Source organism: Pelodiscus sinensis, chromosome 12 (genome assembly GCF_052426305.1).
Source record: "Pelodiscus sinensis isolate ZL-2025 chromosome 12, ASM5242630v1, whole genome shotgun sequence".
In the NCBI taxonomy this organism is placed as follows: Eukaryota; Metazoa; Chordata; order Testudines; family Trionychidae; genus Pelodiscus; species Pelodiscus sinensis.
Window position 1 is genome coordinate 8515363 of NC_143063.1, and position 570904 is coordinate 9086266.

Consider the following 570904-nt stretch of genomic DNA (forward strand, 5'->3'; position numbering starts at 1 on the left):
GAACCGTCTCCTGTTCCTAGAATGGACGCAGATGGGAACCTCCTGGAAAGGGCGGAAGAGTCCGGGTGACGTTATTTCCCGTTCTCTGTCTTCATTGCCTAGCCCCGCCCTTCAGCTTGCCAGACGTGACCGGGGGGGCATCACTGCCCCTCTGCCGCCTGAGTAACTCCAGCGCCACAAGCAGCAGGGAGCCGGGGCGATGCCGGGAGGTCGAAGCGGTGTCGGTGCAGACCCCACGTTGCTCCCGGCGACTGGCTTTCCATCACATCCCGGGTTTCAGGTCCTCGTTTTCGCTCCCCCGTCGTACTGGGCTTCTTGTGCGTTCTGGGATAATGCTCATGGGGAAGGTCCTTGCTGATCTGAAACCGGGATCCCTGGGTCCGGCTCTGGGGTTGACCATCTGTCTGGCTCGTGCCTGTCACTTGCTTCCAGGCTTTCCGAAGGTTGGATCACTCCTTTGCTCTTCCACGAAATCCCCCCAAGATCCCAAACTACTTGACCTGGGTCAATGGGAACTTCTGTCGGGTCAGTTCCGATCCTCGTGACCCAGTTGTAGGGACCCCGGCCGTGCTGCTTGTGTCACTCTCTCGGATGCTCCGGCTTCGGGTCTGGCTTCCCTGGCTCCTCTGTCACCATGTAGTCCTCAGTTAGGGAGACAGTTTGGCTACGTCTAGACTACATCCCTTTTTCGTAAAAGGGATGTAAATTAGACGTATCGCAATTGCTAATGAAGTGTGGATTTAACTCTCCCCCGTTTCATTAGCATAAAAATGGCTGCCGCTTTTTTTCCGCACGGAGCTTTGTCGGAAAAAAGCGCCAGTCTAGACGCTGATCTTGTGGAAAATAAAGGCTTTTCCGAAAGATCCCTTATCCCTCTATGACAGAGGACTCCTTGGGGTGCTTCCCAGAGTGCTGGCAAAGCCACTGACACCTTCCTCCTGGCTCTATGGGGTTTCTCACCACCCCGTCCTCTGGGCCAGATCTCCTGGTCTCGCCCAGCCAGGGCACAGGAGCCCTCCCTCCCATCCACCCAAGAGCAATACAGACACTGAATCCCTGCGGGTCTGAGGAGAGTGCAGTTTCAGGCACAGCTTCTGGGAACCCAACCCCCAAATAAATTGTTCCCGTGAGCCCCCTTTAACAGTGAAAGGAGGATGGACACACTGATTGCTCCCCAGGTCACAATTGTTCACACAACGCTTGCTAGTAAATACAAGTGATTTTATTAAGTACACGCCGTGGGATTTAAGTGGTTGCAGGTGAGAAAGGGCAGAGCAAGGTGAATTGCAAATAACGAGAAGCACATCGGTCATTCTCACACACTCGAGCTTCTTACAAACTCACCCTGCAACTGTTCTTATTTCAGAAAAACTTGGGTATTTTTCTTTATTTTTCGTTTCGGTTTGAATTGCTCTGTGGGAATCTCTGCTTCCCCTCTGAAAACTGTTCCTAGAGATTTTCTCTGTGTTTTCATTTGTTTTCCTTACTTGCTCTGTCACAGCGCGCAACCAAGTCTGTGTTATCCAGTGTAGCTTTTCTTTGGTAAAAAAAAATCACTTTTTTCAGGTCAATATTTGCTTCTTGTGTCCTGGAAGGTCAGCAGCTCTGTCTGTGTCTCTGTCAGTTAGTAAATCTTTGACCCTGGGGAGTTCTGGAAGCAGAGCCTGTAGAGACAACTTTTTCCTTCCGGCCTCCAAATTCTGCACTCAGAGTGGGGATCAGCCCCTGACACAGAGTGTCCCATCTCTGCACTAGAGCTGCAGAGGTGCAGCCTGGCTACCTGGCTGAGACAGTCCTACCCCACAGGCCTGCTGGGCAGGCGCCAGCTGGAGGTGGCTAGAAAGGCCGGTGGCGAGCTCAGTCAGGGCTGACGGATGGGGACGGAGGTGCTGCTGGGGCTCCTGAGGAGCAGCGCAGGGGCACCCAGACGCCATCGCCAGTCAGCAGGGAACCGCAGCAGATGCCCCAGTTTGGAGGAAAGAGACGGCGCAGACAACAAGAGAGGAGCTGGCAGAAAGCAGCTCAGGCGGGGAGTTGAACCCCAGGTGCTCGGCGAGTTTCTACTTGATTCCCCCAGAACTAGTGGTGCCCCCTCCAATGCTGACAGGGCGCTGGCCTGGGACCCGGTGGAGAGGGCGCCCTGGGTCCCCTACCCCTCCTCACCAATCCCACTAGGAGTTATTGCCTCCGGCTGCTAGGCCGCACTGCCCTGTGTGAAGGGAGCTGCAGTGCTGACTTGGAGCATCGTGGTGCATGCGGGGTTGACCACGAAGTGAGGGGCCTCAGAGGCCGGACACCCCCTCCGGAGGGGAGCAGGGGGGCTCTCCCCGTGACACGGCTGTGTGCCCAGTGTGCAGTGGGGCCGTGGCCTGACACTAAGAGGGGTTGAAGCCCCCTTCCCCCCCACAGATGCAGCATCCTCCCTGTAGTGGTGAGTTCCCTACGGGACAGCTCCAGTGTCACTTACAGCCAGAGACACGCTGCGGCTCCTCTCCTCCCGGTGGCTCTTCCGGAGCGCGTCCAGCAGCTGCTGCAGCACCTGCCGGGGGAGCTGTGGTTCTTCTCCCACGGCCTTCCACAGCTCCCTGGCACCTCTGCAAGGTGAGAAACCAAAATCAGAGCCTCCCTGCTTGGCCCCCTCCTGCCTCCCCAGAGAGAGGCTGGGAAGGGGGCGGGAAAGGGGCTCTCAAAAGAGACCCTGGGGGGCAGGGAAGCTGAGGCAGGAGAGTTCCTTCCACAAGCTCTGCATTTATTCCCTTCCCTTAGCAGCCGTCCCCTCAGGAGCTGGGCCTGGGCATCTTCTCTTAGGAGGCCGGGGCAGCCCTGTGCCCAGCAGGGAGCTGGATCCATCCCTGTCTCCGGCCAGGCCCTTCCTGTGCTCTGCCCTGGCAGGAGGGGGGAAGGGAAATCAGGGACTGAGGTGGTAACAGCCTCTCCCTACCTGTCCCATGGCAGCGCGTGGGCCACGCAGGCGGGAACCACGTCCAGGGGGTGGGCGCGAGCCAAGAGGGCGATGGTCCCCAGCGCGGCTCCTCTGGCTCTGGGATCCCCGACGTCGCGCAGCCAGCTGAAAATCTTTCCCACGACGTATCCAATCTGGAGGGAGCCACACAGCTGAGGGGGGATTGATCGAGAGCAGCCTCCTGCCAGGCCGCCACCCCGGCAGATGGCGCTGGGGGAAGGGCAGGAGCGTCACCGGCGTGGGGCCAAGGGAGAAAAGGCCCCGTTGAGAGGCCTGTCGGGAACGTGACCCCTGAGTCTTTTCCCCAAGAGACCTGCCTGGCGAAGGGCCCAGGGCTCTGCCTGGCTGAGAATTCCCAGCAGAGCCAACTGCAGCAACGTGGCCGCACGCCCCACGAGGCAGGTTGGTTCTAGGGGCCCTGGACAAGGCCTTCTCCTGGGGTCATTTGCTGACCCTGCCGCTGCCCCCAGCGCAGCCTTGGGAAGTCAACAAGCCGCTCTGGGCTCCAGTTCCCGGGTGTCTCGCGGGTCAAATTCCTGCCTCCCCGGCGGGCGATGGGGCTTAATTGAGCAGGGGAGCGACTGATGCTCAGAGCCTTCTAGAAAGGGGCTGAGCCGACCTGCCCCTCACCCTGACCCTGTGCCCCAGGGCCGGTTTCCTCAGAGCCAGTTCTCCCAGCCCCTGTCTCCACACGCCCTGCCCCTCATCGGGCGTCTCTTACTCGCTCCATGCGGGTGCTGTGCTGGGACACGGTGGCTCTCGGCGCCTCCTCTGCCGCCTGAAAGCTCTCCAGGGCGGGGGCCGTCAGACCCTTCAAGGCTTCCAGCAGCAGGGCTGTGGGCTGGGCTGAGGCAGGCGGCTCCCCGAGGGTCTGCAATGAACAGGGACAGAGCCTGTTGGGACTGAGCATTTCCACTGGGAAGCTGCCCTGGGACACTCGCTCCCTGGGGGCTGGCAGGGCCTAGTGAGCACGGAGGAGCCACCTGAGACCTTTTGTGGAGCAGCCTCACCCGGTGCCGAGGGTTCTCCCATCTCTCAGCCCTTCCCTGGTCCCCTCTGCCTGAAGAGAGATGGGAGCCTCTCAGCGGGGCAGGGACCCCAAGGGCCACCCCACTTCCTCCATTCCCTGCATCCCCCTCCATAGAGCCCCTTGTCCTAGGCAGGTTTCTCCCCTAAGTGACCGGGGATTTGTGGCTGGTTCTTTGGGACCGGAAAGACCCATTCGGGGTAGGTGGGATTGGGTTCTAGATCCCCTCACCTGTGTGTTAGGCCCAGGGCTGATTGGGGCACAGAGGGAACTGTGGTGTCTGAGGGGTTTTGCGCGGTCTGACTGGTTTGTGACCTGTTTGGGAAGGTCTCTGGCCTGGGGCTGTAAAGTGTCCTTGTGTTGAGCAATTCACCCTGAGCCAACACCCTTAGCAGTGCACAGACCTGGCCCGGTCCGTCACAGTGGTATAGTCGGCAGGATCCTCAGATCTTGGTCAATTAAGCTTTGGATCAGACCCTCAAGCGGTTCTAAATTTTTATTTATTTTTATTTTTGGGTGTAGAGAGTTTGATTGGTTAAAGAGCAGCTGCAATGAGTCAGCAACTACATGAGAGTCTTGACCGAAAGGCTCTAGAAGATTTGTGATTGGAGACAAGCTGGAACTGAGGTCTTTGCTAATACGAAATGACCAGCAGGGAAGGGAGCAGTGCCCACCCGGTGCCAGGGATGCTGTTGCAGATGAAATTAGAAAGCAGCAGGCATTGAAGGAATAGAGCTGGAACATGGGAAGGCCCTTGCCAACGTGCGTCGAAGGGCGAGGGAGGAGGATGCCGAAGTGGAGCGAAAGGTGAAGGAGGCAGATGCTGAGAGGGAGCGAAAGGTGAAGGAGGCCAGGGCTCGCTGACAGGTCATCGCATTCCATCCTCACTAGGCCCTGCCTCGCCCAGCGCCTAGCAGAGCCTATGGGGCCAAGGGGGAGATGCAGAGGCAGATTCAGGAGGCTGTGGAGAGCATGCTGGCCATGGGCATCCCCTATTGTGTTGGTGCCTAAAATGGACAGGACCACGAGGCTCTGCATGGACTAGAAGAAGCTGAATGCTGTCACGCAGCCTGACCCCTTCCCCACACTCAGAATAGAGGATCTGTTGGACACGCTGGGGGGAGGGGACTGTGTTTATAAGTACTCTGGTCCTGACTAGGGGGTACTGGCAGAGTCCCCTAGATGCTGATGCATGGGACAAATCTGCGCTCATAGTGGAGTCGGGCCTGTGTGAGTTCAAGGTGCTGCCCTTTGGCATGCGGAATTCCAGGGCCACCTTCCTGGGGCTGATCACGGAGGTCCTGCAGAGCCCATTCCAGCACTTATTTTGATGACCTGGCCATCTTGAGTAACTCCTGGCAGGATCACCTCAGTCACACAGGGGCGATGCTGCGGCGGCTCGGGGAAGCCAACCTGATTGTCAAGGTGTCCAAATGCAGGATGGGGGCTGCTGAAGTGACTGTCTAGGCACAGGGTGGGCAGTGAGTTGGAGCGCCCTGAACCCCTGAGGGTGGAGGCCATTAAGAACTGGCCTATCCCCCAAATGAAAACGCAGCTCCAGTCATTTGTGAGCCTGGCCAGCTACTACAGGAGGTTTGTGAGAGGGGTCAGAGACGTCATAGTTCCGATCACAGACCTCACAAAGCAGGAGAGGCCGGACCGGGTGGTGTGGTCGGAGGCCCGTGAACAGGGGTTCCAAAGCATAAAGAATGTCTTGGCCAAGGAACCTGTGCTGGCCAGCCCGGATTTCAACATCCGACATCGGGCTGGGGGCGGTGCTGATACAGGATGGGGTAGGTGACAAAAGGCACCTCGTGACCTTCCTCAGCAAAAAGCTGTGCCCCCCGGAGAAGCATTATGCTACAATTGAGAAGGAATGTTATGCCATCGTGTGGGCTGTCAAGCAGCTCAAACCCTATCTGGACAACAGGAGGTTCACTGTGCTGAGCAGCCATGCCTCGCTGGCTTGCCTGCAGAAGGCCAACGGCACCAACTCCAGGTTGCTCCACTGGAGTCTGATCCTTCAGGAGTACGACACGGACATAGTCCACGTAAACGGGAAGGAGAATACTGTGGCAGATGCCTTGTCTAAGGCGGGGGGACCCATGTGATGCCCTCACTGATGTTACTGGCATCACTTCCTGCATCAGTTTTGTGTTGGGGGTGTCACGTTACTGGATTTTAAGGGGATCAGACAGGTCACTGTTGCACCCAAGGGCGGAGGGGAGGGGTTGTCCCAAAGTCTGTACCAAGGAGGCCATGTGAGATGTCAAATGAAAGCTTGTGCTCTACTGATTGTGTATGTGTTATTCATCCTCTTGTGTGATATTTGTAAGTGGATTTATAAATATGTAACCTGTGTTGATGCCGGAAGATACTCTGTCTGAGAAAGAACAGTGGGCCAGAAATGGTCAGTCAGTGACTATGCTAATTAGCAAGTCTCCAGGGATAAGGCTCTCAGAGAGGCTAATACACACCTGAGGAATGTGTCTGCAAACCAGCCAATATCATGACTGCTGACATGGGACACAGGGACAGGTCACTGGGCCATCTGACCTGCTCCAGCTTGGAAGAGACCAGGAATGGATATAAAGTGCTATGAGGCAGACTCCATCTTGCCTTCAATTGTGCTACTAATTCCAGATGCAGCCTTGCGAGGAACAGCGCGCCGGGAAAATCGTTGGCCCATCCTGACATAGGATGTACTCCAGAGACTTTTAAGATAGCAGTTTGTAACATCTCTGCTAAGAGCCTGCGTCGAGAACTTGGTGATTCAGTGCATGTCATGTATTCTCCTTCACAGCCTTACGCTCGTGCTTTAGATTCTAAAGGATTGGCCCAGTGCGATCTTGTGGGTAGATCCAAAGTGTAAATTGACTGGGGATTTGTGGCTGGTTCCCTGAGAGAGGAAGACCCATTCAGGGTAGGTGGGATTGGACATTTGTCCCACAAATTATGTTCTTCTACATGCCTCACAATTTTATTCTTAACTATTGTTTCGATTAATTTGCTCTTGTTCTGAGCAATTCGCCCTCAGCCGACGCGCTCAGTGGTGACCTGACCCGGCCCGGTCCTCCAGGCCGAGGGCTCCGGGCCAGTCCCCAGTGCCAGGCCGATTCTGCTTCTGCTGCTCACAGGGAGGTGTGATGTTGGTGCTGGAAGTTACCACCCGGGTGCTGTGCTTGTATTTCAAACGTGGGCTACTGGGAGAGCTCAGCTGGAGGCTTGGCCAACCCCCGTGACAGGGTCTTTCATAATCAGGACAGGAACATCCGGTGACTAAGACGTGAGCTAATGTCTCCTGTTCCTAGCCCAGTATGGGGTGGTCAGCCAATAACAACGCAGGTAGGAATTTTCTTCCAAGTTTCTTCCAAGTACCGACCAGTTTCTTCCAAGTATCAAAGGAGACAGGAAACGCTCCGCTGTCCAAAAAGCGACTTCTTACAATGTGTAAGCAGGGAAGAGTTTAGCTAGTCTGTCAGGATTTCTTGTTTTCCTTGTTTGGGGATATGGAAATAATGTCTGAGCTTCTTAGTGCTTTTTCCTCCCACTTTTCTAACTAAGTCTTCAGACCAGGGACTTTCCCTGAGTACCTGTGTCAAATGGTGGCTCTTTCCAGCTAGCCAAATTACTATGCTTGCAACTGTAGCTTTGTTTTCACAGTAAGAGTTTGTTCTGTTTTCTAATTAACCGGTATTGGTTGATTTTTGTGTCCTGGAAGGTCTGTCTCTGTGGACCTGCAGGCCTCTGACTGAGGGGTCAGCCGCCAGAGACTGCAGCTTGATTTTCTCTTTTCTTTTTTCAAGCTTCTTTGAAGGAAAAGAGCTTGGGGTACCCCTGGCTGGTTTCAAGTGTCTGCCCCTGTTTGTGGGTTCAAAGCACTTGATGTGAGCAGTGGATTCCCCAAAATCTGGGTATTAGGATTGGGGCGGGAAGTTTTTGTACCAGCGCTTGTAGAGGCAAGGTTTTGGAGTGCTATTGCAGGCCCCCAACTTCTGCATTCATCCTGCCGGAGTGGGGAACAGCCTTGACAGGGTTGCTAGTCAAGTGAGTAGCAGCACTTCACTGACCTCAGGTAGTGCCAATCACAGCTGATGAGCTTTGCTGTGAATGTTCAGCATGCAAGCCGTGGCTGCTGCCTAAAAAGAACTGAGTCAGGCCTGGAGCGGTGACTTGCTCATGGGACAGACTCCATCTTGGGACAGACTTTCACAGGAGAACAATGGGATTCCCACCCCATAGGCAGGGGGATAAAGGGGCTCTGAGGGTTCCTCCATTTTCATCTTCATTCCTGTCTTCACTCTGGCAAATCCACTATGAAGGATCTCGGCCACAAACTGAAGCCTGAAGTGGCCCCAGAGTGGTCGGCAGGGAGACTCGCTCCTTCAGTCTCAACTACTTCCTGTCCTGCCCGTTCGTGCCAGTTCGGTGGTAGCGCCACACGCTGCCGGGTGGGGAAGGCAGAGGGCGCTTCAGAAATACATCCAGCCTAGGAGAGGACGTATTCCTGAAACTTGCCCTAAGACAGCCGTTCATTTCATCTCCTACACGTCGGCACAAAGAGCTTTGCAGTCGGTGAATGTAATTTGAGTCCTTTAACAATATTAGGAAGGAACAATCAGTTCCATACATACAAGATGGGAAGCGACTGTCTAGGAAGGAGCATGGCGGAAAGGGATCTAGGGGTCATAGTGGACCACAAGTTGAATATGAGTCAACAGTGTGATGCTGTTGCAAAAAAAGCAAATATGATTCTAGGTTGTATCAACAGGTGTGTTGTAAGCAAAACTCGTGAAGTCATTCTGCCGCTCTACTCTGCACTAGTTAGGCCTCAGCTGGAGTACTGTGTCCAGTTCTGGGCGCCACATTTCAAGAAAGATGTGGAGAAATTGGAAAGGGTACAGAGAAGAGCGACAAGAATGATTAAAGGTCTAGAGAACATGACCTATGAAGCCAGGCTTCATGAACTGGGCTTGTTTAGTTTGGAAAAAAGAAGATTAAGGGGGGACATGATAGCGGTTTTCAAATATCTAAAAGGGTGTCACAAGGAGGAAGGCGAAAATTTGTTCCTCTTGGTTTCTGAGGACAGGACAAGGAGTAATGGGCTTAAAGTGCAGCAGGGGAGGTTTAGATTGGACATTAGGAAAAAATTCCTAACTGTCAGGGTGGTCAAATATTGGAATAAATTGCCAAGGGAGGTGGTGGAATCTCCCTCTCTGGAGATATTTAAGAACAGGTTAGATAGACATCTGTCAGGGATGGTGTAGACGGAGCTTGATCCTGCCTTGAGGGCGGGGGGCTGGACTCGATGACCTCTCGAGGTCCCTTCCAGTCCTATTATTCTATGATTCTATGATTCTATGAATATTAGGCTCAACCTTTTTTTTTCTTTCTTTTATTAATAAACCTTCCTATTTTCAATTCTATGGGATGGGCACTGCAAGCTCTTTTCGGTAAGCTCTGAGGTTTCAATTGACCTGGGCGGGTGACTGGCTCTTAAGGATCAGAGGAACCTGTTTGGATTTGATGGGATTTGTTTTCATAACCTCTCACCTGTATGTAGTAACAAAAGGGCCTGACCGTGGAGGCCCAGTGTGAGGCCTAAGGCCTGAGCAACCGTCAATGCTTTGCTAACATAAAGCAAAGCTAAGCAGTGAGCAAAAGGCAGGTCCTGCAGACAGAAGCTTGGGAAGGACAGGGCTGCCGATATTGCAGAGGTCCGAGGCACAGGCCATGCCCGCAAACATTCCGGGAGGATGGTAACAGAACATTTCCCTGCAGAAACAGCTCGGTCCCAGCACACTCCCTGTAGACAATGGACTTACCGACCCAGGTTCAGCACAGGGTCGGGATGACAGCACTATGGATAGGGATGTTTGGATCAAACCACCAGCTACAAGGTAATTGGTTGTGTCTAGTAGGTTCATCTGGAGGTGTCATCCTAATACCTTTAAGGGTGGCAGCCTGGTACATAAAGAAGTGACGTGAGGGCTACTAACTGTGAGGGCGTCGCATTTGACAATAAACCTGCTGGGCTGATTGCAAACCTTGCCTGCATCTGTCGTTTCTGGGGGCTCGTGGAGATCTCCTGTGTTGACCCAAGTGCACGGGGTCTACCGCTCTAGATTAGTGGTTCCCAAACTTTTCAGCATCACGCCCTCTTACTGATTTTTGAGAAACCCTCATGCGTCCCCCCAATAGCAGAAAAACTTATGGGGGCAGAGGTTGATGGGGGGCTGGGTCCCCTCGTGCCCTCCCTGGAATTTCTTCACCCCCCCCCCCCCGGAGGGCATGCCCCCGCAGTTTGGGAACTCACGTCTAGATGACGGGAGCACAGGCACCCACACACGCAGCCGAAAGTTTGTCATCACCAACGGAGAAGGGGACCTGTCAGGAGCACCCCAGGACAACCCTGACCAGACGACACTGAACGCTGGCAGTACGAGCCCTGGCAGATACGACGCTGTAGAAGGGGCGGTGCGGGTGGTGGCCCAGAGGGCAGGAGTGTCTAAGGGGGTTGCTTGCAGGGCTTCTTACTAGCCAGGGTGAGGAACAGAAGTGCCGTTTGGGGCTGGTTTGGATCCTTGCAGTGGAGAACCCCCCGTTCTGGGCTCTCAGTAGCCCTGTCTCTGTGCAAAGTGCCCTGACTGGCCCCTCGGTGTGGTGCCCCCAGAAATCCCCCGTGTTACAAGGGTTTATTCAGGGGAGCTGGTCACAAGGGTGAGTGTTTCCTTTCGGTCCCTGGGCCGGAGGGGGGCAGGTCATTCTCCTCTGAGAGACACCGGCTGGGGAGATAGTCACACGCCCCGCAGGGGACGCTTTCCACTGGCTCAGCCACAAGCCTCATTTGTAAGTGTTTCCTGTTACAGACTGGCTCGGCTATCCCTTTGAGACTTATCTACCCAGTGTCCTCTTCCCCCCAACACCTCAATTTTTTTCCTCCGCTCCGTCCCTTATTTGTTCTTGGTTCTGAACTTCCCACACGCTGGTCATCTGAACAAGTGGGCTGTGCCCCGAAAGCCCATGATCCCATCTACATGGTTTGTGAGTCTATAACGTGCTACCGGACTCTGTTGTTTTTTAAGTTTTTACCATAGTCGTGTGGGAGCTGCTCCTTTCTAATGGGATGGGCTGGGGGGCTGGTTCCTCCTCTTCGCTCTGGTCTGCCTGGCTCCTCGTCGTCTCGGAGAGCTCTGTCTGCATCCCTGGAGCAGAAGGCAACACTGGTTTGAATGTGGTACCCCTGGGCGACAGGGAAGGGAACTGGGCCCAGAGCCCTGACGTGACTTGCCCAGGGTCAGACACAAGGTGCTTGCAGGGCCGAGCAGAGAGCGCCGCTCTCATGACTCTGAGCTGGGTGCTCTCCCCACTGGGCTTCCTCTAACTTAGGGGCAGCGTCTCTCCCATGGCGTGTTCTGCTCTCCCCGGTCTCGCCCCCTTCCTGGCAGTGACGGGAACAGGCCTCATTTCGCCTGAGAGCCCCAGGAAGTGATGGCCCAGCCCAGCCCAGTTCCCAGCTGTGAGCTGCTGAGACTGTGGGATGGGGTGACCCTCTGGCTCCTTTGTAATGGTTTTGTTCATTATCTAAGCTCAGTTCCTGGTGTTCACACTCAATACCCAGCACCCCCAGGCTGAAGCCTCGATCCCCAGCACGGGCTGAAGTCCCAAGGCCTGGGAACCCCTCGGGGCTCAAAGCAGAGGTTGAGGGGCTGAAGCCAAACGGGAGCTGGGATTGGCAGGGCTGGATCCCGAATCCCCAGTGCTCACCGTGCAGCAGAAGCCGCCTGAGCCCCTGGGCAGACCTGGGGATGGTGCCCCGGAACGTCAGTGGAAGTGCAGGGCAGTGGCAGGGACAGACCCACCCTCCTCTCTCCCTGCCCCTGGCAGTTTGGAGCCGGGAAGCCAGAGCCGGGCAGGGCAGGGCGGCTTCTCCTCTGTCTGGTGCCCTGGTGCAGGCAGCCTGGCTGTTCCCTCCTCTCCAGCAGCTGCTGCTGGTGCAGGGGTTGGAGCTGCCCCTCAGCTCCCATGCAAGGTTCCCTGGAAGTTGCGTCCCTGCGCGGGCGCGAATCCCTTTTCTGCTCTCTGAGCCCCTCACGATCCAACCTGCAGCCCCTGACAAGTGCCGCATGGGGTGGCAAGAGAAGCACATGTCCCCCAAGCACCCTGGGCAGGGAGGCCAAGGGCCCGAGCTGGGGATGCCGCTGCCAGTGAGTGTGGGGGGCCATGGCCCTGCTGCCAGCCCCGGACCCTGCCCCACTAGTTCCCAGGCCCCATCGGATGGAGAAAGCGGTGGGGCAAGGGCAGGGCAAGGGCACGGCGGAGGTGGGGCCTGGGGCAGAGGGCAGTTCTGTCCCTTTTACAGGCTGGGGGAAAGGTCACGTGGCTGGTGGCCCCCGTGTCACCCTCACTGGTCAACCCTGATTACGCCTGTACCTGAGGGGACCCCCTTAGCCAGGCCCCCATGACCCCCTTTCTCCCGCTGGGCCTGGCAGTTTTTACAGCACACGGGGTGGGGGGGAGGGGGAAGAACCCGCATCATTTTTATTAATTTCCTTCAACTCGCTTGAATTTGAGGGATTTTACCAGGTGTCCCGCACTCCCCACAGGGCAATTGGTTCTCAAAGGTTTTGACCCTGGATCCATCCCCCTCAACGCACAACTTTCCCTGGATCACCAGGCACCCCCCCAGGGGAACAAAATGCCTTCGCTTCGCTCTAAAAACCTTAAATACTCAATTATTCATATTAAACGACTGGAGCTATAATATGGGGGGGAGGGTTGGGGGGTGTATAACCGGTAAGAAAGGAGACTTTATTAATGAAAATCAACATAATTAACCAAATCAGGAGCTTTAACTTTATCATGTTAGTTCACCAAACATCAATTTATATAACTAAAATATTAATTTATGTCCAAATCAAGTGGCTTCAATATTCTCTTGATTTATGGCAGGGGTGGGGAAACTTCTCTGGGTTGGGGGCCATTGATCCCCAGAAAAATCAGTCGGGGACCAGAAAAAAGTGAGAGGGAAAAAACCTCCAAACAACAAAAGCAATAAAACATCCCCCACTGCTGTGGCCACCACTGCATCACTTCACTGCTCTGCCACTCCAGCCCCAAGGGGAGCAGGGGAGAGAAGAGAGGAGCAAGAGTCAAGGCTTCCCATGGGGCAGATTAACTCTTTTGACCGGGGATAGTAGATTTTGTGCTCCCTAGGCTTTGGGTGAGGCCAAAATGAGGGGTTCAGTGAGTGGGAGGTGGCTGCCAGGGCATGGGATAAGGACAGTAGTGCAGGCAGGCGGGCGTGGGAGGTAGAGTGCTGGAGCGGGCTGGGAGTTTGGGTGAGGTCTGACCAGGCGAGAGGGTGCAGGAGACAGCTGGGAGGGAGGGTGTGCAAGGGGGCCAGCCCCTCTCTGCCAGAGCATCAGACACTCGCTGGATTCCAGCGTCTGAGGAGCCCATGGCCGCCCCAGGAGAAGCCCTAACGCTCTAGGCTTGTAGAGTGACTGGTGGGAGTGTCCCTCACATGCTCCCCAGTCACCGGGCGGGTTGTAGACTCACCTGTGAGATCTTCCTGGCTGTTGTCTGGGCTCTCCTGCAGCTTCTCCTCCTCTCGCTCTTCCTGGTCCTCCACTGAGTTCTTCGTCTTCCTGGTCTTCTTCAGGGAGAAGTGTGTCCATCTTGTGGGCGAGGAAGCTGTTGTCTCCTCCTTAGCCTCTGCCAGGGAGCTGCCACACTGGCCACAGACACAGAGTTTTTTCAGGCCAGATAGGAGCTTCCAGGAGCCTCTGGTTTTCTTGGGCTCCTCTGGCAAGGCCTGCTCCTCCTGGCTGAGGCTGGAGCATGCCTCGGCTGCTGCAGGTTGGACCACCACCCTGAGCACCTGGCTGTGTCTGTGCTCCCTTGAGGTGAGTCTTCGCAAGAGGCAACGCAGCCTGGAAGAAAAAGAAGGAGCCAATGGGGTTTTTCTGTCCTTCCGGAAAGGCAGGGAAATAGTCTGCCCAGGAGTCACACATAAGAGCGGTCTCCTGAACCCATCCACTCGTGTAAGAGCCAGAACTCGTCCATAGAACCCAGCCAAAGGTGAAGACACATGGGGCCGGGAGTGACACAGGGATTCTTGTGGGGAATTTCTAGGGCCTGTGTTGTGCAGGAGGTGAAACTCGGGAAGCAGGGCTGTGCCTTCCGGCCTTACAGCCTGGGACTCTAGGAGCTGATGACCCTAAAGTTGTCTTGAAGTGCTGGTGAGAAGGTTGCTGTTCATAAGAGAGGAGGGGCTTTGTCTGAGGTCTGTCTATCTGTTTGTTTGTTTGCTTGTTTGTTTGTTTGTTTATGAAAAGGGGATTTTCTACAGAAATGCCGTTATAGAAGTGGCTGAAGTTCATCCTACATTTATTCTTAAGCTTTGTCTAGAGTACAGGCTTCTTGCGTAAGAAGCTTTTTGTGGAAGAGATTGTCTGCAAAAACTTCTTGCACAAGAGAGCATTGCTTTTTCACTACTCTTTTGGAGTATGTCTACACTAGCCACCCTAGTTCGAACCAGGGTGGCTAATGTAGTCATTCGAACTTGCAAATGAAGCCCGGGATTTAAATATCCCAGGCTTGATTTACATGTTCCCGGGCGCCGCCATATTTAAATGCCCGGTAGTTCGAACTACCTGCCCAGGACCGCAAGAGGCGGGCACCCACCTGGGCTAGTGCGGACATCGTGGACCTCGTCCACGATCTCCGCACTAGGCACAGGAAAGTGGCTGTCTAGGGCAGGAGAGCTGCCAGCCTGGCCACCCAGGACCAGGTGTGCATGAAAATCAAGGGGGTCCACTGAGACCCCCGACCCTGAGCCCTGAGCTTACAATGGTTGTCCTGGGTCAGACCAAAGGTCCATTTAGCCCAGTAGCCTGTCTGCTGACAGCGGCCAACCCTAGGGACCCTGGAGGGGATGGACCGAAGACAGTGACCAAGCCATTTGTCTCGTGCCATCCCTCTCCAGCCTTCCACAAACCTTGGGCAGGGACACCACTCCTACCCCCTGGCTAATAGCACTCCATGGACCCAACCTCCATGACTTGATCTCACATCCCTTTAAACTCTGTTCTAGTTGTAGCCTTCACAGCCTCCTGCAGCAAGGAGTTCCACAGGTTGACTCTTTGCTTTGTGAAGAAAAACTTTCTCTTACTAGTTTGAAGCCTGCTACCCATTCCTTTCCTTCGGTGTCCTCTAGTCCTTCTTTATGGGAACTAATGAAGAACTTTTCTGTATGCACCCTCTCCACCCAACTCCTGCTTTTAGAGACATCTATCCTGTCCCCCCTCCATCTCCTCTTTTCTAAGCTGAAAAGTCCCAGTCTCTTTAGCCTCTCTTCATATGGGACCTGTTCCCAACCCCTGATCATTTTAGTTCCCCTCCCCTCTCCCAGCCTCTCTCTTCCCCTCTCCCACCTCCTTTTCCCAGTCTCCCCCATTTTTGTTCAATAAAGACAGATTCCATTTTTGAACACAATTGTCCTTTATTTTGTACATCAAGAAGAGGAGCTAGGGAAGGGTAAGTGGAAGGAGGTGAGGGAGGAATGGGGTACGAGCCCCCGATGGGGAGGACTGGGCTGGCTCTGCTTGCTTCTGGGGTTGGAAGCTCTCCTGCAGCCCCCCAATTGCCCCCTCTCCCCAGATGGCAGCCTGCGGCAAGTGCAGCCGGTCTGATAGCCGAGTGGTGTGATGTGCCAAGTGTGGGCACTCCGGGCACTCCAAGCCAGGACTGGTTTGCAAGCAGGGTACCCTGAGAACTGTCTGTCTGGGGTGGGGGTCGGGTCCCTTTAAGCGCAGCCCTCGGCTAGCCTGAGACAGCATCTCCATGCTCTAAGTCCTCCTCTGGTGCCCTGCCGGCACTGCTTCTGGCCATCCTTAAGCCCGGTTCAGGGTCCACTTAATGTGGACATGCTAGTTCGAATTAGCAAAATGCTAATTTGAACTAGTTTTTAGTTCTAGACACGTTAGTTCGAATTAGCGCTGTAGTGTAGACGTACCCACAGTGGGTTGACCACTAAGTGGAGCCTCCCAGAACGCCCTGCGCTCGGATCGCCTGGCCAGTGGACCTGCTTGGGAGCCAACTTGGGAAGATCAAACAACATGAACTGCCTTCTGCTCGCCTTATCATCCTGCCGTGGACTGCCAGTGAGGTTGAGTGTGTGAGTGAGATTCCCCTCCCTCCCCAGTTTTAACTGAATAAACAAACCCTTTACACTGCTGTGTGGTGATCCCCTCTCCTTAGTGTTTCAAGCAGTTGCAATCCACAACCTCTTGCAACACTACCCCATGCTACTCCTCCATGTGGGCACTAATGATCCTGCAAGGTGTGACCCTGAGTGGACCAAGAGTGACTACAGGGCTCTGGGAGCCCGGGTGGAGGAGTTTGGAGAGCCGGTGGTGTTCTCTTCATTCCTTCCTGTCAAAGGTCGGGGCCCAGGCAGAGGCAGGTACATCTGGAGGGGTGAAGATGGTGTTGCCAGGAGGACTTTGGCTTCCTTGACCACAGGATGCTGTTCCAAGAAGAAGGACTGCTAAGCAGGGACGGGTTCACCTTTGGAGGCAGGGGAAGAGAGTATTTGGGCACAGACTAGCTAGCCTAGTGAGAAGGGCTTTAAACTAGGTTTGACGGGGGCAGGTGACCAAAGCCCATAGGTAAGTGAAAAACATGGAGACCTGGGAGATGGGTCGGAAATGGGAGGGAGCATGGGCTGCAGTAGCAGAGGTAAAGGAGGCACAAGGGCAGAACTGGGGACAAAATCAAATCTGTATCTTAGATGCCTGTGTACAAATGCAAGGAACAGGGGAATAGGCAGGAAGAACTTGAAGTGCTAGTAAATAAACACAACTATGACACAGTCGGTATCGCAGAGTCTTGGTGGGATAACACACATGATTGGAATAGTGATAGAGATGTAGCCGTGTTAGTCTGGTGTAGCTGAAACAAAATACAGGACTATGCAGCGCTTTAAAGACTAACAAGATGGTTTATTAGGTGATGAGCTTTCGTGGGCCAGACCCACTTCCTCAGATCAAATAGTGGAAGAAAATAGTCACAGCCATATATACCAAAGGATACAATTTTAAAAAATGAACACATATGAAAAGGACAAATCACATTTCAGAACAGAAGCGGGATGTGGAGGGGGGGGGGGGGGAAGGAAGGTAAATGTCTGTGAGCTAATGATATTAGAGGTGATAATTGGGGAAGCTATCTTTGTAATGGGTAAGGTAGTTGGAGTCTTTGTTCAGCTCCCCAAATCTGCACTTGAAAGGGAATCCTCTGAACTGTCATTCATGCTAAAATTCGACACTCTCCGCGGGGGTGACCATTTTGCTAAGGTCTGCCACAGTAGCCAGTCCAATCAACAGGTGCATGTAGTTACAATACCAGATGTTACTGTGCTGAGTGTGGACAAAGTCACTATTGCACATATTCCAGAGCAGATAAGGTGCACTGTAAATGTTTCTGTCGCACCTTCAGGCAAATCACATCCTATTCAGCTCTGTTGGACACTGGTTCAGCAGTATTTATGCTACCTGATTCCATCTATTTGCATTACTTTAAAGATGTGCCTCTTACTGAACCCAAACTTCACTTGGTGTGCTATTTGAAAAATCAAATTCCAGTGCATGGCTGCCTGTCACAACAGTGACTTTTGGTGATTGCTGTGTAAATGCAGAGCTCTACATTGTCCACCAAGGCACTCCTATCCTTGGCAGAGATTTATTGGCTGCTTTAAACCTCAGGGTAGTTAATGGATCTTTCTCAGCAAAGCACTCTGGCAGTACACACACCAGTTTCAGCTGGGCCCCAAGACCAGGTTGGGGAGAAACTTGGCTGTGCTTATGGGTTTGTGCATAAAGTTAAAATGCGACAGAGTGTGATGCCTGTACGACAGAAGGTACGGTGCTTACCATTTTCAGTCAGGGAAGCCGTTTCAGAGAAACTTAAAAAGCTTGTTCAGAAAGACGTTATTGAAGAGATTGACTCCTCGGAATGGATTTCACCTATAGTAGTGACACAGAAGAAGGATGGAGGCATTCGCCTTTGTGTGGACTCCAGGGAGCCAAAGAAAGCTATTGTGATTGACATTGAATACCTCACATTGAAGAAGTATTTGCAGAACTCCCTGGAGCAAAGATGTTTTCTACTTTTGATTTGCAGAGCGCGTACCACCAGGTTATGTTGCATGAAGATAGCAGAGACCTCACAGCATTTATTAAACATGAGGGACTATTTCGTTTTAAACAGGTTCCATACGGTCTTGCATCTGCCCCAAGGGCCTTCCAAAAAATGATGTAATTGATTCTGAAGAATCAACATGGAGTTCAGTGCTATCTGGATGATAGTATCGTGTTTGGCAATACTTCTGAGGAGCATGACAATAATCTGCAATCTGTACTAAACTGCATCAGCACAGCAGGCCTCAAGCTCAATATGTCTAAATGCAAATTTAGACAAACAGAACTCTCCTTTCTGGAGCATACAATTTCACCGGCTGGACTAAAACCTGATCCAGATCATATCCTAGCAATTTCAAATGCTCCTCCTCCAACTGATTTGCAAACCTTACGTTCCTTCTTGGGTGCAACCTCCTGGTATGTAAAATTCATTCCCAATTATGCTTCTGTCATTGAAACCTTACAAGAATTACTACGGAGAAGTTCAACCTTGGTGTGGACAACTTGATTGTACATAGTCCAGTACTTGCACTATTCAGTCCTGCATTGCCCACAATTGTGACTACTGATGCTTCTGATTATGGACTTGGGGCTGTCCTCACACAACTTCATGAGGACAACACAGAGGACTGTTGCATTTGCTTCAAGGACACTGAGTGATGCTGAGAGAAAATATTCTACAGTTGAAAAAGAAGCACTTGCCTGTGTCTGGGCTAGTGAAAAATGGAGAACTTACTTGTGGGGCCGCACGTTCAAGTTGTGCACAGACCACAGCCCTTTGACAACATTGCTAACCACAAAAGGACTGGGAAGAGCAGGGTCGGCAAGACTACTCTCTTTCAATGATGAACTGGAATATAAGCCTGGAAACCAAAATGTGGGAGCTTATTGCCTTTCTAGCCTGCCTTTGTCTTTACAGATGGTCCACCGGAGGATGAGGATGAAGCAGTTGCGCTTATTACAAGCACTCTTACTGCAGTTACAAGAGAGCAATTCCAAGCTGCTTGTTCAGCATGTCCAATTCAACAAAAGCTACAGGAATTTCTGACAAAGAAATGGCCCAGTAACCCTAAAAGCCTTGACCCAGTTTTGCTGCCTTATCTTAGAATTCGGGATGAACTTTCTTTGCTTGATGGCTGTGTGCTACGAGGTACACACTGGCTACTTGTGCCAGAAGAATTACAGCCAAAACTCATACACCTCTCACATGATACTCATCAAGGTATTGTCAGAACGAAACACCGACTACGAGATCTGTATTGGTGGCCAGGGATGGACTCCCAAACTGAAGCAATCATAAAATCCTCTGTCACTTGCCAAATGCATGATAAGACAGCAGTGACATGTACCCCACCATTACAGCCTGTTCCTCTTCCTGATTCTGCATGGGGAAAAGTTGCGATTGACATCGTATGACCCTTTGAAACTTCTCTCATTGACTGTCATATGCCATCACTTTAATAGACTATTTCAGTAAATGGCCTGAGGTAGCGTTTACTTTGCAAGTTTCTTCTGCTACAGTAATTAAGTTCCTCTCTACAGTTTTTAGCAGGGAAGGTAACCCCAAAGAACTGGTTTCAGATAACGGTAGTCAATTTATTTCCATGGAATTTGAAACTTTTCTAGCAGAGAGAAACATTTTACATAGAAGAACGTCCCTGTATTGCCCTCAAGCCAATGAGGAAAGCAAAAGGTTTAACAGAAGTTTGAAAGAGAGTTTGCAAACAGCTAAACTGGAAGGGCGCTCATGGGTAACCTTCACTACTGATTTCTTGCAAGCTTACAGGGCCACACGACGTGCCACAACGCAAAGATCACCTGCAGAGTTACTGCATGGAAAACAGATGAATACTAAATTGAACATTGCTGAATTATTAAAGGCAAGGCCTGATGCACCAAATGAGGATGCTATGAGAAAAACAGTTGAACAGAAGCAAGCAAAGTACAGGCAGTCCCCGGGTTACGTACAAGATAGGGACTGTAGGTTTGTTCTTAAGTTGAATCTGTATGTAAGTCGGAACTGGCGTCCAGATTCAGACACTGCTGAAACTGACCGCCAGTTCTGACTTACATACAGAATCAACTTAAGAACCCCAGGCGTCCCCAAGTCAGCTGCTGCTGAAACTGATCAGCAGCTGATTCAAGGAAGCCCGGGGCAGAGCAACTCTGCCTGGGGCTTCCTGTAGTCAGCGCTGGTCAGTTTCAGCAGAAGCTGACTTGGGGACGCCTGGGGCAGAGCAGCTGGGGTGCTACTGGACCAACCCAGCAGCACCCCATCTGCTCTGTCCCAGACGTCCTGATTCAGCCGCTGCTGAAACTGACCAGCAGCGGCTGAATCAGGACCTGGGGCAGAGCAGCTGGGGTGCTGCCGGGTTGGTCCAGTAGTGCCCACGGGCGCTACAGGACCAATCGGCAGCGCCCCAGCTGCTCTGCCCCAGAGTCCAAAACAAAAGCCTGGTCTGCTGGCGGGGGGGAGCACACTAGCTGCGCCCCCCCCCCAGCAGACCAGGGACACGGGGAGCAGAGCCACAGCGGCAGCGGGGTGCCGCACCTCTGAGGCTTTGCTCTGGCAAAGCCTCAGAGGTGAGGGACCCCGCCACGGCTGCGGCTTCAGTCTGGGTGCCTGTGGTCTGCTGGGGACGGTCCCCAGCAGACCACAGGCACCCGGACTGAAGCCGCAGCCGCGGGGGGTCCCGCGCCTCTGAGGCTTTGCCAGAGCAAAGCCTCAGAGGCGCGGGGAACCGCCGCTGCTGCCGCTTCAGTCAAAGCGGCAGCAGCGGCGGTTCCCCGCGCCTCTGAGGCTTTGCTCTGGCAAAGCCTCAGAGGCGCGGGACCCCCCCGCGGCTGCGGCTTCAGTCTGGGTGCCTGTGGTCTGCTGGGGACGGTCCCCAGCAGACCACAGGCACCCGGACTGAAGCCGCAGCCACGGGGGGTCCCGCGCCTCTGAGGCTTTGCCAGAGCAAAGCCTCAGAGGCGCGGGGAACCGCCGCTGCTGCCGCTCCAGTCTGGGTGCCTGTGGTCTGCTGGGGACGGTCCCCAGCAGACCACAGGCACCCGGACTGAAGCCGCAGCCGCGGGGGGTCCCGCGCCTCTGAGGCTTTGCCAGAGCAAAGCCTCAGAGGCGCGGGGAACCGCCGCTGCTGCCGCTTCAGTCAAAGCGGCAGCAGCGGCGGTTCCCCGCGCCTCTGAGGCTTTGCTCTGGCAAAGCCTCAGAGGCGCGGGACCCCCCCGCGGCTGCGGCTTCAGTCTGGGTGCCTGTGGTCTGCTGGGGACCGTCCCCAGCAGACCACAGGCACCGGGTCTCAAGGGGCAGCAGCAGCGGTTCCCGCGCTTCTGAGGCTTTGCTCTGGCAAAGCCTCAGAAGCACGGGAACCCGCCCGGTGCCCCTGGTCTGCTGGAGACGGTCTCCAGCAGACCAGGGGCACCAGAGCAGCTTACGAACGGGGCTTTCTCGCCCCGACTTCCGGGGTGAGAAAGCTCCGTTCGTAAGTGCGAATCCGACGTAAGTCGGATCCGCGTAAGTCGGGGACTGCCTGTATAAGGCTTTCACAGACAAACGATGGGGTGCTAAGTAACCGAAGTTTGAGCGGAACCAGATAGAAAGATCACCTGGGTATGCTAACGAGGATCAATTTTCTCTCTGCCAGTGAGGATATGTCTACACTACAAAGTTAATTCGAACTAATGGCCGTTAGTTCGAATTAACTTTCATAGCATCTATACATACAAACTGCTTAATTCGAACTTGGTAAACCTCATTCTATGGGGAATAATGCCTAATTCGAAATAGCTCAGGGTATGTCTACACTACAAAGTTAGTTCGAACTAACTTTAATAGGTGCTACACTAGCGCTCCGCTAGTTCGAATTTGAATCGAACTAGCGGAGCGCTTAGTTCGAACTAGGTAAACCTCATTTTACGAGGACTAACGCCTAGTTCGAACTAGCTAGTTCGAACTAAGGGCTGTGTAGCCCTTTAGTTCGAACTAGTGGGAGGCTAGCCCTCCCCAGGTTTGCCTGGTGGCCACTCTGGCCAACACCAGGGAAACTCTATGCCCCCCTCCCGGCCCCGGACCCCTTAAAGGGGCACAGGCTGGCTACGGTGCCCGTGCCAGGTGCAAGCCTGCCAGCACCCAGCTAGCAGACCCTGCACCTGGCACGGCACAGAACCACCCACCCGATGTCCCCCAGCCCACCCCCTCTTGCCGGGACCAGGCTGGCGGCTCCCGGGAGCTTGCCCTGGACCGCAAGAGGCGGGCACCTTCCTGGGCTAGTGCGGACATCGTGAACCTCGTCCACGATCTCCGCACTAGGCACAGGAAAGTGGCTGTCTAGGGCAGGAGAGCTGCCAGTCTGGCCACCCAGGAGCAGGTGTGCATGAAAATCAAGGGGGTCCACTTACAATGGCTGTCCTGGGTCAGACCAAAGGTCCATCTAGCCCAGTAGCCTGTCTGCTGACAGCGGCCAACCCTAGGGACCCTGGAGGGGATGGACCGAAGACAGTGACCAAGCCATTTGTCTCGTGCCATCCCTCTCCAGCCTTCCACAAACTTTGGGCAGGGACACCACTCCTACCCCCTGGCTAATACCACTCCATGGACCCACCTCCATGACTTGATCTCACTTCCCTTTCAACTCTGTTCTAGTTCTAGCCTTCACAGCCTCCTGCAGGAAGGAGTTCTGCAGGTTAACTATTTGCTTTGTGAAGAACAACTTTCTCTTACTAGTTTCAAGCCTGCTACCCATTCCTTTCCTTTGGTGTCCTCTAGTCCTTCTTTATGGGAACTCAGGAAGAACTTTTCGGAATGCACCCTCTCCACCCAACCCCTGCTTTTAGAGACCTCTATCCTGTCCCCCCTCCGCTTCCTCTTTTCTAAGCTGAACAGTCCCAGTCTCTGTAGCCTCTCTTCATATGGGACCTGTTCCCAACCCCTGATCGTGTTAGTTGCCCTCCCTTCTCCCAGCCTTTCTCTTCCCCTCTCCCACCTCCTTTTCCCAGTCTCCCCCAGTTTTGTTCAATAAAGACAGAGTCAATGTTGGAAGAAACGTTATCTTTATTTTGTACATCAATAAGAAGGGGGGCTAGGGAAGGGTAAGTGGAAGGAGGTGAGGGAGGAATGGGGTACGAGCCCCCGATGGGGAGGACTGGGCTGGCTCTGTGGGCTTCTGGGGGTGGAAGCTCTCCTGCAGCCCCCCGATTACCCCCTCTCCCCAGATGGCAGCCTGCGGCAAGTGCAGCCGGTCAGATAGCCGAGTGGTGTGATGTGCCCAGTGTGGGTACTCTGGGCACTCCAAGCCAGAACTTCTTTGCAAGCGGGGCACCCCTTAGAACTGTCTGTCCGGGGTGGGGGTCGGGACCCTTTAAGCGCAGCCCTCGGCTAGCCTGAGACAGCATCTCCATGCTCTAAGTCCTCCTCTGATGCCCTGCCGGCACTGCTTCCGGCCATCCTTAAGCCCTGTTCAGAGTCCACTCAATGTGGACTTGCTAGTTCGAATTAGCAAAACGCTAATTCGAACTAGTTTTTAGTTCTAGACACGTCAGTTCGAATTAGCTTAGTTCGAATTAACTAATTCGAACTAAGTTAGTTCGAACTAGCGCTGTAGTGTAGACGTACCCTAACTCAAAATAAGTGCTGTGTAGACACTTATTTTGAATTACAGGGCCTCCAGCCCTTCCCTCTTCCCCCTGGTGGCCACTCTGGGCCAAACCAGGAAAACTCCTCTCCTCTCCCCCGGCCCCGGGGCCCTTAAAGAGGTAGACTCTTGCCAGATGGCACTTACCAGAGCCAGGCCTGCCAGCAGTCTCTGCCCCTGACCCAGTGGCCCCAGGATGAGCCAGGCAGCCAGTGCCAGCCAGCTCTCCCAGGCCCAGTCCCCCAGCACCCAGGGGCCAGCCAGGGGCCGTAGACGGTGAGCGCCCTCCTGGCCTAGTGCAGAGGTCATGGACCTCATTGAGGTTTGGGGCAGGCCCCCAACGTCCATGATCTCTGCACTAGGCAGAGGAACGCGGCCATCTATGGCCACATAGCGGCCACCCTGGCCCGAAAGGGACACAGGCGCACCCAGGGGCAGGTGCGCCTGAAAGTCAAAGAGCTGCAGCAGGGTACGCTAGGGCCACCAGGGGCGGCGCCGCAGCAGGGGCTGCCACCTGCCCCTATTTCCCCACCCTCGACCAACTCGTGGGGGGCGGGGCAGTCCACGCCAGCCCAGGAGGCAGCGAGCCGGGGCTGGAGGGCCCTGACCCGGGCACACCGGAGGGGCCACCACCAGCTGTTCCGGCACCGCAGTCGGCAGGGTCGTCCAGGGAGGCCGTACCACGTAAGTGCTAGCACTGTCCCCTGCCCGAGGGGGGACGGCAGGCGGGGGGGAGACCAGGGACGGCGCATGTGGGCCATGCCTCCCACGGATCACACAGCCACCTGTGCACGTGCAAGCACGCGCCATGCCACCCTTGGGCAGGTGGCTCTAGCTGCATGACACCCAGGGGCCATGGCCCAATAGGCACATGCGTGTGTGAAGAGACCTGACACGCTCCCAACCCCGGGGTGGGACCCAGCAGGACGCTCTCCCTTCACACGCCCCCTCTGCACAGAAGCAGGGGACATCTCCCCCCCACCCCGGCCACACTATACACGGCACAGGGGCCTGGGTGCCGTCTTGGGGCAGCTCCCAGTCCCGGGGAGAGCCAGACATCCTGACCATGGCCTCTGTGCAAGCACAGCGGCTCTGACGGTGCAGGGCACGGTCACATCATCCACTGTGTCCCCAGGGAGAACTGACCACTTCTTTTCTTTCTCTACAGCTGCACCAGCTGCTCTTACCACTCCGCCCGGGACATGCTCCCACACCTGCAGCCTGCTCTGGGCCACCACCACACGGCAGGAGTACTGGGACCAGCACCTGGGGGTCCTGCGAGCCCTGCACCGCACCGTCCAGGCCTGGATGCTGGAGGACCTGAAGCTCCACCGGGAGCAGCTTGCAGAGGACTGAGCCAGAAATGCTAACCTGCAGGTCCTGCTGCAGAGCATGGTGCCCCGTGCCGGTCCTGCTCCTGCTGCCCCCCAACTACTGTCCCTCCTCCCACTCCTGCCCCCCTCCCACCTCTTCCTCCTCAACCTCTACACCCTCCTCCTCAATATCCACACCCCCCACCTCAACCTCTGCACCCTCCTTCCCATCGCCCCAGGGATGCCGAGGCCCCCTCCCTCGCCATGCTGGGAGGCGGTTGGCCCAGTGAGACCCCCACCCCTGATCCCTGAGCTTCCCCTCCCCCTTCTTCCCCTTGCTTCCCCCTTCCAGTTCCCTCCTCCCAGTTTTCTCCCTCCCCTCTCCTACCCTCTCTCCTGTCCTCTTTGCTGTCCCTCAGCAAGGTAGACCAGCAAGCAGAGAAACCTGAGAACTGTCTGTCCAAGATGGGGGGTCGGGTCCCTTTAAGCACAGCCCTCAGCTAACCTGAGGCAGTTGTCCCATGACCTCAAGTGCCCATGACCTCAATATTAACCTTAAACCCCACAGCCAGCGAGGGGCCAAGGTCAAAGTGAGTAACTCTTTGTTCCCATCAAACCCAGTAAGAGAAATAAAAGCTTGTTAAGTAGCAGGTTTGAAGCACCGGAAGGACGGATTATCAGATGAAAATCCATGTAATTCCTGTCAAGCATTTCAAAATCTGGACCTCATTAGCATGGGGAAAAGAACCAGTGACCATTCAATGAGAAGTTTGACACGCTATCATTGAATCAGAAGTTAGGTTACCAAAAAATTGTGACCTAGGGCAGGGGACTGGAGTGCAGGGCTTTGGGATGTGACCTGGGTAGGAGGGGATTGTGATCTGGGGCAGGAGATTGGGAGGGGGGATGGATGCAAAGGGGGATAGGGAGTTTGGGTATGTTGAGAGGAAGGGGCAGAGAGTTGGGGCAGGAAAGGGCTGTGGTGCCAGAAGCAGGCTGTGGCCAAGAGACTAGCCTGCCTACCTGGCCACTGTTCCATGAATAACTGAGCCAGGAGGGGGGGGTTATTATTAGCTGCATGATATTCCAACAAGCAGTTTGCATTGGCTAGTTTCTGCCAGAAACTGGCAAATGGGAATATGCTGAGGGCGGGGAGGCTCCTAAAACATCCCCCCTCCCCTCCGTGTTTCTGCCTGGTTCACGTGGCTAACTGGAGAGCCTGGCTGGGGCTCCCTGCTGCCTCCGTGGGCCAGATCCAGTGCACAGGCCGTATTTTGCCCAGGACTGTCTTAGCAGAAACACTGGTCACCATCTATTTTCTATGCTTCTTAGCGGGGCCTGCTCTTAAACCCCACAGCTTTGTGCTCAGAACGTTGGGACTCTGGCTACAGACAGGGGCCCAGTTGAGAATGAGTAACCCTCTGCTCCCATCAAAGCCAGGAAGAGAAATAAAAGCTTGTTAAGTAGCAGCTTTGAAGCACCGGAAGGACGGATTATCAGCTGAAAAGACATTTCATTCCTGTCAAGTATTTCAAAATCTGGAACCTATTAGCATGGGGGAAGGAACCAGAGAACATTCAATGAAGAGCTTTACACGCTACTTAGAACATCAAACCAGAACGTAGGTCACCAAAAAAATGATAAAGAAATCACACCCAAGACTCATGACAAAATGAGGTAGCAGTTTATTTCAATCCGTTTCCTAAAATGGAACCTCAATGGATATTTACAGAGATATTTTATAGTCTGGAGGGGGTAGAGAGGAATTTGTATGGAGTTTTGCATTTCTGAGAGAACTACCCACATGAGAGCCTGGCCCTGTCAGTAGAGCGGTATCATTTTCACTAGAATTCAAATGGCACTTTGTTTTTTCAAGTCTGCACATTCTGAGCTGGATGTTGTCCGAACACACGGATATTGGACAATCATTACTTGAGACCAAACATTTCTCTGCCCACCCTGAAGCCCGGGGATGCGTTAGGGGCACCTCCAAGATGAATAAGCGTCATGGAGACATAAACCCAAATTCTACTCAAGTTTTGTGATGTTCCCTTTAGGTAAGAAACATGGAAATTCGCCCCCACGAGTCAGCAGTGAGAGAAAATCATCCCCATCTGCCTCAGGAGCGCGGGAAAGGCTGAAGCAGGAGGAGAGGGGAAGATGCTCTGAATCAAATCAAAACGGAGTGTTGGGAAGCGCCTGTTGCAGCCCCAGCCCCCACCCGTCCCTAGGCCGAGGAGGCACCAATCTCTGAGGTGGGCTGGGAAAGGCTCCGGGAATTACCTTCTGTACAGACTCATCCTCTCTCCAGCGCCCGCGGGGACAGCGGCTGCCTGAGGTTCTTGACAGAGGCTCAGTTCTCGTCTCTCGGATCCTTGGGCGCCGGCCGTTGCCAGCCAGTTGGACTGGAGGCAGGACAAGAACGCTGCAGCCACAGTCTTTGTTGCTGTCACACATGACATCACAATACACTCAGGCCTCCATCCAGAGACCAGCCCCCCCGCCCAGGTAACTCTTCTCCCATCCCACAGCCAGGCCCGGGGCAGCGCGGACACCCACAGCTGGCTTGTACTGGAAAGCTACTGGGAAGGAAGGCAGGAGGCAGAACCTTCCCTTGGCCTAGCCCTGCCCCCTCCCCTCCATGCACGGTGGGTCCCACTGAGGGACAACAGAAATTCCCAGGGGTGGGGGCTGTGACTGTTTGGAGCTGGCTGCGGTGGGCTCAGGGCGCTCTGCTTTTCGGGGAGCAGCCTCACGCAGACAAAAGCTGCCTTTCTTCTCTCGCTCTGCCTGAGCAGGGGAGGAAAAAGACACTCTCCTTCGAGCAGGAGTTGAACCAGACACCCAGGAGTAACTTGCTGAGTCCACCACTCTGCAGCTGAGCTACTGTTATTGTGTTTACTGCTTTGCCCTTAATAATGGTGGAGGGAGTTAGGACGAGGCAGCAAAATCTGATAGCCCTGGGGTGGGACCCAGAATGGTGGGTTCTGGGTCTTGCAGTATTGTGAGATATGTGCCCCTCCCCTCGAAAGGGGGCACCCAGTTTGTGGCATGGCTGAGTCATAAAGAAGACCCTGCAGCACCTGTATAGTGGGGGCGGGGATCTCCTGACAGACAAAGCACCCTCAGAAGAGGGCATCTGAGCTCTGCAAACTAATTCCTGGGGCAACCAGCAGGTGGCGCTGCCCTGGGGAGTGAACCCCATTGCAGGGCCTAAGCCCTTTCTGACCAACCTCCACTAAGCAAGACCCAGCTGCTCTGTCAGTTCGTGGGGGGATCTGGTACTTGCTGGAGACGTGTGTCAGCGGCAATGCAGTACAGAGGTGACTGGGGCACTTTGCAGCTCCCACCACACCCTGGAATGAGGAGCAGCAATCAGGCAGTGCCAAGCACCCGGGGCTCAACAGGAGACAGGGGAACAGATCCCAGCTGGGTCAATGTGCCCCGGGTCCATGGGTGGCCATGGGGTGGGGCCAAATCCCCACAAGCAGGAAGGCTGCTGGACCCGCCGGCCATGGGGCGGAGAGGGGAGGTTGGGAGGATGCTGATCCTGCGCAGTTTACAGCCTGCGTGAATGTGGGGGGGCATTTAGCAGAGACCGACGCGCCCCGTCCAGCCCAACACACGGTGCTCGGCTGGGTCCCAGTGGCTCACCCACCCGCTGGCTCACCCCCAGCGCCAGCCAGCGCCGGGTTCCAAGCGCACCGCCCAGCACACGCCCCCCCAGAGAGCGGCTGTCGCTCTCGGGCGCTGCCCGGCCCCCAGGCAGGCCACATGGAGCCGGGCCTGGCCAGCACAAGGATGCTGAGCCTGATCTAAGCTCCACCGCTCCACAGCCGGACAGAGCCACCGGGACCAGGATGGGTGCTGGGTTCAGTGTGATGCGAAGGGGCTCTCCAGCATAGCGCTGGTCGGCACCCCACAGCTCAACAAGACGTGAGGCCAGCGTGGGGCCCCCAGTGCCAGGGCTGTGGCTGAGGTTACGTTCCTGTCTGCAGCACAGCTACCAACTGGATGAGAGGGCAAACTGCATGACAAGTGTGTCCTCATTTCCCTCTTCCTGCTGGCTCCCAAATGCTGCCCACCCCTCGGACGTGTCTTTGGCCCCCAGAGTGTGTGATGCCTGGCACAGGGCGGTGGGTGTCCAGCGGGCACTGAAGCTACTTCTAGACTGCAGGAATTTGTTGGAGAGGCAATGCAAGTGAAGCGTTCATTAGCATTTCTCCCGCTGTCATTTGCAGAGTCTCTTCTGATCCTTTTTGTGGAAGAAGTCTTTGCTGAAAAAAAAGCTGTGTAGACAGGGCCATTCAGCGCAAAACCCCTTTTATGCAAGATCCCCTATACTGTACCTCCTTTTTTGAGGCATATGGGATCTTGTGCAAAAGGGATTTTTTTGTGCAAAATGGCCCTGTGTACACTGGGAATGACAGCAGGAGTAAGGAGCACTTCATTTGCATTGTCTCTCCAACAAATTCCTGCAGTCTAGGCATAGCCTGAGGGAGCCCAGGACAGCCAAACCCTGCAACACAGCCACAGTTCAGCAGCTCCAGCAACTCGGGACATTCCCTGTCAGACCTCGGGCACAACTGACAATCCAACTCCAGCTGTGCTAACAGGCAAACATAGAAGCCGGTGTCCTCACAGAGCTGGGAGTCATGGGGTATGTCTTCACTTCATTCCTCTTTTAAGAAAGGAATGCAAATTCCATTTCACACATAGGCTATGTCTACACTGAGCATTGTTGCGCAATAAGATATGCAAATGAGGTGCAGGGATTGCATACCCAATGAGCCGCCATTTTTGCAGAAAGTGCTTTTGCACAATAAAGTGCTCTCTACACGGCTCCTTCTTGTGCAAAAAACCCCTCTTGCACAGAGACATTCTTCCTGAAAATAAGCAGTGTAATGGCTCTGCACAAGAGGGTTATTTTGCACAGGAAGGAGCAGTGTAGACAGCTCCTTCTTGCACAAAAGCCTCTTGTGCAAAAAGTGGCCGCTCATTAGGCATGCAAATGAAGCTCAGCAATATTCCACGCTTAGCCTCATTTGCATATTTCTTGTGCAAAACCAGTGCAGTGTAGACATAGCCATACAGAACGGGAAGTGACTGTCTAGGAAGGAGTACTGCTGAAAGGGATCTAGGGGTCATAGTGAACCACAAGTTAAACATGAGTCAACTATGTGATACTGCTGCCAAAAAAGCAAACATGATTCTGGGATGCATTAATACGGGGTGGATAATAATTTTTTGCTGTGGGCCTGTGACAGGGCATTTGCCCTGCACTTGCCCTTTAAGGGCAAAACCCCAGCCTTCAGCAAGGGCTGCGAGCAAAGCCCCAGCTGAGGCAGTTCTAGCTAACCAGGGCCCAGCTGGTGGCCATATAAAGGAGGACTCCAGGTGGCAGAGGGAGAACTGAGTGGTGGTGTGGAGAGAGAGTAGTAGGGGCCTGACTGCCAGGGTAGCAGGTGGCTTCCTGGAGGTAGGGCAGATCTGGGGAAGAGGTGGCCAAGCAAGGTCCCAGGCTGCAGAGCCTGAAGCAAGGCCTTAGGCTACTTGTGAGGTAGTGAGGCAGCCATGGTAGGCAGGGGCAGCAGGTCCACACTGCTTTGCCAGCGCTGAGTGGCCATTCCAGACTGTAGTTTGCCCCTCAGGGCTAGATGCAGACTGGCAGTGGGTCACTGAGGCAAGGTGGGTGCAGGGGACCTGGGTGAAGGGATTGGGGTGCCCTGGGAAGGGAGAACCCTGAAGTGCAAGCAGGATAAACACCAACCTCTGGAAGGGGGCTCAGACACTGGAGTGGGCCCTGCTGGAGGGCAGTGTCCTGGGGAGGATGCCAGGAACAAAGAGAAACATGGGGAGACCCCAGCTAGAGGGAAGTGTCCGGAGAGCCAAGCAAGCTAATTCCCAAGACTGGAGGCATCATGGTGATGAGTCTGCCCTGTGTCAGGCCACTTCAGAACTGTTTGAAGCTCTCTTTCTAGATCTTCTGGAATAGCTTTTCCCAAAATAAGCTTGCAGTGCAGCTGTACCCTAAGAAAGAAGAGGATTTCTATCATGCAGAGCCGGCTGGCCCTTTAACACTAGACCGCAGTGTTAGTGAGTGGGGAGAGGCAGGGTTTACTTTCATTTAGGAACAAGCTTTCAGAAGTTGGTGACTCTTATATGGCATCTTGTAGAGATGAGGCTGTTCACAATAGGGTGGTGGTCTATTGGGGGGACCAGTAATTTTTGCAGGGGGTTACTTTACAAATTTTGGGATGGGGTCATGGGTGGCTCCACCTCATGAAGGGCTGGGGCTTTGGGCAGAATGGGCAGGGCTGGAGACTTGTCTCTCCCCAGAGGCTTTGAATGAAAACACAGCAAAGGGCTTATGGCCTTACGGCTACTGCAGTGCCTGGCAGCTGCCCACGATTTCTGCAGCTATTTAAAGGCATCGCAGCTCTGACTCCTGCTCGTTTAGCACTATAGCCGTGAGCCACAAGCCTTTTAAAAAGGATCCTGCTGCCTGAGCCACTGCCTGGAAACTCGGGGGCAGAGGCAGCAGGATATAAACAGAAAGCAGCCAGATGCAGTCCACAGGCCGGATTGAAGTGTTAGGTGGGCTACATCTGGCCCCTGGACGTACCCTTCATGTTTGTAGGAACCAACGTTTCTGCCCTGCCCCAACACACTTCTTACCAAATTAATCGTAATAACTTACCCTTTCTAAACGTCTTTCAATCAGAGTATTTCTGAGCACGTTATGAACATTCTTGAATTAGGCAGCATAATGTGCTGAGAGGTGGGTCAGATTCTCGATCCCCTCTTTTACACGACAAACTGAAGCATACGGAGGTTAAGAGAAATTACCCAACTAACACAGCAGTTCAGTGGCAGAGCTGGAAATGGAACCCAGAAATCTTCTTCCCAGCACGTCTGATCCACTATCCCACATGCTCATGTCAGAACCAGGAACAGAACCTACCTGTCCTAGTCTTTAGACACCAAGACCATCTATTTCCTGATGGATATGGGGGAGAGAATGAGGTTCTGCTCTCTGCTCTGTGCCAGCAGCACCTTCTTTCAGCTTCTTTTAGAATCCTGGTTCTTTTCAGTAGGTTTCTTTCTGCACTGGAACCCTGAGCTGCTACAAGTTACTGTCTAGATGGCAAGTTCCACCAGCCACTCTGAAGAGCTTTGTCGTCAGGAACAGGGGAATGAGGGAAAGGAGATGATGGCATGAGCCAAATGGAGCAGAGGTGAGGAGACAGACTGTAGGTGAAGGGTGGAGTCAGGACAGAGGAAGGGGAGAGGGAGCATTACAAGTGCAGCATTAATGGCATGGGATTTGCTAACTTCTGATCATGGTGCACTGTCCCAATTATAACTGGGCCAGAAATGCAGCTAATCTTCTATCCGGAATGAGATTGTCCCAGCTCTTCTAATAAAGTGCATTTTGTTGGGCTATTGTGTACACTACCCTGAGATACTAGTTGTCTGGGTGAGGGTATTGATACTTGAATGAGTTGAGCTGCCCTGTTCTTGAAGTGAATTAGATGGTTATTGGCTGTCACCACTGCTCTGGTGAAATGCGACTGGGTTTAGCACTCCAGAAACCTCAAATTCTCTCGCATCACAAAATAGATTTTTATTCTGATTTTATGAATGGTGTTAATAGATGAAAGTACATGTGTGTTTGAAGTTGGGTTTTTCAAATCTGTTTTGAAATCCAGTGACTTCATCCGATCATACTAGCACCTGCTTAGCACATTAAAAATAGCAATTAAAACCAAATCCCTGATCCTGTACGGAAGGGCAGTTTTTGAGACTTTGGCTGCAGAACTGTAGTGGCTGCATATTTCATTCCCTATTTATTCAAGTGCAATCTCCACACCCAAGAATGCCCACGTGAAGCACTGTGGGCCCCTCTTCTATAGGCTAAAAGGGGCAAAGAGTAGATGAAAATGGTTCATTTTTGCCCATCCAGTGACTTCATCCGATCATATCGGTATCTCATTTAGGAGTATATCTGTGTGTTTATTTCATAGCAAATGTTTCCTGTATCCTCTCCAAAGCATGTTGTGACGGCGCGTTGGGGGTTCCCCGTCTCCTGCACCCCGAAATGGCACAAACAGACTGCACCAGCCGGTGGAATAGAGGGTGGTTTATTGCTCCTCCAGCACAGCGCAGCACAGATGTAATCTGGTTACAGGAACTGGGCTAGGATGCCTCAGGCCCCCTTGAGATGGGGGAGACTGGGCCCCTAAACTCCAGCCCCTTCCCCTAGGCTCTCCTCCATGCTCTTCCACAGTCTAACTAAATTCCCCTCCAGCCCTGCCCCCGCAGTCAGGGCAGCATTCCACCTTCCTTTGTTCCTCTCCATGGGGGGTGTCTGGCCACTGGTTCAACCAGTTTGGCCTTATCTCTGCCTAGCCAGGTTTTCCCTGCTGGGTCTTGCTCCAGCCAGCAGGGGTCACCACAGCCCAGCAAGTACCCCCACTACGTCACAGTTCTCCCCCCTCCGAGAGCGAACTGAGCAGGGTCACTCCGCTCGTGACCTAGGGAAGTTCGGGTCCTCTGCGTGGGAACCCGCCCTGGGGACATGGGTGCTCCCCTTGACTCAGGCCGGCCGTGGCGAGGCCCCACATGAGCTGGCTTCCCTCTGTCCACTCGCCGCCCCGCTCCAGGGTGACTGGCCCAGGCCTGTCCTCGGGGGTCACACCCACCCTTCCGCTGGCCTTGATCTCTGGCCAGGGTCTCTCGGGCCGGGGCCATGAGCCCAGCGAGCCTTCTCTGGACAGCCAGGGCGGCTTCCACCCCCGAAGCTCCATCCAGGGAGGTCTTCCCCTCCCATAACTCTCTCAGCAAGCCCAGAGGGTCCTCTATCTGGGGTAGAGACCCCCAAGCCGCTTTCCTCCTGTCTTGGGCCTTCCCGCCCCTCTGGCAGGAGTCACAGGACCGGCAGTACCGCTGCACGGCTGTAAAGATTCCCGGCCAATAGAAGTGCTGGAGCAGCCTCAGCCGGGTGCTCCGGATCCCCCGGTGGCCCCCAACGGGGACATCGTGGGCCAAATACAGCAGCTTGAGGCGATACTTTCGGGGGACGACCAGCTGCCGCTGGACACCCCATGCCCTCGCCTTCCTGGGGGGGAGCCACTCACGGAACAGGAGCCCACGCTCCCGCAGGAATCTCTCCTGGCCACCTCTCCCCCGGGGCTGAGCTGCATGGAGGCCAGCCTGGTCCCTCAGCCTCTGCAAGGAGGGGTCTGCCTGCACCTCAGCCTGGAAATCAGCTGCTGAGGCAGGGATCGGGATCTGTCCCCCACCTCTGCCTAGGTCCGGAGTCCCAGCCTGGCTGGACCCCGTGTCCACTGGGATGGGACCCTGAGGACGCTGCCAGGAGTCCTTCCTCCCGCCCCAGCCAGTTAACCCTGGAAAGTCCCCGGTCCTGGGACCTGGTGCACTGAGCCCTCTTGTGGCCTTTTTGCCCACAGCGATGGCAAGTTAGGCTTTGGGCTGTCTCTGTCCAGGCCCTGGCTGGTTCTCCGGGGCGCAGACGACCTGTTCCTTGGTCTCGCCCCGTAGTTGACTCCCTCCGTCGCTCAGCCGAGATCCGGTCTCTGCGCGGTTCCCTCTCTCTCCGGGACTCCCGTTCACACCCGGACCGGCTCTCCGTGAACTCATCCGCCAGTCTCCCGGCCTCCTGGGGGTTCTCTGGTCTCCGGTCCTTGAGCCACAGCCTCAGTTTGGGTGGGCACGCTTCATAGAACTGCTCCATCATGACCAGCTTGAGCAGCTCCTCTGCGGTCTGGGCTCCGACTCCAGACACCCACTTGCGGCAGTATTGCGCCAGGCGGGAGGCCAGATCCACATAGGTCTCCCGTGGCCCTTTCTGTACCCCCCGGAACTTCTTCCTGTACATCTCGGGGGTCAGCCCGAACTTGTGCAGCAGGGCCTCCTTGACTCGGTTGTAATCCCCTGGCTGTAGGTCCTCCAGCTGACTGAGCACTCCGGCCGCCTCCTGGTTCAGTGCGGGGATGAGCTCCTGCAGCCAGTCAGCTGGGGGAACCCGTTGCAGTCCACAGGCCCTCTCAAAGGCACTGAGGAACCCGTCTATGTCGCCCATGTCCTTCAGTTGGGCCACCACAAGCCTCTCCAAGCGCCTGGCAGTCCTGGGACCCTGGGGCCCATCCACTCTTGGCATAGCCGGTGCCCCGCCGGTTCTCCGCTCTGCCATGGCCAGCTCATGCTGTCGCTGCCTCTCTCGGTCCTGGCGGTCCCTTTCTCGGTCCTGGCGGTCCCTCTCTCGGTCCTCTACTTCTAATTCCTTGATCCGCAGCTGGATCTCCAGCCGCCGCAGCTCTGCTTGGCTGGCCCCTGCCCTAGATGGGCTGCAGCTTGCAGGCCTCCTGGGGGAAGCTGTCTCATCTCTCCTGTGGGTTCCAGCGCTCCTCCCCCTCTCTGAGCCTGACACACTCTCAGGGGGGGTCTGGCTGCTTCCCCTGGGGACAAGATCCTGGCCCTGTGGCTGGTCGTTCTCTTCTAGCTGAGCAATCAGCTGGGCCTTGGTTGCTTTCTGCACAGGCAAGCCCCTCTCTCTGCACAGCCCCACCAGCTCTGCCTTCAAGAGTCGGGCGTAGGCCATCTGCCCGCTGGGCCCCTCGGTGCAGACTCACCAGTCTAGTGCTGCAGCGCCCCACGATTCCCAGGAACCGCTTCGCTCTGTCTCCAGCACGCCTGGCTCCAGGGCTTTTGCTTCTACTGCGCCTTGTCGCTCGCCGCTGGAAGCTTCATCCACGGGGTGCCATGGATCCCGCTCCTGACACCAGTGTGACGGCGCGTTGGGGGTTCCCCGTCTCCTGCACCCCGAAATGGCACAAACAGACTGCACCAGCCGGTGGAATAGAGGGTGGTTTATTGCTCCTCCAGCACAGCGCAGCACAGATGTAATCTGGTTACAGGAACTGGGCTAGGATGCCTCAGGCCCCCTTGAGATGGGGGAGACTGGGCCCCTAAACTCCAGCCCCTTCCCCTAGGCTCTCCTCCATGCTCTTCCACAGTCTAACTAAATTCCCCTCCAGCCCTGCCCCCGCAGTCAGGGCAGCATTCCACCTTCCTTTGTTCCTCTCCATGGGGGGTGTCTGGCCACTGGTTCAACCAGTTTGGCCTTATCTCTGCCTAGCCAGGTTTTCCCTGCTGGGTCTTGCTCCAGCCAGCAGGGGTCACCACAGCCCAGCAAGTACCCCCACTACGTCACACATGTGCTTTGACTTCTTCCTCGGAATGTTCCAAATCCTCAGCCTGTTGGTACCAATCTAATCTGTGCCTTTGTATTCAAGCTTTGACAAACTTCACATAGTTGAAGTTCTCATGTTCAAACAGCTTCTTCTGCACAGTGAACTGAAGAAAAAGTCCAGCTGGCACATTCAATAGACTGTCCACTGCTGAGTCATTCACTATTTCTAGCCCGAGTTTTTTGCTAACATAAGCCATTAAGGCAAGCTGGAGACACTGATCACTGAAGTCCTTGGCTCTATGTTGTTGGCCATCTTTTTTCAAATAATGGCTCTTAAATATAGAGAAATATTGAAGCATCAGTTGTTCCAGCCATTGCTGAGGATCATTTTCTTTGGGGAAAATCATCATGCATCTTCGGAAATGTGTGAGCGGCTTCCCCCAAAATGTGAAGCTTCAGATCAACTTCAGAGCAAACTGGAGTCTGAAGTGTTTTCAATTCCTCCTATTAAAGTTTCTCATTGAACATATGTAACAACTTCCTGCAAAATGTTCATCAGTCTACCTTGAAATAGACCCTCTTCAATGTAACTATTACATTTGGCCATCAGCGTTTCCACAGTTTTTTCTGTTTTCTGTAACCGTTTTTTTTTTTTTTTTTTTTTGTAAACCAATGTTTCACTGGTTGGTCAATCAAAAGTCTAAATGTTTGGTTCTCATGTTGACAGAGTTAATTCTAGAATTCCTCAGGCTTTTTGCTGCTCGTATCTTCTGACTGAACTCCCTTTGTTATCCAAGTCTTTTTGCAGATAGAACTCAATTTTTTCATGAATTTCATGGTTCTATAAAAAAGGGGCACCAATTCTGAAATTTTCTTTCCAAATTATTTCAAATTGCATATCCAATTCATGGTTTTCCAGTTTACTTTCTTTTCTCCAGCCTTCTTCGAAAAACATGTCCACTGTCCTTCCAATTACTTTCATGTTGTCATCTTGAATATTGGCTATATTGCGGTGGCGACCCTCTTTAATGTGAGTGGCTTCCTAACATTTCTTAAATGAGTGAGCAACTTTCCAGTTTTTTCTTCAGGCTCTTTGCACTTCTGATACAACAATATTTGGAAAGTGGGGCAGCAAATCTGAATCTGGTAGAATAGTACAGGGAAAACTGTAAGAGGGACACTGCTGACACATGATGACATAAGTCACATTGCTGGATGAACAGGAATATGAGTCCTTGATCGTATAACTGACATAGTTAGGTCCAGTGATGGTGTCACCAGAGTAGATATGTGGACAAAGTTGGCAATGGGGTTTGTCACAAGGGAAAGTTCCAGAGTTAGTATTGATGTGCTGTGCCTTGTGGTTGTTAGTATCTTCCTGAGGTTAGGTGGTTGTCTATTAGAGAGTATAGGTCTGTCACCCAGGGCCTCTCGGAGTGTAGTATCCTGTTCCAGTGTAGATTGTAGGTGGCTGATGTGCTGGAGTTTAACTAGCTTTTCTTGGGCCTATCTTGAAGTAGATGGTTTCTGCAAGTTTGTCTGGCCCTTTCAATTTGTTTCTATTCCACCGGTGGGTAATTGAGTTTTACGAATGCTTGGTAGAGATCTTAAAGTTTTTGGTCTGTTAGTGGGGTTGGAGCAGATGTGATTGTATCTAAGGGCTTGACTATAGACAATGGATGGAATGGTGTGTGCTGGATAGAAGGTGGAGGCGTGTAGGTAAGTGTAGCAGTCAGTGGGTTTTCTGGAGAGTGGTATTGATTTTGCTATCAGTTATTTGTACCCAGAGACCCCGGAGTAGCTGCACCCCCTTGTCCAATGTGGCAGATCTCTGTTGCTCAGCATCCACCACCTCTATCCTTGCTCATGGAGCACCAATACATAGCAAGTGGGGACAAACGCCGCCGTTGGAATGGTTTTACCACATCTTCTCCCCATCCAGCACAATGGCACTACACCTGCTCAGAGTGGTGGACCTTCTCTGGCGCTCTCAGATCAGAGGACTTGGCTATATAAGAACTTATGCATGGATGGGGCTATATAATTGGTGCTGACAGAGCATGTGGATTTTTAGGTTCAAAGCCTGCTCATTGACACCCTTGTGAATCCAGGGTCACGTCTCCTGTATAACCAGGGATTTACTGTGGTGTGACTGATCAGAATCTGATCTTAAAAACACTGACGTGAGGAGTATCCGTGTGGCGGGGGAGGCGGATTTACACAGGGATGACTGAAACCAGAATTCCAGCCTACTACTGAGATCTCGTCAGTTTCTAATCTCAGCTCCTTATAACTTTTCATAGACATTACGCTTTGATATTCTTGGTGGAGTGGATCCCTCCGCTTCCTTCTCATTTGCCCTTGCTGCCAATAGGTCACTGGCTGGTGCTGACTGCAGCATGTTTCTCAGGCTCCCTGGTCTGATTTTTTCATTTTGGGCTTGTGGGAATAATCGCTCTGGTTCTGGAAAGCAAAGGGTTACATTCCAGACTGACAGTTTATGAATCTTAAAGATTCTTAATATATCCTCAAACACCTACCCAATGCCTATAGTCCATGACCTCTTTAAGCTCCCGCGCTGGAAACTATCTTGTCCAATGGCCTGGAAGGAGGGAACACTAGCAGGATGAGAACAGGGCATGAGACGTGTGAGTCACAGTAGGTTTATTGAGAACAGAAAAGAAGAGATTCCCAAGCATGTCCCAGTCAGACACTCCACTGTTCAGCGTAGGTGTTTGCTAGCCCACAGTGTGCGTAGATGTGTTCTGTTGGGCTTCTGGGCTCTCCACTCCATTTCCTTTCTCTCTGCATGCAGCAGTGTCTGGGCTCTTGGCTCTGTTCCCTTTCCCTGAAGATGTGTTGTGCTCTGGTGTATCTAATACTGCAGCTTCTTTCCCTTTCTAATTTGTAAGCTCCTAGCTAGTAAAACTAGCTTGTGGGCGAGGAAGCTGTTGTCTCCTCATCAGCCTCTGCCATGGAGCTGCCACACTTGCTACAGACAGAGTCTTCTTATGCCTGATAGGAGCTTTCAAGAGCCTCTGGTTTTCTTGGGCTCCTCTGGCAAGGCCTGCTCCTGCTGGCTGAGGCCCACCACCCTGAGCACCTGGCTGTGTCTGTGCTCCCTTGAGGTGAGTCTTCGCAAGAAGAAATGCAGCCTAGAATAAAAAGAAGGAGCCAGTGGGTTTGTCTGTCCTTCCGGAAAGGCCGGGGAATAGTCTGCCCAGGATTCACACACAAGAACGGTCTCTTGAAACCATCCGCTCTTGTAAGAGCCAGAGCTGGTCCATAGAACCCAGGCAAAGGTGAAGAGACATGGGGCTGGGAGTGACACAGGAACTGTTGTGAGGAATATCTCAGGCCTCTGTTGTGAAGGAGGTGAAACTCGGGGAGCAGGGCTGTCCCTTCTGGCCTTACAGCCTGGGACTGTGGGAGCCGATGACCCTAAAGTTGGCTTAAAGTGCTAATGAGAAGGTTGCTGTTCTTATGATAGGAGAGGCTTTGTCTGAGGTCTGTTTGTTTGTTTATAAAAAGGGGATTTTCTACAGAAATGCTGTTATAGAAGTGGCTGAAGTTCATCCTACATTTTCTCTTAAAGCTAAGTGTAGACTACAGGCTTCTTGCACAAGAAGCTTTTCATCTGCAAAAACTTCTTAAACAAGAGAGCATCCACACTGCAAAAGCGCCTCAAAAAAGGGATGCACTTTTGCGAAAGAGAGCGTCCAGACTGCCTGGATGCTTTCTTGAAGTGAGCAGTGATTACTATGGCTAGAATGGCCACCAGGGCACCTGTGCTTTTTCCTCTTCCCTTTTCTTGTGCAAAAAAACCCCTTTTGCCCGTCCACATACACCTTTTTGTGAAAAACTGTTTTGCAAAAAGGAATTATTTCTCGTAGACTGAGGAATACCTTCCCCGGGAAAACCCCTCTGTTCTTTGGTTTTACTTGCGCAAAAAAGGGCTTGAGATGTGGACGGCCGTTTTTGAGCAAAATCTCTGTAGTGTAGACCTAGCCTGCACTCGCCATCCTACCGGTGGCAAGGAAGCTGCTGGTGGTGCTGGGTTTGGTGGGGGAGTGGGTGCTGATCTGGGCAGCTCTCTGCTGTCCCCAATGCTGGTGTTGGGGCCAAGATCACATGGTGGCTGCCAAGCTGCTCCTGGGTCAGGGCCACGTGGGTTAACTGGGTTAACATTACTACTCTGTAAACTGTATGAACTGTATTCCGTATTTTGAAAAGTCGACAAAGAGCCAGAAGAAACTTGCCTATCTAACTGGAATTAGTTTGGATTCTAGCTGTGATGGACTGGGCTACAGTGGATGAAATCCAGGTAGTTCACCATCTTTTAGAAGCTACAACAGCAGGCAGCAATTATTGAGTGAAACCAGATGTATTGTAGCTTTTTCTTGAGGAGTTCTGACTCTCACTGGGCCTCAGAGACTGATCATTTTGGAATCAGTTTTGCTTTGTGAAATCTTCCTCAGTGGTTGGAGACTCCTTTCTGAGGGGGATGGAGGCACCCATCTGTCACCCTGACAAGTCATCTCGGGAGGTGCTGCCTGCCAGGGGCCCGTATCTGAGACATTACAGAGGCATTGGCGAGGAATATCCACCCCTCTGACTACTACCCCATGCTACTCATCCATGTGGGCACTAATGATACTGCAAGGTGTGACCTTGAGCAGACCAAGAGTGACTACAGGGCTCTGGGAGTATGGGTGAAGGAGTTTGGAGAGCTGGTGGTGTTCTGTTCAGTCCTTCCTGTTAAAGGTCGGGGCCCAGGCAGAGAGAGGTGCATCATGGAGGGGAATGCCTGGCTGCGAAGATGGTGTTGCCAGGAGGGCTTTGGCTTCCTTGACCACAGGATGCTGTTCCAAGAAGAAGGACTGCTAAGCAGGGATGGGGTTCACCTTTGGAGGAAGGGGAAGAGAGTATTTGGGCACAGACTGGCTAAACTAGTGAAAAGGGCCTTCAACTAGGTTTGACGGTGGCAGGTGACCAAAGCTCATAGGCAAGTGAAGAACATGGAGACCTGGAAGATGGGTCAGAAATGGGAGGGACCATGGGCTGCAATAGCAGAGGTAAAAGAGGGACAAAGCAGAACTGGGGGGCAAAATCAAATCTGTATCTTTGGGTATGTCTACACTACAAAGTTAATTCGAACTAACGGACGTTAGTTTGAATTAACTTTGATAGGCGCTAAACTAGCGCTCCGCTAGTTCGAACTTAATTCGAATTAGCATAGCGCTTAGTTCGAACTAGGTAAACCTCATTGTACGAGGACTAAGCCTAGTTTGAACTTACTAGTTCGAATTAAGGGCTGTGTAGCTAGCCCTGTGTAGCTAGCCCTCCCCAGCTTTCCCTGGTGGCCACTCTGTCCAACACCAGAGAAACTCTACTGCCCCCCTCCCGGCCCTGGACCCCTTAAAGGGGCACGGGCTGGCTACGGTGCCCATGCCAGGTGCAAGCCACCCACTCGATGCCCCCCAGCCCTCCCCCTCTTCCCGGGACCAGGCTGGCGGCGCCACGGAGCTTGCCCAGGATCGCAAGAGGCGGGCACCCGCCTGGTCTAGTGCAGACATCGTGGACCTCGTCCACGACCTCCGCACTAGGCACAGGAAAGTGGCCGTCTAGGGCAGGAGAGCTGCCAGCCTGGCCACCCAGGAGCAGGTGTGCATGAAAATCAAGGGGGTCCACTGAGACCCCCGACCCTGAGCTTAGAATGGCCATACTGGGTCAGACCAAAGGTCCATCTAGCCCAGTAGCCTGTCTGCCGACAGCGGCCAACCCTAGGGACCCTGGAGGGGATGGACCGAAGACCATGACCAAGCCATTTGTCTCGTGCCATCCCTGTCCAGCCTTCCACAAACTTCGGGCAGGGACACCACTCCTACCCCCTGACTAATACCACTCCATGGACCCAACCTCCATGAATTGATCTCACTTTTCTTTAAACTCTGTTCTAGTTCTAACCTTCACAGCCTCCTGCAGCAAGGAGTTCCACAGGTAGACTCTTTGCTTTGTGAAGTACAACTTTCTGTTACTAGTTTGAAGCCTGCTACCCATTCCTTTCCTTTGGTGTCCTCTAGTCCTTCTGTTATGGGAACTAATGAAGAACTTTTCTGTATGCACCCTCTCCACACCACTCATGCTTTTATAGACCTCTATCATATCCCCCCTCCATCTCCTCTCTTTTAAGCTGAAAAGTCCCAGTCTCTTTAGCCTCTCTTCATATGGGACCTGTTCCAAACCCCTCATCATTGTAGTTGCCCTCTCCCTCCCACCCTCTCTCTTCCCCTCTCCCACCTCCTTTTCCCAGTCTCCTCCAGTTTTGTTCAATAAAGAGAGATTCTATTTTTGAACACACGTGTCCTTTATTTTGTACATCAGGAAAGGGGGGCTAGGGAGGGATAAGCGGAAGGAGGTGAGGGATGAATGGGGTACGAGCCCCCGATGGGGAGGACTGGGCTGGCTCTGCAGGCTTCTGGGGGTGGAACCTCTCATACAGCCCCCCAGTTGTCCCCTCTCCCCGGATGGCAGCCTGCGGCAAGTGCAGCCGGGCTGGTGGCCGAGTGCTGTGATGTGCCCAGTGTGGGTACTCTGGGCAATCCAAGCCAGGACTGCTTTGCAAGTGGGGAACCCCTGAGAACTGTCTGTCTGGGGTGGGGGTCGGGTTCCTTTAAGCACAGCCCTCGGCTAGCCTGAGACAGCAGCTCCACGCTCTAAGTCCTCATCTGATGCCCTGCTGGCACTGCTTCCGGCCATCCTTTACCCCAGTTCAGGGTCCACTCTGTGTGGACATGCTAGTTCGAATTAGCAAAATGCTAATTTGAACTAGTTTTTTAGTGTGGATGCATTAGTTCGAATTAGCTTAGTTCGAATTAATTAATTAACTAAGTTAATTCGAATTACTGCTGTAGTGTAGACATACCCTTAGATGCCTGTGTACAAATGCAAGGAGGGCGGGGAATAGGCAGGAAGAACTTGAAGTGCTAGTAAATAAACACAACTGTGACACAGTCTGTATCACAGAGACTTGGTGGGATAATACACGTGATTGGAATATTGATAGAGAAGGGTACAGCTTGCTCTGGAATGATAGGATCAAGAATGCAGGGGAGCAGTCAGGAATTCAAAAGCACAACTGGTTTGCAGCTAGCAAGGGATGTGACGGGTAAGAAAGGTTCCTCCAGGCATGTTAGCATTAAGAGGGTTATTAGAGAGGGTGTGGGGCCCTTACTGAATGAGGGAGGTAAACTAGTGACAGATGATGTGGAGAAAGCTGAAGTACTCAATGCTTATTTTGCCTCTGTCTTCACAAACAAATTCAGCTCCCAGACTACTGCACTAGGCAATGCAGTATGGGAAGGAGGTGGGCATTTGATACGGTATCGCATGACCTGCTTATCAATAAACTAGGGAAATACAACCTAGATGGGGCAACTACCAAAAAGATGAAATACAACGTAAGTGGGTGCAAAACTGGCAGGATAACTGTTCTCAGAAAGTAATTACTAATAGTTCACTTGTCATACTGGAAGGGCATAACAAGTGGGGTTCTTCAGGGGTCTGTTTTGGGACCAATTCTGTTCAATATCTTCATCATCAATTTAGATAATGGCATAGAGAGTACGCGTATTATGTTTGCACATTATACCAAGCTGGGAGGGGTTGCAAGTGCTTTGGATGACAGAATCAGAATTCAGAATGATCTGGATAAACTAGAGAACTGGTCTGAGGTAAACAGGATGAAGTTTGATAAGGGCAAATGCAAAGTGCTCCACTTTGAAAGGAACACTCAGTTTCATACATACAGAATGGGAAGCGACTGTCTAGGAAGGAGCACTGCAGAAAGGGATCTAGGGGGTCATACTGGATCAGAAACTAAACAGTGTGATGCTGTTGGGGAAGAAAAGCAAACATGATTCTGGAATGCATTAACAGGAGTGTTGTGAGCAGGAGACCAGAAGTTATTCTTCTACTCTACGCGGCACTGATCAGGCCTCAACTGGAGTATTGTGTCTAATTCTGGGCACCACATTTCAAGAAAGATGCAGAGAAATTGAAGAAGGTCCATAGAAGAGCCACAAAAATGACTAAGGATGTGTCTAAACTACATCCTTTTTCTCGAAAAAGGGATGTAAATTAGACACTTCGAAATTGCAAATGAAGTTGATTTAAATTTCCTGTGGTTGATTTACATTCCTTTTTCGAGAAAAGGGATGTATTCTAGACACAGACCAAATGTCTAGAAAATATGATTCATGTGGGAAGACTGAAAGAATTGGTCTTGTTTACTTTAGAAAAGAATAGACTGAGAGGGGACATGATAGCGGTTTTCAAGTATCTAAAAGGGTGTTACCAGGAGGAGCAAGTAGAAAGACTGTTCTCCTGGGCCTCTGAGGATAGGACAAGAAGCAATGGACTTAAATTCCAGCAGGGGAGGTTTAGGTTGGACATTAGGAAAAACTTCCTACCTGTCAGGGTGGTTAAACACTAGAATAAATTGCTGAGGGAGGTTGTGGAGTCTCCATCACTGGAGATACCGAAGAGCAGGTTGGACATACAGCTGTCAGGTATGATCTAGACAGTGCTTGGTCCTGCCGTGAGTGCAGGGCAGGGACTTGATCTCCCGAGTCACTTCCAGTCCTAGTGTTCAATGACTCTAATCATTGCCTGCAATAGAGTTAGTTATCACAGCAGCACTCTCGGGCAGACTCTTTTTAATACAAGCTGTACATATCTCATGGACTACAGGATTTTTAATTAAGAGCACAATACGTGATATTACATGACCCCCAGCCCTTCTGCACCTTTTAACAGTCATGTGTTAATGAAGACAAAGAGCATCAACCAACACAGGAGCAAACCCTAAGAAGAAATGCTGCCCCACGGTCAAAGGAGAATGGGTGAATGAAAGAGTTGAAGCAGAATCTCAACAATCTCAAGGCCAGATCTGTGTACAGAGCGGGGACATATTCCAGTACAGTGCTGATGTGGGCTTGACCTGCTAAATTTGGACTCAGACTAGAATATGCAGCCACTTCTCCGCAGGCCACAAGTGGGAAGGGGGAAGCCCTTGGACAACATGAAGAGGATTCCTCAAGCAAAAGTCGTGAATCTGCTGCACATATTCTTAGGAGCAGGAATTCTCCTCCCCTGGGATGTGAGTTGTGAAGGATGCTCTTAGAAACACAAATAAGAAACAGAAGAGGCTGGAACTGAAGGACAGAAAACATTTCAAGCCAGAAAAAATAAAAATTCTCACAGATGACTTTCTGCTTCCCGTACAAATGAACAGCTCCCGAATAGAAATGCGCAAAATATAAATGACCACATGGGAAAGCACCAGTATGCACAAGCTGGCATAGAAAAACTCTGCTTTTGCAGTTTTGGAGTCAATCATCAGTGTTGTCTGTGCAGAAATCAAGTCAGCTATTAGCCTGTCTTCCTACCATACACTTATTACTGATGAGAGCACAGGTATTTCTGTCACCAATTTGCTTTTCATTGACTTCAAGTTCAGAGCTGCAGCATGTGCAGGGCAGAAGACTGTGTTTGGTGGAACGATTCAGTTATCTGCTTGGAATGCACAAGCTGTTACAGCTGCTCTCAAAGCCTTTGACACCCTGAATAAGCGGGATCTGATGAAAACAGCGATGTTCACTTCAGATGGTGCTTCAGTCGTGCTGGGGGAAAAACAATGGTGTTGCCAGACAACTCAAGCAGAGCATCCCACATTTAACAGCAAAACACTGCCTGGCCCATGGAGAAGACCTGGGTTTAGCTGATGTGTGGAACCAAGTGCCAGTGCTGAAGACAGGACAGACCCTTTTGAAGACCGTTTATAGAATCTTTTGCAGATCCTCAGTCCAAAGAGGACAATTTGAGGAAATAGCAAATGTCACAGAAAATGAGACTGTATCATTGAAACCTCCAACTGAAGTGAGGTAGCCACCTAGACATTTTGCTGGAAGTGCTTTGCTGTGTAATTAGGAGCCCCTTCTTAACTATTTGGAACAGGAAATCTCAAAAAAAAATGACCCAATAGCAAAGTGCTGCCTGACTAAATTCCATGACACTAATTGCCACGTCACTGCAGCTGTATTAAATGAGGTCTCACGTGAATTAGCAGAACTGACTAAATGCTCCCAGAAAGGTTCTTTGACAAAGCGTGAGGCTGTGCAGTTAGCAAGGGCCCAGAGCCGCAGGATGAGAGGGCAGGATCTTGGAGAAACAGCGTGAAAAATCAAATCAAATCAACCACAACCGATGACCAGTTCAGCTGTGAACCTATTCTACGTTTCATCTCCCTGCTGTGTGATCCTCTGAGTAAGAGGTTTCCAGAGAATGAACTAAATGAATGGGCAGCTTTTTTCTTTGCCTCACTTCCCCCACATGAAATCAGGGATGATTTTGGCACTGAAAACATTAGCAAGCTACTTGACAAACACAGAAACATTTCAGTACGCAGTCAAGTGAAGTCCTGTTCTGCTTGCGACCAGGAATAGCTAACAGGGAGTTTGGAGAGGGAGTTCTCCAGGTAAAAGAGGAGTAAAAGCGGGACCCTTGTGGTAAGTGGCTGTCTGGAGTGTGTGTTTGTGTGGGGGGGGGAGTTATTTGCTGTGTGCTGAGCTTGTGTTTGTCTGTCTGTCTGTTTGTTTGAAGGAGCTTCTAAAAGGTTTGAAATCTAGAAGCCTCTGTTAATTGGCTGAGCCTCAGTCAGGGGGAGGGGCTACCAGAGCTATATAAGCCTGTGACTCAGCGCCCAGGGAGCTTGTGAACAGGAACAGCTAACAGGGAGTTTAGAGGGGGAGGTTAGAGGGCACTAGTGACTTCTGGCCTTCTTTAAAACGTAACTTGTATAATAATCTATATTCCAGAGGTTTAAAAAGAATCCCAGTTTATACTTAAATTTATTCATTAGAAAAATGGAGACAGAAGCCCAGCAGCAGAGTGGGGGCTATCCTGTTTATTGCGTCGAGTGTAACACGTATAATTACCTGCCCTGTGGGCGGGTGGCGTATGTGTGCACCCGTTGCAAGGAGCGCCTGACCCTCAGAGACCGAGTTCGTGCTTTGGAGGCCAGGGTGCCTGAACTGGAGGAGCTAAGGGAGGCAGAGAGCTATGCTGATGAGACTTTCTGGGACACAGTATAGAATCATAGAATCATAGAATAATAGGACTGGAAGGGACCTCAAGAGGTCATCGAGTCCAGCCCCCCGCCCTCAAGGCAGGACCAAGCTCCGTCTACACCATCCCTGACAGATGTCTATCTAACCTGTTCTTAAATATCTCCAGAGAGGGAGTTTCCACCACCTCCCTTGGCAATTTATTCCAATATTTGACCACCCTGACAGTTAGGAATTTTTTCCTAATGTCCAATCTAAACCTCCCCTGCTGCACTTTAAGCCCATTACTCCTTGTCCTGTCCTCAGAAACCAAGAGGAACAAATTTTCGCCTTCCTCCTTGTGACACCCTTTTAGATATTTGAAAACCGCTATCATGTCCCCCCTTAATCTTCTTTTTTCCAAACTAAACAAGCCCAGTTCATGAAGCCTGGCTTCATAGGTCATGTTCTCTAGACCTTTAATCATTCTTGTCGCTCTTCTCTGTACCCTTTCCAATTTCTCCACATCTTTCTTGAAATGTGGCGCCCAGAACTGGACACAGTACTCCAGCTGAGGCCTAACTAGTGCAGAATAGAGCGGCAGAATGACTTCACGAGTTTTGCTTACAACACACCTGTTGATACAACCTAGAATCATATTTGCTTTTTTTGCAACAGCATCACACTGTTGACTCATATTCAACTTGTGGTCCACTATGACCCCTAGATCCCTTTCCGCCATGCTCCTTCCTAGACAGTCGCTTCCCATCTTGTATGTATGGAACTGATTGTTCCTTCCTAAGTGGAGCACTTTGCATTTCTCTTTATTAAACCTCATCCTGTTTACCTCTGACCATTTCTCTAACTTGCTAAGGTCATTTTGAATTATGTCCCTATCCTCCAAAGAAGTCGCAACCCCACCCAGTTTGGTATCATCTGAAAACTTAATAAGAGTACTCTCTATCCCAATATCTACATCATTGATGAAGATATTGAATAGTACGGGTCCCAAAACAGACCCTTGAGGAACTCCACTTGTTATCCCTTTCCAGCAGGATTTAGAACCGTTAACAACAACTCTCTGACTACGGTTATCCAGCCAATTATGCACCCACCTTATCGTGGCCCTATCTAAGTTATATTTGCCTAGTTTATCAATAAGAATATCATGCGAGACCGTATCAAATGCCTTACTAAAGTCTAGGTATATGACATCCACCGCTTCTCCCTTATCCACAAGGCTCGTTATCTTATCAAAGAAGTAGTACTGTCCCACCTCCAGTCTGAGAGCCCCAGTGCTCTTAAGGAGGATGAAAGTCTCAAGGGAACAGAGCATTCAATGGGAGCAGAGGGAAACCATCCCGTAGTTGGGACCCTCCTCCCAGAGGATGTTGCGGTTTCCTCTCGCACTGGAACAGGCAGAGGAGGCAGAGGGAAGGCAAATGTGCCTGTCGATAGCAGGGCAGGTGCTGAGGAGGCTGCGTGGGCCGGAAGTGTCCCACACTTTGCTGTGGATGTCAATGGAGTGTTAAATGGAAGGGAGGGAGATGCTCTGTTACCACCTCAGCCCCCGAGTTCCCTTCCCCTCCTCCTGACAGGGCAGAGCGGGGTAAGGGACCAGCCGGCTACAGCGATGGAGCCAGCTCCCTGCCGGGCACAAGGCTTCCCCTGCTTCCTGAGAGAAGATGCCCAGTCCCAGCCTCTGAGGAGCCAGTCCCTCCCCCTTCCCTTCCTAGGTGCAGAGGTGACAGCTCTCTGGAGACTTCCAGCAGGCTCCTAATTTCTGTGGGTTACCCCCCCACACACACACTTCCCGCCAGCTCTATTAGAGGGGCAGAATAAGGCTTTGGGGATCATCCCTGCGTCATGATGTCTGGCTGCTCCTTATTGAGTGGGGGTGTGTCTACACTTGTCCCCTAGTTCGGACGGGGGAGGCAAATGAAGCATACCCAAGTTGCTAATGAAGCGCGAGATTTAACTGTTACTCCTCGTGCAATGAGGAGTAACAGTTAAATCGAGGGAAGGGTTTTAAATCGGACTACTGTGTCTACACACGGTGAGTTAAATCGGGCGACTGGCATTTTAAAATGGGGACCGGCTGCAAATATGCTAATCGAGCACGGGATATTTAAATCCCACACTTCATTAGCAACTTCGGTATGCTTCATTTGCCTCCCTACTCCGAACTAGGGGGCAAATGTAGACATCCCCTGAGAGAAGTAGAAACAGCAGCAGCAGAAGAAAGAAAACAGCAGCAGCCACAGAAGAAGCAGAAGCACAAACAGAAGAAGGAGAAGCAGAAAAACAAATAGGAGCAGCCACAGAAGGAACCATAGAAGCAGATGAAGCAGCAGAAACAGCAGCACTGCAGAAGAAGCAACAGCAGCAGCAGAAGGAGCAGCAGAAGAAGGAACAGAAAAAGAAGTAGCAGCAGCAGAAAGAGTAGTAACAGGAAACAAACACCAGATGGAGAAGAAGAAGTAGCACAATAGCAGCAACAGCAGAAGTATCCACAGAAAAAGAAGGAGCAGCAGCAGCCAGAGAAGAAGCAGCAGCTGAAGAAGCAGTAGAAGAAACAGAGAAGAAAAGAGGCAGCAGCAGCAGAAGAAGAAAAGAGCAGCAGGAACAGCAGAAGCAGAGGCAGGAATAGGAGAAGCTGAAGAAGCAGCAGCAGAAGAAAGAGGAATTAGCAGCAGCAGCAGGGCTGTGTCCTGATTTTAAGAGGAATAAGGGACCTTTCAGAAAAGGCTTTATTTTCCAAAAGATCCCTGTCTACACTGGAGCTTTTTTCCGGCAGAGCCCCGAGCCGGAAAAAAGCGGCAGCGATGTTCATGCAAATGGAGCGGGGAAAATTTAAATCCCCGCTGCATTTGCAATTCCGACTTGTCTCATCTGCATCCCTTTCCGGAAAAGGGGTGCAGTGTAGACACAGCCCAGAAGAAGAAGAAAAGCAGCAGCAGAAGAAGCAACAACAGAGTAAGTAGCAGCCACAGAGGAAGAAGGAGCAAAAGCAGAAGAAGAATCAGCAAAAGAAACAACAGAAGAAAAAGTAGCCAAAGAAGCAGCAGCACAAACAGAAGAAGAAACATGAAAACAAGCAGGGGCAGGAGAAGGAGCAGCAACAGAAGAAGCGGCAGCAGCAGAAATAGTAGAGCAGTGGTCACCGAGCAGTGGATCGGGGGTCTAATGACAGATCTCAGAGCCTCTGGCCGATGATCCTGGCTGGTTTGTCCAGGAAGCTCTCAAGGGCTAACGCTTCAGTTGCTCCTCTACCCATTTTCATGCTGCTCCTGCCTTCTGCATTGAAGCTGCCCCCTTGGTATCCTCCTGCTTGCTGTGCAGGGTGTGGGAAGGAGAAGGGGGGGGCTCTGATGTCAGGGTGTTCCTCCCTCCCTCTACTCTTATGCCCTATCTCCACACAGAGAGCAGGGGATGGAGGGAGCTCGGCAATGCACAAATCTCTGTCACTCTCAGTGTGTGTGTCTGTCATTCTCACAAACACACACTGTCCAGTCTGACCTGGCTTTACCTCAGAAGTTCACACACGGGGTCTCCCTAGCAGGGGCAGACTCCGAGGGTTTCCCTCGCAGGGATTTCCCGCCTGAGACGGGATAAAAGGCCGATAGCTGGACAGTTTGGGGATGTCCGTCCCAGAGGCAGGGTGCGCGGGGTTTTCCTCACAGGACATCAGACTCCGGATCAAGACAACTGCAGCCTTACGGGAGACTCCACTGAAGACCATCGCCAGCCACCCTGAGAACTACTTACCATCGGCAGAGAAGAGGACTCCGAGGGCTCTTCTCAGGGCTCCTCTCAAAGCTCTCGGTGAGCTGCGAGATTTGAGCTCCTGAGCGACAGTCTGGGAACTTTCAAGAAGGCTGCTATAAACTTTGGTTATTACACGTGTAAGCAGGGGCTGAACTGCTGCTTGCTGTCAGCCAGTTGAAAGGAGGGGTGGGTGTGCCCACTACAGTTGTTTAGCTCTACAAGGTAATTAACTGTTAACTGTTGACATGTAAATACTGCTCAGGAGAGAATCCAAGGTGTGGCTATGTAAATCCCATTCAGCCAGGGCTGATGGAGGGTCAGTGTTGGAATGGAATGTGGAGAATTGTATATAATTTGGGACTGTTGTGGGGGTCACTAATCATACTACCCCTAAATGTGGGAACTGTCAAACATGCCACCAGTGCTTGCAGGAGAGACACCACCATCATGGTAAGAGGTCTCGGAAGAACAAGCCTCCCCCCTTCCAGAGTTGAGTGGACAGAGCTGGTGGAAAGGGTTAAAGGACTTGAGTTAGCCTGCTTCACACCTACCAGGTGTGAGCTATAAGACTGGCCCAGCCTGCACCTTTCCCCCTTTGTTTTAAGGACAGACCTAAAGCAGACTCCCTGAGGAGTCTTTTTGTTTGCTAGTCCAGTGAAAGCTGGATTCATTTGAGAGCTGAAATCACTGGTTTGGCTGAGAGTTGAAATCACTAAGCTGAAATCACTGGTTTGGCTGAGAGCCAGACCTACTGCAGCCAGTAGAGTGACAGCAGGCGAAGAGCGGCCATCAGCGGCGTGGCGTGGAGTGGCGGCAGGCGAGGAGCGGCCATTAGCGGCGTGGCGCGGTGGCAGGCGAGGAGCGGCCATTAGCGGCGTGGCATGGCGCGGCGGCAGGCGAGGAGCGGCGACCAGCGCCGTGGCGTGGAGCGGCAGCAGGCGAGAAGCGGCGACAGGTGCCCAGCGGAGCATCCAGAGGTGTGGGACGAGACAGCTGGTGAAGCGTAGCGGAGTTTCGTATAAGGTGCCCCCTATCTATCTCCCCACCCCCATTTCTACCCAGGTTGGGAGGTGAAACCCTGCGGGTGAACTTTGGGACTCTGGGTGGCACAGAGACTTGTGGGGACAGAGACTTTTGGGGAGTCGGTGGACTTCGGGCGAATCTTGGCCGGGGTGGGGGCTCATGTTTGGGTTATGAACTCTGTTTGTGGTGTTTTCCCCAAGCTAATGCCATATGAATTCTTCCTCTGTTTCATTAAATGTTCTTTTCCTACACTCAGACTCAGTGCTTGCGAGTGGGGAAGCATTGCCTCTCAGAGGCGCCCAGGGGTGCGTGAATTTCCCAGATCACTGGGTGGGGGCTCAAGCCGGTTCTTTGTGAGATTGACCCCAAGATATTGAACCCAGCCCTGGTTCCTGCCAGGCCTACCCGGCAGAAGGGCTACACACGGACCATGCCAATTGGACTCAGCCAAAATTTTCCTTTTCCTTGTGATTTTTGGGAATTGATTACTGTACTGTTTGCATCTGATGAAGTGGGTCTTTGCCCACGAAAGCTTATGCTCCTACACTTCAGTTAGTCTATAAGGTGTCACAGGACTCCTCGTCGCTTGTACTGTTTATTGGTTGTCGTTAACCATTTTTTAATATCCGCTGAATCCCCTATTTTGTAAATTTACCCTTCATAAATTGGTCATATGTTCAATTCACCTTAATTGGCCCTTTGATGAATAAAAACACGCCACTAGATGATAGTATCATAGAATACAAGGACTGGGAGGGACCTCGAGAGGTCAGTGAGTCCAGTCCCCTGCCCTCATGGCAGGACCAAATACTGTCTAAACCATCCCTGATAGACATTTATCTAACCTACTCTTAAATATTCCCAGAGATGGGGATTCCACAACCTCCCTGGGCAATTTATTCCAGTGTTTAACCACTCTGATAGCTAGGAACTTTTTCCTAATGTCCAACTAAAAGCTGCCTTGCTGCAGTTTAAGCCCATTGCTTCTTGTTCTAGCCTCAGAGGCAAAGATGAACAAGTTTTCTCTCTCCTCCTTATGACACCCTTTTAGATACCTGAAAACGGCTATCCTGTCCCCCCCACAATCTTCTCTTTTCTAAACTAAACAAACCCAATTCTTTCAGCCTTCCCTCATAGGTCATGTTCTCTAGACCTTTAACTATTCTTGTTGCTCTTCTCAAGACCCTCTCCAATTTCTCCACATCTTTCTTGAAATGTGATGCCCAGAACTGGACACAAGACTCCAACCCTTAGATAGCTATTTGGGCGGCTCTGACAGTGTAACCGACCACTCTCCCCTCACCTGGCTGCACCAGAGGAAAGGGGCCAATGCCAAACTGCTGAGCTCTACGACATGGAGGCGGGCCCATGGGAAGGTGTCATGAACAGGAGGAGTGCTGACCAGCACCCGCTGATTAAAGGGTTAATTCAGGTACCTAGCAAAGGTGTCAGCCAGCGGGCCAGGAGAACCAATCGAGACAGAGGGTTGAAATGTGAATTGGATTTAGGTTCCCTGCCTGCTCTCTTTGGCTACGTCCATACCGCAACCTTTTTCCGCAAAAGCTTGTGCAAATGAAGCACAGAATAGACTATCGCCACGCTTCATTTGCGTAATTAATTAGCAACAGTAGTTGCACGAGAGGCTTTTACACAAAAAGGAGCTGTGTAGATGTGAAAACCCCCCCTCTTGCGCAAGAGCCATTCTTCCCGAAAAAATGAGCATTGTGCCAGAGGGTTTTTTGTTTTAATTTGGTTTCCTCAGTTGCTCTGTAACATCAAGGAAACAAGTACTCTTTATCACGTTTCTCTCCTGTTTTGAAACAAAAATCACTTCTTGTAAGGTGAGGATTTGATTCCTGTGTCCTGGAAGGTCTGTCTGTGGATCTGCGAGAGGCAGCCATGGTGGGAGGGGCTGTGAGAGGCAGATGTAGTAAGCTGAGGGTCAGTGATATGGAGTCAGCAGGCCTAAGGCCTGCAACACGGAAACAGCAACAGGCCTGCAATCTAGTGAGCAAGACTTTGGTTCAGTAACACAGGAGCCAAGAAAGAAGCCCTATTGATAACTGTGGGATTGTGTAAGTTAGGTCGGCCATGGAAGGACACAGGGAGGCACTGGGTACAGACTGTGAGCCAAAGGGGAGTAATGGAACATCTGAATAAGAAATGTCTTGGTACAAAAACTCCCTAAAAATTAATGCACAGACCGACCTAGGTTCAGGACCGGGTCAAAATTGACAGCATGAAGGATAGTAAGTGAGCCCCCCTTCCATACAGTGAGGGGTGGTAACTAGGCAACAGAGGGTGGTAACCTGGTACGTAAAGAAATGATGTAAGTTGTTTGTACCTGTCTATAAAAGGACACCGCAGAGGGTGCTCTCCGGCCGACCTTGGGGGGGGTACACTAGGCGCCTGAACGGCAGGTGTCATTGCCTAAACTTACAGAGTGCACAGTAACTTAACTTTGACTAAGTGCTGTTAATATCTGATATATGGCAATAGGCCTGCCCGGTGTTGGTACCGTGTCAACGCGGGCCATAGTGCCCAGTGGTGTCACATTGTACTGATCTGTGTTACCAACTGGTAGAGCTTCGCATCTGACAAAAACCCCTCTCGACTGATTTCAAACCTTGCCAGCATCTGTCGTTTCCAGGGCCTCTCAGAGATCTCTTGTGTTGACCCAAGTGCACGGGGTCTAACACTCTAGATAAAGGGAGTACCGATTGTTACGCACGCAGCCGTGAGTTTATTATCACCGACGGAGTAGAGGTCCTGTCAGGAGCGCGCCAGGACGACCCTGACCAGACGACGCTGACACTGACAGTCCAGACCACCGAAGGTACCGAGGTACAAAACACCGAGGTAGGACAGCAGACATGGCAGGCTGGGAGGGCTTGGGCCGGGGAAGCCCCAGGCCGTAAGGCCTGAAGGCAGGGTTGCAGAGGTAGCAGGTCCGCACCCTTTGCCAGGGAGGAGTGGCCAGGAGGGACTGCAGTCTGCCCAGAAACGGGCTAGAGAGAGGGACTGGCAGCGGCCAGCTGAGGTCTGGAGAGTGCAAGGGAACTGGGTGTTCCTGGGGGGAGCTGGGTGCTCTCCAGTCCCCACGGCCCAGGGTGGGAGGCTTCAGGAACGTCTGTGAAGTGCCGGGGGATCATGAGCTGGGAGATGTCACCCCCCCCCCCCCACACACATGGTCAGCTGTCTGGCCCAGGACGCCTGGGTTCTTGTGTGGCTCAGGCCGGGAGGGAGCTAGCCAGGGGCTGCAGGAGGGAGCTGCCTGTCCTATTGCCAGAGGCTGCGTTGCCCACGCTCACGGCTGCTCACAGCTTGTGGCAGGATACAGCTGCTGAGAGGTTCCTGAGGAGACAGGCCGGGTGGGTCCCCAGGCAGAGAGCTGCCCCCCCCCCCCACCTCCCTGGGGCAGAAGCGTCCCCACGTTGCGCAGGAGCTGCTGTGCCTGGCATTGCTGGGCCTCTGCCCTGCTGAGACAATAGCTTCTGCAGATACAGTCAGCAATGCCTATTAATCCGTTTCTGCCTAACGCGGGATTTGTTTTTTAACACAATACAGCACAAGGCCAGCAATAAGACAAACCCCACAAGACAAACAAACATCAAACACAATCTTTGTCGCGACAGAGGAATTCACAGCAACGCAGGGTCTACAGCAGAGATACATTTATTAGTCCAGGAGTTCAGATAATTCCCCCGCGCCGCATATCCTCCATCCCCGGCCGCGCCCCCGAGGCTGCCCCCAGCCAGAACAAGTACCACTGCCCCTGCCCTGTGCCCCCTGCCGCACCTAACAAAGGTCATTCTGCACCTGAGAGGGAACGTGGCCCCGTAGCGCCGCCCCGAGAGTGGGTTTGACCGATGGGCCGGATCCTAACTGGCTCCCACCCTAACCCCTTTGCGGCGTCGTGCGTGGGAGTCAGCCCTGTCTAAGCGGAGCGCGCCGTGACTGCGGGTCTGTCCCCAGTGACTGGTGCAACGCAGCCAGGCTGGGAGTTGTCCCTCCGACGGGGGGCAGAGTGTCCCATTGGGAAGTGGGTCACAGGACACCTCTGAGGACTCCTCTCCCACCCTCCACCAGTCACTGTGGACCCTGCCCGTAGGACCAGCGAGGGAGGGGACTGCACCACATGGGGGAAGTGCCACGGTCTGGGGCCCTGCCCGCAATAGGGTCCTGTGACCCCTCCAAGGAGTCTCTCCACTGTCCCCTCCCTACCAGTGAGGGTCACCCCCCTCCCCACGCCAGCTCGGAAGGGAAACGTGCACCAGTCAGAGGGGCAGCCTGAAGGGCCAGGCGCTGAGTTCTGGAAAGACGTCCAGGGATCGAGACGGGCTCTTCCTCGCACTGTTGCGCTGGGGCGTCCAGGGCGATGGTGCCGGCCGGCTGCTCAGCTCCAGAGATGGAGGCTTCTGGCCTAGGCTGTCGGGCACTGGCTGCTCTGACTGGTGCACGTTTCCCTTCTGAGCTGGCCTGAGGCGGGGGGAGGGGGTGACCCTCACTGGTAGGGAGGGGACGGTGGAGAGACTCCTTGGAGGGGTCACAGGACCCTCTTGCGGGCAGGGCCCCAGACTGCGGCACTTCCCCCATGTGGTGCAGTCCCCTCCCTCGCTGGTCCTACGGGCAGGGGCCACAGTAACTGGTGGAGGGCGGGAGAGGAGTCCTCAGAGGGGTCCCCTGACCCACTTCCAGATGGGTCCCTGCCCCGCACCCGTCACCAATCGGTGAAATCCATTCCCGAGGCAGATTCATGGGGATAAAACCACAAGAGGGTCCAAGACCCCTCCAAGAATTCCCCACGGGGCCTTCTGAGATGGGGGAGGGGTGAAACCCGCCACACTTGGCAGAGGGCTCTGTGGGGTTTCTTGGAGGGTCAGAGGAGTCTCTTGTGGCCGGGGCACCTGACCACAGCACTTCTGTGCTTGGGCAAGTCCCCTCTCTCCAGGGCCTCTACCCGACTGGCAGAGAGCAGTGGGAGGCATGGGCAGCGGGCGAACGGCTGACGAGGGAAGGCAAACCTCAGCCCCGCCCCTTCTTCCTAAGGCTCCGCCCCCCCCAATCCCCAAGACTATTGCCCCTGCCCTGCCCTGCCCTCTCCTCCCCACACTGGTGGCTGCCCAGCCCCAGATTTCTACCCTCCCACACCAGCCCTCAGGCCGCCCGGTGCCCTGGCATCCCCGCAAGCCCCAGAGCAGCCGGGCAGCCTCAGCTTCCCACCCCAGTCCCAGAATGCTGGGCAGCCCCAGCCCCTCCCCCACCGTGGACCCCAGAACACGCAACCTCAACCCCTCCCCCACCGCGGACCCCAGAACGCGCAACCCCAACCCCTCCCCCACCGCGGACCCCAGAACGCGCAACCCCAACCCCTCCCCACCGCGGACCCCAGAACGCGCAGTCTCAGTGCCCCCCAGGAGAGTGGTCCCACGCTGGTGTTTGTGGGAAGGCAGACGGACGGCGAGAGAGACCCACCCAGATGGGCAGAGGCCAGTGGGAAGGGCCCGGAGATGGGTGGGTCTGATGGTGACTCACAAGCCATGTCCTGGGGTGTCGGGCAGGACAAATGTTGGGAAACAAGCAAAAGTCCACGACAGCTGCAAGTCTCTGGGCCAGGAGCGGATCCTCGGTTCTTGTGGACGCGCCGCAGGGCCGGGGAGGGGCTTGGCGTCCTCTGGCCTGTGGGTTGAACGGCTCCTGGTCCCGGTCGCGGCTTGTTCCCCGTTACGTGCAGCTCTGCCTCTTCCGGATCCTTGTGCTGCTTGGTCTCCCGGCCAGGCCGGGGAGCGGTGGGCTCAGCCGGTGTCTGTCAGAGGAGACAGGGCAGGAGCACGGATGAGAAGGACACAATTGTCAAGGGGGAGAATCTGGACCAGGGCAGGTTCCCCTTCCCTCCCCCATTGCCATTTCCCTGAGAGCCGGCATCCCTGAGAGAGCCAGGCCCCTCCCCCGGCCGATGCTCCCCTGGGGCTGGCGATGGCCGAAGGGAGTCCTGGAGAATCCCCCTCTCTCCGCGCGCTGCTGACGGAGGGGATCCCATGGAGAAGCTGTGGCTGGGGGCTGGGCCATCGCGCATGGAACCCAAAGGCGGGGGGGGGCCGTTTGGGGCAGGGCTGTGGTAGGAACAATTTCCCTCAGCTCCAGCCCCCACGCGAGAGGCCCCCGGTGACTCCAGGACGCCGCGTCGCTCCTGCCACCCCTCACGGCCCCTCTCGCCCCACGGAACCTGCCTCCCTGCTCCAAAGAGCTGCTCCCGTCTGTGGTACCTACCATGGCAGGAGGAAGAGTCCTTCTGTGTCCGTGCCGCTCCCAAGTCGTAAGAAGCACCCAACACGCGGTTCGCAATCTTCTGCAGCCATTGCCGATGTTCCTTCAGGATGAGCCACGTGTCCCTGTCCGATTTTAAAGGCTGTTGCTGAAAAGCTGAAACAAAGAGGAAACAGGTTGGAAACCCCACAGAGCTGCTGTAACTGATGTCTGGGAAACCTCTGCTTCCCAATGGCCTTTGCCCCGGGAACACGACAACAACCGTGACTCTGACATTCAGGCGCCGATCTGCAGAAAGGGTTTAGGCTCCTCACTTCTACTGAACCCTTTGTGCATTTGTGCCGCCTTCAGTGCTCCAGAGGTGGCAGGGAAAGGAGTTCCCAGGGGGCCTGGCAGGATACCGTAGGAGCTAAGAATCAATCTCTGGGTGGAGGTCCTTGGGGAGGAGACAATGCAAACTTTTCTGACACAGGGTAAGAATCCTTCTCCTCCTACTAATGCCTCGTCATAGTGAGGGTCCTTTTCCGTTCTGGCCAGCTGTCCTTGAGAGCCTTTCTGTTCTTACCCCCATTTCACGGATGGGGAAGGTGAGGCACAGAGTTGCTCCTGGTGGCTCAAAGCTCCCGACTCCCATTCTTATGTCCTACCAGCAAGACCACTCTTCTCCCTTCAGCACTGTCCTCAGACCCAGAGGGACACTGTGACATCTGTGTTCAGGCCTCCTACTGCCCACAGATGCCCCAACGCCCAGAGGTATTTCCTTACCTTCACACAGGCGGGTGACACCAGCTGCAGTCACTCTTTTCGACAACAGGTCACAGTAATGGTGGATGGTTTCTCCTACACAGACAAGGAATAGAATGGCGCTCACACTGTTTCAGTGTCATCCCTGCAAATTACTAAAGAGTCAGCCATTCCCATAAGACAGCCCTTGGGAAATTCAATACAATCCCTCACTGTGATGCAAAAGACAATGGAGAAAGCATCCGACCCCAGGAATCACTGAAAGGCCGATTGGGGAAGGAGATTGAACTCAAAGGGGAGGTGCACACGGTTAAGCCTGCGATTAATCGCCATTGAATTTTTTAATCGTTCCCATATTTCTTCAAACAAGAGTGCAAATCTGAGCAGTAAAACAGAGAACTTTGGAATTCAAAGGGACCTTGAGACGCCATCAGGTCCGGCCCCCTGCCCTCGCAGCAGGACCAAGCACCATCCCTGACAGATTTGCCCCAGATTCCTAAACGGTCCCCTCAAAGACTGACTCATAACCCTGGGTTCAGTTAGACAATGCTCGAAGCACTGAGCTCTCCCTCCACCGTAATGTTCATTGAGAGCTCGGAGCAGCATTTCACGCCGTCCCAGAGGGCACACCGGGTGCAATTCTTTTAGACAACTTGACTTTTAGTCATTTAGGAAAGAGCACGTGATACTCCTTACCTGGGCAAGCTGCAGACCGAGCAGCAGTACGCCAGGGACGGGAGGAACGAAATCACACACCCAAACACAATAGCACTGATGTTTTATTCAACTATTTCGTCTATGTTCCATCCATGTTTCACAGCTGCAGTTGCAGCAGGCACCTGAGGTGCTGGCTGATGCTTGTCCTGAAACCCCTTTTTGTTCATGTGCAGATTTTATTAACTCTAACAGCCCTGGAACAGCTCCCGGGGGCTGCTTTGCTTACCGATGAAGAGGGCTGCAGAATGTCTGATGGACGCCTGGGAGCTTTCCAGATACTCTAAGGCCTGGAACAGGAACCTGGGGAAGTTCCTCTTGTAATTCTTCATCTAGGAGCAGAGCAGGAGACATGCTCAGACCAGACAAAGTGATCGACCTACAGCTGATAGGCCAGGGTCGCTGAAGCACAGAGGGAAGCCAGGGCAAGAGCCAGTAGGAGCCCAGATGTCTGGAGTCGGGCCCTTGGGGAAGAGCATTTCCAAGCTGGGCACAGGCAGAGGGGCAGGAGCCCAAGGGCAGGAGGCAGGGGCAGCGCTAAGTTCGGGAGATGGGGGCAGTGGAAAGGGTGGGATTGGAAAACAACTGAGGAAATGCCGAGCCCCTCTGGGGGGGCTGCCTCTGCTCCCTGCGTGACGAGCGGGGGAGAATCCCCCTGGGCACTCGGGGTGGGGGTAGAAAGGTCTCCCTGAGCTCCCCGGTCACCGCTCCCCGGGCCAACAGAATTCACCTACCAGGCACTTCCCGACACCGGGCAAGAGCCGCGAGGAGCCATCCCAGGCCAGGCTGCAGAAGAGACTCTTGAGATGGGCCCAGCCGAGGAACACGGCGCAGCGGAAGAGCGTCGCTTTGCAGCTCTGCAGCACGAGGGGAGAGCGAGAGGGGCCTCGCTGAGAGAGGGAGCGTCTCGGGCGCGTCCCCTCCTCCTTGCCCCATGGGCTCCTGCTCTTCCTGCCTGGGGAGCCTCCTGCCCCTTGTTCTGCAGGGGACGCTGCTCAGGGGGGAGCTGAGCATTGGCTGGCGAGAGCCAGACGGGATCTCCACAGCTCGGCCCTTCTACGCAGAGACGGCAGCGCCGGGGCTCCGGGATCCCAGAGAGTCAGAGCCAAGGGGCCCCCCTCAGGCCTCCCTGCACGTCCCCAATGGCCCTGGCTGGGCAGGGGCTCTGGAGAGGGGTGGGGCCCGGGGGACTCTGGCGCTTTGCTCTCCGGGACATACCGAGGGGGCACTTACCAGGATCACTCTCTGCTCCTCGTCTGCCAGGTGGAGCAGCAGCGGGAGCAGGCAGCGGGTGAGTTCCTGCCGCACGCGGGGTCTGTCCGGGCCCTTCACCCCGCCCAGCATGGTGCCCAGCAGTGAGATGGCGGCTGAGCGGACATTGCCCCTCTCCTGGTAAGGACACGTGGGGCGGGGAAGCCCGTGAGAGCCAGGCCGTGTCCCAGGGTCTGGGGCCTGACGGCCGCAAATCGCACACGGCTCCAGCACCCCGACCGGGACCCGCCCTGGCCCGCGGAAGCTGCAACCACCAGGCAGCCCCACAGACACTGTGCGCTGGCCAGGGCTGAGACCCAGAGGTCCATGGTGCAATGTGTGTGGAGAGCTTCCTGCACCCAGCCCCCCAGCCGCCTGGAGTCCAGAGAGGGGCCAATCTCTCCATGTTCTTCTCCCCCGTCCGCCCGGCCTGGAGAGACCCAGCCCACCCCTGTGCAGTGCCAGGCAGGGGAGCCACTGAGCATGGGGGGGTGAAGGGTGGAAAGGGGCAAGTTACGAGGAATCTCCATCCTCACCTCATTCCTGCTGCACTTCCCGGGTCCCTCCTTCCGTCCGTCTTCCGCATCCCTCCCCTCCCCTCCCATCGCCCCTTCCCTGCTTCCTTCCCCAGCAAGGCCTGAGGGGGCTGAGGGAAGGCCCAGGTCCCTGGCCACAGAGGCTGCTCTGGCCTCCCCTCCCGGGGCGCTGGGACCTGAGGCTCCCGCCTGCCTCCTTGGGGCTCGGGGAGGGGCTGGGCACAGGAGGGTGGGAGGGGAGGCTGCAGCAGGGCTGGGAGCTTGGCGCCCCCATTTCCCAGAAGGGCTCTGCCAGGGAGGGGGCTGAGTAGGAGACTCCGCACCCTTGGCAGGGGCCCGCTTGGGTGCTGTGTGGCTGGCCTGGGGGGCGGGGAGGGGCTGGGCAGGGTCATAGCAGGACATCAGGGGAGGGGGAATGTGCTTCTCCGGGGTCCCGGCCTTACGTGGTCAATGAGCGGGCGCAGGCTGACTGCCATGTCCTGGGAGATGGAGCCAAGCCCCTCCCCGGCGAGCAGGTAGATGGCGTCTGCCGCGTCCTTCAGGGCCTCCAGGACAGTCCATGCGTTCGTGGCGCAGAACATGGCGATGGTCCCTGGCAGCTGGGCCCGTAACAGCTGCCCCTGCAGGAAGGCAGAAGGCAGCTCACGCCTGGCCTGGGACAGAGCCTGGGCAGGGGCTGGACCATCCCCCCATCGGCCAGCCCCCAGCGGGGGAGAAAGTCGTTCTCCTGCCGCTCTGGCAGGTGCTTTGCACCCCTGGCCCTTGGGCAGAGTTGCCCTGTCGCCTGCCTGGAGCCGCTCCAGGCCCCGCCCCCCGAGCTCTGACCCCGCCCCCCGACTCGTCTGTCCTTGCCGAGCTTGGGCTTGTTGTCAGCCGACACTCTCCCCCATTGCCCTGAGCGACGCCCTGAGTCTCCTTCCCCTCCCCCACTGCCTCCACCGACCATGCTCTGCCCGCACCAGGGAGCAGGGACACCTCACGCCTGGCTTGCTCAGTAACGGCATAGAACAGGGGTTGCAACAGTGATGTGTCTGTTATCTCCCAGTGCAGCAACGTCTCACCTGGGCAAGCCCTGCCCTCACCTTCTCTGGCTGGAAGATGATACTGCCCAGGCCCTGCAGACAGAGCCTCCGTATCTCCGGATTGGGATCTTTGGTCCATTCCATCAGCTGTTCCTGGAGCTCCGATCTGGTGACTGTGGTGAGGATGGAAGGACTCCGGAGAAACTGGAAAGAGAAAATCAACATCAGCTGCAGGAGCAGAAATCTGCCTCTCGGTCTGTTCGTGCGCCAGCATCTTTGCCAGCTGGTCACTTCCTGCCACACAAAATCCCTGGGGGTAAGGAGCCAGCGGCTGGTGTTTGAGATGGTCCATTCCCAGAGGGGCGACTAATGCACAAGCCCCTAATGAAGCCCAGGGAAAGGGGAATCTCTGGGCATCGCAACGTGTCCTGGAGCGAGCCGTGGCAGAAGAAAATGAAACCCCAGGCAAAGGCGAGGAGAGAGGCCCGGCCTCAGGCCGCTGGAGAAACATGGTCCCACGGAGGCACATCCAGCCAGGAGCAATCTCACCCTGCCCCCCACCACTCTGCCCGGCCCCACTAGGATCCACGTGGGCAGAGGAGACGGCTGGCTGTGGCGTTGCCGAGCTGCTGGCGATGGGCCCCGGTGCCTGCCTGCCTGCCTGGGACGGGACTGAGCTGCTCTGCACAAGCCCACATGTGCCTGGCGGCTGCGGAATCTCACCTCGGTGCAGAAAGTCAGGGCGATATTTCTCTGGGGCTGCTCCTCCTGACTCTGCATGACGGTGATGGCCTCTGTGAGCACCGCAGGGAGCTGTGGGGTCTGGTGCTCCACCATGGCCCTGGAACAGGACAGAGAAAATGCCCGGAGTTACCAAGGGGAGAGAGCGTCGCTCTCCCATGGCGGGGCTGAGAGGGCCGGCGGGGGCAGAGGAGGGTCTCCCACTGAGTTCCCATTGCCCAGACACTACCTTGCGATCAAGCCCACCCCTTGGGAGAAGCGCTGGCGGGAGGCCATCATGTCCCAGCCCTGCTGCAACTGGATACTGGCAAATTCCTTCCAGTATCTGGGCATGGAGAAAAGGGTCTTCACGGCCTCCAGGGAGGTGCTAGAGGCAATAAAAAGTCCGGGTGTCAGAATTCGAACCCAGCCCCACCCAGTGCAAACCGCACAAGGCCTGGGACACCCGGCGTGGTCAGCAGCAGCCGGCCTCACCCGGGATGGACCCAGCACCGTGTGAGGGCACGGCCCTGCCCAACGGGCCCTGGCCATGCCACCTACTCATCGAGTGTCTAGCCAAGTGGTTCCCTGGTTGTTCCCGTGGAATCAGCGTCACGGGCCCCTCCTCGTCCTGCCTGCCTGTGACACGGCCCCCCCCGCCGGTCTTGTGCACTCTGTGTGTGCTCTGGCCACGCTGTCCTGGGGTGGGGTCTTGTGGGACAGAGGCCCAGCGGGCTCAACAGGCACGGAGAAAAGCCCTGACCCCTCAGCCGGGAGCACATGGGGACGTGCCGACGTGGCCCCTGGCCTGTGGTCGGAGTCAGAGGAGCAAGTGTGGCTCACGCACACGGGCGCCCAGCACCGCTCCCTCCACACAGACCTGCCCAGAACTGCCCCTGGGCTGTAGGGACGCGCACAGCAGAGGGCCAGGCAGGTCCCACAGGGGCTGAGCAGAACAAATCTGTTCTTCCCCTTCCTTTCCGCCGTTACCTCAAGGGGCTGAGGCGGCTGGATCCCTCCGGGCTGGATGTCTTCTGGGCCCTCCAAGTCCCTGGCAGGCACAGGTCCAGCACGTACTGCACCTGCCTGACGCAGACGAGGAGGAGCTGGGGAAACATTTCCAGGATGGCTTCTCGGTATCCCCAGAGGAAAAAGATCTCGTACAGCGTGTCCATTGCCTGGAGACAGGAGACAGAAATGTCACTGAGCTGTCCCCACCTGCCCATCCGCTCCCATGGCTTTGGCTGTCATCCTGCTTCCATTTTCCATTTCCTTGCGGCTTATGAGGAAGGAGGGTGAGATCCTCTGGGGGGAAGGGAGATGTGATGGCCCCTGAACCGTCTCCTGCTCCTAGCATGGACGCAGATGGGAACCTCCTGGAAAGGGCGGAAGAGTCCGGGTGACGTTATTTCCCGTTCTCTGTCTTCATTGCCTAGCCCCGCCCTTCAGCTTGCCAGACGTGACCGGGGGGGCATCACTGCCCCTCTGCCGCCTGAGTAACTCCAGCGCCACAAGCAGCAGGGAGCCGGGGCGATGCCGGGAGGTCGAAGCGGTGTCGGTGCAGACCCCACGTTGCTCCCGGCGACTGGCTTTCCATCACATCCCGGGTTTCAGGTCCTCGTTTTCGCTCCCCCGTCGTACTGGGCTGCTTGTGCGTTCTGGGCTAATGCTCATGAGGAAGGTCCTTGCTGATCTGAAACCGGGATCCCTGGGTCTGGCTCTGGGGTTGACCATCTGTCTGGCTCGTGCCTGTCACTTGCTCCCAGGCCTTCCGAAGGTTGGATCGCTCCTTTGCTCTTCCACGAAATCCCCCCAAGATCCCAAACTACTTGACCTGGGTCAATGGGAACTTCTGTCGGGTCAGTTCCGATCCTCGTGACCCAGTTGTAGGGACCCCGGCCGTGCTGCTTGTGTCACTCTCTCGGATGCTCCGGCTTCGGCTCTGGCTTCCCTGGCTCCTCTGCCACCATGTAGTCCTCAGTAGGGAGACAGTTTGGCTACGTCTAGACTACATCCCTTTTTCGTAAAAGGGATGTAAATTAGACGTATCGCAATTGCTAATGAAGTGGGGATTTAACTCTCCCCCGTTTCATTAGCATAAAAATGGCTGCCGCTTTTTTTCCGCACGGAGCTTTGTCGGAAAAAAGCGCCAGTCTAGACGCTGATCTTGTGGAAAATAAAGCCTTTTCCGAAAGATCCCTTATCCCTCTATGACAGAGGACTCCTTGGGTGCTTCCCAGAGTGCTGGCAAAGCCACTGACACCTTCCTCTTGGCCCTATGGGGTTTCTCACCACCCCGTCCTCTGGGCCAGATCTCCTGGTCTCGCCCAGCCAGGGCACAGGAGCCCTCCCTCCCATCCACCCAAGAGCAATACAGACACTGAATCCCTGTGGGTCTGAGGAGAGTGCAGTTTCAGGCACAGCTTCTGGGAACCCAACCCCCAAATAAATTGTTCCCGTGAGCCCCCTTTAACAGTGAAAGGAGGATGGACACACTGATTGCTCCCCAGGTCACAATTGTTGACACAACGCTTGCTAGTAAATAAAAGTGAGTTTATTAAGTACACGCCATGGGATCTAAGTGGTTGCAGGTGAGAAAGGGCAGAGCAAAGGGAATTGCAAATAACGAGAAGCACATCGGTCGTTCTCACACACTCGAGCTTCTTACAAACTCACCCTCCAACTTTTCTTATTTCAGAAAAACTTGGGTATTTTTCTTTATTTTTTGTTTCGGTTTGAATTGCTCTGCTTCCCCTCTGAAAACTGTTCCTAGAGATTTTCTCTGTGTTTTCATTTGTTTTCCTTACTTGCTCTGTCACAGCGCAACCAAGTCTGTGTTATCCAGTGTAGCTTTTCTTTGGTAAAAAAAATCACTTTTTTCAGGTCAATATTTGCTTCTTGTGTCCTGGAAGGTCAGCAGCTCTGTCTGTGTCTCTGTCAGTTAGTAAATCTTTGACCCTGGGGAGTTCTGGAAGCAGAGCCTGTAGAGACAACTTTTTCTTTCCGGCCTCCAAATTCTGCACTCCGAGTGGGGATCAGCCCCTGACACGGAGTGTCCCATCTCTGCACTAGAGCTGCAGCGGTGCAGCCTGGCTACCTGGCTGAGACAGTCCTACCCCACAGGCCTGCTGGGCAGGCGCCAGCTGGAGGTGGCTAGAAAGGCCGGTGGCGAGCTCAGTCAGGGCTGACGGACGGGGACGGAGGTGCTGCTGGGGCTCCTGAGGAGCAGCGCAGGGGCACCCAGACGCCATCGCCAGTCAGCAGGGAACCGCAGCAGATGCCCCAGTTTGGAGGAAAGAGACGGCGCAGACAACAAGAGAGGAGCTGGCAGAAAGCAGCTCAGGCGGGGAGTTGAACCCCAGGTGCTCGGCGAGTTTCTACTTGATTCCCCCAGAGCTAGTGGTGCCCCCTCCAATGCTGACAGGGCGCTGGACTGGGACCCGGTGGAGAGGGCACCCTGGGTCCCCTACCCCTCCGCACCAATCCCACTAGGAGTTATTGCCTCCGGCTGCTAGGCCGCACTGCCCTGTGTGAAGGGAGCTGCAGTGCTGACTTGGAGCATCGTGGTGCATGCGGGGTTGACCACGAAGTGAGGGGCCTCAGAGGCCAGACACCCTCTCCGGAGGGGAGCAGGGGGGCTCTCCCCGTGACACGGCTGTGTGCCCAGTGTGCAGTGGGGCCGTGGCCTGACACTAAGAGGGGTTGAAGCCCCCTTCCCCCCCACAGATGCAGCATCCTCCCTGTAGTGGTGAGTTCCCTGCGGGACAGCTCCAGTGTCACTTACAGCCAGAGACACGCTGCGGCTCCTCTCCTCCCGGTGGCTCTTCCGGAGCGCGTCCAGCAGCTGCTGCAGCACCTGCCGGGGGAGCTGTGGTTCTTCCCCCACGGCCTTCCACAGCTCCCTGGCACCTCTGCAAGGTGAGAAACCAAAATCAGAGCCTCCCTGCTTGGCCCCCTCCTGCCTCCCCAGGGAGAGGCTGGGAAGGGGGCGGGAAAGGGGCTCTCAAAAGAGACCCTGGGGGGCAGGGAAGCTGAGGCAGGAGAGTTCCTTCCACAAGCTCTGCATTTATTCCCTTCCCTTAGCAGCCGTCCCCTCGGGAGCTGGGCCTGGGCATCTTCTCTTAGGAGGCCGGGGCAGCCCTGTGCCCAGCAGGGATCTGGATCCATCCCTGTCTCTGGCCAGGCCCTTCCTGCGCTCTGTGGCAGGAGGGGGGGAGGGAAATCAGGGACTGAGGTGGTAACAGCCTCTCCCTACCTGTCCCATGGCAGCGCGTGGGCCACGCAGGCGGGAACCACGTCCCGGGGGTGGGCGCGAGCCAGCAGGGCGATGGTCCCCAGCGCGGCTCCTCTGGCTCTGGGATCCCCGACGTCGCGCAGCCAGCTGAAAATCTTTCCCACGACGTATCCAATCTGGAGGGAGCCACACAGCTGAGGGGGGATTGATCGAGAGCGGCCTCCTGCCAGGCCACCCCCCCCGGCAGACGGCGCTGGGGGAAGGGCAGGAGCGTTGCCGGCGTGGGGCCGAGGGAGAAAAGGCCCCGTTGAGAGGCCTGTCGGGAACGTGACCCCTGAGTCTTTTCCCCAAGAGACCTGCCTGGCGAAGGGCCCAGGGCTCTGCCTGGCTGAGGATTCCCAGCAGAGCCAACGGCAGCAACGCGGCCGCACGCCCCACGAGGCAGGTTGGTTCTAGGGGCCCTGGAAAAGGCCTTCTCCTGGGGTTATTTGCTGACCCTGCCGCTGCCCCCAGCGCAGCCTTGGGAAGTCAACAAGCCGCTCTGGGCTCCAGTTCCCGGGTGTCTCGCGGGTCGAATTCCTGCCTCCCCGGCGGGCGATGGGGCTTAATTGAGCAGGGGAGCGACTGATGCTCAGAGCCTCCTAGAAAGGGGCTGAGCCGACCTGCCCCGCACCCTGACCCTGTGCCCCAGGGCCGGTTTCCTCAGAGCCAGTTCTCCCAGCCCCTGTCTCCACACGCCCTGCCCCTCGCCGGGCGTCTCTTACTCGCTCCATGCGGGCGCTGTGCTGGGACACGGTGGCTCTCGGCGCCTCCTCTGCTGCCTGAAAACTCTCTAGGGCGGGGGACGTCAGAGCCTTCAAGGCTTCCAGCAGCAGGGCTGTGGGCTGGGCTGAGGCAGGCAGCTCCCCAAGGGTCTGCAATGAACAGGGACAGAGCCTGTTGGGACTGAGCATTTCCACTGGGCAGCTGCCCTGGGACACGCGCTCCCTGGGGACTGGCAGGGCCTAGTGAGCACGGAGGAGCCACCTGAGACCTTTTGTGGAGCAGCCTCACCCGGTGCCGAGGGTTCTCCCATCTCTCAGCCCTTCCCTGGTCCCCTCTGCCTGAGGAGAGATGGGAGCCTCTCAGCCGGGGCAGGGACCCCAAGGGCCACCCCACTTCCTCCATTCCCTGCATCCCCCTCCATAGAGCCCCTTGTCCTAGGCAGGTTTCTCCCCTAAGTGACCGGGGATTTGTGGCTGGTTCTTTGGGACGGGAAAGACCCGTTCGGGGTAGGTGGGATTGGGTTCTAGATCCCCTCACCTGTGTGTTAGGCCCAGGGCTGATTGGGGCACAGAGGGAACTGTGGTGTCTGAGGGGTTTTGCGTGGTCTGACTGGTTTGTGACCTGTTTGGGAAGGTCTCTGGTCTGGGGCTGTAAAGTGTCCTTGTGTTGAGCAATTCACCCTGAGCCAACACCCTTAGCAGTGCACAGACCTGGCCTGGTCCGTCACAGTGGTATAGTCGGCAGGATCCTCAGATCTTGGTCAATTAAGCTTTGGATCAGAACCTCAAGCGGTTCTAAATTTTATTTTTGGGTGTAGAGAGTTTGATTGGTTAAAGAGCAGCTGCAATGAGTCAGCAACTAAATGCGAGTCTTGACCGAAAGGCTCTAGAAGATTTGTGATTGGAGACAATCACTGAATTCAGAGAGAAAGCTTTTAAGCCGGAACTGAGGTCTTTGCTAATACGAAATGACCAGCAGGGAAGGGAGCAGTGCCCACCCGGTGCCAGGGATGCTGTTGCAGATGAAATTAGAAAGCAGCAGGCATTGAAGGAATCGAGCTGGAACATGGGAAGGCCCTTGCCGACGTGCGTCGAAAGGCGAGGGAGGCGGATGCCGACGTGCGTCGAAAGGCGAGGGAGGCAGATGCCGAAGTGGAGCGAAAGGTGAAGGAGGCGGATGCTGAGAGGGAGCGAAAGGTGAAGGAGGCCAGGGCTCGCTGACAGGACATCGCATTCCATCCTCACTAGGCCCTGCCTCGCCCAGCGCCTAGCAGAGCCTATGGGGCCAAGGGGGAGATGCAGAGGCAGATTCAGGAGGCTGTGGGGAGCATGCTGGCCATGGGCATCCCCTATTGTGATGGTTCCTAAAAAGGACAGGACCACGAGGCTCTGCATGGACTAGAGGAAGCTGAATGCTGTCACGCAGCCTGACCCCTTCCCCACACTCAGAATAGAGGATCTGTTGGACACGCTGGGGGGAGGGGACTGTGTTTATAAGTACTCTGGTCCTGACTAGGGGTACTGGCAGATTCCCCTAGATGCTGATGCATGGGACAAATCTGCGCTCATAGTGGAGTCGGGCCTGTGTGAGTTCAAGGTGCTGCCCTTTGGCATGCGGAATTCCAGGGCCACCTTCCTGGGGCTGATCACGGAGATCCTGCAGAGCCCATTCCAGCACTTATTTTGATGACCTGGCCATCTTTAGTAACTCCTGGCGGGATCACCTCAGTCACACAGGGGTGGTGCTGCAGCGGCTCGGGGAAGCCAACCTGATTGTCAAGGTGTCCAAATGCAGGATGGGGGATGCCGAAGTGACTGTTTAGGCACAGGGTGGGCAGTGAGTTGGTGCGCCCTGAACCCCTGAGGGTGGAGGCCATTAACAACTGGCCTATCCCCCAAATGAAAACGCAGCTCCAGTCATTTGTGAGCCTGGCTAGCTACTACAGGAGGTTTGTGAGAGGGGTCAGAGACGTCATAGCTCTGATCACAGACCTCACAAAGCAGGAGAGGCCGGACTGGGTGGTGTGGTCGGAGGCCCGTGAACAGGGGTTCCAAAGCATAAAGAATGTCTTGGCCAAGGAACCTGTGCTGGCCAGCCCGGATTTCAACATCCGACATCGGGCTGGGGGCGGTGCTGATGCAGGATGGGGTAGGTGACAAAAGGCACCTCGTGACCTTCCTCAGCAAAAAGCTGTGCCCCCCGGAGAAGCATTATGCTACAATTGAGAAGGAGTGTTATGCCATCGTGTGGGCTGTCAAGCAGCTCAAACCCTATCTGGACAACAGGAGGTTCACTGTGCTGAGCGGCCATGCCTCGCTGGCTTGCCTGCAGAAGGCCAACGGCACCAACTCCAGGATGCTCCACTGGAGTCTGATCCTTCAGGAGTACGACACGGACATAGTCCACGTAAACGGGAAGGAGAATACTGTGGCAGATGCCTTGTCTAAGGCTGGGGTACCCATGTGATGCCCTCACTGATGTTACTGGCATCACTTCCTGCATCAGTTTTGTGTTGGGGGTGTCACGTTACTGGATTTTAACAGGATCAGACAGGTCACTGTTGCACCCAAGTGTAGGGGGGAGGGGTTGTCCCAAAGTCTGTACCAAGGAGGCCATGTGAGATGTCAAATGAAAGCTTGTGCTCTACTGATTGTGTTTATGTTATTCATCTACTTGTGTGATATCTGTAAGTGGATTTATAAATATGTAACCTGTGTTGATGCTGGAAGATTCTCTGAGAAAGAACAGTGGGCCAGAAATGGTCAGTCAGTGACTATGCTAATTAGCAAGTCTCCAGGGATAAGGCTCTCTGGGTACGTCTACACTACTACGTTAATTCGAACTAACGAATCCAGACTAAATAACTAGTTCGAATTAGCGTTGTAGTGTAGACAGTGCCGGCAGGGCATGAGAGGAGGACTTAGAGCATGGAGATGCTGTCTCAGGCTAGCCGAGGGCTGTGCTTAAAGGGTCCCGACCCCCACCCCGGACCAACTGTTCTTAGGGGTGCCCCCCTTGCAAAGCAGTCCTGGCTTGGATTGCCCGGAGTACCCAAACTTGGCACATCGCACCACTCGGCCATCAGCCCGGCTGCGCTTGCCACAGGCTGCGATCTGGAGAGAGGGGGCAATTGGGGGACTGCAGGAGAGCTTCCACCCCCAGAAGCCCGCAGAGCCAGCCCAGTCCTCCCCATCGGGGGCTCGTACCCCATTCCTCCCTCACCTCCTTCCACTTACCCTTCCCTAGCCCCTCTTCTTGATGTACAAAATGAAGGACAATTGTGTTAAAAAATGGAATCTGTCTTTATTGAACAAAACTGGGGGAGACTGGGAAAAGGGTGTGGGAGAGGGGAGGGCAACTAAAATGATCAGGGGTTGGGAACAGGTCCCATATGAAGAGAGGCTAAAGAGACTGGGACTTTTCAGCTTAGAAAAGAGGAGACGGAGCAGGGACAGGATAGAGGTCTCTAAAAGCAGGAGTTGGGTGGAGAGGGTGCATACAGAAAAGTTCTTCATTAGTTCCCATAAAGAAGGACTAAAGGACACCAAAGGAAAGGAATGGGTAGCAGGCTTCAAACTAGTAACAGAAAGTTGTTCTTCACAAAGCAAAGAGTCAACCTGTGGAACTCCTTGCTGCAGGAGGCTGTGAAGGCTAGAACTGGGACAGTGTTTAAAGGGAAGTGAGATCAAGTCATGAAGCTTGGGTCCATGGAGTGCTATTAACCAGGGGGTAGGAGTGGTGTCCCTGCCCAAGGTTTGTGGAAGGCTGGAGAGGGATGGCACGAGACAAAAGGCTTGGTCACTGTCTTCGGTCCATCCCCTCCAGGGTCCCTAGGGTTGGCCGCTGTCGGCAGACAGGCTACTGGGCTAGATGGACCTTTGGTCTGACCTAGGACAGCCATTGTAAACTCAGGGCTCAGGGTCGGGGGTCTCAGTGGACCCCCTTGATTCTCTTGCACACCTGCTTCTGGGTGGCCAGGCTGGCAGCTCTCCTGCCCAAGCCGGCCACTTTCCTGTGTCTAGTGCGGAGATCGTGGACGAGGTCCACGATGTCCGCACTAGCCCAGGCGGGTGCCCGCCTCTTGCGGTCCCGGGCAAGCTCCCGGGAGCCGCTAGTCTGGTCCCGGGAAGAGGGGTAGGGCGGGGGGCATTGACCAGGGATCTGTGGCTGGTTTCTTGGAACCCTGCAGAGCCCATTCCAGCACTTGTGGGGTGAGCAGAGGGGCCACTGGAGAACATGCCCCATGTTCCATCCCCCACCCGGGCCTGAGCAGATGGGTCCAGCGGCTCTAGCACCCACGATGTCTGCGCGGAAAGGACTGAGAGCGGGACCCACCCGGAAACCCCCTCTGCCTTTCCCATCCGGCAGCGTGTGGCGCCGCCTCCCCACTGGCAGGAACCACGCGCAGGGCAGGAAGTAGCTGAGACTGAAGGAGTGAGTCTCCCTGCCGACGAGAACCCCAGACCGAGGGCTCCGGGCCAGTCCCCAGTGCCAGGCCCATTCTGCTTCTGCTGCTCACAGGCAGGTGTGATGTCGGTGCTGGAAGTTACCACCCGGGCGCTGCGCTTGTATTTCAAACGTGGGCTACTGGGAGAGCTCAGCTGGAGGCTTGGCCAACCCCCGTGACAGGGTCTTTCATTATCAGAACAGGAACATCCGGTGACTAAGACGTGAACTAATGTCTCCTGTTCCTAGCCCGGTATGGGGTGGTCAGCCAATAACAACGCAGGTAGGAATTTTCTTCCAAGTACCGACCAGTTTCTTCCAAGTATCAAGGGAGACAGGAAACGCTCCGCTGTCCAAAAAGCGACTTCTTACAATGTGTAAGCAGGGAAGAGTTTAGCTAGTCTGTCAGGATTTCTTGTTTTCCTTGTTTGGGGACATGGAAATAATGTCTGAGCTTCTTAGTGCTTTTTCCTCCCACTTTTCTAACTAAGTCTTCAGACCAGGGACTTTCCCTGAGTACCTGTGTCAAATGGTGGCTCTTTCCAGCTAGCCAAATTACTATGCTTGCAACTGTAGCTTTGTTTTCACAGTAAGAGTTTGTTCTGTTTTCTAATTAACCGGTATTGGTTGATTTTTGTGACCTGGAAGGTCTGTCTCTGTGGACCTGCAGGCCTCTGACTGAGGGGTCAGCCACCAGAGACTGCAGCTTGATTTTCTCTTTTCTTTTTTCAAGCTTCTTTGAGGGAAAAGAGCTTGGGGTACCCCTGGTTGGTTTCAAGTGTCCGCCCCTGTTTGTGGGTTCAAAGCACTCGATGTGAGCAGTGGATTCCCCAAAATCTGGGTATTAGGATTGGGGCGGGAAGTTTTTGTACCAGAGCTTGTAGAGGCAAGGTTTTGGAGTGCTATTGCAGGCCCCCAACTTCTGCATTCATCCTGCCGGAGTGGGGAACAGCCTTGACAGGGTTGCTAGTCAAGTGAGTAGCAGCACTTCACTGACCTCAGGTAGTGCCAATCACAGCTGATGAGCTTTGCTGTGAATGTTCAGCATGCAAGCCGTGGCTGCTGCCTAAAAAGAACTGAGTCAGGCCTGGAGCGGTGACTTGCTCATGGGACAGACTCCATCTTGGGACAGACTTTCACAGGAGAACAATGGGATTCCCACCCCATGGGCAGGGGGATAAAGGGGCTCTGAGGGTTCCTCCATTTTCGTCTTCATTCCTGTCTTCACTCTGGCAAATCCACTATGAAGGATCTCGGCCACAAACTGAAGCCTGAAGTGGCCCCTGAGTGGTCGGCAGGGAGACTCGCTCCTTCGGTCTCAACTACTTCCTATCCTGCCCGTGATTCCTGCCAGTTCGGTGGTAGCGCCACACGCTGCCGGGTGGGGAAGGCAGAGGGCGCTTCAGAAATACATCCAGCCTAGGAGAGGACGTATTCCTGAAACTTGCCCTAAGACAGCCGTTCATTTCATCTCCTACACGCCGGCACAAAGAGCTTTACAGTCGGTGAATGTAATTTGAGTCTTTTAACAATATTAGGCTCAACATTTTTTTTCTTTCTTTTATAAATAAACCTTCCTATTTTCAATTCTATGGGATGGGCACTGCAAGCTCTTTTCGGTAAGCTCTGAGGTTTCAATTGACCTGGGCGGGTGACTGGCTCTTAAGGATCAGAGGAACCTGTTTGGATTTGATGGGATTTGTTTTCATAACCTCTCACCTGTATGTAGTAACAAAAGGGCCTGACCGTGGAGGCCTAGTGTGAGGCCTAAGGCCTGAGCAACCGTCAGTGCTTTGCTAACATAAAGCAAAGCTAAGCAGTGAGCAAAAGGTAGGTCCTGCAGACAGAAGCTTGGGAAGGACAGGGCTGCCGATATTGCAGAGGTCCGAGGCACAGGCCATGCCCGCAAACATGCCGGGAGGATGGTAACAGAACATTTCCCTGCAGAAACAGCTCGGTCCCAGCACACTCCCCGTAGACAAGGGACTTACCGACCCAGGTTCAGCTCAGGGTCGGGATGACAGCACTATGGATAGGGATGTTTGGATCAAACCACCAGGTACAAGGTAATTGGTTGTGTCTAGTAGGTTCGTCTGGAGGTGTCAACCTAATACCTTTAAGGGTGGCAGCCTGGTACATAAAGAAGTGACGTGAGGGCTACTAACTGTGAGGGCGTCGCATTTGACAATAAACCTGCTGGTCTGATTGCAAACCTTGCCTGCATCTGTCGTTTCTGGGGGCTCGTGGAGATCTCCTGTGTTGACCCAAGTGCACGGGGTCTACCGCCTTAGATTAGTGGTTCCCAAACTTTTCAGCATCACGCCCTCTTATTGATTTTTGAGGAACCCTCATGCGTCCCCCCCAATAGCAGAAAAACTTATGGGGGCAGAGGTTGATGGAGGGCTGGGTCGCCTCGTGCCCCCCCTGGAATTTCTTCACCCCCCCTAGGAGGGCATGCCCCCGCAGTTTGGGAACTCACGTCTAGATGACGGGAGCACAGGCACCCACACACGCAGCCGGAAGTTTGACATCACCAACGGAGAAGGGGACCTGTCAGGAGCACCCCGGGACAACCCTGACCAGACGACACTGAACGCTGGCAGTACGAGCCCTGGCACATACGACGCTGCAGAAGGGGCTGTGCGGGTGGTGGCCCAGAGGGCAGGAGTGTCTAAGGGGGTTGCTTGCAGGGCTTCTTGCTAGCCAGGGTGGGGAACAGAAGTGCCGTTTGGGGCTGGTTTGGATCCTTGCAGTGGAGAACCCCCCGTTCTGGGCTCTCAGTAGCCCTGTCTCTGAGCAAAGTGCCCTGACTGGCCCCTCGGTGTGGTGCCCCCAGAAATCCCCCATGTTACAAGGCTTTATTCAGGGGAGCTGGTCACAAGGGTGAGTGTTTCCTTTCGGTCCCTGGGCCGGAGGGGGGCAGGTCATTCTCCTCTGAGAGACACCGGCTGGGGAGATAGTCACACGCCCCGCAGGGGACGCTTTCCACTGGCTCAGCCACAAGCCTCATTTGTAAGTGTTTCCTGTTACAGACTGGCTCGGCTATCCCTTTGAGACTTATCTACCCAGTGTCCTCTTCCCCCCAACCCCTCAAGTTTTTTTCCTCCGCTCCGTCCCTTATTTGTTCTTGGTTCTGGACTTCCCACACGCTGGTCATCTGAACAAGTGGGCTGTGCCCCGAAAGCCCATGATCCCATCTACGTGGTTTGTGAGTCTATAATGTGCTACCGGACTCTTTGTTGGTATTTAAGTTTTTACCATGGTCGTGTGGGAGCTGCTCCTTTCTAAAGGGATGGGCTGGGGGGCTGGTTCCTCCTCTTCGCTCTGGTCTGCCTGGTTCCTCGTCGTCTCGGAGAGCTCCGTCTGCATCCCTGGAGCAGAAGGAAACACTGGTTTGAATGTGGTATCCCTGGGCGACAGGGAAGGGAACTGGGCCCAGAGCCCTGACGTGACTTGCCCAGGGTCACACACGTGGGCTACGTCTACACTGGCCCCTTTTCCGGAAGGGGCATGTAAATTTCACTAGTCGTCGTAGGGAAATCCGCGGGGGATTTAAATATCCCCCGCGGCATTTAAATAAAAATGTCCGCCGCTTTTTCCGGCTTTTAAAAAAGCCGGAAAAGAGCGTCTAGACTGGCCCCGATCCTCCGGAAAATAGCCCTTTTCCGGAGGGTCTTATTCCTACTTTGAAGTAGGAATAAGACCCTCCGGAAAAGGGCACTTTTTCCGGAGGATCGGGGCCAGTCTAGACGCTCTTTTCCGGCTTTTTTAACAGCCGGAAAAAAGCGGCGGACATTTTTATTTAAATGCCGCGGGGGATATTTAAATCCCCCGCGGATTTCCCTACGACGACTAGTGAAATTTACATGCCCCTTCCGGAAAAGGGGCCAGTGTAGACGTAGCCAAGGTGCTTGGAGGGCCGAGCAGAGAGCGCCGCTCTCATGACTCTGAGCTGGGTGCTCTCCCCACTGGGCTTCCTCTAACCTAGGGGCAGCGTCTCTCCCATGGCGTGTTCTGCTCTCCCCGGTCTCGCCCCCTTCCTGGCAGTGACGGTAACAGGCCTCATTTTGCCTGTGAGCCCCCAGGAAGTGATGGCCCAGCCCAGCCCAATTCCCAGCTGTGAGTTGCTGAGACTGTGGGATGGGGAGACCCTCTGGCTCCTTTGTAATGGTTTTGTTTATTAAATAAGCTCAGTTGCTGGTGTCCACACTCAATACCCAGCACCCCCAGGCTGAAGCCTCGATCCCCAGCACGGGCTGAAGTCCCAAGGCCTGGGAACCCCTCGGGGCTCAAAGCAGAGGTTGAGGGGCTGAAGCCAAACGGGAGCTGGGATTGGCAGGGCTGGATCCCGAATCCCCAGTGCTCACCGTGCAGCAGAAGCCGCCTGAGCCCCTGGGCAGTCCTGGGGATGGTGCCCCCGAACGTCAGTGGAAGTGCAGGGCAGTCGCAGGGACAGACCCACCCTCCTCTCTCCCTGCCCCTGGCAGTTTGGAGCCGGGAAGCCAGAGCCGGGCAGGGCAGGGCGGCTTCTCCTCTGTCTGGTGCCATGGTGCAGGCAGCCTGGCTGTTCCCTCCTCTCCAGCAGCTGCTGCTGGTGCAGGGGTTGGAGCTGCCCCTCAGCTCCCATGCAAGGTTCCCTGGAAGTCGCGTCCCTGCGCGGGCGCGAATCCCTTTTCTGCTCTCTGAGCCCCTCACGATCCAACCTGCAGCCCCTGACAAGTGCCGCATGGGGTGGCAAGAGAAGCACATGTCCCCCAAGCACCCTGGGCAGGGAGGCCAAGGGCCCGAGCTGGGGATGCCGCTGCCAGTGAGTGTGGGGGGCTATGGCCCTGCTGCCAGCCCCGGACCCTGCCCCACTAGTTCCCCAGGCCCCATCGGATGGAGAAAGCGGTGGGGCAAGGGCAGGGCAAGGTCACGGAGGAGGTGGGGCCTGGGGCAGAGGGCGGTTCTGTCCCTTTTACAGGCTGGGGGAAAGGTCACGTGGCTGGTGGCCCCCGTGTCACCCTCACTGGTCAACCCTGATTACGCCTCTACCTGAGGGGACCCCTTAGCCAGGCCCCCATGACCCCCTTTCTCCCGCTGGGCCTGGCAGTTTTTACAGCACACGGGGTGGGGGGAGGGGGAAGAACCCGCATCATTTTTATTAATTTCCTTCAACTCGCTTGAATTTGAGCGATTTTACCAGGTGTCCCACACTCCCCACAGGGCAATTGGTTCTCAAAGGTTTTGACCCTGGACCCATCCCCCTCAACGCACAACTTTCCCTGGATCACCAGCCACCCCCCCCAGGGGAACAAAATGCCTTCGCTTCGCTCTAAAAACCTTAAATACTCAATTATTCATATTAAACGACTGGAGCTATAATATGGGGGGGAGGGCTGGGGGGTGTATAACCGGTAAGAAAGGAGACTTTATTAATGAAAATCAAATAATTAACCAAATCAGGAGCTTTAACTTTATCATGTTTGTTCACCAAACATCAATTTATATAATTAAAATATTAATTTATGTCCAAAACAACTGGCTTCAATATTCTCTTTATTTATGGCAGGGGTGGGGAAACTTCTCTGGGTTGGGGGCGATTGATCCCCAGAAAAATCAGTCGGGGACCAGAAAAAAGTGAGAGGGAAAAAACCTCCAAACAACAAAAGCAATAAAACATCCCCCACTGCTGTGGCCACCACTGCAACACTTCACTCCTCTGCCGCTCCAGCCCCAAGGGGAGCAGGGGAGAGAAGAGAGGAGCAAGAGTCAAGGCTTCCCATGGGGCAGATTAACTCTTTTGACCGGGGATAGTAGATTTTTTGCTCCCTAGGCTTTGGGTGAGGCCAAAATGAGGGGTTCAGTGAGTGGGAGGTGGCTGCCAGGGCATGGGATGAGGACAGTGGTGCAGGCGGGCGGGCGTGGGAGGTAGAGTGCTGGAGCGGGCTGGGAGTTTGGGTGAGGTCTGACCAGGCGAGAGGGTGCAGGAGACAGCTGGGAGGGAGGGTGTGCAAGGGGGCCAGCCCCTCTCTGCCAGAGCATCAGGCACTCGCTGGATTCCAGCGTCTGAGGAGCCCATGGCTGCCCCATGAGAAGCCCTAACGCTCCAGGCTTGTAGAGTGACTGGTGGGAGTGTCCCTCACATGCTCCCCAGTCACCGGGCGGGTTGTAGACTCACCTGTGAGATCTTCCTGGCTGTTGTCTGGGCTCTCCTGCAGCTTCTCCTCCTCTCGCTCTTCCTGGTCCTCCACCGAGTTCTTCATTTTCTTGGTCTTCTTCAGGGAGAAGTGTGTCCATCTTGTGGGCGAGGAAGCTGTTGTCTCCTCCTCAGCCTCTGCCAGGGAACTGCCACACTGGCCACAGACACAGAGTTTTTTCAGGCCAGATAGGAGCTTCCAGGAGCCTCTGGTTTTCTTGGGCTCCTCTGGCAAGGCCTGCTCCTCCTGGCTGAGGCCGGAGCATGCCTCGGCTGCTGCTGGTTGGACCACCACCCTGAGCACCTGGCTGTGTCTGTGCTCCCTTGAGGTGAGTCTTCGCAAGAGGGAACGCAGCCTGGAAGAAAAAGAAGGAGCCAGTGGGGTTTTTTTGTCCTTCCGGAAAGGCAGGGAATAGTCTGCCCAGGAGTCACACATAAGAGCGGTCTCCTGAACCCATCCGCTCCTGTAAGAGCCAGAGCTCGTCCATAGAACCCAGCCAAAGGTGAAGACACATGGGGCCGGCAGTGACACAGGGATTCTTGTGGGGAATTTCTAGGGCCTGTGTTGTGCAGGAGGTGAAACTCGGGGAGCAGGGCTGTGCCTTCCGGCCTTACAGCCTGGGACTCTAGGAGCTGATGACCCTAAAGTTGTCTTGAACTGCTGGTGAGAAGGTTGCTGTTCATACGATAGGAGGGGCTTTGTCTGAGATCTGTCTATCTGTTTGTTTGTTTGTTCGTTTGCTTGTTTGTTTGTTTGTTTATAAAAAGGGGATTTTCTACAGAAATGCTGTTATACAAGTGGCTGAAGTTCATCCTACATTTACTCTTAAGCTTTGTCTAGACGACAGGCTTCTTGCGTAAGAAGCTTTTTGTGGAAGAGATTGTCTGCAAAAACTTCTTGCACAAGAGAGCATTGCTTTTTCACTACTCTTTTGGAGTATGTCTACACTAGCCACCCTAGTTCGAACCAGGTGGCTAATGTAGTCATTCGAACTTGCAAATGAAGCCCGGGATTTAAATATCCCAGGCTTGATTTACATGTTCCCGGGCGCCGCCATATTTAAATGCCCGGTAGTTCGAACTACCTGCCCGCGGCTACACGCGGCACGGGCTAGGTAGTTTGAATTAAAGCTCCTAATTCGAACTACCATTACTCCACATTACTACTCGTAGTGTGGACACACCGAAAAAGAGTATTGAAAAAGCAACGCGCTTTTGGGAACGAGAGCGTCCAAACTGCCTGGATGTTCTCTTGTAAGTAAGCAGTGATTACTATGGATAGAATGGCTACCAGGGCACCCGTGGTTTTTCCTCTTCCCTTTTCTTGCACAAAATACCCCTCTAGCCTGTCCTCACACACCTTTTTGCAAAAAACTTTTTTGTGAAAAGGCATTATTCCTCGTAGACTGAGGAATACCTACACCGGGAAAACCCCTCTGTTCTTTGGTTTTACTTGTGCAAAAAAGTGCTTGAGATGTGGACGGACGTTTTTGACCAAAAACTCTGCAGTGTAGATCTAGGCAGCACTCACCATCCTACCGGTAGCAGGGAAGCTGCTGCTGGTGGCGGGTTTGGTAGGGGGACACGGGCTGATCCAGGCAGGTGTTTGCTGTCCCTAGGGCTGGTAGTGGGGCCAGAATCGCATGGTGGCTGTCCAGCTGCTCCTGGGACAGGGCCACGTGGGTTGACTGGTTTAACATTAAACTGTCCATGAATTGTATTCCTTGTTTTGGGAAGTCGGTAAAGAGCCAGAAGAAACTTGCCTATTTAACTGGAATGAGTTTGGATTCTAGCTGTGATGGACTGGGCTACAGTGGATGAAATCCAGGTAGTTCACTATCTTTTAGAAGCTACCACAGCCAATAGTAATTATTCAGTGAAACCAGATGTATTGCAGCTTTTTCTTGAGCAGTTCTGACTCTCACTGGGCCTCAGAGACTGATCATTTTGGAATCAGTTTTGCTTTGTGAAATCTTCCTCAGTGGTTGGAGACTCCTTTCTGAGGGGGACGGAGGCACCCATCTGTCACCCTGACAAGTCATCTCGGGAGGTATGCTGCCTGCCAGGGGCCCGTATCTGAGACATTACAGAGGCATTGTCTAGGACAATCCGGCCCTCTGACTACTACTGTTGGAGGCAAAAGAGGAGCAAGGGGAGAGTTAAAATGGACGTTGTTCTCTTTCTCACCCGTTAATGATGTCATTCGGTTCCCTAAACTGTTAAAGTGTTATCTGTTAACCCCCTCTCCCTTCCCTGGGTGAGTGCAGAAGAATGTCTAAGGTGGACACAGAGGCGGGAAAACTCTGAGGTAAACAGCAGGAGTAAACAACAGTGCACAGGGCCCGAGAGGCGCAGAGACACAGAAGCTGCATGTGGCTGATCCTAAAAGGAGAGAGGGACAGACACACAGTGGGTTGACCACCAAGCGGAGCCTCCCAGAACGCCCTGCGCTCGGATCGCCTGGCCAGTGGACCTGCTTGGGAGCCAACTTGGGAAGATCAAACAACATGAACTGCCTTCTGCTCGCCTTATCATCCTGCCTGGGACTGCCAGTGAGGTTGAGTGTGTGAGTGAGATTCCCCTCCCTCCCCAGTTTTAACTGAATAAACAAACCCTTTACACTGCTATGTGGTGATCCCCTCTCCTCAGTGTTTCAAGCAGTTGCAATCCACAACCTCTTGCAACACTACCCCATGCTACTTCTCCATGTGGGCACTAATGATCCTGCAAGGTGTGACCCTGAGTGGACCAAGAGTGACTACAGGGCTCTGGGAGCCCGGGTGGAGGAGTTTGGAGAGCCGGTGGTGTTCTCTTCATTCCTTCCTGTCAGAGGTCAGGGCCCAGGCAGAGGCAGGTGCATCTGGAGGGGTGAAGATGGTGTTGCCAGGAGGGCTTTGGCTTCCTTGACCACAGGATGCTGTTCCAAGAAGAAGGACTGCTAAGCAGGGACGGGTTCACCTTTGGAGGAAGGGGAAGAGAGTATTTGGGCACAGACTAGCTAGCCTAGTGAGAAGGGCTTTAAACTAGGTTTGACGGGGGCAGGTGACCAAAGCCCATAGGTAAGTGAAAAACATGGAGACCTGGGAGATGGGTCGGAAATGGGAGGGAGCATGGGCTGCAATAGCAGAGGTAAAGGAGGCACAAGGGCAGAACGGGGGACAAAATCAAATCTGTATCTTAGATGCCTGTGTACAAATGCAAGGAACAGGGGAATAGGCAGGAAGAACTTGAAGTGCTAGTAAATAAACACAACTATGACACAGTCGGTATCACAGAGCCTTGGTGGGATAACACACATGATTGGAATAGTGATAGAGATGTAGCCGTGTTAGTCTGGTGTGGCTGAAACAAAATACAGGACTATGCAGCACTTTAAAGACTAACAAGATGGTTTATTAGGTGATGAGCTTTCGTGGGCCAGACCCACTTCCTCAGATCAAATAGTGGAAGAAAATAGTCACAACCATATATACCAAAGGATACAATTTAAAAAAATGAACACATATGAAAAGGACAAATCACATTTCAGAACAGAAGGGGGATGTGGGGGGGGGGGGGAAGGAAGGTAAATGTCTGTGAGCTAATGATATTAGAGGTGATAATTGGGGAAGCTATCTTTGTAATGGGTAAGGTAGTTGGAGTCTTTGTTCAGCCCCCCAAATCTGCACTTGAAAGGGAATCCTCTGGACTGTCATTCATGCTAAAATTCGACACTCTCCGCGGGGGTGACCATTTTGCTAAGGTCTGCCACAGTAGCCAGTCTAATCAACAGGCACATGTAGTTACAATACAAGATGTGACTGTGCTGAGTGTGGACAAAGTCACTATTGCACATATTCCAGAACAGATAAGGTGCACTGTAAATGTTTCTGTCGCACCTTCAGGCAAATCACATCCTATTCAGCTATGTTGGACACTGGTTCAGCAGTATTTATGCTCCCTGTTTCCATCTATTTGCATTACTTTAAAGATGTGCCTCTTACTGAACCCAAACTTCACTTGGTGTGCTATTTGAAAAATCAAATTCCAGTGCATGGCTGCCGGTCACAACAGTGACTTTTGGTGATTGCTATTTAAATGCAGAGCTGTACATTGTCCACCAAGGCACTCCTATACTTGGCAGAGATTTATTGGCTGCTTTAAACCTCAGGGTAGTTAATGGATCTTTCTCAGCAAAGCACTCTTGCAGTACACTCACCAGTTTCAGCTGGGCCCCAAGACCAGGTTGGGGAGAAACTTGGCTGTGCTTACGGGTTTGTGCATAAAGTTAAAATGCGACAGAGTGTGATGCCTGTACGACAGAAGGTACAGTACTTACCATTTTCAGTAAGGGAAGAATCAACATGGAGTTCAGTGCTATCTGGATGATAGTATCGTGTTTGGCAATACTTCTGAGGAGCATGACAATAATCTGCAATCTGTACTAAATTGCATCAGCACAGCAGGCCTCAAGCTCAATATGTCTAAATGCAAATTTAGACAAACAGAACTCTCCTTTCTGGGGCATACAATTTCACCGGCTGGACTAAAACCTGATCCAGATCATATCCTAGCAATTTCAATGTTCCTCCTCCAACTGATTTTCAAACCTTACGTTCCTTCTTGGGTGCAACCTCCTGGTATGCAAAATTCATTCCCAATTATGCTTCTGTCATTGAACCCTTACAAGAATTACTATGGAGAAGTTCAACCTTGGTGTGGACAACTTGATTGTACATAGTCCAGTACTTGCACTATTCAGTCCTGCATTGCCCACAATTGTGACTACTGATGCTTCTGATTATGGACTTGGGGCTGTCCTCACACAACTTCATGAGGACAACACAGAGGACTGTTGCATTTGCTTCAAGGACACTGAGTGATGCTGAGAGAAAATATTCTCAGTTGAAAAAGAAGCACTTGCCTGTGTCTGAGCTACTGAAAAATGGAGAACTTACTTGTGGGGCCGCACGTTCAAGTTGTGCACAGACCACAGCCCTTTGACAACATTGCTAACCACAAAAGGACTGGGAAGAGCAGGGTCGGCAAGACTACTCTCTTTCAATTATGAACTGGAATATAAGCCTGGAAACCAAAATGTGGGAGCTTATTGCCTTTCTTGCCTGCCTTTGTCTTTACAGATGGTCCACCGGAGGATGAGGATGAAGCAGTTGCGCTTATTACAAGCACTCTTACTGCAGTTACAAGAGAGCAATTCCAAGCTGCTTGTTCAGCATGTCCAATTCAACAAAAGCTACAGGAATTTCTGACAAAGAAATGGCCCAGTAACCCTAAAAGCCTTGACCCAGTTTTGCTGCCTTATTTTAGAATTCGGGATGAACTTTCTTTGCTTGATGGCTGTGTGCTACGAGGTACACACTGGCTACTTGTGCCAGAAGAATTACAGCCAAAACTCATACACCTCTCACACGATACTCATCAAGGTATTGTCAGAACGAAACACCAACTACGAGATCTGTATTGGTGGCCAGGGATGGACTCCCAAACTGAAGCAATCATAAAATCCTCTGTCACTTGCCAAATGCATGAAAAGACAGCAGTGACATGTACCCCACCGTTGCAGCCTGTTCCTCTTCCTGATTCTGCATGGGGAAAAGTTGCGATTGACATCGTATGACCCTTTGAAACTGCTCTCATTGACTGTCATTATGCCATCACTTTAATAGACTATTTCAGTAAATGGCCTGAGGTAGCGTTTACATCGCAAGTTTCTTCTGCTACAGTAATTAAGTTCCTCTCTACAGTTTTTAGCAGGGAAGGTAACCCCAAAGAACTGGTTTCAGATAACGGTAGTCAATTTACTTCCATGGAATTTGAAACTTTTCTAGCAGAGAGAAACATTTTACATAGAAGATCGTCCCTGTATTACCCTCAAGCCAATGAGGAAATCAAAATGTTTAACAGAAGTTTGAAAGAGAGTTTGCAAACAGCTAAACTGGAAGGGCGCTCGTGGGTAACCTTCACTACTGATTTCTTGCAAGCTTACAGGGCCACACGACGTGTCACAACGCGTAGATCACCTGCAGAGTTACTGCATGGAAAACAGATGAATACTAAATTGAACATTGCTGAATTATTAAAGGCAAGGCCTGATGCACCAAATGAGGATGCTATGAGAAAAACAGTTGAACAGAAGCAAGCAAAGCATAAGGCTTTCACAGACAAACGACGGGGTGCTAAGGAACCGAAGTTTGAGCGTGGTTCCATTGTTAGAGTAAGAAAACCTGGAATTTCACGCAAAGGGGACCATAAATTCACATCTCCTCTTAAAATCATAGAGAAGAAAGGACCTTACGCCTATCGACTTTCTGATGGGCAGCTATGGAATGCTTCTTCTCTTGCACCTAGAGGAGACGATGCCAACACACAGCCCGCATTGTATGACTTCACCATAGCACCAACACAAGAAGACATTGCACTGGACCCGGGGTTTGAGAGATGGTCTGTCAGACATAGACAACCACCTGTCTGGACTAGAGACTGTTATGTCGTATTTACAGTGTTTTCAATGTAAACAGTATAGTGGCTTGTTCCAATTTGTTGCTGTGGTTAGAACAACAATGTTTATTTTATAATTGGGAGAGCTTCTTAAGAGAGGAGGGAATGTGGTGTTTTAGATGCTGCTTGTAATTATTAGACTGGGAGCACTGGCTGTTGGGAATCTGGAAGCCCAGGAAACAGGAAGGAGAGGGGAGGAGATGGGCCAAGCCTGAGTGAGAGCTGCAGAGGGGAGCAGCAGCAGCTTTGGAAAGAGGTTTCACCTTTGTTAAATAAAGGCCTGTGGAAGTGTGTTACTACCTTGCTTGCATGATACAACCAGCTTGCTCAGGAATAAAAGGCTCGAGAATGCAGGGAGCAATCAGGAATTCAAAATCACAACTGGATTTGTGGCTAGCAAGGGATGTGAAGGGTAACAAGAAAGGTTTCTCCAGGCATGTTAGGAGTAAGAGAGTGATCCCTCTAAAAAGGGATGAAAATTAGACACTTCGAAACTGCAAATGAAGGCGGGATTTAAATTTACACCCCTTTGAGAAAAGGGATGTAGTCTAGACACAGCCCAAATGTCTAGAAAATGTGATTCACGTGGGAAGACTGAAAGAATTGGTCTTGTTTTGTTTAGAAAAGAGTAGTCTGAGAGGGGACAGGAGAGCAGTTTTCCAGTGCTGACTGTGAATGTGGCTTTAGTCTTGTGGAGAATATTGAAACTAAATTATGAACCAGATAGAAAGATCACCTGGGTATGCTAACAAGGATCAATTTTCTCTCTGCCAGTGAGGATATGTCTACACTACAAAGTTAATTCGAACTAATGGCCGTTAGTTCGAATTAACTTTCATAGCATCTATACATACAAACTGCTTAATTCGAACGTGGTAAACCTCGTTCTATGGGGAATAATGCCTAATTCGAAATAGCTAACTCAAAATAAGTGCTGTGTAGACACTTATTTTGAATTACAGGGCCTCCAGCCCTTCCCAGTTCCCCCTGGTGGCCACTCTGGGCCAAACCAGGAAAACTCCTCTCCTCTCCCCCGGCCCCGGGGCCCTTAAAGAGGTAGACTCTTGCCAGATGGCACTTACCGGAGCCAGGCCTGCCAGCAGTCTCTGCCCCTGACCCAGTGGCCCCAGGATGAGCCAGGCAGCCAGTGCCAGCCAGCTCTCCCAGGCCCAGTCCCCCAGCACCCACGGGCCAGCCAGGGGCCGTAGACGGTGAGCGCCCTCCTGGACTAGTGCAGAGGTCATGGACCTCATTGAGGTTTGGGGCAGGCCCCCAACGTCCATGATCTCTGCACTAGGCAGAGGAACGCGGCCATCTATGGCCACATAGCGGCCACCCTGGCCCGAAAGGGACACAGGCGCACCCAGGGGCAGGTGCGCCTGAAAGTCAAAGAGCTGCAGCAGGGTACGCTAGGGCCACCAGGGGCGGCGACGCAGCAGGGGCTGCCACCTGCCCCTATTTCCCCACCCTCGACCAACTCGTGGGGGCGGGGCAGTCCACGCCAGCCCAGGAGGCAGCAAGCCGGGGCTGGAGGGCCCTGACCCGGGCACACCGGAGGGGCCACCACCAGCTGTTCCGGCACCGCAGTCGGCAGGGTCGTCCAGGGAGGCCATACCACGTAAGTGCTAGCACTGTCCCCTGCCCGGGGGGGACGGCAGGCGGGGGGAGACCAGGGACGGCGCATGTGGGCCATGCCTCCCAGGGATCACACAGCCACCTGTGCATGTGCAAGCACGCGCCATGCCACCCTTGGGCAGGTGGCTCCAGCTGCATGACACCCAGGGGCCATGGCCCAATAGGCACATGCGTGTGTGAAGAGACCTGACACGCTCCCAACCCCGGGGTGGGACCCAGCAGGACGCTCTCCCTTCACACGCCCCCTCTGCACAGAAGCAGGGGACATCTCCCCCCCACCCCGGCCACACTATACACGGCACAGGGGCCTGGGTGCCGTCTTGGGGCAGCTCCCAGTCCCGGGGAGAGCCAGACATCCTGACCATGGCCTCTGTGCAAGCACAGCGGCTCTGACGGTGCAGGGCACGGTCACATCATCCACTGTGTCCCCAGGGAGAACTGACCACTTCTTTTCTTTCTCTGCAGCTGCACCAGCTGCTCATACCAGCCCGCCCGGGACATGCTCCCGCACCTGCAGCCTGCTCTGGGCCACCACCACACGGCAGGAGTACTGGGACCAGCCCCTGGGGGCCCTGCGAGCCCTGCACCGCACCGTCCAGGCCTGGATGCTGAAGGACCTGAAGCTCCACCGGGAGCAGCTTGCAGAGGACCGAGCGAGGAACTGTCACCTGCAGGTCCTGCTGCAGAGCATGGTGCCCCGTGCCGGTCCTGCGCCTGCTGCCCCCCAACTACTGTCCCTTCTCCCACTCCTGCCCCCCTCCCACCTCTTCCTCCTCAACCTCTACACCCTCCTCCTCAATATCCACACCCCCCACCTCAACCTCTGCACCCTCCTTCCCATTGCCCCGGGGATGCCGAGGCCCCCTCCCTCGCCATGCTGGGAGGCGGTTGGCCCAGTGAGACCCCCACCCCAGATCCCTGAGCTTCCCCTCCCCCTTCTTCCCCTTGCTTCCCCCTTCCAGTTCCCTCCTCCCAGTTTTCTCCCTCCCCTCTCCTACCCTCTCTCCTGTCCTCTCCCGCCTCCTTTCCATCGTCTCCCCACAGTTTCATTTCCCCTCCCCAGTTGTGTTCAATAAAGAGAGTTGTTATTTTTGAAAATACGTGTCTTTTATTTGACATCAGGAAGGGCGGGATAGGGAAGGGTAAGTGGAAGGACGAGAGGGGGGAATGGGGCACAAGCCCCCGGTGGGGCAGAACAGGGAGACTGTCAGCGCTCCTCAGGGTGGAAGCTCTCCCGCAGGGCCCCCTGGATCCTGACAGCCCCTCGATGGTCCTCCCGGATGGCAGCCTGCAGACAGTGCAGCCAGGCTGCTGTCAACGTGTCCGCGAGACGCAGCAGAGTCCCCGGGGGCAGGTCTGGTTCCATGTTGCAGAGTGCCGTGGTGTCCCGGGTGAGGGCAGGCAGAGCACTCGGAGACACAAATGCTTTGCTGTCCCTCAGCGAGGTAGACCAGCAAGCAGAGAAACCTGAGAACTGTCTGTCCAGGATGGGGGGTCGGGTCCCTTTAAGCACAGCCCTCGGCTAACCTGAGGCAGCAGCCCCACACACTAAGTCCGACCCTGATGCCCTGCTGGCACTGGTTCCAGCCAGCCTTACCTTCGATTCAGGGTCCACTCAATGTGGACGTGCTATTTCAAATTAGAAAAATTCCAATTCGAATTAGTTTTTGTGTCTAGATGCGTTATTTCGAATTACCTTAATTCTCATGAACTAATTGAATTAAGTTAATTCGAAATAACGCTGTAGTGTAGACATACCCTGAGGGAGATGGAAACCCTGACGCTGTGTAGCAACACTGGAAGAATTGGAACGGCAGAAAAGAAAAGGTTCGTCATGATGACTAGCAGCAACTAACTTCCCATCATCAGCTAGAAGCTGTGATTAGTGGTCTTCTAAATAGAGCAAAGAAAAGAAGGAATTTTCTGTGTCAAAACCAAAAGTTTAATTTTATGTTTCACAAGTCACAGCAACAGACTCTCGATGCACTTTTTGCCCATAGAAAGATGCTCATGTTTTTTTTCACATGTGTAAAGCCAAGAGACATAATCTTTAATTTCAAGCATAAACTGTAACAACTATTTCTTTTCACGTGTTAATAGGAATGATAACAGAATTTGTTTGGTATGTCACGAAAAAGGTTAATTTTGATTTATGTCTCAAAGGAAGAGAAACTTCTAAGATACCAAATGGCTACTGAACATTTTGCAATATTTATTTTCTTTGGTTTTAATTTCATATTCAACAAACATTTAAATTCAGGCACCTTGTCAATTTTCCCTTCCTGTAGTATTCTTTCTTCCGTAATATTTTAAATATATCTAAGATATTTGTTAGTAACCTGTGGGTGCCACACATCTGAACAAGTGCCCATGACCTCAATATTGACCTCAAACCCCACAGCCAGCGAGGGGCCAAGGTCAAAGTGAGTAACTCTTTGTTCCCATCAAACCCAATAAAAGAAATAAAAGCTTGTTAAGTATCAGGTTTGAAGCACCGGAAGGACGGATTATCAGATGAAAATCCATGTAATTCCTGTCAAGCATTTCAAAATCTGGACCTCATTAGCATGGGGGAAAGAACCAGTGACCATTCAATGAGAAGTTTGACACGCTATCATTGAATCAGAAGTTAGGTTACCAAAAAATTGTGACCTTGGGCAGGGGACTGGAGTGCAGGGCTTTGGGATGTGACCTGGGTAGGAGGGGATTGTGATCTGGGGAAGGAGATTGGGAGTGGGGATGGATGCAAAGGGGGACAGGGAGTTTGGGTATGTTGAGAGGAAGGGGCACAGAGTGGGGGCAGGAAAGGGCTGTGGTGCCAGAAGCAGGCTGTGGCCAAGAGACTAGCCTGCCTACCTGGCCATGTGCTTCATGGATAACTGAGCCGGGGGGTGGGGTATTATTAGCTGCATGATATTCCAACAAGCACTTTGCATTGGCTAGTTTCTGCCAGTAACTGGCAAATGGGAATATGCTGAGGGCGGGGAGGCTCCTAAAACATCCCCCCTCCTCTCTGTGTTTCTGCCTGGTTCACGTGGCTAACTGGGGAGCCTGGCTGGGGCTCCCTGCTGCCTCCGTGGGCCAGACCCAGTGCACAGGCCGTATTTTGCCCAGGACTGTCTTAGCAGAAACACTGGTCACCATCTATTTTCTATGCTTCTTAGCGGGGCCTGCTCTTAAACCCCACAGCTTTGTGCTCAGAACGTTGGGACTCTGGCTACAGACAGGGGCCCAGTTGAGAATGAGTAACCCTCTGCTCCCATCAAAGCCAGTGTCACGTTGCTGAATTGGAGGGAAGCAGCCAGATCGCTGGTGCACCCCTAGGTAGGGGGTGTTGGCCCCAGAAATTGGTGTGGGGGGAGCCATGTGGGGTGTTGAGTGGGAGATTGTTGTTTGTTGATCTTATGTACGCTATTTATGTAAGTGTATAATGTCTGTGTGTGTAGGTAGGAATCTGTAATCTGTGTGGAAGCTGAATATTTCTCTGAATGTGGTTAAGCATGGCTATGGACAGGCTGAGTAGCAAAGCCCTGTGGAACAATGACTCTCAATAGGCTATGGACACACCCAAAGAATGGGATTTGTCACCTAAGGGCAGCCAGCAGGAAACATAGAGATTGGCCTCTGACCAGGTGACTTGCTGCATACAAGAAGAGGCCAGGAAGGAGGTATAAAGAGGCCATGTGGTCGATGCCATTTTGGTTCTCAGCTCAGCACTTCATCCCAGAGGCAGCACTGCAGGGATTGAAGAGCCCGGAAGACCTGTGAACCCATCCTGATCTCAGGATGTGCAATAAGAACTTTTAAACCAGCAGCTGCAACACCTCTGCTAGAGCCTGCATCGAGAACTGGGAGATTCGGTGCATGTAACGTACTGTACTTTAATAATCTTACTCTCATGCTTTTCTTTCTTGTGTTAATAAACCTTTAGTTTTAGATTCTAAAGGATTGGCCCAGCGTGATTTGTGGGTAAGGTCCAGCGGGTAAATTGACCAGGGATCTGTGGCTGGTTTCTTGGAACCGGACAGGACTTGTTCGGGGTAGGTGGGATTGGGTGCTAGGACCACCCACCTGTGTATAGGCCCGGGGCCATCTGGGGCACGGATATTGCTGGGGTGTCGGAGGGGTTTTGCTCGGGAGGCTTCAGGCAGGCAGCTGAAGCGCTCGGTGAGACTGGTTCGTGGCCTGTTTGGAGAGGTCACCAGTCAAGGGGGCTGTAAGGAGCCCCGGATTTGAGCAATTCGCCCTAAGCGGACGCCCTTAGCTGTGCCCAGACATGGCCCGGTCCGTCACAGTGGAGTAGTCGGCAGGATCCACAGATCTTGGTCAATTGAGCTTTGGGATCAGGACCCCACGCTGTCTAAATTTGATTTTTGGTGTTGAGAGTTTGGTTGATTAAAGAGCCACTGCGATGATCCCGGAACTATATGAGAGTCTGAGCAAAAGTGCTCTGAAGGATTTGTGCTTGGGAAGAGGCATTGCCTTTAGGAAAAGGGCGTCTAAACTAGATCTGGTAGTGCTGTTATTAACCAGAGATGTGGATGAAAAGGAGCAGAAGCAAGGCAAGGAGGCTGCTGAAAGAAGGCGGAAGGCAGATGAAGAAATTGCTAAGAGACAGAAGGAGATGGATTGGGAACTTGAGGAGAAAAAGGCAGAATATGCTGAGAGACAGAGGAGGGAAGAGGCAGAGCATGCAAAGAAGATGGCCCTAGCCAAGGAGGAAAATGCTAGACTTGACCTCCAGCTTAAGAGACTAAAAGAACAAGAGAGACTGTATCCTCCTGAAGGTTCAATGTATAACTCTGTGGGTATGGGGTATGCTTATGATATGGCAGACGTATTTTACCCAGCTGATGTGATGACCCAACCCCAAAGCATGTATGAATGCAAACCTTTTGTGTTACCTGTAGCTAACAGGGAGTTTTGGGAAGGGGGTGCATGTGGGTGTGGAAAGTTTCCTGAAGCTGGTCAGTCTCCCTGTAACCAAGGGGAAAGTGTCTCTATATGTGAGCCTGTGGGTGAGGGCCCGTCTGATGCCTCAGAGGTGAGGCTAGAATCAGAACCAGGGCAAGAAGAGCCCAGAAATCAGGGAAATGTTTCTCTGGGGCAGCCTGGAGTGGCTGGCCAGAGTGAAGTTTTAGTTGAGGAGTTGGTGGCTGGTGAGGTTTGTGGAATTGAACCTGCACAAGCTGAAATTGACTTGTGTGAAGCACAGTGTGTGCAAGCTGGCAATTTGGCTGGTGGAAGTAGCAGTGGGGCAGTAAAGGAAGCTGTCTCAGTGGCTAGCTGTATGCCTGAGATTAGCCAGGGGTGTTGGGACAAGGGAGAAGCTGTCTCTGGTTGTCTGGCTGTGTGTGGGGAAGAGTTTCTTCCTGTGTCTGAGGAAGGTGCCCCACAGCCTGTGAAGGCTGAGAGCAGTGTTGTGGTCCCAGAGTTGGGTCTGGATATGGCTAAGGCCCAGGAAGGGGGTGGCCCAAGGTTTGTGTCTGCTGGGGAGAGGGATGAGGTGACTCAGGTAGAGTCAGTCAGTGTTTTACCAGAACCCCAGAGACCAGACAGTGGTGACCCTGATATTGTGCCTGATGCTGCTGTGTTGCTGGCAGAGGGGGGAGCGACTCTGTGGGAGCAGAGAGACCCCTTAGCCCGGGCACAAGAAGAGAATGAGGGTGTGTTAACTCTGGTGCCTAATGATGGTGTGGACGTTTACAGCCATCTAGAGAGTTGCACAGGGAGTGAAGGTGCTTCCGACCCTGTCTCTTGTGGGTCTGTCTGTGTGCCTGAGAGGGGATTGTCTGTGAATCCACCAGAGGGGCCAGAGATGACCCAGGGAGTAAGGGAATTGCAGGAGGAATTGGTTGTGGCTCAGCAGGGCAAGGCTGCTGCAGAGCCAGGGAAGGGTGAACTGCTGCTTAAGGAAGCTCATAGGGAGGAGAGTCCTGGCAGTGCTTGTAGCAAGCAGTTTGCTGTGACTGAGGGAGGTGACAGGGCCTTGCTGGGAGAAGGCATTCAGGAGAAAGCTCTGCCTGTAAACGGCAGCAGCTTCTTGTGTGAGGCACTTGTTTTGGTGCCTGACAGACAGAATTTGTCTGTTAGCAGTGACTCCAATGACTTGGGTTTAGGGAAACCCAGTGTGGATGGTGTTGGAGAGGTCTCAGAGGGACTGAGGGTTGTTCCAGATGAGGCAGGAACAGCCAGAGAACTGGAGCAGGCTGCTAACCCAGTGACTGTGGGTGACCAGCTTGCTGGGAAGTCAGTGTGTGGGGGACAGGATTGTTCCCAGGTGAATGAGGAGAGTGGGAACTTAGTGTCTCAGATTCAGGAGAAGGACTGTGTAGCCAAGTATGCAGAGCAGAACAGCTGTGTGGTCACTCTCCCTAGGATGCAGGAGATGGCAGTTATGCTCCCATCTCTGGACACTGTGGACACTCATAATCTATCAGGGAGGTTATGTCACGTTGCTGAATTGGAGGGAAGCAGCCAGATCGCTGCTGCACCCCTAGGTGGGGGTGTTGGCCCCAGAAATTGGTGTGGGGGGAGCCATGTGGGGTATTGAATGGGAGATTATTGTTTGTTGATCTTATGTACGCTATTTATGTGAGTGTATAATGTCTGTGTGTGTAGGTAGGAATCTGTAATCTGTGTGGAAGCTGAATATTTCTCTGAATGTGGTTAAGCATGGCTATGGACAGGCTGAGTAGCAAAGCCCTGTGGAACAATGACTCTCAATTGGGTGTGTCCATAGCCTAAGAATGGGATTTGTCACCTGAGGGCAGCCAGCAGGAAACATAGAGATTGGCCTCTGACCAGGTGACTTGCTGCATACAAGAAGAGGCCAGGAAGGAGTTTAAAGAGGCCATGTGGTCGATGCCATTTTGTTCTCAGCTCAGCACTTCATCCCAGAGGCAGCACTGCAAGGATTGAAGAGCCCGGAAGACCTGTGAACCCATCCTGATCGTAGGATGTGCAATAAGAACTTTTAAACCAGCAGCTGCAACATCTCTGCTAGAGCCTGCATCGAGAACTGGGAGATTCGGTGCATGTAACGTACTGTACTTTAATAACCTTACTCTCAGGCTTTTCTTTCTTGTAATAATAAACCTTTAGATATAGATTCTAAAGGATTGGCCCAGCGTGATTTGTGGGTAAGGTCCAGAGGGTAAATTGACCAGGGATCTGTGGCTGGTTTCTGGGAACCGGACAGAACTTGTTCGGGGTAGGTGAGATTGGGTGCTAGGACCCCCCACCTGTGTATAGGCCCGGGGCCACCTGGGGCACGGATATTGCTGGGGTGTCGGAGGGGTTTTGCTCGGGAGGCTTCAGGCAGGCAGCTGAAGCGCTCGGTGAGACTGGTTCGTGGCCTGTGTGGAGAGGTCGCCAGTCGGGGGCTGTAAGGAACCCCGGATTTGAGCAATTCGCCCTAAGCGGACGCCCTTAGCTGTGCCCAGACATGGCCCTGTCCGTCACAGCCAGTAAGAGAAATAAAAGCTTGTTAAGTAGCAGCTTTGAAGCACCGGAAGGACGGATTATCAGCTGAACAGACATTTCATTCCTGTCAAGTATTTCAAAATCTGGAACCTATTAGCATGGGGGAAAGAACCAGTGAACATTCAATGAAGAGCTTTACACACTACTTAGAACATCAAATCAGAACGTAGGTCACCAAAAAAATGATAAAGAAATCACAGCCAAGACTCATGACAAAATGAGGTAGCAGTTTATTTAAATCCGTTTCCTGGAATGGAACCTCACTGGTTATTTACAGAGATATTTTATAGTCTGGAGGGGGTAGAGAGGAATTTGTATGGAGTTTTGCATTTCTGAGAGAACTACCCACATGAGAGCCTGGCCCTGGCAGTAGAGCGGTATCATTTTCACTATCATTCAAATGGCACTTTGTTATTTCAAGTCTGCACATTCTGAGCTGGATGTTGTCCGAACACACGGATATTGGACAATCATTACTTGAGACCAAACATTTCTCTGCCCACCCTGAAGGCCGGGGATGCATTAGGGGCACCTCCAAGAGGAATAAGCGTCATGGAGACATAAACCCAAATTCTACTCAAGTTTTGTGATGTTCCCTTTAGGTAAGAAACATGGAAATTCGCCCCCACGAGTCAGCAGTGAGAGAAAATCATCCCCATCTGCCTCAGGAGCGCGGGAAAGGCTGAAGCAGGAGGAGAGGGGAAGATGCTCTGAGTCAAATCAAAACGGAGTGTTGGGAAGCGCCTGTTGCATCCCCAGCCCCCACCCGTCCCTAGGCCGAGGAGGCACCAATCTCTGCGGTGGGCTGGGAAAGGCTCCGGGAATTACCTTCTGTACAGACTCATCCTCTCTCCAGCGCCCGCGGGGACAGCGGCTGCCTGAGGTTCTTGACAGAGGCTCAGTTCTCGTCTCTCGGATCCTTGGGCGCCGGCCGTTGCCAGCCAGTTGGACTGGAGGCAGGACAAGAACGCTGCAGCCACAGTCTTTGTTGCTGTCACACATGACATCACAATACACTCAGGCCTCCATCCAGAGACCAGCCCCCCCGCCCAGGTAACTCTTCTCCCATCCCACAGCCAGGCCCGGGGCAGCGCGGACACCCATAGCTGGCTTGTACTGGAAAGCTACTGGGAAGGAAGGCAGGAGGCAGAACCTTCCCTTGGCCTAGCCCTGCCCCCTCCCCTCCATGCACGGTGGGTCCCACTGAGGGACAACAGAAATTCCCAGGGGTGGGGGCTGTGACTGTTGAGGAACTGGCTGCGGTGGGCTCAGGGCGCTCTGCTTTTCGGGGAGCAGCCTCACGCAGACAAAAGCTGCCTTTCTTCTCTCGCTCTGCCTGAGCAGGGGAGGAAAAAGACACTCTCCTTCGAGCAGGAGTTGAACCAGACACCCAGGGGTAACTTGCTGAGCCGCTCCTACAGTCCACCACTCTGCAGCTGAGCTACTGTTATTGTGTTTACTGCTTTGCCCTTAATAATGGTGGAGGGAGTTAGGACGAGGCAGCAAAATCTGATAGCCCTGGGGTGGGACCCAGAATGGTGGGTTCTGGATCTTGCAGTATTGTGAGATATGTGCCCCTCCCCTCGAAAGGGGGCACCCAGTTTGTGGCATGGCTGAGTCATAAAGAAGACCCTGCAGCACCTGTAGAGTGGGGGCGGGGATCTCCTGACAGACAAGGCACCCTCAGAAGAGGGCATCTGAGCTCTGCAAACTAATTCCTGGGGCAACCAGCAGGTGGCGCTGCCCTGGGGAGTGAACCCCATTGCAGGGCCTAAGCCCTTTCTGACCAACCTCCACTAAGCAAGACCCAGCTGCTCTGTCAGTTCGTGGGGGGATCTGGTACTTGCTGGAGACGTGTGTCAGCGGCAATGCAGTACAAAGGTGACTGGGGCACTTTGCAGCTCCCACCGCTCCCTGACCGTCCTTTCCCTTGCGGCAGACAGGGAAGGCTCCGAACAAGACGAGGCCGAGGAGCAGTAATTCTCCCTGCCGTGTGAAACCTGCTCTCCTGCCTCTTGGTGCTGGGCCCCAGAGCAGGGTACAGGGAGTCACCGTCCATCATCCTGTGCCAGGGAGGTTGAGAGGGCTCCGTGCCCATTTGCACAAGGCCACAGGCAGCGGCACAGACCAGTGCCCCATGGAAATGGGGCTGGAGTGGCTGCCTGCTCAGGCGGGACTGTGGAAGCCCCAGTCTCTTACCCCGGGGCAAATGGACCCAGCAGCGTTTCACCTCCCGCACAGACCCCCAGCCAGGCACAGGGTGGGGGGGCTCCACTCACGGGCTGGAATGAGGAGCAGCAATCAGGCAGTGCCAAGCACCCGGAGCTCAACTGGAGACAGGGGGCCAGATCCCAGCTGGGTCAATGGGCCCCGGGTCCATGGGTGGCCATGGGGTGGGCCAAATCCCCACAAGCAGGAAGGCTGCTGGACCCGCCGGCCATGGGGCGGAGAGGGGAGGTTGGGAGGATGCTGATCCTGCGCAGTTTGCAGCCTGCGTGAATGTGGGGGGGCATTTAGCAGAGACCGACGCGCCCCGTCCAGCCCAACACACGGTGCTCGGCTGGGTGCCAGTGGCTCACCCCCCCGCTGGCTCACCCCCCAGCGCCAGCCAGCGCCGGGTTCCAAGCGCACCGCCCAGCGCACGCCCCCACAGAGAGCGGCTGTCGCTCTCGGGCGCCGCCCGGCCCCCAGGCTCTGTCTGGCCAGAAGGTTCCATTCAGGCTCCGGGGCGGAGCCAGCGAAGCCCAACCTGAAACTTTCCCCTGCTGGGAGGGACGGAGCCGCCCGAGTCGCCTCTGGAGCTTGGTTTGCACCTGTCAGGCCCTAGCCCAGGCAAAGCCCAGCTGCAGCTCCGCCAGCTAAAGCAGGAACAGGATGTTACTCTGGAAGGCAGCTGCCAACCGGCCACATGGAGCCGGGCCTGGCCAGCACAAGGATGCTGAGCCTGATTTAAGCTCCACCGCTCCACAGCCGGACAGAGCCACCGGGACCAGGACGGGTGCTGGGTGCAGTGTGATGCGAAGGGGCTCTCCAGCATAGCGCTGGTCGGCACCCCACAGCTCAACAAGACGTGAGGCCAGCGTGAGGCCCCCAGTGCCAGGGCTGTGGCTGAGGTTACGTTCCTGTCTGCAGCACAGCTACCAACTGGATCAGAGGGCAAACTGCATGACAAGTGTGTCCTCATTTCCCTCTTCCTGCTGGCTCCCAAATGCTGTCCACCCCTCGGACGTGTTTTTGGCCCCCAGAGTGTGTGATGCCTGGCACAGGGCGGTGGGTGTCCAGCGGGCACTGAAGCTACTTCTAGACTGCAGGAATTTGTTGGATAAGGGAGAAGTGGTGGACATGGTATATCTCGAATTTTGTAAAGCATTTTATGTGCTCTTGCATGATCTTCTTATCAATAAACTAGGCAAATATTACTTAGATGGGGCTTCTATAAGGTGGGTGCCTAACTAGCTGGATAACGTTCCCAGAGAATAGTTATTAATGGTTCACAATCACTCCCAAAGGGCAGAACAAGTGGGATTCCGCAGGGTCTGTTCTTGGGACTGGCTCTGTTCAATAGCTTCATCAACAATTTAGATATCGGCGTAGAACGTACGCTTATTAAGTTTGCAGATGATACTAAGCTGGGAGGTGTCTCAACTGCTTTGGAGGATAGGGTCATAATTCAAAATGGTCTGAGGTAAATAGGAGGAAGTGTAATAAGGACAATTGTGAAGTGCTACACTTAAGAAGGAACAATCCATTTCACACATAGGCTATGTCTACACTGAGCATTGTGGCGCAATAAGATATGCAAATGAGGCGCAGGGATGAATATCACCGCGCCTCATTTGCATACCCAATGAGCCGCCATTTTTGCAGAAAGGGCTTTTGCACAAGAAAGTGCTGTGTACACGGCTCCTTCTTGTGCAAAAAAACCCCTCTTGCACCGAGACGTTCTTCCTGAAAATAAGCAGTGTAACGGCTCTGCTCAAGAGGGTTTTTTTCCACAAGAAGGAGCAGTGTAGACAGCTCCTTCTTGCACAAAAGCCTCTTGCGCAAAAAGTGGCCGCTCATTAGGCATGCAAATGAAGCTCAGCAATATTCCACGCTTAGCCTCATTTGCATATTTCTTGCGCAAAACCAGTGCAGTGTAGACATAGCCATACAGAACGGGAAGTGACTGTCTGGGAAGGAGTACTGCTGAAAGGGATCTAGGAAGGAGCACTGCTGAAAGGGATCTAGGGGTCATAGTGAACCACAAGTTAAACATGAGTCAACTATGTGACACTGCTGCAAAAAAAGCAAACATGATTCTGGGATGCATTAATACGGGGTGGATAACAATTTTTTGCTGTGGGCCTTTGACGGGGCATTTGCCCTGCACTTGCCCTTTAAGGGCAAAACCCCAGCCTTGAGCAAGGGCTGCGAGCAAAGCCCCAGCTGAGGCAGTTCTAGCTAACCAGGGCCCAGCTGGTGGCCATATAAAGGAGGACTCCAGGTGGCAGAGGGAGAACTGAGTGGGGGTGTGGAGAGAGAGTAGTAGTGGCCTGACTGCCAGGGAAGCAGGTGGCTTCCTGGAGGTAGGGCGGATCTGGGGAAGTGGTGGTCAAGCAAGGTCCCAGGCTGCAGAGCCTGAAGCAAGGCCTTAGGCTACTTGTGAGGTAGTGAGGCAGCCATGCTAGGCAGGGGCAGCAGGTCCACACTGCTTTGCCAGCGCTGAGTGGCCATTCCAGACTGTAGTTTGCCCCTCAGGGCTAGATGAAGACTGGCAGTGGCTCACTGAGGCAAGGTGGGTGCAGGGGACCTGGGTGAAGGGATTGGGGTGCCCCGGGAAGGGAGAACCCTGAAGTGCAGCAGGATAAACACCAACCTCTGGAAGGGGGCTCAGACACTGGAGTGGGCCCTGCTGGAGGGCAGTGTCCTGGGGAGGATGCCAGGAACAAAGAGAAACATGGGGAGCCCCCAGCTAGAGGGAAGTGTCCGGAGAGCCAAGCAAGCTAATTCCCAAGACTGGAGGCGACATGGTGACGAGTCTGCCCTGTGTCAGGCCACTTCAGAACTGTCTGAAGCTCTCTTTCTAGATCTTCTGGAATAGCTTTTCCCAAAATAAGCTTGCAGTGCGGCTGTACCCTAAGAAAGAAGAGGATTTCTATCATGCAGATCCGGCTGGCCCTTTAACACTAGACCGCAGTGTTAGTGAGTGGGGACAGGCAGGGTTTACTTTCATTTAGGAACAAGCTTTCAGACGTTGGTGACTCTTATATGGCATCTTGTAGAGATGAGGCTGTTCACAATAGGGTGCTGGTCTATTGGGGGGACCAGTAACTTTTGCAGGGGGGCACTTTACAAATTTTGGGATGGGGTCGTGGCTGGCTCCACCTCATGAAGGGCTGGGGCTTTGGGCAGAATGGGCAGGGCTGGAGACTTGTCTCTCCCCAGAGTTGTCTGGGGCCAGAGGCTTTGAATGAAAACACAGCAAAGGGCTCATGGCCTTACTGCTACTGCAGTGCCTGGCAGCTGCCCACGTTTTCTGCGGCTATTTAAAGGCATCGCAGCTCTGACTCCTGCTGGTTTAGCCCTATAACCGTGAGCCACAAGCCTTTTAAAAAGGATCCTGCTGCCTGAGCCACTGCCTGGAAACTCGGGGGCAGAGGCAGCAGGATATAAACAGAAAGCAGCCAGATGCAGTCCAGAGGCCAGATTGAAGTGTTAGGTGGGCTACATCTGGCCCCTGGACGTAAACTTCGTGTTTGTAGGAACCAACGTTTCTGCCCTGCCCCAACACACTTCTTACCAACTTAATAATAATCCTAACAACTTACCCTTTCTAAACGTCTTCCAATCAGAGTATTTCTGAGCACGTTATGAACATTCTTGAATTAGGCAGCATAATCTGCTGAGAGGTGGGTCAGATTCTCGATCCCCTCTTTTACACGACAAACTGAAGCATACGGAGGTTAAGAGAAATTACCCAACTAACACAGCAATTCAGTGGCAGAGCTGGAAATGGAACCCAGAAATCTTCTTCCCAGCACGTCTGTTCCACTATCCCACATGCTCATCTCAGAACCAGGAACAGAACCCACCTGTCCTAGTCTTTAGACACCAAGACCATCTATTTCCTGATGGATATGGGGGAGAGAATGAGGTTCTGCTCTCTGCTCTGTGCCAGCAGCACCTTCTTTCAGCTTCTTTTAGAATCCTGGTTCTTTTCAGTAGGTTTCTTTCTGCACTGGAACCCTGAGCTGCTACAAGTTACTGTCTAGATGGCAAGTTCCACCAGTCACTCTGAAGAGCTTTGTCGTCAGGAACAGGGGAATGAGGGAAAGGAGATGATGGCATGAGCCAAATGGAGCAGAGGTGAGGAGACAGACTGTAGGTGAAGGGTGGAGTCAGGACAGAGGAAGGGGAGAGGGAGCATTACAAGTACACCATTAATGGCGTGGGATTTGCTAACTTCTGATCATGGTGCACTGTCCCAATTATAACTGGGCCAGAAATGCAGCTAATCTTCTATCCGGAATGAGACTGTCCCAGCTCTTCTAATAAAGTGCATTTTGTTGGGCTATTGTGTTCGCTACCCTGAGATACTAGTTGTCTGGGTGAGGGTATTGATACTTGAATGAGTTGAGCTGCCCTGTTCTTGGAGTGACTTAGATGGTTATTGGCTGTCACCACTGCTCTGGTGAAATGCGACTGGGTTTAGCACTCCAGAAACCTCAAATTCTCTCGTATCACAAAATAGATTTTTATTCTGATGTTCTGAATGGTGTTAATAGATGAAATTACATGTGTGTGTGTGTGAAGTTGGGTTTTTCAAATCTGTTTTGAAATCCAGTGACTTCATCCGATCATACTAGCACCTGCTTAGCACATTACAAATAGCAATTAAAACCAAATCCCTGATCCTGTACGGAAGGGCAGTTTTTGAGACTTTGGCTGCAGAACTGTAGTGGCTGCATATTTCATTCCCTATTTATTCAAGTGCAATCTCCACACCCAAGAATGCCCACGTGAAGCACTGTGGGCCCCTCTTTTATAGGTTAAAAGGGGCAAAGAGTAGATGAAAATGGTTCATTTTTGCCTATCCAGTGACTTCATCCGATCTTATCGGTATCTCATTTAGGAGTATATCTGTGTGTTTATTTCATAGCAAATGTTTCCTGTATCCTCTCCAAAGCATGTGCTTTGACTTCTTCCTCAGGATCTTCCAAATCCTCAGCCTGTTGGTACTAATCTAATCTGTGCCTTTGTATTCAAGCTTTGACAAACTTCACATAGTTGAAGTTCTCATGTTCAAACAGCTTCTTCTGCACAGTGAACTGAAGAAAAAGTCCAGCTGGCACATTCAATAGACTGTCCACTGCTGAGTCATTCACTATTTCTAGCCTGAGTTTTTTGCTAACATAATCCATTAAGGCAAGCTGGAGACACTGATCACTGAAGTCCTTGGCTCTATGTTGTTGGGCATCTTTTTTCAAATAATGGCTCTTAAATGAGGAGAAAGTTTCTCATTGAACATATGTAACAATTTCCTGCAAAATGTTCATCAGTCTACCTTGAAATAGACCCTCTTCAATGTAACTATTACATTTGGCCATCAGCGTTTCAGCAGTTTTTTCTGTTTTCTGTAACCGTTTTTGTTTTTTTTGTAAACCAATGTTTCACTGGTTGGTCAATCAAAAGTCTAAATGTTTGGTTCTCATGTTGACAGAGTTAATTCTAGAATTCCTCAGGCTTTCTGCTGCTCGTATCTTCTGACTGAACTCCCTTTGTTATCCAAGTCTTTTTGCAGATAGAACTCAATTTTTTCATGAATTTCATGGTTCTGTAAAAAAAGGGGCACCAATTCTGAAATTTTCTTTCCAAATTTTTTCAAATTGCATATCCAATTCATGGTTTTCCAGTTTACTTTCTTTTCTCCAGCCTTCTTCGAAAAACATGTCCACTGTCCTTCCAATTACTTCCATGTTGTCATCTTGAATATTGGCTTTATTGCGGTGGCGACCCTCTTTAATGTGTGTGGCTTCCTTACATTTCTTAAATGAGTGAGCAACTTTCCAGTTTTTTCTTCAGGCTCTTTGCACTTCTGATACAACAATATTTGGAAAGTGGGGCAGCAAATCTGAATCTGGTAGAATAGTACAGGGAAAATTGTAAGAGCTCCAGAATTTTCTGTTCTCCACACAGTAGTCTCTGTTGCATTTCAGATTGTTAGCTTCTATTCATCAGGAGAGAGAGATTCTTAATTGCAGTCCGGCAACACTTGTACCAACTGTGTTTTTTTCCAGATCATCCTCCATGATATCAGAAAAGTTTATTTTCTCATTTAGATTTTTCATCTTTGCTGCAGTTTTGATGACTTAATCCAGTATCTCCTGGAGGCGTTTCCTGTGTCTCGTGTTTTGTTCATATGCAGAAAGATCACTGACGTTCTGATGTGCAAATTAGCAGTGGGATTTATGCCCCGCTCTTTGCTTTCTGAGAAATCCATGGAGCACAGCTTTCAAAATCTTTCATTTCAGTGGCATTCTCCATGACCATGTTAACAATGGTTCTGTTGGTCAGTCCAGTCAGCAGGATAGCCAACTCGTTGTCATGTTGATAACTCTCTTCCACCTTGGCCTGTTCAGGGGCTTTCATACTTTGTGTCCATCACCAGGATGAAATCACAGCCCTGTTCCTTTTCTAAGATTGCTCTAGCTTGAAGGAGCAACATGAAGGCTCCCTGCGTACCTCAGCCGCTTCTCACTGCAAACTGCCGCTGGAATGTGGCGTTCAGGAAGGTGGATTTCCCAGTGCTCTGCACTCCCAGCATCATCACAACCAGCATTTTGGTCCTTCGCCTCAGCTTGGCCCAGAGTTCAGAATGTCGGTCACCCATTGCAGTGGGAGGTTGCAAACATGTCCGTTCATGAGGTGAACGGGAAGCTCTTTTAGCATGAGGTCAATTGCGATGCCTGAGAGGTGGGTGAGTTGCCTTCCACTTTTTTAGGGTATTGCAGCCTTTAACCATGGGGTGCACAGCCTCCTGGGACTTCCCCAACTTTCACATGGAATGCTCAACCTGTAAAGAAATGGCAGAACTAATCTGAGACTTGCATTTCTCTTTGTATTCAGCCTGTAGGTTCAGAACAATTCCTTCTATCAGTGTGATCCAGCTGAAATTTGATCCATTTCAGGAAATAGTGTTTCTCTAATGGAAGTAGATGTTGTACAACCTTTGAGTCTAGTCAAACCATTAATAAGATCACATTTATTCTGTCTGTGTAATTGCAAAATCTTATCTTTCAGCTGAGATTTATATTTCTCAGCAGGGATATCTTCCCTGACCTCTCATTCGACACAGTTCTTTTTCCACATTAGCCAGGATTTTCCATAAATCCCTGAAGAGCTTTAGCATGTCTTTCTCTGAGGCAATTTCTTTAATGCAGTTGCTTGCAATCTGACATTCCATGCTGTCATCATCTATTTGGATACCTTGTTCACTCACTGGAATTAAAACATCCTGTATCAGAATCAACAGTGTTTCCTCTTGGGGTCCTCCTCTGTTTTATCCAAGAGATCATATTCCTCCTCTGTGAAACTGGATTGGGAGACTGATTCATCCAAGATAATTTCTAGGTCTTTTGGAACAATTTCTATTTATTTCTTTTGCAGATGATAATCTCTGAGGGTTTTTCACCAGCTGATTTTTTTTTTCTAATTCATGAGTCCTAGGACAAAAAAGATTACACCAATGTAAGGAACAAGAAACAGGGTATATGAAGCAGCCACACTTAGCGCTAATGTTTTTAGTTGTGTAGCATAATTAGAAATTTAGTAATTTGCACAATAATCTGCAAATTAAACAATCTGAGATGGAGAATAAATATATTGTATTTATTCTCAGCTGATTGAAAAATGCCATTTTCATTGAAGTTTTCCTCCTCTTGAAGTTTGAAAACAAATGTTAATTTTTGAAATGTGTTACTTTGAAATCATAGGGAAGTACAATTTACTTCTTTACTTTTCTCCCTCTTTTGTTGAGTGCTAATTTAACAATAGTAAAGTAGAATAAAGCAAAACTAACAGATTCATGGAAAAACTTAAAATGCTAAAAATCTTTTGCTGTTCTCTTTCCACCACAGTGCAACATGTTCATTTCAACCTGCTATTTTGAATAAAATATTTCTGTGCTAGCTGCTCTACCTAGTGTTTGGGGCTTGCATTACAGCATCAAAACTGTTTTAAATTTAAAAGCCAATGATCCACAGGATATCTATTTTGTAGAGAATCCCCAAGTTAAAGAGCTTTCAGTTTATTTTTGGATATTATACAGCACTGAGCATATACTCTGTTGGAAACAAGTAACTTTGTTTTATATCATGAAATGATTCTGTATGCATTAGACTAACATTCTGTAATAAACTACAGAGGTTACAAAAAGAAACAGAAGATAGCGAGAGAGGCTCTTGCAGAACTGTGTTGCGATTATGGTTACTGCTAGAGGTACAAAGGGATGCAGAGGAAGTCAGAGGTTTGAAACACACAGGTGATGACTCTGAAATAGCTCTCCTGGCACCTGGCCTTTTCAGGTTCTGTCTGGGGATGGGTATACATTGGATGTAGATCTGTGTACAATTGAGAAGTCAGCTGGAGCCTTGAGCGTACTATATGCTGGAGTCTGGAAAGGGGAGATTAGTGGAGAGCCCTGTAATTGTCCATCTCCTTCAGCCTCTACATCTAGATGGGAATCTCAATGATGGGGTCTCAAGGAGGCCATAGAGGGGGCATCAGTATCCTGAGGGACAGGAGATTGTGGCCAGCATGGGACTCAGACCAGCCGTTGTTGAGGAAGCTGCAAAAGTGTAGACAAGAGGCAGATGGCAATAGAGGCTTGTTCCTATGACTGGCTGAACCCGGGATGTTTCATACAACTTGTAAGCAAGTGAAAAACAGGGTTTGCATGGAGAGGTTTGCCCAGCTGTAATGTTGATTCTGATGAGAGCCTAGTAAATATTTGACATAGGGTTACTGGAGCCAAACAAAGTGTGACTGACTTGTACAGGAAGCGAAATGGAATCAAAGTCACTTTTGAATCACTATGGGTCAATTCTTTTCCCTTAGGCACAGGTCTAGCAAATGCACTGTGGTAGCATGGTAAAACTAAAGGAAAAATATAATAGCACTTTAAAGACTAACAAGATAGTTGTTAGGTGGTGAGCTTTCGTGGGCCAGACCCACTTCTCCAAATCCTATTCTGAAAGAGAATTGGCGTGACCATATATAACAAAGGAATACAATAAAGAGGGTGAGCACATTATAAACTAACAAATCAGATTGTAGAACAAAAGGTGGGGCGGGGGAGAGAGAAGGAGGAAATAGCTTATTTTAAGTCAGTGAGTGGCTGATCAGCAGTTACTAGGACTATCAATAGTTGGGGAAGCTGTCTTTGTAATGTGTAGGTAACTAGCATCTTTCTTAAGGCCCATTTGTAACCTGTCAAATTTAAGCATGAATGAAAGTTCTGAAGTTTCTCTCTGTAATCTAGCGTTAAAGTCTTTCTGAAGTAAGATGCATGTTGTCAGGTCTCTAAGGGAATGCCCAGGTAGACTGAAATGTAGACGAATACGATTTTCTCTTGGAAGATGTCAGATTTGTGGGCATTGATTCTTTGGCAAAGTGACTGAGCACTTTGTCAATATACATTGCAGAGGGACACTGCTGACACATGATGGCATAAGTCACATTGCTGGATGAACAGGAATATGAGTCCTTAATCGTATAACTGACATAGTTAGGTCCAGTGATGGTGTCCCCAGAGTAGATATGTGGACAAAGCTGGCAATGGGGTTTGTCACAAGGGAAAGTTCCAGAGTTAGTATTGATGTGCTGTGCCTTGTGGTTGTTAGTAAGTATCTTCCTGAGGTTAGGTAGTTGTCTATTAGAGAGTATAGGTCTGTCACCCAGGGCCTCTCGGAGTGTAGTATCCTGTTCCAGTGTAGGTTGTAGGTGCTTGATGTGTTGGAGTTTAACTAGCTTTTCTTGGGCCTATCTTGAAGTAGATGGTTTCTGCAAGTGTGTCTGGCCCTTTCAATTTGTTTCTATTCCACCGTTGGGTAATTGAGTTTTACGAGTGCTTGGTAGATATCTTAACGTTTTTGGTCTGTCAGTGGGGTTGGAGCAGATGTGATTGTATCTAAGGGCTTGACTATAGACAATGGATGGAATAGTGTGTGCTGGATGGAAGGTGGAGGCGTGGAGGTAAGTGTAGCAGTCAGTGGGTTTTCTGGAGAGTGGTATTGATTTTGCTATCAGTTATTTGTACCCAGAGACCCCAGAGTAGCTGCATCCCCCTGTCCAATGTGGCAGATCTCTGGTGCTCAGCATCCACCACCTCTATCCTTGCCCATGGAGCACCAATACATAGCAAGTGGGGACAAACGCCGCCGTTGGAATGATTTTACCACATCTTCTCCCCATCCAGCACAATGGCACTACACCTGCTCAGAGTGGCGGACCCTCTCTGGCGCTCTCAGATCAGAGGACTTGACTATATAAGAACTTATGCATGGATGGGGCTATATAATTGGTGCTGACAGAGCATGTGGATTTTTAGGTTCAAAGCCTGCTCATTGACACCCTTGTGAATCCAGGGTCACGTCTCCTGTATAACCAGGGATTTACTCTGGTGTGACTGATCAGAATCTGATCTTAAAAACACTGACGTGAGGAGTATCCGTGTGGCGGGGGAGGCGGATTTACACAGGGGTGACTGAAACCAGAATTCCAGCCTACTACTGAGATCTTGTCAGTTTCTAATCTCAGCTCCTTATAACTTTTCATAGACATTACGCTTTGATATTCTTGGTGGAGTGGATCCCTCTCCTTCCTTCTCATTTGCCCTTGCTGCTAATAGGTCACTGGCTGGTGCTGACTGCAGCATGTTTCTCAAGCTCCCCAGATCTTGATAGATTAGATCCCCTATTATCATTAACTCACAGGCATTCACCTTCCTTTCCCCCCTCCCCCGCTGTCACGTTGCTGAATTGGAGGGAAGCAGCCAGATCGCTGCTGCACCCCTAGGTGGGGGTGTTGGCCCCAGAAATTGGTGTGGGGGGAGCCATGTGGGGTATTGAATGGGAGATTATTGTTTGTTGATCTTATGTACGCTATTTATGTGAGTGTATAATGTCTGTGTGTGTAGGTAGGAATCTGTCATCTGTGTGGAAGCTGAATATTTCTGTGAATGTGCTTAAGCATGGCTATGGACAGGCTGAGTAGCAAAGCCCTGTGGAACAATGGCTCTCAATAGGCTATGGACACACCCAAAGAATGGGATTTGTCACCTGAGGGCAGCCAGCAAGTAATATAGAAATTGGCTTCTGACCAGGTGACTTGCTGCAGGCTAGAAGAGGCCAGGAAGGAGTATAAAGAGGCCATGTGGTCGATGCCATTTTGTTCTCAGCTCAGCACTTCATCCCAGAGGCAGCACTGCAGGGATTGAAGAGCCCGGAAGACCTGTGAACCCATCCTGATCTCAGGATGTGCAATAAGAACTTTTAAACCAGCAGCTGCAACACCTCTGCTAGAGCCTGCATCGAGAACTGGGAAATTCGGTGCATGTAACGTACTGTACTTTAATAACCTTACTCTCATGCTTTTCTTTCTTGTGTTAATAAACCTTTAGTTTTAGATTCTAAAGGATTGGCCCAGCGTGATTTGTGGGTAAGATCCAGAGGGTAAATTGACCAGGGATCTGTGGCTGGTTTCTTGGAACCGGACAGGACTTGTTCGGGGTAGGTGGGATTGGGTGCTAGGACCCCCCACCTGTGTATAAGGCCCGGGGCCATCTGGGGCACGGATATTGCTGGGGTGTCGGAGGGGTTTTGCTCGGGAGGCTTCAGGCAGGCAGCTGAAGCGCTCTGTGGGACTGGTTTGTGGCCTGTGTGGAGAGGTCGCCAGTCGGGGGCTGTAAGGAACCCCGGATTTGAGCAATTCGCCCTGAGCGGACACCCTTAGCTGTGCCCAGACACGGCCCGGTCTGTCACACCCGCATCCCTCTTCTGTTCTGAAATGTGATTTGTCCTTTTGATATGTGTTCATTTTTTTTAATTGTATCCTTTGGTATATATGCTGTGACTATTTTCTTCCACTATTTGATCTGAGGAAGTGGGTCTGGCCCACGAAAGCTCATCATCTAATAAACCATCTTGTTAGTCTTTAAACTGCTACATAGTCCTGTATTTTATGAATTAGCAGAACTGACTAAATGCTCCCAGAAAGGTTCTTTGACAACACGTGAGGCTGTGCAGTTAGCATGGGCCCAGAGCCGCAGGATGAGAGGGCAGGATCTTGGAGAAACAGTGTGAAAAATCAAATCAAATCAACCACAACTGATGACCAGTTCAGCTGTGAACCTATTCTACATTTCATCTCCCTGCTGTGTGAGCCTCTGAGTAAGAGGTTTCCAGAGAATGAACTAAATGAATGGGCAGCTTTTTTCTTTGCCTCACTTCCCCCACATGAAATCAGGGATGATTTTGGCACTGAAAACATTAGCAAGCTACTTGAAAAAACACAGAAACATTTCAGTACGCAGTCAAGTGAAGTCCTGTTCAGCTTGCGACCAGGAACAGCTAACAGGGAGTTTGGAGAGGGAGTTCTCCAGGTAAAAGAGGAGTAAAAGTGGGGAGGGGCTACCGGAGCTATATAAGCCTGTGACTCAGCGCCCAGGGAGCTTGCCAACAGGAACAGCTAACAGGGAGTTTAGAGGGGGAGGTTGGAGGGCACTGGTGACTTCTGACCTTCTTTAAAACATAACTTGTATAATAATCTATATTCCAGAGGTTTAAAAAGAATCCCAGTTTATACTTAAACTTATTCATTAGAAAAATGGAGACAGAAGCCCAGCAGCAGAGTGGGGGCTATCCTGTTTATTGCGTCGAGTGTAACATGTATAATTACCTGCCCTGTGGGCGGGTGGCGTATGTGTGCACCCGTTGCAAGGAGCTCCTGACCCTCAGAGACCGAGTTCGTGCTTTGGAGGCCAGGGTGGCTGAACTGGAGGAGCTAAGGGAGGCAGAGAGCTATGCTGATGAGACTTTCCGGGACACAGTAGTACTGTCCCACCTCCAGTCTGAGAGCCCCAGTGCTCTTAAGGAGGATGAAAGTCTCAAGGGAACAGAGCATTCAATGGGAGCAGAGGGAAACCATCCCGTAGTTGGGACCCTCCTCCCAGGGGATGTTGCGGTTTCCTCTCGCACTGAAACAGGCAGAGGAGGCAGAGGGAAGGCAAATGTGCCTGTCGATAGCAGGGCAGGTGCTGAGGAGGCTGCGTGGGCCGGAAGTGTCCCACACTTTGCTGTGGATGCCAATGGAGTGTTAAATGGGAGGGAGGGAGATGCTCTGTTACCACCTCAGCCCCCGAGTTCCCTTCCCCTCCTCCTGACAGGGCAGAGCGGGGTAAGGGCCCAGCCGGCTACAGTGATGGAGCCAGCTCCCTGCCGGGCACAAGGCTTCCCCTGCTTCCTGAGAGAAGACGCCCAGGCCCAGGCCCTGAGGAGCCAGCCCCTCCCCCTTCCCTTCCCAGGTGCAGAGGTGACAGCTCTCTGGAGACTTCCAGCAGGCTCCTAATTTCTGTGGGTCACCCCTCCCCCCACTTCCCGCCAGCTCCACTAGAGGGGCAGAATAAGGCTTTGGGGATCATCCCTGCGTCATGATCTCTGGCTGCTCCTTATTGAGTGGGGGTGTGTCTACACTTGTCCCCTAGTTCGGACAGGGGAGGCAAATGAAGCATACCCAAGTTGCTAATGAAGCGCGAGATTAAATCGGGCGACTGGCATTTTAAAATGGCGACCGGCTGCAAATATGCTAATCAAGCACGGGATATTTAAATCCCACACTTCATTAGCTACTTCGGTATGCTTCATTTGCCTCCCTACTCCGAACTAGGGGGCAAATGTAGACATCCCCTGAGAGAAGTAGAAACAGCAGCAGCAGAAGAAAGAAAACAGCAGCAGCCACAGCAGAAGCAGAAGCACAAACAGAAGAAGGAGAAGCAGAAGAACAAATAGGAGCAGCCACAGAAGGAACCATAGAAGCAGATGAAGCAGCAGAAACAGCAGCACTGCAGAAGAAGCAACAGGAGCAGCAGAAGAAGGAACAGAAAAAGAAGTAGCAGCAGCAGAAAGAGTAGCAGCAGGAAACAAACACCAGATGGAGAAGAAGAAGTAGCACAATAGCAGCAACAGCAGAAGTATCCACATAAAGAGAAGGAGCAGCAGCAGCCAGAGAAGCAGCAGCAGCTGCAGAAGCAGTAGAGGAAACAGAGAAGAAAAGAGGCAGCAGCAGCAGAAGAAGAAAAGAGCAGCAGGAACAGCAGAAGCAGAGGCAGGAATACGAGAAGCTGAAGAAGCAGCAGCAGAAGAAAGAGGAATTAGCAGCAGCAGCAGGGCTGTGTCCTGATTTTAAGAGGAATAAGGGACCTTTCGGAAAAGGGTTTATTTTCCAAAAGATCCCTGTTTAGACTGGAGCTTTTTTCCGGCAAAGCCCCGAGCCGGAAAAAAGCGGCAGCCATGTTCATGCAAATGGAGCGGGGAAAATTTAAATCCCCGCTGCATTTGCAATTCCGACTTGTCTCATCTGCATCTCTTTCCGGAAAAGGGGTGCAGTGTAGAGACAGCCCAGAAGAAGAAGAAAAGCAGCAGCAGAAGAGGCAACAGCAGAGTAAGTAGCAGCCACAGAGGAAGAAGGAGCAAAAGCAGAAGAAGAATCAGCAAAAGAAACAACAGAAGAAAAAGTAGCCAAAGAGCAGCAGCACAAACAGAAGAAGAAACATGAAAACAAGCAGGGGCAGGAGAAGGAGCAGCAACAGAAGAAGCGGCAGCAGCAGAAATAGTCGAGCAGTGGTCACCGAGCAGTGGATCGGGGTCTAATGACAGATCTCAGAGCCTCTGGCCGATGATCCTGGCTGGTTTGTCCAGGAAGCTCTCAAGGGCTAACGCTTCAGTTGCTCCTCTCCCCATTTTCATGCTGCTCCTGCCTTCTGCATTGAAGCTGCCCCCTTGGTATCCTCCTGCTTGCTGTGCAGGGTGTGGGAAGGAGAGGGGGGGGCTCTGATGTCAGGGTGTTCCTCCCTCCCTCTACTCTTATGCCCTATCTCCACACAGAGAGCAGGGGATGGAGGGAGCTCGGCAATGCACAAATCTCTGTCACTCTCAGTGTGTGTGTCTGTCATTCTCACAAACACACACTGTCCAGTCTGACCTGGCTTTACCTCAGAAGTTCACACACAGGGTCTCCCTAGCAGGGGCAGACTCTGAGGGGTTTCCCTCGCAGGGATTTCCCGCCTGAGACGGGATAAAAGGCCGATAGCTGGACAGTTTGGGGATGTCCGTCCCAGAGGCAGGGTGCGCGGGGTTTTCCTCACAGGACATCAGACTCCGGATCAAGACAACTGCAGCCTTACGGGAGACTCCACTGAAGACCATCGCCAGCCACCCTGAGAACTACTTACCATCGGCAGGGAAGAGGACTCGGAGGGCTCTTCTCAGGGCTCCTCTCAAAGCTCTCGCTGAGCTGCGAGATCTGAGCTCCTGAGCGACAGTCTGGGAACTTTCAAGAAGGCTGCTATAAACTTTGGTTATTACACTGACCATGCCAATTGGACTCAGCCGAAATTTTCCGTTTCCTTGTGATTTTTGGGAATTGATTACTGTACTGTTTATTGGTTGTCGTTAACCACTTTTTAATATCCGCTGAATCCCCTATTTTGTAAATTACCCTTCATAAATTGGTCATATGTTCGATTCACCTTAATTGGCCTTTTGATGAATAAAAACGCGCCACCAGATGATAGAATCATAGAATACTAGGACTGGGAGGGACCTCGAGAGGTCATTGAGTCCAGTCCCCTGCCCTCGTGGCAGGACCAAATACTGTCTAAACCATCCCTGATAGACATTTATCTAACCTACTCTTAAATATTCCCAGAGATGGGGATTCCACAAGCTCCCTGGGCAATTTATTCCAGTGTTTAACCACTCTGATAGCTAGGAACTTTTTCCTAATGTCCAACTAAAAGCTGCCTTGCTGCAGTTTAAGCCCATTGCTTCTTGTCCTATCCTCAGAGGCAAAGATGAACAAGTTTTCTCTCTCCTCCTTATAACACCCTTTTAGATACCTGAAAACGGCTATCCTGTCCCCCCCAATCTTCTCTTTTCTAAACTAAACAAACCCAATTCTTTCAGCCTTCCCTCATAGCTCATGTTCTCTAGACCTTTAATTATTCTTGTTGCTCTTCTCAAGACCCTCTCCAATTTCTCCACATCTTTCTTGAAATGTGATGCCCAGAACGGGACACAATACTCCAACCGGGGGCTAACCAGCGCAGAGTAGAGCGGAAGAATGACTTCTCGTATCTTGCTCACAATAAATCCCAGAATCATGTTTGCTTTTCTTGCAACAGCATCACACTGCTGACTCATATTCAGCATATTGTCCACTATAACCCCTAGATCCCTTTCTGCCGTACTCCTTCCTAGACAGTCACTGGCTGTCACAGGAGTCGAACAAAGGGGTTAGTATTGTTAGGGGACCCCACAGCAGCTTCATCGCTTCTCCCACCTAACGCTGATGAAAGAGAGGATGGGCAAGGAAAGGGCATGGAGTGAGCAGGGGGAGGCCTGGAAGAAGGGGGTAGAACAGGGCCAGGGCCTCAAAGAAGGAGCAGGAAGGAAGCGGGGCAAGAGCATTTGGGTTTGAGGTAGATCTTACCTTGCACTTAAACTGAAAAAGTGATCTTGTGATTCAAAAGATTGGAGACCACGGCAGTAGAAGAAGCAGCAGAAGAAAGGAGGCAGGAGCAGCAAAAGAATCAGCAGTTTGAAGCAGAAGGAGAAACAGAAAAACAAATAGGAGCAGCAGTAGCAGAAGCAGCAGAAACAGCAGAAGAAAAAGCAGCAGCAGTTTAAAGCAGCAGACGAAGAAACAGTAGAAGAAGCAGAAAAAAATCGAGACAGGAGAAGAAGCTGCAACAGAAGAGGTAGCGGCAGCAGCAGAAGGAGCAGGAAAGGAAGCAGCAGCAGCAGAACAAACACCTTAGGAGGTGGGCGGGCAGAGAGCCTGGCTGAGTTCTGGCTTATGTGGGGTCCAGGAGCTCAGACCGCTCTCCCGGACAGGAGCTGCTGCCACCCTGCACGGCTGCCTCTAGATCAGGGCCAGCAGCGCGGGCCAACAGTGTGGTCCCGGATGATGCTGGTGTAAACTGGCTCTCCTTGAAGACCAGTTCCCACCTGGTACCCCGTGATTCAGAGGCATCAGCGCAGAGTGGCAGGGGGCTCCTCGGGAGGGGGGCCAGAGCGCACTGGCTGCTGCTCCCCACCCCCGGGACTGTAGAATAGTCGAGTAACTGGTAAGAATTCACGAGGTTAATCGACTATTCAAATATCGGATATTTAACCTCCCCACCCTGAACGGGGCCTTCTCCCCGGCCGCGTGACAGTAGCGCTGTAGAGCCTGGCAGCTCCCCGGACAGAGCCATGTAGGAAGGGCCCAAGCACGTGGTCTGGACCGAGCAGTGCGGAAGGGCTCTCTGTGCTGACCGGGGCTACTCATCCCTGGCCCGGTGTAGGTGGATGCGGATGTCAGGGAACCCTTCCTGCTGTTCACTGACGCCTCAGTCACAGGGCGGGGTGGTGCTGTTGCAAACTGACTGTACGGGGAGAGGCGCCCCGCTGCGAACTTCGTCAGGACGATGCTGCCCCGGGAGCTGCACTGTGCGGCCGTAGAGAAGCACTGCCTGGCCCGGGTGTGGGCCCTTAGATAGCTAATTGGGCGGCTCTGACAGTGTAACCGACCACTCTCCCCTCACCTGGCTGCACCAGAGGAAAGGGGCCAATGCCAAACTGCTGAGCTCTACGACATGGAGGCGGGCCCATGGGAAGGTGTCATGAACAGGAGGAGTGCTGACCAGCACCCGCTGATTAAAGGGTTAATTCAGGTACCTAGCAAAGGTGTCAGCCAGGGGGCCAGGAGAACCAATCGAGACAGAGGGTTGAAATGTGAATTGGATTTAGGTTCCCTGCCTGCTCTCTTTGGCTACGTCCATACCGCAACCTTTCTCCGCAAAAGCTTGTGCAAATGAAGCGCAGAGTAGACTATCACCACGCTTCATTTGCATAATTCATTAGCAACAGTTTTTTCACGAGAGCCTTTTACACAAAAAGGAGCTGTGTAGATGTGAAAACCCCCCCTCTTGCGCAGGAGCCATTCTTCCCGAAAAAATGAGCATTGTGCTAGAGGGTTTTTTCTGTTTTAATTCGGTTTCCTCAGTTGCTCTGTAACATCAAGGAAACAAGTACTCTTTATCACGTTTCTCTCCTGTTTTGTAACAAAAATCAATTCTTGTAAGGTGAGGATTTGATTCCTGTGTCCTGGAAGGTCTGTCTGTGCATCTGTGAGAGGCAGCCGTGGTGGGCGGGGCTGTGAGAGGCAGATGTAGTAAGCTGAGGGTCAGTGATATGGAGTCAGCAGGCCTAAGGCCTGCAACACGGAAACAGCAACAGGCCTGCAATCTAGTGAGCAAGACTTTGGTTCAGTAACACAGGAGCCAAGAAAGAAGCCCTATTGATAACTGTGGGATTGTGTAAGTTAGGTCGAGCATGGAAGGACACAGGGAGGCACTGGGTACAGACTGAGAGCCAAAGGGGAGTAATGGAACATCTGAATAAGAAATGTCTTGGTACAAAAACTCCCTAAAAACTAATGCACAGACCGACCTAGGTTCAGGACCGGGTCAAAACTGACAGCATGAAGGATAGTAAGTGAGCCCCCCTTCCATACAGTGAGGGGTGGTAACTAGGCAACAGAGGGTGGTAACCTGGTACGTAAGAAATGATGTAAGTTGTTTGTACCTGTCTATAAAAGGACACCGCAGAGGGTGCTCTCCGGCCGACCTTGGGGGGGGCGCACTAGGTGCCTGAACGGCAGGTGTCATTGCCTAAACTTACAGAGTGCACAGTAACTTAACTTTGACTAAGTGCTGTTAATATCTGTTATATGGCAATAGGCCTGCCCGGTGTTGGTACCGTGTCAACGCGGGCCATAGTGCCCAGTGGTGTCACATTGTACTGATCTCTGTTACCAACTGGTAGAGCTTCGCATCTGACAATAAACCTGCTCGACTGATTTCAAACCTTGCCTGCATCTGTCGTTTCCGGGGCATCTCAGAGATCTCCTGTGTTGACCCAAGTGCACGGGGTCTAACACGCTAGATAAAGGGAGTACCGACTGTTACGCACGCAGCCGAGAGTTTATTATCACCGACGGAGTAGAGGTCCTGTCAGGAGCGCGCCAGGACGACCCTGACCAGACGACGCTGACACTGACAGTCCAGACCACCGAAGGTACCGAGGTATAAAGCACCGAGGTACGACAGCAGACCTGGCAGGCTGGGAGGGCTTGGGCCGGGGAAGCCCCAGGCCGTAAGGCCTGAAGGCAGGGTTGCAGAGGTAGCAGGTCCGCACCCTTTCCCAGGGAGGAGTGGCCAGGAGGGACTGCAGTCTGCCCAGAAACGGGCTAGAGAGAGGGACTGGCAGCGGCCAGCTGAGGTCTGGAGAGCGCAAGGGAACTGGGTGTTCCTGGGGGGAGCTGGGTGCTCTCCAGTCCCCATGGCCCAGGGTGGGAGACTTTAGGAACGTCTGTGAAGTGCTGGGGGATCATGAGCTGGGAGATGTCACCCCCCCACACACACATGGTCAGCTGTCTGGCCCAGGACGCCTGGGTTCTGTGTGGCTCAGGCCGGGAGGGAGCTGGCCAGGGGCTGCAGGAGGGAGCTGCCTGTCCTATGGCCAGAGGCTGCGTTGCCCACGCTCACGGCTGCTCACGGCTTGTTGCAGGATACAGCTGCTGAGAGGTTCCTGAGGAGACAGGCCGGGCGGGTCCCCAGGCAGAGAGCTGCCCCCCCCCCCACCTCCCTGGGGCAGAAGCGTCCCCACGTCGCGCAGGAGCTGCTGTGCCTGGCATTGCTGGGCCTCTGCCCTGCTGAGACAATAGCTTCTGCAGATACAGTCAGCAATGCCTATTAATCCGTTTCTGCCTAACGCGGGATTTGTGTTTAACACAATACAGCACAAGGCAGCAATAAGACAAACCCCACAAGACAAACAAACATCAAACACAATCTTTGTCGCGACAGAGGAATTCACAGCAACGCAGGGTCTACAGCAGAGATACATTTATTAGTCCCGGAGTTCAGATAATTCCCCCGCGCCGCATATCCTCCATCCCCGGCCGCGCCCCCGAGGCTGCCCCCAGCCAGAACAAGTACCGCTGCCCCTGCCCTGTGCCCCCTGCCGCACCTAACAAAGGTCATTCTGCACCTAAGAGGGAACGTGGCCCCGTAGCGCCGCCCCGAGAGTGGGTTTGACCGATGGGCCGGATCCTAACTGGCTCCCACCCTAACCCATTTGCGGCGTCGTGCGTGGGAGTCAGCCCTGTCTAAGCGGAGCGCGCCGTGACTGCGGGTCTGTCCCCAGTGACTGGTGTAACGCAGCCAGGCTGGGAGTTGTCCCTCCGACGGGGGGCAGAGTGTCCCATTGGGATGTGGGTCACAGGACCCCTCTGAGGACTCCTCCCCACCCTCCACCAGTCACTGTGGCCCCTGCCCGTAGGACCAGCGAGGGAGGGGACTGCACCACATGGGGGAAGTGCCGTGGTCTGGGGCCCTGCCTGCAAGAGGGTCCTGTGACTCCTCCAAGGAGTCTCTCCACCGTCCCCTCCCTACCAGTGAGGGTCACCCCCTCCCCCACGCCAGCTCGGAAGGGAAACGTGCACCAGTCAGAGGGGCAGCCCGAAGGGCCAGGCGCTGAGTTCTGGAAAGACGTCCAGGGAGCGAGACGGGCTCTTCCTCGCACTGTTGCGCTGGGGCGTCCAGGGCGATGGTGCCGGCCGGCTGCTCAGCTCCAGAGATGGAGTCTTCTGGCCTAGGCTGTCGGGCACTGGCTGCTCTGACTGGTGCACGTTTCCCTTCTGAGCTGGCCTGAGGCGGGGAGGAGGGGGTGACCCTCACTGGTAGGGAGGGGACGGTGGAGAGACTCCTTGGAGGGGTCACAGGACCCTCTTGCGGGCAGGGCCCCAGACCGCGGCACTTCCCCCATGTGGTGCAGTCCCCTCCCTCGCTGGTCCTACGGGCAGGGGCCACAGTGACTGGTGGAGGGCGGGAGAGGAGTCCTCAGAGGGGTCCCCTGACCCACTTCCAGATGGGTCCCTGCCCCGCACCCGTCACCAATCGGTGAAATCCATTCCCGAGGCAGATCCACGGGGATAAAACCACAAGAGGGTCCAAGACCCCTCCAAGAATTCCCCACGTGGCCTTCTGAGATGGGGGAGGGGTGAAACCCGCCCCAGTTGGCAGAGGGCTCTGTGGGGTTTCTTGGAGGGTCAGAGGAGTCTCTTGTGGCCGGGGCACCTGACCACAGCACTTCTGTGCCTGGGCACGTCCCCTCTCTCCAGGGCCTCTAACCGACTGGCAGAGAGCAGTGGGAGGCATGGGCAGCGGGCGAACGGCTGACGAGGGAAGGCAAACCTCAGCCCCGCCCCTTCTTCCCAAGGCTCCACCCCCTCAACCCCCCAGGCTGCTGCCCCTGCCCTGCCCTGCCCTCTCCTCCCCACACGGGTGGCTGCCCAGACCCAGATTTCTACCCTCCCACACCAGCCCTCAGGCTGCCCGGTGCCCTGGCATCCCCGCAAGCCCCAGAGCAGCCGGGCAGCCTCAGCTTCCCACCCTAGTCCCAGAATGCTGGGCATCCCCAGCCCCTCCCCCACCACGGACCCCAGAACGCGCAACCCCAACCCCTCCCCCACCACGGACCCCAGAACGCGCAACCCCAACCCCTCCCGCACCGCGGACCCCAGAACGCGCAACCCCATCCCCTCCCCACCGCGGACCCCAGAACGCGCAACCCCAACCCCTCCCCCACCGCGGACCCCAGAACGCGTGCAGTCCCAGTGCCCCCCAGGAGAGTGGTCCCACGCTGGTCTTTGTGGGAAGGCAGACGGACGACGAGAGAGACCCACCCAGATGGGCAGAGGCCGGTGGGAAGGGCCCGGAGATGGGTGGGTCTGATGGTGACTCACAAGCCATGTCCTGGGGTGTCGGGCAGGACAAATGTTGGGGAACAAGCAAAAGTCCACGACAGCTGCAAGTCTCTGGGCCAGGAGCGGATCCTCGGTTCTTGTGGACGCGCCGCAGGGCCGGGGAGGGGCTTGGCGTCCTCTGGCCTGTGGGTTGAACGGCTCCTGGTCCCGGTCGCGGCTGGTTCCCCGTCACGTGCAGCTCTGCCCCTTCCGGATCCTTGTGGTGTCCCAGCTGCTTGGTCTCCCGGCCAGGCCGGGGAGCGGTGGGCTCAGCCGGTGTCTGTCAGAGGAGACAGGGCAGGAGCACAGATGAGAAGGACACAATTGTCAAGGGGGAGAATCTGGACCAGGGCAGGTTCCCCTTCCCTCCCCCTTTGCCATTTCCCTGAGAGCCGGCATCCCTGAGAGAGCCCAGCCCCTCCCCCGGCCGCTGCTCCCCTGGGGCTGGCGATGGCTGAAGGGAGTCCTGGAGAATCCCCCTCTCTCCGTGCGCTGCTGACGGAGGGGATCCCATGGAGAAGCTGTGGCTGGGGGCCTGGGCCATCGCGCATGGAGCCCAAAGGCGGGGGGGGGGGATCGTTTGGGGCAGGGCCGTGGTAGGAACAATTTCCCTCAGCTCCAGCCCCCAGGCGAGTGGCCCCCGGTGACTCCAGGACGCCGCGTCGCTCCTGCCACCCCTCACGGCCCCTCTCGCCCCACGGAACCTGCCTCCCCGCTCCAAAGAGCTGCTCCCGTCTGTGGTACCTACCGTGGCAGGAGGAAGAGTCCTTCTGTGTCGGTGCCGCTCCCAAGTCGTAAGAAGCACCCAACACGCGGCTCGCAAGCTTCTGCAGCCATTGCCGATGTTCCTTCAGGATGAGCCACGTGTCCCTGTCCGATTTTAAAGGCTGTTGCTGAAAAGCTGAAACAAAGAGGAAACAGGTTGGAAACACCACAGAGCTGCTGTAACTGATGCCTGGGAAACCTCTGCTCCCCAATGGCCTTTGCCCCGGGAACACGACAACAACCGTGACTCTGCCATTCAGGCGCCGATCCGCAGAAAGGGTTTAGGCTCCTCACTTCTACTGAACCCTTTGTGCATTTGTGCCGCCTTCAGTGCTCCAGAGGTGGCAGGGAAAGGAGTTCCCAGGGGGCCTGGCAGGATACCGTAGGAGCTAAGAATCAATCTCTGGGTGAAGGTCCTTGGGGAGGAGACAATGCAAACTTTTCTGACACAGGGTAAGAATCCTTCTCCTCCTACTAATGCCTCGTGATAGTGAGGGTCCTTTTCCATTCTGGCCAGCTGTCCTTGAGTGCCTTTCTGTTCTTACCCCCATTTCACGGATGGGGAAGGTGAGGCACAGAGTTGCTCCTGGTGGCTCAAAGCTCCCGACTCCCATTCTTATGTCCTACCAGCAAGACCACTCTTCTCCCTTCAGCACTGTCCTCAGACCCAGAGGGACACTGTGACATCTGTGTTCAGGCCTCATACTGCCCACAGATGCCCAAACGCCCAGAGGTATTTCCTTACCTTCACACAGGCGGGTGACACCAGCTGCAGTCACTCTTTTTGACAACAGGTCACAGTAATGGTGGATGGTTTCTCCTACACAGACAAGGAATAGAATGGAGCTCACACTGTTTCAGTGTCATCCCTGCAAATTACTAAAGAGTCAGCCATTCCCATAAGACAGCCCTTGGGAAATTCAAGACAGTCCTTTAGCGTTCAGTAAGACAATGCTCGGAGCACTGAGCTCTCCCTCCCCCGTAATGTTCATTGAGAGCTCGGAGCAGCATTTCACGCCGTCCCAGAGGGCACACCGGGTGCAATTCTTTTAGACAACTTTACTTCTAGTCATTCAGGAAAGAGCACGTGATACTCCTTACCTGGGCAAGCTGCAAACCGAGCAGCAGTACGCCAGGGACGGGAGGAACGAAATCACACACCCAAACACAACAGCACTGATATTTTATTCAACTAACTCGTCTATGTTCCATCCATGTTTCACAGCTGCAGTTGCAGCAGGCGCCTGAAGTTCTGGCTGATGCTTGTCCTGAAACCCCTTTTTGTTCATGTGCAGATTTGATTAACTCTAACAGCCCTGGAACAGCTCCCGGGGGCTGCTTTGCTTACCGATGAAGAGGGCTGCAGAATGTCTGATGGATGCCTGGGAGCTTTCCAGATACTCTAAGGCCTGGAACAGGAACCTGGGGAAGTTCCTCTTGTAATTCTTCATCTAGGAGCAGAGCAGGAGACATGCTCAGACCAGACAAAGTGATCAACCTACAGCTGACAGGCCAGGGTCGCTGAAGCACAGAGGGAAGCCAGGGCAAGAGCCAGTAGGAGCCCAGATGTCCGGAGTCGGGCCCTTGGGGAAGAGCATTTCCAAGCTGGGCACAGGCAGAGGGGCAGGAGCCCACGGGCAGGAGGCAGGGGCAGCGCTAAGTTCGGGAGATGGGGGCAGTGGAAAGGGTGGTATTGGATAACAACTGAGGAAATGCCGAGCCCCTCTGGGGGGGCTGCCTCTGCTCCCTGCGTGACGAGCGGGGGAGAATCCCCCTGGGCACTCGGGGTGGGGGTAGAAATGTCTCCCTGAGCTCCCCGGTCACCGCTCCCCGGGCCCACAGAATTCACCTACCAGGCACTTCCCGACGCCGGGCAAGAGCTGTGAGGAGCCATCCCAGGCCAGGCTGCAGAAGAGACTCTTGAGATGGGCCCAGCCGAGGAACACGGCGCAGCGGAAGAGCGTCGCTTTGCAGCTCTGCAGCACGAGGGGAGAGCGAGAGGGGCCTCTCTGAGAGAGGGAGCGTCTGGGGCGCGTCCCCTCCTCCCTGCCACTTGGGCTCCTGCTCTGCCTGGGGAGCCTCCTGCCCCTTGTTCTGCAGGGGACGCTGCTCGGGGGGGAGCTGAGCATTGGCTGGCGAGAGCCAGACGGGATCTCCACAGCTCGGCCCTTCTGCGCAGAGATGGCAGCGCTGGGGCTCCGGCATCCCAGAGAGTCAGAACCAAGGGGCCCCCTCAGGCCTCCCTGCACGTCCCCAATGGCCCTGGCTGGGCAGGGGCTCTGGAGAGGGGTGGGGCCCGGGGGACTCTGGCGCCTTGCTCTCCGGGACATACCGAGGGGGCACTTACCAGGATCACTCTCTGCTCCTCGTCTGCCAGGTGGAGCAGCAGCGGGAGCAGGCAGCAGGTGAGTTCCTGCCGCACGCGGGGTCTGTCCGGGCCCTTCACCCCACCCAGCATGGTGCCCAGCAGTGAGATGGCGGCTGAGCGGACATTGCCCCTCTCCTGGTAAGGACACGCGGGGCGGGGAAGCCCGTGAGAGTCAGGCCGTGTCCCAGGGTCAGGGGCCTGACGGCCGCAAATCGCACACGGCTCCAGCACCCCGACCGGGACCCGCCCTGGCCCGCGGAAGCCGCAACCACCAGGCAGCCCCACAGACACTGTGCGCTGGCCAGGGCTGAGACCCAGACGTCCATGGTGCAATGTGTGTGGAGAGCTTCCTGCACCCAGCCCCCCAGCCGCCTGGAGTCCAGAGAGGGGCCAATCTCTCCATGTTCTTCTCCCCCGTCCGCCCGGCCTGGAGAGACCCAGCCCACCCCTGTGCAGTGCCAGGCAGGGGAGCCACTGAGCATGGGGGGGAGGTGAAGGGTGGAAAGGGGCAAGTTACGAGGAATCTCCATCCTCACCTCATTCCTGCTGCACTTCCCGGGTCCCTCCGTCCCCGTCCCTCTTCCCCATCCCTCCCTTCCCCTCCCCTCCCATCGCCCCTTCCCTGCTTCCTGCCCCAGCAAGGCCTGAGGGGGCTGAGGGAAGGCCCAGGTCCCTGGCCACAGAGGCTGCTCTGGCCTCCCCTCCCGGGGCACTGGGACCTGAGGCTCCCGCCTGCCTCCTTGGGGCTCGGGGAGGGGCTGGGCACAGGAGGGGGGGAGGGGAGGCTGCAGCAGGGCTGGGAGCTTGGCGCCCCCATTTCCCAGAAGGGCTCTGTCAGGGAGGGGCTGAGTAGGAGACTCCCCACCCTTGGCAGGGGCCCCCTTGGGTGCTGTGTGGCTGGCCTGGGGGGCGGGGAGGGGCTGGGCAGGGTCATACCAGGACATCAGGGGAGGGGGTATGTGCTTCTCCGGGGTCCCAGCCTTACGTGGTCAATGAGCGGGCGCAGGCTGACTGCCATGTCCTGGGAGATGGAGCCAAGCCCCTCCCTGGCGAGCAGGTAGCTGGCGTCTGCCGCGTCCTTCAGGGCCTCCAGGACAGTCCATGCGTTCCTGGCGCAGAACATGGCGATGGTCCCTGGCAGCTGGTCCCGTAACAACTGCCCCTGCAGGAAGGCAGAAGGCAGCTCACGCCTGGCCTGGGACAGAGCCTGGGCAGGGGCTGGACCATCCCCCCATCGGCCAGCCCCCAGCGGGGGAGAAAGTCGTTCTCCTGCTGCTCTGGCAGGTGCTTTGCACCCCTGGCCCCGCCCCCCGAGCTCTGACCCCGCCCCCCGACTCGTCTGTCCTTGCCGAGCTTGGGCTTGTTGTCAGCCGACACTCTCCCCCCATTGCCCTGAGCGACGCCCTGAGTCTCCTTCCCCTCCCCCACTGCCTCCACTGACCATGCTCTGCCCGCACCAGGGAGCAGGGACACCTCACGCCTGGCTTGCTCAGTAACGGCATAGAACAGGGGTTGCAACAGTGATGTGTCTGTTATCTCCCAGTGCAGCAACGTCTCACCTGGGCAAGCCCTGCCCCTCACCTTCTCTGGCTGGAAGATGATACTGCCCAGGCCCTGCAGACAGAGCCTCCGTATCTCCGGATTGGGATCTTTGGTCCATTCCATCAGCTGTTCCTGGAGCTCCGATCTGGTGACTGTGGTGAGGATGGAAGGACTCCGGAGAAACTGGAAAGAGAAAATCAACATCAGCTGCAGGAGCAGAAATCTGCCTCTCGGTCTGTTCGTGCGCCAGCATCTTTGCCAGCTGGTCACTTCCTGCCACACAAAATCTCTGGGGGTAAGGAGCCAGCGGCTGGTGCTTGAGATGGTCCATTCCCAGAGGGGCGACTAATGCACAAGCCCCTAATGAAGCCCAGGGAAAGGGGAATCTCTGGGCATCGCAGCGTGTCCTGGAGCAAGCCGTGGCAGAAGAAAATGAAACCCCAGGCAAAGGCGAGGAGAGAGGCCCGGCCTCAGGCCGCTGGAGAAACATGGTCCCACGGAGGCACATCCAGCCAGGAGCAATCTGACCCTGCCCCCCACCACTCTGCCCGGCCCCACTAGGATCCACGTGGGCAGAGGAGCCGGCTGGCTGTGGCATTGCCGAGCTGCTGGCGATGGGCCCCGGTGCCTGCCTGCCTGCCTGGGACGGGACTGAGCTGCTCTGCACAAGCCCACATGTGCCTGGCGGCTGCGGAATCTCACCTCGGTGCAGAAAGTCAGGGCGATATTTCTCTGGGGCTGCTCCTCCTGACTCTGCATGAGGGCGATGGCCTCTCTGAGCACCGCAGGGAGCTGTGGGGTCTGGTGCTCCACCATGGCCCTGGAACAGGACAGAGAAAATGCCCGGAGTTACCAAGGGGAGAGAGCGTCGCTCTCCCATGGCGGGGCTGAGAGGGCCGGCGGGGGCAGAGGAGGGTCTCCCACTGAGCTCCCATTGCCCAGACTCTACCTTGCGATCAAGCCCACCCCTTGGGAGAAGCGCTGGCGGGAGGCCATCATGTCCCAGCCCTGCTTCAATTGGATACTGGCAAATTCCTTCCAGTATCTGGGCATGGAGAAAAGGGTCTTCACGGCCTCCAGGGAGGTGCTAGAGGCAATAAAAAGTCCGGGTGTCAGAATTCGACCCCAGCCCCATGCAGCACAAACCGCACAAGGCCTAGGGCACCCGGCGTGGTCAGCAGCAGCCGGCCTCCCCCGGGATGGACCCAGCACCGTGTGAGGGCACGGCCCTGCCCAACGGGCCCTGGCCATGCCACAGATTCATCGAGTTTCTAGCCAAGTGGTTCCCTGGTTGTTCCCGTGGAATCAGCGTCACAGGCCCCTCCTCGTCCTGCCTGCCTGTGACACGGCCCCCCCGCCGGTCTTGTGCACTCTGTGTGTGCTCTGGCCACGCTGTCCTGGGGTGGGGTCTTGTGGGACAGAGGCCCAGCGGGCTCAACAGGCACGGAGAAAAGCCCTGACCCCTCGGCCGGGAGCACATGGGGACGTGCCGACGTGGCCCCTGGCCTGTGGTCGGAGTCAGAGGAGCAAGTGTGGCTCACACGCACACGGGCGCCCAGCACCGCTCCCTCCACACAGACCTGCCCAGAACTGCCCCTGGGCTGTAGGGACACGCACAGCAGCGGGCCAGGCAGGTCCCACAGGGGCTGAGCAGAACAAATCTGTCCTTCCCCTTCCTTTCCGCCGTTACCTCAAGGGGCTGAGGCGGCTGGATCCCTCCGGGCTGGATGTCTTCTGGGCCCTCCAAGTCCCTGGCAGGCACAGGTCCAGCACGTACTGCACCTGCCTGACGCAGACGAGGAGGAGCTGGGGAAACATTTCCAGGATGGCTTCTCGGTATCCCCAGAGGAAAAGGATCTCGTACAGCGTGTCCATTGCCTGGAGACAGGAGACAGAAATGTCACTGAGCTGTCCCCACCTGCCCATCCGCTCCCATGGCTTTGGCTGTCATCCTGCTTCCATTTTCCATTTCCTTGCGGCTTATGAGGAAGGAGGGTGAGATCCTCTGGGGGGAAGGGAGATGTGATGGCCCCTGAACCGTCTCCTGTTCCTAGAATGGAGGCAGATGGGAACCTCCTGGAAAGGTCGGAAGAGTCCGGGTGACGTTATTTCCCGTTCTCTGTCTTCATGGCCTAGCCCCGCACTTCAGCTTGCCAGACGTGACCGGGGGGGCATCACTGCCCCTCTGCCGCCTGCGTAACTCCAGCGCCACAAGCAGCAGGGAGCCGGGGCGATGCCGGGAGGTCGAAGCGGTGTCGGTGCAGACCCCACGTTGCTCCCGGCGACTGGCTTTCCATCACATCCCGGGTTTCAGGTCCTCGTTTTCGCTCCCCCGTCGTACTGGGCTGCTTGTGCGTTCTGGGCTAATGCTCATGAGGAAGGTCCTTGCTGATCTGAAACCGGGATCCCTGGGTCCGGCTCTGGGGTTGACCATCTGTCTGGCTCGTGCCTGTCACTTGCTCTCAGGCCTTCCGAAGGTTGGATCGCTCCTTTGCTCTTCCACGAAATCCCCCCAAGATCCCAAACTACTTGACCTGGGTCAATGGGAACTTCTGTCGGGTCAGTTCCGATCCTCGTGACCCAGTTGTAGGGACCCCGGCCGTGCTGCTTGTGTCACCCTCTCGGATGCTCCGGCTTCTGGTCTGGCTTCCCTGGCTCCTCTGCCACCATGTAGTCCTCAGTAGGAAGACAGTTTGGCTACGTCTAGACTACATCCCTTTCTCGTAAAAGGGATGTAAATTAGACGTTTCGCAATTGCTAATGAAGTGGGGATTTAACTCTCCCCCGTTTCATTAGCATAAAAATGGCTGCCGCTTTGTTTGCCGCAAGGAGCTTTGTCGGAAAAAAGCGCCAGTCTAGACGCTGATCTTGTGGAAAATAAAGCCTTTTCCGAAAGATCCCTTATCCCTCTATGACAGAGGACTCCTTGGGTGCTTCCCAGAGTGCTGGCAAAGCCACTGACACTTTCCTCTTGGCTCTATGGGGTTTCTCACCACCCCGTCCTCTGGGCCACATCTCCTGGTCTCACCCAGCCAGGGCACAGGAGCCCTCCCTCCCATCCACCCAAGAGCAATACAGACACTGAATCCCTGCGGGTCTGAGGAGAGTGCAGTTTCAGGCACAGCTTCTGGGAACCCAACCCCCAAATAAAATGTTTCCGCGAGCCCCCTTTAACAGTGAAAGGAGGATGGACACACTGATTGCTCCCCAGGTCACAATTGTTCACACAACGCTTGCTAGTAAATAAAAGTGAGTTTATTAAGTACACGCCGTGGGATTTAAGTGGTTGCAGGTGAGAAAGGGCAGAGCAAAGTGAATTGCAAATAACGAGAAACACATCGGTCGTTCTCACACACTCGAGCTTCTTACAAACTCACCCTCCAACTGTTCTTATTTCAGAAAAACTTGGGTATTTTTCTTTATTTTTTGTTTCGGTTTGAATTGCTCTGTTTGAATCTCTGCTTCCCCTCTGAAAACTGTTCCTAGAGATTTTCTCTGTGTTTTCATTTGTTTTCCTTACTTGCTTTGTCACAGCGCACAAGCAAGTCTGTGTTATCCAGTGTAGCTTTTCTTTGGTAAAAAAAAAATCACTTTTTTTAGGTCAATATTTGCTTCTTGTGTCCTGGAAGGTCAGCAGCTCTGTCTGTGTCTCTGTCACTTAGTAAATCTTTGACCCTGGGGAGTTCTGGAAGCAGAGCCTGTAGAGACAACTTTTTCTTTCCGGCCTCCAAATTCTGCACTCCGAGTGGGGATCAGCCCCTGACACGGAGTGTCCCATCTCTGCACTAGAGCTGCAGAGGTGCAGCCTGGCTACCTGGCTGAGACAGTCCTACCCCACAGGCCTGCTGGGCAGGCGCCAGCTGGAGGTGGCTAGAAAGGCCGGTGGCGAGCTCAGTCAGGGCTGACGGACGGGGACGGAGGTGCTGCTGGGGCTCCTGAGGAGCAGCGCAGGGGCACCCAGACGCCATCGCCAGTCAGCAGGGAACCGCAGCAGATGCCCCAGTTTGGAGGAAAGAGACGGCGCAGACAACAAGAGAGGAGCTGGCAGGAAGCAGCTCAGGCGGGGAGTTGAACCCCAGGTGCTCGGCGAGTTTCTACTTGATACCCCCAGAGCTAGTGGTGCCCCCTCCAATGCTGACAGGGCGCTGGCCTGGGACCCGGTGGAGAGGGCGCCCTGGGTCCCCTACCCCTCCGCACCAATCCCACTAGGAGTTATTGCCTCCAGCTGCTAGGCCGCACTGCCCTGTGTGAAGGGAGCTGCAGTGCTGACTTGGAGCATCGTGGTGCATGCGGGGTTGACCACGAAGTGAGGGGCCTCAGAGGCCGGACACCCCCTCCGGAGGGGAGCAGGGGGGCTCTCCCCATGACACGGCTGTGTGCCCAGTGTGCAGTGGGGCCGTGGCCTGACACTAAGAGGGGTTGAAGCCCCCTTCCCCCCCACAGATGCAGCATCCTCCCTGTAGTGGTGAGTTCCCTGCGGGACAGCTCCAGTGTCACTTACAGCCAGAGACACGCTGCGGCTCCTCTCCTCCCGGTGGCTCTTCCGGAGCGCGTCCAGCAGCTGCTGCAGCACCTGCCGGGGGAGCTGTGGTTCTTCCCCCACGGCCTTCCACAGCTCCCTGGCACCTCTGCAAGGTCAGAAACCAAAATCAGAGCCTCCCTGCTTGGCCCCCTCCTGCCTCCCCAGGGAGAGGCTGGGAAGGGGGAGGGAAAGGGGCTCTCAAAAGAGACCCTGGGGGGCAGGGAAGCTGAGGCAGGAGAGTTCCTTCCACAAGCTCTGCATTTATTCCCTTCCCTTAGCAGCCGTCCCCTCGGGAGCTGGGCCTGGGCATCTTCTCTTAGGAGGCTGGGGCAGCCCTGTGCCCAGCAGGGAGCTGGATCCATCCCTGTCTCCGGTCAGGCCCTTCCTGCGCTCTGCCCTGGCAGGAGGGGGGAAGGGAAATCAGGGACTGAGGTGGTAACAGCCTCTCCCTACCTGTCCCATGGCAGCGCGTGGGCCACGCAGGCGGGAACCACGTCCCGGGGGTGGGCGCGAGCCAGCAGGGCGATGGTCTCCAGCGCGGCTCCTCTGGCTCTGGGATCCCCGACGTCGCGCAGCCAGCTGAAAATCTTTCCCACGACGTATCCAATCTGGAGGGAACCACACAGCTGAGGGGGGATTGATCGAGAGCGGCCTCCTGCCAGGCCGCCCCCCTGGTAGACGGCGCTGGGGGAAGGGCAGGAGCGTCACCGGCGTGGGGCCGAGGGAGAAAAGGCCCCGTTGAGAGGCCTGTCGGGAACGTGACCCCTGAGTCTTTTCCCCAAAAGACCTGCCTGGCGAAGGGCCCAGGGCTCTGCCTGGCTGAGAATTCCCAGCAGAGCCAACTGCAGCAACGCGGCCGCACGCCCCACGAGGCAGGTTGGTTCTAGGGGCCCTGGACAAGGCCTTCTCCTGGGGTCATTTGCTGACCCTGCCGCTGCCCCCAGCGCAGCCTTGGGAAGTCAACAAGCCGCTCTGGGCTCCAGTTCCTGGGTGTCTCGCGGGTCAAATTCCTGCCTCCCCGGCGGGCGATGGGGCTTAATTGAGCAGGGGAGCGACTGATGCTCAGAGCCTCCTAGAAAGGGGCTGAGCCGACCTGCCCCGCACCCTGACCCTGTGCCCCAGGGCCGGTTTCCACAGAGCCAGTTCTCCCAGCCCCTCTCTCCACATGCCCTGCCCCTCGCCGGGCGTCTCTTACTCGCTCCATGCGGGCGCTGTGCTGGGACACGGTGGCTCTCGGCGCCTCCTCTGCCGCCTGAAAGCTCTCCAGGGTGGGGACCGTCAGAGCCTTCAAGGCTTCCAGCAGCAGGGCTATGGGCTGGGCTGAGGCAGGCGGCTCCCCGAGGGTCTGCAATGAACAGGGACAGAGCCTGTTGGGACTGAGCATTTCCACTGGGCAGCTGCCCTGGTACACTCACTCCCTGGGGGCTGGCAGGGCCTAGTGAGCACGGAGGAGCCACCTGAGACCTTTTGTGGAGCAGCCTCACCCGGTGCCGAGGGTTCTCCCATCTCTCAGCCCTTCCCTGGTCCCCTCTGCCTGAGGAGAGATGGGAGCCTCTCAGCGGGGCAGGGACCCCAAGGGCCACCCCACTTCCTCCATTCCCTGCATCCCCCTCCATAGAGCCCCTTGTCCTAGGCAGGTTTCTCCCCTAAGTGACCGGGGATTTGTGGCTGGTTCTTTGGGACTGGAAAGACCCGTTCGGGGTAGGTGGGATTGGGTTCTAGATCCCCTCACCTGTGTGTTAGGCCCAGGGCTGATTGGGGCACAGAGGGAACTGTGGTGTCTGAGGGGTTTTGCGCGGTCTGACTGGTTTGTGACCTGTTTGGGAAGGTCTCTGGTCTGGGGCTGTAAAGCGTCCTTGTGTTGAGCAATTCACCCTGAGCCAACACCCTTAGCAGTGCACAGACCTGGCCTGGTCCGTCACAGTGGTATAGTCGGCAGGATCCTCAGATCTTGGTCAATTAAGCTTTGGATCAGACCCTCAAGCGGTTCTAAATTTTTATTTATTTTTATTTTTGGGTGTAGAGAGTTTGATTGGTTAAAGAGCAGCTGCAATGAGTCAGCAACTACATGAGAGTCTTGACCGAAAGGCTCTAGATGATTTGTGATTGGAGACAATCACTGAATTCAGAGAAAAAGCTTTTAAGCCAGAACTGAGGTCTTTGCTAATACGAAATGACCAGCAGGGAAGGGAGCAGTGCCCACCCGGTGCCAGGGATGCTGTTGCAGATGAAATTAGAAAGCAGCAGGCACTGAAGGAATCGAGCTGGAACATGGGAAGGCCCTTGCCGACGTGCGTCGAAAGGCGAGGGAGGCAGATGCTGTGCCCAGACACGGCCCGGTCCATCACAGGCAGTACTGGGTCAGACCAAAGGTCCATCTATCCCAGTGTCCTGTCTGCCAACAGTGGCCAGCACCAGGTGCCCCAGAGAGGGTGGACCAAAGATAATGATCAAGCGATTTGTCTCCTGCCATCCATCTCCAGCCTCTGACAAATAGAGGCCAGGGACACCAATTCTATCCCCTGGCTAATAGCCTTTTATGGACCTAACCTCCATGAAATTATCTAGCTTCTCTTTAAACTCTGTTATAGTCCTAGCCTTCACAGCCTCCTCTGGCAAGGAGTTCCACAGGTTGACTACGTGCTGTGTGAAGAACTTTCTTTTATTAGTTTTAAACCTGCTACCCATTAATTTCATTTGCTGTCCTCTAGTTCTTCTATTATGGGAACTAATAAATAACTTTTCTTTATCGGCCCTCTCCACACCACTCATGATTTTATAGACCTCTATCATATCCTCCCTCAGGGTATGTCTACACTACCCCCCTAGTTCGAACTAGGGGGGTAATGTATGCATACCGAACTTGCTAATGAAGCTCGGCACGGGGTTCGAACAAGCCGGCTTTTAAAAATGGCGGAGCCGGCTTTATGCTAATGAAGCCCGGGAAATTCAAATCCCGGGCTTCATTAGCAAGTTTGGTATGCATACATTACCCCCTAGTTCGAACTAGGGGGGTAGTGTAGACATACCCTCAATCTCTTCTTTTCCAAACTGAAAAGTCCCAGTCGCTTTAACCTCTCCTCATATGGGACCTGTTCCAAACCCCTAATCATTTTAGTTGCCATTTTTTGAACCCTTTCCAAGGCCAAAATATCTTTTTTGAGGTGAGGAGACCACATCTGTACACAGTATTCAAGATGTGGGCGTGCCATAGTTTTAAACAGGGCCAGTAAGATATTCTGTGTCTTATTTTCTATCCCTTTCTTAATAATTCCTAGCATCCTATTTGCCTTTTTGACCGCCGCTGCACACTGTGTGGAAGTTTTCAGAGAACTGTCCACGATAACTCCAAGATCTCTTTCCTGATTTGTCATAGCCAAACTAGCCCCCATCATACTGTACCTATAGTTGGGCGTATTTTTGTAACATCCACAAACTTTACCACCTCACTGCTTACCCCTTTCTCCAGATCATTTATGAATAAGTTGAAAGGGATTGGTCCCAGGATTGACCCTTGGGGGACACCACTAGTTACCCTTCTCCATTCTGAAAATTTACCATTTATTCCTACCCTTTGTTTCCTGTCTTTTAACCAGTTCTCAATCCAAGAAAGGAGCTTCCCTCTTATCCCATGGCCTTGTAATTTACACAAGAGCCTTTGGTGAGGGACCTTGTCAAAGACTTTCTGAAAATCTAAGTATACTATATCTACTGGATCCCCCTTGTCTGCATGTTTGTTAACCCCTTCAAAGAACTCTAATAGATTAGTAAGACAGGATTTCCCTTTACAGAAAGCCACGTTGACTTTTGTCCAACAAATTATGTTCTTCTACATGCCTCACAATTTTATTCTTAACTATTGTTTCGACTAATTTGCTCTTGTTCTGAGCAATTCGCCCTCAGCCGACGCTCTCAGTGGTGACCAGACCCGGCCCGGTCCGTCACAGTGACCCACACCCCCCTCCAGCAGCAGCTCTTAGGCCAGAGGGTTTCCGTGAGCTGCTGCCCACTGGGGTCGCCCCCGCACCTCCCATTGGCCCCAGGGGTGCTCAGGTGGTGGCAGCCTGAGGAGACACCCCTCCCACCCAGGCGCCTCAGGGACGTGCTGCCGCCGCACACAGAGTGAGGGTGGGTGGGAAGGTCCTTTAGCCCCCTTGCCCCTGGTGACAGGAGGGGAACCTGGGCTCTTTTAGGAGTTACTATAGAGAACTTTCTGGGTGTCTGGCTGGTGAGTCTTGCCCACATGCTCAGGGTTTAGCTGGTCGCCATATTTGGGGTCGGGAAGGAATTTTCCTCCAGGATAGATTGGCAGAGGCCCTGGAGGTTTTTCGCCTTCCTCTGTAGCATGGGGCACAGATCACAGCTGGAGGATTCTCTGCATCTTGGGGCCTTCAAAGTATTTGAAGGCTTCAATATCTGAGATATAGGTGAGAGGATTATTCTGGGAGGGGTGGGTGAGATTCTGTGGCCTGCACTGTGCAGGGGGTCAGACTAGATGATCATAATGGTCCCTTCTGACCTTAAAGTCTTTGAGTCTATGAGTAAAACACCCGGAGGCAGTGGGGAAGGGGCAGGAGAGAGCCCCAGCCTCAAACTTTAGTGGAGCCGGGTCCACGAGCCAGGAATGTTGTTGGATCCTAGGTATCACAGGCCCCTAGAGCTCACGGTCGCTGCACCCAGGGGAGCTTTGGCTGAGAAACCCGCAGAGCCCTGCAGAGCCCATTCCAGCGCTTGTGGAGTGAGCAGAGGGGCCACTGGAGAACATGCCCCATGTTCCATCCCCCACCCGGGCCTGAGCAGATGGGTCCAGCGGCTCTAGCACCCACGATGTCTGCGTGGAAAGGACTGAGAGCGGGGCCCACCCGGAAACCCCCTCTGCCTTCCCCACCCGGCAGCGTGTGGCGCCGCCTCCCCACCAGGTACAAGGTAATTGGTTGTGTCTAGTAGGTTCGTCTGGAGGTGTCAACCTAATACCTTTAAGGGTGGCAGCCTGGTACATAAAGAAGTGACGTGAGGGCTACTAACTGTGAGGGCGTCGCATTTGACAATAAACCTGCTGGTCTGATTGCAAACCTTGCCTGCATCTGTCGTTTCTGGGGGCTCGTGGAGATCTCCTGTGTTGACCCAAGTGCACGGGGTCTAACGCTCTAGATTAGTGGTTCCCAAAGTTTTCAGCATCACGCCCTCTTTTTGATTTTTGAGAAACCCTCATGCGTCCCCCCAATAGCAGAAAAACTTATGGGGGCAGAGGTTGATGGGGGGCTGGGTCGCCTTGTACCCCCCCTGGAATTTCTTCACCCCCCCCTAGGAGGGCATGCCCCCGCAGTTTGGGAACTCACGTCTAGATGACGGGAGCACAGGCACCCACACACGCAGCCGAAAGTTTGTCATCACCAACAGAGAAGGAGACCTGTCAGGAGCGCCCCGGGACAACCCTGACCAGACGACACTGAACGCTGGCAGTACGAGCCCTGGCAGATACGACGCTGCAGAAGGGGCGGTGCGGGTGGTGGCCCAGAGGGCAGGAGTGTTTAAGGGGGTTGCTTGCAGGGCTTCTTGCTAGCCAGGGTGGGGAACAGATGTGCCGTTTGGGGCTGGTTTGGATCCTTGCAATGGAGAACCCCCCGTTCTGGGCTCTCAGTAGCCGTGTCTCTGAGCAAAGTGCCCTGACTGGCCCCTCGGTGTGGTACCCCCAGAAATCCCCCGTTTTACAAGGCTTTATTCAGGGGAGCTGGTCACAAGGGTGAGTGTTTCCTTTCGGTCCCTGGGCCGGAGGGGGGCAGGTGATTCTCCTCTGAGACACCGGCTGGGGAGATAGTCACACGCCCCGCAGGGGACGCTTTCCACTGGCTCAGCCACAAGCCTCATTTGTAAGTGTTTCCTGTTACAGACTGGCTCGGCTATCCCTTTGAGACTTATCTACCCAGTGTCCTCTTCCCCCCTACCCCTCAATTTTTTTCCTCCGCTCCGTCCCTTCTTTGTTCTTGGTTCTGAACTTCCCACACGCTGGTCATCTGAACAAGTGGGCTGTGCCCCGAAAGCCCATGATCCCATCTACATGGTCTGTGAGTCTATAACGTGCTACCGGACTCTGTTGTTTTTTAAGTTTTTACCATAGTCGTGTGGGAGCTGCTCCTTTCTAATGGGATGGGCTGGGGGGCTGGTTCCTCCTCTTCGCTCTGGTCTGCCTGGTTCCTCGTCGTCTCGGAGAGCTCCGTCTGCATCCCTGGAGCAGAAGGAAACACTGGTTTGAATGTGGTACCCCTGGGCGACAGGGAAGGGAACTGGGCCCAGAGCCCTGACGTGACTTGCCCAGGGTCACACACAAGGTGCTTGCAGGGCCGAGCAGAGAGCGCCGCTCTCATGACTCTGAGCTGGGTGCTCTCCCCACTGGGCTTCCTCTAACCTAGGGGCAGCGTCTCTCCCATGGCGTGTTCTGCTCTCCTGGCCCTCGCCCCCTTCCTGGCAGTGACGGGAACAGGCCTCATTTCGCCTGTGAGCCCCCAGGAAGTGATGGCCCAGCCCAGCCCAGTTCCCAGCTGTGAGCTGCTGAGACTGGGATGGGGTGACCCTCTGGCTCCTTTGTAATGGTTTTGTTCATTATCTAAGCTCAGTTGCTGGTGTCCACACTCAATACCCAGCACCCCCAGGCTGAAGCCTCGATCCCCAGCACTGGCTGAAGTCCCAAGGCCTGGGAACCCCTCGGGGCTCAAAGCAGAGGTTGAGGGGCTGAAGCCAAACGGGAGCTGGGATTGGCAGGGCTGGATCCCGAATCCCCAGTGCTCACCGTGCAGCAGAAGCCGCCTGAGCCCCTGGGCAGACCTGGGGATGGTGCCCCCGAACGTCAGTGGAAGTGCAGGGCAGTCGCAGGGACAGACCCACCCTCCTCTCTCCCTGCCCCTGGCAGTTTGGAGCCGGGAAGCCAGAGCCGGGCAGGGCAGGGCGGCTTCTCCTCTGTCTGGTGCCCTGGTGCAGGCAGCCTGGCTGTTCCCTCCTCTCCAGCAGCTGCTGCTGGTGCAGGGGTTGGAGCTGCCCCTCAGCTCCCATGCAAGGTTCCCTGGAAGTTGCGTCCCTGCGCGGGCGCGAATCCCTTTTCTGCTCTCTGAGCCCCTCACGATCCAACCTGCAGCCCCTGACAAGTGCCGCATGGGGTGGCAAGGGAAGCACATGTCCCCCAAGCACCCTGGGCAGGGAGGCCAAGGGCCCGAGCTGGGGATGCCGCTGCCAGTGAGTGTGGGGGGCCATGGCCCTGCTGCCAGCCCCGGACCCTGCCCCACTAGTTCCCCAGGCCCCATCGGATGGAGAAAGCGGTGGGGCAAGGGCAGGGCAAGGTCACGGAGGAGGTGGGGCCTGGGGCAGAGGGCGGTTCTGTCCCTTTTACAGGCTGGGGGAAAGGTCACGTGGCTGGTGGCCCCCGTGTCACCCTCACTGGTCACCCTGATTACGCCTGTACCTGAGGGGACCCCTTAGACAGGCCCCCATGACCCCCTTTCTCCCGCTGGGCCTGGCAGTTTTTACAGCACACGGGGTGGGGGGAGGGGGAAGAACCCGCATCATTTTTATTAATTTCCTTCAACTCGCTTGAATTTGAGGGATTTTACCAGGTGTCCCGCACTCCCCACAGGGCAATTGGTTCTCAAAGGTTTTGACCCTGGACCCATCCCCCTCAACGCACAACTTTCCCTGGATCACCAGCCACCCCCCAGGGGAACAAAATGCCTTCGCTTCGCTCTAAAAACCTTAAATACTCAATTATTCATATTAAACGACTGGAGCTATAATATGGGGGGGAGGGTTGGGGGGTGTATAGCCGGTAAGAAAGGAGACTTTATTAATGAAAATCAAAATAATTAACCAAATCAGGAGCTTTAACTTTATCATGTTAGTTCACCAAACATCAATTTATATAACTACAATATTAATTTATGTCCAAAACAAGTGGCTTCAATATTCTCTTTATTTATGGCAGGGGTGGGGAAGCTTCTCGGGGTTGGGGGCCATTGATCCCCAGAAAAATCAGTCGGGGACCAGAAAAAAGTGAGAGGGAAAAACCCTCCAAACAACAAAAGCAATAAAACATCCCCCACTGCTGTGGCCACCACTGCAACACTTCACTGCTCTGCCGCTCCAGCCCCAAGGGGAGCAGGGGAGAGAAGAGAGGAGCAAGCGTCAAGGCTTCCCATGGGGCAGATTAACTCTTTTGACCGGGGATAGTAGATTTTGTGCTCCCTAGGCTTTGGGTGAGGCCAAAATGAGGGGTTCAGTGAGTGGGAGGTGGCTGCCAGGGCATGGGATGAGGACAGTGGTGCAGGCGGGCGTGCGTGGGAGGTAGAGTGCTGGAGCGTGCTGGGAGTTTGGGTGAGGTCTGACCAGGCGAGAGGGTGCAGGAGACAGCTGGGAGGGAGGGTGTGCAAGGGGGCCAGCCCCTCTCTGCCAGAGCATCAGGCACTCGCTGGATTCCAGCGTCTGAGGAGCCCATGGCTGCCCCATGAGAAGCCCTAACGCTCCAGGCTTGTAGAGTGACTGGTGGGAGTGTCCCTCACATGCTCCCCAGTCACCGGGCGGGTTGTAGACTCACCTGTGAGATCTTCCTGGCTGTTGTCTGGGCTCTCCTGCAGCTTCTCCTCCTCTCGCTCTTCCTGGTCCTCCACTGAGTTCTTCGTCTTCCTGGTCTTCTTCAGGGAGAAGTGTGTCCATCTTGTGGGCGAGGAAGCTGTTGTCTCCTCCTCAGCCTCTGCCAGGGAGCTGCCACACTGGCCACAGACACAGAGTTTTTTCAGGCCAGATAGGAGCTTCCAGGAGCCTCTGGTTTTCTTGGGCTCCTCTGGCAAGGCCTGCTCCTCCTGGCTGAGGCCGGAGCATGCCTCGGCTGCTGCAGGTTGGACCACCACCCTGAGCACCTGGCTGTGTCTGTGCTCCCTCGAGGTGAGTCTTCGCAAGAGGCAACGCAGCCTGGAAGAAAAAGAAGGAGCCAATGGGGTTTTTCTGTCCTTCCAGAAAGGCAGGGAAATAGTCTGCCCAGGAGTCACACATAAGAGCGGTCTCCTGAACCCATCCACTCGTGTAAGAGCCAGAGCTCGTCCATAGAACCCAGCCAAAGGTGAAGACACATGGGGCCGGGAGTGACACAGGGATTCTTGTGGGGAATTTCTAGGGCCTGTGTTGTGCAGGAGGTGAAACTCGGGGAGCAGGGCTGTGCCTTCCGGCCTTACAGCCTGGGACTCTAGGAGCTGATGACGCTAAAGTTGTCTTGAAGTGCTGGTGAGAAGGTTTCTGTTCATACGATAGGAGGGGCTTTGTCTGAGGTCTGTCTATCTGTTTGCTTGTTTGTGTTTAAAAAGGGGATTTTCTACAGAAATGCTGTTATAGAAGTGGCTGTAGTTCATCCTACATTTACTCTTAAGCTTTGTCTAGACTACAGGCTTCTTGCGTAAGAAGCTTTTTGTGGAAGAGATTGTCTGCAAAAACTTCTTGCACAAGAGAGCATTGCTTTTTCACTACTCTTTTGGAGTAGGTCTACACTAGCCACCCTAGTTCGAACCAGGGTGGCTAACGTAGTCATTCGAACTTGCAAATGAAGCCCGGGATTTAAATATCCCAGGCTTGATTTACTTGTTCCCGGGCGCCACCATATTTAAATGCCTGGTAGTTCGAACTACCTGCCCGGGACCGCAAGAGGCGGGCACCCACCTGGGCTAGTGCGGACATCGTGGACCTCGTCCACGATCTCCGCACTAGGCACAGGAAAGTGGCCGGCTTGGGCAGGAGAGCTGCCAGCCTGGCCACCCAGGAGCAGGTGTGCATGAAAATCAAGGGGGTCCACTGAGACCCCCGACCCTGAGCCCTGAGCTTACAATGGCTGTCCTGGGTCAGACCAAAGGTCCATTTAGCCCAGTAGCCTGTCTGCTGACAGCGGCCAACCCTAGGGACCTTGGAGGGGATGGACCGAAGACAGTGACCAAGCCATTTGTCTCGTGCCATCCCTCTCCAGCCTTCCACAAACCTTGGGCAGGGACACCACTCCTACCCCCTGGGTAATAGCAGTCCATGGACCCAACCTCCATGACTTGATCTCACGTCCCTTTAAACTCTGTTCTAGTTGTAGCCTTCACAGCCTCCTGCAGCAAGGAGTTCCACAGGTTGACTCTTTGCTTTGTGAAGAAAAACTTTCTCTTACTAGTTTGAAGCCTGCTACCCATTCCTTTCCTTTGGTGTCTTCTAGTCCTTCTTTATGGGAACTAATGAAGAACTTTTCTGTATGCACACTCTCCACCCCACTCCTGCTTTTAGAGACCTCTATCCTGTCCCCCCTCCGTCTCCTCTTTTCTAAGCTGAAAAGTCCCAGTCTCTTTAGCTTCTCTTCATATGGGACCTGTTCCCAACCCCTGATCATTTTAGTTGCCCTCCCCTCTCCCAGCCTCTCTCTTCCCCTCTCCCACCTCCTTTTCCCAGTCTCCCCCAGTTTTGTTCAATAAAGACAGATTCCATTTTTGAACACAATTGTCCTTTATTTTGTACATCAAGAAGAGGAGCTAGGGAAGGGTAAGTGGAAGGAGGTGAGGGAGGAATGGGGCACGAGCCCCCGATGGGGAGGACTGGGCTGGCTCTGCGGGCTTCTGGGGTTGGAAGCTCTCCTGCAGCCCCCCAATTGCCCCCTCTCCCCAGATGGCAGCCTGCGGCAAGTGCAGCTGGTCTGATAGCCGAGTGGTGTGATGTGCCCAGTGTGGGCACTCCGGGCACTCCAAGCCAGGACTGGTTTGCAAGCAGGGTACCCTGAGAACTGTCTGTCTGGGGTGGGGGTCGGGTCCCTTTAAGCGCAGCCCTCGGCTAGCCTGAGACAGCATCTCCACGCTCTAAGTCCTCCTCTGGTGCCCTGCCGGCACTGCTTCCGGCCATCCTTAAGCCCGGTTCAGGGTCCACTTAATGTGGACATGCTAGTTCGAATTAGCAAAATGCTAATTCGAACTAGTTTTTAGTTCTAGACACGTTAGTTCAAATTAGCGCTGTAGTGTAGACGTACCCACAGTGGGTTGACCACGAAGTGCAGCCTCCCAGAACGCCCTACGCTTGGATCGCCTGGCCAGTGGACCTGCTTGGGAGCCAACTTGGGAAGATCAAACAACATGAACTGCCTTCTGCTCGCCTTATCATCCTGCCTGGGACTGCCAGTGTGGTTGAGTGTGTGAGTGAGATTCCTCTCCCGCCCCAGTTTTAACTGAATAAACAAACCCTTTACACTGCTGTGTGGTGATCCCCTCTCCTTAGTGTTTCAAGCAGTTGCAATCCACAACCTCTTGCAACACTACCCCATGCTACTCCTCCATGTGGGCACTAATGATCCTGCAAGGTGTGACCCTGAGTGGACCAAGAGTGACTACAGGGCTCTGGGAGCCCGGGTGGAGGAGTTTGGAGAGCCGGTGGTGTTCTCTTCATTCCTTCCTGTCAAAGGTCGGGGCCCAGGCAGAGGCAGGTGCATCTGGAGGGGTGAAGATGGTGTTGCCAGGAGGACTTTGGCTTCCTTGACCACAGGATGCTGTTCCAAGAAGAAGGACTGCTAAGCAGGGACGGCTTCACCTTTGGAGGCAGGGGAAGAGAGTATTTGGGCACAGACTAGCTAGCCTAGTGAGAAGGGCTTTAAACTAGGTTTGACAGGGGCAGGTGACCAAAGCCAATAGGTAAGTGAAAAACATGGAGACCTGGGAGATGGGTCGGAAATGGGAGGGAGCATGGGCTGCAGTAGCAGAGATAAAGGAGGCACAAGGGCAGAACGGGGGACAAAATCAGATCTGTATCTTAGATGCCTGTGTACAAATGCAAGGAACAGGGGAATAGGCAGGAAGAACTTGAAGTGCTAGTAAATAAACACAACTATGGCACAGTCGGTATCACAGAGACTTGGTGGGATAACACACATGATTGGAATAGTGATAGAGATGTAGCCGTGTTAGTCTGGTGTAGCTGAAACAAAATACAGGACTATGTAGCACTTTAAAGACTAACAAGATGGTTTATTAGATGATGAGCTTTCGTGGGCCAGACCCACTTCCTCAGATCAAATAGTGGAAGAAAATAGTCACAACCATATATACCAAAGGATACAATTAAAAAAATGAACACATATGAAAAGGACAAATCACATTTCAGAACAGAAGCGGGATGTGGGGGGGGGGGGGGAGGAAGGTAAATGTCTGTGAGCTAATGATATTAGAGGTGATAATTGGGGAAGCTATCTTTGTAATGGGTAAGGTAGTTGGAGTCTTTGTTCAGCCCCCCAAATCTGCACTTGAAAGGGAATCCTCTGAACTGTCATTCCTGCTAAAATTTGACACTCTCCGCGGGGGTGACCATTTTGCTAAGGTCTGCCACAGTAGCCAGTCCAATCAACAGGTGCATGTAGTTACAATACCAGATGTTACTGTGCTGAGTGTGGACAAAGTCACTATTGCACATATTCCAGAGCAGATAAGGTGCACTGTAAATGTTTGTGTCGCACCTTCAGGCAAATCACATCCTATTCAGCTATGCTGGACACTGGTTCAGTAGTATTTATGCATTACTTTAAAGATGTGCCTCTTACTGAACCCAAACTTCACTTGATGTGCTATTTGAAAAATCAAATTCCAGTGCATGGCTGCCCGTCACAACAGTGACTTTTGGTGATTGCTGTGTAAATGCAGAGCTCTACATTGTCCACAAAGGCACTCCTATCCTTGGCAGAGATTTATTGGCTGCTTTAAACCTCAGGGTAGTTAATGGATCTTTCTCAGCAAAGCACTCTTGCAGTACACACACCAGTTTCAGCTGCGCCCCAAGACCAGGTTGGGGAGAAACTTGGCTGTGCTTATGGGTTTGTGCATAAAGTTAAAATGCGACAGAGTGTGATGCCTGTACGACAGAAGGTACGGTGCTTACCATTTTCAGTCAGGGAAGCCGTTTCAGAGGAACTTAAAAATCTTGTTCAAAAAGACATTATTGAAGAGATTGACTCCTCGGAATGGATTTCACCGATAGTAGTGACACAGAAGAAGGATGGAGGCATTCGCCTTTGTGTGGACTTCAGGGAGCCAAATAAAGCTATTGTGATTGACATTGAATACCTCACATTGAAGAAGTATTTGCAGAACTCCATGGAGAATTGCAGAACTCCAAAAGATATTTTCTACTTTTGATTTGCAGAGCGCGTACCACCAGGTTATGTTGCATGAAGATAGCAGAGACCTCACAGCATTTATTAAACATGAGGGACTATTTCGTTTTAAACAGGTTCCATACGGTCTTGCATCTGCCCCAAGGGCCTTCCAAAAATGATGTAATTGATTCTGAAGAATCAACATGGAGTTCAGTGCTATCTGGATGATATTATCGTGTTTGGCAATACTTCTGAGGAGCACGACAATAATCTGCAATCTGTACTAAACTGCATCAGCACAGCAGGCCTCAAGCTCAATATGTCTAAATGCAAATTTAGACAAACAGAACTCTCCTTTCTGGGGCATACAATTTCACCAGCTGGACTAAAACCTGATCCAGATCATATCCTAGCAATTTCAAATGCTCCTCCTCCAACTGATTTGCAAACCTTACGTTCCTTCTTGGGTGCAACCTCCTGGTATGTAAACTTCATTCCCAATTATGCTTCTGTCATTGAACCGCTACAAGAATTACTACGGAGAAGTTCAACCTTGGTGTGGACAGCTTGATTGTACATAGTCCAGTACTTGCACTATTCAGTCCTGCGTTGCCCACAATTGTGACTACTGATGCTTCTGATTATGGACTTGGGGCTGTCCTCACACAACTTCAAGAGGACAACACAGAGGACTGTTGCATTTGCTTCAAGGACACTGAGTGATGCTGAGAGAAAATATTCTACAGTTGAAAAAGAAGCACTTGCCTGTGTCTGGGCTACTGAAAAATGGAGAACTTACTTGTGGGGCCGCACGTTCAAGTTGTGCACAGACCACAGCCCTTTGACAACATTGCTAACCACAAAAGGACTGGGAAGAGCAGGGTCGGCAAGACTACTCTCTTTCAATGATGAACTGGAATATAAGCCTGGAAACCAAAATGTGGGAGCTTATTGCCTTTCTTGCCTGCCTTTGTCTTTACAGATGGTCCACTGGAGGATGAGGATGAAGCAGTTGCGCTTATTACAAGCACTCTTACTGCAGTTACAAGAGAGCAATTCCAAGCTGCTTGTTCAGCATGTCCAATTCAACAAAAGCTACAGGAATTTCTGACAAAGAAATGGCCCAGTAACCCTAAAAGCCTTGACCCAGTTTTGCTGCCTTATCTTAGAATTCGGGATGAACTTTCTTTGCTTGATGGCTGTGTGCTACGAGGTACACACTGGCTACTTGTGCCAGAAGAATTACAGCCAAAACTCATACACCTGGCACACGATACTCATCAAGGTATTGTCAGAACGAAACACCGACTACGAGATCTGTATTGGTGGCCAGGGCTGGATTCCCAAACTGAAGCAATCATAAAATCCTCTGTCACTTGACAAATGCATGATAAGACAGCAGTGACATGTACCCCACCATTGCAGCCTGTTCCTCTTCCTGATTCTGCATGGGAAAAAGTTGTGATTGACATCGTATGACCCTTTGAAACTGCTCTCATTGACTGTCATTATGCCATCATTTTAATAGACTATTTCAGTAAATGGCCTGAGGTAGCGTTTACATCGCAAGTTTCTTCTGCTACAGTAATTAAGTTCCTCTCTACAGTTTTTAGCAGGGAAGGTAACCCCAAAGAACTGGTTTCAGATAACGGTAGTCAATTTACTTCCATGGAATTTGAAACTTTTCTAGCAGAGAGAAACATTTTACGTAGAAGATCGTCCCTGTATTGCCCTCAAGCCAATGAGGATATCAAAAGGTTTAACAGAAGTTTGAAAGAGAGTTTGCAAACAGCTAAACTGGAAGGGCGCTCGTGGGTAACCTTCACTACTGATTTCTTGCAAGCTTACAGGGCCACACGACGTGCCACAACGCAAAGATTACCTGTAGAGTTACTGCATGGAAAACAGATGAATACTAAATTGAACATTGCTGAATTATTAAAGGCAAGTTCTGATGCACCAAATGAGGATGCTATGAGAAAAACAGTTGAACAGAAGCAAGCAAAGTATAAGGCTTTCACAGACAAATGACAGGGTGCTAAGGTTGCTTTGTTAGAGTACGAAAACCTGGAATTTTACGCAAAGGGGACCATAAATTCACATCTCCTCTTAAAATCATAGAGAAGAAAGGACCTTACGCCTATCGACTTTATGATGGGCGGGTATGGAATGCTTCTTCCCTTGCACCTAGAGGAGACGATGCCAACACACAGCCCGCATTGTATGACTTCACCATAGCACCAACACAAGAAGACACTGCACTGGACCCGGGGTTTGAGAGATGGTCTGTCAGACATAGACAACCACCTGTCTGGACTAGAGACTGTTATGTCGTATTTACAGTGTTTTCAATGTAAACAGTATAGTGGCTTGTTCCATATTTGTTGCTGTGGTTAGAACAACAATGTTTCTTTTATAATTGGGAGAGCTTCTTAAGAGAGGAGGGAATGTGGTGTTTTAGATGCTGCTTGTAATTATTAGAACTGGGAGCACTGGCTGTTGGGAATCTGGAAGCCCAGGAAACAGGAAGGAGGGGGGAGGAGATGGGCCAAGCCTGAGTGAGAGCTACAGAGGGGAGCAGCAGCAGCTTTGGAAAGAGGTTTCACCTTTGTTAAATAAAGGCCTGTGGAAGTGTGTTACTACCTTGCTTGCATGATACAACAAGCTTGCTCAGGAATAATAGGCTCGAGAATGCAGGGAGCAATCAGGAATTCAAAATCACAACTGGATTTGTGGCTAGCAAGGGATGTGAAGGGTAACAAGAAAGGTTTCTCCAGGCATGTTAGGAGTAAGAGAGTGATCCCTCTAAAAAGGGATGTAAATTAAACACTTCGGAACTGCAAACGAAGGCGGGATTTGAATTTACACCCCTTTGAGAAAAGGGATGTAGTCTAGACACAGCCCAAATGTCTAGAAAACGTGATTCACGTGGGGAGACTGAAAGAATTGGTCTTGTTTTGTTTAGAAAAGAGTAGACTGAGAGGGGACATGAGAGCAGTTTTCCAGTGCTGACTGTGAATGTGGCTTTAGTCTTGTGGAGAATATTGAAACTAAATTATGAACCAGATAGAAAGATCACCTGGGTATGCTAACGAGGATCAATTTTCTCTCTGCCAGTGAGGATATGTCTACACTACAAAGTTAATTCGAACTAATGGCCGTTAGTTCGAATTAACTTTCATAGCATCTATACATACAAACTGCTTAATTCGAACTTGGTAAACCTCATTCTATGGGGAATAATGCCTAATTCAAAATAGCTAACTCAAAATAAGTGCTGTGTAGACACTTATTTTGAATTACATGGCCTCCAGCCCTTCCCAGTTCCCCCTGGTGGCCACTCTGGGCCAAACCAGGAAAACTCCTCTCCTCTCCCCTGGCCCCGGGGCCCTTAAAGAGGTAGACTCTTGCCAGATGGCACTTACCAGAGCCAGGCCTGCCAGCAGTCTCTGCCCCTGACCCAGTGGCCCCAGGATGAGCCAGGCAGCCAGTGCCAGCCAGCTCTCCCAGGCCCAGTCCCCCAGCACCCAGGGGCCAGCCAGGGGCCGTAGACGGTGTGCGCCCTCCTGGACTAGTGCAGAGGTCATGGAACTCATTGAGGTTTGGGGCAGGCCCCCAACGTCCATTATCTCTGCACTAGGCAGAGGAACGTGGCCATCTATGGCCACATAGCGGCCACCCTGGCCCGAAAGGGATACAGGCGCACCCAGGAGCAGGTGCGCCTGAAAGTCAAAGAGCTGCAGCAGGGTACGCTAGGGCCACCAGGGGCGGCGCCGCAGCAGGGGCTGCCACCTGCCCCTATTTCCCCAGCCTCGACCAACTCGTGGGGGGCGGGGCAGTCCACGCCAGCCCAGGAGGCAGCGAGCCGGGACTGGAGGGCCCTGACCCGGGCACACCGGAGGGGCCACCCCCAGCTGTTCCGGCACCGCAGTCGGCAGGGTCGTCCAGGGAGGCCATACCACGTAAGTGCTAGCACTGTCCCCTGCCCGGGGGGGACGGCAGGCGGGGGGGAGACCAGGAACGGCGCATGTGGGCCATGCCTCCCACGGATCACACAGCCACCTGTGCACGTGCAAGCACGCGCCATGCCACCCTTGGGCAGGTGGCTCCAGCTGCATGACACCCAGGGGCCATGGCCCAATAGGCACATGCGTGTGTGAAGAGACCTGACACGCTCCCAACCCCGGGGTGGGACCCAGCAGGACGCTCTCCCTTCACACGCCCCCTCTGCACAGAAGCAGGGGACATCTCCCCCCCACCCCGGCCACACTATACACGGCACAGGGGCCTGGGTGCCGTCTTGGGGCAGCTCCCAGTCCCGGGCAGAGCCAGACAACCTGACCATGGCCTCTGTGCAAGCACAGCGGCTCTGACGGTGCAGGGCACGGTCACATCATCCACTGTGTCCCCAGGGAGAACTGACCACTTCTTTTCTTTCTCTACAGCTGCACCAGCTGCTCGTACCACTCCGCCCGGGACATGCTCCCGCACCTGCAGCCTGCTCTGGGCCACCACCACACGGCAGGAGTACAGGGACCAGCACCTGGGGGCCCTGCGAGCCCTGCACCGCCCCGTCCAGGCCTGGATGCTGAAGGACCTGAAGCTCCACCGGGAGCAGCTTGCAGAGGACCGAGCGAGGAACTGTCACCTGCAGGTCCTGCTGCAGAGCATGGTGCCCCGTGCCGGTCCTGCGCCTGCTGCACCCCAACTACTGTCCCTTCTCCCACTCCTGCCCCCCTCCCACCTCTTCCTCCTCAACCTCTACACCCTCCTTCTCAATATCCACACCCCCCACCTCAACCTCTGCACCCTCCTCCCCATCACCCCGGGGATGCCGAGACCCCCTCCCTTGCCATGCTGGGAGGCGGTTGGCCCAGTGAGACCCCCACCCCGGATCCCTGAGCTTCCCCTCCCCCTTCTTCCCCTTGCTTCCCCCTTCCAGTTCCCTCCTCCCAGTTTTCTCCCTCCCCTCTCCTACCCTCTCTCCTGTCCTCTCCCGCCTCCTTTCCCCCGTCTCCCCTCAGTTTCATTCCCACTCCCCAGTTTTGTTCAATAAAGAGAGTTGTTATTTTTGAAAATACGTGTCTTTTATTTGACATCAGGAAGGGGGGCTAGGGAAGGGTAAGTGGAAGGACGAGAGGGGGGAATGTGCACAAGCCCCCGGGGGGCAGACCGGGGAGACTGTCAGCGCTCCTCAGGGTGGAAGCTCTCCCGCAGGGCCCCCTGGATCCTGACAGCCCCTCGATGGTCTTCCCGGATGGCAGCCTGCAGACAGTACAGCCAGGCTGCTGTCAACGTGTCCGCGAGACGCAGCAGAGTCCCCGGGGGCAGGTCTGGTTCCATGTTGCAGAGTGCCGTGGTGTCCCGAGTGAGGGCAGGCAGAGCACTCCGAGACACAAATGCTTTGCTGTCCCTCAGCGAGGTAGACCAGCAAGCAGAGAAACCTGAGAACTGTCTGTCCAGGATGGGGGGTCGGGTCCCTTTAAGCACAGCCCTCGGCTAACCTGAGGCAGCAGCCCCACACACTAAGTCCGACCCTGATGCCCTGCTGGCACTGGTTCCAGCCAGCCTTACCTTCGATTCAGAGTCCACTCAATGTGGACGTGCTATTTCAAATTAGAAAAATTCCAATTCGAATTAGTTTTTGTGTCTAGATGCGTTATTTCGAATTACCTTAATTCTCATGAACTAATTGAATTAAGTTAATTCGAAATAACGCTGTAGTGTAGACATACCCTGAGGGAGATGGAAACCCTGACGCTGTGTAGGAACACTGGAAGAATTGGAACGGCAGAAAAGAAAAGGTTCGTCATGATGACTAGCAGCAACTAACTTCCCATCATCAGCTAGAAGCTGTGATTAGTGGTCTTCAAAATAGAGCAAAGAAAAAAAGGAATTTTCTGTGTCAAAACCAAAAGTTTAATTTTATGTTTCACAAGTCACAACAACAACAGACTCTCGATGCACTTTTTGCCCATAGAAAGATGCTCATGTTTTTTTTCACATGTGTAAAGCCAAGAGACATCATCTTTAATTTCAAGCATAAACTGTAACAACTATTTCTTTACACGTGTTAATAGGAATGATAACATAATTTGTTTGGTATGTCACAAAAAAGGTTAATTTTGAGTTATGTCTCAAAGGAAGAGAAACTTCTAAGATACCAAATGGTTACTGAACATTTTGCAATATTTATTTTCTTTGGTTTTAATTTCATATTCAACAAACATTTAAATTCAGGCACCTTGTCAATTTTCCCTTCCTGTAGTATTCTTTCTTCCGTAATATTTTAAATATATCTAAGATATTTGTTAGTAACCTGTGGGTGCCACACATCTGAACAAGTGCCCATGACCTCAATATTGACCTCAAACCCCACAGCCAGTGAGGGGCCAAGGTCAAAGTGAGTAACTCTTTGTTCCCATCAAACCAAGTAAAAGAAATAAAAGTTTGTTAAGTAGCAGGTTTGAAGCACTGGAAGGACGGATTATCAGATGAAAATCAATGTAATTCCTGTCAAGCATTTCAAAATCTGGACCTCATTAGCATGGGGAAAAGAACCAGTGACCATTCAATGAGAAGTTTGACACGCTATCATTGAATCAGAAGTTGGTTACCAAAAAATTGTGACCTAGGGCAGGGGACTGGAGTGCAGGGCTTTGGAATGTGACCTGGGTAGGAGGGGATCGTGATCTGGGGAAGGAGATTGGGAGGGGGGATGGATGCAAAGGGGGACAGGGAGTTTGGGTATGTTGAGAGGAAGGGGCAGAGAGTTGGGGCAGGAAAGGGCTGTGGTGCCAGAAGCAGGCTGTGGCCAAGAGACTAGCCTGCCTACCTGGCCATGTGCTTCATGGATAACTGACCCGGGGGGTGGGGGGTGGGGTTATTATTAGCTGCATGATATTCCAACAAGCAGTTTGCATTGGCTAGTTTCTGCCAGAAACTGGCAAATGGGAATATGCTGAGGGCGGGGAGGCTCCTAAAACATCCCCCCTCCTCTCTGTGTTTCTGCCTGGTTCGCGTGGCTAACTGGGGAGCCTGGCTGGGGCTCCCTGCTGCCTCCGTGGGCCAGACCCAGTGCACAGGCCGTATTTTGCCCAGGACTGTCTTAGCAGAAACACTGGTCACCATCTATTTTCTATGCTTCTAAGTGGGGCCTGCTCTTAAACCCCACAGCTTTGTGCTCAGAACGTTGGGACTCTGGCTAGAGACAGGGGTCCAGTTGAGAATGAGTAACCCTCTGCTCCCATCAAAGCCAGTGTCACGTTGCTGAATTGGAGGGAAGCAGCCAGATCGCTGGTGCACCCCTAGGTGGGGGTGTTGGCCCCAGAAATTGGTGTGGGGGGAGCCATGTGGGGTGTTGAGTGGGAGATTGTTGTTTGTTGATCTTATGTACGCTATTTATGTGAGTGTATAATGTCTGTGTGTGTAGGTAGGAATCTGTAATCTGTGTGGAAGGTGAATATTTCTCTGAATGTGGTTAAGCATGGCTATGGACAGGCTGAGTAGCAAAGCCCTGTGGAACAATGACTCTCAATAGGCTATGGACACACCCAAAGAAAGGGATTTGTCACCTGAGGGCAGCCAGCAGGAAACATAGAGATTGGCCTCTGACCAGGTGACTTGCTGCATACAAGAAGAGGCCAGGAAGGAGGTATAAAGAGGCCATGTGGTCGATGCCATTTTGGTTCTCAGCTCAGCACTTCATCCCAGAGGCAGCACTGCAGGGATTGAAGAGCCCGGAAGACCTGTGAACCCATCCTGATCTCAGGATGTGCAATAAGAACTTTTAAACCAGCAGCTGCAACACCTCTGCTAGAGCCTGCATCGAGAACTGGGAGATTCAGTGCATGTAACGTACTGTACTTTAATAACCTTACTCTCAGGCTTTTCTTTCTTGTGTTAATAAACCTTTAGTTTTAGATTCTAAAGGATTGGCCCAGCGTGATTTGTGGGTAAGATCCAGAGGGTAAATTGACCAGGGATCTGTGGCTGGTTTCTTGGAACCGGACAGGACTTGTTCGGGGTAGGTGGGATTGGGTGCTAGGACCCCCCACCTGTGTATAGGCCCGGGGCCATCTGGGGCACGGATATTGCTGGGGTGTCGGAGGGGTTTTGCTCGGGAGTCTTCAGGCAGGCAGCTGAAGCGCTCGGTGAGACTGGATCGTGGCCTGTGTGGAGAGGTCGCCAGTCGGGGGCTGTAAGGAACCCCGGATTTGAGCAATTCGCCCTAAGCGGACGCCCTTAGCTGTGCCCAGACATGGCCCGGTCCGTCACAGCCAGTAAGAGAAATAAAAGCTTGTTAAGTAGCAGCTTTGAAGCACCGGAAGGACGGATTATCAGCTGAACAGACATTTCATTCCTGTCAAGTATTTCAAAATCTGGAACCTATTAGCATGGGGGAAAGAACCAGTGAACATTCAATGAAGAGCTTTACACACTACTTAGAACATCAAATCAGAACATAGGTCACCAAAAAAATGATAAAGAAATCACAGCGAAGACTCATGACAAAATGAGGTAGCAGTTTATTTAAATCCGTTTCCTAGAATGGAACCTCACTGGTTATTTACAGAGATATTTTATAGTCTGGAGGGGGTAGAGAGGAATTTGTATGGAGTTTTGCATTTCTGAGAGAACTACCCACATGAGAGCCTGGCCCTGGCAGTAGAGCGGTATCATTTTCACTAGAATTCAAATGGCACTTTGTTATTTCAAGTCTGCACATTCTGAGCTGGATGTTGTCCGAACACACGGATATTGGACAATCATTACTTGAGACCAAACATTTCTCTGCCCACCCTGAAGGCCGGGGATGCATTAGGGGCACCTCCAAGAGGAATAAGCGTCATGGAGACATAAACCCAAATTCTACTCAAGTTTTGTGATGTTCCCTTTAGGTAAGAAACATGGAAATTTGCCCCCACGAGTCAGCAGTGAGAGAAAATCATCCCCATCTGCCTCAGGAGCGCGGGAAAGGCTGAAGCAGGAGGAGAGGGGAAGATGCTCTGAGTCAAATCAAAACGGAGTGTTGGGAAGCGCCTGTTGCAGCCCCAGCCCCCACCCGTCCCTAGGCCGAGGAGGCACCAATCTCTGCGGTGGGCTGGGAAAGGCTCCGGGAATTACCTTCTGTACAGACTCATCCTCTCTCCAGCGCCCGCGGGGACAGCGGCTGCCTGAGGTTCTTGACAGAGGCTCAGTTCTCGTCTCTCGGATCCTTGGGCGCCGGCCGTTGCCAGCCAGTTGGACTGGAGGCAGGACAAGAACGCTGCAGCCACGTTCTTTGTTGCTGTCACACATGACATCACAATACACTCAGGCCTCCATCCAGAGACCAGCCCCCCCGCCCAGGTAACTCTTCTCCCATCCCACAGCCAGGCCCGGGGCAGCGCGGACACCCACAGCTGGCTTGGACTGGAAAGCTACTGGGAAGGAAGGCAGGAGGCAGAACCTTCCCTTGGCCTAGCCCTGCCCCCTCCCCTCCATGCACGGTGGGTCCCACTGAGGGACAACAGAAATTCCCAGGGGTGGGGGCTGTGACTGTTGAGGAGCTGGCTGCGGTGGGCTCAGGGCGCTCTGCTTTTCGGGGAGCAGCCTCACGCAGACAAAAGCTGCCTTTCTTCTCTCGCTCTGCCTGAGCAGGGGAGGAAAAAGACACTCTCCTTCGAGCAGGAGTTGAACCAGACACCCAGGAGTAACTTGCTGAGTCCACCACTCTGCAGCTGAGCTACTGTTATTGTGTTTACTGCTTTGCCCTTAATAATGGTGGAGGGAGTTAGGACGAGGCAGCAAAATCTGATAGCCCTGGGGTGGGACCCAGAATGGTGGGTTCTGGGTCTTGCAGTATTGTGAGATATGTGCCCCTCCCCTCGAAACGGAGCACCCAGTGTGTGGCATGGCTGAGTCATAAAGAAGACCTTGCAGCATCTGTAGAGTGGGGGCGGGGATCTCCTGACAGACAAGGCACCCTCAGAAGAGGGCATCTGAGCTCTGCAAACTAATTCCTGGGGCAACCAGCAGGTGGCGCTGCCCTGGGGAGTGAACCCCATTGCAGGGCCTAAGCCCTTTCTGACCAACCTCCACTAAGCAAGACCCAGCTGCTCTGTCAGTTCGTGGGGGGATCTGGTACTTGCTGGAGACGTGTGTCAGCGGCAATGCAGTACAAAGGTGACTGGGGCACTTTGCAGCTCCCACCGCTCCCTGACCGTCCTTTCCCTTGCGGCAGACAGGGAAGGCTCCGAACAAGACGAGGCCGAGGAGCAGTAATTCTCCCTGCCGTGTGAAACCTGCTCTCCTGCCTCTTGGTGCTGGGCCCCAGGGCAGGGTACAGGGAGTCACCGTCCATCATCCTGTGCCAGGGAGGTTGAGAGGGCTCCGTGCCCATTTGCACAAGGCCACAGGCAGCAGCACAGACCAGTGCCCCATGGAAATGGGGCTGGAGTGGCTGCCTGCTCAGGTGGGACTGTGGAAGCCCCAGTCTCTTACCCCGGGGCAAATGGACCCAGCAGTGTTTAACCTCCCACACAGACCCCCAGCCAGGCACAGGGTGGGGGGGCTCCACTCACGGGCTGGAATGAGGAGCAGCAATCAGGCAGTGCCAAGCACCCGGGGCTCAACTGGAGACAGGGGGCCAGATCCCAGCTGGGTCAATGGGCCCGGGTCCATGGGTGGCCATGGGGTGGGCCAAATCCCCACAAGCAGGAAGGCTGCTGGACCCGCCGGCCATGGGGCGGAGAGGGGAGGTTGGGAGGATGCTGATCCTGCGCAGTTTGCAGCCTGCATGAATGTGGGGGGGCATTTAGCAGAGACCGACGCGCCCCGTCCAGCCCAACACACGGTGCTCGGCTGGGTGCCAGTGGCTCACCCACCCGCTGGCTCACCCCCAGCGCCAGCCAGCGCTGGGTTCCAAGCGCACCGCCCAGCGCACGCCCCCCCAGAGAGCGGCTGTCGCTCTCGGGCGCCGCCCGGCCCCCAGGCTCTGTCTGGCCAGAAGGTTCCATTCAGGCTCCGGGGCGGAGCCAGCGAAGCCCAACCTGAAACTTTCCCCTGCTGGGAGGGACGGAGCCGCCCGAGTCGCCTCTGGAGCTTGGTTTGCACCTGTCAGGCCCTAGCCCAGGCAAAGCCCAGCTGCAGCTCCGCCAGCTAAAGCAGGAACAGGATGTTACTCTGGAAGGCAGCTGCCAACAGGCCACATGGAGCCGGGCCTGGCCAGCACAAGGATGCTGAGCCTGATCTAAGCTCCACCGCTCCACAGCCGGACAGAGCCACTGGGACCAGGACGGGTGCTGGGTGCAGTGTGATGCGAAGGGGCTCTCCAGCATAGCGCTGGTCGGCACCCCACAGCTCAACAACACGTGAGGTCAGCGTGGGGCCCCCAGTGCCAGGGCTTTGGCTGAGGTTACGTTCCTGTCTGCAGCACAGCTAACAACTGGATCAGAGGGCAAACTGCACGACAAGTGTGTCCTCATTTCCCTCTTCCTGCTGGCTCCCAAATGCTGTCCACTCCTCGGACGTGTCTTTGGCCCCCAGAGTGTGTGATGCCTGGCACTGGGCGGTGGGTGTCCAGCGGGCAATGAAGCTACTTCTAGACTGCAGGAATTTGTTGGAGAGGCAATGCTGCTGAAAGGGATCTAGGAAGGAGCACTGCTGAAAGGGATCTAGGGGTCATAGTGAACCACAAGTTAAACATGAGTCAACTATGTGACACTGCTGCAAAAAAGCAAACATGATTCTGGGATGCATTAATACGGGGTGGATAATAATTTTTTGCTGTGGGCCTGTGACGGGGCATTTGCCCTGCACTTGCCCTTTAAGGGCAAAACCCCAGCCTTGAGCAAGGGCTGCGAGCAAAGCCCCAGCTGAGGCAGTTCTAGCTAACCAGGGCCCAGCTGGTGGCCATATAAAGGACGACTCCAGGTGGCAGAGGGAGAACTGAGTGGTGGTGTGGAGAGAGAGTAGTAGGGGCCTGACTGCCAGGGAAGCAGGTGGCTTCCTGGAGGTAGGGCAGATCTGCGGAAGCGGTGGCCAAGCAAGGCCCCAGGCTGCAGAGCCTGAAGCAAGGCCTTAGGCTACTTGTGTGGTAGTGAGGCAGCCATGCTAGGCAGGGGCAGCAGGTCCACACTGCTTTGCCAGCGATGAGTGGCCATTCCAGACTGTAGTTTGCCCCTCAGGGCTAGATGCAGACTGGCAGTGGGTCACTGAGGCAAGGTGGGTGCAGGGGACCTGGGTGAAGGGATTGGGGTGCCCTGGGAAGGGAGAACCCTGAAGTGCAAGCAGGATAAACACCAACCTCTGGAAGGGGGCTCAGACACTGGAGTGGGCCCTGCTGGAGGGCAGTGTCCTGGGGAGGATGCCAGGAACAAAGAGAAACATGGGGAGCCCCCAGCTAGAGGGAAGTGTCCGGAGAGCCAAGCAAGCTAATTCCCAAGACTGGAGGCATCATGGTGACGAGTCTGCCCTGTGTCAGGCCACTTCAGAACTGTCTGAAGCTCTCTTTCTAGATCTTCTAGAATAGCTTTTCCCAAAATAAGCTTGCAGTGCGGCTGTACCCTAAGAAAGAAGAGGATTTCTATCATGCAGAGCCGGCTGGCCCTTTAACACTAGACCGCAGTGTTAGTGAGTGGGGAGAGGCAGGGTTTACTTTCATTTAGGAACAAGCTTTCAGACGTTGGTGACTCTTATATGGCATCTTGTAGAGATGAGGCTGTTCACAATAGGGTGGTGGTCTATTGGGGGGACCAGTAATTTTTGCAGGGGGGCACTTTACAAATTTTGGGATGGGGTCATGGCTGGCTCCACCTCATGAAGGGCTGGGGCTTTGGGCAGAATGGGCAGGGCTGGAGACTTGTCTCTCCCCAGAGTTGTCTGGGGCCAGAGGCTTTGAATGAAAACACAGCAAAGGGCTCATGGCCTTACTGCTACTGCAGTGCCTGGCAGCTGCCCACGTTTTCTGCGGCTATTTAAAGGCATCGCAGCTCTGACTCCTGCTGGTTTAGCACTATAGCCGTGAGCCACAAGCCTTTTAAAAAGGATCCTGCTGCCTGAGCCACTGCCTGGGAACTCGGGGGCAGAGGCAGGAGGATATAAACAGAAAGCAGCCAGATGCAGTCCACAGGCCGGATTGAAGTGTTAGGTGGGCTACATCTGGCCCCTGGACGTACCCTTCATGTTTGTAGGAACCAACGTTTCTGCCCTGCCCCAACACACTTCTTACCAAATTAATAATAATCCTAACAACTTACCCTTTCTAAACGTCTTCCAATCAGAGTATTTCTGAGCACGTTATGAACATTCTTGAATTAGGCAGCATAATCTGCTGAGAGGTGGGTCAGATTCTCGATCCCCTCTTTTACACGACAAACTGAAGCATATGGAGGTTAAGAGAAATTACCCAACTAACACAGCAGTTCAGTGGCAGAGCTGGAAATGGAACCCAGAAATCTTCTTCCGAGCACGTCTGATCCACTATCCCACATGCTCATCTCAGAACCAGGAACAGAACCCACCTGTCCTAGTCTTTAGCCACCAAGACCATCTATTTCCTGATGGATATGGGGGAGAGAATGAGGTACTGCTCTCTGCTCTGTGCCAGCAGCACCTTCTTTCAGCTTCTTTTAGAATCCTGGTCCTTTTCAGTAGGTTTTTTTCTGAACTGGAACCCTGAGCTGCTACAAGTTACTGTCTAGATGGCAAGTTCCAGCAGTCACTCTGAAGAGCTTTGTCGTCAGGAACAGGGGAATGAGGGAAAGGAGATGATGGCATGAGCCAAGTGGAGCAGAGCTAAGGAGACAGACTGTAGGTGAAGGGTGGAGTCAGGGCAGAGGAAGGGGAGAGGGAGCATTACAAGTGCACCATTAATGGCATGGGATTTGCTAACTTCTGATCACGGTGCACTGTCCCAATTATAACTGGGCCAGAAATGCAGCTAATCTTCTATCCGGAATGAGACTGTCCCAGCTCTTCTAATAAAGTGCATTTTGTTGGGCTATTGTGTACGCTACCCTGAGATACTAGTTGTCTGGGTGAGGGTATTGATACTTGAATGAGTTGAGCTGCCCTGTTCTTGGAGTGAATTAGATGGGTATTGGCTGTCACCGCTGCTCTGGTGAAATGCGACTGGGTTTAGCACTCCAGAAACCTCAAATTCTCTCGTATCACAAAATAGATTTTTATTCTGATGTTATGAATGGTGTTAATAGATGAAATTACATGTGTGTGTGAAGTTGGGTTTTTCAAATCTGTTTTGAAATCCAGTGACTTCATCCGATCATACTAGCACCTGCTTAGCACATTAAAAATAGCAATTAAAACCAAATCCCTGATCCTGTACGGAAGGGCAGTTTTTGAGACTTTGGCTGCAGAACTGTAGTGGCTGCATATTTCATTCCCTATTTATTCAAGTGCAATCTCCACACCCAAGAATGCCCACGTGAAGCACTGTGGGCCCCTCTTCTATAGGTTAAAAGGGGCAAAGAGTAGATGAAAATGGTTCATTTTTGCCCATCCAGTGACTTCATCCCATCATATCGGTATCTCATTTAGGAGTATATCTGTGTGTTTATTTCATAGCAAATGTTTCCTGTATCCTCTCCAAAGCATGTGCTTTGACTTCTTCCTCAGGATCTTCCAAATCCTCAGCCTGTTGGTACTAATCTAATCTGTGCCTTTGTATTCAAGCTTTGACAAACTTCACATAGTTGAAGTTCTCATGTTCAAACAGCTTCTTCTGCACAGTGAACTGAAGAAAAAGTCCAGCTGGCACATTCAATAGACTGTCCACTGCTGAGTCATTCGCTATTTCTAGCCCGAGTTTTTTGCTAACATAATCCATTAAGGCAAGCTGGAGACACTGATCACTGAAGTCCTTGGCTCTATGTTGTTGGGCATCTTTTTTCAAATAATGGCTCTTAAATATAGAGAAATATTGAAGTATCAGTTGTTCCAGCCATTGCTGAGGATCATTTTCTTTGGGGAAAATCATCATGCATCTTCGGAAATGTGTGAGCGGCTTCCCCCAAAATGTGAAGCTTCAGATCAACTTCAGAGCAAACTGGAGTCTGAAGTGTTTACAATTCCTCCTATTGAAGTTTCTCATTGAACATATGTAACAATTTCCTGCAAAATGTTCATCAGTCTACCTTGAAATAGACCCTCTTCAATGTAACTATTACATTTGGCCATCAGCGTTTCCGCAGTTTTTTCTGTTTTCTGTAACCGTTTTTGGTTTTTTTTGTAAACCAATGTTTCACTGGTTGGTCAATCAAAAGTCTAAATGTTTGGTTCTCATGTTGACAGAGTTAATTCTAGAATTCCTCAAGCTTTTTGCTGCTCGTATCGTCTGACTGAACTCCCTTTGTTATCCAAGTCTTTTTGCAGATAGAACTCAATTTTTTCATGAATTCCATGGTTCTATAAAAAAGGGGCACCAATTCTGAAATTTTCTTTCCAAATTTTTTCAAATTGCATATCCAATTCATGGTTTTCCAGTTTACTTTCTTTTCTCCAGCCTTCTTTGAAAAACATGTCCACTGTCCTTCCAATTACTTCCATGTTGTCATCTTGAATATTGGCTATATTGCGGTGGCGACCCTCTTTAATGTGAGTGGCTTCCTTACATTTCTTAAATGAGTGAGCAACTTTCCAGTTTTTTCTTCAGGCTCTTTGCACTTCTGATACAACAATATTTGGAAAGTGGGGCAGCAAATCTGAATCTGGTAGAATAGTACAGGGAAAATTGTAAGAGCTCCCGAATTTTCTGTTCTCCCCACAGTAGTCTCTGTTGCATTTCAGATTGTTAGCTGTTATTCATCAGGAGAGAGAGATTCTTAATTGCAGTCCGGCAACACTTGTACCAACTGTGTTTTTTCCAGATCATCCTCCATGATATCAGAAAAGTTTATTTTCTCATTTAGATTTTTCATCTTTGCTGCAGTTTTGATGACTTAATCCAGTAGCTCCTGGAGGCGTTTCCTGTGTCTCCTGTTTTGTTCACATGCAGAAACATCACTGACATTCTGATGCGCAAATTAGCAGTGGGATTTATGCCCCGCTCTTTGCTTTCTGAGAAATCCATGGAGCACAGCTTTCAAAATCTTTCATTTCAGTGGCATTCTCCATGACCATGTTAACAATGGTTCTGTTGTTCAGTCCAGTCACCAGGATAGCCAACTCGTTGTCATGTTGATAACTCTCTTCCACCTTGGCCTGTTCAGGGGCTTTCATTCTTTGTGTCCATCACCAGGATGAAATCACAGTCCTGTTCCTTTTCTAAGATTGCTCTAGCTTGAAGGAGCAACATGAAGGCTCCCTGCCTACCTCAGCCGCTACTCACTGCAAACTGCCGCTGGAATGTGGCTTTCAGGAAGGTGGATTTCCCAGTGCTCTGCACTCCCAGCATCATCACAACCAGCATTTTGGTCCTTCCCCCTCAGCTTGGCCCAGAGTTCAGAATGTCGGTCACCCATTGCAGTGAGAGGTTGCAGACATGTCCGTTCATCAGGTGAACGGGAAGCTCTTTTAGCAAGAGGTCAATTGCGATGCCTGAGAGGTGGGTGAGTTGCCTTCCACTTTTTAGGGTATTGCAGCCTTTAACCATGGGGTGCACAGCCTCCTGGGACTTCCCCAACTTTCACATGGAATGCTCAACCTGTAAAGAAGTGGCAGAACTAATCGGAGAGACTTGCATTTCTCTTTGTATTCAGCCTGTAGGTTCAGAACAATTCCTTCTATCAGTGTGATCCAGCTGAAATTTGATCCACTTCAGGAAATAGTGTTTCTCTAATGCAAGTAGATGTTGTACAACCTTTGAGTCTAGTCAAACCATTAATAAGATCACATTTATTCTGTCTGTGTAATTGCAAAATCTTATCTTTCAGCTGAGATTTATATTTCTCAGCAGGGATATCTTCCCTGACCTCTCATTCGACACAGTTCTTTTCCCACATTAGCCAGGATTTTCCATAAATCCCTGAAAAGCTTTAGCATTTCTTTCTCTGAGGCAATTTCTTTAATGCAGTTGCTTGCAATCTGACATTCCATGCTGTCATCATCTATTTGGATGCCTTGTTCCGATACTGGAAATAAAACTTCCTGTATCGGAATCAACAGTGTTTCCTCTTGGGGGAGGTCCTCTGTTTTATCCAAGAAATCGTATTCCTCTTCTGTGAAAATGGATTGGGAGACTGATTTATCCAAGATAATTTCTAGGTCTTTTGGAAGAATTTCTATTAATTTCTTTTGCAGATGATAATCTCTGAGGGTTTTTCACCAGCTGATTTTTTTTTTTCTAATTCATGAGTCCTAGGACAAAAAAAGATTACACTAATGTAAGGAACAAGAAACAGGGTATAAGAAGCAGCCACACTTAGCGCTAATGTTTTTAGTTGTGTAGCATAATTAGAAATTTAGTAATTTGCACAGTAATCTGGAAATTAAACAATCTGAGAGAGAATAAATATATTGTATTTATTCTCAGCTGATTGAAAAATGCCATTTTCACTGAAGTTTTCCTCCTCTTGAAGTGTGAAAAGAAATGTTAATTTTTGAAATTTGTTACTTTGAAATCATGGGGAAGTACAATTTACTTTACTTTTCTCCCACTTTTGTTGAGTGCTAATTTAACAACAGTAAAGTAGAATAAAGCAAAACTAACAGATTCGTGGAAAAACTTAAAATGCTAAAAATCTTTTGCTGTTCTCTTTCCACCACAGTGCAACATGTTCATTTCAACCTGCTATTTTGAACAGAATATTTCTGTGCTAGCTGCTCTACCTCGTGTTTGGGGCTTGCATTACAGCATCAAAACTGTTTTAAATTTGAAAGCCAATGATCCACAGGATATCTATTTTGTAGAGAATCCCCAAGTTAAAGAGCTTTCAGTTTATTTTTGGATATTATACAGCACTGAGCATATACTCTGTTGGAAACAAGTAACTTTATTTTATATCATGAAATGATTCTGTATGCATTAGACTAACATTCTGTAATAAACTACAGAGGTTACAAAAAGAAACAGAAGATAGCGAGAGAGGCTCTTGCAGAACTGTGTTGCGATTATGGTTACTGCTAGAGGTACAAAGGGATGCAGAGGAAGTCAGAGGTTTGAAACACACAGGTGATGACTCTGAAATAGCTCTCCTGGCACCTGGCCTTTTCAGGTTCTGTCTGGGGATGGGTATAAATTGGATGTAGATCTGTGTACAATTGAGAAGTCAGCTGGAGCCTTGAGCGTACTATATACTGGAGTCTGGAAAGGGGAGATTAGTGGAGAGCCCTGTAATTGTCCATCTCCTTCAGCCTCTACATCTAGATTGGAATCTCAATGATGGGGTCTCAAGGAGGCCATAGAGGGGGCATCAGTATCCTGAGGGACAGGAGATTGTGGCCAGCATGGGACTCAGACCAGCCGTTGTTGAGGAAGCTACAAAAGTGTAGACAAGAGGCAGACGGCAATAGAGGCTTGTTCCTATGCCTGGCTGAACCCGGGATGTTTCATACAACTTGTAAGCAAGTGAAAAACAGGGTTTGCATGGAGAGGTTTGCCCAGCTGTAATATTGATTCTGATGAGAGCCTAGTAAATATTTGACATAGGGTTACTGGAGCCAAACAAAGTGCGACTAACTTGTACAGGAAGCGAAATGGAATCAAAGTCACTTTTGAATCACTATGGGTCAATTCTTTTCCCTTAGGCACAAGTCTAGCAAATGCACTGTGGTAGCATGGTAAAACAAAAGGAAAAATATATAGTACTTTAAAGACTAACAAGATAGTTGTTAGGTGGTGAGCTTTCCTAGGCCAGACCTACTTCTCCAAATCCTATTCTGAAAGAGAATTGGCGTGACCATATATAACAAAGGAATACAATGAAGAGCACATTATAAACTAACAAATCAGATTGTAGAACAAAAGGTGGGGCGGGGGAGAGGGAAGGAGGAAATAGCTTATTTTAAGTCAGTGAGTGGCTAATCAGCAGTTACTAGGACTATCAATAGGTGGGGAAGCTGTCTTTGTAATGTGTAGGTAACTAGCATCTTTCTTAAGGCCCATTTGTCAAATTTAAGCATGAATGAAAGTTCTGAAGTTTCTCTCTGTAATTTAGTGTTAAAGTCTTTCTGAAGTAAGATGCATGTTGTCAGGTCTCTAAGGGAATGCCCAGGTAGACTGAAATGTAGACTAATAGGATTTTCTCTTGGAAGATGTCAGATTTGTGGGCATTGATTCTTTGGCAAAGTGACTGAGCAGTCTGTCAATTTACATTGCAGAGGGACACTGCTGACACATGATGGCATAAGTCACATTGCTGGATGAACAGGAATATGAGTCCTTGATCGTATAACTGACATAGTTAGGTCCAGTGATGGTGTCCCCAGAGTAGATATGTGGACAAAGTTGGCAATGGGGTTTGTCACAAGGGAAAGTTCCAGAGTTAGTTTTGATGTGCTGTGCCTTGTGGTTGTTAGTAAGTATCTTCCTGAGGTTAGGTGGTTGTCTATTAGAGAGTATAGGTCTGTCACCCAGGGCCTCTCGGAGTGTAGTATCCTGTTCCAGTGTAGGTTGTAGGTGGTTGATGTGTTGGAGTTTAACTAGCTTTTCTTGGGCCTATCTTGAAGTAGATGGTTTCTGCAAGTTTGTCTGGCCCTTTCAATTTGTTTCTATTCCACCGGTTGGTAATTGAGTTTTACGAATGCTTGGTGGAGATCTTAAAGTTTTTGGTCTGTCAGTGGGGTTGGAGCAGATGTGATTGTATCTAAGGGCTTGACTATAGACGATGGATGGAGTGGTGTGTGCTGGATGGAAGGTGGAGGCATGTAGGTAAGTGTAGCAGTCAGTGGGTTTTCTGGAGAGTGGTATTGATTTTGCTATCAGTTATTTGTACCTAGAGACCCCAGAGTAGCTGCACCCCCTTGTCCAATGTGGCAGATCTCTGTTGCTCAGCATCCACCACCTCTATCCTTGCCCATGGAGCACCAATACATAGCAAGTGGGGACAAACGCCGCCATTGGAATGGTTTTACCACATCTTCTCCCCATCCAGCACAATGGCACTACACCTGCTCAGAGTGGCGGACCTTCTCTGGCGCTCTCAGATCAGAGGACTTGGCTATATAAGAACTTATGCATGGATGGGGCTATATAATTGGTGCTGACAGAGCATGTGGATTTTTAGGTTCAAAGACTGCTCATTGACACCCTTGTGAATCCAGGGTCACGTCTCCTGTATAACCAAGGATTTACTGTGGTGTGACTGATCAGAATCTGATCTTAAAAACACTGACGTGAGGAGTATCCGTGTGGCGGGGGAGGCGGATTTACACAGGGGTGACTGAAACCAGAATTCCAGCCTACTACTGAGATCTTGTCAGTTTCTAATCTCAGCTCCTTATAACTTTTCATAGACATTACGCCTTGATATTCTTGGTGGAGTGGATCCCTCCGCTTCCTTCTCATTTGCCCTTGCTGCCAATAGGTCACTGGCTGGTGCTGACTGCAGCATGTTTCTCAGGCTCCCCGGTCTGATTTTTTCATTTTGGGCTTGTGGGAATAAGCGCTCTGGTTCTGGAAAGCAAAGGGTTACATTCCAGACTGACAGTTTATGAATCTTAAAGATTCTTAATATATCCTCAAACACCTACCCAATGCCTATAGTCCATGACCTCTTTAAGCTCCCGCGCTGGAAACTATCTTGTCCAATGGCCTGGAAGGAAGGAACACTAGCAGGATGAGAACAGGGCATGAGACGTGTGAGTCACAGTAGGTTTATTGAGACCAGAAAAGAAGAGATTCCCAAGCATGTCCCAGTCAGACACTCCATTGTTGAGCGTAGGTGTTTGCTAGCCCACAGTGTGCGTAGATGTGTTCTGTTGGGCTTCTGGGCTCTCAACTCCATTTCCTTTCTCTCTGCATGCAGCAGTGTCTGGGCTCTTGGCTCTGTTCCCTTTCCCTGAAGATGTGTTGTGCTCTGGCGTATCTAATACTGCAGCTTCTTTCCCTTTCTAATTTGTAAGCTCCTAGCTAGTAAAACTAGCTTGTGGGCGAGGAAGCTGTTGTCTCCTCATCAGCCTCTGCCATGGAGCTGCCACACTGGCTACAGACAGAGTCTTCTTATGCCTGATAGGAGCTTTCAAGAGCCTCTGGTTTTCTTGGGCTCCTCTGGCAAGGCCTGCTCCTCCTGGCTGAGGCCGGAGCATGCCTCGGCTGCTGCAGGTTGGACCACCACCCTGAGCACCTGGCTGTGTCTGTGCTCACTTGAGGTGTGTCTTCGGAAGAAGAAATGCAGCCTAGAATAAAAAGAAGGAGCCAATGGGTTTTTCTGTCCTTCTGGAAAGGCAGGGGAATAGTCTGCCCAGGATTCACACACAAGAGCGGTCTCTTGAAACCATCCGCTCCTGTAAGAGCCAGAGCTTGTCCATAGAACCCAGGCAAAGGTGAAGACACATGGGGCTGGGAGTGACACAGGAACTGTTGTGAGGAATATCTCAGGCCTGTGTTGCGCAGGAGGTGAAACTCGGGGAGCAAGGCTGTCCCTTCTGGCCTTACAGCCTGGGACTGTGGGAGCCGATGACCCTAAAGTTGGCTTAAAGTGCTGTGACGTAGTGGGGGTACCTGGCTGGTTTCTATGCTGCTGGCTCTGGGGGAACCCCCACTGGCTGCCGTGGGTACCACGACCCAGCAAAACAGGATGAGTCACTATGCAAACCAGTGGCCAGACACCCCCCATGGAGAGGAACAAAGGAAGGTGGAATGCTGCCTTGGCTGGGGGGCAGGGCTGGAAGGGAGTGAGTTGGTTGCTGGCTGTCGGAGGGCATGGAGGGGAGCCTAGGAGAAGGGGCTGGAGTTTAGGGGCCCAGTCTCCCCCATCCCAAGGGGGCCTGAGGCATCCTAGCCCAGTTCCTGTGACCAGACTACATCGGTGCTGCGCTGAGCTGGAGGAGCAATAAACCACCCTCAATTCCACTGGCTGGTGCAGTCTGTTTGTGCCATTTCGGGGTGCAGGAGACGGGGAACCCCCAACGCGCCGTCACAAGTGCTAATGAGAAGGTTGCTGTTCTTATGATAGGAGAGGCTTTGTCTGAGGTCTATTTGTTTGTTTATAAAAAGGGGATTTTCTACAGAAATGCTGTTATAGAAGTGGCTGAAGTTCATCCTACATTTTCTCTTACAGCTAAGTGTAGACTACAGGCTTCTTGCACAAGAAGCTTTTCATCTGCAAAAACTTCTTAAACAAGAGAGCATCCACACTGCAAAAGCGCATCAAAAAAGGGATGCACTTTTGCGAAAGACAGCGTCCAGACTGCCTGGATGCTTTCTTGAAGTGAGCAGTGATTGCTATGGCTAGAATGGCCACCAGGGCACCTGTGCTTTTTCCTCTTCCCTTTTCTTGTGCAAAAAAACCCCTTTTGCCCGTCCACATACACCTTTTTGCGAAAAACTGTTTTGAAAAAGGAATTATTCTTCGTAGACTGAGGAATACCTACACCGGGAAAACCCCTCTGTTCTTTGGTTTTACTTGCGCAAAAAAGCACTTGAGATGTGGACGGCCGTTTTTGAGCAAAAACTCTGTAGTGTAGACCTAGCCTGCACTCGCCATCCTACCGGTGGCAAGGAAGCTGCTGGTGGTGCTGGGTTTGGTGGGGGAGTGGGTGCTGATCTGGGCAGCTCTCTGCTGTCCCCAATGCTGGTGTTGGGGCCAGGATCACATGGTGGCTGCCAAATGCAAGGAGGGCTGGGAATAGGCAGGAAGAACTTGAAGTGCTAGTAAATAAACACAACTATGACACAGCCGGTATCACAGAGACTTGGTGGGATAATACACGTGATTGGAATATTGATAGAGAAGGGTACAGCTTGCTCTGGAATGATAGGATTAAGAATGCAGGGGAGCAGTCAGGAATTCAAAAGCACAACTGGTTTGCAGCTAGCAAGGGATGTGACTGGTGGTAAAGGTTCCTCCAGGCATATTAGCAATAAGAAGGTTATCAGAGAGGGTGTGGGGCCCTTACTGAATGAGGGAGGTGAACTAGTGACACATGGTGTGGAGAAAGCTGAAGTACTCAATGCTTATTTTGCCTCTGTCTTCACAAACAAATTCTGCTCCCAGACTACTGCATTAGGCAATGCAGTATGGGAAGGAGGTGGGCATTTGATACGGTATCGCATGACCTGCTTATCAATAAACTAGGGAAATACAACCTAGATGGGGCAACTACCAAAAAGATGAAATAGAACGTAAGTGGGTGCAAAACTGGCTGGATAACTGTTCTCAGAAAGTAATTACTAATGGTTCACTTGTCATATTGGAAGGGCATAACAAGTGAGGTTCTTCAGGGGTCTGTTTTGGGACCAATTCTGTTCAATATCTTCATCATCAATTTAGATAATGGCATAGAGAGTACACGTATTTTGTTTGCACATTATACCAAGCTGGGAGGGGTTGCAAGTGCTTTGGATGACAGAATCAGAATTCAGAATGATCTGGATAAACGAGAACTGGTCTGAGGTAAACAGGATGAAGTTTGATAAGGGCAAATGCAAAGTGCTCCACTTTGAAAGGAACACTCAGTTTCATACATACAGAATGGGAAGCGACTGTGTAGGAAGGAGCACTGCAGAAAGGGATCTAGGGGGTCATACTGGATCAGAAGCTAAACAGTGTGATGCTGTTGGGGAAGAAAAGCAAACATGCTTCTGGAATGCATTAACAGGAGTGTTGTGAGCAGGAGACCAGAAGTCATTCTTCTACTCTGCAAGGCACTGATCAGGCCTCAATTGGAGTATTGTGTCTAATTCTGGGCACCACATTTCAAGAAAAATGCAGAGAAATTGAAGAAGGTCCATAGAAGAGCAACAAAAATGACTAAGGCAGTGTCTAAACTACATCCTTTTTCTCAAAAAAGGGATGTAAATTAGACACTTCGAAATTGCAAATGAAGGCGGGATTTAAATTTCCCGGGGTTCATTTACATTCCTTTTTCGAGAAAAGGGATGTAGTCGAGACACAGACCAAATGTCTAGAAAACATGATTCATGTGGGAAGACTGAAAGAATTGGTCTTGTTTACTTTAGAAAAGAATAGACTGAGAGGGGACATGAGAGCGGTTTTCAAGTATCTAAAAGGGTGTTACCAGGAGGAGCAGGTAGAAAGACTGTTCTCCTGGGTCTCTGAGGATAGGACAAGAAGCAATGAACTTAAATTCCAGCAGGGGAGGTTTAGATTGGACATAAGGAAAAACTTCCTACCTGTCAGGGTAGTTAAACACTAGAATAAATTGCTGAGGGAGGTTGTGGAGTCTCCATCACTGGAGATACTGAAGAGTAGGTTGGACAGACGCCTGCCAGGGATGATCTAGACAGTGCTTGGTCCTGCCGTGAGTGCAGGGCAGGGACTAGATCTCCTGAGTCACTTCCAGTCCTAGTGTTCAATGACTCTAATCATTGCCTGCAACAGAGTTAGTTATCACAGCAGCACTCTCGGGCAGACTCTTTTTAATACAAGCTGTACATATCCCATGGACTACAGGATTTTTAATTAAGAGCAGAATACGTGATATTACATGACCCCCAGCCCTTCTGCACCTTTTAACAGTCATGTGTTAATGAAGGCAAAGAGCATCAACCAACACAGGAGCAAACCCTAAGAAGAAATGCTGCCCCACGGTCAAAGGAGAATGGCTGAATGAAAGAGTTGAAGCAGAATCTCAACAATCTCAAGGCCAGATCTGTATACAGAGGGGGGACATATTCCAGTACAGTGCTGATGTGGGCTTGACCTGCTAAATTTGGACTCAGACTAGAATATGCAGCCACTTCTCCGCAGGCCACAAGTGGGACGGGGGAAGCCCTTGGACAACATGAAGAGGATTCATCAAGCAAAAGTCGTGAATCTGCTGCACATATTCTTAGGAGCAGGAATTCTCCTCCCCTGGGATGTGAGTTGTGAAGGATGCTCTTAGAAACACAAAAAAGAAACAGAAGAGGCTGGAACTGAAGGACAGAAAACATTTAAAGCCAGAAAAAATAAAAATTCCCACAGATAACTTTCTGCTTCCCGTACAAATGAACAGCTCCAGAATAGAAATGCGCAAAATATAAATGACCACATGGGAAAGCACCAGTATGTACAAGCTGGCATAGAAAAACTCTGCTTTTGCGGTTTTGGAGTCAATCATCAGTGTTGTCTGTGCAGAAATCAAGTCAGCTATTCGCCTGTCTTCCTACCATACACTTATTACTGATGAGAGCACAGGTATTTCTGTCACCAACTTGCTTTTCATTGACTTCAAGTTCAGAGCTGCAGCATGTGCAGGGCAGAAGACTGTGTTTGGTGGAACGATTCAGTTATCTGCTTGGAATGCACAAGCTGTTACAGCTGCTCTCAAAGCCTTTGACACCCTGAATAAGCGGGATCTGATGAAAACAGCGATGTTCACTTCAGATGGTGCTTCAGTCGTGCTGGGGGAAAAACAATGGTGTTGCCAGACAACTCAAGCAGAGCATCCCACATTTAACAGCACAACACTGCCTGGCCCATGGAGAAGACCTGGGTTTAGCTGATGTGTGGAACCAAGTGCCAGTGCTGAAGACAGGAGAGACCCTTTTGAAGACCGTTTATAGAATCTTTTGCAGATCCTCAGTCCGAAAAGGACAATTTGAGGAAATAGCAAATGTCACAGAAAATGAGACTGTATCATTGAAACCTCTAACTGAAGTGAGGTGGCCACCTAGACATTTTGCTGGAAGTGCTTTGCTGTGTAATTAGGAGCCCCTTCTTAACTATTTGGAACAGGAAATCTCAAAAAATAATGACCCAATAGCAAAGTGCTGCCTGACTAAGTTCCATGACACTAATTGCCACGTCACTGCAGCTGTATTAAATGAGGTCTCACATGAATTAGCAGAATAGTGATAGAAATGTAGCTGTGTTAGACTGGTGTAGCTGAAACAAAACACAGGACTATGTAGCACTTTAAAGACTAACAAGATGGTTTATTAGGTGATGAGCTTTCGTGGGCCAGACCCACTTCCTCAGATCAAATAGTGGAAGAAAATAGTCACAGCCATATATACCAAAGGATACAACTAAAAAAAAAGGAACACATATGAAAAGGACAAATCACATTTCAGAACAGAAAGGAGATGCGGGGAGGGTGGGGGGGAAGGAAGGTGAATGCCTGTGAGTTAATGATATTAGAGGTGGGGAAAGTTAGATGTCTGTGACTATAATCTATGCTATCATGTGCCGTAAGTGTCCATCTGCTATGTACATTGGACAAACGTCTCAGACACTTCGCCAAAGAATCAATGCCCACAAAACAGACATTAGACAGGATCACAAAGAAAAAACAGTTGCTTGCCATTTCAACCAGAAAGGACACTGTAGGAATGACCTACTCACCTGCATCCTACTTCAGAAGACATTCAAATCTGCTCTTGAAAGACAGTCCTCTGAACTGGCATTCATGCTAAAATTCGACACTTTCCGCAGGGGGGGCTGAACAAAGACTCCAGCTATCTTACCCATTACAAAGATAGCTTCCCCAATTATCACCTCTAATACTATTAACTCACAGACATCTACCCTTTCCCACCTCTAATATCATTAACTCACAGGCATTCACCTTCCTTTCCCCTCTCCCCCTGCATCCCCCTTCTGTTGTGAAATGTGATTTGTCCTTTTCATGTGTGTTCATTTTTTTTAATTGTATCCTTTGGTATATATGGCTGTGACTATTTTCTTCCACTATTTGATCTGAGGAAGTGGGTCTGGCCCACGAAAGCTCATCATCTAATAAACCATCTTGTTAGTCTTTAAAGTGCTACATAGGCCTGTATTTTATGAAGTAGCAGAACTGACTAAATGCTCCCAGAAAGGTTATTTGACAATGCGTGAGGCTGTGCAGTTAGCAAGGGCCCAGAGCTGCAGGCTGAGAGGGCAGGATCTTGGAGAAACAGTGTGAAAAATCAAATCAAATCAACCACAACCGATGACCAGTTCAGCAGTGAACCTATTCTACGTTTCATCTCCCTGCTGTGTGAGCCTCTGAGTAAGAGGTTTCCAGAGAATGAACTAAATGAATGGGCAGCTTTTTTCTTTGCCTCACTTCCCCCACATCAAATCAGGGATGATTTTGGCACTGAAAACATTAGCAAGCTACTTGACAAATACAGAAACATTTCAGTACGCAGTCAAGTGAAGTCCTGTTCCGCTTGCGACCAGGAACAGCTAACAGGGAGTTTGGAGAGGGAGTTCTCCAGGTAAAAGAGGAGTAAAAGTGGGACCCTTGTGGTAAGTGGCTGTCTGGAGTGTGTGTTTGTGTGGGGGGGAGTTATTTGCTGTGTGATGAGCTTGTGTTTGTCTGTTTGTTTGTTTTGTTTTTGTTTGAAGGAGCTTCTAAAAGGTTTGAAACCTAGAAGCTTCTGTTAATTGGCTGAGCCTCAGTCAGGGGGAGGGGCTACCGGAGCTATATAAGCCTGTGACTCAGCGCCCAGGGAGCTTGCCAACAGGAACAGCTAACAGGGAGTTTAGAGGGGGAGGTTGGAGGGCACTGGTGACTTCTGACCTTCTTTAAAACATAACTTGTATTATAATCTATATTCCAGAGGTTTAAAAAGAATCCCAGTTTATACTTAAACTTATTCATTAAAAAAATGGAGACACAAGCCCAGCAGCAGAGTGGGGGCTATCCTGTTTATTGCGTCGAGTGTAACATGTATAATTACCTGCCCTGTGGGCGGGTGGCGTATGTGTGCACCCGTTGCAAGGAGCTCCTGACCCTCAGAGACAGAGTTCGTGCTTTGGAGGCCAGGGTGCCTGAACTGGAGGAGCTAAGGGAGGCAGAGAGCTATGTTGATGAGACTTTCCGGGACACAGTAGTACTGTCCCACCTCCAGTCTGAGAGCCCCAGTGCTCTTAAGGAGGATGAAAGTCTCAAGGGAACAGAGCATTCAATGGGAGCAGAGGGAAACCATCCCGTAGTTGGGACCCTCCTCCCAGAGGATATTGCAGTTTCCTCTCGCACTGGAACAGGCAGAAGAGGCAGAGGGAAGGCAAATGTGCCTGTCGATAGCAGGGCAGGTGCTGAGGAGGCTGCGTGGGCCGGAAGTGTCCCACACTTTGCTGTGGATGCCAATGGAGTGTTAAATGGGAGGGAGGGAGATGCTCTGTTACCACCTCAGCCCCCGAGTTCCCTTCCCCTCCTCCTGACAGGGCAGAGCGGGGTAAGGGCCCAGCCGGCTACAGTGATGGAGCCAGCTCCCTGCCGGGCACAAGGCTTCCCCTGCTTCCTGAGAGAAGATGCCCAGGCCCAGCCCCTGAGGAGCCAGCCCCTCCCCCTTCCCTTCCCAGGTGCAGAGGTGACAGCTCTCTGGAGACTTCCAGCAGGCTCCTAATTTCTGTGGGTCACCCCTCCCCCCCCACTTCCCGCCAGCTCCACTAGAGGGGCAGAATAAGGCTTTGGGGATCATCCCTGCGTCATGATCTCTGGCTGCTCCTTATTGAGTGGGGGTGTGTCTACACTTGTCCCCTAGTTCGGACGAGGGAGGCAAATGAAGCATATCCAAGTTGCTAATGAAGCGCGAGATTTAACTGTTACTCCTCGTGCAATGAGGAGTAACAGTTAAATCGAGGGAAGGGTTTTAAATCGGACTACTGTGTCTACACACGGTGGGTTAAATCGGGCGACTGGCATTTTAAAATGGCGACCGGCTGCAAATATGCTAATCAAGCACGGGATATTTAAATCCCACACTTCATTAGCAACTTCGGTATGCTTCATTTGCCTCCCTACTCTGAACTAGGGGGCAAATGTAGACATCCCCTGAGAGAAGTAGAAACAGCAGCAGCAGAAGAAAGAAAACAGCAGCAGCCACAGAAGAAGCAGAAGCACAAACAGAAGAAGGAGAAGCAGAAAAACAAATAGGAGCAGCCACATGTAAGGGGACTGTTACCCCTTACTAAACCTCTGCGGGAGTTTTTGGTTTGCCAGCTCGCAGTATCTGAAGGGGAAGAGTTCATGAGACTGACAGACCCCAGAGACAATGGAAAGCAGCCAACACTCCAGCTCAGCCTGATTGACAGGTTGGACAGGCCAATGAGGAAGGGGAGAGGCCAGGCCCCGTCCTCCCTGTGAGCTGGGATTGTTCTGGCTCTCCCTCTGTCTGAAAAAACAAGCTGTGTGCAGAAGAGGTCCTGCAAAGACAGAGAGCTGAGACACTGCTAAGAGGAGTGCAAGCTGTGCTGAGGGGCAGTTTTTGCAGCAGCAGAGCCAGGCATACAGAGCACAAGGAATGCAGACCCTGTGTTGAGCAGCAGACTGGCAGGGCTCAGAGAGCAAAAAGGAACAGAGAAGCAACACAAGGAGCTGGAACTGGCCAAGCAGCACAGCCTGCAGCTGGATGTGGTGAGCACCTGGGACCAGCAAAGTGTGGGGAGAGGCTCTGGACTGGGAGAGGGGTCTGGCCACTTCGAGCTTGAGACTGTGTGGTCACTACCAGAGCTAGCGTGTCCAGCCTGTAGCCCCCCCTGCAGCATATCCAGGGCCTCTAAGAAAGAGACTGTGGACTGTCCTTATACTCTGCAGGCTGCTGTTTTGATGTCCCTGTGCTACAGAGCAGGGCTGTGTGTTCTCATTTAACCATTCTCATTTTTTTCTTATTCTTTTCTCTTTAATCCATTGTTGTTTAATAAATTGTATTTGCTTTGAACCTTATGAAGTGATCACTGGGCCAAGAAGGCCTGCAGTGTAAAGAGAGCACCTCGGAGTGGGGACACCCTAACTCCTGCCCCTAGTGACTACAAGGTCAGGGATTAAGCCCCAGGAAACCTGGGCCCAGCCTTGTTGGGGTTTCAAGGGCTCTGCTACTCAGGAGAGTGGAGGGGGAGCCCTCAGGATCAGGGAGCCGTGGGGTAAAGGAGGTGGGAGCGGGGACTCAGATCCTTTCGCTGGTTCATTTCACCGGGGTGTATAGAAGCCAGGAAAGTTCTCCACAATAGCGGGACCATTCCCCCGCTTACTCACAGAAGGAACCATAGAAGCAGATGAAGCAGCAGAAACAGCAGCACTGCGGAAGAAGCAACAGCAGCAGCAGAAGGAGCAGCAGAAGAAGGAACAGAAAAAGAAGTAGCAGCAGCAGAAAGAGTAGCAACAGGAAAGAAACACCAGATGGAGAAGAAAAAGTAGCACAATAGCAGCAACAGCAGAAGTATCCACAGAAAAAGAAGGAGCAGCAGCAGCCAGAAAAGCAGCAGCAGCTGCAGAAGCAGTAGAAGATATAGAGAAGAAAAGAGGCAGCAGCAGCAGAAGAAGAAAAGAGCAGCAGGAACAGCAGAAGCAGAGGCAGGAATAGGAGAAGCTGAAGAAGCAGCAGCCGAAGAAAGAGGAAATAGCAGCAGCAGCAGGGCTGTGTCCTGATTTTAAGAGGAATAAGGGACCTTTCGGAAAAGGCTTTATTTTCCAAAAGATCCCTGTCTAGACTGGCGCTTTTTTCCGGCAAAGCCCCGAGCCGAAAAAAAGCAGCAGCCATGTTCATGAAAATGGAGCGGGGAAAATTCAGGTACCTAGCAAAGGTGTCAGCCAGCGGGCCAGGAGAACCAATCGGGACAGAGGGTTGAAATGTGAATTGGATTTAGGTTCCCTGCCTGCTCTTTGGCTACGTCCATACCGCAACCTTTTTCCGCAAAAGCTTGTGCAAATGAAGCACAGAGTAGACTATCGCCATGCTTCATTTGCATAATTCATTAGCAACTGTTTTTGCACGAGAGGCTTTTACACAAAAAGGAGCTGTGTAGATGTGAAACCCCCCTCCCCTCTTGCGCAAGAGCCATTCTTCCCAAAAAAATGAGCATTGTGCCAGAGGGTTTTTTCAGTTTTAATTCGGTTTCCTCAGTTGCTCTGTAACATCAAGGAAACAAGTACTCTTTATCACGTTTCTCTCCTGTTTTGTACCAAAAATCACTTCTTGTAAGGTGAGGATTTGATTCCTGTGTCCTGGAAGGTCTGTCTGTGCATCTGTGAGAGGCAGCCGTGGTGGGCGGGGCTGTGAGAGGCAGATGTAGTAAGCTGAGGGTCAGTAATATGGAGTCAGCAGGCCTAAGGCCTGCAACACGGAAACAACAACAGGCCTCCAATCTAGTGAGCAAGACTTTGGTTCAGTAACACAGGAGCCAAGAAAGAAGCCCTATTGATAACTGTAGCAAAATGCAGGATAATGTAGCACTTTAAAGACTAACAAGATGGTTTATTAGACCCACTTCCTCAGAAAGCTCATCATCTAATAAACCATCTTATTAGTCTTTAAAGTGCTACATTGTCCTGCATTTTGCTTCAACTACCCCAGACTTACACGGCTACATTTCTATCACTATTGATAATTGTGTGATTGTGTAAGTTAGGTCGAGCATGGAAGGACACACGGAGGCACTGGGTACAGACTGTGAGCCAAAGGGGAGTAATGGAACATCTTAATAAGAAATGTCTTGGTACAAAAAATCCCTAAAAACTAATACACAGACCGACCTAGGTTCAGGACCGGGTCAAAACTGACAGCATGAAGGATAGTAAGTGAGCCCCCCTTCCATACAGTGAGGGGTGGTAACTAGGCAACAGAGGGTGGTAACCTGGTACGTAAAGAAATGATGTAAGTTGTTTGTACCTGTCTATAAAAGGACACCGCAGAGGGTGCTCTCCGGCCGACCTTGGGGGGGGGGCGCACTAGGCGCCTGAACGGCAGGTGTCATTGCCTAAACATACAGAGTGCACAGTAACTTAACTTTGACTAAGTGCTGTTAATATCTGTTATATGGCAATAGGCCTGCCCGGTGTTGGTACCGTGTCAACGCGGGCCATAGTGCCCAGTGGTGTCACATTGTACTGATCTCTGTTACCAAGTGGTAGAGCTTCGCATTTGATAATAAACCCACTCAACTGATTTCAAACCTTGCCTGCATCTGTCGTTTCCGGGGCCTCTCAGAGATCTCCTGTGTTGACCCAAGTGCATGGGGTCTAACACGCTAGATAAAGGGAGTACCGATTGTTACGCACGCAGCCGAGAGTTTATTATCACCGACGGAGTAGAGGTCCTGTCAGGAGCGCGCCAGGACGACCCTGACCAGACGACGCTGACACTGACAGTCCAGACCACCGAAGGTACCGAGGTACAAAACACCGAGGTATGACAGCAGACATGGCAGGCTGGGAGGGCTTGGGCGGGGGAAGCCCCAGGCCATAAGGCCTGAAGGCAGGGTTGCAGAGGTAGCAGGTCCGCACCCTTTGCCAGGGAGGAGTGGCAAGGAGGGACTGCAGTCTGCCCAGAAACGGGCTAGAGAGAGGGACTGGCAGCGGCCAGCTGAGGTCTGGAGAGTGCAAGGGAACTGGGTGTTCCTGGGGGGAGCTGGGTGCTCTCCAGTCCCCATGGCCTGGGGGGGGGGGAGGCTTCAGGAACGTCTGTGAAGTGCTGGGGGATCATGAGCTGGGAGATGTCACCCCCCCACACACACATGGTCAGCTGTCTGGCCCAGGACACCTGGGTTCTGTGTGGCTCAGGCCGGGAGGGAGCTGGCCAGGGGCTGCAGGAGGGAGCTGCCTGTCCTATGGCCAGAGGCTGCGTTGCCCACGCTCACGGCTGCTCACGGCTTGTTGCAGGATACAGCTGCTGAGAGGTTCCTGAGGAGACAGGCCGGGCGGGTCCCCAGGCAGAGAGCTGCCTCCCCCCCCCACTGGGGCAGAAGCGTCCCCACGTCGCGCAGGAGCTGCTGTGCCTGGCATTGCTGGGCCTCTGCCCTGCTGAGACAATAGCTTCTGCAGATACAGTCAGCAATGCCTATTAATCCGTTTCTGCCTAACGCGGGATTTGTGTTTAACACAATACAGCACAAGGCAGCAATAAGACAAACCCCACACGACAAACAAACATCAAACACAATCTTTGTCGCGACAGAGGAATTCACAGCAACGCAGGGTCTACAGCAGAGATACATTTATTAGTCCAGGAGTTCAGATAATTCCCCCGCGCCGCATATCCTCTATCCCCGGCCGCGCCCCCGAGGCTGCCCCCAGCCAGAACAAGTACCGCTGCCCCTGCCCTGTGCCCCCTGCCGCACCTAACAAAGGTCATTCTGCACCTGAGAGGGAACGTGGCCCCGTAGCGCCGCCCCGAGAGTGGGTTTGACCGATGGGCCGGATCCTAACTGGCTCCCACCCTAACCCCTTTGCGGCGTCGTGCGTGGGAGTCAGCCCTGTCTAAGCGGAGCGCGCCGTGACTGCGGGTCTGTCCCCAGCGACTGGTGTAACACAGCCAGGCTGGGAGTTGCCCTCCGACGGGGGGCAGAGTGTTCCATTGGGAAGTGGGTCACGGGACCCCTCTGAGGACTCCTCTCCCGCCCTCCACCAGTCACTGTGGCCCCTGCCCGTAGGACCAGCGAGGGAGGGGACTGCACCACATGGGGGAAGTGCCACGGTCTGGGGCCCTGCCCGCAAGAGGGTCCTGTGACTCCTCCAAGGAGTCTCTCCACCGTCCCCTCCCTACCAGTGAGGGTCACCCCCTCCCCCAGGCCAGCTCGGAAGGGAAACGTGCACCAGTCAGAGGTGCAGCCCGAAGGGCCAGGCGCTGAGTTCTGGAAAGACGTCCAGTGAGCGAGACGGGCTCTTCCTCGCACTGTTGTGCTGGGGCGTCCAGGGCGATGGTGCCGGCCGGCTGCTCAGCTCCAGAGATGGAGGCTTCTGGCCTAGGCTGTCGGGCACTGGCTGCTCTGACTGGTGCACGTTTCCCTTCTGAGCTGGCCTGAGGCGGGGGGGAGGGGGTGACCCTCACTGGTAGGGAGGGGACGGTGGAGAGACTCCTTGGAGGGGTCACAGGACCCTCTTGCGGGCAGGGCCCCAGACCGCGGCACTTCCCCCATGTGGTGCAGTCCCCTCCCTCGCTGGTCCTACGGGCAGGGGCCACAGTGACTGGTGGAGGGCGGGAGAGGAGTCCTCAGAGGGGTCCCCTGCCCCACTTCCAGATGGGTCCCTGCCCCGCACCCGTCACCAATTGGTGAAATCCATTCCCGAGGCAGATCCACGGGGATAAAACCACAAGAGGGTCCAAGACCCCTCCAAGAATTCCCCACGTGGCCTTCTGAGATGGGGGAGGGGTGAAACCCGCCCCAGTTGGCAGAGGGCTCTGTGGGGTTTCTTGGAGGGTCAGAGGAGTCTCTTGTGGCCGGGGCACCTGACCACACCACTTCTGTGCCTGGGCACGTCCCCTCTCTCCAGGGCCTCTACCCGACTGGCAGAGAGCAGTGGGAGGCATGGGCAGCGGGCGAACGACTGACGAGGGAAGGCAAACCTCAGCCCTGCCCCTTCTTCCCAAGGCTCCGCCCCCCCAAATCCTCAGGCTACTGCCCCTCCCCTGCCCTGGCCTGCCCTCTCCTCCCCACACTGGTGGCTGCCCAGCCCCAGATTTCTACCCTCCCACACCAGCCCTCAGGCTGCCCGGTGCCCTGGCATCCCCGCAAGCCCCAGAGCAGCCGGGCAGTCTCAGCTTCCCACCCCAGTCCCAGAATGCTGGGCAGCCCCAACCCCTCCTCCACCACGGACCCCAGAACGCGCAACCCCAACCCCTCCCCCACCGCGGACCCCAGAACGCACAACCCCAACCCCTCCCCCACCGCGGACCCCAGAACGCGCAACCCTACCCCTCCCCCACCGCGGACCCCAGAACACGCAACCCCAACCCCTCCCCACCGCGGACCCCAGAACGCGCGCAGTCCCAGTGTCCCCCAGGAGAGTGGTCCCACGCTGGTCTTTGTGGGAAGGCAGATGGATGACGAGAGAGACCCACCCAGATGGGCAGAGGCCGGTGGGAAGGGCCCGGAGATGGGTGGGTCTGATGGTGACTCACAAGCCATGTCCTGGGGTGTCGGGCAGGACAAATGTTGGGGAACAAGCAAAAGTCCACGACAGCTGCAAGTCTCTGGGCCAGGAGCGGATCCTCGGTTCTTGTGGACGCGCCGCAGGGCCGGGGAGGGGCTTGGCGTCCTCTGGCCTGTGGGTTGAACGGCTCCTGGTCCCGGTCGTGGCTGGTTCCCCGTCACGTGCAGCTCTGCCCCTTCCGGATCCTTGTGGTGTCCCAGCTGCTTGGTCTCCCGGCCAGGCCGGGGAGCGGTGGGCTCAGCCGGTGTCTGTCAGAGGAGACAGGGCAGGAGCACAGATGAGAAGGACACAATTGTCAAGGGGAAGAATCTGGACCAGGGCAGGTTCCCCTTCCTCCCCCTTTGCCATTTCCCTGAGAGCCGGCATCCCTGAGAGAGCCCAGCCCCTCCCCCGGCCGCTGCTCCCCTGGGGCTGGCGATGGCCGAAGGGAGTCCTGGAGAATCCCCCTCTCTCCGCGCGCTGCTGACGGAGGGGATCCCATGGAGAAGCTGTGGCTGGGGGGCTGGGCCATCGCGCATGGAGACCAAAGGCGGGGGGGGGGGTCGTTTGGGGCAGGGCCGTGGTAGGAACAATTTCCCTCAGCTCCAGCCCCCACGCGAGTGGCCCCCGGTGACTCCAGGACGCCGCGTCGCTCCTGTCGCCCCTCATGGCCCCTCTCGCCCCACGGAACCTGCCTCCCTGCTCCAAAGAGCTGCTCCCCTCTGTGGTACCTACCGTGGCAGGAGGAAGAGTCCTTCTGTGTCGGTGCCGCTCCCAAGTCGTAAGAAGCACCCAACACGCGGCTCGCAAGCTTCTGCAGCCATTGCCGATGTTCGTTCAGGATGAGCCACGTGTCCCTGTCCGATTTTAAAGGCTGTTGCTGAAAAGCTGAAACAAAGAGGAAACAGGTTGGAAACCCCACAGAGCTGCTGTAACTGATGCCTGGGAAACCTCTGCTTCCCAATGGCCTTTGCCCCGGGAACACGACAACAACCGTGACTCTGACATTCAGGCGCCGATCCGCAGAAAGGGTTTAGGCTCCTCACTTCTACTGAACCCTTTGTGCATTTGTGCCGCCTTCAGTGCTCCAGAGGTGGCAGGGAAAGGAGTTCCCAGGGGGCCTGGCAGGATACCGTAGGAGCTAAGAATCAATCTCTGGGTGGAGGTCCTTGGGGAGGAGACAATGCAAACTTTTCTGACACAGGGTAAGAATCCTTCTCCTCCTACTAATGCCTCGTCATAGCGAGGGTCCTTTTCCATTCTGGCCAGCTGTCCTTGAGAGCCTTTCTGTTCTTACCCCCATTTCACGGATGGGGAAGGTGAGGCACACAGTTGCTCCTGGTGGCTCAAAGCTCCTGACACCCATTCTTATGTCCTACCAGCAAGACCACTCTTCTCCCTTCAGCACTGTCCTCAGACCCAGAGGGACACTGTGACATCTGTGTTCAGGCCTCATACTGCCCACAGATGCCCAAACGCCCAGAGGTATTTCCTTACCTTCACACAGGCGGGTGACACCAGCTGCAGTCACTCTTTTTGACAACAGGTCACAGTAATGGTGGATGGTTTCTCCTACACAGACAAGGAATAGAATGGAGCTCACACTGTTTCAGTGTCATCCCTGCAAATTACTAAAGAGTCAGCCATTCCCATAAGACAGCCCTTGGGAAATTCAAGACAGTCCTTCAGTGTGATGCAAAACACAATGGAGAAAGCATCCGACCCCAGGAATCACTGAAAGGCCGATTGGCGAAGAAGATTGAACTCAAAGGGGAGGTGCACACGGTTAAGCCTGCGATTAATCGCCATTGAATTTTTTAATGGTTCCCATATTTCTTCAAACAAGAGTGCAAATCTGAGCAGTAAAACAGAGAACTTTGGAATTCAAAGGGACCTTGAGACGCCATCAGGTCCGGCCCCCTGCCCGCGCAGCAGGACCAAGCACCATCCCTGACAGATTTGCCCCAGATTCCTAAACGGTCCCCTCAAAGACTGACTCATAACCCTGGGTTCAGTAAGACAATGCTCGAAGCACTGAGCTCTCCCTCCCCCGTAATGTTCATTGAGAGCTCGGAGCAGCATTTCACGCCATATCAGAGGGCACACCGGGTGCAATTCTTTTAGACAACTTGACTTCTAGTCATTTAGGAAAGAGCACGTGATACTCCTTACCTGGGCAAGCTGCAGACCGAGCAGCAGTACGCCAGGGACGGGAGGAACGAAATCACACACCCAAACACAATAGTACTGATAGTTGAATAAAATAACTCGTCTATGTTCCCTCCCTGTTTCACAGCTGCAGTTGCAGCAGGCGCCTGAGGTGCTGGCTGATGCTTGTCCTGAAACCCCTTTTTGTTCATGTGCAGATTTTATTAACTCTAACAGCCCTGGAACAGCTCCCGGGGGCTGCTTTGCTTACCGATGAAGAGGGCTGCAGAATGTCTGATGGACGCCTGGGAGCTTTCCAGATACTCTAAGGCCTGGAACAGGAACCTGGGGAAGTTCCTCTTGTAATTCTTCATCTAGGAGCAGAGCAGGAGACATGCTCAGACCAGACAAAGTGACCGACCTACAGCTGACAGGCCAGGGTCGCTGAAGCACAGAGGGAAGCCAGGGCAAGAGCCAGTAGGAGCCCAGATGTCCGGAGTCGGGCCCTTGGGGAAGAGCATTTCCAAGCTGGGCACAGGCAGAGGGGCAGGAGCCCACGGGCAGGAGGCAGGGGCAGCGCTAAGTTCGGGAGATGGGGGCAGTGGAAAGGGTGGGATTGGATAACAGCTGAGGAAATGCCGAGCCCCTCTGGGGGGGCTGCCTGTGCTCCCTGCATGACGAGCAGGGGAGAATCCCCCTGGGCACTCGGGGTGGGGTAGAAAGGTCTCCCTGAGCTCCCCGGTCACCGCTCCCCGGGCCCACAGAATTCACCTACCAGGCACTTCCCGACGCCGGGCAAGAGGCGCGAGGAGCCATCCCAGGCCAGGCTGCAGAAGAGACTCTTGAGATGGGCCCAGCCGAGGAACACGGCGCAGCGGAAGAGCGTCGCTTTGCAGCTCTGCAGCACGAGGGGAGAGCGAGAGGGGCCTCGCTGAGAGAGGGAGCGTCTGGGGCACGTCCCCTCCTCCCTGCCCCTTGGGCTCCTGCTCTGCCTGCCTGGGGAGCCTCCTGCCCCTTGTTCTGCAGGGGACGCTGCTCGGGCGGGGGCTGAGCATTGGCTGGCGAGAGCCAGACGGGATCTCCACAGCTCGGCCCTTCTGCGCAGAGACGGCAGCGCCGGGGCTCCGGGATCCCAGAGAGTCAGAGCCAAGGGGCCCCCCTCAGGCCTCCCTGCACGTCCCCAATGGCCCTGGCTGGGCAGGGGCTCTGGAGAGGGGTGGGGCCCGGGGGACTCTGGCGCTTTGCTCTCCGGGACATACCGAGGGGGCACTTACCAGGATCACTCTCTGCTCCTCGTCTGCCAGGTGGAGCAGCAGCGGGAGCAGGCAGCGGGTGAGTTCCTGCCGCACGCGGGGTCTGTCCGGGCCCTTCACCCCGCCCAGCATGGTGCCCAGCAGTGAGATGGCGGCTGAGCGGACATTGCCCCTCTCCTGGTAAGGACACGTGGGGTGGGGAAGCCCGTGAGAGCCAGGCCATGTCCCAGGCTCAGGGGCCTGACGGCCGCAAATCGCACACGGCTCCAGCACCCCGACCGGGACCCGCCCTGGCCCGCGGAAGCCGCAACCACCAGGCAGCCCCACAGACACTGTGCGCTGGCCAGGGCTGAGACCCAGAGGTCCATGGTGCAATGTGTGTGGAGAGCTTCCTGCACCCAGCCCCCCAGCCGCCTGGAGTCCAGAGAGGGGCCAATCTCTCCATGTTCTTCTCCCCCGTCCGCCCGGCCTGGAGAGACCCAGCCCACCCCTGTGCAGTGCCAGGCAGGGGAGCCACTGAGCATGGGGGGGTGAAGGGTGGAAAGGGGCAAGTTACGAGGAATCTCCATCCTCACCTCATTCCTGCTGCACTTCCCGGGTCCCTCCTCCCGTCCGTCTTCCGCATCCCTCCCCTCCCCTCCCATCGCCCCTTCCCTGCTTCCTTCCCCAGCAAGGCCTGAGGGGGCTGAGGGAAGGCCCAGGTCCCTGGCCACAGAGGCTGCTCTGGCCTCCCCTCCCGGGGCGCTGGGACCTGAGGCTCCCGCCTGCCTCCTTGGGGCTCGGGGAGGGGCTGGGCACAGGAGGGTGGGAGGGGAGGCTGCAGCAGGGCTGGGAGCTTGGCGCCCCCATTTCCCAGAAGGGCTCTGCCAGGGAGGGGGCTGAGTAGGAGACTCCCCACCCTTGGCAGGGGCCCGCTTGGGTGCTGTGTGGCTGGCCTGGGGGGCGGGGAGGGGCTGGGCAGGGTCATACCAGGACATCAGGGGAGGGGGAATGTGCTTCTCCGGGGTCCCGGCCTTACGTGGTCAATGAGCGGGCGCAGGCTGACTGCCATGTCCTGGGAGATGGAGCCAAGCCCCTCCCCGGCGAGCAGGTAGATGGCGTCTGCCGCGTCCTTCAGGGCCTCCAGGACAGTCCATGCGTTCCTGGCGCAGAACATGGCGATGGTCCCTGGCAGCTGGGCCCGTAACAACTGCCCCTGCAGGAAGGCAGAAGGCAGCTCACGCCTGGCCTGGGACAGAGCCTGGGCAGGGGCTGGACCATCCCCCCATCGGCCAGCCCCCAGCGGGGGAGAAAGTCGTTCTCCTGCCGCTCTGGCAGGTGCTTTGCACCCCTGGCCCTTGGGCAGAGTTGCCCTGTCGCCTGCCTGGAGCCGCTCCAGGCCCCGGCCCCCGAGCTCTGACCCCGCCCCCCGACTCGTCTGTCCTTGCCGAGCTTGGGCTTGTTGTCAGCCGACACTCTCCCCCCATTGCCCTGAGCGACGCCCTGAGTCTCCTTCCCCTCCCCCACTGCCTCCACCGACCATGCTCTGCCCGCACCAGGGAGCAGGGACACCTCACGCCTGGCTTGCTCAGTAACGGCATAGAACAGGGGTTGCAACAGTGATGTGTCTGTTATCTCCCAGTGCAGCAACGTCTCACCTGGGCAAGCCCTGCCCTCACCTTCTCTGGCTGGAAGATGATACTGCCCAGGCCCTGCTGACAGAGCCTCCGTATCTCCGGATTGGGATCTTTGGTCCATTCCATCAGCTGTTCCTGGAGCTCCGATCTGGTGACTGTGGTGAGGATGGAAGGACTCCGGAGAAACTGGAAAGAGAAAATCAACATCAGCTGCAGGAGCAGAAATCTGCCTCTCGGTCTGTTCGTGCGCCAGCATCTTTGCCAGCTGGTCACTTCCTGCCACACAAAATCCCTGGGGGTAAGGAGCCAGCGGCTGGTGTTTGAGATGGTCCATTCCCAGAAGGGCGACTAATGCTCAAGCCCCTAATGAAGCCCAGGGAAAGGGGAATCTCTGGGCATCGCAACGTGTCCTGGAGCGAGCCGTGGCAGAAGAAAATGAAACCCCAGGCAAAGGCGAGGAGAGAGGCCCGGCCTCAGGCCGCTGGAGAAACATGGTCCCACGGAGGCACATCCAGCCAGGAGCAATCTCACCCTGCCCCCCACCACTCTGCCCGGCCCCACTAGGATCCACGTGGGCAGAGGAGCCGGCTGGCTGTGGCGTTGCTGAGCTGCTGGCGATGGGCCCCGGTGCCTGCCTGCCTGCCTGGGACGGGACTGAGCTGCTCTGCACAAGCCCACATGTGCCTGGCGGCTGCGGAATCTCACCTCGGTGCAGAAAGTCAGGGCGATATTTCTCTGGGGCTGCTCCTCCTGACTCTGCATGACGGTGATGGCCTCTGTGAGCACCGCAGGGAGCTGTGGGGTCTGGTGCTCCACCATGGCCCTGGAACAGGACAGAGAAAATGCCCGGAGTTACCAAGGGGAGAGAGCGTCGCTCTCCCATGGCGGGGCTGAGAGGGCCGGCGGGGGCAGAGGAGGGTCTCCCACTGAGTTCCCATTGCCCAGACACTACCTTGCGATCAAGCCCACCCCTTGGGAGAAGCGCTGGCGGGAGGCCATCATGTCCCAGCCCTGCTGCAACTGGATACTGGCAAATTCCTTCCAGTATCTGGGCATGGAGAAAAGGGTCTTCACGGCCTCCAGGGAGGTGCTAGAGGCAATAAAAAGTCCGGGTGTCAGAATTCGAACCCAGCCCCACCCAGTGCAAACCGCACAAGGCCTGGGACACCCGGCGTGGTCAGCAGCAGCCGGCCTCACCCGGGATGGACCCAGCACCGTGTGAGGGCACGGCCCTGCCCAACGGGCCCTGGCCATGCCACAGACTCATCGAGTGTCTAGCCAGGTGGTTCCCTGGTTGTTCCCGTGGAATCAGCGTCACAGGCCCCTCCTCGTCCTGCCTGCCTGTGACACGGCCCCCCCCGCCGGTCTTGTGCACTCTGTGTGTGCTCTGGCCACGCTGTCCTGGGGTGGGGTCTTGTGGGACAGAGGCCCAGCGGGCTCAACAGGCACGGAGAAAAGCCCTGACCCCTCGGCCGGGAGCACATGGGGACGTGCCGATGTGGCCCCTGGCCTGTGGTCGGAGTCAGAGGAGCAAGTGTGGCTCACACGCACACGGGCGCCCAGCACCGCTCCCTCCACACAGACCTGCCCAGAACTGCCCCTGGGCTGTAGGGACGCGCACAGCAGAGGGCCAGGCAGGTCCCACAGGGGCTGAGCAGAACAAATCTGTTCTTCCCCTTCCTTTCCGCCGTTACCTCAAGGGGCTGAGGTGGCTGGATCCCTCCGGGCTGGATGTCTTCTGGGCCCTCCAAGTCCCTGGCAGGCACAGGTCCAGCACGTACTGCACCTGCCTGACGCAGACGAGGAGGAGCTGGGGAAACATTTCCAGGATGGCTTCTCGGTATCCCCAGAGGAAAAAGATCTCGTACAGCGTGTCCATTGCCTGGAGACAGGAGACAGAAATGTCACTGAGCTGTCCCCACCTGCCCATCCGCTCCCATGGCTTTGGCTGTCATCCTGCTTCCATTTTCCATTTCCTTGCGGCTTATGAGGAAGGAGGGTGAGATCCTCTGGGGGGAAGGGAGATGTGATGGCCCCTGAACCGTCTCCTGCTCCTAGCATGGACGCAGATGGGAACCTCCTGGAAAGGGCGGAAGAGTCCGGGTGACGTTATTTCCCGTTCTCTGTCTTCATGGCCTAGCCCCGCCCTTCAGCTTGCCAGACGTGACCGGGGGGGCATCACTGCCCCTCTGCCGCCTGAGTAACTCCAGCGCCACAAGCAGCAGGGAGCCGGGGCGATGCCGGGAGGTCGAAGCGGTGTCGGTGCAGACCCCACGTTGCTCCCGGCGACTGGCTTTCCATCACATCCCGGGTTTCAGGTCCTCGTTTTCGCTCCCCCGTCGTACTGGGCTGCTTGTGCGTTCTGGGCTAATGCTCATGAGGAAGGTCCTTGCTGATCTGAAACCGGGATCCCTGGGTCTGGCTCTGGGGTTGACCATCTGTCTGGCTCGTGCCTGTCACTTGCTCCCAGGCCTTCCGAAGGTTGGATCGCTCCTTTGCTCTTCCACGAAATCCCCCCAAGATCCCAAACTACTTGACCTGGGTCAATGGGAACTTCTGTCGGGTCAGTTCCGATCCTCGTGACCCAGTTGTAGGGACCCCGGCCGTGCTGCTTGTGTCACTCTCTCGGATGCTCCGGCTTCGGCTCTGGCTTCCCTGGCTCCTCTGCCACCATGTAGTCCTCAGTAGGGAGACAGTTTGGCTACGTCTAGACTACATCCCTTTTTCGTAAAAGGGATGTAAATTAGACGTATCGCAATTGCTAATGAAGTGGGGATTTAACTCTCCCCCGTTTCATTAGCATAAAAATGGCTGCCGCTTTTTTTCCGCACGGAGCTTTGTCGGAAAAAAGCGCCAGTCTAGACGCTGATCTTGTGGAAAATAAAGCCTTTTCCGAAAGATCCCTTATCCCTCTATGACAGAGGACTCCTTGGGTGCTTCCCAGAGTGCTGGCAAAGCCACTGACACCTTCCTCTTGACTCTATGGGGTTTCTCACCACCCCGTCCTCTGGGCCAGATCTCCTGGTCTCGCCCAGCCAGGGCACAGGAGCCCTCCCTCCCATCCACCCAAGAGCAATACAGACACTGAATCCCTGTGGGTCTGAGGAGAGTGCAGTTTCAGGCACAGCTTCTGGGAACCCAACCCCCAAATAAATTGTTCCCGTGAGCCCCCTTTAACAGTGAAAGGAGGATGGACACACTGATTGCTCCCCAGGTCACAATTGTTGACACAACGCTTGCTAGTAAATAAAAGTGAGTTTATTAAGTACACGCCATGGGATCTAAGTGGTTGCAGGTGAGAAAGGGCAGAGCAAAGGGAATTGCAAATAACGAGAAGCACATCGGTCGTTCTCACACACTCGAGCTTCTTACAAACTCACCCTCCAACTGTTCTTATTTCAGAAAAACTTGGGTATTTTTCTTTATTTTTTGTTTCGGTTTGAATTGCTCTGCTTCCCCTCTGAAAACTGTTCCTAGAGATTTTCTCTGTGTTTTCATTTGTTTTCCTTACTTGCTCTGTCACAGCGCAACCAAGTCTGTGTTATCCAGTGTAGCTTTTCTTTGGTAAAAAAAATCACTTTTTTCAGGTCAATATTTGCTTCTTGTGTCCTGGAAGGTCAGCAGCTCTGTCTGTGTCTCTGTCAGTTAGTAAATCTTTGACCCTGGGGAGTTCTGGAAGCAGAGCCTGTAGAGACAACTTTTTCTTTCCGGCCTCCAAATTCTGCACTCCGAGTGGGGATCAGCCCCTGACACGGAGTGTCCCATCTCTGCACTAGAGCTGCAGAGGTGCAGCCTGGCTACCTGGCTGAGACAGTCCTACCCCACAGGCCTGCTGGGCAGGCGCCAGCTGAAGGTGGCTAGAAAGGCCGGTGGCGAGCTCAGTCAGGGCTGACGGACGGGGACGGAGGTGCTGGTGGGGCTCCTGAGGAGCAGCGCAGGGGCACCCAGACGCCATCGCCAGTCAGCAGGGAACCGCAGCAGATGCCCCAGTTTGGAGGAAAGAGACGGCGCAGACAACAAGAGAGGAGCTGGCAGAAAGCAGCTCAGGCGGGGAGTTGAACCCCAGGTGCTCGGCGAGTTTCAACTTGATTCCCCCAGAGCTAGTGGTGCCCCCTCCAATGCTGACAGGGCGCTGGACTGGGACCCGGTGGAGAGGGCGCCCTGGGTCCCCTACCCCTCCGCACCAATCCCACTAGGAGTTATTGCCTCCGGCTGCTAGGCCGCACTGCCCTGTGTGAAGGGAGCTGCAGTGCTGACTTGGAGCATCGTGGTGCATGCGGGGTTGACCACGAAGTGAGGGGCCTCAGAGGCCAGACACCCTCTCCGGAGGGGAGCAGGGGGGCTCTCCCCGTGACACAGCTGTGTGCCCAGTGTGCAGTGGGGCCGTGGCCTGACACTAAGAGGGGTTGAAGCCCCCTTCCCCCCCACAGATGCAGCATCCTCCCTGTAGTGGTGAGTTCCCTGCGGGACAGCTCCAGTGTCACTTACAGCCAGAGACACGCTGCGGCTCCTCTCCTCCCGGTGGCTCTTCCGGAGCGCGTCCAGCAGCTGCTGCAGCACCTGCCGGGGGAGCTGTGGTTCTTCCCCCACGGCCTTCCACAGCTCCCTGGCACCTCTGCAAGGTGAGAAACCAAAATCAGAGCCTCCCTGCTTGGCCCCCTCCTGCCTCCCCAGGGAGAGGCTGGGAAGGGGGCGGGAAAGGGGCTCTCAAAAGAGACCCTGGGGGGCAGGGAAGCTGAGGCAGGAGAGTTCCTTCCACAAGCTCTGCATTTATTCCCTTCCCTTAGCAGCCGTCCCCTCGGGAGCTGGGCCTGGGCATCTTCTCTTAGGAGGCCGGGGCAGCCCTGTGCCCAGCAGGGATCTGGATCCATCCCTGTCTCTGGCCAGGCCCTTCCTGCGCTCTGCCCTGGCAGGAGGGGGGGAGGGAAATCAGGGACTGAGGTGGTAACAGCCTCTCCCTACCTGTCCCATGGCAGCGCGTGGGCCACGCAGGCGGGAACCACGTCCCGGGGGTGGGCGCGAGCCAGCAGGGCGATGGTCCCCAGCGCGGCTCCTCTGGCTCTGGGATCCCCGACGTCGCGCAGCCAGCTGAAAATCTTTCCCACGACGTATCCAATCTGGAGGGAGCCACACAGCTGAGGGGGGATTGATCGAGAGCGGCCTCCTGCCAGGCCACCCCCCCCGGCAGACGGCGCTGGGGGAAGGGCAGGAGCGTCACCGGCGTGGGGCCGAGGGAGAAAAGGCCCCGTTGAGAGGCCTGTCGGGAACGTGACCCCTGAGTCTTTTCCCCAAGAGACCTGCCTGGCGAAGGGCCCAGGGCTCTGCCTGGCTGAGGATTCCCAGCAGAGCCAACGGCAGCAACGCGGCCGCACGCCCCACGAGGCAGGTTGGTTCTAGGGGCCCTGGACAAGGCCTTCTCCTGGGGTTATTTGCTGACCCTGCCGCTGCCCCCAGCGCAGCCTTGGGAAGTCAACAAGCCGCTCTGGGCTCCAGTTCCCGGGTGTCTCGCGGGTCGAATTCCTGCCTCCCCGGCGGGCGATGGGGCTTAATTGAGCAGGGGAGCGACTGATGCTCAGAGCCTCCTAGAAAGGGGCTGAGCCGACCTGCCCCGCACCCTGACCCTGTGCCCCAGGGCCGGTTTCCTCAGAGCCAGTTCTCCCAGCCCCTGTCTCCACACGCCCTGCCCCTCGCTGGGCGTCTCTTACTTGCTCCATGCGGGTGCTGTGCTGGGACACGGTGGCTCTCGGCGCCTCCTCTGCTGCCTGAAAACTCTCTAGGGCGGGGGACGTCAGAGCCTTCAAGGCTTCCAGCAGCAGGGCTGTGGGCTGGGCTGAGGCAGGCAGCTCCCCAAGGGTCTGCAATGAACAGGGACAGAGCCTGTTGGGACTGAGCATTTCCACTGGGCAGCTGCCCTGGGACACTCGCTCCCTGGGGGCTGGCAGGGCCTAGTGAGCACGGAGGAGCCATCTGAGACCTTTTGTGGAGCAGCCTCACCCGGTGCCGAGGGTTCTCCCATCTCTCAGCCCTTCCCTGGTCCCCTCTGCCTGAGGAGAGATGGGAGCCTCTCAGCCGGGGCAGGGACCCCAAGGGCCACCCCACTTCCTCCATTCCCTGCATCCCCCTCCATAGAGTCCCTTGTCCTAGGCAGGTTTCTCCCCTAAGTGACCGGGGATTTGTGGCTGGTTCTTTGGGACGGGAAAGACCCGTTCGGGGTAGGTGGGATTGGGTTCTAGATCCCCTCACCTGTGTGTTAGGCCCAGGGCTGATTGGGGCACAGAGGGAACTGTGGTGTCTGAGGGGTTTTGCGCGGTCTGACTGGTTTGTGACCTGTTTGGGAAGGTCTCTGGTCTGGGGCTGTAAAGTGTCCTTGTGTTGAGCAATTCACCCTGAGCCAACACCCTTAGCAGTGCACAGACCTGGCCTGGTCCGTCACAGTGGTATAGTCGGCAGGATCCTCAGATCTTGGTCAATTAAGCTTTGGATCAGAACCTCAAGCGGTTCTAAATTTTATTTTTGGGTGTAGAGAGTTTGATTGGTTAAAGAGCAGCTGCAATGAGTCAGCAACTAAATGCGAGTCTTGACCGAAAGGCTCTAGAAGATTTGTGATTGGAGACAATCACTGAATTCAGAGAGAAAGCTTTTAAGCCGGAACTGAGGTCTTTGCTAATACGAAATGACCAGCAGGGAAGGGAGCAGTGCCCACCCGGTGCCAGGGATGCTGTTGCAGATGAAATTAGAAAGCAGCAGGCATTGAAGGAATTGAGCTGGAACATGGGAAGGCCCTTGCCGACGTGCGTCGAAAGGCGAGGGAGGCGGATGCTGAGAGGGAGCGAAAGGTGAAGGAGGCCAGGGCTCGCTGACAGGACATCGCATTCCATCCTCACTAGGCCCTGCCTCGCCCAGCGCCTAGCAGAGCCTATGGGGCCAAGGGGGAGATGCAGAGGCAGATTCAGGAGGCTGTGGAGAGCATGCTGGCCATGGGCATCCCCTATTGTGATGGTTCCTAAAAAGGACAGGACCACGAGGCTCTGCATGGACGAGAGGAAGCTGAATGCTGTCACGCAGCCTGACCCCTTCCCCACACTCAGAATAGAGGATCTGTTGGACACGCTGGGGGGAGGGGACTGTGTTTATAAGTACTCTGGTCCTGACTAGGGGTACTGGCAGAGTCCCCTAGATGCTGATGCATGGGACAAATCTGCGTTCATAGTGGAGTCGGGCCTGTGTGAGTTCAAGGTGCTGCCCTTTGGCATGCGGAATTCCAGGGCCACCTTCCTGGGGCTGATCACGGAGGTCCTGCAGAGCCCATTCCAGCACTTATTTTGATGACCTGGCCATCTTTAGTAACTCCTGGCGGGATCACCTCAGTCACATAGGGGTGGTGCTGCGGCGGCTCGGGGAAGCCAACCTGATTGTCAAGGTGTCCAAATGCAGGATGGGGGCTGCCGAAGTGACTGTCTAGGGCACAGGGTGGGCAGTGAGTTGGTGCGTCCTGAACCCCTGAGGGTGGAGGCCATTAAGAACTGGCCTATCCCCCAAATGAAAATGCAGCTCCAGTCATTTGTGAGCCTGGCCAGCTACTACCGGAGGTTTGTGAGAGGGGTCAGAGACGTCATAGCTCCGATCACAGACCTCACAAAGCAGGAGAGGCCGGACCGGGTGGTGTGGTCGGAGGCCGGTGAACAGGGGTTCCAAAGCATAAAGAATGTCTTGGCCAAGGAACCTGTGCTGGCCAGCCCGGATTTCAACATCCGACATCGGGCTGGGGGCGGTGCTGATGCAGGATGGGGTAGGTGACAAAAGGCACCTCGTGACCTTCCTCAGCAAAAAGCTGTGCCCCCCGGAGAAGCATTATGCTACAATTGAGAAGGAGTGTTATGCCATCGTGTGGGCTGTCAAGCAGCTCAAACCCTATCTTTACAACAGGAGGTTCACTGTGCTGAGCAGCCATGCCTCGCTGGCTTGCCTGCAGAAGGCCAACGGCACCAACTCCAGGTTACTCCACTGGAGTCTGGTCCTTCAGGAGTACGACACGGACATAGTCCACGTAAACGGGAAGGAGAATACTGTGGCAGATGCCTTGTCTAAGGCGGGAGGACCCATGTGATGCCCTCACTGATGTTACTGGCATCACTTCCTGCATCAGTTTTGTGTTGGGGGTGTCACGTTACTGGATTTTAAGGGGATCAGACAGGTCACTGTTGCACCCAAGTGTAGGGGGGAGGGGCTGTCCCAAAGTCTGTACCAAGGAGGCCATGTGAGATGTCAAATGAAAGCTTGTGCTCTACTGATTGTGTTTGTGTTATTCATCTACTTGTGTGATATCTGTAAGTGGATTTATAAATATGTAACCTGTGTTGATGCTGGAAGATTCTCTGAGAAAGAACAGTGGGCCAGAAATGGTCAGTCAGTGACTATGCTAATTAGCAAGTCTCCAGGGGTAAGGCTCTCTGGGTACGTCTACACTACTACGTTAATTCGAACTAACGAATCCAGACTAAATAACTAGTTCGAATTAGCGTTGTAGTGTAGACAGTGCTGGCAGGACATGAGAGGAGGACTTAGAGCATGGAGATGCTGTCTCAGGCTAGCCGAGGGCTGTGCTTAAAGGGTCCCGACCCCCACCCCGGACCGACAGTTCTCAGGGGTGCCCCCCTTGCAAAGCAGTCCTGGCTTGGATTGCCCGGAGTACCCACACTGGGCACATCACACCACTCGGCTATCAGACCGGCTGCACTTGCCGCAGGCTGCGATCTGGAGAGAGGGGGCAATTGGGGGACTGCAGGAGAGCTTCCACCCCCAGAAGCCCGCAGAGCCAGCCCAGTCGTCCCCATCGGGGGCTCGTACCCCATTCCTCCCTCACCTCCTTCCACTTACCCTTTCCTAGCCCCTTTTCTTGATGTACAAAATAAAGGACAATTGTGTTCAAAAATGGAATCTGTCTTTATTGAACAAAACTGGGGGAGACTGGGAAAAGGAGGTGGGAGAGGGGAGGGCAACTACAATGATCAGGGGTTGGGAACAGGTCCCATATGAAGAGAGGCTAAAGAGACTGGGACTTTTCAGCTTAGAAAAGAGGAGACGGAGGGGGGACAGGATAGAGGTCTCTAAAAGCAGGAGTGGGGTGGAGAGGGTGCATACAGAAAAGTTCTTCATTAGTTCCCATAAAGAAGGACTAGAGGACACCAAAGGAAAGGAATGAGTAGCAGGCTTCAAACTAGTAAAAGAAAGTTGTTCTTCACAAAGCAAAGAGTCAACCTGTGGAACTCCTGGCTGCAGGAGGCTCTGAAGGCTAGAACTGGAACAGAGTTTAAAGGGACGTGAAATCAAGTCATGGAGGTTGGGTCCATGGAGTGCTATAAGCCAGTGGGTAGGAGTGGTGTCCCTGCCCAAGTTTTGTGGAAGGCTGGAGAGGGATGGCACGAGACAAATGGCTTGGTCACTGTCTTCGATCCATCCCCTCCAGAGTCCCTGGGGTTGGCCGCTGTCGGCAGACAGGCTACTGGGCTAGATGGACCTTTGGTCTGACCCAGGACGGCCATTGTAAGCTCAGGGCTCAGGGTCGGGGGTCTCAGTGGACCCCCTTGATTTTCATGCACACCTGCTCCTGGGTGGCCAAGCTGGCAGCTCTCCTGCCCTAGACGGCCACTTTCCTGTGCCTAGTGCGGAGATCGTGGACGAGGTCCACGATGTCCGCACTAGCCCAGGAAGGTGTCCGCCTCTTGCGGTCCCGGGCAAGCTCCCGGGAGCCGCCAGCCTGGTCCCGGGAAGAGGGGGTGGGCTGGGGGGGCAGCGGGTGGCTGGCTCGAGCCGTGCCAGGTGCAGGGTCTGCTGGCTGGGTGCTGGCAGGCTTGCACCTGGCACGGGCAGGGGTCCAGGGCCGGGAGGGGGACATAGAGTTTCTCTGGTGTTGGCCAGAGTGGCCACCAGGGAAACCTGGGGAGGGCTAGCCTCCCACTAGTTCGAATTAAGGGGCTACACACCCCTTAATTCAAACTAGCTAGTTCGAACTAGGATTAATCCTCGTAAAATGAGGTTTTCCTAGTTCGAACTAAGCGCTCCGCTAGTTCGAATTAAGTTCGAACTAGCAGAGCGCTAGTGTAGCGCCTATGAAAGTTAGTTCGAACTAATGTCCATTAGTTCGAACTAACTCTGTAGTGTAGACATACCCTAATAGATTAGTAAGACAGGATTTCCCTTTACAGAAAGCCACGTTGACATTTGTCCAACAAATTATGTTCTTCTACATGCCTCACAATTTTATTCTTAACTATTGTTTCAACTAATTTGCTCTTGTTCTGAGCAATTCGCCCTCAGCCGACGCTCTCAGTGGTGACCAGACCCGGCCCGGTCCGTCACAGTGACCCGCCCCCCCCCCTCCAGCAGCAGCTCTTAGGCCAGAGGGTTTCCGTGAGCTGCTGCCCACTGGGGTCGCCCCCGCACCTCCCATTGGCCCCAGGGGTGCTCAGGTGGTGGCAGCCTGAGGAGACACCCCTCCCACCCAGGCGCCTCAGGGACGTGCTGCCGCCGCACACAGAGTGAGGGTGGGTGGGAAGGTCCTTTATCCCCCTTGCCCCTGGTGACAGGAGGGGAACCTGGGCTCTTTTAGGAGTTACTATAGAGAACTTTCTGGGTGTCTGGCTGGTGAGTCTTGCCTACAGGCTCAGGGTTTAGCTGGTCGCCATATTTGGGGTCGGGAAGGAATTTTCCTCCAGGATAGATTGGCAGAGGCCCTGGAGGTTTTTCGCCTTCCTCTGTAGCATGGGGCACAGATCACAGCTGGAGGATTCTCTGCATCTTGGGGCCTTCAAAGTATTTGAAGGCTTCAATATCTGAGATATAGGTGAGAGGATTATTCTGGGAGGGGTGGGTGAGATTCTGTGGCCTGCACTGTGCAGGGGGTCAGACTAGAAGATCATAATGGTCCCTTCTGACCTTAAAGTCTATGAGTCTATGAGTAAAACACCCGGAGGCAGTGGGGAAGGGGCAGGAGAGAGCCCCAGCCTCAAACTTTAGTGGAGCCAGGTCCACGAGCCAGGAATGTTGTTGGATCCTAGGTATCACAGGCCCCTAGAGCTCACGGCCGCTGCACCCAGGGGAGCTTTGGCTGAGAAACCCGCAGAGCCCTGCAGAGCCCTTTCCAGCGCTTGTGAAGTGAGCAGAGGGGCCACTGGAGAACATGCCCCATGTTCCATCCCCCACCCGGGCCTGAGCAGATGGGTCCAGCGGCTCTAGCACCCACGATGTCTGCGTGGAAAGGACTGAGAGCGGGGCCCACCCGGAAACCCCCTCTGCCTTCCCCACCCGGCAGCGTGTGGCGCCGCCTCCCCACCAGGTACAAGGTAATTGGTTGTGTCTAGTAGGTTCGTCTGGAGGTGTCAACCTAATACCTTTAAGGGTGGCAGCCTGGTACATAAAGAAGTGACGTGAGGGCTACTAACTGTGAGGGCGTCGCATTTGACAATAAACCTGCTGGTCTGATTCCAAACCTTGCCTGCATCTGTCGTTTCTGGGCGCTCTTGGAGATCTCCTGTGTTGACCCAAGAACACGGGGTCTACCTCTCTAGATTAGTGGTTCCCAAAGTTTTCAGCATCACGCCCTCTTTTTGATTTTTGAGAAACCCTCATGCGTCCCCCCAATAGCAGAAAAACTTATGGGGGCAGAGGTTGATGGGGGGCTGGGTCGCCTAGTACCCCCCCCGGAATTTCTTCACCCCCCCCTAGGAGGGCATGCCCCCGCAGTTTGGGAACTCACGTCTAGATGACGGGAGCACAGGCACCCACACACGCAGCCGAAAGTTTGTCATCACCGATGGAGAAGGGGACCTGTCAGGAGCGCCCCGGGACAACCCTGACCAGACGACACTGAACGCTGGCAGTACGAGCCCTGGCAGATACGACGCTGTAAAAGGGGCGGTGCGGGTGGTGGCCCAGAGGGCAGGAGTGTCTAAGGGGGTTGCTTGCAGGGCTTCTTGCTAGCCAGGGTGGGGAACAGAAGTGCCGTTTGGGGCTGGTTTGGATCCTTGCAGTGGAGAACCCCCCGTTCTGGGCTCTCAGTAGCCCTGTCTCTGAGCAAAGTGCCCTGACTGGCCCCTCGGTGCGGTGCCCCCAGAAATCCCCCGTGTTACAAGGCTTTATTCAGGGGAGCTGGTCACAAGGGTGAGTGTTTCCTTTCGGTCCCTGGGCCGGAGGGGGGCAGGTCATTCTCCTCTGAGAGACACCGGCTGGGGAGATAGTCACACGCCCCGCAGGGGACGCTTTCCACTGGCTCAGCCACAAGCCTCATTTGTAAGTGTTTCCTGTTACAGACTGGCTCGGCTATCCCTTTGAGACTTATCTACCCAATGTCCTCTCCCCCCTACCCCTCAATTTTTTTCCTCCGCTCCGTCCCTTATTTGTTCTTGGTTCTGGACTTCCCACACGCTGGTCATCTGAACAAGTGGGCTGTGCCCCGAAAGCCCATGATCCCATCTACATGGTTTGTGAGTCTATAACGTGCTACCGGACTCTGTTGTTTTTTAAGTTTTTACCATAGTCGTGTGGGAGCTGCTCCTTTCTAATGGGATGGGCTGGGGGGCTGGTTCCTCCTCTTCGCTCTGGTCTGCCTGGCTCCTCGTCGTCTCGGAGAGCTCCGTCTGCATCCCTGGAGCAGAAGGAAACACTGGTTTGAATGTGGTACCCCTGGGCGACAGGGAAGGGAATTGGGCCCAGAGCCCTGACGTGACTTGCCCAGGGTCACACACAAGGTGCTTGCAGGGCCGAGCAGAGAGCGCCGCTCTCATAACTCTGAGCTGGGTGCTCTCCCCACTGGGCTTCCTCTGACCTAGGGGCAGCGTCTCTCCCATGGCGTGTTCTGCTCTCCCGGCCCTCGCCCCCTTCCTGGCAGTGACGGGAACAGGCCTCATTTCGCCTGTGAGCCCCCAGGAAGTGATGGCCCAGCCCAGCCCAGTTCCCAGCTGTGAGCTGCTGAGACTGTGGGATGGGGTGACCCTCTGGCTCCTTTGTAATGGTTTTGTTCATTATCTAAGCTCAGTTACTGGTGTCCACACTCAATACCCAGCACCCCCAGGCTGAAGCCTCGATCCCCAGCACGGGCTGAAGTCCCAAGGCCTGGGAACCCCTCGGGGCTCAAAGCAGAGGTTGAGGGGCTGAAGCCAAACGGGAGCTGGGATTGGCAGGGCTGGATCCCGAATCCCCAGTGCTCACCGTGCAGCAGAAGCCGCCTGAGCCCCTGGGCAGACCTGGGGATGGTGCCCCCGAACGTCAGTGGAAGTGCAGGGCAGTCGCAGGGACAGACCCACCTTCCTCTCTCCCTGCCCCTGGCAGTTTGGAGCCGGGAAGCCAGAGCCGGGCAGGGCAGGGCGTCTTCTCCTCTGTCTGGTGCCCTGGTGCAGGCAGCCTGGCTGTTCCCTCCTCTCCAGCAGCTGCTGCTGGTGCAGGGGTTGGAGCTGCCCCTCAGCTCCCATGCAAGGTTCCCTGGAAGTCGCGTCCCTGCGCGGGCGCGAATCCCTTTTCTGCTCTCTGAGCCCCTCACGATCCAACCTGCAGCCCCTGACAAGTGCCGCATGGGGTGGCAAGAGAAGCACATGTCCCCCAAGCACTCTGGGCAGGGAGGCCAAGGGCCCGAGCTGGGGATGCCGCTGCCAGTGAGTGTGGGGGGCCATGGCCCTGCTGCCAGCCCCGGACCCTGCCCCACTAGTTCCCCAGGCCCCATCGGATGGAGAAAGCGGTGGGGCAAGGGCAGGGCAAGGTCACGGAGGAGGTGGGGCCTGGGGTAGAGGGCGGTTCTGTCCCTTTTACAGGCTGGGGGAAAGGTCACGTGGCTGGTGGCCCCCGTGTCACCCTCACTGGTCACCCTGATTATGCCTGTACCTGAGGGGACCCCTTAGCCAGGCCCCCATGACGCCCTTTCTCCCGCTGGGCCTGGCTGTGTTTACAGCACACGGGGAGGGGGGAGGGGGAAGGACCCGCATCATTTTTATTAATTTCCTTCAACTCGCTTGAATTTGAGGGATTTTACCAGGTGTCCCGCACTCCCCACAGGGCAATTGGTTCTCAAAGGTTTTGACCCTGGACCCATCCCCCTCAACGCACAACTTTCCCTGGATCACCAGCCACCCCCAGGGGAACAAAATGCCTTCGCTTCGCTCTAAAAACCTTACATACTCAATTATTCATATTAAACGACTGGAGCTATAATATGGGGGGGACGGGTGGGGGGTGTATAACCGGTAAGAAAGGAGACTTTATTAATGAAAATCAAAATAATTAACCAAATCAGGAGCTTTAACTCTATCATGTTAGTTCACCAAACATCAATTTATATAACTAAAATATTAATTTATGTCCAAAACAAGTGGCTTCAATATTCTCTTTATTTATGGCAGGGGTGGGGAAACTTCTCTGGGTTGGGGGCCATTGATCCCCAGAAAAATCAGTCGGGGACCAGAAGAAAGTGAGAGGGAAAAACCCTCCAAACAACAAAAGCAATAAAACATCCCCCACTGCTGTGGCCACCACTGCAACACTTCACTCTTCTGCCGCTCCAGCCCCAAGGGGAGCAGGGGAGAGAAGAGAGGAGCAAGAGTCAAGGCTTCCCATGGGGCAGATTAACTCTTTTGACCGTGGATAGTAGATTTTGTGCTCCCTAGGCTTTGGGTGAGGCCAAAATGAGGGGTTCAGTGAGTGGGAGGTGGCTGCCAGGGCATGGGATAAGGACAGTGGTGCAGGCGGGCGGGCGTGGGAGGTAGAGTGCTGGAGCGGGCTGGAAGTTTGGGTGAGGTCTGACCAGGCGAGAGGGTGCAGGAGACAGCTGGGAGGGAGGGTGTGCAAGGGGGCCAGCCCCTCTCTGCCAGAGCATCAGGCACTCGCTGGATTCCAGCATCTGAGGAGCCCATGGCTGCCCCATGAGAAGCCCTAACGCTCCAGGCTTGTAGAGTGACTGGTGGGAGTGTCCCTCACATGCTCCCCAGTCACCGGGCGGGTTGTAGACTCACCTGTGAGATCTTCCTGGCTGTTGTCTGGGCTCTCCTGCAGCTTCTCCTCCTCTCGCTCTTCCTGGTCCTCCACTGAGTTCTTCGTCTTCCTGGTCTTCTTCAGGGAGAAGTGTGTCCATCTTGTGGGCGAGGAAGCTGTTGTCTCCTCCTCAGCCTCTGCCAGGGAGCTGCCACACTGGCCACAGACACAGAGTTTTTTCAGGCCAGATAGGAGCTTCCAGGAGCCTCTGGTTTTCTTGGGCTCCTCTGGCAAGGCCTGCTCCTCCTGGCTGAGGCCGGAGCACGCCTCGGCTGCTGCAGGTTGGACCACCACCCTGAGCACCTGGCTGTGTCTGTGCTCCCTTGAGGTGAGTCTTCGCAAGAGGCAATGCAGCCTGGAAGAAAAAGAAGGAGCCAGTGGGGTTTTTCTGTCCTTCCGGAAAGGCAGGGAAATAGTCTGCCCAGGAGTCACACATAAGAGCGGTCTCCTGAACCCATCCGCTCCTGTAAGAGCCAGAACTCGTCCATAGAACCCAGCCAAAGGGGAAGACACATGGGGCCGGGAGTGACACAGGGATTCTTGTGGGGAATTTCTAGGGCCTGTGTTGTGCAGGAGGTGAAACTCGGGGAGCAGGGCTGTGCCTTCTGGCCTTACAGCCTGGGACTCTAGGAGCTGATGACCCTAAAGTTTTCTCAAAGTGCTGGTGAGAAGGTTGCTGTTCATACGATAGGAGGGGCTTTGAGGCCCAGAGACACAGAAGCTGCATGTGGCTGATCCTAAAAGGAGAGAGGGACAGACACACAGTGGGTTGACCATCAAGTGGAGCCTCCCAGAACGCCCTGCGCTCGGATCGCCTGGCTAGTGGACCTGCTTGGGAGCCAACTTGGGAATATCAAACAACATGAACTGCCTTCTGCTCGCCTTATCATCCTGCCTGGGACTGCCAGTGAGGTTGAGTGTGTGAGTGAGATTCCCCTCCCTCCCCAGTTTTAACTGAATAAACAAACCCTTTACACTGCTGTGTGGTGATCCCCTCTCCTTAGTGTTTCAAGCAGTTGCAATCCACAACCTCTTGCAACACTACCCCATGCTACTCCTCCATGTGGGCACTAATGATCCTGCAAGGTGTGACCCTGAGTGACCAAGAGTGACTACAGGGCTCTGGGAGCCCGGGTGGAGGAGTTTGGAGAGCCGGTGGTGTTCTCTTCATTCCTTCCTGTCAAAGGTCGGGGCCCAGGCAGAGGCAGGTGCATCTGGAGGGGTGAAGATGGTGTTGCCAGGAGGACTTTGGCTTCCTTGACCACAGGATGCTGTTCCAAGAAGAAGGACTGCTAAGCAGGGACAGGTTCACCTTTGGAGGCAGCGGAAGAGAGTATTTGGGCACAGACTAGCTAGCCTAGTGAGAAGGGCTTTAAACTAGGTTTGACGGGGGCAGGTGACCAAAGCCCATAGGTAAGTGAAAAACATGGAGACCTGGGAGATGGGTCGGAAATGGGAGGGAGCATGGGCTGCAATAGCAGAGATAAAGGAGGCACAAGGGCAGAACGGGGGACAAAATCAAATCTGTATCTTAGATGCCTGTGTACAAATGCAAGGAACAGGGGAATAGGCAGGAAGAACTTGAAGTGCTAGTAAATAAACACAACTATGACACAGTCGGTATCACAGAGACTTGGTGGGATAACACACATGATTGGAATAGTGATAGAGATGTAGCCGTGTTAGTCTGGTGTAGCTGAAACAAAATACAGGACTATGCAGCACTTTAAAGACTAACAAGATGGTTTATTAGGTGATGAGCTTTCGTGGGCCAGACCCACTTCCTCAGATCAAATAGTGGAAGAAAATAGTCACAACCATATATACCAAAGGATACAATTTAAAAAAATGAACACATATGAAAAGGACAAATCACATTTCAGAACAGAAGGGGGATGCAGGGGTGGGGGGAAGAAAGGTAAATATCTGTGAGCTAATGATATTAGAGGTGATAATTGGGGAAGCTATCTTTGTAATGGGTAAGGTAGATGGAGTCTTTGTTCAGCCCCCCAAATCTGCACTTGAAAGGGAATCCTCTGAACTGTCATTCGTGCTAAAATTCGACACTCTCCGCGGGGGTGACCATTTTGCTAAGGTCTGCCACAGTAGCCAGTCCAATCAACAGGTGCATGTAGTTACAATACCAGATGTTACTGTGCTGAGTGTGGACAAAGTCACTATTGCACATATTCCAGAGCAGATAAGGTGCACTGTAAATGTTTGTGTCGCACCTTCAGGCAAATCACATCCTATTCAGCTATGCTGGACACTGGTTCAGCAGTATTTATGTTACCTGATTCCATCTATTTGCATTACTTTAAAGATGTGCCTCTTACTGAACCCAAACTTCACTTGGTGTGCTATTTGAAAAATCAAATTCCAGTGCATGGCTGCCCGTCACAACAGTGACTTTTGGTGATTGCTGTGTAAATGCAGAGCTCTACATTGTCCACAAAGGCACTCCTATCCTTGGCAGAGATTTATTGGCTGCTTTAAACCTCAGGGTAGTTAATGGATCTTTCTCAGCAAAGCACTCTTGCAGTACACACACCAGTTTCAGCTGGGCCCCAAGACCAGGTTGGGGAGAAACTTGGCTGTGCTTATGGGTTTGTGCATAAAGTTAAAATGCGACAGAGTGTGATGCCTGTACGACAGAAGGTACGGTGCTTACCATTTTCAGTCAGGGAAGCCGTTTCAGAGAAACTTAAAAAGCTTGTTCAGAAAGACATTATTGAAGAGATTGACTCCTCGGAATGGATTTCACCTATAGTAGTGACACAGACATTCGCCTTTGTGTGGACTTCAGGGAGCCAAATAAAGCTATTGTGATTGACATTGAATACTTCACCTTGAAGAAGTATTTGCAGAACTCCCTGGAGCAAAGATGTTTTCTACTTTTGATTTGCAGAGCGCGTACCACCAGGTTATGTTGCATGAAGATAGCAGAGACCTCACAGCATTTATTAAACATGAGGGACTATTTTGTTTTAAACAGGTTCCATACGGTCTTGCATCTACCCCAAGGTCTTTCCAAAAAATGATGTAATTGATTCTGAAGAATCAACATGGAGTTCAGTGCTATATGGATGATAGTATCGTGTTTGGCAATACTTCTGAGGAGCATGACAATAATCTGCAATCTATACTAAACTGCATCAGCACAGCAGGCCTCAAGCTCAATATGTCTAAATGCAAATTTAGACAAACAGAACTCTCCTTTCTGGGGCATACAATTTCACCGGCTGGACTAAAACCTGATCCAGATCATATCCTAGCAATTTCAAAAGCTCCTCCTCCAACTGATTTGCAAACCTTACGTTCCTTCTTGGGTGCAACCTCCTGGTATGCAAAATTCATTCCCAATTATGCTTCTGTCATTGAACCCTTACAGGAATTACTACGGAGAAGTTCAACCTTGGTGTGGACAACTTGATTGTACATAGTCCAGTACTTGCACTATTCAGTCCTGCGTTGCCCACAATTGTGACTACTGATGCTTCTGATTATGGACTTGGGGCTGTCCTCACACAACTTCATGAGGACAACACAGAGGACTGTTGCATTTGCTTCAAGGACACTGAGTGATGCTGAGAGAAAATATTCTCAGTTGAAAAAGAAGCACTTGCCTGTGTCTGGGCTACTGAAAAATGGAGAACTTACTTGTGGGGCCGCACGTTCAAGTTGTGCACAGACCACAGCCCTTTGACAACATTGCTAACCACAAAAGGACTTGGAGGAGCAGGGTCGGCAAGACTACTCTCTTTCAATGATGAACTGGAATATAAGCCTGGAAACCAAAATGTGGGAGCTTATTGCCTTTCTTGCCTGCCTTTGTCTTTACAGATGGTCCACCGGAGGATGAGGATGAAGCAGTTGCGCTTATTACAAGCACTCTTACTGCAGTTACAAGAGAGCAATTCCAAGCTGCTTGTTCAGCATGTCCAATTCAACAAAAGCTACAGGAATTTCTGACAAAGAAATGGCCCAGTAACCCTAAAAGCCTTGACCCAGTTTTGCTGCCTTATCTTAGAATTTGGGATGAACTTTCTTTGCTTGATGGCTGTGTGCTACGAGGTACACACTGGCTACTTGTGCCAGAAGAATTACAGCCAAAACTCATACACCTGGCACACGATCCTCATCAAGGTATTGTCAGAACGAAACGCCGACTACGAGATCTGTATTGGTGGCCAGGGATGGACTCCCAAACTGAAGCAATCCTAAAATCCTCTGTCACTTGTCAAATGCATGATAAGACAGCAGTGACATGTACACCACCATTACAGCCTGTTCCTCTTCCCGATTCTGCATGGGAAAAAGTTGTGATTGACATCGTATGACCCTTTGAAACTGCTCTCATTGACTGTCATTATGCCATCACTTTAATAGACTATTTCAGCAAATGGCCTGAGGTAGCGTTTACATCGCAAGTTTCTTCTGCTACAGTAATTAAGTTCCTCTCTACAGTTTTTAGCAGGGAAGGTAACCCCAAAGAACTGGTTTCAGATAACGGTAGTCAATTTACTTCCATGGAATTTGAAACTTTTCTGGCAGAGAGAAACATTTTACATAGAAGATCGTCCCTGTATTGCCCTCAAGCCAATGAGGAAATCAAAAGGTTTAACAGAAGTTTGAAAGAGAGTTTGCAAACAGCTAAACTGGAAGGGCGCTCGTGGGTAACCTTCACTATTGATTTCTTGCAAGCTTACAGGGCCACACGACGTGCCACAACGCAAAGATCACCTGCAGAGTTACTGCATGGAAAACAGATGAATACTAAATTGAACATTGCTGAATTATTAAAGGCAAGGCCTGATGCACCAAATGAGGATGCTATGAGAAAAAACAGTTCAACAGAAGCAAGCAAAGTATAAGGCTTTCACAGACAAACGACGGGGTGCAAAGGAACGGAAGTTTGAGCGTGGTTCCTTTGTTAGAGTAAGAAAACCTGGAATTTTACGCAAAGGGGACCATAGATTCACATCTCTTAAAATCATAGGGAAGAAAGGACCTTACGCCTATCGACTTTCTGATGGGCGGGTATGGAATGCTTCTTCTCTTGCACCTAGAGGAGACGATGCCAACACACAGCCCGCATTGTCTGACTTCACCATAGCACCAACACAAGAAGACACTGCACTGGACCCGGGGTTTGAGAGATGGTCTGTCAGACATAGACAACCACCTGTCTGGACTAGAGACTGTTATGTCGTATTTACAGTGTTTCCAATGTAAACAGTATAGTGGCTTCTTCCATATTTGTTGCTGTGGTTAGAACAACAATGTTTCTTTTATAATTGGGAGAGCTTCTTAAGAGAGGAGGGAATGTGGTGTTTTAGATGCTGCTTGTAATTATTAGGACTGGGAGCACTGGCTGTTGGGAATCTGGAAGCCCAGGAAACAGGAAGGAGGGGGGAGGAGATGGGCCAAGCCTGAGTGAGAGCTACAGAGGGGAGCAGCAGCAGCTTTGGAAAGAGGTTTCACCTTTGTTAAATAAAGGCCTGTGGAAGTGTGTTACTACCTTGCTTGCATGATAAAACAAGCTTGCTCAGGAATAATAGGCTCGAGAATGCAGGGAGCAATCAGGAATTCAAAATCACAACTGGATTTGTAGCTAGCAAGGGATGTGAAGGGTAACAAGAAAGGTTTCTCCAGGCATGTTAGGAGTAAGAGAGTGATCCCTCTAAAAAGGGATGTAAATTAGACACTTCCGAACTGCAAATGAAGGCGGGATTTAAATTTACACCCCTTTGAGAAAAGGGATGTAGTCTAGACACAGCCCAAATGTCTAGAAAATGTGATTCACGTGGGGAGACTGAAAGAATTGGTCTTGTTTTGTTTAGAAAAGAGTAGACTGAGAGGGGACATGAGAGCAGTTTTCCAGTGCTGACTGTGAATGTGGCTTTAGTCTTGTGGAGAATATTGAAACTAAATTATGAACCAGATAGAAAGATCACCTGGGTATGCTAACGAGGATCAATGTTCACTCTGCCAGTGAGGATATGTCTACACTACAAAGTTAATTTGAACTAATGGCCGTTAGTTCGAATTAACTTTCATAGCATCTATACATACAAACTGCTTAATTCGAACTTGGTAAACCTCGTTCTATGGGGAATAATGCCTAATTCGAAATAGCTAACTCAAAATAAGTGCTGTGTAGACACTTATTTTGAATTACAGGGCCTCCAGCCCTTCCCAGTTCCCCCTGGTGGCCACTCTGGGCCAAACCAGAAAAACTCCTCTCCTCTCCCCCGGCCCCGGGGCCCTTAAAGAGGTAGACTCTTGCCAGATGGCACTTACCAGAGCCAGGCCTGCCAGCAGTCTCTGCCCCTGACCCAGTGCCCCCAGGATGAGCCAGGCAGCCAGTGCCAGCCAGCTCTCCCAGGCCCAGTCCCCCAGCACCCAGGGGCCAGCCAGGGGCCGTAGACGGTGTGCGCCCTCCTGGACTAGTGCAGAGGTCATGGACCTCATTGAGGTTTGGGGCAGGCCCCCAACGTCCATGATCTCTGCACTAGGCAGAGGAACGCGGCCATCTATGGCCACATAGCGGCCACCCTGGCCCGAAAGGGACACAGGCGCACCCAGGAGCAGGTGCGCCTGAAAGTCAAAGAGCTGCAGCAGGGTACGCGAGGGCCACCAGGGGCGGCGCCGCAGCAGGGGCTGCCACCTGCCCCTATTTCCCCAGCCTCGACCAACTCGTGGGGGGCGGGGCAGTCCACGCCAGCCCAGGAGGCAGCGAGCCGGGACTGGAGGGCCCTGACCCGGGCACACCGGAGGGGCCACCACCAGCTGTTCTGGCACCGCAGTCGGCAGGGTCGTCCAGGGAGGCCATACCACGTAAGTGCTAGCACTGTCCCCTGCCCGGGGGGGGACGACAGGCGGGGGGAGACCAGGGACGGCGCATGTGGGCCATGCCTCCCACGGATCACACAGCCACCTGTGCACGTGCAAGCACGCGCCATGCCACCCTTGGGCAGGTGGCTCCAGCTGCATGACACCCAGGGGCCATGGCCCAATAGGCACATGCGTGTGTGAAGAGACCTAACACGCTCCCAACCCCGGGGTGGGACCCAGCAGGACGCTCTCCCTTCACACCCCCCCTCTGCACAGAAGCAGGGGACATCTCCCCCCCCACCCCGGCCACACTATACACGGCACAGGGGCCTGGGTGCCGTCTTGGGGCAGCTCCCAGTCCCGGGGAGAGCCAGACATCCTGACCATGGCCTCTGTGCAAGCACAGCGGCTCTGACGGTGCAGGGCACGGTTACATCATCCACTGTGTCCCCAGGGAGAACTGACCACTTCTTTTCTTTCTCTACAGCTGCACCAGCTGCTCGTACCACTCCGCCCGGGACATGCTCCCGCACCTGCAGCCTGCTCTGGGCCACCACCACACGGCAGGAGTACAGGGACCAGCACCTGGGGGCCCTGCGAGCCATGCACCGCACCGTCCAGGCCTGGATGCTGAAGGACCTGAAGCTCCACCGGGAGCAGCTTGCAGAGGACTGAGCCAGAAATGCTAACCTGCAGGTCCTGCTGCAGAGCATGGTGCCCCGTGCCGGTCCTGCGCCTGCTGTACCCCAACTACTGTCCCTTCTCCCACTCCTGCCCCCCTCCCACCTCTTCCTCCTCAACCTTTACACCCTCCTCCTCAATATCCACACCCCCCACCTCAACCTCTGCCTCCTTCCCATCGCCCCGGGGATGCCGAGGCCCCCTCCCTCGCCATGCTGGGAGGCGGTTGGCCCAGTGAGACCCCCACCCCTGATCCCTGAGCTTCCCCTCCCCCTTCTTCCCCTTGCTTCCCCCTTCCAGTTCCCTCCTCCCAGTTTTCTCCCTCCCCTCTCCCACCCTCTCTCCTGTCCTCTCCCGCCTCCTTTCCCCAGTCTCCCCACAGTTTCATTCCCCCTCCTCAGTTTTCTTCAATAAAGAGAGTTGTTATTTTTGAAAATACGTGTCTTTTATTTGACATCAGGAAGGGCGGGCTAGGGAAGGGTAAGTGGAAGGACGAGGGGGGGAATGTGCACAAGCCCCCGGTGGGGCAGACCGGGGAGACTGTTAGCGCTCCTCAGGGTGGAAGCTCTCCCGCAGGGCCCCCTGGATCCTGACAGCCCCTCGATGGTCTTCCCGGATGGCAGCCTGCAGACAGTGCAGCCAGGCTGCTGTCAACGTGTCCGCGAGACGCAGCAGAGTCCCCGGGGGCAGGTCTGGTTCCATGTTGCAGAGTGCCGTGGTGTCCCGAGTGAGGGCAGGCAGAGCACTCGGAGACACAAATGCTTTGCTGTCCCTCAGCGAGGTAGACCAGCAAGCAGAGAAACCTGAGAACTGTCTGTCCAAGATGGGGGGTCGGGTCCCTTTAAGCACAGCCCTCGGCTAACCTGAGGCAGCAGCCCCACACACTAAGTCCGACCCTGATGCCCTGCTGGCACTGGTTCCAGCCAGCCTTACCTTCGATTCAGGGTCCACTCAATGTGGACGTGCTATTTCAAATTAGAAAAATTCCAATTCGAATTAGTTTTTGTGTCTAGATGCGTTATTTCGAATTACCTTAATTCTCATGAACTAATTGAATTAAGTTAATTCGAAATAACGCTGTAGTGTAGACATACCCTGAGGGAGATGGAAACCCTGACGCTGTGTAGCAACACTGGAAGAATTGGAACGGCAGAAAAGAAAAGGTTCATCATGATGACTAGCAGCAACTAACTTCCCATCATCAGCTAGAAGCTGTGATTAGTGGTCTTCTAAATAGAGCAAAGAAAAGAAGGAATTTTCTGTGTCAAAACCAAAAGTTTAATTTTATGTTTCACAAGTCACAACAACAACAGACTCTCGATGCACTTTTTGCCCATAGAAAGATGCTCATGTTTTTTTTCACATGTGTAAAGCCAAGAGACATAATCTTTAATTTGAAGCATAAACTGTAACAACTATTTCTTTTCACGTGTTAATACGAATGATAACAGAATTTGTTTGGTATGTCACGAAAAAGGTTAATTTTGAGTTATGTCTCAAAGGAAGAGAAACTTCTAAGATACCAAATGGCTACTGAAAATTTTGCAATAGTTATTTTCTTTGGTTTTAATTTCATATTCAACAAACATTTAAATTCAGGCACCTTGTCAATTTTCCCTTGCTGCCGTATTCTTTCTTCCGTAATATTTTAAATATATCTAAGATATTTGTTAGTAACCTGTGGGTGCCACACATCCGAACAAGTGCCCATGACCTCAATATTGACCTCAAACCCCACAGCCAGCGAGGGGCCAAGGTCAAAGTGAGTAATTCTTTGTTCCCATCAAACCAAGTAAAAGAAATAAAAGATTGTTAAGTAGCAGGTTTGAAGCACCGGAAGGACGGATTATCAGATGAAAATCCATGTAATTCCTGTCAAGCATTTCAAAATCTGGACCTCATTAGCATGTGGAAAAGAACCAGTGACCATTCAATGAGAAGTTTGACACGCTATCATTGAATCAGAAGTTAGGTTACCAAAAAATTGTGACCTTGGGCAGGGGACTGGAGTGCAGGGCTTTGGGATGTGACCTGGGTAGGAGGGGATTGTGATCTGGGGAAGGAGATTGGGAGGGGGGATGGATGCAAAGGGGGACAGGGAGTTTGGGTATGTTGAGAGGAAGGGGCAGAGAGTTGGGGCAGGAAAGGGCTGTGGTGCCAGAAGCAGGCTGTGGCCAAGAGACTAGCCTGCCTACCTGGCCATGTGCTTCATGGATAACTGAGCCGGGGGGTGGGGGGTGGGGTATTATTAGCTGCATGATATTCCAACAAGCACTTTGCATTGGCTAGTTTCTGCCAGAAACTGGCAAATGGGAATATGCTGAGGGCGGGGAGGCTCCTAAAACATCCCCCCTCCTCTCTGTGTTTCTGCCTGGTTCACGTGGCTAACTGGGGAGCCTGGCTGGGGCTCCCTGCTGCCTCCGTGGGCCAGACCCAGTGCACAGGCCGTATTTTGCCCAGGACTGTCTTAGCAGAAACACTGGTCACCATCTATTTTCTATGCTTCTTAGTGGGGCCTGCTCTTAAACCCCACAGCTTTGTGCTCAGAACGTTGGGACTCTGGCTAGAGACAGGGGCCCAGTTGAGAATGAGTAACCCTCTGCTCCCATCAAAGCCAGTGTCACGTTGCTGAATTGGAGGGAAGCAGCCAGATTGCTGGTGCACCCCTAGGTGGGGGTGTTGGCCCCAGAAATTGGTGTGGGGGGAGCCATGTGGGGTGTTGAGTGGGAGATTGTTGTTTGTTGATCTTACGTACGCTATTTATGTGAGTGTATAATGTCTGTGTGTGTAGGTAGGAATCTGTAATCTGTGTGGAAGCTGAATATTTCTCTGAATGTGGTTAAGCATGTCTATGGACAGGCTGAGTAGCAAAGCCCTGTGGAACAATGACTCTCAATAGGCTATGGACACACCCAAAGAATGGGATTTGTCACCTAAGGGCAGCCAGCAGGAAACATAGAGATTGGCCTCTGACCAGGTGACTTGCTGCATACAAGAAGATGCCAGGAAGGAGGTATAAAGAGGCCATGTGGTCGATGCCATTTTGGTTCTCAGCTCAGCACTTCATCCCAGAAGCAGCACTGCAGGGATTGAAGAGCCCAGAAGACCTGTGAACCCATCCTGATCTCAGGATGTGCAATAAGAACTTTTAAACCAGCAGCTGCAACACCTCTGCTAGAGCCTGCATCGAGAACTGGGAGATTCGGTGCATGTAACGTACTGTACTTTAATAACCTTACTCTCATGCTTTTCTTTCTTGTGTTAATAAACCTTTAGTTTTAGATTCTAAAGGATTGGCCCAGCGTGATTTGTGGGTAAGATCCAGAGGGTAAATTGACCAGGGATCTGTGGCTGGTTTCTTGGAACCGGACAGAACTTGTTCGGGGTAGGTGGGATTGGGTGCTAGGACCCCCCACCTGTGTATAGGCCCGGGGCCATCTGGGGCACGGATATTGCTGAGGTGTCGGAGGGGTTTTGCTCGGGAGGCTTCAGGCAGGCAGCTGAAGCGCTCGGTGAGACTGGTTCGTGGCCTGTTTGGAGAGGTCACCAGTCGGGGGCTGTAAGGAACCCCGGATTTGAGCAATTCGCCCTAAGCGGACGCCCTTAGCTGTGCCCAGACATGGCCCGGTCCGTCACAGTGGCGTAGTCGGCAGGATCCACAGATCTTGGTCAATTGAGCTTTGGGATCAGGACCCCACGCTGTCTAAATTTGATTTTTGGTGTTGAGAGTTTGGGTGATTAAAGAGCCGCTGCGATGATCCCGGAACTATATGAGAGTCTGAGCAAAAGTGCTCTGAAGGATTTGTGCTCGGGGAGAGGCATTGCCTTTAGGAAAAGGGCGTCTAAACTAGATCTGGTAGTGCTGTTATTAACCAGAGATGTGGATGAAAAGGAGCAGAAGCAAGGCAAGGAGGCTGCTGAAAGAAGGCGGAAGGCAGATGAAGAAATTGCTAAGAGACAGAAGGAGATGGATTGGGAACTTGAGGAGAAAAAGGCAGAATATGCTGAGAGACAGAGGAGGGAAGAGGCAGAGCATGCAAAGAAGATGGCCCTAGCCAAGGAGGAAAATGCTAGACTTGACCTCCAGCTTAAGAGACTAAAAGAACAAGAGAGACTGTATCCTCCTGAAGGTTCAATGTATAACTCTTTGGGTATGGGGTATGCTTATGATATGGCAGACGTATTTTACCCAGCTGATGTGATGACCCAACCCCAAAGCATGTATGAATGCAAACCTTTTGTGTTACCTGTAGCTAACAGGGAGGTTTGGGAAGGGGGTGCATGTGGGTGTGGAAAGTTTCCTGAAGCTGGTCAGTCTCCCTGTAACCAAGGGGAAAGTGTCTCTATATGTGAGCCTGTGGGTGAGGGCCCGTCTGATGCCTCAGAGGTGAGGCTGGAATCAGAACCAGGGCAGGAAGAGCCCAGAAATCAGGGAAATGTTTCTCTGGGGCAGCCTGGAGTGGCTGGCCAGAGTGAAGTTTTAGTTGAGGAGTTGGTGGCTGGTGAGGTTTGTGGAATTGAACCTGCACAAGCTGAAATTGACTTGTGTGAAGCACAGTGTGTGCAAGCTGGCAATTTGGCTGGTGGAAGTAGCAGTGGGGCAGTAAAGGAAGCTGTCTCAGTGGCTAGCTGTATGCCTGAGATTAGCCAGAGGTGTTGGGACAAGGGAGAAGCTGTCTCTGGTTGTCTGGCTGTGTGTGGGGAAGAGTTTCTTCCTGTGTCTGAGGAAGGTGCCCCACAGCCTGTGAAGGCTGAGAGCAGTGTTGTGGTCCCAGAGTTGGGTCTGGATATGGCTAAGGCCCAGGAAGGGGGTGGCCCAAGGTTTGTGTCTGCTGGGGAGAGGGATGAGGCGACTCAGGTAGAGTCAGTCAGTGTTTTACCAGAACCCCAGAGACCAGACAGTGGTGACCCTGATATTGTGCCTGATGCTGCTGTGTTGCTGGCAGAGGGGGGAGCGACTCTGTGGGAGCAGAGAGACCCCTTAGCCCGGGCACAAGAAGAGAATGAGGGTGTGTTAACTCTGGTGCCTAATGATGGTGTGGACGTTTACAGCCATCTAGAGAGTTGCACAGGGAGTGAAGGTGCTTCCGACCCTGTCTCTTGTGGGTCTGTCTGTGTGCCTGAGAGGGGATTGTCTGTGAATCCACCAGAGGGGCCAGAGATGACCCAGGGAGTAAGGGAATTGCAGGAGGAATTGGTTGTGGCTCAGCAGGGCAAGGCTGCTGCAGAGCCAGGGAAGGGTGAACTGCTGCTTAAGGAAGCTCATAGGGAGGAGAGTCCTGGCAGTGCTTGTAGCAAGCAGTTTGCTGTGACTGAGGGAGGTGACAGGGCCTTGCTGGGAGAAGGCATTCAGGAGAAAGCTCTGCCTGTAAACGGCAGCAGCTTCTTGTGTGAGGCACTTGTTTTGGTGCCTGACAGACAGAATTTGTCTGTTAGCAGTGACTCCAATGACTTGGGTTTAGGGAAACCCAGTGTGGATGGTGTTGGAGAGGTCTCAGAGGGACTGAGGGTTGTTCCAGATGAGGCAGGAACAGCCAAAGAACTGGAGCAGGCTGCTAACCCAGTGACTGTGGGTGACCAGCTTGCTGGGAAGTCAGTGTGTGTGGGACAGGATTGTTCCCAGGTGAATGAGGAGAGTGGGAACTTAGTGTCTCAGATTCAGGAGAAGGGCTGGGTAGCTAAGTATGCAGAGCAGAACAGCTGTGTGGTCACTCTCCCTAGGATGCAGGAGATGGCAGTTATGCTCCCATCTCTGGACACTGTGGACACTCATACTCAATCAGGGAAGTTGATATCTGGTTCCATGTGGAAACAGAGGTTGGAGGTGGACAGAGGAGAGACTTGGGAGTCTACAGCTTACTGCTGTTACCCCACTGAGTGGGGGAAGGGGGAGAATTCCAGGGCCGTTGTGAGCCAGGGAGTCACGCCCAGCCAGCCCCTTGTCTTGGTCTGGCCAGAGGTTTCAGGCCTGGGGCCCTGAGGACAAGGGGGAGGGGCAGGACTTGCTTTGGCCAAGAAGATTTGCAGTTTAAACCTGAGGGGCCAAAACTGCAATGGTGTGGGGCCAGAGAAGGGGCCTGACGGAGAATTTCAGTATACACCTGGTATAGGATTGTTCTTGTTACTGATGTTAATTCTTGTAACCAATGTGTTATTGTTGCAGAGAATTGTAACGGTATACAGGGTGCATGAGCTTATGAAAATACCATGTAATCTGTCTGGAGATGTACCAAACGACAGATGGTATGTAAGGGGACATTTTGATGTTGCTATTTCGTGGTTAACACTTGTAACTGGTCTTGGAACTTCTTACAGGACAAAAAGGGTTCCAGCCAGAAGGTCCTGTGTAAGAAGGGAAACTGAGGCACGCCACCATTTTGTTGGGGGAGGCCTGTGATGCCCGCAGTGAAGTTACTGGCATCACTTCCTGCATCAATTTTGCGTTGGGGGTGTCACGTTGCTGAATTGGAGGGAAGCAGCCAGATCGCTGGTGCACCCCTAGGTGGGGGTGTTGGCCCCAGAAATTGGTGTGGGGGGAGCCATGTGGGGTGTTGAGTGGGAGATTGTTGTTTGTTGATCTTACGTACGCTATTTATGTGAGTGTTTAATGTCTATGTGTGTAGGTAGGAATCTGTAATCTGTGTGGAAGCTGAATATTTCTGTGAATGTGGTTAAGCATGGCTATGGACAGGCTGAGTAGCAAAGCCCTGTGGAACAATGACTCTCAATAGGCTATGGACACACCCAAAGAATGGGATTTGTCACCTGAGGGCAGCCAGCAGGAAACATAGAGATTGGCCTCTGACCAGGTGACTTGCTGCATACAAGAAGAGGCCAGGAAGGAGTATAAAGAGGCCATGTGGTCGATGCCATTTTGGTTCTCAGCTCAGCACTTCATCCCAGAAGCAGCACTGCAGGGATTGAAGAGCCCGGAAGACCTGTGAACTCATCCTGATCTCAGGATGTGCAATAAGAACTTTTAAACCAGCAGCTGCAACACCTCTGCTAGAGCCTGCATCGAGAACTGGGAGATTCGGTGCATGTAACGTACTGTACTTTAATAACCTTACTCTCAGGCTTTTCTTTCTTGTGTTAATAAACCTTTAGTTTTAGATTCTAAAGGATTGGCCCAGCGTGATTTGTGGGTAAGATCCAGAGGGTAAATTGACCAGGGATCTGTGGCTGGTTTCTTGGAACCGGACAGGACTTGTTCGGGGTAAATGGGATTGGGTGCTAGGACCCCCCACCTGTGTATAGGCCCGGGGCCATCTGGGGCACGGATATTGCTGGGGTGTCGGAGGGGTTTTGCTCGGGAGGCTTCAGGCAGGCAGCTGAAGCGCTCGGTGAGACTGGTTCGTGGCCTGTGTGGAGAGGTCGCCAGTCGGGGGCTGTAAGGAACCCCGGATTTGAGCAATTCGCCCTAAGCGGACGCCCTTAGCTGTGCCCAGACATGGCCCGGTCCGTCACAGCCAGTAAGAGAAATAAAAGCTTGTTAAGTAGCAGCTTTGAAGCACCGGAAGGACGGATTATCAGCTGAACAGACATTTCATTCCTGTCAAGTATTTCAAAACCTGGAACCCATTAGCATGGGGGAAAGAACCAGTGAACATTCAATGAAGAGCTTTACACACTACTTAGAACATCAAATCAGAACGTAGGTCACCACAAAAATGATAAAGAAATCACAGCCAAGACTCATGACAAAATGAGGTAGCAGTTTATTTCAATCCGTTGCCTAGAATGGAACCTCACTGGTTATTTACAGAGATATTTTATAGTCTGGAGGGGGTAGAGAGGAATTTGTATGGAGTTTTGCATTTCTGAGAGAACTACCCACATGAGAGCCTGGCCCTGGCAGTAGAGCGGTATCATTTTCACTAGAATTCAAATGGCACTTTGTTATTTCAAGTCTGCACATTCTGAGCTGGATGTTGTCCGAACACACGGCTATTGGACAATCATTACTTGAGACCAAACATTTCTCTGCCCACCCTGAAGGCCGGGGATGCATTAGGGGCACCTCCAAGAGGAATAAGCGTCATGGAGACATAAACCCAAATTCTACTCAAGTTTTGTGATGTTCCCTTTAGGTAAGAAACATGGAAATTCGCCCCCACGAGTCAGCAGTGAGAGAAAATCATCCCCATCTGCCCAGGAGCGCGGGAAAGGCTGAAGCAGGAGGAGAGGGGAAGATGCCCTGAGTCAAATCAAAACGGAGTGTTGGGAAGCGCCTGTTGCAGCCCCAGCCCCCACCCGTCCCTAGGCCGAGGAGGCACCAATCTCTGAGGTGGGCTGGGAAAGGCTCCGGGAATTACCTTCTGTACAGACTCATCCTCTCTCCAGCGCCCGCGGGGACAGCGGCTGCCTGAGGCTCTTGACAGAGGCTCAGTTCTCGTCTCTCGGATCCTTGGGCGCCGGCCGTTGCCAGCCAGTTGGACTGGAGGCAGGACAAGAACGCTGCAGCCACAGTCTTTGTTGCTGTCACACATGACATCACAATACACTCAGGCCTCCCTCCAGAGACCAGCCCCCCCGCCCAGGTAACTCTTCTCCCATCCCACAGCCAGGCCCGGGGCAGCGCGGACACCCACAGCTGGCTTGTACTGGAAAGCTACTGGGAAGGAAGGCAGGAGGCAGAACCTTCCCTTGGCCTAGCCCTGCCCCCTCCCCTCCATGCACGGTGGGTCCCACTGAGGGACAACAGAAATTCCCAGGGGTGGGGGCTGTGACTGTTGAGGAGCTGGCTGCGGTGGGCTCAGGGCGCTCTGCTTTTCGGGGAGCAGCCTCACGCAGACAAAAGCTGCCTTTCTTCTCTCGCTCTGCCTGAGCAGGGGAGGAAAAAGACACTCTCCTTCGAGCAGGAGTTGAACCAGACACCCAGGGGTAACTTGCTGAGCCGCTCCTACAGTCCACCACTCTGCAGCTGAGCTACTGTTATTGTGTTTACTGCTTTGCCCTTAATAATGGTGGAGGGAGTTAGGACGAGGCAGCAAAATCTGATAGCCCTGGGGTGGGACCCAGAATGGTGGGTTCTGGGTCTTGCAGTATTGTGAGATATGTGCCCCTCCCCTCGAAAGGGGGCACCCAGTTTGTGGCATGGCTGAGTCATAAAGAAGACCCTGCAGCACCTGTAGAGTGGGGGCGGGGATCTCCTGACAGACAAGGCACCCTCAGAAGAGGGCATCTGAGCTCTGCAAACTAATTCCTGGGGCAACCAGCAGGTGGCGCTGCCCTGGGGAGTGAACCCCATTGCAGGGCCTAAGCCCTTTCTGACCAACCTCCACTAAGCAAGACCCAGCTGCTCTGTCAGTTCGTGGGGGGATCTGGTACTTGCTGGAGACGTGTGTCAGCGGCAATGCAGTACAAAGGTGACTGGGGCACTTTGCAGCTCCCACCACACCCTGGAATGAGGAGCAGCAATCAGGCAGTGCCAAGCACCCGGGGCTCAACTGGAGACAGGGGGCCAGATCCCAGCTGGGTGGCCATGGGGTGGGGCCAAATCCCCACAAGCAGGAAGGCTGCTGGACCCGCCGGCCATGGGGCGGAGAGGGGAGGTTGGGAGGATGCTGATCCTGCGCAGTTTACAGCCTGCGTGAATGTGGGGGGGCATTTAGCAGAGACCGACGCGCCCCGTCCAGCCCAACACACGGTGCTCGGCTGGGTGCCAGTGGCTCACCCACCCGCTGGCTCACCCCCAGCGCCAGCCAGCGCCGGGTTCCAAGCGCACCGCCCAGCGCACGCCCCCCCAGAGAGCGGCTGTCGCTCTCGGGCGCCGCCCGGCCCCCAGGCTCTGTCTGGCCAGAAGGTTCCATTCAGGCTCCGGGGCGGAGCCAGCGAAGCCCAACCTGAAACTTTCCCCTGCTGGGAGGGACGGAGCCGCCCGAGTCGCCTCTGGAGCTTGGTTTGCACCTGTCAGGCCCTAGCCCAGGCAAAGCCCAGCTGCAGCTCCGCCAGCTAAAGCAGGAACAGGATGTTACTCTGGAAGGCAGCTGCCAACAGGCCACATGGAGCCGGGCCTGGCCAGCACAAGGATGCTGAGCCTGATCTAAGCTCCACCGCTCCACAGCCGGACAGAGCCACCGGGACCAGGACGGGTGCTGGGTGATGCGAAGGGGCTCTCCAGCATAGCGCTGGTCGGCACCCCACAGCTCAACAAGACGTGAGGCCAGCGTGGGGCCCCCAGTGCCAGGGCTGTGGCTGAGGTTACGTTCCTGTCTTCAGCACAGCTACCAACTGGATCAGAGGGCAAACTGCATGACAAGTGTGTCCTCATTTCCCTCTTCCTGCTGGCTCCCAAATGCTGCCCACCCCTCGGACGTGTCTTTTGCCCCCAGAGTGTGTGATGCCTGGCACAGGGCAGTGGGTGTCCAGCAGGCACTGAAGCTACTTCTAGACTGCAGGAATTTGTTGGATAAGGGAGAGTGGTGGACATGGTATAGCTAGAATTTTGTAAGGCATTTGATATGGTCTTGCATGATCTTCTTATCAGTAAACTAGGCAAATATAACTTAGATGGGGCTTCTATAAGGTGGGTGCCTAACTAGCTGGATAACGTTCCCAGAGAATAGTTATCACGTCCGAAGGGCAGAACAAGTGGGATTCCGCAGGGTCTGTTCTTGGGACTGGCTCTGTTCAATAGCTTCATCAACAATTTAGATATTGGCATAGAACGTACGCTTATTATGTTTGCAGATGATACTAAGCTGAGAGGGGTCTCAACTGCTTTGGAGGATAGGGTCATAATTCAAAATGGTCTGAGGTAAATAGGATGAAGTTTAATAAGGACAATTGTGAAGTGCTACACTTAAGAAGGAACAATCCATTTCACACATAGGCTATGTCTACACTGAGCATTGTTGCGCAATAAGATATGCAAATGAGGCGCAGGGATGAATATCACCGTGCCTCATTTGCATACCCAATTGGCCACCATTTTTGCAGAAAGGGCTTTTGCACAAGAAAGTGCTGTCTACTCGGCTCCTTCTTGTGCAGAAAAACCCCTCTTGCACCGAGACGTTCTTCCTGAAAATAAGCAGTTTAACGGCTCTGCGCAAGAGGGTTTTCTTGTACAGGAAGGAGCAGTGTAGACAGCTCCTTCTTGCACAAAAGCCTCTTGAGCAAAAAGTGGCTGCTCATTAGGCATGCAAATGAAGCTCAGCAATATTCCACGCTTAGCCTCATTTGCATATTTCTTGCGCAAAACCAGTGCAGTGTAGACATAGCCATACAGAACGGGAAGTGACTCTAGGAAGGAGCACTGCTGAAAGGGATCTAGGGGTCATAGTGAACCACAAGTTAAACATGAGTCAACTATGTGACACTGCTGCCAAAAAAGCAAACATGATTCTGGGATGCATTAATACGGGGTGGATAATAATTTTTTGCTGTGGGCCTGTGACGGGGCATTTGCCCTGCACTTGCCCTTTAAGGGCAAAACCCCAGCCTTGAGCAAGGGCTGCGAGCAAAGCCCCAGCTGAGGCAGTTCTAGCTAACCAGGGCCCAGCTGGTGGCCATATAAAGGAGGACTCCAGGAGGCAGAGGGAGAACTGAGTGGGGGTGTGGAGAGAGAGTAGTAGGGGCCTGACTGCCAGGGAAGCAGGTGGCTTCCTGGAGGTAGGGCAGATCTGGGGAAGTGGTGGCCAAGCAAGGTCCCAGGCTGCAGAGCCTGAAGCAAGGCCTTAGGCTACTTGTGAGGTAGTGAGGCAGCCATGCTAGGCAGGGGCAGCAGGTCCACACTGCTTTGCCAGCGATGAGTGGCCATTCCAGACTGTAGTTTGCCCCTCAGGGCTAGATGCAGACTGGCAGTGGGTCACTGAGGCAAGGGGGTTCAGGGGACCTGGGTGAAGGCATTGGGGTGCCCTGGGAAGGGAGAACCCTGAAGTGCAAGCAGGATAAACACCAACCTCTGGAAGGGGGCTCAGACACTGGAGTGGGCCCTGCTGGAGGGCAGTGTCCTGGGGAGGATGCCAGGAGCAAAGAGAAACATGGGGAGCCCCCAGCTAGAGGGAAGTGTCCGGAGAGCCAAGCAAGCTAATTCCCAAGACAGGAGGCATCATGGTGATGAGTCTGCCCTGTGTCAGGCCACTTCAGAACTGTCTGAAGCTCTCTTTCTAGATCTTCTGGAATAGCTTTTCCCAAAATAAGCTTGCAGTGCGGCTATACCCTAAGAAAGAAGAGGATTTCTATCATGCAGAGCCGGCTGGCCCTTTAACACTAGACCGCAGTGTTAGTGAGTGGGGAGAGGCAGGGTTTACTTTCATTTAGGAACAAGCTTTCAGACGTTGGTGACTCTTATATGTCATCTTGTAGAGATGAGGCTGTTCACAATAGGGTGGTGGTCTATTGGGGGGACCAGTAACACTTGCAGGGGGGCACTTTACAAATTTTGGGATGGGGTCGTGGCTGGCTCCACCTCATGAAGGGCTGGGGCTTTGGGCAGAATGGGCAGGGCTGGAGACTTGTCTCTCCCCAGAGTTGTCTGGGGCCAGAGGCTTTGAATGAAAACACAGCAAAGGGCTCATGGCCTTACTGCTACTGCAGTGCCTGGCACCTGCCCACGATTTCTGCGGCTATTTAAAGGCATCGCAGCTCTGACTCCTGCTGGTTTAGCACTATAGCCATGAGCCACAAGCCTTTTAAAAAGGATCCTGCTGCGTGAGCCACTGCCTGGAAACTCGGGGGCAGAGGCAGCAGGATATAAACAGAAAGCAGCCAGATGCAGTCCATAGGCCAGATTGAAGTGTTAGGTGGGCTACATCTGGCCCCTGGACGTACCCTTCGTGTTTGTAGGAACCAACGTTTCTGCCCTGCCCCAACACACTTCTTACCAAATTAATAATAATCCTAACAACTTACCCTTTCTAAACGTCTTCCAATCAGAGTATTTCTGAGCACGTTATGAACATTCTTGAATTAGGCAGCATAATCTGCTGAGAGGTGGGTCAGATTCTCGATCCCCTCTTTTACACTACAAACTGAAGCATACGGAGGTTAAGAGAAATTACCCAACTAACACAGCAATTCAGTGGCAGAGCTGGAAATGGAACCCAGAAATCTTCTTCCCAGCATGTCTGATCCACTATCCCACATGCTCATCTCAGAACCAGGAACAGAACCCACCTGTCCTAGTCTTTAGCCACCAAGACCATCTATTTCCTGATGGATATGGGGGAGAGAATGAGGTTCTGCTCTCTGCTCTGTGCCAGCAGCACCTTCTTTCAGCTTCTTTTAGAATCCTGGTTCTTTTCAGTAGGTTTCTTTCTGCACTGCAACCCTGAGCTGCTACAAGTTACTGTCTAGATGGCAAGATCCACCAGTCACTCTGAAGAGCTTTGTCGTCAGGAACAGGGGAATGAGGGAAAGGAGATGATGGCATGAGCGAAATGGAGCAGAGGTGAGGAGACAGACTGTAGGTGAAGGGTGGAGTCAGGACAGAGGAAGGGGAGAGGGAGCATTACAAGTGCACCATTAATGGCATGGGATTTGCTAACTTCTGATCACGGTGCACTGTCCCAATTATAACTGGGCCAGAAATGCAGCTAATCTTCTATCCGGAATGAGACTGTCCCAGCTCTTCTAAGAAAGTGCATTTTATTGGGCTATTGTGTACGCTACCCTGAGATACTAGTTGTCTGGGTGAGGGTATTGATACTTAAATGAGTTGAGCTGCCCTGTTCTTGGAGTGAATTAGATGGTTATTGGCTGTCACCACTGCTCTGGTGAAATGCGACTGGGTTTAGCACTCCAGAAACCTCAAATTGTCTCGTATTACAAAATAGATTTTTATTCTGATGTTATGAATGGTGTTAATAGATGAAATTACATGTGTGTGTGAAGTTGGATTTTTCAAATCTGTTTTGAAATCCAGTGACTTCATCCGATCATACTAGCACTTGCTTAGCACATTAAGAATAGCAATTAAAACCAAATCCCTGATCCTGTACGGAAGGGCAGTTTTTAAGACTTTGGCTGCAGAACTGTAGTGGCTGCATATTTCATTCCCTATTTATTCAAGTGCAATCTCCACACCCAAGAATGCCCACGTGAAGCACTGTGGGCCCCTCTTCTATAGGCTAAAAGGGGCAAAGAGTAGATGAAAATGGTTCATTTTTGCCCATCCAGTGACTTCATCCGATCATATCGGTATCTCATTTAGGAGTATATCTGTGTGTTTATTTCATAGCAAATGTTTCCTGTATCCTCTCCAAAGCATGTGCTTTGACTTCTTCCTCAGGATCTTCCAAATCCTCAGCCTGTTGGTACTAATCTAATCTGTGCCTTTGTATTCAAGCTTTGACAAACTTCACATAGTTGAAGTTCTCATGTTCAAACAGCTTCTTCTGCACAGTGAACTGAAGAAAAAGTCCAGCTGGCACATTCAATAGACTGTCCACTGCTGAGTCATTCACTATTTCTAGCCCGAGTTTTTTGCTAACATAATCCATTAAGGCAAGCTGGAGACACTGATCACTGAAGTCCTTGGCTCTATGTTGTTGGGCATCTTTTTTCAAATAATGGCTCTTAAATATAGAGAAAGTTTCTCATTGAACATATGTAACAATTAACTGCAAAATGTTCATCAGTCTACCTTGAAATAGACCCTCTTCAATGTAACTATTACATTTGGCCATCAGCGTTTCCGCAGTTTTTTCTGTTTTCTGTAACCGTTTTTGTTTTTTTTTTAAACCAATGTTTCACTGGTTGGTCAATCAAAAGTCTAAATGTTTGGTTCTCATTTTGACAGAGTTAATTCTAGAATTCCTCAGGCTTTTTGCTGCTCGTATCTTCTGACTGAACTCCCTTTGTTATCCAAGTCTTTTTGCAGATAGAACTCAATTTTTTCATGAATTTCATGGTTTTGTAAAAAAAGGGGCACCAATTCTGAAATTTTCTTTCCAAATTTTTTCAAATTGCATATCCAATTCCTGGTTTTCCAGTTTACTTTCTTTTCTCCAGCCTTCTTCGAAAAACATGTCCACTGTCCTTCCAATTACTTCCATGTTGTCATTTTGAATATTGGCTATATTGCGGTGGCGACCCTCTTTAATGTGAGTGGCTTCCTTACATTTCTTAAATGAGTGAGCAACTTTCCAGTTTTTTCTTCAGGCTCTTTGCACTTCTGATACAACAATATTTGGAAAGTGGGGCAGCAAATCTGAATCTGGTAGAATAGTACAGGGAAAATTGTAAGAGCTCCAGAATTTTCTGTTCTCCCCACAGTAGTCTCTGTTGCATTTCACATTGTTAGCTTCTATTCATCAGGAGAGAGAGATTCTTAATTGCAGTCCGGCAACACTTGTACCAACTGTGTTTTTTTCCAGATCATCCTCCATGATATCAGAAAAGTTTATTTTCTCATTTAGATTTTTCATCTTTGCTGCAGTTTTGATCACTTAATCCAGTAGCTCCTGGAGTCGTTTCCTGTGTCTCGTGTTTTGTTCACATGCGGAAACATCACTGACGTTCTGATGCACAAATTAGCAGTGGGATTTATGCCCCGCTCTTTGCTTTCTGAGAAATCCATGGAGCACAGCTTTCAAAATCTTTCATTTCAGTGGCATTCTCCATGACCATGTTAACAATGGTTCAAAGCCTGCTCATTGACACCCTTGTGAATCCAGGGTCACGTCTCCTGTATAACCAAGGATTTACTGTGGTGTGACTGATCAGAATCTGATCTTAAAAACACTGACGTGAGGAGTATCCATGTGGCGGGGGAGGCGGATTTACACAGGGGTGACTGAAACCAGAATTCCAGCCTACTACTGAGATCTCGACAGTTTCTAATCTCAGCTCCTTATAACTTTTCATAGACATTACGCTTTGATATTCTTGGTGGAGTGGATCCCTCTCCTTCCTTCTCATTTGCCCTTGCTGCAAATAGGTCACTGGCTGGTGCTGACTGCAGCATGTTTCTCAAGCTCCCCAGATCTTGATAGATTAGATCCCCTAATATCATGAACTCACAGGCATTCACCTTCCTTCCCCCCCCCCCCCCCGCATCCCTCTTCTGTTCTGAAATGTGATTTGTCCTTTTGATATGTGTTCATTTTTTTTAATTGTATCCTTTGGTATATATGCTGTGACTATTTTCTTCCACTATTTGATCTGAGGAAGTGGGTCTGGCCCACGAAAGCTCATCATCTAATAAACCATCTTGTTAGTCTTTAAAGTGCTACATAGTCCTGTATTTTATGAATTAGCAGAACTGACTAAATGCTCCCAGAAAGGTTCTTTGACAATGCGTGAGGCTGTGCAGTTAGCAAGGGCCCAGAGCCGCAGGATGAGAGGGCAGGATCTTGGAGAAACAGTGTGAAAAATCAAATCAAATCAACCACAACCGATGACCAGTTCAGCAGTGAACCTATTCTACGTTTCATCTCCCTGCTGTGTGAGCCTCTGAGTAAGAGGTTTCCAGAGAATGAACTAATGAACGGGCAACTTTTTTCTTTGCCTCACTTCCCCCACATGAAATCAGGGATGATTTTGGCACTGAAAACATTAGCAAGCTACTTGACAAACACAGAAACATTTCAGTACGCAGTCAAGTGAAGTCCTGTTCAGCTTGCGACCAGGAACAGCTAACAGGGAGTTTGGAGAGGGAGTTCTCCAGATAAAAGAGGTGTAAAAGGGGGACCCTTGTGGTAAGTGGCTGTCTGGAGTGTGTGTTTGTGTGGGGGGGAGTTATTTGCTGTGTGCTGAGCTTGTGTTTGTCTGTTTGTCTGTTTGTTTGTTTGAAGGAGCTTCTAAAAGGTTTGAAACCTAGAAGCCTCTGTTAATTGGCTGAGCCTCAGTCAGGGGGAGGGGCTACCGGAGCTATATAAGCCTGTGACTCAGCGCCCAGGGAGCTTGCGAACAGGAACAGCTAACAGGGAGTTTAGAGGGGGAGGTTAGAGGGCACTAGTGAATTCTGACCTTCTTTAAAACATAACTTGTATTATAATCTATATTCCAGAGGTTTAAAAAGAATCCCAGTTTATACTTAAACTTATTCATTAGAAAAATGGAGACAGAAGACCAGCAGCAGAGTGGGGGCGATCCTGTTTATTGCGTCGAGTGTAACATGTATAATTACCTGCCCTGTGGGCGGGTGGCGTATGTGTGCACCCGTTGCAAGGAGCGCCTGACCCTCAGAGAGGCCAGGGTGCCTGAACTGGAGGAGCTAAGGGAGGCAGAGAGCTATGTTGATGAGACTTTCCGGGACACAGTAGTACTGTCCCACCTCCAGTCTGAGAGCCCCGGTGCTCTTAAGGAGGATGAAAGTCTCAAGGGAACAGAGCATTCAATGGGAGCAGAGGGAAACCATCCCGTAGTTGGGACCCTCCTCCCAGAGGATGTTGCGGTTTCCTCTCGCACTGGAACAGGCTTAGGAGGCAGAGGGAAGGCAAATGTGCCTGTCGATAGCAGGGCAGGTGCTGAGGAGGCTGCGTGGGCCGGAAGTGTCCCACACTTTGCTGTGGATGCCAATGGAGTGTTAAATGGGAGGGAGGGAGATGCTCTGTTACCACCTCAGCCCCCGAGTTCCGTTCCCCTCCTCCTGACAGGGCAGAGCGGGGTAAGGGCCCAGCCGGCTACAGTGATGGAGCCAGCTCCCTACCGGGCACAAGGCTTCCCCTGGTTCCTGAGAGAAGATGCCCAGGCCCAGCCCCTGAGGAGCCAGTCCCTCCCCCTTCCCTTCCCAGGTGCAGAGGTGACAGCTCTCTGGAGACTTCCAGCAGGCTCCTAATTTCTGTGGGTCACCCTTCCCCCCACTTCCTGCCTGCTCCATTAGAGGGGCAGAATAAGGCTTTGGGGATCATCCCTGCATCATGATCTCTGGCTGCTCCTTATTGAGTGGGGGTGTGTCTACACTTGTCCCCTAGTTCCGACGAGGGAGGCAAATGAAGCATACCCAAGTTGCTAATGAAGCGCGAGATTTAACTGTTACTCCTCGTGCAATGAGGAGTAACAGTTAAATCGAGGGAAGGGTTTTAAATCGGACTACTGTGTCTACATACGGTGAGTTAAATCGGGCAACTGGCATTTTAAAATGGCGACCGGCTGCAAATATGCTAATCAAGCATGGGATATTTAAATCCCACACTTCATTTGCCTCCCTACTCCGAACTAGGGGGCAAATGTAGACATCCCCTGAGAGAAGTAGAAACAGCAGCAGCAGAAGAAAGAAAGAAAACAGCAGCAGCCACAGAAGAAGCAGAAGCACAAACAGAAGAAGGAGAAGCAGAAAAACAAATAGGAGCAGCCACAGAAGGAACCATAGAAGCAGATGAAGCAGCAGAAACAGCAGCACTGCAGAAGAAGCAGCAGCAGCAGAAGGAGCAGCAGAAGAAGGAACAGAAAAAGAAGTAGCAGCAGCAGAAAGAGTAGCAACAGGAAACAAACACCAGATGGAGAAGAAGAAGTAGCACAATAGCAGCAACAGCAGAAGTATCCACAGAAAAAGGAGCAGCAGCAGCCAGAGAAGCAGCAGCAGCTGCAGAAGCAGTAGAGGAAACAGAGAAGAAAAGAGGCAGCGGCAGCAGAAGAAGAAGAAAAGAGCAGCAGGAACAGCAGAAGCAGAGGCAGGAACAGGAGAAGCTGAAGAAGCAGCAGCAGAAGAAAGAGGAATTAGCAGCAGCAGCAGGGCTGTGTCCTGATTTTAAGAGGAATAAGGGACCTTTCGGAAAAGGCTTTTTTCCCCAAAAGATCCCTGTCTAGACTGGCCCTTTTTTCCGGCAGAGCCCCGAGCCAGAAAAAAGCGGCAGCCATGTTCATGCAAATGGAGCGGGGAAAATTTAAATACCCGCTGCATTTGCAATTCCGACTTGTCTCATCTGCATCCCTTTCCGGAAAAGGGGTGGGGTGTAGACACAGCCCAGAAGAAGAAGAAAAGCAGCAGCAGAAGAGGCAACAGCAGAGTAAGTAGCAGCCACAGAGGAAGAAGGAGCAAAAGCAGAAGAAGAATCAGCAAAAGAAACAACAGAAGAAAAAGTAGCCAAAGAAGCAGCAACACAAACAGAAGAAACATGAAAACAAGCAGGGGCAGGAGAAGGAGCAGCAACAGAAGAAGCGGCAGCAGCAGAAATAGTCGAGCAGTGGTCACCGAGCAGTGGATCGGGGTCTAATGACAGATCTCAGAGCCTCTGGCCGATGATCCTGGCTGGTTTGTCCAGGAAGCTCTCAAGGGCTAACGCTTCAGTTGCTCCTCTCCCCATTTTCATGCTGCTCCTGCCTTCTGCATTGAAGCTGCCCCCTTGGTATCCTCCTGCTTGCTGTGCAGGGTGTGGGAAGGAGAAGGGGGGGCTCTGATGTCAGGGTGTTCCTCCCTCCCTCTACTCTTATGCCCTATCTCCACACAGAGAGCAGGGGATGGAGGGAGCTCGGCAATGCACAAATCTCTGTCACTCTCAGTGTGTGTGTCTGTCATTCTCACAAACACACACTGTCCAGTCTGACCTGGCTTTACCTCAGAAGTTCACACACAGGGTCTCCCTAGCAGGGGCAGACTCTGAGGGGTTTCCCTCGCAGGGATTTCCCGCCTGAGACGGGATAAAAGGCCGATAGCTGGACAGTTTGGGGATGTCCGTCCCAGAGGTAGGGTGCACGGGGTTTTCCTCACAGGACATCAGACTCCGGATCAAGACAACTGCAGCCTTACGGGAGACTCCACTGAAGACCATCGCCAGCCACCCTGAGAACTACTTACCATCGGCAGGGAAGAGGACTCGGAGGGCTCTTCTCAGGGCTCCTCTCAAAGCTCTCGGTGAGCTGCGAGATTTGAGCTCCTGAGCGACAGTCTGGGAACTTTCAAGAAGGCTGCTATAAACTTTGGTTATTACACGGACCATGCCAATTGGACTCAGCCGAAATTTTCCTTTTCCTTGTGATTTTTGGGAATTGATTACTGTACTGTTTATTGGTTGTCGTTAACCACTTTTTAATATCCGCTGAATCCCCTATTTTGTAAATTTACCCTTCATAAATTGGGCATATGTTCGATTCACCTTAATTGGCCTTTTGATGAATAATAACGCGCCACCAGATGATAGAATCATAGAATACTAGGACTGGGAGGGACCTCGAGAGGTCATTGAGTCCAGTCCCCTGCCCTTAAGGCAGGACCAAATACTGTCTAAACCATCCCTGATAGACATTTATCTAACCTACTCTTAAATATTCCCAAAGATGGGGATTCCACAACCTCCCTGGGCAATTTATTCCAGTGTTTAATCACTCTGATAGCTAGGAACTTTTTCCTAATGTCCAACTAAAAGCTGCCTTGCTGCAGTTTAAGCCCATTGCTTCTTGTCCTATCCTCAGAGGCAAAGATGAACAAGTTTTCTCTCTCCTCCTTATAACACCCTTTTAGATACCCGAAAATGGCTATCCTGTCCCCCCCAGTCTTCTCTTTTCTAAACTAAACAAACCCAATTCTTTCAGCCTTCCCTCATAGGTCATGTTCTCTAGACCTTTAATTATTCTTGTTGCTCTTCTCAAGACCCTCTCCAATTTCTCCACATCTTTCTTGAAATGTGATGCCCAGAACTGGACTCAATACTCCAACCGGGGGCTAACCAGCGCAGAGTAGAGCGGAAGAATGACTTCTCGTGTCTTCCTCACAACACATCCCAGAATCATGTTTGCTTTTCTTGCAACAGCATCCCACTGCTGATTCATATTCAGCATATTGTCCACTATAACCCCTAGATCCCTTTCTGCCGTACTCCTTCCTAGACAGTCACTGGCTGTCACAGGAGTCGAACAAAGGGGTTAGTATTGTTAGGGGACCCCACAGCAGCTTCATCGCTTCTCCCACCTAACGCTGATGAAAGAGAGGATGGGCAAGGAAAGGGCATGGAGTGAGCAGGGGGAGGCCTGGAAGAAGGGGGTAGAACAGGGCCAGGACCTCAAAGAAGGAGCAGGAAGGAAGCGGGGCAAGAGCATTTGGGTTTGAGGTAGATCTTACATTGCACTTAAACTGAAAAAGTGATCTTGTGATTCAAAAGATTGGAGACCACGGCAGTAGAAGAAGCAGCAGAAGAAAGGAGGCAGGAGCAGCAAAAGAATCAGCAGTTTGAATCAGAAGGAGAAACAGAAAAACAAATAGGAGCAGCAGTAGCAGAAGAAGCAGAAACAGCAGAAGAAAAAGCAGCAGCAGTTTAAAGCAGCAGACGAAGAAACAGTAGAAGAAGCAGAAAAAAATCGAGACAGGAGAAGAAGCTGCAACAGAAGAGGTAGCGGCAGCAGCAGAAGGAGCAGAAAAGGAAGCAGCAGCAGCAGAACAAACACCTTAGGAGGTGGGCGGGCAGAGAGCCTGGCTGAGTTCTGGCTTATGTGGGGTCCAGGAGCTCAGACCGCTCTCCCGGACAGGAGCTGCTGCCACCCTGCACGGCTGCCTCTAGATGAGGGCCAGCAGCGCGGGCCAACAGCGTGGTCCCGGATGATGCCGGTTTGTAAACTGGCTCTCCTTGAAGACCAGTTCCCACCTGGTACCCCGTGATTCAGAGGCATCAGCGCAGAGTGGCAGGGGGCTCCTCGGGAGGGGGGCCAGAGCGCACTGGCTGCTGCTCCCCACCCCCGGGACTGTAGAATAGTCGAGTAACTGGTAAGAATTCACGAGGTTAATCGACTATTCAAATATCGGATATTTAACCTCCCCACCCTGAACGGGGCCTTCTCCCCGGCCGCGTGACAGTAGCGCTGTAGAGCCTGGCAGCTCCCCGGACAGAGCCATGTAGGAAGGGCCCAAGCACGTGGTCTGGACCGAGCAGTGCGGAAGGGCTCTCTGTGCTGACCGGGGCTACTCATCCCTGGCCCGGTGCAGGTGGATGCGGACGTCAGCGAACCCTTCCTGCTGTTCACTGATGCCTCAGACACCGGGCGGGGTGGTGCTGTTGCAAACTGACTGTACGGAGAGAGGCGCCCCGCTGTGAACTTCGTCAGGACGATGCTGCCCCGGGAGCTGCACTGTGCGGCCGTAGAGAAGCACTGCCTGGCCCGGGTGTGGGCCCTTAGATAGCTATTTGGGCGGCTCTGACAGTGTAACCGACCACTCTCCCCTCACCTGGCTGCACCAGAGGAAAGGGGCCAATGCCAAACTGCTGAGCTCTACGACATGGAGGTGGGCCCATGGGAAGGTGTCATGAACAGGAGGAGTGCTGACCAGCACCCGCTGATTAAAGGGTTAATTCAGGTACCTAGCAAAGGTGTCAGCCAGGGGGCCAGGAGAACCAATCGAGACAGAGGGTTGAAATGTGAATTGGATTTAGGTTCCCTGCCTGCTCTCTTTGGCTACGTCCATACCGCAACCTTTCTCCGCAAAAGCTTGTGCAAATAAAGCGCAGAGTAGACTATCGCCACGCTTCATTTGCATAATTAATTAGCAACAGTTTTTGTACGAGAGGCTTTTGCACAAAAAGGAGCTGTGTAGATGTGAAACCCCCCCCCCCTCTTGCGCAAGAGCCATTCTTCCCGTAAAAATGAGCATTGTGCCAGAGGGTTTTTTGTTTTAATTCGGTTTCCTCAGTTGCTCTGTAACATCAAGGAAACAAGTACTCTTTATCATGTTTCTCTCCTGTTTTGTACCAAAAATCACTTCTTGTAAGGTGAGGATTTGATTCCTGTGTCCGGGAAGGTCTGTCTGTGGATCTGCGAGAGGCAGCCGTGGTGGGCGGGGCTGTGAGAGGCAGATGTAGTAAGCTGAGGGTCAGTGATATGGAGTCAGCAGGCCTAAGGCCTGCAACACGGAAACAGCAACAGGCCTGCAATCTAGTGAGTAAGACTTTGGTTCAGTAACACAGGAGCCAAGAAAGAAGCCCTATTGATAACTGTGCGATTGTGTAAGTTAGGTCGAGCATGGAAGGACACAGGGAGGCACTGGGTACAGACTATGAGCCAAAGGGGAGTAATGGAACATCTTAATAAGAAATGTCTTGGTACAAAAACTCCCTAAAAACTAATGCACAGACCGACCTAGGTTCAGGACCGGGTCAAAATTGACAGCATGAAGGATAGTAAGTGAGCCCCCCTTCCATACAGTGAGGGGTGGTAACTAGGCAAGGGAGGGTGGTAACCTGGTACGTAAAGAAATGATGTAAGTTGTTTGTTCCTGTCTATAAAAGGACACCGCAGAGGGTGCTCTCCGGCCGACCTCGGGGGGGGCGCACTAGGCGCCTGAACGGCAGGTGTCATTGCCTAAACTTACAGAGTGCACAGTAACTTAACTTTGACAGGAGACAGGCCAGGCGGGTTCCCAGGCAGAGAGCTGCCCCCCCCCCCCCACCTCCCTGGGGCAGAAGCGTCCCCACGTCGCGCAGGAGCTGCTGTGCCTGGCATTGCTGGGCCTCTGCCCTGCTGAGACAATAGCTTCTGCAGATACAGTCAGCAATGCCTATTAATCCGTTTCTGCCTAACGCGGGATTTGTGTTTAACACAATACAGCACAAGGCAGCAATAAGACAAACCCCACAAGACAAACAAACATCAAACACAATCTTTGTCGCGACAGAGGAATTCACAGCAACGCAGGGTCTACAGCAGAGATACATTTATTAGTCCAGGAGTTCAGATAATTCCCCCGCGCCGCATATCCTCCATCCCCGGCCGCGCCCCCGAGGCTGCCCCCAGCCAGAACAAGTACCGCTGCCCCTGCCCTGTGCCCCCTGCCGCACCTAACAAAGGTCATTCTGCACCTGAGAGGGAACGTGGCCCCGTAGCGCCGCCCTGAGAGTGGGTTTGACCGATGGGCCGGATCCTAACTGGCTGCCACCCTAACCCCTTTGCGGCGTCGTGCGTGGGAGTCAGCCCTGTCTAAGCGGAGCGCGCCGTGACTGCGGGTCTGTCCCCAGTGACTGGTGTAACGCAGCCAGGCTGGGAGTTGTCCCTCCGACGGGGGGCAGAGTGTCCCATTGGGAAGTGGGTCACGGGACCCCTCTGAGGACTCCTCTCCCGCCCTCCACCAGTCACTGTGGCCCCTGCCGGTAGGACCAGCGAGGGAGGGGACTGCACCACATGGGGGAAGTGCCACGGTCTGGGGCCCTGCCCGCAAGAGGGTCCTGTGACCCCTCCAAGGAGTCTCTCCACCGTCCCCTCCCTACCAGTGAGGGTCACCCCCTCCCCCACGCCAGCTCGGAAGGGAAACGTGCACCAGTCAGAGGGGCAGCCCGAAGGGCCAGGCGCTGAGTTCTGGAAAGACGTCCAGGGAGCGAGATGGGCTCTTCCTCGCACTGTTGCGCTGGGGCGTCCAGGGCGATGGTGCCGGCCGGCTGCTCAGCTCCAGAGATGGAGGCTTCTGGCCTAGACTGTCGGGCACTGGCTGCTCTGACTGGTGCACGTTTCCCTTCTGAGCTGGCCTGAGGCGGGGGGGGGGGTGACCCTCACTGGTACGGAGGGGACAGTGGAGAGACTCCTTGGAGGGGTCACAGGACCCTCTTGCGGGCAGGGCCCCAGACCGCGGCACTTCCCCCATGTGGTGCAGTCCCCTCCCTCGCTGGTCCTACGGGCAGGGGCCACAGTGACTGGTGGAGGGCGGGAGAGGAGTCCTCAGAGGGGTCCCCTGACCCACTTCCAGATGGGTCCCTGCCCCGCCGCCGTCACCAATCGGTGAAATCCATTCCCGAGGCAGATCCACGGGGATAAAACCACAAGAGGGTCCAAGACCCCTCCAAGAATTCCCCACGTGGCCTTCTGAGATGGGGGAGGGGTGAAACCCGCCCCAGTTGGCAGAGGGCTCTGTGGGGTTTCTTGGAGGGTCAGAGGAGTCTCTTGTGGCCGGGGCACCTGACCAGAGCACTTCTGTGCTTGGGCACGTCCCCTCTCTCCAGGGCCTCTACCCGACTGGCAGAGAGCAGTGGGAGGCATGGGCAGCGGGCGAACGGCTGACGAGGGAAGGCAAACCTCAGCCCCGCCCCTTCTTCCTAAGGCTCCGCCCCCCCAAGCCCACCAGGCTACTGCCCCTGCCCTGCCCTGCCCTGCCCTCTCCTCCCCACACTGGTGGCTGCCCAGCCCCAGATTTCTACCCTCCCACACCAGGCCCCAGGCTGCCCGGTGCCCTGGCATCCCCGCAAGCCCCAGAGCAGCCGGGCAGCCTCAGCTTCCCACCCCAGTCCCAGAATGCTGGGCAGCCCCAGCCCCTCCCCCACCGCGGACCCCAGAACGCGCAACCCCAACCCCTCCCCACCGCGGACACCAGAACGTGCAACCCCAACCCCTCCCCACCGCGGACCCCAGAACGCGCGCAGTCCCAGTTCCCCCCAGGAGAGTGGTCCCACGCTGGTCTTTGTGGGAAGGCAGACGGACGACGAGAGAGACCCACCCAGATGGGCAGAGGCCGGTGGGAAGGGCCCGGAGATGGGTGGGTCTGATGGTGACTCACAAGCCATGTCCTGGGGTGTCGGGCAGGACAAATGTTGGGGAACAAGCAAAAGTCCATGACTGCTGCAAGTCTCTGGGCCAGGAGCGGATCCTCTGTTCTTGTGGACGCGCCGCAGGGCCGGGGAGGGGCTTGGCGTCCTCTGGCCTGTGGGTTGAACGGCTCCTGGTCCCGGTCGCGGCGGGTTCCCCGTCACGTGCAGCTCTGCCTCTTCCGGATCCTTGTGGTGTCCCAGCTGCTTGGTCTCCCGGCCAGGCCGGGGAGCGGTGGGCTCAGCCGGTGTCTGTCAGAGGAGACAGGGCAGGAGCACAGATGAGAAGGACACAATTGTCAAGGGGGAGAATCTGGACCAGAGCAGGTTCCCCTTCCTCCCCCTTTGCCATTTCCCTGAGAGCCGGCATCCCTGAGAGAGCCCAGCCCCTCCCCCGGCCGCTGCTCCCCTGGGGCTGGCGATGGCCGAAGGGAGTCCTGGAGAATCCCCCTCTCTCCGTGCGCTGCTGACGGAGGGGATCCCATGGAGAAGCTGTGGCTGGGGGGCTGGGCCATCGCGCATGGAGCCCAAAGGCGGGGGGGGGTCGTTTGGGGCAGGGCCGTGGTAGGAACAATTTCCCTCTGCTCCAGCCCCCAGGTGAGAGGCCCCCAGTGACTCCAGGATGCCGCGTCGCTCCTGCCACCCCTCACGGCCCCTCTCGCCCCACGGAACCTGCCTCCCTGCTCCAAAGAGCTGCTCCCGTCTGTGGTACCTACCGTGGCAGGAGGAAGAGTCCTTCTGTGTCGGTGCCGCTCCCAAGTCGTAAGAAGCACCCAACACGCGGTTCGCAATCTTCTGCAGCCATTGCCGATGTTCATTCAGGATGAGCCACGTGTCCCTGTCCGATTTTAAAGGCTGTTGCTGAAAAGCTGAAACAAAGAGGAAACAGGTTGGAAACCCCACAGAGCTGCTGTAACTGAGGCCTGGAAAACCTCTGCTTCCCAATGGCCTTTGCCCCGGGAACACGACAACAACCGTGACTCTGCCATTCAGGCGCCGATCCGCAGAAAGGGTTTAGGCTCCTCACTTCTACTGAACCCTTTGTGCATTTGTGCCGCCTTCAGTGCTCCAGAGGTGGCAGGGAAAGGAGTTCCCAGGGGGCCTGGCAGGATACCGTAGGAGCTAAGAATCAATCTCTGGGTGAAGGTCCTTGGGGAGGAGACAATGCAAACTTTTCTGACACAGGGTAAGAATCCTTCTCCTCCTACTAATGCCTCGTCATAGTGAGGGTCCTTTTCCGTTCTGGCCAGCTGTCCTTGAGGGCCTTTCTGTTCTTACCCCCATTTCACGGATGGGGAAGGTGAGGCACAGAGTTGCTCCTGGTGGCTCAAAGCTCCCGACTCCCATTATTATGTCCTACCAGCAAGACCACTCTTCTCCCTTCAGCACTGTCCTCAGACCCAGAGGGACACTGTGACATCTGTGTTCAGGCCTCATACTGCCCACAGATGCCCAAACGCCCAGAGGTATTTCCTTACCTTCACACAGGCGGGTGACACCAGCTGCAGTCACTCTTTTTGACAACAGGTCACAGTAATGGTGGATGGTTTCTCCTACACAGACAAGGAATAGAATGGAGCTCACACTGTTTCAGTGTCATCCCTGCAAATTACTAAAGAGTCAGCCATTCCCGTAAGACAGCCCTTGGGAAATTCAAGACAGTCCTTCAGTGTGATGCAAAACACAATGAAGAAAGCATCCGACCCCAGGAATCACTGAAAGGCCGATTGGCAAAGGAGATTGAACTCAAAGGGGAGGTGCACACGGTTAAGCCTGCGATTAATCGCCATTGAATTTTTTAATCGTTCCCATATTTCTTCAAACAAGAGTGCAAATCTGAGCAGTAAAACAGAGAACTTTGGAATTCAAAGGGACCTTGAGACGCCATCAGGTCCGGCCCCCTGCCCTGCAGCAGGACCAAGCACCATCCCTGACAGATTTGCCCCAGATTCCTAAACGGTCCCCTCAAAGACTGACTCATAACCCTGGGTTCAGTAAGACAATGCTCGAAGCACTGAGCTCTCCCTCCCCCGTAATGTTCATTGAGAGCTCGGAGCAGCATTTCACGCCGTCCCAGAGGGCACACCGGGTGCAATTCTTTTAGACAACTTGACTTCTAGTCATTCAGGAAAGAGCACGTGATACTCCTTACCTGGGCAAGCTGCAGACCTAGCAGCAGCACGCCAGGGACGGGAAGAACGAAATCACACACCCAAACACAATAGCACTGATATTTTATTCAACTAACTCGTCTATGTTCCCTCCATGTTTCACAGCTGCAGTTGCAGCAGGCGCCTGAGGTGCTGGCTGATGCTTGTCCTGAAACCCCTTTTTGTTCATGTGCAGATTTTATTAACTCTAACAGCCCTGGAACAGCTCCCGGGGGCTGCTTTGCTTACCGATGAAGAGGGCTGCAGAATGTCTGATGGACGCCTGGGAGCTTTCCAGATACTCTAAGGCCTGGAACAGGAACCTGGGGAAGTTCCTCTTGTAATTCTTCATCTAGGAGCAGAGCAGGAGACATGCTCAGAGCAGACAAAGTGATCAACCTACAGCTGACAGGCCAGGGTCGCTGAAGCGCAGAGGGAAGCCAGGGCAAGAGCCAGTAGGAGCCCAGATGTCCGGAGTCGGGCCCTTGGGGAAGAGCATTTCCAAGCTGGGCACAGGCAGAGGGGCAGGAGCCCACGGGCAGGAGGCAGGGGCAGCGCTAAGTTCGGGAGATGGGGGCAGTGGAAAGGGTGGGATTGGAAAACAACTGAGGAAATGCCGAGCCCCTCTGGGGGGGCTGCCTCTGCTCCCTGCGTGACGAGCGGGGGAGAATCCCTCTGGGCACTCGGGGTGGGGGTAGAAAGGTCTCCCTGAGCTCCCCGGTCAACACTCCCCGGGCCCACAGAATTCACCTACCAGGCACTTCCCGACGCCGGGCAAGAGCCGCGAGGAGCCATCCCAGGCCAGGCTGCAGAAGAGACTCTTGAGATGGGCCCAGCCGAGGAACACGGCGCAGCGGAAGAGCGTCGCTTTGCAGCTCTGCAGCACGAGGGGAGAGCGAGAGGGGCCTCGCTGAGAGAGGGAGCGTCTGGGGCGCGTCCCCTCCTCCCTGCCCCTTGGGCTCCTGCTCTGCCTGCCTGGGGAGCCTCCTGCCCCTTGTTCTGCAGGGGACGCTGCTCGGGCGGGGGCTGAGCATTGGCTGGCGAGAGCCAGACGGGATCTCCACAGCTCGGCCCTTCTGCGCAGACACGGCAGCGCCGGGGCTCCGGGATCCCAGAGAGTCAGAGCCAAGGGGCCCCCTCAGGCCTCCCTGCACGTCCCCAATGGCCCTGGCTGGGCAGGGGCTCTGGAGAGGGGTGGGGTCCGGGGGACTCTGGCGCTTTGCTCTCCGGGACATACCGAGGGGGCACTTACCAGGATCACTCTCTGCTCCTCGTCTGCCAGGTGGAGCAGCAGCGGGAGCAGGCAGCGGGTGAGTTCCTGCCGCACGCGGGGTCTGTCCGGGCCCTTCACCCCACCCAGCATGGTGCCCAGCAGTGAGATGGCGGCTGAGCGGACATTGCCCCTCTCCTGGTAAGGACACGTGGGGCGGGGAAGCCCGTGAGAGCCAGGCCGTGTCCCAGGGTCAGGGGCCTGACGGCCGCAAATCGCACACGGCTCCAGCACCCTGACCGGGACCCGCCCTGGCCCGCGGAAGCCGCAACCACCAGGCAGCCCCACAGACACTGTGCGCTGGCCAGGGCTCAGACCCAGAGGTCCATGGTGCAATGTGTGTGGAGAGCTTCCTGCACCCAGCCCCCCAGCCGCCTGGAGTCCAGAGAGGGGCCAATCTCTCCATGTTCTTCTCCCCCGTCCGCCCGGCCTGGAGAGACCCAGCCCACCCCTGTGCAGTGCCAGGCAGGGGAGCCACTGAGCATGGGGGGGTGAAGGGTAGAAAGGGGAAAGTTACGAGGAATCTCCATCCTCACCTCATTGCTGCTGCACTTCCCGGATCCCTCCGTCCCCGTCCCTCTTCCCCATCCCTCCCCTGCCCTCCCATCGCCCCTTCCCTGCTTCCTTCCCCAGCAAGGCCTGAGGGGGCTGAGGGAAGGCCCAGGTCCCTGGCCACAGAGGCTGCTCTGGCCTCCCCTCCCGGGGCACTGGGACCTGAGGCTCCCGCCTGCCTCCTTGGGGCTGGGCACAGGAGGGTGGGAGGGGAGGCTGCAGCAGGGCTGGGGGCTTGGCGCCCCCATTTCCCAGAAGGGCTCTGCCAGGGAGGGGGCTGAGTAGGAGACTCCCCACCCTTGGCAAGGGCCCCCTTGGGTGCTGTGTGGCTGGCCTGGGGGGGCGGGGAGGGGCTGGGCAGGGTCATACCAGGACATCAGGGGAGGGGGAATGTGCTTCTCCGGAGTCTCATTGACTCATAGACTCCAAGGTCAGAAGGGACCATTATGATCATCTAGTCTGACCCCCTGCACAGTGCAGGCCACAAAATCTCACCCACCCCTCCTAGAATAATCCTCTCACCTATATCTCAGATATTGAGGCCTTCAAATACTTTGAAGACCCCAAGATGCAGAGATCCTCTAGCTGTGATCTGTACCCTATGCTACAGAGGAAGGCGAAAAACCTCCAGGGCCTCTGCCAATCTACCCTGGAGGAAAATTCCTTCCCGACCCCAAATATGGTGATCAGCTAAACCCTGAGCATGTGGGAAAGACTCATCAGCCAGACACCCAGAAAGTTCTCTATAGTAACTCCTATCATCCCTCCATTGACCTATTTCCCACTGATAATGAATGGTCAACTAGATACCAAGATCCTGTTATCTCATCAAACCATCCCCTTCATAAACCCATCTAGTTTAATCTTGAAGCCAGATAGATCTTTTGCCCCCACTACTTCCCTTGGAAGGCCGTTCCAGAACTTCACTCCTCTAATGATTAGAAACCTTCGTCTAATCTCAAGTCTAAACTTCCTACTATCCAGTTTATATCCATTTGTTCTTGTGTCCACATTGGTATTAAACTTAAATAATTCCTCTCCCTCCCTGGTATTTATCCCTCTAATATATTTAAAGAGTGCAATCATGTCCCCCCTCAGCCTTCTTTTGGTTAAAGTAAACAAGCCAAACTCCTTGAGTCTCCTTTCATAAGACAGGTTTTCCATTCCTCGGATCATCCTAGTGGCCCTTCTTTGTACCTGTTCCAGTTTGAATTCATCCTTCTTAAACATGGGAGACCAGAACTGCACACAGTATTCCAAATGGGGTCCAATGCACACACCAATGCCTTGTATAATGGCACTAACACCTCCTTGTCCCTACTGGAAATACCTCGCCTAATACATCCCAAGATCGTATTAGCCTTTTTCACGGCCATGTCACAATGGTGGCTCATAGTCATTCTATAATCAACCAGGACTCCGAGGTCCTTCTCCTCCTCCGTTACTTCCAACTGATGTGTCCCCAGCTTATAACTAAAATGCTTGTTATTAATCCCTAAATGCATAACCTTACACTTCTCACTATTAAATTTCATCCTATTGCTATCACTCCAATTTACAAGATCATCCAGATCTTCCTGTATGATATCCCGATCCTTTTCTGAATTGGCAATAGCTCCCAACTTTGTGTCATCTGCAAATTTTATTAGGACACTTCCACTTTTGGTGCCAAGATCAGCAACAAAAAGATTAAATAAAATTGGCCCCAAAACCGGTCCCGGCCTTACGTGGTCAATGAGCGGGCGCAGGCCGACTGCCATGTCCTGGGAGATGGAGCCAAGCCCCTCCCCGGCGAGCAGGTAGATGGCGTCTGCCGCGTCCTTCAGGGCCTCCAGGACAGTCCATGCGTTCCTGGCGCAGAACATGGCGATGGTCCCTGGCAGCTGGGCCCGTAACAACTGCCCCTGCAGGAAGGCAGAAGGCAACTCACGCCTGGCCTGGGACAGAGCCTGGGCAGGGGCTGGACCATCCCCCCATCGGCCAGCCCCCAGCGGGGGAGAAAGTCGTTCTCCTGCCGCTCTGGCAGGTGCTTTGCACCCCTGGCCCTTGGGCAGAGTCGCCCTGTCGCCTGCCTGGAGCCGCTCCAGGCCCCGCCCCCCGAGCTCTGACCCCGCCCCCCGGCTCATCTGTCCTTGCCGAGCTTGGGCTTGTTGTCAGCCGACACTCTCCCCCCATTGCCCTGAGCGACGCCTTGAGTCTCCTTCCCCTCCCCTACTGCCTCCACCGACCATGCTCTGCCCGCACCAGGGAGCAGGGACACCTCACGCCTGGCTTGCTCAGTAACGGCATAGAACAGGGGTTGCAACAGTGATGTGTCTGTTATCTCCCAGTGCAGCTACGTCTCACCTGGGCAAGCCCTGCCCCTCACCTTCTCTGGCTGGAAGATGATACTGCCCAGGCCCTGCAGACAGAGCCTCCGTATCTCCGGATTGGGATCTTTGGTCCATTCCATCAGCTGTTCCTGGAGCTCCGATCTGGTGACTGTGGTGAGGATGGAAGGACTCCGGAGAAACTGGAAAGAGAAAATCAACATCAGCTGCAGGAGCAGAAATCTGCCTCTCGGTCTGTTCGTGCGCCAGCATCTTTGCCAGCTGGTCACTTCCTGCCACACAAAATCTCTGGGGGTAAGGAGCCAGCGGCTGGTGTTTGAGATGGTCCATTCCCAGAGGGGCGACTAATGCACAAGCCCCTAATGAAGCCCAGGGAAAGGGGAATCTCTGGGCATCGCAACGTGTCCTGGAGCGAGCCGTGGCAGAAGAAAATGAAACCCCAGGCAAAGGCGAGGAGAGAGGCCCAGCCTCAGGGCACTGGAGAAACATCTTCTCTTGTCACATGTTCCCACGGAGGCACATCCAGCCAGGAGCAATCTCACCCTGCCCCCCACCACTCTGCCCGGCCCCACTAGGATCCACGTGGGCAGAGGAGCCGGCTGGCTTTGGCGTTGCCGAGCTGCTGGCGATGGTCCCCGGTGCCTGCCTGCCTGCCTGGGACGGGACTGAGCTGCTCTGCACAAGCCCACATGTGCCTGGCGGCTCCGGAATCTCACCTCGGTGCAGAAAGTCAGGGCGATATTTCTCTGGGGCTGCTCCTCCTGACTCTGCATGACAGCGATGGCCTCTCTGAGCACCGCAGGGAGCTGTGGGGTCTGGTGCTCCACCATGGCCCTGGAACAGGACAGAGAAAATGCCCGGAGTTGCCAAGGGGAGAGAGCGTCGCTCTCCCATGGCGGGGCTGAGAGGGCCGGCGGTGGCAGGGGAGGGTCTCCCACTGAGCTCCCATTGCCCAGACTCTACCTTGCGATCAAGCCCACCCCTTGGAAGAAGCGCTGGCGGGAGGCCATCATGTCCCAGCCCTGCTGCAACTGGATACTGGCAAATTCCTTCCAGTATCTGGGCATGGAGAAAAGGGTCTTCACGGCCTCCAGGGAGGTGCTAGAGGCAATAAAAAGTCCGGGTGTCAGAACTCGACCCCAGCCCCACGCAGCGCAAACCGCACAAGGCCTGGGACACCCGGCGTGGTCAGCAGCAGCCGGCCTCCCCCGGGATGGACCCAGCACCGTGTGAGGGCACGGCCCTGCCCAACGGGCCCTGGCCATGCCACAGACTCATCGAGTTTCTAGCCAGGTGGTTCCCTGGTTGTTCCCGTGGAATCAGCGTCACAGGCCCCTCCTCGTCCTGCCTGCCTGTGACATGGCCCCCCCGCTGGTCTTGTGCACTCTGTGTGTGCTCTGGCCACGCTGTCCTGGTGTGGGGTCTTGTGGGACAGAGGCCCAGTGGGCTCAACAGGCACGGAGAAAAGCCCTGAGCCCTCGGCCGGGAGCACATGGGGACGTGCCGACGTGGCCCCTGGCCTGTGGTCGGAGTCAGAGGAACAAGTGTGGCTCACGCACACGGGCGCCCAGCACCGCTCCCTCCACACAGACCTGCCCAGAACTGCCCCTGGGCTGTAGGGACATGCACAGCAGAGGGCCAGGCAGGTCCCACAGGGGCTGAGCAGAACAAATCTGTTCTTCCCCTTCCTTTCAGCCGTTACCTCAAGGGGCTGAGGCGGCTGGATCCCTCCGGGCTGGATGTCTTCTGGGCCCTCCAAGTCCCTGGCAGGCACAGGTCCAGCACGTACTGCACCTGCCTGACGCAGACGAGGAGGAGCTGGGGAAACATTTCCAGGATGGCTTCTCGGTATCCCCAGAGGAAAAAGATCTCGTACAGCGTGTCCATTGCCTGGAGACAGGAGACAGAAATGTCACTGAGCTGTCCCCACCTGCCCATCCGCTCCCATGGCTTTGGCTGTCATCCTGCTTCCATTTTCCATTTCCTTGCGGCTTATGAGGAAGGAGGGTGAGATCCTCTGGGGGGAAGGGAGATGTGATGGCCCCTGAACCGTCTCCTGGTCCTAGAATGGACGCAGATGGGAACCTCCTGGAAAGGGCGGAAGAGTCCGGGTGACGTTATTTCCCGTTCTCTGTCGTCATGGCCTAGCCCCGCCCGTCAGCTTGCCAGACGTGACCGGGGGGGCATCACTGCCCCTCTGCCGCCTGAGTAACTCCAGCGCCACAAGCAGCAGGGAGCCGGGGCGATGCCGGGAGGTCGAAGCGGTGTCGGTGCAGACCCCACGTTGCTCCCGGCGACTGGCTTTCCATCACATCCCGGGTTTCAGGTCCTCGTTTTCGCTCCCCCGTCGTACTGGGCTGCTTGTGCGTTCTGGGCTAATGCTCATGAGGAAGGTCCTTGCTGATCTGAAACCGGGATCCCTGGGTCCGGCTCTGGGGTTGACCATCTGTCTGGCTCGTGCCTGTCACTTGCTCCCAGGCCATCCGAAGGTTGGATCGCTCCTTTGCTCTTCCACGAAATCCCCCCAAGATCCCAAAGTACTTGTGTGACGGACCGGGCCGTGTCTGGGCACAGCTAAGGGCATCCGCTCAGGGCGAATTGCTCAAATCCGGGGTTCCTTACAGCCCCCGACTGGCGACCTCTCCACACAGGCCACAAACCAGTCTCACAGAGCGCTTCAGCTGCCTGCCTGAAGTCTCCCGAGCAAAACCCCTCCGACACCCCAGCAATATCCGTGCCCCAGATGGCCCCGGGCCTGTACACAGGTGGGGGGTCCTAGCACCCAATCCCACCTACCCCGAACAAGTTCTGTCCGGTTCCAAGAAACCAGCCACAGATCCCTGGTCAATTTACCCTCTGGACCTTACCCACAAATCACGCTGGGCCAATCCTTTAGAATCTATATCTAAAGGTTTATTATTACAAGAAAGAAAAGCCTGAGAGTAAGGTTATTAAAGTACAGTACGTTACATGCACCGAATCTCCCAGTTCTCGATGCAGGCTCTAGCAGAGATGTTGCAGCTGCTGGTTTAAAAGTTCTTATTGCACATCCTGCAATCAGGATGGGTTCACAGGTCTTCCGGGCTCTTCAATCCCTGCAGTGCTGCCTCTGGGATGAAGTGCTGAGCTGAGAACCAAAATGGCATCGACCACATGGCCTCTTTATACTCCTTCCTGGCCTCTTCTAGTCTGCAGCAAGTCACCTGGTCAGAGGCCAATCTCTATGTTTCCTGCTGGCTGCCCTCAGGTGACAAATCCCATTCTTGGGGTGTGTCCATAGCCTATTGAGAGCCATTGTTCCACAGGGCTTTGCTACTCAGCCTGTCCATAGCCATGCTTAACCACATTCACAGAAATATTCAGCTTCCACACAGATTACAGATTCCTACCTACACACACAGACATTATACACTCACATAAATAGCGTACATAAGACCAACAAACAATAATCTCCCATTCAATACCCCACATGGCTCCCCCCACACCAATTTCTGGGGCCAACACCCCCACCTAGGGGTGCAGCAGCGATCTGGCTGCTTCCCTCCAATTCAGCAACGTGACAACTTGACCTGGGTCAATGGGAACTTCTGTCGGGTCAGTTCCGATCCTCGTGACCCAGTTGTAGGAACCCCGGCCGTGCTGCTTGTGTCACTCTCTCGGATGCTCCGGCTTCGGGTCTGGCTTCCCTGGCTCCTCTGCCACCATGTAGTCCTCAGTAGGGAGACAGTTTGGCTACGTCTAGACTACATCCCTTTTTCGTAAAAGGGATGTAAATTAGACGTATCGCAATTGCTAATGAGGTGGGGATTTAACTCTCCCCTGTTTCATTAGCATAAAAATGGCTGCCGCTTTTTTTCCGCACGGAGCTTTGTCGGAAAAAAGCGCCAGTCTAGACGCTGATCTTGTGGAAAATAAAGCCTTTTCCGAAAGATCCCTTATCCCTCTATGACAGAGGACTCCTTGGGGTGCTTCCCAGAGTGCTGGCAAAGCCACTGACACCTTCCTCTTGACTCTATGGGGTTTCTCACCACCCCGTCCTCTGTGCCAGATCTCCTGGTCTCGCCCAGCCAGGGCACAGGAGCCCTCCCTCCCATCCACCCAAGAGCAATACAGACACTGAATCCCTGCGGGTCTGAGGAGAGTGCAGTTTCAGGCACAGCTTCTGGGAACCCAACCCCCAAATAAATTGTTCCCGTAAGCCCCCTTTAATAGTGAAAGGAGGATGGACACACTGATTGCTCCCCAGGTCACAATTGTTCACACAACGCTTGCTAGTAAATAAAAGTGAGTTTATTAAGTACACACCGTGGGATTTAAGTGGTTGCAGGTGAGAAAGGGCAGAGCAAAGTGAATTGCAAATAACGAGAAGCACATCGGTCGTTCTCACACACTCGAGCTTCTTACAAACTCACCCTGCAACTGTTCTTATTTCAGAAAAACTTGGGTATTTTTCTTTATTTTTCGTTTCGGTTTGAATTGCTCTGTGTGAATCTCTGCTTCTCCTCTGAAAACTGTTCCTAGAGATTTTCTCTGTGTTTTCATTTGTTTTCCTTACTTGCTCTGTCACAGCGCGCAACCAAGTCTGTGTTATCCAGTGTAGCTTTTCTTTGGTAAAAAAAATCACTTTTTTGAGGTCAATATTTGCTTCTTGTGTCCTGGAAGGTCAGCAGCTCTGTCTGTGTCTCTGTCAGTTAGTAAATCTTTGACCCTGGGGAGTTCTGGAAGCAGAGCCTGTAGAGACAACTTTTTCCTTCCGGCCTCCAAATTCTGCACTCAGAGTGGGGATCAGCCCCTGACACAGAGTGTCCCATCTCTGCACTAGAGCTGCAGAGGTGCAGCCTGGCTACCTGGCTGAGACAGTCCTACCCCACAGGCCTGCTGGGCAGGCGCCAGCTGGAGGTGGCTAGAAAGGCCGGTGGCGAGCTCAGTCAGGGCTGACGGACGGGGTCGGAGGTGCTGCTGGGGCTCCTGAGGAGCAGCGCAGGGGCACCCAGATGCCATCGCCAGTCAGCAGGGAACCGCAGCAGATGCCCCAGTTTGGAGGAAAGAGACGGCGCAGAGAACGAGAGAGGAGCTGGCAGAAAGCAGCTCAGGCGGGGAGTTGAACCCCAGGTGCTCGGCGAGTTTCTACTTGATTCCCCCAGAGCTAGTGGTGCCCCCTCCAATGCTGACAGGGCGCTGGCCTGGGACCCGGTGGAGAGGGCGCCCTGGGTCCCCTACCCCTCCTCACCAATCCCACTAGGAGTTATTGCCTCCGGCTGCTAGGCTGCACTGCCCTGTGTGAAGGGAGCTGCAGTGCTGACTTGGAGCATCGTGGTGCATGCGGGGTTGACCACGAAGTGAGGGGCCTCAGAGGCCGGACACCCCCTCCGGAGGGGAGCAGGGGGGCTCTCCCCGTGACACGGCTGTGTGCCCAGTGTGCAGTGGGGCCGTGGCCTGACACTAAGAGGGGTTGAAGCCCCCTTCCCCCCCACAGATGCAGCATCCTCCCTGTAGTGGTGAGTTCCCTACGGGACAGCTCCAGTGTCACTTACAGCCAGAGACACGCTGCGGCTCCTCTCCTCCCTGTGGCTCTTCCGGAGCGCGTCCAGCAGCTGCTGCAGCACCTGCCGGGGGAGCTGTGGTTCTTCCCCCACGGCCTTCCACAGCTCCCTGGCACCTCTGCAAAGTCAGAAACCAAAATCAGAGCCTCCTTGCTTGGCCCCCTCCTGCCTCCCCAGAGAGAGGCTGGGAAGGGGGCGGGAAAGGGGCTCTCAAAAGAGACCCTGGGGGGCAGGGAAGCTGAGGCAGGAGAGTTCCTTCCACAAGCTCTGCATTTATTCCCTTCCCTTAGCAGCCGTCCCCTCAGGAGCTGGGCCTGGGCATCTTCTCTTAGGAGGCCGGGGCAGCCCTGTGCCCAGCAGGGAGCTGGATCCATCCCTGTCTCCGGCCAGGCCCTTCCTGTGCTCTGCCCTGGCAGGAGGAGGGAAGGGAAATCAGGGACTGAGGTGGTAACAGCCTCTCCCTACCTGTCCCATGGCAGCGCGTGGGCCACGCAGGCGGGGACCACGTCCCGGGGGTGGGCGCGAGCCAGCAGGGCGATGGTCCCCAGCGCGGCTCCTCTGGCTCTGGGATCCCCAACATCGCGCAGCCAGCTGAAAATCTTTCCCACGACGTATCCAATCTGGAGGGAGCCACACAGCTGAGGGGGGATTGATCGAGAGCAGCCTCCTGCCAGGCCGCCACCCCGGCAGACGGCGCTGGGGGAAGGGCAGGAGCATCGCCGGCGTGGGGCCGAGGGAGAAAAGGCCCCGTTGAGAGGCCTGTCGGGAACGTGACCCCTGAGTCTTTTCCCCAAGAGACCTGCCTGGCGAAGGGCCCAGGGCTCTGCCTGGCTGAGGATTCCCAGCAGAGCCAACTGCAGCAACACGGCCGCACGCCCCACGAGGCAGGTTGGTTCTAGGGGCCCTGGACAAGGCCTTCTCCTGGGGTCATTTGCTGACCCTGCCGCTGCCCCCAGCGCAGCCTTGGGAAGTCAACAAGCCGCTCTGGGCTCCAGTTCCCGGGTGTCTCGCGGGTCAAATTCCTGCCTCCCCGGCGGGCGATGGGGCTTAATTGAGCAGGGGAGCGACTGATGCTCAGAGCCTTCTAGAAAGGGGCTGAGCCGACCTGCCCCTCACCCTGACCCTGTGCCCCAGGGCCGGTTTCCTCAGAGCCAGTTCTCCCAGCCCCTGTCTCCACACGCCCTGCCCCTCACCGGGCGTCTCTTACTCGCTCCATGCGGGTGCTGTGCTGGGACACGGTGGCTCTCGGCGCCTCCTCTGCTGCCTGAAAGCTCTCCAGGGCGGGGGCCGTCAGAGCCTTCAAGGCTTCCAGCAGCAGGGCTGTGGGCTGGGCTGAGGCAGGCGGGTCCCCGAGGGTCTGCAATGAACAGGGACAGAGCCTGTTGGGACTGAGCATTTCCACTGGGCAGCTGCCCTGGGACACTCGCTCCCTGGGGGCTGGCAGGGCCTAGTGAGCACGGAGGAGCCACCTGAGACCTTTTGTGGAGCAGCCTCACCCAGTGCCGAGGGTTCTCCCATCTCTCAGCCCTTCCCTGGTCCCCTCTGCCTGAAGAGAGATGGGAGCCTCTCAGCGGGGCAGGGACCCCAAGGGCCACTGCACTTCCTCCATTCCCTGCATCCCCCTCCATAGAGCCCCTTGTCCTAGGCAGGTTTCTCCCCTAAGTGACCGGGGATTTGTGGCTGGTTCTTTGGGACCGGAAAGACCCATTCGGGGTAGGTGGGATTGGGTTCTAGATCCCCTCACCTGTGTGTTAGGCCCAGGGCTGATTGGGGCACAGAGGGAACTGTGGTGTCTGAGGGGTTTTGCGCGGTCTGACTGGTTTGTGACCTGTTTGGGAAGGTCTCTGGTCTGGGGCTGTAAAGCGTCCTTGTGTTGAGCAATTCACCCTGAGCCAACACCCTTAGCAGTGCCCAGACCTGGCCTGGTCCGTCACAGTGGTATAGTCGGCAGGATCCTCAGATCTTGGTCAATTAAGCTTTGGATCAGACCCTCAAGCGGTTCTAAATTTTTATTTATTTTTATTTTTGGGTGTAGAGAGTTTGATTGGTTAAAGAGCAGCTGCAATGAGTCAGCAACTACATGAGAGTCTTGACCGAAAGGCTCTAGAAGATTTGTGATTGGAGACAACTGGAACTGAGGTCTTTGCTAATACGAAATGACCAGCAGGGAAGGGAGCAGTGCCCACCCGGTGCCAGGGATGCTGTTGCAGATGAAATTAGAAAGCAGCAGGCATTGAAGGAATCGAGCTGGAACATGGGATGGCCCTTGCCGACGTGCGTCGAAAGGCGAGGGAGGCGGATGCCAAAGTGGAGCGAAAGGTGAAGGAGGCAGATGCTGAGAGGAAGCGAAAGGTGAAGGAGGCCAGGGCTCGCTGACAGGTCATCGCATTCCATCCTCACTAGGCCCTGCCTCGCCCAGCGCCTAGCAGAGCCTATGGGGCCAAGGGGGAGATGCAGAGGCAGATTCAGGAGGCTGTGGAGAGCATGCTGGCCATGGGCATCCCCTATTGTGTTGGTGCCTAAAAAGGACAGGACCACGAGGCTCTGCATGGACTAGAGGAAGCTGAATGCTGTCACGCAGCCTGACCCCTTCCCCACATTCAGAATAGAGGATCTGTTGGACATGCTGGGAGGAGGGGACTGTGTTTATAAGTACTCCAGTCCTGACTAGGGGGTACTGGCAGAGTCCCCTAGATGATGATGCATGGGACAAATCTGTGTTCATAGTGGAGTCGGGCCTGTGTGAGTTCAAGGTGCTGCCCTTTGGCATGCGGAATTCCAGGGCCACCTTCCTGGGGCTGATCACGGAGGTCCTGCAGAGCCCATTCCAGCACTTATTTTGATGACCTGGCCATCTTTAGTAACTCCTGGCAGGATCACCTCAGTCACACAGGGGCGGTGCTGCAGCGGCTAGGGGAAGCCAACCTGATTGTCAAGGTGTCCAAATGCAGGATGGGGGCTGCCAAAGTGACTGTCTAGGGCACAGGGTGGGCAGTGAGTTGGTGCGCCCTGAACCCCTGAGGGTGGAGGCCATTAAGATCTGGCCTATCCCCCAAATGAAAACGCAGCTCCAGTCATTCGTGAGCCTGGCCAGCTACTACAGGAGGTTTGTGAGAGGGGTCAGAGATGTCATAGCTCCGATCACAGACCTCACAAAGCAGGAGAGGCCGGACCGGGTGGTGTGGTCGGAGGCCCGTGAACAGGGGTTCCAAAGCATAAAGAATGTCTTGGCCAAGGAACCTGTGCTGGCCAGCCCGGATTTCAACATCCGACATCGGGCTGGGGGCGGTGCTGATACAGGATGGGGTAGGTGACAAAAGGCACCTCGTGACCTTCCTCAGCAAAAGGCTGTGCCCCCCAGAGAAGCATTATGCTACAATTGAGAAGGAATGTTATGCCATCGTGTGGGCTGTCAAGCAGCTCAAACCCTATCTGGACAACAGGAGGTTCACTGTGCTGAGCACCCATGCCTCGCTGGCTTGCCTGCAGAAGGCCAACGGCACCAACTCCAGGTTGCTCCACTGGAGTCTGATCCTTCAGGAGTACGACACGGACATAGTCCACATAAACGGGAAGGAGAATACTGTGGCAGATGCCTTGTCTAAGGCGGGGGGACCCATGTGATGCCCTCACTGATGTTACTGGCATCACTTCCTGCATCAGTTTTGTGTTGGGGGTGTCACGTTACTGGATTTTAAGGGGATCAGACAGGTCACTGTTGCACCCAAGGGCGGAGGGGAGGGGTTGTCCCAAAGTCTGTACCAAGGAGGCCATGTGAGATGTCAAATGAAAGCTTGTGCTCTACTGATTGTGTATGTGTTATTCATCCTCTTGTGTGATATTTGTAAGTGGATTTATAAATATGTAACCTGTGTTGATGCCGGAAGATACTCTGTCTGAGAAAGAACAGTGGGCCAGAAATGGTCAGTCAGTGACTATGCTAATTAGCAAGTCTCCAGGGATAAGGCTCTCAGAAAGGCTAATACACACCTGAGGAATGTGTCTGCAAACCAGCCAATATCATGACTGCTGACATGGGACACAGGGACAGGTCACTGGGCCATCTGACCTGCTCCAGCTTGGAAGAGACCAGGAATGGATATAAAGTGCTATGAGGCAGACTCCATCTTGCCTTCAATTGTGCTACTAATTCCAGATGCAGCCTTGCGAGGAACAGCGCGCCGGGAAAATCGTTGGCCCATCCTGACATAGGATGTACTCCAGAGACTTTTAAGATAGCAGTTTGTAACATCTCTGCTAAGAGCCTGCGTGGAGAACTTGGTGATTCAGTGCATGTCATGTATTCTCCTTCACAGCCTTACGCTCGTGCTTTAGATTCTAAAGGATTGGCCCAGTGCGATCTTGTGGGTAGATCCAAAGTGTAAATTGACTGGGGATTTGTGGCTGGTTCCCTGAGAGAGGAAGACCCATTCAGGGTAGGTGGGATTGGACATTTGTCCCACAAATTATGTTCTTCTACATGCCTCACAATTTTATTCTTAACTATTGTTTCGATTAATTTGCTCTTGTTCTGAGCAATTCGCCCTCAGCCGACGCGCTCAGTGGTGACCTGACCCGGCCCGGTCCTCCAGGCCGAGGGCTCCGGGCCAGTCCCCAGTGCCAGGCCGATTCTGCTTCTGCTGCTCACAGGGAGGTGTGATGTTGGTGCTGGAAGTTACCACCCGGGTGCTGTGCTTGTATTTCAAACGTGGGCTACTGGGAGAGCTCAGCTGGAGGCTTGGCCAAGCCCTGTGACAGGGTCTTTCATAATCAGGACAGGAACATCCGGTGACTAAGACGTGAGCTAATGTCTCCTGTTCCTAGCCCAGTATGGGGTGGTCAGCCAATAACAACGCAGGTAGGAATTTTCTTCCAAGTTTCTTCCAAGTACCGACCAGTTTCTTCCAAGTATCAAAGGAGACAGGAAACGCTCCGCTGTCCAAAAAGCGACTTCTTACAATGTGTAAGCAGGGAAGAGTTTAGCTAGTCTGTCAGGATTTCTTGTTTTCCTTGTTTGGGGATATGGAAATAATGTCTGAGCTTCTTAGTGCTTTTTCCTCCCACTTTTCTAACTAAGTCTTCAGACCAGGGACTTTCCCTGAGTACCTGTGTCAAATGGTGGCTCTTTCCAGCTAGCCAAATTACTATGTTTGCAACTGTAGCTTTGTTTTCACAGTAAGAGTTTGTTCTGTTTTCTAATTAACCGGTATTGGTTGATTTTTGTGTCCTGGAAGGTCTGTCTCTGTGGACCTGCAGGCCTCTGACTGAGGGGTCAGCCGCCAGAGACTGCAGCTTGATTTTCTCTTTTCTTTTTTCAAGCTTCTTTGAAGGAAAAGAGCTTGGGGTACCCCTGGCTGGTTTCAAGTGTCTGCCCCTGTTTGTGGGTTCAAAGCACTTGATGTGAGCAGTGGATTCCCCAAAATCTGGGTATTAGGATTGGGGCGGGAAGTTTTTGTACCAGCGCTTGTAGAGGCAAGGTTTTGGAGTGCTATTGCAGGCCCCCAACTTCTGCATTCATCCTGCCGGAGTGGGGAACAGCCTTGACAGGGTTGCTAGTCAAGTGAGTAGCAGCACTTCACTGACCTCAGGTAGTGCCAATCACAGCTGATGAGCTTTGCTGTGAATGTTCAGCATGCAAGCCGTGGCTGCTGCCTAAAAAGAACTGAGTCAGGCCTGGAGCGGTGACTTGCTCATGGGACAGACTCCATCTTGGGACAGACTTTCACAGGAGATCAGTGGGATTCCCACCCCATGGGCAGGGGGATAAAGGGGCTCTGAGGGTTCCTCCATTTTCATCTTCATTCCTGTCTTCACTCTGGCAAATCCACTATGAAGGATCTCGGCCACAAACTGAAGCCTGAAGTGGCCCCAGAGTGGTCGGCAGGGAGACTCGCTCCTTCAGTCTCAACTACTTCCTGTCCTGCCCGTTCCTGCCAGTTCGGTGGTAGCGCCACACGCTGCCGGGTGGGGAAGGCAGAGGGCGCTTCAGAAATACATCCAGCCTAGGAGAGGACGTATTCCTGAAACTTGCCCTAAGACAGCCGTTCATTTCATCTCCTACACGCCGGCACAAAGAGCTTTGCAGTCGGTGAATGTAATTTGAGTCCTTTAACAATATTAGGCTCAACCTTTTTTTTCTTTCTTTTATTAATAAACCTTCCTATTTTCAATTCTATGGGATGGGCACTGCAAGCTCTTTTCGGTAAGCTCTGAGGGTTCAATTGACCTGGGCGGGTGACTGGCTCTTAAGGATCAGAGGAACCTGTTTGGATTTGATGGGATTTCTTTTCATAACCTCTCACCTGTATGTAGTAACAAAAGGGCCTGACCGTGGAGGCCTAGTGTGAGGCCTAAGGCCTGAGCAACCGTCAATGCTTTGCTAACATAAAGCAAAGCTAAGCAGTGAGCAAAAGGCAGGTCCTGCAGACAGAAGCTTGGGAAGGACAGGGCTGCCGACATTGCAGAGGTCCGAGGCACAGGCCATGCACGCAAACATTCCGGGAGGATGGTAACAGAACATTTCCCTGCAGAAACAGCTCGGTCCCAGCACACTCCCCGTAGACAATGGACTTACCGACCCAGGTTCAGCACAGGGTCGGGATGACAGCACTATGGATAGGGATGTTTGGATCAAACCACCAGCTACAAGGTAATTGGTTGTGTCTAGTAGGTTCGTCTGGAGGTGTCAACCTAATACCTTTAAGGGTGGCAGCCTGGTACATAAAGAAGTGACGTGAGGGCTACTAACTGTGAGGGCGTCGCATTTGACAATAAACCTGCTGGGCTGATTGCAAACCTTGCCTGCATCTGTCGTTTCTGGGGGCTCGTGGAGATCTCCTGTGTTGACCCAAGTGCACGGGGTCTACCGCTCTAGATTAGTGGTTCCCAAACTTTTCAGCATCACGCCCTCTTTTTGATTTTTGAGAAACCCTCATGCGTCCCCCCAATAGCAGAAAAACTTATGGGGGCAGAGGTTGATGGGGGGCTGGGTTCCCTCGTGCCCCCCCTGGAATTTCTTCACCCCCCCCCCCAGGAGGGCATGCCCCCGCAGTTTGGGAACTCACGTCTAGATGATGGGAGCACAGGCACCCACACACGCAGCCGAAAGTTTGTCATCACCAACGGAGAAGGGGACCTGTCAGGAGCACCCCAGGACAACCCTGACCAGACGACACTGAACGCTGGCAGTACGAGCCCTGGCAGATACGACGTTGCAGAAGGGGCGGTGCGGGTGGTGGCCCAGAGGGCAGGAGTGTCTAAGGGGGTTGCTTGCAGGGCTTCTTACTAGCCAGGGTGAGGAACAGAAGTGCCGTTTGGGGCTGGTTTGGATCCTTGCAGTGGAGAACCCCCCGTTCTGGGCTCTCAGTAGCCCTGTCTCTGAGCAAAGTGTCCTGACTGGCCCCTCGGTGTGGTGCCCCCAGAAATCCCCCGTGTTACAAGGCTTTATTCAGGGGAGCTGGTCACAAGGGTGAGTGTTTCCTTTCGGTCCCTGGGCCGGAGGGGGGCAGGTCATTCTCCTCTGAGACACCGGCTGGGGAGATAGTCACACGCCCCGCAGGGGACGCTTTCCACTGGCTCAGCCACAAGCCTCATTTGTAAGTGTTTCCTGTTACAGACTGGCTCGGCTATCCCTTTGAGACTTATCTACCCAGTGTCCTCTTCCCCCCAACACCTCAATTTTTTTCCTCCGCTCCGTCCCTTATTTGTTCTTGGTTCTGAACTTCCCACACGCTGGTCATCTGAACAAGTGGGCTGTGCCCCGAAAGCCCATGATCCCATCTACATGGTTTGTGAGTCTATAACGTGCTACCGGACTCTGTTGTTTTTTAAGTTTTTACCATAGTCGTGTGGGAGCTGCTCCTTTCTAATGGGATGGGCTGGGGGGCTGGTTCCTCCTCTTCGCTCTGGTCTGCCTGGTTCCTCGTCGTCTCGGAGAGCTCCGTCTGCATCCCTGGAGCAGAAGGAAACACTGGTTTGAATGTGGTACCCCTGGGCGACAGGGAAGGGAACTGGGCCCAGAGCCCTGACGTGACTTGCCCACGGTCACACACAAGGTGCTTGCAGGGCCGAGCAGAGAGCGCCGCTCTCATGACTCTGAGCTGGGTGCTCTCCCCACTGGGCTTCCTCTGACCTAGGGGCAGCGTCTCTCCCATAGCGTGTTCTGCTCTCCCCGGTCTCGCCCCCTTCCTGGCAGTGACGGGAACAGGCCTCATTTCGCCTGAGAGCCCCAGGAAGTGATGGCCCAGCCCAGCCCAGTTCCCAGCTGTGAGCTGCTGAGACTGTGGGATGGGGTGACCCTCTGGCTCCTTTGTAATGGTTTTGTTCATTATCTAAGCTCAGTTGCTGGTGTCCACACTCAATACCCAGCACCCCCAGGCTGAAGCCTCGATCCCCAGCACGGGCTGAAGTCCCAAGGCCTGGGAACCCCTCGGGGCTCAAAGCAGAGGTTGAGGGGCTGAAGCCAATCCCCAGTGCTCACCGTGCAGCAGAAGCCGCCTGAGCCCCTGGGCAGACCTGGGGATGGTGCCCCCGAACGTCAGTGGAAGTGCAGGGCAGTCGCAGGGACAGACCCACCCTCCTCTCTCTCTGCCCCTGGCAGTTTGGAGCCGGGAAGCCAGAGTAGGGCAGGGCAGGGCGGCTTCTCCTCTGTCTGGTGCCCTGGTGCAGGCAGCCTGGCTGTTCCCTCCTCTCCAGCAGCTGCTGCTGGTGCAGGGGTTGGAGCTGCCCCTCAGCTCCCATGCAAGGTTCCCTGGAAGTCGCGTCCCTGTGCGGGCACGAATCCCTTTTCTGCTCTCTGAGCCCCTCACGATCCAACCTGCAGCCCCTGACAAGTGCCGCATGGGGTGGCAAGAGAAGCACATGTCCCCTAAGCACCCTGGGCAGGGAGGCCAAGGGCCCGAGCTGGGGATGCCGCTGCCAGTGAGTGTGGGGGGCCATGGCCCTGCTGCCAGCCCCGGACCCTGCCCCACTAGTTCCCAGGCCCCATCAGATGGAGAAAGCGGTGGGGCAAGGGCAGGGCAAGGTCACAGAGGAGGTGGGGCCTGGGGCAGAGGGCGGTTCTGTCCCTTTAACAGGCTGGGGGAAAGGTCACGTGGCTGGTGGCCCCCGTGTCACCCTCAGTGGTCACCCTGATTACGCCTGTACCTGAGGGGACCCCCTTAGCCAGGCCCCCATGACCCCCTTTCTCCTGCTGGGCCTGGCAGTTTTTACAGCACACGGGGTGGGGGGAGGGGGAAGAACCCGCATCATTTTTATTAATTTCCTTCAACTCGCTTGAATTTGAGCGATTTTACCAGGTGTCCCGCACTCCCCACAGGGCAATTGGTTCTCAAAGGTTTTGACCCTGGACCCATCCCCCTCAACGCACAACTTTCCCTGGATCACCAGCCACCCCCCCAGGGGAACAAAATGCCTTCGCTTCGCTCTAAAAACCTTAACTACTCAATTATTCATATTAAACGACTGGAGCTATAATATGGCGGGAGGGTTGGGGGGAGTATAACCGGTAAGAAAGGAGACTTTATTAATGAAAATCAACATAATTAACCAAATCAGGAGCTTTAACTTTATCATGTTAGTTCACCAAACATCAATTTATATAACTAAAATATTAATTTATGTCCAAAACAAGTGGCTTCAATATTCTCTTTATTTATGGCAGGGGTGGGGAAACTTCTCTGGGTTGGGGGCCATTGATCCCCAGAAAAATCAGTCGGGGACCAGAAAAAAGTGAGAGGGAAAAACCCTCCAAACAACAAAAGCAATAAAACATCCCCCACTGCTGTGGCCACCACTGCAACACTTCACTCCTCTGCCGCTCCAGCCCCAAGGGGAGCAGGGGAGAGAAGAGAGGAGCAAGAGTCAAGGCTTCCCATGGGGCAGATTAACTCTTTTGACCGTGGATAGTAGATTTTGTGCTCCCTAGGCTTTGGGTGAGGCCAAAATGAGGGGTTCAGTGAGTGGGAGGTGGCTGCCAGGGCATGGGATGAGGACAGTGGTGCAGGCGGGCGTGGGAGGTAGAGTGCTGGAGCGGGCTGGGAGATTGGGTGAGGTCTGACCAGGCGAGAGGGTGCAGGAGGCAGCTGGGAGGGAGGGTGTGCAAGGGGGCCAGCCCCTCTCTGCCAGAGCATCAGGCACTCGCTGGATTCCAGCGTCTGAGGAGCCCATGGCCGCCCCATGAGAAGCCCTAACGCTCCAGGCTTGTAGAGTGACTGGTGGGAGTGTCCCTCACATGGTCTCCAATCACCGGGCGGGTTGCAGACTCACCTGTGAGATCTTCCTGGCTGTTGTCTGGGCTCTCCTGCAGCTTCTCCTCCTCTCGCTCTTCCTGGTCCTCCACTGAGTTCTTCGTCTTCCTGGTCTTCTTCAGGGAGAAGTGTGTCCATCTTGTGGGCGAGGAAGCTGTTGTCTCCTCCTCAGCCTCTGCCAGGGAGCTGCCACACTGGCCACAGACACAGAGTTTTTTCAGGCCAGATAGGAGCTTCCAGGAGCCTCTGGTTTTCTTGGGCTCCTCTGGCAAGGCCTGCTCCTCCTGGCTGAGGCTGGAGCATGCCTCGGCTGCTGCAGGTTGGACCACCACCCTGAGCACCTGGCTGTGTCTGTGCTCCCTTGAGGTGAGTCTTCGCAAGAGGCAACGCAGCCTGGAAGAAAAAAAAGGAGCCAGTGGGGTTTTTTTGTCCTTCCGGAAAGGCAGGGAAATAGTCTGCCCAGGAGTCACACATAAGAGCGGTCTCCTGAACCCATCCGCTCCTGTAAGAGCCAGAACTCGTCCATAGAACCCAGCCAAAGGTGAAGACACATGGGGCCGGGAGTGACACAGGGATTCTTGTGGGGAATTTCTAGGGCCTGTGTTGTGCAGGAGGTGAAACTCGGGGAGCAGGGCTGTGCCTTCCGGCCTTACAGCCTGGGACTCTAGGAGCTGATGACCCTAAAGTTGTCTTGAAGTGCTGGTGAGAAGGTTGCTGTTCATACGATAGGAGGGGCTTTGTCTGAGGTCTGTCTGTCTGTTTGCTTGTTTGTTTGCCTGTTTGTTTGTTTGTTTCTTTATAAAAAGGGGATTTTCTACAGAAATGCTTTTATAGAAGTGGCTGAAGTTCATCCTACATTTACTCATAAGCTTTGTCTAGATGACAGGCTTCTTGCGTAAGAAGCTTTTTGTGGAAGAGATTGTCTGCAAAAACTTCTTGCACAAGAGAGCATTGCTTTTTCACTACTCTTTTGGAGTATGTCTACATTAGCCTCCCTAGTTCGAACCAGGGTGGGTAATGTAGTCATTCGAACTTGCAAATGAAACCCGGGATTTAAATATCCCAGGCTTGATTTACATGTTCCCGGGCGCCGCCATATTTAAATGCCCGGTAGTTCGAACTACCTGCCCGCGGCTACACGCTGTGACGTAGTGGGGGTACTTGCTGGGCTGTGGTGACCCCTGCTGTCTGGAGCAAGACCCAGCAGGGAAAACCTCACTAGGCAGAGGTAATGCCAAACTTGTTGAACCAGTGGCCAGACACCCCCCATGGAGAGGAACAAAGGAAGGTGGAATGCTGCCCTGACTGGGGGGCAGGGCTGCAAGGGAATTTAGTTAGTTACTGTGGGAGAGCATGGAGGAGAGCCTAGGAGAAGGGGCTGGAGTTTAGGGGCCCAGTCTCCCCCATCTCAATGGGGCCTGAGGCATCCTAGCCCAGCTCTGTGACCAGACTACATCTGTGCTGTGCTGTATCCTGGAGAGGCAATAAACTTCCTCTACTCCACCGGCTGGTGCAGTCTGTTTGTGCCATTTCGGGGTGCAGGAGACGGGGGAACCCAACGCGCCGTCACACTGGTGTCAGGGGTGGGATGCACTGCACCCCGTGGATGGAGCTTCCAGCGGCAAGCGACAAGGCGCAGTAGAAGCAAGAGCCCTGGAGCCAGGCGTGCTGGAGACAGAGCAAAGCGGTTCCTGGGAATCGTGGGGCGCTGCAGCACTAGACTGGTGAGTCTGCACCGAGGGGCCCAGCGGGCAGATGGCCTACTCCCGACTCTGGAAGGCAGAGCTGGTGGGGCTGTGCAGAGAGAGGGGCTTGCCTGTGCAGAAAGCAACCAAGGCCCAGCTGATTGCCCAGCTGGAAGATAATGACCAGCCACAGGGCCAGGATCTTGTCCCCAGGGGAAGCAGCCAGACCCCCCCTGAGAGTGTGTCAGGCTCAGAGAGGGGGAGGAGTGCTGGAACCCAACGGAGAGATGAGACAGCGTCTCCCGGGAGGCCTGCAAGCCGTAGCCCATCTAGGGCAGGGGCGAGCCCAGCGGAGCTGCGGCGGCTGGAGATCCAGCTGCGGATCAGGGAATTGGAAGTAGAGGACCGAGAGAAGGACCGCCAGGACCGAGAGAGGCAGCGGCAAGATCGAGAGAAGGAGCGCCAAGATCGAGAGAGGCAGCGGCAGCATGAGCTGGCCATGGCAGAGCGGAGAACCGGCGGGGCACCGGCTGCGCCAAGTGCGGATGGGCCCCAGGGTCCCAGGACTGCCAGACGCTTGGAGAGGCTCGTGGTGGCCCAACTGAAGGACATGGGTGACATAGACGGGTTCCTCAGTGCCTTTGAGAGGGCCTGTGGACTGCAACGGGTCCCCCCAGCTGACTGGCTGCAGGAGCTCATCCCCGCACTGAACCAGGAGGCGGCCGGAGTGCTCAGTCAGCTGGAGGACCTACAGCCAGGGGATTACAACCGAGTCAAGGAGGCCCTGCTGCACAAGTTCAGGCTGACCCCCGAGATGTACAGGAAGAAGTTCCGGGGGGTACAGAAAGGGCCACGGGAGACCTATGTGGACCTGGCCTCCCGCCTGGCGCAATACTGCCGCAAGTGGGTGTCTGGAGTCGGAGCCCAGACCGCAGAGGAGCTGCTCAAGCTGGTCATGATGGAGCAGTTCTATGAAGCGTGCCCACCCAAACTGAGGCTGTGGCTCAAGGACCGGAGACCAGAGAACCCCCAGGAGGCCGGGAGACTGGCGGATGAGTTCACGGAGAGCCGGTCCGGGTGTGAACGGGAGTCCCGGAGAGAAAGGGAACCGCGCAGAGACCGGATCTCGGCTGAGCGACGGAGGGAGTCAACTACGGGGCGAGACCAAGGAACAGGTCGTCTGCGCCCCAGAGAACCAGCCAGGGCCTGGACAGAGACAGCCCAAAGCCTAACTTGCCATCGCTGTGGGCAAAAAGGCCACAAGAGGGCTCAGTGCACCAGGTCCCAGGACCGGGGACTTTCCAGGGTTAACTGGCTGGGGCGGGAGGAAGGGCAGGCTGCCCCAGAGGCAGGGGCTGGCAGGCAAACCTCAGCTCAGAGAGAGGGGAAGGATGCTCAGTGCACCTCCCCTGGGAGGTCTGATTCTCAGGAGGCGGATTTCTCTGTGTACCGGGTGGGGGCAGGACGGCCCCTGCGGAGCGAGTGCCTCATACCCCTGGAGGTGGATGGTAGGAAGGTGACGGGCTTCTGGGACACGGGGGCGGAGGTGACTCTGGCCCGATCCGACATAGTGGCCCCGGAGCGGATACTACCCCACGCGCAGCTGACCCTGAAGGGCATAGACGGGTCCCCGTTTAAGGTGCCTGTAGCCAGGGTGCATCTGAAATGGGGGGCCAAGGAGGGCCTCAAGGAAGTGGGGGTGCACCCGCACTTGCCCACCGAGGTGCTGATGGGGAATGACCTAGAGGAGTGGCCCCATGAATCCCAGCGGGCTCTAGTCACTACCCGGAGCCAGAGCCAGCGGGGGGCTGACAACGTGGGTCCAGGGAAGGACTCCTGGCAGCGTCCTCAGGGTCCCATCCCAGTGGACACGGGGTCCAGCCAGGCTGGGACTCCGGACCTAGGCAGAGGTGGGGGACAGGTCCCGATCCCTGCCTCAGCAGCTGAATTCCAGGCTGAGGTGCAGGCAGACCCCTCCTTGCAGAGGCTGAGGGACCAGGCTGGCCTCCATGCAGCTCAGCCCCGGGGGAGAGGTGGCCAGGAGAGATTCCTGCGGGAGCGTGGGCTCCTGTTCCGTAAGTGGCTCCCCCCCAGGAAGGCGAGGGCATGGGGGGTCCAGCGGCAGCTGGTCGTCCCCCAAAAGTATCGCCTCAAGCTACTGTATTTGGCCCACGATGTCCCCGTTGGGGGCCACCGGGGGATCTGGAGCACCCGGCTGAAGCTGCTCCAGCACTTCTATTGGCCGGGAATCTTTACAGCCGTGCAGCGGTACTTCCGGTCCTGTGACTCCTGCCAGAGGGGCGGGAAGGCCCAAGACAGGAGGAAAGCGGCTTGGGGGTCTCTACCCCAGATAGACCCTCTGGGCTTGCTGAGAGAGTTATGGGAGGGGAAGACCTCCCTGGATGGAGCTTCGGGGGTGGAAGCCGCCCTGGTTGTCCAGAGAAGGCTCACTGGGCTCATGGCCCCGGCCCGAGAGACCCTGGCCAGAGATCAAGGCCAGCGGAAGGGTGGGTGTGACCCCCGAGGACAGGCCTGCGCCAGTCGCTCTGGAGCGGGGCGGCGAGTGGACAGAGGGAAGCCAGCTCATGTGGGGCCTTGCCACGGCCGGCCTGAGTCAAGGGGAGCACCCATGTCCCCAGGGCGGGTTCCCACGCAGAGGACCCGAACTTCCCTAGGTCACGAGCGGAGTGACCCTGCTCAGTTCGCTCTCGGAGGGGGGAGAACTGTGACGTAGTGGGGGTACTTGCTGGGCTGTGGTGACCCCTGCTGTCTGGAGCAAGACCCAGCAGGGAAAACCTCACTAGGCAGAGGTAATGCCAAACTTGTTGAACCAGTGGCCAGACACCCCCCATGGAGAGGAACAAAGGAAGGTGGAATGCTGCCCTGGCTGGGGGGCAGGGCTGCAAGGGAATTTAGTTAGTTACTGTGGGAGAGCATGGAGGAGAGCCTAGGAGAAGGGGCTGGAGTTTAGGGGCCCAGTCTCGCCGATCTCAAGGGGGCCTGAGGCATCCTAGCCCAGCTCTGTGACCAGACTACATCTGTGCTGTGCTGTATCCTGGAGAGGCAATAAACTTCCTCTACTCCACCAGCTGGTGCAGTCTGTTTGTGCCATTTCGGGGTGCAGGAGACGGGGGACCCCAACGCGCCGTCACACACGCGGCACGGACTAGGTAGTTTGAATTAAAGCTCCTAATTCGAACTACCATTACTCCACATTACTACTCGTAGTGTGGACACACCGAAAAAGAGTATTGAAAAAGCAATGAGCTTTTGGGAACGAGAGCGTCCAAACTGCCTGGATGTTCTCTTGTAAGTAAGCAGTGATTACTATGGATAGAATGGCTACCAGGGCACCCGTGCTTTTTCCTCTTCCCTTTTCTTGCACAAAATACCCCTCTAGCCTGTCCTCACACACCTTTTTGCAAAAAACTTTTTTGTGAAAAGGAATTATTCCTCGTAGACTGAGGAATACCTAGACCGGGAAAACACCTCTGTTCTTTGGTTTTACTTGCGCAAAAAAGTGCTTGAGATGTAGACGGACGTTTTTGACCAAAAACTCTGCAGTGTAGATCTAGGCAGCACTCACCATCCTACCGGTGGCAGGGAAGCTGCTGCTGGTGGCGGGTTTGGTAGGGGGATACGGGCTGATCCAGGCAGCTCTCTGCTGTCCGCAGGGCTGGTAGTGGGGCCAGAATCGCATGGTGGCTCTCCAGCTGCTCCTGGGACAGGGCCACGTGGGTTGACTGGTTTAACATTACTACTCTGTAAACTGTCCATGAATTGTATTCCTTGTTTTGGGAAGTCGGCAAAGAGCCAGAAGAAACTTGCCTATCTAACTGGAATGAGTTTGGATTCTAGCTGTGATGGACTGGGCTACAGCGGATGAAATCCAGGTAGTTCACTATCTTTTAGAAGCTACCACAGCCAATAGTAATTATTCAGTGAAACCAGATGTATTGCAGCTTTTTCTTAAGCACTTCTGACTCTCACTGGGCCTCAGAGACTGATCATTTTAGAATCAGTTTTGCTTTGTGAAATCTTCCTCAGTGGTTGGAGACTCCTTTCTGAGGGGGACGGAGGCACCCATCTGTCACCCTGACAAGTCATCTCGGGAGGTATGCTGCCTGCCAGGGGCCCGTATCTGAGACATTACAGAGGAATTGTCGAGGACAATCCGGCCCTCTGACTACTACTGTTGGAGGCAAAAGAGGAGCAAGGGGAGAGTTAAAATGGACGTTGTCCTCTTTCTCACCCGTTAATGATGTCATTCGGTTCCCTAAACTGTTAAAGTGTTATCCCTTCCCTGAGTGAGTGCAGAAGAATGTCTAATGTGGACACAGAGGCGGGAAAACTCTGAGGTAAACAGCAGGAGTAAACACAGGAGTTTACAGGAGTAAACTCTGAGGTAAACACAGGGCCCGAGAGGCCCAGAGACACAGAAGCTGCATGTGGCTGATCCTAAAAGGAGAGAGGGACAGACACACAGTGGGTTGACCACCAAGTGGAGCCTCCCAGAACGCCCTGCGCTCGGATCGCCTGGCCAGTGGACCTGCTTGGGAGCCAACTTGGGAAGATCAAACAACATGAACTGCCTTCTGCTCGCCTTATCATCCTGCCGGGGACTGCCAGTGAGGTTGAGTGTGTGAGTGAGATTCCCCTCCCTCCCCAGTTTTAACTGAATAAACAAACCCTTTACACTGCTGTGCGGTGATCCCCTCTCCTTAGTGTTTCAAGCAGTTGCAATCCACAACCTCTTGCAACACTACCCCATGCTACTCCTCCATGTGGGCACTAATGATCCTGCAAGGTGTGACCCTGAGTGGACCAAGAGTGACTACAGGGCTCTGGGAGCCCGGGTGGAGGAGTTTGGAGAGCCGGTGGTGTTCTCTTCATTCCTTCCTGTCAAAGGTCGGGGCCCAGGCAGAGGCAGGTGCATCTGGAGGGGTGAAGATGGTGTTGCCAGGAGGGCTTTGGCTTCCTTGACCACAGGATGCTGTTCCAAGAAGAAGGACTGCTAAGCAGGGACGGGTTCACCTTTGGAGGAAGGGGAAGAGAGTATTTGGGCACAGACTAGCTAGCCTAGTGAGAAGGGCTTTAAACTAGGTTTGACGGGGGCAGGTGACCAAAGCCCATAGGTAAGTGAAAAACATGGAGACCTGGGAGATGGGTCGGAAATGGGAGGGAGCATGGGCTGCAATAGCAGAGATAAAGGACGCACAAGGGCAGAACGGGGGACAAAATCAAATCTGTATCTTAGATGCCTGTGTACAAATGCAAGGAACAGGGGAATAGGCAGGAAGAACTTGAAGTGCTAGTCACTTCTAGTTCCAGTGGTCAATGACTCTAATCATTGCCTGCAACAGAGTTAGTTATCACAGCAGCACTCTCACAATTCTCTCAGGCAGACTCCTTTTTAATACAAGCTGTATATATCTCATGGGCTTCATGATTTTTGATTAAGAGCAGGATACATAATATTACATGATCCCAGCCCTTCTGCACCATTTAACAGCCATGTGTAAAAAAAGGCAAAGAGGAATTTTCCTCCAGGGTAGATTGGCAGAGGCCCTGGAGGTTTTTCACCTTCCTCTGTAGCATGGGGCACAGATCACAGCTGGAGGATTCTCTGCATCTTGGGGCCTTCAAAGTATTTGAAGTCTTCAATATCTGAGATATAGGTGAGGATTATTCTGGGAGGGGTGGGTGAGATTCTGTGGCCTGCACTGTGCAGGGGGTCGGACTAGATGATCATAATGGTCCCTTCTGACCTTAAAGTCTATGAGTCTATGAGCATCAACCAACACAGGAGCAAACCCTAAGAAGAAATGCTGCCCCACGGTCAAAGGAGAATGGCTGAATGAAAGAGTTGAAGCAGAATCTCAACAATCTCAAGGCCAGATCTGTGTGCAGAGCGGGGACATATTCCAGTACAGTGCTGATGTGGGCTTGACCTGCTAAATTTGTATTCAGGCTAGAATATCCAGAGATTTCTCTGCAGGCCACAAATGGGAAGTGGGAGGCCATTGAACAACATGAAGAGGATTTGTCAAGCAAAACTCATGAATCTGCTGCACACATTCTTAGGAGCAGAAATTCTCATCCCCTGGATTTTGACTTGTGAAGGATGCTCTTAGAAACCAGGATTGAGAAGCAGACAACACTGAAACTGAAGAAAAGAAACATTTAAAGCCAGAAGAACTTTTTGCTTCCAGTACAAATGAACAGCTCCAGAATAGAAATGCACAAAATATAAATGAGCACATGGGAAAGCACCAGCATGTGCAAGCTGGCACAGAAGTTTTGAGGTTTTGGACACAATCAACAGCATTGTCCATGCAGAAATCATGTCAGCTATTCGCCTGTCTCCCTACCATACACTTATTACTGATGAAAGCACAGCTATTTCTGTCACCAAGTTGCTTGTCTTTTACTTCAAGTTCGGAGATGCAGCATGTGCAGGGCAGAAGACTGTGTTTGGTGGAACGATTCAATTATCTGCCTGGAATGCACAAGCTGCTACAGCTTGTCACGTTACCAAATTTGAGGGGAGCAGCCAGATCGCTGCTGCACCCATAGGTGGGGGTGTTGGCCCCAGAAATTGGTATAAAAGGGAGCCATGTGGGGTATTGAATGGGAGCTTATTGTTTGCTGATCTTATGTACGCTATTTATGTGAGTGTATAATGTCTGTGTGTGTAGGTAGGAATCTGTAATCTGTGTGGAAGCTGAATATTTCTCTGAATGTGGTTAAGCATGGCTATGGACAGGCTGATTAGCCAGGCCCTGTGGGACAATGGCACTTGATGGGCCAAAGACACACCCAAAGAATGGGGGCTGTCACCTGAGAGCAGCCAGCAGGAAACACAGAGATTGGCCTCTGACCAGGTGACCTGCTGCATACAAGAAGAGGCCAGGAAAGAGGTATAAAGAGGCCATGTGGTCGATGCCATTTTGTTCTCAGCTCAGCACTTCATCCCAGAGGCAGCATTGCAGGGATGGAAGAGCCTGGAAGACCTGTGAACCCATCCTGATGCTGGGATGTGCAATAAGAACTTTTAAACCAGCAGCTGTAACATCTCTTCTAGAGCCTGCACCAAAGACTGGGAGATTCGGTGCATGTAACGTAATATTCTTTATCAACCTTACTGTCAGGCTTTTCTTTCTTGTGATAATAAACCTTTAGTTTTAGATTCTAAAGGATTGGCCCAGCGTGATTTGTGGGCAAGGTCCAGAGGGTAAATTGACCAGGGATCTGTGGCTGGTTTCTTGGAACCAGACAGAACTTGTTTGGGGTAGGTGGGATTGGGTGCTAGGACCTCCCTCCCCCACCTGTGTATGAGGCCCGGGTCCATCTGGGGCACGGATATTGCTGGGGTGTCGGAGGGGTTTTGCTCGTGAGGCTTCAGGCAGGCTGCTGAAGAGCTCTGTGGGACTGGTTTGTGGCCTGTTTGGAGAGGTCACCAGTCTGGGGGCTGTAAGGAGCCCCGGATTTGAGGAATTCGCCCTGAGCGGACGCCCTCAGTTGTGCCCAGACAAGGCCCGGTCTGTCACACAGCTGCTCTCAAAGCCTTTGACACCTTGAATAAGCAGGATCTGATGAAAACGGTGATGTTCAATTCAGATGGTGCTGCAGTCCTGCTAGGGAAAAACAATCGTGTTGCTACACAACTCAAGCAGTGCATCCTACTTTTAACAGCACAACACTGCCTGGCCCATCGAGAAGACCTGGTTTGGCAGAGGCATGGAACCAAGTGCCAAAGCTGAAGACAGGAGAGACCCTTTTGAAGACCGTTTATAGAGACTTTTGCAGATCCTCAGTCCAAAGAGGACAATTTGAGGAAATAGCAAATGTCACAGAAAATGAGACCGTTTCATTGAAACCTCTTAACTGAAGAAAGGTGGCCATCTAGACATTTTGCTGGAAGTGCTTTGCTGAGTAATTATGTAAATATTTGGACAGGAAATCTCAGAAAATAATGACCCAGCAGCCTGACTAAGTTCTCTGACACTAATTGCCACGTCACTGCAGCTGTATTAAATGATGTCTCGTGAATTAGCAGAACTGACCAAATGCTCGCAGAAGGACTCTTTAACAACAAATGAGGCTGTGCAGTTAGCAAGGGCCCAGAGCCGCAGGATGAGGGGGCAGGATCTTGAAGTAACAGTGTGAAAAATCGAACCAAATCAATCACAACCGATGACCGGTTCAGCAGTGAACCTATTCTACGTTTCATCTCCCTGCTGTGTGAGCCTCTGAGTAAGAGGTTTCCAGAGACTGAACTAAATGAATGGGCAGCTTTTCACTTTGCCTCACTTCCCCCACATCAAATCAGGGGTGAATCTGGCACTGAAAATATTAGCAAGCAAGTTGTCAAATACAGAAACATGTCAGACCTCAGTCAGGTGACATCATCAGCCCAAAGACCAGGGAGGAGGAGGAGCAGTGTGTTGCGAACCAGTACAAGGCTCCAAATACATAATTCCAGATAAACACGAAGCAAAGATGATGACAAATTTGCAGGAAATGGTGACTTTCATGTGACAGAATGCAGGACAATGCAGTGTAGTGTCACACCTGGTACATACATGGACAATATTGAAACTAAATTATGAACCAGATAGAAAGATCACCTGGGTATGCTAACGAGGGGTATGTCTACACTAGAAAGTTAGTTCGAACTAACGGACGTTAGTTCGAACTAACTTTCCTATGCGCTACACTAGCGCTCCGCTAGTTCGAATTTGAATCGAACTAGCGGAGCGCTTAGTTCGAACTAGGTAAACCTCATTTTACGAGGACTAACGCCTAGTTCGAACTAGCTAGTTCGAACTAAGGGCTGTGTAGCCCTTTAGTTCGAACTAGTGGGAGGCTAGCCCTCCCCAGGTTTCCCTGGTGGCCACTCTGGCCAACACCAGGGAAACTCTATGCCCCCCTCCCGGCCCCGGACCCCTTAAAGGGGCACGGGCTGGCTACGGTGCCCGTGCCAGGTGCAAGCCTGCCAGCACCCAGCTAGCAGACCCTGCACCTGGCACGGCACAGAGCCACCCACCCGATGCCCCCCAGCCCACCCCCTCTTGCCGGGACCAGGCTGGCGGCTCCCGGGAGCTTGCCCTGGACCGCAAGAGGCGGGCACCTTCCTGGGCTAGTGCGGACATCGTGGACCTCGTCCACGATCTCCGCACTAGGCACAGGAAAGTGGCCGTCTAGGGCAGGAGAGCTGCCAGCCTGGCCACCCAGGACCAGGTGTGCATGAAAATCAAGGGGGTCCACTGAGACCCCCGACAGTGAGCCCTGAGCTTACAATGGCCGTACTGGGTCAGACCAAAGGTCCATCTAGCCCAGTAGCCTGTCTGCCAACAGCGGCCAACCCTAGGGACCCTGGAGGGGATGGACCGAAGACAATGACCAAGCCATTTGTCTCGTGCCATCCCTCTCCAGCCTTCCACAAACTTTGGGCAGGGACACCACTCCTACCCTCTGGCTAATAGGACTCCATGGACCCAACCTCCATCACTTTATCTCACTTCCCTTTCAACTCTGTTCTAGTTGTAGCCTTCACAGCCTCCTGCAGCAAGGAGTTCCACAGGTTAACTATTTGCTTTGTCAACAACAACAACTTTCTCTTACTAGTTTCAAGCCTGCTACCCATTCCTTTCCTTTGGTGTCCTCTAGTCCTTCTTTATGGGAACTCAGGAAGAACTTTTCTGAATGCACCCTCTCCACCCAACCCCTGCTTTTAGAGACCTCTATCCTGTCCCCCCTCCGTCTCCTCTTTTCTAAGCTGAACAGTCCCAGTCTCTGTAGCCTCTCTTCATCTGGGACCTGTTCCCAACCCCTGATCATGTTAGTTGCCCTCCCCTCTCCCAGCCTTTCTCTTCCCCTCTCCCACCTCCTTTTCCCAGTCTCCCCCAGTTTTTGTTCAATAAAGACAGAGTCAATGTTGGAAGAAACGTTATCTTTATTTTGTACATCAATAAGAAGGGGGGCTAAGGAAGGGTAAGTGGAAGGAGGTGAGGGAGGAATGGGGTACGAGCCCCCGATGGGGAGGACTGGGCTGGCTCTGCGGGCTTCTGGGGGTGGAAGTTCTCCTGCAGCCCCCCAATTACTCCCTCTCCCCAGATGGCAGCCTGCGGCAAGTGCACCTGGGCTGATGGCCGAGTGGTGTGATGTGCCCAGTGTGGGCACTCAGGGCACTCCAAGCCAGAACTTCTTTGCAAGCGGGGCACCCCTTAGAACTGTGTGTCCGGGGTGGGGGTCGGGACCCTTTAAGCGCAGCCCTCGGCTAGCCTGAGACAGCATCTCCATGCTCTAAGTCCTCCTTTTATGCCCTGCTGGCACTGCTTCCGGCCATCCTTAAGCCCTGTTCAGAGTCCACTCAATGTGGACTTGCTAGTTCGAACTAGCAAAACGCTAGTTCGAACTAGTTTTTAGTTCTAGACGCGTTAGTTCGAATTAGCTTAGTTCGAATTAACTAATTCGAACTAAGTTAGTTCGAACTAGCGCTGTAGTGTAGACGTACCCGAGGATCAATGTTCACTCTGCCAGTGAGGATATGTCTACACTACAAAGTTAATTCGAACTAATGGCCGTTAGTTCGAATTAACTTTCATAGCATCTATACATACAAACTGCTTAATTCGAACTTGGTAAACCTCATTCTATGGGGAATAATGCCTAATTCGAAATAGCTAACTCAAAATAAGTGCTGTGTAGACACTTATTTTGAATTACAGGGCCTCCAGCCCTTCCCAGTTCCCTCTGGTGGCCACTCTGGGCCAAACCAGGAAAACTCCTCTCCTCTCCCCCGGCCCCGGGGCCCTTAAAGAGGTAGACTCTTGCCAGATGGCACTTACCAGAGCCAGGCCTGCCAGCAGTCTCTGCCCCTGACCCAGTGGCCCCAGGATGAGCCAGGCAGCCAGTGCCAGCCAGCTCTCCCAGGCCCAGTCCCCCAGCACCCAGGGGCCAGCCAGGGGCCGTAGACGGTGTGCGCCCTCCTGGACTAGTGCAGAGGTCATGGACCTCATTGAGGTTTGGGGCAGGCCCCCAATGTCCATGATCTCTGCACTAGACAGAGGAACGCGGCCATCTATGGCCACATAGCGGCCACCCTGGCCCGAAAGGGACACAGGCGCACCCAGGAGCAGGTGCGCCTGAAAGTCAAAGAGCTGCAGCAGGGTACGCTAGGGCCACCAGGGGCGGCGCCGCAGCAGGGGCTGCCACCTGCCCCTATTTCCCCACCCTCGACCGACTCGTGGGGGCGGGGCAGTCCACGCCAGCCCAGGAGGCAGCGAGCCGGGGCTGGAGGGCCCTGACCCGGGCACACCGGAGGGGCCACCGCCAGCTGTTCCGGCACCGCAGTCGGCAGGGTCGTCCAGGGAGGCCATACCACGTAAGTGCTAGCACTGTCCCCTGCCCGGGGGGGGACGGCAGGCGGGGGGGAGACCAGGAACGGCGCATGTGGGCCATGCCTCCCACGGATCACTCAGCCACCTGTGCAGGTGCAAGCACGCGCCATGCCACCCTTGGGCAGGTGGCTCCAGCTGCATGACACCCAGGGGCCATGGCCCAATAGGCACATGCGTGTGTGAAGAGACCTGACACGCTCCCAACCCCGGGGTGGGACCCAGCAGGACGCTCTCCCTTCACACGCCCCCTCTGCACAGAAGCAGGGGACATCTCCCCCCCTCCCCGGCCACACTATACACGGCACAGGGGCCTGGGTGCCGTCTCGGGGCAGCTCCCAGTCCCGGGGAGAGCCAGACATCCTGACCATGGCCTCTGTGCAAGCACAGCGGCTCTGACGGTGCAGGGCACGGTCACATCATCCACTGTGTCCTCAGGGAGAACTGACCACTTCTTTTCTTTCTCTACAGCTGCACCAGCTGCTCATACCACTCCGCCCGGGACATGCTCCCACACCTGCAGCCTGCTCTGGGCCACCACCACACGGCAGGAGTACTGGGACCAGCACCTGGGGCCCTGAGAGCCCTACACCGCACCGTCCAGGCCTGGATGCTGAAGGACCTGAAGCTCCACCGGGAGCAGCTTGCAGAGGACTGAGCCAGAAATGCTAACCTGCAGGCCCTGCTGCAGAGCATGGTGCCCCATGCCGGTCCTGCGCCTGCTGCCCCCCAACTACTGTCCCTTCTCCCACTCCTGCCCCCCTCCCACCTCTTCCTCCTCAACCTCTACACCCTCCTCCTCAATATCCACACCCCCCACCTCAACCTCTGCACCCTCCTTCCCATCGCCCCAGGGATGCTGAGGCCCCCTCCCTCGCCATGCTGGGAGGCGGTTGGCCCAGTGAGACCCCCACCCCTGATCCCTGAGCTTCCCCTCCCCCTTCTTCCCCTTGCTTCCCCCTTCCAGTTCCCTCCTCCCAGTTTTCTCCCTCCCCTCTCCTACCCTCTCTCCTGTCCTCTCCCGCCTCCTTTCCCCCGTCTCCCCACAGTTTCATTCCCCCTCCCCAGTTGTGTTCAATAAAGAGAGTTGTTATTTTTGAAAATACGTGTCTTTTATTTGACATCAGGAAGGGCGGGATAGGGAACGGTAAGTGGAAGGACGAGAGGGGGGAATGGGGCACAAGCCCGCAGTGGGGCAGACCGGGGAGACTGTTAGCGCTCCTCAGGGTGGAAGCTCTCACGCAGGCCCCTCTGGATCCTGACAGCCCCTCGATGGTCTTACCGGATGGCAGCCTGCAGACAGTGCAGCCAGGCTGCTGTCAACGTGTCCGCGAGACGCAGCAGAGTCCCCGGGGGCAGGTCTGGTTCCATGTTGCAGAGTGCCGTGGTGTCCCGAGTGAGGGCAGGCAGAGCACTCGGAGACACAAATGATTTGCTGTCCCTCAGCGAGGTAGACCAGCAAGCAGAGAAACCTGAGAACTGTCTGTCCAGGATGGGGGGTCAGGTCCCTTTAAGCACAGCCCTCGGCTAACCTGAGGCAGCAGCCCCACACACTAAGTCCGACCCTGATGCCCTGCTGGCACTGGTTCCAGCCAGCCTTACCTTCGATTCAGGGTCCACTCAATGTGGACGTGCTATTTCGAATTAGAAAAATGCTAATTCGAAGTAGCATTACGCTGTAGTGTAGACATACTCTGAGAGAGATGGAAACCCTGACACTGTGTAGGAACACTGGAAGAATTGAAACGGCAGAAAAGAAAAGGTTCGTCATGATGACTAGCAGCAACTAACTTCCCATCATCAGCTAGAAGCTGTGATTAGTGGTCTTCTAAATAGAGCAAAGAAAAGAAGGAATTTTCTGTGTCAAAACCAAAAGTTTAATTTTATGTTTCACAAGTCACAACAACAACAGACTCTCGATGCACTTTTTGCCCATAGAAAGATGCTCACGTTTTTTTTCACATGTGTAAAGCCAAGAGACATAATCTTTAATTTCAAGCATAAACTGTAACAACTATTTCTTTTCACGTGTTAATACGAATGATAACAGAATTTGTTTGGTATGTCACGAAAAAGGTTAATTTTGAGTTATGTCTCAAAGGAAGAGAAACTTCTAAGATACCAAATGGTTACTGAACATTTTGCAATATTTATTTTCTTTGGTTTTGATTTCGTATTCAACAAACATTTAAATTCAGGCACCTTGTCAATTTTCCCTTGCTGTCGTATTCTTTCTTCCATAATATTTTAAATATATCTAAGATATTTGTTAGTAACCTGTGGGTGCCACACATCAATATTGACCTTAAACCCCACAGCCAACGAGGGGCCAAGGTCAAAGTGAGTAACTCTTTGTTCCCATCAAACCAAGTAAAAGAAATAAAAGCTTGTTAAGTAGCAGGTTTGAAGCACCGGAAGGATGGATTATCAAATGAAAATCCATTTAATTCCTGTCAAGCATTTCAATATCTGGACCTCATTAGCATGGGGAAAAGAACCAGTGAACATTCAATGAGAAGTTTGACACGCTATCATTGAATCAGAAGTTGGTTACCAAAAAATTGTGACCTAGGGCAGGGGACTGGAGTGCAGGGCTTTGGGATGTGACCTGGGTAGGAGGGGATTGTGATCAGGGGAAGGAGATTGGGGTGCCTGATCTGGGAGGGGGGATGGATGGAAAGGGGGACAGGGAGTTTGGGTATGTTGAGAGGAAGGGGCAGAGAGTTGGGGCAGGAAAGGGCTGTGATGCCAGAAGCAGGCTGTGGCCAAGAGACTAGCCTGCCTACCTGGCCACTGTTCCATGAATAACTGAGCCAGGAGAGGGGGCGGGGGGTTATTATTAGCTGCATGATATTCCAACAAGCAGTTTGCATTGGCTAGTTTCTGCCAGAAACTGGCAAATGGGAATATGCTGAGGGCGGGGAGGCTCCTAAAACATCCCCCCTCCCCTCCGTGTTTCTGCCTGGTTCATGTGGCTAACTGGGGAGCCTGGCTGGGGCTCCCTGCTGCCTCCGTGGGCCAGATCCAGTGACTTGGCGGGCCAGATCCAGTGCACAGGCCGTATTTTGCCCAGGACTGTCTTAGCAGAAACACTGGTCACCATCTATTTTCTATGCTTCTTAGCGGGGCCTGCTCTTAAACCCCACAGCTTTGTGCTCAGAATGTTGGGACTCTGGCTACAGACAGGGGCCCAGTTGAGAATGAGTAACCCTCTGCTCCCATCAAAGCCAGTAAGAGAAATAAAAGCTTGTTAAGTAGCAGCTTTGAAGCACCGGAAGGACGGATTATGAGTTGAAAAGACATTTCATTCCTGTCAAGTATTTCAAAATCTGGAACCTATTAGCATGGGGGAAAGAACCAGAGAACATTCAATGAAGAGCTTTACACATTACTTAGAACATCAAATCAGAACGTAGGTCACCAAAAAAATGATAAAGAAATCACAGCCAAGACTCATGACAAAATGAGGTAGCAGTTTATTTCAATCCGTTGCCTAGAATGGAACCTCACTGGCTATTTACAGAGATATTTTATAGTCTGGAGGGGGTAGAGAGGAATTTGTATGGAGTTTTGCATTTCTGAGAGAACTACCCACATGAGAGCCTGGCCCTGGCAGTAGAGCGGTATCATTTTCACTATCATTCAAATGGCACTTTGTTATTTCAAGTCTGCACATTCTGAGCTGGATGTTGTCCGAACACACGGATATTGGACAATCATTACTTGAGACCAAACATTTCTCTGCCCACCCTGAAGGCCGGGGATGCATTAGGGGCACCTCCAAGAGTAATAAGCGTCATGGAGACATAAACCCAAATTCTACTCAAGTTTTGTGATGTTCCCTTTAGGTAAGAAACATGGAAATTCGCCCCCACGAGTCAGCAGTGAGAGAAAATCATCCCCATCTGCCTCAGGAGCGCGGGAAAGGCTGAAGCAGGAGGAGAGGGGAAGATGCTCTGAGTCAAATCAAAACGGAGTGTTGGGAAGCGCCTGTTGCAGCCCCAGCCCCCACCCGTCCCTAGGCCGAGGAGGCACCAATCTCTGCGGTGGGCTGGGAAAGGCTCCGGGAATTACCTTCTGTGCAGACTCATCCTCTCTCCAGCGCCCGTGGGGACAGCGGCTGCCTGAGGTTCTTGACAGAGGCTCAGTTCTCGTCTCTCGGATCCTTGGGCGCCGGCCGTTGCCAGCCAGTTGGACTGGAGGCAGGACAAGAACGCTGCAGCCACAGTCTTTGTTGCTGTCACACATGACATCACAATACACTCAGGCCTCCCTCCAGAGACCAGCCCCCCCGCCCAGGTAACTCTTCTCCCATCCCACAGCCAGGCCCGGGGCAGCGCGGACACCCACAGCTGGCTTGTACTGGAAAGCTACTGGGAAGGAAGGCAGGAGGCAGAACCTTCCCTTGGCCTAGCCCTGCCCCCTCCCCTCCATGCACGGTGCGTCCCACTGAGGGACAACAGAAATTCCCAGGGGTGGGGGCTGTGACTGTTGAGGAGCTGGCTGCGGTGGGCTCAGGGCGCTCTGCTTTTCGGGGAGCAGCCTCACGCAGACAAAAGCTGCCTTTCTTCTCTCGCTCTGCCTGAGCAGGGGAGGAAAAAGACACTCTCCTTCGAGCAGGAGTTGAACCAGACACCCAGGGGTAACTTGCTGAGTCCACCACTCGGCAGCAGAGCTACTGTTATTGTGTTTACTGCTTTGCCCTTAATAATGGTGGAGGGAGTTAGGACGAGGCAGCAAAATCTGATAGCCCTGGGGTGGGACCCAGAATGGTGGGTTCTGGGTCTTGCAGTATTGTGAGATATGTGCCCCTCCCCTCGAAAGGGGGCACCCAGTGTGTGGCATGGCTGAGTCATAAAGAAGACCCTGCAGCACATGTAGAGTGGGGGCGGGGATCTCCTGACAGACAAGGCACCCTCAGAAGAGGGCATCTGAGCTCTGCAAACTAATTCCTGGGGCAACCAGCAGGTGGCGCTGCCCTGGGGAGTGAACCCCATTGCAGGGCCTAAGCCCTTTCTGACCAACCTCCACTAAGCAAGACCCAGCTGCTCTGTCAGTTCGTGGGGGGATCTGGTACTTGCTGGAGACGTGTGTCAGCGGCAATGCAGTACAAAGGTGACTGGGGCACTTTGCAGCTCCCACCACACCCTGGAATGAGGAGCAGCAATCAGGCAGTGCCAAGCACCCGGGGCTCAACTGGAGACAGGGGGCCAGATCCCAGCTGGGTGGCCATGGGGTGGGGCCAAATCCCCACAAGCAGGAAGGCTGCTGGACCCGCCGGCCATGGGGCGGAGAGGGGAGGTTGGGAGGATGCTGATCCTGCGCAGTTTGCAGCCTGTGTGAATGTGGGGGGGCATTTAGCAGAGACCGACGCGCCCCGTCCAGCCCAACACACGGTGCTCGGCTGGGTGCCTGTGGCTCACCACCCCGCTGGCTCACCCCCCAGCACCAGCCAGCGCCGGGTTCCAAGCGCACCGCCCAGCGCACGCCCCCCCAGAGAGCGGCTGTCGCTCTCGGGCGCCGCCCGGCCCCCAGGCTCTGTCTGGCCAGAAGGTTCCATTCAGGCTCCGGGGCGGAGCCAGCGAAGCCCAACCTGAAACTTTCCCCTGCTGGGGGGGACGGAGCCGCCCGAGTCTCCTCTGGAGCTTGGTTTGCACCTGTCAGGCCCTAGCCCAGGCAAAGCCCAGCTGCAGCTCCGCCAGCTAAAGCAGGAACAGGATGTTACTCTGGAAGGCAGCTGCCAACAGGCCACATGGAGCCGGGCCTGGCCACCACAAGGATGCTGAGCCTGATCTAAGCTCCACCGCTCCACAGCCGGACAGAGCCACCGGGACCAGGACGGGTGCTGGGTGCAGTGTGATGCGAAGGGGCTCTCCAGCACAGCGCTGGTCGGCACCCCACAGCTCAACAAGACGTGAGGCCAGCGTGGGGCCCCCAGTGCCAGGGCTTTGGCTGAGGTTACGTTCCTGTCTGCAGCACAGCTACCAACTGGATCAGAGGGCAAACTGCATGACAAGTGTGTCCTCATTTCCCTCTTCCTGCTGGCTCCCAAATGCTGCCCACCCCTCGGACGTGTCTTTGGCCCCCAGAGTGTGTGATGCCTGGCACAGGGCGGTGGGTGTCCAGCGGGCACTGAAGCTACTTCTAGACTGCAGGAATTTGTTGGAGAGGCAATGCTGCTGAAAGGGATCTAGGAAGGAGTACTGCTGAAAGGGATCTAGGGGTCATAGTGAACCACAAGTTAAACATGAGTCAACTATGTGACACTGCTGCCAAAAAAGCAAACATGATTCTTGGATGCATTAATACGGGGTGGATAATATTTTTTTGCTGTGGGCCTGTGACGGGGCATTTGCCCTGCACTTGCCCTTTAAGGGCAAAACCCCAGCCTTGAGCAAGGGCTGCGAGCAAAGCCCCAGCTGAGGCAGTTCTAGCTAACCAGGGCCCAGCTGGTGGCTATATAAAGGAGGACTCCAGGAGGCAGAGGGAGAACTGAGTGGGGGTGTGGAGAGAGAGTAGTAGGGGCCTGACTGCCAGGGAAGCAGGTGGTTTCCTGGAGGTAGGGCAGATCTGGGGAAGCGGTGGCCAAGCAAGGCCCCAGGCTGCAGAGCCTGAAGCAAGGCCTTAGGCTACTTGTGAGGTAGTGAGGCAGCCATGCTAGGCAGGGGCAGCAGGTCCACACTGCTTTGCCAGCGCTGAGTGGCCATTCCAGACTGTAGTTTGCCCCTCAGGGCTAGATGCAGACTGGCAGTGGGTCACTGAGGCAAGGGGGGTGCAGGGGACCTGGGTGAAGGGATTGGGGTGCCCTGGGAAGGGAGAACCCTGAAGTGCAAGCAGGATAAACACCAACCTCTGGAAGGGGGCTCAGACACTGGAGTGGGCCCTGCTGGAGGGCAGTGTCCTGGGGAGGATGCCAGGAACAAAGAGAAACATGGGGAGCCCCCAGCTAGAGGGAAGTGTCCGGAGAGCCAAGCAAGCTAATTCCCAAGACTGGAGGCATCATGGTGAGGAGTCTGCCCTGTGTCAGGCCACTTCAGAACTGTCTGAAGCTCTCTTTCTAGATCTTCTGGAATAGCTTTTCCCAAAATAAGCTTGCAGTGCGGCTGTACCCTAAGAAAGAAGAGGATTTCTATCATGCAGAGCCGGCTGGCCCTTTAACACTAGACCGCAGTGTTAGTGAGTGGGGAGAGGCAGGGTTTACTTTCATTTAGGAACAAGCTTTCAGACGTTGGTGACTCTTATATGGCATCTTGTAGAGATGAGGCTGTTCACAATAGGGTGGTGGTCTATTGGGGGTGATGTGTAAAAGGGAAGTCAAATCCCCCGGAGCCATTGATTCCCCTATGAGGGGCACGTACAATATATATACATTGCTAATGCTTAGATATATTTGCTATTTGTATAGGAGTAAGACATGACAAAGGTCAGGGCCTGTCACAGGTAATAACTTATAATAAGGAGACGAGGGGAAGTGAAACCAGTCTTCTGTTAAGTAGAGATATGGATAGATTCCACATCCTTTAAACTTGTGACTGGCTCAAGCAGGAAAGGAAAAAGGGAAGTATGGCTTGCCCATTGTTCAGCAAGTAGGCACTGTATTTAACCTCATTTGGAAAATTAACCTGACCTATAGGAATGCTAAATATCAAAGATGAAGTAACCTATCATGTTAAGGCACCTAAACCAGGAAAGATGTGAACCCTATAAAAACCCCTGCCTATGAGATGTTGGGGGTCGGCTATGATTTGAACATTGAGTTCCTTAGCCGTACCTTGGTTGCAACCAATAAACTTGAGTTGGACCCAGCCTGAAAGTGTGACTCTCTTCTTGGGGTAAATCAGACTAGCCTCCAAGGGGACGAAACCAGCAATTTAGGCAACAGGGGGACCAGTAATTTTTGCAGGGGGGCACTTTACAAATTTTGGGATGGGGTCGTGGCTGGCTCCACCTCATGAAGGGCTGGGGCTTTGGGCAGAATGGGCAGAGCTGGAGACTTGTCTCTCCCCAGAGTTGTCTGGGGCCAGAGGCTTTGAATGAAAACACAGCAAAGGGCTCATGGCCTTACTGCTACTGCAGTGCCTGGCAGCTGCCCACGATTTCTGCGGCTATTTAAAGGCATCGCAGCTCTGACTCCTGCTGGTTTAGCCCTATAGCCGTGAGCCACAAGCCTTTTAAAAAGGATCCTGCTGCCTGAGCCACTGCCTGGAAACTGGGGGGCAGAGGCAGCAGGATATAAATAGAAAGCAGCCAGATGCAGTCCACAGGCTGGACTGAAGTGTTAGGTGGGCTACATCTGGCCCCTGGACGTACCCTTCATGTTTGTAGGAACCAACGTTTCTGCCCTGCCCCAACACACTTCTTACCAAATTAATAATAATTCTAACAACTTACCCTTTCTAAACGTCTTCCAATCAGAGTATTTCTGAGCACGTTATGACCATTCTTGAATTAGGCAGCATAATCTGCTGAGAGGTGGGTCAGATTCTCGATCCCCTCTTTTACACGACAAACTGAAGCATATGGAGGTTAAGAGAAATTACCCAACTAACACAGCAGTTCAGTGGCAGAGCTGGAAATGGAACCCAGAAATCTTCTTCCCAGCACGTCTGTTCCACTATCCCACATGCTCATCTCAGAACCAGGAACAGAACCCACCTGTCCTAGTCTTTAGCCACCAAGACCATCCATTTCCTGATGGATATGGGGGAGAGAATGAGGTACTGCTCTCTGCTCTGTTCCAGCAGCACCTTCTTTCAGCTTCTTTTAGAATCCTGGTTCTTTTCAGTAGGTTTCTTTCTGCACTGGAACCGTGAGCTGCTACAAGTTACTGTCTAGATGGCAAGTTCCACCAGTCACGCTGAAGAGCTTTGTCGTCAGGAACAGGGGAATAAGGGAAAGGAGATGATGGCATGAGCCAAATGGAGCAGAGGTGAGGAGACAGACTGTAGGTGAAGGGCGGAGTCAGGGCAGAGGAAGGGGAGAGGGAGCATTACAAGTGCACCATTAATGGCATGGGATTTGCTAACTTCTGATCATGGTGCACTGTCCCAATTATAACTGGGCCAGAAATGCAGCTAATCTTCTATCCGGAATGAGACTGTCCCAGCTCTTCTAATAAAGTGCATTTTGTTGGGCTATTGTGTACGCTACCCTGAGATACTAGTTGTCTGGGTGAGGGTATTGATACTTGAATGAGTTGAGCTGCCCTGTTCTTGGAGTGAATTAGATGGGTATTGGCTGTCACCACTGCTCTGGTGAAATGCGACTGGGTTTCGCACTCCAGAAACCTCAAATTCTCTTGTATCACAAAATAGATTTTTATTCTGATGTTATGAATGGTGTTAATAGATGAAATTACATGTGTGTGTGAAGTTGGGTTTTTCAAATCTGTTTTGAAATCCAGTGACTTCATCCGATCATACTAGCACCTGCTTAGCACATTAAAACTAGCAATTAAAACCAAATCCCTGATCCTGTACGGAAGGGCAGTTTTTGAGACTTTGGCTGCAGAACTGTAGTGGCTGCATATTTCATTCCCTATTTATTCAAGTGCAATCTCCACAGCCAAGAATGCCCACGTGAAGCACTGTGGGCCCCTCTTCTATAGGTTAAAAGGGGCAAAGAGTAGATGAAAATGGTTCATTTTTGCCCATCCAGTGACTTCATCCGATCATATCGGTATCTCATTTAGGAGTATATCTGTGTGTTTATTTCATAGCAAATGTTTCCTGTATCCTCTCCAAAGCATGTGCTTTGACTTCTTCCTCAGGATCTTCCAAATCCTCAGCCTGTTGGTACCAATCTAATCTGTGCCTTTGTATTCAAGCTTTGACAAACTTCACATAGTTGAAGTTCTCATGTTCAAACAGCTTCTTCTGCACAGTGAACTGAAGAAAAAGTCCAGCTGGCACATTCAATAGACTGTCCACTGCTGAGTCATTCGCTATTTCTAGCCCGAGTTTTTTGCTAACATAATCCATTAAGGCAAGCTGGAGACACTGATCACTGAAGTCCTTGGCTCTATGTTGTTGGGCATCTTTTTTCAAATAATGGCTCTTAAATATAGAGAAATATTGAAGTATCAGTTGTTCCAGCCATTGCTGAGGATCATTTTCTTTGGGGAAAATCATCATGCATCTTCGGAAATGTGTGAGCGGCTTCCCGCAAAATGTGAAGCTTCAGATCAACTTCAGAGCAAACTGGAGTCTGAAGTGTTTTCAATTCCTCCTATTGAAGTTTCTCATTGAACATATGTAACAATTTCCTGCAAAATGTTCATCAGTCTACCTTGAAATAGACCCTCTTCAATGTAACTATTACATTTGGCCATCAGCGTTTCAGCAGTTTTTTCTGTTTTCTGTAACCGTTTTTGTTTTTTTTGTAAACCAATGTTTCACTGGTTGGTCAATCAAAAGTCTAAATGTTTGGTTCTCATGTTGACAGAGTTAATTCTAGAATTCCTCAGGCTTTTTGCTGCTCGGATCTTCTGACTGAACTCCCTTTGTTATCCAAGTCTTTTTGCAGATAGAACTCAAATTTTTCATGAATTTCATTGTTCTCTAAAAAAGGGGCACCAATTCTGAAATTTTCTTTCCAAATTATTTCAAATTGCATATCCAATTCATGGTTTTCCAGTTTACTTTCTTTTCTCCAGCCTTCTTCGAAAAACATGTCCACTGTCCTTCCAATTACTTTCATGTTGTCATCTTGAATATTGGCTATATTGCGGTGGCGACCCTCTTTAATGTGAGTGGCTTCCTTACATTTCTTAAATGAGTGAGCAACTTTCCAGTTTTTTCTTCAGGCTCTTTGCACTTCTGATACAATTTTCCCTGTACTATTCTACCAGATTCAGATTTGCTGCCCCACTTTCCAAATATTGTTGTAAGAGCTCCAGAATTTTCTGTTCTCCACACAGTAGTCTCTGTTGCATTTCAGATTGTTAGCTGTTATTCATCAGGAGAGAGAGATTCTTAATTGCAGTCCGGCAACACTTGTACCAACTGTGTTTTTTCCAGATCATCCTCCATGATATCAGAAAAGTTTATTTTCTCATTTAGATTTTTCATCTTTGCTGCAGTTTTGATGACTTAATCCAGTAGCTCCTGGAGGCGTTTCCTGTGTCTTGTGTTTTGTTCACATGCAGAAACATCACTGACGTTCTGATGCGCAAATTAGCAGTGGGATTTATGCCCCGCTCTTTGCTTTCTGAGAAATCCATGGAGCACAGCTTTCAAAATCTTTCATTTCAGTGGCATTCTCCATGACCATGTTAACAATGGTTCTGTTGTTCAGTCCAGTCACCAGGATAGCCAACTCGTTGTCATGTTGATAACTCTCTTCCACCTTGGCCTGTTCAGGGGCTTTCATACTTTGTGTCCATCACCAGGATGAAATCACAGCCCTGTTCCTTTTCTAAGATTGCTCTAGCTTGAAGGAGCAACATGAAGGCTCCCTGCGTACCTCAGCCGCTACTCACTGCAAACTGCCGCTGGAATGTGGCATTCAGGAAGGTGGATTTCCCAGTGCTCTGCACTCCCAGCATCATCACAACCAGCATTTTGGTCCTTCCCCTCAGCTTGGCCCAGAGTTCAGAATGTCGGTCACCCATTGCAGTGAGAGGTTGCAGACATGTCCGTTCATCAGGTGAACGGGAAGCTCTTTTAGCAAGAGGTCAATTGCGATGCCTGAGAGGTGGGTGAGTTGCCTTCCACTTTTTAGGGTATTGCAGCCTTTAACCATGGGGTGCACAGCCTCCTGGGACTTCCCCAACTTTCACATGGAATGCTCAACCTGTAAAGAAGTGGCAGAACTAATCTGAGAGACTTGCATTTCTCTTTGTATTCAGCCTGTAGGTTCAGAACAATTCCTTCTATCAGTGTGATCCAGCTGAAATTTGATCCATTTCAGGAAATAGTGTTTCTCTAATGCAAGTAGATGTTGTACAACCTTTGAGTCTAGTCAAATCATTAATAAGATCACATTTATTCTGTCTGTGTAATTGCAAAATCTTATCTTTCAGCTGAGATTTATATTTCTCAGCAGGGATATCTTCCCTGACCTCTCATTCAACACAGTTCTTTTCCCACATTAGCCAGGATTTTCCATAAATCCCTGAAAAGCTTTAGCATTTCTTTCTCTGAGGCAATTTCTTTAATGCAGTTGCTTGCAATCTGACATTCCATGCTGTCATCCTCTATTTGGATGCCTTGTTCACGCACTGGAATTAAAACTTCCTGTATCAGAATCAACAGTGTTTCCTCTTGGGGGAGGTCCTCTGTTGTATCCAAGAAATCGTATTCCTCTTCTGTGAAAATGGATTGGGAGACTGATTCATCCAAGATAATTTCTAGGTCTTTTGGAAGAATTTCTATTAATTTCTTTTGCAGATGATAATCTCTGAGGGTTTTTCACCAGCTGATTTTTTTTTTCTAATTCATGAGTCCTAGGACAAAAAAAGATTACACTAATGTAAGGAACAAGAAACAGGGTATAAGAAGCAGCCACACTTAGCGCTAATGTTTTTAGTTGTGTAGCATAATTAGAAATTTAGTAATTTGCACAGTAATCTGCAAATTAAACAATCTGAGATAGAGAATAAATATATTTTATTTATTCTCAGCTGATTGAAAAATGCCATTTTCATTGAAGTTTTCCTCCTCTTGAAGTGTGAAAAGAAATGTTAATTTTTGAAATTTGTTACTTTGAAATCATGGGGAAGTACAATTTACTTTACTTTTCTCCCACTTTTGTTGAGTGCTAATTTAACAATAGTAAAGTAGAATAAAGCAAAACTAACAGATTCGTGGAAAAACTTAAAATGCTAAAAATCTTTTGCTGTTCTCTTTCCACCACAGTGCAACATGTTCATTTCAACCTGCTATTTTGAACAGAATATTTCTGTGCTAGCTGCTCTACCTCGTGTTTGGGGCTTGCATTACAGCATCAAAACTGTTTGAAAGCCAATGATCCACAGGATATCTATTTTGTAGAGAATCCCCAAGTTAAAGAGCTTTCAGTTTATTTTTGGATATTATACAGCACTGAGCATATACTCTGTTGGAAACAAGTAACTTTATTTTATATCATGAAATGATTCTGTATGCATTAGACTAACATTCTGTAATAAACTACAGAGGTTACAAAAAGAAACAGAAGATAGTGAGAGAGGCTCTTGCAGAACTGTGTTGCGATTATGGTTACTGCTAGAGGTACAAAGGGATGCAGAGGAAGTCAGAGGTTTGAAACACACAGGTGATGACTCTGAAATAGCTCTCCTGGCACCTGGCCTTTTCAGGTTCTGTCTGGAGATGGGTATAAATTGGATGTAGATCTGTGTACAATTGAGAAGTCAGCTGGAGCCTTGAGCGTACTATATGCTGGAGTCTGGAAAGGGGAGATTAGTGGAGAGCCCTGTAATAGTCCATCTCCTTCAGCCTCTACATCTAGATGGGAATCTCAATGATGGGGTCTCAAGGAGGCCATAGAGGGGGCATCAGTATCCTGAGGGACAGGAGATTGTGGCCAGCATGGGACTCAGACCAGCCGTTGTTGAGGAAGCTGCAAAAGTGTAGACAAGAGGCAGACGGCAATAGAGGCTTGTTCCTATGCCTGGCTGAACCCGGGGTGTTTCATACAACTTGTAAGCAAGTGAAAAACAGGGTTTGCATGGAGAGGTTTGCCCAGCTGTAATGTTGATTCTGATGAGAGCCTAGTAAATATTTGACATAGGGTTACTGGGGCCAAACAAAGTTTGACTAACTTGTACAGGAAGCGAAATGGAATCAAAGTCACTTTTGAATCACTATGGGTCAATTCTTTTCCCTAAGGCACAGGTCTAGCAAATGCACTGTGGTAGCATGGTAAAACAAAAGGAAAAATATATAGCACTTTAAAGACTAACAAGATAGTTGTTAGGTGGTTAGCTTTCTTGGGCCAGTCCCACTTCTCCAAATCCTATTCTGAAAGAGAATTGGCGTGACCATATATAACAAAGGAATACAATAAAGAGGGTGAGCACATTATAAACTAACAAATCAGATTGTAGAACAAAAGGTGGGGAGGGGGAGAGGGAAGGAGGAAATAGCTTATTTTAAGTCAGTGAGTGGCTAATCAGCAGTTACTAGGACTATCAATAGTTGGGGAAGCTGTCTTTGTAATGTGTAGGTAACTAACATCTTTATTAAGGCCCATTTGTAACCTGTCAAATTTAAGCATGAATGAAAGTTCTGAAGTTTCTCTCTGTAATCTAGTGTTAAAGTCTTTCTGAAGTAAGATGCATGTTGTCAGGTCTCTAAGGGAATGCCCAGGTAGACTGAAATGTAGACTAATAGGATTTTCTCTTGGAAGATGTCAGATTTGTGGGCATCTTTCTTTGGCAAAGTGACTGAGCAGTCTGTCAATATACATTGCAGAGGGACACTGCTGACACATGATGGCATAAGTCACATTGCTGGATGAACAGGAATATGAGTCCTTGATCGTATAACTGACATAGTTAGGTCCAGTGATGATGTCACCAGAGTAGATATGTGGACAAAGTTGGCAATGGGGTTTGTCACAAGGGAAAGTTCCAGAGTTAGTATTGATGTGCTGTGCCTTGTGGTTGTTAGTAAGTATCTTCCTAAGGTTAGGGGGTTGTCTGTTAGAGAGTATAGGTCTGTCACCCAGGGCCTCTCGGAGTGTAGTATCCTGTTCCAGTGTAGGTTGTAGGTGGTTGATGTGTTGGAGTTTAACTAGCTTTTCTTGGGCCTATCTTGAAGTAGATGGTTTCTGCCAGTTTGTCTGGCCCTTTCAATTTGTTTCTATTCCACCGGTGGGTAATTGAGTTTTACGAATGCTTGGTAGAGATCTTAAAGTTTTTGGTCTGTCAGTGGGGTTGGAGCAGATGTGATTGTATCTAAGGGCTTGACTATAGACAATGGATGGAATGGTGTGTGCTGGATGGAAGGTGGAGGCGTGTAGGTAAGTGTAGCAGTCAGTGGGTTTTCTGGAGAGTGGTATTGATTTTGCTATCAGTTATTTGTACCCAGAGACCCCAGAGTAGCTGCATCCCCCTGTCCAATGTGGCAGGTCTCTGGTGCTCAGCATCCACCACCTCTATCCTTGCCCATGGAGCACCAATACATAGCAAGTGGGGACAAACGCCGCCGTTGGAATGATTTGACCACATCTTCTCCCCATCCAGCACAATGGAACTACACCTGCTCAGAGTGGCGGACCTTCTCTGGCGCTCTCAGATCAGAGGACTTGGCTATATAAGAACTTATGCATGGATGGGGCTATATAATTGGTGCTGACAGAGCATGTGGATTTTTAGGTTCAAAGCCTGCTCATTGACACCCTTGTGAATCCAGGGTCACGTCTCCTATATAACCAAGGATTTACTGTGGTGTGACTGATCAGAATCTGATCTTAAAAACACTGACGTGAGGAGTATCCGTGTGGCGGGGGAGGCGGATTTACACAGGGGTGACTGAAACCAGAATTCCAGCCTACTACTGAGATCTCGTCAGTTTCTAATCTCAGCTCCTTATAACTTTTCATAGACATTACGCTTTGATATTCTTGGTGGAGCGGATCCCTCCGCTTCCTTCTCATTTGCCCTTGCTGCCAATAGGTCACTGGCTGGTGCTGACTGCAGCATGTTTCTCAGGCTCCCCGGTCTGATTTTTTCATTTTGGGCTTGTGGGAATAATCACTCTGGTTCTGGAAAGCAAAGGGTTACATTCCAGACTGACAGTTTATGAATCTTAAAGATTCTTAATATATCCTCAAACACCTACCCAATGACTATAGTCCATGACCTCTTTAAGCTCCCGCGCTGGAAACTATCTTGTCCAATGGCCTGGAAGGAGGGAACACTAGCAGGATGAGAACAAGGCATGAGACGTGCTAGTCACAGTAGGTTTATTGAGACCAGAAAAGAAGAGATTCCCAAGCATGTCCCAGTCAGACACTCCACTGTTCAGCGTAGGTATTTGCTAGCCCACAGTGTGCGTAGATGTGTTCTGTTGGGCTTCTGGGCTCTCCACTCCATTTCCTTTCTCTCTGCACGCAGCAGTGTCTGGGCTCTTGGTTCTGTTCCCTTTCCCTGAAGATGTGTTGTGCTCTGGCTGTATCTAATACAGCAGCTTCTTTCCCTTTCTAATTTGTAAGCTCCTAGCTAGTAAAACTAGCTTGTGGGTGAGGAAGCTGTTGTCTCCTCATCAGCCTCTGCCATGGAGCTGCCACACTGGCTACAGACAGAGTCTTCTTATGCCTGCTAGGAGCTTCCAGGAGCCTCTGGTTTTCTTGGGCTCCTCTGGCAAGGCCTGCTCCTGCTGGCTGAGGCCGGAGCATGCCTCGGCTGCTGCAGGTTGGACCACCACCCTGAGCACCTGGCTGTGTCTGTGCTCCCTTGAGGTGAGTCTTCGCAAGAAGAAATGCAGCCCAGAATAAAAAGAAGGAGCCAATGGGTTTTTCTGTCCTTCTGGAAAGGCAGGGGAATAGTCTGCCCAGGATTCACACACAAGAGCGGTCTCTTGAAACCATCCGCTCCTGTAAGAGGCAGAGCTTGTCCATAGAACCCAGGCAAAGGTGAAGACACATGGGGCCGGGAGTGACACAGGAACTGTTGTGAGGAATATCTCAGGCCTGTGTTGTGAAAGAGGTGAAACTCGGAGAGCAGGGACGTCCCTTCTGGCCTTACAGCCTGGGACTGTGGGAGCCGATGACCCTATAGTTGGCCCACAAAACAGACATTAGAAAAGAAAAAACAGTTGCTTGCCATTTCAACCAGAAAGGACACTGTCTCAATGACCTACTCACCTGCATCCTACTTCAGAAGACATTCATATCTGCACTTGAAAGAGAGTCCTCTGAACTGGTGTGACGGACCTGTGACGGACTGGGCCGTGTCTGGGCACAGCTGAGGGCGTCCGCTCAGGGCGAATTGCTCAAATCCGGGGCTCCTTACAGCCCCCGACTGGCGACCTCTCCACACAGGCCACAAACCAGTCTCACAGAGCGCTTCAGCTGCCTGCCTGAAGCCTCCCGAGCAAAACTCCTCGGACATCCCAGCAATATCCGTGCCCCAGATGGCCCCGGGCCTATACACAGGTGGGGGGTCCTGGCACCCAATCCCACCTACCCCGAACAAGTTCTGTCCGGTTCCACAGATCCCTGGTCAATTTACCCTCTGGACCTTACCACAAATCACGCTGGGCCAATCCTTTAGAATCTATATCTAAAGGTTTATTATTACAAGAAAGAAAAGCCTGAGAGTAAGGTTATTAAAGTACAGTACGTTACATGCACCGAATCTCCCAGTTCTCGATGCAGGCTCTAGCAGAGATGTTGCAGCTGCTGGTTTAAAAGTTCTTATTGCACATCCTATCATCAGGATGGGTTCACAGGTCTTCCGGGCTCTTCAATCCCTGCAGTGCTGACTCTGGGATGAAGTGCTGAGCTGAGAACAAAATGGCATCGACCACATGGCCTCTTTTATCCCCTTCCTGGCCTCCTCTTGTATGCAGCAAGTCACCTGGTCAGAGGCCAATCTCTATGTTCCCTGCTGGCTGCCCTCAGGTGACAAATCCCATTCTTTGGGTGTGTCCATAGCCTATTGAGAGTCATTGTTCCACAGGGCTTTGCTACTCAGCCTGTCCATAGCCATGCTTAACCACATTCACAGAAATATTCAGCTTCCACACAGATTACAGATTCCAACCTACACACATAGACATTATACACTCACATAAATAGCGTACATAAGATCAACAAACAATAATCTCCCATTCAATACCCCACATGGCTCCCCCCACACCAATTTCTGGGGCCAACACCTCCACCTAGGGGTGCAGCAGCGATCTGGCTGCTTCCCTCCAATTCAGCAACGTGACAACTGGCATTCATGCTAAAATTCGACACTCTCCGCGGGGGGCTGAACAAAGACTCCAGCTATCTTACCCATTACAAAGATAGCTTCCCCAATTATCACCTCTAATACTATTAACTCACAGATATCTACCTTTCCCCACCTCTAATATCATTAACTCACAGGCATTCACCTTCCTTTCCCCCCTCCCCCTGCATCCCCCTTCTGTTCTGAAATGTGATTTGTCCTTTTCATATGTGTTAATTTTTTTTAATTGTATCCTTTGGTATATATGGCTGTGACTATTTTCTTCCACAATTTGATCTGAGGAAGTGGGTCTGGCCCACGAAAGCTCATCATCTAATAAACCATCTTGTTAGTCTTTAAAGTGCTACATAGGCCTGTATTTTATGAATTAGCAGAACTGACTAAATGCTCCCAGTAAGGTTCTTTGACAATGCGTGAGGCTGTGCAGTTAGCAAGGGCCCAGAGCTGCAGGCTGAGAGGGCAGGATCTTGGAGAAACAGTATGAAAAATCAAATCAAATCAACCACAACCAATGACCAGTTCAGCAGTGAACCTATTCTACGTTTCATCTCCCTGCTGTGTGAGCCTCTGAGTAAGAGGTTTCCAGAGAATGAACTAAATGAATGGGCAGATTTTTTCTTTGCCTCACTTCCCCCACATGAAATCAGGGATGATTTTGGCACTGAAAACATTAGCAAGCTACTTGACAAACACAGAAACATTTCAGTACGCAGTCAAATGAAGTCCTGTTCAGCTTGCAACCAGGAACAGCTAACAGGGAGTTTGGAGAGGGAGTTCTCCAGGTAAAAGAGGAGTAAAAGCGGGACCCTTGTGGTAAGTGGCTGTCTGGAGTGTGTGTTTGTGTGGGGGGGAGTTATTTGCTGTGTGCTGAGCTTGTGTTTGTCTGTTTGTTTGTTTGAAGGAGCTTCCAAAAGGTTTGAAACCTAGAAGCTTCTGTTAATTGGCTGAGCCTCAGTCAGGGGGAGGGGCTACCGGAGCTATATAAGCCTGTGACTCAGCAACCAGGGAGCTTGCGAACAGGAACAGCTAACAGGGGGTATGTCTACACTACAAAGTTAGTTCGAACTAACGGACGTTAGTTCGAACTAACTTTAATAGGCGCTACACTAGCGCTCCGCTAGTTCGAATTTGAATCGAACTAGCGGAGCGCTTAGTTCGAACTAGGTAAACCTCATTTTACGAGGACTAACGCCTAGTTCGAACTAGCTAGTTCGAACTAAGGGCTGTGTAGCCCTTTAGTTCGAACTAGTGGGAGGCTAGCCCTCCCCAGGTTTCCCTGGTGGCCACTCTGGCCAACACCAGGGAAACTCTATGCCCCCCTCCCGGCCCCAGACCCCTTAAAGGGGCACGGGCTGGCTACGGTGCCCGTGCCAGGTGCAAGCCTGCCAGCACCCAGCTAGCAGACCCTGCACCTGGCACGGCACAGAGCCACCCACCCGATGCCCCCAAGCCCACCCCCTCTTGCCGGGACCAGGCTGGCGGCTCCCGGGAGCTTGCCCTGGACCGCAAGAGGCGGGCACCTTCCTGGGCTAGTGCGGACATCGTGGACCTCGTCCACGATCTCCGCACTAGGCACAGGAAAGTGGCCGTCTAGGGCAGGAGAGCTGCCAGCCTGGCCACCCAGGACCAGGTGTGCATGAAAATCAAGGGGGTCCACTGAGACCCCCGACACTGAGCCCTGAGCTTACAATGGCCGTACTGGGTCAGACCAAAGGTCCATCTAGCCCAGTAGCCTGTCTGCCAACAGCGGCCAACCCTAGGGACCCTGGAGGGGATGGACCGAAGACAATGACCAAGCCATTTGTCTCGTGCCATCCCTCTCCAGCCTTCCACAAACTTTGGGCAGGGACACCACTCCTACCCTCTGGCTAATAGGACTCCATGGACCCAACCTCCATGACTTGATCTCACTTCCCTTTAAACTCTGTTCTAGTTGTAGCCTTCACAGCCTCCTGCAGCAAGGAGTTCCACAGGTTAACTATTTGCTTTGTCAAGAACAACAACTTTCTCTTACTAGTTTGAAGCCTGCTACCCATTCCTTTCCTTTGATGTCCTCTAGTCCTTCTTTATGGGAACTCAGGAAGAACTTTTCTGAATGCACCCTCTCCACCCAACCCCTGCTTTTAGAGACCTCTATCCTGTCCCCCCTCCGTCTCCTCTTTTCTAAGCTGAACAGTCCCAGTCTCTGTAGCCTCTCTTCATCTGGGACCTGTTCCCAACCCCTGATCATGTTAGTTGCCCTCCCCTCTCCCAGCCTTTCTCTTCCCCTCTCCCACCTCCTTTTCCCAGTCTCCCCCAGTTTTTGTTCAATAAAGACAGAGTCAATGTTGGAAGAAACGTTATCTTTATTTTGTACATCAATAAGAAGGGGGGCTAAGGAAGGGTAAGTGGAAGGAGGTGAGGGAGGAATGGGGTACGAGCCCCCGATGGGGAGGACTGGGCTGGCTCTGCGGGCTTCTGGGGGTGGAAGTTCTCCTGCAGCCCCCCAATTACTCCCTCTCCCCAGATGGCAGCCTGCGGCAAGTGCACCTGGGCTGATGGCCGAGTGGTGTGATGTGCCCAGTGTGGGCACTCAGGGCACTCCAAGCCAGAACTTCTTTGCAAGCGGGGCACCCCTTAGAACTGTGTGTCCGGGGTGGGGGTCGGGACCCTTTAAGCGCAGCCCTCGGCTAGCCTGAGACAGCATCTCCATGCTCTAAGTCCTCCTTTTATGCCCTGCCGGCACTGCTTCCGGCCATCCTTAAGCCCTGTTCAGAGTCCACTCAATGTGGACTTGCTAGTTCGAACTAGCAAAACGCTAGTTCGAACTAGTTTTTAGTTCTAGATGCGTTAGTTCGAACTAGCTTAGTTCGAATTAACTAATTCGAACTAAGTTAGTTCGAACTAGCGCTGTAGTGTAGACATACCCAGGGAGTTTAGAGGGGAGGTTAGAGGGCACTAGTGACTTCTGACCTTCTTTAAAACATAACTTGTATAATAATCTATATTCCAGAGGTTTAAAAAGAATCCCAGTTTATACTTAAACTTATTCATAGGAAAAATGGAGACAGAAGCCCAGCAGCGGAGTGGGGGCTATCCTGTTTATTGCATCGAGTGTAACATGTATGATTACCTGCCCTGTGGGCGGGTGGCATATGTGTGCACCCGTTGCAAGGAGCTCCTGACCCTCAGAGACCGAGTTCGTGCTTTGGAGGCCAGGGTGTCTGAACTGGAGGAGCTAAGGGAGGCAGAGAGCTGTGTTGATGAGACTTTCCGGGACACAGTAGTACTGTCCCACCTCCAGTCTGAGAGCCCCAGTGCTCTTAAGGAGGATGAAAGTCTCAAGGGAACAGAGCATTCAATGGGAGCAGAGGGAAACCATCCCGTAGCTGGGACCCTCCTCCCAGAGGATGTTGGGGTTTCCTCTCGCACTGGAACAGGCAGGAGGCAGAGGGAAGGCAAATGTGCCTGTCGATAGCAGGGCAGGTGCTGAGGAGGCTGCGTGGGCCGGAAGTGTCCCACACTTTGCTGTGGATGCCAATGGAGTGTTAAATGGGAGGGAGGGAGATGCTCTGTTACCACCTCAGCCCCCGAGTTCCCTTCCCCTCCTCCTGACAGGGCAGAGCGGGGTAAGGGCCCAGCCGGCTACAGTGATGGAGCCAGCTCCCTGCCGGGCACAAGGCTTCCCCTGCTTCCTGAGAGAAGATGCCCAGGCCCAACCCCTGAGGAGCCAGCCCCTCCCCCTTCCCTTCCCAGGTGCAGAGGTGACAGCTCTCTGGAGACTTCCAGCAGGCTCCTAATTTCTGTGGGTCACCCCTCCCCCCCCACTTCCCGCCAGCTCCACTAGAGGGGCAGAATAAGGCTTTGGGGATCATCCCTGCGTCATGATCTCTGGCTGCTCCTTAGAGTGGGGGTGTGTCTACACTTGTCCCCTAGTTCCGACGGGGGAGGCAAATGAAGCATACCCAAGTTGCTAATGAAGCGCGAGATTTAACTGTTACTCCTCGTGCAATGAGGACTAACGGTTAAATCGAGGGAAGGGTTTTAAATCGGACTACTGTGTCTATACACGGTGAGTTAAATCGGGTTACTGGCATTTTAAAATGGCGACCGGCTGCAAATATGCTAATCAAGCACGGGATATTTAAATCCCACACTTCATTAGCAACTTCGGTATGCTTCATTTGCCTCCCGACTCCGAACTAGGGGGCAAATGTAGATATCCCCTGAGAGAAGTAGAAACAGCAGCAGCAGAAGAAAGAAAACAGCAGCAGCCACAGAAGAAGCAGAAGCACAAACAGAAGAAGGAGAAGCAGAAAAACAAATAGGAGCAGCCACAGAAGGAACCATAGAAGCCGATGAAGCAGCAGAAACAGCAGCACTGCAGAAGAAGCAACAGCAGCAGCAGAAGGAGCAGCAGAAGAAGGAACAGAAAAAGAAGTAGCAGCAGCAGAAAGAGTAGCAACAGGAAACAAACACCAGATGGAGAAGAAGAAGTAGCACAATAGCAGCAACAGCAGAAGTATCCACAGAAAAAGAAGGAGCAGCAGCAGCCAGAGAAGCAGCAGCAGCTGCAGAAGCAGTAGAAGAAACAGAGAAGAAAAGAGGCAGCAGCAGCAGAAGAAGAAAAGAGCAGCAGGAACAGCAGAAGCAGAGGCAGGAATAGGAGAAGCTGAAGAAGCAGCAGCCGAAGAAAGAGGAATTAGCAGCAGCAGCAGGGCTGTGTCCTGATTTTAAGAGGAATAAGGGACCTTTCGGAAAAGGCTTTTTTTCCCAAAAGATCCCTGTCTAGACTAGCGCTTTTTTCCGGCAAAGCCCCGAGCCGGAAAAAAAGCGGCAGCCATGTTCATGCAAATGGAGCGGGGAAAATTTAAATCCCCGCTGCATTTGCAATTCCGACTTGTCTCATCTGCATCCCTTTCCGGAAAAGGGGCGCAGTGTAGAAATAGCCCAGAAGAAGAAGAAAAGCAGCAGCAGAAGAGGCAACAGCAGAGTAAGTAGCAGCCACAGAGGAAGAAGGAGCAAAAGCAGAAGAAGAATCAGCAAAAGAAACAACAGAAGTAAAAGTAGCCAAAGAAGCAGCAGCACAAACAGAAGAAGAAACATGAAAACAAGCAGGGGCAGGAGAAGGAGCAGCAACAGAAGAAGCGGCAGCAGCAGAAATAGTCGAGCAGTGCTCACCGAGCAGTGGATCGGGGTCTAATGACAGATCTCAGAGCCTCTGGCCGATGATCCTGGCTGGTTTGTCCAGGAAGCTCTCAAGGGCTAACGCTTCAGTTGCTCCTCTACCCATTTTCATGCTGCTCCTGCCTTCTGCATTGAAGCAGCCCTCTTGGTATCCTCCTGCTTGCTGTGCAGGGTGTGGGAAGGAGAAGGAGGGGCTCTGATGTCAGGGTGTTCCTCCCTCCCTCTACTCTTATGCCCTATCTCCACCCAGAGAGCAGGGGATGGAGGGAGCTCGGCAATGCACAAATCTCTGTCACTCTCAGTGTGTGTGTCTCTGTCATTCTCACAAACACACACTGTCCAGTCTGACCTGGCTTTACCTCAGAAGTTCACACACAGGGTCTCCCTAGCAGGGGCAGACTCTGAGGGGTTTCCCTCGCAGGGATTTCCCGCCTGAGACGGGATAAAAGGCCGATAGCTGGACAGTTTGGGGATGTCCGTCCCAGAGGCAGGGTGCGCGGGGTTTCCCTCACAGGACATCAGACTTCGGATCAAGACAACTGCAGCCTTATGGGAGACTCCACTGAAGACCATCGCCAGCCACCCTGAGAACTACTTACCATCGGCAGGGAAGAGGACTCGGAGGGTCTTCTCAGGCCTCCTCTCAAAGCTCTCGGTGAGCTGCGAGATTTGAGCTCCAGAGCGACAATCTGGGAACTTTCAAGAAGGCTGCTATAAACTTTGGTTATTACACGGACCATGCCAATTGGAGTCAGCCGAAATTTTCCTTTTCCTTGTGATTTTTGGGAATTGATTACTGTACTGTTTGCATCTGACGAAGTGGGTCTTTGCCCACAAAAGCTTATGCTCCTACACTTCAGTTAGTCTATAAGGTGCCACGGGACTCCTCGTCGCTTGTACTGTTTATTGGTTGTCGTTAACCATTTTTTAATATCCGCTGAATCCCCTATTTTGTAAATTTACCCTTCATAAATTGGTCATATGTTCAATTCACCTTAATTGGCCCTTTGATGAATAAAAACACGCCACCAGATGATAGTATCATAGAATACAAGGACTGGGAGGGATTTCGAGAGGTCATTGAGTCCAGTCCCCTGCCCTCATGGCAGGACCAAATACTGTCTAAACCATCCCTGATAGACATTTATCTAACCTACTCTTAAATATTCCCAGAGATAGGGATTCCACAACCTCCCTGGGCAATTTATTCCAGTGTTAGGTCGAGCATGGAAGGACACAGGGAGGCACTGGGTACAGACTGTGAGCCAAAGGGGAGTAATGGAACATCTGAATAAGAAATGTCTTGGTACAAAAACTCCCTAAAAACTAATGCACAGACCGACCTAGGTTCAGGACCCGGTCAAAATTGACAGCATGAAGGATAGTAAGTGAGCCCCCCTTCCATACAGTAAGGGGTGGTAACTAGGCAACAGAGGGTGGTAACCTGGTACGTAAAGAAATGATGTAAGTTGTTTGTACCTGTCTATAAAAGGACACCGCAGAGGGTGCTCTCCGGCCGACCTTGGGGGGGGCGCACTAGGCGCCTGAACGGCAGGTGTCATTGCCTAAACTTACAGAGTGCGCAGTAACTTAACTTTGACTAAGTGCTGTTAATATCTGATATATGGCAATAGGCCTGCCCGGTGTTGGTACCGTGTCAACGCGGGCCATAGTGCCCAGTGGTGTCACATTGTACTGATCTCTGTTACCAACTGGTAGAGCTTCAACCTGCTCGACTGATTTCAAACCTTGCCTGCATCTGTCGTTTCCGGGGCCTCTCAGAGATCTCTTGTGTTGACCCAAGTGCACGGGGTCTAACACTCTAGATAAAGGGAGTACCGATTGTTACGCACGCAGCCGAGAGTTTATTATCACCGACGGAGTAGAGGTCCTGTCAGGAGCGCGCCAGGACGACCCTGACCAGATGACGCTGACACTGACAGTCCAGACCACCGAAGGTACCGAGGTACAAAACACCGAGATACGACAGCAGACATGGCAGGCTGGGAGGGCTTGGGCCGGGGAAGCCCCAGGCCGTATGGCCTGAAGGCAGGGTTGCAGAGGTAGCAGGTCTGCACCCTTTGCCAGGGAGGAGTGGCCAGGAGGGACTGCAGTCTGCCCAGAAACGGGCTAGAGAGAGGGACTGGCAGCGGCCAGCTGAGGTCTGGAGAGTGTAAGGGAACTGGGTGTTCCTGGGGGGAGCTGGGTGCTCTCCAGTCCCCACGGCCCAGGGCGGGAGGCTTCAGGAATGTCTGTGAAGTGCTGGGGGATCATGAGCTGGGAGATGTCACCCCCACGCACACACATGGTCAGCTGTCTGGCCCAGGACGCCTGGGTTCTGTGTGGCTCAGGCTGGGAGGGAGTTGGCCAGGGGCTGCAGGAGGGAGCTGCCTGTCCTATGGCCAGAGGCTGCGTTGCCCACGCTCACGGCTGCTCACGGCTTGTTGCAGGATACAGCTGCTGAGAGGTTCCTGAGGAGACAGGCCGGGCGGGTCCCCAGGCAGAGAGCTGCCCCCCCACCTCCCTGGGGCAGAAGCGTCCCCACATCGCGCAGGAGCTGCTGTGCCTGGCATTGCTGGGCCTCTGCCCTGCTGAGACAATAGCTTCTGCAGATACAGTCAGCAATGCCTATTAATCCGTTTCTGCCTAACGCGGGATTTGTGTTTAACACAATACAGCACAAGGCAGCAATAAGACAAACCCCACAAGACAAACAAACATCAAACACAATCTTTGTCGCGACAGAGGAATTCACAGCAACGCAGGGTCTACAGCAGAGATACATTTATTAGTCCAGGAGTTCAGATAATTCCCCCGCGCCGCATATCCTCCATCCCCGGCCGCGCCCCTGAGGCTGCCCCCAGCCAGAACAAGTAACGCTGCCCCTGCCCTGTGCCCCCTGCCGCACCTAACAAAGGTCATTCTGCACCTGAGAGGGAACGTGGCCCCGTAGCACCGCCCCGAGAGTGGGTTTGACCGATGGGCCGGATCCTAACTGGCTCCCACCCTAACCCCTTTGCGGCGTCGTGCGTGGGAGTCAGCCCTGTCTAAGTGGAGCGCGCCGTGACTGCGGGTCTGTCCCCAGTGACTGGTGTAAAACAGCCAGGCTGGGAGTTGTCCCTCCGACGGGGGGCAGAGTGTCCCATTGGGAAGTGGGTCACAGGACCCCTCTGAGGACTCCTCTCCCCCCCTCCACCAGTCACTGTGGCCCCTGCCCGTAGGACCAGCGAGGGAGGGGACTGCACCACATGGGGGAAGTGCCGTGGTCTGGGGCCCTGCCCTCAAGAGGGTCCTGTGACCCCTCCAAGGAGTCTCTCCACCGTCCCCTCCCTACCAGTGAGTGTCACCCCCTCCCCCACGCCAGCTCGGAAGGGAAACGTGCACCAGTCAGAGGCGCAGCCCGAAGGGCCAGGCGCTGAGTTCTGGAAAGAAGTCCAGGGAGCAAGACGGGCTCTTCCTCGCACTGTTGCGCTGGGGCGTCCAGGGCGATGGTGCCGGCCGGCTGCTCAGCTCCAGAGATGGAGGCTTCTGGCCTAGGCTGTCGGGCACTGGCTGCTCTGACTGGTGCACGTTTCCCTTCTGAGCTGGTCTGAGGCGGGGGGGAGGGGGTGACCCTCACTGGTAGGGAGGGGACAGTGGAGAGACTCCTTGGAGGGGTCACAGGACCCTCTTGCAGGCAGGGCCCCAGACTGTGGCACTTCCCCCATGTGGTGCAGTCCCCTCCCTCGCTGGTCCTACGGGCAGGGGCCACAGTGACTGGTGGAGGGCGGGAGAGGAGTCCTCAGAGGGGTCCCCTGACCCACTTCCAGATGGGTCCCTGCCCCACACCCGTCACCAATCGGTGAAATCCATTCCCGAGGCAGATCCACGGGGATAAAACCACAAGAGGGTCCAAGACCCCTCCAAGAATTCCCCACGTGGCCTTCTGAGATGGGGGAGGGGTGAAACCCGCCCTAGTTGGCAGAGGGCTCTGTGGGGTTTCTTGGAGGGTCAGAGGAGTCTCTTGTGGCCGGGGCACCTGAGCACAGCACTTCTGTGCCTGGGCACGTCCCCTCTCTCCAGGGCCTCTACCCGACTGGCAGAGAGCAGTGGGAGGCATGGGCAGCGGGCGAACGGCTGACGAGGGAAGGCAAACCTCAGCCCCGCCCCTTCTTCCTAAGGCTCCGCCCCCCCAACCCCCCAGGCTGCTGCCCCTGCCCTGCCCTGCCCTCTCCTCCCCACACTGGTGGCTGCCCAGCCCCAGATTTCTACCCTCCCACACCAGCCCCCAGGCTGCCCGGTGCCCTGGCATCCCCGCAAGCCCCAGAGCAGCCGGGCAGCCTCAGCTTCCCACCCCAGTCCCAGAATGCTGGGCAGCCCCAGCCCCTCCCCCACCGCGCACCCCAGAACGCGCAACCCCATCCCCTCCCCACCGCGGACCCCAGAACGCGCACAACACCAACCCCTCCCCACCGCGGACCCCAGAACGCGCGCAGTCCCAGTGCCCCCCAGGAGAGTGGTCCCACGCTGGTCTTTGTGGGAAGGCAGACGGACGACGAGAGAGACCCACCCAGATGGGCAGAGGCCGGTGGGAAGGGCCCGGAGATGGGTGGGTCTGATGGTGACTCAGAAGCCATGTCCTGGGGTGTCGGGCAGGACAAATGTTGTGGAACAAGCAAAAGTCCACGACAGCTGCAAGTCTCTGGGCCAGGAGCGGATCCTCGGTTCTTGTGGACGCGCCGCAGGGCCGGGGAGGGGCTTGGCGTCCTCTGGCCTGTGGGTTGAACGGCTCCTGGTCCCGGTCGTGGCTGGTTCCCCGTCACGTGCAGCTCTGCCCCTTCCGGATCCTTGTGGTGTCCCAGCTGCTTGGTCTCCCGGCCAGGCCGGGGAGCGGTGGGCTCAGCCGGTGTCTGTCAGAGGAGACAGGGCAGGAGCACAGATGAGAAGGACACAATTGTCAAGGGGGAGAATCTGGACCAGGGCAGGTTCCCCTTCCCTCCCCCTTTGCCATTTCCCTGAGAGCCGGCATCCCTGAGAGAGCCCAGCCCCTCCTCCGGCCGCTGCTCCCCTGGGGCTGGCGATGGCCGAAGGGAGTCCTGGAGAATCCCCCTCTCTCCGCGCGCTGCTGACAGAGGGGATCCCATGGAGAAGCTGTGGCTGGGGGGCTGGGCCATCGCGCATGGAGCCCAAAGGCGGGGGGGGTCGTTTGGGGCAGGGCCGTGGTAGGAACAATTTCCCTCAGCTCCAGCCCCCACGCGAGTGGCCCCCGGTGACTCCAGGACGCCGCGTCGCTCCTGCCACCCCTCACGGCCCCTCTCGCCCCACGGAACCTGCCTCCCTGCTCCAAAGAGCTGCTCCCGTCTGTGGTACCTACCGTGGCAGGAGGAAGAGTCCTTCTGTGTCGGTGCCGCTCCCAAGTCGTAAGAAGCACCCAACACGCGGCTCGCAAGCTTCTGCAGCCATTGCCGATGTTCGTTCAGGATGAGCCACGTGTCCCTGTCCGATTTTAAAGGCTGTTGCTGAAAAGCTGAAACAAAGAGGAAACAGGTTGGAAACCCCACAGAGCTGCTGTAACTGAGGCCTGGAAAACCTCTGCTCCCAATGGCCTTTGCCCCGGGAACACGACAACAACCGTGACTCTGACATTCAGGCGCCGATCCGCAGAAAGGGTTTAGGCTCCTCACTTCTACTGAACCCTTTGTGCATTTGTGCCACCTTCAGTGCTCCAGAGGTGGCAGGGAAAGGAGTTCCCAGGGGGCCTGGCAGGATACCGTAGGAGCTAAGAATCAATCTCTGGGTGAAGGTCCTTGGGGAGGAGACAATGCAAACTTTTCTGACACAGGGTAAGAATCCTTCTCCTCCTACTAATGCCTCGTCATAGTGAGGGTCCTTTTCCATTCTGGCCAGCTGTCCTTGAGGGCCTTTCTGTTCTTACCCCCATTTCACGGATGGGGAAGGTGAGGCACAGAGTTACTCCTGGTGGCTCAAAGCTCCCGACTCCCATTCTTATGTCCTACCAGCAAGACCACTCTTCTCCCTTCAGCACTGTCCTCAGACCCAGAGGGACACTGTGACATCTGTGTTCAGGCCTCATACTGCCCACAGATGCCCAAACGCCCAGAGGTATTTCCTTACCTTCACACAGGCGGGTGACACCAGCTGCAGTCACTCTTTTTGACAACAGGTCACAGTAATGGTGGATGGTTTCTCCTACACAGACAAGGAATAGAATGGAGCTCACACTGTTTCAGTGTCATCCCTGAAAATTACTAAAGAGTCAGCCATTCCCATAAGACAGCCCTTGGGAAATTCAAGACAGTCCTTCAGTGTGACGCAAAACACAATGGAGAAAGCATCCGACCCCAGGAATCACTGAAAGGCCGAGTGGCGAAGGAGATTGAACTCAAAGGGGAGGTGCACACGGTTAAGCCTGCGATTAATCGCCATTGAATTTTTTAATCATTCCCATATTTCTTCAAACAAGAGTGCAAATCTGAGCAGTAAAACAGAGAACTTTGGAATTCAAAGGGACCTTGAGACGCCATCAGGTCCGGCCCCCTGCCCGCGCAGCAGGTCCAAGCACCATCCCTGACAGATTTGCCCCAGATTCCTAAACGGTCCCCTCAAAGACTGACTCATAACCCTGGGTTCAGTAAGACAATGCTCGAAGCACTGAGCTCTCCCTCCCCCGTAATGTTCATTGAGAGCTCGGAGCAGCATTTCACGCCGTCCCAGAGGGCACACCGGGTGCAATTCTTTTAGACAACTTGACTTCTAGTCATTTAGGAAAGAGCACGTGATATTCCTTACCTGGGCAAGCTGCAGACCGAGCAGCAGTACGCCAGGGACGGGAGGAACGAAATCACACACCCAAACACAATAGCACTGATATTTTATTCAACTAACTCGTCTATGTTCCATCCCTGTTTCACAGCTGCAGTTGCAGCAGGCGCCTGAGGTGCTGGCTGATGCTTGTCCTGAAACCCCTTTTTGTTCATGTGCAGATTTTATTAACTCTAAAAGCCCTGGAACAGCTCCCGGGGGCTGCTTTGCTTACCGATGAAGAGGGCTGCAGAATGTCTGATGGACGCCTGGGAGCTTTCCAGATACTCTAAGGCCTGGAACAGGAATCTGGGGAAGTTCCTCTTGTAATTCTTCATCTAGGAGCAGAGCAGGAGACATGCTCAGAGCAGACAAAGTGATCAACCTACAGCTGACAGGCCAGGGTCGCTGAAGCACAGAGGGAAGCCAGGGCAAGAGCCAGTAGGAGCCCAGATGTCCGGAGTTGGGCCCATGGGGAAGAGCATTTCTAAGCTGGGCACAGGCAGAGGGGCAGGAGTCCACGGGCAGGAGGCAGGGGCAGCGCTAAGTTCGGGAGATGGGGGCAGTGGAAAGGGTGGTATTGGATAACAACTGAGGAAATGCCGAGCCCCTCTGGGGGGGGCTGCCTCTGCTCCCTGCGTGACGAGCGGGGGAGAATCCCCCTGGGCACTCGGGGTGGGGGTAGAAAGGTCTCCCTGAGCTCCCCGGTCACCGCTCCCCGGGCCCACAGAATTCACCTACCAGGCACTTCCCGACGCCGGGCAAGAGCCGCGAGGAGCCATCCCAGGCCAGGCTGCAGAAGAGACTCTTGAGATGGGCCCAGCCGAGGAACACGGCACAGCGGAAGAGCGTCGCTTTGCAGCTCAGCAGCACGAGGGGAGAGCGAGAGGGGCCTCTCTGAGAGAGGGAGCGTCTGGGGCGCGTCCCCTCCTCCCTGACCCTTGGGCTCCTGCTCTGCCTGCCTGGGGAGCCTCCTGCCCCTTGTTCTGCAGGGGACGCTGCTCGGGCGGGAGCTGAGCATTGGCTGGCGAGAGCCAGACGGGATCTCCACAGCTCGGCCCTTCTGCATAGAGACGGCAGCGCCGGGGCTCCGGGATCCCAGAGAGTCAGAGCCAAGGGGCCCCCCTCAGGCCTCCCTGCACGTCCCCAATGGCCCTGGCTGGGCAGGGGCTCTGGAGAGGGGTGGAGCCCGGGGGACTCTGGCGCTTTGCTCTCCGGGACATACCGAGGGGGCACTTACCAGGATCACTCTCTGCTCCTCGTCTGCCAGGTGGAGCAGCAGCGGGAGCAGGCAGCGGGTGAGTTCCTGCCGCACGCGGGGTCTGTCCGGGCCCTTCACCCCGCCCAGCATGGTGCCCAGCAGTGAGATGGCGGCTGAGCGGACATTGCCCCTCTCCTGGTAAGGACACGCGGGGCGGGGAAGCCCGTGAGAGCCAGGCCGTGTCCCAGGGTCAGGGGCCTGACGGCCGCAAATCGCGCACGGCTCCAGCACCCCGACCGGGACCCGCCCTGGCCCGCGGAAGCTGCAACCACCAGGCAGCCCCACAGACACTGTGCGCTGGCCAGGGCTGAGACCCAGAGGTCCATGGTGCAATGTGTGTGGAGAGCTTCCTGCACCCAGCCCCCCAGCCGCCTGGAGTCCAGAGAGGGGCCAATCTCTCCATGTTCTTCTCCCCCGTCCGCCCAGCCTGGAGAGACCCAGCCCACCCCTGTGCAGTGCCAGGCAGGGGAGCCACTGAGCATGGGGGGGTGAAGGGTGGAAAGGGGCAAGTTACGAGGAATCTCCATCCTCACCTCATTCCTGCTGCACTTCCCGGGTCCCTCCTCCCGTCCCTCTTCCCCATCCCTCCCCTCCCCTCCCCTCCCCTCCCATCACCCCTTCCCTGCTTCCTTCCCCAGCAAGGCCTGAGGGGGCTGAGGGAAGGCCCAGGTCCCTGGTGACAGAGGCTGCTCTGGCCTCCCCTCCCGGGGCACTGGGACCTGAGGCTCCCGCCTGCCTCCTTGGGGCTCGGGGAGGGGCTGGGCACAGGAGGGGGGGAGGGGAGGCTGCAGCAGGGCTGGGAGCTTGGCGCCCCCATTTCCCAGAAGGGCTCTGCCAGGGAGGGGGCTGAGTAGGAGACTCCCCACCCGTGGCAGGGGCCCCCTTGGGTGCTGTGTGGCTGGCCTGGGGGGCGGGGAGGGGCTGGGCAGGGTCATACCAGGACATCAGGGGAGGGGGAATGTGCTTCTCCGGGGTCCCGGCCTTACGTGGTCAATGAGCGGGCGCAGGCTGACTGCCATGTCCTGGGAGATGGAGCCAAGCCCCTCCCCGGCGAGCAGGTAGATGGCGTCTGCCGCGTCCTTCAGGGCCTCCAGGACAGTCCATGCGTTCCTGGCGCAGAACATGGCGATGGTCCCTGGCAGCTGGGCCCGTAACAACTGCCCCTGCAGGAAGGCAGAAGGCAGCTCACGCCTGGCCTGGGACAGAGCCTGGGCAGGGGCTGGACCATCCCCCCATCGGCCAGCCCCCAGCGGGGGAGAAAGTCGTTCTCCTGCCGCTCTGGCAGGTGCTTTGCACCCCTGGCCCTTGGGCAGAGTCGCCCTGTCGCCTGCCTGGAGCCGCTCCAGGCCCCGCCCCCCGAGCTCTGACCGCGCCCCCCGACTCGTCTGTCCTTGCCGAGCTTGGGCTTGTTGTCAGCCGACACTCTCCCCCCATTGCCCTGAGCGACGCCCTGAGTCTCCTTCCCCTCCCCCACTGCCTCCACCGACCATGCTCTGCCCGCACCAGGGAGCAGGGACACCTCACGCCTGGCTTGCTCAGTAACGGCATAGAACAGGGGTTGCAACAGTGATGTGTCAGTTATCTCCCAGTGCAGCAACGTCTCACCTGGGCAAGCCCTGCCCCTCACCTTCTCTGGCTGGAAGATGATACTTCCCAGGCCCTGCAGACAGAGCCTCCGTATCTCCGGATTGGGATCTTTGGTCCATTCCATCAGCTGTTCCTGGAGCTCCGATCTGGTGACTGTGGTGAGGATGGAAGGACTCCGGAGAAACTGGAAAGAGAAAATCAACATCAGCTGCAGGAGCAGAAATCTGCCTCTCGGTCTGTTCGTGCGCCAGCATCTTTGCCAGCTGGTCACTTCCTGCCACTCAAAATCTCTGGGGGTAAGGAGCCAGCGGCTGGTGTTTGACATGGTCCATTCCCAGAGGGGCGACTAATGCACAAGCCCCTAAGGAAGCCCAGGGAAAGGGGAATCTCTGGGCATCGCAGCGTGTCCTGGAGCGAGCCGTGGCAGAAGAAAATGAAACCCCAGGCAAAGGCGAAGAGAGAGGCCCGGCCTCAGGGCACTGGAGAAACATCTTCTCTTCTCACATGGTCCCACGGAGGCACATCCAGCCAGGAGCAATCTCACCCTGCCCCCCACCACTCTGCCCGGCCCCAGTAGGATCCACGTGGGCAGAGGAGCCGGCTGGCTTTGGCGTTGCCGAGCTGCTGGCGATGGGCCCCGGTGCCTGCCTGCCTGCCTGGGACGGGACTGAGCTGCTCTGCACAAGCCCACATGTGCCTGGCGGCTGCGGAATCTCACCTCGGTGCAGAAAGTCAGGGCGATATTTCTCTGGGGCTGCTCCTCCTGATTCTGCATGATGTCAATGGCCTCTCTGAGCACCGCAGGGAGCTGTGGGGTCTGGTGCTCCACCATGGCCCTGGAACAGGACAGAGAAAATGCCCGGAGTTACCAAGGGGAGAGAGCGTCGCTCTCCCATGGCGGGGCTGAGAGGGCCGGCGGGGGCAGAGGAGGGTCTCCCACTGAGCTCCCATTGCCCAGACTCTACCTTGCGATCAAGCCCACCCCTTGGGAGAAGCGCTGGCGGGAGGCCATCATGTCCCAGCCCTGCTGCAACTGGATACTGGCAAATTCCTTCCAGTATCTGGGCATGGAGAAAAGGGTCTTCACGGCCTCCAGGGAGGTGCTAGAGGCAATAAAAAGTCCGGGTGTCAGAACTCGACCCCAGCCCCACGCAGCGCAAACCACACAAGGCCTGGGACACCCGGCGTGGTCAGCAGCAGCCGGCCTCCCCCGGGATGGACCCAGCACCGTGTGAGGGCACGGCCCTGCCCAACGGGCCCTGGCCATGCCACAGACTCATCGAGTGTCTAGCCAGGTGGTTCCCTGGTTGTCCCCGTGGAATCAGCGTCACGGGCCCCTCCTCGTCCTGCCTGCCTGTGACACGGCCCCCCCGCCGGTCTTGTGCACTCTGTGTGTGCTCTGGCCACGCTGTCCTGGGGTGGGGTCTTGTGGGACAGAGGCCCAGCGGGCTCAACAGGCACGGAGAAAAGCCCTGACCCCTCGGCCGGGAGCACATGGGGACGTGCCGACGTGGCCCCTGGCCTGTGGTCGGAGTCAGAGGAGCAAGTGTGGCTCACACGCACACGGGCGCCCAGCACCGCTCCCTCCACACAGACCTGCCCAGAACTGCCCCTGGGCTGTAGGGACACGCACAGCAGAGGGCCAGGCAGGTCCCACAGGGGCTGAGCAGAACAAATCTGTTCTTCCCCTTCCTTTCCGCCGTTACCTCAAGGGGCTGAGGCGGCTGGATCCCTCTGGGCTGGATGTCTTCTGGGCCCTCCAAGTCCCTGGCAGGCACAGGTCCAGCACGTACTGCACCTGCCTGACGCAGACGAGGAGGAGCTGGGGAAACATTTCCAGGATGGCTTCTCGGTATCCCCAGAGGAAAAAGATCTCGTACAGCGTGTCCATCGCCTGGAGACAGGAGACAGAAATGTCACTGAGCTGTCCCCACCTGCCCATCCGCTCCCATGGCTTTGGCTGTCATCCTGGTTCCATTTTCCATTTCCTTGCGGCTTATGAGGAAGGAGGGTGAGATCCTCTGGGGGGAAGGGAGATGTGATGGCCCCTGAACCGTCTCCTGTTCCTAGAATGGACGCAGATGGGAACCTCCTGGAAAGGGCGGAAGAGTCCGGGTGACGTTATTTCCCGTTCTCTGTCTTCATGGCCTAGCCCCGCCCGTCAGCTTGCCAGACGTGACCGGGGGGGCATCACTGCCCCTCTGCCGCCTGAGTAACTCCAGCGCCACAAGCAGCAGGGAGCCGGGGCGATGCCGGGAGGTCGAAGCGGTGTCGGTGCAGACCCCACGTTGCTCCCGGCGACTGGCTTTCCATCACATCCCGGGTTTCAGGTCCTCGTTTTCGCTCCCCCGTCGTACTGGGCTGCTTGTGCGTTCTGGGCTAATGCTCATGAGGAAGGTCCTTGCTGATCTCAAACCGGGATCCCTGGGTCCGGCTCTGGGGTTGACCATCTGTCTGGCTCATGCCTGTCACTTGCTCCCAGGCCTTCCGAAGGTTGGATCGCTCCTTTGCTCTTCCACGAAATCCCTCCAAGATCCCAAACTACTTGACCTGGGTCAATGGGAACTTCTGTCGGGTCAGTTCCGATCCTCGTGACCCCGTTGTAGGGACCCCGGACGTGCTGCTTGTGTCACTCTCTCGGATGCTCCGGCTTCGGGTCTGGCTTCCCTGGCTCCTCTGCCACCATGTAGTCCTCAGTAGGGAGACAGTTTGGCTACGTCTAGACTACATCCCTTTTTCGTAAAAGGGATGTAAATTAGACGTATCGCAATTGCTAATGAGGTGGGGATTTAACTCTCCCCCGTTTCATTAGCATAAAAATGGCTGCCGCTTTTTTTCCGCACGGAGCTTTGTCGGAAAAAAGCGCCAGTCTAGACGCTGATCTTGTGGAAAATAAAGCCTTTTCCGAAAGATCCCTTATCCCTCTATGACAGAGGACTCCTTGGGGTGCTTCCCAGAGTGCTGGCAAAGCCACTGACACTTTCCTCTTGGCTCTATGGGGTTTCTCACCACCCCGTCCTCTGGGCCAGATCTCCTGGTCTCGCCCAGCCAGGGCACAGGAGCCCTCCCTCCCATCCACCCAAGAGCAATACAGACACTGAATCCCTGCGGGTCTGAGGAGAGTGCAGTTTCAGGCACAGCTTCTGGGAACCCAGCCCCCAAATAAATTGTTCCCGTGAGCCCCCTTTAACAGTGAAAGGAGGATGGACACACTGATTGCTCCCCAGGTCACAATTGTTCACACAACGCTTGCTAGTAAATACAAGTGAGTTTATTAAGTACACGCCGTGGGATTTAAGTGGTTGCAGGTGAGAAAGGGCAGAGCAAAGTGAATTGCAAATAACGAGAAGCACATCGGTCGTTCTCACACACTCGAGCTTCTTACAAACTCACCCTCCAACTGTTCTTATTTCAGAAAAACTTGGGTATTTTTCTTTATTTTTCGTTTCGGTTTGAATTGCTCTCTGTGAATCTCTGCTTCCCCTCTGAAAACTGTTCCTAGAGATTTTCTCTGTGTTTTCATTTGTTTTCCTTACTTGCTCTGTCACAGCGCGCAACCAAGTCTGTGTTATCCAGTGTAGCTTTTCTTTGGTAAAAAAAAATCACTTTTTTCAGGTCAATATTTGCTTCTTGTGTCCTGGAAAGTCAGCAGCTCTGTCTGTGTCTCTGTCAGTTAGTAAATCTTTGACCCTGGGGAGTTCTGGAAGCAGAGCCTGTAGAGACAACTTTTTCTTTCCGGCCTCCAAATTCTGCACTCAGAGCGGGGATCAGCCCCTGACACAGAGTGTCCCATCTCTGCACTAGAGCTGCAGAGGTGCAGCCTGGCTACCTGGCTGAGACAGTCCTACCCCACAGGCCTGCTGGGCAGGCGCCAGCTGGAGGTGGCTAGAAAGGCCGGTGGCGAGCTCAGTCAGGGCTGACGGACGGGGACGGAGGTGCTGCTGGGGCTCCTGAGGAGCAGCGCAGGGGCACCCAGACGCCATCGCCAGTCAGCAGATGCCCCAGTTTGGAGGAAAGAGACGGCGCAGACAACAAGAGAGGAGCTGGCAGAAAGCAGCTCAGGCGGGGAGTTGAACCCCAGGTGCTCGGCGAGTTTCTACTTGATTCCCCCAGAGCTAGTGGTGCCCCCTCCAATGCTGACAGGGCGCTGGCCTGGGACCCGGTGGAGAGGGCGCCCTGGGTCCCCTACCCCTCCGCACCAATCCCACTAGGAGTTATTGCCTCCGGCTGCTAGGCCGCACTGCCCTGTGTGAAGGGAGCTGCAGTGCTGACTTGGAGCATCGTGGTGCATGCGGGGTTGACCACGAAGTGAGGGACCTCAGAGGCCGGACACCCCCTCCGGAGGGGAGCAGGGGGGCTCTCCCCGTGACACGGCTGTGTGCCCAGTGTGCAGTGGGGCCGTGGCCTGACACTAAGAGGGGTTGAAGCCCCCTTCCCCCCCCACAGATGCAGCATCCTCCCTGTAGTGGTGAGTTCCCTGGGGGACAGCTCCAGTGTCACTTACAGCCAGAGACACGCTGCAGCTCCTCTCCTCCCGGTGGCTCTTCCGGAGCGCGTCCAGCAGCTGCTGCAGCACCTGCCGGGGGAGCTGTGGTTCTTCCCCCACGGCCTTCCACAGCTCCCTGGCACCTCTGCAAGGTCAGAAACCAAAATCAGAGCCTCCCTGCTTGACCCCCTCCTGCCTCCCCAGGGAGAGGCTGGGAAGGGGGCGGGAAAGGGGCTCTCAAAAGAGACCCTGGGGGGCAGGGAAGCTGAGGCAGGAGAGTTCCTTCCACAAGCTCTGCATTTATTCCCTTCCCTTAGCAGCCGTCCCCTCGGGAGCTGGGCCTGGGCATCTTCTCTTAGGAGGCCAGGGCAGCCCTGTGCCCAGCAGGGAGCTGGATCCATCCCTGTCTCCGGCCAGGCCCTTCCTGCGCTCTGCCCTGGCAGGAGGAGGGGAAGGGAAATCAGGGACTGAGGTGGTAACAGCCTCTCCCTACCTGTCCCATGGCAGCGCGTGGGCCACACAGGCGGGAACCACGTCCCGGGGGTGGGCGCGAGCCAGCAGGGCGATGGTCCCCAGCGCGGCTCCTCTGGCTCTGGGATCCCCGACGTCGCGCAGCCAGCTGAAAATCTTTCCCACGACGTATCCAATCTGGAGGGAGCCACACAGCTGAGGGGGGATTGATCGAGAGCGGCCTCCTGCCAGGCCGCCCCCCTTGCAGACGGCGCTGGGGGAAGGGCGGGAGCGTCACCGGCGTGGGGCCGAGGGAGAAAAGGCCCCGTTGAGAGGCCTGTCGGGAACGTGACCCCCGAGTCTTTTCCCCAAGAGACCTGCCTGGCGAAGGGCCCAGGGCTCTGCCTGGCTGAGAATTCCCAGCAGAGCCAACTGCAGCAACGCGGCCGCACGCCCCACGAGGCAGGTTGGTTCTAGGGGCCCTGGACAAGGCCTTCTCCCGGGGTCATTTGCTGACCCTGCCGCTGCCCCCAGCGCAGCCTTGGGAAGTCAACAAGCCGCTCTGGGCTCCAGTTCCCGGGTGTCTCGCGGGTCGAATTCCTGCCTCCCCGGTGGGCGATGGGGCTTAATTGAGCAGGGGAGCGACTGATGCTCAGAGCCTCCTAGAAAGGGGCTGAGCCGACCTGCCCCTCACCCTGACCCTGTGCCCCAGGGCCGGTTTCCTCAGAGCCAGTTCTGCCAGCCCCTGTCTCCACACGCCCTGCCCCTCGCCGGGCGTCTCTTACTCGCTCCATGTGGGCGCTGTGCTGGGACACGGTGGCTCTCGGCGCCTCCTCTGCCGCCTGAAAACTCTCCAGGGCGGGGGCCGTCAGAGCCTTCAAGGCTTCCAGCAGCAGGGCTGTGGGCTGGGCTGAGGCAGGCGGCTCCCCGAGGGTCTGCAATGAACAGTGACAGAGCCTGTTGGGACTGAGCATTTCCACTGGGCAGCTGCCCTGGGACACTCGCTCCCTGGGGGCTGGCAGGGCCTAGTGAGCACAGAGGAGCCACCTGAGACCTTTTGTGGAGCAGCCTCACCCGGTGCCGAGGGTTCTCCCATCTCTCAGCCCTTCCCTGGTCCCCTCTGCCTGAGGAGAGATGGGAGCCTCTCAGCGGGGCAGGGACCCCAAGGGCCACCCCACTTCCTCCATTCCCTGCATCCCCCTGCATAGAGCCCCTTGTCCTAGGCAGGTTTCTCCCCTAAGTGACCGGGGATTTGTGGCTGGTTCTTTGGGACTGGAAAGACCCGTTTGGGGTAGGTGGGATTGGGTTCTAGATCCCCTCACCTGTGTGTTAGGCCCAGGGCTGATTGGGGCACAGAGGGAACTGTGGTGTCTGAGGGGTTTTGCGTGGTCTGACTGGTTTGTGACCTGTTTGGGAAGGTCTCTGGTCTGGGGCTGTAAAGCGTCCTTGTGTTGAGCAATTCACCCTGAGCCAACACCCTTAGCAGTGCACAGACCTGGCCCAGTCCGTCACAGTGGTATAGTCGGCAGGATCCTCGGAGTTTGGTCAATTAAGCTTTGGATCAGACCCTCAAGCAGTTCTAAATTTTATTTTTGGGTGTAGAGAGTTTGATTGGTTAAAGAGCAGCTGCAATGAGTCAGCAACTACATGAGAGTCTTGACCGAAAGGCTCTAGAAGATTTGTGATTGGAGCCAATCACTGAATTCAGAGAGAAAGCTTTTAAGCCGGAACGGAGGTCTTTGCTAATACGAAATGACCAGCAGGGAAGGGAGCAGTGCCCACCCGGTGCCAGGGATGCTGTTGCAGATGAAATTAGAAAGCAGCAGGCATTGAAGGAATCGAGCTGGAACATGGGAAGGCCCTTGCCGACGTGCGTCAAAAGGCGAGGGAAGCGGATGCTGAGAGGGAGCGAAAGGTGAAGGAGGCCAGGGCTCGCTGACAGGTCATCGCATTCCATCCTCACTAGGCCCTGCCTCGCCCAGCGCCTAGCAGAGCCTATGGGGCCAAGGGGGAGATGCAGAGGCAGATTCAGGAGGCTGTGGAGAGCATGCTGGCCATGGGCATCCCCTATTGTGATGGTGCCTAAAAAGGACAGGACCACGAGGCTCTGCATCGACTAGAGGAAGCTGAATGCTGTCACGCAGCCTGACCCCTTCCCCACACTCAGAATAGAGGATCTGTTGGACACGCTGGGGGAGGGGACTGTGTTTATAAGTTCTCTGGTCCTGACTAGGGGTACTGGCAGAGTCCCCTAGATGCTGATGCATGGGACAAATCTGCGTTCATAGTGGAGTCGGGCCTGTGTGAGTTCAAGGTGCTGGCCTTTGGCATGCGGAATTCCAGGGCCACCTTCCTGGGGCTGATCACGGAGATCCTGCAGAGCCCATTCCAGCACTTATTTTGATGACCTGGCCATCTTTAGTAACTCCTGGCAGGATCACCTCAGTCACACAGGGGTGGTGCTGCGGCGGCTCGGGGAAGCCAACCTGATTGTCAAGGTGTCCAAATGCAGGATGGAGGCTGCCGAAGTGACTGTCTAGGCACAGGGTGGGCAGTGAGTTGGAGCGCCCTGAACCCCTGAGGGTGGAGGCCATTAAGAACTGGCCTATCCCCCAAATGAAAACGCAGCTCCAGTCATTTGTGAGCCTGGCCAGCTACTACAGGAGGTTTGTGAGAGGGGTCAGAGACGTCATAGCTCCGACCACAGACCTCACAAAGCAGGAGAGGCCGGACCGGGTGGTGTGGTCGGAGGCCCGTGAACAGGGGTTCCAAAGCATAAAGAATGTCTTGGCCAAGGAACCTGTGCTGGCCAGCCCGGATTTCAACATCCGACATCGGGCTGGGGGCGGTGCTGATGCAGGATGGGGTAGGTGACAAAAGGCACCTCGTGACCTTCCTCAGCAAAAAGCTGTGCCCCCCAGAGAAGCATTATGCTACAATTGAGAAGGAGAGTTATGCCATCGTGTGGGCTGTCAAGCAGCTCAAACCCTATCTGGACAACAGGAGGTTCACTGTGCTGAGCAGACATGCCTCGCTGGCTTGCCTGCAGAAGGCCAACAGCACCAACTCCAGGTTGCTCCACTGGAGTCTGGTCCTTCAGGAGTACGACACGGACATAGTCCACATAAACGGGAAGGAGAATACTGTGGCAGATGCCTTGTCTAAGGCGGGGGGACCCATGTGATGCCCTCACTGATGTTACTGGCATCACTTCCTGCATCAGTTTTGTGTTAGGGGTGTCACGTTACTGGATTTTAAGGGGATCAGACAGGTCACTGTTGCACCCAAGTGTAGGGGGGAGGGGTTGTCCCAAAGTCTGTACCAAGGAGGCCATGTGAGATGTCAAATGAAAGCTTGTGCTCTACTGATTGTGTGTGTTATTCATCTACTTGTGTGATATCTGTAAGTGGATTTATAAATATGTAACCTGTGTTGATGCTGGAAGATTCTCTGAGAAAGAACAGTGGGCCAGAAATGGTCAGTCAGTGACTATGCTAATTAGCAAGTCCCAGGGATAAGGCTCTCTGGGTACGTCTACACTACTACATTAATTCGAACTAACTTAGTCTACACTAATTAGTTAATTCGAACTAAGCTAATTCGAACTAACGAATCCAGACTAAAAAACTAGTTCGAATTAGCGTTGTAGTGTAGACAGTGCCGGCAGGGCATGAGAGGAGGACTTAGAGCGTGGAGCTGTTGTCTCAGGCTAGCCGAGGGCTGTGCTTAAAGGGACCCGACCCCCACTCCTGATAGACAGTTCTCGGGGGTGCCCGCTTGCAAAGCAGTTCTGGCTTGGATTGCCCGGATTACCCAAACTGGGCACATCACACCACTCGGCCATCAGACCGGCTGCACTTGCCACAGGCTGCCATCTGAGGAGAGGGGGCAATTGGGGGACTACAGGAGAGCTTCCACCCCCAGAAGCCCGCAGAGCCAGCCCAGTCCTCCCCATCGGGGGCTCGTACCCCATTCCTCCCTCACCTCCTTCCACTTACCTTTCCCTAGCCCCTCTTCTTGATGTACAAAATAAAGGACAATTGTGTTCAAAAATGGAATCTGTCTTTATTGAACAAAACTGGGGGAGACTGGGAAAAGGGGGTGGGAGAGGGGAGGGCAACTAAAATGATCAGGGGTTGGGAACAGGTCCCATATGAAGAGACGCTAAAGAGACTGGGACTTTTCAGCTTAGTAAAGAGGAGATGGAGGGGGGACAGGATAGAGGTCTCTAAAAGCAGGAGTTGGGTGGAGAGGGTGCATACAGAAAAGTTCTTCATTAGTTCCCATAAAGAAGGACTAGAGGACACCAAAGGAAAGGAATGGGTAGCAGGCTTCAAACTAGTAACAGAAAGTTGTTCTTCACAAAGCAAAGAGTCAACCTGTGGAACTCCTTGCTAGAGGAGGCTGTGAAGGCTAGAACTGGGACAGAGTTTAAAGGGACGTGAGATCAAGTCATGGAGGTTGGGTCCATGGAGTGGTATTAGCCAGGGGGTAGGAGTGGTGTCCCTGCCCAAGGTTTGTGGAAGGCTGGAGAGGGATGGCACGAGACAAATGGCTTGGTCACTGTCTTCGGTCCATCCCCTCCAGGGTCCCTAGGGTTGGCCGCTGTCGGCAGACAGGCTACTGGGCTAGATGGACCTTTGGTCTGACCCAGGACAGCCATTGTAAACTCAGGGCTCAGGGTCGGGTGTCTCACTGGACCCCCTTGATTCTCTTGCACACCTGCTCCTGGGTGGCCAGGCTGGCAGTTCTCCTGCCCAAGCCGGCCACTTTCCTGTATCTAGTGCGGAGATCGTGGTCCACGATGTCCGCACTAGCCCAGGCGGGTGCCCGCCTCTTGCGGTCCCGGGCAAGCTCCTGGGAGCTGCCAGCCTGGTCCCGGGAAGAGGGGGAGGGCTGGGGGACATCGAGTGGGTGGCTCGATTTGTGCCAGGTGCAGGGTCTGCTGGCTGGGTGCTGGCAGGCTTGCACCTGGCATGGGCACCATAGCCAGCCCGTACCCAGTCTCCAGTGGAGCAACCTGGAGTTGGTGCCGTTGGCCTTCTGCAGGCAAACCAGCGAGGCATGGCTGCTCAGCACAGTGAACCTCCTGTTGTCCAGATAGGGTTTGAGCTGCTTGACAGCCCACACGATGGCATAACTCTCCTTCTCAATTGTAGCATAATGCTTCTCCGGGGGGCATGCCATCGTGTGGGCTGTCAAGCAGCTCAAACCCTATCTGGACAACAGGAGGTTCACTGTGCTGAGCAGCCATGCCTCGCTGGCTTGCCTGCAGAAGGCCAACGGCACCAACTCCAGGTTGCTCCACTGGAGTCTGGTCCTTCAGACCAAAGGTCCATCTAGCCCAGTAGCCTGTCTGCCAACAGCGGCCAACCCTAGGGACCCTGGAGGGGATGGACCGAAGACAGTGTTCGAACTAACTCTGTAGTGTAGACATACCCTAATAGATTAGTAAAACAGAATTTCCCTTTACAGAAAGCCACGTTGACTTTTGTACAACAAATTATGTTCTTCTACATGCCTCACAATTTTATTCTTAACTATTGTTTCGACTAATTTGCTCTTGTTCTGAGCAATTTGCCCTCAGCCGACGCTCTCAGTGGTGACCAGACCCGGCCCGGTCCATCACAGTGACCTACCCCCCCCTCCAGCAGCAGCTCCTAGGCCAGAGGGTTTCCGTGAGCTGCTGCCCACTGGGGTCGCCCCCGCACCTCCCATTGGCCCCAGGGGTGCTCAGGTGGTGGCAGCCTGAGGAGACACCCCTCCCACCCAGGCGCCTCAGGGATGTGCTGCCGCCGCACACAGAGTGAGGGTGGGTGGGAAGGTCCTTTAGCCCCCTTGCCCCTGGTGACAGGAGGGGAACCTGGGCTCTTTTAGGAGTTACTATAGAGAACTTTCTGGGTGTCTGGCTGGTGAGTCTTGCCCACATGCTCAGGGTTTAGCTGGTCGCCATATTTGGGGTCGGGAAGGAATTTTCCTCCAGGGTAGATTGGCAGAGGCCCTGGAGGTTTTTCGCCTTCCTCTGTAGCATGGGGCACAGATCACAGCTGGAGGATTCTCTGCATCTTGGGGCCTTCAAAGTATTTGAAGGCTTCAATATCTGAGCTATAGGTGAGAGGATTATTCTGGGAGGGGTGGGTGAGATTCTGTGCCCTGCACTGTGCAGGGGGTCAGACTAGATGATCATAATGGTCCCTTCTGACCTTAAAGTCTATGGGCTCGTCTACACTGGCCCCTTTTCCGGAAGGGGCATGTTAATTTCAGCTATCGTAGTAGGGAAATCCGCAGGGGATTTAAATATCCCCCGCGGCATTTAAATAAAAATGTCCGCCGCTTTTTTCCGGCTTTTAAAAAAGCCGGAAAAGAGCGTCTACACTGGCCCCGATCCTCCGGAAAAAACGCCCTTTGCAGTCGGTGAATGTAATCTGAGTCCTTTAACAATATTAGGCTCAGTCTTTTTTTTCTTTCTTTTATTAATAAACCTTCCTATTTTCAATTCTATGCGATGGGCACTGCAAGCTCTTTTCGGCAAGCTCTGAGGTTTCAATTGACCTGGGCGGGTGACTGGCTCTTAAGGATCAGAGGAACCTGTTTGGATTTGATGGGATTTGTTTTCATAACCTCTCACCTGTATGTAGTAACAAAAGGGCCTGACCGTGGAGGCCTAGTGTGAGGCCTAAGGCCTGAGTAACCATCAGTGCTTTGCTAACATAAAGCAAAGCTAAGCAGTGAGCAAAAGGCAGGTCCTGCAGACAGAAGCTTGGGAAGGACAGGGCTGCCGACATTGCAGAGGTCCGAGGCACAGGCCATGCACGCAAACATTCCGGGAGGATGGTAACAGAACATTTCCCTGCAGAAACAGCTCGGTCCCAGCACACTCCCCGTAGACAAGGGACTTACCGACCCAGGTTCAGCACAGGGTCGGGATGACAGCACTATGGATAGGGATGTTTGGATCAAACCACCAGGTACAAGGTAATTGGTTGTGTCTAGTAGGTTCGTCTTGAGGTGTCAACCTAATACCTTTAAGGGTGGCAGCCTGGTACATAAAGAAGTGACGTGAGGGCTACTAACTGTGAGGGTGTCGCATTTGACAATAAACCTGCTGGTCTGATTGCAAACCTTGCCTGCATCTGTTGTTTCTGGGAGCTGTGCCCCGAAAGCCCATGATCCCATCTACATGGTTTGTGAGTCTATAACGTGCTACCGGACTCTGTTGTTTTTTAAGTTTTTACCATAGACATGTGGGAGCTGCTCCTTTCTAATGGGATGGGCTGGGGGGCTGGTTCCTCCTCTTCGCTCTGGTCTGCCTGGTTCCTCGTCGTCTCGGAGAGCTCCGTCTGCATCCCTGGAGCAGAAGGAAACACTGGTTTGAATGTGGTACCCCTGGGCGACAGGGAAGGGAACTGGGCCCAGAGCCCTGACGTGACTTGCCCAGGGTCACACACAAGGTGCTTGCAGGGCCGAGCAGAGAGCGCCGCTCTCATGACTCTGAGCTGGGTGCCCTCCCCACTGGGCTTCCTCTAACCTAGGGGCAGCGTCTCTCCCATGGTGTGTTCTGCTCTCCCTGGTCTCTCCCCCTTCCTGGCAGGGACGGGAACAGGCCTCATTTCGCCTGTGAGCCCCCAGGAAGTGATGGCCCAGCCCAGCCCAGTTCCCAGCTGTGAGCTGCTGAGACTGTGGGATGGGGTGACCCTCTGGCTCCTTTGTAATGGTTTTGTTCATTATCTAAGCTCAGTTGCTGGTGTCCACACTCAATACCCAGCACCCCCAGGCTGAAGCCTCGATCCCCAGCACGGGCTGAAGTCCCAAGGCCTGGGAACCCCTCGGGGCTCAAAGCAGAGGTTGAGGGGCTGAAGCCAAACGGGAGCTGGGATTGGCAGGGCTGGATCCCGTATCCCCAGTGCTCACCGTGCAGCAGAAGCCGCCTGAGCCCCTGGGCAGACCTGGGGATGGTGCCCCCGAACGTCAGTGGAAGTGCAGGGCAGTCGCAGGGACAGACCCACCCTCCTCTCTCCCTGCCCCTGGCAGTTTGGAGCCGGGAAGCCAGAGCCGGGCAGGGCAGGGCGGCTTCTCCTCTGTCTGGTGCCATGGTGCAGGCAGCCTGGCTGTTCCCTCCTCTCCAGCAGCTGCTGCTGGTGCAGGGGTTGGAGCTGCCCCTCAGCCCCCATGCAAGGTTCCCTGGAAGTCGCGTCCCTGCGCGGGCGCGAATCCCTTTTCTGCTCTCTGAGCCCCTCACGATCCAACCTGCAGCCCCTGACAAGTGCCGCATGGGGTGGCAAGAGAAGCACATGTCCCCCAAGCACCCTGGGCAGGGAGGCCAAGGGCCCGAGCTGGGGATGCCGCTGCCAGTGAGTGTGGGGGGCCATGGCCCTGCTGCCAGCCCCGGACCCTGCCCCACTAGTTCCCCAGGCCCCATCGGATGGAGAAAGCGGTGGGGCAAGGGCAGGGCAAGGTCACGGAGGAGGTGGGGCCTGGGGCAGAGGGCGGTTCTGTCCCTTTTACAGGCTGGGGGAAAGGTCACGTGGCTGGTGGCCCCCGTGTCACCCTCACTGGTCAACCCTGATTATGCCTGTACCTGAGGGGACCCCCTTAGCCAGGCCCCCATGACCCCCTTTCTCCCGCTGGGCCTGGCAGTTTTTACAGCACACGGGGTGGGGGGAGGGGGAAGAACCCGCATCATTTTTATTAATTTCCTTGAACTCGCTTGAATTTGAGCGATTTTACCAGGTGTCCCGCACTCCCCACAGGGCAATTGGTTCTCAAAGGTTTTGACCCTGGACCCATCCCCCTCAACGCACAACTTTCCCTGGATCACCAGCCACCCTCCCAGGGGCACAAAATGCCTTTGCTTCGCTCTAAAAACCTTAAATACTCAATTATTCATATTAAACGACTGGAGCTATAATATGGGGGGTGAGGGGTGGGGGGGGGGGTGTATAACCGGTAAGAAAGGAGACTTTATTAATGAAAATCAAATAAGTAACCAAATCGGGAGCTTTAACTTTATCATGTTAGTTCACCAAACATCAATTTATATAACTAAAATATTAATTTATGTCCAAAACAAGGGGCTTCAATATTCTCTTTATTTATGGCAGGGGTGGGGAAACTTCTCTGGGTTGGGGGCCATTGATCCCCAGAAAAATCAGTCGGGGACCAGAAAAAAGTGAGAGGGAAAAAACCTCCAAACAACAAAAGCAATAAAACATCCCCCACTGCTGTGGCCACCACTGCAACACTTCACTCCTCTGCCGCTCCAGCCCCAAGGGAAGCAGGGGAGAGAAGAGAGGAGCAAGCGTCAAGGCTTCCCATGGGGCAGATTAACTCTTTTGACCGGGGATAGTAGATTTTGTGCTCCCTAGGCTTTGGGTGAGGCCAAAATGAGGGGTTCAGTGAGTGGGAGTTGGCTGCCAGGGCATGGGATGAGGATAGTGGTGCAGGCGGGCGGGCGTGGGAGGTAGAGTGCTGGAGCGGGCTGGGAGTTTGGGTGAGGTCTGACCAGGCGAGAGGGTGCAGGAGACAGCTGGGAGGGAGGGTGTGCAAGGGGGCCAGCCCCTCTCTGCCAGAGCATCAGGCACTCGCTGGATTCCAGCGTCTGAGAAGCCCATGGCTGCCCCATGAGAAGCCCTAACGCTCCAGGCTTGTAGAGTGACTGGTGGGAGTGTCCCTCACATGGTCCCCAGTCACCGGGCGGGTTGTAGACTCACCTGTGAGATCTTCCTGGCTGTTGTCTGGGCTCTCCTGCAGCTTCTCCTCCTCTCGCTCTTCCTGGTCCTCCACTGAGTTCTTCGTCTTCCTGGTCTTCTTCGGGGAGAAGTGTGTCCATCTTGTGGGCGAGGAAGCTGTTGTCTCCTCCTCAGCCTCTGCCAGGGAGCTGCCACACTGGCCACAGACACAGAGTTTTTTCAGGCCAGATAGGAGCTTCCAGGAGCCTCTGGTTTTCTTGGGCTCCTCTGGCAAGGCCTGCTCCTCCTGGCTGAGGCCGGAGCATGCCTCGGCTGCTGCAGGTTGGACCACCACCCTGAGCACCTGGCTGTGTCTGTGCTCCCTCGAGGTGAGTCTTCGCAAGAGGCAACGCAGCCTGGAAGAAAAAGAAGGAGCCAATGGGGTTTTTTTGTCCTTCCGGAAAGGCAGGGAAATAGTCTGCCCAGGAGTCACACATAAGAGCGGTCTCCTGAACCCATCCGCTCCTGTAAGAGCCAGAGCTCGTCCATAGAACCCAGCCAAAGGTGAAGACACATGGGGCCGGCAGTGACACAGGGATTCTTGTGGGGAATTTCTAGGGCCTGTGTTGTGCAGGAGGTGAAACTCGGGGAGCAGGGCTGTGCCTTCCGGCCTTACAGCCTGGGACTCTAGGAGCTGATGACCCTAAAGTTGTCTTGAAGTGCTGGTGAGAAGGTTGCTGTTCATACGATAGGAGGGGCTTTGTCTGAGGTCTGTCTATCTGTTTGTTTGTTTGCTTGTTTGTTTGTTTGTTTGTTTATAAAAAGGGGATTTTCTACTGAAATGCTGTTATAGAAGTGGCTGAAGTTCATCCTACATTTACTCTTAAGCTTTGTCTAGACTACAGGCTTCTTGCGTAAGAAGCTTTTTGTGGAAGAGATTGTCTGCAAAAACTTCTTGCACAAGAGAGCATTGCTTTTTCACTACTCTTTTGGAGTAGGTCTACACTAGCCACCCTAGTTCGAACCAGGGTGGCTAATGTAGTCATTCGAACTTGCAAATGAAACCCGGGATTTAAATATCCCAGGCTTGATTTACATGTTCCCGGGCGCCGCCATATTTAAATGCCTGGTAGTTCGAACTACCTGCCCGGGACCGCAAGAGGCGGGCACCCACCTGGGCTAGTGCGGACATCGTGGACCTCGTCCATGATCTCCGCACTAGGCACAGGAAAGTGGCCGGCTTGGGCAGGAGAGCTGCCAGCCTGGCCACCCAGGAGCAGGTGTGCATGAAAATCAAGGGGGTCCACTGAGACCCCCGACCCTGAGCCCTGAGCTTACAATGGCTGTCCTGGGTCAGCCCAAAGGTCCATTTAGCCCAGTAGCCTGTCTGCTGACAGCGGCCAACCCTAGGGACCTTGGAGGGGATGGACCGAAGACAGTGACCAAGCCATTTGTCTCGTGCCATCCCTCTCCAGCCTTCCACAAACCTTGGGCAGGGACACCACTCCTACCCCCTGGCTAATAGCACTCCATGGACCCAACCTCCATGACTTGATCTCACGTCCCTTTAAACTCTGTTCTAGTTGTAGCCTTCACAGCCTCCTGCAGCAAGGAGTTCCACAGGTTGACTCTTTGCTTTGTGAAGAAAAACTTTCTCTTACTAGTTTGAAGCCTGCTACCCATTCCTTTCCTTCGGTGTCCTCTAGTCCTTCTTTATGGGAACTAATGAAGAACTTTTCTGTATGCACCCTCTCCACCCAACTCCTACTTTTAGAGACCTCTATCCTGTCCCGCCTCCGTCTCCTCTTTTCTAAGCTGAAAAGTCCCAGTCTCTTTAGCTTCTCTTCATATGGGACCTGTTCCCAACCCCTGATCATTTTAGTTGCCCTCCCCTCTCCCAGCCTCTCTCTTCCCCTCTCCCACCTCCTTTTCCCAGTCTCCCCCAGTTTTGTTCAATAAAGACAGATTCCATTTTTGAACACAATTGTCCTTTATTTTGTACATCAAGAAGAGGGGCTAGGGAAAGGTAAGTGGAAGGAGGTGAAGGAGGAATGGGGCACGAGCCCCCGATGGGGAGGACTGGGCTGGCTCTGCAGGCTTCTGGGGTGGAAGCTCTCCTGCAGCCCCCCAATTGCCGCCTCTCCCCAGATGGCAGCCTGCGGCAAGTGCAGCCGGTCTGATAGCCGAGTGGTGTGATGTGCCCAGTGTGGGCACTCCGGGCACTCCAAGCCAGGACTGGTTTGCAAGCAGGGTACCCTGAGAACTGTCTGTCTGGGGTGGGGGTCGGGTCCCTTTAAGCGCAGCCCTCGGCTAGCCTGAGACAGCATCTCCACGCTCTAAGTCCTCCTCTGGTGCCCTGCCGGCACTGCTTCCGGCCATCCTTAAGCCCGGTTCAGGGTCCACTTAATGTGGACATGCTAGTTCGAATTAGCAAAATGCTAATTCGAACTAGTTTTTAGTTCTAGACACGTTAGTTCGAATTAGCGCTGTAGTGTAGACGTACCCACAGTGGGTTGACCACGAAGTGCAGCCTCCCAGAACGCCCTGCGCTCGGATCGCCTGGCCAGTGGACTTGTTTGGGAGCCAACTTGGGAATATCAAACAACATGAACTGCCTTCTGCTCGCCTTATCATCCTGCTTTATCATTCCCCTCCCTCCCCACTTTTAACTGAACAAACAAACCCTTTACACTGCTGTGTGGTGATCCCCTCTCCTTAGTGTTTCAAGCAGTTGCAATCCACAACCTCTTGCAACACTACCCCATGCTACTCCTCCATGTGGGCACTAATGATCCTGCAAGGTGTGACCCTGAGTGGACCAAGAGTGACTACAGGGCTCTGGGAGCCCGAGTGGAGGAGTTTGGAGAGCCGGTGGTGTTCTCTTCATTCCTTCCTGTCAAAGGTCGGGGCCCAGGCAGAGGCAGGTGCATCTGGAGGGGTGAAGATGGTGTTGCCAGGAGGACTTTGGCTTCCCTGACCACAGGATGCTGTTCCAAGAAGAAGGACTGCTAAGCAGGGACGGGTTCACCTTTGGAGGAAGGGGAAGAGAGTATTTGGGCACAGACTAGCTAGCCTAGTGAGAAGGGCTTTAAACTAGGTTTGACGGGGGCAGGTGACCAAAGCCCATAGGTAAGTGAAAAACATGGAGACCTGGGAGATGGGTCGGAAATGGGAGGGAGCATGGGCTGCAGTAGCAGAGGTAAAGGAGGCACAAGGGCAGAACTGGGGACAAAATCAGATCTGTATCTTAGATGCCTGTGTACAAATGCAAGGAACAGGGGAATAGGCAGGAAGAACTTGAAGTGCTAGTAAATAAACACAACTATGACACAGTCGGTATCGCAGAGTCTTGGTGGGATAACACACATGATTGGAATAGTGATAGAGATGTAGCCGTGTTAGTCTGGTGTAGCTGAAACAAAATACAGGACTATGCAGCGCTTTAAAGACTAACAAGATGGTTTATTAGGTGATGAGCTTTCGTGGGCCAGACCCACTTCCTCAGATCAAATAGTGGAAGAAAATAGTCACAGCCATATATACCAAAGGATACAATTTTAAAAAATGAACACATATGAAAAGGACAAATCACATTTCAGAACAGAAGCGGGATGTGGAGGGGGGGGGGAAGGAAGGTAAATGTCTGTGAGCTAATGATATTAGAGGTGATAATTGGGGAAGCTATCTTTGTAATGGGTAAGGTAGTTGGAGTCTTTGTTCAGCTCCCCAAATCTGCACTTGAAAGGGAATCCTCTGAACTGTCATTCATGCTAAAATTCGACACTCTCCGCGGGGGTGACCATTTTGCTAAGGTCTGCCACAGTAGCCAGTACAATCAACAGGTGCATGTAGTTACAATACCAGATGTTACTGTGCTGAGTGTGGACAAAGTCACTATTGCACATATTCCAGAGCAGATAAGGTGCACTGTAAATGTTTCTGTTGCACCTTCAGGCAAATCACATCCTATTCAGCTATGCTGGACACTGGTTCAGCAGTATTTATGTTACCTGATTCCATCTATTTGCATTACTTTAAAGATGTGCCTCTTACTGAACCCAAACTTCACTTGGTGTGCTATTTGAAAAATCAAATTCCAGTGCATGTCTGCCTGTCACAACAGTGACTTTTGGTGATTGCTGTGTAAATGCAGAGCTCTACATTGTCCACCAAGGCACTCCTATCCTTGGCAGAGATTTATTGGCTGCTTTAAACCTCAGGGTAGTTAATGGATCTTTCTCAGCAAAGCACTCTGGCAGTACACACACCAGTTTCAGCTGGGCCCCAAGACCAGGTTGGGGAGAAACTTGGCTGTGCTTATGGGTTTGTGCATAAAGTTAAAATGCGACAGAGTGTGATGCCTGTACGACAGAAGGTACGGTGCTTACCATTTTCAGTCAGGGAAGCCGTTTCAGAGAAACTTAAAAAGCTTGTTCAGAAAGACGTTATTGAAGAGATTGACTCCTCGGAATGGATTTCACCTATAGTAGTGACACAGAAGAAGGATGGAGGCATTCGCCTTTGTGTGGACTTCAAGGAGCCAAATAAAGCTATTGTGATTGACATTGAATACCTCACCTTGAAGAAGTATTTGCAGAACTCCCTGGAGCAAAGATGTTTTCTACTTTTGATTTGCAGAGCGCGTACCACCAGGTTATGTTGCATGAAGATAGCAGAGACCTCACAGCATTTATTAAACATGAGGGACTATTTCGTTTTAAACAGGTTCCATACGGTCTTGCATCTGCCCCAAGGGCCTTCCAAAAAATGATGTAATTGATTCTGAAGAATCAACATGGAGTTCAGTGCTATCTGGATGATAGTATCGTGTTTGGCAATACTTCTGAGGAGCATGACAATAATCTGCAATCTGTACTAAACTGCATCAGCACAGCAGGCCTCAAGCTCAATATGTCTAAATGCAAATTTAGACAAACAGAACTCTCCTTTCTGGAGCATACAATTTCACCGGCTGGACTAAAACCTGATCCAGATCATATCCTAGCAATTTCAAATGCTCCTCCTCCAACTGATTTGCAAACCTTACGTTCCTTCTTGGGTGCAACCTCCTGGTATGTAAAATTCATTCCCAATTATGCTTCTGTCATTGAAACCTTACAAGAATTACTACGGAGAAGTTCAACCTTGGTGTGGACAACTTGATTGTACATAGTCCAGTACTTGCACTATTCAGTCCTGCGTTGCCCACAATTGTGACTACTGATGCTTCTGATTATGGACTTGGGGCTGTCCTCACACAACTTCATGAGGACAACACAGAGGACTGTTGCATTTGCTTCAAGGACACTGAGTGATGCTGAGAGAAAATATTCTACAGTTGAAAAAGAAGCACTTGCCTGTGTCTGGGCTAGTGAAAAATGGAGAACTTACTTGTGGGGCCGCACGTTCAAGTTGTGCACAGACCACAGCCCTTTGACAACATTGCTAACCACAAAAGGACTGGGAAGAGCAGGGTCGGCAAGACTACTCTCTTTCAATGATGAACTGGAATATAAGCCTGGAAACCAAAATGTGGGAGCTTATTGCCTTTCTAGCCTGCCTTTGTCTTTACAGATGGTCCACCGGAGGATGAGGATGAAGCAGTTGCGCTTATTACAAGCACTCTTACTGCAGTTACAAGAGAGCAATTCCAAGCTGCTTGTTCAGCATGTCCAATTCAACAAAAGCTACAGGAATTTCTGACAAAGAAATGGCCCAGTAACCCTAAAAGCCTTGACCCAGTTTTGCTGCCTTATCTTAGAATTCGGGATGAACTTTCTTTGCTTGATGGCTGTGTGCTACGAGGTACACACTGGCTACTTGTGCCAGAAGAATTACAGCCAAAACTCATACACCTCTCACATGATACTCATCAAGGTATTGTCAGAACGAAACACCGACTACGAGATCTGTATTGGTGGCCAGGGATGGACTCCCAAACTGAAGCAATCATAAAATCCTCTGTCACTTGCCAAATGCATGATAAGACAGCAGTGACATGTACCCCACCATTACAGCCTGTTCCTCTTCCTGATTCTGCATGGGGAAAAGTTGCGATTGACATCGTATGACCCTTTGAAACTTCTCTCATTGACTGTCATATGCCATCACTTTAATAGACTATTTCAGTAAATGGCCTGAGGTAGCGTTTACTTTGCAAGTTTCTTCTGCTACAGTAATTAAGTTCCTCTCTACAGTTTTTAGCAGGGAAGGTAACCCCAAAGAACTGGTTTCAGATAACGGTAGTCAATTTATTTCCATGGAATTTGAAACTTTTCTAGCAGAGAGAAACATTTTACATAGAAGAATGTCCCTGTATTGCCCTCAAGCCAATGAGGAAAGCAAAAGGTTTAACAGAAGTTTGAAAGAGAGTTTGCAAACAGCTAAACTGGAAGGGCGCTCATGGGTAACCTTCACTACTGATTTCTTGCAAGCTTACAGGGCCACACGACGTGCCACAACGCAAAGATCACCTGCAGAGTTACTGCATGGAAAACAGATGAATACTAAATTGAACATTGCTGAATTATTAAAGGCAAGGCCTGATGCACCAAATGAGGATGCTATGAGAAAAACAGTTGAACAGAAGCAAGCAAAGTACAGGCAGTCCCCGGGTTACGTACAAGATAGGGACTGTAGGTTTGTTCTTAAGTTGAATCTGTATGTAAGTCGGAACTGGCATCCAGATTCAGACACTGCTGAAACTGACCGCCAGTTCTGACTTACATACAGAATCAACTTAAGAACCCCAGGCGTCCCCAAGTCAGCTGCTGCTGAAACTGATCAGCAGCTGATTCAAGGAAGCCCGGGGCAGAGCAACTCTGCCTGGGGCTTCCTGTAGTCAGTGCTGGTCAGTTTCAGCAGAAGCTGACTTGGGGACGCCTGGGGCAGAGCAGCTGGGGTGCTACTGGACCAACCCAGCAGCACCCCATCTGCTCTGTCCCAGACGTCCTGATTCAGCCGCTGCTGAAACTGACCAGCAGCGGCTGAATCAGGACCTGGGGCAGAGCAGCTGGGGTGCTGCCGGGTTGGTCCAGTAGTGCCCACGGGCGCTACAGGACCAATCGGCAGCGCCCCAGCTGCTCTGCCCCAGAGTCCAAAACAAAAGCCTGGTCTGCTGGCGGGGGGGAGCACACTAGCTGCGCCCCCCCCCAGCAGACCAGGGACACGGGGAGCAGAGCCGCAGCGGCAGCGGGGTGCCGCACCTCTGAGGCTTTGCTCTGGCAAAGCCTCAGAGGTGAGGGACCCCGCCACGGCTGCGGCTTCAGTCTGGGTGCCTGTGGTCTGCTGGGGACGGTCCCCAGCAGACCACAGGCACCCGGACTGAAGCCGCAGCCGCGGGGGGTCCCGCGCCTCTGAGGCTTTGCCAGAGCAAAGCCTCAGAGGCGCGGGGAACCGCCGCTGCTGCCGCTTCAGTCAAAGCCTCAGAGGCGCGGGACCCCGCCCGCGGCTGCGGCTTCAGTCTGGGTGCCTGTGGTCTGCTGGGGACCATCCCCAGCAGACCACAGGCACCGGATCTCAAGGGGCAGCAGCAGCGGTTCCCGCGCTTCTGAGGCTTTGCTCTGGCAAAGCCTCAGAAGCACGGGAACCCGCCCGGTGCCCCTGGTCTGCTGGAGACGGTCTCCAGCAGACCAGGGGCACCGGAGCAGCTTACGAACGGGGCTTTCTCGCCCCGACTTCCGGGGTGAGAAAGCTCCGTTCGTAAGTGCGGATCCGACGTAAGTCGGATCCGCGTAAGTCGGGGACTGCCTGTATAAGGCTTTCACAGACAAACGATGGGGTGCTAAGTAACCGAAGTTTGAGCGGAACCAGATAGAAAGATCACCTGGGTATGCTAACGAGGATCAATTTTCTCTCTGCCAGTGAGGATATGTCTACACTACAAAGTTAATTCGAACTAATGGCCGTTAGTTCGAATTAACTTTCATAGCATCTATACATACAAACTGCTTAATTCGAACTTGGTAAACCTCATTCTATGGGGAATAATGCCTAATTCGAAATAGCTCAGGGTATGTCTACACTACAAAGTTAGTTCGAACTAACTTTAATAGGTGCTACACTAGCGCTCCGCTAGTTCGAATTTGAATCGAACTAGCGGAGCGCTTAGTTCGAACTAGGTAAACCTCATTTTACGAGGACTAACGCCTAGTTCGAACTAGCTAGTTCGAACTAAGGGCTGTGTAGCCCTTTAGTTCGAACTAGTGGGAGGCTAGCCCTCCCCAGGTTTCCCTGGTGGCCACTCTGGCCAACACCAGGGAAACTCTATGCCCCCCTCCCGGCCCCGGACCCCTTAAAGGGGCACAGGCTGGCTACGGTGCCCGTGCCAGGTGCAAGCCTGCCAGCACCCAGCCAGCAGACCCTGCACCTGGCACGGCACAGAGCCACCCACCCGATGTCCCCCAGCCCACCCCCTCTTGCCGGGACCAGGCTGGCGGCTCCCGGGAGCTTGCCCTGGACCGCAAGAGGCGGGCACCTTCCTGGGCTAGTGCGGACATCGTGAACCTCGTCCACGATCTCCGCACTAGGCACAGGAAAGTGGCTGTCTAGGGCAGGAGAGCTGCCAGTCTGGCCATCCAGGAGCAGGTGTGCATGAAAATCAAGGGGGTCCACTGAGACCCCCGACACTGAGCCCCGAGCTTACAATGGCTGTCCTGGGTCAGACCAAAGGTCCATCTAGCCCAGTAGCCTGTCTGCCGACAGCGGCCAACCCTAGGGACCCTGGAGGGGATGGACCGAAGACAGTGACCAAGCCATTTGTCTCGTGCCATCCCTCTCCAGCCTTCCACAAACTTTGGGCAGGGACACCACTCCTACCCCCTGGCTAATACCACTCCATGGACCCACCTCCATGACTTGATCTCACTTCCCTTTCAACTCTGTTCTAGTTCTAGCCTTCACAGCCTCCTGCAGGAAGGAGTTCTGCAGGTTAACTATTTGCTTTGTGAAGAACAACTTTCTCTTACTAGTTTCAAGCCTGCTACCCATTCCTTTCCTTCGGTGTCCTCTAGTCCTTCTTTATGGGAACTCAGGAAGAACTTTTCGGAATGCACCCTCTCCACCCAACCCCTGCTTTTAGAGACCTCTATCCTGTCCCCCCTCCGCTTCCTCTTTTCTAAGCTGAACAGTCCCAGTCTCTGTAGCCTCTCTTCATATGGGACCTGTTCCCAACCCCTGATCGTGTTAGTTGCCCTCCCTTCTCCCAGCCTTTCTCTTCCCCTCTCCCACCTCCTTTTCCCAGTCTCCCCCAGTTTTGTTCAATAAAGACAGAGTCAATGTTGGAAGAAACGTTATCTTTATTTTGTACATCAATAAGAAGGGGGGCTAGGGAAGGGTAAGTGGAAGGAGGTGAGGGAGGAATGTGGTACGAGCCCCCGATGGGGAGGACTGGGCTGGCTCTGTGGGCTTCTGGGGGTGGAAGCTCTCCTGCAGCCCCCCGATTACCCCCTCTCCCCAGATGGCAGCCTGCGGCAAGTGCAGCCGGTCAGATAGCCGAGTGGTGTGATGTGCCCAGTGTGGGTACTCTGGGCACTCCAAGCCAGAACTTCTTTGCAAGCGGGACACCCCTTAGAACTGTCTGTCCGGGGTGGGGGTCGGGACCCTTTAAGCGCAGCCCTCGGCTAGCCTGAGACAGCATCTCCATGCTCTAAGTCCTCCTCTGATGCCCTGCCGGCACTGCTTCCGGCCATCCTTAAGCCCTGTTCAGAGTCCACTCAATGTGGACTTGCTAGTTCGAATTAGCAAAACGCTAATTCGAACTAGTTTTTAGTTCTAGACACGTCAGTTCGAATTAGCTTAGTTCGAATTAACTAATTCGAACTAAGTTAGTTCGAACTAGCGCTGTAGTGTAGACGTACCCTAACTCAAAATAAGTGCTGTGTAGACACTTATTTTGAATTACAGGGCCTCCAGCCCTTCCCTCTTCCCCCTGGTGGCCACTCTGGGCCAAACCAGGAAAACTCCTCTCCTCTCCCCCGGCCCCGGGGCCCTTAAAGAGGTAGACTCTTGCCAGATGGCACTTACCAGAGCCAGGCCTGCCAGCAGTCTCTGCCCCTGACCCAGTGGCCCCAGGATGAGCCAGGCAGCCAGTGCCAGCCAGCTCTCCCAGGCCCAGTCCCCCAGCACCCAGGGGCCAGCCAGGGGCCGTAGACGGTGAGCGCCCTCCTGGCCTAGTGCAGAGGTCATGGACCTCATTGAGGTTTGGGGCAGGCCCCCAACGTCCATGATCTCTGCACTAGGCAGAGGAACGCGGCCATCTATGGCCACATAGCGGCCACCCTGGCCCGAAAGGGACACAGGCGCACCCAGGGGCAGGTGCGCCTGAAAGTCAAAGAGCTGCAGCAGGGTACGCTAGGGCCACCAGGGGCGGCGCCGCAGCAGGGGCTGCCACCTGCCCCTATTTCCCCACCCTCGACCAACTCGTGGGGGGCGGGGCAGTCCACGCCAGCCCAGGAGGCAGCGAGCCGGGGCTGGAGGGCCCTGACCCGGGCACACCGGAGGGGCCACCACCAGCTGTTCCGGCACCGCAGTCGGCAGGGTCGTCCAGGGAGGCCGTACCACGTAAGTGCTAGCACTGTCCCCTGCCCGGGGGGGGACGGCAGGCGGGGGGGAGACCAGGGACGGCGCATGTGGGCCATGCCTCCCACGGATCACACAGCCACCTGTGCACGTGCAAGCACGCGCCATGCCACCCTTGGGCAGGTGGCTCCAGCTGCATGACACCCAGGGGCCATGGCCCAATAGGCACATGCGTGTGTGAAGAGACCTGACACGCTCCCAACCCCGGGGTGGGACCCAGCAGGACGCTCTCCCTTCACACGCCCCCTCTGCACAGAAGCAGGGGACATCTCCCCCCCACCCGGCCACACTATACACGGCACAGGGGCCTGGGTGCCGTCTTGGGGCAGCTCCCAGTCCCGGGGAGAGCCAGACATCCTGACCATGGCCTCTGTGCAAGCACAGCGGCTCTGACGGTGCAGGGCACGGTCACATCATCCACTGTGTCCCCAGGGAGAACTGACCACTTCTTTTCTTTCTCTACAGCTGCACCAGCTGCTCATACCACTCCGCCCGGGACATGCTCCCACACCTGCAGCCTGCTCTGAACCACCACCACATGGCAGGAGTACTGGGACCAGCACCTGGGGGCCCTGAGAGCCCTGCACCGCCCCGTCCAGGCCTGGATGCTGAAGGACCTGAAGCTCCACCGGGAGCAGCTTGCAGAGGACTGAGCCAGAAATGCTAACCTGCAGGTCCTGCTGCAGAGCATGGTGCCCCGTGCCGGTCCTGCTCCTGCTGCCCCCCAACTACTGTCCCTCCTCCCACTCCTGCCCCCCTCCCACCTCTTCCTCCTCAACCTCTACACCCTCCTCCTCAATATCCACACCCCCCACCTCAACCTCTGCACCCTCCTTCCCATCGCCCCAGGGATGCCGAGGCCCCCTCCCTCGCCATGCTGGGAGGCGGTTGGCCCAGTGAGACCCCCACCCCTGATCCCTGAGCTTCCCCTCCCCCTTCTTCCCCTTGCTTCCCCCTTCCAGTTCCCTCCTCCCAGTTTTCTCCCTCCCCTCTCCTACCCTCTCTCCTGTCCTCTTTGCTGTCCCTCAGCGAGGTAGACCAGCAAGCAGAGAAACCTGAGAACTGTCTGTCCAAGATGGGGGGTCGGGTCCCTTTAAGCACAGCCCTCAGCTAACCTGAGGCAGTTGTCCCATGACCTCAAGTGCCCATGACCTCAATATTAACCTTAAACCCCACAGCCAGCGAGGGGCCAAGGTCAAAGTGAGTAACTCTTTGTTCCCATCAAACCCAGTAAGAGAAATAAAAGCTTGTTAAGTAGCAGGTTTGAAGCACCGGAAGGACGGATTATCAGATGAAAATCCATGTAATTCCTGTCAAGCATTTCAAAATCTGGACCTCATTAGCATGGGGAAAAGAACCAGTGACCATTCAATGAGAAGTTTGACACGCTATCATTGAATCAGAAGTTAGGTTACCAAAAAATTGTGACCTAGGGCAGGGGACTGGAGTGCAGGGCTTTGGGATGTGACCTGGGTAGGAGGGGATTGTGATCTGGGGCAGGAGATTGGGAGGGGGGATGGATGCAAAGGGGGACAGGGAGTTTGGGTATGTTGAGAGGAAGGGGCAGAGAGTTGGGGCAGGAAAGGGCTGTGGTGCCAGAAGCAGGCTGTGGCCAAGAGATTAGCCTGCCTACCTGGCCACTGTTCCATGAATAACTGAGCCAGGAGAGGGGGGGTGGTTATTATTAGCTGCATGATATTCCAACAAGCAGTTTGCATTGGCTAGTTTCTGCCAGAAACTGGCAAATGGGAATATGCTGAGGGCGGGGAGGCTCCTAAAACATCCCCCCTCCCCTCCGTGTTTCTGCCTGGTTCACGTGGCTAACTGGAGAGCCTGGCTGGGGCTCCCTGCTGCCTCCGTGGGCCAGATCCAGTGCACAGGCCGTATTTTGCCCAGGACTGTCTTAGCAGAAACACTGGTCACCATCTATTTTCTATGCTTCTTAGCGGGGCCTGCTCTTAAACCCCACAGCTTTGTGCTCAGAACGTTGGGACTCTGGCTACAGACAGGGGCCCAGTTGAGAATGAGTAACCCTCTGCTCCCATCAAAGCCAGTAAGAGAAATAAAAGCTTGTTAAGTAGCAGCTTTGAAGCACCGGAAGGACGGATTATCAGCTGAAAAGACATTTCATTCCTGTCAAGTATTTCAAAATCTGGAACCTATTAGCATGGGGGAAGGAACCAGAGAACATTCAATGAAGAGCTTTACACGCTACTTAGAACATCAAACCAGAACGTAGGTCACCAAAAAAATGATAAAGAAATCACACCCAAGACTCATGACAAAATGAGGTAGCAGTTTATTTCAATCCGTTTCCTAAAATGGAACCTCAATGGATATTTACAGAGATATTTTATAGTCTGGAGGGGGTAGAGAGGAATTTGTATGGAGTTTTGCATTTCTGAGAGAACTACCCACATGAGAGCCTGGCCCTGGCAGTAGAGTGGTATCATTTTCACTAGAATTCAAATGGCACTTTGTTTTTTCAAGTCTGCACATTCTGAGCTGGATGTTGTCCGAACACACGGATATTGGACAATCATTACTTGAGACCAAACATTTCTCTGCCCACCCTGAAGGCCGGGGATGCGTTAGGGGCACCTCCAAGATGAATAAGCGTCATGGAGACATAAACCCAAATTCTACTCAAGTTTTGTGATGTTCCCTTTAGGTAAGAAACATGGAAATTCGCCCCCACGAGTCAGCAGTGAGAGAAAATCATCCCCATCTGCCTCAGGAGCGCGGGAAAGGCTGAAGCAGGAGGAGAGGGGAAGATGCTCTGAGTCAAATCAAAACGGAGTGTTGGGAAGCGCCTGTTGCAGCCCCAGCCCCCACCCGTCCCTAGGCCGAGGAGGCACCAATCTCTGAGGTGGGCTGGGAAAGGCTCCGGGAATTACCTTCTGTGCAGACTCATCCTCTCTCCAGCGCCCGCGGGGACAGCGGCTGCCTGAGGTTCTTGACAGAGGCTCAGTTCTCGTCTCTCGGATCCTTGGGCGCCGGCCGTTGCCAGCCAGTTGGACTGGAGGCAGGACAAGAACGCTGCAGCCACGTTCTTTGTTGCTGTCACACATGACATCACAATACACTCAGGCCTCCATCCAGAGACCAGCCCCCCCGCCCAGGTAACTCTTCTCCCATCCCACAGCCAGGCCCGGGGCAGCGCGGACACCCACAGCTGGCTTGTACTGGAAAGCTACTGGGAAGGAAGGCAGGAGGCAGAACCTTCCCTTGGCCTAGCCCTGCCCCCTCCTCTCCATGCACGGTGGGTCCCACTGAGGGACAACAGAAATTCCCAGGGGTGGGGGCTGTGACTGTTTGGAGCTGGCTGCGGTGGGCTCAGGGCGCTCTGCTTTTCGGGGAGCAGCCTCACGCAGACAAAAGCTGCCTTTCTTCTCTCGCTCTGCCTGAGCAGGGGAGGAAAAAGACACTCTCCTTCGAGCAGGAGTTGAACCAGACACCCAGGGGTAACTTGCTGAGTCCACCACTCTGCAGCTGAGCTACTGTTATTGTGTTTACTGCTTTGCCCTTAATAATGGTGGAGGGAGTTAGGACGAGGCAGCAAAATCTGATAGCCCTGGGGTGGGACCCAGAATGGTGGGTTCTGGGTCTTGCAGTATTGTGAGATATGTGCCCCTCCCCTCGAAAGGGGGCACCCAGTTTGTGGCATGGCTGAGTCATAAAGAAGACCCTGCAGCACCTGTATAGTGGGGGCGGGGATCTCCTGACAGACAAAGCACCCTCAGAAGAGGGCATCTGAGCTCTGCAAACTAATTCCTGGGGCAACCAGCAGGTGGCGCTGCCCTGGGGAGTGAACCCCATTGCAGGGCCTAAGCCCTTTCTGACCAACCTCCACTAAGCAAGACCCAGCTGCTCTGTCAGTTCGTGGGGGGATCTGGTACTTGCTGGAGACGTGTGTCAGCGGCAATGCAGTACAAAGGTGACTGGGGCACTTTGCAGCTCCCACCACACCCTGGAATGAGGAGCAGCAATCAGGCAGTGCCAAGCACCCGGGGCTCAACAGGAGACAGGGGAACAGATCCCAGCTGGGTCAATGTGCCCCGGGTCCATGGGTGGCCATGGGGTGGGGCCAAATCCCCACAAGCAGGAAGGCTGCTGGACCCGCCGGCCATGGGGCGGAGAGGGGAGGTTGGGAGGATGCTGATCCTGCGCAGTTTACAGCCTGCGTGAATGTGGGGGGGCATTTAGCAGAGACCGACGCGCCCCGTCCAGCCCAACACACGGTGCTCGGCTGGGTCCCAGTGGCTCACCCACCCGCTGGCTCACCCCCAGCGCCAGCCAGCGCCGGGTTCCAAGCGCACCGCCCAGCACACGCCCCCCCAGAGAGCGGCTGTCGCTCTCGGGCGCTGCCCGGCCCCCAGGCAGGCCACATGGAGCCGGGCCTGGCCAGCACAAGGATGCTGAGCCTGATCTAAGCTCCACCGCTCCACAGCCGGACAGAGCCACCGGGACCAGGATGGGTGCTGGGTTCAGTGTGATGCGAAGGGGCTCTCCAGCATAGCGCTGGTCGGCACCCCACAGCTCAACAAGACGTGAGGCCAGCGTGGGGCCCCCAGTGCCAGGGCTGTGGCTGAGGTTACGTTCCTGTCTGCAGCACAGCTACCAACTGGATCAGAGGGCAAACTGCATGACAAGTGTGTCCTCATTTCCCTCTTCCTGCTGGCTCCCAAATGCTGCCCACCCCTCGGACGTGTCTTTGGCCCCCAGAGTGTGTGATGCCTGGCACAGGGCGGTGGGTGTCCAGCGGGCACTGAAGCTACTTCTAGACTGCAGGAATTTGTTGGAGAGGCAATGCAAGTGAAGCGTTCATTAGCATTTCTCCCGCTGTCATTTGCAGAGTCTCTTCTGATCCTTTTTGTGGAAGAAGTCTTTGCTGAAAAAAAAGCTGTGTAGACAGGGCCATTCAGCGCAAAACCCCTTTTATGCAAGATCCCCTATACTGTACCTCCTTTTTTGAGGCATATGGGATCTTGTGCAAAAGGGATTTTTTTGTGCAAAATGGCCCTGTGTACACTGGGAATGACAGCAGGAGTAAGGAGCACTTCATTTGCATTGTCTCTCCAACAAATTCCTGCAGTCTAGGCATAGCCTGAGGGAGCCCAGGACAGCCAAACCCTGCAACACAGCCACAGTTCAGCAGCTCCAGCAACTCGGGACATTCCCTGTCAGACCTCGGGCACAACTGACAATCCAACTCCAGCTGTGCTAACAGGCAAACATAGAAGCCGGTGTCCTCACAGAGCTGGGAGTCATGGGGTATGTCTTCACTTCATTCCTCTTTTAAGAAAGGAATGCAAATTCCATTTCACACATAGGCTATGTCTACACTGAGCATTGTTGCGCAATAAGATATGCAAATGAGGTGCAGGGATTGCATACCCAATGAGCCGCCATTTTTGCAGAAAGTGCTTTTGCACAATAAAGTGCTCTCTACACGGCTCCTTCTTGTGCAAAAAACCCCTCTTGCACAGAGACATTCTTCCTGAAAATAAGCAGTGTAATGGCTCTGCACAAGAGGGTTATTTTGCACAGGAAGGAGCAGTGTAGACAGCTCCTTCTTGCACAAAAGCCTCTTGTGCAAAAAGTGGCCGCTCATTAGGCATGCAAATGAAGCTCAGCAATATTCCACGCTTAGCCTCATTTGCATATTTCTTGTGCAAAACCAGTGCAGTGTAGACATAGCCATACAGAACGGGAAGTGACTGTCTAGGAAGGAGTACTGCTGAAAGGGATCTAGGGGTCATAGTGAACCACAAGTTAAACATGAGTCAACTATGTGATACTGCTGCCAAAAAAGCAAACATGATTCTGGGATGCATTAATACGGGGTGGATAATAATTTTTTGCTGTGGGCCTGTGACAGGGCATTTGCCCTGCACTTGCCCTTTAAGGGCAAAACCCCAGCCTTCAGCAAGGGCTGCGAGCAAAGCCCCAGCTGAGGCAGTTCTAGCTAACCAGGGCCCAGCTGGTGGCCATATAAAGGAGGACTCCAGGTGGCAGAGGGAGAACTGAGTGGTGGTGTGGAGAGTAGTAGGGGCCTGACTGCCAGGGTAGCAGGTGGCTTCCTGGAGGTAGGGCAGATCTGGGGAAGAGGTGGCCAAGCAAGGTCCCAGGCTGCAGAGCCTGAAGCAAGGCCTTAGGCAACTTGTGAGGTAGTGAGGCAGCCATGGTAGGCAGGGGCAGCAGGTCCACACTGCTTTGCCAGTGCTGAGTGGCCATTCCAGACTGTAGTTTGCCCCTCAGGGCTAGATGCAGACTGGCAGTGGGTCACTGAGGCAAGGTGGGTGCAGGGGACCTGGGTGAAGGGATTGGGGTGCCCTGGGAAGGGAGAACCCTGAAGTGCAAGCAGGATAAACACCAACCTCTGGAAGGGGGCTCAGACACTGGAGTGGGCCCTGCTGGAGGGCAGTGTCCTGGGGAGGATGCCAGGAACAAAGAGAAACATAGGGAGACCCCAACTAGAGGGAAGTGTCCGGAGAGCCAAGCAAGCTAATTCCCAAGACTGGAGGCATCATGGTGATGAGTCTGCCCTGTGTCAGGCCACTTCAGAACTGTTTGAAGCTCTCTTTCTAGATCTTCTGGAATAGCTTTTCCCAAAATAAGCTTGCAGTGCGGCTGTACCCTAAGAAAGAAGAGGATTTCTATCATGCAGAGCCGGCTGGCCCTTTAACACTAGACCGCAGTGTTAGTGAGTGGGGAGAGGCAGGGTTTACTTTCATTTAGGAACAAGCTTTCAGAAGTTGGTGACTCTTATATGGCATCTTGTAGAGATGAGGTTGTTCACAATAGGGTGGTGGTCTATTGGGGGGACCAGTAATTTTTGCAGGGGGGCACTTTACAAATTTTGGGATGGGGTCATGGGTGGCTCCACCTCATGAAGGGCTGGGGCTTTGGGCAGAATGGGCAGGGCTGGAGACTTGTCTCTCCCCAGAGGCTTTGAATGAAAACACAGCAAAGGGCTTATGGCCTTACGGCTACTGCAGTGCCTGGCAGCTGCCCACGATTTCTGCAGCTATTTAAAGGCATCGCAGCTCTGACTCCTGCTCGTTTAGCACTATAGCCGTGAGCCACAAGCCTTTTAAAAAGGATCCTGCTGCCTGAGCCACTGCCTGGAAACTCGGGGGCAGAGGCAGCAGGATATAAATAGAAAGCAGCCAGATGCAGTCCACAGGCCGGATTGAAGTGTTAGGTGGGCTACATCTGGCCCCTGGACGTACCCTTCATGTTTGTAGGAACCAACGTTTCTGCCCTGCCCCAACACACTTCTTACCAAATTAATCGTAATAACTTACCCTTTCTAAACGTCTTTCAATCAGAGTATTTCTGAGCACGTTATGAACATTCTTGAATTAGGCAGCATAATGTGCTGAGAGGTGGGTCAGATTCTCGATCCCCTCTTTTACACGACAAACTGAAGCATACGGAGGTTAAGAGAAATTACCCAACTAACACAGCAGTTCAGTGGCAGAGCTGGAAATGGAACCCAGAAATCTTCTTCCCAGCACGTCTGATCCACTATCCCACATGCTCATGTCAGAACCAGGAACAGAACCTACCTGTCCTAGTCTTTAGACACCAAGACCATCTATTTCCTGATGGATATGGGGGAGAGAATGAGGTACTGCTCTCTGCTCTGTGCCAGCAGCACCTTCTTTCAGCTTCTTTTAGAATCCTGGTTCTTTTCAGTAGGTTTCTTTCTGCACTGGAACCCTGAGCTGCTACAAGTTACTGTCTAGATGGCAAGTTCCACCAGTCACTCTGAAGAGCTTTGTCGTCAGGAACAGGGGAATGAGGGAAAGGAGATGATGGCATGAGCCAAATGGAGCAGAGGTGAGGAGACAGACTGTAGGTGAAGGGTGGAGTCAGGACAGAGGAAGGGGAGAGGGAGCATTACAAGTGCAGCATTAATGGCATGGGATTTGCTAACTTCTGATCATGGTGCACTGTCCCAATTATAACTGGGCCAGAAATGCAGCTAATCTTCTATCCGGAATGAGACTGTCCCAGCTCTTCTAATAAAGTGCATTTTGTTGGGCTATTGTGTACACTACCCTGAGATACTAGTTGTCTGGGTGAGGGTATTGATACTTGAATGAGTTGAGCTGCCCTGTTCTTGAAGTGAATTAGATGGTTATTGGCTGTCACCACTGCTCTGGTGAAATGCGACTGGGTTTAGCACTCCAGAAACCTCAAATTCTCTCGCATCACAAAATAGATTTTTATTCTGATTTTATGAATGGTGTTAATAGATGAAAGTACATGTGTGTTTGAAGTTGGGTTTTTCAAATCTGTTTTGAAATCCAGTGACTTCATCCGATCATACTAGCACCTGCTTAGCACATTAAAAATAGCAATTAAAACCAAATCCCTGATCCTGTACGGAAGGGCAGTTTTTGAGACTTTGGCTGCAGAACTGTAGTGGCTGCATATTTCATTCCCTATTTATTCAAGTGCAATCTCCACACCCAAGAATGCCCACGTGAAGCACTGTGGGCCCCTCTTCTATAGGCTAAAAGGGGCAAAGAGTAGATGAAAATGGTTCATTTTTGCCCATCCAGTGACTTCATCCGATCATATCGGTATCTCATTTAGGAGTATATCTGTGTGTTTATTTCATAGCAAATGTTTCCTGTATCCTCTCCAAAGCATGTGCTTTGACTTCTTCCTCGGAATGTTCCAAATCCTCAGCCTGTTGGTACCAATCTAATCTGTGCCTTTGTATTCAAGCTTTGACAAACTTCACATAGTTGAAGTTCTCATGTTCAAACAGCTTCTTCTGCACAGTGAACTGAAGAAAAAGTCCAGCTGGCACATTCAATAGACTGTCCACTGCTGAGTCATTCACTATTTCTAGCCCGAGTTTTTTGCTAACATAAGCCATTAAGGCAAGCTGGAGACACTGATCACTGAAGTCCTTGGCTCTATGTTGTTGGCCATCTTTTTTCAAATAATGGCTCTTAAATATAGAGAAATATTGAAGCATCAGTTGTTCCAGCCATTGCTGAGGATCATTTTCTTTGGGGAAAATCATCATGCATCTTCGGAAATGTGTGAGCGGCTTCCCCCAAAATGTGAAGCTTCAGATCAACTTCAGAGCAAACTGGAGTCTGAAGTGTTTTCAATTCCTCCTATTAAAGTTTCTCATTGAACATATGTAACAACTTCCTGCAAAATGTTCATCAGTCTACCTTGAAATAGACCCTCTTCAATGTAACTATTACATTTGGCCATCAGCGTTTCCGCAGTTTTTTCTGTTTTCTGTAACCGTTTTTTTTTTTTTTTTTTTTGTAAACCAATGTTTCACTGGTTGGTCAATCAAAAGTCTAAATGTTTGGTTCTCATGTTGACAGAGTTAATTCTAGAATTCCTCAGGCTTTTTGCTGCTCGTATCTTCTGACTGAACTCCCTTTGTTATCCAAGTCTTTTTGCAGATAGAACTCAATTTTTTCATGAATTTCATGGTTCTATAAAAAAGGGGCACCAATTCTGAAATTTTCTTTCCAAATTATTTCAAATTGCATATCCAATTCATGGTTTTCCAGTTTACTTTCTTTTCTCCAGCCTTCTTCGAAAAACATGTCCACTGTCCTTCCAATTACTTTCATGTTGTCATCTTGAATATTGGCTATATTGCGGTGGCGACCCTCTTTAATGTGAGTGGCTTCCTAACATTTCTTAAATGAGTGAGCAACTTTCCAGTTTTTTCTTCAGGCTCTTTGCACTTCTGATACAACAATATTTGGAAAGTGGGGCAGCAAATCTGAATCTGGTAGAATAGTACAGGGAAAACTGTAAGAGGGACACTGCTGACACATGATGACATAAGTCACATTGCTGGATGAACAGGAATATGAGTCCTTGATCGTATAACTGACATAGTTAGGTCCAGTGATGGTGTCACCAGAGTAGATATGTGGACAAAGTTGGCAATGGGGTTTGTCACAAGGGAAAGTTCCAGAGTTAGTATTGATGTGCTGTGCCTTGTGGTTGTTAGTATCTTCCTGAGGTTAGGTGGTTGTCTATTAGAGAGTATAGGTCTGTCACCCAGGGCCTCTCGGAGTGTAGTATCCTGTTCCAGTGTAGGTTGTAGGTGCTTGATGTGTTGGAGTTTAACTAGCTTTTCTTGGGCCTATCTTGAAGTAGATGGTTTCTGCAAGTTTGTCTGGCCCTTTCAATTTGTTTCTATTCCACCGGTGGGTAATTGAGTTTTACGAATGCTTGGTAGAGATCTTAAAGTTTTTGGTCTGTCAGTGGGGTTGGAGCAGATGTGATTGTATCTAAGGGCTTGACTATAGACAATGGATGGAATGGTGTGTGCTGGATGGAAGGTGGAGGCGTGTAGGTAAGTGTAGCAGTCAGTGGGTTTTCTGGAGAGTGGTATTGATTTTGCTATCAGTTATTTGTACCCAGAGACCCCAGAGTAGCTGCATCCCCCTGTCCAATGTGGCAGATCTCTGGTGCTCAGCATCCACCACCTCTATCCTTGCCCATGGAGCACCAATACATAGCAAGTGGGGACAAACGCCGCCGTTGGAATGATTTTACCACATCTTCTCCCCATCCAGCACAATGGCACTACACCTGCTCAGAGTGGCGGACCTTCTCTGGCGCTCTCAGATCAGAGGACTTGGCTATATAAGAATTTATGCATGGATGGGGCTATGTAATTGGTGCTGACAGAGCATGTGGATTTTTAGGTTCAAAGCCTGCTCATTGACACCCTTGTGAATCCAGGGTCACGTCTCCTGTATAACCAGGGATTTACTGTGGTGTGACTGATCAGAATCTGATCTTAAAAACACTGACGTGAGGAGTATCCGTGTGGCGGGGGAGGCGGATTTACACAGGGGTGACTGAAACCAGAATTCCAGCCTACTACTGAGATCTTGTCAGTTTCTAATCTCAGCTCCTTATAACTTTTCATAGACATTACGCTTTGATGTTCTTGGTGGAGCGGATCCCTCCGCTTCCTTCTCATTTGCCCTTGCTGCCAATAGGTCACTGGCTGGTGCTGACTGCAGCATGTTTCTCAGGCTCCCTGGTCTGATTTTTTCATTTTGGGCTTGTGGGAATAATCGCTCTGGTTCTGGAAAGCAAAGGGTTACATTCCAGACTGACAGTTTATGAATCTTAAAGATTCTTAATATATCCTCAAACACCTACCCAATGCCTATAGTCCATGACCTCTTTAAGCTCCCGCGCTGGAAACTATCTTGTCCAATGGCCTGGAAGGAGGGAACACTAGCAGGATGAGAACAGGGCATGAGACGTGTGAGTCACAGTAGGTTTATTGAGAACAGAAAAGAAGAGATTCCCAAGCATGTCCCAGTCAGACACTCCACTGTTCAGCGTAGGTGTTTGCTAGCCCACAGTGTGCGTAGATGTGTTCTGTTGGGCTTCTGGGCTCTCCACTCCATTTCCTTTCTCTCTGCATGCAGCAGTGTCTGGGCTCTTGGCTCTGTTCCCTTTCCCTGAAGATGTGTTGTGCTCTGGTGTATCTAATACTGCAGCTTCTTTCCCTTTCTAATTTGTAAGCTCCTAGCTAGTAAAACTAGCTTGTGGGCGAGGAAGCTGTTGTCTCCTCATCAGCCTCTGCCATGGAGCTGCCACACTTGCTACAGACAGAGTCTTCTTATGCCTGATAGGAGCTTTCAAGAGCCTCTGGTTTTCTTGGGCTCCTCTGGCAAGGCCTGCTCCTGCTGGCTGAGGCCCACCACCCTGAGCACCTGGCTGTGTCTGTGCTCCCTTGAGGTGAGTCTTCGCAAGAAGAAATGCAGCCTAGAATAAAAAGAAGGAGCCAGTGGGTTTTTCTGTCCTTCCGGAAAGGCAGGGGAATAGTCTGCCCAGGATTCACACACAAGAACGGTCTCTTGAAACCATCCGCTCTTGTAAGAGCCAGAGCTGGTCCATAGAACCCAGGCAAAGGTGAAGACACATGGGGCTGGGAGTGACACAGGAACTGTTGTGAGGAATATCTCAGGCCTCTGTTGTGAAGGAGGTGAAACTCGGGGAGCAGGGCTGTCCCTTCTGGCCTTACAGCCTGGGACTGTGGGAGCCGATGACCCTAAAGTTGGCTTAAAGTGCTAATGAGAAGGTTGCTGTTCTTATGATAGGAGAGGCTTTGTCTGAGGTCTGTTTGTTTATAAAAAGGGGATTTTCTACAGAAATGCTGTTATAGAAGTGGCTGAAGTTCATCCTACATTTTCTCTTAAAGCTAAGTGTAGACTACAGGCTTCTTGCACAAGAAGCTTTTCATCTGCAAAAACTTCTTAAACAAGAGAGCATCCACACTGCAAAAGCGCCTCAAAAAAGGGATGCACTTTTGCGAAAGAGAGCGTCCAGACTGCCTGGATGCTTTCTTGAAGTGAGCAGTGATTACTATGGCTAGAATGGCCACCAGGGCACCTGTGCTTTTTCCTCTTCCCTTTTCTTGTGCAAAAAAACCCCTTTTGCCCGTCCACATACACCTTTTTGTGAAAAACTGTTTTGCAAAAAGGAATTATTTCTCGTAGACTGAGGAATACCTTCCCCGGGAAAACCCCTCTGTTCTTTGGTTTTACTTGCGCAAAAAAGGGCTTGAGATGTGGACGGCCGTTTTTGAGCAAAAACTCTGTAGTGTAGACCTAGCCTGCACTCGCCATCCTACCGGTGGCAAGGAAGCTGCTGGTGGTGCTGGGTTTGGTGGGGGAGTGGGTGCTGATCTGGGCAGCTCTCTGCTGTCCCCAATGCTGGTGTTGGGGCCAAGATCACATGGTGGCTGCCAAGCTGCTCCTGGGTCAGGGCCACGTGGGTTAACTGGGTTAACATTACTACTCTGTAAACTGTATGAACTGTATTCCGTATTTTGAAAAGTCGACAAAGAGCCAGAAGAAACTTGCCTATCTAACTGGAATTAGTTTGGATTCTAGCTGTGATGGACTGGGCTACAGTGGATGAAATCCAGGTAGTTCACCATCTTTTAGAAGCTACAACAGCAGGCAGCAATTATTGAGTGAAACCAGATGTATTGTAGCTTTTTCTTGAGGAGTTCTGACTCTCACTGGGCCTCAGAGACTGATCATTTTGGAATCAGTTTTGCTTTGTGAAATCTTCCTCAGTGGTTGGAGACTCCTTTCTGAGGGGGATGGAGGCACCCATCTGTCACCCTGACAAGTCATCTCGGGAGGTGCTGCCTGCCAGGGGCCCGTATCTGAGACATTACAGAGGCATTGGCGAGGAATATCCACCCCTCTGACTACTACCCCATGCTACTCATCCATGTGGGCACTAATGATACTGCAAGGTGTGACCTTGAGCAGACCAAGAGTGACTACAGGGCTCTGGGAGTATGGGTGAAGGAGTTTGGAGAGCTGGTGGTGTTCTGTTCAGTCCTTCCTGTTAAAGGTCGGGGCCCAGGCAGAGAGAGGTGCATCATGGAGGGGAATGCCTGGCTGCGAAGATGGTGTTGCCAGGAGGGCTTTGGCTTCCTTGACCACAGGATGCTGTTCCAAGAAGAAGGACTGCTAAGCAGGGATGGGGTTCACCTTTGGAGGAAGGGGAAGAGAGTATTTGGGCACAGACTGGCTAAACTAGTGAAAAGGGCCTTCAACTAGGTTTGACGGTGGCAGGTGACCAAAGCTCATAGGCAAGTGAAGAACATGGAGACCTGGAAGATGGGTCAGAAATGGGAGGGACCATGGGCTGCAATAGCAGAGGTAAAAGAGGGACAAAGCAGAACTGGGGGGCAAAATCAAATCTGTATCTTTGGGTATGTCTACACTACAAAGTTAATTCGAACTAACGGACGTTAGTTTGAATTAACTTTGATAGGCGCTAAACTAGCGCTCCGCTAGTTCGAACTTAATTCGAATTAGCATAGCGCTTAGTTCGAACTAGGTAAACCTCATTGTACGAGGACTAAGCCTAGTTTGAACTTACTAGTTCGAATTAAGGGCTGTGTAGCTAGCCCTGTGTAGCTAGCCCTCCCCAGCTTTCCCTGGTGGCCACTCTGTCCAACACCAGAGAAACTCTACTGCCCCCCTCCCGGCCCTGGACCCCTTAAAGGGGCACGGGCTGGCTACGGTGCCCATGCCAGGTGCAAGCCACCCACTCGATGCCCCCCAGCCCTCCCCCTCTTCCCGGGACCAGGCTGGCGGCGCCAGGGAGCTTGCCCAGGATCGCAAGAGGCGGGCACCCGCCTGGTCTAGTGCAGACATCGTGGACCTCGTCCACGACCTCCGCACTAGGCACAGGAAAGTGGCCGTCTAGGGCAGGAGAGCTGCCAGCCTGGCCACCCAGGAGCAGGTGTGCATGAAAATCAAGGGGGTCCACTGAGACCCCCGACCCTGAGCTTAGAATGGCCGTACTGGGTCAGACCAAAGGTCCATCTAGCCCAGTAGCCTGTCTGCCGACAGCGGCCAACCCTAGGGACCCTGGAGGGGATGGACCGAAGACCATGACCAAGCCATTTGTCTCGTGCCATCCCTGTCCAGCCTTCCACAAACTTCGGGCAGGGACACCACTCCTACCCCCTGACTAATACCACTCCATGGACCCAACCTCCATGAATTGATCTCACTTTTCTTTAAACTCTGTTCTAGTTCTAACCTTCACAGCCTCCTGCAGCAAGGAGTTCCACAGGTAGACTCTTTGCTTTGTGAAGAACAACTTTCTGTTACTAGTTTGAAGCCTGCTACCCATTCCTTTCCTTTGGTGTCCTCTAGTCCTTCTGTTATGGGAACTAATGAAGAACTTTTCTGTATGCACCCTCTCCACACCACTCATGCTTTTATAGACCTCTATCATATCCCCCCTCCATCTCCTCTCTTTTAAGCTGAAAAGTCCCAGTCTCTTTAGCCTCTCTTCATATGGGACCTGTTCCAAACCCCTCATCATTGTAGTTGCCCTCTCCCTCCCACCCTCTCTCTTCCCCTCTCCCACCTCCTTTTCCCAGTCTCCTCCAGTTTTGTTCAATAAAGAGAGATTCTATTTTTGAACACACGTGTCCTTTATTTTGTACATCAGGAAAGGGGGGCTAGGGAGGGATAAGCGGAAGGAGGTGAGGGATGAATGGGGTACGAGCCCCCGATGGGGAGGACTGGGCTGGCTCTGCAGGCTTCTGGGGGTGGAACCTCTCATACAGCCCCCCAGTTGTCCCCTCTCCCCGGATGGCAGCCTGCGGCAAGTGCAGCCGGGCTGGTGGCCGAGTGCTGTGATGTGCCCAGTGTGGGTACTCTGGGCAATCCAAGCCAGGACTGCTTTGCAAGTGGGGAACCCCTGAGAACTGTCTGTCTGGGGTGGGGGTCGGGTTCCTTTAAGCACAGCCCTCGGCTAGCCTGAGACAGCAGCTCCACGCTCTAAGTCCTCATCTGATGCCCTGCTGGCACTGCTTCCGGCCATCCTTTACCCCAGTTCAGGGTCCACTCTGTGTGGACATGCTAGTTCGAATTAGCAAAATGCTAATTTGAACTAGTTTTTTAGTGTGGATGCATTAGTTCGAATTAGCTTAGTTCGAATTAATTAATTAACTAAGTTAATTCGAATTACTGCTGTAGTGTAGACATACCCTTAGATGCCTGTGTACAAATGCAAGGAGGGCGGGGAATAGGCAGGAAGAACTTGAAGTGCTAGTAAATAAACACAACTGTGACACAGTCTGTATCACAGAGACTTGGTGGGATAATACACGTGATTGGAATATTGATAGAGAAGGGTACAGCTTGCTCTGGAATGATAGGATCAAGAATGCAGGGGAGCAGTCAGGAATTCAAAAGCACAACTGGTTTGCAGCTAGCAAGGGATGTGACGGGTAAGAAAGGTTCCTCCAGGCATGTTAGCATTAAGAGGGTTATCAGAGAGGGTGTGGGGCCCTTACTGAATGAGGGAGGTAAACTAGTGACAGATGATGTGGAGAAAGCTGAAGTACTCAATGCTTATTTTGCCTCTGTCTTCACAAACAAATTCAGCTCCCAGACTACTGCACTAGGCAATGCAGTATGGGAAGGAGGTGGGCATTTGATACGGTATCGCATGACCTGCTTATCAATAAACTAGGGAAATACAACCTAGATGGGGCAACTACCAAAAAGATGAAATACAACGTAAGTGGGTGCAAAACTGGCAGGATAACTGTTCTCAGAAAGTAATTACTAATGGTTCACTTGTCATACTGGAAGGGCATAACAAGTGGGGTTCTTCAGGGGTCTGTTTTGGGACCAATTCTGTTCAATATCTTCATCATCAATTTAGATAATGGCATAGAGAGTACGCGTATTATGTTTGCACATTATACCAAGCTGGGAGGGGTTGCAAGTGCTTTGGATGACAGAATCAGAATTCAGAATGATCTGGATAAACTAGAGAACTGGTCTGAGGTAAACAGGATGAAGTTTGATAAGGGCAAATGCAAAGTGCTCCACTTTGAAAGGAACACTCAGTTTCATACATACAGAATGGGAAGCGACTGTCTAGGAAGGAGCACTGCAGAAAGGGATCTAGGGGGTCATACTGGATCAGAAACTAAACAGTGTGATGCTGTTGGGGAAGAAAAGCAAACATGATTCTGGAATGCATTAACAGGAGTGTTGTGAGCAGGAGACCAGAAGTTATTCTTCTACTCTACGCGGCACTGATCAGGCCTCAACTGGAGTATTGTGTCTAATTCTGGGCACCACATTTCAAGAAAGATGCAGAGAAATTGAAGAAGGTCCATAGAAGAGCCACAAAAATGACTAAGGATGTGTCTAAACTACATCCTTTTTCTCGAAAAAGGGATGTAAATTAGACACTTCGAAATTGCAAATGAAGTTGATTTAAATTTCCTGTGGTTGATTTACATTCCTTTTTCGAGAAAAGGGATGTATTCTAGACACAGACCAAATGTCTAGAAAATATGATTCATGTGGGAAGACTGAAAGAATTGGTCTTGTTTACTTTAGAAAAGAATAGACTGAGAGGGGACATGATAGCGGTTTTCAAGTATCTAAAAGGGTGTTACCAGGAGGAGCAAGTAGAAAGACTGTTCTCCTGGGCCTCTGAGGATAGGACAAGAAGCAATGGACTTAAATTCCAGCAGGGGAGGTTTAGGTTGGACATTAGGAAAAACTTCCTACCTGTCAGGGTGGTTAAACACTAGAATAAATTGCTGAGGGAGGTTGTGGAGTCTCCATCACTGGAGATACCGAAGAGCAGGTTGGACATACAGCTGTCAGGGATGATCTAGACAGTGCTTGGTCCTGCCGTGAGTGCAGGGCAGGGACTTGATCTCCCGAGTCACTTCCAGTCCTAGTGTTCAATGACTCTGATCATTGCCTGCAATAGAGTTAGTTATCACAGCAGCACTCTCGGGCAGACTCTTTTTAATACAAGCTGTACATATCTCATGGACTACAGGATTTTTAATTAAGAGCACAATACGTGATATTACATGACCCCCAGCCCTTCTGCACCTTTTAACAGTCATGTGTTAATGAAGACAAAGAGCATCAACCAACACAGGAGCAAACCCTAAGAAGAAATGCTGCCCCACGGTCAAAGGAGAATGGGTGAATGAAAGAGTTGAAGCAGAATCTCAACAATCTCAAGGCCAGATCTGTGTACAGAGCGGGGACATATTCCAGTACAGTGCTGATGTGGGCTTGACCTGCTAAATTTGGACTCAGACTAGAATATGCAGCCACTTCTCCGCAGGCCACAAGTGGGAAGGGGGAAGCCCTTGGACAACATGAAGAGGATTCCTCAAGCAAAAGTCGTGAATCTGCTGCACATATTCTTAGGAGCAGGAATTCTCCTCCCCTGGGATGTGAGTTGTGAAGGATGCTCTTAGAAACACAAATAAGAAACAGAAGAGGCTGGAACTGAAGGACAGAAAACATTTCAAGCCAGAAAAAATAAAAATTCTCACAGATGACTTTCAGCTTCCCGTACAAATGAACAGCTCCCGAATAGAAATGCGCAAAATATAAATGACCACATGGGAAAGCACCAGTATGCACAAGCTGGCATAGAAAAACTCTGCTTTTGCGGTTTTGGAGTCAATCATCAGTGCTGTCTGTGCAGAAATCAAGTCAGCTATTTGCCTGTATTCCTACCATACACTTATTACTGATGAGAGCACAGGTATTTCTGTCACCAATTTGCTTTTCATTGACTTCAAGTTCAGAGCTGCAGCATGTGCAGGACAGAAGACTGTGTTTGGTGGAACGATTCAGTTATCTGCTTGGAATGCACAAGCTGTTACAGCTGCTCTCAAAGCCTTTGACACCCTGAATAAGCGGGATCTGATGAAAACAGCGATGTTCACTTCAGATGGTGCTTCAGTCGTGCTGGGGGAAAAACAATGGTGTTGCCAGACAACTCAAGCAGAGCATCCCACATTTAACAGCACAACACTGCCTGGCCCATGGAGAAGACCTGGGTTTAGCTGATGTGTGGAACCAAGTGCCAGTGCTGAAGACAGGACAGACCCTTTTGAAGACCGTTTATAGAATATTTTGCAGATCCTCAGTCCAAAGAGGACAATTTGAGGAAATAGCAAATGTCACAGAAAATGAGACTGTATCATTGAAACCTCCAACTGAAGTGAGGTAGCCACCTAGACATTTTGCTGGAAGTGCTTTGCTGTGTAATTAGGAGCCCCTTCTTAACTATTTGGAACAGGAAATCTCAAAAAATAATGACCCAATAGCAAAGTGCTGCCTGACTAAATTCCATGACACTAATTGCCACGTCACTGCAGCTGTATTAAATGAGGTCTCACGTGAATTAGCAGAACTGACTAAATGCTCCCAGAAAGGTTCTTTGACAACGCGTGAGGCTGTGCAGTTAGCAAGGGCCCAGAGCCGCAGGATGAGAGGGCAGGATCTTGGAGAAACAGCGTGAAAAATCAAATCAAATCAACCACAACCGATGACCAGTTCAGCTGTGAACCTATTCTACGTTTCATCTCCCTGCTGTGTGATCCTCTGAGTAAGAGGTTTCCAGAGAATGAACTAAATGAATGGGCAGCTTTTTTCTTTGCCTCACTTCCCCCACATGAAATCAGGGATGATTTTGGCACTGAAAACATTAGCAAGCTACTTGACAAACACAGAAACATTTCAGTACGCAGTCAAGTGAAGTCCTGTTCTGCTTGCGACCAGGAATAGCTAACAGGGAGTTTGGAGAGGGAGTTCTCCAGGTAAAAGAGGAGTAAAAGCGGGACCCTTGTGGTAAGTGGCTGTCTGGAGTGTGTGTTTGTGTGGGGGGGGAGTTATTTGCTGTGTGCTGAGCTTGTGTTTGTCTGTCTGTTTGTTTGTTTGAAGGAGCTTCTAAAAGGTTTGAAATCTAGAAGCCTCTGTTAATTGGCTGAGCCTCAGTCAGGGGGAGGGGCTACCAGAGCTATATAAGCCTGTGACTCAGCGCCCAGGGAGCTTGTGAACAGGAACAGCTAACAGGGAGTTTAGAGGGGGAGGTTAGAGGGCACTAGTGACTTCTGGCCTTCTTTAAAACGTAACTTGTATAATAATCTATATTCCAGAGGTTTAAAAAGAATCCCAGTTTATACTTAAATTTATTCATTAGAAAAATGGAGACAGAAGCCCAGCAGCAGAGTGGGGGCTATCCTGTTTATTGCGTCGAGTGTAACACGTATAATTACCTGCCCTGTGGGCGGGTGGCGTATGTGTGCACCCGTTGCAAGGAGCGCCTGACCCTCAGAGACCGAGTTCGTGCTTTGGAGGCCAGGGTGCCTGAACTGGAGGAGCTAAGGGAGGCAGAGAGCTATGCTGATGAGACTTTCTGGGACACAGTATAGAATCATAGAATCATAGAATAATAGGACTGGAAGGGACCTCAAGAGGTCATCGAGTCCAGCCCCCCGCCCTCAAGGCAGGACCAAGCTCCGTCTACACCATCCCTGACAGATGTCTATCTAACCTGTTCTTAAATATCTCCAGAGAGGGAGTTTCCACCACCTCCCTTGGCAATTTATTCCAATATTTGACCAACCTGACAGTTAGGAATTTTTTCCTAATGTCCAATCTAAACCTCCCCTGCTGCACTTTAAGCCCATTACTCCTTGTCCTGTCCTCAGAAACCAAGAGGAACAAATTTTCGCCTTCCTCCTTGTGACACCCTTTTAGATATTTGAAAACCGCTATCATGTCCCCCCTTAATCTTCTTTTTTCCAAACTAAACAAGCCCAGTTCATGAAGCCTGGCTTCATAGGTCATGTTCTCTAGACCTTTAATCATTCTTGTCGCTCTTCTCTGTACCCTTTCCAATTTCTCCACATCTTTCTTGAAATGTGGCGCCCAGAACTGGACACAGTACTCCAGCTGAGGCCTAACTAGTGCAGAATAGAGCGGCAGAATGACTTCACGAGTTTTGCTTACAACACACCTGTTGATACAACCTAGAATCATATTTGCTTTTTTTGCAACAGCATCACACTGTTGACTCATATTCAACTTGTGGTCCACTATGACCCCTAGATCCCTTTCCGCCATGCTCCTTCCTAGACAGTCGCTTCCCATCTTGTATGTATGGAACTGATTGTTCCTTCCTAAGTGGAGCACTTTGCATTTCTCTTTATTAAACCTCATCCTGTTTACCTCTGACCATTTCTCTAACTTGCTAAGGTCATTTTGAATTATGTCCCTATCCTCCAAAGAAGTCGCAACCCCACCCAGTTTGGTATCATCTGAAAACTTAATAAGAGTACTCTCTATCCCAATATCTACATCATTGATGAAGATATTGAATAGTACGGGTCCCAAAACAGACCCTTGAGGAACTCCACTTGTTATCCCTTTCCAGCAGGATTTAGAACCGTTAACAACAACTCTCTGACTACGGTTATCCAGCCAATTATGCACCCACCTTATCGTGGCCCTATCTAAGTTATATTTGCCTAGTTTATCAATAAGAATATCATGCGAGACCGTATCAAATGCCTTACTAAAGTCTAGGTATATGACATCCACCGCTTCTCCCTTATCCACAAGGCTCGTTATCTTATCAAAGAAGTAGTACTGTCCCACCTCCAGTCTGAGAGCCCCAGTGCTCTTAAGGAGGATGAAAGTCTCAAGGGAACAGAGCATTCAATGGGAGCAGAGGGAAACCATCCCGTAGTTGGGACCCTCCTCCCAGAGGATGTTGCGGTTTCCTCTCGCACTGGAACAGGCAGAGGAGGCAGAGGGAAGGCAAATGTGCCTGTCAATAGCAGGGCAGGTGCTGAGGAGGCTGCGTGGGCCGGAAGTGTTCCACACTTTGCTGTGGATGTCAATGGAGTGTTAAATGGAAGGGAGGGAGATGCTCTGTTACCACCTCAGCCCCCGAGTTCCCTTCCCCTCCTCCTGACAGGGCAGAGCGGGGTAAGGGACCAGCCGGCTACAGTGATGGAGCCAGCTCCCTGCCGGGCACAAGGCTTCCCCTGCTTCCTGAGAGAAGATGCCCAGTCCCAGCCTCTGAGGAGCCAGTCCCTCCCCCTTCCCTTCCTAGGTGCAAAGGTGACAGCTCTCTGGAGACTTCCAGCAGGCTCCTAATTTCTGTGGGTTACCCCCCCACACACACACTTCCCGCCAGCTCTATTAGAGGAGCAGAATAAGGCTTTGGGGATCATCCCTGCGTCTTGATCTCTGGCTGCTCCTTATTGAGTGGGGGTGTGTCTACACTTGTCCCCTAGTTCGGACGGGGGAGGCAAATGAAGCATACCCAAGTTGCTAATGAAGCGCGAGATTTAACTGTTACTCCTCGTGCAATGAGGAGTAACAGTTAAATCGAGGGAAGGGTTTTAAATCGGACTACTGTGTCTACACACGGTGTGTTAAATCGGGCGACTGGCATTTTAAAATGGCGACCGGCTGCAAATATGCTAATCGAGCACGGGATATTTAAATCCCACACTTCATTAGCAACTTCGGTATGCTTCATTTGCCTCCCTACTCCGAACTAGGGGGCAAATGTAGACATCCCCTGAGAGAAGTAGAAACAGCAGCAGCAGAAGAAAGAAAACAGCAGCAGCCACAGAAGAAGCAGAAGCACAAACAGAAGAAGGAGAAGCAGAAAAACAAATAGGAGCAGCCACAGAAGGAACCATAGAAGCAGATGAAGCAGCAGAAACAGCAGCACTGCAGAAGAAGCAACAGCAGCAGCAGAAGGAGCAGCAGAAGAAGGAACAGAAAAAGAAGTAGCAGCAGCAGAAAGAGTAGTAACAGGAAACAAACACCAGATGGAGAAGAAGAAGTAGCACAATAGCAGCAACAGCAGAAGTATCCACAGAAAAAGAAGGAGCAGCAGCAGCCAGAGAAGAAGCAGCAGCTGAAGAAGCAGTAGAAGAAACAGAGAAGAAAAGAGGCAGCAGTAGCAGAAGAAGAAAAGAGCAGCAGGAACAGCAGAAGCAGAGGCAGGAATAGGAGAAGCTGAAGAAGCAGCAGCAGAAGAAAGAGGAATTAGCAGCAGCAGCAGGGCTGTGTCCTGATTTTAAGAGGAATAAGGGACCTTTCAGAAAAGGCTTTATTTTCCAAAAGATCCCTGTCTACACTGGAGCTTTTTTCCGGCAGAGCCCCGAGCCGGAAAAAAGCGGCAGCGATGTTCATGCAAATGGAGCGGGGAAAATTTAAATCCCCGCTGCATTTGCAATTCCGACTTTTCTCATCTGCATCCCTTTCCGGAAAAGGGGTGCAGTGTAGACACAGCCCAGAAGAAGAAGAAAAGCAGCAGCAGAAGAAGCAACAACAGAGTAAGTAGCAGCCACAGAGGAAGAAGGAGCAAAAGCAGAAGAAGAATCAGCAAAAGAAACAACAGAAGAAAAAGTAGCCAAAGAAGCAGCAGCACAAACAGAAGAAGAAACATGAAAACAAGCAGGGGCAGGAGAAGGAGCAGCAACAGAAGAAGCGGCAGCAGCAGAAATAGTAGAGCAGTGGTCACCGAGCAGTGGATCGGGGTCTAATGACAGATCTCAGAGCCTCTGGCCGATGATCCTGGCTGGTTTGTCCAGGAAGCTCTCAAGGGCTAACGCTTCAGTTGCTCCTCTACCCATTTTCATGCTGCTCCTGCCTTCTGCATTGAAGCTGCCCCCTTGGTATCCTCCTGCTTGCTGTGCAGGGTGTGGGAAGGAGAAGGGGGGGGGGCTCTGATGTCAGGGTGTTCCTCCCTCCCTCTACTCTTATGCCCTATCTCCACACAGAGAGCAGGGGATGGAGGGAGCTCGGCAATGCACAAATCTCTGTCACTCTCAGTGTGTGTGTCTCTGACATTCTCACAAACACACACTGTCCAGTCTGACCTGGCTTTACCTCAGAAGTTCACACACGGGGTCTCCCTAGCAGGGGCAGACTCCGAGGGTTTCCCTCGCAGGGATTTCCCGCCTGAGACGGGATAAAAGGCCGATAGCTGGACAGTTTGGGGATGACCGTCCCAGAGGCAGGGTGCGCGGGGTTTTCCTCACAGGACATCAGACTCCGGATCAAGACAACTGCAGCCTTACGGGAGACTCCACTGAAGACCATCGCCAGCCACCCTGAGAACTACTTACCATCGGCAGAGAAGAGGACTCCGAGGGCTCTTCTCAGGGCTCCTCTCAAAGCTCTCGGTGAGCTGCGAGATTTGAGCTCCTGAGCGACAGTCTGGGAACTTTCAAGAAGGCTGCTATAAACTTTGGTTATTACACGTGTAAGCAGGGGCTGAACTGCTGCTTGCTGTCAGCCAGCTGAAAGGAGGGGTGGGTGTGCCCACTACAGTTGTTTAGCTCTACAAGGTAATTAACTGTTAACTGTTGACATGTAAATACTGCTCAGGAGAGAATCCAAGGTGTGGCTATGTAAATCCCATTCAGCCAGGGCTGATGGAGGGTCAGTGTTGGAATGGAATGTGGAGAATTGTATATAATTTGGGACTGTTGTGGGGGTCACTAATCATACTACCCCTAAATGTGGGAACTGTCAAACATGCCACCAGTGCTTGCAGGAGAGACACCACCATCATGGTAAGAGGTCTCGGAAGAACAAGCCTCCCCCCTTCCAGAGTTGAGTGGACAGAGCTGGTGGAAAGGGTTAAAGGACTTGAGTTAGCCTGCTTCACACCTACCAGGTGTGAGCTATAAGACTGGCCCAGCCTGCACCTTTCCCCCTTTGTTTTAAGGACAGACCTAAAGCAGACTCCCTGAGGAGTCTTTTTGTTTGCTAGTCCAGTGAAAGCTGGATTCATTTGAGAGCTGAAATCACTGGTTTGGCTGAGAGTTGAAATCACTAAGCTGAAATCACTGGTTTGGCTGAGAGCCAGACCTACTGCAGCCAGTAGAGTGACAGCAGGCGAAGAGCGGCCATTAGTGGCGTGGAGTGGCGGCAGGCGAGGAGCGGCCATTAGCGGCGTGGCGCGGTGGCAGGCGAGGAGCAGCCATTAGCGGCGTGGCATGGCGCGGCGGCAGGCGAGGAGCGGCGACCAGCGCCGTGGCGTGGAGCGGCAGCAGGCGAGAAGCGGCGACAGGTGCCCAGCGGAGCATCCAGAGGTGTGGGACGAGACAGCTGGTGAAGCGTAGCGGAGTTTCGTATAAGGTGCCCCCTATCTATCTCCCCACCCCCATTTCTACCCAGGTTGGGAGGTGAAACCCTGCGGGTGAACTTTGGGACTCTGGGTGGCACAGAGACTTGTGGGGACAGAGACTTTTGGGGAGTCGGTGGACTTCGGGCGAATCTTGGCCGGGGTGGGGGCTCATGTTTGGGTTATGAACTCTGTTTGTGGTGTTTTCCCCAAGCTAATGCCATATGAATTCTTCCTCTGTTTCATTAAATGTTCTTTTCCTACACTCAGACTCAGTGCTTGCGAGTGGGGAAGCATTGCCTCTCAGAGGTGCCCAGGGGTGCGTGAATTTCCCAGATCACTGGGTGGGGGCTCGAGCCGGTTCTTTGTGAGATTGACCCCAAGATATTGAACCCAGCCCTGGTTCCTGCCAGGCCTACCCGGCAGAAGGGCTACACACGGACCATGCCAATTGGACTCAGCCAAAATTTTCCTTTTCCTTGTGGTTTTTGGGAATTGATTACTGTACTGTTTGCATCTGATGAAGTGGGTCTTTGCCCACGAAAGCTTATGCTCCTACACTTCAGTTAGTCTATAAGGTGTCACAGGACTCCTCGTCGCTTGTACTGTTTATTGGTTGTCGTTAACCATTTTTTAATATCCGCTGAATCCCCTATTTTGTAAATTTACCCTTCATAAATTGGTCATATGTTCAATTCACCTTAATTGGCCCTTTGATGAATAAAAACACGCCACTAGATGATAGTATCATAGAATACAAGGACTGGGAGGGACCTCGAGAGGTCATTGAGTCCAGTCCCCTGCCCTCATGGCAGGACCAAATACTGTCTAAACCATCCCTGATAGACATTTATCTAACCTACTCTTAAATATTCCCAGAGATGGGGATTCCACAACCTCCCTGGGCAATTTATTCCAGTGTTTAACCACTCTGATAGCTAGGAACTTTTTCCTAATGTCCAACTAAAAGCTGCCTTGCTGCAGTTTAAGCCCATTGCTTCTTGTTCTAGCCTCAGAGGCAAAGATGAACAAGTTTTCTCTCTCCTCCTTATGACACCCTTTTAGATACCTGAAAACGGCTATCCTGTCCCCCCCACAATCTTCTCTTTTCTAAACTAAACAAACCCAATTCTTTCAGCCTTCCCTCATAGGTCATGTTCTCTAGACCTTTAACTATTCTTGTTGCTCTTCTCAAGACCCTCTCCAATTTCTCCACATCTTTCTTGAAATGTGATGCCCAGAACTGGACACAATACTCCAACCCTTAGATAGCTATTCGGGCGGCTCTGACAGTGTAACCGACCACTCTCCCCTCACCTGGCTGCACCAGAGGAAAGGGGCCAATGCCAAACTGCTGAGCTCTACGACATGGAGGCGGGCCCATGGGAAGGTGTCATGAACAGGAGGAGTGCTGACCAGCACCCGCTGATTAAAGGGTTAATTCAGGTACCTAGCAAAGGTGTCAGCCAGCGGGCCAGGAGAACCAATCGAGACAGAGGGTTGAAATGTGAATTGGATTTAGGTTCCCTGCCTGCTCTCTTTGGCTACGTCCATCCCGCAACCTTTTTCCGCAAAAGCTTGTGCAAATGAAGCACAGAATAGACTATCGCCACGCTTCATTTGCGTAATTAATTAGCAACAGTTGTTGCACGAGACGCTTTTACACAAAAAGGAGCTGTGTAGATGTGAAAACCCCCCCTCTTGCGCAAGAGCCATTCTTCCCGAAAAAATGAGCATTGTGCTAGAGGGTTTTTTGTTTTAATTTGGTTTCCTCAGTTGCTCTGTAACATCAAGGAAACAAGTACTCTTTATCACGTTTCTCTCCTGTTTTGAAACAAAAATCACTTCTTGTAAGGTGAGGATTTGATTCCTGTGTCCTGGAAGGTCTGTCTGTGGATCTGCGAGAGGCAGCTGTGGTGGGCGGGGCTGTGAGAGGCAGATGTAGTAAGCTGAGGGTCAGTGATATGGAGTCAGCAGGCCTAAGGCCTGCAACACGGAAACAGCAACAGGCCTGCAATCTAGTGAGCAAGACTTTGGTTCAGTAACACAGGAGCCAAGAAAGAAGCCCTATTGATAACTGTGGGATTGTGTAAGTTAGGTCGGCCATGGAAGGACACAGGGAGGCACTGGGTACAGACTGTGAGCCAAAGGGGAGTAATGGAACATCTGAATAAGAAATGTCTTGGTACAAAAACTCCCTAAAAATTAATGCACAGACCGACCTAGGTTCAGGACCGGGTCAAAATTGACAGCATGAAGGATAGTAAGTGAGCCCCCCTTCCATACAGTGAGGGGTGGTAACTAGGCAACAGAGGGTGGTAACCTGGTACGTAAAGAAATGATGTAAGTTGTTTGTACCTGTCTATAAAAGGACACCGCAGAGGGTGCTCTCCGGCCGACCTTGGGGGGGGTACACTAGGCGCCTGAACGGCAGGTGTCATTGCCTAAACTTACAGAGTGCACAGTAACTTAACTTTGACTAAGTGCTGTTAATATCTGATATATGGCAATAGGCCTGCCCGGTGTTGGTACCGTGTCAACGCGGGCCATAGTGCCCAGTGGTGTCACATTGTACTGATCTGTGTTACCAACTGGTAGAGCTTCGCATCTGACAAAATCCCCTCTCGACTGATTTCAAACCTTGCCAGCATCTGTCGTTTCCAGGGCCTCTCAGAGATCTCTTGTGTTGACCCAAGTGCACGGGGTCTAACACTCTAGATAAAGGGAGTACCGATTGTTACGCACGCAGCCGTGAGTTTATTATCACCGACGGAGTAGAGGTCCTGTCAGGAGCGCGCCAGGACGACCCTGACCAGACGACGCTGACACTGACAGTCCAGACCACCGAAGGTACCGAGGTACAAAACACCGAGGTAGGACAGCAGACATGGCAGGCTGGGAGGGCTTGGGCCGGGGAAGCCCCAGGCCGTAAGGCCTGAAGGCAGGCTTGCAGAGGTAGCAGGTCCGCACCCTTTGCCAGGGAGGAGTGGCCAGGAGGGACTGCAGTCTGCCCAGAAACGGGCCAGAGAGAGGGACTGGCAGCGGCCAGCTGAGGTCTGGAGAGTGCAAGGGAAGTGGGTGTTCCTGGGGGGAGCTGGGTGCTCTCCAGTCCCCACGGCCCAGGGTGGGAGGCTTCAGGAACGTCTGTGAAGTGCCGGGGGATCATGAGCTGGGAGATGTCACCCCCCCCACACACACATGGTCAGCTGTCTGGCCCAGGACGCCTGGGTTCTTGTGTGGCTCAGGCCGGGAGGGAGCTAGCCAGGGGCTGCAGGAGGGAGCTGCCTGTCCTATGGCCAGAGGCTGCGTTGCCCACGCTCACGGCTGCTCACGGCTTGTGGCAGGATACAGCTGCTGAGAGGTTCCTGAGGAGACAGGCCGGGTGGGTCCCCAGGCAGAGAGCTGCCCCCCCCCCCACCTCCCCGGGGCAGAAGCGTCCCCACGTTGCGCAGGAGCTGCTGTGCCTGGCATTGCTGGGCCTCTGCCCTGCTGAGACAATAGCTTCTGCAGATACAGTCAGCAATACCTATTAATCCGTTTCTGCCTAACGCGGGATTTGTTTTTTAACACAATACAGCACAAGGCCAGCAATAAGACAAACCCCACAAGACAAACAAACATCAAACACAATCTTTGTCGTGACAGAGGAATTCACAGCAACGCAGGGTCTACAGCAGAGATACATTTATTAGTCCAGCAGTTCAGATAATTCCCCCGCGCCGCATATCCTCCATCCCCGGCCGCGCCCCCGAGGCTGCCCCCAGCCAGAACAAGTACCACTGCCCCTGCCCTGTGCCCCCTGCTGCACCTAACAAAGGTCATTCTGCACCTGAGAGGGAACGTGGCCCCGTAGCGCTGCCCCGAGAGTGGGTTTGACCGATGGGCCGGATCCTAACTGGCTCCCACCCTAACCCCTTTGCGGCGTCATGCGTGGGAGTCAGCCCTGTCTAAGCGGAGCGCGCCGTGACTGCGGGTCTGTCCCCAGCGACTGGTGTAACGCAGCCAGGCTGGGAGTTGTCCCTCCGACGGGGGGCAGAGTGTCCCATTGGGAAGTGGGTCACAGGACACCTCTGAGGACTGCTCTCGCCCCTCCACCAGTCACTGTGGCCCCTGCCCGTATGACCAGCGAGGGAGGGGACTGCACCACATGGGGGAAGTGCCACGGTCTGGGGCCCTGCCCGCAAGAGGGTCCTGTGACCCCTCCAAGGAGTCTCTCCACCGTCCCCTCCCTACCAGTGAGGGTCACCCCCTCCCCCACGCCAGCTCGGAAGGGAAACGTGCACCAGTCAGAGGGGCAGCCTGAAGGGCCAGGCGCTGAGTTCTGGAAAGACGTCCAGGGAGCGAGACGGGCTCTTCCTCGCGCTGTTGCGCTGGGGCGTCCAGGGCGATGGTGCCGGCCGGCTGCTCAGCTCCAGAGATGGAGGCTTCTGGCCTAGGCTGTCGGGCACTGGCTGCTCTGACTGGTGCACGTTTCCCTTCTGAGCTGGCCTGAGGCGGGGAGAGGGGGTGACCCTCACTGGTAGGGAGGGAACGGTGGAGAGACTCCTTGGAGGGGTCACAGGACCCTCTTGCGGGCAGGGCCCCAGACTGCGGCACTTCCCCCATGTGGTGCAGTCCCCTCCCTCGCTGGTCCTACGGGCAGGGGCCACAGTAACTGGTGGAGGGCGGGAGAGGAGTCCTCAGAGGGGTCCCCTGACCCACTTCCAGATGGGTCCCTGCCCCGCACCCGTCACCAATCGGTGAAATCCATTCCCGAGGCAGATTCACGGGGATAAAACCACAAGAGGGTCCAAGACCCCTCCAAGAATTCCCCACGTGGCCTTCTGAGATGTGGGAGGGGTGAAACCCGCCCCAGTTGGCAGAGGGCTCTGTGGGGTTTCTTGGGGGTCAGAGGAGTCTCTTGTGGCCGGGGCACCTGACCACAGCACTTCTGTGCCTGGGCACGTCCCCTCTCTCCAGGGCCTCTACCCGACTGGCAGAGAGCAGTGGGAGGCATGGGCAGCGGGTGAACGGCTGACGAGGGAAGGCAAACCTCAGCCCCGCCCCTTCTTCCTAAGGCTCCGCCCCCCCAATCCCCAAGACTACTGCCCCTGCCCTGCCCTGCCCTCTCCTCCCCACACTGGTGGCTGCCCAGCCCCAGATTTCTACCCTCCCACACCAGCCCTCAGGCCGCCCGGTGCCCTGGCATCCCCGCAAGCCCCAGAGCAGCCGGGCAGCCTCAGCTTCCCACCCCAGTCCCAGAATGCTGGGCAGCCCCAGCGCCTCCCCCACCGTGGACCCCAGAACACGCAACACCAACCCCTCCCCCACCGCGGACCCCAGAACGCGCAACCCCAACCCCTCCCCCACCGCGGACCCCAGAACGCGCAACCCCAACCCCTCCCCCACCACGGACCCCAGAATGCGCAACCCCAACCCCTCCCCACCGCGGACCCCAGAACGCGCAGTCTCAGTGCCCCCCAGGAGAGTGGTCCCACGCTGGTCTTTGTGGGAAGGCAGACGGACGACGAGAGAGACCCACCCAGATGGGCAGAGGCCGGTGGGAAGGGCCCGGAGATGGGTGGGTCTGATGGTGACTCACAAGCCATGTCCTGGGGTGTCGGGCAGGACAAATGTTGGGAAACAAGCAAAAGTCCACGACAGCTGCAAGTCTCTGGGCCAGGAGCGGATCCTCGGTTCTTGTGGACGTGCCGCAGGGCCGGGGAGGGGCTTGGCGTCCTCTGGCCTGTGGGTTGAACGGCTCCTGGTCCCGGTCGCGGCTGGTTCCCCGTCACGTGCAGCTCTGCCCCTTCCGGATCCTTGTGGTGTCCCAGCTGCTTGGTCTCCCGGCCAGGCCGGGGAGCGGTGGGCTCAGCCGGTGTCTGTCAGAGGAGACAGGACAGGAGCACAGATGAGAAGGACACAATTGTCAAGGGGGAGAATCTGGACCAGGGCAGGTTCCCCTTCCTCCCCCTTTGCCATTTCCCTGAGAGCCGGCATCCCTGAGAGAGCCAGGCCCCTCCCCCGGCTGATGCTCCCCTGGGGCTGGCGATGGCCGAAGGGAGTCCTGGAGAATCCCCCTCTCTCCGCGCGCTGCTGACGGAGGGGATCCCATGGAGAAGCTGTGGCTGGGGGCTGGGCCATCGCGCATGGAACCCAAAGGCGGGGGGGGGTCGTTTGGGGCAGGGCTGTGGTAGGAACAATTTCCCTCAGCTCCAGCCCCCACGCGAGAGGCCCCCGGTGACTCCAGGACGCCGCGTCGCTCCTGCCACCCCTCACGGCCCCTCTCGCCCCACGGAACCTGCCTCCCTGCTCCAAAGAGCTGCTCCCGTCTGTGGTACCTACCGTGGCAGGAGGAAGAGTCCTTCTGTGTCGGTGCCGCTCCCAAGTCGTAAGAAGCACCCAACACGCGGTTCGCAATCTTCTGCAGCCATTGCCGATGTTCGTTCAGGATGAGCCACGTGTCCCTGTCCGATTTTAAAGGCTGTTGCTGAAAAGCTGAAACAAAGAGGAAACAGGTTGGAAACCCCACAGAGCTGCTGTAACTGATGCCTGGGAAACCTCTGCTTCCCAATGGCCTTTGCCCCGGGAACATGACAACAACCGTGACTCTGACATTCAGGCGCCGATCCGCAGAAAGGGTTTAGGCTCCTCACTTCTACTGAACCCTTTGTGCATTTGTGCCGCCTTCAGTGCTCCAGAGGTGGCAGGGAAAGGAGTTCCCAGGGGGCCTGGCAGGATACCGTAGGAGCTAAGAATCAATCTCTGGGTGGAGGTCCTTGGGGAGGAGACAATGCAAACTTTTCTGACACAGGGTAAGAATCCTTCTCCTCCTACTAATGCCTCGTCATAGTGAGGGTCCTTTTCCGTTCTGGCCAGCTGTCCTTGAGAGCCTTTCTGTTCTTACCCCCATTTCACGGATGGGGAAGGTGAGGCACAGAGTTGCTCCTGGTGGCTCAAAGCTCCCGACTCCCATTCTTATGTCCTACCAGCAAGACCACTCTTCTCCCTTCGGCACTGTCCTCAGACCCAGAGGGACACTGTGACATCTGTGTTCAGGCCTCCTACTGCCCACAGATGCCCCAACGCCCAGAGGTATTTCCTTACCTTCACACAGGCGGGTGACACCAGCTGCAGTCACTCTTTTCGACAACAGGTCACAGTAATGGTGGATGGTTTCTCCTACACAGACAAGGAATAGAATGGAGCTCACACTGTTTCAGTGTCATCCCTGCAAATTACTAAAGAGTCAGCCATTCCCATAAGACAGCCCTTGGGAAATTCAATACAATCCCTCACTGTGATGCAAAAGACAATGGAGAAAGCATCCGACCCCAGGAATCACTGAAAGGCCGATTGGGGAAGGAGATTGAACTCAAAGGGGAGGTGCACACGGTTAAGCCTGCGATTAATCACCATTGAATTTTTTAATCGTTCCCATATTTCTTCAAACAAGAGTGCAAATCTGAGCAGTAAAACAGAGAACTTTGGAATTCAAAGGGACCTTGAGACGCCATCAGGTCCGGCCCCCTGCCCTCGCAGCAGGACCAAGCACCATCCCTGACAGATTTGCCCCAGATTCCTAAACGGTCCCCTCAAAGACTGACTCATAACCCTGGGTTCAGTTAGACAATGCTCGAAGCACTGAGCTCTCCCTCCACCGTAATGTTCATTGAGAGCTCGGAGCAGCATTTCACGCCGTCCCAGAGGGCACACCGGGTGCAATTCTTTTAGACAACTTGACTTTTAGTCATTTAGGAAAGAGCACGTGATACTCCTTACCTGGGCAAGCTGCAGACCGAGCAGCAGTACGCCAGGGACGGGAGGAACGAAATCACACACCCAAACACAATAGCACTGATATTTTATTCAACTAACTCGTCTATGTTCCATCCATGTTTCACAGCTGCAGTTGCAGCAGGCACCTGAGGTGCTGGCTGATGCTTGTCCTGAAACCCCTTTTTGTTCATGTGCAGATTTTATTAACTCTAACAGCCCTGGAACAGCTCCCGGGGGCTGCTTTGCTTACCGATGAAGAGGGCTGCAGAATGTCTGATGGACGCCTGGGAGCTTTCCAGATACTCTAAGGCCTGGAACAGGAACCTGGGGAAGTTCCTCTTGTAATTCTTCATCTAGGAGCAGAGCAGGAGACATGCTCAGACCAGACAAAGTGATCAACCTACAGCTGACAGGCCAGGGTCGCTGAAGCACAGAGGGAAGCCAGGGCAAGAGCCAGTAGGAGCCCAGATGTCCGGAGTCGGGCCCTTGGGGAAGAGCATTTCCAAGCTGGGCACAGGCAGAGGGGCAGGAGCCCAAGGGCAGGAGGCAGGGGCAGCGCTAAGTTCGGGAGATGGGGGCAGTGGAAAGGGTGGGATTGGAAAACAACTGAGGAAATGCCGAGCCCCTCTGGGGGGGCTGCCTCTGCTCCCTGCGTGACGAGCGGGGGAGAATCCCCCTGGGCACTCGGGGTGGGGGTAGAAAGGTCTCCCTGAGCTCCCCGGTCACCGCTCCCCGGGCCCACAGAATTCACCTACCAGGCACTTCCCGACACCGGGCAAGAGCCGCGAGGAGCCATCCCAGGCCAGGCTGCAGAAGAGACTCTTGAGATGGGCCCAGCCGAGGAACACGGCACAGCGGAAGAGCGTCGCTTTGCAGCTCTGCAGCACGAGGGGAGAGCGAGAGGGGCCTCGCTGAGAGAGGGAGCGTCTCAGGCGCGTCCCCTCCTCCTTGCCCCATGGGCTCCTGCTCTTCCTGCCTGGGGAGCCTCCTGCCCCTTGTTCTGCAGGGGACGCTGCTCAGGGGGGAGCTGAGCATTGGCTGGCGAGAGCCAGACGGGATCTCCACAGCTCGGCCCTTCTGCGCAGAGACGGCAGCGCCGGGGCTCCGGGATCCCAGAGAGTCAGAGCCAAGGGCCCCCCTCAGGCCTCCCTGCACGTCCCCAATGGCCCTGGCTGGGCAGGGGCTCTGGAGAGGGGTGGGGCCCGGGGAACTCTGGCGCTTTGCTCTCCGGGACATACCGAGGGGGCACTTACCAGGATCACTCTCTGCTCCTCGTCTGCCAGGTGGAGCAGCAGCGGGAGCAGGCAGCGGGTGAGTTCCTGCCGCACGCGGGGTCTGTCCGGGCCCTTCACCCCGCCCAGCATGGTGCCCAGCAGTGAGATGGCGGCTGAGCGGACATTGCCCCTCTCCTGGTAAGGACACGCGGGGCGGGGAAGCCCGTGAGAGCCAGGCCGTGTCCCAGGGTCAGGGGCCTGACGGCCGCAAATCGCACACGGCTCCAGCACCCCGACCGGGACCCGCCCTGGCCCGCGGAAGCCGCAACCACCAGGCAGCCCCACAGACACTGTGCGCTGGCCAGGGCTGAGACCCAGAGGTCCATGGTGCAATGTGTGTGGAGAGCTTCCTGCAGCCAGCCCCCCAGCCGCCTGGAGTCCAGAGAGGGGCCAATCTCTCCATGTTCTTCTCCCCCGTCCGCCCGGCCTGGAGAGACCCAGCCCACCCCTGTGCAGTGCCAGGCAGGGGAGCCACTGAGCATGGGGGGGGTGAAGGGTGGAAAGGGGCAAGTTACGAGGAATCTCCATCCTCACCTCATTCCTGCTGCACTTCCTGGGTCCCTCCGTCCCCATCCCTCTTCCCCATCTCTACCCTCCCTTCCCCTTCCATCGCCCCTTCCCTGCTTCCTTCCCCAGCAAGGCCTGAGCGGGCTGAGGGAAGGCCCAGGTCCCTGGCCACAGAGGCTGCTCTGGCCTCCCCTCCCGGGGCACTGGGACCTGAGGCTCCCGCCTGCCTCCTTGGGGCTCGGGGAGGGGCTGGGCACAGGAGGGTGGGAGGGGAGGCTGCAGCAGGGCTGGGAGCTTGGCGCCCCCATTTCCCAGAAGGGCTCTGTCAGGGAGGGGGCTGAGTAGGAGACTCCCCACCCTTGGCAGGGGCCCCCTTGGGTGCTGTGTGGCTGGCCTGGGGGGCGGGGAGGGGCTGGGCAGGGTCATACCAGGACATCAGGGGAGGGGGAATGTGCTTCTCCGGGGTCCCGGCCTTACGTCGTCAATGAGCGGGCGCAGGCTGACTGCCATGTCCTGGGAGATGGAGCCAAGCCCCTCCCCGGCGAGCAGGTAGATGGCGTCTGCCGCGTCCTTCAGGGCCTCCAGGACAGTCCATGCGTTCCTGGCGCAGAACATGGCGATGGTCCCTGGCAGCTGGGCCCGTAACAACTGCCCCTGCAGGAAGGCAGAAGGCAGCTCACGCCTGGCCTGGGACAGAGCCTGGGCAGGGGCTGGACCATCCCCCCATCGGCCAGCCCCCAGCGGGGGAGAAAGTCGTTCTCCTGCCGCTCTGGCAGGTGCTTTGCACCGCTGACCCTTGGGCAGAGTCGCCCTGTCGCCTGCCTGGAGCCGCTCCAGGCCCCGCCCCCCGAGCTCTGACCCCGCCCCCGACTCGTCTGCCCTTGCCGAGCTTGGGCTTGTTATCAGCCGACACTCTCCCCCCATTGCCCTGAGGGATGCCCTGAGTCTCCTTCCCCTCCCCCACTGCCTCCACCGACCATGCTCTGCCCGCACCAGGGAGCAGGGACACCTCACGCCTGGCTTGCTCAGTAACGGCATAGAACAGGGGTTGCAACAGTGATGTGTCTGTTATCTCCAAGTGCAGCAATGTCTCACCTGGGCAAGCCCTGCCCCTCACCTTCTCTGGCTGGAAGATGATACTGCCCAGGCCCTGCAGACAGAGCCTCCGTATCTCCGGATTGGGATCTTTGGTCCATTCCATCAGCTGTTCCTGGAGCTCCGATCTTGTGACTGTGGTGAGGATGGAAGGACTCCGGAGAAACTGGAAAGAGAAAATCAACATCAGCTGCAGGAGCAGAAATCTTCCTCTCGGTCTGTTCGTGCGCCAGCATCTTTGCCAGCTGGTCACTTCCTGCCACACAAAATCTCTGGGGGTAAGGAGCCAGCGGCTGGTGTTTGAGATGGTCCATTCCCAGAAGGGCGACTAATGCACAAGCCCCTAATGAAGCCCAGGGAAAGGGGAATCTCTGGGTATCGCAACGTGTCCTGGAGCGAGCCGTGGCAGAAGAAAATGAAACCCCAGGCAAAGGCCAGGAGAGAGGCCCGGCCTCACGGCGCTGGAGAAACATCTTCTCTTGTCACATGGTCCCACGGAGGAACATCCACCAGGAGCAATCTCACCCTGCCCCCCACCACTCTGCCCGGCCCCACTAGGATCCACGTGGGCAGAAGAGCCGGCTGGCTGTGGCGTTGCCGAGCTGCTGGCGATGGGCCCCGGTGCCTGCCTACCTGCCTGCCTGGGACGGGACTGAGCTGCTCTGCACAAGCCCACATGTGCCTGGCGGCTCCGGAATCTCACCTCGGTGCAGAAAGTCAGGGCGATATTTCTCTGGGGCTGCTCCTCCTGACTCTGCATGACGGCGATGGCCTCTCTGAGCACCGCAGGGAGCTGTGGGGTCTCGTGCTCCACCATGGCCCTGGAACAGGACAGAGAAAATGCCCGGAGTTACCAAGGGGAGAGAGGGCCGGCGGGGGCAGGGGAGGGTCTCCCACTGAGCTCCCATTGCCCAGACTCTACCTTGCGATCAAGCCCACCCCTTGGGAGAAGCGCTGGCGGGAGGCCATCATGTCCCAGCCCTGCTGCAACTGGATACTGGCAAATTCCTTCCAGTATCTGGGCATGGAGAAAAGGGTCTTCACGGCCTCCAGGGAGGTGCTAGAGGCAATAAAAAGTCCGGGTGTCAGAACTCGACCCCAGCCCCACGCAGCGCAAACCGCACAAGGCCTGGGACACCCGGCGTGGTCAGCAGCAGCCGGCCTCCCCCGGGATGGACCCAGCTCCGTGTGAGGGCACGGCCCTGCCCAATGGGCCCTGGCCATGCCACAGACTCATCGAGTTTCTAGCCAGGTGGTTCCCTGGTTGTCCCCGTGGAATCAGCGTCACGGGCCCCTCCTCGTCCTGCCTGCCTGTGACACGGCCCCCCCGCTGGTCTTGTGCACTCTGTGTGCTCTGGCCACGCTGTCCTGGGGTGGGGTCTTGTGGGACAGAGGCCCAGCGGGCTCAACAGGCACGGAGAAAAGCCCTGATCCCTCGGCCGGGAGCACATGGGGACGTGCCGACGTGGCCCCTGGCCTGTGGTCGGAGTCAGAGGAGCAAGTGTGGCTCACATGCACACGGGCGCCCAGCACCGCTCCCTCCACACAGACCTGCCCAGAACTGCCCCTGGGCTGTAGGGACACGCACAGCAGAGGGCCAGGCAGGTCCCACAGGGGCTGAGCCGAACAAATCTGTTCTTCCCCTTCCTTTCCGCCGTTACCTCAAGGGGCTGAGGCGGCTGGATCCCTCCGGGCTGGATGTCTTCTGGGCCCTCCAAGTCCCTGGCAGGCACAGGTCCAGCACGTACTGCACCTGCCTGACGCAGACGAGGAGGAGCTGGGGAAACATTTCGAGGATGGCTTCTCGGTATCCCCAGAGGAAAAAGATCTCGTACAGCGTGTCCATTGCCTGGAGACAGGAGACAGAAATGTCACTGAGCTGTCCCCACCTGCCCATCCGCTCCCATGGCTTTGGCTGTCATCCTGGTTCCAGTTTCCATTTCCTTGCGGCTTATGAGGAAGGAGGGTGAGATCCTCTGGGGGGAAGGGAGATGTGATGGCCCCTGAACCGTCTCCTGTTCTTAGAATGGACGCAGATGGGAACCTCCTGGAAAGGGCGGAAGAGTCCGGGTGATGTTATTTCCCGTTCTCTGTCTTCATGGCCTAGCCCCGCCCGTCAGCTTGCCAGACGTGACCGGGGGGGCTTCACTGCCCCTCTGCCACCTGAGTAACTCCAGCGCCACAAGCAGCAGGGAGCCGGGGCAATGCCGGGAGGTCGAAGCGGTGTCGGTGCAGACCCCACGTTGCTCCCAGCGACTGGCTTTCCATCACATCCCGGGTTTCAGGTCCTCGTTTTCGCTCCCCCGTCGTACTAGGCTGCTTGTGCGTTCTGGGCTAATGCTCATGAAGAAGGTCCTTGCTGATCTGAAACCAGGATCCCTGGGTCCGGCTCTGGGGTTGACCATCTGTCTGGCTCGTGCCTGTCACTTGCTCCCAGGCCTTCCGAAGGTTGGATCACTCATTTGCTTTTCCACGAAATCCCCCCAAGATCCCAAACTACTTGACCTGGGTCAATGGGAACTTCTGTCGGGTCAGTTCCGATCCTCGTGACCCAGTTGTAGGGACCCCGGCCGTGCTGCTTGTGTCACTCTCTCGGATGCTCCGGCTTCGGGTCTGGCTTCCCTGGCTCCTCTGCCACCATGTAGTTCTCAGTTAGGGAGACAGTTTGGCTACGTCTAGACTACATCCCTTTTTCGTAAAAGGGATGTAAATTAGACGTATCGCAATTGCTAATGAAGTGGGGATTTAACTCTCCCCCGTTTCATTAGCATAAAAATGGCTGCCGCTTTTTTTCCACACGGAGCTTTGTCGGAAAAAAGCGCCAGTCTAGACGCTGATCTTGCGGAAAATAAAGCCCCAGTTTGGAGGAAAGAGACGGCGCAGACAACAAGAGAGGAGCTGGCAGAAAGCAGCTCAGGCGGGGAGTTGAACCCCAGGTGCTCGGCGAGTTTCTACTTGATTCCCCCAGAGCTAGTGGTGCCCCCTCCAATGTTGACAAGGCGCTGGACTGGGACCCGGTGGAGAGGGCGCCCTGGGTCCCCTACCTCTCCGCACCAATCCCACTAGGAGTTATTGCCTCCGGCTGCTAGGCCGCACTGCCCTGTGTGAAGTGAGCTGCAGTGCTGACTTGGAGCATCATGGTGCATGCGGGGTTGACCACGAAGTGAGGGGCCTCAGAGGCCGGACACCCCCTCCGGAGGGGAGCAGGGGGGCTCTCCCCGTGACACGGCTGTGTGCCCAGTGTGCAGTGGGGCCGTGGCCTGACACTAAGAGGGGTTGAAGCCCCCTTCCCCCCCACAGATGCAGCATCCTCCCTGTAGTGGTGAGTTCCCCACGGGACAGCTCCAGTGTCACTTACAGCCAGAGACACGCTGCGGCTCCTCTCCTCCCGGTGGCTCTTCCGGAGCGCGTCCAGCAGCTGCTGCAGCACCTGCCGGGGGAGCTGTGGTTCTTCCCCCACGGCCTTCCACAGCTCCCTGGCACCTCTGCAAGGTCAGAAACCAAAATCAGAGCCTCCCTGCTTGGCCCCCTCCTGCCTCCCCAGGGAGAGGCTGGGAAGGGGGCGAGAAAGGGGCTCTCAAAAGAGACCCTGGGGGGCAGGGAAGCTGAGGCAGGAGAGTTCCTTCCACAAGCTCTGCATTTATTCCCTTCCCTTAGCAGCCGTCCCCTCAGGAGCTGGGCCTGGGCATCTTCTCTTAGGAGGCCGGGGCAGCCCTGTGCCCAGCAGGGAGCTGGATCCATCCCTGTCTCCGGCCAGGCCCTTCCTGCGCTCTGCCCTGGCAGGGGTGGGGGAGGGAAATCAGGGACTGAGGCGGTAACAGCCTCTCCCTACCTGTCCCATGGCAGCGCGTGGGCCACACAGGCGGGAACCACGTCCCGGGGGTGGGCGCGAGCCAGCAGGGCGATTGTCTCCAGCGTGGCTCCTCTGGCTCTGGGATCCCCGACGTCGCGCAGCCAGCTGAAAATCTTTCCCACGACGTATCCAATCTGGAGGGAGCCACACAGCTGAGGGAGGATTGATCGAGAGCGGCCTCCTGCCAGGCCGCCCCCCCGGCAGATGGCGCTGGGGGAAGGGCGGGAGCGTCACCGGCGTGGGGCCGAGGGAGAAAAGGCCCCGTTGAGAGGCCTGTCGGGAACGTGACCCCTGAGTCTTTTCCCCAAGAGACCTGCCTGGCGAAGGGCCCAGGGCTCTGCCTGGCTGAGAATTCCCAGCAGAGCCAACTGCAGCAACGCGGCCGCACGCCCCACGAGGCAGGTTGGTTCTAGGGGCCCTGGACAAGGCCTTCTCCTGGGGTCATTTGCTGACCCTGCCGCTGCCCCCAGCGCAGCCTTGGGAAGTCAACAAGCCGCTCTGGGCTCCAGTTCCCGGGTGTCTCGCGGGTCCAATTCCTGCCTCCCCGGCGGGCGATGGGGCTTAATTGAGCAGGGGAGCGACTGATGCTCAGAGCCTCCTAGAAAGGGGCTGAGCCGACCTGCCCCGCACCCTGACCCTGTGCCCCAGGGCCGGTTTTCTCAGAGCCAGTTCTCCCAGCCCCTGTCTCCACACGCCCTGCCCCTCGCCGGGCATCTCTTACTCGCTCCATGCGGGCGCTGTGCTGGGACACGGTGGCTCTCAGCGCCTCCTCTGCCACCTGAAAACTCTCCAGGGTGGGGGCCGTCAGAGCCTTCAAGGCTTCCAGCAGCAGGGCTGTGGGCTGGGCTGAGGCAGGCGGCTCCCCGAGGGTCTGCAATGAACAGGGACAGAGCCTGTTGGGACTGAGCATTTCCACTGGGCAGCTGCCCTGGGACACTCGCTCCCTGGGGGCTGGCAGGGCCCAGTGAGCACGGAGGAGCCACCTGAGACCTTTTGTGGAGCAGCCTCACCCGGTGCCGAGGGTTCTCCCATCTCTCAGCCCTTCCCTGGTCCCCTCTGCCTGAGGAGAGATGGGAGCCTCTCAGCCGGGGCAGGGACCCCAAGGGCCACCCCACTTCCTCCATTCCCTGCATCCCCTCCATAGAGCCCCTTGTCCTAGGCAGGTTTCTCCCCTAAGTGACCGGGGATTTGTGGCTGGTTCTTTGGGACCGGAAAGACCCGTTCAGGGTAGGTGGGATTGGGTTCTAGATCCCCTCACCTGTGTGTTAGGCCCAGGGCTGATTGGGGCACAGAGGGAACTGTGGTGTCTGAGGGGTTTTGCGCGGTCTGACTGGTTTGTGACCTGTTTGGGAAGGTCTCTGGTCTGGGGCTGTAAAGCATCCTTGTGTTGAGCAATTCACCCTGAGCCAACACCCTTAGCAGTGCACAGACCTGGCCCGGTCCGTCACAGTGGTATAGTCAGCAGGATCCTCAGATCTTGGTCAATTAAGCTTTGGATCAGAACCTCAAGCGGTTCTAAATTTTATTTTTGGGTGTAAAGAGTTTGATTGGTTAAAGAGCAGCTGCAATGAGTCAGCAACTACATGAGAGTCTTGACCGAAAGGCTCTAGAAGATTTGTGATTGGAGACAATCACTGAATTCAGAGAGAAAGCTTTTAAGCCGGAACTGAGGTCTTTGCTAATACGAAATGACCAGCAGGGAAGGGAGCAGTGCCCACCCGGTGCCAGGGATGCTGTTGCAGATGAAATTAGAAAGCAGCAGGCATTGAAGGAATCGAGCTGGAACATGGGAAGGCCCTTGCCGACGTGCGTCGAAAGGCGAGGGAGGCGGATGCCGAAGTGGAGCGAAAGGTGAAGGAGGCAGATGCTGAGAGGGAGCGAAAGGTGAAGGAGGCCAGGGCTCGCTGACAGGACATGGCATTCCATCCTCACTAGGCCCTGCCTCGCCCAGCGCCTAGCAGAGCCTATGGGGCCAAGGGGGAGATGCAGAGGCAGATTCAGGAGGCTGTGGAGAGCATGCTGGCCATGGGCATCCCCTATTGTGATGGTGCCTAAAAAGGACAGGACCACGAGGCTCTGCATGGACTAGAGGGAGCTGAATGCTGTCACGCAGCCTGACCCCTTCCCCACACTCAGAATAGAGGATCTGTTGGACACGCTGCAGGGAGGGGACTGTGTTTATAAGTACTCTGGTCCTGACTAGGGGTACTGGCAGAGTCCCCTAGATGCTGATGCATGGGACAAATCTGCGTTCATAGTGGAGTCGGGCCTGTGTGAGTTCAAGGTGCTGCCCTTTGGCATGCGGAATTCCAGGGCCACCTTCCTGGGGCTGATCACGGAGGTCCTGCAGAGCCCATTCCAGCACTTATTTTGATGACCTGGCCATCTTTAGTAACTCCTGGCGGGATCACCTCAGTCACACAGGGGTGGTGCTGCGGCGGCTCGGGGAAGCCAACCTGATTGTCAAGGTGTCCAAATGCAGGATGGGGGCTGCCAAAGTGACTGTCTAGGGCACAGGGTGGGCAGTGAGTTGGTGCGCCCTGAACCCCTGAGGGTGGAGGCCATTAAGAACTGGCCTATCCCCCAAAGCATAAAGAATGTCTTGGCCAAGGAACCTGTTCTGGCCAGCCCGGATTTCAACATCCGACATCGGGCTGGGGGCGGTGCTGATACAGGGTAGCTTAGGTGACAAAAGGCACCTCGTGAGCTTCCTCAGCAAAAAGCTGTGCCCCCCGGAGAAGCATTATGCTACAATTGAGAAGGAGTGTTGTGCCATCATGTGGGCTGTCAAGGAGCTCAAACCCTATCTGGACAACAGGAGGTTCACTGTGCTGAGCAGCCATGCCTCGCTGGCTTGCCTGCAGAAGGCCAACGGCACCAACTCCAGGTTGCTCCACTGGAGTCTGGTCCTTCAGCAGTACGACACGGACATAGTCCACGTAAACGGGAAGGAGAATACTGTGGCAGATGCCTTGTCTAAGGCGGGGGGACCCATGTGATGCCCTCACTGATGTTACTGGCATCACTTCCTGCATCAGTTTTGTGGTGGGGGTGTCACGTTACTGGATTTTAAGGGGATCAGACAGGTCACTGTTGCACCCAAGGGCGGGGGGGAGGGGTTGTCCCAAAGTCTGTACCAAGGAGGCCATGTGAGATGTCAAATGAAAGCTTGTGCTCTACTTATTGTGTGTGTGTTATTCATCTACTTGTGTGATATCTGTAAGTGGATTTATAAATATGTAACCTGTGTTGATGCCGGAAGATTCTCTGTCTGAGAAAGAACAGTGGGCCAGAAATGGTCAGTTAGTGACTATGCTAATTAGCAAGTCTCCAGGGATAAGGCTCTCAGAGAGGCTAATACACACCTGAGGAATGTGTCTGCAAACCAGCCAATATCATGACTGCTGACGTGGGACACAGGGATAGGTCACTGGGCCATGTGACCTGCTCCAGCTTGGAAGAGACCAGGAATGGATATAAAGTGCTCTGAGGCAGACTCCATCTTGCCTTCAGTTCTGCTACTAATTCCAGATGCAGCCTTGCGAGGAACAGCGCTCTGGGAAAATCATTGGCCCATCCTGACATAGGATGTACTCCAGAGACTTTTAAGATAGCAGTTTGTAACATCTCTACTAAGAGCCTGTGTCGAGAACTTGGTGATTCAGTGCATGTCATGTATTCTCCTTCACAGCCTTACGCTCGTGCTTTAGATTCTAAAGGATTGGCCCAGTGCGATCTTGTGGGTAGATCCAAAGTTTAAATTGACTGGGATTTGTGGCTGGTTCCTTGAGAGAGGAAGACCCATTCAGGGTAGGTGGGATTGGATACTGTAACCCCTCACCTGTGTGTTAGGCCTGGTGCTCATTGGGGCACTGAGGGGTTTTGTACAGTGTGACCAGTTTGTGACCTGTTTGGGAAGGTCTCTGGTCTGGGGTTGTAAAGAACATAAGAACATATAAGAACATAAGAACGGCCGTACTGGGTCAGACCAAAGGTCCATCTAGCCCGGTATCCTGTCTGCCAACAGTGGCCAGCACCAGGTGCCCCAGAGAGGGTGGACCGAAGACAATGATCAAGCGATTTGTCTCATGCCATCCTTCTCCAGCCTCTGACAAATAGAGGCCAGGGACACCAATTCTATCCCCTGGCTAATAGCCTTTTATGGACCTAACCTCCATTAAATTATCTAGCTTCTCTTTAAACTCTGTTATAGTCCTAGCCTTCACAGCCTCCTCTGGCAAGGAGTTCCACAGGTTGACTACGTGCTGTGTGAAGAACTTTCTTTTATTAGTTTTAAACCTGCTACCCATTAATTTCATTTGCTGTCCTCTAGGTCTTCTATTACGGGAACTAATAAATAACTTTCCTTTATCGGCCCTCTCCACACCACTCATCATTTTATATACCTCTATCATATCCTCCCTCAGTCTCCTCTTTTCCAAACTGAAAAGTCCCAGTCGCTTTAACCTCTCCTCACATGGTACCTGTTCCAAACCCCTAATCATTTTAGTTGCCCTTTTCTGAACCCTTTCCAAGGCCAAAATATCTTTCTGGAGGTGAGGAGACCACATCTGTACACAGTATTCAAGATGTGGGCGTGCCATAGTTTTATACAGGGGCAGTAAGATATTCTGTGTCTTATTTTCTATCCCTTTCTTAATAATTCCTAGCCTCCTATTTGCCTTTTTGACCGCCGCTGCACTCTGTGTGGAAGTTTTCAGAGAACTGTCCACGATAACTCCAAGATCTCTTTCCTGATTTGTCATAGCCAAATTAGCCCCCATCATACTGTACCTTTAGTTGGGGTTATTTTTGTATCATCCACAAACTTTACGACCTCACTGCTTACCCCTTTCTCCAGATCATTTATGAATAAGTTGAAAAGGATTGGTCCCAGGATTGACCCTTGGGGGACACCACTAGTTACCCTAATATATAAAAGAGCCTTTGGTGAGGGACCTTGTCAAAGGCTTTCTGAAAATCTAAGTATACTATATCTACTGAATCCCCCTTGTCTGCATGTTTGTTAACCCCTTCAAAGAACTCTAAGGGTATGTCTACACTACCCCGCTAGTTGGAACTAGCGGGGTAATGTAGGCATACCGCACTTGCAAATGAAGCCCGGGATCTGAATTTCCCGGGCTTCATTTGCATAAGCCGGGCGCCGACATTTTTAAATCCCGGCTAGTTCGAACCCCGTGCCGCGCGGCTACACGCGGCACAGAGTAGCTAGTTCGGATTAGGCTTCCTAATCTGAACTAGCTGTACTCCTCAGTCCAGCGGCTCTAGCAGCCAGGATGTCTGCGCGGAAAGGACTGAGAGCGGGGCCCACCCGGAAACCCCCTCTGCCTTCCCCACCCGGCAGCGTGTGGCGCCGCCTCCCCACTGGCAGGAACCATGCGCAGGGCAGGAAGTAGCTGAGACTGAAGGAGTGAGTCTCCCTGCCGACGAGAACCCCAGACCGAGGGCTCCGGGCCAGTCCCCAGTGCCAGGCCCATTCTGCTTCTGCTGCTCACAGGCAGGTGTGATGTTGGTGCTGGAAGTTACCACCCGGGCGCTACGCTTGTATTTCAAACGTGGGCTACTGGGAGAGCTCAGCTGGAGGCTTGGCCAACCCCCGTGACAGGGTCTTTCATAATCAGGACAGGAACATCCAGTGACTAAGACGTGAACTAATGTCTCCTGTTCCTAGCCCGGTATGGGGTGGTCAGCCAATAACAACGCAGGTAGGAATTTTCTTCCAAGTTTCTTCCAAGTACCGACCAGTTTCTTCCAAGTATCAAGGGAGACAGGAAACACTCCGCTGTCCAAAAAGCGACTTCTTACAATGTGTAAGCAGGGAAGAGTTTAGCTAGTCTGTCAGGATTTCTTGTTTTCCTTGTTTGGGGATATGGAAATAATGTCTGAGCTTCTTAGTGCTTTTTCCTCCCACTTTTCTAACTAAGTCTTCAGACCAGGGACTTTCCCTGAGTACCTGTGTCAAATGGTGGCTCTTTCCAGCTAGCCAAATTACTATGCTTGCAACTGTAGCTTTGTTTTCACAGTAAGAGTTTGTTCTGTTTTCTAATTAACCGGTATTGGTTGATTTTTGTGTCCTGGAAGGTCTGTCTCTGTGGACCTGCAGGCCTCTGACTGAGGGGTCAGCCACCAGAGACTGCAGCTTGATTTTCTCTTTTCTTTTTTCAAGCTTCTTTGAAGGAAAAGAGCTTGGGGTGCCCCTGGTTGGTTTCAAGTGTCCGCCCCTGTTTGTGGGTTCAAAGCACTTGATGTGAGCAGTGGATTCCCCAAATTCTGGGTATTAGGATTGAGGCGGGAAGTTTTTGTACCAGAGCTTGTAGAGGCAAGGTTTTGGAGTGCTATTGCAGGCCCCCAACTTCTGCATTCATCCTGCCGGAGTGGGGAACAGCCTTGACAGGGTTGCTAGTCAAGTGAGTAGCAGCACTTCACTGACCTCAGGTAGTGCCAATCACAGCTGATGAGCTTTGCTGTGAATGTTCAGCATGCAAGCCGTGGCTGCTGCCTAAAAAGAACTGAGTCAGGCCTGGAGCGGTGACTTGCTCATGGGACAGACTCCATCTTGGGACAGACTTTCACAGGAGAACAATGGGATTCCCACCCCATGGGCAGGGGGATAAAGGGGCTCTGAGGGTTCCTCCATTTTCGTCTTCATTCCTGTCTTCACTCTGGCAAATCCACTATGAAGGATCTCGGCCACAAACTGAAGCCTGAAGTGGCCCCAGAGTGGTCGGCAGGGAGACTCGCTCCTTCAGTCTCAACTACTTCCTGTCCTGCCCGTGATTCCTGCCAGTTCGGTGGTAGCGCCACACGCTGCCGGGTGGGGAAGGCAGAGGGCGCTTCAGAAATACATCCAGCCTAGGAGAGGACGTATTCCTGAAACTTGCCCTAAGACAGCCGTTCATTTCATCTCCTACACGCTGGCACAAAGAGCTTTGCACTCGGTGAATGTAATTTGAGTCCTTTAACAATATTAGGCTCAACCTTTTTTTTCTTTCTTTTATTAATAAACCTTCCTATTTTCAATTCTATGGGATGGGCACTGCAAGCTCTTTTCGGTAAGCTCTAAGGTTTCAATTGACCTGGGCAGGTGACTGGCTCTTAAGGATCAGAGGAACCTGTTTGGATTTGATGGGATTTGTTTTCATAACCTCTCACCTGTATGTAGTAACAAAAGGGCCTGACCGTGGAGGCCTAGTGTGAGGCCTAAGACCTGAGCAACCGTCAATGCTTTGCTAACATAAAGCAAAGCAAAGCTAAGCAGTGAGCAAAAGGCAGGTCCTGCAGACAGAAGCTTGGGAAGGACAGGGCTGCCGATATTGCAGAGGTCCGAGGCACAGGCCATGCCCGCAAACATTCCGGGAGGATGGTAACAGAACATTTCCCTGCAGAAACAGCTCGGTCCCAGCACACTCCCCGTAGACAAGGGACTTACCGACCCAGGTTCAGCACAGGGTCGGGATGACAGCGCTATGGATAGGGATGTTTGGATCAAACCACCAGCTACAAGGTAATTGGTTGTGTCTAGTAGGTTCGTCTGGAGGTGTCAACCTAATACCTTTAAGGGTGGCAGCCTGGTACATAAAGAAGTGACGTGAGGGCTACTAACTGTGAGGGTGTCGCATTTGACAATAAACCTGCTGGGCTGATTGCAAACCTTGCCTGCATCTGTTGTTTCTGGGGGCTCGTGGAGATCTTCTGTGTTGACCCAAGTGCACGGGGTCTAACGCTCTAGATTAGTGGTTCCCAAACTTTTCAGCATCTTTTTGATTTTTGAGAAACCCTCGTGTGTCCCCCCAATAGCAGAAAAACTTATGGGGGCAGAGGTTGATGGGGGGCTGGGTCGCCTCGTGCCCCCTCTGGAATTTCTTCACCCCCCCTAGGAGGGCATGCCCCCGCAGTTTGGGAACTCACGTCTAGATGACGGGAGAACAGGCACCCACACACGCAGCCGAAAGTTTGTCATCACCAACGGAGAAGGGGACCTGTCAGGAGCGCCCCGGGACAACCCTGACCAGAGGACACTGAACGCTGGCAGTACGAGCCCTGGCAGATACGACGCTGCAGAAGGGGCGGTGCGGGTGGTGGCCCAGAGGGCAGGAGTGTCTAAGGGGGTTGCTTGCAGGGCTTCTTGCTAGCCAGGGTGGGGAACAGAAGTGCCGTTTGGGGCTGGTTTGGATCCTTGCAGTGGAGAACCCCCCGTTCTGGGCTCTCAGTAGCCCTGTCTTTGAGCAAAGTGCCCTGACTGGCCCCTCGGTGCGGTGCCCCCAGAAATCCCCCGTGTTACAAGGCTTTATTCAGGGGAGCTGGTCACAAGGGTGAGTGTTTCCTTTCGGTCCCTGGGCCGGAGGGGGGCAGGTCATTCTCCTCTGAGAGACACCGGCTGGGGAGATAGTCACACGCCCCGCAGGGGACGCTTTCCACTGGCTCAGCCACAAGCCTCATTTGTAAGTGTTTCCTGTTACAGACTGGCTCGGCTATCCCTTTGAGACTTATCTACCCAGTGTCCTCTTCCCCCCTACCACTCAATTTTTTTCCTCCGCTCCGTCCCTTATTTGTTCTTGGTTCTGGACTTCCCACAGGCTGGTCATCTGAACAAGTGGGCTGTGCCCCGAAAGCCCATGATCCCATCTACATGGTTTGTGAGTCTATAACGTGCTACCGGACTCTGTTGTTTTTTAAGTTTTTACCATAGTCATGTGGGAGCTGCTCCTTTCTAATGGGATCTGCTGGGGGGCTGGTTCCTCCTCTTCGCTCTGGTCTGCCTGGTTCCTCGTCGTCTCGGAGAGCTCCGTCTGCATCCCTGGAGCAGAAGGAAACACTGGTTTGAATGTGGTACCCCTGGGCGACAGGGAAGGGACCTGGGCCCAGAGCCCTGACGTGACTTGCCCAGGGTCACACACAAGGTGCTTGCAGGGCTGAGCAGAGAGCGCCGCTCTCATGACTCTGAGCTGGGTGCTCTCCCCACTGGGCTTCCTCTAACCTAGGGGCAGCGTCTCTCCCATGGCGTGTTCTGCTCTCCCGGCCCTCGCCCCCTTCCTGGCAGTGACGGGAACAGGCCTCATTTCGCCTGTGAGCCCCCAGGAAGTGATGGCCCAGCCCAGCCCAGCCCAGTTCCCAGCTGTGAGCTGCGGAGACTGTGGGATGGGGTGACCCTCTGGCTCCTTTGTAATGGTTTTGTTCATTATCTAAGCTCAGTTGCTGGTGTTCACACTCAATACCCAGCACCCCCAGGCTGAAGCCTCGATCGCCAGCACGGGCTGAAGTCCCAAGGCCTGGGAACCCCTCGGGGCTCAAAGCAGAGGTTGAGGGGCTGAAGCCAAACGGGAGCTGGGATTGGCAGGGCTGGATCCCGAATCCCCAGTGCTCACCGTGCAGCAGAAGCCGCCTGAGCCCCTGGGCAGACCTGGGGCTGGTGCCCCCGAACGTCAGTGGAAGTGCAGGGCAGTCGCAGGGACAGACCCACCCTCCTCTCTCCCTGCCCCTGGCAGTTTGGAGCCGGGAAGCCAGAGCCGGGCAGGGCAGGGCGGCTTCTCCTCTGTCTGGTGCCATGGTGCAGGCAGCCTGGCTGTTCCCTCCTCTCCAGCAGCTGCTGCTGGTGCAGGGGTTGGAGCTGCCCCTCAGCTCCCATGCAAGGTTCCCTGGAAGTCGCGTCCCTGCGCGGGCGCGAATCCCTTTTCTGCTCTCTGAGCCCCTCACGATCCAACCTGCAGCCCCTGACAAGTGCCGCATGGGCTGGCAAGAGAAGCACATGTCCCCCAAGCACCCTGGGCAGGGAGGCCAAGGGCCCGAGCTGGGGATGCCGCTGCCAGTGAGTGTGGGGGGCCATGGCCCTGCTGCCAGCCCCGGACCCTGCCCCACTAGTTCCCCAGGCCCCATCGGATGGAGAAAGCGGTGGGGCAAGGGCAGGGCAAGGTCACGGAGGAGGTGGGGCCTGGGGCAGAGGGCGGTTCTGTCCCTTTTACAGGCTGGGGAAAGGTCACGTGGCTGGTGGCCCCCGTGTCACCCTCACTGGTCACCCTGATTACGCCTGTACCTGAGGGACCCCCTTAGCCAGGCCCCCACGACCCCCTTTCTCCCGCTGGGCCTGGCAGTTTTTACAGCACACGGGGTGGGGGAGGGGGAAGAACCCGCATCATTTTTATTAATTTCCTTGACTCGCTTGAATTTGAGCGATTTTACCAGGTGTCCCGCACTCCCCACAGGGCAATTGGTTCTCAAAGGTTTTGACCCTGGACCCATCCCCCTCAACGCACAACTTTCCCTGGATCACCAGCCACCCCCCCAGGGGAACAAAATGCCTTCGCTTCGCTCTAAAAACCTTAAATACTCAATTATTCATATTAAACGACTGGAGCTATAATATGGGGGGGAGTGTTGGGGGGAGTATAACCGGTAAGAAAGGAGACTTTATTAATGAAAATCAAAATAAGTAACCAAATCAGGAGCTTTAACTTTATCATGTTAGTTCACCAAACATCAATTTATATAACTAAAATATTAATTTATGTCCAAATCAAGTGGCTTCAATATTCTCTTTATTTATGGCAGGGGTGGGGAAACTTCTCTGGGTTGGGGGCCATTGATCCCCAGAAAAATCAGTCGGGGGCCAGAAAAAAGTGAGAGGGAAAAAACCTCCAAACAACAAAAGCAATAAAACATCCCCCACTGCTGTGGCCACCACTGCAACACTTCACTCCTCTGCCGCTCCAGCCCCAAGGGGAGCAGGGGAGAGAAGAGAGGAGCAAGAGTCAAGGCTGCCCATGGGGCAGATTAACTCTTTTGACCGGTGATAGTAGATTTTGTGCTCCCTAGGCTTTGGGTGAGGCCAAAATGAGGGGTTCAGTGAGTGGGAGGTGGCTGCCAGGGCATGGGATAAGGACAGTGGTGCAGGCGGGCGGGCGTGGGAGGTAGAGTGCTGGAGCGGGCTGGGAGTTTGGGTGAGGTCTGACCAGGCGAGAGGGTGCAGGAGACAGCTGGGAGGGAGGGTGTGCAAGGGGGCCAGCCCCTCTCTGCCAGAGCATCAGGCACTCGCTGGATTCCAGCGTCTGAGGAGCCCATGGCTGCCCCATGAGAAGCCCTAACGCTCCAGGCTTGTAGAGTGACTGGTGGGAGTGTCCCTCACATGCTCCCCAGTCACCGGGCGGGTTGTAGACTCACCTGTGAGATCTTCCTGGCTGTTGTCTGGGCTCTCCTGCAGCTTCTCCTCCTCTCGTTCTTCCTGGTCCTCCACTGAGTTCTTCGTCTTCCTGGTCTTCTTCAGGGAGAAGTGTGTCCATCTTGTGGGCGAGGAAGCTGTTGTCTCCTCCTCAGCCTCTGCCAGGGAGCTGCCACACTGGCCACAGACACAGAGTTTTTTCAGGCCAGATAGGAGCTTCCAGGAGCCTCTGGTTTTCTTGGGCTCCTCTGGCAAGGCCTGCTCCTCCTGGCTGAGGCCGGAGCATGCCTCGGCTGCTGCAGGTTGGACCACCACCCTGAGCACCTGGCTGTGTCTGTGCTCCCTCGAGGTGAGTCTTCGCAAGAGGCAACGCAGCCTGGAAGAAAAAGAAGGAGCCAGTGGGGTTTTTCTGTCCTTCCAGAAAGGCAGGGAAATATTCTGCCCAGGAGTCACACATAAGAGCGGTCTCCTGAACCCATCCGCTCCTGTAAGAGCCAGAGCTCGTCCATAGAACCCAGCCAAAGGTGAAGACACATGGGGCCGGGAGTGACACAGGGATTCTTGTGGGGAATTTCTAGGGCCTGTGTTGTGCAGGAGGTGAAACTCGGGGAGCAGGGCTGTGCCTTCCGGCCTTACAGCCTGGGACTCTAGGAGCTGATGACCCTAAAGTTGTCTTGAAGTGCTGGTGAGAAGGTTGCTGTTCATACGATAGGAGGGGCTTTGAGGCCCAGAGACACAGAAGCTGCATGTGGCTGATCCTAAAAGGAGAGAGGGACAGACACACAGTGGGTTGACCACGAAGTGGAGCCTCCCAGAACGCCCAGCGCTCGGATCGCCTGGCCAGTGGACCTGCTTGGGAGCCAACTTGGGAAGATCAAACAACATGAACTGCCTTCTGCTCGCCTTATCATCCTGCCTGGGACTGCCAGTGAGGTTGAGTGTGTGAGTGAGATTCCCCTCCCTCCCCAGTTTTAACTGAATAAACAAACCCTTTACACTGCTATGTGGTGATCCCGTCTCCTTAGTGTTTCAAGCAGTTGCAATCCACAACCTCTTGCAACACTACCCCATGCTACTCCTCCATGTGGGCACTAATGATCCTGCAAGGTGTGACCCTGAGTGGACCAAGAGTGACTACAGGGCTCTGGGAGCCCGGGTGGAGGAGTTTGGAGAACCGGTGGTGTTCTCTTCATTCCTTCCTGTCAAAGGTCGGGGCCCAGGCAGAGGCAGGTGCATCGGGAGGGGTGAAGATGGTGTTGCCAGGAGGACTTTGGCTTCCTTGACCACAGGATGCTGTTCCAAGAAGAAGGACTGCTAAGCAGGGACGGGTTCACCTTTGGAGGAAGGGGAAGAGAGTATTTGGGCACAGACTAGCTAGCCTAGTGAGAAGGGCTTTAAACTAGGTTTGACGAGGGCAGGTGACCAAAGCCCATAGGTAAGTGAAAAACATGGAGACCTGGGAGATGGGTCGGAAATGGGAGGGAGCATGGGCTGCAGTAGCAGAGATAAAGGAGGCACAAGGGCAGAAGGGGGGACAAAATCAGATCTGTATCTTAGATGCCTGTGTACAAATGCAAGAACAGGAGAATAGGCAGGAAGAACTTGAAGTGCTAGTAAATAAACACAACTATGACACAGTCGGTATCGCAGAGACTTGGTGGGATAACACACATGATTGGAATAGTGATAGAGATGTAGCCGTGTTAGTCTGGTGTAGCTGAAACAAAATACAGGACTATGTAGCGCTTTAAAGACTAACAAGATGGTTTATTAGGTGATGAGCTTTCGTGGGCCAGACCCACTTCCTCAGATCAAATAGTGGAAGAAAATAGTCACAACCATATATACCAAAGGATACAATTAAAAAAATGAACACATATCAAAAGGACAAATCACATTTCAGAACAGAAGGGGAATGTAGCGGGAGGGGGAGGGGGAAGAAAGGTAAATGTCTGTGAGCTAATGATATTAGAGGTGATAATTGGGGAAGCTATCTTTGTAATGGGTAAGGTAGTTGGAGTCTTTGTTCAGCCCCCCCAAATCTGCACCTGAAAGGGAATCCTCTGAACTGTCATTCATGCTAAAATTCGACATTCTCCACGTGGGGCTGAACAAAGACCCCAACTACCTTACCCATTACAAAGTTTGCTTCCCCAATTATCACCTCTAATACCATTAGCTCACAGACATTTACCTTTCTCCTCCCCCCCTCCCCGCATCCCTCTTCTGTTCTGAAATGTGATTTGTCTTTTTCATATGTGTTCATTTTTTTAAATTGTATCCTTTGGTATATATGGCTGTGACTATTTTCTTCCACTATTTGATCTGAGGAAGTGGGTCTGGCCCACGAAAGCTCATCATCTAATAAACCATCTTGTTAGTCTTTAAAGTGCTACATACACATGATTGGGATATTGACAGAGAAGGGTACAGCTTTGTGGTGTTTTAGATGCTGCTTGTAATTATTAGAACTGGGAGCACTGGGTGTTGGGAATCTGGAAGCCCAGGAAACAGGAAGGAGGGGAGAAGAGATGGGCCAGGCCTAAGTGAGAGCTACAGTCGGGAGCAGCAGCAGCAGCTTTGTAAAGAGATTTCACCTTTGGTAAATAAAGGCCTGTGGAAGTTTGTTAGTACCTTGCTTGCATGATACAACATTTTGGTGATGAGGATGGATCTTCTGCCTCTGAACCCGCTTGCACCCTTTCTGCAAAGGCCAGGTGAGCCTCCAATTGCTTTTACTGCCTGGATCCATATGTTTGAAACCTATCTGCTTGCAATCAGGGCTACAGAGATTTCTGAAGTAAGAAAGCGTGCTCTGCTAATCCTCTGCCTTGGAGCAGAAGGGCGGCGTATATTTTACACTTTCCCCCTTGCAGATGATAAATATGAGACTGCACTCATTGCATTAAAGAACTTTTTTGTGCCAAAAGTGAATGTAGTAGCTAATCGCTATAGATATCGCCAGCATGAGCAGAAACCAGGGGAAACTATACTGTAGTATGTTGCTTCTCTGAGGAGTCTGATTGTAACTTGTGACTTTGGGAATATGGCAGATGAGATGATTAGAGAGCAGTTCATTGAGAAAACAACCATGCTTCGTGTAAGAGAACGCTTGCTGCTAGAACCACAACTTACACTGGAAAAAGCAATAACCATTGCTACCCACACTGAGTCAGCCATTGCAGAAGCCAAAATAATGAGCATGGATACAGGAGGCCCAGTCCAGGCTGTGACTCCTTTGTAGAATAGTCCACTATTGCTGCAGACAAACAATCACAAAGGGAAAACTAATGAAAAACCAAAGAATCAGCAAATTCAAAGCACAGCAAAAGCATGCTTTCGCTGTGGCGTCACACGACACCTTGCAAGCTGCACAAGATGTCCTGCAAAAGAAGCTCAATGCAATCACTGCAAAAAGATTGGGCATTTTGCTAAGGTCTGCCACAGTAGCCAGTCCAATCAACAGGTGCATGTAGTTACAATACCAGATGTTACTGTGCTGAGTGTGGACAAAGTCACTATTGCACATATTCCAGAGCAGATAAGGTGCACTGTAAATGTTTGTGTCGCACCTTCAGGCAAATCACATCCTATTCAGCTATGTTGGACACTGGTTCAGCAGTATTTATGCTACCTGATTCCATCTATTTGCATTACTTTAAAGATGTGCCTCTTACTGAACCCAAACTTCACTTGGTGTGCTATTTGAAAAATCAAATTCCAGTGCATGGCTGCCGGTCACAACAGTGACTTTTGGTGATTGCTGTGTAAATGCAGAGCTCTACATTGTCCACCAAGGCACTCCTATCCTTGGCAGAGATTTATTGGCTGCTTTAAACCTCAGGGTAGTTAATGGATCTTTCTCAGCAAAGCACTCTTGCAGTACACACACCAGTTTCAGCTGGGCCCCAAGACCAGGTTGGGGAGAAACTTGGCTATGCTTATGGGTTTGTGCATAAAGTTAAAATGCGACAGAGTGTGATGCGTGTACGACTGAAGGTACGGTGCTTACCATTTTCAGTCAAGAATTACTACGGAGAAGTTCAACCTTGGTGTGGACAACTTGATTGTACATAGTCCAGTACTTGCACTATTCAGTCCTGCGTTGCCCACAATTGTGACTACTGATGCTTCTGATTATGGACTTGGAGCTGTCCTCACACAACTTCATGAGGACAACACAGAGGACTGTTGCATTTGCTTCAAGGACACTGAGTGATGCTGAGAGAAAATATTCTACAGTTGAAAAAGAAGCACTTGCCTGTGTCTGGGCTAGTGAAAAATGGAGAACTTACTTGTGGGGCCGCACGTTCAAGTTGTGCACAGACCACAGCCCTTTGACAACATTGCTAACCACAAAAGGACTGGGAAGAGCAGGGTCGGCAAGACTACTCTCTTTCAATGATGAACTGGAATATAAGCCTGGAAACCAAAATGTGGGAGCTTATTGCCTTTCTTGACTGCCTTTTTCTTTACCAGATGGTCCACCGGAGGATGAGGATGAAGCAGTTGCGCTTATTACAAGCACTCTTACTGCAGTTACAAGAGAGCAATTCCAAGCTGCTTGTTCAGCATGTCCAATTCAACAAAAGCTACAGGAATTTCTGACAAAGAAATGGCCCAGTAACCCTAAAAGCCTTGACCCAGTTTTGCTGCCTTATCTTAGAATTCGGGATGAACTTTCTTTGCTTGATGGCTGTGTGCTACGAGGTACACACTGGCTACTTGTGCCAGAAGAATTACAGCCAAAACTCATACACCTGGCACACGATACTCATCAAGGTATTGTCAGAACGAAACACCGACTACGAGATCTGTATTGGTGGCCAGGTATGGACTCCCAAACTGAAGCAATCCTAAAATCCTCTGTCACTTGCCAAATGCATGATAAGACAGCAGTGACATGTACCTCACCATTACAGCCTGTTCCTCTTCCTGATTCTGCATGGGGAAAAGTTGCGATTGACATCGTATGACCCTTTGAAACTGCTCTCATTGACTGTCATTATGCCATCACTTTAATAGACTATTTCAGTAAATGGCCTGAGGTAGCGTTTACATCGCAAGTTTCTTCTGCTACAGTAATTAAGTTCCTCTCTACAGTTTTTAGCAGGGAAGGTAACCCCAAAGAACTGGTTTCAGATAACGGTAGTCAATTTATTTCCATGGAATTTGAAACTTTTCTAGCAGAGAGAAACATTTTACATAGAAGATCATCCCTGTATTGCCCTCAAGCCAATGAGGATATCAAAAGGTTTAACAGAAGTTTGAAAGAGAGTTTGCAAACAGCTAAACTGGAAGGGCGCTCGTGGATAACCTTCACTACTGATTTCTTGCAAGCTTACAGGGCCACACAACGTGCCACAACGCAAAGATCACCTGCAGAGTTACTGCATGGAAAACAGATGAATACTAAATTGAACATTGCTGAATTATTAAAGGCAAGGCCTGATGCACCAAATGAGGATGCTATGAGAAAAACAGTTGAACAGAAGCAAGCAAAGTATAAGGCTTTCACAGACAAACGACGGGGTGCTAAGGACCCGAAGTTTGAGCGTGGTTCCTTTGTTAGAGTAAGAAAACCTGGAATTTTAAGCAAAGGGGACCATAAATTCACATCTCCTCTTAAAATCATAGAGAAGAAAGGACCTTACGCCTATCGACTTTCTGATGGGCGGGTATGGAATGCTTCTTCTCTTGCACCTAGAGGAGACGATGCCAACACACAGCCCGCATTGTCTGACTTCACCATAGCACCAACACAAGAAGACATTGCACTGGACCCGGGGTTTGAGAGATGGTCTGTCAGACATAGACAACCACCTGTCTGGACTAGAGACTGTTATGTCGTATTTACAGTGTTTTCAATGTAAACAGTATAGTGGCTTGTTCCATATTTGTTGCTGTGGTTAGAACAACAATGTTTCTTTTATAATTGGGAGAGCTTCTTAAGAGAGGAGGGAATGTGGTGTTTTAGATGCTGCTTGTAATTCTTAGAACTGGGAGCACTGGCTGTTGGGAATCTGGAAGCCCAGGAAACAGGAAGGAGGGGGGAGGAGATGGGCCAAGCCTGAGTGAGAGCTACAGAGGGGAGCAGCAGCAGCTTTGGAAAGAGGTTTCACCTTTGTTAAATAAAGGCCTGTGGAAGTGTGTTACTACCTTGCTTGCATGATACAACAAGCTTGCTCAGGAATAATAGTCTCGAGAATGCAGGGAGCAATCAGGAATTCAAAATCACAACTGGATTTGTAGCTAGCAAGGGATGTGAAGGGTAACAAGAAAGGTTTCTCCAGGCATGTTCGGATTAAGAGAGTGATCCCTCTAAAAAGGGATGTAAATTAGACACTTCGGAACTGCAAATGAAGGCGGGATTTAAATTTACACCCCTTTGAGAAAAGGGATGTAGTCTAGACACAGCCCAAATGTCTAGAAAATGTGATTCACGTGGGAAGACTGAAAGAATTGGTCTTGTTTTGTTTAGAAAAGAGTAGACTGAGAGGGGACATGAGAGCAGTTTTCCAGTGCTGACTGTGAATGTGGCTTTAGTCTTGTGGAGAATATTGAAACTAAATTATGAACCAGATAGAAAGATCACCTGGGTATGCTAACGAGGATCAATGTTCACTCTGCCAGTGAGGATATGTCTACACTACAAAGTTAATTCGAACGAATGGCCGTTAGTTCGAATTAACTTTCTTAGCATCTATACATACAAACTGCTTAATTCGAACTTGGTAAACCTCATTCTATGGGGAATAATGCCTAATTTGAAATAGCTAACTCAAAATAAGTGCTGTGTAGACACTTATTTTGAATTACAGGGCCTCCAGCCCTTCCCGGTTCCCCCTGGTGGCCACTCTGGGCCAAACCAGGAAAACTCCTCTCCTCTCCCCCGGCCCCGGGATCCTTAAAGAGGTAGACTCTTGCCAGATGGCACTTACCAGAGCCAGGCCTGCCAGCAGTCTCTGCCCCTGACCCAGTGGCCCCAGGATGAGCCAGGCAGCCAGTGCCAGCCAGCTCTCCCAGGCCCAGTCCCCCAGCACCCAGGGGCCAGCCAGGGGCCGTAGACGGTGTGCGCCCTCTCTGCCCCTGACCCAGTGGGTAATAATGCCTAATTCGAAATAGCTAACTAAAAATAAGTGCTGTGTAAACCAACCAACTCGTGGGGGGCGGGGCAGTCCACGCCAGCCCAGGAGGCAGCGAGCCGGGACTGGAGGGCCCTGACCCGGGCACACCGGAGGGGCCACCACCAGCTGTTCCAGCACCGCAGTCGGCAGGGTCGTCCAGGGAGGCCATACCACGTAAGTGCTAGCACTGTCCCCTGCCCGGGGGGGGACGGCAGGCGGGGGGGAGACCAGGGACCGCGCATGTGGGCCATGCCTCCCACGGATCACACAGCCACCTGTGCATGTGCAAGCACGTGCCATGCCACCCTTGGGCAGGTGGCTCCAGGCCTGGATGCTGAAGGACCTGAAGCTCCACCGGGAGCAGCTTGCAGAGGACCAAGCGAGGAACTGTCACCTGCAGGTCATGCTGCAGAGCATGGTGCCCCGTGCCGGTCCTGCACCTGCTGCCCCCCAACTACTGTCCCTCTTCCCACTCCTGCCCCCTCCCACCTCTTCCTCCTCAACCTCTACACCCTCCTCCTCAATATCCACACCCCCCACCTCAACCTCTGCACCCTCCTTCCCATCGCCCCGGGGATGCCGAGTCCCCCTCCCTCACCATGCTGGGAGGCGGTTGGTCCAGTGAGACCCCCACCCCTGATCCCTAAGCTTCCCCTCCCCCTTCTTCCCCTTGCTTCCCCCTTCCAGTTCCCTCCTCCCAGTTTTCTCCCTCCCCTCTCCTACCCTCTCTCCTGTCCTCTCCCGCCTCCTTTCCCCCGTCTCCCCACAGTTTCATTTCCCCTCCCCAGTTGTGTTCAATAAAGAGAGCTGTTATTTTTGAAAATACGCGTCTTTTATTTGACATCAGGAGGGGCGGGCTAGGGAAGGGTAAGTGGAAGGACGAGAGGGGGGAATGGGGCACAAGCCCGCGGTGGGGCAGACCAGGGAGACTGTTAGCGCTCCTCAGGGTGGAAGCTCTCCCGCAGGCCCCTCTGGATCCTGACAGCCCCTCGATGGTCCTCCCGGATGGCAGCCTGCAGACAGTGCAGCCAGGCCGCTGTCAACGTGTCCGCGAGACACAGCAGAGTCCCCGGGGGCAGGTCTGGTTCCATGTTGCAGAGTGCCGTGGTGTCCCGAGTGAGGGCAGGCAGAGCACTCGGAGACACAAATGCTTTGCTGTCCCTCAGCGAGGTAGACCAGCAAGCAGAGAAACCTGAGAACTGTCTGTCGAAGATGGGGGGTCGGGTCCCTTTAAGCACAGACCTCGGCTAACCTGAGGCAGCAGCCCCACACACTAAGTCCGACCCTGATGCCCTCCTGGTACTGGTTCCAGCCAGCCTTACCTTCGATTCAGGGTCCACTCAATGTGGACGTGCTATTTCGAATTAGAAAAATGCTAATTCGAGTTAGTTTTTGTGTCTAGATGCGTTATTTCGAATTACCTTAATTCGCATTAACTAATTGAATTAAGTTAATTCGAAATAACGCTGTAGTGTAGACATACCCTGAGGGAGATGGAAACCCTGACGCTGTGTAGGAACACTGGAAGAATTGGAACGGCAGAAAAGAAAAGGTTCGTCATGATGATTAGCAGCAACTAACTTCCTATCATCAGCTAGAAGCTGTGATTAGTGGTCTTCTAAATAGAGCAAAGAAAAGAACGAATTTTTTGTGTCAAAACCAAAAGTTTAATTTTATGTTTCACAAGTCACAACAACAACAGACTCTCGATGCACTTTTTGCCCATAGAAAGATGCTCAGGTTTCTTTTCACATGTGTAAAGCCAAGAGACATAATCTTTAATTTCAAGCATAAACTGTAACAACTATTTCTTTACACGTGTTAATACGAATGATAACAGAATTTGTTTGGTATGTCACGAAAAAGGTTAATTTTGAGTTATGTCTCAAAGGAAGAAAAACTTCTAAGATACCAAATGGCTACTGAAAATTTTGCAATATTTATTTTCTTTGGTTTTGATTTCATATTCAACAAACATTTAAATTCAGGCACCTTGTCAATTTTCCCTTGCTGTAGTATTCTTTCTTCCATAATATTTTAAATATATCTAAGATATTTGTTAGTAACCTGTGGGTGCCACACATCCGAACAAGTGCCCATGACCTCAATATTGACCTCAAACCCCACAGCCAGCGAGGGGCCAAGGTCAAAGTGAGTAACTCTTTGTTCCCATCAAACCCAGTAAGAGAAATAAAAGCTTGTTAAGTAGCAGGTTTGAAGCACCGGAAGGACGGATTATCAGATGAAAATCCATGTAATTCCTGTCAAGCATTTCAAAATCTGGACCTCATTAGCATGGGGAAAAGAACCAGTGACCATCCAATGAGAAGTTTGACACGCTATCATTGAATCAGAAGTTGGTTACCAAAAAATTGTGACCTAGGGGAGGGGACTGGAGTGCAGGGCTTTGGGATGTGACCTGGGTAGGAGGGGATTGTGATCTGGGGCAGGAGATTGGGAGGGGGGATGGATGCAAAGGGGGACAGGGAGTTTGGGTATGTTGAGAGGAAGGGGCAGAGTGTTGGGGCAGGAAAGGGCTGTGGTGCCAGAAGCAGGCTGTGGCCAAGAGACTAGCCTGCCTACCTGGCCACGTGTTCCATGAATAACTGAGCCAGGAGAGGGGGGGTGGTTATTATTAGCTGCATGATATTCCAACAAGCAGTTTGCCTTGGCTAGTTTCTGCCAGAAACTGGCAAATGGGAATATGCTGAGGGCGGGGAGGCTCCTAAAACATCCCCCCTCCCCTCCGTGTTTCTGCCTGGTTCACGTGGCTAACTGGGGAGCCTGGCTGGGGCTCCCTGCTGCCTCCGTGGGCCAGATCCAGTGCACAGGCCGTATTTTGCCCAGGACTGTCTTAGCAGAAACACTGGTCACCATCTATTTTCTATGCTTCTTAGCGGGGCCTGCTCTTAAACCCCACAGCTTTGTGCTCAGAACGTTGGGACTCTGGCTACAGACAGGAGCCTAGTTGAGAATGAGTAACCCTCTGCTCCCATCAAAGCCAGTAAGACAAATAAAAGCTTGTTAAGTAGCAGTTTTGAAGCACCGGAAGGACGGATTATCAGCTGAAAAGACATTTCATTCCTGTCAAGTATTTCAAAATCTGGAACCTATTAGCATGGGGGAAAGAACCAGAGAACATTCAATGAAGAGCTTTACACGCTACTTAGAACATCAAATCAGAACGTAGGTCACCAAAAAAATTATAAAGAAATCACAGCCAAGACTCATGACAAAATGAGGTAGCAGTTTATTTCAATCCGTTTCCTAGAATGGAACCTCACTGGTTATTTACAGAGATATTTTATAGTCTGGAGGGGGTAGAGAGGAATTTGTATGGAGTTTTGCATTTCTGAGAGAACTACCCACATGAGAGCCTGGCCCTGGCAGTAGAGAGGTATCATTTTCACTAGAATTCAAATGGCACTTTGTTCTTTCAAGTCTGCACATTCTGAGCTGGATGTTGTCCGAACACACGGATATTGGACAATCATTACTTGAGACCAAACATTTCTCTGCCCACCCTGAAGGCCGGGGATGTATTAGGGGCACCTCCAAGAGGAATAAGTGTCATGAGACATAAACACAAATTCTACTCAAGTTTTGTGATGTTCCCTTTAGGTAAGAAACATGGAAATTCGCCCCCACGAGTCAGCAGTGAGAGAAAATCATCCCCATCTGCCTCAGGAGCGCGGGAAAGGCTGAAGCAGGAGGAGAGGGGAAGATGCTCTGAGTCAAATCAAAACGGAGTGTTGGGAAGCGCCTGTTGCAGCCCCAGCCCCCACCCGTCCCTAGGCCGAGGAGGCACCAATCTCTGAGGTGGGCTGGGAAAGGCTCCGGGAATTACCTTCTGTGCAGACTCATCCTCTCTCTAGCGCCCGCGGGGACAGCGGCTGCCTGAGGTTCTTGACAGAGGCTCAGTTCTCGTCTCTCGGATCCTTGGGCGCCGGCCGTTGCCAGCCAGTTGGACTGGAGGCAGGATAAGAACGCTGCAGCCACGTTCTTTGTTGCTGTCACACATGACATCACAATACACTCAGGCCTCCATCCAGAGACCAGCCCCCCCGCCCAGGTAACTCTTCTCCCATCCCACAGCCAGGCCCGGGGCAGCGCGGACACCCACAGCTGGCTTGTACTGGAAAGCTACTGGGAAGGAAGGCAGGAGGCAGAACCTTCCCTTGGCCTAGCCCTGCCCCTCCCCTCCATGCACGGTGGGTCCCACTGAGGGACAACAGAAATTCCCAGGGCTGGGGGCTGTGACTGTTGAGGAGCTGGCTGCGGTGGGCTCAGGGCGCTCTGCTTTTCGGGGAGCAGCCTCACGCAGACAAAAGCTGCTTTTCTTCTCTCGCTCTGCCTGAGCAGGGGAGGAAAAAGACACTCTCCTTCGAGCAGGAGTTGAACCAGACACCCAGGGGTAACTTGCTGAGTCCACCACTCTGCAGCTGAGCTACTGTTATTGTGTTTACTGCTTTGCCCTTAATAATGGTGGAGGGAGTTAGGACGAGGCAGCAAAATCTGATAGCCCTGGGGTGGGACCCAGAATGGTGGGTTCTGGGTCTTGCAGTATTGTGAGATATGTGCCCCTCCCCTCGAAAGGGGGCACCCAGTTTGTGGCATGGCTGAGTCATAAAGAAGACCCTGCAGCACCTGTAGAGTGGGGGCGGGGATCTCCTGACAGACAAGGCACCCTCAGAAGAGGGCATCTGAGCTCTGCAAACTAATTCCTGGGGCAACCAGCAGGTGGCGCTGCCCTGGGGCGTGAACCCCATTGCAGGGCCTAAGCCCTTTCTGACCAACCTCCACTAAGCAAGACCCAGCTGCTCTGTCAGTTCGTGGGGGGATCTGGTACTTGCTGGAGACGTGTGTCAGCGGCAATGCAGTACAAAGGTGACTGGGGCACTTTGCAGCTCCCACCACACCCTGGAATGAGGAGCAGCAATCAGGCAGTGCCAAGCACCCGGGGCTCAACTGGAGACAGGGGGCCAGATCCCAGCTGGGTGGCCATGGGGTGGGGCCAAATCCCCACAAGCAGGAAGGCTGCTGGACCCGCCGGCCATGGGGCGGAGAGGGGAGGTTGGGAGGATGCTGATCCTGCGCAGTTTGCAGCCTGCGTGAATGTGGGGGGGCATTTAGCAGAGACCGACGCGCCCCGTCCAGCCCAACACACGGTGCTCGGCTGGGTGCCAGTGGCTCACCCACCCGCTGGCTCACCCCCAGCGCCAGCCAGCGCCGGGTTCCAAGCGCACCGCCCAGCGCACGCCCCCCCAGAGAGCGGCTGTCGCTCTCGGGCGCCGCCCGGCCCCCAGGCTCTGTCTGGCCAGAAGGTTCCATTCAGGCTTCGGGGCGGAGCCAGCGAAGCCCAACCTGAAACTTTCCCCTGCTGGGAGGGACGGAGCCGCCCGAGTCGCCTCTGGAGCTTGGTTTACACCTGTCAGGCCCTAGCCCAGGCAAAGCCCAGCTGCAGCTCCGCCAGCTAAAGCAGGAACAGGATGTTACTCTGGAAGGCAGCTGCCAACAGGCCACATGGAGCCGGGCCTGGCCAGCACAAGGATGCTGAGCCTGATCTAAGCTCCACCGCTCCACAGCCGGACAGAGCCACCGGGACCAGGATGGGTGCTGGGTGCAGTGTGATGCGAAGGGGCTCTCCAGCATAGCGCTGGTCGGCACCCCATAGCTCAACAACACGTGAGGTCAGCGTGGGGCCCCCAGTGCCAGAGCTGTGGCTGAGGTTACGTTCCTGTCTGCAGCACAGCTACCAACTGGATCAGAGGGCAAACTGCATGACAAGTGTGTCCTCATTTCCCTCTTCCTGCTGGCTCCCAAATGCTGCCCACCCCTCGGACGTGTCTTTGGCCCCCAGAGTGTGTGATGCCTGGCACAGGGCGGTGGGTGTCCAGCGGGCACTGAAGCTACTTCTAGACTGCAGGAATTTGTTGGATAAGGGAGAAGTGGTGGACATGGTATATCTAGAATTTTGTAAGGCATTTGATGTGGTCTTGCATGATCTTCTTATCAGTAAACTAGGCAAATATTACTTAGATGGGGCTTCTATAAGGTGGGTGCCTAACTAGCTGGATAACGTTCCCAGAGAATAGTTATTAATGGTTCACAATCACGCCCAAAGGGCAGAACAAGTGGGATTCCGCAGGGTCTGTTCTTGGGACTGGCTCTGTTCAATAGCTTCATCAACAATTTAGATATCGGCATAGAACGTACGCTTATTAAGTTTGCAGATGATACTAAGCTGGGAGGCGTCTCAACTGCTTTGGAGGATAGGGTCATAATTCAAAATGGTCTGAGGTAAATAGGATGAAGTGTAATAAGGACAATTGTGAAGTGCTACACTTAAGAAGGATCAATCCATTTCACACACTGAGCATTGTGGCGCAATAAGATGTGCAAATGAGGCGCAGGGATGAATATCACCGCGCCTCATTTGCATACCCAATGAGCCGCCATTTTGCAGAAAGGTCTTTTCCACAAGAAAGTGCTGTCTACACGGCTCCTTCTTGTGCAAAAAAACCCCTCTTGCACCGAGACGTTCTTCCTGAAAATAAGCAGTGTAACGGCTCTGCGCAAGAGGGTTTTTTTGCACAGGAAGGAGCAGTGTAGACAGCTCCTTCTTGCACAAAAGCCTCTTGCGCTAAAAGTGGCCGCTCATTAGGCATGCAAATGAAGCTCAGCAATATTCCACGCTTAGTCTCACTTGCATATTTCTTGCGCAAAACCAGTGCAGTGTAGACATAGCCATACAGAACGGGAAGTGACTGTCTGGGAAGGAGTACTGCTGAAAGGGATCTAGGAAGGAGTACTGCTGAAAGGGATATAGGGGTCATAGTGAACCACAAGTTAAACATGAGTCAACTATGTGACACTGCTGCCAAAAAAGCAAACATGATTCTGGGATGCATTAATACGGGCTGGATAATAATTTTTTGCTGTGGGCCTGTGACAGGGCATTTGCCCTGCACTTGCCCTTTAAGGGCAAAACCCCAGCCTTGAGCAAGGGCTGTGAGCAAAGCCCCAGCTGAGGCAGTTCTAGCTAACCAGGGCCCAGCTGGTGGCTATATAAAGGAGGACTCCAGGAGGCAGAGGGAGAACTGAGTGGTGGTGTGGAGAGAGAGTAGTAGGGGCTTGACTGCCAGGGAAGCAGGTGGCTTCCTGGAGGTAGGGCAGATCTGGGGAAGCGGTGGCCAAGCAAGGTCCCAGGCTGCAGAGCCTGAAGCAAGGCCTTAGGCTACTTGTGAGGTAGTGAGGCAGCCATGCTAGGCAGGGGCAGCAGGTCCACACTGCTTTGCCAGCGCCGAGTGGCCATTCCAGACTGTAGTTTGCCCCTCAGGGCTAGATGCAGACTGGCAGTGGGTCACTGAGGCAAGGTGGGTGCAGGGGACCTGGGTGAAGGGATTGGGGTGCCCTGGGAAGGGAGAACCCTGAAGTGCAAGCAGGATAAACACCAACCTCTGAAAGGGGGCTCAGACACTGGAGTGGGCCCTGCTGGAGGGCAGTGTCCTGGGGAGGATGCCAGGAACAAAGAGAAACATGGGGAGACCCCAGCTAGAGGGAAGTGTCCGGAGAGCCAAGCAAGCTAATTCCCAAGCCTGGAGGCATCATGGTGATGAGTCTGCCCTGTGTCAGGCCACTTCAGAACTGTTTGAAGCTCTCTTTCTAGATCTTCTGGAATAGCTTTTCCCAAAATAAGCTTGCAGTGCGGCTGTACCCTAAGAAAGAAGAGGATTTCTATCATGCAGAGCCGGCTGGCCCTTTAACACTAGACCGCAGTGTTAGTGAGTGGGGAGAGGCAGGGTTTACTTTCATTTAGGAACAAGCTTTCAGACGTTGGTGACTCTTATATGGCATCTTGTAGAGATGAGGCTGTTCACAATAGACCACCACCCTATTGTGGGGACCAGTAACTTTTGCAGGGGGGCACTTTACAAATTTTGGGATGGGGTCGTGGCTAGCTCCACCTCATGAAGGGCTGGGGCTTTGGGCAGAATGGGCAGGACTGGAGACTTGTCTCTCCCCAGAGTTGTCTGGGGCCAGAGGCTTTGAATGAAAACACAGCAAAGGGCTCATGGCCTTACGGCTACTGCAGTGCCTGGCAGCTGCCCACGTTTTCTGCGGCTATTTAAAGGCATCGCAGCTCTGACTCCTGCTGGTTTAGCCCTATAGCCGTGAACCACAAGCCTTTTAAAAAGGATCCTGCTGCCTGAGCCACTGCCTGGAAACTCGGGGGCAGAGGCAGCAGGATATAAATAGAAAGCAGCCAGATGCAGTCCACAGGCCGGATTGAAGTGTTAGGTGGGCTACATCTGGCCCCTGGACGTACCCTTCATGTTTGTAGGAACCAACGTTTCTGCCCTGCCCTGCCCCAACACACTTCTTACCAAATTAATAATAATCATAACAACTTACTCTGATTGGAAGACGTTTAGAAAGGGTATTTCTGAGCACGTTATGAACGTTCTTGAATTAGGCAGCATAATCTGCTGAGAGGTGGGTCAGATTCTCGATCCCCTCTTTTACACGACAAACTGAAGCATACGGAGGTTAAGAGAAATTACCCAACTAATACAGCAGTTCAGTGGCAGAGCTGGAAATGGAACCCAGAAATCTTCTTCCCAGCACGTCTGATCCACTATCCCACATGCTCATCTCAGAACCAGGAACAGAACCCACCTGTCCTAGTCTTTAGCCACCAAGACCATCTATTTCCTGATGGAAATGGGGGAGAGAATGAGGTACTGCTCTCTGCTCTGTGCCAGCAGCACCTTCTTTCAGCTTCTTTTAGAATCCTGGTTCTTTTCAGTAGGTTTCTTTCTGCACTGGAACCCTGAGCTGCTACAAGTTACTGTCTAGATGGCAAGTTCCACCAGTCACTCTGAAGAGCTTTGTCGTCAGGAACAAGGGAATGAGGGAAAGGAGATGATGGCATGAGCCAAATGGAGCAGAGGTGAGGAGACAGACTGTAGGTGAAGGGTGGAGTCAGGACAGAGGAAGGGGAGAGGGAGCATTACAAGTGCACCATTAATGGCATGGGATTTGCTAACTTCTGATCATGGTGCACTGTCCCAATTATAACTGGGCCAGAAATGCAGCTAATCTTCTATCCGGAATGAGACTGTCCCAGCTCTTCTAAGAAAGTGCATTTTGTTGGGCTATTGTGTACGCTACCCTGAGATACTAGTTGTCTGGGTGAGGGTATTGATACTTGAATGAGTTGAGCTGCCCTGTTCTTGGAGTGAATTAGATGGTTATTGGCTGTCACCACTGCTCTGGTGAAATGCGACTGGGTTTAGCACTCCAGAAACCTCAAATTCTCTCGTATCACAAAATAGATTTTTATTCTGATGTTATGAATGGTGTTAATAGATGAAATTACATGTGTGTGTGTGAAGTTGGGTTTTTCAAATCTGTTTTGAAATCCAGTGACTTCATCCGATCATACTAGCACCTGCTTAGCACATTAAAAATAGCAATTAAAACCAAATCCCTGATCCTGTACGGAAGGGCAGTTTTTGAGACTTTGGCTGCAGAACTGTAGTGGCTGCATATTTCATTCCCTATTTATTCAAGTGCAATCTCCACACCCAAGAATGCCCACGTGAAGCACTGTGGGCCCCTCTTCTATAGGTTAAAAGGGGCAAAGAGTAGATGAAAATGGTTCATTTTTGCCCATCCAGTGACTTCATCCCATCATATCGGTATCTCATTTAGGAGTATATCTGTGTGTTTATTTCATAGCAAATGTTTCCTGTATCCTCTCCAAAGCATGTGCTTTGACTTCTTCCTCAGGATCTTCCAAATCCTCAGCCTGTTAGTACCAATCTAATCTGTGCCTTTGTATTCAAGCTTTGACAAACTTCACATAGTTGAAGTTCTCATGTTCAAACAGCTTCTTCTGCACGGTGAACTGAAGAAAAAGTCCAGCTGGCACATTCAATAGACTGTCCACTGCTGAGTCATTCACTATTTCTAGCCCGAGGTTTTTGCTAACATAATCCATTAAGGCAAGCTGGAGACACTGATCGCTGAAGTCCTTGGCTCTGTGTTGTTGGGCATCTTTTTTCAAATAATGGCTCTTAAATATAGAGAAATATTGAAGTATCAGTTGTTCCAGCCATTGCTGAGGATCATTTTCTTTGGGGAAAATCATCATGCATCTTCGGAAATGTGTGAGCGGCTTCCCGCAAAATGTGAAGCTTCAGATCAACTTCAGAGCAAACTGGAGTCTGAAGTGTTTTCAATTCCTCCTATTGAAGTTTCTCATTGAACATATGTAACAATTTCCTGCAAAATGTTCATCAGTCTACCTTGAAATAGACCCTCTTCAATGTAACTATTACATTTGGCCATCAGCGTTTCAGCAGTTTTTTCTGTTTTCTGTAACCGTTTTTGTTTTTTTTGTAAACCAATGTTTCACTGGTTGGTCAATCAAAAGTCTAAATGTTTGGTTCTCATGTTGACAGAGTTAATTCTAGAATTCCTCAGGCTTTTTGCTGCTCGTATCTTCTGACTGAACTCCCTTTGTTATCCAAGTCTTTTTGCAGATAGAACTCAATTTTTTCATGAATTTCATGGTTCTCTAAAAAAGGGGCACCAATTCTGAAATTTTCTTTCCAAATTATTTCAAATTGCATATCCAATTCATGGTTTTCCAGTTTACTTTCTTTTCTCCAGCCTTCTTCGAAAAACATGTCCACTGTCCTTCCAATTACTTTCATGTTGTCATTTTGAATATTGGCTATATTGCGGTGGCGACCCTCTTTAATGTGAGTGGCTTCCTTACATTTCTTAAATGAGTGAGCAACTTTCCAGTTTTTTCTTCAGGCTCTTTGCACTTCTGATACAACAATATTTGGAAAGTGGGGCAGCAAATCTGAATCTGGTAGAATAGTACAGGGAAAATTGTAAGAGCTCCAGAATTTTCTGTTCTCCACACAAAAGTCTCTGTTGCATTTCACATTGTTAGCTGTTATTCATCAGGAGAGAGAGATTCTTAATTGCAGTCCGGCAACACTTGTACCAACTGTGTTTTTTCCAGATCATCCTCCATGATATCAGAAAAGTTTATTTTCTCATTTAGATTTTTCATCTTTGCTGCAGTTTTGATCACTTAATCCAGTAGCTCCTGGAGGCGTTTCCTGTGTCTCGTGTTTTGTTCACATGCAGAAACATCACTGACGTTCTGATGCGCAAATTAGCAGTGGGATTTATGCCCCGCTCTTTGCTTTCTGAGAAATCCATGGAGCACAGCTTTCAAAATCTTTCATTTCAGTGGCATTCTCCATGACCATGTTAACAATGGTTCTGTTGTTCAGTCCAATCACCAGGATAGCCAACTCGTTGTCATGTTGATAACTCTCTTCCACCTTGGCCTGTTCAGGGGCTTTCATACTTTGTGTCCATCACCAGGATGAAATCACAGCCCTGTTCCTTTTCTAAGATTGCTCTATCTTGAAGGAGCAACATGAAGGCTCCCTGCGTACCTCAGCCGCTACTCACTGCAAACTGCCGCTGGAATGTGGCGTTCAGGAAGGTGGATTTCCCGGTGCTCTGCACTCCCAGCATCATCACAACCAGCATTTTGGTCCTTCGCCTCAGACTGGCCCAGAGTTCAGAATGTCGGTCACCCATTGCAGTGGGAGGTTGCAGACATGTCCGTTCATCAGGTGAACAGGAAGCTCTTTTAGCATGAGGTCGATTGCGATGCCTGAGAGGTGGTTGAGTTGCCTTCCACTTTTTAGGGTATTGCAGCCTTTAACCATGGGGTGCACAGCCTCCTGAGACTTCCCCAACTTTCACATGGAATGCTCAACCTGGAAAGAAGTGGCAGAACTAATCTGAGAGACTTGCATTTCTCTTTGTATTCAGCCTGTAGGTTCAGAACAATTCCTTCTATCAGTGTGATCCAGCTGAAATTTGATCCATTTCAGAAAATAGTGTTTCTCTAATGCAAGTAGATGTTGTACAGCATTTGAGTCTAGTCAAACCATTAATAAGATCACATTTATTCTGTCTGTGTAATTGCAAAATCTTATCTTTCAGCTGAGATTTATATTTCTCAGCAGGGATATCTTCCCTGACCTCTCATTCGACACAGTTCTTTTTCCACATTAGCCAGGATTTTCCATAAATCCCTGAAGAGCTTTAGCATTTCTTTCTCTGAGGCAATTTTTTTAATGCAGTTATTGCAATCTGGCATTCCATGCTGTCATCATCTATTTGGATGCCTTGTTCACTCACTGGAAATAAAACTTCCTGCATCAGAATCAACAGTGTTTCCTCTTGGGGTCCTCCTCTGTTTTATCCAAGAGATCATATTCCTCCTCTATGACACTGGATTGTGAGACTGATTCATCCAAGATAAATTCTAGGTCTTTTGGAAGAATTTCTATTAACCTCTTTTGCAGATGATAATCTCTGAGGGTTTTGCACCAGCTGATTTTTTTTTCTAATTCATGAGTCCTAGGACAGAAAAGATGAGACTAATATAAGGAACAAGAAACAGGGTATATGAAGCAGCCACACTTAATTCTAATGTTTTTAGTTGTGTAGCATAATTAGAAATTTAGTAATTTGCACAGTAATCTGCAAATTAAACAATCTGAGATGGAGAATAAATATATTGTATTTATTCTCAGCTGATTGAAAAGTGCTATTTTCATTGACGTTTTCCTCCTCTTGAAGTTTGAAAACAAATGTTAATTTTTGAAATTTGTTACTTTGAAATCATGGGGAAGTACAATTTACTTCTTTACTTTTCTCCCTCTTTTGTTGAGTGCTAATGTAGAAATAGTAAAGTAGAATAAAGCAAAACTAACAGATTCATGGAAAAACTTAAAATGCTAAAAATCTTTTGCTGTTCTCCTTCCACCACAGTGCAACATGTTCATTTCAACCTGCTATTTTGAACAGAATATTTCTGTGCTAGCTGCTCTACCTAGTGTTTGGGGCTTGCATTACAGCATCAAAACTGTTTTAAATTTAAAAGCCAATGATCCACAGGGATATCTATTTTGTAGAGAATCCCCTAGTTAAAGAGCTTTCAGTTTATTTTTTGGATATTATACAGCACTGAGCATATACTCTGTTGGAAACATGTAACTATGTTTTATATCATGAAGTGATCCTTTATGCATTAGACTAACATTCTGTAATAAACTACAGAGGTCACAAAAAGAAACAGAAGATAGCGAGAGAGGCTCTTGCAGAACTGTGTTGCGATTATGGTTACTGCTAGAGGTACAAAGGGATGCAGAGGAAGTCAGAGGTTTGAAACACATAGGTGATGACTCTGAAATAGCTCTCCTGGCACCTGGCCTTTTCAGGTTCTGTCTGGGGATGGGTATACATTGGATGTAGATCTGTGTACAATTGAGAAGTCAGCTGGAGCCTTGAGCGTACTATATGCTGGAGTCTGGAAAGGGGAGATTAGTGGAGAGCCCTGTAATTGTCCATCTCCATCAGCCTCTACATCTAGATGGGAATCTCAATGATGGGGTCTCAAGGAGGCCATAGAGGGGGCATCAGTATCCTGAGGGACAGGAGATTGTGGCCAGCATGGGACTCAGAGCAGCCGTTGTTGAGGAAGCTGCAAAAGTGTAGACAAGAGGCAGACGGCAATAGAGGCTTGTTCCTATGCCTGGCTGAACCCGGGATGTTTCATACAACTTGTAAGCAAGTGAAAAACAGGGTTTGCATGGAGAGGTTTGCCCAGCTGTAATGTTGATTCTGATGAGAGCCTAGTAAATATTTGACATAGGGTTACTGGAGCCAAACAAAGTGTGACTAACTTGTACAGGAAGCGAAATGGAATCAAAGTCACTTTTGAATCACTATGGGTCAATTCTTTCCCCTAAGGCACAGGTCTAGCAAATGCACTGTGGTAACATGGTAAAACAAAAGGAAAAATATAATAGCACTTTAAAGACTAACAAGATAGTTGTTAGGTGGTGAGCTTTCCTAGGCCAGACCCACTTCTCCAAATCCTATTCTGAAAGAGAATTGGCGTGACCATATATAACAACGGAATACAATGAAGAGGGTGAGCACATTATAAACTAACAAATCAGATTGTAGAACAAAAGGTGGGGCGGGGGAGAGGGAAGGAGGAAATAGCTTATTTTAAGTCAGTGAGTGGCTAATCAGCAGTTACTAGGACTATCAATAGTTGGGGAAGCTGTCTTTGTAATGTGTAGGTAACTAGCATCTTTCTTAAGGCCCATTTGTAACCTGTCAAATTTAAGCATGAATGAAAGTTCTGAAGTTTCTCTCTGTAATTTAGTGTTAAAGTCTTTCTGAAGTAAGATGCATGTTGTCAGGTCTCTAAGGGAATGCCCAGGTAGACTGAAATGTAGACTAATAGGATTTTCTCTTGGAAGATGTCAGATTTGTGGGCATTGATTCTTTGGCAAAGTGACTGAGCAGTCTGTCAATATACATTGCAGAGGGACACTGCTGACACATGATGGCATAAGTCACATTGCTGGATGAACAGGAATATGAGTCCTTGATCGTATAACTGACATAGTTAGGTCCAGTGATGGTGTCCCCAGAGTAGATATGTGGACAAAGTTGGCAATGGGGTTTGTCACAAGGGAAAGTTCCAGAGTTAGTATTGATGTGCTATGCCTTGTGGTTGTTAGTAAGTATCTTCCTGAGGTTAGGTGGTTGTCTATTAGAGAGTACAGGTCTGTCACCCAGGGCCTCTCGGAGTGTAGTATCCTGTTCCAGTGTAGGTTGTAGGTGGCTGATGTGTTGGAGTTTAACTAGCTTTTCTTGGGCCTATCTTGAAGTAGATGGTTTCTGCAAGTTTGCCTGGCCCTTTCAATTTGTTTCTATTCCACCGGTGGGTAATTGAGTTTTACGAATGCTTGGTAGAGATCTTAAAGTTTTTGGTCTGTCAGTGGGGTTGGAGCAGATGTGATTGTATCTAAGGGCTTGACTATAGACAATGGATGGAATGATGTGTGCTGGATGGAAGGTGGAGGCGTGTAGGTAAGTGTAGCAGTCAGTGGGTTTTCTGGAGAGTGGTATTGATTTTGCTATCAGTTATTTGTACCCAGAGACCCCAGAGTAGCTGCATCCCCCTGTCCAATGTGGCAGATCTCTGGTGCTCAGCATCCACCACCTCTATCCTTGCCCATGGAGCACCAATACATAGCAAGTGGGGACAAACGCCGCCGTTGGAATGATTTTACCACATCTTCTCCCCATCCAGCACAATGGCACTACACCTGCTCAGAGAGGCGGACCTTCTCTGGCGCTCTCAGATCAGAGGACTTGGCTATATAAGAACTTATGCATGGATGGGGCTATATAATTGGTGCTGACAGAGCATGTGGATTTTTAGGTTCAAAGCCTGCTCATTGACACCCTTGTGAATCCAGGGTCACGTCTCCTGTATAACCAAGTATTTACTGTGGTGTGACTGATCAGAATCTGATCTTAAAAACACTGACATGAGGAGTGTCCGTGTGGCGGGGGAGGCGGATTTACACAGGGGTGACTGAAACCAGAATTCCAGCCTACTACTGAGATCTTGTCAGTTTCTAATCTCAGCTCCTTATAACTTTTCATAGACATTACGCTTTGATATTCTTGGTGGAGTGGATCCCTCCGCTTCCTTCTCATTTGCCCTTGCTGCCAATAGGTCACTGGCTGGTGCTGACTGCAGCATGTTTCTCAGGCTCCCCGGTCTGATTTTTTCATTTTGGGCTTGTGGGAATAATCGCTCTGGTTCTGGAAAGCAAAGGGTTACATTCCAGACTGACAGTTTATGAATCTTAAAGATCCTTAATATATCCTCAAACACCTACCCAATGCCTATAGTCCATGACCTCTTTAAGCTCCCGCGCTGGAAACTATCTTGTCCAATGGCCTGGAAGGCGGGAACACTAGCAGGATGAGAACAGGGCATGAGACGTGTGAGTCACAGTAGGTTTATTGAGAACAGAAAAGAAGAGATTCCCAAGCATGTCCCAGTCACACACTCCATTGTTGAGCGTAGGTGTTTGCTAGCCCACAGTGTGTGTAGATGTGTTCTGTTGGGCTTCTGGGCTCTCCACTCCATTTCCTTTCTCTCTGCATGCAGCAGTGTCTGGGCTCTTGGCTCTGTTCCCTTTCCCTGAAGATGTGTTGTGCTCTGGCGTATCTAATACTGCAGCTTCTTTCCCTTTCTAATTTGTAAGCTCCTAGCTAGTAAAACTAGCTTGTGGGCGAGGAAGCTGTTGTCTCCTCATCAGCCTCTGCCATGGAGCTGCCACACTGGCTACAGACAGAGTCTTCTTATGCCTGATAGGAGCTTTCAAGAGCCTCTGGTTTTCTTGGGCTCCTCTGGCAAGGCCTGCTCCTCCTGGCTGAGGCCGGAGCATGCCTCGGCTGCTGCAGGTTGGACCACTACCCTGAGCACCTGGCTGTGTCTGTGCTCCCTTGAGGTGAGTCTTCGCAAGAAGAAATGCAGCCTCGAATAAAAAGAAGGAGCCAATGGGTTTTTCTGTCCTTCCGGAAAGGCAGGGGAATAGTCTGCCCAGGATTCACACACAAGAGCGGTCTCTTGAAACCATCCGCTCCTGTAAGAGCCAGAGCTGGTCCATAGAACCCAGGCAAAGGTGAAGACACATGGGGCTGGGAGTGACACAGGAACTGTTGTGAGGAATATCTCAGGCCTGTGTTGCGCAGGAGGTGAAACTCGGGGAGCAGGGCTGTCCCTTCTCGCCTTACAGCCTGGGACTGTGGGAGCCGATGACCCTAAAGTTGGCTTAAAGTGCTAATGAGAAGGTTGCTGTTCTTATGATAGGAGAGGCTTTGTCTGAGGTCTGTTTGTTTGTTTATAAAAAGGGGATTTTCTACAGAAATGCTGTTATAGAAGTGGCTGAAGTTCATCCTACATTTTCTCTTAAAGCTAAGTGTAGACTACAGGCTTCTTGCACAAGAAGCTTTTCATCTGCAAAAACTTCTTAAACAAGAGAGCATCCACACTGCAAAAGCGCATCAAAAAAGGGATGCACTTTTGCGAAAGAGAGCGTCCAGACTGCCTGGATGCTTTCTTGAAGTGAGCAGTGATTACTATGGCTAGAATGGAACCCAAGGGCACCTGTGCTTTTTCCTCTTCCCTTTTCTTGTGCAAAAAAACCCTTTTGCCCGTCCACATATACCTTTTTGCTAAAAACTGTTTTGCAAAAAGGAATTATTCCTCGTAGACTAAGGAATACCTTCACCAGGAAAACCCCTCTGTTCTTTGGTTTTACTTGCGCAAAAAAGCACTTGAGATGTGGACAGACGTTTTTGAGCAAAAACTCTGTAGTGTAGACCTAGCCTGCACTCGCCATCCTACCGGTGCCAAGGAAGCTGCTGGTGGTGCTGGGTTTGGTGGGGGAGTGGGTGCTGATCTGGGCAGCTCTCTGCTGTCCCCAGGGCTGATGTTGGGGCCAGGATCACATGGTGGCTGCCAAGCTGCTCCTGAGTCAGGGCCACATGGGTTAACTGGGTTAACATTATTACCCTGTAAACTGTGTATGACAAAGTGCCAGAAGAAACTTGCCTATCTAACTGGAATTAGTTTGGATTCTAGCTGTGATGGACTGGGCTACAGCGGATGAAATCCAGGTAGTTCACCATCTTTTAGAAGCTATGGCAGCAGACAGCAATTATTCAGTGAAACCAGATGTATTGTAGCTTTTTCTTGAGGAGTTCTGACTCTCACTGGGCCTCAGAGACTGATCATTTTGGAATCAGTTTTGCTTTGTGAAATCTTCCTCAGTGGTTGGAGACTCCTTTCTGAGGGGGACGAAGGCACCCATCTGTCACCCTGACAAGTGATCGCGGGAGGTATGCTGCCTGCCAGGGGCCCGTATCTGAGACATTACAGAGGCACTATCAAGGAATATCCACCCCTCTGACTACTACCCCATGCTACTCATCCATGTGGGCACTAATGATACTGCAAGGTGTGACCTTGAGCGGACCAGGAGCGACTACAGGGCTCTGGGAGTATGGGTGAAGGAGTTTGGAGAGCTGGTGGTGTTCTGTTCAGTCCTTCCTGTTAAAGGTCGGGGCCCAGGCAGAGAGAGGTGCATCATGGAGGGGAATGCCTGGCTGCGAAGATGGTGTTGCCAGGAGGGCTTTGGCTTCCTTGACCACAGGATGCTGTTCCAAGAAGAAGGACTGCTAAGCAGGGATGGGGTTCACCTTTGGAGGAAGGGGAAGAGAGTATTTGGGCACAGACTGGCTAAACTAGTGAAAAGGGCCTTAAACTAGGTTTGACGGTGGCAGGTGACCAAAGCTCATAGGCAAGTGAAGAACATGGAGACCTGGGAGATGGGTCAGAAATGGGAGGGACCATGGGCTGCAATAGCAGAGGTAAAGGAGGGACAAAGCAGAACTGGGGACAAAATCAAATCTGTATCTTAGATGCCTGTGTACAAATGCAAGGAGGGCGGGGAATAGGCAGGAAGAACTTGAAGTGCTAGTAAATAAACACAACTATGACACAGTCGGTATCACAGAGACTTGGTGGGATAATACACGTGATTGGAATATTGATAGAGAAGGGTACAGCTTGCTCTGGAATGATAGGATCAAGAATGCAGGGGAGCAGTCAGGAATTCAAAAGCACAACTGGTTTGCAGCTAGCAAGGGATGTGACCGGTAAGAAAGGTTCCTCCGGGCATGTTAGCATTAAGAGGGTTATCAGAGAGGGTGTGGGGCCCTTACTGAATGAGGGAGGTGAACTAGTGACAGATGATGTGGAGAAAGCTGAAGTACTCAATGCTTATTTTGCCTCTGTCTTCACAAACAAATTCAGCTCCCAGACTACTGCACTAGGCAATGCACTATGGGAAGGAGGTGGGCATTTGATACAGTATCGCATGACCTGCTTATCAATAAACTAGGGAAATACAACCTAGATGGGGCAACTACCAAAAAGATGAAATACAACGTAAGTGGGTGCAAAACTGGCTGGATAACTGTTCTCAGAAAGTAATTACTAATAGTTCACTTGTCATACTGGAAGGGCATAACAAGTGGGGTTCTTCAGGGGTCTGTTTTGGGACCAATTCTGTTCAATATCTTCATCATCAATTTAGATAATGGCATAGAGAGTACGCGTATTATGTTTGCACATTATACCAAGCTGGGAGGGGTTGCAAGTGCTTTGGATGACAAAATCAGAATTCAGAATGATCTGGATAAACTAGAGAACTGGTCTGAGGTAAACAGGATGAAGTTTGATAAGGGCAAATGCAAAGTGCTCCACTTTGAAAGGAACACTCAGTTTCATACATACAGAATGGGAAGCGACTGTCTAGGAAGGAGCACTGCAGAAAGGGATCTAGGGGGTCATACTGGATCAGAAGCTAAACAGTGTGATGCTGTTGGGGAAGAAAAGCAAACATGATTCTGGAATGCATTAACAGGAGTGTTGTGAGCAGGAGACCAGAAGTCATTCTTCTACTCTGCACGGCACTGATCAGGCCTCAATTGGAGTATTGTGTCTAATTCTGGGCACCACATTTCAAGAAAGATGCAGAGAAATTGAAGAAGGTCCATAGAAGAGCAACAAAAATGACTAAGGCTGTGTCTAAACTACATCCTTTTTCTCAAAAAAGGGATGTAAATTAGACACTTTGAAATTGCAAATGAAGGCGGGATTTAAATTTCCTGTGGTTCATTTACATTCCTTTTTCGAGAAAAGGGATGTAGTCTAGACACAGACCAAATGTCTAGAAAACATGATTCATGTGGGAAGACTGAAAGAATTGGTCTTGTTTACTTTAGAAAAGAATAGACTGAGAGGGGACATGATAGCGGTTTTCAAGTATCTAAAAGGGTGTTACCAGGAGGAGCAAGTAGAAAGACTGTTCTCCTGGGTCTCTGAGGATAGGACAAGAAGCAATGGACTTAAATTCCAGCAGGGGAGGTTTAGATTGGACATAAGGAAAAACTTCCTACCTGTCTGGGTGGTTAAACACTGGAATAAATTGCTGAGGGAGGTTGTGGAGTCTCCATCACTGGAGATACTGAAGAGCAGGTTGGACAGACGCCTGCCAGGGATGATCTAGACAGTGCTTGGTCCTGCCATGAGTGCAGGAGAGGGACTTGATCTCCTGAGTCACTTCCAGTCCTAGTGTTCAATGACTCTAATCATTGCCTGCAACAGAGTTAGTTATCACAGCAGCACTCTCGGGCAGACTCTTTTTAATACAAGCTGTACATATCTCATGGACTACAGGATTTTTAATTAAGAGCAGAATATGTGATATTACATGACCCCCAGCCCTTCTGCACCTTTTAACAGTCATGTGTTAATGAAGGCTAAGAGCATCAACCAACACAGGAGGAAACCCTAAGAAGAAATGCTGCCCCACGGTCAAAGGAGAATGGGTGAATGAAAGAGTTGAAGCAGAATCTCAACAATCTCAAGGCCAGATCTGTGTACAGAGCGGGGACATATTCCAGTACAGTGCTGATGTGGGCTTGACCTGCTAAATTTGGACTCAGACTAGAATATGCAGCCATTTCTCTGCAGGCCACAAGTGGGAAGGGGGAAGCCCTTGGACAACGTGAAGAGGATTCATCAAGCAAAAGCACCAGTATGTACAAGCTGGCATAGAAAAACTCTGCTTTTGCGGTTTTGGAGTCAATCATCAGTGTTGTCCGTGCAGAAATCAAGTCAGCTATTCGCCTGTCTTCCTACCATACACTTGTTACTGATGAGAGCACAGGTATTTCTGTCACCAACTTGCTTTTCATTGACTTCAAGTTCAGAGCTGCAGCATGTGCAGGGCAGAAGACTGTGTTTGGTGGAACGATTCAGTTATCTGCTTGGAATGCACAAGCTGTTACAGCTGCTCTCAAAGCCTTTGACACCCTGAATAAGCGGGATCTGATGAAAACAGCGATGTTCACTTCAGATGGTGCTTCAGTCGTGCTGGGGGAAAAACAATGGTGTTGCCAGACAACTCAAGCAGAGCATCTAACATTTAACAGCACAACACTGCCTGGCCCATGGAGAAGACCTGGGTTTAGCTGATGTGTGGAACCAAGTGCCAGTGCTGAAGACAGGAGAGACCCTTTTGAAGACGGTTTATAGAATCTTTTGCAGATCCTCAGTCCGAAGAGGACAATTGGAGGAAATAGCAAATGTCACAGAAAATGAGACTGTATCATTGAAACCTCTAACTGAAGTGAGGTGGCCACCTAGACATTTTGCTGGAAGTGCTTTGCTGTGTAATTAGGAGCCCCTTCTTAACTATTTGGAACAGGAAATCTCAAAAAATAATGACCCAATAGCAAAGTGCTGCCTGAATAAGTTCCATGACACTAATTGCCACGTCACTGCAGCTGTATTAAATGAGGTCTCACATGAATTAGCAGAACTGACTAAATGCTCCCAGAAAGGTTCTTTGACAACGCGTGAGGCTGTGCAGTTAGCAAGGGCCCAGAGCCGCAGGATGAGAGGGCAGGATCTTGGAGAAACAGTGTGAAAAATCAAATCAAATCAACCACAACCGATGACCAGTTCAGCAGTGAACCTATTCTACGTTTCATCTCCCTGCTGTGTGAGCCTCTGAGTAAGAGGTTTCCAGAGAATGAACTAAATGAATGGGCAGCTTTTTTCTTTGCCTCACTTCCCCCACATGAAATCAGGGATGATTTTGGCACTGAAAACATTAGCAAGCTACTTGACAAACACAGAAACATTTCAGTACGCAGTCAAGTGAAGTCCTGTTCAGCTTGCGACCAGGAACAGCTAACAGGGAGTTTGGAGAGGGAGTTCTCCAGGTAAAAGAGGAGTAAAAGAGGGACCCTTGTGGTAAGTGGCTGTCTGGAGTGTGTGTTTGTGTGGGGGGGAGTTATTTGCTGTGTGCTGAGCTTGTGTTGGTCTCTTTGGTTTGTTTGTTTGTTTGTTTGAAGGAGCTTCTAAATGGTTTGAAACCTAGAAGCCTCTGTTAATTGGCTGAGCCTCAGTCAGGGGGAGGGGCTACCGGAGCTATATAAGCCTGTGACTCAGCGCCCAGGGAGCTTGCGAACAGGAACAGCTAACAGGGAGTTTAGAGGGGAGGTTAGAGGGCACTAGTGACTTCTGACCTTCTTTAAAACGTAACTTGTATAATAATCTATATTCCAGAGGTTTAAAAAGAATCCCAGTTTATACTTAAATTTATTCATTAGAAAAATGGAGACAGAAGCCCAGCAGCAGAGTGGGGGCGATCCTGTTTATTGCGTCGAGTGTAACATGTATAATTACCTGCCCTGTGGGCGGGTGGCGTATGTGTGCACCCGTTGCAAGGAGCTCCTGACCCTCAGAGACTGAGTTCGTGCTTTGGAGGCCAGGGTGCCTGAACTGGAGGAGCTAAGGGAGGCAGAGAGCTATGCTGATGAGACTTTCCGGGACACAGTAGTACTGTCCCACCTCCAGTCTGAGAGCCCCAGTGCTCTTAAGGAGGATGAAAGTCTCAAGGGAACAGAGCATTCAATGGGAGCAGAGGGAAACCATCCCGTAGTTGGGACCCTCCTCCCAGAGGATGTTGCGGTTTCCTCTCGCACTGGAACAGGCTTAGGAGGCAGAGGGAAGGCAAATGTGCCTGTCGATAGCAGGGCAGGTGCTGAGGAGGCTGCGTGGGCCGGAAGTGTCCCACACTTTGCTGTGGATGCCAATGGAGTGTTAAATGGGAGGGAGGGAGATGCTCTGTTACCACCTCAGCCCCCGAGTTCCGTTCCCCTCCTCCTGACAGGGCAGAGCGGGGTAAGGGCCCAGCCGGCTACAGTGATGGAGCCAGCTCCCTACCGGGCACAAGGCTTCCCCTGCTTCCTGAGAGAAGATGCCCAGGCCCAGCCCCTGAGGAGCCAGTCCCTCCCCCTTCCCTTCCCAGGTGCAGAGGTGACAGCTCTCTGGAGACTTCCAGCAGGCTCCTAATTTCTGTGGGTCACCCCTCCCCCCACTTCCTGCCTGCTCCACTAGAGGGGCAGAATAAGGCTTTGGGGATCATCCCTGCGTCATGATCTCTGGCTGCTCCTTATTGAGTGGGGGTGTGTCTACACTTGTCCCCTAGTTCGGACGAGGGAGGCAAATGAAGCATACCCAAGTTGCTAATGAAGCGCGAGATTTAACTGTTACTCCTCGTGCAATGAGGAGTAACAGTGAAATCGAGGGAAGGGTTTTAAATCGGACTACTGTGTCTACTCACGGTGAGTTAAATCGGGCGACTGGCATTTTAAAATGGCGACCGGCTGCAAATATGCTAATCAAGCACGGGATATTTAAATCCCACACTTCATTAGCAACTTCGGTATGCTTCATTTGCCTCCCTACTCCGAACTAGGGGGCAAATGTAGACATCCCCTGAGAGAAGTAGAAACAGCAGCAGCAGAAGAAAGAAAACAGCAGCAGCCACAGAAGAAGCAGAAGCACAAACAGAAGAAGGAGACGCAGAAAAACAAATAGGAGCAGCCACAGAAGGAACCATAGAAGCAGATGAAGCAGCAGAAACAGCAGCACTGCAGAAGAAGCAACAGCAGCAGCAGAAGGAGCAGCAGAAAAAGGAACAGAAAAAGAAGTAGCAGCAGCAGAAGGAGCAGCAGAAGAAGGAACAGAAAAAGAATTAGCAGCAGCAGAAAGAGTAGCAACAGGAAACAAACACCAGATGGAGAAGAAGTAGCAGCACAATAGCAGCAACAGCAGAAGTATCCACAGAAAAAGAAGGAGCAGCAGCAGCCAGAGAAGCAGCAGCAGCTGCAGAAGCAGTAGAAGAAACAGAGAAGAAAAGAGGCAGCAGCAGCAGCAGAAGAAAAGAGCAGCAGGAACAGCAGAAGCAGAGGCAGGAATAGGAGAAGCTGAAGAAGCAGCAGCCGAAGAAAGAGGAATTAGCAGCAGCAGCAGGGCTGTGTCCTGATTTTAAGAGGAATAAGGGACCTTTCGGAAAAGGCTTTTTTCCCAAAAGATCCCTGTCTAGACTTTCACTTTTTTCCGGCAAAGCCCCGAGCCGGAAAAAAGCGGCAGCCATGTTCATGCAAATGGAGCGGGGAAAATTTAAATCCTCGCTGCATTTGCAATTCCGACTTGTCTCATCTGCATCCCTTTCCGGAAAAGGGGTGCAGTGTAGACACAGCCCAGAAGAAGAAGAAAAGCAGCAGCAGAAGAGGCAACAGCAGAGTAAGTAGCAGCCACAGAGGAAGAAGGAGCAAAAGCAGAAGAAGAATCAGCAAAAGAAACAACAGAAGAAAAAGTAGCCAAAGAAGCAGCAGCACAAACAAAAGAAGAAACATGAAAACAAGCAGGGGCAGGAGAAGGAGCAGCAACAGAAGAAGCGGCAGCAGCAGAAATAGTCGAGCAGTGGTCACCGAGCAGTGGATCGGGGTCTAATGACAGATCTCAGAGCCTCTGGCCGATGATCCTGGCTGGTTTGTCCAGGAAGCTCTCAAGGGCTAACGCTTCAGTTGCTCCTCTCCCCATTTTCATGCTGCTCCTGCCTTCTGCATTGAAGCTGCCCCCTTCGTATCCTGCTTGCTGTGCAGGGTGTGGGAAGGAGAAGGGGGGGGGCTCTGATGTCAGGGTGTTCCTCCCTCCCTCTACTCTTATGCCCTATCTCCACACAGAGAGCAGGGGATGGAGGGAGCTCGGCAATGTACAAATCTCTGTCACTCTCAGTGTTTGTGTGTCTGTCATTCTCACAAACACACACTGTCCAGTCTGACCTGGCTTTACCTCAGAAGTTCACACACAGGGTCTCCCTAGCAGGGGCAGACTCCGAGGGTTTCCCTCGCAGGGATTTCCCGCCTGAGACGGGATAAAAGGCCGATAGCAGGACAGGTTGGGGATGTCCGTCCCAGAGGCAGGGTGCGCGGGGTTTTCCTCAGAGGACATCAGACTCCGGATCAAGACAACTGCAGCCTTACGGGAGACTCCACTGAAGACCATCGCCAGCCACCCTGAGAACTACTTACCATCGGCAGGGAAGAGGACTCGGAGGGCTCTTCTCAGGGCTCCTCTCAAAGCTCTCGGTGAGCTGCGAGATTTGAGCTCCTGAGCAACAGTCTGGGAACTTTCAAGAAGGCTGCTATAAACTTTGGTTATTACACGGACCATGCCAATTGGACTCAGCCGAAATTTTCCGTTTCCTTGTGATTTTTGGGAATTGATTACTGTACTGTTTGTTGGTTGTCCGCTGAATCTCCTCTTTTGTAATATCCGCTGAATCCCCTATTTTGTAAATTTACCTATCATAAATTGGTCATATGTTCAATTCACCTTAATTGGCCCTTTGATGAATAAAAACACGCCGCCAGATGATAGAATCATAGAATACTAGGACTGGGAGGGATTTCGAGAGGTCATTGAGTCCAGTCCCCCGCCCTCATGGCAGGACCAAATACTGTCTAAACCCGGGCGCTTGCGGGGGGAGCGCGCTTGGCGGGGGGAGCGCCGGCCCCGGCCCCGGGCGCGCGGCGGGGGGGAGCGCTGGCCCCGGGCGCGCGGCCCTCGGCGGGGGGGGGGAGCGCCGGCCCCGGGCGTGCGTCACTTGGAGGGGGCCCCGCCCCCGGGCACGCGGCTGGGGGGGGCTGCCCCCGGGTGCACGGCAAGGGGGGACCCCGCCCCCGGGTGCCCGGCGGGCAAACGGCCACGCCCCCTGGCGCCCGACAACCTAAAAAGGTTGGGGACCACTGGTCTAAACCATCCCTGATAGACATTTATCTAACCTACTCTTAAATATTCCCAGAGATGGGGATTCCACAACCTCCCTGGGCAATTTATTCCAGTGTTTAACCACTCTGATAGCTAGGAACTTTTTCCTAATGTCCAACTAAAAGCTGCCTTGCTGCAGTTTAAGCCCATTGCTTCTTGTCCTATCCTCAGAGGCAAAGATGAACAAGTTTTCTCTCTCCTCCTTATAACACCCTTTTAGATACCTGAAAACGGCTATCCTGTCCCCCCCACAATCTTCTCTTTTCTAAACTAAACAAACCCAATTCTTTCAGCCTTCCCTCATAGGTCATGTTCTCTAGACCTTTAATTATTCTTGTTGCTCTTCTCAAGACCCTCTCCCATTTCTCCACATCTTTCTTGAAATGTGATGCCCAGAACTGGACACAATACTCCAACCGGGGGCTAACCAGCGCAGAGTAGAGTGGAAGAATGACTTCTCGTGTCTTCCTCACAACACATCCCAGAATCATGTTTGCTTTTCTTGCAACAGCATCACACTGCTGACTCATATTCAGCATATTGTCCACTATAACCCCTAGATCCCTTTCTGCCGTACTCCTTCCTAGACAGTCACTGGCTGTCACAGGAGTCGAACAAAGGGGTTAGTATTGTTAGGGGACCCCTCAGCAGCTTCATCGCTTCTCCCACCTAACGCTGATGAAAGAGAGGATGGGCAAGGAAAGGGCATGGAGTGAGCAGGGGGGGGCCTGGAAGAAGGGGGTAGAACAGGGCCAGGGCCTCAAAGAAGGAGCAGAAGGAAGCGGGGCAAGAGCATTTGGGTTTCAGGTAGATCTTACATTGCACTTAAACTGAAAAAGTGATCTTGTGATTCAAAAGATTGGAGACCACGGCAGTAGAAGAAGCAGCAGAAGAAAGGAGGCAGGAGCAGCAAAAGAATCAGCAGTTTGAAGCAGAAGGAGAAACAGAAAAACAAACAGGAGCAGCAGTAGCAGAAGCAGCAGAAACAGCAGAAGAAAAAGCAGCAGCAGTTTAAAGCAGCAGACGAAGAAACAGTAGAAGAAGCAGAAAAAAATCGAGACAGGAGAAGAAGCTGCAACAGAAGAGGTAGCGGCAGCAGCAGAAGGAGCAGGAAAGGAAGCAGCAGCAGCAGAACAAACACCTTAGGAGGTGGGCGGGCAGAGAGCCTGGCTGAGTTCTGGCTTATGTGGGGTCCAGGAGCTCAGACCGCTCTCCCGGACAGGAGCTGCTGCCACCCTGCACGGCTGCCTCTAGATCAGGGCCAGCAGCGCGGGCCAACAGCGTGGTCCCGGATGATGCTGGTTTAAACTGGCTCTCCTTGAAGACCAGTTCCCACCTGGTACCCCGTGATTCAGAGGCATCAGCGCAGAGTGGCAGGGGTCTCCTCGGGAGGGGGGCCAGAGCGCACTGGCTGCTGCTCCCCACCCCCGGGACTGTAGAATAGTCGAGTAACTGGTAAGAATTCACGAGGTTAATCGACTAGTCAAATATCGGATATTTAACCTCCCCACCCTGAACGGGGCCTTCTCCCCGGCCGCGTGACAGTAGCGCTGTAGAGCCTGGCAGCTCCCCGGACAGAGCCATGTAGGAAGGGCCCAAGCACGTGGTCTGCACCGAGCAGTGCGGAAGGGCTCTCTGTGCTGACCGGGGCTACTCATCCCTGGCCCGGTGCAGGTGGATGCGGACGTCAGCGAACCCTTCCTGCTGTTCACTGATGTGACGGCGCGTTGGGGGTTCCCCGTCTCCTGCACCCCAAAATGGCACAAACAGACTGCACCAGCCAGTGGAATTGAGGGTGGTTTATTGCTCCTCCAGCACAGCGCAGCACAGATGTAATCTGGTTACAGGAACTGGGCTAGGATGCCTCAGGCCCCCTTGAGATGGGGGAGACTGGGCCCCTAAACTCCAGCCCCTTCCCCTAGGCTCTCCTCCATGCCCTCCGACAGCCAGCAACCAACTCCCCCACTTCCAGCCCTGCCCCCCAGCCAAGGCAGCATTCCACCTTCCTTTGTTCCTCTCCATGGGGGGTGTCTGGCCACTGGTTTGCATAGTGACTCATCCTGTTTTGCTGGGTCGTGGTACCCACGGCAGCCAGTGGGGGTTCCCCCAGAGCCAGCAGCATAGAAACCAGCCAGGTACCCCCACTACGTCACAGTTCTCCCCCCTCCGAGAGCGAACTGAGCAGGGTCACTCCGCTCGTGACCTAGGGAAGTTCGGGTCCTCTGCGTGGGAACCCGCCCCGGGGACATGGGTGCTCCCCTTGACTCGGGCCGGCCGTGGCGAGGCCCCACATGAATTGGCTTCCCTCTGTCCACTCGCCGCCCCGCTCCAGGGCGACTGGCACAGGCCTGTCCTCGGGGGTCACACCCACCCTTCCACTGGCCTTGATCTCTGGCCAGGGTCTCTCGGGCCGGGGCCATGAGCCCAGCGAGCCTTCTCTGGACAGCCAGGGCGGCTTCCACCCCCGATGCTCCCTCCAGGGAGGACTTCCCCTCCCATAACTCTCTCAGCAAGCCCAGAGGGTCTATCTGGGGTAGAGACCCCCAAGCCGCTTTCCTACTGTCTTGGGCCTTCCCGCCCCTCTGGCAGGAGTCACAGGACCGGCAGTACCGCTGCACGGCTGTAAAGATTCCCGGCCAATAGAAGTGCTGGAGCAGCCTCAGCCGGGTGCTCCGGATCCCCCGGTGGCCCCCAACGGGGACATCGTGGGCCAAATACAGCAGCTTGAGGTGATACTTTCGGGGGACGACCAGCTGCCGCTGGACCCCGCATGCCCTCGCCTTCCTGGGGGGGAGCCACTCACGGAACAGGAGCCCACGCTCCCGCAGGAATCTCTCCTGGCCACCTCTCCCCCGGGGCTGAGCTGCATGGAGGCCAGCCTGGTCCCTCAGCCTCTGCAAGGAGGGGTCTGCCTGCACCTCAGCCTGGAATTCAGCTGCTGAGGCAGGGATCGGGACCTGTCCCCCACCTCTGCCTAGGTCCGGAGTCCCAGCCTGGCTGGACCCCGTGTCCACTGGGATGGGACCCTGAGGATGCTGCCAGGAGTCCTTCCCTGGACCCACGTTGTCAGCCCCCCGCTGGCTCTGGCTCCGGGTAGTGACTAGAGCCCGCTGGGATTCATGGGGCCACTCCTCTAGGTCATTCCCCATCAGCACCTCGGTGGGCAAGTGCGGGTGCACCCCCACTTCCTTGAGGCCTTCCTTCGCCCCCCATTTCAGATGCACCCTGGCTACAGGCACCTTAAACGGGGACCCGTCTATGCCCTTCAGGGTCAGCTGCGCGTGGGGTAGTATCCGCTCCGGGGCCACTATGTCGGATCGGGCCAGAGTCACCTCCGCCCCCGTGTCCCAGAAGCCCGTCACCTTCCTACCATCCACCTCCAGGGGTATGAGGCACTCGCTCCGCAGGGGCCGTCCTGCCCCCACCCGGTACACGGAGAAATCCGCCTCCTGAGAATCAGACCTCCCAGGGGAGGTGCACTGAGCATCCTTCCCCTCTCTCTGAGCTGAGGTTTGCCTGCCAGCCCCTGCCTCTGGGGCAGCCTGCCCTTCCTCCCGCCCCAGCCAGTTAACCCTGGAAAGTCCCCGGTCCTGGGACCTGGTGCACTGAGCCCTCTTGTGGCCTTTTTGCCCACAGCGATGGCAAGTTAGGCTTTGGGCTGTCTCTGTCCAGGCCCTGGCTGGTTCTCTGGGGCGCAGACGACCTGTTCCTTGGTCTCGCCCCGTAGTTGACTCCCTCCGTCGCTCAGCCGAGATCCGGTCTCTGCGCGATTCCCTTTCTCTCCGGGACTCCCGTTCACACCCGGACCGGCTCTCCGTGAACTCATCCGCCAGTCTCCCGGCCTCCTGGGGGTTCTCTGGTCTCCGGTCCTTGAGCCACAGCCTCAGTTTGGGTGGGCACGCTTCATAGAACTGCTCCATCATGACCAGCTTGAGCAGCTCCTCTGCGCTCTGGGCTCCGACTCCAGACACCCACTTGCGGCAGTATTGCGCCAGGCGGGAGACCAGATCCACATAGGTCTCCCGTGGCCCTTTCTGTACCCCCCGGAACTTCTTCCTGTACATCTCGGGGGTCAGCCCGAACTTGTGCAGCAGGGCCTCCTTGACTCGGTTGTAATCCCCGGGCTGTAGGTCCTCCAGCTGACTGAGCACTCCGGCCGCCTCCTGGTTCAGTGCGGGGATGAGCTCCTTCAGCCAGTCAGCTGGGGGAACCCGTTGCAGTCCACAGGCCCTCTCAAAGGCACTGAGGAACCCGTCTATGTCACCCATGTCCTTCAATTGGGCCACCACGGGCCTCTCCAAGCGTCTGGCAGTCCTGGGACCCTGGGGCCCATCCGCACTTGGCGCAGCCGGTGCCCCGCCGGTTCTCCGCTCTGCCATGGCCAGCTCATGCTGCCGCTGCCTCTCTCGATCTTGGCGATCCCTTTCTCGGTCCTGGCGGTCCCTCTCTCGGTCCTCTACTTCCAATTCCTTGATCCGCAGCTGGATCTCCAGCCGCCGCAGCTCTGCTTGGCTGGCCCCTGCCCTAGATGGGCTGCAGCTTGCAGGCCTCCTGGGGGAAGCTGTCTCATCTCTCCTGTGGGTTCCAGCGCTCCTCCCCCTCTCTGAGCCTGACACACTCTCAGGGGGGGTCTGGCTGCTTCCCCTGGGGACAAGATCCTGGCCCTGTGGCTGGTCGTTCTCTTCTAGCTGAGCAATCAGCTGGGCCTTGGTTGCTTTCTGCACAGGCAAGCCCCTCTCTCTGCACAGCCCCACCAGCTCTGCCTTCAAGAGTCGGGCGTAGGCCATCTGCCCGCTGGTCCCCTCGGGGCAGACTCACCAGTCTAGTGCTGCAGCGCCCCACGATTCCCAGGAACCGCTTCGCTCTGTCTCCAGCACGCCTGGCTCCAGGGCTCTTGCTTCTACTGCGCCTTGTCGCTCGCCGCTGGAAGCTCCATCCACGGGGTGCAGTGCATCCCACCCCTGACACCAGTGTGACGGCGCGTTGGGGGTTCCCCGTCTCCTGCACCCCAAAATGGCACAAACAGACTGCACCAGCCAGTGGAATTGAGGGTGGTTTATTGCTCCTCCAGCACAGCGCAGCACAGATGTAATCTGGTTACAGGAACTGGGCTAGGATGCCTCAGGCCCCCTTGAGATGGGGGAGACTGGGCCCCTAAACTCCAGCCCCTTCCCCTAGGCTCTCCTCCATGCCCTCCGACAGCCAGCAACCAACTCCCCCACTTCCAGCCCTGCCCCCCAGCCAAGGCAGCATTCCACCTTCCTTTGTTCCTCTCCATGGGGGGTGTCTGGCCACTGGTTGGCATAGTGACTCATCCTGTTTTGCTGGGTCGTGGTACCCACGGCAGCCAGTGGGGGTTCCCCCAGAGCCAGCAGCATAGAAACCAGCCAGGTACCCCCACTACGTCACAACTGACGCCTCAGACACCGGGCGGGGTGGTGCTGTTGCAAACTGACTGTACGGGGAGAGGCGCCCCCCTGTGAACTTCGTCAGGACGATGCTGCCCCGGGAGCTGCACTGTGCGGCCGTAGAGAAGCACTGCCTGGCCCGGGTGTGGGCCCTTAGATAGCTATTCGGGCGGCTCTGACAGTGTAACCGACCACTCTCCCCTCACCTGGCTGCACCAGAGGAAAGGGGCCAATGCCAAACTGCTGAGCTCTACGACATGGAGGCGGGCCCATGGGAAGGTGTCATGAACAGGAGGAGTGCTGACCAGCACCCGCTGATTAAAGGGTTAATTCAGGTACCTAGCAAAGGTGTCAGCCAGGGGGCCAGGAGAACCAATCGAGACAGAGGGTTGAAATGTGAATTGGATTTAGGTTCCCTGCCTGCTCTCTTTGGCAACGTCCATACCGCAACCTTTTTCCGCAAAAGCTTGTGCAAATGAAGCGCAGGGTAGACTATCACCACGCTTCATTTGCATAATTAATTAGCAACAGTTTTTGCACGAGAGGCTTTTACACAAAAAGGAGCTGTGTAGATGTGAACCCCCCCCCCCCCTTGCGCAAGAGCCATTCTTCCCGAAAAAATGAGCATTGTGCCAGAGGGTTTTTTCTGTTTTAATTCGGTTTCCTCAGTCGGGGTATGTCTACACTACAATGTTAGTTCGAACTAATGGACGTTAGTTCGAACTAACATTCATAGCCGCTACACTAGCGCTCCGCTAGTTCGAATTTGAATCGAACTAGCGGAGCGCTTAGTTCGAACTAGGTAAACCTCATTTTACGAGGATTAAGCCTAGTTCGAACTAGCTAGTTCGAATTAAGGGGTGTATAGCCCCTTAATTCGAACTAGTGGGAGGCTAGCCCTCCCCAGGTTTCCCTGGTGGCCACTCTGGCCAACACCAGGGAAACTCTATGCCCCCCTCCCGGCCCCGGACCCCTTAAAGGGGCACGGGCTGGCTACGGTGCCCGTGCCAGGTGCAAGCCTGCCAGCACCCAGCCAGCAGACCCTGCACCTGGCATGGCACAGAGCCACCCACCCGATGTCCCCCAGCCCACCCCCTCTTCCCGGGACCAGGCTGGCGGCTCCCGGGAGCTTGCCCTGGACCGCAAGAGGCGGGCACCTTCCTGGGCTAATGCGGACATCGTGGACCTCGTCCACGATCTCCGCACTAGGCACAGGAAAGTGGCCATCTAGGGCAGGAGAGCTGCCAGCCTGGCCACCCAGGACCAGGTGTGCATGAAAATCAAGGGGGTCCACTGAGACCCCCGACCCTGAGCCCTGAGCTTACAATGGCCGTCCTGGGTCAGACCAAAGGTCCATCTAGCCCAGTAGCCTGTCTGCCGACAGCGGCCAACCCTAGGGACCCTGGAGGGGATGGACCGAAGACAGTGACCAAGCCATTTGTCTCGTGCCATCCCTCTCCAGCCTTCCACAAACTTTGGGCAGGGACACCACTCCTACCCCCTGGCTAAGACTACTCCATGGACCCAACCTCCATGACTTGATCTCACTTCCCTTTCAACTCTGTTCTAGTTCCAGCCTTCACAGCCTCCTGCAGCAAGGAGTTCTGCAGGTTAACTATTTGCTTTGTCACGAACAACAACTTTCTCTTACTAGTTTGAAGCCTGCTACCCATTCCTTTCCTTTGGTGTCCTCTAGTCCTTCTTTATGGGAACTCATGAAGAACTTTTCTGAATGCACCCTCTCCACCCAACCCCTGCTTTTAGAGACCTCTATTCTGTCCCCCCTCTGTCTCCTCTTTTCTAAGCTGAACAGTCCCAGTCTCTGTAGCCTCTCTTCATCTGGGACCTGTTCCCAACCCCTGATCATGTTAGTTGCCCTCCCCTCTCCCAGCCTTTCTCTTCCCCTCTCCCACCTCCTTTTCCCAGTCTCCCCCAGTTTTGTTCAATAAAGACAGATTCCTTTTTTGAATACAATTGTCCTTTATTTTGTACATCAAGAAAAGGGGCTAGGGAAGGCTAAGTGGAAGGAGGTGAGGGAGGAATGGGGTACGAGCCCCCGATGGGGAGGACTGGGCTGGCTCTGCGGGCTTCTGGGGGTGGAAGCTCTCCTGCAGCCCCCCAATTGCCCCCTCTCCCCAGATGGCAGCCTGCGGCAAGTGCAGCCGGGCTGATGGCCGAGTGGTGTGATGTGCCCAGTGTGGGCACTCCGGGCACTCCAAGCCAGGACTGGTTTTCAAGCGGGGCACCCCTTAGAACTGTGTGTCCGGGGTGGGGGTCGGGACACTTTAAGCGCAGCCCTCAGCTAGCCTGAGACAGCATCTCGACGCTCTAAGTACTCCTCTGATGCCCTGCTGGCACTGCTTCCGGCCATCCTTAAGCCCTGTTCAGAGTCCACTCAATGTGGACTTGCTAGTTCGAATTAGCAAAACGCTAATTCGAACTAGTTTTTAGTTCTAGACGCGTTAGTTCGAATTAGCTTAGTTCGAATTAACTAATTCGAACTAAGTTAGTTCGAACTAGCGCTGTAGTGTAGACGTACCCTTGCTCTGTAACATCAAGGAAACAAGTACTCTTTATCACGTTTCTCTCCTGTTTTGTAACAAAAATCACTTCTTGTAAGGTGAGGATTTGATTCCTGTATCCTGGAAGGTCTGTCTGTGGATCTGCGAGAGGCAGCCGTGGTGGGCGGGGCTGTGAGAGGCAGATGTAGTAAGCTGAGGGTCAGTGATATGGAGTCAGCAGGCCTAAGGCCTGCAACACGGAAACAGCAACAGGCCTGCAATCTAGTGAGCAAGACTTTGGTTCAGTAACACAGGAGCCAAGAAAGAAGCCCTATTGATAACTGTGTGATTGTGTAAGTTAGGTCGAGCATGGAAGGACACAGGGAGGCACTGGGTACAGACTGAGAGCCAAAGGGGAGTAATGGAACATCTGAATAAGAAATGTCTTGGTACAAAAACTCCCTGAAAACTAATGCACAGACGGACCTAGGTTCAGGACCGGGTCGAGATTGACAGCATGAAGGATAGTAAGTGAGCCCCCCTTCCATACAGTGAGGGGTGGTAACTAGGCAACAGAGGGTGGTAACCTGGCACGTAAAGAAATGATGTAAGTTGTTTGTACCTGTCTATAAAAGGACACCGCAGAGGGTGCTCTCCGGCCGACCTTGGGGGGGGCGCACTAGGCGCCTGAACGGCAGGTGTCATTGCCTAAACTTACAGAGTGCACAGTAACTTAACTTTGACTAAGTGCTGTTAATATCTGTTATATGGCAATAGGCCTGCCCGGTGTTGGTACCGTGTCAACGCGGGCCATAGTGCCCCGTGGTGTCACATTGTACTGATCTCTGTTACCAACTGGTAGAGCTTCGCATCTGACAATAAACCCGCTCAACTGATTTCAAACCTTGCCTGCATCTGTCGTTTCCGGGGCCTCTCAGAGATCTCTTGTGTTGACCCAAGTGCACGGGGTCTAACACACTAGATAAAGGGAGTACCGATTGTTACGCACGCAGCTGTGAGTTTATTATCACCGACGGAGTAGAGGTCCTGTCAGGAGCGCGCCAGGACGACCCTGACCAGACGACGCTGACACTGACAGTCCAGACCACTGAAGGTACCGAGGTACAAAACACCGAGGTACGACAGCAGACATGGCAGGCTGGGAGGGCTTGGGCGGGGGAAGCCCCAGGCCGTAAGGCCTGAAGGCAGGGTTGCAGAGGTAGCAGGTCCGCACCCTTTGCCAGGGAGGAGTGGCCAGGAGGGACTGCAGTCTGCCCAGAAACGGGCTAGAGAGAGGGACTGGCAGCGGCCAGCTGAGGTCTGGAGAGTGCAAGGGAACTGGGTGTTCCTGGGGGGAGCTGGGTGCTCTCCAGTCCCCACGGCCCAGGGTGGGAGGCTTCAGGAACGTCTGTGAAGTGCCGGGGGATCATGAGCTGGGAGATGTCACCCCCCCACACACACATGGCCGTCCTGGTGCACGTTTCCCTTCTGAGCTGGCCTGAGGCGGGGGAGGGGGTGACCCTCACTGGTAGGGAGGGGACGGTGGAGAGACTCCTTGGAGGGGTCACAGGACCCTCTTGCGCGCAGGGCCCCAGACCGCGGCACTTCCCCCATGTGGTGCAGTCCCCTCCCTCGCGGGTCCTACGGGCAGGGGCCACAGTGACTGGTGGAGGGCGGGAGAGGAGTCCTCAGAGGGGTCCCCTGACCCACTTCCAGATGGGTCCCTGCCCTGCACCCGTCACCAATCGGTGAAATCCATTCCCGAGGCAGATCCACGGGGATAAAACCACAAGAGGGTCCAAGACCCCTCCAAGAATTCCCCACGTGGCCTTCTGAGATGGGGGAGGGGTGAAACCCGCCCCAGTTGGCAGAGGGCTCTGTGGGGTTTCTTGGAGGGTCAGAGGAGTCTCTTGTGGCCGGGGCACCTGACCACAGCACTTCTGTGCCTGGGCACGTCCCCTCTCTCCAGGGCCTCTACCCGACTGGCAGAGAGCAGTGGGAGGCATGGGCAGCGGGCGAATGGCTAACGAGGGAAGGCAAACCTCAGGCCCGCCCCTTCTTCCTAAGGCTCCGCCCCCCCAACCTCCCAGGCTACTCACTCCTGCCCTGCCCTCTCCTCCCCACACTGGTGGCTGCCCAGCCCCAGATTTCTACCCTCCCACACCAGCCCTCAGGCTGCCCGGTGCCCTGGCATCCCCGCAAGCCCCAGAGCAGCCGGGCAGCCTCAGCTTCCCAGCCCAGTCCCAGAATGCTGGGCAGCCCCAACCCCTCCCCCACCACGCACCCCAGAATGCGCAACCCCAACCCCTCCCCCACCGCGGACCCCAGAACGCGCAACCCCAATCCCGGGGAGGCTTGGCGTCCTCTGGCCTGTGGGTTGAACGGCTCCTGGTCCCGGTCGTGGCTGGTTCCCCGTCACGTGCAGCTCTGCCTCTTCCGGATCCTTGTGGTGTCCCAGCTGCTTGGTCTCCCGGCCAGGCCGGGGAGCGGTGGGCTCAGCCGGTGTCTGTCAGAGGAGACAGGGCAGGAGCACAGATGAGAAGGACACAATTGTCAAGGGGGAGAATCTGGACCAGGGCAGGTTCCCCTTCCCTCCCCCTTTGCCATTTCCCTGAGAGCCGGCATCCCTGAGAGAGCCCAGCCCCTCCCCCAGCCGCTGCTCCCCTGGGGCTGGCGATGGCCGAAGGGAGTCCTGGAGAATCCCCCTCTCTCCGTGCGCTGCTGACGGAGGGGATCCCATGGAGAAGCTGTGGCTGGGGGCTGGGCCATCGCGCATGGAGACCTAAGGCGGGGGGGGGTCGTTTGGGGTAGGGCCGTGGTAGGAACAATTTCCCTCAGCTCCAGCCCCCAGGCGAGAGGCCCCCAGTGACTCCAGGATGCCGCGTCGCTCCTGCCACCCCTCACGGCCCCTCTCGCCCCACGGAACCTGCCTCCCTGCTCCAAAGAGCTGCTCCCGTCTGTGGTACCTACCGTGGCACGAGGAAGAGTCCTTCTGTGTCGGTGCCGCTCCCAAGTCGTAAGAAGCACCCAACACGCGGTTCGCAAGCTTCTGCAGCCATTGCCGATGTTCGTTCAGGATGAGCCACGTGTCCCTGTCCGATTTTAAAGGCTGTTGCTGAAAAGCTGAAACAAAGAGGAATCGGTTTGGAAACCCCACAGAGCTGCTGTAACTGATGCCTGGGAAACCTCTGCTTCCCAATTGCCTTCTCCTCCTACTAATGCCTCGTCATAGTGAGGGTCCTTTTCATTCTGGCCAGCTGTCCTTGAGGGCCTTTCTGTTCTTACCCCCATTTCACGGATGGGGAAGGTGAGGCACAGAGTTGCTCCTGGTGGCTCAAAGCTCCCGACTCCCATTCTTATGTCCTACCAGCAAGACCACTCTTCTCCCTTCGGCACTGTCCTCAGACCCAGAGGGACACTGTGACATCTGTGTTCAGGCCTCATACTGCCCACAGATGCCCAAACGCCCAGAGGTATTTTCTTACCTTCACACAGGCGGGTGACACCAGCTGCAGTCACTCTTTTTGACAACAGGTCACAGTAATGGTGGATGGTTTCTCCTACACAGACAAGGAATAGAATGGAGCTCACACTGTTTCAGTGTCATCCCTGCAAATTACTAAAGAGTCAGCCATTCCCATAAGACAGCCCTTGGGAAATTCAAGACAGTCCTTCAGTGTGATGCAAAACACAATGGAGAAAGCATCCGACCCCAGGAATCACTGAAAGGCCGATTGGGGAAGGAGATTGAACTCAAAGGGGAGGTGCACACGGTTAAGCCTGAGATTAATCGCCATTGAATTTTTTAATCGTTCCCATATTTCGTCAAACAAGAGTGCAAATCTGAGCAGTAAAACAGAGAACTTTGGAATTCAAAGGGACCTTGAGACGCCATCAGGTCCAGCCCCCTGCCCTCACAGCAGGACCAAGCACCATCCCTGACAGATTTGCCCCAGATTCCTAAACGGTCCCCTCAAAGACTGACTCATAACCCTGGGTTCAGTAAGACAATGCTCGAAGCACTGAGCTCTCCCTCCCCCGTAATGTTCATTGAGAGCTCGGAGCAGCATTTCACGCCGTCTCAGGGGGCACACCGGGTGCAATTCTTTTAGACAACTCGACTTCTAGTCATTTAGGAAAGAGCACGTGATACTCCTTACCTGGGCAAGCTGCAGACCGAGTAGCAGTACGCCAGGGACGGGAGGAACGAAATCACACACCCAAACACAATAGCACTGATATTTTATTCAACTAACTCGTCTATGTTCCATCCATGTGTGACGTAGTGGGGGTAATTGCTAGGCTGTGGTGACCCCTGCTGTCTGGAGCAAGACCCAGCAGGGAAAACCTCGCTAGGCAGAGGTAAGGCCAAACCTGTTGAACCAGTGGCCAGACACCCCCCATGGAGAGGAACAAAGGAAGGTGGAATGCGGCCCTGACTGGGGGGGCAGGGCTGCAAGGGAATTGAGTTAGTTACGGTGGGAGAGGATGGAGGAGAGCCTAGGAGAAGGGGCTGGAGTTTAGGGGCCCAGTCTTCCCCATCTCAAGGGGCCTGAGGCATCCTAGCCCAGCTCTGGGACCCGACTACATCTGTGCTGTGCTGTATCCTGGAGAGGCAATAAACTTCCTCTACTCCACCTGCTGGTGCAGTCTGTTTGTGCCATTTCGGGGTGCAGGAGACGGGACCGGGGACTTTCCAGGGTTAACTGGCTGGGGCGGGAGGAAGGGCAGGCTGCCCCAGAGGCAGGGGCTGGCAGGCAAACCTCAGCTCAGAGAGAGGGGAAGGATGCTCAGTGCACCTCCCCTGGGAGGTCTGATTCTCAGGAGGCGGATTTCTCCGTGTACCGGGTGGGGGCAGGACGGCCCCTGCGGAGCGAGTGCCTCATACCCCTGGAGGTGGATGGTAGGAAGGTGACGGGCTTCTGGGACACGGGGGCGGAGGTGACTCTGGCCCGATCCGACATAGTGGCCCCGGAGCGGATACTACCCCATGCGCAGCTGACCCTGAAGGGCATAGACGGGTCCCCGTTTAAGGTGCCTGTAGCCCGGGTGCATCTGAAATGGGGGGCGAAGGAAGGCCTCAAGGAAGTGGGGGTGCACCCGCACTTGCCCACCGAGGTGCTGATGGGGAATGACCTAGAGGAGTGGCCCCATGAATCCCAGCGGGCTCTAGTCACTACCTGGAGCCAGAGCCAGCGGGGGGCTGACAACGTGGGTCCAGGGAAGGACTCCTGGCAGCATCCTCAGGGTCCCATCCCAGTGGACACGGGGTCCAGCCAGGCTGGGACTCCGGACCTAGGCAGAGGTGGGGGACAGGTCCCGATCCCTGCCTCAGCAGCTGAATTCCAGGCTGAGGTGCAGGCAGACCCCTCGTTGCAGAGGCTGAGGGACCAGGCTGGCCTCCGTGCAGCTCGGCCCCGGGGGAGAGGTGGCCAGGGGAGATTCCTGCGGGAGCGTGGGCTCCTGTTCCGTGAGTGGCTCCCCCCCAGGAAGGTGAGGGCATGGAGGGTAGAGCGGCAGCTGGTCGTCCCCCGAAAGTATCGCCTCAAGCTGCTGTATTTGGCCCACGATTCCCCCGTTGGGGGCCACCGGGGGATCCGGAGCACCCGGCTGAAGCTGCTCCAGCACTTCTATTGGCCGGGAATCTTTACAGCCGTGCAGCGGTACTGCCGGTCCTGTGACTCCTGCCAGAGGGGCGGGAAGGCCCAAGACAGGAGGAAAGCGGCTTGGGTGTCTCTACCCCAGATAGACCCTCTGGGCTGGCTGAGAGAGTTATGGGAGGGGAAGACCTCCCTGGATGGAGCATCGGGGATGGGAGCCGCCGTGGCTGTCCAGAGAAGGCTCACTGGGCTCATGGCCCCGGCCCGAGAGACCCTGGCCAGAGATCAAGGCCAGCGGAAGGGTGGGTGTGACCCCCGAGGACAGGCCTGCGCCAGTCGCCCTGGAGCGGGGCGGCGAGTGGACAGAGGGAAGCCAGCTCATGTGGGGCCTTGCCACGGCCGGCCCGAGTCAAGGGGAGCACCCATGGCCCAGGGCGGGTTCCCACGCAGAGGACCCGAACTTCCCTAGGTCACGAGCGGAGTGACCCTGCTCTCAGTTCGCTCTCCACCGGCTGGTGAAGTCTGTTTGTGCCATTTGGGGGTGCAGGAGTCGGGGAACCCCCAACGCGCCGTCACACCATGTTTCACAGCTGCAGTTGCAGCAGGCTCCTGAGGTGCTGGCTGATGCTTGTCCTGAAACCCCTTTTTGTTCATGTGCAGATTTTATTAACTCTAACAGCCCTGGAACAGCTCCCGGGGGCTGCTTTGCTTACCGATGAACAGGGCTGCAGAATGTCTGATGGACGCCTGGGAGCTTTCCAGATACTCTAAGGCCTGGAACAGGAACCTGGGGAAGTTCCTCTTGTAATTCTTCATCTAGGAGCAGAGCAGGAGACATGCTCAGACCAGACAAAGTGATCAACCTACAGCTGACAGGCCAGGGTCACTGAAGCACAGAGGGTAGCCAAGGCAAGAGCCAGTAGGAGCCCAGATGTCTGGAGTCGGGCCCTTGGGGAAGAGCATTTCCAAGCTGCGCACAGGCAGAGGGGCAGGAGCCCAGGGGCAGGAGGCAGGGGCAGCGCTAAGTTCGGGAGATGGGGGCAGTGGAAAGGGTGGGATTGGAAAACAACTGAGGAAATGCCGAGCCCCTCTGGGGGGGCTGCCTCTGCTCCCTGCGTGACGAGCGGGGGAGAATCCCCCTGGGCACTCGGGGTGGGGGTAGAAAGGTCTCCCTGAGCTCCCCGGTCACCGCTCCCCGGGCCCACAGAATTCACCTACCAGGCACTTCCCGACGCCGGGCAAGAGCCGCGAGGAGCCATCCCAGGCCAGGCTGCAGAAGAGACTCTTGAGATGGGCCCAGCCGAGGAACACGGCGCAGCGGAAGAGCGTCGCTTTGCAGCTCTGCAGCATGAGGGGAGAGCGAGAGGGGCCTCGCTGAGAGAGGGAGCGTCTGGGGCGCGTCCCCTCCTCCTTGCCCCATGGGCTCCTGCTCTCCCTGCCTGGGGAGCCTCCTGCCCCTTGTTCTGCAGGGGACGCTGTTCGGGGGGGAGCTGAGCATTGGCTGGCGAGAGCCAGACGGGATCTCCACAGCTCGGCCCTTCTGCGCAGAGACGGCAGCGCCGGGGCTCCGGGACCCCATAGAGTCAGAGTCAAGGGCCCCCCCTCAGGCCTCCCTGCACGTCCCCAATGGCCCTGGCTGGGCAGGGGCTCTGGAGAGGGGTGGGGCCCGGGGGACTCTGGCGCTTTGCTCTCCGGGACATACCGAGGGGGCACTTACCAGGATCACTCTCTGCTCCTCGTCTGCCAGGTGGAGCAGCAGCGGGAGCAGGCAGCGGGTGAGTTCCTGCCGCACGCGGGGTCTGTCCGGGCCCTTCACCCCGCCCAGCATGGTGCCCAGCAGTGAGATGGCGGCTGAGCGGACATTGCCCCTCTCCTGGTAAGGACACGCGGGGCGGGGAAGCCCGTGAGAGCCAGGCCGTGTCCCAGGGTCAGGGGCCTGACAGCCGCAAATCGCACACGGCTCCAGCACCCCGACCGGGACCCGCCCTGGCCCGCGGAAGCCGCAACCACCAGGCAGCCCCACAGACACTGTGCGCTGGCCAGGGCTGAGACCCAGAGGTCCATGGTGCAATGTGTGTGGAGAGCTTCCTGCACCCAGCCCCCCAGCCGCATGGAGTCCAGAGAGGGGCCAATCTCTCCATGTTCTTCTCCCCCGTCCGCCCGGCCTGGAGAGACCCAGCCCACCCCTGTGCAGTGCCAGGCAGGAGAGCCACTGAGCATGGGGGGGGGGGGAGGGGGGGAAAGGGGCAAGTTACGAGGAATCTCCATCCTCACCTCATTCCTGCTGCACTTCCCGGGTCCCTCCGTCCCCGTCCCTCTTCCCCATCCCTCCCCTCCCCTCCCCTCCCATCGCCCCTTCCCTGCTTCCTTCCCCAGCAAGGCCTGAGGGGGCTGAGGGAAGGCCCAGGCCCCTGGCCACAGAGGCTGCTCTGGCCTCCCCTCCCGGGGCACTGGGACCTGAGGCTCCCACCTGCCTCCTTGGGGCTCGGGGAGGGGCTGGGCACAGGTGGGTGGGAGGGGAGGCTGCAGCAGGGCTGGGAGCTTGGCGCCCCCATTTCCCGGAAGGGCTCTGCCAGGGAGGGGGCTGAGTAGGAGACTCCCCACCCTTGGCAGGGGCCCCCTTGGGTGCTGTGTGGCTGGCCTGGGGGGCGGGGAGGGGCTGGGCAGGGTCATACCAGGACATCAGGGGAGGGGGAATGTGCTTCTCCGGGGTCCCGGCCTTACGTCGTCAATGAGCGGGCGCAGGCCGACTGCCATGTCCTGGGAGATGGAGCCAAGCCCCTCCCCGGCGAGCAGGTAGATGGCGTCTGCCGCGTCCTTCAGGGCCTCCAGGACAGTCCATGCGTTCCTGGCGCAGAACATGGCGATGGTCCCTGGCAGCTGGGCCCGTAACAACTGCCCCTGCAGGAAGGCAGAAGGCAGCTCACGCCTGGCCTGGGACAGAGCCTGGGCAGGGGCTGGACCATCCCCCCATCGGCCAGCCCCCAGCAGGGGAGAAAGTCGTTCTCCTGCCGCTCTGGCAGGTGCTTTGCACCCCTGGCCCTTGGGCAGAGTCGCCCTGTCGCCTGCCTGGAGCCGCTCCAGGCCCCGCCCCCCGAGCTCTGACCCCGCCCCCCGACTCGTCTGTCCTTGCCGAGCTTGGGCTTGTTGTCAGCCGACAGTCTCCCCCCATTGTCCTGAGCGACGCCCTGAGTCTCCTTCCCCTCCCCCACTGCCTCCACCGACCATGCTCTGCCCGCACCAGGGAGCAGGGACACCTCACGCCTGGCTTGCTCAGTAACGGCATAGAACAGGGGTTGCAACAGTGATGTGTCTGTTATCTCCCAGTGCAGCAAAGTCTCACCTGGGCAAGCCCTGCCCCTCACCTTCTCTGGCTGGAAGATGGTACTGCCCAGGCCCTGCAGACAGAGCCTCCGTATCTCCGGATTGGGATCTTTGGTCCATTCCATCAGCTGTTCCTGGAGCTCCGATCTGGTGACTGTGGTGAGGATGGAAGGACTCCGGAGAAACTGGAAAGAGAAAATCAACATCAGCTGCAGGAGCAGAAATCTGCCTCTCGGTCTGTTCGTGCGCCAGCATCTTTGCCAGCTGGTCACTTCCTGCCACACAAAATCTCTGGGGGTAAGAAGCCAGCGGCTGGTGTTTGAGATGGTCCATTCCCAGAGGGGCGACTAATGCACAAGCCCCTAATGAAGCCCAGGGAAAGGGGAATCTCTGGGCATCGCAACATGTCCTGGAGCGAGCCGTGGCAGAAGAAAATGAAACCCCAGGCAAAGGCGAGGAGAGAGGCCCGGCCTCAGGGCGCTGGAGAAACATCTTCTCTTGTCACATGGTCCCACGGAGGCACATCCAGCCAGGAGCAATCTCACCCTGCCCCCCACCACTCTGCCCGGCCCCACTAGGATCCACGTGGGCAGAGGAGCCGGCTGGCTGTGGCGTTGCCGAGCTGCTGGTGATGGGCCCCGGTGTCTGCCTGCCTGCCTGCCTGGGACGGGACTGAGCTGCTCTGCACAAGCCCACATGTGCCTGGCGGCTCCGGAATCTCACCTCGGTGCAGAAAGTCAGGGCGATATTTCTCTGGGGCTGCTCCTCCTGACTCTGCATGATGTCAATGGCCTCTCTGAGCACCGCAGGGATCTGTGGGGTCTGGTGCTCCACCATGGCCCTGGAACAGGACAAAGAAAATGCCCGGAGTTACCAAGGGGAGAGAGCGTCGCTCTCCCATGGCGGGGCTGAGAGTGCCGGCGGGGGCAGGGGAGGGTCTCCCACTGAGCTCCCATTGCCCAGACTCTACCTTGCGATCAAGCCCACCCCTTGGGAGAAGCGCTGGCGGGAGGCCATCATGTCCCAGCCCTGCTGCAACTGGATACTGGCAAATTCCTTCCAGTATCTGGGCATGGAGAAAAGGGTCTTCACGGCCTCCAGGGAGGTACTAGAGGCAATAAAAAGTCCGGGTGTCAGAACTCGACCCCAGCCCCACGCAGCGCAAACCGCACAAGGCCTGGGACACCCGGCGTGGTCAGCAGCAGCTGGCCTCCCCCGGGATGGACCCAGCACCATGTGAGGGCACGGCCCTGCCCAACGGGCCCTGGCCATGCCACAGACTCATCGAGTTTCTAGCCAGGTGGTTCCCTGGTTGTTCCTGTGGAATCAGCGTCACGGGCCCCTCCTCGTCCTGCCTGCCTGTGACACGGCCCCCCTGCTGGTCTTGTGCACTCTGTGTGTGCTCTGGCCACGCTGTCCTGGGGTGGGGTCTTGTGGGACAGAGGCCCAGCGGGCTCAACAGGCACGGAGAAAAGCCCTGACCCCTCGGCCGGGAGCACATGGGGACGTGCCGACGTGGCCCCTGGTCTGTGGTCGGAGTCAGAGGAGCAAGTGTGGCTCACACGCACACGGGCGCCCAGCACCGCTCCCTCCACACAGACCTGCCCAGAACTGCCCCTGGGCTGTAGGGACACGCACAGCAGAGGGCCAGGCAGGTCCCACAGGGGCTGAGCAGAACAAATCTGTTCTTCCCCTTCCTTTCCGCCGTTACCTCAAGGGGCTGAGGCGGCTGGATCCCTCCGGGCTGGATGTCTTCTGGGCCCTCCAAGTCCCTGGCAGGCACAGGTCCAGCACGTACTGCACCTGCCTGACGCAGACGAGGAGGAGCTGGGGAAACATTTCCAGGATGGCTTCTCGGTATCCCCAGAGGAAAAAGATCTCGTACAGCGTGTCCATTGCCTGGAGACAGGAGACAGAAATGTCACTGAGCTGTCCCCACCTGCCCATCCGCTCCCATGGCTTTGGCTGCCATCCTGCTTCCATTTTCCATTTCCTTGCGGCTTATGAGGAAGGAGGGTGAGATCCTCTGGGGGGAAGGGAGATGTGATGGCCCCTGAACCGTCTCCTGGTCCTAGAATGGACGCAGATGGGAACCTCCTGGAAAGGGCGGAAGAGTCCGGGTGACGTTATTTCCCGTTCTCTGTCTTCATGGCCTAGCCCCGCCCTTCAGCTTGCCAGACGTGACCGGGGGGGCATCACTGCCCCTCTGCCGCCTGAGTAACTCCAGCGCCACAAGCAGCAGGGAGCTGGGGCGATGCCGGGAGGTCGAAGCGGTGTCGGTGCAGACCCCACGTTGCTGCCGGCGACTGGCTTTCCATCACATCCCGGGTTTCAGGTCCTCGTTTTCGCTCCCCCGTCGTACTGGGCTGCTTGTGCGTTCTGGGCTAATGCTCATGAGGAAAGTCCTTGCTGATCTGAAACCGGGATCCCTGGGTCCGGCTCTGGGGTTGACCATCTGTCTGGCTCGTGCCTGTCACTTGCTCCCAGGCCTTCCGAAGGTTGGATCACTCATTTGCTCTTCCACGAAATCCCCCCAAGATCCCAAACTACTTGACCTGGGTCAATGGGAACTTCTGTCGGGTCAGTTCCGATCCTCGTGACCTAGTTGTAGGGACCCCGGCCGTGCTGCTTGTGTCACTCTCTCGGATGCTCCGGCTTCGGGTCTGGCTTCCCTGGCTCCTCTGCCACCATGTAGTCCTCAGTTAGGGAGACAGTTTGGCTACGTCTAGACTACATCCCTTTTTCGTAAAAGGGATGGAAATTAGACGTATCGCAATTGCTAATGAAGTGCGGATTTAACTCTCCCCCGTTTCATTAGCATAAAAATGGCTGCCACTTTTTTTCCACACGGAGCTTTGTCGGAAAAAAGCGCCAGTCTAGATGCTGATCTTGTGGAAAATAAAGCCTTTTCCGAAAGATCCCTTATCCCTCTATGACAGAGGACTCCTTGGGTGCTTCCCAGAGTGCTGGCAAAGCCACTGACACTTTCCTCTTGGCTCTATGGGGTTTCTCACCACCCCGTCCTCTGGGCCAGATCTCCTGGTCTCGCCCAGCCAGGGCACAGGAGCCCTCCCTCCCATCCACCCAAGAGCAATACAGACACTGAATCCCTGCGGGTCTGAGGAGAGTGCAGTTTCAGGCACAGCTTCTGGGAACCCAACCCCCAAATAAATTGTTCCCGCGAGCCCCCTTTAACAGTGAAAGGAGGATGGACACACTGATTGCTCCCCAGGTCACAATTGTTCACACAACGCTTGCTAGTAAATACAAGTGAGTTTATTAAGTACACGCCGTGGGATTTAAGTGGTTGCAGGTGAGAAAGGGCAGAGCAAAGTGAATTGCAAATAACGAGAAGCACATCGGTCATTCTCACACACTCGAGCTTCTTACAAACTCACCCTGCAACTGTTCTTATTTCAGAAAAACTTGGGTATTTTTCTTTATTTTTCGTTTCGGTTTGAATTGCTCTGTGTGAATCTCTGCTTCCCCTCTGAAAACTGTTCCTAGAGATTTTCTCAGTGTTTTCATTTGTTTTCCTTACTTGCTCTGTCACAGCGCGCAACCAAGTCTGTGTTATCAAGTGTAGCTTTTCTTTGGTAAAAAAAATCACTTTTTTCAGGTCAATATTTGCTTCTTGTGTCCTGGAAGGTCAGCAGCTCTGTCTGTGTCTCTGTCACTTAGTAAATCTTTGACCCTGGGGAGTTCTGGAAGCAGAGCCTGTAGAGACAACTTTTTCTTTCCGGCCTCCAAATTCTGCACTCCGAGTGGGGATCAGCCCCTGACACGGAGTGTCCCATCTCTGCACTAGAGCTGCAGAGGTGCAGCCTGGCTACCTGGCTGAGACAGTCCTACCCCACAGGCCTGCTGGGCAGGCGCCAGCTGGAGGTGGCTAGAAAGGCCGGTGGCGAGCTCAGTCAGGGCTGACGGACGGGGACGGAGGTGCTGCTGGGGCTCCTGAGGAGCAGCGCAGGGGCACCCAGACGCCATCGCCAGTCAGCAGGGAACTGCAGCAGATGCCCCAGTTTGGAGGAAAGAGACGGCGCAGACGACAAGAGAGGAGCTGGCAGAAAGCAGCTCAGGCGGGGAGTTGAACCCCAGGTTCTCGGCGAGTTTCTACTTGATTCCCCCAGAACTAGTGGTGCCCCCTCCAATGCTGACAGGGCGCTGGACTGGGACCCGGTGGAGAGGGGGCCCTAGGTCCCCTACCTCTCTGCACCAATCCCACTAGGAGTTATTGCCTCCGGCTGCTAGGCCGCACTGCCCTGTGTGAAGGGAGCTGCAGTGCTGACTTGGAGCATCGTGGTGCATGCGGGGTTGACCACGAAGTGAGGGGCCTCAGAGGCTGGACACCCCCTCCGGAGGAGAGCAGGGGGGCTCTCCCCGTGACACGGCTGTGTGCCCAGTGTGCAGTGGGGCCATTGCCTGACACTAAGAGGGGTTGAAGCCCCCTTCCCCCCCACAGATGCAGCATCCTCCCTGTAGTGGTGAGTTCCCTACGGGACAGCTCCAGTGTCACTTACAGCCAGAGACACGCTGCGGCTCCTCTCCTCCCGGTGGCTCTTCCGGAGCGCGTCCAGCAGCTGCTGCAGCACCTGCCGGGGGAGCTGTGGTTCTTCCCCCACGGCCTTCCACAGCTCCCTGGCACCTCTGCAAGGTGAGAAACCAAAATCAGAGCCTCCCTGCTTGGCCCCCTCCTGCCTCCCCAGGGAGAGGCTGGGAAGGGGGCAGGAAAGGGGCTCTCAAAAGAGACCCTGGGGGGCAGGGAAGCTGAGGCAGGAGAGTTCCTTCCACAAGCTCTGCATTTATTCCCTTCCCTTAGCAGCCGTCCCCTCGGGAGCTGGGCCTGGGCATCTTCTCTTAGGAGGCCGGGGCAGCCCTGTGCCCAGCAGGGAGCTGGATCCATCCCTGTCTCCGGCCAGGCCCTTCCTGCGCTCTGCCCTGGCAGGAGGGGGGAAGGGAAATCAGGGACTGAGGTGGTAACAGCCTCTCCCTACCTGTCCCATGGCAGCGCGTGGGCCACACAGGCGGGAACCACGTCCCGGGGGTGGGCGCGAGCCAGCAGGGCGATGGTCCCCAGCGCGGCTCCTCTGGCTCTGGGATCCCCGACGTCGCGCAGCCAGCTGAAAATCTTTCCCACGACGTATCCAATCTGGAGGGAGCCACACAGCTGAGGGGGGATTGATCGAGAGCGGCCTCCTGCCAGGCCGCCCCCCCGGCAGACAGCGCTGGGGGAAGGGCAGGAGTGTCACCGGCGTGGGGTGGAGGGAGAAAAGGCCCCGTTGAGAGGCCTGTCGGGAACGTGACCCCTGAGTCCTTTCCCCAAGGGCCCAGGGCTCTGCCTGGCTGAGAATTCCCAGCAGAGCCAACTTCAGCAACGCGGCCGCACGCCCCACGAGGCAGGTTGGTTCTAGGGGCCCTGGACAAGGCCTTCTCCTGGGGTCATTTGCTGACCCTGCCGCTGCCTCCAGCGCAGCCTTGGGAAGTCAACAAGCCGCTCTGGGCTCCAGTTCCCGGGTGTCTCGCTGGTCAAATTCCTGCCTCCCCGGCGGGCGATGGGGCTTAATTGAGCAGGGGAGCGACTGATGCTCAGAGCCTCCTAGAAAGGGGCTGAGCCGACCTGCCCCGCACCCTGACCCTGTGCCCCAGGGCCGGTTTCCTCAGAGCCAGTTCTCCCAGCCCCTCTCTCCACACGCCCTGCCCCTCGCCGGGCGTCTCTTACTCGCTCCATGCGGGTGCTGTGCTGGGACACGGTGGCTATCGGTGCCTCCTCTGCCGCCTGAAAACTCTCCAGGCCGGGGGCCGTCAGAGCCTTCAAGGCTTCCAGCAGCAGGGCTGTGGGCTGGGCCGAGGCAGGCGGCTCCCCGAGGGTCTGCAATGAACAGGGACAGAGCCTGTTGGGACTGAGCATTTCCACTGGGCAGCTGCCCTGGGACACTCGCTCCCTGGGGGCTGGCAGGGCCTAGTGAGCACGGAGGAGCCACCTGAGACCTTTTGTGGAGCAGCCTCACCCGGTGCTGAGGGTTCTCCCATCTCTCAGCCCTTCCCTGGTCCCCTCTGCCTGAGGAGAGATGGGAGCCTCTCAGCTGGGCAGGGACCCCAAGGGCCACCCCACTTCCTCCATTCCCTGCATCCCCCTCCATAGAGCCCCTTGTCCTAGGCAGGTTTCTCCCCTAAATAACCGGGGATTTGTGGCTGGTTCTTTGGGACCGGAAAGACCCGTTCGGGGTAGGTGGGATTGGGTTCTAGATCCCCTCACCTGTGTATTAGGCCCAGGGCTGATTGGGGCACAGAGGGAACTGTGGTGTCTGAGGGGTTTTGCGTGGTCTGACTGGTTTGTGACCTGTTTGGGAAGGTCTCTGGTCTGGGGCTGTAAAGCGTCCTTGTGTTGAGCAATTCACCCTGAGCCAACACCCTTAGCAGTGCACAGACCTGGCCCGGTCCGTCACAGTGGTATAGTCGGCAGGATCCTCAGATCTTGGTCAATTAAGCTTTGGATCAGAACCTCAAGCGGTTCTAAATTTTATTTTTGGGTGTAGAGAGTTTGATTGGTTAAAGAGCAGCTGCAATGAGTCAGCAACTACATGAGAGTCTTGACCGAAAGGCTCTAGAAGATTTGTGATTGGAGACAATCACTGAATTCAGAGAGAAAGCTTTTAAGCCGGAACTGAGGTCTTTGCTAATACGAAATGACCAGCAGGGAAGGGAGCAGTGCCCACCCGGTGCCAGGGATGCTGTTGCAGATGAAATTAGAAAGCAGCAGGGATTGAAGGAATCGAGCTGGAACATGGGAAGGCCCTTGCCGACGTGCGTCGAAAGGCGAGGGAGGCGGATGCCGAAGTGGAGCGAAAGGTGAAGGAGGCAGATGCTGAGAGGGAGCGAAAGGTGAAGGAGACCAGGGCTCGCTGACAGGACATCGCATTCCATCCTCACTAGGCCCTGCCTCGCCCAGCGCCTAGCAGAGCCTATGGGGCCAAGGGGGAGATGCAGAGGCAGATTCAGGAGGCTGTGGAGAGCATGCTGGCCATGGGCATCCCCTATTGTGTTGGTGCCTAAAAAGGACAGGACCACGAGGCTCTGCATGGACTAGAGGAAGCTGAATGCTGTCACGCAGCCTGACCCCTTCCCCACACTCAGAATAGAGGATCTGTTGGACACGCTGGGGGGAGGGGACTGTGTTTATAAGTACTCTGGTCCTGACTAGGGGTACTGGCAGAGTCCCCTAGATGCTGATGCATGGGACAAATCTGCGTTCATAGTGGAGTCGGGCCTGTGTGAGTTCAAGGTGCTGCCCTTTGGCATGCGGAATTCCAGGGCCACCTTCCTGGGGCTGATCACGGAGGTCCTGCAGAGCCCATTCCAGCACTTATTTTGATGACCTGGCCATCTTTAGTAACTCCTGGTGGGATCAAATCAGTCACACAGGGGCGGTGCTGCGGCGGCTCGGGGAAGCCAACCTGATTGTCAAGGTGTCCAAATGTAGGATGGGGGCTGCCGAAGTGACGGTCTAGGGCACAGGGTGGGCAGTGAGTTGGTGCGCCCTGAACCCCTGAGGGTGGAGGCCATTAAGAACTGGCCTATCCCCCAAATGAAAACGCAGCTCCAGTCATTTGTGAGCCTGGCCAACTACTACAGGAGGTTTGTGAGAGGGGTCAGAGATGTCATAGCTCCGATCACAGACCTCACAAAGCAGGAGAGGCCGGACCGGGTGGTGTGGTCGGAGGCCCGTGAACAGGGGTTCCAAAGCATAAAGAATGTCTTGGCCAAGGAACCTGTGCTGGCCAGTCCGGATTTCAACATCCAACATCGGGCTGGGGGCGGTGCTGATGCAGGATGGGGTAGGTGACAAAAGGCACCTCGTGACCTTCCTCAGCAAAAAGCTGTGCCCCCGGGAGAAGCATTATGCTACAATTGAGAAGGAGTGTTATGCCATCGTGTGGGCTGTCAAGCAGCTCAAACCCTATCTGGACAACAGGAGGTTCACTGTGCTGAGCAGCCATGCCTCGCTGGCTTGCCTGCAGAAGGCCAACGGCACCAACTCCAGGTTGCTCCACTGGAGTCTGGTCCTTCAGGAGTACGACACGGACATAGTCCACATAAACGGGAAGGAGAATACTGTGGCAGATGCCTTGTCTAAGGCGGGGGGACCCATGTGATGCCCTCACTGATGTTACTGGCATCACTTCCTGCATCAGTTTTGTGTTGGGAGTGTCACGTTACTGGATTTTAACAGGATCAGACAGGTCACTGTTGCACCCAAGTGTAGGGGGGAGGGGTTGTCCCAAAGTCTGTACCAAGGAGGCCATGTGAGATGTCAAATGAAAGCTTGTGCTCTACTGATTGTGTTTATGTTATTCATCTACTTGTGTGATATCTGTAAGTGGATTTATAAATATGTAACCTGTGTTGATGCTGGAAGATTCTCTGAGAAAGAACAGTGGGCCAGAAATGGTCAGCCAGTGACTATGCTAATTAGCAAGTCTCCAGGGATAAGGCTCTCTGGGTACATCTACACTACTACGTTAATTCGAACTAACGAATCCAGACTAAATAACTAATTCAAAATAGCGTTGTAGTGTAGACAGTGCCGGCAGGGCATGAGAGGAGGACTTAGAGCATGGAGATGCTGTCTCAGGCTAGCCGAGGGCTGTGCTTTAAGGGTCCCGACCCCCACCCCGGACTGACAGTTCTCATCGGTGACCCCCTTGTAAAGCAGTCCTGGCTTGGATTGCCCGGAGTACCCAAACTGGGCACATCACAGCACTCGGCCATCAGACCGGCTGCACTTGCCACAGGCTGCCATCTGGAGAGTGGGGGCAATTGGGGGACTGCAGGAGAGCTTCCACCCCCAGAAGGCCGCAGAGCCAGCCCAGTCCTCTCCATCAGGGGCGCGTACCCCATTCCTCCCTCCCCTCCTTCCACTTACCCTTCCCTAGCCCTTCTTCATGATGTACAAAATAAAGGACAATTATGTTCAAAAATGGAATCTGTCTTTATTGAACAAAACTGGGAGAGACTGGGAAAAGGGGGTGGGAGAGGGGAGGGCAACTAAAATGATCAGGGGTTGGGAACAGGTCCCATATGAAGAGAGGCTAAAGAGACTGGGACTTTTCAGCTTAGAAAAGAGGAGACGGAGCAGAGACAGGATAGAGGTCTCTAAAAGCAGGACTTGGGTGGAGAGGGTGCATACAGAAAAGTTCTTCATTAGTTCCCATAAAGAAGGACTAAAGGACACCAAAGGAAAGGAATGGGTAGCAGGCTTCAAACTAGTAACAGAAAGTTGTTCTTCACAAAGCAAAGAGTCAACCTGTGGAACTCCTTGCTGCAGGAGGCTGTGAAGGCTAGAACTGGGACAGAGTTTAAAGGGAAGTGAGATCAAGTCATGAAGGTTGGGTCCATGGTGTGCTATTAACCAGGGGGTAGGTTGTGGTAGGAGTCCACGATGTCCGCACTAGCCCAGGCGGGTGCCCGCCTCTTGCGGTCCCGGGCAAGCTCCCGGGAGCCGCCAGTCTGGTCCCGGGAAGATGGGGAGGGCTGGGGGGCATTGACCAGGGATCTGTGGCTGGTTTCTTGGAACCAGACAGAACTTGTTCGGGGTAGGTGGGATTGGGTGCTAGGACCCCTCACCTTTGTATGAAGCCTGGGGCCCTCTGGGGCACGGATAATGCTGGGGTGTCAGAGGGGTTTTGCTCATGAGGCTTCAGGCAGGCTGCTGAAGCGCTCTGTGGGACTGGTTTGTGGCCTGTTTGGAGAGGTCACCAGTCTGGGGGCTGTAAGGAGCCCCGGATTTGAGCAATTCGCCCTGAGCAGACGCCCTCAGCTGTGCCCAGACACGGCCCGGTCCGTCACAGGCCGTACTGGGTCAGACCAAAGGTCCATCTAGCCCAGTGTCCTGTCTGCCAACAGTGGCCAACACCAGGTGCCCCAGAGAGGGTGGACCGAAGATAATGATCAAGCGATTTGTCTCATGCCATCTTTCTCCAGCCTCTGACAAATAGAGGCCAGGGACACCAATTCTATCCCCTGGCTAATAGCCTTTTATGGACCTAACCTCCATGAAATTATCTAGCTTCTCTTTAAACTCTGTTATATTCCTAGCCTTCACAGCCTCCTCTGGCAAGGAGTTCAACAGGTTGACTACGTGCTGTGTGTAGAACTTCCTTTTATTAGTTTTAAACCTGCTACCCATTAATTTCATTTGCTGTCCTCTAGTTCTTCTATTATGGGAACTAATAAATAACTTTTCTTTATCGGCCCTCTCCACACCACTCAGGATTTTATAGACCTCTCTCATATCCTCCCTCAGTCTCCTCTTTTCCAAACTGAAAAGTCCCAGTCACTTTAACCTCTCCTCATATGGGACCTGTTCCAAACCCCTAATCATTTTAGTTGCCATTTTCTGAACCCTTTCCAAGGCCAAAATATCTTTTTTGAGGTGAGGAGACCACATCTGTACACAGTATTCAAGATGTGGGCGTGCCACAGTTTTATACAGGGGCAGTAAGATATTCTGTGTCTTATTTTCTATCCCTTTCTTAATAATTCCTAGCATCCTATTTGCCTTTTTGACCACCGCTGCACACTCTGTGGAAGTTTTCAGAGAACTGTCCACGATAACTCCAAGATCTCTTTCCTGATTTGTCATAGCCAAATTAGCCCCCATCATACTGTACCTATAGTTGGGCGTATTTTTGTATCATCCACAAACTTTACCACCTCACTGCTTACCCCTTTCTCCAGATCATTTATGAATAAATTGAAAGGGATTGGTCCCAGGATTGACCCTTGGGGGACACCACTAGTTACCCTTCTCCATTCTGAAAATTTACCATTTATTCCTACCCTTTGTTTCCTGTCTTTTAACCAGTTCTCAATCCAAGAAAGGACCTTCCCTCTTATCCCATGGCCTTGTAATTTATACAAGAGCCTTTGGTGAGGGACCTTGTCAAAGGCTTTCTGAAAATCTAAGTAAACTATATCTACTGGATCCCCCTTGTCTGCATGTTTGTTAACCCCTTCAAAGAACTCTAATAGATTAGTAAGACAGGATTTCCCTTTACAGAAAGCCACGTTGACTTTTCTCCAACAAATTATGTTCTTCTACATGCCTCATAATTTTATTCTTAACTATTGTTTCGACTAATTTGCTCTTGTTCTGAGCAATTCGCCCTCAGCCGACGCTCTCAGTGGTGGCCAGACCCGGCCCAGTCCGTCATAGTGACCCACCCCCCCCTCCAGCAGCAGCTCTTAGGCCAGAGGGTTTCCGTGAGCTGCTGCCCACTGGGCTCGCCCCCGCACCTCCCATTGGCCCCAGGGGTGCTCAGGTGGTGGCAGCCTGAGGAGACACCCCTCCCACCCAGGCGCCTCAGGGACGTGCTGCCGCCGCACACAGAGTGAGGGTGGGTGGGAGGGTCCTTTAGCCCCCTTGTCCCTGGTGACAGGAGGTGAACCTGGGCTCTTTTAGGAGTTACTATAGAGAACTTTCTGGGTGTCTGGCTGGTGAGTCTTGCCCACATGCTCAGGGTTTAGCTGGTCGCCATATTTGGGGTCGGGAAAGAATTTTCCTCCAGGATAGATTGGCAGAGGCCCTGGAGGTTTTTCGCCTTCCTCTGTAGCATGGGGTACAGATCACAGCTGGAGGATTCTCTGCATCTTGGGGTCTTCAAAGTATTTGAAGGCTTCAATATCTGAGATATAGGTGAGAGGATTATTCTGGGAGGGGTGGGTGAGATTCTGTGGCCTGCACTGTGCAGGGGGTCAGACTAGATGATCATAATGGTCCCTTCTGACCTTAAAGTCTATGAGTCTATGAGTAAAACTCCCGGAGGCAGTGGGGAAGGGGCAGGAGAGAGCCTCAGCCTCAAACTTTAGTGGAGCCGGGTCCACAAGCCAGGAATGTTGTTGGATCCTAGGTATCACAGGCCCCTAGAGCTCACGGCCGCTGCACCCAGGGGAGCTTTGGCTGAGAAACCCGCAGAGCCCTGCAGAGCCCATTCCAGCGCTTGTGGAGTGAGCAGAGGGGCCACTGGAGAACATGCCCCATGTTCCATCCCCCACCCAGGCCTGAGCAAATGGGTCCAGCGGCTCTAGCACCCACGATGTCTGCGCGGAAAGGACTGAGAGCGGGGCCCACCCGGAAACCCCCTCTGCCTTCCCCACCCGGCAGCGTGTGGCGCCGCCTCCCCACTGGCAGGAACCATGCGCAGGGCAGGAAGTAGCTGAGAATGAAGGAGTGAGTCTCCCTGCCGACGAGAACCCCAGACCGAGGGCTCCGGGCCTGTCCCCAGTGCCAGGCCCATTCTGCTTCTGCTGCTAACAGGCAGGTGTGATGTTGGTGCTGGAAGTTACCACCCGGGCGCTGCGCTTGTATTTCAAACGTGGGCTACTGGGAGAGCTCAGCTGGAGGCTTGACCAACCCCCGTGACAGGGTCTGTCATAATCAGGACAGGAACATCCGGTGACTAAGACGTGAACTAATGTCTCCTGTTCCTAGCCCGGTATGGGGTGGTCAGCCAATAACAACGCAGGTAGGAATTTTCTTCCAAGTTTCTTCCAGGTACTGACCAGTTTCTTCCAAGTATCAAAGGAGACAGGAAACGCTCTGCTGTCCAAAAAGCGACTTCTTACAATGTGTAAGCAGGGAAGAGTTTAGCTAGTCTGTCAGGATTTCTTGTTTTCCTTGTTTGGGGATATGGAAATAATGTCTGAGCTTCTTAGTGCTTTTTCCTCCCACTTTTCTAACTAAGTCTTCAGACCAGGGACTTTCCCTGAGTACCTGTGTCAAATGGTGGATCTTTCCAGCTAGCCAAATTACTATGCTTGCAACTGTAGCTTTGTTTTCACAGTAAGAGTTTATTCTGTTTTCTAATTAACCAGTATTGGTTGATTTTTGTGACCTGGAAGGTCTGTCTCTGTGGACCTGCAGGCCTCTGACTGAGGGGTCAGCCACCAGAGACTGCAGCTTGATTTGCTCTTTTCTTTTTTCAAGCTTCTTTTTCCGCCCCTGTTTGTGGGTTCAAAGCACTCGATGTGAGCAGTGGATTCCCCAAAATCTGGGTATTAGAATTGGGGCGGGAAGTTTTTGTACCAGAGCTTGTAGAGGCAAGGTTTTGGAGTGCTATTGCAGGCCCCCAACTTCTGCATTCATCCTGCCGGAGTGGGGAACAGCCTTGACAGGGTTGCTAGTCAAGTGAGTAGCAGCACTTCACTGACCTCAGGTAGTGCCAATCACAGCTGATGAGCTTTGCTGTGAATGTTCAGCATGCAAGCCGTGGCTGCTGCCTAAAAAGAACTGAGTCAGGCCTGGAGCGGTGACTTGCTCATGGGACAGACTCCATCTTGGGACAGACTTTCACAGGAGAACAATGGGATTCCCGCCTTATGCGTAAGGGGACAAAGGGGCTCTGAGGGTTCCTCCATTTTCATCTTCATTCCTGTCTTCACTCTGGCAAATCCACTATGAAGGATTTCGGCCACAAACTGAAGCCTGAAGTGGCCCCAGAGTCGTCGGCAGGGAGACTCGCTCCTTCAGTCGCTCCCTACTTCCTGTCCTGCCTGTGATTCCTGCTAGTTCGGTGGTAGCGCCACACGCTGCCGGGTGGGGAAGGCAGAGGGCGCTTCAGAAATACATCCAGCCTAGGAGAGGACGTATTCCTGAAACTTGCCCTAAGACAGCCGTTCATTTCATCTCCTACACGCCGGCACAAAGAGCTTTGCAGTCGGTGAATGTAATTTGAGTCCTTTAACAATATTAGGCTCAACCTTTTTTTTCTTTCTTTTATTAATAAACCTTCCTATTTTCAATTCTATGGGATGGGCACTGCAAGCTCTTTTCGGTAAGCTCTGAGGGTTCAATTGACCTGGGCGGGTGACTGGCTCTTAAGGATCAGAGGAACCTGTTTGGATTTGATGGGATTTGTTTTCATAACCTCTCACCTGTATGTAGTAACAAAAGGGCCTGACCGTGGAGGCCTAGTGTGAGGCCTAAGGCCTGAGCAACCGTCAATGCTTTGCTAACATAAAGCAAAGCTAAGCAGTGAGCAAAAAGCAGGTCCTGCAGACAGAAGCTTGGGAAGGACAGGGCTGCCGACATTGCAGAGGTCCGAGGCACAGGCCATGCACGCAAACATTCCGGGAGGATGGTAACAGAACATTTCCCTGCAGAAACAGCTCGGTCCCAGCACACTCCCCATAGACAAGGGACTTACCGACCCAGGTTCAGCACAGGGTCGGGATGACAGCGCTATGGATAGGGATGTTTGGATCAAACCACCAGGTACAAGGTAATTGGTTGTGTCTAGTAGGTTCGTCTGGAGGTGTCAACCTAATACCTTTAAGGGTGGCAGCCTGGTACATAAAGAAGTGACGTGAGGGCTACTAACTGTGAGGGCGTCGCATTTGACAATAAACCTGCTGGGCTGATTTCAAACCTTGCCTGCATCTGTCGTTTCTGGGGGCTCGTGGAGATCTCCTGTGTTGACCCAAGTGCACGGGGTCTAACGCTCTAGATTAGTGGTTCCCAAACCTTTTAGCATCACGCCCTCTATTTGATTTTTGAGAAACCCTCATGCGTCCCCCCAATAGCAGAAAAACTTATGGGGGCAGAGGTTGATGGGGGGCTGGGTCGCTTTGTGTCCCCCCTGGAATTTCTTCACCCCCCCCCCCAGGAGGGCATGCCCCCGCAGTTTGGGAACTCACGTCTACATGACGGGAGCACAGGCACCCACACACGCAGCCGAAAGTTTGTCATCACCGATGGAGAAGGGGACCTGTCAGGAGCGCCCCGGGACAACCCTGACCAGACGACACTGAACGCTGGCAGTACGAGCCCTGGCAGATACGATGCTGTAGAAGGGGCGGTGCGGGTGGTGGCCCAGAGGGCAGGAGTGTCTAAGGGGGTTGCTTGCAGGGCTTCTTGCTAGCCAGGGTGGGGAACAGAAGTGCCGTTTGGGGCTGGTTTGGATCCTTGCAATGGAGAACCCCCCGTTCTGGGCTCTCAGTAGCCCTGTCTCTGAGCAAAGTGCCCTGACTGGCCCCTCGGTGCGGTGCCCCCAGAAATCCCCCGTGTTACAAGGCTTTATTCAGGGGAGCTGGTCACAAGGGTGAGTGTTTCTTTTCGGTCCCTGGGCCGGAGGGGGGCAGGTCATTCTCCTCTGAGAGACACCGGCTGGGGAGATAGTCACACGCCCCGCAGGGGACGCTTTCCACTGGCTCAGCCACAAGCCTCATTTGTAAGTGTTTCCTGTTACAGACTGGCTCGGCTATCCCTTTGAGACTTATCTACCCAGTGTCCTCTTCCCCCTACCCCTCAATTTTTTTCCTCCGCTCCGTCCCTTATTTGTTCTTGGTTCTGAACTTCCCACACGCTGGTCATCTGAACAAGTGGGCTGTGCCCCGAAAGCCCATGATCCCATCTACATGGTTTGTGAGTCTATAACGTGCTACCGGACTCTTTGTTGTTTTTTAAGTTTTTACCATAGTCATGTGGGAGCTGCTCCTTTCTAATGGGATGGGCTGGGGGGCTGGTTCCTCCTCTTCGCTCTGGTCTGCCTGGCTCCTCGTCGTCTCGGAGAGCTCCGTCTGCATCCCTGGAGCAGAAGGAAACACTGGTTTGAATGTGGTACCCCTGGGCGACAGGGAAGGGAACTGGGCCCAGAGCCCTGACGTGACTTGCCCAGGGTCACACACAAGGTGCTTGCAGGGCCGAGCAGAGAGCGCCGCTCTCATGACTCTGAGCTGGGTGCTCTCCCCACTGGGCTTCCTCTGACCTAGGGGCAGCGTCTCTCCCATGGCGTGTTCTGCTCTCCCCGGTCTCGCCCCCTTCCTGGCAGGGACGGGAACAGGCCTCATTTCGCCTGTGAGCCCCCAGGAAGTGATGGCCCAGCCCAGCCCAGTTCCCAGCTGTGAGCTGCTGAGACTGTGGGATGGGGTGACCCTCTGGCTCCTTTGTAATGGTTTTGTTCATTATCTAAGCTCAGTTGCTGGTGTCCACACTCAATACCCAGCACCCCCAGGCTGAAGCCTCGATCCCCAGCACGGGCTGAAGTCCCAAGGCCTGGGAACCCCTCGGGGCTCAAAGCAGAGGTTGAGGGGCTGAAGCCAAACGGGAGCTGGGATTGGCAGGGCTGGATCCCGAATCCCCAGTGCTCACCGTGCAGCAGAAGCCGCCTGAGCCCCTGGGCAGACCTGGGGATGGTGCCCCCGAACGTCAGTGGAAGTGCAGGGCAGTGGCAGGGACAGACCCACCCTCCTCTCTCCCTGCCCCTGGCAGTTTGGAGCTGGGAAGCCAGAGCCAGGCAGGGCAGGGCGGCTTCTCCTCTGTCTGGTGCCATGGTGCAGGCAGCCTGGCTGTTCCCTCCTCTCCAGCAGCTGCTGCTGGTGCAGGGGTTGGAGCTGCCCCTCAGCCCCCATGCAAGGTTCCCTGGAAGTTGCGTCCCTGCGCGGGCGCGAATCCCTTTTCTGCTCTCTGAGCCCCTCACGATCCAACCTGCAGCCCCTGACAAGTGCCGCATGGGGTGGCAAGAGAAGCACATGTCCCCCAAGCACCCTGGGCAGGGAGGCCAAGGGCCCGAGCTGGGGATGCCGCTGCCAGTGAGTGTGGGGGGCCATGGCCCTGCTGCCAGCCCCGGACCCTGCCCCACTAGTTCCCCAGGCCCCATCGGATGGAGAAAGCGGTGGGGCAAGGGCAGGGCAAGGGCACGGAGGAGGTGGGGCCTGGGGCAGAGGGCGGTTCTGTCCCTTTTACAGGCTGGGGGAAGGTCACGTGGCTGGTGGCCCCCGTGTCACCCTCACTGGTCAACCCTGATTACGCCTGTACCTGAGGGGACCCCCTTAGCCAGGCCCCCATAACCCCCTTTCTCCCGCTGGGCCTGGCAGTTTTTACAGCACATGGGGTGGGGGGAGGGGGGAGAACCCGCATCATTGTTATTAATTTCCTTCAACTCGTTTGAATTTGAGCGATTTTACCAGGTGTCCCGCACTCCCCACAGGGCAATTGGTTCTCAAAGGTTTTGACCCTGGACCCATCCCCCTCAACGCACAACTTTCCCTGGATCACCAGCCACCCCCCCAGGGGAACAAAATGCCTTCGCTTCGCTCTAAAAACCTTAAATACTCAATTATTCATATTAAACGACTGGAGCTATAATATGGGGGGGAGGGTTGGGAGGTGTATAACCGGTAAGAAAGGAGACTTTATTAATGAAAATCAAAATAATTAACCAAATCAGGAGCTTTAACTTTATCATGTTAGTTCACCAAACATCAATTTATATAACTAAAATATTAATTTATGTCCAAAACAAGTGGCTTCAATATTCTCTTTATTTATGGCAGGGGTGGGGAAACTTTTCTGGGTTGGCGGCCATTGATCCCCAGAAAAATCAGTCGGGGACCAGAAAAAAGTGAGAGGGAAAAACCTCCAAACAACAAAAGCAATAAAACATCCCCCACTGCTGTGGCCACCACTGCATCACTTCACTCCTCTGCCGCTCCAGCCCCAAGGGGAGCAGGGGAGAGAAGAGAGGAGCAAGAGTCAAGGCTTCCCATGGGGCAGATTAACTCTTTTGACCGGGGATAGTAGATTTTGTGCTCCCTAGGCTTTGGGTGAGGCCAAAATGAGGGGTTCAGTGAGTGGGAGGTGGCTGCCAGGGCATGGGATGAGGACAGTGGTGCAGGCGGGCATGCGTGGGAGGTAGAGTGCTGGAGCGGGCTGGGAGTTTGGGTGAGGTCTGACCAGGCGAGAGGGTGCAGGAGACAGCTGGGAGGGAGGGTATGCAAGGGAGCCAGCCCCTCTCTGCCAGAGCATCAGGCACTCGCTGGATTCCAGCGTCTGAGAAGCCCATGGCTGCCCCATGAGAAGCCGTAACGCTCCAGGCTTGTAGAGTGACTGGTGGGAGTGTCCCTCACATGCTCCCCAGTCACCGGGCGGGTTGTAGACTCACCTGTGAGATCTTCCTGGCTGTTGTCTGGGCTCTTCTGCAGCTTCTCCTCCTCTCGCTCTTCCTGGTCCTCCACTGAGTTCTTCGTCTTCCTGGTCTTCTTCAGGGAGAAGTGTGTCCATCTTGTGGGCGAGGAAGCTGTTGTCTCCTCCTCAGCCTCTGCCAGGGAGCTGCCACACTGGCCACAGACACAGAGTTTTTTCAGGCCAGATAGGAGCTTCCAGGAGCCTCTGGTTTTCTTGGGCTCCTCTGGTAAGGCCTGCTCCTCCTGGCTGAGGCCGGAGCATGCCTCGGCTGCTGCAGGTTGGACCACCACCCTGAGCACCTGGCTGTGTCTGTGCTCCCTTGAGGTGAGTCTTCGCAAGAGGCAACGCAGCCTGGAAGAAAAAGAAGGAGCCAGTGGGGGTTTTTTTGTCCTTCCGGAAAGGCAGGGAAATAGTTTGCCCAGGAGTCACACATAAGAGCCGTCTCCTGAACCCATCCGCTCCTGTAAGAGCCAGAACTCGTCCATAGAACCCAGCCAAAGGTGAAGACACATGGGGCCGGCAGTGACACAGGGATTCTTGTGGGGAATTTCTAGGGCCTGTGTTGTGCAGGAGGTGAAACTCGGGGAGCAGGGCTGTGCCTTCCGGCCTTACAGCCTGGGACTCTAGGAGCTGATGACCCTAAAGTTGTCTTGAAGTGCTGGTGAGAAGGTTGCTGTTCATACGATAGGAGGGGCTTTGTCTGAGGTCTGTCTATCTGTTTGCTTGTTCGTTTGTTTGTTTGTTTATAAAAAGGGGATTTTCTATAGAAATGCTGTTATAGAAGTGGCTGAAGTTCATCCTACATTTACTCTTAAGCTTTGTCTAGACGACAGGCTTCTTGAGTAAGAAGCTTTTTGTGGAAGAGATTGTCTGCAAAAACTTCTTGCACAAGAGAGCATTGCTTTTTCACTACTCTTTTGGAGTATGTCTACACTAGCCACCCTAGTTCGAACCAGGTGGCTAATGTAGTCATTCGAACTTGCAAATGAAGCCCGGGATTTAAATATCCCAGGCTTGATTTACATGTTCCCAGGCGCCGCCATTTTTAAATGCCCAGTAGTTCAAACTACCTGCCCGCGGCTACACGCGGCACGGGCTAGGTAGTTTGAATTAAAGCTCCTAATTCGAACTACCATTACTCCACATTACTACTCGTAGTGTGGACACACCGAAAAAGAGTATTGAAAAAGCAATGCGCTTTTGGGAACGAGAGCGTCCAAACTGCCTGGATGTTCTCTTGTAAGTAAGCAGTGATTACTATGGATAGAATGGCTACCAGGGCACCCGTGCTTTTTCCTCTTCCCTTTTCTTGCACAAAATACCCCTCTAGCCTGTCCTCACACACCTTTTTGCAAAAAACTTTTTTGTGAAAAGGAATTATTCCTCGTAGACTGAGGAATACCTTCACCGGGAAAACCCCTCTGTTCTTTGGTTTTACTTGCGCAAAAAAGTGCTTGAGATGAGGACGTACGTTTTTGACCAAAAACTCTGCAGTGTAGATCTAGGCAGCACTCACCATCCTACCAGTGGCAGGGAAGCTGCTGCTGGTGGCGGGTTTGGTAGGGGGATACGGGCTGATCCAGGCAGCTCTCTGCTGTCCCCAGGGCTGGTAGTGGGGCCAGAATCGCATGGTGGCTGTCCAGCTGCTCCTGGGTCAGGGCCACATGGGTTAACTGGGTTAACATTACTACTCTGTAAACTGTGTATGAACTGTATTCCTCAGTGGTTGGAGATTCCTTTCTGAGGGGGACGGAGGCACCCATCTGTCACCCTGACAAGTCATCTCGGGAGGTGCGGCCTGCCAGGGGCCCCTATCTGAGACATTACAGAGGCATTGTCTAGGACAATCCGGCCCTCTGACTACTACTGTTGGAGGCAAAGGAGGAGCAAGGGGAGAGTTAAAATGGACGTTGTTCTCTTTCTCACCCGTTAATGATGTCATTCGGTTCCCTAAAGTGTTATCTGTTAACCCCCTCTCCCTTCCCTGAGTGAGTGCACAAGAATGTCTAAGGTGGACACAGAGGCGGGAAAACTCTGAGGTAAACAGCAGGAGTAAACAACAGTGCACAGGGCCCGAGAGGCGCAGAGACACAGAAGCTGCATGTGGCTGATCCTAAAAGGAGAGAGGGACAGACACACAGTGGGTTGACCACCAAGCGGAGCCTCCCAGAACGCCCTGCACTCGGATCGCCTGGCCAGTGGACCTGCTTGGGAGCCAACTTGGGAAGATGAACTGCCTTCTGCTCGCCTTATCATCCTTCCGGGGACTGCCAGTGAGGTTGAGTGTGTGAGTGAGATTCCCCTCCCTCCCCAGTTTTAACTGAATAAACAAACCCTTTACACTGCTGTGTGGTGAGCCCCTCTCCTTAGTGTTTCAAGCAGTTGCAATCCACAACCTCTTGCAACACTACCCCATGCTACTCCTCCATGTGGGCACTAATGATCCTGCAAGGTGTGACCCTGAGTGGACCAAGAGTGACTACAGGGCTCTGGGAGCCCGGGTGGAGGAGTTTGGAGAGCCGGTGGTGTTCTCTTCATTCCTTCCTGTCAAACGTCGGGGCCCAGGCAGAGGCAGGTGCATCTGGAGGGGTGAAGATGGTGTTGCCAGGAGGACTTTGGCTTCCTTGACCACAGGATGCTGTTCCAAGAAGAAGGACTGCTAAGCAGGGACGGGTTCACCTTTGGAGGAAGGGGAAGAGAGTATTTGGGCACAGACTAGCTAGCCTAGTGAGAAGGGCTTTAAACTAGGTTTGACGGGGGCAGGTGACCAAAGCCCATAGGTAAGTGAAGAACATGGAGACCTGGGAGATGGGTCGGAAATGGGAGGGAGCATGGGCTGCAATAGCAGAGAGAAAGGAGGCACAAGGGCAGAACTGGGGACAAAATCAAATCTGTATCTTAGATGCCTGTGTACAAATGCAAGGAACAGGGGAATAGGCAGGAAGAACTTGAAGTGCTAGTAAATAAACACAACTATGGCACAGTCGGTATCACAGAGCCTTGGTGGGATAACACACATGATTGGAATAGTGATAGAGATGTAGCCGTGTTAGTCTGGTGTAGCTGAAACAAAATACAGGACTATGCAGCACTTTAAAGACTAACAAGATGGTTTATTAGGTGATGAGCTTTCGTGGGCCAGACCCACTTCCGCAGCTCAAGTAGTGGAAGAAAATAGTCACAACCATATATACCAAAGGATACAATTAAAACAATGAACACATATCAAAAGGACAAATCACATTTCAGAACAGAAGGGGAATGTAGCGGGAGGGGGAGGGGGAAGAAAGGTAAATGTCTGTGAGCTAATGATATTAGAGGTGATAATTGGGGAAGCTATCTTTGTAATGGGTAAGGTAGTTGGAGTCTTTGTTCAGCCCCCCAAATCTGCACTTGAAAGGGAATCCTCCGAACTGTCATTCATGCTAAAATTCGACACTCTCCGCGGGGGTGACCATTTTGCTAAGGTCTGCCACAGTAGCCAGTCCAATCAACAGGTGCATGTAGTTACAATACCAGATGTTACCGTGCTGAGTGTGGACAAAGTCACTATTGCACATATTCCAGAACAGATAAGGTGCACTGTAAATGTTTGTGTCGCACCTTCAGGCAAATCACATCCTATTCAGCTATGTTGGACACTGGTTCAGCAGTATTTATGCTACCTGATTCCATCTATTTGCATTACTTTAAAGATGTGCCTCTTACTGAACCCAAACTTCACTTGGTGTGCTATTTGAAAAATCAAATTCCAGTGCATGGCTGCCAGTCAAAACAGTGACTTTTGGTGATTACTGTGTAAATGCAGAGCTCTACATTGTCCACAAAGGCACTCCTATCCTTGGCAGAGATTTATTGGCTGCTTTAAACCTCAGGGTAGTTAATGGATCTTTCTCAGCAAAGCACTCTTGCAGTACACACACCAGTTTCAGCTGGGCCCCAAGACCAGGTTGGGGAGAAACTTGGCTGTGCTTATGGGTTTGTGCATAAAGTTAAAATGCGACAGAGTGTGATGCCTGTACGACAGAAGGTACGGTGCTTACCATTTTCAGTCAGGGAAGCCGTTTCAGAGGAACTTAAAAAGCTTGTTCAAAAAGACGTTATTGAAGGGATTGACTCCTCGGAATGGATTTCACCTATAGTAGTGACACAGAAGAAGGATGGAGGCATTCGCCTTTGTGTGGACTTCAGGGAGCCAAATAAAGCTATTGTGATTGACATTGAATACCTCACCTTGAAGAAGTATTTGCAGAACTCCCTGGAGCAAAGATGTTTTCTACTTTTGATTTGCAGAGCGCGTACCACCAGGTTATGTTGCATGAAGATAGCAGAGACCTCAGAGCATTTATTAAACATGAGGGACTATTTCGTTTTAAACAGGTTCCATACGGTCTTGCATCTGCCCCAAGGGCCTTCCAAAAAATGATGTAATTGATTCTGAAGAATCAACATGGAGTTCAGTGCTATCTGGATGATAGTATCGTGTTTGGCAATACTTCTGAGGAGCATGACAATAATCTGCAATCTATACTAAACTGCATCAGCACAGCAGGCCTCAAGCTCAATATGTCTAAATGCAAATTTAGACAAACAGAACTCTCCTTTCTGGAGCATACAATTTCACCGGCTGGACTAAAACCTGATCCAGATCATATCCTAGCAATTTCAAATGCTCCTCCTCCAACTGATTTGCAAACCTTACGTTCCTTCTTGGGTGCAACCTCCTGGTATGTAAAATTCATTCCCAATTATGCTTCTGTCATTGAACCGCTACAAGAATTACTACGGAGAAGTTCAACCTTGGTGTGGACAACTTGATTGTACATAGTCCAGTACTTGCACTATTCAGTCCTGCGTTGCCCACAATTGTGACTACTGATGCTTCTGATTATGGACTTGGGGCTGTCCTCACACAACTTCATGAGGACAACACAGAGGACTGTTGCATTTGCTTCAAGGACACTGAGTGATGCTGAGAGAAAATATTCTACAGTTGAAAAAGAAGCACTTGCCTGTGTCTGGGCTACTGAAAAATGGAGAACTTACTTGTGGGGCCGCACGTTCAAGTTGTGCACAGACCACAGCCCTTTGACAACATTGCTAACCACAAAAGGACTGGGAAGAGCAGGGTCGGCAAGACTACTCTCTTTCAATGATGAACTGGAATATAAGCCTGGAAACCAAAATGTGGGAGCTTATTGCCTTTCTTGCCTGCCTTTGTCTTTACCACATGGTCCACCGGAGGATGAGGATGAAGCAGTTGCGCTTATTACAAGCACTCTTACTGCAGTTACAAGAGAGCAATTCCAAGCTGCTTGTTCAGCATGTCCAATTCAACAAAAGCTACAGGAATTTCTGACAAAGAAATGGCCCAGTAACCCTAAAAGCCTTGACCCAGTTTTGCTGCCTTATTTTAGAATTCGGGATGAAATTTCTTTGCTTGACGGCTGTGTGCTACGAGGTACACATTGGCTACTTGTGCCAGAAGAATTACAGCCAAAACTCATACACCTGGCACACGATACTCATCAAGGTATTGTCAGAACAAAACACCGACTAGGAGATCTGTATTGGTGCCCAGGGATGGACTCCCAAACTGAAGCAATCATAAAATCCTCTGTCACTTGCCAAATGCATGATAAGACAGCAGTGACATGTACCCCACCATTACAGCCTGTTCCTCTTCCTGATTCTGCATGGGGAAAAGTTGCGATTGACATCGTATGACCCTTTGAAACTTCTCTCATTGACTGTCATATGCCATCACTTTAATAGACTATTTCAGTAAATGGCCTGAGGTAGCGTTTACTTTGCAAGTTTCTTCTGCTACAGTAATTAAGTTCCTCTCTACAGTTTTTAGCAGGGAAGGTAACCCCAAAGAACTGGTTTCAGATAACGGTAGTCAATTTATTTCCATGGAATTTGAAACTTTTCTAGCAGAGAGAAACATTTTACATAGAAGAACGTCCCTGTATTGCCCTCAAGCCAATGAGGAAAGCAAAAGGTTTAACAGAAGTTTGAAAGAGAGTTTGCAAACAGCTAAACTGGAAGGGCGCTCATGGGTAACCTTCACTACTGATTTCTTGCAAGCTTACAGGGCCACACGACGTGCCACAACGCAAAGATCACCTGCAGAGTTACTGCATGGAAAACAGATGAATACTAAATTGAACATTGCTGAATTATTAAAGGCAAGGCCTGATGCACCAAATGAGGATGCTATGAGAAAAACAGTTGAACAGAAGCAAGCAAAGTACAGGCAGTCCCCGGGTTACGTACAAGATAGGGACTGTAGGTTTGTTCTTAAGTTGAATCTGTATGTAAGTCGGAACTGGCGTCCAGATTCAGACACTGCTGAAACTGACCGCCAGTTCTGACTTACATACAGAATCAACTTAAGAACCCCAGGCGTCCCCAAGTCAGCTGCTGCTGAAACTGATCAGCAGCTGATTCCAGGAATCCCGGGGCAGAGCAACTCTGCCTGGGGCTTCCTGTAGTCAGCGCTGGTCAGTTTCAGCAGAAGCTGACTTGGGGACGCCTGGGGCAGAGCAGCTGGGGTGCTACTGGACCAACCCAGCAGCACCCCATCTGCTCTGTCCCAGACGTCCTGATTCAGCCGCTGCTGAAACTGACCGGCAGCGGCTGAATCAGGACCTGGGGCAGAGCAGCTGGGGTGCTGCCGGGTTGGTCCAGTAGTGCCCACGGGCGCTACAGGACCAATCGGCAGCGCCCCAGCTGCTCTGCCCCAGAGTCCAAAACAAAAGCCTGGTCTGCTGGCGGGGGGGAGCACACTAGCTGCGCCCCCCCCCCAGCAGACCAGGGACACGGGGAGCAGAGCCGCAGCGGCAGCGGGGTGCCGCACCTCTGAGGCTTTGCTCTGGCAAAGCCTCAGAGGCGAGGGACCCCGCCACGGCTGCGGCTTCAGTCTGGGTGCCTGTGGTCTGCTGGGGACGGTCCCCAGCAGACCACAGGCACCCGGACTGAAGCCGCAGCCACGGGGGGTCCCGCGCCTCTGAGGCTTTGCCAGAGCAAAGCCTCAGAGGCGCGGGGAACCGCCGCTGCTGCCGCTCCAGTCTGGGTGCCTGTGGTCTGCTGGGGACGGTCCCCAGCAGACCACAGGCACCCGGACTGAAGCCGCAGCCGCGGGGGGTCCCGCGCCTCTGAGGCTTTGCCGGAGCAAAGCCTCAGAGGCGCGGGGAACCACCGCTGCTGCCGCTTCAGTCAAAGCGGCAGCAGCGGCGGTTCCCCGCGCCTCTGAGGCTTTGCTCTGGCAAAGCCTCAGAGGCGCGGGACCCCCCCGCGGCTGCGGCTTCAGTCTGGGTGCCTGTGGTCTGCTGGGGACCGTCCCCAGCAGACCACAGGCACCGGGTCTCAAGGGGCAGCAGCAGCGGTTCCCGCGCTTCTGAGGCTTTGCTCTGGCAAAGCCTCAGAAGCACGGGAACCCGCCCGGTGCCCCTGGTCTGCTGGAGACGGTCTCCAGCAGACCAGGGGCACCGGAGCAGCTTACGAACGGGGCTTTCTCGCCCCGACTTCCGGGGTGAGAAAGCTCCGTTCGTAAGTGCGGATCCGACGTAAGTCGGATCCGCGTAAGTCGGGGACTGCCTGTATAAGGCTTTCACAGACAAACGATGGGGTGCTAAGTAACCGAAGTTTGAGCGGAACCAGATAGAAAGATCACCTGGGTATGCTAACGAGGATCAATTTTCTCTCTGCCAGTGAGGATATGTCTACACTACAAAGTTAATTCGAACTAATGGCCGTTAGTTCGAATTAACTTTCATAGCATCTATACATACAAACTGCTTAATTCGAACTTGGTAAACCTCATTCTATGGGGAATAATGCCTAATTCGAAATAGCTCAGGGTATGTCTACACTACAAAGTTAGTTCGAACTAATTTTAATAGGTGCTACACTAGCGCTCCGCTAGTTCGAATTTGAATCGAACTAGCGGAGCGCTTAGTTCGAACTAGGTAAACCTCATTTTACGAGGACTAACGCCTAGTTCGAACTAGCTAGTTCGAACTAAGGGCTGTGTAGCCCTTTAGTTCGAACTAGTGGGAGGCTAGCCCTCCCCAGGTTTCCCTGGTGGCCACTCTGGCCAACATCAGGGAAACTCTATGCCCCCCTCCCGGCCCCGGACCCCTTAAAGGGGCACAGGCTGGCTACGGTGCCCGTGCCAGGTGCAAGCCTGCCAGCACCCAGCTAGCAGACCCTGCACCTGGCACGGCACAGAGCCACCCACCCGATGTCCCCCAGCCCACCCCCTCTTCCCGGGACCAGGCTGGCGGCTCCCGGGAGCTTGCCCTGGACCGCAAGAGGCGGGCACCTTCCTGGGCTAGTGCGGACATCGTGAACCTCGTCCACGATCTCCGCACTAGGCACAGGAAAGTGGCTGTCTAGGGCAGGAGAGCTGCCAGTCTGGCCACCCAGGAGCAGGTATGCATGAAAATCAAGGGGGTCCACTGAGACCCCCGACACTGAGCCCCGAGCTTACAATGGCTGTCCTGGGTCAGACCAAAGGTCCATCTAGCCCAGTAGCCTGTCTGCCGACAGCGGCCAACCCTAGGGACCCTGGAGGGGATGGACCGAAGACAGTGACCAAGCCATTTGTCTCGTGCCATCCCTCTCCAGCCTTCCACAAACTTTGGGCAGGGACACCACTCCTACCCCCTGGCTAATACCACTCCATGGACCCACCTCCATGACTTGATCTCACTTCCCTTTCAACTCTGTTCTAGTTCTAGCCTTCACAGCCTCCTGCAGGAAGGAGTTCTGCAGGTTAACTATTTGCTTTGTGAAGAACAACTTTCTCTTACTAGTTTCAAGCCTGCTACCCATTCCTTTCCTTTGGTGTCCTCTAGTCCTTCTTTATGGGAACTCAGGAAGAACTTTTCGGAATGCACCCTCTCCACCCAACCCCTGCTTTTAGAGACCTCTATCCTGTCCCCCCTCCGCTTCCTCTTTTCTAAGCTGAACAGTCCCAGTCTCTGTAGCCTTTCTTCATATGGGACCTGTTCCCAACCCCTGATCGTGTTAGTTGCCCTCCCTTCTCCCAGCCTTTCTCTTCCCCTCTCCCACCTCCTTTTCCCAGTCTCCCCCAGTTTTGTTCAATAAAGACAGAGTCAATGTTGGAAGAAACGTTATTTTTATTTTGTACATCAATAAGAAGGGGGGCTAGGGAAGGGTAAGTGGAAGGAGGTGAGGGAGGAATGGGGTACGAGCCCCCGATGGGGAGGACTGGGCTGGCTCTGTGGGCTTCTGGGGGTGGAAGCTCTCCTGCAGCCCCCCGATTACCCCCTCTCCCCAGATGGCAGCCTGCGGCAAGTGCAGCCGGTCAGATAGCCGAGTGGTGTGATGTGCCCAGTGTGGGTACTCCGGGCACTCCAAGCCAGAACTTCTTTGCAAGCGGGGCACCCCTTAGAACTGTCTGTCCGGGGTGGGGGTCGGGACCCTTTAAGCGCAGCCCTCGGCTAGCCTGAGACAGCATCTCCATGCTCTAAGTCCTCCTCTGATGCCCTGCCGGCACTGCTTCCGGCCATCCTTAAGCCCTGTTCAGAGTCCACTCAATGTGGACTTGCTAGTTCGAATTAGCAAAACGCTAATTCGAACTAGTTTTTAGTTCTAGACACGTCAGTTCGAATTAGCTTAGTTCGAATTAACTAATTCGAACTAAGTTAGTTCGAACCAGCGCTGTAGTGTAGACGTACCCTAACTCAAAATAAGTGCTGTGTAGACACTTATTTTGAATTAAAGGGCCTCCAGCCCTTCCCTCTTCCCCCTGGTGGCCACTCTGGGCCAAACCAGGAAAACTCCTCTCCTCTCCCCCAGCCCCGGGGCCCTTAAAGAGGTAGACTCTTGCCAGATGGCACTTACCAGAGCCAGGCCTGCCAGCAGTCTCTGCCCCTGACCCAGTGGCCCCAGGATGAGCCAGGCAGCCAGTGCCAGCCAGCTCTCCCAGGCCCAGTCCCCCAGCACCCAGGGGCCAGCCAGGGGCCGTAGACGGTGAGCGCCCTCCTGGCCTAGTGCAGAGGTCATGGACCTCATTGAGGTTTGGGGCAGGCCCCCAACGTCCATGATCTCTGCACTAGGCAGAGGAACGCGGCCATCTATGGCCACATAGCGGCCACCCTGGCCCGAAAGGGACACAGGCGCACCCAGGGGCAGGTGCGCCTGAAAGTCAAAGAGCTGCAGCAGGGTACGCCAGGGCCACCAGGGGCGGCGCCGCAGCAGGGGCTGCCACCTGCCCCTATTTCCCCACCCTCGACCAACTCGTGGGGGGCGGGGCAGTCCACGCCAGCCCAGGAGGCAGCGAGCCGGGGCTGGAGGGCCCTGACCCGGGCACACCGGAGGGGCCACCACCAGCTGTTCCGGCACCGCAGTCGGCAGGGTCATCCAGGGAGGCCATACCACGTAAGTGCTAGCACTGTCCCCTGCCCGGGGGGGGACGGCAGGCGGGGGGGAGACCAGGGACGGCGCATGTGGGCCATGCCTCCCACGGATCACACAGCCACCTGTGCACGTGCAAGCACGCGCCATGCCACCCTTGGGCAGGTGGCTCCAGCTGCATGACACCCAGGGGCCATGGCCCAATAGGCACATGCGTGTGTGAAGAGACCTGACACGCTCCCAACCACGGGGTGGGACCCAGCAGGATGCTCTCCCTTCACACGCCCCCTCTGCACAGAAGCAGGGGACATCTCCCCCCAACCCCGGCCACACTATACACGGCACAGGGGCCTGGGTGCAGTCTTGGGGCAGCTCCCAGTCCCGGGGAGAGCCAGACATCCTGACCATGGCCTGTGTGCAAGCACAGCGGCTCTGACGGTGCAGGGCACGGTCACATCATCCACTGTGTCCCCAGGGAGAACTGACCACTTCTTTTCTTTCTCTACAGCTGCACCAGCTGCTCATACCACTCCGCCCGGGACATGCTCCCACACCTGCAGCCTGCTCTGAACCACCACCACACGGCAGGAGTACTGGGACCAGCACCTGGGGGCCCTGAGAGCCCTGCACCGCCCCGTCCAGGCCTGGATGCTGAAGGACCTGAAGCTCCACCGGGAGCAGCTTGCAGAGGACTGAGCCAGAAATGCTAACCTGCAGGTCCTGCTGCAGAGCATGGTGCCCCGTGCCGGTCCTGCTCCTGCTGCCCCCCAACTACTGTCCCTCCTCCCACTCCTGCCCCCCTCCCACCTCTTCCTCCTCAACCTCTACACCCTCCTCCTCAATATCCACACCCCCCACCTCAACCTCTGCACCCTCCTTCCCATCGCCCCAGGGATGCCGAGGCCCCCTCCCTCGCCATGCTGGGAGGCGGTTGGCCCAGTGAGACCCCCACCCCTGATCCCTGAGCTTCCCCTCCCCCTTCTTCCCCTTGCTTCCCCCTTCCAGTTCCCTCCTCCCAGTTTTCTCCCTCCCCTCTCCTACCCTCTCTCCTGTCCTCTTTGCTGTCCCTCAGCGAGGTAGACCAGCAAGCAGAGAAACCTGAGAACTGTCTGTCCAAGATGGGGGGGTCGGGTCCCTTTAAGCACAGCCCTCAGCTAACCTGAGGCAGTTGTCCCATGACCTCAAGTGCCCATGACCTCAATATTAACCTTAAACCCCACAGCCAGCGAGGGGCCAAGGTCAAAGTGAGTAACTCTTTGTTCCCATCAAACCCAGTAAGAGAAATAAAAGCTTGTTAAGTAGCAGGTTTGAAGCACCGGAAGGACGGATTATCAGATGAAAATCCATGTAATTCCTGTCAAGCATTTCAATATCTGGACCTCATTAGCATGGGGAAAAGAACCAGTGACCATTCAATGAGAAGTTTGACACGCTATCATTGAATCAGAAGTTAGGTTCCCAAAAAATTGTGACCTAGGGCAGGGGACTGGAGTGCAGGGCTTTGGGATCTGACCTGGGTAGGAGGGGATTGTGATCTGGGGCAGGAGATTGGGAGGGGGGATGGATGCAAAGGGGGACAGGGAGTTTGGGTATGTTGAGAGGAAGGGGCAGAGAGTTGGGGCAGGAAAGGGCAGTGGTGCCAGAAGCAGGCTGTGGCCAAGAGACTAGCCTGCCTACCTGGCCACTGTTCCATGAATAACTGAGCCAGGAGGGGGGAGGGGTTATTATTAGCTGCATGATATTCCAACAAGCAGTTTGCATTGGCTAGTTTCTGCCAGAAACTGGCAAATGGGAATATGCTGAGGGCGGGGAGGCTCCTAAAACATCCCCCCTCCCCTCCGTGTTTCTGCCTGGTTCACGTGGCTAACTGGGGAGCCTGGCTGGGGCTCCCTGCTGCCTCCGTGGGCCAGATCCAGTGCACAGGCTGTATTTTGCCCAGGACTGTCTTAGCAGAAACACTGGTCACCATCTATTTTCTATGCTTCTTAGCGGGGCCTGCTCTTAAACCCCACAGCTTTGTGCTCAGAACGTTGGGACTCTGGCTACAGACAGGGGCCCAGTTGAGAATGAGTAACCCTCTGCTCCCATCAAAGCCAGGAAGAGAAATAAAAGCTTGTTAAGTAGCAGCTTTGAAGCACCGGAAGGACGGATTATCAGCTGAAAAGACATTTCATTCCTGTCAAGTATTTCAAAATCTGGAACCTATTAGCATGGGGGAAGGAACCAGAGAACATTCAATGAAGAGCTTTACACGCTACTTAGAACATCAAACCAGAACGTAGGTCACCAAAAAAATGATAAAGAAATCACAGCCAAGACTCATGACAAAATGAGGTAGCAGTTTATTTAAATCCGTTTCCTAAAATGGAACCTCACTGGATATTTACAGAGATATTTTATAGTCTGGAGGGGGTAGAGAGGAATTTGTATGGAGTTTTGCATTTCTGAGAGAACTACCCACATGAGAGCCTGGCCCTGGCAGTAGAGCGGTATCATTTTCACTAGAATTCAAATGGCACTTTGTTATTTCAAGTCTGCACATTCTGAGCTGGATGTTGTCCGAACACACGGATATTGGACAATCATTACTTGAGACCAAACATTTCTCTGCCCACCCTGAAGGCCGGGCATGCGTTAGGGGCACCTCCAAGATGAATAAGCGTCATGGAGACATAAACCCAAATTCTACTCAAGTTTTGTGATGTTCCCTTTAGGTAAGAAACATGGAAATTCGCCCCCACGAGTCAGCAGTGAGAGAAAATCATCCCCATCTGCCTCAGGAGCGCGGGAAAGGCTGAAGCAGGAGGAGAGGGGAAGATGCTCTGAGTCAAATCAAAACGGAGTGTTGGGAAGCGCCTGTTGCAGCCCCAGCCCCCACCCGTCCCTAGGCCGAGGAGGCACCAATCTCTGAGGTGGGCTGGGAAAGGCTCCGGGAATTACCTTCTGTGCAGACTCATCCTCTCTCCAGCGCCCGCGGGGACAGTGGCTGCCTGAGGTCCTTGACAGAGGCTCAGTTCTCGTCTCTCGGATCCTTGGGCGCCGGCCGTTGCCAGCCAGTTGGACTGGAGGCAGGATAAGAACGCTGCAGCCACAGTCTTTGTTGCTGTCACACATGACATCACAATACACTCAGGCCTCCCTCCAGAGACCAGCCCCCCCGCCCAGGTAACTCTTCTCCCATCCCACAGCCAGGCCCGGGGCAGCGCGGACACCCACAGCTGGCTTGTACTGGAAAGCTACTGGGAAGGAAGGCAGGAGGCAGAACCTTCCCTTGGCCTAGCCCTGCCCCCTCCCCTCCATGCACGGTGGGTCCCACTGAGGGACAACAGAAATTCCCAGGGGTGGGGGCTGTGACTGTTTGGAGCTGGCTGCGGTGGGCTCAGGGCGCTCTGCTTTTCGGGGAGCAGCCTCACGCAGACAAAAGCTGCCTTTCTTCTCTCGCTCTGCCTGAGCAGGGGAGGAAAAAGACACTCTCCTTCGAGCAGGAGTTGAACCAGACACCCAGGAGTAACTTGCTGAGTCCACCACTCTGCAGCTGAGCTACTGTTATTGTGTTTACTGCTTTGCCCTTAATAATGGTGGAGGGAGTTAGGACGAGGCAGCAAAATCTGATAGCCCTGGGGTGGGACCCAGAATGGTGGGTTCTGGGTCTTGCAGTATTGTGAGATATGTGCCCCTCCCCTCGAAAGGGGGCACCCAGTGTGTGGCATGGCTGAGTCATAAAGAAGACCCTGCAGCACCTGTAGAGTGGGGGCGGGGATCTCCTGACAGACAAAGCACCCTCAGAAGAGGGCATGTGAGCTCTGCAAACTAATTCCTGGGGCAACCAGCAGGTGGCGCTGCCCTGGGGAGTGAATCCCATTGCAGGGCCTAAGCCCTTTCTGACCAACCTCCACTAAGCAAGACCCAGCTGCTCTGTCAGTTCGTGGGGGGATCTGGTACTTGCTGGAGACGTGTGTCAGCGGCAATGCAGTACAAAGGTGACTGGGCACTTTGCAGCTCCCACCACACCCTGGAATGAGGAGCAGCAATCAGGCAGTGCCAAGCACCCGGGGCTCAACTGGAAACAGGGGAACAGATCCCAGCTGGGTCAATGGGCCCCGGGTCCATGGTTGGCCATGGGGTGGGGCCAAATCCCCACAAGCAGGAGGCCTGCTGGACCCGCCGGCCATGGGGCGGAGAGGGGAGGTTGGGAGGATGCTGATCCTGCCCAGTTTACAGCCTGCGTGAATGTGGGGGGGCATTTAGCAGAGACCGACGCGCCCCGTCCAGCCCAACACACGGTGCTCGGCTGGGTGCCAGTGGCTCACCCACCCGCTGGCTCACCCCCAGCGCCAGCCAGCGCCGGGTTCCAAGTGCACCGCCCAGCGCACGCCCCCCCAGAGAGCGGCTGTCGCTCTCGGGCGCCGCCCGGCCCCCAGGCTCTGTCTGGCCAGAAGGTTCCATTCAGGCTCCGGGGCGGAGCCAGCAAAGCCCAACCTGAAACTTTCCCCTGCTGGGAGGGACGGAGCCGCCCGAGTCGCCTCTGGAGCTTGGTTTGCACCTGTCAGGCCCTAGCCCAGGCAAAGCCCAGCTGCAGCTCCGCCAGCTAAAGCAGGAACAGGATGTTACTCTGGAAGGCAGCTGCCAACAGGCCACATGGAGCCGGGCCTGGCCACCACAAGGATGCTGAGCCTGATCTAAGCTCCACCGCTCCACAGCCGGACAGAGCCACCGGGACCAGGACGGGTGCTGGGTGCAGTGTGATGCGAAGGGGCTCTCCAGCATAGCGCTGGTCAGCACCCCACAGCTCAACAAGACGTGAGGCCAGCGTTGGGCCCCCAGTGCCAGGGCTGTGGCTGAGGTTACGTTCCTGTCTGCAGCACAGCTACCAACTGGATGAGAGGGCAAACTGCATGACAAGTGTGTCCTCATTTTCCTCTTCCTGCTGGCTCCCAAATGCTGTCCACCCCTCGGATGTGTTTTTGGCCCCCAGAGTGTGTGATGCCTGGCACAGGGCGGTGGGTGTCCAGCAGGCACTGAAGCTACTTCTAGACTGCAGGAATTTGTTGGATAAGGGAGAGTGGTGGACATGGTATATCTAGAATTTTGTAAGGCATTTGATGTGGTCTTGCATGATCTTCTTATCAGTAAACTAGGCAAATATAACTTAGATGGGGCTTCTATAAGGTGGGTGCCTAACTGGCTGGATAACGTTCCCAGAGAATAGTTATTAATGGTTCACAATCATGCCCGAAGGGCAGAACAAGTGGGACTTTGGCTGCGGAACTGTAGTGGCTGCATATTTCATTCCCTATTTATTCAAGTGCAATCTCCACACCCAAGAATGCCCACGTGAAGTACTGTGGGCCCCTCTTCTATAGGTTAAAAGGGGCAAAGAGTAGATGAAAATGGTTCATTTTTGCCCATCCAGTGACTTCATCCAATCATATCGGTATCTCATTTAGGAGTATATCTGTGTGTTTATTTCATAGCAAATGTTTCCTGTATCCTCTCCAAAGCATGTGCTTTGACTTCTTCCTCAGGATCTTCCAAATCCTCAGCCTGTTGGTACCAATCTAATCTGTGCCTTTGTATTCAAGCTTTGACAAACTTCACATAGTTGAAGTTCTCATGTTCAAACAGCTTCTTCTGCACAGTGAACTGAAGAAAAAGTCCAGCTGGCACATTCAATAGACTGTCCACTGCTGAGTCATTCGCTATTTCTAGCCCGAGTTTTTTGCTAACATAATCCATTAAGGCAAGCTGGAGACACTGATTGCTGAAGTCCTTGGCTCTATGTTGTTGGGCATCTTTTTTCAAATAATGGCTCTTAAATATAGAGAAATATTGAAGCATCAGTTGTTCCAGCCATTGCTGAGGATCATTTTCTTTGGGGAAAATCATCATGCATCTTCGGAAATGTGTGAGCGGCTTCCCCCAAAATGTGAAGCTTCAGATCAACTTCAGAGCAAACTGGAGTCTGAAGTGTTTTCAATTCCTCCTATTGAAGTTTCTCATTGAACATATGTAAAAATTTCCTGCAAAATGTTCATCAGTCTACCTTGAAATAGACCCTCTTCAATGTAACTATTACATTTGGCCATCAGCGTTTCAGCAGTTTTTTCTGTTTTCTGTAACCGTTTTTGGTTTTTTGTAAACCAATGTTTCACTGGTTGGTCAATCAAAAGTCTAAATGTTTGGTTCTCATGTTGACAGAGTTAATTCTAGAATTCCTCAGGCTTTTCCCTGCTCGTATCTTCTGACTGACCTCCCTTTGTTATCCAAGTCTTTTTGCAGATAGAACTCAATTTTTTCATGAATTTCATGGTTCTATAAAAAAAGGGGCACCAATTCAGAAATTTTCTTTCCAAATTTTTTCAAATTGCATATCCAATTCATGGTTTTCCAGTTTACTTTCTTTTCTCCAGCCTTCTTCGAAAAACATGTCCACTGTCCTTCCAATTACTTTCATGTTGTCATCTTGAATATTGGCTATATTGCGGTGGCAGCCCTCTTTAATGTGAATGGCTTCCTTACATTTCTTAAATGAGTGAGCAACTTTCCAGTTTTTTCTTCAGGCTCTTTGCACTTCTGATACAACAATATTTGGAAAGTGGGGCAGCAAATCTGAATCTGGTAGAATAGTACAGGGAAAATTGTAAGAGCTCCAGAATTTTCTGTTGTCCACACAGTAGTCTCTGTTGCATTTCAGATTGTTAGCTTCTATTCATCAGGAGAGAGAGATTCTTAATTGCAGTCTGGCAACACTTGTACCAACTGTGTTTTTTCCAGATCATCCTCCATGATATCAGAAAAGTTTATTTTCTCATTTAGATTTTTCATCTTTGCTGCAGTTTTGATCACTTAATCCAGTAGCTCCTGGAGGCGTTTCCTGTGTCTCGTGTTTTGTTCACATGCGGAAACATCACTGACGTTCTGATGCACAAATTAGCAGTGGGATTTATGCCCCGCTCTTTGCTTTCTGAGAAATCCATGGAGCACAGCTTTCAAAATCTTTCATTTCAGTGGCATTCTCCATGACCATGTTAACAATGGTTCTGTTGTTCAGTCCAGTCACCAGGATAGCCAACTCGTTGTCATGTTGATAACTCTCTTCCACCTTGGCCTGTTCAGGGGCTTTCATACTTTGTGTCCATCACCAGGATGAAATCACAGCCCTGTTCCTTTTCTAAGATTGCTCTAGCTTGAAGGAGCAACATGAAGGCTCCCTGCGTACCTCAGCCGCTACTCACTGCAAACTGCCGCTGGAATGTGGCATTCAGGAAGGTGGATTTCCCAGTGCTCTGCACTCCCAGCATCATCACAACCAGCATTTTGGTCCTTCCCCTCAGCTTGGCCCAGAGTTCAGAATGTCGGTCACCCATTGCAGTGGGAGGTTGCAGACATGTCCGTTCATCAGGTGAACAGGAAGCTCTTTTAGCATGAGGTCAATTGCGATGCCTGAGAGGTGGGTGAGTTGCCTTCCACTTTTTAGGGTATTGCAGCCTTTAACCATGGGGTGCACAGCCTCCTGGGACTTCCCCAACTTTCACATGGAATGCTCAACCTGTAAAGAAGTGGCAGAACTAATCTGAGAGACTTGCATTTCTCTTTGTATTCAGCCTGTAGGTTCAGAACAATTCCTTCTATCAGTGTGATCCAGCTGAAATTTGATCCATTTCAGAAAATAGTGTTTCTCTAATGTAAGTAGATGTTATTCAGCATTTGAGTCTAGTCAAACCATTAATAAGATCACATTTATTCTGTCTGTGTAATTGCAAAATCTTATCTTTCAGCTGAGATTATATTTCTCAGCAGGGATATCTTCCCTGACCTCTCATTCGACACAGTTCTTTTTCCACATTAGCCAGGATTTTCCATAAATCCCTGAAGAGCTTTAGCATTTCTTTCTCTGAGGCAATTTTTTTAATGCAGTTATTGCAATCTGGCATTCCATGCTGTCATCATCTATTTGGATGCCTTGTTCACTCACTGGAAATAAAACTTCCTGCATCAGAATCAACAGTGTTTCCTCTTGGGGTCCTCCTCTGTTTTATCCAAGAGATCATATTCCTCCTCTATGAAACTGGATTGGGAGACTGATTCATCCAAGATAATTTCTAAGTCTTTTGGAAGAATTTCTATTAATTTCTTTTGCAGATGATAATCTCTGGGGGTATGTCTACACTACCCCGCTAGTTCGAACTAGCGGGGTAATGTATGCACACCGCACTTGCTAATGAAGCCCGGGATTTGAATTTCCCGGGCTTCATTAGCATAAGCGGGGAGCCGCCATTTTTAAATCCCCGCTGCTTCGAACCCCGTGTAGCGCGGCTACACGGGGCTCGAACTAGGTAGTTCGGACTAGGGTCCTATTCCGAACTACCGGTACTCCTCGTGAAACGAGGTGTACCGGTAGTTCGGAATAGGACCCTAGTCCGAACTACCTAGTTCGAGCCCCGTGTAGCCGCGCTACACGGGGTTCGAAGCAGCGGGGATTTAAAAATGGCGGCTCCCCGCTTATGCTAATGAAGCCCGGGAAATTCAAATCCCGGGCTTCATTAGCAAGTGCGGTATGCATACATTACCCTCCTAGTTCGAACTAGGAGGGTAGTGTAGACATACCCTGAGGGTTTTTCACCAGCTGATTTTTTTTTTTTCTAATTCATGAGTCCTAGGACAGAAAAGATGAGACTAAGGTAAGGAACAAGAAACAGGGTATATGAAGCAGCCACACTTAGCGCTAATGTTTTTAGTTGTGTAGCATAATTACAAGTTTAGTAGTTTGCACAGTAATCTGCAAATTAAACAATCTGAGATGGAGAATAAATATATTGTATTTATTCTCAGCTGATTGAAAAATGCCATTTTCATTGACGTTTTCCTCCTCTTGAAGTTTGAAAACAAATGTTAATTTTTGAAATTTGTTACTTTGAAATCATAGGGAAGTACAATTTACTTCTTTACTTTTCTCCCTCTTTTGTTGAGTGCTAATTTAACAATAGTAAAGTAGAATAAAGCAAAACTAACAGATTCGTGGAAAAACTTAAAATGCTAAAAATCTTTTGCTGTTCTCTTTCCACCACAGTGCAACATGTTCATTTCAAGCTGCTATTTTGAATAAAATATTTCTGTGCTAGCTGCTCTACCTAGTGTTTGGGGCTTGCATTACATCATCAAAACTGTTTTAAATTTAAAAGCCAATGATCCACAGGGATATCTATTTTGTAAAGAATCCCCAAGTTAAAGAGCTTTCAGTTTATTTTTGGATATTATACAGCACTGAGCATATACTTTGTTGGAAACAAGTAACTTTGTTTTATATCATGAAATGATTCTGTATGCATTAGACTAATATTCTGTAATAAACTACAGAGGTTACAAAAAGAAACAGAAGATAGTGAGAGAGGCTCTTGCAGAACTGTGTTGCGATTATGGTTACTGCTAGAGGTACAAAGGGATGCAGAGGAAGTCAGAGGTTTGAAACACACAGGTGATGACTCTGAAATAGCTCTCCTGGCACCTGGCCTTTTCAGGTTCTGTCTGGGGATGGGTATACATCGGATGTACATCTGTGTACAATTGAGAAGTCAGCTGGAGCCTTGAGCGTACTATATGCTGGAGTCTGCAAAGGGGAGATTAGTGGAGAGCCCTGTAATTGTCCATCTCCTTCAGCCTCTACATCTAGATGAGAATCTCAATGATGGGGTCTCAAGGAGGCCATAGAGGGGGCATCAGTATCCTGAGGGACAGGAGATTGTGGCCAGCATGGGACTCAGACCAGCCGTTGTTGAGGAAGCTGCAAAAGTGTAGACAAGAGGCAGACGGCAATAGAGGCTTGTTCCTATGCCTGGCTGAACCCGGGATGTTTCATACAACTTGTAAGCAAGTGAAAAACAGGGTTTGCATGGAGAGGTTTGCCCAGCTGTAATGTTGATTCTGATGAGAGCCTAGTAAATATTTAACATAGGGTTACTGGAGCCAAACAAAGTGTGACTGACTTGTACAGGAAGCGAAATGGAATCAAAGTCACTTTTGAATCACTATGGGTCAATTCTTTTCCCTAAGGCACAGGTCTAGCAAATGCACTGTGGTAGCATGGTAAAACAAAAGGAAACATATATAGTACTTTAAAGACTAACAAGTTGTTAGGTGGTGAGCTTTCGTGGGCCAGACCCACTTCTCCAAATCCTATTCTGAAAGAGAATTGGCGTGACCATATATAACAAAGGAATACAATGAAGAGGGTGAGCACATTGTTGGCCTCCGTCGGTCAGTTGACCATGGATGACGTATCCTAGTTCTCGTCTTGGTTCGTGTCGAATTGTCTGGGACAGCGTCGGGGACAGTTTCGTTGCTGGCTGAAAAGGCCAATCCGGGACAGGCATTCTTTGCCGCAGAAGTCGCAGCTATAGGTGGTTCCCTGGCTGTTGTTGTTGCGTAACTTCCTGCGGGCTCGCTTTTCTTCTGATGAAATAAAAATAAAATAGCAGACTGTGGCGGGGCAGTACCTGACTGTCTGGGGGCTGCCCAGCTTGAGGCGGGCGGTAACTGCCCAGTGAGACCCGAAGATCCCTCCCACCGTCGGGAACTACCCCTGGCGCCATGCTCTACGCCAATTGAGCTGTGGCTTATAACCGGTAAACTGTTGCTCCCCGTGTTGTTTCCGCGCTAGTAGCGCTAGCGAGGCTGGAGTGTCCTCTCCAGGGTTGCGAGATATGTTGGTAGTCGGATACTAGCCAGGGCGATGTAATATGGAGGAACAGGCTATTGCCCACGTAGCGGGTCCCCCCTCTCCACGTCGTCGATGGATCCAAAGGAACAGCAGGGCTGCTACAGTTTGGCATCGGCGCCGTCGCAGGAGTTGCCAGAGCGAGGCTGCAAGCAGCGTCGAACTGTCTTAGGGACTCCGACTCCGGATTTTTCCTCGAGGTTTACTCCTGAAGCCTTTTCCATGGAAGAATATAGCCGCAAGGCAGCGGAGGTTTAAAATCAGGGTTTTCCTTCCCCTAGATGAACTGCCTTCTAGGCTGACGAGTATCATCTCCCCGAAGCAACTGGTTATAAGGCGCCAGTGACCCGCCTGCGCCCCTTCTCCTGTCAGTTAAAACAGTTCCGCCGGGTTTACAAGCTAAACCGCACGTGAAGGCCAGGAGCTGGACTTGGTTGTCAGAGGCTATTGGAGACGCACGCCGTATAGGGGTACTTTATAGACAGTGGGAGCTTATCCCCACTACCACCCCTGGCTATGACAACCTTGGAACCGTGAGGACATTATAAACTAACAAATCAGATTGTAGAACAAAAGGTGGGGCGGGGGAGAGGGAAGGAGGAAATAGCTTATTTTAAGTCAGTGAGTGGCTAATCAGCAGTTACTAGGACTATCAATAGTTGGGGAAGCTGTCTTTGTAATGTGTAGGTAACTAGCATCTTTATTAAGGCCCATTTGTAACCTGTCAAATTTAAGCATGAATGAAAGCTCTGAAGTTTCTCTCTGTAATCTAGTGTTAAAGTCTTTCTGAAGTAAGATGCATGTTGTCAGGTCTCTAAGGGAATGCCCAGGTAGACTGAAATGTAGACGAATACGATTTTCTCTTGGAAGATGTCAGATTTGTGGGCATTGATTCTTTGGCAAAGTGACTGAGCACTTTGTCAATATACATTGCAGAGGGACACTGCTGACACATGATGGCATAAGTCACATTGCTGGATGAACAGGAATATGAGTCCTTAATCGTATAACTGACATAGTTAGGTCCAGTGATGGTGTCACCAGAGTAGATATGTGGACAAAGCTGGCAATGGGGTTTGTCACAAGGGAAAGTTCCAGAGTTAGTATTGATGTGCTGTGCCTTGTGGTTGTTAGTAAGTATCTTCCTGAGGTTAGGTAGTTGTCTATTAGAGAGTATAGGTCTGTCACCCAGGGCCTCTCGGAGTGTAGTATCCTGTTCCAGTGTAGGTTGTAGGTGCTTGATGTGTTGGAGTTTAACTAGCTTTTCTTGGGCCTATCTTGAAGTAGATGGTTTCTGCAAGTGTGTCTGGCCCTTTAAATTTTTCTATTCCACCGTTGGGTAATTGAGTTTTACGAGTGCTTGGTAGAGATCTTAACGTTTTTGGTCTGTCAGTGGGGTTGGAGCAGATGTGATTGTATCTAAGGGCTTGACTATAGACAATGGATGGAATGGTGTGTGCTGGATGGAAGGTGGAGGCGTGGAGGTAAGTGTAGCAGTCAGTGGGTTTTCTGGAGAGTGGTATTGATTTTGCTATCAGTTATTTGTACCCAGAGACCCCAGAGTAGCTGCATCCCCCTGTCCAATGTGGCAGATCTCTGGTGCTCAGCATCCACCACCTCTATCCTTGCCCATGGAGCACCAATACATAGCAAGTAGGGACAAACGCCGCCGTTGGAATGATTTTACCACATCTTCTCCCCATCCAGCACAATGGCACTACACCTGCTCAGAGTGGCGGACCCTCTCTGGCGCTCTCAGATCAGAGGACTTGGCTATATAAGAACTTATGCATGGATGGGGCTATATAATTGGTGCTGACAGAGCATGTGGATTTTTAGGTTCAAAGCCTGCTCATTGACACCCTTGTGAATCCAGGGTCACGTCTCCTGTATAACCAAGGATTTACTGTGGTGTGACTGATCAGAATCTGATCTTAAAAACACTGACGTGAGGAGTATCCGTGTGGCGGGGGAGGCGGATTTACACAGGGGTGACTGAAACCATAATTCCAGCCTACTACTGAGATCTCGTCAGTTTCTAATCTCAGCTCCTTATAACTTTTCATAGACATTACGCTTTGATATTCTTGGTGGAGTGGATCCCTCTGCTTCCTTCTCATTTGCCCTTGCTGCCAATAGGTCACTGGCTGGTGCTGACTGCAGCATGTTTCTCAGGCTCCCCAGATCTTGATAGATTAGATCCCCTAATATCATTAACTCACAGGCATTCACCTTCCTTCCCCGCCCCCCCCCCCCCGCCTCCCTCTTCTGTTCTGAAATGTGATTTGTCCTTTTGATATGTGTTTATTTTTTTTCATTGTATCCTTTGGTATATATGGCTGTGACTATTTTCTTCCACTATTTGATCTGAGGAAGTGGGTCTTGCCCACGAAAGCTCATCATCTAATAAACCATCTTGTTAGTCTTTAAAGTGCTACATAGTCCTGTATTTTATGAATTAGCAGAACTGACTAAATGCTCCCAGAAAGGTTCTTTGACAACACGTGAGGCTGTGCAGTTAGCATGGGCCCAGAGCCGCAGGATGAGAGGGCAGGATCTTGGAGAAACAGTGTGAAAAATCAAATCAAATCAACCACAACCGATGACCAGTTCAGCTGTGAACCTATTCTACATTTCATCTCCCTGCTGTGTGAGCCTCTGAGTAAGAGGTTTCCAGAGAATGAACTAATGAACGGGCAACTTTTTTCTTTGCCTCACTTCCCCCACATGAAATCAGGGATGATTTTGGCACTGAAAACATTAGCAAGCTACTTGACAAACACAGAAACATTTCAGTACGCAGTCAAGTGAAGTCCTGTTCAGCTTGCGAATAGGAACAGCTAACAGGGAGTTTGGAGAGGGATTTCTCCAGGTAAAAGAGGAGTAAAAGTGGGACCCTTGTGGTAAGTGGCTGTCTGGAGTGTGTGTTTGTGTGGGGGGGGGGAGTTATTTGCTGTGTGCTGAGCTTGTGTTTGTCTGTTTGGTTTGTTTGCTTGTTTGAAGGAACTTCTAAAAGGTTTGAAATATAGAAGCCTCTGTTAATTGGCTGAGCCTCAGTCAGGGGGAGGGGCTACCGGAGCTATATAAGCCTGTGACTCAGCGCCCAGGGAGCTTGCGAACAGGAACAGCTAACAGGGAGTTTAGAGGGGAGGTTAGAGGGCACTAGTGACTTCTGACCTTCCTTAAAACGTAACTTGTATTATAATCTATATTCCAGAGGTTTAAAAAGAATCCCAGTTTATACTTAAACTTATTCATTAGAAAAATGGAGACAGAAGCCCAGCAGCAGAGTGGGGGCTATCCTGTTTATTGCGTCGAGTGTAACATGTATAATTACCTGCCCTGTGGGCGGGTGGCGTATGTGTGCACCCGTTGGAAGGAGCTCCTGACTCTCAGAGACCGAATTCGTGCTTTGGAGGCCAGGGTGGCTGAACTGGAGGAGCTAAGGGAGGCAGAGAGCTGTGTTGATGAGACTTTCCGGGACACAGTAGTACTGTCCCACCTCCAGTCTGAGAGCCCCAGTGCTCTTCAGGAGGATGAAAGTCTCAAGGGAACAGAGCATTCAATGGGAGCAGAGGGAAACCATCCCGTCGCTGGGACCCTCCTCCCAGAGGATGTTGGGGTTTCCTCTCGCACTGGAACAGGCAGAGGAGGCAGAGGGAAGGCAAATGTGCCTGTCGATGGCAGGGCAGGTGCTGAGGAGGCTGCGTGGGCCGGAAGTGTCCCACACTTTGCTGTGGATGCCAATGGAGTGTTAAATGGGAGGGAGGGAGATGCTCTGTTACCACCTCAGCCCCCGAGTTCCCTTCCCCTCCTCCTGACAGGGCAGAGCGGGGTAAGGGCCCAGCCGGCTACAGTGATGGAGCCAGCTCCCTGCCGGGCACAAGGCTTCCCCTGCTTCCTGAGAGAAGATGCCCAGGCCCAGCCCCTGAGGAGCCAGCCCCTCCCCCTTCCCTTCCCAGGTGCAGAGGTGACAGCTCTCTGGAGACTTCCAGCAGGCTCCTAATTTCTGTGGGTCACCCCTCCTCCCCCCCCCACTTCCCGCCTGCTCCACTAGAGGGGCAGAATAAGGCTTTGGGGATCATCCCTGCGTCATGATCTCTGGCTGCTCCTTATTGAGTGGGGTGTGTCTACACTTGTCCCCTAGTTCGGACAGGGGAGGCAAATGAAGCATACCCAAGTTACTAATGAAGCGCGAGATTAAATCGGGGGACTGGCATTTTAAAATGGCGACCGGCTGCAAATATGCTAATCAAGCATGGGATATTTAAATCCAACACTTCATTTGCAACTTCGGTATGCTTCATTTGCCTCCCTATTCCGAACTAGGGGGCAAATGTAGACATACCCTGAGAGAAGTAGAAACAGCAGCAGCAGAAGAAAGAAAGAAAACAGCAGCAGCCACAGAAGAAGCAGAAGCACAAACAGAAGAAGGAGAAGCAGAAAAACAAATAGGAGCAGCCACAGAAGGAACCATAGAAGCAGATGAAGCAGCAGAAACAGCAGCACTGCAGAAGAAGCAACAGCAGCAGCAGAAGAAGGAACAGAAAAAGAAGTAGCAGCAGCAGAAAGAGTAGCAACAGGAAACAAACACCAGATGGAGAAGAAGAAGTAGCACAATAGCAGCAACAGCAGAAGTATCCACAGAAAAAGAAGGAGCAGCAGCAGCCAGAGAAGCAGCAGCAGCTGCAGAAGCAGTAGAAGAAACAGAGAAGAAAAGAGGCAGCAGCAGCAGAAGAAGAAAAGAGCAGCAGGAACAGCAGAAGCAGAGGCAGGAATAGGAGAAGCTGAAGAAGCAGCAGCCGAAGAAAGAGGAAATAGCAGCAGCAGCAGGGCTGTGTCCTGATTTTAAGAGGAATAAGGGACCTTTCGGAAAAGGCTTTTTTTCCCAAAAGATCCCTGTCTAGACTGGCGCTTTTTTCCGGCAAAGCCCCGAGCCGGAAAAAAGCGGCAGCCATGTTCATGCAAATGGAGCGGGGAAAATTTAAATCCCCGCTGCATTTGCAATTCCGACTTGTCTCATCTGCATCCCTTTCCGGAAAAGGGGTGCAGTGTAGACACAGCCCAGAAGAAGAAGAAAGGCAGCAGCAGAAGAGGCAACAGCAGAGTAAGTAGCAGCCACAGAGGAAGAAGGAGCAAAAGCAGAAGAAGAATCAGCAAAAGAAACAACAGAAGAAAAAGTAGCCAAAGCAGCAGCAGCACAAACAGAAGAAGAAACATGAAAACAAGCAGGGGCAGGAGAAGGAGCAGCAACAGAAGAAGCGGCAGCAGCAGAAATAGTCGAGCAGTGCTCACCGAGCAGTGGATCGGGGTCTAATGACAGATCTCAGAGCCTCTGGCCGATGATCCTGGCTGGTTTGTCCAGGAAGCTCTCAAGGGCTAACGCTTCAGTTGCTCCTCTCCCCATTTTCATGCTGCTCCTGCCTTCTGCATTGAAGCTGCCCCCTTGGTATCCTCCTGCTTGCTGTGCAGGGTGTGGGAAGGAGAAGGGGGGGGCTCTGATGTCAGGGTGTTCCTCCCTCCCTCTACTCTTATGCCCTATCTCCACACAGAGAGCAGGGGATGGAGGGAGCTCGGCAATGCACAAATCTCTGTCACTCTCAGTGTGTGTGTCTCTGTCATTCTCACAAACACACACTGTCCAGTCTGACCTGGCTTTACCTCAGAAGTTCACACACAGGGTCTCCCTAGCAGGGGCAGACTCTGAGGGGTTTCCCTCGCAGGGATTTCCCGCCTGAGACGGGATAAAAGGCCGATAGCTGGACAGTTTGGGGATGTCCGTCCCAGAGGCAGGGTGCGCGGGGTTTTCCTCACAGGACATCAGACTCCGGATCAAGACAACTGCAGCCTTACGGGAGACTCCACTGAAGACCATCGCCAGCCACCCTGAGAACTACTTACCATCGGCAGGGAAGAGGACTCCGAGGGCTCTTCTCAGGGCTCCTCTCAAAGCTCTCGGTGAGCTGCGAGATTTGAGCTCCTGAGCGACAGTCTGGGAACTTTCAAGAAGGCTGCTATAAACTTTGGTTATTACACTGACCATGCCAATTGGACTCAGCCGAAATTTTCCTTTTCCTTGTGATTTTTGGGAATTGATTACTGTACTGTTTGCATCTGACGAAGTGGGTCTTTGCCCACAAAAGCTTATGCTCCTACACTTCAGTTAGTCTATAAGGTGCCACGGGACTCCTCGTCGCTTGTACTGTTTATTGGTTGTCGTTAACCATTTTTTAATATCCGCTGAATCCCCTATTTTGTAAATTTACCCTTCATAAATTGGTCATATGTTCAATTCACCTTAATTGGCCCTTTGATGAATAAAAACACGCCACCAGATGATAGTATCATAGAATACAAGGACTGGGAGGGACCTCGAGAGGTCATTGAGTCCAGTCCCCTGCCCTCATGGCAGGACCAAATACTGTCTAAACCATCCCTGATAGACATTTATCTAACCTACTCTTAAATATTCCCAGAGATAGGGATTCCACAACCTCCCTGGGCAATTTATTCCAGTGTTAGGTCGAGCATGGAAGGACACAGGGAGGCACTGGGTACAGACTGTGAGCCAAAGCGGAGTAATGGAACATCTGAATAAGAAATGTCTTGGTACAAAAACTCCCTAAAAACTAATGAACAGACCGACCTAGGTTCAGGACCTGGTCAAAATTGACAGCATGAAGGATAGTAAGTGAGCCCCCCTTCCATACAGTGAGGGGTGGTAACTAGGCAACAGAGGGTGGTAACCTGGTACGTAAAGAAATGATGTAAGTTGTTTGTACCTGTCTATAAAAGGACACCGCAGAGGGTGCTCTCCGGCCGACCTTGGGGGGGGGTGCACTAGGCGCCTGAACGGCAGGTGTCATTGCCTAAACTTACAGGGTGCGCAGTAACTTAACTTTGACTAAGTGCTGTTAATATCTGTTATATGACAATAGGCCTGCCCGGTGTTGGTACCGTGTCAACCCGGGCCATAGTGCCCAGTGGTGTCACATTGTACTGATCTCTGTTACCAACTGGTAGAGCTTCACATCTGACAATAAACCCGCTCAACTGATTTCAAACCTTGCCTGCATCTGTCGTTTCCGGGGCCTCTCAGAGATCTCTTGTGTTGACCCAAGTGCACGGGGTCTAACACGCTAGATAAAGGGAGTACCGACTGTTACGCACGCAGCCGAGAGTTTATCATCACCGACGGAGTAGAGGTCCTGTCAGGAGCGCGCCAGGACGACCCTGACCAGACGACGCTGACACTGACAGTCCAGACCACCGAAGGTACCGAGGTACAAAGCACCGAGATACGACAGCAGACCTGGCAGGCTGGGAGGGCTTGGGCCGGGGAAGCCCCAGGCCGTAAGGCCTGAAGGCAGGTTTGCAGAGGTAGCAGGTCCGCACCCTTTGCCAGGGAGGAGTGGCCAGGAGGGACTGCAGTCTGCCCAGAAACGGGCTAGAGAGAGGGACTGGCAGCGGCCAGCTGAGGTCTGGAGAGTGCAAGGGAAGTGGGTGTTCCTGGGGGGAGCTGGGTGCTCTCCAGTCCCCACGGCCCAGGGTGGGAGGCTTCAGGAACGTCTGTGAAGTGCTGGGGGATCATGAGCTGGGAGATGTCACCCCCCCCACACACACATGGTCAGCTGTCTGGCCCAGGACGCCTGGGTTCTGTGTGGCTCAGGCCAGGAGGGAGCTGTCCAGGGGCTGCAGGAGGGAGCTGCCTGTCCTATGGCCAGAGGCTGCGTTGCCCACGCTCACGGCTGCTCACGGCTTGTGGCAATATACAGCTGCTGAGAGGTTCCTGGGGAGACAGGCCGGGCGGGTCCCCAGGCAGAGAGCTGCCCCCCCGCCCACCTCCCTGGGGCAGAAGCGTCCCCACGTCGCGCAGGAGCTGCTGTGCCTGGCATTGCTGGGCCTCTGCCCTGCTGAGACAATAGCTTCTGCAGATACAGTCAGCAATGCCTATTAATCCGTTTCTGCCTAACGAGGGATTTCTGTTTTAACACAATACAGCACAAGGCAGCAATAAGACAAACCCCACAAGACAAACAAACATCAAACACAATCTTTGTCGTGACAGAGGAATTCACAGCAACGCAGGGTCTACAGCAGAGATACATTTATTAGTCCAGGAGTTCAGATAATTCCCCCGCGCCGCATATCCTCCATCCCTGGCCGCGCCCCCGAGGCTGCCCCCAGCCAGAACAAGTACCGCTGCCCCTGCTCTGTGCCCCCTGCTGCACCTAACAAAGGTCATTCCGCACCTGAGAGGGAACGTGGCCCCGTAGCGCCGCCCCGAGAGTGGGTTTGACCGATGGGCCGGATCCTAACTGGCTCCCACCCTAACCCCTTTGCGGCGTCGTGCGTGGGACTCAGCCCTGTCTAAGCGGAGCGCGCCGTGACTGCGGGTCTGTCCCCAGCGACTGGTGTAACGCAGCCAGGCTGGGAGTTGTCCCTCCGACGGGGGGCAGTGTGTCCCTTTGGGAAGTGGGTCACGGGACACCTCTGAGGACTCCTCTCCCGCCCTCCACCAGTGACTGGGGCCCCTGCCCGTAGGACCAGCGAGGGAGGGGACTGCACCACATGGGGGAAGTGCCACGGTCTGGGGCCCTGCCCGCAAGAGGGTCCTGTGACCCCTCCAAGGAGTCTCTCCACCGTCCCCTCCCTACCAGTGAGGGTCACCCCCTCCCCCACGCCAGCTCGGAAGGGAAACGTGCACCAGTCAGAGGCGCAGCCCGAAGGGCCAGGCGCTGAGTTCTGGAAAGACGTCCAGGGAGCGAGACGGGCTCTTCCTCGCACTGTTGCGCTGGGGCGTCCAGGGCGATGGTGCCGGCCGGCTGCTCAGCTCCAGAGATGGAGGCTTCTGGCCTAGGCTGTCGGGCACTGGCTGCTCTGACTGGTGCACGTTTCCCTTCTGAGCTGGCCTGAGGCGGGGGGCAGGGGGTGACCCTCACTGGTAGGGAGGGGACGGTGGAGAGACTCCTTGGAGGGGTCACAGGACCCTCTTGCGGGCAGGGCCCCAGACCGCGGCACTTCCCCCATGTGGTGCAGTCCCCTCCCTCGCTGGTCCTACGGGCAGGGGCCACAGTGACTGGTGGAGGGCGGGAGAGGAGTCCTCAGAGGGGTCCCCTGACCCACTTCCAGATGGGTCCCTGCCCCGCACCCGTCACCAATCGGTGAAATCCATTCCCGAGGCAGATCCACGGGGATAAAACCACAAGAGGGTCCAAGACCCCTTCAAGAATTCCCCACGTGGCCTTCTGAGATGGGGGAGGGGTGAAACCCGCCCCAGTTGGCAGAGGGCTCTGTGGGGTTTCTTGGAGGGTCAGAGGAGTCTCTTGTGGCCGGGGCACCTGACCTCAGCACTTCTGTGCCTGGGCACGTCCCCTCTCTCCAGGGCCTCTACCCAACTGGCAGAGAGCAGTGGGAGGCATGGGCAGTGGGCGAACGGCTGACGAGGGAAGGCAAACCTCAGCCCCGCCCCTTCTTCCTAAGGCTCCGCCCCCCCCAAGTCCACCAGGCTACTGCCCCTGCCCTGCCCTCTCCTCCCCACACTGATGGCTGCCCAGCCCCAGATTTCTACCCTCCCACACCAGCCCTCAGGCTGCCCGGTGCCCTGGCATCCCCGCAAGCCCCAGAGCAGCCGGGCAGCCTCAGCTTCCCACCCCAGTCCCAGAATGCTGGGCAGCCCCAACCCCTCCCCCACCACGCACCCCAGAACACGCAACCCCAACCCCTCCCCCACCGCGGACCCCAGAACACGCAACCCCAACCCCTCCCCCACCGCGGACCCCAGAGCACGCGCAGTCCAAGTGCCCCCCAGGAGAGTGGTCCCACGCTGGTGTTTGTGGGAAGGCAGACGGACGACGAGAGAGACCCACCCAGATGGGCAGAGGCCGGTGGGAAGGGCCCGGAGATGGGTGGGTCTGATGGTGACTCACAAGCCATGTCCTGGGGTGTCGGGCAGGACAAATGTTGGGGAACAAGAAAAGTCCACGACAGCTGCAAGTCTCTGGGCCAGGAGCGGATCCTCGGTAATTGTGGACGCGCCGCAGGGCCGGGGAGGGGCTTGGCGTCCTCTGGCCTGTGGGTTGAACGGCTCCTGGTCCCGGTCGCGGCTGGTTCCCCATCACATGCAGCTCTGCCTCTTCCGGATCCTTGTGGTGTCCCAGCTGCTTGGTCTTCCGGCCAGGCCGGGGAGCGGTGGGCTCAGCCGGTGTCTGTCAGAGGAGACAGGGAAAGAGCACAGATGAGAAGGACACAATTGTCAAGGGGGAGAATCTGGACCAGGGCAGGTTCCCCTTCCCTCCCCCTTTGCCATTTCCCTGAGAGCCGGTATCCCTGAGAGAGCCCAGCCCCTCCCCCGGCCGCTGCTCCCCTGGGGCTGGCGATGGCCGAAGGGAGTCCTGGAGAATCCCCCTCTCTCCGCGCGCTGCTGACGGAGGGGATCCCATGGAGAAGCTGTGGCTGGGGGCTGGGCCATCGTGCATGGAGACCAAAGGCAGGGGGGGGGAGTCGTTTGGGGTAGGGCTGTGGTAGGAACAATTTCCCTCAGCTCCAGCCCCCAGGCGAGAGGCCCCCAGTGACTCCAGGACGCCGCGTCGCTCCTGCCACCCCTCACGGCCCCTCTCGCCCCACGGAACCTGCCTCCCTGCTCCAAAGAGCTGCTCCCGTCTGTGGTACCTACCGTGGCACGAGGAAGAGTCCTTCTGTGTCGGTGCCGCTCCCAAGTCGTAAGAAGCACCCAACACGCGGTTCGCAATCTTCTGCAGCCATTGCCGATGTTCGTTCAGGATGAGCCACGTGTCCCTGTCCGATTTTAAAGGCTGTTGCTGAAAAGCTGAAACAAAGAGGAAACAGGTTGGAAAACCCACAGAGCTGCTGTAACTGATGCCTGGGTTTAGGCTCCTCACTTCTACTGAACCCTTTGTGCATTTGTGCTGCCTTCAGTGCTCCAGAGGTGGCAGGGAAAGGAGTACCCAGGGGGCCTGGCAGGATACCGTAGGAGCTAAGAATCAATCTCTGGGTGAAGGTCCTTGGGGAGGAGACAATGCAAACTTTTCTAACACAGGGTAAGAATCCTTCTCCTCCTACTAATGCCTCGTCATAGCGAGGGTCCTTTTCCATTCTGGCCAGCTGTCCTTGAGAGCCTTTCTGTTCTTACCCCTATTTCACGGATGGGGAAGGTGAGGCACAGAGTTGCTCCTGGTGGCTCAAAGCTCCCGACTCCCATTCTTATGTCCTACCAGCAAGACCACTCTTCTCCCTTCAGCACTGTCCTCAGACCCAGAGGGACACTGTGACATCTGTGTTCAGGCCTCATACTGCCCACAGACGCCCAAACGCCCAGAGGTATTTCCTTACCTTCACACAGGCGGGTGACACCAGCTGCAGTCACTCTTTTTGACAACAGGTCACAGTAATGGTGGATGGTTTCTCCTACACAGACAAGGAATAGAATGGAGCTCACACTGTTTCAGTGTCATCCCTGCAAATTACTAAAGAGTCAGCCATTCCCATAAGACAGCCCTTGGGAAATTCAAGACAGTCCTTCAGTGTGATGCAAAAGACAATGGAGAAAGCATCCGACCCCAGGAATCACTGAAAGGCCGATTGGGGAAGGAGATTGAACTCAAAGGGGAGGTGCACACGGTTAAGCCTGCGATTAATCGCCATTGAATTTTTTAATCGTTCCCATATTTCTTCAAACAAGAGTGCAAATCTGAGCAGTAAAACAGAGAACTTTGGAATTCAAAGGGACCTTGAGACGCCATCAGGTCCGGCCCCCTGCCCTCGCAGCAGGACCAAGCACCATCCCTGACAGATTTGCCCCAGATTCCTAAACGGTCCCCTCAAAGACTGACTCATAACCCTGGGTTCAGTAAGACAATGCTCGAAGCACTGAGCTCTCCCTCCCCCGTAATGTTCATTGAGAGCTCGGAGCAGCATTTCACGCCGTCTCAGAGGGCACACCGGGTGCAATTCTTTTAGACAACTTGACTTCTAGTCATTTAGGAAAGAGCACGTGATACTCCTTACCTGGGCAAGCTGCAGACCTAGCAGCAGCACGCCAGGGACGGGAAGAACGAAATCACACACCCAAACACAATAGCACTGATATTTTATTCAACTAACTCGTCTATGTTCCATCCATGTTTCACAGCTGCAGTTGCAGCAGGCGCCTGAGGTGCTGGCTGATGCTTGTCCTGAAACCCCTTTTTGTTCGTGTGCAGATTTTATTAACTCTAACAGCCCTGGAACAGCTCCCGGGGGCTGCTTTGCTTACCGATGAAGAGGGCTGCAGAATGTCTGATGGACGCCTGGGAGCTTTCCAGATACTCTAAGGCCTGGAACAGGAACCTGGGGAAGTTCCTCTTGTAATTCTTCATCTAGGAGCAGAGCAGGAGACATGCTCAGACCAGACAAAGTGATCGACCTACAGCTGATAGGCCAGGGTCGCTGAAGCGCAGAGGGAAGCCAGGGCAAGAGCCAGTAGGAGCCCAGATGTCTGGAGTCGGGCCATTGGGGAAGAGCATTTCCAAGCTGGGCACAGGCAGAGGGGCAGGAGCTCAGGGGCAGGAGGCAGGGGCAGCGCTAAGTTCGGAAGATGGGGGCAGTGGAAAGGGTGGGATTGGAAAACAACTGAGGAAATGCCGAGCCCCTCTGGCGGGGGCTGCCTCTGCTCCCTGCGTGACGAGCGGAGGAGAGTCCCCCTGGACACTCGGGGTGGGGGTAGAAACGTCTCCCTGGGCTCCCCGGTCACCGCTCCCCGGGCCCACAGAATTCACCTACCAGGCACTTCCCGACGCCGGGCAAGAGCCGCGAGGAGCCATCCCAGGCCAGGCTGCAGAAGAGACTCTTGAGATGGGCCCAGCCGAGGAACACGGCGCAGCGGAAGAGCGTCGCTTTGCAGCTCTGCAGCACGAGGGGAGAGCGAGAGGGGCCTCGCTGAGAGAGGGAGCGTCTGGGGCGCGTCCCCTCCTCCCTGCCCCTTGGGCTCCTGCTCTCCCTGCCTGGGGAGCCTCCTGCCCCTTGTTCTGCAGGGGACGCTGCTCGGGTGGGGGCTGAGCATTGGCTGGCGAGAGCCAGACGGGATCTCCACAGCTCGGCCCTTCTGCGCAGAGACGGCAGCGCCGGGGCTCCGGGATCCCAGAGAGTCAGAGCCAAGGGGCCCCCTCAGGCCTCCCTGCATGTCCCCAATGGCCCTGGCTGGGCAGGGGCTCTGGAGAGGGGTGGGGCCCAGGGGACTCTGGCGCTTTGCTCTCCGGGACATACCGAGGGGGCACTTACCAGGATCACTCTCTGCTCCTCGTCTGCCAGGTGGAGCAGCAGCGGGAGCAGGCAGCGGGTGAGTTCCTGCCGCACGCGGGGTCTGTCCGGGCCCTTCACCCCGCCCAGCATGGTGCCCAGCAGTGAGATGGCGGCTGAGCGGACATTGCCCCTCTCCTGGTAAGGACACGCGGGGCGGGGAAGCCCGTGAGAGCCAGGCCGTGTCCCAGGGTCAGGGGCCTGACGGCCGCAAATCGCACACGGCTCCAGCACCCCGACCGGGACCCGCCCTGGCCCGCGGAAGCCGCAACCACCAGGCAGCCCCACAGACACTGTGCGCTGGCCAGGGCTGAGACCCAGAGGTCCATGGTGCAATGTGTGTGGAGAGCTTCCTGCACCCAGCCCCCCAGCCGCCTGGAGTCCAGAGAGGGGCCAATCTCTCCATGTTCTTCTCCCCCGTCCGCCCGGCCTGGAGAGACCCAGCCCACCCCTGTGCAGTGCCAGGCAGGGGAGCCACTGAGCATGGGGGGGTGAAGGGTGGAAAGGGGCAAGTTACGAGGAATCTCCATCCTCACCTCATTCCTGCTGCACTTCCCGGGTCCCTCCGTCCCCGTCCCTCTTCCCCATCCCTCCCCTCCCCTCCCATCGCCCCTTCCCTTCTTCCTGCCCCAGCAAGGCCTGAGGGGGCTGAGGGAAGGCCCAGGTCCCTGGCGACAGAGGCTGCTCTGGCCTCCCCTCCCGGGGCGCTGGGACCTGAGGCTCCCACCTGCCTCCTTGGGGCTCGGGGAGGGGCTGGGCACAGGAGGGTGGGAGGGGAGGCTGCAGCAGGGCTGGGAGCTTGGCGCCCCCATTTCCCAGAAGGGCTCTGTCAGGGAGGGGCTGAGTAGGAGACTCCCCACCCTTGGCAGGGGCCCCCTTGGGTGCTGTGTGGCTGGCCTGGGGGGCGGGGAGGGGCTGGGCAGGGTCATACCAGGACATCAGGGGAGGAGGAATGTGCTTCTCCGGGGTCCCGGCCTTACGTGGTCAATGAGCGGGCGCAGGCTGACTGCCATGTCCTGGGAGATGGAGCCAAGCCCCTCCCCGGCGAGCAGGTAGATGGCGTCTGCCGCGTCCTTCAGGGCCTCCAGGACAGTCCATGCGTTCCTGGCGCAGAACATGGCGATGGTCCCTGGCAGCTGGGCCCGTAACAACTGCCCCTGCAGGAAGGCAGAAGGCAGCTCACGCCTGGCCTGGGACAGAGCCTGGGCAGGGGCTGGACCATCCCCCCATCGGCCAGCCCCCAGCGGGGGAGAAAGTCGTTCTCCTGCCGCTCTGGCAGGTGCTTTGCACCCCTGGCCCCGCCCCCCGAGCTCTGACCCCGCCCCCCGACTCGTCTGTCCTTGCCGAGCTTGGGCTTGTTGTCAGCCGACACTCTCCCCCCATTGCCCTGAGCGATGCCCTGGGTCTCCTTCCCCTCCCCCACTGCCTCCACCGACCATGCTCTGCCCGCACCAGGGAGCAGGGACACCTCACGCCTGGCTTGCTCAGTAACGGCATAGAACAGGGGTTGCAACAGTGATGTGTCTGTTATCTCCCAGTGCAGCAACGTCTCACCTGGGCAAGCCCTGCCCCTCACCTTCTCTGGCTGGAAGATGATACTGCCCAGGCCCTGCAGACAGAGCCTCCGTATCTCCGGATTGGGATCTTTGGTCCATTCCATCAGCTGTTCCTGGAGCTCCGATCTGGTGACTGTGGTGAGGATGGAAGGACTCCGGAGAAACTGGAAAGAGAAAATCAACATCAGCTGCAGGAGCAGAAATCTGCCCCTCGGTCTGTTCGTGCGCCAGCATCTTTGCCAGCTGGTCACTTCCTGCCACACAAAATCTCTGGGGGTAAGGAGCCAGCGGCTGGTGCTTGAGATGGTCCATTCCCAGAGGGGCGACTAATGCACAAGCCCCTAATGAAGCCCAGGGAAAGGGGAATCTCTGGGCATCGCAACGTGTCCTGGAGCGAGCCGTGGCAGAAGAAAATGAAACCCCAGGCAAAGGCGAGGAGAGAGGCCCGGCCTCAGGCCGCTGGAGAAACATCGTCTCTTGTCACATGGTCCCACGGAGGCACATCCAGCCAGGAGCAATCTCACCCTGCCCCCCACCACTCTGCCCGGCCCCACTAGGATCCACGTGGGCAGAGGAGCCAGCTGGCTGTGGCGTTGCCGAGCTGCTGGCGATGGGCCCCGGTGCCTGCCTGCCTGCCTGGGACGGGACCGAGCTGCTCTGCACAAGCCCACATGTGCCTGGCGGCTGCGGAATCTCACCTCGGTGCAGAAAGTCAGGGCGATATTTCTCTGGGGCTGCTCCTCCTGACTCTGCATGAGGGCGATGGCCTCTCTGAGCACCGCAGGGAGCTGTGGGTTCTGGTGCTCCACCATGGCCCTGGAACAGGACAGAGAAAATGCCCGGAGTTACCAAGGGGAGAGAGCGTCGCTCTCCCATGGCGGGGCTGAGAGGGCCGGCGGGGGCAGAGGAGGGTCTCCCACTGAGCTCCCATTGCCCAGACTCTACCTTGCGATCAAGCCCACCCCTTGGGAGAAGCGCTGGCGGGAGGCCATCATGTCCCAGCCCTGCTGCAACTGGATACTGGCAAATTCCTTCCAGTATCTGGGCATGGAGAAAAGGGTCTTCACGGCCTCCAGGGAGGTGCTAGAGGCAATAAAAAGTCCGGGTGTCAGAACTCGACTCCAGCCCCACGCAGCGCAAACCGCACAAGGCCTGGGACACCCGGCGTGGTCAGCAGCAGCCGGCCTCCCCCGGGATGGACCCAGCACCGTGTGAGGGCACGGCCCTGCCCAACGGGCCCTGGCCATGCCACAGACTCATCGAGTTTCTAGCCAAGTGGTTCCCTGGTTGTTCCTGTGGAATCAGCGTCACGGGCCCCTCCTCGTCCTGCCTGCCTGTGACACGGCCCCCCCGCCGGTCTTGTGCACTCTGTGTGTGCTCTGGCCACGCTGTCCTGGGGTGGGGTCTTGTGGGACAGAGGCCCAGCGGGCTCAACAGGCACGGAGAAAAGCCCTGACCCCTCGGCCGGGAGCACATGGGGACGTGCCGACGTGGCCCCTGGCCTGTGGTCGGAGTCAGAGGAGCAAGTGTGGCTCACACGCACACGGGCGCCCAGCACCGCTCCCTCCACACAGACCTGCCCAGAACTGCCCCTCGGCTGTAGGGACATGCACAGCAGAGGGCCAGGCAGGTCCCACAGGGGCTGAGCAGAACAAATCTGTTCTTCCCCTTCCTTTCAGCCGTTACCTCAAGGGGCTGAGGCGGCTGGATCCCTCCGGGCTGGATGTCTTCTGGGCCCTCCAAGTCCCTGGCAGGCACAGGTCCAGCACGTACTGCACCTGCCTGACGCAGACGAGGAGGAGCTGGGGAAACATTTCCAGGATGGCTTCTCGGTATCCCCAGAGGAAAAAGATCTCGTACAGCGTGTCCATTGCCTGGAGACAGGAGACAGAAATGTCACTGAGCTGTCCCCACCTGCCCATCCGTTCCCATGGCTTTGGCTGTCATCCTGCTTCCATTTTCCATTTCCTTGCGGCTTATGAGGAAGGAGGGTGAGATCCTCTGGGGGGAAGGGAGATGTGATGGCCCCTGAACCGTCTCCTGTTCCTAGAATGGACGCTGATGGGAACCTCCTGGAAAGGTCGGAAGAGTCCGGGTGACGTTATTTCCCGTTCTCTGTCTTCATGGCCTAGCCCCGCCCGTCAGCTTGCCAGACGTGACCGGGGGGGCATCACTGCCCCTCTGCCGCCTGAGTAACTCCAGCGCCACAAGCAGCAGGGAGCCGGGGCGATGCTGGGAGGTCGAAGCGGTGTCGGTGCAGACCGCACGTTGCTCCCGGCGACTGGCTTTCCATCACATCCCGGGTTTCAGGTCCTCGTTTTCACTCCCCCGTCGTACTGGGCTGCTTGTGCCTTCTGGGCTAATGCTCATGAGGAAGGTCCTTGCTGATCTGAAACCGGGATCCCTGGGTCCGGCTCTGGGGTTGACCATCTGTCTGGCTCGTGCCTGTCACTTGCTCCCAGGCCTTCCGAAGGTTGGATCGCTCCTTTGCTCTTCCACGAAATCCCCCCAAGATCCCAAACTACTTGACCTGGGTCAATGGGAACTTCTGTCGGGTCAGTTCCGATCCTCGTGACCCTGTTGTAGGGACCCCGGCCGTGCTGCTTGTGTCACTCTCTCGGATGCTCCGGCTTCTGGTCTGGCTTCCCTGGCTCCTCTGCCACCATGTAGTCCTCAGTAGGGAGACAGTTTGGCTACGTCTAGACTACATCCCTTTTTCGTAAAAGGGATGTAAATTAGACGTATAGCAATTGCTAATGAAGTGGGGATTTAACTCTCCCCCGTTTCATTAGCATAAAAATGGCTGCCGCTTTTTTTCCACACGGAGCTTTGTCGGAAAAAAGCGCCAGTCTAGACGCTGATCTTGTGGAAAATAAAGCCTTTTCCGAAAGATCCCTTATCCCTCTATGACAGAGGACTCCTTGGGGTGCTTCCCAGAGTGCTGGCAAAGCCACTGACACTTTCCTCTTGGCTCTATGGGGTTTCTCACCACCCCGTCCTCTGGGCCAGATCTCCTGGTCTCGCCCAGCCAGGGCACAGGAGCCCTCCCTCCCATCCACCCAAGAGCAATACAGACACTGAATCCCTGCGGATCTGAGGAGAGTGCAGTTTCAGGCACAGCTTCTGGGAACCCAACCCCCAAATAAATTGTTCCCGGGAGCCCCCTTTAATAGTGAAGGGAGGATGGACACACTGATTGCTCCCCAGGTCACAATTGTTCACACAACGCTTGCTAGTAAATACAAGTGAGTTTATTAAGTACACGCCGTGGGATTTAAGTGGTTGCAGGTGAGAAAGGGCAGAGCAAAGTGAATTGCAAATAACGAGAAGCACATCGGTCGTTCTCACACACTCGAGCTTCTTACAAACTCACCCTCCAACTGTTCTTATTTCAGAAAAACTTGGGTATTTTTCTTTATTTTTCGTTTCGGTTTGAATTGCTCTGTGTGAATCCTTGCTTCCCCTCTGAAAACTGTTCCTAGAGATTTTCTCTGTGTTTTCATTTGTTTTCCTTACTTGCTCTGTCACAGCGCGCAACCAAGTCTGTGTTATCCAGTGTAGCTTTTCTTTGGTAAAAAAAAATCACTTTTTTTAGGTCAATATTTGCTTCTTGTGTCCTGGAAGGTCAGCAGCTCTGTCTGTGTCTCTGTCAGTTAGTAAATCTTTGACCCTGGGGAGTTCTGGAAGCAGAGCCTGTAGAGACAACTTTTTCTTTCCGGCCTCCAAATTCTGCACTCCGAGTGGGGATCAGCCCCTGACACGGAGTGTCCCATCTCTGCACTAGAGCTGCAGCGGTGCAGCCTGGCTACCTGGCTGAGACAGTCCTACCCCACAGGCCTGCTGGGCAGGCGCCAGCTGGAAGTGGCTAGAAAGGCCGGTGGCGAGCTCAGTCAGGGCTGACGGACGGGGACGGAGGTGCTGCTGGGGCTCCTGAGGAGCAGCGCAGGGGCACCCAGATGCCATCGCCAGTCAGCAGGGAACCGCAGCAGATGCCCCAGTTTGGAGGAAAGAGACGGCGCAGACAACAAGAGAGGAGCTGGCAGAAAGCAGCTCAGGCGGGGAGTTGAACCCCAGGTGCTCGGCGAGTTTCTACTTGATTCCCCCAGAGCTAGTGGTGCCCCCTCCAATGCTGACAGGGCGCTGGACTGGGACCCGGTGGAGAGGGCGCCCTGGGTCCCCTACCCCTCCGCACCAATCCCACTAGGAGTTATTGCCTCCAGCTGCTAGGCCACACTGCCCTGTGTGAAGGGAGCTGCAGTGCTGACTTGGAGCATCGTGGTGCATGCGGGGTTGACCACGAAGTGAGGGGCCTCAGAGGCCGGACACCCCCTCCGGAGGGGAGCAGGGGGGCTCTCCCTGTGACACGGCTGTGTGCCCAGTGTGCAGTGGGGCCGTGGCCTGACACTAAGAGGGGTTGAAGCCCCCTTCCCCCCCACAGATGCAGCATCCTCCCTGTAGTGGTGAGTTCCCTGCGGGACAGCTCCAGTGTCACTTACAGCCAGAGACACGCTGCGGCTCCTCTCCTCCCGGTGGCTCTTCCGGAGCGCGTCCAGCAGCTGCTGCAGCACCTGCCGGGGGAGCTGTGGTTCTTCCCCCACGGCCTTCCACAGCTCCCTGGCACCTCTGCAAGGTCAGAAACCAAAATCAGAGCCTCCCTGCTTGGCCCCCTCCTGCCTCCCCAGGGAGAGGCTGGGAAGGGGGCGGGAAAGGGGCTCTCAAAAGAGACCCTGGGGGGCAGAGAAGCTGAGGCAGGAGAGTTCCTTCCACAAGCTCTGCATTTATTCCCTTCCCTTAGCAGCCGTCCCCTCGGGAGCTGGGCCTGGGCATCTTCTCTTAGGAGGCCAGGGCAGCCCTGTGCCCAGCAGGGAGCTGGATCCATCCCTGTCTCCGGCCAGGCCCTTCCTGTGCTCTGCCCTGGCAGGAGGGGGGAAGGGAAATCAGGGACTGAGGTGGTAACAGCCTCTCCCTACCTGTCCCATGGCAGCGCGTGGGCCACGCAGGCGGGAACCACGTCCCGGGGGTGGGCGCGAGCCAGCAGGGCGATGGTCCCCAGCGCGGCTCCTCTGGCTCTGGGATCCCCGACGTCGCGCAGCCAGCTGAAAATCTTTCCCACGACGTATCCAATCTGGAGGGAGCCACACAGCTGAGGGGGGATTGATCGAGAGCAGCCTCCTGCCAGGCCGCCCCCCCCCCCTGGCAGACGGCGCTCGGGGAAGGGCAGGAGTGTCACCGGCGTGGGGCCAAGGGAGAAAAGGCCCCGGTGAGAGGCCTGTCGGGAACGTGACCCCTGAGTCTTTTCCCCAAGAGACCTGCCTGGCGAAGGGCCCAGAGCTCTGCCTGGCTGAGGATTCCCAGCAGAGCCAATGCAGCAACGCGGCCGCACGCCCCACGAGGCAGGTTGGTTCTAGGGGCCCTGGACAAGGCCTTCTCCCGGGGTCATTTGCTGACCCTGCCGCTGCCCCCAGCGCAGCCTTGGGAAGTCAACAAGCCGCTCTGGGCTCCAGTTCCCGGGTGTCTCACGGGTCGAATTCCTGCCTCCCCGGCGGGCGATGGGGCTTAATTGAGCAGGGGAGCGACTGATGCTCAGAGCCTCCTAGAAAGGGGCTGAGCCGACCTGCCCCGCACCCTGACCCTGTGCCCCAGGACCAGTTTCCTCAGAGCCAGTTCTCCCAGCCCCTGTCTCTACATGCCCTGCCCCTCGCCGGGCATCTCTTACTCGCTCCATGCGGGCGCTGTGCTGGGACACGGTGGCTCTCGGCGCCTCCTCTGCCTCCTGAAAACTCTCCAGGGCGGGGGCCGTCAGAGCCTTCAAGGCTTCCAGCAGCCGGGCTGTGGGCTGGGCTGAGGCAGGCGGCTCCCCGAGGGTCTGCAATGAACAGGGACAGAGCCTGTTGGGACTGAGCATTTCCACTGGGCAGCTGCCCTGGGACACTCGCTCCCTGGGGGCTGGCAGGGCCTAGTGAGCACAGAGGAGCCACCTGAGACCTTTTGTGGAGCAGCCTCACCCGGTGCCGAGGGTTCTCCTGTCTCTCAGCCCTTCCCTGGTCCCCTCTGCCTGAGGAGAGATGGGAGCCTCTCAGCCGGGGCAGGGACCACAAGGGCCACCCCACTTCCTCCATTCCCTGCATCCCCCTCCATAGAGCCCCTTGTCCTAGGCAGGTTTCTCCCCTAAGTGACCGGGGATTTGTGGCTGGTTCTTTGGGACCGGAAAGACCCGTTCGGGGTAGGTGGGATTGGGTTCTAGATCCCCTCACCTGTGTGTTAGGCCCAGGGCTGATTGAGGCACAGAGGGAACTGTGGTGTCTGAGGGGTTTTGCGCGGTCTGACTGGTTTGTGACCTGTTTGGGAAGGTCTCTGGTCTGGGGCTGTAAAGCGTCCTTGTGTTGAGCAATTCACCCTGAGCCAACACCCTTAGCAGTGCACAGACCTGGCCCCGTCCGTCACAGTGGTATAGTCAGCAGGATCCTCAGATCTTGGTCAATTAAGCTTTGGATCAGACCCTCAAGTGGTTCTAAATTTTTATTTATTTTTATTTTGGGGTGTAGAGAGTTTGATTGGTTAAAGAGCAGCTGCAATGAGTCAGCAACTACATGAGAGTCTTGACCGAAAGGCTCTAGATGATTTGTGATTGGAGACAATCACTGAATTCAGAGAAAAAGCTTTTAAGCCGGAACTGAGGTCTTTGCTAATACGAAATGACCAGCAGGGAAGGGAGCAGTGCCCACCCGGTGCCAGGGATGCTGTTGCAGATGAAATTAGAAAGCAGCAGGCACTGAAGGAATCGAGCTGGAACATGGGAAGACGTGCGTCGAAAGGCGAGGGAGGCAGATGCTGTGCCCAGACACGGCCCGGTCCATCACAGGCCGTACTGGGTCAGACCAAAGGTCCATCTAGCCCAGTGTCCTGTCTGCCAACAGTGGCCAGCACCAGGTGCCCCAGAGAGGGTGGACCAAAGATAATGATCAAGCGATTTGTCTCCTGCCATCCCTCTCCAGCCTCTGACGAATAGAGGCCAGGGACACCAATTCTATCCCCTGGCTAATAGCCTTTTATGGACCTAACCTCCATGAAATTATCTAGCTTCTCTTTAAACTCTGTTATAGTCCTAGCCTTCACAGCCTCCTCTGGCAAGGAGTTCCACAGGTTGACTACGTGCTGTGTGAAGAACTTTCTTTTATTAGTTTTAAACCTGCTACCCATTAATTTCATTTGCTGTCCTCTAGTTCTTCTATTATGGGAACTAATAAATAACTTTTCTTTATCGGCCCTCTCCACACCACTCATGATTTTATAGACCTCTATCATATCCTCCCTCAGGGTATGTCTACACTACCCCCCTAGTTCGAACTAGGGGAGTAATGTATGCATACCGAACTTGCTAATGAAGCCCGTGATTTGAATTTCATTAGCATAAAGCCGGCTCCGCCATTTTTAAAAGCCGGCTTGTTCGAACCCCGTGCGCGCCTCGTGGAATGAGGTGTACAGATAGATCGGAATGGCTACATAGTTCGAACTATCTAGCCCATGCCGCGTGTAGCCGCGCGGCACGGGGTTCGAACAAGCCAGCTTTTAAAAATGGCGGAGCCGGCTTTATGCTAATGAAGCCCGGGAAATTCAAATCCCGGGCTTCATTAGCAAGTTCGGTATGCATACATTACTCCCCTAGTTCGAACTAGGGGGGTAGTGTAAACATACCCTCAGTCTCTTCTTTTCCAAACTGAAAAGTCCCAGTCGCTTTAACCTCTCCTCATATGGGACCTGTTCCAAACCCCTAATCATTTTAGTTGCCATTTTTTGAACCCTTTCCAAGGCCAAAATATCTTTTTTGAGGTGAGGAGACCACATCTGTACACAGTATTCAAGATGTGGGCGTGCCATAGTTTTAAACAGGGCCAGTAAGATATTCTGTGTCTTATTTTCTATCCCTTTCTTAATAATTCCTAGCATCCTATTTGCCTTTTTGACCGCCGCTGCACACTGTGTGGAAGTTTTCAGAGAACTGTCCACGATAACTCCAAGATCTCTTTCCTGATTTGTCATAGCCAAACTAGCCCCCATCATACTGTACCTATAGTTGGGCGTATTTTTGTAACATCCACAAACTTTACCACCTCACTGCTTACCCCTTTCTCCAGATCATTTATGAATAAGTTGAAAGGGATTGGTCCCAGGATTGACCCTTGGGGGATACCACTAGTTACCCTTCTCCATTCTGAAAATTTACCATTTATTCCTACCCTTTGTTTCCTGTCTTTTAACCAGTTCTCAATCCAAGAAAGGAGCTTCCCTCTTATCCCATGGCCTTGTAATTTATACAAGAGCCTTTGGTGAGGGACCTTGTCAAAGGCTTTCTGAAAATCTAAGTAAACTATATCTACTGGATCCCCCTTGTCTGCATGTTTGTTAACCTCTTCAAAGAACTCTAATAGATTAGTAAGACAGGATTTCCCTTTACAGAAAGCCACGTTGACATTTGTCCAACAAATTATGTTCTTCTACATGCCTCACAATTTTATTCTTAACTATTGTTTCGACTAATTTGCTCTTGTTCTGAGCAATTCGCCCTCAGCCGACGCTCTCAGTGGTGACCAGACCCGGCCCGGTCCGTCACAGTGACCCACCCCCCCCTCCAGCAGCAGCTCTTAGGCCAGAGGGTTTCCGTGAGCTGCTGCCCACTGGGGTCGCCCCCGCACCTCCCATTGGCCCCAGGGATGCTCAGGTGGTGGCAGCCTGAGGAGACACCCCTCCCACCCAGGCGCCTCAGGGACGTGCTGCCGCCGCACACAGAGTGAGGGTGGGTGGGAAGGTCCTTTAGCCCCCTTCCCCCTGGTGACAGGAGGGGAACCTGGGCTCTTTTAGGAGTTACTATAGAGAACTTTCTGGGTGTCTGGCTGGTGAGTCTTGCCCACATGCTCAGGGTTTAGCTGGTCGCCATATTTGGGGTCGGGAAGGAATTTTCCTCCAGGGTAGATTGGCAGAGGCCCTGGAGGTTTTTCGCCTTCCTCTGTAGCATGGGGCACAGATCACAGCTGGAGGATTCTCTGCATCTTGGGGTCTTCACAGTATTTGAAGGCTTCAATATCTGAGATATAGGTGAGAGGATTATTCTGGGAGGGGTGGGTGAGATTCTGTGGCCTGTACGGTGCAGGGGGTCAGACTAGATGATCATAATGGTCCCTTCTGACCTTAAAGTTTATGAGTCTATGAGTAAAACACCCGGAGGCAGTGGGGAAGGGGCAGGAGAGAGCCCCAGCCTCAAACTTTAGTGGAGCCGGGTCCACGAGCCAGGAATGTTGTTGGATCCTAGGTATCACAGGCCCCTAGAGCTCACGGCTGCTGCACCCAGGGGAGCTTTGGCTGAGAAACCCGCAGAGCCCTGCAGAGCCCATTCCAGCGCTTGTGAAGTGAGCAGAGGGGCCACTGGAGAACATGCCCCATGTTCCATCCCCCACCCGGGCCTGAGCAGATGGGTCCAGCGGCTCTATCACCCACGATGTCTGCGCGGAAAGGACTGAGAGCAGGGCCCATCCGGAAACCCCCTCTGCCTTCCCCACCCGGCAGCGTGTGGCGCCACCTCCCCACTGGCAGGAACCATGCGCAGGGCAGGAAGTAGCTGAGACTGAAGGAGTGAGTCTCCCTGCCGACGAGAACCCCAGACCGAGGGCTCCGGGCCAGTCCCCAGTGCCAGGCCCATTCTGCTTCTGCTGCTCACAGGCAGGTGTGATGTTGGTGCTGGAAGTTACCACCCGGGTGCTGCGCTTGTATTTCAAATGTGGGCTACTGGGAGAGCTCAGCTGGAGGCTTGGCCAAGCCCTTTGAAAGGGTCTGTCATAATCAGGACAGGAACATCCGGTGACTAAGACATGAACTAATGTCTCCTGTTCCTAGCCCGGTATAGGGTGGTCAGCCAATAACAACGCAGGTAGGAATTTTCTTTCAAGTTTCTTTCAAGTACCGACCAGTTTCTTCCAAGTATCAAGGGAGACAGGAAACACTCCGCTGTCCAAAAAGCGACTTCTTACAATGTGTAAGCAGGGAAGAGTTTAGCTAGTCTGTCAGGATTTCTTGTTTTCCTTGTTTGGGGATATGGAAATAATGTCTGAGCTTCTTAGTGCTTTTTCCTCCCACTTTTCTAACTAAGTCTTCAGACCAGGGACTTTCCCTGAGTACCTGTGTCAAATGGTGGCTCTTTCCAGCTAGCCAAATTACTATGCTTGCAACTGTAGCTTTGTTTTCACAGTAAGAGTTTGTTCTGTTTTCTAATTAACCGGTATTGGTTGATTTTTGTGTCCTGGAAGGTCTGTCTCTGTGGACCTGCAGGCCTCTGACTGAGGGGTCAGCCACCAGAGACTGCAGCTTGATTTTCTCTTTTCTTTTTTCAAGCTTCTTTGAAGGAAAAGAGCTTGGGGTACCCCTGGTTGGTTTCAAGTGTCCGCCCCTGTTTGTGGGTTCAAAGCACTTGATGTGAGCAGTGGATTCCCCAAAATCTGGGTATTAGGATTGGGGCGGGAAGTTTTTGTACCAGAGCTTGTAGAGGCAAGGTTTTGGAGTGCTATTGCAGGCCCCCAACTTCTGCATTCATCCTGCCGGAGTGGGGAACAGCCTTGACAGGGTTGCTAGTCAAGTGAGTAGCAGCACTTCACTGACCTCAGGTAGTGCCAATCACAGCTGATGAGCTTTGCTGTGAATGTTCAGCATGCAAGCTGTGGCTGCTGCCTAAAAAGAACTGAGTCAGGCCTGGAGCGGTGACTTGCTCATGGGACAGACTCCATCTTGGGACAGACTTTCACAGGAGAACAATGGGATTCCCACCCCATGGGCAGGGGGATAAAGGGGCTCTGAGGGTTCCTCCATTTTCATCTTCATTGCTGTCTTCACTCTGGCAAATCCACTATGAAGGATCTCGGCCACAAACTGAAGCCTGAAGTGGCCCCAGAGTGGTCGGCAGGGAGACTCGCTCCTTCAGTCTCAACTACTTCCTGTCCTGCCCGTGATTCCTGCTAGTTCGGTGGTAGCGCCACACGCTGCCGGGTGGGGAAGGCAGAGGGCGCTTCAGAAATACATCCAGCCTAGGAGAGGACGTATTCCTGAAACTTGCCCTAAGACAGCCGTTCATTTCATCTCCTACACGCCGGCACAAAGAGCTTTGCACTCGGTGAATGTAATTTGAGTCCTTTAACAATATTAGGCTCAACCTTTTTTTTCTTTCTTTTATTAATAAACCTTCCTATTTTCAATTCTATGGGATGGGCACTGCAAGCTCTTTTCAGTAAGCTCTGAGGGTTCAATTGACCTGGGCGGGTGACTGGCTCTTAAGGATCAGAAGAACCTGTTTGGATTTGATGGGATTTGTTTTCATAACCTCTCACCTGTATGTAGTAACAAAAGGGCCTGACCGTGGAGGCCTAGCGTGAGGCCTAAGACCTGAGCAACCATCAATGCTTTGCTAACATAAAGCAAAGCTAAGCAGTGAGCAAAAGGCAGGTCCTGCAGACAGAAGCTTGGGAAGGACAGGGCTGCCGATATTGCAGAGGTCCGAGGCACAGGCCATGCCCGCAAACATTCCGGGAGGATGGTAACAGAACATTTCCCTGCAGAAACAGCTCGGTCCCAGCACACTCCCCGTAGACAAGGGACTTACTGACCCAGGTTCAGCACAGGGTCGGGATGACAGCACTATGGATAGGGATGTTTGGATCAAACCACCAGGTACAAGGTAATTGGTTGTGTCTAGTAGGTTCGTCTGGAGGTGTCAACCTAATACCTTTAAGGGTGGCAGCCTGGTACATAAAGAAGTGACGTGAGGGCTACTAACTGTGAGGGTGTCGCATTTGACAATAAACCTGCTGGGCTGATGGCAAACCTTGCCTGCATCTGTCGTTTCTGGGGGCTCATGGAGATCTTCTGTGTTGACCCAAGTGCACGGGGTCTAACGCTCTAGATTAGTGGTTCCCAAACTTTTCAGCATCACGCCCTCTTTTTGATTTTTGAGAAACCCTCATGCGTCCCCCCAATAGCAGAAAAACTTATGGGGGCAGATGTTGAGGGGGGCTGGGTCCCCTCGTGCCCCCCCTGGAATTTCTTCACCCCCCCCAGGAGGGCATGCCCCCGCAGTTTGGGAACACACGTCTAGATGACGGGAGAACAGGCACCCACACACGCAGCCGAAAGTTTGACATCACCAACGGAGAAGGGGACCTGTCAGGAGCGCCCCGGGACAACCCTGACCAGACGACACTGAACGCTGGCAGTACGAGCCCTGGCACATACGACGCTGCAGAAGGGGCGGTGCGGGTGGTGGCCCAGAGGGCAGGAGTGTCTAAGGGGGTTGCTTGCAGGGCTTCTTGCTAGCCAGGGTGGGGAACAGAAGTGCCGTTTGGGGCTGGTTTGGATCCTTGCAGTGGAGAACCCCCCGTTCTGGGCTCTCAGTAGCCCTGTCTCTGAGCAAAGTGCCCTGACTGGCCCCTCGATGTGGTGCCCCCAGAAATCCCCCGTGTTACAAGGCTTTATTCAGGGGAGCTGGTCTCAAGGGTGAATGTTTCCTTTCGGTCCCTGGGCTGGAGGGGGGCAGGTCATTCTCCTCTGAGAGACACCGGCTGGGGAGATAGTCACACGCCCCGCGGGGGACGCTTTCCACTGGCTCAGCCACAAGCCTCATTTGTAAGTGTTTCCTGTTACAGACTGGCTCGGCTATCCCTTTGAGACTTATCTACCCAGTGTCCTCTTCCCCCCAACCCCTCAATTTTTTTCCTCCGCTCCGTCCCTTATTTGTTCTTGGTTCTGAACTTCCCACATGCTGGTCATCTGAACAAGTGGGCTGTGCCCCGAAAGCCCATGATCCCATCTACATGGTTTGTGAGTCTATAACGTGCTACCGGACTCTGTTGTTTTTTAAGTTTTTACCATAGTCGTGTGGGAGCTGCTCCTTTCTAATGGGATCTGCTGGGGGGCTGGTTCCTCCTCTTCGCTCTGGTCTGCCTGGCTCCTCGTCGTCTCGGAGAGCTCCGTCTGCATCCCTGGAGCAGAAGGAAACACTGGTTTGAATGTGGTACCCCTGGGCGACAGGGAAGGGAACTGGGCCCAGAGCCCTGACGTGACTTGCCCAGGGTCACACACAAGGTGCTTGCAGGGCCGAGCAGAGAGCGCCGCTCTCATGACTCTGAGCTGGGTGCTCTCCCCACTGGGCTTCCTCTAACCTAGGGGCAGCGTCTCTCCCATGGCTTGTTCTGCTCTCCCCGGTCTCGCCCCCTTCCTGGCAGTGACGGGAACAGGCCTCATTTCGCCTGTGAGCCCCCAGGAAGTGATGGCCCAGCCCAGCCCAGTTCCCAGCTGTGAGCTGCTGAGACTGTGGGATGGGGTGACCCTCTGGCTCCTTTGTAATGGTTTTGTTCATTATCTAAGCTCAGTTGCTGGTGTTCACACTCAATACCCAGCACCCCCAGGCTGAAGCCTCGATCCCCAGCACGGGCTGAAGTCCCAAGGCCTGGGAACCCCTCGGGGCTCAAAGCAGAGGTTGAGGGGCTGAAGCCAAACGGGAGCTGGGATTGGCAGGGCTGGATCCCGAATCCCCAGTGCTCACCGTGCAGCAGAAGCCGCCTGAGCCCCTGGGCAGACCTGGGGATGGTGCCCCCGAACGTCAGTGGAAGTGCAGGGCAGTGGCAGGGACAGACCCACCCTCCTCTCTCCCTGCCCCTGGCAGTTTGGAGCCGGGAAGCCAGAGCCGGGCAGGGCAGGGCGGCTTCTCCTCTGTCTGGTGCCCTGGTGCAGGCAGCCTGGCTGTTCCCTCCTCTCCAGCAGCTGCTGCTGGTGCAGGGGTTGGAGATGCCCCTCAGCTCCCATGCAAGGTTCCCTGGAAGTTGCGTCCCTGCGCGGGCGCGAATCCCTTTTCTGCTCTCTGAGCCCCTCACGATCCAACCTGCAGCCCCTGACAAGTGCCGCATGGGGTGGCAAGAGAAGCACATGTCCCCCAAGCACCCTGAGCAGGGAGGCCAAGGGCCCGAGCTGGGGATGCCGCTGCCAGTGAGTGTGGGGGGCCATGGCCCTGCTGCCAGCCCCGGACCCTGCCCCACTAGTTCCCCAGGCCCCATCGGATGGAGAAAGCGGTGGGGCAAGGGCAGGGCAAGGTCACGGAGGAGGTGGGGCCTGGGGCAGAGGGCGGTTCTGTCCCTTTTACAGGCTGGGGGAAAGGTCACGTGGCTGGTGGCCCCCGTGTCACCCTCACTGGTCACCCTGATTACGCCTGTACCTGAGGGACCCCCTTAGCCAGGCCCCCACGACCCCCTTTCTCCCACTGGGCCTGGCAGTTTTTACAGCACACGGGGTGGGGGAGGGGGAAGAACCCGCATCATTTTTATTAATTTCCTTGACTCGCTTGAATTTGAGCGATTTTACCAGGTGTCCCGCACTCCCCACAGGGCAATTGGTTCTCAAAGGTTTTGACCCTGGACCCATCCCCCTCAACGCACAACTTTCCCTGGATCACCAGCCACCCCCCCAGGGGAACAAAATGCCTTCGCTTCGCTCTAAAAACCTTAAATACTCAATTATTCATATTAAACGACTGGAGCTATAATATGGGGGGGAGTGTTGGGGGGTGTATAACCGGTAAGAAAGGAGACTTTATTAATGAAAATCAAAATAATTAACCAAATCAGGAGCTTTAACTTTATCATGTTAGTTCACCAAACATCAATTTATATAACTACAATATTAATTTATGTCCAAAACAAGTGGCTTCAATATTCTCTTTATTTATGGCAGGGGTGGGGAAACTTCTCTGGGTTGGGGGCCATTGATCCCCAGAAAAATCAGTCGGGGACCAGAAAAAAGTGAGAGGGAAAAAACCTCCAAACAACAAAAGCAATAAAACATCCCCCACTGCTGTGGCCACCACTGCAACACTTCACTCCTCTGCTGCTCCAGCCCCAAGGGGAGCAGGGGAGAGAAGAGAGGAGCAAGCGTCAAGGCTTCCCATGGGGCAGATTAACTCTTTTGACCGGGGATAGTAGATTTTGTGCTCCCTAGGCTTTGGGTGAGGCCAAAATGAGGGGTTCAGTGAGTGGGAGGTGGCTGCCAGGGCATGGGATGAGGACAGTGGTGCAGGCGGGCGGGCGTGGGAGGTAGAGTGCTGGAGCGGGCTGGGAGTTTGGGTGAGGTCTGACCAGGCGAGAGGGTGCAGGAGACAGCTGGGAGGGAGGGTGTGCAAGGGGGCCAGCCCCTCTCTGCCAGAGCATCAGACACTCGCTGGATTCCAGCGTCTGAGGAGCCCATGGCCGCCCCAGGAGAAGCCCTAACGCTCCAGGCTTGTAGAGTGACTGGTGGGAGTGTCCCTCACATGCTCCCCAGTCACCGGGCGGGTTGTAGACTCACCTGTGAGATCTTCCTGGCTGTTGTCTGGGCTCTCCTGCAGCTTCTCCTCCTCTCGCTCTTCCTGGTCCTCCACTGAGTTCTTCGTCTTCCTGGTCTTCTTCAGGGAGAAGTGTGTCCATCTTGTGGGCGAGGAAGCTGTTGTCTCCTCCTCAGCCTCTGCCAGGGAGCTGCCACACTGGCCACAGACACAGAGTTTTTTCAGGCCAGATAGGAGCTTCCAGGAGCCTCTGGTTTTCTTGGGCTCCTCTGGCAAGGCCTGCTCCTCCTGGCTGAGGCCGGAGCATGCCTCGGCTGCTGCTGGTTGGACCACCACCCTGAGCACCTGGCTGTGTCTGTGCTCCCTTGAGGTGAGTCTTTGCAAGAGGCAACGCAGCCTGGAAGAAAAAGAAGGAGCCAGTGGGGTTTTTTTGTCCTTCCGGAAAGGCAGGGAAATAGTCTGCCCAGGAGTCACACATAAGAGCGGTCTCCTGAACCCATCCGCTCCTGTAAGAGCCAGAGCTCGTCCATAGAACCCAGCCAAAGGTGAAGACAAATGGGGCCGGCAGTGACACAGGGATTCTTGTGGGGAATTTCTAGGGCCTGTGTTGTGCAGGAGGTGAAACTCGGGGAGCAGGGCTGTGCCTTCCGGCCTTACAGCCTGGGACTCTAGGAGCTGATGACCCTAAAGTTGTCTTGAAGTGCTGGTGAGAAGGTTGCTGTTCATACGATAGGAGGGGCTTTGTCTGAGGTCTGTCTATCTGTTTGTTTGTTTGCTTGCTTGTTTGTTTGTTTGTTTATAAAAAGGGGATTTTCTACAGAAATGCTGTTATAGAAGTGGCTGAAGTTCATCCTACATTTACTCTTAAGCTTTGTCTAGACTACAGGCTTCTTGTGTAAGAAGCTTTTTGTGGAAGAGATTGTCTGCAAAAACTTCTTGCACAAGAGAGCATTGCTTTTTCACTACTCTTTTGGAGTAGGTCTACACTAGCCACCCTAGTTCGAACCAGGGTGGCTAATGTCGTCATTCGAACTTGCAAATGAAGCCCGGGATTTAAATATCCCAGGCTTGATTTACATGTTCCCGGGCGCCGCCATATTTAAATGCCCGGTAGTTCGAACTACCTGCCCGGGACCGCAAGAGGCGGGCACCCACCTGGGCTAGTGCGGACATCGTGGACCTCGTCCATGATCTCCGCACTAGGCACAGGAAAGTGGCCGGCTTGGGCAGGAGAGCTGCCAGCCTGGCCACCCAGGAGCAGGTGTGCATGAAAATCAAGGGGGTCCACTGAGACCCCCGACCCTGAGCCCTGAGCTTACAATGGCCGTCCTGGGTCAGCCCAAAGGTCCATTTAGCCCAGTAGCCTGTCTGCTGACAGCGGCCAACCCTAGGGACCTTGGAGGGGATGGACCGAAGACAGTGACCAAGCCATTTGTCTCGTGCCATCCCTCTCCAGCCTTCCACAAACCTTGGGCAGGGACACCACTCCTACCCCCTGGCTAATAGCACTCCATGGACCCACCTCCATGACTTGATCTCACGTCCTTTAAACTCTGTTCTAGTTGTAGCCTTCACAGCCTCCTGCAGCAAGGAGTTCCACAGGTTGACTCTTTGCTTTGTGAAGAAAAACTTTCTCTTACTAGTTTGAAGCCTGCTACCCATTCCTTTCCTTCGGTGTCCTCTAGTCCTTCTTTATGGGAACTAATGAAGAACTTTTCTGTATGCACCCTCTCCACCCAACTCCTACTTTTAGAGACCTCTATCCTGTCCCGCCTCCGTCTCCTCTTTTCTAAGCTGAAAAGTCCCAGTCTCTTTAGCTTCTCTTCATATGGGACCTGTTCCCAACCCCTGATCATTTTAGTTGCCCTCCCCTCTCCCAGCCTCTCTCTTCCCCTCTCCCACCTCCTTTTCCCAGTCTCCCCCAGTTTTGTTCAATAAAGACAGATTCCATTTTTGAACACAATTGTCCTTTATTTTGTACATCAAGAAGAGGGGCTAGGGAAGGGTAAGTGGAAGGAGGTGAAGGAGGAATGGGGCACGAGCCCCCGATGGGGAGGACTGGGCTGGCTCTGCAGGCTTCTGGGGTGGAAGCTCTCCTGCAGCCCCCCAATTGCCCCCTCTCCCCAGATGGCAGCCTGCGGCAAGTGCAGCCGGTCTGATAGCCGAGTGGTGTGATGTGCCCAGTGTGGGCACTCCGGGCACTCCAAGCCAGGACTGGTTTGCAAGCAGGGTACCCTGAGAACTGTCTGTCTGGGGTGGGGGTCGGGTCCCTTTAAGCGCAGCCCTCGGCTAGCCTGAGACAGCATCTCCACGCTCTAAGTCCTCCTCTGGTGCCCTGCCGGCACTGCTTCCGGCCATCCTTAAGCCCGGTTCAGGGTCCACTTAATGTGGACATGCTAGTTCGAATTAGCAAAATACTAATTCGAACTAGTTTTTAGTTCTAGACACGTTAGTTCGAATTAGCGCTGTAGTGTAGACGTACCCACAGTGGGTTGACCACGAAGTGCAGCCTCCCAGAACGCCCTGCGCTCGGATCGCCTGGCCAGTGGACTTGTTTGGGAGCCAACTTGGGAATATCAAACAACATGAACTGCCTTCTGCTCGCCTTATCATCCTGCTTTATCATTCCCCTCCCTCCCCACTTTTAACTGAATAAACAAACCCTTTACACTGCTGTGTGGTGATCCCCTCTCCTTAGTGTTTCAAGCAGTTGCAATCCACAACCTCTTGCAAAACTACCCCATGCTACTCCTCCATGTGGGCACTAATGATCCTGCAAGGTGTGACCCTGAGTGGACCAAGAGTGACTACAGGGCTCTGGGAGCCCGGGTGGAGGAGTTTGGAGAGCCGGTGGTGTTCTCTTCATTCCTTCCTGTCAAAGGTCGGGGCCCAGGCAGAGGCAGGTGCATCTGGAGGGGTGAAGATGGTGTTGCCAGGAGGACTTTGGCTTCCCTGACCACAGGATGCTGTTCCAAGAAGAAGGACTGCTAAGCAGGGACGGGTTCACCTTTGGAGGAAGGGGAAGAGAGTATTTGGGCACAGACTAGCTAGCCTAGTGAGAAGGGCTTTAAACTAGGTTTGACGGGGGCAGGTGACCAAAGCCCATAGGTAAGTGTAAAACATGGAGACCTGGGAGATGGGTCGGAAATGGGAGGGAGCATGGGCTGCAGTAGCAGAGGTAAAGGAGGCACAAGGGCAGAACTGGGGACAAAATCAGATCTGTATCTTAGATGCCTGTGTACAAATGCAAGGAACAGGGGAATAGGCAGGAAGAACTTGAAGTGCTAGTAAATAAACACAACTATGACACAGTCGGTATCGCAGAGTCTTGGTGGGATAACACACATGATTGGAATAGTGATAGAGATGTAGCCGTGTTAGTCTGGTGTAGCTGAAACAAAATACAGGACTATGCAGCGCTTTAAAGACTAACAAGATGGTTTATTAGGTGATGAGCTTTCGTGGGCCAGACCCACTTCCTCAGATCAAATAGTGGAAGAAAATAGTCACAGCCATATATACCAAAGGATACAATTTTAAAAAATGAACACATATGAAAAGGACAAATCACATTTCAGAACAGAAGCGGGATGTGGAGGGGGGGGGGGGGAAGGAAGGTAAATGTCTGTGAGCTAATGATATTAGAGGTGATAATTGGGGAAGCTATCTTTGTAATGGGTAAGGTAGTTGGAGTCTTTGTTCAGCTCCCCAAATCTGCACTTGAAAGGGAATCCTCCGAACTGTCATTCATGCTAAAATTCGACACTCTCCGCGGGGGTGACCATTTTGCTAAGGTCTGCCACAGTAGCCAGTACAATCAACAGGTGCATGTAGTTACAATACCAGATGTTACTGTGCTGAGTGTGGACAAAGTCACTATTGCACATATTCCAGAGCAGATAAGGTGCACTGTAAATGTTTCTGTTGCACCTTCAGGCAAATCACATCCTATTCAGCTATGCTGGACACTGGTTCAGCAGTATTTATGTTACCTGATTCCATCTATTTGCATTACTTTAAAGATGTGCCTCTTACTGAACCCAAACTTCACTTGGTGTGCTATTTGAAAAATCAAATTCCAGTGCATGGCTGCCTGTCACAACAGTGACTTTTGGTGATTGCTGTGTAAATGCAGAGCTCTACATTGTCCACCAAGGCACTCCTATCCTTGGCAGAGATTTATTGGCTGCTTTAAACCTCAGGGTAGTTAATGGATCTTTCTCAGCAAAGCACTCTGGCAGTACACACACCAGTTTCAGCTGGGCCCCAAGACCAGGTTGGGGAGAAACTTGGCTGTGCTTATGGGTTTGTGCATAAAGTTAAAATGCGACAGAGTGTGATGCCTGTACGACAGAAGGTACGGTGCTTACCATTTTCAGTCAGGGAAGCCGTTTCAGAGAAACTTAAAAAGCTTGTTCAGAAAGACGTTATTGAAGAGATTGACTCCTCGGAATGGATTTCACCTATAGTAGTGACACAGAAGAAGGATGGAGGCATTCGCCTTTGTGTGGACTTCAAGGAGCCAAATAAAGCTATTGTGATTGACATTGAATACCTCACCTTGAAGAAGTATTTGCAGAACTCCCTGGAGCAAAGATGTTTTCTACTTTTGATTTGCAGAGCGCGTACCACCAGGTTATGTTGCATGAAGATAGCAGAGACCTCACAGCATTTATTAAACATGAGGGACTATTTCGTTTTAAACAGGTTCCATACGGTCTTGCATCTGCCCCAAGGGCCTTCCAAAAAATGATGTAATTGATTCTGAAGAATCAACATGGAGTTCAGTGCTATCTGGATGATAGTATCGTGTTTGGCAATACTTCTGAGGAGCATGACAATAATCTGCAATCTGTACTAAACTGCATCAGCACAGCAGGCCTCAAGCTCAATATGTCTAAATGCAAATTTAGACAAACAGAACTCTCCTTTCTGGAGCATACAATTTCACCGGCTGGACTAAAACCTGATCCAGATCATATCCTAGCAATTTCAAATGCTCCTCCTCCAACTGATTTGCAAACCTTACGTTCCTTCTTGGGTGCAACCTCCTGGTATGTAAAATTCATTCCCAATTATGCTTCTGTCATTGAACCGCTACAAGAATTACTACGGAGAAGTTCAACCTTGGTGTGGACAACTTGATTGTACATAGTCCAGTACTTGCACTATTCAGTCCTGCATTGCCCACAATTGTGACTACTGATGCTTCTGATTATGGACTTGGGGCTGTCCTCACACAACTTCATGAGGACAACACAGAGGACTGTTGCATTTGCTTCAAGGACACTGAGTGATGCTGAGAGAAAATATTCTACAGTTGAAAAAGAAGCACTTGCCTGTGTCTGGGCTAGTGAAAAATGGAGAACTTACTTGTGGGGCCGCACGTTCAAGTTGTGCACAGACCACAGCCCTTTGACAACATTGCTAACCACAAAAGGACTGGGAAGAGCAGGGTCGGCAAGACTACTCTCTTTCAATGATGAACTGGAATATAAGCCTGGAAACCAAAATGTGGGAGCTTATTGCCTTTCTAGCCTGCCTTTGTCTTTACAGATGGTCCACCGGAGGATGAGGATGAAGCAGTTGCGCTTATTACAAGCACTCTTACTGCAGTTACAAGAGAGCAATTCCAAGCTGCTTGTTCAGCATGTCCAATTCAACAAAAGCTACAGGAATTTCTGACAAAGAAATGGCCCAGTAACCCTAAAAGCCTTGACCCAGTTTTGCTGCCTTATCTTAGAATTCGGGATGAACTTTCTTTGCTTGATGGCTGTGTGCTACGAGGTACACACTGGCTACTTGTGCCAGAAGAATTACAGCCAAAACTCATACACCTCTCACATGATACTCATCAAGGTATTGTCAGAACGAAACACCGACTACGAGATCTGTATTGGTGGCCAGGGATGGACTCCCAAACTGAAGCAATCAGAAAATCCTCTGTCACTTGCCAAATGCATGATAAGACAGCAGTGACATGTACCCCACCATTACAGCCTGTTCCTCTTCCTGATTCTGCATGGGGAAAAGTTGCGATTGACATCGTATGACCCTTTGAAACTTCTCTCATTGACTGTCATATGCCATCACTTTAATAGACTATTTCAGTAAATGGCCTGAGGTAGCGTTTACTTTGCAAGTTTCTTCTGCTACAGTAATTAAGTTCCTCTCTACAGTTTTTAGCAGAGAAGGTAACCCCAAAGAACTGGTTTCAGATAACGGTAGTCAATTTATTTCCATGGAATTTGAAACTTTTCTAGCAGAGAGAAACATTTTACATAGAAGAACGTCCCTGTATTGCCCTCAAGCCAATGAGGAAAGCAAAAGGTTTAACAGAAGTTTGAAAGAGAGTTTGCAAACAGCTAAACTGGAAGGGCGCTCATGGGTAACCTTCACTACTGATTTCTTGCAAGCTTACAGGGCCACACGACGTGCCACAACGCAAAGATCACCTGCAGAGTTACTGCATGGAAAACAGATGAATACTAAATTGAACATTGCTGAATTATTAAAGGCAAGGCCTGATGCACCAAATGAGGATGCTATGAGAAAAACAGTTGAACAGAAGCAAGCAAAGTACAGGCAGTCCCCGGGTTACGTACAAGATAGGGACTGTAGGTTTGTTCTTAAGTTGAATCTGTATGTAAGTCGGAACTGGCGTCCAGATTCAGACACTGCTGAAACTGACCGCCAGTTCTGACTTACATACAGAATCAACTTAAGAACCCCAGGCGTCCCCAAGTCAGCTGCTGCTGAAACTGATCAGCAGCTGATTCCAGGAATCCCGGGGCAGAGCAACTCTGCCTGGGGCTTCCTGTAGTCAGCGCTGGTCAGTTTCAGCAGAAGCTGACTTGGGGACGCCTGGGGCAGAGCAGCTGGGGTGCTACTGGACCAACCCAGCAGCACCCCATCTGCTCTGTCCCAGACGTCCTGATTCAGCCGCTGCTGAAACTGACCGGCAGCGGCTGAATCAGGACCTGGGGCAGAGCAGCTGGGGTGCTGCCGGGTTGGTCCAGTAGTGCCCACGGGCGCTACAGGACCAATCGGCAGCGCCCCAGCTGCTCTGCCCCAGAGTCCAAAACAAAAGCCTGGTCTGCTGGCGGGGGGGAGCACACTAGCTGCGCCCCCCCCCAGCAGACCAGGGACACGGGGAGCAGAGCCACAGCGGCAGCGGGGTGCCGCACCTCTGAGGCTTTGCTCTGGCAAAGCCTCAGAGGTGAGGGACCCCGCCACGGCTGCGGCTTCAGTCTGGGTGCCTGTGGTCTGCTGGGGACGGTCCCCAGCAGACCACAGGCACCCGGACTGAAGCCGCAGCCGCGGGGGGTCCCGCGCCTCTGAGGCTTTGCCAGAGCAAAGCCTCAGAGGCGCGGGGAACCGCCGCTGCTGCCGCTTCAGTCAAAGCGGCAGCAGCGGCGGTTCCCCGCGCCTCTGAGGCTTTGCTCTGGCAAAGCCTCAGAGGCGCGGGACCCCCCCGCGGCTGCGGCTTCAGTCTGGGTGCCTGTGGTCTGCTGGGGACGGTCCCCAGCAGACCACAGGCACCCGGACTGAAGCCGCAGCCACGGGGGGTCCCGCGCCTCTGAGGCTTTGCCAGAGCAAAGCCTCAGAGGCGCGGGGAACCGCCGCTGCTGCCGCTCCAGTCTGGGTGCCTGTGGTCTGCTGGGGACGGTCCCCAGCAGACCACAGGCACCCGGACTGAAGCCGCAGCCGCGGGGGGTCCCGCGCCTCTGAGGCTTTGCCAGAGCAAAGCCTCAGAGGCGCGGGGAACCGCCGCTGCTGCCGCTTCAGTCAAAGCGGCAGCAGCGGCGGTTCCCCGCGCCTCTGAGGCTTTGCTCTGGCAAAGCCTCAGAGGCGCGGGACCCCCCCGCGGCTGCGGCTTCAGTCTGGGTGCCTGTGGTCTGCTGGGGACCGTCCCCAGCAGACCACAGGCACCGGGTCTCAAGGGGCAGCAGCAGCGGTTCCCGCGCTTCTGAGGCTTTGCTCTGGCAAAGCCTCAGAAGCACGGGAACCCGCCCGGTGCCCCTGGTCTGCTGGAGACGGTCTCCAGCAGACCAGGGGCACCAGAGCAGCTTACGAACGGGGCTTTCTCGCCCCGACTTCCGGGGTGAGAAAGCTCCGTTCGTAAGTGCGAATCCGACGTAAGTCGGATCCGCGTAAGTCGGGGACTGCCTGTATAAGGCTTTCACAGACAAACGATGGGGTGCTAAGTAACCGAAGTTTGAGCGGAACCAGATAGAAAGATCACCTGGGTATGCTAACGAGGATCAATTTTCTCTCTGCCAGTGAGGATATGTCTACACTACAAAGTTAATTCGAACTAATGGCCGTTAGTTCGAATTAACTTTCATAGCATCTATACATACAAACTGCTTAATTCGAACTTGGTAAACCTCATTCTATGGGGAATAATGCCTAATTCGAAATAGCTCAGGGTATGTCTACACTACAAAGTTAGTTCGAACTAACTTTAATAGGTGCTACACTAGCGCTCCGCTAGTTCGAATTTGAATCGAACTAGCGGAGCGCTTAGTTCGAACTAGGTAAACCTCATTTTACGAGGACTAACGCCTAGTTCGAACTAGCTAGTTCGAACTAAGGGCTGTGTAGCCCTTTAGTTCGAACTAGTGGGAGGCTAGCCCTCCCCAGGTTTCCCTGGTGGCCACTCTGGCCAACACCAGGGAAACTCTATGCCCCCCTCCCGGCCCCGGACCCCTTAAAGGGGCACAGGCTGGCTACGGTGCCCGTGCCAGGTGCAAGCCTGCCAGCACCCAGCTAGCAGACCCTGCACCTGGCACGGCACAGAACCACCCACCCGATGTCCCCCAGCCCACCCCCTCTTGCCGGGACCAGGCTGGCGGCTCCCGGGAGCTTGCCCTGGACCGCAAGAGGCGGGCACCTTCCTGGGCTAGTGCGGACATCGTGAACCTCGTCCACGATCTCCGCACTAGGCACAGGAAAGTGGCTGTCTAGGGCAGGAGAGCTGCCAGTCTGGCCACCCAGGAGCAGGTGTGCATGAAAATCAAGGGGGTCCACTGAGACCCCCGACACTGAGCCCCGAGCTTACAATGGCTGTCCTGGGTCAGACCAAAGGTCCATCTAGCCCAGTAGCCTGTCTGCCGACAGCGGCCAACCCTAGGGACCCTGGAGGGGATGGACCGAAGACAGTGACCAAGCCATTTGTCTCGTGCCATCCCTCTCCAGCCTTCCACAAACTTTGGGCAGGGACACCACTCCTACCCCCTGGCTAATACCACTCCATGGACCCACCTCCATGACTTGATCTCACTTCCCTTTCAACTCTGTTCTAGTTCTAGCCTTCACAGCCTCCTGCAGGAAGGAGTTCTGCAGGTTAACTATTTGCTTTGTGAAGAACAACTTTCTCTTACTAGTTTCAAGCCTGCTACCCATTCCTTTCCTTTGGTGTCCTCTAGTCCTTCTTTATGGGAACTCAGGAAGAACTTTTCGGAATGCACCCTCTCCACCCAACCCCTGCTTTTAGAGACCTCTATCCTGTCCCCCCTCCGCTTCCTCTTTTCTAAGCTGAACAGTCCCAGTCTCTGTAGCCTCTCTTCATATGGGACCTGTTCCCAACCCCTGATCGTGTTAGTTGCCCTCCCTTCTCCCAGCCTTTCTCTTCCCCTCTCCCACCTCCTTTTCCCAGTCTCCCCCAGTTTTGTTCAATAAAGACAGAGTCAATGTTGGAAGAAACGTTATCTTTATTTTGTACATCAATAAGAAGGGGGGCTAGGGAAGGGTAAGTGGAAGGAGGTGAGGGAGGAATGTGGTACGAGCCCCCGATGGGGAGGACTGGGCTGGCTCTGTGGGCTTCTGGGGGTGGAAGCTCTCCTGCAGCCCCCCGATTACCCCCTCTCCCCAGATGGCAGCCTGCGGCAAGTGCAGCCGGTCAGATAGCCGAGTGGTGTGATGTGCCCAGTGTGGGTACTCTGGGCACTCCAAGCCAGAACTTCTTTGCAAGCGGGGCACCCCTTAGAACTGTCTGTCCGGGGTGGGGGTCGGGACCCTTTAAGCGCAGCCCTCGGCTAGCCTGAGACAGCATCTCCATGCTCTAAGTCCTCCTCTGATGCCCTGCCGGCACTGCTTCCGGCCATCCTTAAGCCCTGTTCAGAGTCCACTCAATGTGGACTTGCTAGTTCGAATTAGCAAAACGCTAATTCGAACTAGTTTTTAGTTCTAGACACGTCAGTTCGAATTAGCTTAGTTCGAATTAACTAATTCGAACTAAGTTAGTTCGAACTAGCGCTGTAGTGTAGACGTACCCTAACTCAAAATAAGTGCTGTGTAGACACTTATTTTGAATTACAGGGCCTCCAGCCCTTCCCTCTTCCCCCTGGTGGCCACTCTGGGCCAAACCAGGAAAACTCCTCTCCTCTCCCCCGGCCCCGGGGCCCTTAAAGAGGTAGACTCTTGCCAGATGGCACTTACCAGAGCCAGGCCTGCCAGCAGTCTCTGCCCCTGACCCAGTGGCCCCAGGATGAGCCAGGCAGCCAGTGCCAGCCAGCTCTCCCAGGCCCAGTCCCCCAGCACCCAGGGGCCAGCCAGGGGCCGTAGACGGTGAGCGCCCTCCTGGCCTAGTGCAGAGGTCATGGACCTCATTGAGGTTTGGGGCAGGCCCCCAACGTCCATGATCTCTGCACTAGGCAGAGGAACGCGGCCATCTATGGCCACATAGCGGCCACCCTGGCCCGAAAGGGACACAGGCGCACCCAGGGGCAGGTGCGCCTGAAAGTCAAAGAGCTGCAGCAGGGTACGCTAGGGCCACCAGGGGCGGCGCCGCAGCAGGGGCTGCCACCTGCCCCTATTTCCCCACCCTCGACCAACTCGTGGGGGGCGGGGCAGTCCACGCCAGCCCAGGAGGCAGCGAGCCGGGGCTGGAGGGCCCTGACCCGGGCACACCGGAGGGGCCACCACCAGCTGTTCCGGCACCGCAGTCGGCAGGGTCGTCCAGGGAGGCCGTACCACGTAAGTGCTAGCACTGTCCCCTGCCCGGGGGGGGACGGCAGGCGGGGGGGAGACCAGGGACGGCGCATGTGGGCCATGCCTCCCACGGATCACACAGCCACCTGTGCACGTGCAAGCACGCGCCATGCCACCCTTGGGCAGGTGGCTCCAGCTGCATGACACCCAGGGGCCATGGCCCAATAGGCACATGCGTGTGTGAAGAGACCTGACACGCTCCCAACCCCGGGGTGGGACCCAGCAGGACGCTCTCCCTTCACACGCCCCCTCTGCACAGAAGCAGGGGACATCTCCCCCCCACCCCGGCCACACTATACACGGCACAGGGGCCTGGGTGCCGTCTTGGGGCAGCTCCCAGTCCCGGGGAGAGCCAGACATCCTGACCATGGCCTGTGTGCAAGCACAGCGGCTCTGACGGTGCAGGGCACGGTCACATCATCCACTGTGTCCCCAGGGAGAACTGACCACTTCTTTTCTTTCTCTACAGCTGCACCAGCTGCTCATACCACTCCGCCCGGGACATGCTCCCACACCTGCAGCCTGCTCTGAACCACCACCACACGGCAGGAGTACTGGGACCAGCACCTGGGGGCCCTGAGAGCCCTGCACCGCCCCGTCCAGGCCTGGATGCTGAAGGACCTGAAGCTCCACCGGGAGCAGCTTGCAGAGGACTGAGCCAGAAATGCTAACCTGCAGGTCCTGCTGCAGAGCATGGTGCCCCGTGCCGGTCCTGCTCCTGCTGCCCCCCAACTACTGTCCCTCCTCCCACTCCTGCCCCCCTCCCACCTCTTCCTCCTCAACCTCTACACCCTCCTCCTCAATATCCACACCCCCCACCTCAACCTCTGCACCCTCCTTCCCATCGCCCCAGGGATGCCGAGGCCCCCTCCCTCGCCATGCTGGGAGGCGGTTGGCCCAGTGAGACCCCCACCCCTGATCCCTGAGCTTCCCCTCCCCCTTTTTCCCCTTGCTTCCCCCTTCCAGTTCCCTCCTCCCAGTTTTCTCCCTCCCCTCTCCTACCCTCTCTCCTGTCCTCTTTGCTGTCCCTCAGCGAGGTAGACCAGCAAGCAGAGAAACCTGAGAACTGTCTGTCCAAGATGGGGGGTCGGGTCCCTTTAAGCACAGCCCTCAGCTAACCTGAGGCAGTTGTCCCATGACCTCAAGTGCCCATGACCTCAATATTAACCTTAAACCCCACAGCCAGCGAGGGGCCAAGGTCAAAGTGAGTAACTCTTTGTTCCCATCAAACCCAGTAAGAGAAATAAAAGCTTGTTAAGTAGCAGGTTTGAAGCACCGGAAGGACGGATTATCAGATGAAAATCCATGTAATTCCTGTCAAGCATTTCAAAATCTGGACCTCATTAGCATGGGGAAAAGAACCAGTGACCATTCAATGAGAAGTTTGACACGCTATCATTGAATCAGAAGTTAGGTTACCAAAAAATTGTGACCTAGGGCAGGGGACTGGAGTGCAGGGCTTTGGGATGTGACCTGCGTAGGAGGGGATTGTGATCTGGGGCAGGAGATTGGGAGGGGGGATGGATGCAAAGGGGGACAGGGAGTTTGGGTATGTTGAGAGGAAGGGGCAGAGAGTTGGGGCAGGAAAGGGCTGTGGTGCCAGAAGCAGGCTGTGGCCAAGAGATTAGCCTGCCTACCTGGCCACTGTTCCATGAATAACTGAGCCAGGAGAGGGGGGGTGGTTATTATTAGCTGCATGATATTCCAACAAGCAGTTTGCATTGGCTAGTTTCTGCCAGAAACTGGCAAATGGGAATATGCTGAGGGCGGGGAGGCTCCTAAAACATCCCCCCTCCCCTCCGTGTTTCTGCCTGGTTCACGTGGCTAACTGGAGAGCCTGGCTGGGGCTCCCTGCTGCCTCCGTGGGCCAGATCCAGTGCACAGGCCGTATTTTGCCCAGGACTGTCTTAGCAGAAACACTGGTCACCATCTATTTTCTATGCTTCTTAGCGGGGCCTGCTCTTAAACCCCACAGCTTTGTGCTCAGAACGTTGGGACTCTGGCTACAGACAGGGGCCCAGTTGAGAATGAGTAACCCTCTGCTCCCATCAAAGCCAGTAAGAGAAATAAAAGCTTGTTAAGTAGCAGCTTTGAAGCACCGGAAGGACGGATTATCAGCTGAAAAGACATTTCATTCCTGTCAAGTATTTCAAAATCTGGAACCTATTAGCATGGGGGAAGGAACCAGAGAACATTCAATGAAGAGCTTTACACGCTACTTAGAACATCAAACCAGAACGTAGGTCACCAAAAAAATGATAAAGAAATCACACCCAAGACTCATGACAAAATGAGGTAGCAGTTTATTTCAATCCGTTTCCTAAAATGGAACCTCAATGGATATTTACAGAGATATTTTATAGTCTGGAGGGGGTAGAGAGGAATTTGTATGGAGTTTTGCATTTCTGAGAGAACTACCCACATGAGAGCCTGGCCCTGGCAGTAGAGTGGTATCATTTTCACTAGAATTCAAATGGCACTTTGTTTTTTCAAGTCTGCACATTCTGAGCTGGATGTTGTCCGAACACACGGATATTGGACAATCATTACTTGAGACCAAACATTTCTCTGCCCACCCTGAAGGCCGGGGATGCGTTAGGGGCACCTCCAAGATGAATAAGCGTCATGGAGACATAAACCCAAATTCTACTCAAGTTTTGTGATGTTCCCTTTAGGTAAGAAACATGGAAATTCGCCCCCACGAGTCAGCAGTGAGAGAAAATCATCCCCATCTGCCTCAGGAGCGCGGGAAAGGCTGAAGCAGGAGGAGAGGGGAAGATGCTCTGAGTCAAATCAAAACGGAGTGTTGGGAAGCGCCTGTTGCAGCCCCAGCCCCCACCCGTCCCTAGGCCGAGGAGGCACCAATCTCTGAGGTGGGCTGGGAAAGGCTCCGGGAATTACCTTCTGTGCAGACTCATCCTCTCTCCAGCGCCCGCGGGGACAGCGGCTGCCTGAGGTTCTTGACAGAGGCTCAGTTCTCGTCTCTCGGATCCTTGGGCGCCGGCCGTTGCCAGCCAGTTGGACTGGAGGCAGGACAAGAACGCTGCAGCCACAGTCTTTGTTGCTGTCACACATGACATCACAATACACTCAGGCCTCCATCCAGAGACCAGCCCCCCCGCCCAGGTAACTCTTCTCCCATCCCACAGCCAGGCCCGGGGCAGCGCGGACACCCACAGCTGGCTTGTACTGGAAAGCTACTGGGAAGGAAGGCAGGAGGCAGAACCTTCCCTTGGCCTAGCCCTGCCCCCTCCCCTCCATGCACGGTGGGTCCCACTGAGGGACAACAGAAATTCCCAGGGGTGGGGGCTGTGACTGTTTGGAGCTGGCTGCGGTGGGCTCAGGGCGCTCTGCTTTTCGGGGAGCAGCCTCACGCAGACAAAAGCTGCCTTTCTTCTCTCGCTCTGCCTGAGCAGGGGAGGAAAAAGACACTCTCCTTCGAGCAGGAGTTGAACCAGACACCCAGGGGTAACTTGCTGAGTCCACCACTCTGCAGCTGAGCTACTGTTATTGTGTTTACTGCTTTGCCCTTAATAATGGTGGAGGGAGTTAGGACGAGGCAGCAAAATCTGATAGCCCTGGGGTGGGACCCAGAATGGTGGGTTCTGGGTCTTGCAGTATTGTGAGATATGTGCCCCTCCCCTCGAAAGGGGGCACCCAGTTTGTGGCATGGCTGAGTCATAAAGAAGACCCTGCAGCACCTGTATAGTGGGGGCGGGGATCTCCTGACAGACAAAGCACCCTCAGAAGAGGGCATCTGAGCTCTGCAAACTAATTCCTGGGGCAACCAGCAGGTGGCGCTGCCCTGGGGAGTGAACCCCATTGCAGGGCCTAAGCCCTTTCTGACCAACCTCCACTAAGCAAGACCCAGCTGCTCTGTCAGTTCGTGGGGGGATCTGGTACTTGCTGGAGACGTGTGTCAGCGGCAATGCAGTACAAAGGTGACTGGGGCACTTTGCAGCTCCCACCACACCCTGGAATGAGGAGCAGCAATCAGGCAGTGCCAAGCACCCGGGGCTCAACAGGAGACAGGGGAACAGATCCCAGCTGGGTCAATGTGCCCCGGGTCCATGGGTGGCCATGGGGTGGGGCCAAATCCCCACAAGCAGGAAGGCTGCTGGACCCGCCGGCCATGGGGCGGAGAGGGGAGGTTGGGAGGATGCTGATCCTGCGCAGTTTACAGCCTGCGTGAATGTGGGGGGGCATTTAGCAGAGACCGACGCGCCCCGTCCAGCCCAACACACGGTGCTCGGCTGGGTCCCAGTGGCTCACCCACCCGCTGGCTCACCCCCAGCGCCAGCCAGCGCCGGGTTCCAAGCGCACCGCCCAGCACACGCCCCCCCAGAGAGCGGCTGTCGCTCTCGGGCGCTGCCCGGCCCCCAGGCAGGCCACATGGAGCCGGGCCTGGCCAGCACAAGGATGCTGAGCCTGATCTAAGCTCCACCGCTCCACAGCCGGACAGAGCCACCGGGACCAGGATGGGTGCTGGGTTCAGTGTGATGCGAAGGGGCTCTCCAGCATAGCGCTGGTCGGCACCCCACAGCTCAACAAGACGTGAGGCCAGCGTGGGGCCCCCAGTGCCAGGGCTGTGGCTGAGGTTACGTTCCTGTCTGCAGCACAGCTACCAACTGGATCAGAGGGCAAACTGCATGACAAGTGTGTCCTCATTTCCCTCTTCCTGCTGGCTCCCAAATGCTGCCCACCCCTCGGACGTGTCTTTGGCCCCCAGAGTGTGTGATGCCTGGCACAGGGCGGTGGGTGTCCAGCGGGCACTGAAGCTACTTCTAGACTGCAGGAATTTGTTGGAGAGGCAATGCAAGTGAAGCGTTCATTAGCATTTCTCCCGCTGTCATTTGCAGAGTCTCTTCTGATCCTTTTTGTGGAAGAAGTCTTTGCTGAAAAAAAAGCTGTGTAGACAGGGCCATTCAGCGCAAAACCCCTTTTATGCAAGATCCCCTATACTGTACCTCCTTTTTTGAGGCATATGGGATCTTGTGCAAAAGGGATTTTTTTGTGCAAAATGGCCCTGTGTACACTGGGAATGACAGCAGGAGTAAGGAGCACTTCATTTGCATTGTCTCTCCAACAAATTCCTGCAGTCTAGGCATAGCCTGAGGGAGCCCAGGACAGCCAAACCCTGCAACACAGCCACAGTTCAGCAGCTCCAGCAACTCGGGACATTCCCTGTCAGACCTCGGGCACAACTGACAATCCAACTCCAGCTGTGCTAACAGGCAAACATAGAAGCCGGTGTCCTCACAGAGCTGGGAGTCATGGGGTATGTCTTCACTTCATTCCTCTTTTAAGAAAGGAATGCAAATTCCATTTCACACATAGGCTATGTCTACACTGAGCATTGTTGCGCAATAAGATATGCAAATGAGGTGCAGGGATTGCATACCCAATGAGCCGCCATTTTTGCAGAAAGTGCTTTTGCACAATAAAGTGCTCTCTACACGGCTCCTTCTTGTGCAAAAAACCCCTCTTGCACAGAGACATTCTTCCTGAAAATAAGCAGTGTAATGGCTCTGCACAAGAGGGTTATTTTGCACAGGAAGGAGCAGTGTAGACAGCTCCTTCTTGCACAAAAGCCTCTTGTGCAAAAAGTGGCCGCTCATTAGGCATGCAAATGAAGCTCAGCAATATTCCACGCTTAGCCTCATTTGCATATTTCTTGTGCAAAACCAGTGCAGTGTAGACATAGCCATACAGAACGGGAAGTGACTGTCTAGGAAGGAGTACTGCTGAAAGGGATCTAGGAAGGAGCACTGCTGAAAGGGATCTAGGGGTCATAGTGAACCACAAGTTAAACATGAGTCAACTATGTGATACTGCTGCCAAAAAAGCAAACATGATTCTGGGATGCATTAATACGGGGTGGATAATAATTTTTTGCTGTGGGCCTGTGACAGGGCATTTGCCCTGCACTTGCCCTTTAAGGGCAAAACCCCAGCCTTCAGCAAGGGCTGCGAGCAAAGCCCCAGCTGAGGCAGTTCTAGCTAACCAGGGCCCAGCTGGTGGCCATATAAAGGAGGACTCCAGGTGGCAGAGGGAGAACTGAGTGGTGGTGTGGAGAGTAGTAGGGGCCTGACTGCCAGGGTAGCAGGTGGCTTCCTGGAGGTAGGGCAGATCTGGGGAAGAGGTGGCCAAGCAAGGTCCCAGGCTGCAGAGCCTGAAGCAAGGCCTTAGGCAACTTGTGAGGTAGTGAGGCAGCCATGGTAGGCAGGGGCAGCAGGTCCACACTGCTTTGCCAGTGCTGAGTGGCCATTCCAGACTGTAGTTTGCCCCTCAGGGCTAGATGCAGACTGGCAGTGGGTCACTGAGGCAAGGTGGGTGCAGGGGACCTGGGTGAAGGGATTGGGGTGCCCTGGGAAGGGAGAACCCTGAAGTGCAAGCAGGATAAACACCAACCTCTGGAAGGGGGCTCAGACACTGGAGTGGGCCCTGCTGGAGGGCAGTGTCCTGGGGAGGATGCCAGGAACAAAGAGAAACATGGGGAGACCCCAGCTAGAGGGAAGTGTCCGGAGAGCCAAGCAAGCTAATTCCCAAGACTGGAGGCATCATGGTGATGAGTCTGCCCTGTGTCAGGCCACTTCAGAACTGTTTGAAGCTCTCTTTCTAGATCTTCTGGAATAGCTTTTCCCAAAATAAGCTTGCAGTGCGGCTGTACCCTAAGAAAGAAGAGGATTTCTATCATGCAGAGCCGGCTGGCCCTTTAACACTAGACCGCAGTGTTAGTGAGTGGGGAGAGGCAGGGTTTACTTTCATTTAGGAACAAGCTTTCAGAAGTTGGTGACTCTTATATGGCATCTTGTAGAGATGAGGCTGTTCACAATAGGGTGGTGGTCTATTGGGGGGACCAGTAATTTTTGCAGGGGGTTACTTTACAAATTTTGGGATGGGGTCATGGGTGGCTCCACCTCATGAAGGGCTGGGGCTTTGGGCAGAATGGGCAGGGCTGGAGACTTGTCTCTCCCCAGAGGCTTTGAATGAAAACACAGCAAAGGGCTTATGGCCTTACGGCTACTGCAGTGCCTGGCAGCTGCCCACGATTTCTGCAGCTATTTAAAGGCATCGCAGCTCTGACTCCTGCTGGTTTAGCACTAAAGCCGTGAGCCACAAGCCTTTTAAAAAGGATCCTGCTGCCTGAGCCACTGCCTGGAAACTCGGGGGCAGAGGCAGCAGGATATAAACAGAAAGCAGCCAGATGCAGTCCACAGGCCGGATTGAAGTGTTAGGTGGGCTACATCTGGCCCCTGGACGTACCCTTCATGTTTGTAGGAACCAACGTTTCTGCCCTGCCCCAACACACTTCTTACCAAATTAATCGTAATAACTTACCCTTTCTAAACGTCTTTCAATCAGAGTATTTCTGAGCACGTTATGAACATTCTTGAATTAGGCAGCATAATGTGCTGAGAGGTGGGTCAGATTCTCGATCCCCTCTTTTACACGACAAACTGAAGCATACGGAGGTTAAGAGAAATTACCCAACTAACACAGCAGTTCAGTGGCAGAGCTGGAAATGGAACCCAGAAATCTTCTTCCCAGCACGTCTGATCCACTATCCCACATGCTCATGTCAGAACCAGGAACAGAACCTACCTGTCCTAGTCTTTAGACACCAAGACCATCTATTTCCTGATGGATATGGGGGAGAGAATGAGGTACTGCTCTCTGCTCTGTGCCAGCAGCACCTTCTTTCAGCTTCTTTTAGAATCCTGGTTCTTTTCAGTAGGTTTCTTTCTGCACTGGAACCCTGAGCTGCTACAAGTTACTGTCTAGATGGCAAGTTCCACCAGTCACTCTGAAGAGCTTTGTCGTCAGGAACAGGGGAATGAGGGAAAGGAGATGATGGCATGAGCCAAATGGAGCAGAGGTGAGGAGACAGACTGTAGGTGAAGGGTGGAGTCAGGACAGAGGAAGGGGAGAGGGAGCATTACAAGTGCAGCATTAATGGCGTGGGATTTGCTAACTTCTGATCATGGTGCACTGTCCCAATTATAACTGGGCCAGAAATGCAGCTAATCTTCTATCCGGAATGAGATTGTCCCAGCTCTTCTAATAAAGTGCATTTTGTTGGGCTATTGTGTACACTACCCTGAGATACTAGTTGTCTGGGTGCGGGTATTGATACTTGAATGAGTTGAGCTGCCCTGTTCTTGAAGTGAATTAGATGGTTATTGGCTGTCACCACTGCTCTGGTGAAATGCGACTGGGTTTAGCACTCCAGAAACCTCAAATTCTCTCGCATCACAAAATAGATTTTTATTCTGATTTTATGAATGGTGTTAATAGATGAAAGTACATGTGTGTTTGAAGTTGGGTTTTTCAAATCTGTTTTGAAATCCAGTGACTTCATCCGATCATACTAGCACCTGCTTAGCACATTAAAAATAGCAATTAAAACCAAATCCCTGATCCTGTACGGAAGGGCAGTTTTTGAGACTTTGGCTGCAGAACTGTAGTGGCTGCATATTTCATTCCCTATTTATTCAAGTGCAATCTCCACACCCAAGAATGCCCACGTGAAGCACTGTGGGCCCCTCTTCTATAGGCTAAAAGGGGCAAAGAGTAGATGAAAATGGTTCATTTTTGCCCATCCAGTGACTTCATCCGATCATATCGGTATCTCATTTAGGAGTATATCTGTGTGTTTATTTCATAGCAAATGTTTCCTGTATCCTCTCCAAAGCATGTGCTTTGACTTCTTCCTCGGAATGTTCCAAATCCTCAGCCTGTTGGTACCAATCTAATCTGTGCCTTTGTATTCAAGCTTTGACAAACTTCACATAGTTGAAGTTCTCATGTTCAAACAGCTTCTTCTGCACAGTGAACTGAAGAAAAAGTCCAGCTGGCACATTCAATAGACTGTCCACTGCTGAGTCATTCACTATTTCTAGCCCGAGTTTTTTGCTAACATAAGCCATTAAGGCAAGCTGGAGACACTGATCACTGAAGTCCTTGGCTCTATGTTGTTGGCCATCTTTTTTCAAATAATGGCTCTTAAATATAGAGAAATATTGAAGCATCAGTTGTTCCAGCCATTGCTGAGGATCATTTTCTTTGGGGAAAATCATCATGCATCTTCGGAAATGTGTGAGCGGCTTCCCCCAAAATGTGAAGCTTCAGATCAACTTCAGAGCAAACTGGAGTCTGAAGTGTTTTCAATTCCTCCTATTAAAGTTTCTCATTGAACATATGTAACAACTTCCTGCAAAATGTTCATCAGTCTACCTTGAAATAGACCCTCTTCAATGTAACTATTACATTTGGCCATCAGCGTTTCCACAGTTTTTTCTGTTTTCTGTAACCGTTTTTTTTTTTTTTTTTTTGTAAACCAATGTTTCACTGGTTGGTCAATCAAAAGTCTAAATGTTTGGTTCTCATGTTGACAGAGTTAATTCTAGAATTCCTCAGGCTTTTTGCTGCTCGTATCTTCTGACTGAACTCCCTTTGTTATCCAAGTCTTTTTGCAGATAGAACTCAATTTTTTCATGAATTTCATGGTTCTATAAAAAAGGGGCACCAATTCTGAAATTTTCTTTCCAAATTATTTCAAATTGCATATCCAATTCATGGTTTTCCAGTTTACTTTCTTTTCTCCAGCCTTCTTCGAAAAACATGTCCACTGTCCTTCCAATTACTTTCATGTTGTCATCTTGAATATTGGCTATATTGCGGTGGCGACCCTCTTTAATGTGAGTGGCTTCCTAACATTTCTTAAATGAGTGAGCAACTTTCCAGTTTTTTCTTCAGGCTCTTTGCACTTCTGATACAACAATATTTGGAAAGTGGGGCAGCAAATCTGAATCTGGTAGAATAGTACAGGGAAAACTGTAAGAGGGACACTGCTGACACATGATGACATAAGTCACATTGCTGGATGAACAGGAATATGAGTCCTTGATCGTATAACTGACATAGTTAGGTCCAGTGATGGTGTCACCAGAGTAGATATGTGGACAAAGTTGGCAATGGGGTTTGTCACAAGGGAAAGTTCCAGAGTTAGTATTGATGTGCTGTGCCTTGTGGTTGTTAGTATCTTCCTGAGGTTAGGTGGTTGTCTATTAGAGAGTATAGGTCTGTCACCCAGGGCCTCTCGGAGTGTAGTATCCTGTTCCAGTGTAGATTGTAGGTGGCTGATGTGCTGGAGTTTAACTAGCTTTTCTTGGGCCTATCTTGAAGTAGATGGTTTCTGCAAGTTTGTCTGGCCCTTTCAATTTGTTTCTATTCCACCGGTGGGTAATTGAGTTTTACGAATGCTTGGTAGAGATCTTAAAGTTTTTGGTCTGTTAGTGGGGTTGGAGCAGATGTGATTGTATCTAAGGGCTTGACTATAGACAATGGATGGAATGGTGTGTGCTGGATAGAAGGTGGAGGCGTGTAGGTAAGTGTAGCAGTCAGTGGGTTTTCTGGAGAGTGGTATTGATTTTGCTATCAGTTATTTGTACCCAGAGACCCCGGAGTAGCTGCACCCCCTTGTCCAATGTGGCAGATCTCTGTTGCTCAGCATCCACCACCTCTATCCTTGCTCATGGAGCACCAATACATAGCAAGTGGGGACAAACGCCGCCGTTGGAATGGTTTTACCACATCTTCTCCCCATCCAGCACAATGGCACTACACCTGCTCAGAGTGGTGGACCTTCTCTGGCGCTCTCAGATCAGAGGACTTGGCTATATAAGAACTTATGCATGGATGGGGCTATATAATTGGTGCTGACAGAGCATGTGGATTTTTAGGTTCAAAGCCTGCTCATTGACACCCTTGTGAATCCAGGGTCACGTCTCCTGTATAACCAGGGATTTACTGTGGTGTGACTGATCAGAATCTGATCTTAAAAACACTGACGTGAGGAGTATCCGTGTGGCGGGGGAGGCGGATTTACACAGGGATGACTGAAACCAGAATTCCAGCCTACTACTGAGATCTCGTCAGTTTCTAATCTCAGCTCCTTATAACTTTTCATAGACATTACGCTTTGATATTCTTGGTGGAGTGGATCCCTCCGCTTCCTTCTCATTTGCCCTTGCTGCCAATAGGTCACTGGCTGGTGCTGACTGCAGCATGTTTCTCAGGCTCCCTGGTCTGATTTTTTCATTTTGGGCTTGTGGGAATAATCGCTCTGGTTCTGGAAAGCAAAGGGTTACATTCCAGACTGACAGTTTATGAATCTTAAAGATTCTTAATATATCCTCAAACACCTACCCAATGCCTATAGTCCATGACCTCTTTAAGCTCCCGCGCTGGAAACTATCTTGTCCAATGGCCTGGAAGGAGGGAACACTAGCAGGATGAGAACAGGGCATGAGACGTGTGAGTCACAGTAGGTTTATTGAGACCAGAAAAGAAGAGATTCCCAAGCATGTCCCAGTCAGACACTCCACTGTTCAGCGTAGGTGTTTGCTAGCCCACAGTGTGCGTAGATGTGTTCTGTTGGGCTTCTGGGCTCTCCACTCCATTTCCTTTCTCTCTGCATGCAGCAGTGTCTGGGCTCTTGGCTCTGTTCCCTTTCCCTGAAGATGTGTTGTGCTCTGGTGTATCTAATACTGCAGCTTCTTTCCCTTTCTAATTTGTAAGCTCCTAGCTAGTAAAACTAGCTTGTGGGCGAGGAAGCTGTTGTCTCCTCATCAGCCTCTGCCATGGAGCTGCCACACTTGCTACAGACAGAGTCTTCTTATGCCTGATAGGAGCTTTCAAGAGCCTCTGGTTTTCTTGGGCTCCTCTGGCAAGGCCTGCTCCTGCTGGCTGAGGCCCACCACCCTGAGCACCTGGCTGTGTCTGTGCTCCCTTGAGGTGAGTCTTCGCAAGAAGAAATGCAGCCTAGAATAAAAAGAAGGAGCCAGTGGGTTTTTCTGTCCTTCCGGAAAGGCCGGGGAATAGTCTGCCCAGGATTCACACACAAGAACGGTCTCTTGAAACCATCCGCTCTTGTAAGAGCCAGAGCTGGTCCATAGAACCCAGGCAAAGGTGAAGACACATGGGGCTGGGAGTGACACAGGAACTGTTGTGAGGAATATCTCAGGCCTCTGTTGTGAAGGAGGTGAAACTCGGGGAGCAGGGCTGTCCCTTCTGGCCTTACAGCCTGGGACTGTGGGAGCCGATGACCCTAAAGTTGGCTTAAAGTGCTAATGAGAAGGTTGCTGTTCTTATGATAGGAGAGGCTTTGTCTGAGGTCTGTTTGTTTGTTTATAAAAAGGGGATTTTCTACAGAAATGCTGTTATAGAAGTGGCTGAAGTTCATCCTACATTTTCTCTTAAAGCTAAGTGTAGACTACAGGCTTCTTGCACAAGAAGCTTTTCATCTGCAAAAACTTCTTAAACAAGAGAGCATCCACACTGCAAAAGCGCCTCAAAAAAGGGATGCACTTTTGCGAAAGAGAGCGTCCAGACTGCCTGGATGCTTTCTTGAAGTGAGCAGTGATTACTATGGCTAGAATGGCCACCAGGGCACCTGTGCTTTTTCCTCTTCCCTTTTCTTGTGCAAAAAAACCCCTTTTGCCCGTCCACATACACCTTTTTGTGAAAAACTGTTTTGCAAAAAGGAATTATTTCTCGTAGACTGAGGAATACCTTCCCCGGGAAAACCCCTCTGTTCTTTGGTTTTACTTGCGCAAAAAAGGGCTTGAGATGTGGACGGCCGTTTTTGAGCAAAAACTCTGTAGTGTAGACCTAGCCTGCACTCGCCATCCTACCGGTGGCAAGGAAGCTGCTGGTGGTGCTGGGTTTGGTGGGGGAGTGGGTGCTGATCTGGGCAGCTCTCTGCTGTCCCCAATGCTGGTGTTGGGGCCAAGATCACATGGTGGCTGCCAAGCTGCTCCTGGGTCAGGGCCACGTGGGTTAACTGGGTTAACATTACTACTCTGTAAACTGTATGAACTGTATTCCGTATTTTGAAAAGTCGACAAAGAGCCAGAAGAAACTTGCCTATCTAACTGGAATTAGTTTGGATTCTAGCTGTGATGGACTGGGCTACAGTGGATGAAATCCAGGTAGTTCACCATCTTTTAGAAGCTACAACAGCAGGCAGCAATTATTGAGTGAAACCAGATGTATTGTAGCTTTTTCTTGAGGAGTTCTGACTCTCACTGGGCCTCAGAGACTGATCATTTTGGAATCAGTTTTGCTTTGTGAAATCTTCCTCAGTGGTTGGAGACTCCTTTCTGAGGGGGATGGAGGCACCCATCTGTCACCCTGACAAGTCATCTCGGGAGGTGCTGCCTGCCAGGGGCCCGTATCTGAGACATTACAGAGGCATTGGCGAGGAATATCCACCCCTCTGACTACTACCCCATGCTACTCATCCATGTGGGCACTAATGATACTGCAAGGTGTGACCTTGAGCAGACCAAGAGTGACTACAGGGCTCTGGGAGTATGGGTGAAGGAGTTTGGAGAGCTGGTGGTGTTCTGTTCAGTCCTTCCTGTTAAAGGTCGGGGCCCAGGCAGAGAGAGGTGCATCATGGAGGGGAATGCCTGGCTGCGAAGATGGTGTTGCCAGGAGGGCTTTGGCTTCCTTGACCACAGGATGCTGTTCCAAGAAGAAGGACTGCTAAGCAGGGATGGGGTTCACCTTTGGAGGAAGGGGAAGAGAGTATTTGGGCACAGACTGGCTAAACTAGTGAAAAGGGCCTTCAACTAGGTTTGACGGTGGCAGGTGACCAAAGCTCATAGGCAAGTGAAGAACATGGAGACCTGGAAGATGGGTCAGAAATGGGAGGGACCATGGGCTGCAATAGCAGAGGTAAAAGAGGGACAAAGCAGAACTGGGGGGCAAAATCAAATCTGTATCTTTGGGTATGTCTACACTACAAAGTTAATTCGAACTAACGGACGTTAGTTTGAATTAACTTTGATAGGCGCTAAACTAGCGCTCCGCTAGTTCGAACTTAATTCGAATTAGCATAGCGCTTAGTTCGAACTAGGTAAACCTCATTGTACGAGGACTAAGCCTAGTTTGAACTTACTAGTTCGAATTAAGGGCTGTGTAGCTAGCCCTGTGTAGCTAGCCCTCCCCAGCTTTCCCTGGTGGCCACTCTGTCCAACACCAGAGAAACTCTACTGCCCCCCTCCCGGCCCTGGACCCCTTAAAGGGGCACGGGCTGGCTACGGTGCCCATGCCAGGTGCAAGCCACCCACTCGATGCCCCCCAGCCCTCCCCCTCTTCCCGGGACCAGGCTGGCGGCGCCAGGGAGCTTGCCCAGGATCGCAAGAGGCGGGCACCCGCCTGGTCTAGTGCAGACATCGTGGACCTCGTCCACGACCTCCGCACTAGGCACAGGAAAGTGGCCGTCTAGGGCAGGAGAGCTGCCAGCCTGGCCACCCAGGAGCAGGTGTGCATGAAAATCAAGGGGGTCCACTGAGACCCCCGACCCTGAGCTTAGAATGGCCGTACTGGGTCAGACCAAAGGTCCATCTAGCCCAGTAGCCTGTCTGCCGACAGCGGCCAACCCTAGGGACCCTGGAGGGGATGGACCGAAGACCATGACCAAGCCATTTGTCTCGTGCCATCCCTGTCCAGCCTTCCACAAACTTCGGGCAGGGACACCACTCCTACCCCCTGACTAATACCACTCCATGGACCCAACCTCCATGAATTGATCTCACTTTTCTTTAAACTCTGTTCTAGTTCTAACCTTCACAGCCTCCTGCAGCAAGGAGTTCCACAGGTAGACTCTTTGCTTTGTGAAGAACAACTTTCTGTTACTAGTTTGAAGCCTGCTACCCATTCCTTTCCTTTGGTGTCCTCTAGTCCTTCTGTTATGGGAACTAATGAAGAACTTTTCTGTATGCACCCTCTCCACACCACTCATGCTTTTATAGACCTCTATCATATCCCCCCTCCATCTCCTCTCTTTTAAGCTGAAAAGTCCCAGTCTCTTTAGCCTCTCTTCATATGGGACCTGTTCCAAACCCCTCATCATTGTAGTTGCCCTCTCCCTCCCACCCTCTCTCTTCCCCTCTCCCACCTCCTTTTCCCAGTCTCCTCCAGTTTTGTTCAATAAAGAGAGATTCTATTTTTGAACACACGTGTCCTTTATTTTGTACATCAGGAAAGGGGGGCTAGGGAGGGATAAGCGGAAGGAGGTGAGGGATGAATGGGGTACGAGCCCCCGATGGGGAGGACTGGCTGGCTCTGCAGGCTTCTGGGGGTGGAACCTCTCATACAGCCCCCCAGTTGTCCCCTCTCCCCGGATGGCAGCCTGCGGCAAGTGCAGCCGGGCTGGTGGCCGAGTGCTGTGATGTGCCCAGTGTGGGTACTCTGGGCAATCCAAGCCAGGACTGCTTTGCAAGTGGGGAACCCCTGAGAACTGTCTGTCTGGGGTGGGGGTCGGGTTCCTTTAAGCACAGCCCTCGGCTAGCCTGAGACAGCAGCTCCACGCTCTAAGTCCTCATCTGATGCCCTGCTGGCACTGCTTCCGGCCATCCTTTACCCCAGTTCAGGGTCCACTCTGTGTGGACATGCTAGTTCGAATTAGCAAAATGCTAATTTGAACTAGTTTTTTAGTGTGGATGCATTAGTTCGAATTAGCTTAGTTCGAATTAATTAATTAACTAAGTTAATTCGAATTACTGCTGTAGTGTAGACATACCCTTAGATGCCTGTGTACAAATGCAAGGAGGGCGGGGAATAGGCAGGAAGAACTTGAAGTGCTAGTAAATAAACACAACTGTGACACAGTCTGTATCACAGAGACTTGGTGGGATAATACACGTGATTGGAATATTGATAGAGAAGGGTACAGCTTGCTCTGGAATGATAGGATCAAGAATGCAGGGGAGCAGTCAGGAATTCAAAAGCACAACTGGTTTGCAGCTAGCAAGGGATGTGACGGGTAAGAAAGGTTCCTCCAGGCATGTTAGCATTAAGAGGGTTATCAGAGAGGGTGTGGGGCCCTTACTGAATGAGGGAGGTAAACTAGTGACAGATGATGTGGAGAAAGCTGAAGTACTCAATGCTTATTTTGCCTCTGTCTTCACAAACAAATTCAGCTCCCAGACTACTGCACTAGGCAATGCAGTATGGGAAGGAGGTGGGCATTTGATACGGTATCGCATGACCTGCTTATCAATAAACTAGGGAAATACAACCTAGATGGGGCAACTACCAAAAAGATGAAATACAACGTAAGTGGGTGCAAAACTGGCAGGATAACTGTTCTCAGAAAGTAATTACTAATGGTTCACTTGTCATACTGGAAGGGCATAACAAGTGGGGTTCTTCAGGGGTCTGTTTTGGGACCAATTCTGTTCAATATCTTCATCATCAATTTAGATAATGGCATAGAGAGTACGCGTATTATGTTTGCACATTATACCAAGCTGGGAGGGGTTGCAAGTGCTTTGGATGACAGAATCAGAATTCAGAATGATCTGGATAAACTAGAGAACTGGTCTGAGGTAAACAGGATGAAGTTTGATAAGGGCAAATGCAAAGTGCTCCACTTTGAAAGGAACACTCAGTTTCATACATACAGAATGGGAAGCGACTGTCTAGGAAGGAGCACTGCAGAAAGGGATCTAGGGGGTCATACTGGATCAGAAACTAAACAGTGTGATGCTGTTGGGGAAGAAAAGCAAACATGATTCTGGAATGCATTAACAGGAGTGTTGTGAGCAGGAGACCAGAAGTTATTCTTCTACTCTACGCGGCACTGATCAGGCCTCAACTGGAGTATTGTGTCTAATTCTGGGCACCACATTTCAAGAAAGATGCAGAGAAATTGAAGAAGGTCCATAGAAGAGCCACAAAAATGACTAAGGATGTGTCTAAACTACATCCTTTTTCTCGAAAAAGGGATGTAAATTAGACACTTCGAAATTGCAAATGAAGTTGATTTAAATTTCCTGTGGTTGATTTACATTCCTTTTTCGAGAAAAGGGATGTATTCTAGACACAGACCAAATGTCTAGAAAATATGATTCATGTGGGAAGACTGAAAGAATTGGTCTTGTTTACTTTAGAAAAGAATAGACTGAGAGGGGACATGATAGCGGTTTTCAAGTATCTAAAAGGGTGTTACCAGGAGGAGCAAGTAGAAAGACTGTTCTCCTGGGCCTCTGAGGATAGGACAAGAAGCAATGGACTTAAATTCCAGCAGGGGAGGTTTAGGTTGGACATTAGGAAAAACTTCCTACCTGTCAGGGTGGTTAAACACTAGAATAAATTGCTGAGGGAGGTTGTGGAGTCTCCATCACTGGAGATACCGAAGAGCAGGTTGGACATACAGCTGTCAGGGATGATCTAGACAGTGCTTGGTCCTGCCGTGAGTGCAGGGCAGGGACTTGATCTCCCGAGTCACTTCCAGTCCTAGTGTTCAATGACTCTGATCATTGCCTGCAATAGAGTTAGTTATCACAGCAGCACTCTCGGGCAGACTCTTTTTAATACAAGCTGTACATATCTCATGGACTACAGGATTTTTAATTAAGAGCACAATACGTGATATTACATGACCCCCAGCCCTTCTGCACCTTTTAACAGTCATGTGTTAATGAAGACAAAGAGCATCAACCAACACAGGAGCAAACCCTAAGAAGAAATGCTGCCCCACGGTCAAAGGAGAATGGGTGAATGAAAGAGTTGAAGCAGAATCTCAACAATCTCAAGGCCAGATCTGTGTACAGAGCGGGGACATATTCCAGTACAGTGCTGATGTGGGCTTGACCTGCTAAATTTGGACTCAGACTAGAATATGCAGCCACTTCTCCGCAGGCCACAAGTGGGAAGGGGGAAGCCCTTGGACAACATGAAGAGGATTCCTCAAGCAAAAGTCGTGAATCTGCTGCACATATTCTTAGGAGCAGGAATTCTCCTCCCCTGGGATGTGAGTTGTGAAGGATGCTCTTAGAAACACAAATAAGAAACAGAAGAGGCTGGAACTGAAGGACAGAAAACATTTCAAGCCAGAAAAAATAAAAATTCTCACAGATGACTTTCAGCTTCCCGTACAAATGAACAGCTCCCGAATAGAAATGCGCAAAATATAAATGACCACATGGGAAAGCACCAGTATGCACAAGCTGGCATAGAAAAACTCTGCTTTTGCAGTTTTGGAGTCAATCATCAGTGTTGTCTGTGCAGAAATCAAGTCAGCTATTTGCCTGTCTTCCTACCATACACTTATTACTGATGAGAGCACAGGTATTTCTGTCACCAATTTGCTTTTCATTGACTTCAAGTTCAGAGCTGCAGCATGTGCAGGGCAGAAGACTGTGTTTGGTGGAACGATTCAGTTATCTGCTTGGAATGCACAAGCTGTTACAGCTGCTCTCAAAGCCTTTGACACCCTGAATAAGCGGGATCTGATGAAAACAGCGATGTTCACTTCAGATGGTGCTTCAGTCGTGCTGGGGGAAAAACAATGGTGTTGCCAGACAACTCAAGCAGAGCATCCCACATTTAACAGCAAAACACTGCCTGGCCCATGGAGAAGACCTGGGTTTAGCTGATGTGTGGAACCAAGTGCCAGTGCTGAAGACAGGACAGACCCTTTTGAAGACCGTTTATAGAATATTTTGCAGATCCTCAGTCCAAAGAGGACAATTTGAGGAAATAGCAAATGTCACAGAAAATGAGACTGTATCATTGAAACCTCCAACTGAAGTGAGGTAGCCACCTAGACATTTTGCTGGAAGTGCTTTGCTGTGTAATTAGGAGCCCCTTCTTAACTATTTGGAACAGGAAATCTCAAAAAAAAATGACCCAATAGCAAAGTGCTGCCTGACTAAATTCCATGACACTAATTGCCACGTCACTGCAGCTGTATTAAATGAGGTCTCACGTGAATTAGCAGAACTGACTAAATGCTCCCAGAAAGGTTCTTTGACAAAGCGTGAGGCTGTGCAGTTAGCAAGGGCCCAGAGCCGCAGGATGAGAGGGCAGGATCTTGGAGAAACAGCGTGAAAAATCAAATCAAATCAACCACAACAGATGACCAGTTCAGCTGTGAACCTATTCTACGTTTCATCTCCCTGCTGTGTGATCCTCTGAGTAAGAGGTTTCCAGAGAATGAACTAAATGAATGGGCAGCTTTTTTCTTTGCCTCACTTCCCCCACATGAAATCAGGGATGATTTTGGCACTGAAAACATTAGCAAGCTACTTGACAAACACAGAAACATTTCAGTACGCAGTCAAGTGAAGTCCTGTTCTGCTTGCGACCAGGAATAGCTAACAGGGAGTTTGGAGAGGGAGTTCTCCAGGTAAAAGAGGAGTAAAAGCGGGACCCTTGTGGTAAGTGGCTGTCTGGAGTGTGTGTTTGTGTGGGGGGGGGAGTTATTTGCTGTGTGCTGAGCTTGTGTTTGTCTGTCTGTTTGTTTGTTTGAAGGAGCTTCTAAAAGGTTTGAAATCTAGAAGCCTCTGTTAATTGGCTGAGCCTCAGTCAGGGGGAGGGGCTACCAGAGCTATATAAGCCTGTGACTCAGCGCCCAGGGAGCTTGTGAACAGGAACAGCTAACAGGGAGTTTAGAGGGGGAGGTTAGAGGGCACTAGTGACTTCTGGCCTTCTTTAAAACGTAACTTGTATAATAATCTATATTCCAGAGGTTTAAAAAGAATCCCAGTTTATACTTAAACTTATTCATTAGAAAAATGGAGACAGAAGCCCAGCAGCAGAGTGGGGGCTATCCTGTTTATTGCGTCGAGTGTAACACGTATAATTACCTGCCCTGTGGGCGGGTGGCGTATGTGTGCACCCGTTGCAAGGAGCGCCTGACCCTCAGAGACCGAGTTCGTGCTTTGGAGGCCAGGGTGCCTGAACTGGAGGAGCTAAGGGAGGCAGAGAGCTATGCTGATGAGACTTTCTGGGACACAGTATAGAATCATAGAATCATAGAATAATAGGACTGGAAGGGACCTCAAGAGGTCATCGAGTCCAGCCCCCCGCCCTCAAGGCAGGACCAAGCTCCGTCTACACCATCCCTGACAGATGTCTATCTAACCTGTTCTTAAATATCTCCAGAGAGGGAGTTTCCACCACCTCCCTTGGCAATTTATTCCAATATTTGACCACCCTGACAGTTAGGAATTTTTTCCTAATGTCCAATCTAAACCTCCCCTGCTGCACTTTAAGCCCATTACTCCTTGTCCTGTCCTCAGAAACCAAGAGGAACAAATTTTCGCCTTCCTCCTTGTGACACCCTTTTAGATATTTGAAAACCGCTATCATGTCCCCCCTTAATCTTCTTTTTTCCAAACTAAACAAGCCCAGTTCATGAAGCCTGGCTTCATAGGTCATGTTCTCTAGACCTTTAATCATTCTTGTCGCTCTTCTCTGTACCCTTTCCAATTTCTCCACATCTTTCTTGAAATGTGGCGCCCAGAACTGGACACAGTACTCCAGCTGAGGCCTAACTAGTGCAGAATAGAGCGGCAGAATGACTTCACGAGTTTTGCTTACAACACACCTGTTGATACAACCTAGAATCATATTTGCTTTTTTTGCAACAGCATCACACTGTTGACTCATATTCAACTTGTGGTCCACTATGACCCCTAGATCCCTTTCCGCCATGCTCCTTCCTAGACAGTCGCTTCCCATCTTGTATGTATGGAACTGATTGTTCCTTCCTAAGTGGAGCACTTTGCATTTCTCTTTATTAAACCTCATCCTGTTTACCTCTGACCATTTCTCTAACTTGCTAAGGTCATTTTGAATTATGTCCCTATCCTCCAAAGAAGTCGCAACCCCACCCAGTTTGGTATCATCTGAAAACTTAATAAGAGTACTCTCTATCCCAATATCTACATCATTGATGAAGATATTGAATAGTACGGGTCCCAAAACAGACCCTTGAGGAACTCCACTTGTTATCCCTTTCCAGCAGGATTTAGAACCGTTAACAACAACTCTCTGACTACGGTTATCCAGCCAATTATGCACCCACCTTATCGTGGCCCTATCTAAGTTATATTTGCCTAGTTTATCAATAAGAATATCATGCGAGACCGTATCAAATGCCTTACTAAAGTCTAGGTATATGACATCCACCGCTTCTCCCTTATCCACAAGGCTCGTTATCTTATCAAAGAAGTAGTACTGTCCCACCTCCAGTCTGAGAGCCCCAGTGCTCTTAAGGAGGATGAAAGTCTCAAGGGAACAGAGCATTCAATGGGAGCAGAGGGAAACCATCCCGTAGTTGGGACCCTCCTCCCAGAGGATGTTGCGGTTTCCTCTCGCACTGGAACAGGCAGAGGAGGCAGAGGGAAGGCAAATGTGCCTGTCAATAGCAGGGCAGGTGCTGAGGAGGCTGCGTGGGCCGGAAGTGTCCCACACTTTGCTGTGGATGTCAATGGAGTGTTAAATGGAAGGGAGGGAGATGCTCTGTTACCACCTCAGCCCCCGAGTTCCCTTCCCCTCCTCCTGACAGGGCAGAGCGGGGTAAGGGACCAGCCGGCTACAGTGATGGAGCCAGCTCCCTGCCGGGCACAAGGCTTCCCCTGCTTCCTGAGAGAAGATGCCCAGTCCCAGCCTCTGAGGAGCCAGTCCCTCCCCCTTCCCTTCCTAGGTGCAGAGGTGACAGCTCTCTGGAGACTTCCAGCAGGCTCCTAATTTCTGTGGGTTACCCCCCCACACACACACTTCCCGCCAGCTCTATTAGAGGGGCAGAATAAGGCTTTGGGGATCATCCCTGCGTCATGATGTCTGGCTGCTCCTTATTGAGTGGGGGTGTGTCTACACTTGTCCCCTAGTTCGGACGGGGGAGGCAAATGAAGCATACCCAAGTTGCTAATGAAGCGCGAGATTTAACTGTTACTCCTCGTGCAATGAGGAGTAACAGTTAAATCGAGGGAAGGGTTTTAAATCGGACTACTGTGTCTACACACGGTGAGTTAAATCGGGCGACTGGCATTTTAAAATGGCGACCGGCTGCAAATATGCTAATCGAGCACGGGATATTTAAATCCCACACTTCATTAGCAACTTCGGTATGCTTCATTTGCCTCCCTACTCCGAACTAGGGGGCAAATGTAGACATCCCCTGAGAGAAGTAGAAACAGCAGCAGCAGAAGAAAGAAAACAGCAGCAGCCACAGAAGAAGCAGAAGCACAAACAGAAGAAGGAGAAGCAGAAAAACAAATAGGAGCAGCCACAGAAGGAACCATAGAAGCAGATGAAGCAGCAGAAACAGCAGCACTGCAGAAGAAGCAACAGCAGCAGCAGAAGGAGCAGCAGAAGAAGGAACAGAAAAAGAAGTAGCAGCAGCAGAAAGAGTAGTAACAGGAAACAAACACCAGATGGAGAAGAAGAAGTAGCACAATAGCAGCAACAGCAGAAGTATCCACAGAAAAAGAAGGAGCAGCAGCAGCCAGAGAAGAAGCAGCAGCTGAAGAAGCAGTAGAAGAAACAGAGAAGAAAAGAGGCAGCAGCAGCAGAAGAAGAAAAGAGCAGCAGGAACAGCAGAAGCAGAGGCAGGAATAGGAGAAGCTGAAGAAGCAGCAGCAGAAGAAAGAGGAATTAGCAGCAGCAGCAGGGCTGTGTCCTGATTTTAAGAGGAATAAGGGACCTTTCAGAAAAGGCTTTATTTTCCAAAAGATCCCTGTCTACACTGGAGCTTTTTTCCGGCAGAGCCCCGAGCCGGAAAAAAGCGGCAGCGATGTTCATGCAAATGGAGCGGGGAAAATTTAAATCCCCGCTGCATTTGCAATTCCGACTTGTCTCATCTGCATCCCTTTCCGGAAAAGGGGTGCAGTGTAGACACAGCCCAGAAGAAGAAGAAAAGCAGCAGCAGAAGAAGCAACAACAGAGTAAGTAGCAGCCACAGAGGAAGAAGGAGCAAAAGCAGAAGAAGAATCAGCAAAAGAAACAACAGAAGAAAAAGTAGCCAAAGAAGCAGCAGCACAAACAGAAGAAGAAACATGAAAACAAGCAGGGGCAGGAGAAGGAGCAGCAACAGAAGAAGCGGCAGCAGCAGAAATAGTAGAGCAGTGGTCACCGAGCAGTGGATCGGGGGTCTAATGACAGATCTCAGAGCCTCTGGCCGATGATCCTGGCTGGTTTGTCCAGGAAGCTCTCAAGGGCTAACGCTTCAGTTGCTCCTCTACCCATTTTCATGCTGCTCCTGCCTTCTGCATTGAAGCTGCCCCCTTGGTATCCTCCTGCTTGCTGTGCAGGGTGTGGGAAGGAGAAGGGGGGGGCTCTGATGTCAGGGTGTTCCTCCCTCCCTGTACTCTTATGCCCTATCTCCACACAGAGAGCAGGGGATGGAGGGAGCTCGGCAATGCACAAATCTCTGTCACTCTCAGTGTGTGTGTCTGTCATTCTCACAAACACACACTGTCCAGTCTGACCTGGCTTTACCTCAGAAGTTCACACACGGGGTCTCCCTAGCAGGGGCAGACTCCGAGGGTTTCCCTCGCAGGGATTTCCCGCCTGAGACGGGATAAAAGGCCGATAGCTGGACAGTTTGGGGATGTCCGTCCCAGAGGCAGGGTGCGCGGGGTTTTCCTCACAGGACATCAGACTCCGGATCAAGACAACTGCAGCCTTACGGGAGACTCCACTGAAGACCATCGCCAGCCACCCTGAGAACTACTTACCATCGGCAGAGAAGAGGACTCCGAGGGCTCTTCTCAGGGCTCCTCTCAAAGCTCTCGGTGAGCTGCGAGATTTGAGCTCCTGAGCGACAGTCTGGGAACTTTCAAGAAGGCTGCTATAAACTTTGGTTATTACACGTGTAAGCAGGGGCTGAACTGCTGCTTGCTGTCAGCCAGTTGAAAGGAGGGGTGGGTGTGCCCACTACAGTTGTTTAGCTCTACAAGGTAATTAACTGTTAACTGTTGACATGTAAATACTGCTCAGGAGAGAATCCAAGGTGTGGCTATGTAAATCCCATTCAGCCAGGGCTGATGGAGGGTCAGTGTTGGAATGGAATGTGGAGAATTGTATATAATTTGGGACTGTTGTGGGGGTCACTAATCATACTACCCCTAAATGTGGGAACTGTCAAACATGCCACCAGTGCTTGCAGGAGAGACACCACCATCATGGTAAGAGGTCTCGGAAGAACAAGCCTCCCCCCTTCCAGAGTTGAGTGGACAGAGCTGGTGGAAAGGGTTAAAGGACTTGAGTTAGCCTGCTTCACACCTACCAGGTGTGAGCTATAAGACTGGCCCAGCCTGCACCTTTCCCCCTTTGTTTTAAGGACAGACCTAAAGCAGACTCCCTGAGGAGTCTTTTTGTTTGCTAGTCCAGTGAAAGCTGGATTCATTTGAGAGCTGAAATCACTGGTTTGGCTGAGAGTTGAAATCACTAAGCTGAAATCACTGGTTTGGCTGAGAGCCAGACCTACTGCAGCCAGTAGAGTGACAGCAGGCGAAGAGTGGCCATCAGCGGCGTGGCGACGAGTGGCGGCAGGCGAGGAGCGGCCATTAGCGGCGTGGCACGGTGGCAGGCGAGGAGCGGCCATTAGCGGCGTGGCATGGCGCGGCGGCAGGCGAGGAGCGGCGACCAGCGCCGTGGCGTGGAGCGGCGGCAGGCGAGGAGCGGCGACCAGCGCCGTGGCGTGGAGCGGCAGCAGGCGAGAAGCGGCGACAGGTGCCCAGCGGAGCATCCAGAGGTGTGGGACGAGACAGCTGGTGAAGCGTAGCGGAGTTTCGTATAAGGTGCCCCCTATCTATCTCCCCACCCCCATTTCTACCCAGGTTGGGAGGTGAAACCCTGCGGGTGAACTTTGGGACTCTGGGTGGCACAGAGACTTGTGGGGACAGAGACTTTTGGGGAGTCGGTGGACTTCGGGCGAATCTTGGCCGGGGTGGGGGCTCATGTTTGGGTTATGAACTCTGTTTGTGGTGTTTTCCCCAAGCTAATGCCATATGAATTCTTCCTCTGTTTCATTAAATGTTCTTTTCCTACACTCAGACTCAGTGCTTGCGAGTGGGGAAGCATTGCCTCTCAGAGGCGCCCAGGGGTGCGTGAATTTCCCAGATCACTGGGTGGGGGCTCGAGCCGGTTCTTTGTGAGATTGACCCCAAGATATTGAACCCAGCCCTGGTTCCTGCCAGGCCTACCCGGCAGAAGGGCTACACACGGACCATGCCAATTGGACTCAGCCAAAATTTTCCTTTTCCTTGTGATTTTTGGGAATTGATTACTGTACTGTTTGCATCTGATGAAGTGGGTCTTTGCCCACGAAAGCTTATGCTCCTACACTTCAGTTAGTCTATAAGGTGTCACAGGACTCCTCGTCGCTTGTACTGTTTATTGGTTGTCGTTAACCATTTTTTAATATCCGCTGAATCCCCTATTTTGTAAATTTACCCTTCATAAATTGGTCATATGTTCAATTCACCTTAATTGGCCCTTTGATGAATAAAAACACGCCACTAGATGATAGTATCATAGAATACAAGGACTGGGAGGGACCTCGAGAGGTCATTGAGTCCAGTCCCCTGCCCTCATGGCAGGACCAAATACTGTCTAAACCATCCCTGATAGACATTTATCTAACCTACTCTTAAATATTCCCAGAGATGGGGATTCCACAACCTCCCTGGGCAATTTATTCCAGTGTTTAACCACTCTGATAGCTAGGAACTTTTTCCTAATGTCCAACTAAAAGCTGCCTTGCTGCAGTTTAAGCCCATTGCTTCTTGTTCTAGCCTCAGAGGCAAAGATGAACAAGTTTTCTCTCTCCTCCTTATGACACCCTTTTAGATACCTGAAAACGGCTATCCTGTCCCCCCCACAATCTTCTCTTTTCTAAACTAAACAAACCCAATTCTTTCAGCCTTCCCTCATAGGTCATGTTCTCTAGACCTTTAACTATTCTTGTTGCTCTTCTCAAGACCCTCTCCAATTTCTCCACATCTTTCTTGAAATGTGATGCCCAGAACTGGACACAAGACTCCAACCCTTAGATAGCTATTTGGGCGGCTCTGACAGTGTAACCGACCACTCTCCCCTCACCTGGCTGCACCAGAGGAAAGGGGCCAATGCCAAACTGCTGAGCTCTACGACATGGAGGCGGGCCCATGGGAAGGTGTCATGAACAGGAGGAGTGCTGACCAGCACCCGCTGATTAAAGGGTTAATTCAGGTACCTAGCAAAGGTGTCAGCCAGCGGGCCAGGAGAACCAATCGAGACAGAGGGTTGAAATGTGAATTGGATTTAGGTTCCCTGCCTGCTCTCTTTGGCTACGTCCATACCGCAACCTTTTTCCGCAAAAGCTTGTGCAAATGAAGCACAGAATAGACTATCGCCACGCTTCATTTGCGTAATTAATTAGCAACAGTAGTTGCACGAGAGGCTTTTACACAAAAAGGAGCTGTGTAGATGTGAAAAACCCCCCTCTTGCGCAAGAGCCATTCTTCCCGAAAAAATGAGCATTGTGCCAGAGGGTTTTTTGTTTTAATTTGGTTTCCTCAGTTGCTCTGTAACATCAAGGAAACAAGTACTCTTTATCACGTTTCTCTCCTGTTTTGAAACAAAAATCACTTCTTGTAAGGTGAGGATTTGATTCCTGTGTCCTGGAAGGTCTGTCTGTGGATCTGCGAGAGGCAGCCATGGTGGGAGGGGCTGTGAGAGGCAGATGTAGTAAGCTGAGGGTCAGTGATATGGAGTCAGCAGGCCTAAGGCCTGCAACACGGAAACAGCAACAGGCCTGCAATCTAGTGAGCAAGACTTTGGTTCAGTAACACAGGAGCCAAGAAAGAAGCCCTATTGATAACTGTGGGATTGTGTAAGTTAGGTCGGCCATGGAAGGACACAGGGAGGCACTGGGTACAGACTGTGAGCCAAAGGGGAGTAATGGAACATCTGAATAAGAAATGTCTTGGTACAAAAACTCCCTAAAAATTAATGCACAGACCGACCTAGGTTCAGGACCGGGTCAAAATTGACAGCATGAAGGATAGTAAGTGAGCCCCCCTTCCATACAGTGAGGGGTGGTAACTAGGCAACAGAGGGTGGTAACCTGGTACGTAAAGAAATGATGTAAGTTGTTTGTACCTGTCTATAAAAGGACACCGCAGAGGGTGCTCTCCGGCCGACCTTGGGGGGGGCACACTAGGCGCCTGAACGGCAGGTGTCATTGCCTAAACTTACAGAGTGCACAGTAACTTAACTTTGACTAAGTGCTGTTAATATCTGATATATGGCAATAGGCCTGCCCGGTGTTGGTACCGTGTCAACGCGGGCCATAGTGCCCAGTGGTGTCACATTGTACTGATCTGTGTTACCAACTGGTAGAGCTTCGCATCTGACAAAAACCCCTCTCGACTGATTTCAAACCTTGCCAGCATCTGTCGTTTCCAGGGCCTCTCAGAGATCTCTTGTGTTGACCCAAGTGCACGGGGTCTAACACTCTAGATAAAGGGAGTACCGATTGTTACGCACGCAGCCGTGAGTTTATTATCACCGACGGAGTAGAGGTCCTGTCAGGAGCGCGCCAGGACGACCCTGACCAGACGACGCTGACACTGACAGTCCAGACCACCGAAGGTACCGAGGTACAAAACACCGAGGTAGGACAGCAGACATGGCAGGCTGGGAGGGCTTGGGCCGGGGAAGCCCCAGGCCGTAAGGCCTGAAGGCAGGGTTGCAGAGGTAGCAGGTCCGCACCCTTTGCCAGGGAGGAGTGGCCAGGAGGGACTGCAGTCTGCCCAGAAACGGGCTAGAGAGAGGGACTGGCAGCGGCCAGCTGAGGTCTGGAGAGTGCAAGGGAACTGGGTGTTCCTGGGGGGAGCTGGGTGCTCTCCAGTCCCCACGGCCCAGGGTGGGAGGCTTCAGGAACGTCTGTGAAGTGCCGGGGGATCATGAGCTGGGAGATGTCACCCCCCCACACACACATGGTCAGCTGTCTGGCCCAGGACGCCTGGGTTCTTGTGTGGCTCAGGCCGGGAGGGAGCTAGCCAGGGGCTGCAGGAGGGAGCTGCCTGTCCTATTGCCAGAGGCTGCGTTGCCCACGCTCACGGCTGCTCACGGCTTGTGGCAGGATACAGCTGCTGAGAGGTTCCTGAGGAGACAGGCCGGGTGGGTCCCCAGGCAGAGAGCTGCCCCCCCCCCCACCTCCCTGGGGCAGAAGCGTCCCCACGTTGCGCAGGAGCTGCTGTGCCTGGCATTGCTGGGCCTCTGCCCTGCTGAGACAATAGCTTCTGCAGATACAGTCAGCAATGCCTATTAATCCGTTTCTGCCTAACGCGGGATTTGTTTTTTAACACAATACAGCACAAGGCCAGCAATAAGACAAACCCCACAAGACAAACAAACATCAAACACAATCTTTGTCGCGACCGAGGAATTCACAGCAACGCAGGGTCTACAGCAGAGATACATTTATTAGTCCAGGAGTTCAGATAATTCCCCCGCGCCGCATATCCTCCATCCCCGGCCGCGCCCCCGAGGCTGCCCCCAGCCAGAACAAGTACCACTGCCCCTGCCCTGTGCCCCCTGCTGCACCTAACAAAGGTCATTCTGCACCTGAGAGGGAACGTGGCCCCGTAGCGCCGCCCCGAGAGTGGGTTTGACCGATGGGCCGGATCCTAACTGGCTCCCACCCTAACCCCTTTGCGGCGTCGTGCGTGGGAGTCAGCCCTGTCTAAGCGGAGCGCGCCGTGACTGCGGGTCTATCCCCAGTGACTGGTGTAACGCAGCCAGGCTGGGAGTTGTCCCTCCGACGGGGGGCAGAGTGTCCCATTGGGAAGTGGGTCACAGGACACCTCTGAGGACTCCTCTCCCACCCTCCACCAGTCACTGTGGCCCCTGCCCGTAGGACCAGCGAGGGAGGGGACTGCACCACATGGGGGAAGTGCCACGGTCTGGGGCCCTGCCCGCAATAGGGTCCTGTGACCCCTCCAAGGAGTCTCTCCACTGTCCCCTCCCTACCAGTGAGGGTCACCCCCCCCCACGCCAGCTCGGAAGGGAAACGTGCACCAGTCAGAGGGGCAGCCTGAAGGGCCAGGCGCTGAGTTCTGGAAAGACGTCCAGGGATCGAGACGGGCTCTTCCTCGCACTGTTGCGCTGGGGCGTCCAGGGCGATGGTGCCGGCCGGCTGCTCAGCTCCAGAGATGGAGGCTTCTGGCCTAGGCTGTCGGGCACTGGCTGCTCTGACTGGTGCACGTTTCCCTTCTGAGCTGGCCTGAGGCGGGGAGAGGGGGTGACCCTCACTGGTAGGGAGGGAACGGTGGAGAGACTCCTTGGAGGGGTCACAGGACCCTCTTGCGGGCAGGGCCCCAGACTGCGGCACTTCCCCCATGTGGTGCAGTCCCCTCCCTCGCTGGTCCTACGGGCAGGGGCCACAGTAACTGGTGGAGGGCGGGAGAGGAGTCCTCAGAGGGGTCCCCTGACCCACTTCCAGATGGGTCCCTGCCCCGCACCCGTCACCAATCGGTGAAATCCATTCCCGAGGCAGATTCATGGGGATAAAACCACAAGAGGGTCCAAGACCCCTCCAAGAATTCCCCACGGGGCCTTCTGAGATGGGGGAGGGGTGAAACCCGCCACACTTGGCAGAGGGCTCTGTGGGGTTTCTTGGAGGGTCAGAGGAGTCTCTTGTGGCCGGGGCACCTGACCACAGCACTTCTGTGCCTGGGCACGTCCCCTCTCTCCAGGGCCTCTACCCGCCTGGCAGAGAGCAGTGGGAGGCATGGGCAGCGGGCGAACGGCTGACGAGGGAAGGCAAACCTCAGCCCCGCCCCTTCTTCCTAAGGCTCCGCCCCCCCCAATCCCCAAGACTACTGCCCCTGCCCTGCCCTGCCCTCTCCTCCCCACACTGGTGGCTGCCCAGCCCCAGATTTCTACCCTCCCACACCAGCCCTCAGGCCGCCCGGTGCCCTGGCATCCCCGCAAGCCCCAGAGCAGCCGGGCAGCCTCAGCTTCCCACCCCAGTCCCAGAATGCTGGGCAGCCCCAGCCCCTCCCCCACCGTGGACCCCAGAACACGCAACCTCAACCCCTCCCCCACCGCGGACCCCAGAACGCGCAACCCCAACCCCTCCCCCACCGCGGACCCCAGAACGCGCAACCCCAACCCCTCCCCCACCGCGGACCCCAGAACGCGCAACCCCAACCCCTCCCCACCGCGGACCCCAGAACGCGCAGTCTCAGTGCCCCCCAGGAGAGTGGTCCCACGCTGGTGTTTGTGGGAAGGCAGACGGACGGCGAGAGAGACCCACCCAGATGGGCAGAGGCCAGTGGGAAGGGCCCGGAGATGGGTGGGTCTGATGGTGACTCACAAGCCATGTCCTGGGGTGTCGGGCAGGACAAATGTTGGGAAACAAGCAAAAGTCCACGACAGCTGCAAGTCTCTGGGCCAGGAGCGGATCCTCGGTTCTTGTGGACGCGCCGCAGGGCCGGGGAGGGGCTTGGCGTCCTCTGGCCTGTGGGTTGAACGGCTCCTGGTCCCGGTCGCGGCTTGTTCCCCGTTACGTGCAGCTCTGCCTCTTCCGGATCCTTGTGCTGCTTGGTCTCCCGGCCAGGCCGGGGAGCGGTGGGCTCAGCCGGTGTCTGTCAGAGGAGACAGGGCAGGAGCACAGATGAGAAGGACACAATTGTCAAGGGGGAGAATCTGGACCAGGGCAGGTTCCCCTTCCCTCCCCCATTGCCATTTCCCTGAGAGCCGGCATCCCTGAGAGAGCCAGGCCCCTCCCCCGGCTGATGCTCCCCTGGGGCTGGCGATGGCCGAAGGGAGTCCTGGAGAATCCCCCTCTCTCCGCGCGCTGCTGACGGAGGGGATCCCATGGAGAAGCTGTGGCTGGGGGCTGGGCCATCGCGCATGGAACCCAAAGGCAGGGGGGGGGGGTCGTTTGGGGCAGGGCTGTGGTAGGAACAATTTCCCTCAGCTCCAGCCCCCACGCGAGAGGCCCCCGGTGACTCCAGGACGCCGCGTCGCTCCTGCCACCCCTCACGGCCCCTCTCGCCCCACGGAACCTGCCTCCCTGCTCCAAAGAGCTGCTCCCGTCTGTGGTACCTACCATGGCAGGAGGAAGAGTCCTTCTGTGTCCGTGCCGCTCCCAAGTCGTAAGAAGCACCCAACACGCGGTTCGCAATCTTCTGCAGCCATTGCCGATGTTCGTTCAGGATGAGCCACGTGTCCCTGTCCGATTTTAAAGGCTGTTGCTGAAAAGCTGAAACAAAGAGGAAACAGGTTGGAAACCCCACAGAGCTGCTGTAACTGATGTCTGGGAAACCTCTGCTTCCCAATGGCCTTTGCCCCGGGAACACGACAACAACCGTGACTCTGACATTCAGGCGCCGATCTGCAGAAAGGGTTTAGGCTCCTCACTTCTACTGAACCCTTTGTGCATTTGTGCCGCCTTCAGTGCTCCAGAGGTGGCAGGGAAAGGAGTTCCCAGGGGGCCTGGCAGGATACCGTAGGAGCTAAGAATCAATCTCTGGGTGGAGGTCCTTGGGGAGGAGACAATGCAAACTTTTCTGACACAGGGTAAGAATCCTTCTCCTCCTACTAATGCCTCGTCATAGTGAGGGTCCTTTTCCGTTCTGGCCAGCTGTCCTTGAGAGCCTTTCTGTTCTTACCCCCATTTCACGGATGGGGAAGGTGAGGCACAGAGTTGCTCCTGGTGGCTCAAAGCTCCCGACTCCCATTCTTATGTCCTACCAGCAAGACCACTCTTCTCCCTTCGGCACTGTCCTCAGACCCAGAGGGACACTGTGACATCTGTGTTCAGGCCTCCTACTGCCCACAGATGCCCCAACGCCCAGAGGTATTTCCTTACCTTCACACAGGCGGGTGACACCAGCTGCAGTCACTCTTTTCGACAACAGGTCACAGTAATGGTGGATGGTTTCTCCTACACAGACAAGGAATAGAATGGCGCTCACACTGTTTCAGTGTCATCCCTGCAAATTACTAAAGAGTCAGCCATTCCCATAAGACAGCCCTTGGGAAATTCAATACAATCCCTCACTGTGATGCAAAAGACAATGGAGAAAGCATCCGACCCCAGGAATCACTGAAAGGCCGATTGGGGAAGGAGATTGAACTCAAAGGGGAGGTGCACACGGTTAAGCCTGCGATTAATCGCCATTGAATTTTTTAATCGTTCCCATATTTCTTCAAACAAGAGTGCAAATCTGAGCAGTAAAACAGAGAACTTTGGAATTCAAAGGGACCTTGAGACGCCATCAGGTCCGGCCCCCTGCCCTCGCAGCAGGACCAAGCACCATCCCTGACAGATTTGCCCCAGATTCCTAAACGGTCCCCTCAAAGACTGACTCATAACCCTGGGTTCAGTTAGACAATGCTCGAAGCACTGAGCTCTCCCTCCACCGTAATGTTCATTGAGAGCTCGGAGCAGCATTTCACGCCGTCCCAGAGGGCACACCGGGTGCAATTCTTTTAGACAACTTGACTTTTAGTCATTTAGGAAAGAGCACGTGATACTCCTTACCTGGGCAAGCTGCAGACCGAGCAGCAGTACGCCAGGGACGGGAGGAACGAAATCACACACCCAAACACAATAGCACTGATGTTTTATTCAACTATTTCGTCTATGTTCCATCCATGTTTCACAGCTGCAGTTGCAGCAGGCACCTGAGGTGCTGGCTGATGCTTGTCCTGAAACCCCTTTTTGTTCATGTGCAGATTTTATTAACTCTAACAGCCCTGGAACAGCTCCCGGGGGCTGCTTTGCTTACCGATGAAGAGGGCTGCAGAATGTCTGATGGACGCCTGGGAGCTTTCCAGATACTCTAAGGCCTGGAACAGGAACCTGGGGAAGTTCCTCTTGTAATTCTTCATCTAGGAGCAGAGCAGGAGACATGCTCAGACCAGACAAAGTGATCGACCTACAGCTGATAGGCCAGGGTCGCTGAAGCACAGAGGGAAGCCAGGGCAAGAGCCAGTAGGAGCCCAGATGTCTGGAGTCGGGCCCTTGGGGAAGAGCATTTCCAAGCTGGGCACAGGCAGAGGGGCAGGAGCCCAAGGGCAGGAGGCAGGGGCAGCGCTAAGTTCGGGAGATGGGGGCAGTGGAAAGGGTGGGATTGGAAAACAACTGAGGAAATGCCGAGCCCCTCTGGGGGGGCTGCCTCTGCTCCCTGCGTGACGAGCGGGGGAGAATCCCCCTGGGCACTCGGGGTGGGGGTAGAAAGGTCTCCCTGAGCTCCCCGGTCACCGCTCCCCGGGCCCACAGAATTCACCTACCAGGCACTTCCCGACACCGGGCAAGAGCCGCGAGGAGCCATCCCAGGCCAGGCTGCAGAAGAGACTCTTGAGATGGGCCCAGCCGAGGAACACGGCGCAGCGGAAGAGCGTCGCTTTGCAGCTCTGCGGCACGAGGGGAGAGCGAGAGGGGCCTCGCTGAGAGAGGGAGCGTCTCGGGCGCGTCCCCTCCTCCTTGCCCCATGGGCTCCTGCTCTTCCTGCCTGGGGAGCCTCCTGCCCCTTGTTCTGCAGGGGACGCTGCTCAGGGGGGAGCTGAGCATTGGCTGGCGAGAGCCAGACGGGATCTCCACAGCTCGGCCCTTCTACGCAGAGACGGCAGCGCCGGGGCTCCGGGATCCCAGAGAGTCAGAGCCAAGGGCCCCCCTCAGGCCTCCCTGCACGTCCCCAATGGCCCTGGCTGGGCAGGGGCTCTGGAGAGGGGTGGGGCCCGGGGAACTCTGGCGCTTTGCTCTCCGGGACATACCGAGGGGGCACTTACCAGGATCACTCTCTGCTCCTCGTCTGCCAGGTGGAGCAGCAGCGGGAGCAGGCAGCGGGTGAGTTCCTGCCGCACGCGGGGTCTGTCCGGGCCCTTCACCCCGCCCAGCATGGTGCCCAGCAGTGAGATGGCGGCTGAGCGGACATTGCCCCTCTCCTGGTAAGGACACGCGGGGCGGGGAAGCCCGTGAGAGCCAGGCCGTGTCCCAGGGTCAGGGGCCTGACGGCCGCAAATCGCACACGGCTCCAGCACCCCGACCGGGACCCGCCCTGGCCCGCGGAAGCCGCAACCACCAGGCAGCCCCACAGACACTGTGCACTGGCCAGGGCTCAGACCCAGAGGTCCATGGTGCAATGTGTGTGGAGAGCTTCCTGTACCCAGCCCCCCAGCCGCCTGGAGTCCAGAGAGGGGCCAATCTCTCCATGTTCTTCTCCCCCGTCCGCCCGGCCTGGAGAGACCCAGCCCACCCCTGTGCAGTGCCAGGCAGGGGAGCCACTGAGCATGGGGGGGGGGTGAAGGGTGGAAAGGGGCAAGTTACGAGGAATCTCCATCGTCACCTCATTCCTGCTGCACTTCCTGGGTCCCTCCGTCCCCGTCCCTCTTCCCCATCTCTACCCTCCCTTCCCCTTCCATCGCCCCTTCCCTGCTTCCTTCCCCAGCAAGGCCTGAGGGGGCTGAGGGAAGGCCCAGGTCCCTGGCCACAGAGGCTGCTCTGGCCTCCCCTCCCGGGGCACTGGGACCTGAGGCTCCCGCCTGCCTCCTTGGGGCTCGGGGAGGGGCTGGGCACAGGAGGGTGGGAGGGGAGGCTGCAGCAGGGCTGGGAGCTTGGCGCCCCCATTTCCCAGAAGGGCTCTGCCAGGGAGGGGGCTGAGTAGGAGACTCCCCACCCTTGGCAGGGGCCCCCTTGGGTGCTGTGTGGCTGGCCTGGGGGGCGGGGAGGGGCTGGGCAGGGTCATACCAGGACATCAGGGGAGGGGGAATGTGCTTCTCCGGGGTCCCGGCCTTACGTGGTCAATGAGCGGGCGCAGGCTGACTGCCATGTCCTGGGAGATGGAGCCAAGCCCCTCCCCGGCGAGCAGGTAGATGGCGTCTGCCGCGTCCTTCAGGGCCTCCAGGACAGTCCATGCGTTCCTGGCGCAGAACATGGCGATGGTCCCTGGCAGCTGGGCCCGTAACAACTGCCCCTGCAGGAAGGCAGAAGGCAGCTCACGCCTGGCCTGGGACAGAGCCTGGGCAGGGGCTGGACCATCCCCCCATCGGCCAGCCCCCAGCGGGGGAGAAAGTCGTTCTCCTGCCGCTCTGGCAGGTGCTTTGCACCCCTGGCCCTTGGGCAGAGTCGCCCTGTCGCCTGCCTGGAGCCGCTCCAGGCCCCGCCCCCCGAGCTCTGACCCCGCCCCCGACTCGTCTGCCCTTGCCGAGCTTGGGCTTGTTGTCAGCCGACACTCTACCCCCATTGCCCTGAGTGATGCCCTGAGTCTCCTTCCCCTCCCCCACTGCCTCCACCGACCATGCTCTGCCCGCACCAGGGAGCAGGGACACCTCACGCCTGGCTTGCTCAGTAACGGCATAGAACAGGGGTTGCAACAGTGATGTGTCTGTTATCTCCAAGTGCAGCAATGTCTCACCTGGGCAAGCCCTGCCCCTCACCTTCTCTGGCTGGAAGATGATACTGCCCAGGCCCTGCAGACAGAGCCTCCGTATCTCCGGATTGGGATCTTTGGTCCATTCCATCAGCTGTTCCTGGAGCTCCGATCTTGTGACTGTGGTGAGGATGGAAGGACTCCGGAGAAACTGGAAAGAGAAAATCAACATCAGCTGCAGGAGCAGAAATCTGCCTCTCGGTCTGTTCGTGCGCCAGCATCTTTGCCAGCTGGTCACTTCCTGCCACACAAAATCCCTGGGGGTAAGGAGCCAGCGGCTGGTGTTTGAGATGGTCCATTCCCAGAAGGGCGACTAATGCACAAGCCCCTAATGAAGCCCAGGGAAAGGGGAATCTCTGGGTATCGCAACGTGTCCTGGAGCGAGCCGTGGCAGAAGAAAATGAAACCCCAGGCAAAGGCCAGGAGAGAGGCCCGGCCTCAGGGCGCTGGAGAAACATCTTCTCTTGTCACATGGTCCCACGGAGGAACATCCACCAGGAGCAATCTCACCCTGCCCCCCACCACTCTGCCCGGCCCCACTAGGATCCACGTGGGCAGAAGAGCCGGCTGGCTGTGGCGTTGCCGAGCTGCTGGCGATGGGCCCCGGTGCCTGCCTACCTGCCTGCCTGGGACGGGACTGAGCTGCTCTGCACAAGCCCACATGTGCCTGGCGGCTCCGGAATCTCACCTCGGTGCAGAAAGTCAGGGCGATATTTCTCTGGGGCTGCTCCTCCTGACTCTGCATGACGGCGATGGCCTCTCTGAGCACCGCAGGGAGCTGTGGGGTCTCGTGCTCCACCATGGCCCTGGAACAGGACAGAGAAAATGCCCGGAGTTACCAAGGGGAGAGAGGGCCGGCGGGGGCAGGGGAGGGTCTCCCACTGAGCTCCCATTGCCCAGACTTTACCTTGCGATCAAGCCCACCCCTTGGGAGAAGCGCTGGCGGGAGGCCATCATGTCCCAGCCCTGCTGCAACTGGATACTGGCAAATTCCTTCCAGTATCTGGGCATGGAGAAAAGGGTCTTCACGGCCTCCAGGGAGGTGCTAGAGGCAATAAAAAGTCCGGGTGTCAGAACTCGACCCCAGCCCCACGCAGCGCAAACCGCACAAGGCCTGGGACACCCGGCGTGGTCAGCAGCAGCCGGCCTCCCCCGGGATGGACCCAGCTCCGTGTGAGGGCACGGCCCTGCCCAACGGGCCCTGGCCATGCCACAGACTCATCGAGTTTCTAGCCAGGTGGTTCCCTGGTTGTCCCCGTGGAATCAGCGTCACGGGCCCCTCCTCGTCCTGCCTGCCTGTGACACGGCCCCCCCGCTGGTCTTGTGCACTCTGTGTGCTCTGGCCACGCTGTCCTGGGGTGGGGTCTTGTGGGACAGAGGCCCAGCGGGCTCAACAGGCACGGAGAAAAGCCCTGACCCCTCGGCCGGGAGCACATGGGGACGTGCTGACGTGGCCCCTGGCCTGTGGTCGGAGTCAGAGGAGCAAGTGTGGCTCACACGCACACGGGCGCCCAGCACCGCTCCCTCCACACAGACCTGCCCAGAACTGCCCCTGGGCTGTAGGGACACGCACAGCAGAGGGCCAGGCAGGTCCCACAGGGGCTGAGCCGAACAAATCTGTTCTTCCCCTTCCTTTCCGCCGTTACCTCAAGGGGCTGAGGCGGCTGGATCCCTCCGGGCTGGATGTCTTCTGGGCCCTCCAAGTCCCTGGCAGGCACAGGTCCAGCACGTACTGCACCTGCCTGACGCAGACGAGGAGGAGCTGGGGAAACATTTCGAGGATGGCTTCTCGGTATCCCCAGAGGAAAAGGATCTCGTACAGCGTGTCCATTGCCTGGAGACAGGAGACAGAAATGTCACTGAGCTGTCCCCACCTGCCCATCCGCTCCCATGGCTTTGGCTGTCATCCTGGTTCCAGTTTCCATTTCCTTGCGGCTTATGAGGAAGGAGGGTGAGATCCTCTGGGGGGAAGGGAGATGTGATGGCCCCTGAACCGTCTCCTGTTCTTAGAATGGACGCAGATGGGAACCTCCTGGAAAGGGCGGAAGAGTCCGGGTGACGTTATTTCCCGTTCTCTGTCTTCATGGCCTAGCCCCGCCCTTCAGCTTGCCAGACGTGACCGGGGGGGCATCACTGCCCCTCTGCCACCTGAGTAACTCCAGCGCCACAAGCAGCAGGGAGCCGGGGCAATGCCGGGAGGTCGAAGCGGTGTCGGTGCAGACCCCACGTTGCTCCCAGCGACTGGCTTTCCATCACATCCCGGGTTTCAGGTCCTCGTTTTCGCTCCCCTGTCGTACTGGGCTGCTTGTGCGTTCTGGGCTAATGCTCATGAGGAAGGTCCTTGCTGATCTGAAACCAGGATCCCTGGGTCCGGCTCTGGGGTTGACCATCTGTCTGGCTCGTGCCTGTCACTTGCTCCCAGGCCTTCCGAAGGTTGGATCACTCATTTGCTCTTCCACGAAATCCCCCCAAGATCCCAAACTACTTGACCTGGGTCAATGGGAACTTCTGTCGGGTCAGTTCCGATCCTCGTGACCCAGTTGTAGGGACCCCGGCCGTGCTGCTTGTGTCACTCTCTCGGATGCTCCGGCTTCGGGTCTGGCTTCCCTGGCTCCTCTGCCACCATGTAGTTCTCAGTTAGGGAGACAGTTTGGCTACGTCTAGACTACATCCCTTTTTCGTAAAAGGGATGTAAATTAGACGTATCGCAATTGCTAATGAAGTGGGGATTTAACTCTCCCCCGTTTCATTAGCATAAAAATGGCTGCCGCTTTTTTTCCACACGGAGCTTTGTCGGAAAAAAGCGCCAGTCTAGACGCTGATCTTGGAGGAAAGAGACGGCGCAGACAACAAGAGAGGAGCTGGCAGAAAGCAGCTCAGGCGGGGAGTTGAACCCCAGGTGCTCGGCGAGTTTCTACTTGATTCCCCCAGAGCTAGTGGTGCCCCCTCCAATGTTGACAAGGCGCTGGACTGGGACCCGGTGGAGAGGGCGCCCTGGGTCCCCTACCTCTCCGCACCAATCCCACTAGGAGTTATTGCCTCCGGCTGCTAGGCCGCACTGCCCTGTGTGAAGGGAGCTGCAGTGCTGACTTGGATCATCGTGGTGAATGCGGGGTTGACCACGAAGTGAGGGGCCTCAGAGGCCGGACACCCCCTCCGGAGGAGAGCAGGGGGGCTCTCCCCGTGACACGGCTGTGTGCCCAGTGTGCAGTGGGGCCGTGGCCTGACACTAAGAGGGGTTGAAGCCCCCTTCCCCCCCACAGATGCAGCATCCTCCCTGTAGTGGTGAGTTCCCCACGGGACAGCTCCAGTGTCACTTACAGCCAGAGACACGCTGCGGCTCCTCTCCTCCCGGTGGCTCTTCCGGAGCGCGTCCAGCAGCTGCTGCAGCACCTGCCGGGGGAGCTGTGGTTCTTCCCCCACGGCCTTCCACAGCTCCCTGGCACCTCTGCAAGGTGAGAAACCAGAATCAGAGCCTCCCTGCTTGGCCCCCTCCTGCCTCCCCAGGGAGAGGCTGGGAAGGGGGCGAGAAAGGGGCTCTCAAAAGAGACCCTGGGGGGCAGGGAAGCTGAGGCAGGAGAGTTCCTTCCACAAGCTCTGCATTTATTCCCTTCCCTTAGCAGCCGTCCCCTCAGGAGCTGGGCCTGGGCATCTTCTCTTAGGAGGCCGGGGCAGCCCTGTGCCCAGCAGGGAGCTGGATCCATCCCTGTCTCCGGCCAGGCCCTTCCTGCGCTCTGCCCTGGCAGGGGTGGGGGAGGGAAATCAGGGACTGAGGTGGTAACAGCCTCTCCCTACCTGTCCCATGGCAGCGCGTGGGCCACACAGGCGGGAACCACGTCCCGGGGGTGGGCGCGAGCCAGCAGGGCGATGGTCCCCAGCGCGGCTCCTCTGGCTCTGGGATCCCCGACGTCGCGCAGCCAGCTGAAAATCTTTCCCACGATGTATCCAATCTGGAGGGAGCCACACAGCTGAGGGGGGATTGATCGAGAGCGGCCTCCTGCCAGGCCGCCCCCCCGGCAGATGGCGCTGGGGGAAGGGCGGGAGCGTCACCGGCGTGGGGCCGAGGGAGAAAAGGCCCCGTTGAGAGGCCTGTCGGGAACGTGACCCCTGAGTCCTTTCCCCAAGAGACCTGCCTGGCAAAGGGCCCAGGGCTCTGTCTGGCTGAGAATTCCCAGCACAGCCAATGCAGCAACGCGGCCGCACGTCCCACGAGGCAGGTTGGTTCTAGGGGCCCTGGACAAGGCCTTCTCCTGGGGTCATTTGCTGACCCTGCCGCTGCTCCCAGCGCAGCCTTGGGAAGTCAACAAGCCGCTCTGGGCTCCAGTTCCCGGGTGTCTCGCGGGTCCAATTCCTGCCTCCCCGGCGGGCGATGGGGCTTAATTGAGCAGGGGAGCGACTGATGCTCAGAGCCTCCTAGAAAGGGGCTGAGCCGACCTGCCCCGCACCCTGACCCTGTGCCCCAGGGCCGGTTTCCTGAGAGCCAGTTCTCCCAGCCCCTGTCTCCACACGCCCTGCCCCTCGCCGGGCATCTCTTACTCGCTCCATGCGGGCGCTGTGCTGGGACACGGTGGCTCTCGGCGCCTCCTCTGCCACCTGAAAACTCTCCAGGGTGGGGGCCGTCAGAGCCTTCAAGGCTTCCAGCAGCAGGGCTGTGGGCTGGGCTGAGGCAGGCGGCTCCCCGAGGGTCTGCAATGAACAGGGACAGAGCCTGTTGGGACTGAGCATTTCCACTGGGCAGCTGCCCTGGGACACTCGCTCCCTGGGGGCTGGCAGGGCCTAGTGAGCACGGAGGAGCCACCTGAGACCTTTTGTGGAGCAGCCTCACCCGGTGCCGAGGGTTCTCCCATCTCTCAGCCCTTCCCTGGTCCCCTCTGCCTGAGGAGAGATGGGAGCCTCTCAGCCGGGGCAGGGACCCCAAGGGCCACCCCACTTCCTCCATTCCCTGCATCCCCCTCCATAGAGCCCCTTGTCCTAGGCAGGTTTCTCCCCTAAGTGACCGGGGATTTGTGGCTGGTTCTTTGGGACCGGAAAGACCCGTTCAGGGTAGGTGGGATTGGGTTCTAGATCCCCTCACCTGTGTGTTAGGCCCAGGGCTGATTGAGGCACAGAGGGAACTGTGGTGTCTGAGGGGTTTTGCGCGGTCTGACTGGTTTGTGACCTGTTTGGGAAGGTCTCTGGTCTGGGGCTGTAAAGCATCCTTGTGTTGAGCAATTCACCCTGAGCCAACACCCTTAGCAGTGCACAGACCTGGCCCGGTCCGTCACAGTGGTATAGTCAGCAGGATCCTCAGATCTTGGTCAATTAAGCTTTGGATCAGAACCTCAAGCGGTTCTAAATTTTATTTTTGGGTGTAAAGAGTTTGATTGGTTAAAGAGCAGCTGCAATGAGTCAGCAACTACATGAGAGTCTTGACCGAAAGGCTCTAGAAGATTTGTGATTGGAGCCAATCACTGAATTCAGAGAGAAAGCTTTTAAGCCGGAACTGAGGTCTTTGCTAATACGAAATGACCAGCAGGGAAGGGAGCAGTGCCCACCCGGTGCCAGGGATGCTGTTGCAGATGAAATTAGAAAGCAGCAGGCATTGAAGGAATCGAGCTGGAACATGGGAAGGCCCTTGCCGACGTGCGTCGAAAGGCGAGGGAGGCGGATGCCGAAGTGGAGCGAAAGGTGAAGGAGGCAGATGCTGAGAGGGAGCGAAAGGTGAAGGAGGCCAGGGCTCGCTGACAGGACATGGCATTCCATCCTCACTAGGCCCTGCCTCGCCCAGCGCCTAGCAGAGCCTATGGGGCCAAGGGGGAGATGCAGAGGCAGATTCAGGAGGCTGTGGAGAGCATGCTGGCCATGGGCATCCCCTATTGTGATGGTGCCTAAAAAGGACAGGACCACGAGGCTCTGCATGGACTAGAGGGAGCTGAATGCTGTCACGCAGCCTGACCCCTTCCCCACACTCAGAATAGTGGATCTGTTGGACACGCTGCAGGGAGGGGACTGTGTTTATAAGTACTCTGGTCCTGACTAGGGGTACTGGCAGAGTCCCCTAGATGCTGATGCATGGGACAAATCTGCGTTCATAGTGGAGTCGGGCCTGTGTGAGTTCAAGGTGCTGCCCTTTGGCATGCGGAATTCCAGGGCCACCTTCCTGGGGCTGATCACGGAGGTCCTGCAGAGCCCATTCCAGCACTTATTTTGATGACCTGGCCATCTTTAGTAACTCCTGGCGGGATCACCTCAGTCACACAGGGGTGGTGCTGTGGCGGCTCGGGGAAGCCAACCTGATTGTCAAGGTGTCCAAATGCAGGATGGGAGCTGCCAAAGTGACTGTCTAGGGCACAGGGTGGGCAGTGAGTTGGTGCGCCCTGAACCCCTGAGGGTGGAGGCCATTAAGAACTGGCCTATCCCCCAAAGCATAAAGAATGTCTTGGCCAAGGAACCTGTTCTGGCCAGCCCGGATTTCAACATCCGACATCGGGCTGGGGGCGGTGCTGATACAGGGTAGGTTAGGTGACAAAAGGCACCTCGTGAGCTTCCTCAGCAAAAAGCTGTGCCCCCCGGAGAAGCATTATGCTACAATTGAGAAGGAGTGTTGTGCCATCATGTGGGCTGTCAAGGAGCTCAAACCCTATCTGGACAACAGGAGGTTCACTGTGCTGAGCAGCCATGCCTCGCTGGCTTGCCTGCAGAAGGCCAACGGCACCAACTCCAGGTTGCTCCACTGGAGTCTGGTCCTTCAGCAGTACGACACGGACATAGTCCACGTAAACGGGAAGGAGAATACTGTGGCAGATGCCTTGTCTAAGGCGGGGGGACCCATGTGATGCCCTCACTGATGTTACTGGCATCACTTCCTGCATCAGTTTTGTGTTGGGGGTGTCACGTTACTGGATTTTAAGGGGATCAGACAGGTCACTGTTGCACCCAAGGGCGGGGGGGAGGGGTTGTCCCAAAGTCTGTACCAAGGAGGCCATGTGAGATGTCAAATGAAAGCTTGTGCTCTACTTATTGTGTGTGTGTTATTCATCTACTTGTGTGATATCTGTAAGTGGATTTATAAATATGTAACCTGTGTTGATGCCGGAAGATTCTCTGTCTGAGAAAGAACAGTGGGCCAGAAATGGTCAGTTAGTGACTATGCTAATTAGCAAGTCTCCAGGGATAAGGCTCTCAGAGAGGCTAATACACACCTGAGGAATGTGTCTGCAAACCAGCCAATATCATGACTGCTGACGTGGGACACAGGGATAGGTCACTGGGCCATGTGACCTGCTCCAGCTTGGAAGAGACCAGGAATGGATATAAAGTGCTATGAGGCAGACTCCATCTTGCCTTCAGTTCTGCTACTAATTCCAGATGCAGCCTTGCGAGGAACAGCGCTCTGGGAAAATCATTGGCCCATCCTGACATAGGATGTACTCCAGAGACTTTTAAGATAGCAGTTTGTAACATCTCTACTAAGAGCCTGTGTCGAGAACTTGGTGATTCAGTGCATGTCATGTATTCTCCTTCACAGCCTTACGCCCGTGCTTTAGATTCTAAAGGATTGGCCCAGTGCGATCTTGTGGGTAGATCCAAAGTTTAAATTGACTGGGGATTTGTGGCTGGTTCCTTGAGAGAGGAAGACCCATTCAGGGTAGGTGGGATTGGATACTGTAACCCCTCACCTGTGTGTTAGGCCTGGTGCTCATTGGGGCACTGAGGGGTTTTGTACAGTGTGACCAGTTTGTGACCTGTTTGGGAAGGTCTCTGGTCTGGGGTTGTAAAGAACATAAGAACATATAAGAACATAAGAACGGCCGTACTGGGTCAGACCAAAGGTCCATCTAGCCCGGTATCCTGTCTGCCAACAGTGGCCAGCACCAGGTGCCCCAGAGAGGGTGGACCGAAGACAATGATCAAGCGATTTGTCTCATGCCATCCTTCTCCAGCCTCTGACAAATAGAGGCCAGGGACACCAATTCTATCCCCTGGCTAATAGCCTTTTATGGACCTAACCTCCATTAAATTATCTAGCTTCTCTTTAAACTCTGTTATAGTCCTAGCCTTCACAGCCTCCTCTGGCAAGGAGTTCCACAGGTTGACTACGTGCTGTGTGAAGAACTTTCTTTTATTAGTTTTAAACCTGCTACCCATTAATTTCATTTGCTGTCCTCTAGGTCTTCTATTACGGGAACTAATAAATAACTTTCCTTTATCGGCCCTCTCCACACCACTCATCATTTTATATACCTCTATCATATCCTCCCTCAGTCTCCTCTTTTCCAAACTGAAAAGTCCCAGTCGCTTTAACCTCTCCTCACATGGTACCTGTTCCAAACCCCTAATCATTTTAGTTGCCCTTTTCTGAACCCTTTCCAAGGCCAAAATATCTTTCTGGAGGTGAGGAGACCACATCTGTACACAGTATTCAAGATGTGGGCGTGCCATAGTTTTATACAGGGGCAGTAAGATATTCTGTGTCTTATTTTCTATCCCTTTCTTAATAATTCCTAGCCTCCTATTTGCCTTTTTGACCGCCGCTGCACTCTGTGTGGAAGTTTTCAGAGAACTGTCCACGATAACTCCAAGATCTCTTTCCTGATTTGTCATAGCCAAATTAGCCCCCATCATACTGTACCTTTAGTTGGGGTTATTTTTGTATCATCCACAAACTTTACCACCTCACTGCTTACCCCTTTCTCCAGATCATTTATGAATAAGTTGAAAAGGATTGGTCCCAGGATTGACCCTTGGGGGACACCACTAGTTACCCTAATATGTAAAAGAGCCTTTGGTGAGGGACCTTGTCAAAGGCTTTCTGAAAATCTAAGTATACTATATCTACTGAATCCCCCTTGTCTGCATGTTTGTTAACCCCTTCAAAGAACTCTAAGGGTATGTCTACACTACCCCGCTAGTTGGAACTAGCGGGGTAATGTAGGCATACCGCACTTGCAAATGAAGCCCGGGATCTGAATTTCCCGGGCTTCATTTGCATAAGCCGGGCGCCGACATTTTTAAATCCCGGCTAGTTCGAACCCCGTGCCGCGCGGCTACACGCGGCACAGAGTAGCTAGTTCGGATTAGGCTTCCTAATCTGAACTAGCTGTACTCCTCAGTCCAGCGGCTCTAGCAGCCACGATGTCTGCGCGGAAAGGACTGAGAGCGGGGCCCACCCGGAAACCCCCTCTGCCTTCCCCACCCGGCAGCGTGTGGCGCCGCCTCCCCACTGGCAGGAACCATGCGCAGGGCAGGAAGTAGCTGAGACTGAAGGAGTGAGTCTCCCTGCCGACGAGAACCCCAGACCGAGGGCTCCGGGCCAGTCCCCAGTGCCAGGCCCATTCTGCTTCTGCTGCTCACAGGCAGGTGTGATGTTGGTGCTGGAAGTTACCACCCGGGCGCTACGCTTGTATTTCAAACGTGGGCTACTGGGAGAGCTCAGCTGGAGGCTTGGCCAACCCCCGTGACAGGGTCTTTCATAATCAGGACAGGAACATCCGGTGACTAAGACGTGAACTAATGTCTCCTGTTCCTAGCCCGGTATGGGGTGGTCAGCCAATAACAACGCAGGTAGGAATTTTCTTCCAAGTTTCTTCCAAGTACCGACCAGTTTCTTCCAAGTATCAAGGGAGACAGGAAACGCTCCGCTGTCCAAAAAGCGACTTCTTACAATGTGTAAGCAGGGAAGAGTTTAGCTAGTCTGTCAGGATTTCTTGTTTTCCTTGTTTGGGGATATGGAAATAATGTCTGAGCTTCTTAGTGCTTTTTCCTCCCACTTTTCTAACTAAGTCTTCAGACCAGGGACTTTCCCTGAGTACCTGTGTCAAATGGTGGCTCTTTCCAGCTAGCCAAATTACTATGCTTGCAACTGTAGCTTTGTTTTCACAGTAAGAGTTTGTTCTGTTTTCTAATTAACCGGTATTGGTTGATTTTTGTGTCCTGGAAGGTCTGTCTCTGTGGACCTGCAGGCCTCTGACTGAGGGGTCAGCCACCAGAGACTGCAGCTTGATTTTCTCTTTTCTTTTTTCAAGCTTCTTTGAAGGAAAAGAGCTTGGGGTGCCCCTGGTTGGTTTCAAGTGTCCGCCCCTGTTTGTGGGTTCAAAGCACTTGATGTGAGCAGTGGATTCCCCAAATTCTGGGTATTAGGATTGAGGCGGGAAGTTTTTGTACCAGAGCTTGTAGAGGCAAGGTTTTGGAGTGCTATTGCAGGCCCCCAACTTCTGCATTCATCCTGCCGGAGTGGGGAACAGCCTTGACAGGGTTGCTAGTCAAGTGAGTAGCAGCACTTCACTGACCTCAGGTAGTGCCAATCACAGCTGATGAGCTTTGCTGTGAATGTTCAGCATGCAAGCCGTGGCTGCTGCCTAAAAAGAACTGAGTCAGGCCTGGAGCGGTGACTTGCTCATGGGACAGACTCCATCTTGGGACAGACTTTCACAGGAGAACAATGGGATTCCCACCCCATGGGCAGGGGGATAAAGGGGCTCTGAGGGTTCCTCCATTTTCGTCTTCATTGCTGTCTTCACTCTGGCAAATCCACTATGAAGGATCTCGGCCACAAACTGAAGCCTGAAGTGGCCCCAGAGTGGTCGGCAGGGAGACTCGCTCCTTCAGTCTCAACTACTTCCTGTCCTGCCCGTGATTCCTGCCAGTTCGGTGGTAGCGCCACACGCTGCCGGGTGGGGAAGGCAGAGGGCGCTTCAGAAATACATCCAGCCTAGGAGAGGACGTATTCCTGAAACTTGCCCTAAGACAGCCGTTCATTTCATCTCCTACACGCCGGCACAAAGAGCTTTGCACTCGGTGAATGTAATTTGAGTCCTTTAACAATATTAGGCTCAACCTTTTTTTTCTTTCTTTTATTAATAAACCTTCCTATTTTCAATTCTATGGGATGGGCACTGCAAGCTCTTTTCGGTAAGCTCTGAGGTTTCAATTGACCTGGGCAGGTGACTGGCTCTTAAGGATCAGAGGAACCTGTTTGGATTTGATGGGATTTGTTTTCATAACCTCTCACCTGTATGTAGTAACAAAAGGGCCTGACCGTGGAGGCCTAGTGTGAGGCCTAAGACCTGAGCAACCGTCAATGCTTTGCTAACATAAAGCAAAGCTAAGCAGTGAGCAAAAGGCAGGTCCTGCAGACAGAAGCTTGGGAAGGACAGGGCTGCCGATATTGCAGAGGTCCGAGGCACAGGCCATGCCCGCAAACATTCCGGGAGGATGGTAACAGAACATTTCCCTGCAGAAACAGCTCGGTCCCAGCACACTCCCCGTAGACAAGGGACTTACCGACCCAGGTTCAGCACAGGGTCGGGATGACAGCACTATGGATAGGGATGTTTGGATCAAACCACCAGCTACAAGGTAATTGGTTGTGTCTAGTAGGTTCGTCTGGAGGTGTCAACCTAATACCTTTAAGGGTGGCAGCCTGGTACATAAAGAAGTGACGTGAGGGCTACTAACTGTGAGGGTGTCGCATTTGACAATAAACCTGCTGGGCTGATTGCAAACCTTGCCTGCATCTGTTGTTTCTGGGGGCTCGTGGAGATCTTCTGTGTTGACCCAAGTGCACGGGGTCTAACGCTCTAGATTAGTGGTTCCCAAACTTTTCAGCATCTTTTTGATTTTTGAGAAACCCTCGTGTGTCCCCCCAATAGCAGAAAAACTTATGGGGGCAGAGGTTGATGGGGGGCTGGGTCGCCTTGTGCCCCCCCTGGAATTTCTTCACCCCCCCTAGGAGGGCATGCCCCCGCAGTTTGGGAACTCATGTCTAGATGACGGGAGCACAGGCACCCACACACGCAGCCGAAAGTTTGTCATCACCAACAGAGAAGGAGACCTGTCAGGAGCGCCCCGGGACAACCCTGACCAGACGACACTGAACGCTGGCAGTACGAGCCCTGGCAGATACGACGCTGCAGAAGGGGCGGTGCGGGTGGTGGCCCAGAGGGCAGGAGTGTCTAAGGGGGTTGCTTGCAGGGCTTCTTGCTAGCCAGGGTGGGGAACAGAAGTGCCGTTTGGGGCTGGTTTGGATCCTTGCAGTGGAGAACCCCCCGTTCTGGGCTCTCAGTAGCCCTGTCTCTGAGCAAAGTGCCCTGACTGGCCCCTCAGTGCGGTGCCCCCAGAAATCCCCCGTGTTACAAGGCTTTATTCAGGGGAGCTGGTCACAAGGGTGAGTGTTTCCTTTCTGTCCCTGGGCCGGAGGGGGGCAGGTCATTCTCCTCTGAGAGACACCGGCTCCGGGAGATAGTCACACGCCCCGCAGGGGACGCTTTCCACTGGCTCAGCCACGAGCCTCATTTGTAAGTGTTTCCTGTTACAGATTGGCTCGGCTATCCCTTTGAGACTTATCTACCCAATGTCCTCTTCCCCCTACCCCTCAATTTTATTCCTCCACTCCGTCCCTTATTTGTTCTTGGTTCTGGACTTCCCACACGCTGGTCATCTGAACAAGTGGGCTGTGCCCCGAAAGCCCATGATCCCATCTACATGGTTTGTGAGTCTATAACGTGCTACCGGACTCTGTTGTTTTTTAAGTTTTTACCATAGTCGTGTGGGAGCTGCTCCTTTCTAATGGGATGGGCTGGGGGGCTGGTTCCTCCTCTTCGCTCTGGTCTGCCTGGCTCCTCGTCGTCTCGGAGAGCTCCGTCTGCATCCCTGGAGCAGAAGGCAACACTGGTTTGAATGTGGTACCCCTGGGCGACAGGGAAGGGAACTGGGCCCAGAGCCCTGACGTGACTTGCCCAGGGTCACACACAAGGTGCTTGCAGGGCCGAGCAGAGAGCGCCGCTCTCATGACTCTGAGCTGGGTGCTCTCCCCACTGGGCTTCCTCTAACCTAGGGGCAGCGTCTCTCCCATGGCGTGTTCTGCTCTCCCGGCCCTCGCCCCCTTCCTGGCAGTGACGGGAACAGGCCTCATTTCGCCTGTGAGCCCCCAGGAAGTGATGGCCCAGCCCAGCCCAGTTCCCAGCTGTGAGCTGCGGAGACTGTGGGATGGGGTGACCCTCTGGCTCCTTTGTAATGGTTTTGTTCATTATCTAAGCTCAGTTCCTGGTGTTCACACTCAATACCCAGCACCCCCAGGCTGAAGCCTCGATCCCCAGCACGGGCTGAAGTCCCAAGGCCTGGGAACCCCTCGGGGCTCAAAGCAGAGGTTGAGGGGCTGAAGCCAAACGGGAGCTGGGATTGGCAGGGCTGGATCCCGAATCCCCAGTGCTCACCGTGCAGCAGAAGCCGCCTGAGCCCCTGGGCAGACCTGGGGATGGTGCCCCGAACGTCAGTGGAAGTGCAGGGCAGTGGCAGGGACAGACCCACCCTCCTCTCTCCCTGCCCCTGGCAGTTTGGAGCCGGGAAGCCAGAGCCGGGCAGGGCAGGGCGGCTTCTCCTCTGTCTGGTGCCATGGTGCAGGCAGCCTGGCTGTTCCCTCCTCTCCAGCAGCTGCTGCTGGTGCAGGGGTTGGAGCTGCCCCTCAGCTCCCATGCAAGGTTCCCTGGAAGTCGCGTCCCTGCGCGGGCGCGAATCCCTTTTCTGCTCTCTGAGCCCCTCACGATCCAACCTGCAGCCCCTGACAAGTGTCGCATGGGCTGCCAAGAGAAGCACATGTCCCCCAAGCACCCTGGGCAGGGAGGCCAAGGGCCCGAGCTGGGGATGCCGCTGCCAGTGAGTGTGGGGGGCCATGGCCCTGCTGCCAGCCCCGGACCCTGCCCCACTAGTTCCCCAGGCCCCATCGGATGGAGAAAGCGGTGGGGCAAGGGCAGGGCAAGGTCACGGAGGAGGTGGGGCCTGGGGCAGAGGGCGGTTCTGTCCCTTTTACAGGCTGGGGGAAAGGTCACGTGGCTGGTGGCCCCCGTGTCACCCTCACTGGTCACCCTGATTACGCCTGTACCTGAGGGACCCCCTTAGCCAGGCCCCCAGGACCCCCTTTCTCCCGCTGGGCCTGGCAGTTTTTACAGCACACGGGGTGGGGGAGGGGGAAGAACCCGCATCATTTTTATTAATTTCCTTGACTCGCTTGAATTTGAGCGATTTTACCAGGTGTCCCGCACTCCCCACAGGGCAATTGGTTCTCAAAGGTTTTGACCCTGGACCCATCCCCCTCAACGCACAACTTTCCCTGGATCACCAGCCACCCCCCCAGGGGAACAAAATGCCTTCGCTTCGCTCTAAAAACCTTAAATACTCAATTATTCATATTAAACGACTGGAGCTATAATATGGGGGGGAGTGTTGGGGGGAGTATAACCGGTAAGAAAGGAGACTTTATTAATGAAAATCAAAATAAGTAACCAAATCAGGAGCTTTAACTTTATCATGTTAGTTCACCAAACATCAATTTATATAACTAAAATATTAATTTATGTCCAAATCAAGTGGCTTCAATATTCTCTTTATTTATGGCAGGGGTGGGGAAACTTCTCTGGGTTGGGGGCCATTGATCCCCAGAAAAATCAGTCGGGGGCCAGAAAAAAGTGAGAGGGAAAAAACCTCCAAACAACAAAAGCAATAAAACATCCCCCACTGCTGTGGCCACCACTGCAACACTTCACTCCTCTGCTGCTCCAGCCCCAAGGGGAGCAGGGGAGAGAAGAGAGGAGCAAGAGTCAAGGCTTCCCATGGGGCAGATTAACTCTTTTGACCGGGGATAGTAGATTTTGTGCTCCCTAGGCTTTGGGTGAGGCCAAAATGAGGGGTTCAGTGAGTGGGAGGTGGCTGCCAGGGCATGGGATGAGGACAGTGGTGCAGGCGGGCGTGGGAGGTAGAGTGCTGGAGCGGGCTGGGAGTTTGGGTGAGGTCTGACCAGGCGAGAGGGTGCAGGAGACAGCTGGGAGGGAGGGTGTGCAAGGGGGCCAGCCCCTCTCTGCCAGAGCATCAGGCACTCGCTGGATTCCAGCGTCTGAGGAGCCCATGGCTGCCCCAGGAGAAGCCCTAACGCTCCAGGCTTGTAGAGTGACTGGTGGGAGTGTCCCTCACATGCTCCCCAGTCACCGGGCGGGTTGTAGACTCACCTGTGAGATCTTCCTGGCTGTTGTCTGGGCTCTCCTGCAGCTTCTCCTCCTCTCGCTCTTCCTGGTCCTCCACTGAGTTCTTCGTCTTCCTGGTCTTCTTCAGGGAGAAGTGTGTCCATCTTGTGGGCGAGGAAGCTGTTGTCTCCTCCTCAGCCTCTGCCAGGGAGCTGCCACACTGGCCACAGACACAGAGTTTTTTCAGGCCAGATAGGAGCTTCCAGGAGCCTCTGGTTTTCTTGGGCTCCTCTGGCAAGGCCTGCTCCTCCTGGCTGAGGCCGGAGCATGCCTCGGCTGCTGCAGGTTGGACCACCACCCTGAGCACCTGGCTGTGTCTGTGCTCCCTCGAGGTGAGTCTTCGCAAGAGGCAACGCAGCCTGGAAGAAAAAGAAGGAGCCAATGGGGTTTTTTTGTCCTTCCGGAAAGGCAGGGAAATATTCTGCCCAGGAGTCACACATAAGAGCCGTCTCCTGAACCCATCCGCTCCTGTAAGAGCCAGAGCTCGTCCATAGAACCCAGCCAAAGGTGAAGACACATGGGGCCGGGAGTGACACAGGGATTCTTGTGGGGAATTTCTAGGGCCTGTGTTGTGCAGGAGGTGAAACTCGGGGAGCAGGGCTGTGCCTTCCGGCCTTACAGCCTGGGACTCTAGGAGCTGATGACCCTAAAGTTGTCTTGAAGTGCTGGTGAGAAGGTTGCTGTTCATACGATAGGAGGGGCTTTGAGGCCCAGAGACACAGAAGCTGCATGTGGCTGATCCTAAAAGGAGAGAGGGACAGACACACAGTGGGTTGACCACCAAGCGGAGCCTCCCAGAACGCCCAGCGCTCGGATCGCCTGGCCAGTGGACCTGCTTGGGAGCCAACTTGGGAAGATCAAATAACATGAACTGCCTTCTGCTCGCCTTATCATCCTGCCTGGGACTGCCAGTGAGGTTGAGTGTGTGAGTGAGATTCCCCTCCCTCCCCAGTTTTAACTGAATAAACAAACCCTTTACACTGCTATGTGGTGATCCCCTCTCCTTAGTGTTTCAAGCAGTTGCAATCCACAACCTCTTGCAACACTACCCCATGCTACTCCTCCATGTGGGCACTAATGATCATGCAAGGTGTGACCCTGAGTGGACCAAGAGTGACTACAGGGCTCTGGGAGCCCGGGTGGAGGAGTTTGGAGAGCCGGTGGTGTTCTCTTCATTCCTTCCTGTCAAAGGTCGGGGCCCAGGCAGAGGCAGGTGCATCTGGAGGGGTGAAGATGGTGTTGCCAGGAGGACTTTGGCTTCCTTGACCACAGGATGCTGTTCCAAGAAGAAGGACTGCTAAGCAGGGACGGGTTCACCTTTGGAGGAAGGGGAAGAGAGTATTTGGGCACAGACTAGCTAGCCTAGTGAGAAGGGCTTTAAACTAGGTTTGACGAGGGCAGGTGACCAAAGCCCATAGGTAAGTGAAAAACATGGAGACCTGGGAGATGGGTCGGAAATGGGAGGGAGCATGGGCTGCAGTAGCAGAGATAAAGGAGGCACAAGGGCAGAAGGGGGGACAAAATCAGATCTGTATCTTAGATGCCTGTGTACAAATGCAAGAACAGGAGAATAGGCAGGAAGAACTTGAAGTGCTAGTAAATAAACACAACTATGACACAGTCGGTATCGCAGAGACTTGGTGGGATAACACACATGATTGGAATAGTGATAGAGATGTAGCCGTGTTAGTCTGGTGTAGCTGAAACAAAATACAGGACTATGTAGCGCTTTAAAGACTAACAAGATGTTTTATTAGGTGATGAGCTTTCGTGGGCCAGACCCACTTCCTCAGATCAAATAGTGGAAGAAAATAGTCACAACCATATATACCAAAGGATACAATTAAAAAAATGAACACATATCAAAAGGACAAATCACATTTCAGAACAGAAGGGGAATGTAGCGGGAGGGGGAGGGGGAATAAAGGTAAATGTCTGTGAGCTAATGATATTAGAGGTGATAATTGGGGAAGCTATCTTTGTAATGGGTAAGGTAGTTGGAGTCTTTGTTCAGCCCCCCCAAATCTGCACCTGAAAGGGAATCCTCTGAACTGTCATTCATGCTAAAATTCGACATTCTCCACGTGGGGCTGAACAAAGACCCCAACTACCTTACCCATTACAAAGTTTGCTTCCCCAATTATCACCTCTAATACCATTAGCTCACAGACATTTACCTTTCTCCTCCCTCCCCCCCCCCCGCATCGCTCTTCTGTTCTGAAATGTGATTTGTCTTTTTCATATGTGTTCATTTTTTTAAATTGTATCCTTTGGTATATATGGTTGTGACTATTTTCTTCCACTATTTGATCTGAGGAAGTGGGTCTGGCCCACGAAAGCTCATCATCTAATAAACCATCTTGTTAGTCTTTAAAGTGCTACATACACATGATTGGGATATTGACAGAGAAGGGTACAGCTTTGTGGTGTTTTAGATGCTGCTTGTACTTATTAGAACTGGGAGCACTGGGTGTTGGGAATCTGAAAGCCCAGGAAACAGGAAGGAGGGGAGAAGAGATGGGCCAGGCCTAAGTGAGAGCTACAGTCGGGAGCAGCAGCAGCAGCTTTGTAAAGAGATTTCACCTTTGGTAAATAAAGGCCTGTGGAAGTTTGTTAGTACCTTGCTTGCATGATACAACATTTTGGTGATGAGGATGGATCTTCTGCCTCTGAACCCACTTGCACCCTTTCTGCAAAGGCCAGGTGAGCCTCCAATTGCTTTTACTGCCTGGATCCATATGTTTGAAACCTATCTGCTTGCAATCAGGGCTACAGAGATTTCTGAAGTAAGAAAGCGTGCTCTGCTAATCCACTGCCTTGGAGCAGAAGGGCGGCGTATATTTTACACTTTCCCCCTTGCAGATGATAAATATGAGACTGCACTCATTGCATTAAAGAACTTTTTTGTGCCAAAAGTGAATGTAGTAGCTAATCGCTATAGATATCGCCAGCATGAGCAGAAACCAGGGGAAACTATACTGTAGTATGTTGCTTCTCTGAGGAGTCTGATTGTAACTTGTGACTTTGGGAATATGGCAGATGAGATGATTAGAGAGCAGTTCATTGAGAAAACAACCATGCTTCGTGTAAGAGAACGCTTGCTGCTAGAACCACAACTTACACTGGAAAAAGCAATAACCATTGCTACCCACACTGAGTCAGCCATTGCAGAAGCCAAAATAATGAGCATGGATACAGGAGGCCCAGTCCAGGCTGTGACTCCTTTGTAGAATAGTCCACTATTGCTGCAGACAAACAATCACAAAGGGAAAACTAATGAAAAACCAAAGAATCAGCAAATTCAAAGCACAGCAAAAGCATGCTTTCGCTGTGGCGTCACACGACACCTTGCAAGCTGCACAAGATGTCCTGCAAAAGAAGCTCAATGCAATCACTGCAAAAAGATTGGGCATTTTGCTAAGGTCTGCCACAGTAGCCAGTCCAATCAACAGGTGCATGTAGTTACAATACCAGATGTTACTGTGCTGAGTGTGGACAAAGTCACTATTGCACATATTCCAGAGCAGATAAGGTGCACTGTAAATGTTTGTGTCGCACCTTCAGGCAAATCACATCCTATTCAGCTCTGTTGGACACTGGTTCAGCAGTATTTATGCTACCTGATTCCATCTATTTGCATTACTTTAAAGATGTGCCTCTTACTGAACCCAAACTTCACTTGGTGTGCTATTTGAAAAATCAAATTCCAGTGCATGGCTGCTGGTCACAACAGTGACTTTTGGTGATTGCTGTGTAAAAGCAGAGCTCTATATTGTCCACAAAGGCACTCCTATCCTTGGCAGAGATTTATTGGCTGCTTTAAACCTCAGGGTAGTTAATGGATCTTTCTCAGCAAAGCACTCTTGCAATACACACACCAGTTTCAGCTGGGCCCCAAGACCAGGTTGGGGAGAAACTTGGCTATGCTTATGGGTTTGTGCATAAAGTTAAAATGCGACAGAGTCTGATGCCTGTACGACTGAAGGTACGGTGCTTACCATTTTCAGTCAAGAATTACTACGGAGAAGTTCAACCTTGGTGTGGACAACTTGATTGTACATAGTCCAGTACTTGCACTATTCAGTCCTGTGTTGCCCACAATTTTGACTACTGATGCTTCTGATTATGGACTTGGGGCTGTCCTCACACAACTTCATGAGGACAACACAGAGGACTGTTGCATTTGCTTCAAGGACACTGAGTGATGCTGAGAGAAAATATTCTACAGTTGAAAAAGAAGCACTTGCCTGTGTCTGGGCTACTGAAAAATGGAGAACTTACTTGTGGGGCCGCACGTTCAAGTTGTGCACAGACCACAGCCCTTTGACAACATTGCTAACCACAAAAGGACTGGGAAGAGCAGGGTCGGCAAGACTACTCTCTTTCAATGATGAACTGGAATATTAGCCTGGAAACCAAAATGTGGGAGCTTATTGCCTTTCTTGCCTGCCTTTGTCTTTAGCAGATGGTCCACCGGAGGATGAGGATGAAGCAGTTGCGCTTATTACAAGCACTCTTACTGCAGTTACAAGAGAGCAATTCCAAGCTGCTTGTTCAGCATGTCCAATTCAACAAAAGCTACAGGAATTTCTGACAAAGAAATGGCCCAGTAACCCTAAAAGCCTTGACCCCGTTTTGCTGCCTTATCTTAGAATTCGGGATGAACTTTCTTTGCTTGATGGCTGTGTGCTACGAGGTACACACTGGCTACTTGTGCCAGAAGAATTACAGCCAAAACTCATACACCTGGCACACGATACTCATCAAGGTATTGTCAGAACGAAACACCGACTACGAGATCTGTATTGGTGGCCAGGGATGGACTCCCAAACTGAAGCAATCCTAAAATCCTCTGTCACTTGCAAATGCATGATAAGACAGCAGTGACATGTACCCCACCATTACAGCCTGTTCCTCTTCCTGATTCTGCATGGGGAAAACTTGCGATTGACATCGTATGACCCTTTGAAACTTCTCTCATTGACTGTCATTATGCCATCACTTTAATAGACTATTTCAGTAAATGGCCTGAGGTAGCGTTTACATCGCAAGTTTCTTCTGCTACAGTAATTAAGTTCCTCTCTACAGTTTTTAGCAGGGAAGGTAACCCCAAAGAACTGGTTTCAGATAACGGTAGTCAATTTATTTCCATGGAATTTGAAACTTTTCTAGCAGAGAGAAACATTTTACATAGAAGATCATCCCTGTATTGCCCTCAAGCCAATGAGGAAAACAAAAGGTTTAACAGAAGTTTGAAAGAGAGTTTGCAAACAGCTAAACTGGAAGGGCACTCGTGGATAACCTTCACTACTGATTTCTTGCAAGCTAACAGGGCCACACAACGTGCCACAACGCAAAGATCACCTGCAGAGTTACTGCATGGAAAACAGATGAATACTAAATTGAACATTGCTGAATTATTAAAGGCAAGGCCTGATGCACCAAATGAGGATGCTATGAGAAAAACAGTTGAACAGAAGCAAGCAAAGTATAAGGCTTTCACAGACAAACGACGGGGTGCTAAGGAACCAAAGTTTGAGCGTGGTTCCTTTGTTAGAGTAAGAAAACCTGGAATTTTACGCAAAGGGGACCATAAATTCACATCTCCTCTTAAAATCATAGAGAAGAAAGGACCTTACGCCTATCGACTTTCTGATGGGCGGGTATGGAATGCTTCTTCTCTTGCACCTAGAGGAGACGATGCCAACACACAGCCCGCATTGTATGACTTCACCATAGCACCAACACAAGAAGACACTGCACTGGACCCGGGGTTTGAGAGATGGTCTGTCAGACATAGACAACCACCTGTCTGGACTAGAGACTGTTATGTCGTATTTACAGTGTTTTCAATGTAAACAGTATAGTGGCTTGTTCCATATTTGTTGCTGTGGTTAGAACAACAATGTTTATTTTATAATTGGGAGAGCTTCTTAAGAGAGGAGGGAATGTGGTGTTTTAGATGCTGCTTGTAATTCTTAGAACTGGGAGCACTGGCTGTTGGGAATCTGGAAGCCCAGGAAACAGGAAGGAGGGGGGAGGAGATGGGCCAAGCCTGAGTGAGAGCTACAGAGGGGAGCAGCAGCAGCTTTGGAAAGAGGTTTCACCTTTGTTAAATAAAGGCCTGTGGAAGTGTGTTACTACCTTGCTTGCATGATACAACAAGCTTGCTCAGGAATAATAGGCTCGAGAATGCAGGGAGCAATCAGGAATTCAAAATCACAACTGGATTTGTAGCTAGCAAGGGATGTGAAGGGTAACAAGAAAGGTTTCTCCAGGCATGTTAGGAGGAAGAGAGTGATCCCTCTAAAAAGGGATGTAAATTAGACACTTCGGAATTGCAAATGAAGGCGGGATTTAAATTTACACCCCTTTGAGAAAAGGGATGTAGTCTAGACACAGCCCAAATGTCTAGAAAATGTGATTCACGTGGGAAGACTGAAAGAATTGGTCTTGTTTTGTTTAGAAAAGAGTAGACTGAGAGGGGACATGAGAGCAGTTTTCCAGTGCTGACTGTGAATGTGGCTTTAGTCTTGTGGAGAATATTGAAACTAAATTATGAACCAGATAGAAAGATCACCTGGGTATGCTAACGAGGATCAATGTTCACTCTGCCAGTGAGGATATGTCTACACTACAAAGTTAATTTGAACTAATGGCCGTTAGTTCTAATTAACTTTCATAGCATCTATACATACAAACTGCTTAATTCGAACTTGGTAAACCTCATTCTATGGGGAATAATGCCTAATTCGAAATAGCTAACTCAAAATAAGTGCTGTGTAGACACTTATTTTGAATTACAGGGCCTCCAGCCCTTCCCAGTTCCCCCTGGTGGCCACTCTGGGCCAAACCAGAAAAACTCTTCTCCTCTCCCCCGGCCCCGGGGCCCTTAAAGAGGTAGACTCTTGCCAGATGGCACTTACCAGAGCCAGGCCTGCCAGCAGTCTCTGCCCCTGACCCAGTGGCCCCAGGATGAGCCAGGCAGCCAGTGCCAGCCAGCTCTCCCAGGCCCAGTCCCCCAGCACCCAGGGGCCAGCCAGGGGCCGTAGACGGTGTGCGCCCTCCTGGACTAGTGCAGAGGTCATGGACCTCATTGAGGTTTGGGGCAGGCCCCCAACGTCCATGATCTCTGCACTAGGCAGAGGAACGCGGCCATCTATGGCCACATAGCGGCCACCCTGGCCCGAAAGGGACACAGGCGCACCCAGGAGCAGGTGCGCCTGAAAGTCAAAGAGCTGCAGCAGGGTACGCTAGGGCCACCAGGGCGGCTCCGCAGCAGGGGCTGCCACCTGCCCCTATTTCCCCACCCTCGACCAACTCGTGGGGGGCGGGGCAGTCCACGCCAGCCCAGGAGGCAGCGAGCCGGGGCTGGAGGGCCCTGACCCGGGCACACCGGAGGGGCCACCACCAGCTGTTCCGGCACCGCAGTCGGCAGGGTCGTCCAGGGAGGCCATACCACGTAAGTGCTAGCACTGTCCCCTGCCCGGGGGGGACGGCAGGCGGGGGGGAGACCAGGGACGGCGCATGTGGGCCATGCCCCCCACGGATCACACAGCCACCTGTGCACGTGCAAGCACGCGCCATGCCACCCTTGGGCAGGTGGCTCCAGCTGCATGACACCCAGGGGCCATGGCCCAATAGGCACATGCGTGTGTGAAGAGACCTGACACGCTCCCAACCCCGGGGTGGGACCCAGCAGGACGCTCTCCCTTCACACGCCCCCTCTGCACAGAAGCAGGGGACATCTCCCCCCCACCCCGGCCACACTATACACGGCACAGGGGCCTGGGTACCGTCTTGGGGCAGCTCCCAGTCCCGGGGAGAGCCAGACATCCTGACCATGGCCTCTGTGCAAGCACAGCGGCTCTGACGGTACAGGGCACGGTCACATCATCCACTGTGTCCCCAGGGAGAACTAACCACTTCTTTTCTTTCTCTGCAGCTGCACCAGCTGCTCGTACCACTCCGCCCGGGACATGCTCCCGCACCTGCAGCCTGCTCTGGGCCACCAGCACACGGCAGGAGTACTGGGACCAGCACCTGGGGGCCCTGCGAGCCCTGCACCGCACCGTCCAGGCCTGGATGCTGAAGGACCTGAAGCTCCACCGGGAGCAGCTTGCAGAGGACCGAGCGAGGAACTGTCACCTGCAGGTCCTGCTGCAGAGCATGGTGCCCCGTGCCGGTCCTGCGCCTGCTGCCCCCCAACTACCGTCCCTTCTCCCACTCCTGCCCCCCTCCCACCTCTTCCTCCTCAACCTCTACACCCTCCTCCTCAATATCCACACCCCCCACCTCAACCTCTGCACCCTCCTCCCCATCACCCCGGGGATGCCGAGGCCCCCTCCCTTGCCATGCTGGGAGGCGGTTGGCCCAGTGAGACCCCCACCCCTGATCCCTGAGCTTCCCCTCCCCCTTCTTCCCCTTGCTTCCCCCTTCCAGTTCCCTCCTCCCAGTTTTCTCCCTCCCCTCTCCTACCCTCTCTCCTGTCCTCTCCCGCCTCCTTTCCCCCGTCTCCCCACAGTTTCATTCCCCCTCCCCAGTTGTGTTCAATAAAGAGAGTTGTTATTTTTGAAAATACGTGTCTTTTATTTGACATCAGGAAGGGCGGGATAGGGAAGGGTAAGTGGAAGGACGAGAGGGGGGAATGTGCACAAGCCCCCGGTGGGGCAGACCTGGGAGACTGTCAGCACTCCTCAGGGTGGAAGCTCTCCCGCAGGGCCCCCTGGATCCTGACAGCCCCTCGATGGTCTTCCCGGATGGCAGCCTGCAGACAGTGCAGCCAGGCAGCTGTCAACGTGTCCGCGAGACGCAGCAGAGTCCCCGGGGGCAGGTCTGGTTCCATGTTGCAGAGTGCCGTGGTGTCCCGGGTGAGGGCAGGCAGAGCACTCGGAGACACAAATGCTTTGCTGTCCCTCAGCGAGGTAGACCAGCAAGCAGAGAAACCTGAGAACTGTCTGTCGAAGATGGGGGGTCGGGACCTTTTAAGCACAGCCCTAGGCTAACCTGAGGCAGCAGCCCCACACACTAAGTCCGACCCTGATGCCCTGCTGGCAGTGGTTCCAGCCAGCCTTACCTTCGATTCAGGGTCCACTCAATGTGGACGTGCTATTTCGAATTAGAAAAATGCTATTTCAAATTAGTTTTTGTGTCTAGATGCGTTATTTCGAATTACCTTAATTCTCATGAACTAATTGAATTAAGTTAATTCGAAATAACGCTGTAGTGTAGACATACCCTGAGGGAGATGGAAACCCTGACGCTGTGTAAGAACACTGGAAGAATTGGAACGGCAGAAAAGAAAAGGTTCATCATGATGACTAGCAGCAACTAACTTCCCATCATCAGCTAGAAGCTGTGATTAGTGGTCTTCTAAATAGAGCAAAGAAAAGAAGGAATTTTGTGTGTCAAAACCAAAAGTTTAATTTTATGTTTCACAAGTCACAACAACAACAGACTCTCGATGCACTTTTTGCCCATAGAAAGATGTTCATGTTTTTTTTCACATGTGTAAAGCCAAGAGACATAATCTTTAATTTCAAGCATAAACTGTAACAACTATTTCTTTTCACGTGTTAATAGGAATGATAACAGAATTTGTTTGGTATGTCACGAAAAAGGTTAATTTTGAGTTATGTCTCAAAGGAAGAGAAACTTCTAAGATACCAAATGGTTACTGAACATTTTGCAATATTTATTTTCTTTGGTTTTAATTTCATATTCAACAAACATTTAAATTCAGGCACCTTGTCAATTTTCCCTTCCTGTAGTATTCTTATTCCGTAATATTTTAAATATATCTAAGATATTTGTTAGTAACCTGTGGGTGCCACACATCCGAACAAGTGCCCATGACCTCAATATTGACCTCAAACCCCACAGCCAGCGAGGGGCCAAGGTCAAAGTGAGTAATTCTTTGTTCCCATCAAACCAAGTAAAAGAAATAAAAGATTGCTAAGTAGCAGGTTTGAAGCACCGGAAGGATGGATTATCAGATGAAAATCCATGTAATTCCTGTCAAGCATTTCAATATCTGGACCTCATTAGCATGGGGAAAAGAACCAGTGACCATTCAATGAGAAGTTTGACACGCTATCATTGAATCAGAAGTTAGGTTCCCAAAAAATTGTGACCTAGGGCAGGGGACTGGAGTGCAGGGCTTTGGGATGTGACCTGGGTAGGAGGGGATTGTGATCTGGGGCAGGAGATTGGGAGGGGAGATGGATGCAAAGGGGGACAGGGAGTTTGGGTATGTTGAGAGGAAGGGGCAGAGAGTTGGGGCAGGAAAGGGCTGTGGTGCCAGAAGCAGGCTGTGGCCAAGAGACTAGCCTGCCTACCTGGCCACGTGTTCCATGAATAACTGAGCCAGGAGAGGGGGCGGGGGGTTATTATTAGCTGCATGATATTCCAACAAGCAGTTTGCATTGGCTAGTTTCTGCCAGAAACTGGCAAATGGGAATATGCTGAGGGCGGGGAGGCTCCTAAAACATCCCCCCTCCCCTCCGTGTTTCTGCCTGGTTCGCGTGGCTAACTGGGGAGCCTGGCTGGGGCTTCCTGCTGCCTCCGTGGGCCAGATCCAGTGCACAGGCCGTATTTTGCCCAGGACTGTCTTAGCAGAAACACTGGTCACCATCTATTTTCTATGCTTCTTAGCGGGGCCTGCTCTTAAACCCCACAGCTTTGTGCTCAGAACGTTGGGACTCTGGCTACAGACAGGGGCCCAGTTGAGAATGAGTAACCCTCTGCTCCCATCAAAGCCAGTAAGAGAAATAAAAGCTTGTTAAGTAGCAGCTTTGAAGCACCGGAAGGACGGATTATCAGCTGAAAAGACATTTCATTCCTGTCAAGTATTTCAAAATCTGGAACCTATTAGCATGGGGGAAAGAACCAGAGAACATTCAATGAAGAGCTTTACACACTACTTAGAACATCAAATCAGAACGTAGGTCACCAAAAAAATGATAAAGAAATCACAGCCAAGACTCATGACAAAATGAGGTAGCAGTTTATTTCAATCCGTTGCCTAGAATGGAACCTCACTGGTTATTTACAGAGATATTTTATAGTCTGGAGGGGGTAGAGAGGAATTTGTATGGAGTTTTGCATTTCTGAGAGAACTACCCACATGAGAGCCTGGCCCTGGCAGTAGAGCGGTATCATTTTCACTAGAATTCAAATGGCACTTTGTTATTTCAAGTCTGCACATTCTGAGCTGGATGTTGTCCGAACACACGGATATTGGACAATCATTACTTGAGACCAAACATTTCTCTGCCCACCCTGAGGGCCGGGGATGCATTAGGGGCACCTCCAAGAGGAATAAGCGTCATGGAGACATAAACCCAAATTCTACTCAAGTTTTGTGATGTTCCCTTTAGGTAAGAAACATGGAAATTCGCCCCCACGAGTCAGCAGTGAGAGAAAATCATCCCCATCTGCCTCAGGAGCGCGGGAAAGGCTGAAGCAGGAGGAGAGGGGAAGATGCTCTGAGTCAAATCAAAACGGAGTGTTGGGAAGCGCCTGTTGCAGCCCCAGCCCCCACCCGTCCCTAGGCCGAGGAGGCACCAATCTCTGCGGTGGGCTGGGAAAGGCTCCGGGAATTACCTTCTGTACAGACTCATCCTCTCTCTAGCGCCCGCGGGGACAGCGGCTGCCTGAGGCTCTTGACAGAGGCTCAGTTCTCGTCTCTCGGATCCTTGGGCGCCGGCCGTTGCCAGCCAGTTGGACTGGAGGCAGGACAAGAACGCTGCAGCCACAGTCTTTGTTGCTGTCACACATGACATCACAATACACTCAGGCCTCCATGCAGAGACCAGCCCCCCCGCCCAGGTAACTCTTCTCCCATCCCACAGCCAGGCCCGGGGCAGCGCGGACACCCACAGCTGGCTTGTACTGGAAAGCTACTGGGAAGGAAGGCAGGAGGCAGAACCTTCCCTTGGCCTAGCCCTGCCCCCTCCCCTCCATGCACGGTGGGTCCCACTGAGGGACAACAGAAATTCCCAGGGGTGGGGGCTGTGACTGTTGAGGAGCTGGCTGCGGTGGGCTCAGGGCGCTCTGCTTTTCGGGGAGCAGCCTCACGCAGACAAAAGCTGCCTTTCTTCTCTCGCTCTGCCTGAGCAGGGGAGGAAAAAGACACTCTCCTTCGAGCAGGAGTTGAACCAGACACCCAGGGGTAACTTGCTGAGCCGCTCCTACAGTCCAGCACTCTGCAGCTGAGCTACTGTTATTGTGTTTACTGCTTTGCCCTTAATAATGGTGGAGGGAGTTAGGACGAGGCAGCAAAATCTGATAGCCCTGGGGTGGGACCCAGAATGGTGGGTTCTGGGTCTTGCAGTATTGTGAGATATGTGCCCCTCCCCTCGAAAGGGGGCACCCAGTGTGTGGCATGGCTGAGTCATAAAGAAGACCCTGCAGCACCTGTAGAGTGGGGGCGGGGATCTCCTGACAGACAAGGCACCCTCAGAAGAGGGCATCTGAGCTCTGCAAACTAATTCCTGGGGCAACCAGCAGGTGGCGCTGCCCTGGGGAGTGAACCCCATTGCAGGGCCTAAGCCCTTTCTGACCAACCTCCACTAAGCAAGACCCAGCTGCTCTGTCAGTTCGTGGGGGGATCTGGTACTTGCTGGAGACGTGTGTCAGCGGCAATGCAGTACAAAGGTGACTGGGGCACTTTGCAGCTCCCACCACACCCTGGAATGAGGAGCAGCAATCAGGCAGTGCCAAGCACCCGGGGCTCAACTGGAGACAGGGGGCCAGATCCCAGCTGGGTGGCCATGGGGTGGGGCCAAATCCCCACAAGCAGGAAGGCTGCTGGACCCGCCGGCCATGGGGCGGAGAGGGGAGGTTGGGAGGATGCTGATCCTGCGCAGTTTGCAGCCTGCGTGAATGTGGGGGGGCATTTAGCAGAGACCGACGCGCCCCGTCCAGCCCAACACACGGTGCTCGGCTGGGTGCCAGTGGCTCACCCTCCCGCTGGCTCACCCCCAGCGCCAGCCAGCGCCGGGTTCCAAGCGCACCGCCCAGCGCACGCCCCCCCCAGAGAGCGGCTGTCGCTCTCGGGCGCCGCCCGGCCCCCAGGCTCTGTCTGGCCAGAAGGTTCCATTCAGGCTCCGGGGCAGAGCCAGCGAAGCCCAACCTGAAACTTTCCCCTGCTGGGAGGGACGGAGCCGCCCGAGTCGCCTCTGGAGCTTGGTTTGCACCTGTCAGGCCCTAGCCCAGGCAAAGCCCAGCTGCAGCTCCGCCAGCTAAAGCAGGAACAGGATGTTACTCTGTAAGGCAGCTGCCAACAGGCCACATGGAGCCGGGCCTGGCCAGCACAAGGATGCTGAGCCTGATTTAAGCTCTACCGCTCCACAGCCGGACAGAGCCACTGGGACCAGGACGGGTGCTGGGTGCAGTGTGATGCGAAGGGGCTCTCCAGCATAGCGTTGGTCGGCACCCCACAGCTCAACAAGACGTGAGGCCAGCGTGAGGCCCCCAGTGCCAGGGCTGTGGCTGAGGTTACGTTCCTGTCTGCAGCACAGCTACCAACTGGATCAGAGGGCAAACTGCATGACAAGTGTGTCCTCATTTCCCTCTTCCTGCTGGCTCCCAAATGCTGTCCACCCCTCGGACGTGTCTTTGGCCCCCAGAGTGTGTGATGCCTGGCACAGGGCGGTGGGTGTCCAGCGGGCACTGAAGCTACTTCTAGACTGCAGGAATTTGTTGGATAAGGGAGAAGTGGTGGACATGGTATATCTCAAATTTTGTAAAGCATTTTATGTGCTCTTGCATGATCTTCTTATCAATAAACTAGGCAAATATTACTTAGATGGGGCTTCTATAAGGTGGGTGCCTAACTAGCTGGATAACGTTCCCAGAGAATAGTTATTAATGGTTCACAATCACTTCCAAAGGGCAGAACAAGTGGAATTCCGCAGGGTCTGTTCTTGGGACTGGCTCTGTTCAATAGCTTCATCAACAATTTAGATATCGGCGTAGAACGTACGCTTATTAAGTTTGGAGATGATACTAAGCTGGGAGGCGTCTCAACTGCTTTGGAGGATAGGGTCATAATTCAAAATGGTCTGAGGTAATTAGGAGGAAGTGTAATAAGGACAATTGTGAAGTGCTACACTTAAGAACGAACAATCCATTTCACACATAGGCTATGTCTACACTGAGCATTGTGGCGCAATAAGATATGCAAATGAGGCGCAGGGATGAATATCACCGTGCCTCATTTGCATACCCAATGAGCCGCCATTTTTGCAGAAAGGGCTTTTGCACAAGAAAGTGCTGTCTACACGGCTCCTTCTTGTGCAAAAAAACCCCTCTTGCACCGCGACGTTCTTCCTGAAAATAAGCAGTGTAACGGCTCTGCTCAAGAGGGTTTTTTTGCACAAGAAGGAGCAGTGTAGACAGCTCCTTCTTGCACAAAAGCCTCTTGCGCAAAAAGTGGCCACTCATTAGGCATGCAAATGAAGCTCAGCAATATTCCACGCTTAGCCTCATTTGCATATTTCTTGCGCAAAACCAGTGCAGTGTAGACATAGCCATACAGAACGGGAAGTGACTGTCTAGGAAGGAGTACTGCTGAAAGGGATCTAGGAAGGAGCACTGCTGAAAGGGATCTAGGAAGGAGCACTGCTGAAAGGGATCTAGGGGTCATAGTGAACCACAAGTTAAACATGAGTCAACTATGTGACACTGCTGCCAAAAAAGCAAACATGATTCTGGGATGCATTAATACGGGGTGGATAATAATTTTTTGCTGTGGGCCTGTGACGGGGCATTTGCCCTGCACTTGCCCTTTAAGGGCAAAACCCCAGCCTTGAGCAAGGGCTGCGAGCAAAGCCCCAGCTGAGGCAGTTCTAGCTAACCAGGGCCCAGCTGGTGGCCATATAAAGGAGGACTCCAGGTGGCAGAGGGAGAACTGCGTGGTGGTGTGGAGAGAGAGTAGTAGGGGCCTGACTGCCAGGGAAGCAGGTGGCTTCCTGGAGGTAGGGCAGATCTGGGGAAGCGGTGGCCAAGCAAGGCCCCAGGCTGCAGAGCCTGAAGCAAGGCCTTAGGCTACTTGTGAGGTAGTGAGGCAGGCAGGGGCAGCAGGTCCACACTGCTTTGCCAGCGCTGAGTGGCCATTCCAGACTGTAGTTTGCCCCTCAGGGCTAGATGCAGACTGGCAGTGGGTCACTGAGGCAAGGGGGGTGCAGGGGACCTGGGTGAAGGGATTGGGGTGCCCTGGGAAGGGAGAACCCTGAAGTGCAAGCAGGATAAACACCAACCTCTGGAAGGGGGCTCAGACACTGGAGTGGGCCCTGCTGGAGGGCAGTGTCCTGGGGAGGATGCCAGGAACAAAGAGAAACATGGGGAGACCCCAGCTAGAGGGAAGTGTCCGGAGAGCCAAGCAAGCTAATTCCCAAGACTGGAGGCGACATGGTGACGAGTCTGCCCTGTGTCAGGCCACTTCAGAACTGTTTGAAGCTCTCTTTCTAGATCTCCTGGAATAGCTTTTCCCAAAATAAGCTTGCAGTGCAGCTGTACCCTAAGAAAGAAGAGGATTTCTATCATGCAGAGCCGGCTGGCCCTTTAGCACTAGACCGCAGTGTTAGTGAGTGGGGACAGGCAGGGTTTACTTTCATTTAGGAACAAGCTTTCAGACGTTGGTGACTCTTATATGGCATCTTGTAGAGATGAGGCTGTTCACAATAGGGTGGTGGTCTATTGGGGGGACCAGTAACTTTTGCAGGGGGGCACTTTACAAATTTTGGGATGGGGTCATGGCTGGCTCCACCTCATGAAGGGCTGGGGCTTTGGGCAGAATGGGCAGGGCTGGAGACTTGTCTCTCCCCAGAGTTGTCTGGGGCCAGAGGCTTTGAATGAAAACACAGCATAGGGCTCATGGCCTTACGGCTACTGCAGTGCCTGGCAGCTGCCCACGTTTTCTGCGGCTATTTAAAGGCATCGCAGCTCTGACTCCTGCTGGTTTAGCACTATAGCCGTGAGCCACAAGCCTTTTAAAAAGGATCCTGCTGCCTGAGCCACTGCCTAGAAACTCGGGGGCAGAGGCAGCAGGATATAAACAGAAAGCAGCCAGATGCAGTCCATAGGCCAGATTGAAGTGTTAGGTGGGCTACATCTGGCCCCTGGACGTACCCTTCATGTTTGTAGGAACCAACGTTTCTGCCCTGCCCCGCCCCAACACACTTCTTACCAAATTAATAATAATCCTAACAACTTACCCTTTCTAAACGTCTTCCAATCAGAGTATTTCTGAGCATGTTATGAACATTCTTGAATTAGGCAGCATAATCTGCTGAGAGGTGGGTCAGATTCTCGATCCCCTCTTTTATACGACAAACTGAAGCATACGGAGGTTAAGAGAAATTACCCAACTAATACAGCAGTTCAGTGGCAGAGCTGGAAATGGAACCCAGAAATCTTCTTCCCAGAACGTCTGATCCACTATCCCACATGCTCAACTCAGAACCAGGAACAGAACCCACCTGTCCTAGTCTTTAGCCACCAAGACCATCTATTTCCTGATGGATATGGGGGAGAGAATGAGGTACTGCTCTCTGCTCTGTGCCAGCAGCACCTTCTTTCAGCTTCTTTTAGAATCCTGGTTCTTTTCAGTAGGTTTCTTTCTGCACTGGAACCCTGAGCTGATACAAGTTACTGTCTAGATGGCAAGTTCCACCAGTCACTCTGAAGAGCTTTGTCGTCAGGAACAGGGGAATGAGGGAAAGGAGATGATGGCATGAGCCAAATGGAGCAGAGGTGAGGAGAAAGACTGTAGGTGAAGGGTGGAGTCAGGACAGAGGAAGGGGAGAGGGAGCATTACAGGTGCACCATTAATGGCATGGGATTTGCTAACTTCTGATCATGGTGCACTGTCCCAATTATAACTGGGCCAGAAATGCAGCTAATCTTCTATCGGGAATGAGACTGTCCCAGCTCTTCTAATAAAGTGCATTTTGTTGGGCTATTGTGTACGCTACCCTGAGATACTAGTTGTCTGGGTGAGGGTATTGATACTTGAATGAGTTGAGCTGCCCTGTTCTTGGAGTGAATTAGATGCTTATTGGCTGTCACCACTGCTCTGGTGAAATGCGACTGGGTTTAGCACTCCAGAAACCTCAAATTCTCTCGTATCACAAAATAGATTTTTATTCTGATGTTATGAATGGTGTTAATAGGTGAAATTACATGTGTGTGTGAAGTTGGGTTTTTCAAATCTGTTTTGAAATCCAGTGACTTCATCCGATCATACTAGCACCTGCTTAGCACATTAAAAATAGCACTTAAAACCAAATCCCTGATCCTGTACGGAAGGGCAGTTTTTGAGACTTTGGCTGCAGAACTGTAGTGGCTGCATATTTCATTCCCTATTTATTCAAGTGCAATCTCCACACCCAAGAATGCCCACGAGAAGCACTGTGGGCCCCTCTTCTATAGGTTAAAAGGGGCAAAGAGTAGATGAAAATGGTTCATTTTTGCCCATCCAGTGACTTCATCCGATCATATCGGTATCTCATTTAGGAGTATATCTGTGTGTCTATTTTATAGCAAATGTTTCTTGTATCCTCTCCAAAGCATGTGCTTTGACTTCTTCCTCAGGATCTTCCAAATCCTCAGCCTGTTGGTACTAATCTAATCTGTGCCTTTGTATTCAAGCTTTGACAAACTTCACATAGTTGAAGTTCTCATGTTCAAACAGCTTCTTCTGCACAGTGAACTGAAGAAAAAGTCCAGCTGGCACATTCAATAGACTGTCCACTGCTGAGTCATTCGCTTTTTCTAGCCCGAGTTTTTTGCTAACATAATCCATTAAGGCAAGCTGGAGACACTGATCACTGAAGTCCTTGGCTCTGTGTTGTTGGGCATCTTTTTTCAAATAATGGCTCTTAAATATAGAGAAATATTGAAGTATCAGTTGTTCCAGCCATTGCTGAGGATCATTTTCTTTGGGGAAAATCATCATGCATCTTCAGAAATGTGTGAGCGGCTTCCCCCAAAATGTGAAGCTTCAGATCAACTTCAGAGCAAACTGGAGTCTGAAGTGTTTTCAATTCCTCCTATTGAAGTTTCTCATTGAACATATGTAACAATTTCCTGCAAAATGTTCATCAGTCTACCTTGAAATAGACCCTCTTCAATGTAACTATTACATTTGGCCATCAGCGTTTCAGCAGTTTGTTCTGTTTTCTGTAACCGTTTTTGGTTTTTTTGTAAACCAATGTTTCACTGGTTGGTCAATCAAAAGTCTAAATGTTTGGTTCTCATGTTGACAGAGTTAATTCTATGACACAGTCGGTATCACAGAGACTTGGTGGGATAATACACGTGATTGGAATATTGATAGAGAAGGGTACAGCTTGCTCTGGAATGATAGGATCAGGAATGCAGGGGAGCAGTCAGGAATTCAAAAGCACAACTGGTTTGCAGCTAGCAAGGGATGTGAAGGGTAAGAAAGGTTCCTCCAGGCATGTTAGCATTAAGAGGGTTATCAGAGAGGGTGTGGGGCCCTTACTGA